The 554315-nt window shown below is 38.5% G+C and overlaps 1 protein-coding gene, 1 long non-coding RNA gene, 1 other non-coding gene and 1 pseudogene across 7 annotated transcripts; 2 read left to right on the forward strand and 2 right to left on the reverse strand.

Annotated features, from left to right (window-relative positions):
- The first annotated feature begins 5244 nt into the window (after window positions 1-5244).
- LOC119261481 (U6 spliceosomal RNA) lies at window positions 5245-5350 on the forward strand. The gene has a single exon (XR_005129026.1). It is a non-coding gene; the product is annotated as a U6 spliceosomal RNA (small nuclear RNA).
- A 43477-nt stretch (window positions 5351-48827) lies between these two features.
- On the reverse strand, window positions 48828-49746 carry LOC119261000 (GTP-binding nuclear protein Ran-like; annotated as a pseudogene).
- Window positions 49747-70287: 20541 nt separating this feature from the next.
- On the forward strand, window positions 70288-449298 carry ARL15 (ADP ribosylation factor like GTPase 15). 4 transcript variants are annotated; one of them, XM_054687936.1, is made up of 6 exons: window positions 91040-91055; window positions 93703-93759; window positions 196579-196723; window positions 209364-209423; window positions 249156-249364; window positions 447960-449298. In XM_054687936.1, the coding sequence occupies exons 2-6, from the start codon at window positions 93706-93708 to the stop codon at window positions 448110-448112; spliced, it is 621 nt and encodes a 206-aa protein (XP_054543911.1). In that variant the 5' UTR covers window positions 91040-91055; window positions 93703-93705; the 3' UTR covers window positions 448113-449298. The 4 variants fall into 4 exon arrangements, with proteins under 4 accessions (XP_054543912.1, XP_054543913.1, XP_054543911.1 ...); XM_054687937.1 differs by lacking the exons at window positions 91040-91055; window positions 93703-93759 and adding an exon at window positions 70288-70433; XM_054687938.1 differs by lacking the exons at window positions 91040-91055; window positions 93703-93759 and adding an exon at window positions 72080-72849.
- On the reverse strand, window positions 297053-299968 carry LOC119261347 (uncharacterized). Of its 2 annotated transcripts, none has more exons than XR_005128982.2 (4): window positions 299805-299968; window positions 297872-297939; window positions 297722-297789; window positions 297053-297244 (listed from the first exon to the last, which is right to left on the reverse strand). It is a non-coding gene; the product is annotated as an uncharacterized LOC119261347 (long non-coding RNA). The 2 variants fall into 2 exon arrangements; XR_008549107.1 differs by having other exon boundaries at window positions 299798-299968.
- Window positions 449299-554315: the final 105017 nt, after the last annotated feature.

Below are 554315 nucleotides of genomic sequence, written 5' to 3' on the forward strand. Positions count from 1 at the left end.
TTGGACCTTTGCTATATTGCTATAGCTAAAAATAGCTATATTGCTGAGAGAAGTAAAAATACTCTTAATAATTTCTGAATTCAAGCAGTATGGGAGGAAAATACATCATATAGAACTGTTTTATTTTTGTTTAGAGAAGCAAAGCCTACTAAATTTTTATGGGGTACAGATAGCTTAGGAAGAAAAGGCTTTCGTTTGTAGCCAGAAAATATAGCATATCACAATTATCCCAAACCTGTAACTACAATCATACTTCATCAGTTCCACCAGTCCTGTGTAATCAATTTCTGTTCTGTTATATCTTGAATTAGCAGTTTTATGAAGCTGCCTGTTTCTCAATCAAAGACTTTTGAGAATCTGACACAGTATTCAGGGATAGACTACTTAAAAGGTACAAGCAGAAGTCTATACCTAACAGTGTAGCCTTTGAATGGTCATTAGTTTAAGTGCCTGGGATAGCACCTTTCTATGGGCTTCTGAGACAGTAATTTTTTAAAGATACACTCTCTCATGTGTGGCTGATTACAGAACCTTCAGGAAAGAATTGGAGGAAAATGCAACCTACTTGTAGATGAAAAAGACTTTAACAGCTGTGGTAAGTGGACTACTGATGTTTTTCAAAGTGAAAAGTCTGATGAGTTTATAACAAGAATATTGAAATTGACAAGGAAATTTGGTTGTTTATGTGGCATGTAAAATAAAAAAAATAAAGGCCATTTCAAAAAATTTTAGATGAAATATCTACATGGACACTGATCAACCAATTTTCAAAGGCAGTATATTTCATCTGACACATTAAAATGGATGAACATCATTATTTTACGGAAAATAATCCTCAGACATAATGTAAATGGTATATACCAAGGATATACCAAGCATTTGCTCAGATTATATCAACTAAAAATGTATCAAAAACTTCAAGTGAAGAGAGCCAGTTAATCTGGAGTGAGTCCTAAGCATCTATATTTTAATAAAACTTTAGGGATAACTATAATATGCATCTCCAATTAAACGAATTGACCAAGATGATGCTAAAGTCAAGTTAAAGAAGTAAGGTTGCACCGAAGTTTTAAATAATACATGTAAGTATGAGTGATAATCCTGTATGGGGTTTATTAACATCATCAGAGAACCACCCCAAATCTACCAAATATGGAAAACCTCATCCGAACTATTTCATATTATTTCAGTGTTTTCCTTGGGCTTCAAACATATTAATTAAAATGAGGAGACTGACATATCTCTCGGGGTGCCCTAGGAAGTACGAAATTTATCAAGTATTATATTAATAACATTTTACTATACATATTTAACAGATTTAACCTACAATGAAAAGCACAGTCCTTTTACTTTAGAAGATGAATGAATAATAAGATGAAAGAGCCAAACACTCTGAAACTTCTCATAGTCTCTTAATAATAAAAATAAAATCCAGTGTATGCTTTGTTAGTATGTTGGAAAATATATACAAAATTAACCTTTAACAATGAAAAAAGTAAGCTCTCCTTTAGGACTCTGCATTGTAGGAGAGTGCTGAGTGGCCATTAGAGGGCACTGTACCCAGATTCCCCCCAGTAACTCAAGTGAGAAGCTAGAGCTACTACACACAGTAATTTTGTGCCCTCACATGTAGTTGACAGGCCAGCCTCATGAGTTTTATTCAGGGGATCCCTGCCAGAGGTGGAGGTGCTGAAAGTAATTTTAAAAGGCTTCTTTTATCCAGCGTTAAACGAAACCTGTCACTTCAGGCTTCATTTATAGCTTTTCAAATATTTTGTCATACAACATAAATAAAAGAATAATACGCATCTAAATACTCATCCCAATGTTTAATAAGGAAATGTAAGTATTTGCTTCACATTTTTTCTTAATTGTGGTAACATTTGTTTACAGCATTGTTTATGATTTAGAGGTATAGGATGTCACCTTTCAAGTGTTACTTTACACTTTGTTCCCACTCTCTGATAGTCTCAGTTCTACATTCAAATTTCTAGAGTTTGTAATTGGTTTGTTTTTATCTGGCCTTTTTTTAATCTCTCTATATTCCTCTCTATAAGTGATTACCATCCAGTATTTGTCTTTCTCCTTCTGAATTATTTTGCTTAGCATAATCCACTCCAGTTCCATCTAGATTGTCAAAAATGGCAAGTTCATCTTTTTTTATATTTTCTTCATATATTTTCAAGAAACTAAAATCAGTACAGAGTTAAAAACCTGTGAACACTCTCCCATTTCCATTTGCTTCCCTTCCTCCTGTGTTTAATAATTCTAGATCAAACACCCTCACTGGCCCAGAATACCTTGTGTGTTTATTTCTGCATCCGTGCTTTTTATTACACCTTTAGGCAATTGTTCTCTTTTTTTCCCCCCTCTTTCCAAATCCTGTCCTTCCTCCTAAATCCAAGTAGGAGCCAGTTGTAAGTCTTATGACAACTGCTGCATATCCCTTTTATCTCTTGTCTCACTTGTTAAGGCTCTAAAATTCTCTATCACACAATTTAATGTTGGCCATCTACTCTTTGAAGTAACTTATCTTACTAACCTAACTTACTTAAATGACTATTCCTTCTTGATTAGGAAATAGAGTTGATTGTTTATTTAATAAACATTCATTTAACTGACAAGTGTTTATTAATTTGAATCCAATTTCAAAACACTTTAGCAATTAAATGCAAAGCATTTGTATCCTGTATGTAGAGAATTTGCTGGGCAAACTAAACGAGTGCTTTCTTCATTCCTTGTTATTTCACATCACTATTACGGTCACTGAAACATTTAGTGAGAATATATGTGCAAGTGTCTGTGCTACATATACATCATGAGGAAATGCAGTGACATGGGACACAAAGCTTACCTAGCCCGTAGCCATCAGGCACAGGGGACAGTAGAGTCTGTAGAGTCTACTGTCTACTGAGTTCAAAGCTCAGTTTACCTGCTATAGAGTATGTGCCCATTGAAAGTTCATCTTCATGGTTTAGTTTATCAGGCACATACAGGCAAATGGCCAGCTTTCTGGAACAGTATTCACAGGGAAACTGATGGAGATAGGAAAACAATGAGATGTGTAGGTCTCTAGTTATTCATTCTAAGATAGCACACAGCAATCTGCATATCTGTCAGACCTCAGGAGAGGTACTATTTGCCTTGGGTTGTGGGGCTTTTAATCTGTATGATTAGGAAAACCGACAGACCTAAATACAATAGCTGCACCATGGGGGCAAGATCTGCCTCCAGCCTATCCTTCCAGCTCTGCATTCGTGGTTAATGATACCAGCGGTTCTGTCTACAAGATCAGGGAGCCAGGTACAAGCCAATAGCAGAATATATCACCTCAACTTCATGATTAGGGGCTCACCAAACCCCACCCTGGAAATAGAGGGGTATAGAAGGAAGATCTTGAATTTCGCTGTGGTGCAGAACTTAAAGCACTCTGTGCTAGTCTGTTTCTATGGAATTTTGCAGTAAACCAGCTCCTTTCCTCTGTAAGGTCAACCTGCAGGGGATCAGTCTTAGACAATTTTCTCTTACCTCTCACGTACTTCATTTGTAAAACAAGGATAATAATAGTACCTGCTCTCTCTGGGTTGGTGTGAGATCAAATGTGTTTGATATGCAAAAGAGAATGATTGGCACATGCTAAGTGCTCAATAAGCATTAGCCCTTATTATGTATCCATATAATTAAAACACAAGTGCCTTTCAAGTGATACCATGCTACACTAGTTCAGCGTGAGTCACTAACTAGAATTTCCAGAATCATAATCTACATCAATCCAGTTTGCAACCTTCTAATCCAATTATATGCAATTTCAGATCACATTGCCAGCCCCCTAAATTCTGCCTCTGCCTTTTCTATCCAATTGTTTAAGGGTCTCTCCCTAGATCCTTAAACTTGTCCACATTCTTTAGAGCTCATTTCTGCCAAGGAACTGGCTAATCTGGATGGCTTAACACTACCTGGCTGCTGTGTACTTGTGGACATCCCATACCTGAGCACCACTGAAGCTGTGCCGCTGTTTGCCTTATTATATTCAAGGACTCCTCATTCATGCTGGACTGAATTTCAGGGAGGGCCTGCCTTTTAATAAAGCTTTGTCCTTTTGTCCACTCTCTCTCCAAATCCTTTCCTTTCCCTTCCCCTTTGTGAAAGTCATTTTTGAGCCTTCAATGAGGCTTGTCTTACTCCAAATAGCAAGAACACTCCTGAGGGGGAAAAAAGAACAAAAAATGGAGATATCATTTTTCTTTATCAAACTATACTACAAAGCAATAGTAATTAAAATGGTATGGTTTTAAACTCACCAATCAATAGAGCAGAACAACTGAACAAACTAATGAGCAACTAATTTATGACAAAGGGCCCAAGTTCTTACAGTGGAGCAAGAAAAGTCTCTTCAACGGTGTTCAAATGGTGTTGGGAAAACTGTCAAATGCAAAAGAATTAAACTATATCACTCTTGGGCACCATTCAAAGTGGATTAACAATTAGGATAAAGGATCTGAAATATTAAAGTACATGGAAGAGAACATAGACCATAAACTTCTTGATGTCAGCCTTGGAGATGATCTTGGGGGCTCAACTCCAGTGGCAAGGGAAACAAAAGCAAAAATAAATAAATGGAACTATGTCAATCTAAAAAGCTTCTATGCAGCAAAAGAGGCTTGCATCAAAAAGAAAAGCCCTTCTCTGGAAGGGGAAAAGTATTTAAACATCATATGTCCAAAAGGGGTTAGTATCTAAAAGATACAAAGAACTCATAAAACAATAAAAAAGCAAACAATCTAACTAAAAAATGTGCAGAGGACCTGAATAGACAATTCTCCAAAGCAGACATACAGATAGCCAATAGGCACATGAAAAAATGTTCATCATACCTTACTATTATGGAAATGCAATTCAACACATCATTGAGATATATCACTTCACACCTATAAGAATGTCTATTATCCAAAACACAATAACAAATGTTGGAGAAGATGTGGAGAGAAGGGAATCCTTATACCCTGTTGATGGGAATGTTAAATGGTCCATTCGTTATGGAAAACAGTATGGAAATTCCTCAAAAAATAGGAATTCCATACAATCCAATTACACCATTCTGCGCATTTACCCAAAGAATACAAAAACATTAATTCAAAGAGCTATATGCACCCCCGTGTTTACTGTAGCATTATTTACAATAACCAAGAACTAGAAACAACCAAAGTACCCACCAACTGATGAGTGGATAATGAATATGTGGTAGTGCTCACTTTGGCAGCACATCTGCTCAAATTGGAACAATACTGAGAAGATTAGCATGGCCCTGTGCAAGGATGACACTCATATTTGTCATGTGTTCCATACAAAAAGGAAAAAAAGAATATGTGGTATATAAAACAAAGCAATACATGTTATAATACTTTGTAAAAAAAGAGATGCAATCATGTCATTTTTAACAACTAGGATGGACCTAGGGGTATTATGTTTAGTGAAGTAAGTCAGATGGAGAAAGACAAACACCGTATGATTTCAGTCATACATGACACAGAGAAAACAAACAGATGAACTAAAATAAAATAAAATAAAAATTTGCACTACGCAACCAATTAGTGATTACTAGAAGGGAAGGGGGGTAGAGGGGACAACTGGGACAAAGGGGGAAATTGTAAGGTGAAAGACAGAATTGCATTGTTGTAGTGACCTTAACAAAGAGTACACACTGTTGCTGACATAGTGATGCATGCCTGAAACATATAATGTTCTCACACAATGTTATTTTAATATAAACAAAAAATCAGGCTTCTCTTAGTTCAGGCTGCCATAACAAAATACCATAAACTATGTGGCTTCAACCACAAGCATATCGTTCTGGAGGCTGGGAGATCCAAGATCAAGGTGCTGGCAGTTTGTGTCTGGCTAAGGGCCTTCTTATTGGCTTGCAGGTGGCTGCCTTCTTACTGTATCCTCATGTGGCTAAGTAAGAGGTCTGCTCGCTGGTGTCTTCTCTCACAAGGGTTTCACCCAAAAGGCCCCACCTAATCCAAAAGGCCCCACCTCCAAATACCATAATTTGGGGAATTAGGGCTTCAACACATGAATTTGGGGAAGGACACAAACATTCAAGCCATAGCAAGACTACATCTCTTTTCTTTCTTTTTCTAGTCCTTTATTTTTTCATGTCTTACAGTATTTGGTGGAATAATAGAACCAAAACATAACATATTTTATAAGATAGTAATAAGGCACATAGCAGGTACTCAGAGATAAAACAAAACTCTATGTAGCAAGGTATTCCCAGCTTGCAGGAGAGACAATATATAACATTGTGATGCACTTAGTCATAATAGAACACTGTCTAGGGTAGCTGGAAAGTGATTATCTCAGTGATTATCATTGAGAAAGGGATGTGTGGATCAGAATTCAGCTTTGTCTTCTTCCATGTGCCAGATTTGAGCTTAGGACAAAGGGGAAAGTATTGTCTCTGTAGACATAACACAATTGGAACCTGAGTGTACAAAGCTAGTAATAATAAAAAAAAAGTCCAAGTCCTATAAGGTTGCTTTTGTATTTGCTTCATGTATCTGTCAATCTACCTTGCTGAACTATTTCAAAATAAATGAGACATCGTGACATTTTATCCTTAATGCTTCCACACAAATTCCAGAGGGTGGGGGGGAGTAAACCCAAAATGAATACACTCTTACATAACCACAGTGCCATTATCACACCTAACAATTAGCAAGAACAATCTACTCCACTACCCAGCTGTGCTTTATTATCCTTTTGCTCCCCACCTGCAGATGCATTACCCACGCTCTGTGCTGTGCTCTGAAGACTGGGAGGGTGACTGCCACACACTGCCAAGGCCAGACACCCAATTACGTTGAGCCAGAGGGAGTACCCACAAGCCCTAAAGTCCAACAGGGAACACTATGAAGAGGTGACGGTGGAGACAGGGCTGGGATAACTTTTCCCTGCTCCTCCCTGCTAGGCTGGCTGTTTGGCATTAGCTGCTTCTACAACTGCAACTACTGCTAAGATGCATCTTCCACTGCTCCAGCTATGAGTGGCTACCCGGGCAGGCACTCTTTCAGGCCTCATGTCACTGGCAATTGCTTCCGACTAGTCCTGAGTGCATGTGGTGGGTGCCTCGGCATCCCTGTTGGTTCCTTTAGCCCAACCCACACTTTTTAATAGTCCCTTTATAATCTTTCATGATAAGTTCCTTTGACTCTGACATCTGTTTCCTGCAAGGACCATGCCTGACATTAAAATAATCCATATTCAAATGTTTATCATTGGCCCAAAGTATTTTTAAAGCTTTTTTTTTTTTAAGTAAAAATCTAATCCTGCATTCAACTTGGTTATACCTCTTTGATCTCTTAATGTAGCAACTCCTTTTTTTGTTTTTCCTTGCCATTGACTATTTAAGAGAGCATACCAGTTACAGAATCCCCACACCTATTTAGGATATGTCCACTTGCTTCCACCCACTATCACTTAATATATTCTTCCATGCTTTGTATTTTCCTTGATTAGAATCTAATCAAAGCTTCAGATTCAACTTCCATTTTAAATGTTATTAGTCAGAACACAAGTGATGATGTATAATTTATAAGACATTATCTCAGGAGTCACAAGACATCATTAATAGTGGGGGAAATTGTACAGTAAGTTCAATTACCAAGTAATAATAGCCACATTTCTCTATTATAAAAGATCTTTTCCCTTCCTTTTGTTATTAGTAGGCAGTCTTTTAGTGTTGCACTCTGGTACCGTGTGAATATTTAGTTCTCTGTCAACCACTCTGCTAATAGTTTAGCATTCTTTATTGATGCTGATCTGGATCAATCATTTCATTAAGTCTTTCAAGCTTAATGTTTTCTAGTTCTATCATTACTTTGTCTATAGTTATTAGCTGCCACTCTTTGTAAATAAGAACTTTAATGACAGGGGCTATTTCATTTTCTTTATTGCTACAATAAAAGTAGGACAAGCCCTTTTTCCCCTTCAATTCCTTATTCTGAAATCAGGTAATCAATATAATACTATGATTAGCATGAACTTGATGCTTTGTTTCACTAATGAGTTCTCGGAACTTTGTACAATTCAATATGAATTGGTTATCAGGAAAATTGAATGCTATACTTTCTATTACACAATATATTCAAGTCCATCTGCTGCTTCAATGATTGCTGCAGAAGTGTCCTCATCAGCCTTGGTCATCCATTCAGGCCCAACACTGACAGAGCCAGACCTTAGCTAGCACAAACCATAGGCACAAAAATAATTATCAGTAGCTGGCAATAATACAGTTAGTTGCAGGCTCATAGGAGCACTCAAAACACATTCTAAAGGGCTATTATCTCTTTCCTTTGTAAGCTATTAGTTTCACAAATCTCTAATAACAAGATCTTGAAGCTTTACTTATTGTTAGATTGCTTTCTCTACATGTATACTGAAATAAGTCATTTTGTGCCCCTAAGTGCTTCTCTCTGGAAGAAATAATGGGTTTTTAAGAGCAAAGTAGTGAAACTTGTGGATTCCTTTTGATTTTTATAAGCAACTGTTTGGGGGTTGGCCATTTTTTACCTCCCTGTGTTCCTTTGTATGCCTGAGTCACACTGTGGGCTGTCACAGGTGTTTGCTGCAGGTCACAGCTTCCTCCCAGCAATGCTTTTTCTCTATATAGGCCTTTTTGTAGCCCCTGCTTCTTTGTAGCTGTTCCTCAATTACAGATGAAAGCAGAGGGAGAAAACCAGTCTAAAAAAAAAGACTTTCATGGCCATTATCAGTGAAGAAAGCCCTTCTCCAATAAGACTAGCAATAACTAGCTGCAATTTCTAACATTCCTGTGGTCATCACAAATAAAACCTCCCTCAATAGTTGATGAAATATTCATAGTCATTGACAAAACATCAAATGACTCATATATGCCCAGAGCATGAAAACTATAGAATGTATTCCAGAACATTATGATAGAGTCTGTCTGGTCTTTGGCTTGTTTGGGTTCAGATCCATTCTTTGTCTTCCCCCTGTCTGTTCTGTGGAATAAGCACTGTCCCCTGCAAATCAGTTCCCTGTGTATTCATTCTCTATTGTTGTGCAATAAATTGCCACAAATTTAGTGGCTTAAATTAACACCCAATTATTATCTGATTCTGTGCTTCAGTTTCTGGGTGAGCTCAGCTGGCTCTCTGTTCAGGGCCTCACAAGGCCCACATCAAGGTGGTGGCTGGGCTCTTAAGTACAAGCTCAGGGTTAGGATCTGCTCCCTCCTTGTTCATTTGGGTTGTTGATCTGATTCAGCTATGGGGCTGCTGGCTGCCAATGAGAGATTGGACCTTGCATGGTCATTGACTGGGGGTCACCCTAAGAGGAGCATGACCTGGGCTCCAGGTTGAAATGGACCATGGTGAAGTCAACCACTCAAAGAAGTTATAGAAAACTCCTTGTGGCCAGGCAGAGAGACCTTTCATTTCAGAGGATCTAAGTCAAGGATTGGCAAACTGCAGCTGGGTCTGAGGGCCAAGTCTGGTCTGCCAGCTGTTTTTATACAACCCTGCAAACTAAAAATGGTTTTCATATTTTTAATGTTTACATTTTAATTTATTATGTAAGTAGCTATATAATACCTCTATTATATTCTATTATATTCTGCTTAGTCCACAGAAGCTTAAATATTTATTATCTGATTCTTTATGGAAAAAAAAATCAGTGAAACCGTAAATTCTGTGCAGAATATCTTGGTTGTCTGCATAAACCTGGCAGGTCGAATGAGAAGTCTTGGGAGGGGAAGCTCTGATACTTGGGAAAGGGAGAAGGTGGGAGACACCCTGATTAGAAAAGAACCAAATTCCAGGATCATGAAAGCATGGCAGGCCTAAAAAATGAAACTATCATTTCAATCTTCCTAGAATTGAATGTAATTTTTTTAGTCTTTGCTAATTTATTGCAAGAAAATGCTTTTGCTTTAATTTGCATATCATTTGGTTACTAATAAAGTTGGAGTTAGATTTTTTTCATATGTTAATCTGAAGAATTGCAAATGACTGCCACAAATAAAATGAACAGATTTCTGATCTGAGGTAAAAAACAAAGTAGTTGATATCCATAAAAATACAATAATCTATAAAGTGGAAAATATTTTAACATCTCAACCAAAACGCTATTCTTTTAAATGTGTTAATATATTTTAAAAAAGTGAATTTTGAAGCCTAGCTTCTAAGTCCAAACCTTCATAGTTGGACATTTTGAAATGCATAGCCAGTTTCGTAACACCCAATACAAGTCTACTTTTCTATCAAGTTGGCAAAACTCAATAATTGTGCTCCTAAGATTTGTGTTATCAGAGGAGCAAATTTTTTTTCAAATGGAGTCAAGACTACTGAGTTTAGATTTGCAATAAAGATACAATGCAATAGTGATACAAGGGAAGAATCTAGCTGCTACCTCTTAGCATACTAATCAATCTTAGTATCACTAAAATTAGATCTCAACATTATGCTTCAAGATACTAGGCAAGAGGATTTACAATGACAAATCCCTCTACAATAGACCTAGAGGGTATTACGTTGAATGAAATAAGTCAGATGGAAAAAAAGACAGACACTATATGATCCACTCATGGGTGGAAGATAGTGAAACAAAGCTAAAAAGAAACAAAACAAAAACAAGCTCCTAGCCTGTAAGAACAAAAAAATGGGTACCAGAAGGGAATGGGGAAAGGGGATGAGAAATCAGTTAAAAGGGGTCAATTATATGATGAAGGATGGAAACTAGACTTTTAGAGGTGAACATAAAGTAGTATATGCAGTTGTTGATTATAATGCTCTATACCCTTATAATGTTATAACCAATGTTCCTTCAGTAAAAGTTCTTTGCAAATATAAGGCAAAAAGGAATTGTAAATCTACATTTATGCAGTATTCTCAGCAATAAAATTCAACCTGAACTGAAAGCAAGTTTCAAGACCTTACAAGTATTTTACAGCTAATAAATATAGAGTATAAATATGGAGAATAATTAAATATTGGGAATAAGCTATCAATCAAATTCAAAGAGTACAATAGAATAAAAGACAGTCAATTAAATAATCAAATATAATATATGAACCTTGTTTAGATCCTAATTTGAACAAACCATCTATAAAAAGCATTTGGGACTATTACAAAATTTTAACATAGGCTGGGTATAAGGTAAATTAAGATACCAATGTCAATTTTGTTTAGTCATGAATAAGGAGGAAAAAATATTCCTTATGAGTTAAAAATGCTCCAGTTAGCATAAACTTCCCTCAATGCCAACAAGGCCCCTCTACAGCAGGTTAGCAGTCACACGGGCTTCCAGAGGGGATTGTCTGATTAGAGATCAATTTCTTCAGATGCAACATTCCTCATAAATGGCAGACAAATTAGGGAGTGAGACTGTGATGCAGAAATTATATAGGTGAAATTGATTCTTGCCATCACATCAACTGAGGGGTTCAGTACAACTTTTCTTACATTTAGGGAGAAAGTTTTAGAAATATATTTTTTGGCATGTGACCAAAGGGTTCACCAGGACCCCCAAACTTGCACTCTCTAAAGAGGTTTGGCCATCCATGCACACAAAAACAAAAACCAAGGAGACTCTTAATAAAAAAGAACTTTAATAGAATTAGTATGCATAGAGAGAGAGAAGAAGGGATAGTTCAAAAAAAAAAAATCCCAAAATATCCATCCCCTCATGGGTATATTACCAGCCAAATAGGGTCAACCTGAAGTGGGACCACTGAGGACTGAAATTTTGTCACAATTCTAAGGCATGTTCTGTTGCCTCCATAGGAAAAGGGCTCTGAAGCAGCTCTCAGAAAACTGGGACCAAAGGAGCAAAATCAAAGTGCAAATCAAGATAAGAATGCCACTGTCAGCCTCCCCATGTGTCTCTTGGTCACATGTCCCTTTTGAGTGTCTCTGTATCTCTCCTCCATGTATCTCTTCCAAGTCTCCCAAGTCCAAAGCTGTGAAGCCAGCTCCCTTCTTCTCCACATGTCTTGCCCTGGCCACCTGCCTTCTGTGTTCTACAGCTTCTCCTCAGTGCTTCCTCTCAGTTCCCAGTAGCTAGTCCAAGGGCGGCTGCCTGTAACTGTGGGCAAGGAACAGGGTACCTCTCCCTTTTATGGGAGAGATTGGATGCGTTCAATTTCCCTTTTATGGAGATGTCTCTGTTACAGATGTTTCTGAATCAAATACAATGTTATTAACTGTTGTTATAAAAATTTTAAAATATATTTAAAATAAGAAATAGGAAGGGTCCAAAATGTATATGGCAGATCTCTAATCAAATGCAATCAAGAAGATAATGGAACAATATCTTTAAGGGCTGAGGGACAAAACGCATTTCACATAAATGTTATATCCAATAAAAATATTTTTCATATGCAGGGGAGAAATATATGAAGACTTCAGGGAAAAAATGAATGTCTACAAAGTTTTTGAAGCAACTAGAACAGTCACTAAATTTTTCATTACATTAAATTATGTGGTGAAACAATACAGATGAAGCTACTTTCAAGATGTATCCTTCTGTGTTAAAACCCTGGAGCAGATTTCTATTCTAAAGTTGAGTGTTATCCACTGGCAGCAAATGCTCTGCAGTCTTCCATAAGAGGAAGCTTGAGCACAGAAACATCAATTCCAAAGACCACCTGCACCCCTATGTTTATAGCAGCACTATTTACAATAGCTAAGCTTTGGAAACAACCCAAATGCCTAAAAATAGATGACTGGATCAAGAAGATGTGGTACATATACACCATGGAATATTACTCAGCATTCAAAAAAGATAAACACATGCAATTTGCAGCAACATGGATGGAGCCAGAAGGGATCATGCTCAGCGAAATAAGCCAGAAAGAAAAAGAAAAATACCGGATGGTCTCACTCATAGCAGGAATCTAGAAAACTTAAATAAGGGACCAGGAAAATGAATAACTATAAGAAAGTGAAAATCAAAATCAACAAAAAACTATGAACCAGAGACACTCTATGGGGGGTAGGGGGCGGGAGGGAGGGATTGGGGTCAAAATAAGGGGGTTGCAATTGTATGGGGAATATAAAAATAAAATTTATTATAAAAAAAAAAAGAGGAAGCTTGAGCTTCCTGGCAAAGGACCATTTGTGACACTAAGTGTGGATGCTAATATTCAGATGTGCCAGTATTTCTGTCTGTGGTATTACTGGGTTTTAATTGCAATTTATAAAATTTTCTAGCCCAATCCCATTTCTCTCATAAGCTCTATTATTTCTGGTTCACTGTTTTGCCAGCTGCAAGGGATTTCTGTTTGCTTGTTTCAGGAATGCATATGATATTATGGCAAAAGTAACTGTAAGCCAGAGTTGAAGTTTGACAACTTAGTGGAAGCCTCACTTCAAAGTAGCTTCGCTAAGTTTCTCTGGATTGCCTGACTTTAATTTCACAAATGGGAATGTCACCTAATCATAAGGACTGATAAGTTAGAGTGTGTGTATGAGATGCACCTGCCGTGTCATGTAGCACATGGAGGCAATGAATAAACAGTGGTCATTATTATCCAGGGACAAGGTTTCACTGTCTATTTCCCGACCCTGAGCCAGGCAGCTCCAAAGAAAGCAGGCCAACCAGACTGCAGAGATTCTGACATGAACACTCAGTGATTTATCCTACGGTTTCTTCTCCAGCTTTGCCAAACCACAGAAACATAAGCAGTCTTTCATTGTTCTCACCTCTGGTCTGCAGATTAAACCCAAAATGGAGCCACACCCTCAGCCATTGTTCTGATTGTTACACACAGACTGAGCGAAGTTCAGAAAACCATAAATTCCTGCTGCTAGTGATGGTAACTCAGGCTAGTACTGGTGTGTTGAAAAGCTGCCCTGGGAGCCCACTTGTGGCTTTTTCAGTCCTCCCATTTCCAGGCTGTGATAAACCAGGGCCTGATATATCTCCTCGCAGAAACTTCAACCTCAGAGTCCATGGCCAAGGCCTCAGTCTCCAACTCATCACCCCAGTGTCCTCCTCATTGCTGCTGGCTGCAAAAGCTTGATTAAAGGGGACCTCAATGGGAATCCTTTCCACAGCAAATCCTTCTGCTGGAAGAAACAAATCAAAAGAACTTGTTTAGAAACTCTAAGTGCCCTTTAGTTCCTATCCAATACACATTTAATTGGACTTGAGAGTTTAAAAATATAGCACTGTACTAAAAGTAGAATCTGGAGCTCTCCTCAGGACAGCTCTCCTAAAACTCTAGAGCAAGCTTCTAGGAACTAGGCCCTGGGCTCCACCTCTGAGACTTCTCAGGCTCAAACCCTGTCTTCCTCCCCTGACTGCCTAGGAATGGACCAGCCTGGTTAATGATGAACCCCTTCCTATTTAGCCCATCCTGCCCCAAGGGCTCCCTAAGACTGCTTGCAGGGTCAGCTCCCTTAGTACCCTTTTCAGGATACTGGTGCAGTCCAGGAAGAAGAAAAAGAGATAAAGAGAAGTGGGTGAAGAAATGTAGGAGAAAGGAATATATAGGTAGGAAAGGTTTCAAATGCTAAGAAACAGCCAAGAACTGTGCAAGCTGGAAGTATCACATATTAATAATCTCACCATATATTTCCTGATTTCAAGCAATATCTAAAAATAGTCAGAAAAAAAATCTGGGGAGAGGCAGTGTGGGAGAAATGGGTGGTATTGGTCAACAGACACAAACTGCCAGTTATGAAAAATAAGTCCTGGGGTGTAATTTCCCAGTGTGGTGATTTTAATAAAGAATGCTGTATTGGGTATTTGAAAGTGATAGAGGAAAAGAATTGCAGGATTAAAATTTGTTGTGCAAATTTGTTTTGCTGTAGAGATTTCACCCTTAGTCTTTTATTTTCCATGAAATTGCAAGAATTATAGGGTGGAGACTTTTTGATTAAGAGATCTTTGGAGTCATAATTTAGGTTTTTATCAACTTCACTCTCTTTATTTTCCAAAAGCAGTTGATCACCTAGACATTTAATGTTAATAAATGAAGTAATATTCAGTATCCTTTGTGTTGTCCATGCAAAAGAAACTGTTGCCTACACAGCTTTCTTCCCAGACAGTGTAACATCCCCATGGAATGTACTAACAGAGCAGACAGATCTCCAATTGTTTCTTATAAAGTGCTTCTAGACTTGTATCCTCAGAGAGTGTCTTGTTTGCAGAGTCTGAGAACAAGCTCTTACATGTTCTAGAAAGGAGGGCTTGCAAACATAGGAGCAGCCTGTTTTCCAGAAGAGGGGAAGACAAGCAAATATCCAGTTGATTGAACAAACTAGTTCTAGGTAGGAAAAGAATGTGAACTGATTAGTAAGTTGAGAGTAGGAGGGAGGCAGATGTGAGATGGAGAGGTTGATGAAGTGTTATTACAGTGTATGTGCTTATGGCAAGGGAATGTAAATGTAAGAGTTGGATCACTGATTTTCACCACCCCTCTCTATAAGAGTAAGGGGCGAAATACAACATCAAAATTCACATAACAGCTTAAGAAAACAGGTAAAACACAGGCACATACAAGTGCGGGAACACAGAGTAAATTATCCCATCACCCTGGGTTCTTCTGGGCTAATAAATAATCAAACCCGCAACAGAAAGCTTAATAAGAGAAAAAAAAAGAAAGTTAATAATAACACATGAACCTCCTTACATATGGGAGAGACCCAGCGTAACTGAGTAACTCAACCAAGTGGCTTCAGATGGCATCTTAAATGGCTTAGCTAGGACAAAAGGATTCTGGGGGAAGGAGGAGTTGAAGGGGTCAGTGAGGTAGGTTACCAGGCAAGGCACAGGAGCAAAGATAGCAACTTTAAGTTCTTCCTTCTCCAATAAAAAGAGATAATAAGGCAATTAGATTTTCCTAGTATTGGCCCTTCCAGAATCTCACATATAAATATCTTTTTCAACAGCAATCTCCACCCAGCCTTCAGAGCCCCTCTTAGAAATAACTTGCTAAAACAAAACATACTTTGAGGTGGCAAATTTCTGCTCCCTTGAAGAAGTTACAAGTGATACATTCTATTCTATATGTCTTCAGCCCATTGTGGTGTTTTAAAGATATCGTCACAAAAACTGAACCTTAAAAGAATATAATTTCTACCACCTTACTAGGTTCTTCTTTCAAAAAAAACTAAAGGAAATTGAGTAAGATTATTGCTTAGAGATTTGGATAAATTCCAAGAACATTCAGATTTCTAAAATTACAGCCAGACCAATTCTAAACTTTTATGAAAAACTCTACTGATGTTATTTCAAAGTTAATCCAAGAAAATTCTCAAGTTGATATTTTCCATTTAGATTACCTAAAATAAAGGGAAAGTATGAACACTATCTTTCAGGATTACTGAGAGATTTGAATTTTCAGTTCCATCAAAAGGATTATATTAAAGGAAAAGGAAGAGCTGTCTCTGTTCCTTCATTCATGAAGGATTTGTTCCCAAAATATAGGCATCAACTATCCCAGCAAATTAAAAAATTCCATTTTTATGAAATCTTTTGTCATGTAAGTACAATTAATGCATTGGAGATATGTATTAATTAAAAATATTCAAAAATTAAGAATTTAAAACAACATTCATTATTTCACATAGTTTCTAGTGATAAGAATACAGGAGAGGCTTAGTTGGATAGTTCTCACTCATGAGATTATAGACAAGCTGTCAGTTGGGGCTGAAGACTTAGTAAGGCCTCCAAGCTTATTCATCTGGTTGTTGACAGGTCTTAGGTCTCACCACTTGGGATTCCCCATAGAGATATTCAAAATATGATTGCTTCCCTCAGTGAGTGATGTGTTTGTGTATGGGTGGGGCAGAGAGGAGAAGTGTCTCTTATAATCTAATCTTGAAAGTTCAGACCGTACTTCTGCCATATTCTAATGGATACAGATGAATCCTGGCACAATGTGGAAGGGACTCTATAAAAGGATGTAAATACCAGAAGACCACAATGGAGACTGCCTATCACAGTCTCCCTTCTGAGCTCCAATGATTTTTGTCCCTCTCACAAATAAAATATACTCACCCCATCCCAAAATCTTTAAAAACCTCATCCAATTACAACATTTGCTCAAATTTTAGAGTTGGCTCATCAAAATCAGGTCCAGGTTCACAGGCAGCTCCTTAGGTATAGTTCCTAAGGACAGACCCTTGAATATAGTTCCTCTTAATCTTAAAACCTATGAACTCAGTAAGTTACCTGCCCTCCACACAACCAACATAGACTGATGGGACAGGGATAGGATAGACATGTGGGCATTACTGACCAGAAAGGGAGAAAATGGGAGGCACAACGAAGTTCCCAGAGCAGCTCTGAAATCCATCCAGGCAAAGATCGGAAATACCCTATGACTCAGTCCAAGTCTACCCAGGAGTAATTCTCCATGGCTCCTGGCTACACCTTCAGAGCCATCTTTCTTTTTCATCAAAGTTAGTACCTGTGTGCAGTTAAAAAACTTCCCAAGTCTGCAATAGAACTGGGGTGACAAAGGCTACTTTTCACTTTATGCTGCTTCTGTCCCTTTGAGTTCTAGCTGGCAGTGTTTCTGTTAACAGGATTCTTTTAAGATTTTTGTGTATCTAGGTCCATTCCATGAGACAATAGCCACACTCACAAATCTCTTTGTGATAACCCCTTCACCATCTGCTGGGGGTCAATACTTTAAAAATTTTAGAAATTCTTATTGTTTCATTGACAGTCTGTGAGCCATACCCTTTAAAAACTTCATATGACTACCTGATACTGGGAGGTACCACTTTTGATCCTTCTGAGGTCATAACAGGGTTGTATAGTCATATTCTCAGCTTAATCCTTAGATCATTTTCCCCAGAAGGTGCCTGATTTAACCTTTGCGCTAAAACCATTTCATTTTAGCACTGTTTATCATCTTTACAATGAATAAGTCATGTCTCCTTTTTAAAATAGTCTTCCTTTATCTCCTCTCTCTCTTCTTGTATTTTATTACAAAAGCGAGAATGAACCAGGCAGCATCTTCATCACTGCCTGAAAAATCTCCTCACCAAGATGGCCCAAGATATTGGATACATTTTCTACTTTCCACATTACTGAAAACATCAATGTTGCTAAGTTTTCTGGTACTATACAGTATGGATTCTTTGTCTTCCAACTTTCGACAATATTTTCCCACTTTCATTTAAACCCTAGTCACCGATTGACTCAATGTCCAAATGAACAGTCTATTCAAGGCTCTCTGGACCTTGACTTTCACTAATGTACTCTACCTTCCACTGCCCAGTTCCCAGGCCTCTCCTAAATTTTAGGTTTTATTAAGATAGCATACCACTTCCAGGTACTAACATTTTTATTAGATATCAGTACAACAAATTACTCCCAAAATTTAGCAGCTCAAAGAAATAAATGTTTTATGTTACAAAATCTGAGGACCATGAATCTAGAAGAAGCTCAGCTGAATTGTTCAGGCTCAGGTCTCTGCTGAAGTCAAGCCTCTCTCCTGAAGGCCCGACAGGGCTGGAGTTTCCGTGTCCAGTCTCACTCTCGTGGTTGGTTGTCATGTGGGCTTCTCCATAAGGCTGCTCATTACATGGCAACTGGCAGCACCTAGAGTGAGTGAGAGAGAAGGAAAGAAAAAGAGAGAAGCCAGTGTCTTTTACACGCATATCCTGCAAGTGCATACTGTCCCTTCTGCCATAGGGTGCTGGTCACACAGGCCAACTGTGAAGCAGTGTGAGAGAGTATCTGAAGTGAAGATCTTTGAGGGTAATTTTGGATGCTAACTATTACAGGGAATAATTAGAAAACAAAACTATTTTTCCCTTCCCAGCACAATGCAAAAGTAGATGCAATGCAAGAATTAAGCAAAGAGGTCAAAATATTGTCTTTAGTATCCATAGAAGCTAAATTGAAGACGGTGACTCAGATATGTAGCCATATTGAGCTTCAATACTTGACCTTAAAATTGGACAGACTACTCAATCTCAGAAAGAACAGGACAATGTCTTGCCTCCCCCAGATCAGCTTACCACATAGACAACAAATCCAAAAGCACCTTTTATGTGCTTATGTTAGAGGTAGGCTGGGCTTAGTAACCTGAGCAGTGAGACACTGTGAACATGGCCCCCAGTTCCATCCTGCTGACATCTCAGACACCTGCATTTCAATTCCCAGCATGCCACGAACTGGACATCTTAAAGAGAATTGCTGGAAGGAGGAAGGAGCAAGGCAGCCAGTGTGTGAAATAGGGGGACACATAGGCAGGCTGCTCTTGGGTTTTGCACTTTGGAGCTTTAGCGCTTTGGCAAGAGGGCTCTTTGAAGACAGTGGCAGCCATTATCTTGGCCCCTGTGGTAAATTCAGCTTGTATGGTACATTTGGAACATTTTTACTGTTCTTTTCTCCCAGTCCACTGGGCCCTGCCTAACTTTCCTGCTGGGACATATCTTGGACTTCTGGTAACGTTGCTGTCAGGCCTCAGCTATCCTATTCTCAGCCTGGCCTGTTTGGCTGGACATTTATCTAAGAGAGGATGGGCGACTTCAGAGTTTGATTTGGAGCCTGTTATTTGAAATTCTTCTATTCCCTACTCTTCTCTCTCTACGTATTGACATTTTAAAGCATACTAGGGTTTGATTATTCCCCTTTATGCATGCAGATTTCATGGACCCTTAAAATGGGCAACATGGGTTTTCCCTTTAACAGTTTGGGATCCCTGAAACCCGTTGGTTTTGCCTGGTATCAGGGGAAAACTAAGAGAGTGGGGAAATGCATGGATTATCAGAATGAGGTGTGGGGGGAAAAGACACAAGATTTCTTTAATTATTGTTAGACACAGACAGGAAGATAGGAAGTGAAAGTACGTACACTGGATTTCTTTGGAAGGCTCATCTCACAGAGACTCACAACAGTTTCAGCTCTCTTGTGCAACATATCTACTGCAGTGTCTCCTACCTCTTCTTTTTCTGTGCAGAGAAGGTCTAACACAAGGTTCTCAAACTTTATCTGGCAGATTGCTAGACCTTATCTCTGAAGAATTTGCATTTCTTTATAAGTTCCAAGATAATGCTGGTGTAGCCGACCTGAGAACACACTTTGAGAACTTCTGGTCTAACATTGGCCTACTGCCTACCATACACAGGTGCTTGATATGCTTCTCAGTTTTTATTCATGATCTGATCTGTTTAGTCTTCATAACTATATATGATTTCATTAACTGCTTCCTACATCAGATAAATAAACTGAGCCTCAAAAGTGAAGTCTTTTGGTCAAGTTTACACAAAGTCATTTCAAAGCCAATTACCAGGATGCCATTAATGACTAAAAATGAGTATTGATAGGAACCAGGGTACAATCAGACATTAAACAGTAATTTCCTAGAACTGCTTTCCACTAACTCCGCTTCTCATCGTCTTGACCTGTGAGCCTAAGTACATTTTTCTTCATTTACATTTGTTGGAATTAATTGTACACTAGGCACACTATATCCAATTTGGTCCTATGTCCATGTACACACACCTTAGAGTTAAGGCAATGTGTTTACCTTCAAGGAGAAAGATTGAGGCTATCAGTATGCAACATGCTTATTTTCTAACAGTTCCATTAAAGAAGTTAGAAAATGTTGAGCACAGTCACCTGGTTGTTTACCTCCATCCTCTCCCTTCTCACTGCCCAGAAGTAAACCTCTGTGACTACAACAGGATCCTTTGCCCTCTGGCTTCATGACAATCCATCCTCCCCACTAACAAGAAAAAGGAGAAAGGAGAAGCCCAAACTCTCTTCTTAGAGTGTCATGTGGACTGATCTCATCTGTCACAAAGGACAATGGTCCTCAAAAGCAGCTATTCCGAGTGACCATTTCCTTCCAGGCTACAAGAGCTCCTCTTGCCCCATCCCTACAGATTGAGGGTTTGTAACAGCCCTCAGAGCTCTACACTATACTTATGCTTTCCCTTATCCTGTCCACACCTTTGCAAACAATCCCCTTATTACTACCTCCGTGAATTATCCAACTGAGTGTGTAATTTCCTGCTGGGGCCCTGAGTGAACACCTATTTAGGCCAGTTCACAGTTATGCTTTCTTGGAGCTAACCCAGGTGACTTGGCTTAAGGTTTATGTCATCCTGCTAGAAGCCAACAATTTCCTGGAATTCCTGCTGCTGCCCAGATGGTCAGGCCCACACCACTACTCTCAGTTTAAAGGTGCAAAACACCACCCTCTGGCCTCCCATGTCCTGCGCTGTAGGTAGACCAAATGGCAAGAAGCAACTTGGGAGGTTCTTCTGGCAAAATCCCTATCACCAAAATTGCTGCTACATCTCAGAATGCCGCAATTTTCTCCCTTAGACTAGGTACTTATTCCAACAGGAGGCAAATTATCCCTGGAAGAAACAGAGAGATAAAGTTGGCAGTCAAAGATATTTGTACTAAATGAGTTTCAGATGTTTTTTTATTTTGGCAGCTAGCTGCAAGCCTGCTTTGGAAAGGGGGGAAGATAAAATCCATCTAGATCTAGATTCTAGAATAATGGTTCTCAAGATGTGGGAGGTTGATGATGTACACTGTCTCCTGGAAGGCATTTTGAAAATTGTGGGGAGTCTTTGATTATGAGCCATGATCCAGGGATGCTAGCTAGCTCAGTGAAAGGCATGGCCCCACACCACAGACAATCAGCCTTTAATGTCCTGAGAACATTCCTATTGCTGAAAAACCTGTTTATAATTATCTAGGCAAAGGACTTATGTTTTCTTTTTACATTGAAAAAGAAAACATTTATGTGTGGCTTTAATATTTATTAAAATTTCCAGGAATGCAACTACAACATAAATCAAGGAATTATCTATCATACATTGATTTTTTTTTTTATTTTGCCAAGTGGGTCATGACTTTGGAAAAATACCAATTATCAATCTGCATTTGTTTCTGTAACTTTTGAGGTGACTCTACAAAGTAGAGTAAATTGAATACAAAAGTATTCAATCTCCTAAAAGATGATTTCATTATGCCTTCTAGTGCAATTGAGCACATATTAAAGTTTGGCGAGAAAAGTCTCCCTCATAGAATTTTAAAAAGCTCAGTATACTGAAATACACTAAGGAAATATAAAAGATAGATACAAAGGAAGTAGATATTTTATAAATATTTTGTTTGGGGACAGTCAAATGTATAGAAGTAGATGTTGGATCTGATCTATTGAGACCACAAAATCTACAGCATGGTGGGCTGGTGGCTGAGAGGACCATCTTGGAGGAGGTCCACTGATGGAAAATCCTTCTTACGGAAAATTACCATGAACCAAGTTATGTAAAAAGAATTAGAAGGAAGCCAATGGGTCTCTGATACACACTGGACTGTTTTCCTGATTGATGATACTTTTTTTTTTTTAACTGCCAACTCCTTTCAAGACTCCAGCATTAGTTCATCTTTTATTATCTGGCCTGTGTCACATACTCAGAGACTGTCAATAAGGATCACTCAACAAAAATCCTTTAATAAATTGAAGATACTACCATTTATTTCTTTAAAAACTGATTAAATAAGCAATGATGATTATAACTTTGTGCAAAGATATCCTGTGATATTTTTATTTCATCTTGTAACTTTGGTAGGTGCACTTTTCTATATTACTTCAAATCTAAATGTGTAGTGTATATAGCCTGATGAAAGTTGTCTGATGAAACTGAGAGCCTCAAGAGTCCAAAGAAATCAAAATAATAGAATAACAAAATTTGTTTTGTTATATACATTGTATTTCACTTCTTGACAAATTAAGGAACCCCTTGGGCATTTTTTAATGGCTTGTGTGGGACAATAAAAATCAATAAATCATCTGGAAACCACTTCTATATCAAAAAAAAAAAAAAAGGAAACAATGAATACCATACACTAAGCCCTACTTTCTTTGTCTGACATACTCCTAAGCATGTTTTAGGTATCAGATTCCTAACACCCCAAGTCTAGGGTAGGAATACTTCACCAGTTTCAATAGTATCTAAGGTGCTATCACAGGAGCTACAAGAAGAAATTTGCCTACTTACTCAATTTGCCCACTAGACTCTGTGGACAAGGATCAGAGCTTATCCATTGTTGTCTGTTGTACCCAACGCGCAGTGCTCAGTCAGCTAGTCATTCAGCAGGTTAGTTAAGGGTTTAGCATCCTGTTAAATGCAGTGTTGACTTTTACACTGTTACACTGGTACACAAGAATGACAACATGCATCTTCAAACATGGTTCCCATTGAATACCTTCATACACAGTTCTTTGCTTTCTTAATCTTCTCTTCCAGATCCAATGCTGTTTGGCTTTGTCTATCAACTTCACCTCCAGTCAGGTTGCTCTATTCTTAGTCATTTGTTTGATTGTTTAGTTTAGGACTGCTGTTCTCAAATTTAGCATGCTGGGTCTTGCCTCCAGAGTTTCTAATGAGGTTCAGGGAGAAGGGAGGTTGCACAAGAATTTGCTTTGCTAACAAGTGGCCAGATGCTGCTGGTGCTGCTGATTCAAAAACCAGACTTGAAGAATCCCTGTCTGAATGAGAAGTTTCAGCTACTATTATCCCCACACCAAATCTTTAAAGACATCTTCAATAATAAGTAATTTTTTTGGTTATCAAGGAATTCTTTAAGTTGTGACTTTCCCTCCTTAATCACCAAAACCTGATCATTAAGAATTCTTTGGAGAACATTAACCTATGCCCTTTATTTCTTGATGAGGCATTTTGAACATCCAAAGTATGTGTAAAGAACATGTGTGTTTACACTATTCTGTTTGTTAAATAAAACATTTTAGATATATTTAAAATCCTTAAATTTTTCTCCCACATCTTATCCTACATCCCCAAATTAAATGAAACCCTGATTTTTTTTTTTTTTTGGTTTTTTTTTTTTTTTCATGACTATCTACATATAAGCCCTAAAGACCAATAAATACTACTGGAACTTTATATAAATAGCTGTTATATATCTTTCTACAACTGGTTTTCCAGTCAACAACATTTGAAACATATACATATTGATACACACAGTTCCCATTAACTCATTTGTGGAACTCTACTGTAACTTGCTTAGCACTTCATTTGATTCTTTTTTTTTTTAAGATTTATTTATTCATTTATACAAGAACTGGGGTACAGGTCAGAAGTGCGGGAAGGTGAGAGGATTCACCAGGGACAGAGCAGGGAGCAGAACAGGCAGACAGACCAAAGACACTGCTGAGGGGAGCAGTGGGAGAGACAGGAGAGGTCTGCCCCATCTTGTGGGAATCTCCCTGGCCGGCAGGGAATGGAACCGGTGCTGCAGATGTTGCAGACAGCTTTGCATCATGGCACTCAACCACTGCGCCACTGGGGAGGCCCTGATTCTTTATTTTTATAAAGAAGGCTCAATAGATATTTCTATAAATATCTCCTTGCATGCATGTGTAAAACTTTTCTCTGGACATCCTCCAAACAATATTGCTCACCTATAGAATATGCACATCTTCAACTTCTCTAGATAATGTCAAATTTCTTTCCAAGTGGTTGTGGTAATTTCACTCTCATTAGCTAGGCATGGCAGTTCTATTGTCCTGGTATTGTCACTCTTTATATATTTTGCCAATCTGAGGGGTATAAAATGGCATATTATTTTAAAATTGAACATACCTGTGTTTTGGAGAGACTGAGGATCTTTTCACATGTTTATTGGCAAATAAAATGGCCTCTTCTGTGAATAGCTTGGTTGGATTGTTTGCCCATTTTTCTCTTGGCTTCCTATTTGTAAGAGTCTTCAGTTTCAGCAACTGTGTGTTGCAAATAAATTTTCCCATGCTGAGTTTTTCTTTTTTTCCCCTATCTTACTATAATAGAAATGTTAATTTTATGCAGACAAGATTTCGTATTTCCTATTGGAATTTTTGTCTTATCTTTATGACCTAAAGGGTGGTGAATAATTTATATCCTGTAATTTTTCTACAAGTTTTGCTTTTCAATTTAGATCTTTAATCTTCCTGGGATGACTTGTTCATTGGTGTGAGACAGGGATTCAAATTTCTTTTTTTTTTATGTATAACTAGGCATTTCTGGCAATATTTATCAAGCAGTCCTATCCTTCACTAATCTATAATACCAGTCTGTCATGTCAATGTATAGAGATGTGGATTCTGGGGTTGAGCTCCATTCTGTTCTATTGGTTCCTTTTTTGTTCCTTTATTTTAAAATGACAGTGAATAAAGCAATCTGGTAAATTGAATCTCTACCTTCTTGTTGATCTCTTACATTTGACTACATATGATTCTTTGTTCTCCCATATAAATAACATTAGTCAAGGTCCACAATAAAAACTCCATTATAAGTGAAATTAAGTTTAAAAACTGGATACTTACACCTATTTCACTCACTGTTTGAGGTATCAATTATCTAGAATAAAGGTACATTGTTTGAAGCCTCAAAGTCCTGAAACAACTATCCTGACATTTCCTGGAACCATTTTTATGGTAGCTTTGGAGGGAATGACTTGGCCAAAAACCTTGTTTTTCTAACCCCAGGGAAGATACAAACTCAGCAGTTGTTGTATGGTGCTCCAAGTGATTTGCTTAGACCTCCCACTGAGATCTCCATGAACTTGCAGCTTGTATTACTTGGTGAGGTCACCCCATGGAGGTTTATGGGCAGATGGCCAAACCTTGACACAAGACTGCAGTCAGATCCCCAAACAAGTACATACCCATATCCTCCTTCCTGTCTATAGCTTGAGCCCATGGTTTGCATAAACTAGGAAAAATTCCAGAGGCGGGGTATATCAAATCTGTCTTGCTGAATGTTTTAAATAATTAAATTTTAGATATATTTTAGGATGGATTGTGTTTGCCAAAAGCCCAGATCCATATGTAATTTTCTTTTTTTTAAATCTACCCTTCCAGTTCTTTTTATGGTGCCCATTTGACCTTGTTTGCTAATCTGCCCCTCAGGTTCTTGTTAGTCTAGATCCATATGTAATTTTCTACTGCAATAAGCTTCAGTAACAAGTGCCCTATTGGCCTAAGAGAATTCTAAATTTAGTATAATGTACAGCTCAATCTAGAAATGGAAAATAACTTACAGATAATATCAATCATGGGTAGTTTCCAACCTTGACTGTGCTTTAGAATAACCAACAAAGCTTTAAAAGATATCAATGCCCAGACTACACACTAAAGTCAACTTGGAATGGGAGACACAGGTATCAGTAATTTTTTAAAGCTACCTAGATGTAGCCAATGTTGAGAACCAGTTAGTTCAAACTTTCAGTACATTAGGAAAATGAGACTTAGAGAAGTTAAAGCATTTAATCATTATCTAAACCTATACTGTTCATTATGGTAGACTTAGCCACACGTGGTTTATTAAAGTTAAATGTATTACAATCAAATACTGAGTTCCTCAGTTACACTACCCACTTTTCAGGTACTGGATACCCACTTGTGTCAATGAGGTACCATATAGACAGCACAGATAGCAAAAATATCCATCATTACAGAATGTTTTCATGTTCAGTGCCATAGCAAAAATAATTCCACAGGTATTTTCTAAAGTTTCTTTGAAGCATAGAATAGACTATCTTATACCTAGCTAGAATTTATTTTTGATTCCTCACTAGTCATTTAGTAACTGCAAAAGCATGTTACCTATTATTGCAGACTGATGAGCATAATAATAAAATATTTTAGACAAATATAAAACAAAATTACCATGTACATCTGTAAAGGACCTATTATCACAACAAAAGTAACAGCTGGTTGCACAGCTGTAGATTGGACTGAAACCCAAGAAACACCCCACTCTACCTCCACCCCCAAATCAATGGATAATGATCCAGAAAGCCAATGTTTTCTCCTCAATTGACAAGGAAAGAAAATGAAGGAAGGAGAAAGGGAGAGTTATAATTTTCCTGGCTGGCTCATCAGGCTCAGAGAGACAACTCCTTCATACTCTCTTTGGGCCAAGATGGTGCCAAGACAAGCATAAGTCCAAAGAGAGTATGAAGGAAGTTGGTGGAAGACAATCTCCTCCTCCTTATGAATTAAAAACAAGATAGCAAGAGAACTAAGCTAAAGTAGGTTCTCCCAACCTCAGTAATAGGATTTATTATAACTAGTATCTTTTTTTAAAAAAAATTATAGGACAGGGTCTCCCCTGGTGGCACAGCAGTTGAGCGCTGGGCTGTGAAGCTGCCCACAGCCTCTGCAGCGCCGGTTCATTCCCTGGCCGCCGGCGAGGGTCCCACCAAAAAAAAAAAAAATATTATAGGACAGATTTTTAGCAACTGAAATTTCTTATTCTCTTATAGTATCCTACCATGGAACACATTTTGAAGAGCAGGTCTTGGTGCTAAAAAGTTTGGAATCCATCATGTTGGTTGTATCTTTGTGAGTTTCTGAATAATGTTAACATTTTAGTAACTTTGTTTTGTCAGTTGTGTTATGAAATTGAAATAATACCACTATATCAGAATACATTGTTCCTTGTCCTGTGACTTAATTTTTGTATTCCCAAGAGTATTCTATCAAGCAGAGAGATGGCCATGCCTAGATTTAAATAGGAGGAAGCCAAAAAGCCAATAGTATAACAATAAGTGTGCTTCAGTGATTGCAAAGTGCTAAGTACTATTCTAAGCATTTTACGTGAATTACATCACTTAATTTTCACAGCTCACAATGAGGTAAGTGCTATTATTATCTTCATTTCACAGATGAAGAAACTGAGGGACCAAGAAATAATTTGCTCAGATCTACACAACTAAAAAGTGGTAGAATAGATTTCCCTGGCATCTCAGTTTTTGCTCTCCATGATTTCAACATGAGCATACTTTACAGTAAGATCATATTTTTAGCCTATCAAAGTCAAGATCAGAGACATTAGATTGATCTGGTCCATTTGTGTGGGAAATGGATCCCTATATGTAGAGCATGTATAGGCTTAACCCTAATTTCCTGTTATTGCTTCATGGGGAGACCCCTCACCTTACTTTGACTCTTCTTTACTTCCTGGCACTACACACCCCACTTGCTCTGTAAGGACAACAGCATAGCTGCACCAAAAGCTATTAACTGACTCTAGGAAAGAGAAGAGAGAGCAGAGCACCACCAAACAAATATCAGTAGCTGCAGACACTTCTCCAGTAATTACACAATAGTCCCTAGTGTTTGGGCGCTGGATAGACAAGAGGGAGTATGGCTGAAGGCAGAGGGCCAAGATGGGTAGGTAACAGCATTAATTAGACCATTAGATAAAACATTACTTTTCTCAAGGCCATATTCTCTCCCTCATAACCTTTACAGATCTCAGCATGTTTCCACATTTCATCTACGAATATAAATAAGAAACACAGTTTGTCCCAGTGGTACTAGTTTCCCAGCCTAATAGAAGCAAATTATTTTCTCACCCAGATAGCTGCATAATGTCCTTACTGCTAGCAGAATATTCTTTGGGTCTTTCATACCCGCTGAGTTTCTTTGCTTACCACGCTGCAGATTAATGCATCTTCCCCTCACAACCATGCTTTGAGCCCTTTGGACTCTTCCCCTTCATCCCAAAAAAGGGGGTTTTAATAATTTCTTTATTATTTATAATAACCTTTCTTATTTACAGAAGTTTTGAGTTCACAGCAAAATGGAGCAGAAATAATGGAGTTCCCAGAAGCCCCCAGCCATCCCCATCACATAGCTTCCCCCATTATCAATATTCCATTTTTTGTTACTGTTGATAAACTTACACTGATACATCACCCCAAAGACCACAGTTTACCTTCTTGGTGTCTTGGTGTTTTATGGGTTTAGGCAAATGTATAATGGCATGTATTTGCCACTATAATATCATTCAATTATTCCTACCTGCTTTTTCCAGCAGTCAGAGATGGTATCATTTTGTAAAAGCTTATACACTGGTTCTCACTCTAAGTTCAGGACCAAGGCCTTTAGTCTTGTCTGACAGTGAATGACAGCAGATGAGGCTGGAACTCAGAGACCCTCCTTAGGCAGCTAGTGAAGGAGCCAGAATTCTGCAGTTGCCTTGACAACAGCTGAAGTCTCCTGTCCTGGGTTGAAAAGCGTGATATCTCTTCATTTGTGAAAAGCCTATTTTACACTCTCAATCTGCCTGGGGCTTAAATATGCCAGGAATGGAACCCTCAGGACTAGATTTCCTTTTTTTGATTTGGAAAGAGAGGGTAAAATATCCCAGTAGGAAGTGAACAGGAGGCCTGCACACACCTCATACTGGATATGGGGCTGAAATATTCCAACAGCCAGAATCTAAGCTGATCAAAGTCTTAAGCTTGCATATGATTTTATTTTAGGTGCAACATTTTTTTAGGTCATTACAGAAAGGAAAAAAAATTCACTGGTATTCCTTTCATAGGGACCCCCTGTGCCATTACATTTTTAAACCTTAACACAACGTTTTGAAAGAGGAAAAAGCTGAAATCTATAATTGCCTACATATTTGATTATGTGTACTATATCTGAATTATTATTTAAAGAGCTCAAAGTACTCTCCACATGTGAGCTTGTTTTGGTCTAAAACCCATAGGAAGCCCATCAGCCTCAAATTAGACAATAAACATTCTCTCCATTTCAGCTTTAATTGATGCTCCTATTAGAGTGCAGAGTTGCAATTCCCTTGATTGTCTCTTCTTCAAATTCCCCAGACCATTGCTTATTCCAATGCTCCAGCGTCTGCCTATTCCAGTTTTAAGTATGTAAATAACATTTAATCTCTCTTCCTTTGAAGAGGGAAGTAAACACAGTCTCTGACAAACATCTGCATGATTTCATTTTAAAACTATGAGAATAACTGAATTTCCTAAAGCAACAAGAGACACATAGTTCTACTCTCCTGTTCTCAAAATGGCTACAGTGGGCCAGTCACCCAGGGATACTTGCACCTGAGCAAGAGTGTCTGGGCCAGCAGGCAGAGAGTGCAGCACATTTGGTCTTGATAGATTCAGGAGCATCCCAGGCTCCCAACATGCTTTTGTGTTATATTTCTTCCATATGGATGTGTTGTCTTTAATTGTATTCAGGATGGATGGAAGTTTTAAATGTTCATAGAATTAAGGTCACTTTGTAGAGCAGACATATAGAAAATTCAGAAATGGACACAGGAGTGGGGGCAAAGGGAAAGAGACCATATTCTTTGCCTGCTTTGTAATTTAGCCTCAGAGTACAGGATCTGGATTAAATTCAATTCCAAGAGTTGTGGTAACAACATCCTTCAATTAAGTTTTTCTCAGGACTGAACTCCTAGCACCAAAACCACATGCAATATAGATTTGATCAATAAGCAACTTAATAAGAACTTTAGTACTCTTGCTCTAGATCAGCTGAAGAGAGGAAATGTCAGATAATCACTAAGCAATTTGTCAAATGGATATATTCAGTGTGTGTAAACCCAGAGGGATACTACCGTTATTCATTATGAAATATTCGCACTTGCTAGCATAAGTGAGAAACACATGCTCTCTAAAATCTACATCTTGAAAAACTCTTCCTTAAAATTATTTGGAAGCAAAATGCTTACTTTTTAGAATTGTTGTTAGAAAATAGTAAAAATATTTGGAAATGGCCTTAAATATGCAAGTTAAGTTAAAAATAATGAAAAAAATATATGTTCAAAGATACTACCAGCCGTGAAACATTGGGAAACTTACTTTACTTCTGAATCTGTTTCCTCAGCTATAAAATAGAAAATAAATAAATCTTTACCCTAGACCTATGCAGTAGGCCTATGAAATTATAATCTTATTCTTTGATTCTTAGAAAAGGAAATTAACTGGGCAATCAAGTGGCTCTCTTCCTTGAAGTTGCCATTTTGACAATGAAATATAGGTATAGCATATGACCAGTAAAATTACTTGTTGTTTGTTACTCAAAGCACTGTGTTTGGTCCTTCTACTTTATTAAATTTTCACAATACTGACTGTTACTCCCATTTCAATGTCACAGAAACAGATGTTTGATCTGCCTACACATGTCTACTATGCTAACCAACAGCCATCTCAGACAAGATGGAAAGCAAATTCTTGACATTGCCCTCCACTCCAAAACCTACCTTTCCCACAAAGTCTTCTCCACTCAGTAAATGACAACTCCGCCATTCTTGATGCACAAAGCAAAAACCTCAGAGCATCCTCAACTATCTTAAACCCCACTCAGATCCTTAGCAAATCCCACCAACTCCATCTTCCTAACAGATGGCAGAATAAGAATTATTTTCTTACATTTCCTTGCTGGCAATCTGGCTGAAGACAGCAGCACTTCTCACCTGTATTTTTAATATCCCCCTAAATGGTTGTTTCCACTCTTGCATCTCTTTAGACTATTTGCACAAAGTTGCCAGAATGATCCTGTGAAAAATGAAGGTCTAATCAGGTGACCTCTGTGATCAAAAGCAAGAATTCCTGTGTGATACCACATAGTAAGCAGCAAAGCCCCACAGTGGGGCATTAAGATTTCTATATGGGTCTCCCATGGTGGCGCAGGCGATTGAGCGTAACTCTGTGAAGCTGTCTGCAGCCTCTGTAGTGCGGGTTCGATCCTAGTCAGCCAATGAGGGTCCCACATGGCGCAGCAGACCTCTCCTGTCATCTGCTACTCCCCTCAGCAGTGTATTTCATCAGTCTGCCTGTTCTGTTCCCCGCTTTGTCTCTGGTGAATCCTCTCACTCCTCTGTACATCTGGCCTGTACCCTGGTTCTTGTATAAAATAAATAAATAAATCTTAAAAAAAAATTCTAAAAAAAAAGAGTTGTATATGACCTGATTCTGATTCTGCTCACCATACCCACTCCAGTCTTCTTTCTATTGCTTGCTCCCCAGCAGCCACACCGGATTTTTCGCCATGCCCTCTTGACAGCTACTCTTTTTTTTTTTTTTTTTTAAATACCAAATTTTTATTTTTTTTATTTTTTTTTTTTATAGAGGCATGTTTTCTTTCTTTCTTTATTTGTTTGTTTTGTTTGTTTATACATGCACTGGGTACAGTCAGAAGCACGGGACGGTGAGAGAATTCACCAGAGCCAGAGCGGGGAGCAGAGCAGGCAGAAGGACCGAAGTACACTGCTGAGGGGAGCAGCGGGCAGCAGGAGAGGTCTGCGTGCCATGTGGGACCCTCCTCCGGTGGCCGGGGAGCAGCCGGGGATCGAACCGGCGCCGCAGAGGCCGCGGGCAGCTTCGCAACCCAGCGCTCAACCGCTGCGCCACCGGGGAGGCCCTTGACAGCTACTCTTAACATCAAATTCTGGCATGTGTCTCTCCTTCCAGACTTTTATCCAAAAGCTACATTCTCCACGAGGGCATCTTTCACTACCCAATCTAAAACCTTGACACTTTCCCCCCACATCCCATTCCTGCTTCATTTGTTTTTTTCACACTTGTCACCAGTGTACTACACGTTGTACTGATTTATCCTGTTTGCTTCCCTTGCTAGAATGTAATCTCCATTCCACCAGAGATTTTGATCTGTTTCTTCTTTGCTTTATTCCCAGGCCTAACACCTGCGAGGCACACCATCAAATTTTCGTGAATAAATGAATGAACTTATAAACTGGTATCTGCTTTGTTCAATCCACAATATCCTCCCCCTCACACAAGAGCATCCTCTGCAGACACTTAATTATCAAACAGCACAGAACTTCTTAAATTTTTCCACATCCCTCTCCAGCCTTTCCCCTAAATATCTTGACCACTTCTGAGCCACATGATGCTCTCTAGCCCAATCTCTGGCAAAGGCATGGGACTGTCATGATTTAATCATGATTTATTCCCTGCATCTGGGCAGATGACTGCTGGGATAAAATCAGAGTTAGCAAGGGGAAAGCGGGCAGATCTTATGTAGGAAAATAAGTGACAAATACCGTAAGGCACAAGTTTTGGTCTGTGATCACATGGGACCTTCAACATTCTTATGATGAGGATGGACAGGTATCCTGGCCATTTTACAGAAGAGAAAATAAAGGCACAGAGAGATCAGAGAGATATTTCCAATGCCAAGGTCAGGCAGGAGTTAGAGGCAGGCCCAACACGGTCTTCCCAAGTTCTGGGTTTGAAGAGGCAGGGTGGTTTAGGGAGGAAAACTGGTATAGTAATTAAAAACCCAGAGATTCATTTTCACTCTGCACAAAAAACTATATGACCTCAAACAGGTGTTTTGGTCTCTCAGTTTCTTCATCTTAGTATTCAGTCTATTTCTTGCTCCAGAACTATGGTTGGGCTGATTAATCATTAAGACTCTTTTCTTATCTGCTGAATTTCATCTCAGACAGAGAAGCAAGAATGAGTTGTTGGACTTCAAACCCTGCAGAGTCAGAAGAGAAGAATTAGATTTTTTTGTAATGAAATCCCCTTTTGTACTGTAAGTAAATACATAAAGATGATATTTTTAAATCATAGTCTGTTCTTGAGGCTTTCCCTAATTCCTTGTAGTTCCCTTGATATTTGAGGAACACAAATATTCCTTGGCAGGTTGTCTGTTCCTCATTTAGAGATCAAGTTCCGTGTGACTCCAAAGTTGGAAACATCCATTGCAGAGTCCCATCAGGGATCCCATTGCAGAGGCTTTGTAGCTTGAGAGCTATGAAATCGTGAAGGCTTGCTGGCCTGGCCCCAGGCATGCAGCTGCTGCCTGCAGGCATTCTCGATTCTGCCATCAGGCTGCTCACTCCCATGCATATTCCCAACATGTTACCTGCCTAAACGTTTCAAGTTTTTCTCTGAAGAAGTGGCTTTGTGATGCAATAGGAGGGGAAAACATTTACTTAATAATTTACTGAACATTGCATTTTAAGCTTTATATTAAATGCTGCAAACTTCCAACTTCATAGAGCTAGATCTTTTCCCTTTCTGTGGTGTCAAGATCGGTATTTAATGATTCCTTACTTTGGAAAGGAAGTGTGGGGCTTCCACATATTATTTCTTGTGATTTTATAATTAAGGAAAATTGGCAACTTGCACAAGATTGTTAAACTGCTAAAGAACAAAATTGAGATTAGATCCTAGGGCAGCCAGGCTGCCTCTAAAGTGTCTGACCAGGTGTTAGATTTTTCTACTTTCAAAGTCAGCATGTATTTGTACCTTAAGTCACCCACTGCCAGAGTACTAGAAAAATATTACTTCTGAAAAGCCTGATAGGCAATTTTACTTGAAGAGAGACACTTAGAAATTTTATTACTTAAACCAGGGATTGGTAAACTTTTTCTCTAAAGGAGCAGATAAAAAATATTTTAGACTGCAGGCTGGGGACTTTCTTCCTTTTTTTAAAAAAGATTTATTTATTTATGCATACGAGAACTGGGATGCAGGCCAGAGGTGCAGGGGTGAGCGGATTCACTGAAGACAGAGTGGGGAACAGAACAGGTGAATCTACTGAAATACATTGCTGAGGGAAGCAGCGGGCGAGAGAGGAGAGGTCTGCTGCACCATGGGGGTAGCTCCCAGGTCGTCAGGGGATCGAAATCATGCTGCAGAGGCTGTGGATAGCTTCACAGTGCTGTGCTTAACCCCTTGTACCACCAGGGAGGCCCTGGGCTGGGGATTTTCTGTTCCAACTTTTCAACTCTCCCATGGTAGTGAGAAAGCAGCCATAGACAACATGTAAACAAATAACCATGGCTGTGTTTCAATAAAACTATGAAAACAGGTGGCAGGCTGCATTTGACCTGAGGGTCCTGTTTGCCAACCTTTGCCTAGGTCATGGTGCTGTAAGTACCTTGCACACTTTTATAGAATGCTTTCAAAGGGATTAGTAAAGACATTTGTCTCTGATTTTCTCTGTCAAACAGGAAGGTGACATCTGTTTCACAAAATATTCATCCTTGGGCCTCCATGGTGACACAAGGGGTTAAGATGCAACCTATGAAGCTATCTGCAGCCACTGCAGCATGAGTTCAATCCTTGGCCAGGGAGCTACCCATATAGTGCAGCAGACCTCTCCTGACTCTCTTGCTGCTCCCCTCAGCAGTGTATTTCAGTCAATCTGCTTGTTCTGTTCCCTACTCTGTCTCTGGTGAATCCTCTCACTGCCACGCCCCCCACCACACACACCTCTGGCCTGTACCCCAGTTCTTGTGTGCACAAATAAATAAATCTTTAAAAATAATTCATCCTAGTATTTCGGAAGTCTTTAAGCATTGATCTCATCAATATGCTCCACAAATTTGACTGAAAATCATTAAAGTCAGTGAACAAAGGATATTGAGATAATTCAGTCTGAGCCCCTCATTATACAGATGGGGAAACAAAGAAACTATTTCAGTCTTCCATCTGAAAGAAGTGTACATATGATAATATAAAGCTTAATGTGTGCTTGGAATATTAATATATCTTTGCCAAAGAATAAACCATATAACACAATATAATTGTTATTTTAAAATATCATATAATAATTATTTGTGTTATATGTTATATAAGTATACATTACATACTTATTACATAAGTATACATTATATAAACTTATAAGTATATATTATGTAATATAAAAATGTATATAAATCTATAAAATATACAATCTGATAACTTCCTTTTTTTAATATTTATTTATTTATTTAGACAAGAACTGGGATACAGTCAGAGGTGCTGGAGGATAAGAGAATTCACCAGAGACAGAGCAGGGAGCAGAACAGGCAGACAGACCAGAGACACTGCTGAGGGGAGCAGTGGGTTTGACAGGAGAGGTCTGCCACACCATGTGGGTATCTCCCTGGCCGGCCGGGAATCGAACCTGCACTGCAGAAGCTGCAGACAGCTTCACAGCGTGGCGCTCAATCTGCTGTGCCACCAGGGAGAGCCAATAACTTCCTTTCTTACCTTAGTTTTACTATAGAATATTTATTATTCCTATAAGACATTGAAAAGGCTTTTAAAAATATTAGGCAGAAAGCCACAAAAAGTTGTCTTATGTTCCTGACTTGAACAAGTGCCTTTTCAAAATGCTGCTCTCCTTTTGTTATTGGTGGAGACACCCAGAGACTTCCTGTTTTGATGTAGCCTCCCACAAGATACCAGGGGACCCAGAGTCAGTCAGAGTCACAGAAGAACACACTCAGATCAAGTTTCTTCAAAGGGACAGGTGGGATAAGAGGGAACCACAAGATAGAGGGCAGTCACCTGAGGGCAGGATCAGTGAAGTGTTACCACTTCTGGGCCCAAAAAGATAAGTGGAATAAACACCCAACCTGCTGTGGTGAACAGGAGCCCCCCCCACCAAAGGCAACAGTGCTATTTGGTCCTGAGACACAGACAACCTGTGCCAGATGGTTGTCAAGGAAAACTGTTTTCCAGAATCCCTTGCCCAATATTGTTCCAGATTAGAGTTTGCCAAGAGAGGGAACTCACGCAAGATTTGGAATCAGAGGCCAAGGCAAAAGCATTATTTTCAAAAGATTTTATTGCTCAGACATGGTGACAAACAGATGAGGTAGAGAGATGTAGCTGTCCCTGGCTGGTCCCCTCTGTCTTTCCTCTCCTCATACACTAATTTTCCCAGTGATTGATGCTGCTCATCAATTCAGCCTCAAGACAACTTCCCCCACCAATAGACACTAGTCTGCAGTTTCCACAGACTTAACAATCTACCTTTTTCTGGGTCCCAATTTAGTAACCAAACATACGTGGCTTCTCAGACCTTTCCACAAACACTGTGACACACCAGTACCAGTGCACCTGGGTAAAACAATAGCTTCTCAAATCTTCTGTCTCTTCTTCCAGACTTGCACGTCCCAGCTCCTCCAGCCTCAGCTCTCACTTCTGTGTCATTTGTAGTGATGGTCTTTTCCTGACTCAACTCTGGATATATAGCACTGGGCAAATAAATTCCCTGATCTACTCCCCTCCCTGCTCCAGTATTCTACCATCTCTTTCCACCTGAGATCACCTGGTACAAATGGAGGGATGCATGGAGAGGTTTGGGTTTGGAGGGACAAAGGGGACAGGTCTGTCACAAATTACAAAATAGTTTTTGTTCCATCAACTTCCATGAAAACTTAAGAACTTCTTACAACTTCAGCTGTACTTATAAAAGGCAAGGTGAATTGCTCTCTCTGTGCCTCCTTCCAAATGAAAAAAAAAAAAAAAAGAAGTCAGCATCTTCAAAATGAGTATGAAAAATGAGGAACTGAAAACACATTTGCTGAATGACTTCTTTGTTTCAGTGGAACTGAATTACAGGTAAGTATATTTTATAAAAGAGACTCCATATAGAATAAGGGTCACTATGAACCACCACCTGTGCTTTGCCTTTATGGGGTAGTGGGAGGAAAAACTGATCTTGAATATTTTTAGGAAATTTAAAGTAGACACTAAAATTAAAGAAACGAACTTAGTTACTTGTCCCATGGTGATTAAAGTAGTGATTCATTCTAAAGAGAATTCTAGCAGAGCTTAGTAATTTTTGAACTCTTTATTAGGAACCTTACTAGGGACCGAAAGAACTCTAGAGAATTCTGCTCAATGGAAATATAATAGGAGCTATATAAGTAATCTGAGATTTTCTGGGAATCATTTTTAAAAGTAAAAAAAAAATTGGTAAAATTTAATAATGTATTTTATTAAAAGAATTATTAAAAATAGTGTTATTTAACTTGTAACTCAGTACTTTAAAATAGTTAATAAACTCACATTTTTCTTTTTTGTATGGTTTTTGAAACCTGAGGTACATTTTGCACACACAGCACATCTTTGAACCACATTTCCAGTGTTCCATAACCACAACTGACTGATGGCTACTGTGTTGGTCCGTAAAATCTAGAGCATGTCTTAAGGTTGGTTAAAAGTTTGTCTTACATACAAAAGAATGCAGTGTAATGAAAAAAGGAACACCTGTGCTTTTCCTAATATCCCCAGTTCTCCTTTCCTTTGGGTGCATTTGAGGACAAACTTCCCCAGACCCATGTAGTTGGACAACACCAAACTACTAGCTCTGGCCAAAGAAATAGAAGCAGAAGTGGTGCCGCATTTCCAGTTAGCTGCATTTAAGAGCTAGTTTTGGCTTCTCTGTGTTTCTCTTCTCCTGCCATGATCATGGACACTTCTGTTACATAGAGGTGACCTGACATTGAAGTTGCCTGGAATGCTGTGCTAACACCTGGAAGACAGCTGTCCTACAGAATTAGGCTGTGACTTTGTTCTGCTAAGCCCCTTTCTCTCAAGTGGCCTTCTCGGTGTTCTGGTAACAGCTCCTTCTTGCTTCTTCCACATAGAGGTGGTAACCACTCTGTAGTGTTCTGATGTTCTGTTTTTCTGAACTTTGCCCTCATCTTTATTAAGGTCTCCTCAGTTATCCTGCTTGCTTCTACCATCTGCTTTCTGTTATGGCTCTGAATGTATTGTGTGCTGTATTGGCCAAACGTGAAAGGAGATTACAGACAGGAAAAAATGGGTATATCTGAGAGCTAATTCCTTGGATGAGTGTAAGTCAGTTTTCAAAGCAAAAGTCAATGTTCCCTCACTAACCTCTCTTATTATACAAAAGACTTTTTTTTCTCTTCCTTAGTTAAAAGTGTATGTGGATTTCTCCTAGTGATTATATTTCTATATTTAAGAAATTTCTTTGCTTGAAACTGATTAGCCTTCATTCTTTCTTTAAATATGTTCCCTGTATTTATTTATAAACTGATGTTTGGAAAAATCAAAACAAACTAGAGATGGTGGTTAAAAGTCATCTACAAATAGGATTATATCTAAAGGCTTGAACTCCTACCAAGGAGTCTGAGGTTTGTGAGTTATTGCGTTATTGTTCACTATAAAAAGATCAGGAAGACACAAAAAAGCACGAAGGTACAAATAACTTGTCATGTGAAGATAATCACCCCTGATTTGCATAATTACAACCTTTTTTTGTATTAGATCTTCAAGTCTGAATATCATTTTTAACATTTTGGATTCATTTCCATAATGATAAATATATTTATATCATTGATCTTTATATAACTGCTTTGTCATCATTATCCCTTTTCATTTTAATAGTTCCTTAAGTCAACACCAATTTTCCAATCCTCAAATAATACTGTGTACACAAATAAATTATTGGAAGTGGGAATATACCTCTTAGAAAAGTATGCATGATTTAAAAGCTTCATATGGATTTTCAATATGCCCTCCAGAAAGCAATTGATTGTTTTTCTTAATAGAAAAATAAGAGACTGCTCTTTTTCTACATGAACACCTTGGCAGAAGTATTATCTTTGATAGGGGAAAAAATGGTAATTAATTTTAGGTTTGCAATTGTATGGTTACAGTGAAAGAAAAAATATCCCCATATTTCTTTGTTTATGTACTGCTGGTCTTTGTGATTTTCCTAGTTTGTTAGTAGTGAATGTTTAGAATTGTAAAGTTCTTTGAATGTTAACATTCGAGTGTTTTTGTTAGGCTAGTTCCCCATGTAAACTGCTTCCTATCATATCCCCTACAACCTTGCAGCATTGATCCATTGTTTTCTCATTGTAAGCAAGAAATTGAAAGCTTCAAAGAGTTGAGTGACTTAATCAGGATAACTTAGTCATTTTATGACCAAGTCATAGTGCTGTCCTCCAATCCCCTTGTCCACCCAGTACACCTGTCCTCTCAATGCTGTGGTTTTTGGTAACTAACAACTAATTGCTGCATCCTTCTTGGGAAAGTTATCCTCAGGAAAAGGGAGCCTGTCCCAAATATCAGGCCTGCAACCAATGCCAGACCAATGGGGGAGGGGGGCATCTATAAAGACCCAGCCTTTACCTCAAAGCCAGAAAACTCCACAGCACCATTTCCTCTTCTCCAAAGAGGAAATGCAAATGATTTTTTAGGGGGCTAAGTTGAGGTTTCATCTGAACCTCATGTTTGCCTAGATTTTCCCTATCTTACCCTGCTTCTCCAATTCCTGTTTTCACCGAAGAGGACATCCTCAAAAAGTAATGATACAAGAATCTTCCTCCCAGTCACTGCTTCTAGAAAAGAGTGAAAAGGGTGATATTTTATAATCAAAGTCAAGTAGCCTGACTCCAGGATCTGCACCTACAATCAATAGGGCACACCACGTTTCTATCAAAGACAACAGCTCAGAAAGACAGCATTCTCTCTTCATTTGTCATTAGCCTTTTAACTTCATGATACTCACCACAGAGATATATTAAGTATATATAGATAAATCTATTGATGTTTTCCATTGTGATTTCTACTTTTAATATTACATTTATTCATCTTAAGTTTTAAGCTGTATGCATCCTAGATCTTTTCTGGCTTCATTTATTTTTACTCATTTAAAACATTTTTATGTTTACTTGGATACTTAGATCACACTCATCTAGCACCATGGAAGATTCCATGCTTCATATATCTCACATTTATTCTTAGATTTTATTATGGTTTGTGTAGTTGGAAATACATTTTAAAATGATATTTTATAGAAGAGTTATTGATTATTTATTTTATAAGTAAGATCTTATCATAATAAATAGTGTCAATGAAATTGGGTTGTATTTAAAAAATGTCATCAGTAAGTAATTTTCCATATTCAGATATTCAATTTAATTATAATATTTCATAGATGTTTAGCTTATTAATAAGTGAATTTATGCTTTATTTTGTGAGCAAGACCAATATACTCTTCCAGATAGAAGAACAGGCTCTTCTGTTCTAAGTCACTGGGCATCTATCTATTCTGATGGTTGATCAAATTGTTAAATTTTCATATGTTCCCTCAAGTCCTACCACATAGCTGCTTCCACTAAAGTGCAATATATGCAACATGCCATACTGTTCTTAGGTTCTAGAATTATTCTATGAATCATAAAAGAAAACTGACAGGAAAATATATCGACTGCTTGTATGCTGAATACTTTGCATATACTATCTTAATATTAATAACTTTTCATTCATTCATTCATCCACTCATGACTCTTTATTAAACACCTACTGTGCCTACTGTGTGCCCAGCTCTCAGTTTAGAGTCTAGTGGTATAGGAAGACAAAAAAACAGTTGTAATACTGTATGTTAGTAGAAATACAGAATTTTAAGAGCTTGTAAAGAGATTACCTTATCTACATCTGAATTCTCAGGAAAGTTTCAGGATGAATTCAATATTGAGAACTGAAGGGGAATAGGAGTTGTAACAAAATTAGTAGAAGAAAGAAAAGTTTTCTTTTTAGTAGAAGAGTGTATCTAAGCAGTGAAACTAAATTTGCAAAAGTTAAGGATGTAATGAAACAAGGGAAAGAGATTAATAAAATTTCATATCCCCAAAGTTTTCAAATTATTGCCCTGGGCTTAGAGTGCTATTACAAATTTGTCTGGTGCAATTTAGCAAGACAATTATCTAAGCAATAGTGGTCTCACATCACTGGTTATGAGCAAAAATGTATTTTCTTAAAGTAGATTCTGTTGCTCTCTATATAGTTGGAAGCAAGCCAGCTTTGACTGGAAATTAGTTCTCCTAAAGAGACAACAAAATAAATGTTAGATACCGAGTTCTACCGAAATGTTAATAGACTCAGGAGCTAATTGTAGGTAATCAATCAGCTGCTTTGCTTCCTTACACCGGGAACACTGCCATTCCTGCTCAGGATCTCTGAGTTATCACTATTGCCTGCCTCAGATTTACTTAGCTTATTCCAAAGGGTTATTATTTTAACATTCCACTTCTGGTTCCAACTATGGGCATTAGTTCCCCTCCCCTCTAAAAAACTACCTGAAATAGATCATAGTATAGAAATGAAATAACCATATTGAGAAAAGGAAAGGTGTCTCTGGGCTTTATGAACCTGTCTGAACCAGGGACTTGAATTCCATTAGGGTTGTTTTCCCTTTATTCCTGTCCCTCAGGAAAGACATCCTGTTTTTTGTCCCCACATAACCAAGCTATAACTGCATCTGTCAAGCCGTATATCTTACACCTATAGTCAACTAACTTGATCCTTTCCTAGAATTCCAAAAGTCCCCAAAGAAGGCCTTTAGATTAGGTACTCATCCCTAGTCCTTATATAAAATATAGCTGCTTCTAATGGGCAAAAGTATGAGAAGGGAAGTATACTGTTCTCTGAAGAGCAGGGCTGGAGGGTGGTGACTATAAAAGAGATAAGCAAACATTACCATGACATTTAATAAGCACAGTAAGTAGCTGCCCACATCATGAGATTTTGCCACTTGTTTCAGTCAAAAAACAAAATGGCCTCTGCTATTTCTCTGGCTTCATATTGCGCACCTCTCCATGACTTACTACACCCCAATCAATGGACTTCTTTCTGTTTTTCTTTTTTTTCCTTTTTAAAAAAATTTAATTATATATATATTTTTCACATCATTTTTCATTTTTGCTATGCATTTTCATCTTGGTTATAGTCCCCATACAATTCCCACCACCCTTGATGTCTCTGGTTTATGGTTGCTTGTTGATTTTGATTTTAACTCTATTATAATTAATCTTTTTTCCTGGTCCCTTATTTAGATTTTCTAAATTCCTGCTATGAGTGAGACCATCCGGTATTTTTCTTTTTCTTTCTGGCTTATTTCACTGAGCATGAGCCCTTCCATATCCATCCATGTTGCTGCAAATTGCATGAGTTTATCTTTTTAATTGCTGAGTAATATTCCATTGTGTATATGTACCACATCTTCTTGATCCAGTCATCTATTTGGGGGCACTTGGGTTGTTTCCAAATCTTACCTGTTGTAAATAGTGCTGCTATAAACATAGGGGTGCAGGTGCCCTTTGGAATTGATGTTTCTGTGTCCTTTGGGTAAATACCGAGGAGTGGAATTGCTGGATCATGTGGAAGCTCCATCTTTAGCAGATTAAGGAATCTCCACACAGCTCTCTAAAGTGGTTGGACCAGTTTGCACTCCCACCAGCAGTGCAGGAGAGTTCATTTTTCTCCACATCCCCGCCAATATTTGTTGTTGCTAGTTTTTTTAGTATGTGCCATTCTCACTGGTGTAAGATAGTATCTCATTATAGTTTTGATTTGCATTTCCCTGATTATAAGTCAACAAAAACAAAGTAAATAACACAGTCAAAAATGGGCAAAAGAGCTAAAAAGAAACTTCTCTAAGGAGGAAATGCAAATGGCCAGCAGGCATATGAAAAAATGTTCTTTCTGTTATTCTATCTCACCCTATTAATTGCCACCTTAGGATTTTTAGAGCTATCGGCATGCTGTCTATACTACCCATCTCAAAGATCTTTGTATGACTGATTCCATCGGATCAAATATCACTTTAGAGAGTCCTCCGATTATGCAAAGTGAAGTATGTCCCCATCCTATTCACTGTCCCAATAGTTTCATGGCTAATTGCATAGTTTAATAATGTCCTCAGGAACGTAGAACTGGGTCTTTATGCTCCACATCTTCAAAGTGTTGTCTTGGTGGTCTCTCATGGCTTCGAGACAGCTGCAGATAAGCTTCAAGATAAGCCCATGCATATCCCAAAGTAGGATGGAAGGAGTGGAAACCCATTCCACGAAGACACCAGCATGCTTCCACTGAACTTGCAATGGCCAGAATTTGGTTGCATATATCCAAATCTCAGCTTCCAGGGAGGCTGCAAAAAGCAAGTATCTGGAATTTTCAGGTTCTTTGTCTCATATCAGGATAGATGGGAAGGGCAGTGGCCATTGGACAGGTAAAAAGCAAGGTTACTGCATGGTGTGTCTCTGCCTTTATCTGAAGAATGGACGTTTCACAAGAGTAGGCACCTGGCACCAAGCCACCTCAGTCCCTGAACTTACTCTGAACTCTGCAAGCCTATAAATTCCCTTTGTTGTGTAAGCCATTTACGTCTTATTTCATTATTTATAAGCAAATGCATCCCGAGTGACAACCCAACAGAATCTGATAAGCTAATATAACCCAGCCCTTGTTTGGGGAGCACTAACTGGCACTGCAGGTTTATACATGAGGCATTTGAGGCACGATGCCTAGGCCATCCAGGACTTGCTGGGTCCTGTGCTCAAGTTCCCATGTTCATTTTTTAAAAAAATTGATGGAAAAATAATAGTGAATCCAGTTGGTATTATATTTCTCTTTATTCCAGTGCAGCTGTGAAATATATATATGTACACGTATTTTATGGAGGAAGGGCCCCAAAGGTAAAAAATGCCTACAGTTCAGCATTCATGAGCCCTGATATAGGTTATAAAATAATCTTAGAAGGCCTATATAGGACTATTTAGAAGGGGAAAAGACAGGAAGGGATTTTGAGATTAGAGAGAAATTCAGGAAAATAGTCATATGTGTTTTCAGAAATACAGTGCTAGCTAATGGGGAGTCCTGAAATCTGAAGGGCCATCCTCCTGGGAACCTGAGAGTGGGAAACAACAGAAATGTGGAGATGTGGGTCACAGAAGGAAAGGGAAAAAGGGAAGAAGCTGAGAATGGACAAAAGGACTTAAATATAAGTAATTCCATGTATCAGCCATGGCCTTACTTACAAGTTCTACAGGGAAGTTTTAGCTGGTGGCTGTGACTGCTTTTCTAGGATCCAACATTTTTCCCACTTACGAAACAGCTCTCACACAATACTTCAAAACCAGTCTGCCGCCAACATCTAGGTTAGATTGCTTTACATTGTGAATGACCATGTCCTGTCATTTTACTTATTTCAGGGTCCACATGTGGTAAAATCAAAGGGGTAAAAGAAAAGAAACCCACCAGATTCAAGATTTCTAGTTCTCCTGTTGTTACTCTCAGGACTATCTGGTTATTCAAAATGAAACAAAAGATGTTTGTTTTGGAAATTCAGTCATTTTAACTTTATTTTTTTCTGTGTAATTTATTTTTAATCAAATTTTATTGATATGTACTTGTTTACATAACTATTATTTTGGGTGTGCAACTTCATACCTCAATATGTATACATGCTTCACTCACACTTCACCAAAGGTCTCCTGCCAATACTTTGTCATGTTACTCCCTAACCACCTCCACCCTCACCCCCATCACTGTATTTTTCCAGAGACTAAGAATTATTTGGGGCAGGGAGAAAGGTTTTGTCAGTTTGTGTTCTTTGCTTATTTGTATTCTACAAATGAGTGAAACCATTGGTGATTATCTTTCACTTTATTTCGCCTTGCATGATCTTTTAAGATCCATCCATTTTGTCTCAAAACACACTATTCCATCTTCTTTTAATTGCTAAGTAGTATTCCATTGAGTATTACACAATTTATTTTTTTAAAGATTTATTTATTTATGCATACAAGAACTGGGGCACAAGCCAGAGGTGTGAGGGGTGAGAGGATTCACCAGAAGCAGAGTAGGGAGCAGAACAGGCAGATCCACTGCAATACACTGCTGAGGGGAGCAGTGGGCGAGTCAGGAGAGGTCTCCTGCACCATGTGGGCAGCTCCCTGGCTGGGGATTGAACTTGTGCTGCAGTGGCTGAGTGGCTGCAGACAGCTTCATAGGTTGCATCTTAACCTCTTGCACAACCATGGAGGCCCTCCACAATTTCCTTATCAAGTCGTCTATAAATAGACATTTAGTTTGAGTTCATGTCTTGCCTATTGTGAATAATGCTATGAACACAGGGGTGCATAAGTCTTTTCACATTAGTGTTTCCCTGTTCTTTGGGTACATACCTAGATGTGGTATTGTTGGATCACTGTATTTCCTTTTTAGTTCTTTAAGGAATCTGCATACCATTTTTTACAGAGGCTGTACCAATCTGCATTACCAGCAATAGTGGATGAATCTTCTTTTTTTTCTTTACATACTCACCAACATCTGTTTCCAGTCTTTTTGTTATGGGCTCTTCTCACAGGATGAGATATTTCACTGTTGTTTTGATTTTCATTTCTCTTTTATTAATGATGTTGAGCATTTTTCATGTGCTGTGTGCTATCTGCATGTCTTTTTTAGATAGTATCTATTTAGGTCTTTTGCCCATGTTTTTGATTGGGTTGTTTTTATTTGCTTTATATATTTTAAAAACTAACTCTTTGTTGGATATGTGATGTGCAAATATCTTCTCCCAGTCTGCAGGTTGCCATTTTGTTTGTGTGTTGAATTTTTTCTTGATACAAATGCTTTTTAGTTTGATGTAGTCCCATTTATTTATTTGAGATTTTCTTGCCACTGGAGTTGAGACCCAGATGTCCAGAGGTGTATTTCTATGTTTTCTTTATTTGTTTCATGGTTTCCGGTCTTAGATCCAAGTTTCTAATGCATTTTAAATTAATTTTTGTTTAAAGAGTTAAATAATAATCTACTTTCTTTTCTTTTTTTTTTTTATATACATGTGGCTATGCAAGTTTCCCAGTAGCATTTGTTGAAAAGGCCTTTTATTTTTTCACTGTATAGTCATGGATTCTTTGTCAATGGTTTTCTGCCCATATTTGTATTAGTTTATTTCTGGGCATTGTTCTGTGTTTCTGTTTTTGTTTTAATACCACACAGTTTTGACTACTATTGCTTCATACTATAGTTTGACATCATGGAACATGATGCCTTCATTTTTCTTCTTTTCTCTCAGATTGCTTTGGATATTCAGGGTCTTTTATGGTTCCACACAAATTATTTAATTGTTTTTACTTTTTCCTTGAAAAATGTTATTAGGATTTTGATGGGTATTGTGTTGAATCTGTAAATTGCTGTAAGTCATGTGGCCACTTTAATAGTTTATTCTTCTAACTAATGACCATGGATAGCTTTCCATTTCTTTATGTCTTCTTTCTTTCTTTTCATAGTAGTCAACCTTGAGTCTCTGAAAGGTATCTCACTGGGTCATGTTGAATGATTTTTTAAAATATATTACTGTATTCTTTGCCAAGGTTCTGGTGAAGGATTTTACATCTATGTTCTTCAGAGATATTGGGTTATAGTTTTCTTTATTTTGTTCTGTCCTTGTTTGCTCTTGGAATTGGTCTTGTGAAATGTTTTTGGGAGTTTTTCCCCTTCAATATATTTTTGAAGCATTTGAGAAAGGTAGGTACTAGATTTGGTAGAATTCACTAATGAAGGCATCTGATCCTGGGTTTTTGTTCTTAGGGAGACTTATGATTTCTGTGCTTGTGACTGGTCTTTTCAATCTGCTTATTACATCCTGGTTCACTCCTAGATGGTTATAAGACTTTAAAAATTTCTCCATTTCTTCTAGTCCAATTTGTTTGCACATAGATGTTCATAGTAATCTCTTATGATCCTGTGCATTTCTGCAGCAGCTATTGTAATTTCACCTCTTTCATTTCTTATTATTTTACTTAGTTTTCTTTGTTTTTTCCTTAGTGAGCCTGAGGAAAGTGTTTATCAATTTGAATCATTCCAAGAACTAAATCTTGGTTTCATCGAATTTTTGTATCATCTGTTTGGTTTCCACTCAGTTTATGACCTTCCTTATATGATTTTTGGGTTGTTTGTTTTTGTTGTTGTTCTTTTTCTGGTGCCTTCAGATATAAAGTTAGATTATCTATTTGAGATTTTTCTTTTTTGTTGAGGTGGGCCTGTGTTGCTATGCATTTACCTCTTAATACCCCCCCTTTTTTTGTTGCATCCTATAAAATCTGGTAGCTTGTCTCTTCATTTTCACTGGTCTCAAGATTATTTTATTTCTCCTTTGATTTCTTTGTTGACATAAGAATTACTCAAAAAATTTGTTTTTGTCTCCACACTTTGGAGTTTTTCTGGACTTCTTTCTGTGATTGATTTCTAGCTGTATAGCATTATGATCATAAAATATGCTTGATATAATTTTGATTTTCATATTATTTTTTTTTTTTAAGATTTATCCACTTATGCACACAAGAACTGAGGCACAGGCCAGAGTTGTGGGGTGGGGGCGAGAGGATCCACCAGAGACAGAGTGGGGAACAGAATAGGAGGAATGACAGAAATACACTGCTGAGGGGAGCACAGGTGAGCCAGAAGAGGTCTGCTGTGCCATGTGGGTAGCAACCTGGCTGCCAGGTTTCGAACTCATATTGCAGTGGCTGCAAACAGCTTCATAAGTTGTCTTAACCCCTTGCGCCACCAGGGAGACCCCTCATATAATTTTTGTTTCCATCATATGACCTATCCTTGAGAATGTTTCATGTGCACTTGAGATGAATGTGCATTCATTTCTGTTGGCATGGAAAGCTCTGTATATGTCAATTAAATCCACTCTATCCATTACTTCATTTAAACGCACCATATCCTTGTTTACTTTCTGTCTGGATGATTTATACACTGATATAATTGATATGTTGAAATCTCCTACTATTTTTGTGACATTGTCAATGTGTTGCTTTAGCTCTATTAATAGTTGTTTTATATGTTTGGACACAGCTCAGTTGGGTGCACAGTACTGATGACAGTGTGATGAATCACTTCTTTGATCATTCTATATTGTCCATCTTTGTCACTAATTACTTTTTTTGACTGAAAATCTAATTTATCAGACATGAGAATAATAGTTTTTGCTATTTTCTTGTGTTGTTGACATCAAATACCTTGATCCAGACTTTAAATATGTTTGTCTTTGGATCTGAATTGAGATTCTTATACGTATATTATAGATGGTCATGCTTTTCTATCCAACCTGCCATTCTCTATCTGTGTGTGTGTGTGTGCGTGTGTGTGTGTGTGTGTGTGTGTGATACGTGACTGCAGGAGTCTTATATTTGAAATTCAAGAAGGAAATAACTGCATTCAAAACAGCTAAATATGCAGGTCCAAAAAATGAAGGTCTTTTTAACTGCCACATTTACTTTGAAGTCCACTCATCTTTTTCAGCATCCCAAAGACTAAGCACATGTTTTGCTTAGCTATATAAGAAGGTGGCAAACATGCGGCACCACTGACATCATAGGACAGTTGCCTATAAAACTAGACTTCTGATGCTGAGCTCTTTCATCCTCTCACAAAACAAATTCCTCATCCAGGACAACATTTGTTTAAGCATCCTCTAAATCATGCTCATTCCATGCTGCCCAAGCTGGGCCCATGACAACCTCTGGTGGGGAAAGAGCAGGCAAGGCAACAAATTCCAAGTTAGGGTCTTCAATTTGTTGTCTAGAAAGCCAGAGGAAGGACTTTTCAAAGTAGTAGATACCTTGGGCAAAAATGTTATAGTACTAAATATTCTTCTTCTGGTGGACGACAGTAGATTTTGCCTTAACTTTCCTCTCCTTAATATTCACTTTGTTGCCACCCAACATGATAAGGATGTTTTTTTTTTTTTAATTAATTAATTAATTATTTTATAAGCTTGGTTTATTTATTTATTTATTTTTTAATTTATATAAGCACTGGGTACAGTCAGAAGCATGGGAGGGTGAGAGAATTCACCAGAGCCAGAGGGGAGAGTGGAGCAGGCTGACGAAGAACACTGCTGAGGGGAGCAGTGGTTGGCAGGAGAGGTCTGCGCGCCATGTGGGACCCTCACCTGGCGGCTGGGGATCGAACCGGCGCTGCAGAGGCTGCGGGCAGCTTCGCAACCCAGCACTCAACTGCTGTGCCACCGGAGAGCCCCGATAAAGATGTTTTCATATGTTCATACCAGATTTCTGTGCCAGTTAGGCATATTCTTGTAAGTGGCTCTTGATGTTATATCAAACATTATAATGGGACACTGAGCTTGGATATACTAGCTTTCTCTCAGTTCACTTAATTTCTACTGACGTTGAATTTAATAGGTCCTCTGTTGGTATAGAACACAAGGGGATCGACCATGACCCCCAAGGTACCTATTAATAGATACTTCCTTTCAAATTCATCAATCCAATTATGTTTCATGAATGTAGTTTTCCCAGTACCACTATCATCAGCCAACAGAAGTTTGAACTGAACCTGGAGTTCTCCTTACGCAGCCATTGTGACATTACTTCCAGAAGCTTCTTCCATTCTATTTCTTTTGATTTTTGAGTCACACCACTCACATTTAGGGTAATTATTAATATGTGAAGCTTATTTAGTAGCATTCTATCTTTTTTTTTAAAGATTTATTTATACAAGAACTGGGGTACAGGTCAGAGGCGTGGGAGGGTGAGAGAATTCACCAGAGACAGAGCAGGGAGCAGAACAGGCAAAGACACTGCTGAGAGGAGCAGCAGGTGAGGCAGGAGAGGTCTGCCACACATGTGGGTTTCTCCCTGGCCAGCAGGGAATCAAACCCGCACTGCAGAGGCTGCAGATAGCTTCACAGGGCGGCTCTCAACCTGCTGCACCACCCGGAAGGCCCTCTATCTTTTGTTTTTTATTTATTTTATCTTTCTGTTGTATCTTTTTCCACATGTTTCTATCTCTTTTCATTTGGATGGCTTTCCCTGGTGGTTCTGTCAGTTTCTGCATTTCTTCTTCTAAGTGTTTCTGCTCCAGAATTTTGCCTTGTGGTTACCAAAGTCATTTTCATTTTAAAATGCATTTAGTAGCATGCAGAAAGCCCAGGGCCATGGTAGAAGACCTGGATTTCAGAGGATCCAACTTCCTCTGCTGCTGTGTTGCCTCCCACTTGGCCACTGTTTTGTTCTGCAATTGGAAAGTAAAAGGGTTTGAGAAGATAAGTTCTAGTGTCAATTATACTAATTTTGTAGCTCATGCTGCAAGAGAATAGTTGTCTTGTAGAATCAAATCCAAACAAAAGTTGAAGATGTAAAATGACTAGAGCCACTGCAATGATCACCATTCCTTTGGCACTATCAATTGTGAGCAGCCCTGCTTTGTGACCTACCCATGGAGTGCAGTCACATTGTCCACCATCAGTGCTGTACAAAGGCTGCTTGTGGTTATCATCATTTAATATGAAAGCTACTGTGTGTGGCAAGCAAGGATCTGGACTGTACCAGTTGTAACAATTAAATCTTAGGAAAAACAACACCCCCTCCCGACTCCACTATAATCTCTTTCCTGCTGCAATGCACATAGTCTACCCCAGACTTCCCTGCTGCCTTTATCTGGTCCAAAAAAAAATGATATCAGACTTGATTTCCTGTGCCCATATTTTACTATTTAAAAATCAATAATTCTTCTAGAAATGGAGAGTGGTAATGATTGCATAGCTTTAGGAATGTACTTAATACCACTGAATTGCATACTTGAAAGAGATACAGTGGCAAAAAAAAAGAATGATTCAAAAATCAATGATTCATTCTCATTTTTTAACTTTCTCAGTCCACTTACTGTCAAAATTTTTATTGTGTGTTTTTCTTAGAAGTCTGGTTGACTATATCTCCCAAGAGTGCTGAAAATGCAATGCTAAGTGTCTCCTTTGCCTTTAATCTGAGCACTAGCGCTCTTGACAATGGCCCTTCTATTTGGGAGAAAGAGGCTGGCAAAGATTGCTGTCCATACAGTGATTTTTTTTAATTATTATTTTATTTTATATATGTTTTACATCATTTTTCATTTTTTTTTATTTTTATATTCCCCATACAATTGCACCTCCCTTGTTTTGGCCCCAATCCCTCCTTTCCCCACCCCCCCAATACAGTGATTTTTTTTGTAGCTAACCTGTACATTTTAATTATGATGCCATTTCCATATTTTTGTTCCCAGACTTTGTTCTGTATACAAGCAATTGCTCATTAAACCTGATGGTTTGTCCACATTATTTTCTCAGCCTTCAAAACAGAAACCACACTTCAGTCTGGTTTGCCTTTAATTTTTTATTGTTAAAATAACATATTGAAAAGTGCACAGAACAGATGTATAGTATAATAAATAATTATAAAATGAAAACTCATGCAGTTACTATTACTGAAGAAATAGAACATTTCTATGCCCCAGAAGGTCCCTGTGCCCCCCTTACTCCCCGATTCCACTCCCAGGAGTAAAGACTTGATTACCATAAAAGTAAAAGAAAAGTTCTTTGCCCTTCTTTTAAATTTTACCACCTGTTAGTTACTTTACTTAACATAGCTCAAACTTTATAAATGGATTCATGGTGTTGGATTTGCCTTTTTCCTTAGCCATTTCATTTACCCTGCTCATAACATACAGTACTTCCTAGCACAATCATTCTCCATTTGTGATGTCTTTAAAGAGAACTGTGCTGCCTCAAGTATTGTTGCAGCACTAAGAAATTAATTGCCTCTTAGTGATTCATTATTGAAAACTCTCTCTCCTTCCGTTACACTGATTTAGCTGATCAGGAAATGAGATTTGTCTTTGCTCAGGGGTGACATGCAGAGTAGTTAATGAGTGGACAGGAGCACCCAGCAGTCAGAGCAGACAATAGCAGTAGAATCTTTACTGTTGCCTCTGTCTGGAACAACCTTTCCTTCAAGGTCCAAATCATTGTCCACATCCTGGTTCTGTCCTAGGAGTGACAGTGTAAGTTGAATAAGTAACAACCTCTTAGTTTTCTGATCTGTGAAATGAGGAAATTGTTTTGGAATATTTCTAAGGATTCTTTCAGATCTAAAATTCTATGACTGAAAACATTTTATCTGTATCTGTTACTATAATGCCCATCCCCCTTTACATCCCAGTGTGGTCAACTGGACATCCCAGAAAATGAAGCATTAAAAGGCCAGGATCAGATGTTGAGTCACCTTTGAGTTCTCAAAGGATATAGTTCATAGAAATTGTTAAATTAGTGTTTGATGAATTCTATGTCATCTTCTAATACTCTGAACTATTTTGGTTTTCCCCTGATATTTACCATCACTTGGCTTTTAATCTTAGTCTTCCTCTTCAGGTTTCATTCTATGAGGTTAAATTTTCAAATGTAAAATTCTATTTCTGTAAGCAAGATAACAGAGATCCAGGAAGCACTGAATCCTATTCATGAGGGCTCAACCCTCATGACCTAATCACCTCCCAGACTCCTCAGCTCCTACCACCACCTCCTACTACAGTTAGGATGTCAACATATGACTGGGAAGAATACAAACATACAGTTCACAGCATGCAACACACCATTTTCTGTATGATTTAAAGCAGGGATCTACTTTGGTTTTTCCATTTCAGAGCCTTGAGGTGGTCCTTCAATTTGTCTTTCTGGGCAGTGGGATTATCATTACACAAAGGATATTCTTCAGGTTGGGATGGGAGTTTCCTCATTAACAGAATTTAAAAGGTTCTCCACTCAATGTGGAGAAACTCTGTTACAAAGTACTGGGTTTTCCTAGGTATGGGAGCACAGAAGGCCTCTCCCTTTTCAGGATTACCTTGACTCCTTATCACTGCCAGAACTCAGAGTTTCAATACCTTTTGGGTGTCTGCAAAATGACTGAAAAATTAATCAGCCTGAGAAGGCAGCTGGATGCCTGCCCCAGCCTAGCATAGACTATTTATGCAAATTAAAAACAGAAGTCTCTAAAATGACCCCAGCTGTACTACCTCTAATGACTCCAAGCTGGGCTCTCAAGTATTTTGCTATTTTTAAACTCAATTGTTTTTCCATGCCTGCATTTTGTTTTACCATAACACATATGCAGCAAAGATTTTTTCCATAACCTTTAAAAATAGTGGTACTATACCCTAAGGCTAGTTTTCTCCTTTAAAATAATTGTGATAACTTCACAATCTATCGAGTTTTTCTCTAGCCCATCTCACTGTCTCAAGTATTTCTGTAGTTATGCTAAAAATTCTGGGGGAGATAGTGGTCAAGATGTTTAAGCAAAGTGAATGGGATAAAGGAATAAGCCATCCCTGTCCTGCATTGTACTATTTATACTTAGCTTGCTTTGCTTTTACAGTCACCTGGCGGTAAGACACCCAGGATAATAGGACTAGGACAACATGGAAGCATCCATTCTGTGGCAGAATAAACTAAAAATAATACACCAACCATGAGTCCTAGGAAGAAATCTGAACTTAGAAGGTAGAGGGCAATGTGCTGCACCTCCCCCTGCAGTGACCTTTAGGAATGGCTTTCGCCACGGTCCCTAGGTCCCGCTGGGCAACCAGCGTGCAGGGGGAGAACAGCAAAACACCCTGAAGCAGGGGAAGTACAGCGAAGTTCCCTGAAAAGACAGAAGCTTATCAAAAGATAACGACCACCAGGAACCACTACAAGAATGCTAAAAAACCTTATCCCGTCTTTCTAGAACTACAAACTTTAATCCCTTATTGTCTTTCTAAACTTCCTTCTTTCTTCTATAAGGTCATTGCTTGTTAATTAAAAAATCATATGAAATCCTTAAAACAAGGCTGACTCCAATGAAACATTACTAAACCCTGTAATAATTAAAATATAGTTTAGGTAAAAAAGTAGTTAATAAAAAATGCGATTATATAGTTTAAAAACAAAACTAATGGTCTATCTACTTAGGAATGAGGCTGAGTCCAGATGTAGATCACCGCCCTGTTGGTGATAGGCTGAGCCCATGAGCAAGCTGATTTCATTGATATTCATTGTTCCTGTGCTTTTGGAAAACATATATATACTGGTCACAAACTCAAAGAAAATTACACTCAGATTTTCACTCTTGAAGTGTGTCTGTTTGTCATTTCTTTCACCGACGCCCTGACCACCCTGCACGCTTCTCTCAACCCTGAGGTGGCCTCATCGTCTACTGCTGTGCTGGTCCGCGGCAGCAATGAATGCGTAGTTCCTTTTGCTGTGCTTCCTCGAGTACTGGCTACCAGTGCTTGATGCCAAGAAGCTGATTGTGGCTTCAACTCTAGCCCCAATTGAAATGAGATATTCCTGGAAAAGTTACACAAGTAATGTGTGTTTGTTGCCAATAATTTGAAAGATAACAAAAACTAAATTTTTTCTCTTTTTTTTAAATTAAAAATCATACCCATAGATAGCCATCATATCTATGCTGTCTGTTCAGATTACTAGTAGCTTTTAAGGGTTTTTCACAGAAAATTGTGCAAGGCAGGTGGAGACTAACTAAGCAGGTACAAGGAGATTGGAGATTGGATGTGAAGACTCTGGGCTCCAGGAAATGTGCCGCAGTGGGTCTCACGGACTCTTCAGCATGCTTTACAGTGACACGGCAGCAGCGATGTCTCACATGCAGACTGCCTTGCTGGCCGCATTCCCAGTGCCTCACCTTGTAAAACAGGGTCCTCCATTTGAGCCTCTTAAGGCAGACTAGAAATCCCTGTTTTCCCTGTCTTCATCTCCTCCAGTCCAGGTGTTATAGGACAGGGAAAGGGTCAGCCCAAACCCCGCAAACCTGCCTATTCTAAATGGGTTCTGCCATCCGCCGCATCAACACAAAACATATAAGACTTTAATGGGAAGGAACTTTAATAAAACTAGGAAACAATACAGGTAATGCAGAGTCTAGTTTCTAAATGAAGCACCCAAAGTTACCCGTCCCCTCGTGGGTAAAAGTCCATCCAAATGGGATTGGCCCAGAGCAAGGCCCCAAAGCTTGCCACAAGTCTAAAGCATCTTCCAGTGGGGACCCACAGAAAAGGATCAGAAACAACCAGACAAGCCCGGAAGGAAAAGAGCAAAATCAACATTAAGATAAAAGCTGCCATTGTCACCTCCCCATGGGTCTCACCCACATCTGTGTCACCCAGTCCACGACCAAAAGACAAGCGCAGTTTCTTCACGTGTCTCTAGGCTCCACGCGCCTCCTCCAGGTCTCCTGGCTCCATCCTGCTTCCTTCCTCAGTCTCTTCTGCAGCTTCTCCTCTTCCTGCTCAGCTCCACCCTCCCTTGGGTGGGGCAGGGAACCTCCCCCTTTCCTGGGGACCACCCTGTAGACAGAGAAGGAATCGAGAGCCCAGTGTAGAGGACAGGAGACAAATGACAACACAGGGTAGAGCCTCAGGTGAAGATAGGAGGGAATACAGACAGAGTAGAAGGAATCTAGAACCAAGTGCAGAGGAGAGGAGACAGATGATAGTTCATGGAGAAAGTTCAGATGCAGAATAGCGGTGCCCGGGGGCTCCACTAGATCTAGAAAAGCCCATTAGAATAACCCCCTCAGAGCCCCGGGTAACACTCGCTGTGGGGGATTGTCTCATTGATTTCTTGGTGGACACTGGAGCGACATACTCAGTTTTGAATTCGAAATTAACTAAAATGAGCAAAAAGACAAGCGCAGTTTCTTCACGTGTCTCTAGGCTCCATGCGCCTCCTCCAGGTCTCCTGGCTCCGTCCTGCTTCCTTCCTCAGTCTCTTCTACTGCTTCTCCTCTTCCTACTCAGCTCCACCCTCCCTTGGGTGGGGCAGGGAACCTCCCCCTTTCCTGGGGACCACCCTGTTACACAGGCACTCCTTCAGCAGTGAGCGCTATCACTACTGAAGTCCTCAGAAGCAGTGTGAGCTTCTAAGATGCGGACGGAACCCCAAACCCACTCTCCATTCAGCGTACATCTCCTGTCCAATCAGCCAAGACCTCCAGCAGCTGGCCAGCCCTGAGGCCTCTTACAGGTCAGATTCATGTAAAGATGGGTCTGATTTGCAGCAGACATACTCTAGGGAAAAAAACATGATTCAACATAAGTACACTGGGAAGGACAGAGTGACTGCCTTGCTATGTCTAAAGGAACAAATCAAGATGGGGAGGCTTCAATGGGATGTGGTTCCAAGCTCCCTTGGGACTGAGGTCACAGACAAGTTTCAGAGTGAGACCAATGAACCTAGAACAAGACAAAACTCTGTCATTAATGGGCCTAAAGACCCAAGTAATTTGCAAGAGTAAGTGCTGCAGAGGCCTGTGGTTGCTAGAGACTTCTAACATGTACCTAAAAACTTATGGGAAGGCCTCTTTGGCTCATTGTTTGAAGAAGAAAAAATTGGATAATTTGCAAAAAAAAAAAAAAAAGATTGGATAAACTGCAATACCACACCAAAGTAGATGCCTGCAGCACTACATCTCTTCCAGGGTAACTCTGAAGGATAGTATTTGAAGAAAATCCCACTCCCAGTGGGTAAAACTTTGAGGAGAGAATCTAGTTGCTCAATTTGTCTAGAAGGAGAGATGGTTGGAAGTACATATCTGCACTGATTAATGGCACTAGCTAATGGTTTGGGTGGATAATCAGAGCCTGAAAAGGAACATTTTTGGAAAAATGATGACAGAGAGGTCTGGGAAACTAGGATGTGGCTAGACAGCATTCGCACAGAGTATGAGGATATTTCTGTCTCATGGCAGTGTTCCCCCCAAAGCAAGCTTTTGTAGAGAATTTTAATAATCAGGTGGACAAGTTGGCGAGTTCTGTGGATGTCAGTCATCTTTTCCCCATGCAGCCATCCTTTCTCATGCCCAAGGAGCTCTTAACCATAGAGGGATGAAGGTTAATATGGATTTCCTCTTACCAAAGCCTAACTGGCTCCAGCTGTGGCTGGGCGCCCAACCTCCCAACAACAGAGACCAACAATGAACTCCTGATATGACCCCATTTCCTAGGGCAAGAATAAGGAAGGGGGGAACCAGCCATCTGATACATGGACTGATTACATGAGAACCTCCCATTAGAGAAAGGGTGGCACCTTGTTCTCAATGGAATATATGCCTATCCTGCCTTCCCTGCTTACAATATACTGGCCCCTTCCTCCAGCTGCTTTCAGACCTCTTTCAGTTTCTCCAAATCTTGGGCCAACAGCACTTGAAGCTCAGGGATACAGGTGCCAACAAGTAATCCACAGCATCAGAATTGGAAATGTTAAGATTTCCAATTTACGGATTTTAAACCCGGGGCTTAGGAGAGAGTTTAATGAAAGGACTATTTACATTGGAGTGGGCAGGGAAAGTGAAGTCAACAAAGGATGGAGAAGCACCAGGAACTAGTAAGAGGAAGCCACTGATACTTCCACACCTACAGGGAAAAAGAACAGGATTAATGTTACTATAATCCTGTGAAAGCTTGAGCCACAGAAGGAAAAACCAACAAGAGCTACAAATACGGAGGAGTGCAGCCACTGCCATACTATCTATCACAGTTAGAAGTAGATGACGAAATAACCCAACCATTCTTCCACCCCCATCTCCTTATCTTCAGCTGATGCTTCCCATCGGCAAGGGAGCCTAGGTGATGCAGCGAGGAGTAAGCATACCAGGGTAGAAAAGGGAAGTGGTAATAAAAACCACATTCCAGAAAAAGGCACTTAGGGCTCACCATGGACAAGTATCTATTGTAATTCTTCCTATGCTATTGCAAGCTGAGAATGAATATAGGACGGTAAATTATTTTTCAGCTAACATCTATCTACAACAGTTCATTTATAGGATCAATAATAAGAACCCATTTGAGTTTCCTTCAACCAAGGGACACAAGTTACTGCAAGCCCCCCATTGATGAAAAACAGTTCAGTTATCACTTCTTTAAGGAAATTTGAACCCAGGATGGCTTAGCTGGTTAGTGGGAAAGGAATTCAGGTTTTAGTTCTAGCTTCCTACTCTATCATGGCATTTCTGGAATTAAGGAGAAGAGGCAGTACTTCTAAATACTTTTTAAGTACTTAAAATAGAATTAACTTACAAGACCTGAACGCATAAACCTTATAGAAGAAAACAGGGGAAAGCCCCTTTACATCAGCCTTGATTTCTGGGCTCATTTCTTGATTTCAAGGCAATGATTTCTGGGAAATGACTCCAAGAATAAAGTAACAAAAGCAAAAATAAACAAGTGGGACTATATCAAACTACAGAGTTTCTGCACAGCAATGGGAGCCATCAACAAAACAAAAAGGAAACTATGGAATGGAAGAACATATTTGCAAACCGTGTATCTGTGTTAAGATGTTAATATCAAAAGCATATAAGGCACTCAATGGAAAATAATCATTACAAAATGGACAGAGGATTTGACTAGACATTTATCCAAAGAAGACAATAAATGGCCAAAAGTACATGAAAAGGTTCTCAACATCACCTCAAGATTCTGTAGCCAACTTTTCATCCTCTCTCCTATGTTCCCACCTCTAGACACTGAGAGACTGCTTGATTTTCTGATAGCACTTGACTTCCTCTTCTATTCATGCTTATTACTTTGACACTGAACCTCAACTACTCATTCTTAGATGGGCCTCAATATTTTTTTTTATTCAAGCTATCTGCCTCTAGACTCTTCCCTTATATTTTACCCTGTTTTCCAGGAACAAATACTATTTCTACAATATCCCCTGAAGAAACGATTAGTCTCTCAGAGCCTGTCTCTTCAGCCATGGAATTCAAGTGCCTATAAATCAGCCACATCTTATATGGACAGGGTGCTTTCATAGCCAGATTTTGTCATGTCAGTAAAATCTAGTGCTTTAAAAGTCATCCTCAATCCTGCTTTTTCTGGTCACATAGGATATCCCACCACCTCCCCTAAAACAAGTCCTCTATCTCAAGAAATTCTATGTCCCATTTCTTTCCCAGGGTTTAGTTTTAGGACTCAATGGTATTTAGTTTTTATTGTACCTCAATTGCCCTTCCACTGGAACCCAAATAATACTTAGCAATTATGGGTAGAAAAAATTGTTTTGGGTGCTTATTATGTGTCAGATGTTATTTTAAGTGCTTATAGCTTTACATATATATATATATATTTAAAGATTTATTTTTATTTATTTATACAAGCACTGGGTACAGTCAGAAACGCAGGAGGTGAGCGAATTCACCAGAGCCAGAGCGGGGAACAAAACAGGCAGACTGATGAAATACACTGCTGAGGGGAGCAGCGGGCGAGACAGGAGATGTCTGCGCGCCATGTGGGACCCTCGCGGCGGCCGGGGATTGAACCAGTGCTGCAGAGGCTGCAGGCAGCTTCGCAGCCCAGTGCTCAACTGCTGCGCCACTAGGGAGGCCCTTGCTTTACATGTATTAACTGATCTAATTCAAGCAATAATTCAAGTAATTCTTTGGAGGTAGGTTCTATTATCAGCATTTTACAGATGAGGAAAGTAAAGCAGAGAGATAAAATGACTTGCTCAAAATTAATAAAAGGTAGATTGTGAGCTTGAACTTACATGGATTTTGTCTTCAGAATCCAAGTTACTTTACATCCCCTTAGGAACAGGAGACACCAGCTTTTTGTGAGCCCACAGCACCTCTTAATATTTAACTATTGTTTTCTTTCAATTAGCTGATATTGTAAATCTGCCACAAAGTTCTGCATCAAGTATTAAACTGCTCTGCTTTATGAGGCAGGGAATTAAAAATGCACAATTTCATATAACATCTCACACATGTAGTTCTTCAGTAGAAATCTTTTCTGAGCAGAAGTATATTATTCAGGTAGTGTAAGCATTTTGCCTCCTAAGGGAGTACTCTAGTCTTTGATAATCTGATGGGTTGTCGACACAGCATCTTTTTCCTTGTGACTGATTTAACTTGCTTAATTTCATACTTATCAAGCACAATGTGCATAATGAGTCCTGCTGGTTACAGCTTTATCAAAAACATCTGTTAATTTACTAAAAAAGCACTGTGGCCTGAATCGTCCCTTACAAAAAATAGGATCTTGTTCATCTATGAACAGATTTCTGTTCCTTCCTCAAGGGTTTTATCCATGATGTTATGACATCACTCGCTATCAACTTGCACATCTCAACAGCACATTCATATCCTTTTTTCTTTTCTCAATACAAGAAATGTTTTAGCCTGTTGTAAGATTTTACTTGTCACTTCTGATGTGATATAACACAGCATTTCCTCCTTTTCAGTTCCATGCCCTGTGGAGTCCATTTCTGTTGAAGAGTTTCAGGCAATGATACAAAGTTTTGTTTACTGTCAGCCTATAGTGCATTCTACACAAAATAGCATGAAATTTTAATAACTCAAGTGGAACCACCAAAGGAAAAGATTTGAAGAGACTACTATCGCTGTCCTGGCCCTGTAAAATACAGACATACCTAAAAGTGAACAACTGTAGCATCCTAGACTTAAGACAAAGGTCTTTGTCTGTAATAAGAACAATCTTCAATAGAGGTTTTCCTTTATTAAAGTAGGATGTGTTTTCATGTGTGTTTCTTTGGGTCACATATCTATATTTTTCTGTAACATTTTTTTTATTGCAGTAACATTGGTTTACAACACTGTCTGTGATCCAGGGGAATAGATACACACATCTTCAAGTGTTATGTTACTGCACCACACCCACCACCAAAGCATCCATGATAATCCATGATAGACCACTGGACCCCTTCCACTTTGTTCCCTGTTTCCTACCCTCAATTCTGCAGTGGTATTTCTAATGTTTGTTTGGTTTAGTTTTGTTTGTTTTTTGTTTTGTTTCTTTATATTCCACATACAAGTGAAATAATTCTTAAAGAATTTTGAGAGTACTTTATCAAGTTTTAGGATGGCAGTAGGTCAAATCATTTTCATACATGACCTTTGATATCCTGACAACTGAACATTTTATTTAATGCCCTAAGAATAATATCACTCACATTCATGCTGGTAGTTCTCAACAAACTCAGTAATTGTATCTTTTCTCTGAGAGATTTGAACAAAAATATAGAACCACATTGCTTCCCCATGGTCACAGTAACCCTGCAGCTGGTGACCATTAGTTATTTCCCATAAAAATGTTGAGCTGAAAGAAACAATATTTAATTTCTTAATTTTGAAAAATAATTCCACATCGTGCTCAATATTATTATAATTTCCATTTCTTACCATAAAAAAATGGTTAACTTATTAACGCATCCCTCTGTGATAAACACAACTGTTTATCAAGTGACAAAGCAAAATTTTAATCCTGCCATGGTATGATAGAGCCATCTGAACCATCTAGGATGTAATACTTTTTAAAAATATATAAACCGGGCCTCCCCAGTGGCGCAGCGGTTGAGCGCTGGACTGCAAAGCTGCCTGCAGCCTCTGCAGCGCCAGTTCGATCCCCGGCCACCGGCGAGGGTCCCACATGGCGTGCAGACCTCTCCTGCTGCACCCGCTGCTCCCCTCAGCAGTTTGTTTCCTCGGTCTGCCTGTTCTGCTCCCCGCTCTGGCTCTGGTGAATTCGCTCACCCTCCCGCGCTTCTGACTGTACCCAGTGCTTGTACAAATAAATAAATAAATAAATAAATCTAAAAAAAAAGATATAAACCAAGTTCTTACTTAATGCTAGTGAATAAGATTAGGTACTGTTTATGAACCAGGCAACATCTGTTACTTCTTTGCTTTTAAATATCTGCTAAAAATTGGTAATAGTGAGGGTTACTGGCATAAGACAGACTGTAGGTATTTTTCCCTTATAAACTGAATGAAAGCACTGCTTCCATCTTGATAGCTTGTATTTGTGCTGGAACATATAATTTAATATCTATTATCAACATCATAATTTATATGAAGAACATTTATAAAAATAGGCTACTAAGAGATTCACATAGAGGGTAAATCTTCCAACGCAGTTCTTTCCTATAATAATATATCAGTTATTTCACTTCTACTTAGTGAAATGCCCACAATCTCTCTTACTGTTACAAAGTATGTGACCTACACTTCTGTGCCTGGGCGTTTGCCACAGAAAGACAGTCTTGTTCACCTACCTGAGTCAGTGGTGTAACTTGGTAGACAGTGTGTGGTACTGTCTACTCCTCCAACTCATCAGCACTGAGCTTTCGGCACCATTCAAGTGCAGGAAAAAATATCACAAGAAACATTATTGATTCCTATTTGAAGGAAAGCCTCTCGAAAACAAAACATTATAATGAAACAGTCTGTGAGATGCAGCACTAAACACAATGTGTAGGCACAGACTTTGGGGTCATTGCAAGGAGGCAGAGAAGGCACTGGTATAGCTTGGCTCTCATGAATCCCCTAACTCCTTAGTTACCCAATATTAATGTATTAGTAGTTCAGTAATTAAGAATTAGTTTTAATGGACGTTTCTTAAGATCTTCTCTTCCTTCTATGAAAGATAATCTGGGATTTAAGTAATAGATTTAAAAGTAAACAGTTTCTGGAGCTAACTTAAAAATAACTTAATTGGAAAGAAAATTTAAGTCACAAGGTTTTTCTCCTTTTCTTTGTTTCATGATAGGCCCTGAAGACTGCTAGGGAATGGAAAGACACTTTGGGGGCTATAAAAGCAGAAAAGGAGACAATGAGTGTATATAATAGGGAAGGAACACATTTACCAAATGTGGGAGTTCACAGTTTCCCTCAGCCTGCCAAAGACATGCTTGTACTTACAAATTCAATACCTTGGCCCCTCACCTCCAAAAATTCTTTTTTGCAATACAGAGGACAAAGCCAACAGATATAAAAGGAAGTGTGGTGAGGCGAGAGAGGAAAGAAGCCTGTGAGGATAAATAGATCAATGAAACAGAGACCTCAAAAGCAAAGGACATTTGCTTCTTCCCACCTATAAAGGACATTTTATGTAGGTTAAAGGTAATGCCACTGCCTATCAGTGGAGAGGAATGAATTGTTTAGCAGCTGGTGTTGGAAATCTGGCTAAATAGATAAATACATATAGATCTCAAAAAATGGACTCCCCATGGAAAAAAGAACTAAAAGTGAAAGGTCATAATTTTGAAGCTTATTTATTTGTACACTCTTATCTTTGTGACAGGAATGTACTTTTTAGCCTCAAAAGCACCATCCCATAAGGCAGTTTGGTGCATCTGACTACATCAGTTTTATAGATTTTTGTTCAACTGGGGACATCATGAACAAACTTGACAAATGACAAAGTAGGCAGTGTTTGTGGGGATCAAGAAAATAAATAAATCAAGAGGGGAACCAGAAAGGACCAGTGATGATAGTACAGAATGCCATGAGTTCAGGAATCTGTTTCAACCCTCCCTGCTTGGAGTCCCATGATAATGGCGTATTGGGAGATCGCAGGCATTTGGTAAACAAAGGTTTCTAAAAACCAACAGGTAAGAGGTAATTAAAAGGTTATTCTCACAAGTGTTGCTATAGCTCATGCTTGGGGCATTTACGGTTCAAGACACAAGTAGAGAATCATCTCCCCTTACAAATGCTTTAGGTCACTGACTCAAGCTTTTATTTTTTAATTTATTTTACTGAGGCAACATTGGTTTACAATACTTTATATGATTCAGAGGTATAGGCTCACACTGTTTATTTATTTTTTTTTAAAAAATAAATTTTATTTTTATATTCCCCATACAATTGCAATCCCCTTATTTTTACCCCAATCCCTCCCCTCCCCCCATAGAGTGTCTCTGGTTCATAGTTTTTTGTTGATTTTGATTTTCACTTTCTTATAGTTATTCATTTTCCTGGTCCCTTATTTAAGTTTTCTAGATTCCTGCTATGAGTGAGACCATCTGGCATTTTTCTTTTACTTTCTGGCTTATTTCGCTGAGCATGATCCCTTCCAGCGCCATCCATGTTGCTGCAAATTGCATGTGTTTATCTTTTTTGAATGCTGAGTAATATTCCATGGTGTATATGTACCACATCTTCTTGATAGGATCACACTGCTTAGATAAGAATTAGTCACAACTCCCACTACCAATTTCTTCTGTGTTTTCTAACTGTGGCCCTAAGATAAATATGTGCCAGGCACTGAAACAGGCTCAGAGGCTGTACAATCCAATGAAACACTGTATCTATCCTTCAAGGAACTCAGACAGTGGGAGAAAGAACAAAAATAGAAATAGCATCCAACAGTTGCATAATACTGACTCTGTGCCAGGTACTGTTCTAAGCATATAACATTAACAATCCTAATAACAATGTAGGCATGTTTCTTTACCTATAAAATGGGCTAAATACATTACAGAGAAGTTAAGTAACACACCTAGAACTAGAGAGAACTAAAGGATAGAACTCTTGCTGGGGTAGTTGTGGATTGCTCCACAGTGCTGACCCTTCACCCCTTGTGCCATCAGGAGGCTCCTTCAATTTCTATTTTAAAGATTAAAGACATCTCCTAACTTTGTTGCTAATAACTAGAAATACAATTAATACGTTTTTAAGGAATGTTTTCATTATAATTGATGTGTAGATTTGTTTTACATGCATGATTGCAATCTGCAAATTAGCTATTTTTTCCTTTTCCTTTTTATCATTTATATTTTTTGTCTATGTGCCATAGGACCTTTGGTGCAAGTACGTGGTACCCTTGTATTGTTTGTGACTTTAAAGCAAAAGCTTATGATTCACCATTAAATAAGTTTGCTATGTTTTTTGTAGCTATTTTTCTTTTTTTTTTTTTTTTTTTATAGAGGCATGCTTTATTTATTTATTTATTTGTTTGTTTGTTTTGTTTATACATGCACTGGGTACAGTCAGAAGCGCGGGAGGGTGAGAGAATTCACCAGAGCCAGAGCGGGGAGCAGAGCAGGCAGAAGGACCGAAGTACACTGCTGAGGGGAGCAGCGGGCGGCAGGAGAGGTCTGTGCACCATGTGGGACCCTCCTCCGGTGGCCGGGGAGCAGCCGGGGATCGAACCGGCGCCACAGAGGCTGCGGGCAGCTTCGCAACCCAGTGCTCAACCGCTGCGCCACCGGGGAGGCCCGCTATTTTTCAATTTCAATAAATTCCTTTATTTTTAGATTGCCAACTGTGAATGTTATAAATTGTGTCCTCCAACCCTCAAAGTCATATGTTCAGGCCCACAACCTCAGAAAGTGAATGCATAAGGAGACAGGACCTTTAAAGAGGTAATTACATTCAAAAGAGGCTTTTACTGTGGGCCCTAACTGGCATCCTTTCAAAGAGAGACTAGGACACACTGGTGTGCACAGGCGCAGAAGAAAAGTCCTTGAGAGGACATGGAGAAGGCAGCCATCTGCAGGCCAAGGAGAAAGGCCTCAGAAGAAAGTAACTTTGAAATAGTTTTAAAGTTAGAATTTTTTGTTCCCGGAACATGTGGTAGATCTTGCCAGTAAACCAATCTGGCCTAGTGCTTCTGTTGGGTTTTAAAATATTTTTTTTCTTTAATGGTCATGTTTTTTCATTCATTGTTCTGGGCATCTGAGGCCTTTTGGTCTGGAAATGCATAGTCGTAGACTGCAATTCTGTTAGAATTGTTTGATAATTTCTTCCCATTTTATTTGTTCTTTTTTTGTCTTGTAACTTCTAATTGGTTATTAGACCTCTAAGTTGATAGGCTGATTTTCTTTGCTCAACTGCTTCACATTTATCTTTTCGGGTGATTTCCCTATTTTTCTTCCAACTGTACTGAATTTACCCTTTGCCTTTGTTTAACCTGGTATCCTTGAAGTCAAGTCATCTCCAGTTTATCCTCCAAAGTCACCTGTTAATCTGATCTTCTTTCAGGGTGGCCTGTGCAGTTCTGGCTTTTTGGAGGGAGACAGACCAGAGCTTGGTAGGCTCCTTTTAAGGGCTCACAGCTGTTTTGTGTCCCTCATAGTTCAGAGGACTTAGGTTCTTCTTACTCCTGAAGTGAAGGAAGTTTAGCAGGTACTAGCTTGCTTCTTGCTGGTTTTCCCACACTTCGAATTTAGACTTTACCCTCAAAAACTTAGAATTCAGCTTTCTCTCTTCTTGCTGGGTTAAGTGATATTTTTCTATCAACTTTGTTTTCCAAAGTAATTGATTGCTCTCATACCGTGTTTCTGGTTGCATCTTCATGAGGGAGGTTCAGAACCTGCACATTCTAAAATAGGTAGTCAAGGATGGCATCTCTGGGCTGTGCTAAACAATACTGTGCAGTAAGACTTTTTGAGCTCCTGGAATATGGTTAGTACACTAAAAGAGCTGAATTTTAAATTGTATTTAATTTGAATTACTCAAATCTAAATATTCACATTTGGGTAGTGGCTATTGGACAGTGAAGATATCGAACAATGGAAGATTTGCACTTAAGCATTTAACATTAAATACACTTACTCAACTCTTTCACCCCCACTGCCAGCAAAGGACTAGTCCCTGGAAGTGGTGAGTAAAGTGCACAATGGCCTCTACAGAATTCAGCGTCTGGATACCTCCACTGTTTCTGAAAAAGTAGTGTTCATGGTTTGAGTTATTCTAATGAGAGATACCCTCTCTGTTACTATGAAGCCAAGAATGAGACAAGATAAGCATTCTCTATTTTGGAGTTGGGAGTAGGGAGAAAAACCTATAAGCTTGTACAAAATGAGTATTAAAAGCGCTCATACCCTTTGTACCAGTAATTCCACATCTAGAAATTACCCTTAGCATAATAAGATGTGGGCAATTTTTAAGCAAATGTTCACTGCAGTATAATAATAGTATCTAACAGAGGATTTGTTAACATAGTATACTTACACGATAGTTTTTTTTTTTTTTAAGATTTATTTATTTATACAAGCACTGGGTACAGTCAGAAGCGCGGGAGGGTGAGAGAATTCACCAGAGCGGGGAACAGAACAGACTGACGAAATACACTGCTGAGGGGAGCAGCGGGCAGCAGAAGTCTGCCCTCCCCTGGGACCCTCCCCTGGTGGCCTGGGATCCAACCGGTGCTGCAGAGGCTGCAGGCAGCTTTGCAGCCCAGTGCTCAACTGCTGCGCCACCGGGGAGGCCCTACACAATAAAGTTTTATATAGACTGTTGGAAAACTTCAACTTTGCTTTCCAAAGTGATTGATTGCTGTCATGTAGTTTCATTACAAGGTGAACTTTATATATTGGGTGCACATGACACAAAACTAGTAAGGACTGTGTTCTTTCCTGAGTTACATACTCTATCAAACAAATTAACAATAAAAAAAAGTAGTGGAGGAAAATAGTGACTAATATGTTGTTTTTTTCTGGATCGTTGAATTGGGAGACCAAGCTGAAAAAAATGCATTCGCTTTTGTTTCCTACAAGTAACACTAACAAAAATATTTCCTCCAAATCTGATTAGCCTGCACTCTTTATGGAATTGTAAAGTAGGAACTGTCAAAAGAGTTTTCCTTGCTTTTGACAAGCAACAGTGATGGCCTCTTTCCTCAAAACCTGTGTTGTAATGCTATGACCTCTTAAGTTTATACATGTTTTTTTCTGCATCTGGAAAAGGGTCATTATTTTCATAAGAAAGCAAGGCAGGGCTACATTAATGAGATCATGTTTTATTCAAAACTTTAGCCTGTTATTTGGCAGACAGTGGGATAGGTAGAATGAAAGCATTTTAACTTTTCTCTATTTTTTTAAAAGCAGGAATTTGGATGAGTACTACTATTGCTATCAACTCTTATCAGCTAAGACTGCCAAGTTCATGTGGCAGGTAGTATACTATCTGTTCATACCAACATAATCAAAATCTTTTGCACAAGTGCAGGCACATTAATATCTCAGAATGTTAACACCTAATTAGAAAAATGTGGTACATATGGAGTTATGAAGGTTCAAATTTTTTACAAGTACTGTTTTCCAAAAGGCAATAATGCTTTTTACTACATTAGACTGAGCACAAGTGCCAGTCTTTCCCTGGTGCCAGTCATAATGAATGTGAAAATGGTATGGAATAGGATACAGCCTTTGGAACAGTTCCTTGAAAAAATTCTTCGAGCCCATTTATTCCTACAGGTAGCATGAACCATATTTAGCTAATGAACTATTCAGGATCCTTTTTTCTAAGATTAGCTCTTAAGGGAAATATGGAAGTCAACTGCTCCTGAGTTACCTTCCCTTGCACAGAAAATGACAGGTTCCCATGAGTTGACTTGGCAGTAGTCAAGACATCATTTATCACCAAGACAAGGGACCAATAGTTGTCTCTTCACTAACTCAAGACTTTTACAACTTGTAATATGCTTATCATGGGATCAAGGAACCCAAATGTTTCCCTGTCTGAATGACTTTTTGCTAGCAAGTTTGAGAGGTCTAATTGTATAATTAATTTCAACCAATTGTGCTGTGGGTTTATGGAATTCATCACTTCTCAAAAAGCTCCTCTAAACTTGCACGTGTTGACTTAATAGGCTACTGAGAACAATCAATAGAAGCTAATGACTTAAAGCAGCTGAGTCTAGTTAGCTCTGCATAGGCAAAAACTCACTGAAATCTCTTCAGAAGTGTAACTTCTTACTTATACACATACCCTTTCCTGTAAATTGGACCAACAAATTCAGGCTCAGTACTAAGTGTGTATGTTTAGAGTCCTTTAAAATTCCCTTTTGTCATAGTTCTCATTTTTCAGCTGAGAGAATAGGTTCAGAAAGAGGAGGTAGGGTACTCCAAATCATATTGCTCACCAAGCCTACTTCTAAAGGGCTGCACCAGCTTTTTGGTCAGCTGCCTAATTAGGATGAATTCTATTGTTTAGTTGCATTGTTTGGTAGCCCCTTGCTGGGTAAGCTGTGTATAGAAACTTGTTCCTGAGGATACAAAAAAATAGTTGTCATTTAGGAATAAAAATGCAACCCGTAAAATAACTTTTATACAGTCAAACCAACTCTTTAGAAAGATTTCAGTTGAGGATTTCACCCTTCAAACGTTTATTTTATGGAAGCCTAATTAATACTAGTAAGAGTAATCCCTCACCCTCCTTAACCTGGGGTGGGGTGGTACTGCAGTCACCTGATCCTGCTAAGACAGGTGTTTCTGGTATTCATGTTGTCATTCCTGGCCTGAATCTTTGCGTGTTCTTACCTGGTTCTTGTCAGATTCAGGGCCCCTCCCGCCTTAATACAAGAGTGAAATTCAGTGTCAATTTCCTAGCTATCTACTAGGCAATGTACACATTTCAAGTGCAACTACTTAAGAGATATTTTTACCCTAGCATGACATCAGCTCATAGTGACTGTATCACTTGGGGCTTTTCCTAGAGCTACTTCTATTGCTCACTTTCTCTAGGGGTGGTGTTCAGTGTAAGCGAACTCAAAGCTTGCCAAGGACCGAATGGCTTCTTCCCTAATACCTGCGGTCCACGACCTACCATCCCAAACTTTGCACGTGGTGGAGAGCGAACTCTCTGGGCGCAAGCAGGAACTGTGACAAGAGGGCGAGGCTCTTGGAACTGTGAAAAAAGGGAGAGGCTCTTGGAACTGCGAAAAGAGGGGGAGGCTCTTCTTCTGCCGGCGTTCATGGCTCCTGCGTCCCCCCCGGACACAAAAGAGGGGAGCTGCCCGCCCTTGCAGTCGGGCGTCCTGAAAGTGAGGAGGGGCGGCCCAGCCCGCCCTCGCCCGCAAGTGACCGGCCCGCGCCGAGCGGCCTCTCCCACACGCTCCCAGCGCCCGGGCGCGCCGTCCGGAGGCCGCGGAGACTCCAGGAAATCGCTCCCGGGAGAGACGCGCAGTCCGGGGGTGGCCACGCCCCCCGCGCTTCAGCGTCCGCTTACCTCCGGGGGCGGGAGGGGCCGCAGCCCCGAGCTCTGCCCTCTGACCTCAACGACGAGGCACAGAAGCGCCGAGCGCTCCGGCGGCGGCACCCGCGCCGGTTTTCCGCTCTCCCCGGCGCTCTTCCGCCCGCGCGGGCCTCGCCCCCGCCCCTCCGCCACCCTCACAGGAACCGGCGCGGCCCGCGCTCCCGCGCTTCTCTCCTGCCTCCCGCAGAGGCCTGCCTTTTATAAGCGCCGCAGCCAATGAGCGCGCCCCTTTCCTTCTGCCCTCCCGCCCGGCCAATCGCCGCGCCCCTGGTGTAATCTTCGGCTCCTCGGCTGCTCTCGGCTATTTTCGTCGCTGCTGGCTTTTTCTGGGGCTGCTAGCTCGCAGCCAGAGACGCTGCTTTTTTTTCCGGGTTCGGAGCCGTTCCGGATGCTTTAGGCTGCCGGATGTCTGATCTCCGGATAACTGAGGCGTTTCTGTACATGGATTATTTGGTAGGTGCCCGGCCGGGGTGGCGTGTTGCGTCTTGGACCTCGACGTGCCCGAGGTCCCTCCGCCCGGAGGAACAGCCTTTTTGCTTTCTTTGGGATGGGATGCCTCCGGGGTTCCTGCTCAGCCAGCCCCGGAGCTGGGCTGGGACCCGCGCGGGCGGCGGGGCGGCTGCTCGCACCCGATCGGGGACCTGACAGGTAAAGGTGCGCCCCCCGGGCCAGCGCTGCTGCCAGGTGAGGGGCGCGCGGGGCTGCCCCGGAGGGGCCGCGGCGGGGGAGCGTCCCCTGCCCGCGCGCTGCTGCTCCTGCTCGGCTCCCCTCTGCGCTCCCTGCAGAGGACTTTCTTTCCGCTCTCCCTGTAGTAGCAGAACTCCAGGTACTATTAAAGAGCCATAACCAGAATGGCTTACTAAGTGCCCGGCAGCCCCGGTCATTTGCGTGTTATTAGATCTCTAAAGCTATGACCTCGGTCGCTGCGAGGGTTTAAAAGCACATTACCATAAAGTAGACTGGACTAAACTACATCGCAGCCCGGCCAGAGCTGGGCTGGGGAAGGGCAGGCATTGCCCCGCCGCTCCTGTCGTGGGTGCATGCTGCTTTTCCAACCTGGGCACGGGCGGGAGCCCAGCTGTGCTTTTAGGCCAGTCTTGTGCTGAGAAGTTCAGGTGGGAAAAGTGTTGGCGCAATGCTGGGCTGAACATGATTTTTGAAATGGACACGTGTGTGTGTTTGTGGAAATATGCAAGCCTGTGTAGATATATATGTCGTTCCAGAGTTGTGTGTTTGTGCTCAGGGGGGCGCCTTATTTACCGTGGTTGTGTTGAGTCCTTACACTTGCTAATAGGTTTACCGTATTAGCTGGAATTGCTGTTGCCCTGCAGTTGAAGTAGATGGCTGAAAACGTTGACCCTCCTGTCATCTCACTGGATACGTGCAGTCGGTTTTTGAGTGCAGATTGGCCTAGCAGGAATTTGCCAGTGCCTTCTAGGAATCACACTGAGAAAAACTGAATGTTTTTATGATCAAGAAACGCTGGACACAGGACTGGTTTTGCAATGTTATCTTGTATTTGGGGTGAATTTAGGGAAGGAAATATTTCCTTGAAGCTTCATGGGTAGGTGATCTTGTGATTGCAGTTAATGCATGACCTTGTGAATGAAGCAGTCAGAAATTCTAAGTTCAAATTCTGTTTTGTTGTTCATTTGTTCGTATCAGTAACTTCCTATATCTTTGTGATAAGGGGACATTATCCACCCACAACTGGAGTCTTTTAAGGGGGTTATGTGATTATGAGTGTTCTTTACAATGTAAAGTGCCATGTGGGTTAAGAGAATTGCAAAATGTTAAGGAGTATTTTCTAAATTAAATAACTGATTAAATTGTAGTTTGTCTTATAAAATATAGTACAAGTTTTGTCTTGCAGTCTACCTACATTAAAGCCAAAGTTGTTGAGAATCATTAACAAAAAAAGTTTATATTATCCATGGTATAGAAAGCTAATTTTGGATAAATAAATAGTTCCTAAAAAGGAAGTCAGGTGGTTCTGATCATTTTATCATTTTCTTTATTTATTGGGTATGCTTTAAGTTTACAAGTTGCATTACAAAACTTTTATTTATTTTTTTTTTTTTTTGAGGCGCTAAATCTACCAAAGCATTTAGTGTCGAAAAAAAAAATTGAAAACTCTGGTCAATATGCAGGTTAATTTCTAGGTAGTCTAAGGCTGGGGGATGAATATTTTCAGGCTGCAGATTACCCTAAAAACAGACTGATTTCTTTTTCAATTCGTTAACAGTTTTGTGTCAGAAAAACTGGGCCTCAAATTTAACATGACCTTTTCGTTTTACCTGCCATACCCTCCCTCCACTTTTGCTTTTGTATAAGAATTGTTCTTTTCTTCCTTTAATTAGGCCTTAAAAAAATCCACAGGTGTAGTGAATTAGCCTCATAGAAATAACTGGCTAGTCATTGGGGCTGAGAAAAAACCTTAAAGTAAGTCCTGTGCCTAATTCCACTATGAAAAGGTTTTAGAAAATCCTTCCAGTTTCAATAAAAAACTGGACTTAAAAAAAACAAAACCCTGAGGTGGTATTTTGTGTTTCCTTTTTTGCTTATCAACTTTCAGATGAAATGATATGCCCTACATCATTCCTCTCTTTGTGCCTTTCAGATTGACTTGTTTGCTTACGCATAATCTTTGCAAGGTGTTTTTTAAAAACCATTTTCTGAAAAATGAAAATGCATTTTGTTGATGGTTTCTGGGCTTTTATTTTTCAATAAAATTGGTGCCCAAGGTTTTTAATTTACCTGGAGTCAGGTGGGTGGTGCGCCTCTCATTCTGTGTTTCACTGTTCAGGTTTTGCCGAGTTCGAGGACTAGCTAGCGAGGACTTCCTTCCATGAACTTGGCGGGAGTAACGGTAACGGTGCAGGCTGTCTTTTCTTCTTCTTTTCTTTTAAATCAGTGTTTGACTTTCTTGTTGTTGCTTTGGAAGCTGGAAGAGGGAGCTATGTGTGTGTTGTCTATTGTTCTTCTGACGGGTTGTCATCACTTAACCTTTAATTTGTAGAATAGAAAGGAAGAGAATTGAAAGCTAGAGGTTCTATTTTTAACAGTTTTGAATAATAATTGACATTAAAACGGGTGAAGAAGCGCTCTAATTTTATAAGTTGCTTTTAATTTCTTATCTTAACTTGAAACTTATATCTTAAAAGAAATGTTCTCAATCAGAGGTGACAAATAAAGTGAGGATCAGAGGCAGTACCTTAATGTTTAAGACGGGTTTTTTAAAATTTGATTTTAATTCAGCACAGCAGTGGCAATTTGCTAGTCTTAAAAATTACTTGTATGACCCAGTGCCCGACTTGGTTCATGATATATAGTGGGGACCAATATTTTTTTGAATTAAATGAATATGAGATAGATGGGACAATTCAGTTTTTCTCACCTGCGTGACTTCTGAGATGAGATAAAATCTGTTTGGATTAGGTGTTTTGCTCTGGGGAATGTAAAATGTATCCTTTATTTTTAACTTTAAGATTATCAAGGTATAATTTAATTGCCTGTCTGGCAATTTAAATATGAAAATTCCAGTTGATAAGGGAATCTTTCTACAAGGCCCCTCGCCTTGGCTCCATTTTTATTTATTTTAATGGGACCTGTCTGGTCTGTGATAAAGATTTTGTTGCTGGTTCTGACAGGCAGTACCAGCAGCTTACTCTTTCTTCTGACAGGTAGAACTAGTAAGACAATATGCAGAGCTTTGTCATGTATAATAGTCACCTATAATGAAAGAGAAAAACATGTCTACCAGGTTTTCATGGGAGGCTAGACAAGATCAACTTCTACATTTATTTCAGTTTCAAATTTTCTGTTTGATTTTGCTAGTATATGTTGGTTGATCTAGATTTCACCTTGTTTCCTCTTCTGCCATCAAAACAAAGCAATAAAATGTGTTATGCTCTATGTAATACCTATGATGATTAAATGAGAAAATGGAGGGAAAATGATTTATAAACAGAACATTACTTTTCAGATGTAAAATGTTAATATATTGTAATCATGTGATTGATATTGTGCCTCCTGTGACTATTAATGCTCAGTGGTAAATACTGGACTACCTCCACCTCTCAGTATACAGGATTTTGAAGTGGTGATCCATAAGCAGGAAGTCAAAAGACTCCTAAGGATTGGTTAGTACTTATAAAAGTAACATAATAACCATATCCTGTTATTTCCATTAATCCATTCAGCAAATATTTGTGGTATTTCTACACTGTGTATGGTCCTGAAAATCTTGAAGGAGGAGCCCCTAGTTGGGACCCTCTTGGTTGTAGGACTGGTAGGATGTGGCTCGAGAGGATCCTGTGAAAGACAAGTGCGCAAGGCAGGTAGGGGAGGAGGCCCGAAGGTACCCTGACTTTCTAGCATTTTTCTCTCATATATATTTCTTTGCTGTGAACTAAATAGCAAAGTTAGACTGGAGAATTGGACAACTAAAATTGCTTGATTAGTGTTAGATACTTGTGGTCAATTAATGATCATCACATTTGTATATTGTGCCTGGGACTTAATAAGGCCAGGGTTCTACATTTCTTCCTTGCCTAGATTGGTGAACCTGGCTGAGTTTCTTGACCACAGACTGTACCTGCCTTATTAAGAATTTGTCATCAGGGAAGATCAGGTGAGAGGAGGTAGAACAACCATGCTGAAAAACCATCACTGTTGGTTTTGCCTCATAAAAACCAACCCACCCACCCACCCACCAACCAACCAAAAACAGAAACTCATGATATACTCCATGGTATTAGTAAACTGTAAATGAACCCACTGGAAAAGAGGAGTGAAGGCACATTTATGATCTTCTCTGATGTTAAGTTATCTTAAAAATATGCTGTTTAATGCTCAATGACTATGAACATTGTAAGCTTGATGTTCTGACTACAGTCAGACTAACTATCAAGTAATGCAGGTCAAACTTTTTTTAGTTTTAAATGCAGTTGGATTAGTCAGTCACATAAATATTCTTTTATTAGTAGATCAAAAGATAAAAATACTGTGAATACAATAAACAGATCTACTACCATCCCTGGAATTCTCAAAGCACAAAAGTTCTGCAAACTTGCGTACCATCACTAGCTTTATGTCCTGGTAGTGTGAGTCCTACACCAGTGAAGTGATTCATACTCTCTAGGAGTTTGCATTCGAATGGATGGTGCCTAAGCCATGAGCTTGTTGGTAGCTTGGGGGTGGGGGAGTGGTTAAGCCTAAGAGTTACAAGGGTGACATCAATTAACAATTATTGAGTCCTTATTGTGTGCCTGGCAGTGTTGTAAGCGCTTTCCATCTGTAATGGCAGTCAGTCTAGTTTATGTTAGCTCCCCAAATTCATACCTCTAACTAGCAGTAGTGCTGGGATTGTGGTCCCAGAGCCCTCCTTCTTCACGACTGTTAGGGCAGGAATGGACACAGGGCAGGTTTTCTAGGATCCAGCAGAACCGGTAAAGGAGGAGTCAGAGTCCTCAGTGGCTTTTTGCAGGCTTTTATTGGGGTTTACCAGGCATATGGCAGGCAGGGGTGCTGGGGGGCCGGGAGGCTGGCAGTCCTCCCAGCCCCCAGCAAATCCTCACTCTATCTGGGCTCTCTGGCGTTCTCTCTGCTTCTCTGCTCTTTCTCAGCTTCTCTTTCGGCTTCTGCTGACGTCCCTGTGACGCCGCCCTTAAAAGCCAAGTCTCAGCCCAGGTGAATCCCATCTACCTATGCCCACAACCTATTTCAGGTGCCCGCCATCAGACATGCATTCAGGACCGCAAGGATCCATCATCTATCCTGATGGCGGGAGGGCAGAAAAGCCTGGCATTTTTCCTTACCCTACAACGACCTTCTTTCCAGTGTGATGTTCAAACTGTTGGAATGCAGCTCAAATGTTCACAGTGTATGTCATGTAACTACACTGCTTCTTTTTTTTTTTTTTTTAAAGATTTATTTATTTGTGCATACAAGAGCTGGGGTACAGGCCAGAGATGTTGGGGGGGTGGTTGAGATGATTCACCAGAGACAGATACCAGAGAGTCCCCACAGTAGACTTTTAAATAAGCTGACAAACGAACCCTGAGTTTCATCCAGAAAACAGAGCTTGTGGCAGACAAGAACATGTCCTTGAAGTTGGGGGGCAAGTAACAGAGTTGCTTGGAAACCCATGTGTGATAACTTGGTGAAACATGGTGACCCCAGTCAGGAGTGTGGAAAGGAAGGCTCAGAACACAACCTAGATCTCTTTCCAGCCAACCTTCTCCATGATGGTCATTTAGCAGGGCCAACTCTCTCAACATCATTAGCAGACCTGCTCACAGCCTCTAGTTTCTTTAAGGGGGTCAGGGAGTACTCCCCTGTACCCTTGTGCTTACGAAGCAGCAGTGTAGGGCCTCCCTGGTGGCACAAGGGGTTAAGCATAGCACTATGAGGCAATCCGCAGCCTCTGCAGGCCGAGTTCCATACCCTGCCAGCCAGGGAGCAACCCACATGGCACAGCAGACCTCTCCTGACTCGCTTACTACTCCCCTCAGCAGTGTGTTTCAGTCAGTCTGCCTGTTCTGTTCCCTGCTCTGTCTGTGATGAATCCTCTCACCCTCCTGCACATCTGGCCTGTATCCCAGCTCTTGTATAAATAAAAATAAATCTTTAAAAAATAATAAAAAATAAAAAGTTTAATGTTCTCCGTGATCAAGTGCTGCCTGGGAAGTGGGGTTGGACCCAGCAGACAATAGGCCTCGAGTCAAGTGGCCTTTTGAGTATGGATTGCAGTTGGACAAAGTCCCCTAATGGACATTACTTATAAAGGATTTTGTTTCTGCAGAGAATAGATTTTTAGGGACAGTCTGGTTGGTTGCATTGTAGATGACAAGAAAACTGGAGTTTGCTTTGATGCTTCTCACAAATTAATAATGGGTTTTAGTTTGGAGACTGCCACCCCCTAGTTATACTGTGACTCTCCCACTGGCATCTCCCCAAGTGCTTCAGGTGTTTAGATGAGTCTTAGAAGCCTGGTACTCGTGGATACTTTGAGTGTCTCCCGAGTGGGCACATTTATTTCTAACAGCACAGACTTCATGGGCAGGTGGCTGTGGGACCCAATGTTAGAAGGCACCCACACTTGCTCAATGTTCTGTGGTCACCATCTTGAAATTGTTAACTTTTGGCACTTTGTGTTTTCCTTTAGCATTGAGTCTCAAAGGTTGTGTAGCCAATTGTCACTTCCAGTGCTAACATAGATATGGGTCTCTCTCTTGAATGACCCCCGGGTGTTGTAACTTGTATCCCAAACCATCTTGACCACTATTTTATCTCTAGAATTGAATCTGTTGCCAATTAAAATAGGAGACTATGTACCAACTTCAGTGCAAAATGTTCTACTTGCACCTCCTATTTTAATTTTCCCAACAGTCCTATTAGCCAGGTACTACTAACTTAGAGAATACTGACTTTTAGAAAAGAGGGATTTTAAGACGCTGTGAGGTGGGGTATTAAGCCAGATCACACAACCCATGGGGAATTCACCTAGCTTGGTGGATTCCCAGCCCATGCCTGTAAAAAATATTCGTTCAGCCTCCCTAATAATAATAGTTGTGAGAGGAAGGGTGAGGGAGGTGGCATGAGGCTTTGATGGAATGCTGGAAATTGAGGCTTCATGAGATTGCTGGTCTCCCGGTTTCCCTAGTATTCGAAAGTAGAATGCTCCTATTTGGTATAACTTGGCAGGTAATGCTCAAAATTTTTTCCTATATAAATTAAGAGTAATAGTGTTCCCAGGTCCCAGAAGTAACCTTCCAAATCATACCAAATAGAAACATTCTACTTTTAGGGGGGAATAGGTAGAGGGAAACCTGGGAGAGGCCTTCCGGGAACTCAGTGACAGCTTGGGAACTGCGTGGGTTTCAGCTTAGGTGAGACTTTGCTCACTTACTTGCTTTCACTTGTGTACCCATCTCTCCTTACACTTGTGCATAAACGTTGGGTGTTCTGCTCTTTGGCTCACAGCCAAACACACCTACATCATTTTGACAGTAACTAACCATTTGAAAAGTGGTTGAATGTGCAGGACAATCTCATTTATAAGGTTCCTTTGTACCCAGATTTACTGGGAACTGTTCTCACCTCTGGACTGTTGCTTTCAGGGTTGAGGACTTAAGTCCTAGTAATTTTGTCTATGTCTTCTCTTGGGCTCTTTTTCAACAGATTAACTGCTTCTGTGGCAGTTGGGGGAACGTTGGGGAAACGGACGACAGTGTGAAGCCGTACAGGAGTGTTGATTGCGGTACAGAACGATTGTACCTGTTCCTAATCAGCCTAGACATGGAGTCAGGAGTGCAAAGGAAATACAGTTCTTTCAAAGTTTTATTTTTAATAAGTACAAGTATTCTGAATACAAGTGCAGGAATAATAAACACACTTCTGGGTACCTACCTCCTTAATTGAAGAGCTGTTAATTTTGCCATTTTAACTACAAAAATGGTCCTTCATTATTTTTTAAAGAAACCTTAAGACTAAACCTAAAGCCCACTTAATTATCCCAAAGTCAGTGGGTATCATGCCCATGCATGTTTTTCCATTTTTATTTTATTTGCATGTGTGCATAAACATGTAGTATTTTTTTGTGTTAAACTTTTATAGACATTGTCATATACCACCCTTTTCTTTTTGAAGCTTATTTCTCTAATAATGTTTTTGAGAGTGATAAATGTTGCTGCAGGTGGATCAGTAGATAGATACTTATTCTGTATTTCTTGCTTGGATGTTACCATTTCTGGTTTTATAGGTAGAGATTTTATTTGAATTTTGTGAAACACTCACAAAAGTGAATAGGAGCTGGTTTGAGGCATGATTTCTTGTGTTTACTGTTTTTTGTAGTACACAATGAATCATATAATTGTTTAATGCAATTTTACCATGCCATTTAGTTTTTATTATGATTCATCAGTTTGTTTTACAGTTTACAGCCATTATTTTGTAATCATATTAACTCATATGTACATGTGCATACATACATATATATATATTTATGTAGTCCTGTCTATGTAAGGCCTGAAATTATTTTGATAATGTTTATTAAAGTAAGAGGTTATTGAGTGAAATTTAGGAAATATAGCAAAACAGTGGAAATCATATATATCAGTAATCCAGCAGCCCATAGAGAACCAATTAATGTTTTCAATCCGGAATCATAACAAAGGTATAGTTTTATAACCTACTTTTTACATTTATGGACACTTAAATTTTAACAATTTCACTTCTATATTTTTCTGCATTATTCCAGTAAACCATACTTTTCTTAACTTATCAACTTTAATTGACTGTCTTACGTTTGTTCTGTTTTGGCTGTTACAAATAATAGTACTATGAACTTTCCATACAAATGCTTTTGGGTATTTTATGATAGTGTGTGCTTTTTTTTTTTTTTATTTTTTTTTTTTTTATAGAGGCATGTTTCATTTATTTATTTATTTTATTTGTTTGTTTATACATGCACTGGGCACAGTCAGAAGCGCAGGAGGGTGAGAGAATTCACCAGAGCCAGATAGTGTGTTTTGTTTTGTTTTGTTTTTAAAACACATTTTTTTTTTATTTATAGAGGCATGTTTTTATTTATTTATTTATTTGTTTGTTTGTTTGTTTTGTTTATACATGCACTGGGTACAGTCAGAAGCGCGGGAGGGCGAGAGAATTCACCAGAGCCAGAGCGGGGAGCAGAGCAGGCAGAAGGACCGAAGGACACTGCTGAGGGGAGCAGCGGGCGGCAGGAGAGGTCTGTGTGCCATGTGGGACCCTCCTCCGGTGGCCGGGGAGCAGCTGGGGATCGAACCGCTGCGCCGCAGAGGTCGCCGGCAGCTTCGCAACCCAGCGCTCAACCGCTGCGCCACCGGGGAGGCCCCAGATAGTGTGTTTTGAAGAGCAGTGTTTCATTAATAAATTTTACCACAAAAAGGGGTTTTAGTGCCAAGTGAGTTTGGAAATTGGGTCAAACAATGTTAAACAAATTTCTTTATTGGGTATCGTTTAATATGCTAATATATATAATGAATCTCTAAAAGGGAGATTATTACTTGTCATGTTTTTAACCTTTTTTTGCTTTATGATGAGGTTCTAGAGGTAGATTTGTAGGATCAAAAACACCTACATCTTAAAGCTATTCACGCTGATTAAATTAGTTAATGTTTGTAATGCATTTAGGACAGTGTCTGGGCATAATTGACCACTGTTTAAAGTCACAGTTATGTAATAATTGGTGATGATGATAATATTTATTGAGAGTTAATTCTGTACTAGGAGTTTAGGAAAGAGAGCTTCCCAGACATCATTTTTAAACTATAGGATTGAAATTGCAATTTAAAAATGCAACTGAAGACAGGCAGGGTCAAAGCAGGCAGAGATAACAGCTTATGCAGAGATACGGGATGACTAACCCCATCACTTCAAGGACCTCCAAGGGCCCAGTGTGGCTGGAGCAGTTAGGAGCAATACTACACATAGAGCTGCAGAGCCCTGCTAAGGCTGTATCCTAGGAACCTTCAGAGTTTCCTGAAGTGACATGGTCCCCATCTGATTGCAGGGTGGAGAACTATTAGAAAGGGAGGCATGACTAAAGCAAGAAAACCACTTAGGAAGATGTTGTCCTGATCCAGGAATGGAATGGTATTTGCAGCCAGAAAGAATTAAGAGGAATGCAGAAAAGTGGATGAATTTAAGCAACATCTAAGAATTGTCAGAATTTTGTAATTGGATGTGCAAGATGAGAACTGAGATTTCAGGGATAAATACCAAGTTTTTGGTTTGAGCTTTGTTCTGTTTTACCTATTTCTGAGTAGCCAGCCAACCAGTTGAAGAAACTACAGTAAGAAACCTGAGAACAGTGGTTGAATATAATAACAGTATTCATTTTACTCATGATCTGGGGGTAGACCAGGTTCAGCTGGCCTGGTCTTCTTCAGAATCCCCCATGATGATGGCTGGGTCATCATATCCTTGTTTGGCATGTAGGCTGGGAACACACAAGAGGCTGGGGGCTGGAAAACTGTGGACTCCTGTGGCAAACTCTCCTTGTGTGATCTGCATAATGGCCTCAGGTAGCTGCACTTCACGCATGGAGGCTGAAGGTTCCCAGAGTAAATGTATCCAGAGAAACTGGCAGGAGTACTGATCTAAGCTAGCCTGGGCAGCCAGGCAGCATCATTTTCATTACATTCTGTCCATCAAAGCAGTCTCAGAGGTATGCTTGGGGTCAAGGCCAGTGAGATGGACAGCACTTCTTGGTGGGAAGAAGTTGAAAAATTTATGGGCATGTTTTAAAACCTCCACAGGCATCAAGGAGGCTAACAGGGTCATGTAGTATGGTAGGTAGAAAGAGCAGGTTGGGAGTGAAAACAAAGAGTTTTATTTTGACCAAGTTTAAGCTACTCATGTTAAATCCAAACTGGAGATTTCATGTAGTTACCTGGAGTTTTGGAGCTGTTAAAAACAACAGGTAACATTTATTGTGTGGGAGGCACAGTCCTAAGTATTTTTCTTGCAGTATTCTTTTACAGTTACCATTTTAGAGATTAGGAAACTGAGACTTAGAGAAATTAAGTATCCTGCTCACAGCATGATGGCCCTGAGTTTGAAGCCAGGTTTGGCTGATGTCTGAGCTCATTTTTGATTACTTAGATGATTGAAGCCAAGGCCACAGGCAAGCTATCCAGGGAGGACTGTGCAGAGTGGGAAGGGAAGAATCCTGAGGAAGCTGGGTGCTTCAGTCAGTGCTGCACGTAGTAGGCACACCTTTTTTTGTGGAACCAGCAAAAGGAAAGAAGTCTAAAAATGGATTTGAGAGAAAGAGAGCTGAAAGGCTGGAAGAAAACCTGGAGAGTGTAGGTCAAACAGGCTGAGTAGGGAGATTGTTTCCAGAAAGAGGAAGTGGATAATTGTGTTAACCATTGCTTAGAGATCAGGGAAGACAATTACTGAAAAATGATCAGTAGATTCACGTCAGTGGTGACCTTGGCCGCAGTGCTTTCAGAGGCCTAGTGGGAGGTGAGGAAATGATGTTGCCACAGTTAAGCCTGGAAGAAATTTCACTATGAAAGACAAGGATATGTATGGGCTGGAACTGGAACGGTGGGAAGGCTGGGGGACGACTTTGCTTTTTAAGTGGGACTGAAGTTGGGATGGTTAAATGCTGATGAAGTAGGATATGAGGTCCCATTGCTGAGTGTGACTGAACTATGGTGAAGTTAAGGGTTTGAGCCAAGAGGTTTGAAGAAACTCGTGAGGAGTAAGGGTAGTTGCTGTGAACTGTTGAAGCTGATGACACAAATCTAGGAGGCTGTGACTTTTATTTTCCTTCCAGACTTTGAAGTTGTATTAGTGTAGGTTACCAGAGGGTGGGCAGTTAGACTGATATGGGTTAAGATTTTTTCACAGTGAGTCAGTGGGTGGATAATGTGGTAGAGGAATTTAGGGCACTGGCAAGGAAGTGGTTGAAGGGATAGACTGTGAGCTTTGACTTAATGGGAAGGAAGGAAGGACAAAGAGAAAGTAGTGGATGCAAGGGACTGGTGGTCTTGACGAGGCTGAACAAGTAATTGAAAACTGGAGGAATAGAAAGCTCAATGTGAGCAGACTAAGTATTGTGAAAATAATTTTTGGTCAGAGAGTTCACCTTTTCCCTCCTACTTTTAATCTTCTCTTCTTCTAGTCTTTCTCTACCAAAACTAGATTGAGGTTCCTTCCATCATTGCTCCTGGGGTTGCCTTAGACAGATAGCATATTGGACATCTCACATAGGTGTACAGCTAAGGGGTAAGTGTGGCTGAAATCCAGTCCTTGTTCAGCTTGCCAAGGTATTTGTTGTGCATGGATAGATGAGTCTGATGGGCTCACCATGGCTCTTCGTTTGTTTCAGACTCTGTTGCAGGACAAAACATGTATTCCTAGAGCCTGGCACAGGTTCACAAGATAGCTGCTAAGTAAATGGTTGGACCTAGAAGCTGTACAGACTCATGGTTAAGGGCTCTGATCGTTGAGCCAGAATGACTGCATTTGCAGTCCGACTCTGTCACTTGTCTGCAATGCAACCTCTGTGCCTCAATTTTCTTATATGCAAAATGGGCATAGTAATAGTACCTCTTCCCAGAGTTGAGTTAAAATATAGACAGCAGTTAAAAGAGAGCCTTGCATCATAAGCATTGTTTGCTATCACTGAGTTGGGACTTTGTATATAAAACACGGACTTGTGGTACTGTCATCACCCAAAAGATTTCTGCTTGCTCCACCTAAATAAATGCAATACAGCGCAATTGGGTTAAAGATACTGCAGCTGCTTGTTGGTGTTGGAAGTGACAGCTATTTCTGATTTATAGGGGTGAAAGGTCCTGGCATGGCAGTCGGTGGCCCACAGCTCCCCATGGGCCAATTGTACTTATAGCTGTTACGTAAGTTACAGCTTACAAATTGAGAAGACTCACTTTAAACTCCGTAGGCTAGCGTTATGGGGTTCCTGCACTAGAATTAAATCATTATTTGGAACACTCAGCTTCTCTTTGGTTGGAATTAGTTTGAAAGATGGGCTTCTCCCTTTGAGAACTTTCCCCTAGCTTGTTATCAGTTGGCCAGCTCTTTTGTCCCGTCTTCCCTTATGAATGTTTCCTGAGGGGCAGCATGCTGTAGAGGCCAGATCTCTGGGCTGATTTATTGGATAATGTTGCTGTTCTTTGTCATTTTGAATGTTTCCTGAATGTGCCTGCTCCTTTTATCAAGTCACTGTGTTAGGTGTAGGAAAGCCTCTTGTGACTATTGAATTTCTCGTTCTCTCTGTTTAATGTATATTGTATGTCTGTATTGTTCATCAGTAATATTTCTCTTAGTGTAACATAATTTCCCCCATGATTTGTTGGGTTTTCAAGATGTGCATTTTAAAACCTGGGTCCTTTAGACAGGTATATGTGATTACTTCTGGGTTTTCTTTGCACTTCCTGATTTTTTTCAGGGTCCCTAATGATCTGACCGTGGTTTGTGGGTAGGATTACTTTTTGAGTCTGAAGTGGAGTCCCTGTTTATCATTTCTGTGTTTTTCCCCTGCAACCTGAGTATGTGAGAAATTAGCGATGCTTTAGTTATCTCCTAAATAGATCTTTATTTGGGGGAATATCTCACTGCATTGGTCATCTTTGGAAATACCCAAAGGTGAATATTTTCCATGTTTTAACATCTAAGTGCTTATAGTTTTATAGTCATAATGTGAGTTTAATATTTACTTTGACAGTTTTTATAATGCAGACTTAGTAACATTTTTTCTTTTAATTATGTTGAGACTAGATCTTCAGTTGCTGAATCTAAAACTCTTCAAATCAAAGTCTTTTTAATGTAAGAGAACACAAGTCTAATGAAACAAGTTGCTAGAAAAGTTGAAATTACAGAGTTGTACAAGAAGTGATGCGTATTTTGAATTCTTTATGCAAAAGTTTTTTTGGATATGCCAACATGCAAATTCATGAGTATGAAAAATGATGGAGATGAAGAATCAAGATTTAACAAGTTAGTTTGTAGTTTGAGTCTCATCTCTTCTAAAACAGTTATCTATTTCCCAAAACCAGAGTGCTTAAGTGGTGTCTCTGGGGCAAAGATTATTTATCCCAATTGCTTTATATTATTGCAGTGAGTGATATTAAAACAACAATGGCAGTAACAACAAATGAGTATTCTTCTGAAGAGTGGGTATGGGTAGCATTTTCCTGGGCATTCAAAATGAACACAGACTTTGGTTTTACAAAACAACATTTTAAGCCCTGGATTTTATTTCAAATGTACAGTCCCATGTTCACATACCCAGCTACAACAAGAACAGAATCTGTAAGTTTTCAAATATTCCATGAAGGATATATGTCAGGTTAGTTTGGGGAGAAAAGTTTTCTTTTTTTTTTTTCTTTTTTTTTTTAAGATTTATTTATTTATTTATACAAGCACTGGGTACAGTCAGAAGCGCAGGAGGGTGAGAGAATTCACCAGAGCCAGATCGGGGAGCAGAACAGGCAGAAGGACCGAATTACACTGCTGAGGGGAGCAGCGGGCGGCAGGAGAAGGTCTATGCGCCATGTGGGACCCTTGCCCAGTGGCCGGGGATCGAACCGGCACTGCAGAGGCTGCGGGCAGCTTTGCAACCCAGCGCTCAACCGCTGCGCCACCGGGGAGGCCTGGAGAAAAGTTTTAAATTTATGCCCTGACTGATTTAAACCTAGGTCTGTCTAAACTCAAAGTGCACACTTGCTTTCTTCTACGCTCCCAGCCCCCCAACCTCTCTCTCTTCTTCCTATCTAACTTTCCTTGTTCAAGAAATACTAATTGAGAGCTTGGTGTTTGGTAGGCTCTTGGACATATGTAGATGATAGAGAGGAAACTCTAGATTGTAACACTGAATGTAATAGTTCTTTACCTGTGGGAAAACCATGAATAATGGACTTTGAGCAGGGTGGACCAGCAAGTAAGTATTTTAAGCTTTGTGGCCAAAAATAATTACCAAAAGTAATTAGGTCCCCACAACCTGAGGTGGGCATAGGTAGCCCTGGCACTTCACAGAAAAGCCCAGGTAGTTTCCTGATCATCTTTACTGGGGTGATTTTTTTTACTTTAAAAAAAATTTATTTTATATATTTTTTACATCATTTTTCATTTTTGTATAATGTATGCATTTTAATTTGGCTATAGTCCCCGTAAAATCCCCCCCGCCCTTGTTTTGATCCTACTCCCTTCTCCCCCCCTGTAGTGTGTCTCTGGTTTATAGTTGCCTGTTGATTTTGATTTTTACTTTATAATAATTAGTCTTTTTCCTGATCCCTTATTTAGGTTTTCTAACTTCCTGATATGAGTGAGATTTGTTTTCAAGTGCAATGAAGTCGTGTGGCTGTTCATACATCACTGAGCTAGAGGCCATCAGATGCTGGAATGATCGGTAGAAATGGAAGCCGGGTAGTAGAGGAAAGCTGGACAAGAGCCTATGGGGTTATGACAGGGAGTTTTATGTAAGATAACTTTGAAACTATTAAATAGTTTAAGAATAAGATGGTAAGACCTGATTTGCATATTAAAAACTTGCTCTAACTGCTACATGGAGACTGGATTATACAGCGGCAAGAGGATTGCAGGGGACATGGATTGGGTAGCTTGGCCTAGGTTTCGTGAGTTTGAGAGAATGTCTTAGTATTAGCATTCACACTCCTTTTTCCATGTCTGAGGACCATTTATTGATATTTAGGGCTGTTTACTAAGTTTTCTAAATTTATGCTCTGATTTCAACCTAGGTATGTCTAAACACAAAGTGAACACTCTCTTCCCCTTCCAAAGTCAGAGAAATAAGAGGGAAAGTCCAGAGTGTCTAATTCATGAGCACATAGGGAGTTTTTGGCCCTTTAGATCGTTTTCTTTAGTTCGCTTTCTTCTCTAACCAGTGTTTCTTTCTAGGCAGCATGATAATTTTATAAGTTGTTATCAAAGTATTAATTTAGTAAAAGGGCTTGGCCATTTAGATAATCTGAGGACTTGATATTATCCTCATAGATAAATTGAGGAGTTGATATTGACTCAGTAGAGGCATAGACTAAGTTCAAAGAAAGAATTCCTAAATAACAGTGTCTAAGCAGAAGGGCAATGCTGAAAAGTTGTCATTTATTCATACCCAAAAGGAATGGGAGATGGGGAATACAGGATAAATCCATACTTTGGGAAATTAAATAAATATAACTTTCCTTGTGGTTCTGCATAATGATGTTTCTAAGTGCCTGGTGGAAAATGTATTGCCAAGTGAATACCTATCATCACAAAATAACAATATAAAATATTGATAAGCTGAATATTGAGATCTTGAGTGGTATTTGGGCAATAAAATTTTACATAATGTAGATTAAAACCTTTAAACATAGATGTAAATTGCCTGGCTGTGTAATAATATAGGGTCTGGTTGAAAAAATTTTGCCTCTGGTACTGGAACTGTGGTGTAGAGTGCTGGAAGCTTAGCTCTCTGGCTTTGGAGTGTTTTTTCCTTTGGGAATCTCAGCATTAGTGTCGTGCTTAACAGTGTTTATAGCAAGAAGTTGTAGTCATGGAATGTGGATGATAGTAGAAGGAGAAACCAGGAATGTGAAGCAAGGCCTTGATTAGGTGTCCATAGAAGCCAGTGGCAGGGTGCATCTCCTGGGCCATCCCAGTGTCTGGGGCCTCTTGGTGCAGATATTGAGATAAATTCTTGTGCCTGGAACATAGTATATACTCAATTAAAAAATAGCAAAGAAATTTGGAGCTTATTGTACTTCCTTTCATGACTCATTTATTCCTACTAGTACCCTATGAAATATACACTCCTAGTATCCTCATTTTGCAAATAAGATGCAAAAATGTTAAGTAACTTGCTTGAGGTCCCACAAGTAGTAAGTTGCATGGCTGAGATTTGATTCCAGGGAGTTTGATACCCAAATCTGTGCTCTTACGTGCTCCCTGAACTGCCTCTCAATGAATACTTGTGGATTATTGAATTGAGCATCTGATGCTTTGCCTTTGATGGTATAAAACTGTGTTTGCCTACTTCAAGGATTTTAGAAACAAACTTTTGTGACCTCATTTTTTTAATTGTCCATAATATTGTTAGAATGACCACATTTGCTTCCAAAAATAGCAGTATCCCAATCTAGCATCCCTCCTGTAAGATCTATTACTTTACTTTTCTTCATAGCACTGTCATCTGACTTGAGTGCTTTTGTTTGGCATCCTTACTAGGGTGTAGGCTCCCTGAGAGCAGGAGCTTTGTATACTGATTGGTCTCCAGCACAGAGGATCCTGCGTGGCACAAAGTAGGTACCCACTACAGATTTGATTTTGTTTATTTAATGAAGAGGTTAATGTCAAGTACACTAGTGCCTTCAACTTCATCTTGGTCATTTAAAATCCTTGAACCTTTTCTAAATGATCATCACTCCATCCCCTCGTTACGACCCTGAGGCAGTCAAACATCCCAGGGACAGCAGTAGCCTAGCATGTTGCAACAAGGATAAGCTCTTCCTGCTTTCAGTTATATGGGAAATTCACTCCCTTAAAGTTTATGAGAAATACCTCCCACCACCTAAAAAAATGTGCTGCAGGCCTCCCAGAATCTTCTGTGCTGTTTAAAATATGTTTCATTCCTTACAAATCAGAATTTGACAGGTTTCTGCCACTCACCAGGGTCTGGTGCAGAGTCTGGTTCCTGTATTCAGTTTTTAGTGCCCATATACTGTTTCCTAGGTACTTATTGATTGTAGAATACTTTTGTCTAGATAGACTAGAGGATCATGGGGAATTGTCAAAAGTATTATTTGTGGTAGGTAAGTGATACTCTATTCACATGTATTTTTTTTTATTTGTATTTTTTTAAAGATTTATTTATTTATGCATTCAAGAGCTGGGGGACAGGCCAGAGGTGTGTGGAGGTGGTGAGAGGATTCACCAGAGACAGAGTGGGGAACAGAACAGGCAGACTGACTGAAATACACTGCTGAGGGGAGCAGTGGGTGAGACAGGAGAGTTCTGCTGCGCCATGTGGGTTGCTCCCTGGCCGGCCGGGGAATAGAACTCCTGCAGCAGAGGCTGCGGATTGCTTCATAGTGAGGGTATTTTTATTTTAACCCCTTGTGTCACCAGGGTATTTTTATTTTTTATTTATTTGTTTTTTCAGCATGTATTTTTATTTTATTTTATTTTATTTATTTATTTATTTATTTATCTATCTATTTATTTATTTATTTATTTTTGTGGGGCCCTTGCTGGCGGCCCGGGAACGAACCAGTGCTGCAAAGGCTGTGGGCAGCCTCGCAGCCCAGCGCTCAACCGCTGCGCCACCAGGGGAGGCCCCAGCATATATTTTTAAATTGGCTTTTGGTAGTTAGTATATTTGTTGAACCCTAAGATATTTGTGAAACTGCTTTACTTGCAAGGTTTATTTGACTTCATTTACATTCATTTTTTCTTAATGATTGGGGGCTTTCAAATCTGAATGATTTAGGTTCAAATTGTGGTTCTATTGCATACTAGCTTCTTTCTGTTTCCCCATCTCTAAATTGAAGATAATAAAGTGAACATACCACATTTTCATTTAACTGCCTTACAGTACTGTCCCTCTTGTTGAGAAGACACTATCTCTTTTAATTCTCTTAACCACTGTATCAGTTAAGATTGGAAATAGTTTTTTTAATGATGGTCAGCAAATGAGTTTCTTTTTCTTTTTCTTTTTGATTTTTTTTAATCCTCAATAGCTGATAAAAAGTGAAGAACTGAATCCTCCAAGGTAAGTGTTGTGAATTATTTTAATCTGGTAAGAATAGGGAGGATTTCTTCCCCTTTCTCCATACACTCTAATCAGAATTTTCAGAAAGAGAATTGTTCTTATCATCTACACTGAGCCAAAATCTGCTTTTGCTTAGACATTACATGCAAGTTTTAGTGCCATTTTATAGAAGAGTGGCTAAAATTTTGCTGGGATGAAGTCTTTATATTCTAGTATGACTATGCCTGTAATTGGTGTTTTTTTCTAGATGACTTCAAATCTTTGTGACTGAATTTCACAGAGATCATGTGCTGAAGATTTTTTACTTATTTTTTAGGAACCAACAATTTTTAAAATTTTTTTTCTTTTTAAAATTGTATTTATTTTGAGCTAATATTGTTTTATAGTTATTATTCTTAATAGTGAAGTCAGTGATTCCTTTTAAAATCACTGGCTGAACTCTTACCTATTCCTCCCCCAGACAGTTGTAGATTGCTTGGGAAGTACCAGTAAATGCTTTTGGATGGTGGCAGCACTTTCACAACTTAAAGTGTTTTAGAAGTAGTGGGGAGGCCAATTTTGTTGGCTTTGCTTTGATATCAATGTTTCTTTACAGATTGATTATCACCAACCTTTTTCCTTGTCTGAAGAAACTATAAAATAGATGTTGAAGACCAAAATCCTCCACATTTTGTAAACAAAACCTCATGCTATTTTGTAAATATAAGTGTATGAGTTTTTTTAAAAAGTTACTTATTTCCAATTTAGGGAGAGTAACCTTTCCAGTGTTCTGAGGGAGTTGTTAAATAATTCACTGTTAATGTTTTCAGTGACAACACTAACAGAAGGAGATACCAGCTCTGAAGTAGGTGGCGTTCCCAAGGGTTTGTTTCTGTCAGTCTGGAGGAGGGAGTGAAGCCTAGTGACAGACTCGACCTTTGCTGAGAGGATTCCACCCACTTCCCACTTTGGAGCTCCCAGGCACCTTGGAATGCAGTGAAAAGGGTCTTTTTTTCCGCAATTCCCCCTAACCCTTCATCTTTGCCTCTAGCCTCTTTGTTTTGGGAAGCTGTCACTGAGACAATGCCAGATCCTAGCTGTGTTTGAAAATCAATAGCCCAAGCATGGACCGGATTCTCAGTGTGTTCTGCTCTCCCTGCCCATTTCTGGTTGCCTCAGTTCTGACGTTACTGAAGAGCTGGCTTGGCTGTATTAACCTTTAGCTTTCCTCACATGCGTAGTTTCAGAGGTGCAGATAAGGAGACATGACTGTCATCTCATTTTATATCAGTATGAGGGATTGCACAGCGCATCCAAATATTTAAAATATTTTAAAAATAGTTTTTTTAAAGATTGTTTATGCATACAAGAACTGGGGTGTAGGCCAGAGGTGTGGGGAGTGAGAGGATTCACCAGAGACTGAGTGGGGAACAGAACAGGCAGATCTACTAAAATACATTGCTGAGGGGAGCAGTGGGCGAGACGAGAGGTCTGCTGTACAATGTGGGTTAGCTCCCTGGCTGGGGATTGAACTCATGCTGCAGTGGCTGGTGATAGCTTGATAGTGCTGTGTCTTTAACCTCTGTGCCACCAGGGAGGCCCCCCAAAATAGTTTTTTTTTTTTAAGAAAAAGAATAGTGTGTTTTTTTTTTTACCTGCTGATGGTACTGGACTTTGTTAAATCTTGGAAAGAAAATTTTGGGAATGTGTAGTAAATAACATTGCCATCTTGTTGAAGTTTTTTTTTTTTTTTCTCCTTTATTTTCATGCTTACCTTTGAAATTTCTTAGGGAATACAACAATAAACTGTAAGTAACAATATTTCAAATTAGTGTCCTCTTTTTCTGGATTACATATTCCCCCTACCCCCATAGGTCTATCTTAACTGATTTTAACCAATCTATAACTTGCTGTTGATTGCACTTCTTTTTTGTGCTTTCGTCAGATGAGGTAACAAAGAAGGTGAGATCCTTCTAGGGGGCATTGTTTTTGAAATAGTACTCTTTAATTTTTCAGGTAAGTATAGATGTAGACTTCTGAGTGTTGGTTTAGAGGCCACTGGGTCAGAATTTATCTCAGGTGAGACCCAGTCTTCAGTTGGGAATAATTAATCTTTCATTCCAAGTTAGACATTATGTCCCATAGGCTTATAGTTAAATGGGTTTTTGCAACTAGAGCACCTGCACAGGAGAAAAATTTGAGCTAATATTTTAACATCTATTACCAGTTTCTATACCATGATCAAAGGAGTTTTGGTTATGCTTTTAAATATTTCTTTATAATCACCTCAATTAGAGCGAAGAGATCATTCATGAGAATGTTATTGTAGTATGAATTGGGCAATAAATAAGACTTGCCACTTGGTCTGAGGTTGGATGATCAGGGATAAGGCAGTATTCGCAAGGATTATAGGTTAGAAAAGAGGGAACAAAGAGGGAATGGATGAGGTAATAAGACTAATCAGAAAAATTAAACAAAATCAGTCAAGGGTTTTCAGGGTAATGATTTTGGCAATCCTAATAATAGTACTTGCACATTTCGGGAATGTAAAAAGGATGGAGTAGAAAGTAGGTTTTTAGTAATTATAGAGTAAATATATCTCCCTTTTAAAAAGATAAAGCTCTTAAAAGAGTTACTCTCAATGACAAATGCTAGGACTCTTTCTCCTATAGCACTGGGGATACCTACCTTTAAAAAATGAATGTTGCTGTGCACCAGTTAGAATTAGTAGGCTGTGAGAGACGTACAACAGTCTTAAGCAAGTGAGGGAGTTATTTCTATTTCTGGAAGAGGGTGGGGTGACAACTGCACTTCATTTGTATCTCTAGGCTCACTTGTATTTTTGAGTTCCACTTCACGTGTGCACTGTTTTCAGGGTGTCTTCCTAATCCAGCTTGCTGCAAGTACATGAGGTCTCAGTTATAGACTAGAAAAAGAAATAGGGAAGGCAGAATTGTGTAAAGGGGCTCTTTGAAAAGTCAGTTCCTCTATGCATCTTTTACTTCCATCTCCCTTGGTGGACTTAGTCACATGACACCCCCAGCAAGAAAGGCTGGGAATAGACTCTTTTATTCCAGGTAACATAAAATAAGGTTGTTGTTGTTTTTCCCTTGGTGAAAATGCCCTTTTCAGATTACTGAGAAAATTGCTTAATCAGTTTGTACAAAAGTACAAATGGGGGTAATTTCCAAAGGTGGAAGGAAAGAATGAAAGTTGGACAAGGTAATTGAGCAGTCTGCCTTTCGACTCCAAGGAGTAGCCCTGCCCTGGGGTGTTTTCAGTGCATTTGATTCAAAATAAATCCAATAGTGTTATTATTATAATGATACCTTAATAATAAAAATAATCCCCATTATAATGTTTGAACAGTAGATCCAGCGAATGTTGGGCATTTTTTAAAAAATTCAGATTGAGTTTAAAAACTTCACCTAACACATTATCTTTTGAGTTTGATTTTCCAATGATTTAATTTTTAATCTGAATGTCATACATAATAGCCTTTGGCTTTCAGTCTTTTCCTTACTAATGTTCTTTAATTATATAGAATTCAGTTTCATGTGATTATCTGAAGAGGCAGGAGTCTTTTGCAGAATCAGTCTGATCGGATTTTTTGGCTTTTGAAAGGAATACATCTTTAGAAGTCTTGGTTATCAATGGAATCTGGGGTCCTGTATCTCTGTTTCTTTGGCACAGTGGATACAATTGTGATTGCTGAGATTTGTGAGATTATAAATTTTATCAAGAGGACTTTACTGATAATAATAAACCATAATAGCAATGCTGGGCCAAATAAAGTTAGGGTATTTTAACTACACACCAAATTTAATGGTATAGTAAAAGAAATTAAGAATCCCTTTAAAACCATAAGTTTGGTATATGTAGTTTTGTGAGGAGTGGGCATGAACTTTAGGAATCAGAATTTGGTTTGGGAGTGAGAAGTTGTGAATTCTACACTGAGTGCTGTCATTGTTACTCTGACCAACGACTTCAGTCTTCTATCGAAATTTAGCCCATTCAAAACTTTCAGTAAAAAGCTACAAGTTTCTTCCCTTTTATAAAGTCTACTCTTCAACTGTAAGGATTGTAGACATTTATGATCTGGTAATAATTAAACTAAAAAAAGCACTTATAAAACTATTTCTAGTAGTCAAAGAACTTTTCATTAAAAAATGGGTATTAGAGCAGATTAAAAAAATGAAATGAAGCCGTTGCAATAAATCATGTTCTTTAAATAATGCTATTGAATTGGAGGATGGAATATCAGCTTTGTAATCCTGGGATCTGAGCTGGCCTAGAAAAATCAGAGAGAAGAAAGAAATCCAGACACTAGCTCATAAAATAGATGTTGGAATGTAGTGGATTTTCTTTAAAGAGGGAAGCAAGACAAGGGGGAGAAGTCAGTTCTATGGGACAAACTTTTAGTTATAATTTCTAATTCTTATTTTAATCTTGTAGAGGATGTCTGAATGTATCCAGATCTCATTTGCCGTTTGTAGAATTGGCATTTACACGGTAAGCAATATGTATTTTTGTGGTACCAAATGTCATGAAAATGTGGTGAAGACCAGAGTGCTGGAGAGCCTGCGAGCTATGGAATTGCCCTACACTGCTGGAAGGCATGTTGATTTGTACAGCCACTTTGGAAAATAGCGTGGTTGAGGGCCAGCATAGTCTGTGCTTTACCAACTCCACTCCTACCTGTATCTTTTAGAGAAATTGCTGTGCAGTTATATGAAGATCTGTGCAGAAATGTTTCTAGGTGAAGTACTATAGTAAAAGCGGAATATTAGAAATAATGCAGATGTCCATCAGTAATATATTGGATTAATAAGTTGTGGAATTTTAATTAATTTTGTAGAATAGCAAACAGCAGCAAAAATGTGTGATGGAAATATCTAACAAACATAATGTTGACCAGAAGTCACCAAAAATACACACAGTACGATTTCTTTTCTACAAGGTTCAAAAACAGGAAAAGCAAGCAATACATTGTTTTAGGGTTAACTATATTGGTAGATAAACTATGGGGTTAAAAAGCAAAAATCCAGATGTGTTTACCTCTAGAGCAACAGCTCTGACAGGGAGTGATTTTACCCTTTTGGAGATATGTGGCAATGTTTGGAGATGTTTTGGTTGCCTTGGCTGATGGTGGTGGAGTGTGTTGAGATGAGGCATGTTTGTTCAACAGGTAGGGAAAATTACACATTGTCAGTGATGGCGTTTCAAAAAATCGAAACAAGCAAGGTAGAAACACCAGTCTTGAGAACCAAGCAGCGGGGCTCTACTCCGGGGGAGCTAACTCTCTTTCCCTGAAGCACAGGAGATAGTGTGTTCTCTATAATGTAATATTGGGATGTGTTACAAAGAAGTAATTTAGCTTTTGAAACAAAAAGAGTCCTGTTAAGTGGATCTAGACTATTTGGGGGGTATTAAACAATATTCATTTGGTTCTGGTCAGGAGGAAGGAGGGGAAATAAATTCAGGCCAAGAATTCATGTTACAATTGTGGGTCTATGACTTTATGAAATCCTGCCTATGGAAACTAGCCATGCTTGAGGATGTGATCTTGGAATGAATCTTTTGTGGTCAGGTGTGGATTAATGTGGGCTGAGGACATGGTGTAGGACTTCCTTTTGGAGCATTATGGTTACATGCCTTGCAGTTCCCACCAGACTTTTCTGAGTTGGGAACTGATAGAGCTAGAAGCACAATGGTGAACAGCCAGTTGGTGGTGGCTAGAAGCTAGATGTGGGTTGGATGGTCATCTGAGCCTTTAGCCCAGCCTGGGCCAGTGTGAACCCCTTTGATAAAAAATGAAAGGGGAGAGGCCTAGAGGAATGAAGTTAGGTCAGTTAATCTGCCCCTCCAGGGCAAGATTTTAAACATACAAATATGTTTAAAGCATATGGACCCCACTGACTCATGACCTCTTGGTATTGAACACCTGCATTTACTGAAATTCTGATGAGTGAAGAATGAAATCGAACTAAAGAATATTGGTTAAAATATGCCTGCCTAGCAATTTTGGTTAGTAATCAGAGCCTTAAAAAAATCTCTTTAAATTCATTTGCCTTTGTAGAAAGTAGTAAATGCTATCTTACTAGCAGAGACAGCTAAAGACATTCATCTTTTTAGAACAAGAACAGAAAAAAAATGGCATCCAGATTCATCCTGAGATGAATATTCAAATATTCACTCCTCATAGGTAGTGATCACCTTTTTATCTAACTACAGCATTTGCTTGTACCTGCCCCAGGGGGTGTGTGGGGGGAGGGGGAATAAGGAGAGCTACCTTTACTATTAAAATAAAATGTCAATATTTGTATTACTGTTGTATATTAATATTGCTAGTTTTAGTCTAACTCTTTAGATCTGTACAAATCCTTGCCTTAATTTTAACTGGGTCCTTGTAATTTGTGTTACTATATTAATATGTATATTAAGGATATACATTGTTGCTGAAACAAATGTAATATAGCTGTAATATAGTGGTTTCAAACAGCCTGAATCTATTCTCTTCCCATTCTGGAGGTCAGGACTTTACAGTGAGTTTCGCTGGGCAAAAAATCCAGATGTTGGCTGGGCTGTGTTCTTTCTTAGGCTTTAGAGAAGAATCTGATTCTTAACTTTTTGAATTTCTAGTGGCTTTCTGTTTTCCTTGATTCATGGCTCTCTTCCGGCAATGGTATCATTCTGACTTCTGCTGCAGTTGTCACATTTCTGTTTGGTCACATCTTCTCTGACACATCTGACACTCTAAAGTCTTCCTCTTTGTAAGAACCCTTGTGATTAAATTGGACCCACCAGAAAACCCAGGATAAGCTCTCCATCTCAAGAGCTAATCTTTATATCTTTTTAATCACACCTGCAAATCCCCTCTTGCTGTGTAGGTAAGATAGTTACAGATTTCAGGGATTAGGACTGGACATCTTGAAGAGGAGAGAGAGGACACTTTATTCTGCCTGCCACAGGCACCAAAGAGATTTCAAAAGGATACTCAGTACCACCTCACATCATTCCTGGAAGGAAAAAAATCAAGGATGGCAAATGCTGATCCTGAGTTTAGGGCATAATTATTGTTTATGACACCAGGGTAAAATATTTATCAGATAGACTGGAAGTCCTGCAGAGCAGGTTTGATAGGTAACCATGTAGAAAGCAGAGGTGCTGACTGTACTGATTTATCCCTGTGCTCCTTCAAGATTCCAGCATATGTATTTTTATAAACTGTGGGATGCTGATGTGTCATGCAGTCATGATAGGGGGAAGTTCCATCACAAAGTAAGGCACATGTTAATTGAAGAAATTCAGCGTGAATGTAGACTTTAATGGAGTGAAAGTGAATTAATTCAAATATTAGTTTGTTTTAATAAATATCAAAAATCAAATTAACAATGACAAACAGAATAAGTTTCTTTTTCACAGAAAATCTAAACTGATAGTCAGTTTGGAGTCCAACCTTTTGCTTTGATTCTGTCAGGGATGTCAGCTCCTTCTCACTTTTCTTTCATTGCCTAGGTTTTTCTGCTCATGCACAGGCTGAAGACAGTTCCCTGCTCATGCAGCTTTGTTAGTTTGTGGCAAATAAGTGATGGCCAAACAGTTCCCTTTATGGGGATGACCTGGAAGTGACCTGAATCACATCTTTTCCCTGGCTAATTGCCAGAACTTGAGTCACATGACTGTGTCACCACAAAGGAGGCTTGGAAATGTGAATTCTAGGAATATGATGAGATGTGATGTGATTAGATACAAAGATCTAGGAAGAAACTGAGGCTTGCAGTCCTATTCCTAAAAGGGAGAAAAGAATGAACATTGAGGAACAATTTGCTGTCTTTTTCATGAGGAAACAAACTAGGGTAGATTCAGCTGTCTTTCAGCAACTCGTTAGTGCAGTTCACCTTGAGGAAAGTGCGTAGAACAGAGCTGCCTGTCACCATTAGTGCACAAATTAAATGAACACAGTTTTGTTTTGTGTTATTTGTCTCAAAAATCCAGCTTCTGGTTGAATCAGTATTGAGATTTTATGGGCCAAGATAAAATCTAGTGTTTTATTTGTGAATATCAACCTATTATATGTATTTTGTCCATAGACACATGTATACCTGAGTAGAGTTAATCCTAGTAATGCTATTTTAGGGTGTGTATGTAGATTGGGGATTATATGGTTTATAACCTAGGAAATGGGAGTTTATAATAACTTTCTTTAATAATAAGGTTGTCAAGTATAGTATCTGACTAATGTTGCTAATTTTCATGGCATGGGAGTTTAAAGTTTTAGGTTTAATGAGCTGTTGAGAGCCACAAATGTCCATCCTAATGTCTGTTTATACAGTGAAGGAATTGTACCATGACTTGTGCGAGATTGATGGGACTGCCATGTTTTTTGAAATTGGAGCGCTCATAAGAGCAAGATAAAATCTGTTTGGTTTAGGTGTTTTATTCTGGGGAATGTAAAATGTATCCTTTTCTTTCAGGATCAAGGCTTCTCTGCCAAGATCTTTGTGACTTAGAGTGGCCCTTCCCTTTGAGTCAGACTCCCTTTCATCCCTAAACCTGCCTCTGGTCTGGGCTTCCTTTCTCAGTGACCTGCACATTAGTCAGGAACTGGACTCAATCCCCAGCTCTCCCTGACCTCTTCATCATGCAGTTCCTAGGATCAACCCTCTTCCATACTCTCTCTTGGCTGCCATTACCAGGTTCTAGCATCATTTCTTGCCTAGAAAACCTTAACAGCCTCCTCCTAACTGGTCTTCCCTTTCTAGTCTTGCCCTTTTTCATTTCTCCATTCTGCAACCAGCACAGTCTTTGTGAAATGCAGTGCTCATTATACTGAAAACCACTTTGTAGATCCCCATTGCTCTTGAAGCCCAGAATCCTTACCATACACAGTAAATGCCCTGCATGAGCTAGTCATTCTTATTCATATTAAGCATTTTCTTTCCTTTTCTTCCAACTCCAGTGTTATTTATTCTGGGTTGCAGTTTCTTTTCTACTTCTTCCTTTCTTCCCTCCCTCCCTCCTTCATCAACCAGCTGTTCTGTCACCTCTTCTTGAAAGCCCTCCCTACCTCCAACATCTGGGTTAATAACTACTCTTACTAGGTGTTCCCTTTGTTTGCACTCTACAGCCTGTAACCAGCTAGGCACTTGTATCACACTGTCTTAGAATTGCTTGTTAATTTTTCTCTAATTGTAAACTCAGCACAGGTAGTGACCATGTCAGTCTGTTTCTGCCTCCCTGTTTCCTCTCCTCATCAGCAGCTAGTGGCTCTTGTTAATCAGCATCATCATCACCACTGGCATTTACTGAGAAAGTCATTGAGCTCTCCAGAGTATTGTGCAGAAGGAATTATTATCCTCATTTTTATAGAGAGGAAACTGGGGCGTGGTATGGTTTAACATCTTTTCCACCTAGCAGACACAAGATTTGAAGCTAGAATCAGAATTGATATAATTAAACCCTTAGCCAGCACATTCTAATACCTTCCAGATTGCAGGTGTTCAATATGAATTTGTTAAATTTAATCTAGAATTGTTTCTCAATATTTGATATTTTTGGCTCTGATTTAATGACAACTTTGAAGGGACCAAACTTGTCTTTTAGTGTCCGCCTGTTGTAATTGTTTCTTCATGATTACATTAAGGCTAAGCAAGAATGTCACATAAGACAACATTGCTCCGGGCCTCCCCTGTGGTGCAGTGGTTGAGTGCTGGGCTGCAAAGTTGCCTGCAGCCTCTGCAGCGCCTGTTGGATCCCTGGCCATCAGGTGAGGGTCTCACATGGCGCGCAGACCTCTCCTGCCGCCCGCTGCTCCCCTCAGCAGTGTGTTTCATCAGTCTGCCTGTTCTGTTCCCCGCTCTGACTCTGGTGAATTATCTCACCCTTCCGTGCTTCTGACTGTACCCAGTGCTTGTATAAATAAATAAATAAATAAATTTTTTTTTTTTTTTTTTTTTTAAAAAAGACTGAAAACCACAAAAGATTAAAAGAAAAAAAAAAGACAACATTGCTCCTTGGTATAATGCATCTCCTGAAGGTACATGTTGCTTATTCCATCATTGGTGATTGCTTTTTCTTTCTCTCTTTCTTTCTTTTTTTTTTTTTTTTGAGTTCATAATTATCCTAAATCTCAGAGACTGTTTTTTTCTGGCTTTACTCTGAATTCACAGATGTACCTCTTTCAAACCTGTGTTATCCTTTTAGGCATTTATTACACAAGCTATATTTTTTCATTATAATGAATGACATATTTTGAGGTCACATAAGGGGCTATCTAAATTAAGGTCAATATGACTGACTGAATTTTTGTATTATTTTTAGACTTGTAATATTTTGATCTAGATGAAACCTTAAGGAGAATTTTCCCTCATTTGGATCATGGTGTTAAACAATATGTTCTCTCTGGGTAGTTTTCTTGGTTAGACTGTGGTGCTGTTGAAGAAAGGGTTAAGAGTTCAGCTTTCAACTGTGTGGAGATTCCTCAACCTACTAAAGATAGAGCTTCCATAGGATCCAGCAATTCCACTCCTAGGTGTTTACCCAAAGGACACAGAAACATTAATTCCAAAGAGCACCTGCACCCCTATGTTTATAGTAGCACAATTTACAGTAGCTAAGCTTTGGAAACAACCCAAATGCCCAAAAATAGATGACTGGATCAAGAAGATGTGGTACATAAACACAATGGAATATTACTCAGCATTCAAAAAAGATAAATACATGCAATTTGCAGCAACATGGATGGAGCTGGAAGGGCTCATGCTTAGCAAAATAAGCCAGAAAGAAAAAGAAAAATACTGGATGATCTCACTCATAACAGGAATCTAGAAAACCTAAATAAGGGACCAGGGAAAAGAATAACTATAAGAAAGAAAAAAAATCAAAATCAACAAACAACTATGAACCAGAGACATACTTGGGGGGGGGGCGGCGGGGAAAGGAGGAATTGGGGTCAAAATCAGGGGGTTGCAATTGTATGGGAAATATAAAAATTAAAAAAAAAAAATCAGTGATAATTTTCTCAGGACCAAAACTGTCCATCCTCCTCAACTCTTTGATAAGTTTTTATAGTTTTGTTCTGTGATAGTATCTACTTAATAAAGAAACAATGAAATAATTAGTTAAATGAAAAAAAAAAGTTCAGCTTTCAGGTGTTTGTTCACAGTTTTTCATGTTCAAGGCTTAATGGCATGAAGGGAGTAGTGGCTATAACGGCAAACATGTTACCACTAGTGGAGAAGAAATTCTAATTGTATATTCTCTGTTAAGTAAACTTTATATGTGAAATATTTTTCTCATCTTCTGATTTAAGATACCCTAATTTAAAAAAAATTCAAATCAAAAAAGAAGCAGTAGGAAGTTCTAGTTATAGGAGGATTCTTCTTTACAAAAGGCCTTTGTGAAATTTCTTTCGGTAATTATCAGTTGTAGCTGTGTGGTTGTGTAGCTGTGTGGTCTATAAGAAACTCTTAGAGTTATTTAATTTAGGAGCTTAAAATATTTTTAGTTTTCCAACTTAAAGAACATGTTGGCATCATTAACTAGAGTATATTTAGTTGATGGAAATTTCTACCCTAGGAAATGCACTTTTTTATGTTCTCTTTTCTTGGATGGTTGAGTTTATTTTCTTGACAAATGTTTAGTGTTCTAAGGACTAGTACTTTTCTCTCAGTAATTTATTTTTGACAATGGTTAAAAATTATTCTAGAAGTTAGGCACTATCCAGAATATGGTTACTCACATCCATGACTTGGGAACAAAATTGTGTTTTAAATTTTTAAGCAGAGTTGATAGATTAATATGAGGATGATGTAACTGGCCTTAGTGACAAGTTGATCATTGCTTTGTAGAACTTAAATTTATTTAAACACCAACTTGATATATTATACAAAGTGCCTCTGAGTTCAGACTTATTTCATTCTGGAGAATTTGTGTCCTCTGTATCCCCTTGGGTTTACTAGGGCTCTGGTATGCAGTCAGTACTCAATGCCATTGACTAAGTGGTTATGCATTTCTTCTGGGTGGGAAGAACAGGGTGCCTTGCTAAGTCTCCAGAGGCTCAGCACCCTTCCCTGTAGCGTGGATCTCATGGATGGTGTTCTCACTTGGAATATCCTCTAGCACTGACATTTTCACTGGTTTTGTCCATGCTGTCTCTAAATTGTGCAGATAAGTGGCTAGCATGTTGCAGGAACTCAGTAAATATTGCATGAATGAACAGCGCTCTAATCAGCATGGTAGAATTGGTACATACATGTCCTGGGATACACAGAGATTGTCTACAAGGTATGTGGGCATTGATAGGATTGTGGGGAACTCTTGCTCATCTGTGGAGATTCTGTTTGACCACCTTCCCTTTCATAACTGCTCTACTTCCAGTTAGGAGAGAAAGTCCCTGCTCTTATTTCTGAATCTTATCATGGTATGTTGGCCTCTAGTATAAAAACCTCCAGGGCACAAAAGAAAGGAAAAATCCAAGACATAGTGTTGGTGTTGAGAAAGTAAATGGTGCTAATATGACTAGGTAAATCATTTTCAGTTATTTACTTACAATAAATTGAAGGCAAGTGTACTCAAATTGTCAGTTGATCATTAAAAATAATATTGATTAGTCATCATTTTTGTCACATAATTAGAAGTTGAAAAAATCAAATAATACCATTGTAGCATAACTGTTCCTATCTACTTAATTAAAACAAGTTTTGCAGGACTTATATCTACATATAAAAATTATGAAAAACCGATGTTGAACCATATTTCAGTCTAGCAATCTCTACATTCTATAAAAAATATAGCCCATTTATCTCATTAGGAAATGCATTTCCGAAGAGTTTTGCTTTTTTTATTAGAATGGATTGAACAACATTTAATACATATTTGTATTGATCAGTTGTGGACTAATAATTCTTAAAAACACAATCCATAAGAACAAAAAATTTTGATGTTTAAAGCTCTGTGGTCACAGGAAATTTAAAATTTAAGATGTCAATTACATATACAATTCATTTGCTGGGAAGCATGATGGGGTGAGCAGTAAAAGATTTTTAAGCATAAAAATATATTAAGATTAAAATTATGTTGGGCATATGGAAAAAATGAATTCAAGAAGAAAGTATAAAAATAACATGACAAAAAAGAAGAGGAATTTGTTCTTTTTTAAAAAAATGAGTGATGTTTTTCAGCTCTATGATTTTAGAGTTTTTTTATTCATGTAAGAGATTAATGGTTTTATTTATAAATGTGGATATGTATAACATATTAGAGTTTAAACATGACTGGACAGTAAGAGAAGTGAATGGTGGTGGTGTCTTTACTGAGACAGGAAAGCATAGTATAGGGAGCATTGAAGATGAATGACCTTGAGTTTAGATGTATGAGTTGGAGGTACTGTGTTGGAAAGGCATTCTTACAAGCTCGAGGTAGTGTTAAAATGGGAGATTTGTAAAAGTGAGAGTGTCTTTCTGTTTGGTTCACTGCACTGTGCTTGGTCCTCAAAACACTGCCTAACCCCAAGTAAGCATGCAATACTTTTTTGTCAGTTGGATGGATGGATGTAATTTTGGATGTCTTCATTGCAGAGAGGATTGCTGTTGCACCCGCTGGCTCCCAAGGTTAAAATTCAGTTCTAGTTTCCTGTTTTCTTTCTCCATGGAACCATATGATGATGATGATGATGTGCTAGAAAGCATACATGACATCTTCCTTATTATTTTACACTTTGTGATATAATGCTACAATATTAAAAAATGCATTTTCTCTTTAGTCCTTATCCTTTAAAAATGAAATTACTTTTTTTCTGTCTGTGCTGTGGGGGAAGAAAAATCTTAGACAAAATTTGCTTCATTGTATTTTAATACTATCTAATCTTGTTTTATTTGTTAACACTGATAGTCAACCAGGACATTTCAACTGTCATTCTTCAGCTTTATCTGGTTCAGGTTCAGAATACAAATTACTAATTATGGTTGGGTTTCACAAAACCACTAATGATATTAGGATTCATTTTCTTGTGTTATTTTTTAAATGCACAGTTTATTCAGCCAGTGCTTTTTTTTTTTAACCCAAATACTGTGCTATGGTGTGGCCCTGTAATCTCTGCTTTAACATTTTCACAATTATAGGCAGCAATGTGGAAACTTTCCTATATTGTTATTCTACTTTCCTACCCCATTCACATGAATTCAGCCTGCATGAGGAGATAAGCCAAAATTTTACTGCCCCGTATGTTCCCAAACACTGCTTTTTGTTGTTAGTGCCTGGCAAGAGGAATTAATGTGCCTGTTCATTTCACCGAATTTCATCATGTAATTTCCTGTCTAAACTTTTAATTTGAAAGGAACATAAACTGAAGGGTGTGTGTGTGTGTGTGTGTGTGTGTGTGTGTGTGTGGTGGGGGGTTAAGCTAATGTAGGGGATAAAACTTAACTGATTTGGAACATGAAAAATATATAAGATGGGGCTCTCAGCTCTGCTTGGCAGGAATGAAAGATCTGTTTACAGTAGAGTTATTATATTTTATGATGATAATTATTTGCTGTCATGGGAAAGAAGAAAATAGTTGCTGCTATGGGAAGAAAGATCAAAACTCAGCAACCCCTGGACATACGACATGCTATAGGAATATAGTTTCTTAAAGAAATGAAAATAGGTAACTGGAATTTGGTGATTTTTTTTTTTAGGGAAAAGGCCATTTTTTCAGTATTAGATCTTTTAAGAGTCTCAAAATAATCCCATAAAGCCAAGCAGATTTAGTTGAGTGACCAGGAGCAAATATTTTATAATCTGGACCTTGTTCTCAAAGCTGAGGGGGTTGAGTGAAATTCTGACTAAAATCCCACTGCTTTGGCGTTTTGTGAGTATAGCCTTGGTTGTAAAATAGCATTGAAACTAACTTAGACGGTGACTTCAATAAAACAAAATATAGTTATTGAAGTGGGGATATACATTTGAACTTAGGATTGTAGATATTTTCATTGTACAGGCTATACCTTTGCAAATGTAATAAAATAAATCCCACATTTCTGAAATACTGTGGGCTTATTACATATCAAGTCTATAAATATCCATACCCAGTGTGTGACTAGTTTGACAAATACTTATTGGGTATCTACTGTGTGTTAAGTAGCACTCCGGAGGTGAAAAAGCATTCTGGCCCATGAGGTATCTACTTTCTGAGTAGGCTTCATAAATTTGAATCTGGTGAGACATTTTATTTAACTTATTTAACTTAGTCCACCTGGATTGTAATCATAAATACCAGACACTTAAAAAATAAAGTGAGGTCTGTTAATGGGTGTGATTGGCGGGAAGGGTTATCTCCTCCTACAGGATGTGGCAAGCCAGGCATTCTCCCGCGGCAGGTGCATGGCTGCAGCTGTGATGCCAGAGACCTAGTGATACCATGACTCCCCTTTTGAGTCCATAAGGAAAGTCACATTGAGGTTGTCCTATGACCTGGACAAGACTGTGCTTGCTGACTGTGCTTGCTTCCACTGACCTTTCTTTCTCCAGAATTTTAGATTGGAAAAGGGGAAACTTTTTTTTATTTAGCCTTTCGCTCATACCACTAAGGTCTATCTAGAGAAGTATGGATTTTACTTATTATTCCATCTGCATTCCAAGTTATGCAAGTGGGTAACTTGGGGAATTGATGGTGTCATTAACTGATGACAGATTAGACTTCAGTTAAAGTGATTATTATCACTTTGGTGTCATTTCTTTCTTTCTCCCGATCTTGGTAACCTCATCTGTAAAACAAGGGGGTTAGACTGCAGCATCTGGGAGTTTCTTCTAGATCTAGGATTCTGTGTCCAGAAGGATGACCTGTTAGTCATTTAGCCTTTGCTTTACAGCAACCTGTGTTTTCATCCTATTAGAGCACCTTGTTTCTGAGAAACAGGAAAAATCTGCTGAATATAAAGAATTTTCTCCAATAAAGTTGAAATAAGGGGATTTTCATTGGCTTGTCAAGTAGTCAATCAGCTTAACAGAAGCCCCGTGTTCTCTTGGGATTTGTGTCTACTCCAAGCATTGTGCTCTTTGGATTGGTAAGTATGTATGGGACTTCCAGACTCAGACCATACTCAGAAGCAGCAGGTCTGACCTTTAGACATCTCTATGGAAACAATTTGGAGTTCTGGAATTCATTGTAGTGCAGCTGCATTGTCCAAGATAAGGAGTGGTGCTTGTTGTATGTAGCAGTAGTTTAGGTTGGTACCATGGGAATTGGGTTAAAGGAACCACACTTGCATCACTGCTCTTCTTCCCTTTCTGCTTGTGCGGAGAAATAAGCTTCCCAGTCTGTATCACAGGGCATATCTGGGTAGGAGTGGGAAGAGTGTAGAAAGAAGAGTGCAGAGTAGAGGGCACTGTCCCGAATGCCGTCAAGAGAGATGCCTGCTCTGCGCCTCTCGAGTGGAGGGGTTGGGGGTGGCTGAGGAGAGTTAGTCCTCCGTCCACTCCAGGCCTTAAACAAAGGTTTGTTCCGTGCTTGAAAGCTAACACATTTAGGTTATTTGGGGAAGTGATTTCAGATTGCAAAATGAAAGAGCACTTTCCACACTTTTCTGTGTCTGTGTTACCTGAGTCAGTTGTACCAGGAAAAGGGGTAGAAATTCCAAGGGCCAGGAGTGAGAAAGTTAACTGTGAAACAGTGTGGTAATCTTGTTTTGAGAACATGTTGCAATGTTCTATGCTATTGATTGTCTTATTTGTCAGAAAGCAGATAACTTGGTCATCATACTGTTTTCTCTGAGATACCCAAGACTTATTATAGTCATTTACTTCCCCTGCAGTGTAACAGTTTATGGGCTACAGTTGAATTTTGAGTTTTGAAGTTTTCTTAACCAGGAAAATGTGGGCTGATTCTCTCCTACTCCTCTCCTTTAACCTGTTTGTTTCCCTTGCAGTCCATTTCAGAGAATTTCAGTCTTGGGAAGGAGGAGATAAGTAGGATAATTAACAAAAATATTGAGTTGCTGCAAAATCACATTTTCAATCCTGGCAAGAAATGATTTAGGATTGTTTGTAGTTTTTTAGTTATATATCTGTGCCTCTGGCATGCTAATTAGGAATTGATAATGGGACCGTTTGATAGTAACCAACCTGATTAAGTTGATGTATGTGAGTATATATGAATGTGGGGAGGGGTGAGAGCTTGTGTGTTTTGGGTTTGAAGAGTGTGGGGTCCCTCTATCTGTGCCCATGGGTAAGTGCTTCTGCATCACACTAGGCTGCCTGTTCCTGGGTTCGAGGCCTGATGAGTGCCTGGCTGGTCCAGCACCATCCTAGAAGCACTGTGAGTTGTCTGCTTGGTCTTCCTACCAATTGTAGACCCCTCTACCCTGCAGGGGTGACTCTATCTCTGCTGGAAAATGCAGGTGCAGTAGCTGTCTGGACTGAATACAATCTTGCCACTCCTCTCTGTATGGACTGGTCTGTAAGATCGTTCATGCCTCCAAAGATGTGTGTCCTACAGAGCCCATGATAGCTCCCTTTGGAGTCAAGGCCTTCTGATTCCATTGCAAGACCTCCCTTTCTTTTTTCTTTTTCTTTTTTTTTTTTTTTTAAGATTTATTTATTTATACAAGCACTGGGTACAGTCAGAAGCGCGGGAGGGTGAGAGAATTCACCAGAGCCAGAGCGGGGAGCAGAGCAGGCAGAAGGACCGAAGTACACTGCTGAGGGGAGCAGCGGGCGGCAGGAGAGGTCTGTGCGCCATGTGGGACCCTCCTCTGGTGGCCGGGGAGCAGCCGGGGATCGAACCGGCGCTGCAGAGGCTGCGGGCAGCTTCACAACCCAGCACTCAACCGCTGTGCCACCGGGGAGGCCCGTGGACCTCCCTTTCTTGACCCTCCCCCCCTTTTTTTAAAAGTGGGCTTAGACAGAAATACTACTTGAACAGAATAAAAACTTGACGTCCCTCTGTGAGTATCCATCTGTAGTAGGAGGATGGTTTGATGTCTGAAGTGTTAAGCTTCCCAATAATGTGTGGTTCTAACTCCCTGGCTGACTTAGCAGATGTCTGCAAACAATCCCCTACCTTCATTTAAGTATGTTTTGCAAATATAAGGTGTTATTGTTATGGCAGCAAATAATGTAAGTTAATAGCCCTGTATTTACATACAACTCTGAAAAGAAACCAACTGTAGAAAAGAAACCAACAATTGTGGTCTGAAAACAAGTACCTATCCCCTATTTTGCTGGAGGCACTTTCTTCGTGTGGGCTTAGAAAGGAGGCAGGCTTTTACCAACAGGAAGCCTCACCAGACAAGCAACCAGGTACTAGGGTTATTTCTTATGAAATATGTTTGCATTTGTTTTCAGTGTTGAAAGCAATAAATGATTATGATAAAAATGAACCAAACTACTTATCTGCTTATTTAAACCTGATTCCACTGACCTTGACCCTCACACAGAGCTCCTTAGATCCAAAATCTAAAAGCATGATTTAATTTCCAAATAGGAATTTCCTTTTTTTTTTTTTTTTTTTAAGATTTATTTCTTGATGCACACAAGAGCTAGGGTATAGGCCAGATGTGTGTGTGTGTTTGTGTGTGTGTGCATTGGGGGGGGGGTTTGAGAGAATTCACCAGAGACAGTGGGGAGCAGAACAGGTGGATTTACTGAAATACACTGCTGAGGGGAGCAGCGGGTGAGACAGGAGAGGTCTGTTGTGCCATGTGGGTCAGCTCCCTGGTGGGGATAGAACGAGTGCTTCAGTGGCTGAGACTTAACCCCTTGCGCCACCAGCGAGCCCCACTCAAAAGGAATTTTATTTTATTTTATTTATTTTTTTGTGGGACCCTCGCCAGTGGCCGGGGATTGAACTGGTGCTGCAGAGGCTGCGGCAGCCTTGCAACCCAGCGCTCAACTGCTGCACCACCAGGGGAGGCCCTCAATAGGAATTTTAATAGAGAAATTTGACCCATTAATCTTTTCAGCTCAGGTCACAAGTTAAGTATTGACTGCTCATGGCTGGCTGGGTCCTTGGGTGAAGTGTTGTTCTAGATCTGTCTGCCGGCCCTTGGTTTTGGGTAGGATTGCCCTGGAGAGGGATTGTGGGCAGTCTAAGCAATAATTCACATCTACTATTAACATCCATGATTATGTCCTTAAAATAAGTTCCCAGATATGAAATTATTGATCCAAGGTATGGATTATTTAAAGCCTTTTTTTCCTCTCCCCAATATATCACGACTATCCTTCCAGAAACATCACACACTTTACACTCCCTTTTGTAGAACTCCTTTATCTCAACTCTAGAAATTACAATTTAAAGTGAAACAAAATAAAATCTTTACCACCTGAGCTAAAATAGTATCCTGTTGATTTTGTTTATCTTTTACTGAATAGACTGTAAAAGTGATTTTTAATTTTTTTTTACTACTAGTGAATTTTTTCCTTGTGCTTATTTTCACTTGTATATTTAAAGTTCTTTACATTGTCACTTGTTTCTGGCACCTCTCTCTTTAAGAGGCAAACTAAGGCATATTAAACATTTCAAGAGTTTATTTGAACAGAAAGCAAGTTGTGTGGAGTTAAACCAGGTAGTGACAAGCAGGAGGTGTAGAGTCTCCACTGACAGGATTTAGCCTGCGTTAAAGGAAGAAGTAGGGAGCCCAGAGAAAGCCTTTTCCAGAGAAAAAGTGGAAGCAAAGCAAGGAAATTATTGGATTGACTATAGCTTAAGTTGTGTTATTTGGGAACACTTAGGTGACTGTGGTTGGTTGACCTTTGGTTTTGATTTCTTAACCTAGAAGCATCTCAAGCTCAGGATTTTGTTTTCTTAGGTACTAAGGCATTAAAGCTGACTTAGTCTAAAGGCCTCCTAGGTTGATTACTATATACTTTGCTTTCCAGCCATTAAAACAGAGTAAATGCAAGAATAAGGAAAATGATGAATTGGATTAGAGTTTGGAAAATTACACATATGTATCTATGACATTAACTAGTCTTTCCTGAGAACATAAAGTCCTAGAATTGAAGAACTCAAGTAGTGAATACAAGGTTACACAGTCATCCCCATAATTGGCTCACGACTGTGGTTAGCTTTTCCAGATCTTGTCCCTAAACAGCCATGACAGCATTACATGAAGATCACAGCAGGGCTGGGACAGGATTTTTAGAGGCAGGCAAAGAGCTGAGAAAGATTAGAAAGCAACATAAAGTTGTTAGAGTCCAAAATATAAAGAAGAACATGTGTGCTCTAATGACTAGACACCACCTGTGCGAATACAATCTGTAAAAAATGTGCTGTCATTATATTACGTTTTGTATAAATGATTTCACCCAAATGGCTCACTTTGCTCCCCATCTTTCCCAGATGAGTAATGCTGGTCACGTAACTTACGTAAGGACACATGTTAGTTTTCAGGTCTCTGTGTTCAGGACACACCACTTTACTAAGTTTCTACTATGTGCCAAGCACCCAACTGGGCACTGGGGGTCAGAAATATATTGCAAAGACCCTTTGCAAAGGAACCATCATGGGAGTCTTTGTGATTAGAATGATAGTCTAATTACAGTTATTTACATATTCCTGTCAAGTCCTTTATGTGTTAAGATTAGTGAGAAAAGGGCCTCCCTGGTGGCACAGAGGTTGAGCACTGGGCTGCGAAGCTGCCCGCAGCCTCTGCAGCACCGGTTCGATCCCCTGCCGCTGGTGAGGGTCCCACATGGCCCGCAGACCTCTCCTGCAGCGACCGCTGCTCCCCTCAGCAGTGTATTTCGTCAGTCTGCCTGTTTTGTTCCCTGCTCTGGTGAATTCTCTCACCCTCCCGCGCTTCTGACTGTACCCAGTGCTTGTATAAATAAATAAATAAATCTTATATAAAAAAAAAAAGTTTAGTCAGAAAAAAAATACAGACCAAAATAGAGACCCAAGCTATTGCTCTAATTGATCCTCAGACTTATGTAGTGGCTAACAGAGGCCAATGACCTTCTTTCTGTGATACCCCAAAACGTTGAAAAATAAACTTCAAATAAGTTATTATATAATTTGGTATTAATTCACATTCCTTATATAATAGAGGCTTGTATAGACAAACTATACAGCAAGTTCACTAGGTTAAAGTGTTAGCACACCTGAAACTGAGAACAATCTTACGAACTTTTCTCCTTTGTTAACTGGCAAATAATCTTCATGATGATTTTGGGTCATGAAACACTTCTGTTCAGACACCAGCATCAGTATTCCATGGGAACAGAGTTTGACAATCTCTAGTTTAATTCAAAGGAGACCTTGCTTATTTTTAATAGAAAAATTGTGATAGTCCAGTTTTTTTTTTTTTTAATGTATTCTATTTCCTGTCTGTCTCTCCCTGCAACTCCCGGTGCTAGATTGACCTGTTTCATAGGAAGCTTGTTAGTGATTTTAAAATATTGTCTAAATACGCATGTTCTTTTAACTCAAAGATTGCCAAAATTTGGGGAAGGTTTTTTTATTTCTAAAAATACTAGTAACCTCACTGGTTGGTTAGACCTCACACAATTACTTATACTTTGTCCTACTTTTAAACAATTCCTTACCTCAATTATATAATTAATTATAACTTTAAAATCAGCCTACTTCAGTTTTTCTTTTGTGAATTGTCAAAGAACCTACTTGTGTTGAGTTAAATAGCCGAGTTTTAACTCAGACAGCTATGATACTTTGTGTTTAATCAGTTCTTCAACCTCCCTTACCAGCTTCTACTCCTTGCTCCCCTGCTGGTGCTGATGACATATTGATTACTTGGGCAAGTTCTTGGTGCCCTGTAGGAGCCGTGTGGCTCAGCTTCAACATCTGTCACATCATCCCAGCCACTCTTGATTGACCTTCACTCTGTGACACATCCCACCAGTGGCTAAACTAATGGAGAAATTTTCCCCTGTAGTAAATGGATATAGTGTCTTTATTGAAGAGTTGTTTACAGAAACTTCAGCAAGTTCAGGGAGGGAAAGCATTGGTAAGTTTCTAAGCAGGAAATATATTGATTCTAAAGAGCAACATAAACATTTAAAAATCTAGACCTCATAACTTTTGTGATGCTCATTTGCAACCAAAAGCATGTGAAGAAATGAATTGTTGCTTTGTACAAGGTGCTTTACTAAGGTAGTCTCTCCTCTAAAGAAAATTATCCTGGTTTTTTGATTAACACTTCTTTTGCCTGGAGTGGCATTGAAACCCTTTCAATGGAGCCCTGAATGTTCAGAGCATTCAGAAGCTTCTGAACACCATGTCACCTGCTTAGATTGGTTCTGATGTCTGCGGACAACTGACAGTCACACCAGTTACTCCACACCGTGTAGCACCTAGTTTTACTCTCCCTTTAGTCTGTAGTGGGTGGTGGGTAGCATTTGTTCCAATATGGAGAAATTTAGGGAATTTTAAGTGGCTGTTTTTCACATATTCACCAAATAGCTGCATGAACAAGCTTTTTGCATTCATAAAATTATAAACTGCTAGTGTGCATTTAAATAAAGCATATATAGAAATTACTCTATGCTTTTAGGAGTTGTCAGCCTTGACTGGCTGTTGAAAAATGGTAGCTTGAAAAAAGCTGTCTAGATCTCTACCCCCCCCCCCCCCAGAGATTCTGCTGTGTGTGGCCTAGGCATTGGGTTTTTCAGTAGTTCCCCAGGTGACTGTAATGTGCAGACAAGGTCAAGAACCACTGCTCTAAAGTTGATTGTGTTCTTAATTGGGGACACTCTAGGCTTAATTACTGTGCTACTTAAATGGGAAAGCGTGGTACACAGAGGATCTTAAAAAAAAAATGTGCTTATTGGCACCCCGTCCCTGAAGGTTCTGAATCAGTAGGTCTGAGGTATTTTGGAAAAGTGCCGCAGATAATTCTGATAAAAATGCCTCTGTAAACCAGACCAACAATAACCATTTAAAAAAAAACTTAAGAAACATAGTAAGAGCGCAGATAAAATATCTTAGTAAAGTTTATCAGGAGTCTCAGTTTTTGGTCTGCCACTTGTGGGTATTGCAGTGAAAGCATCACGTGACAGACTTTCCTTGTGGACCAGCGTGCATATTCAATTATTAAAAAGTCTGGCTTTCCTTAGTTTGATTATGTATGTGGATAAGCATCCTTAACGGATGCATAGGAGATAATTAAATAAAATACATAAATGTCAGAAGCCTCTAGACATTTATCTTTTTTTTGCTTATGAGTTTTGACCACATTAGAACTTTTGAAGTATGCATTTTATCATAAAAAGTGTGAGGTGCTAATTAAAGCCTTATATCATTGTTTGCCTTTCTTCCCTTTTCCTCCTTCCTACATTGGGAAGGGGTTTTAGGTGAATCACTTCCTGGGCTTCTGTACAAATTGGCAATGGTACTTTTTTTGGTTTAACATTTTAATAATTAGGAAAAATATGATTTAATTTAATGCAGCATATGATTGAAATTTGTTTGACGCTAGATTACTTAGTAAAAGTGAACTTTGTCACTGTTGCCAGGTAGGTCTTGAACTTTATTATTTGATTCATTTCAGAAAGTGATCTGAAGGACCCTAATGACCTTTTGTGTGCCCCCTTTTACTCCTAGAACTCTCCTGAGGGCAGATGCCTAATGGACAGGGACTTCAATCCACTCTACCACCTAAGGGACTCCCTCCTGCCACCCCAGCCCCTTTTCATCTGAGGTTTCTTTGGGCCACACTATTCATGTCCTTACATGTCCCTCTTTCCTCTGTCATTCTCTCAAGGCTGCCTGGTCTCTTCCCTGTTGTCCAATTTTATTAGCCCACCCACTTCTGCTGCTTTTATTCCCCTAACAACTTGGGCCTCCAGGGTCAGCCATCAAATAAATTCTTCGTAAATCCAATTCCAATCCCAGTCACACCAACTCTGATTTTTTGATTTTTTTTTTCTCCTGGCAAACTGCCAAATGCTATTTGCCAGAAACCAGTAGTTCCCCATGAGCTGGTTTTGAGAGACTGATGGTTTACTATCTCTCCAGGATCCTCTGTTGCTCCTTTGCAATCCTCTATACCTTTCAGATAAATAGGACTTCTTTCTTCATCCTACTATTAAGCATCTTTTCTGATTATTTGTGAACTTCCACCATATTCCTTCTTCCTTTGTGCTTGGCTATTGGCCTCAGGAATCCTTTAGAAGTTAGTGATAGGCATCTTTCCATTTTTCTTCTCCAAATGTTTCTGTATATTGTTGCCTCTTTCTTTCACCGCTCCCTTTCAAGGCTGATTGGCCAATGATGCTCTTCCCATTCCTTCTTTAACTATTACTTCTATTTCATCTTTACTGCCTTTTATATTTTTTCCTGTCTTTCCCTTCCAGTCTCTCACTCCGGTCTCTTCTACTCTAAAAATATTCTTACAGGCCTCCCTGGTGGTGTAGCGGGTTGAGCGCTGCACTGTGAAGCTGTCGGCAGCCTTTGCAGCATGAGTTGGATCCCCGGCCCACCAGGGAGAAACCCACATGGTGCGGCAGACCTTTTCTGCCTTGCCCGCTGCTCCCCTCAGCAGTGTCTTTGATCTGTCTGCCTGTTCTGCTCCCTACTCTCTCCGGTGAACTCCTTCACCTTCCCGCGCCTCTGACTTATACCCCAGTTCTTGTATAAATAAATAAATCTTCAATTAAAATAAAATAAAAAATTCTTACTCTGTTTCCCTTTCATTGCCTACCCACCTCTTTTTCTCCCCCTTATCTGACAAACCTCCTATAAGAGGATCCACTATCAGGTCTACCTCCACTTCTCTTAGCGACTGCAACTGGATCACGACTGGATCACCCTGCCTCAACTAATCTTACATGCACCCACTTCTTCCCACCCTATTTGCTACCTTTGATCTTGTTGATCACTTAACTTTGTGCTTCCACAATGCAACTTTATTCATTTTCCTTCTAATCTTTGAGTTTCTTTTCCCCTGTTCCCTCCACTTTCTTTAAATCTAACCTGTACTCCAGTGCTCCATGCTTGGCTTTTTTCCCTTTTTATTCTAGCTTGGAGTATAAATTCCTTTATTCCCATGACTTTTCTCCTTTGAACAGTCATTAAATTCAACATGTCCCCACACAGTACCAGACACTAAGGATTCTGATATGAATAAGGCATACTCATTGTCTTTGAAAAGTTTAATGTACATATATATGTATATATGTTTATCTCACCTATATCACCTCTACCACCTAGTCTGTGCCAGACACTGTTATAATGAGTTGCACAGGATCCCTAACTTAATGGAGCTTATTTTTTATTGGGTGAAGCCCACAAATAGCAAATGCATGAATACATGCAAGAATATTAGATGGAGATAAGAACTGTGGTAATTAATAGAGCATGGGGTCATGGGGTCAGTGTTATCAGAGAAATTCTCTCCACTGATAAGAAGGCAGAAGAAGACAACAGAGGAGACAAATTAATTCAACTATGCCTTACGTTCCTCATCTACAAAGTGGGAAGAACACACATACCACCGTGGGGGATATTTTGTAGATTATACGAGATACGTGTATTTCCTATATATGTGAAGTGATCCATGTCACTTCTACCATGTAGTGAAAACACTTTCTTTCTCTCTCCCCACCTTCCCATCCCTCCTCACTTTACCTGTAAGTCTTAAGCCTCTCAAATTCATCTTGGCCAATGAGCATTTTGTAAGAGTAGAAAAGATGGACTAGCAATTTAACTTTAAGACTAGATAAGAAATTAGAGTAATTACAGAAGTTGATGTCAAGAAAGAATTGGTAGTTTTAAAAAAATATTTTCTTAAATAATTATTTCATCAATTTAAAAATGGAAACATTAAGTATTTTTCTTAAGGCAGGGTCAGTAGTTTTAATGTCTTAGATATCCAAAGGGTGAGTTGGACATTGATGTTTAGGGTATAAAATTCATGTTTATCTTTTTTCTTAAATGGAGGACTTAAACTGTTCTGGCAGTTAGATCCAACACATAAGGTTTCTTGAGTAGCTTCAATTCTTACTCAAGATTATTACCATCTCACTCTTGGAGTTAAGACTCATATTTTGCCTCTCAGGGTGGAAACACTTGAAAAAGTATTTTTTTTAATAGGTTTTTTTTTTTTTTAATAGAGGCATGTTTTATTTATTTATTTGTTTGTTTGTTTGTTTTGTTTATGCATGCACTGGGTACAGTCAGAAGCGTGGGAGGGTGAGAGAATTCACCAGAGCGGGGAGCAGAGCAGGCAGAAGGACCGAAGTACGCTGCTGAGGGGAGCAGCGGGGGCAGGAGAGGTCTGCGTGCCATGTGGGACCCTCCTTCGGTGGCCGGGAAGCAGCTGGGGATCGAACCAGCACCGCAGAGGCCGTGGGCAGCTTGGCAACCCAGCGCTCAACCGCTGCGCCACCGGGGAGGCCCTGAAAAAGTATTTTTTCCTTCAAATATACATCTCCCTGATTTCCTACTAGATTTTAAAAAAGCTAGTTCTTGTTTGGCTGTATTTTTTTAACTTGGCAGGGCCCGTGTTAAAATGTTTATTTAGTAATTGAAAATGTCCTGAGACATAATTATGCTATTGGAATTGGTGAGTCAAGGCAACCTGGACTTTGGATCTCAGGACTCAGGATTGTTTCTTTGGACTGCAGTTTCTTACCTGTGTAGTGAAGATGTAACAGGGTGGTCCCCAGAAAAGGGGGAGGTTCCAGGTTTCCTGCCCCACCCAAAAGGAGGGTGGAGCTGAGCAGAGAGAGAAGCTGCAGAGGAGACTGAGGAAGGAAGGAAGCAGGATGGAGCCAGGAGACCTGGAGGAGGCACATGGAGCCAAGAGACACTTGAAACTACACTTGCCTTTTGGTCGTGGACTGGGTGACACAGATGTGGGTGAGAGACCCGTGGGGAGGTGACAATGGTGGTTTTTGTCCTGATTTTGATTTTGCTCTTTTCCTTCCAGATTTGTCTGGTTGTTTCTGATCCTTTTCTGTGGGTCCCCACTGGAAGGTGCTTTAGACTTGTGGCAGGCTTTGGGGCCTTGCTCTGGGCCAATCCTGCCTGGGTGGACTTTTACCCATGAGGGGACGGGTATCTTTGGGTGCTTGATTTAGAAACTAGATTCTTTGCATTTCCTGTATTGTTTCCTAATTGTATTAAAGTTCCTTTCCATTAAAGTCTCATGTTTTGTGTTGATGCGGCAGATGGCAAAACCTATTTAGAGCAGGCAGGTTTGCAGGTTTTAGGCTGCCCCTCTCCCTGCCCTGTAACAAAGAGACAAATGAAAATCTAGATGATGTCTATGTGTTCTTTCGATGCTATGAGTCTGACTTTTATAACCCGAGCTTATTTAAGTTTGCGCGACTTCTTGCAAGTGTTTGACAGTGACATTAATTGCCCCAAAGGGGCTGGGCATCTCCTCTAATTATTATTTTTTAAAATTTATTTGTTATTGGGGCCTCCCCTAGTGGCGCAGGTGGTTGAGCGCAGCGCTGTGAAGCTGTCTCAGCCTCTGCAGCGCCGGTTCAATCCTGGCCGGCCGGCGAGAATCCCACATGGCGAAGCAGACCTCTCCTGTCTCTCCCACTGCTCCCCTCAGCAGTGTATTTCAGTCAGTCTGCCTGTTCTGTTCCCCACTCTGTCTCTGGTGAATCCTCTTACCCTCCCACGCCTCTGACCTGTACCCCTGTTCTTGTGTGCATGAATAAATAAATCTTTTAAAAAAATTTATTTGTTACCAATGGACATTGCTTAAACATTGGTAATGGGAAGCTGTTGATTACCAGGTAGGGTGGCATCTGTAGAATTTTCAAATGAGCAAGTAAAACTTTTGAGAACTGAAGTTATACATGTTTATTAGGAAATGTTGCATGAGTAGATTGGCAAAATGTGAGGTGCTGAAAATCAGAGGCACCTGGATTTTTTTAAAAACATAATTCTTATAAACTCTGTAGCTTCACTCTACTGTGGTGTAGTGTAGAGTCTATCATGTAGAGGTCACATCTAACTTTTTTTTGTAGTAAGTTCCACATATCAGGAACTTGCTAGATTCTGGAATGCAAAAAAAAAAAAGTTTCTGGGAACAGCAGTGTAGGGTAGGTAAAAGGTATCAGGCTTTTCTGCCCTCCCGCCATTAGGATAGAAGATGGAACCCTGTGGTCCTGAATACATGCCTGATGGCGGGCACCTGGAATAGGGTGTGGGCATATGTAGATGGGATTCACCTGGGCTAAGACTAGGCTTTTAGGAGTGGCGTCATGGGGAAGCCAACAGAAGCCAAGAAGCAGAACAGAAGCCAAGAGAAGAAGCAGAGCAGCAGAGCCCACCAGAGAACGCCAGAGAGCCCAGATAGAGTAAAGACTTGCTGGGGGCTGGGAGGCCTGCCAGCCTCCCGGCCCCCCAATACCCCTGCCAGCTGTGTACCTGGTAAATCCCAATAAAAGCCTGAAAACCCACTGAGGTCTCCAGGACTCTCTTCTCCTTTACTGGGCCTGCATGGGATCATAGAGATCTGCTCAGTGCCCATTCCTGACCTTACAAGCAGACACATAAACAAATTATTTCAAGAGAACCTAATAAATCCTAAGGCAGGAACAGACAGGAGGCAGGGTGAGGTGGTGGGGGTGTTGGAGGTGGTATAGAGGGAGAAGGGACTGAAATCTGAGGTTCAGGAAAGGCATTCTGCAACTAGATGCCAGGGAGGGAGCTGAGTTATGAAAGCATGTAACACGTTAGAGTTAGCCTGCTGAAAACCAGTGGAAAGTTCATTCCTCTGAGAGGAGCAACATAAGCAAAGGCACACAGAGTGGCAAGAACTGCAGGCAGTTTTTTTTACATCTTATTAAGTGCATGACAAGAAGTGACTGACCGGAGAGGCCAGGCCTGAGAAACTGTGCATGCTTGCTGAGGAAGACAGCATTTTGGCTGAGAATATTGACTCTGGAACTAGACTTCCTAGGTTCAATTTCCAGCTTTTCCCCCCATGTTAATAAGCAACACAGGGAAGTTACTTCTTTGTAACCCAGTTCTTTCCTCCATACAATGGGGAAATTAAGATCTATCTCTTATTATTGTCAATTATTGTCAGTATTCATATGCTTAAAGTGTTTTGAAAGTCCCTGACAAACTTGCAGATGTATAGCTAACTTCTTTGTTTCTTGGGAGGTGTTGGGAATCTACTGAAGGGCTTTGAGGAGGGGAGTGAAACCAACTGATCACTTTGCATTTTAGCATATCTGATGGTTGCAGTGTGGGGCATGGATTAAGGGCAGGACTAAATTCAGTGGCAGGGAAATCTCCTGGAGGTACTTTAGGGCGTGAGATGGGGGATAATCTGGTACCAGGACATTGATTGCAAGGATTAAGCAGACAATCAAATATTAAGGAGGTTGCAATTGTGAAAACTGTGTTGAGAGGAGAGTGTTAAACAGGGTTCCCTGACTCTGCCTGGGTGTTTGGGTTGGTGGTTGTGTGGTCTGTAAACTGAAATGTGGACTATGGGAGGAGGAGTGAGTTTGGGGAGGTTAGTTGATGACATTGAGTTCGAGGTGTATATGGGATGTTCATGTAGATGTGTACAGTGGACAATTTTTGGTGAGAGTGTGAAGCTTAGGGGAGAGGTCAGGACTAGAACAAGATTTGAGTGTCAGCCTAAAGGTTACGGTTTAATGTAGTGTTATAGGACAGGGAGAGGGGCAGCCCAAGCCCCGCAAACCTGCCTATTCTAAATGGGTTCTGCCATCCGCCGCATCAACACAAAACATATGAGACTTTAATGGGAAGGATCTTTAATAAAACTAGGAAACAATACAGGTAAGGCAAAGAGTCTAGTTTCTAAATGAAGCACCCAAAGTTACCCATCCCCTCGTGGGTAAAACTCCATCCATATGGGGTCGGCCCAGAGCAAGGCCCCAAAGCCTGCCACAAGTCTAAAACATCTTCCAGTGGGGACCCACAGAAAAGGGTCACAAACAACCAGACAAGCCCGGAAGGAAAAGAGCAAAATCAACATCAAGATAAAAGCTGCCATTGTCACCTCCCCACGGGTCTCACCCACATCTGTGTCACCCAGTCCACGACCAAAAGACAAGCGCAGTTTCTTCACGTGTCTCTAGGCTCCATGCGCCTCCTCCAGGTCTCCTGGCTCCATCCTGCTTCCTTCCTCAGTCTCTTCTGCAGCTTCTTCTTTTGCTGCTCAGCTCCACCCTCCCTTGGGTGGGGCAGGGAACCTCCCCCTTTCCTGGGGACCACCCTGTTGCAGTAGGAAGTGGCTGAGATTGCTGGAGGGAGTTTATGGATGGAGGAGACTTTGGGACCAGGAATGATCGAGGAGGAGCTCATGAGGAAATGATAGGGAAGGACTGGCTAGTGAAAGAAGGGGTTAAGGAAATACTAGGAAGAAATGGAGATATGTTTTAAGAAGCAGTGAATAGTCTTAAGTGTGGAAATGCAGTAGACTCAGTTGCATGGGCAGGAATAGGAACTCCCATTCTTTAAAGTCCTAGCCTTTTGACTTATCTCTCACATTCTCCAGCTCCTATGTACCAGTCACTGCTGTTAGGCTATTATATCAGGGTTTATTTTATCTAATTTTGTTTCACTTTGTTTAATGATTTGTGGTCTTCATTTTTCATAATTGCCTAACCTGACAAATATTTACCTATTGAATAGCATATTGATATTGGGTAAAGATGTTCCATAGGCACCAAAAATACATTATGAATCTGATACTTGTTTCTATCGTCTCATGTAGTCCATTTTCAGATTGTGTGGAGGGATTTATGACTTAATTAAAAAAAAGGATCAAGGCCTCCCTGGTGGCACAAGGGGTTAAGAGAAAATATATGAAGCTCTCTGCAGCCACTGCAGCACAAGTTCGATCCCTGGCCAGGGAGCAACCCACATGGCGAAGCAGACCTCTCCTGTCTCGCCTGCTGCTCCCCTCAGCAGTGTATTTCAGTCCATCTGTCTATTCTGTTCCCCGCTCTATCACTGGTGAATCCTCTCACCACCCCTTGCCCCACACCTCTGGCCTGTACCCCAGTTCTTTTATGCATAAATAAATAAATCTTAAAAAAAAAGGATCATTACTGTTCATCACAGTTTGCCTTTGTTTCTAAACAAGTTAATTTTTTTTCTCTTTTTCCTCCCCTTCTTTGTGTTCTGGAGTTTCAAAACAGGGTTTGGCAGAGGAAATGGGACTGTGACGTTTTGTTTTTTTGTTTTGAAGTTGTTGAGTTTAGCAGACTGTATGTTCACAGGGTGTGAATTGCAGGATGTAGTTTAGGGTCCTCCCTACCAGCAGACCCCAGAGCAGGGCTATTCTGGGAAACGTTATCCAGAGCTGACTATAAAATACAGGGCTGAACTTTGTCAAAGGCTAAACAGGAAACAGATATAAATAACTATTCAATCTTAATTCAGTCCTAGTTACTTTCTCACACTTATTTTATAATATATGTTTAAAAATGTTTTCCCGGGAAAAGAAAACTTTAATTCCTTAATTTCTGGGTTATTTTTGATAGGAAACTCTTTTCACTTTACTGTCTATCCAGTGGTATCTCCCTTTAGCAGGGGGAAAATTAACATTGAACAACATCCAAGACACAAAGGAAATTTTTGAGAAAATGAAAACAAACATTTTATCTGAATTATTTATCATCTAGATTTTTTTTCATGTGCATTTAGGATGAATGCTGATAAGGAACTATAAAGCTTCAGCAAATTTAGCAGAGCAGATGGTCCATTTGGCTTAAAATAACATTTTTTAACCTTTTCTTCATTGTCTCTCCCCCCATCCCCAGGAGCTGCCTCACATATAAGATGTCACCCCCATGACATCTTAATTTCACAGAGGCTATGAATGTGTTTATGTGCTATATGTATATCTATATCTTATACATTAAAAAAAATAAGATTTTGTTACTTTCTTACAACCAGAAACCCCAAAGGGGCAGTATCACTACATTAAAAATGTATGATTTAAAAGGCCAGAGAAAACATGTTTAAATACTTAAATATTTTGGTTATATCTAAGCCAGGTATTAAGTTGCTTGAATATGTTCATAAGACATATTAATGAAAAGATTTTCTTTCACGGGATATCCTCTCCTTTTCCAGGCACACAGATTTTTCCCTGATTTTCAGAAGGGCCAGCATTTGTCTGTACTAACAGATAATAGAAGATGTCTTTTTTTTTTTTTTTAAACTCTGACCCTTTTTGTTTTAGGATGCTATGGACAATCTGAGAATATTGGAGACTGTTTTTTTGGTTCATCGGTTGAATTTTAGCTATTGACTGGCTTGTGTCAGAAATACACTGTATTGAGTGCTAGACCTGATAGCAGAGAAGCCAGAAAGTATGTAACATGTGCTTCCTGACTCCAGAGACTTTGTGACCTGGTTAAACAAAGTGAATACAGACAAGAGAAAGATTACTCAGAGTTTAATATTCACAGAGTTTAAAGAGTAGCAGAGGACCCAGCCAAATAGGTGGCATATAATAAATTGCTAAATGAGAATCAGTGTAAAAAATTAAGTAACCATGTCTGTTTAGAGCAGGGTGAGATGTTCAGACTGGAATGATCCATGAAGATGTTGTGTCAGAAGAGAGCTGGTGCTGGAAACTATGAAGTAGAATTATGAGACTTACCAGGGTGAGCCAAAAAGGGGCAGGGATGCCCAAAATGTGTGTTAGGGAGAAAACTGGTTTGATTATACTGGAGGGCTTATGCAGATGAGAGTATGGGAGTTATGGGTAAAAAGTTAGTTGGGACAGATTAACCATAAAATTTTCTCTATGAATACTTCCATGTTCTGCAAAAGTTTCCTTTGTCATCTAAGTATCTTCTTCCATCTTTTGTGCAGACAGCTGGAAGTAATTCAGATGTCCCTGATAGCTCATTTTAGGCCTGAACTGGTTTTATTTTACACAAAGGACTTTGTGGCCACATTGAATCCAAAGATTCAGGCAAAAGACTTTGAACTTTACACTGTATTCTGTGAAAAACCTGATATTTTAGGAAGACTCTTAGGCCACAGTGTGTAAGAGTACAACCTGATAGGAGTGGGAAGAAAATAAAAGCTAGGAGTCCTCTGAGAAACCATTTGTCAAGTGAGAGGTGATGAGTGCCTAAACTGGGGTAGAATATTTTGGATGAAAGAAAAATTACTTGGACTTGGCAATGGTAGCAGGCATAGAGAGAAGGGGGATGGATTCAGATAACATTTAAGAGTTAAAAGTGTTCAGAAGCCTTCTTTGTTTCAGGTGCTGGATTAGGGAGATAAAGGGGTGGTTAGGAGGAGTCCCCTATCTGGCTGGGGTGGTAGTTGTTGGTGCTGTGAGCTGACATATAAAATATGGCATGAGGAACATGTTTGGCAGGGGCCTGGTTTTGGATATGTTGAGTTTGAGGTGCTCATGGAAGTCTGTGGGATGACTGTACGTTTGTAACTAATAAAAATTTGACTAGGTTATTTTTCAACATCTGTTCAGCACCTGGAAACCTACATCCTCTTGCCTAGCCCAGTGATTTCTAGAATTTTATGGAGGAGGAGTGGTCTGTTTCTCTCTCTGGGAATTTTTGGATATTTTTCTGTTTTATATCTCTCTGGGTTGTAAAATGTGGAGGGCTGATGTCGTGTCTTATAAGCAGTGCATACCTAGCATGGTGTCTACCTTGCTGGCATTCAAGAAAAAGTTGTTAAATATATGAATGAATAAATGATCAATCAAGGTAAATAAGGTATCAGAATAATCCAGGAAAATGAAGACAGAGGAAAAAGACTTGAATCGAAAACTAATGACCTTCAAGAAGCCAGTTACAGATTGAAGAACAGAATCCAAAATAAAGGAAGGTAGGATTTGTGAAGTTTATTGGGAGAGAACTATTTTGACAGAGAAAAGGAACAGGAGGATTAAGTGAAGGTGGTTTTGCTAGTTTCAGAGAGTGAAGATCTTTATAGATCTTGTAGACCTGTAAAATTTGAGTGAGAGTAAATTAAGAAGACTTGGCTCAAGAAATGGTCCCTCAAAGAATCTTAAACTTTCTAGGACATGTCTAATATTTCTGGGACATTGTTATAACTTAAGGGATTAAGACTCAGAAGCTGATCAATTATATTTCCCCCTGGATGGATGTAAAAATGAAGACCTGACAGAGGACTGTAATGGTGATGACCTGTTTGACCTATTGTAAATATCACATGAGTTGGACATAATATCAGAAGGGATCTCATCTTAGACTTTGCAGTCATGAAAGGATGTTAGAACTCCAGATGCTCTGAGAGAGTAGTCATGGCTTTCTAGAACTTGCCTGAGGTTGCAGCACAGCCAGTTAGCAGCAATGTGCATACTTAAACCCCCATCACTACTAGTCTTCTGTTCTCTTATCAATATGTCAAGCTGTCTCTCTGGCATTTTGTTTATTCAAGGAGTCCTTTTGCTCGTTCCATTTGAAGGAAGAAGTTCAAAAACTTTTTTGTTTAGTCTGATTTCTGTCTAATTCATAAAGACCAGAAATGTGGGACTGTCTCTTTGGCCACACACTTTTCTGGGAAATAGTACAAAATTTACAAAATTACAAAATTTCTCCTAAGATGTAATGACTACTAGTTATGCATCCTGAATTACCAATTTCTTATTTTAATTTAATTTTATTTAGTTATGCATGTAAGAGCTGGGGTACAGGCCAGAGGTGCAGGGGGTGAGAGGATTTACCAGAGAAAGAGTGGAGAGCAGAACAGGCAGATCTACTGAAATACACTGCTAAGGGGAGCAGTGGGTGTGACACAGGAGAGGTCTGTGCCATGTGGATTATCTCCCTGGCTGGCGATCGAACTCAGGCCACAGTGGCTGGAGTTAGCTTGATAGTGCTGAGACTTAACCCCTTGCGCCACCAGGGAGGTTCCTGAATTACCAATTTCTTTTGAACATCATACAACATGCTTAAGGAACTATTTTAGAGTTTTTTTGAGAGACTGAATAAAGAATTGGGATACCATTTTAAATTTATTTATAGCGAGAAAGCAGGAGGTAAGAGTGAAGTTAATGAAAGGCAATCCCAAACATAATTATACTTGAGCAGAAGGAAAATTCTCTGTACCCAAAATGAATCTTGTTCCATAAGGAAAATTTATTTGGCATCATTATTAGGGCATTTCTTTATTTCTTTTAGGAGTAGTGCATTAAGAATAAACACTGAGATGAATAATAATTTATTAAAATTACTATGTTTTTTTCATTTCAAAATACTCCAGCAGCAGCACTCTAATTTTTAATTAATGCCAATGGCCAACCTCCTGATGATATTTTTATGGCTGCCCTTTTCTTTGTTTAAATGATGTGTGGAATTAGGGAGGTCACTGATGGGGAGGTGCGTGCTGGACTGAGGCAGATAGCATTCACACTGAACTCAGTTTCCATGCCCAGTAGGAATTTTTCAATCAAATTACATCTCTGATTGAAAATCCCATTCCTCTAGATTTATAACAGGAAGTGATGGCATTGCTGCCAGTCTAAATTATTTCTCAGTTTGACCTTTATTGTGTTTGATTTTGTGATCCTAATCCTTTGGGTGTAGATGGGGAGAATTCCTTCCCATGTTTTTTAGAGAGTGGGTAATAAAGCACATTTGTTTTGTTCAGTAGTTCTATTTCATACTTCCTTACAGATAAAGACCCTTTGTGTTATGACAGTGCTGAGTTTGGGTGTGCCCTGCTCTACTGATATGTAGAATGAGAAAGTTCATAAAAATTCATGAAAATACTTATAACTCAGGTCATTGAAGTACGTTTGCCTGTCAATTATGTTTATGTAGACGGATCTTGTTTCTCACTGTGAGTAGTATATCAGTCAATGATAAACATTTCTTGTAAATTATTAGACATGAGTGAAATCTAGAGTTCATCTCTTATAAGGATACTATTTAGGAAATTCTTACAAAAGTACCCATTTTTCCAGCTGAAGAGAACTCTCAGATCTTTTAATCCTTTTGTAATTTTATGGAAACTGAGGACTAAAAAGGGAAGATGACTCATCTAAAACCTGAGAGAGAGGGCCTCCCCGGTGGCGCAGCAGTTGAGCGCTGGGTTGCGAAGCTGCCCGCAGCCTCTGCAGCACCGGTTCGATCCCCGGCTTCTCCCCAGCCAATGGAGGAGGGTCCCACATGGCGCGCAGACCTCTCCTGCCGCCCGCTGCTCCCCTCAGCAGTGTGCTTCGGTCCTTCTGCCTGCTCTGCTCCCCGCTCTGGCTCTGGTGAATTCTCTCACCCTCCCGCGCTTCTGACTGTATCCAGTGCTTGTATAAATAAATAAATAAATATTTAAAAAAAAAAATAAATAAAACCTGAGAGAGAGAGGTTTGTATTCAACTTCTCAGACACCTGCTTTTGACCTTACTCAAAATCTAGCCAACACTTCCATTTTTATTTTAGTTCTTAGCCTTTATGTTGAAAACATGTGGTCCCCAACCTCTAGTCTATTTTCTTTGGCCTGTACACTGTTTACAGATCCTTTACATTTATTATAAACATATAAGATAAAGGTTTTCACACAAAATTTCAATTTTTTTTAAACATTGGAGACTGGTAAGGGCTGGTAAAGTTGGGTTCCCATTTGTGAATGACTGCTGCCCCCTTTGGATTGGTCTCGGACCTTCAGTCACCACAGGATCATCACTATTTCTTTATACCCTTCTAGCCCTGCAGGCATTTGAGTTTGGAACCCTCCTCTAGTCCTAACAGTATTTGGTTCCTAATTATTTTCTTCCTTTAATGGACTCTAATGTGAACTATATCTCTTTCTAAGTTCTATGCCTGCAGGTAGAGGCTTTATTTTCCAGTAGCTGTAACCACCCACTTACCCTACTCCCAGAGTCTAGATCATACTAAATGATCAGCGAATACCTAGATTTATGATGTTGGCGAAACAACTGAGGGGTCTCCAGGGACACCAAACCGTTAAGGGATACACATCTGACAGGGGTCCAGCAATCCACAAAGGCAAAGGAAATAGACTCTTAGTATGCAATATTTTTCGTAGTATTGGTGTGTAGGAATGGGGGAGAGAAAGAGAGAGACAGGGGGTGGGGGAAGAAAGGATTTCAATTAAGAGTTTTCCAGTAAAACTCCAAAAATTACCCATCCCTCATGGACAAATGCCCAGCCAAATAGGCTCAGCCTGAAGCAGGGCAGCTGAGAACTGAAAGCTTACCACAGTTTAAAGTGCATTCTGGGGCCTCCCCGGTGGCGCAGCGGTTGAGCGTTGGGTTGCGAAGCTGCCCGCGGCCTCTGCGGCGCCAGTTCGATCCCCGGCTGCTTCCCGGCCACCGGAGGAGGGTCCCACATGGCGCGCAGACCTCTCCTGCCGCCCGCTGCTCCCCTCAGCAGTGTACCTCGGTCCTTCTGCCTGTTCTGCTCCCCGCTCTGGCTCTGGTGGATTCTCTCACCCTCCCGCGCTTCTGACTGTACCCAGTGCTTGTATAAACAAAACAAACAAATAAATAAATAAATAAAAGACTGTCACTTTTTAAAAAAAAAAAAAAAATAAAGTGCATTCTGGCTAGGAACCACAAGAAAGGTATTAGGCAGGTCCCCAGATTGTTAGGACAGAAGGAAAGACCCGAAATTTCAAAACACACCATATAACCCACCATGAAGTCAAGATAATGGCTGCCTCTATGTTTCTGCCAAGAACCAGGAGCAGCCCCTCCACATGGCTCTCACAGCTCTTGGAAAACTGTCTCTTCCAAGTATCTCTATATGTTTCTCCTCTGTGTCTCCACCAAGTATCTCCCACTCTGTATATATACCTCACTCCTTCCTAGCTGTCCACCCACTCAGGAAGTCCAGTTAATGGCATTCTGGGACCTGCATGTAAGTGGGGGCAAGGAAAATGGAGCCCATTCAGTGTTCTCCCCCTTTTATGGAGCGGCATTCTCTGTAGAACAGGGCTTGGATTTTTCTGTAATTGATTAGAAAGTAAATATTCTAGTTTTTTATGGGTTACTCAGTCTCTGCTACAATCATCTAACTCTACAATTGTGTGAAAACAGCCAGTGACAAAAACCAAACAAATGAATATGAGTATGTGCCATTGAAACTGTATGTACAAAGACAGAGGGCCAGATTTGGCCCACTTGCTATAGTTTAGTGACCCCTGTTATGGAATTTTTGTATTAAAAGAAAACATTAACAGTTTGCTCTCAGTTACTACATGCATGTTTTTCTATTCATACTGCACACTTACTGTCAAATCTTTTCAATATCCTGCATTTTTATGAATCTCATCTGGAACCTAGACTAGCAAACATTTATTTACAATACAGTCTTTGTTTATGAGGCAAATTTAAAAGGGTGGATAATTTCAGCTTGTCAGCTTGAATATGTTATATTTGTATTTATACAAATAACAGGCCTTTGGGATTTCCTAGATTACATATATTCACAACAATCTAAATTTAGGTTTAGCAGCATATTTTCAGAACTCATATGATGCATATTTTCTCTAAGGATACTACTATGGCAATTTAATGATGCTAATGATAGTTTTTTTTTTTTTTAAGATTTATTTATTTAAGAACTGGGATACAGGCTAGATGCGTGGGAGGGTGAGAGGATTCACCAGAGACAGAGCAGGGAACAGAACAGGCAGACTGACAAAATACACTGCTGAGGGGAGCAGCGGGCAAGACAGGAGAGGTCTGCTGTGCCATGTGAAATTCTTGCCGGCCGGCCGGCCGGGATGGACCCCACACTGCAGAGGCTGCGGACAGCTTTGCAGTGCGGCGCTCAACTGCCTGCGCCACCAGGGAGGCCCCTAATGATAGTTTTATGGACATGAGTTGACATATCATCTGTAATGGCCTACCACCTCTTTATATATACACACATACATACATACATACATACATACATACATACATACATACTTATATATTTCTGAATTTATCCTCTAGTAGGTAGTAATATCCTATTGTTGATACTTGGAGGGATGTTTTTACAAAAACTGAATGATTAAACATTTCTTTGCAGACATGTTTGCATGAAGATAATTTTTTCATGCTGTCAGGGATATTCAGGTGTTTGAGTTTATAAGATTGTGTACCTGTAGAGATTTGAATCCAGAGCTTGATATATATGATCAATATTGGAAAGGTATGGGCAAATAGGTTTATTTTCCCCTTAGGATAGTGGCAGTTCTCATTTTACTGGAAAGCCCAGAGGGGTACATTAGTTAGAATGCTTGGTTGTAGCCCCAAACTGCAAACTAGCCTGAGAAAAAAGGGTACCTGTACCTTTAAGTCTTTCTGGATTCCGAGCAAAGCGAAGTTATTAAGATGACTTGCTAATGACTTGCGTTCTCTCCTCCACCCTAACCCCACCCCCATTCCCACTTGCAAGCTCTGTTTTACTCTGTGTTGACTCTATTTTCAGGCAGGATCTTCTTCCTGGTGGCCAGGTGGCTGCCAGAAGGCTCATGTTATAGATGACTAAGTCAAGTCTTTGTAAGGCCATGTGACTTGTTCAAGAGGTTTTGTGACAAGACTAAAGCTGGATTCAAGGGTTAATTGATTAAAGGAACCAAAATATGAGTTCTCTTCTAAGATGAAAGAAGTCACTGATAATGAATCAGTAACAATAAAGACTCCTCTGATTGTTTTCTAAGTTTGGGTTTCTAGAAAGATTTTATTGTGGAGTGAAACTCAACAAGTCACTTTATCAAAAAGATGTGTGTGTGTATGGTAGGAAGAATGAGGCCCAAATGACAGAGACAACTTTGGTGCATTTTCTGCATCGACACAAGGAGGAGCTGTGTGGATGGAGACACCAGGGACAGCTGAACAACACCCAGAGCGAGATATGGGTAGGGCCCTGTGGCTAACTATGTTATCAGAGAGGTGAAGGATTGTTATGCCATGTCTGTGCATGACAGGCTGTGTTTGAGTCAGTCCTGATGGGGTAGCAGAGTGGTAAGGAGAAAGGCAGGCACCTCTCTCCTTTCTTGATGGTCTGCAGCGATAGTCTGAAACCTCAAGAGCCCTGCATTGGGGGCATGGTGGTGTGTGTACACCTGCCCTCATCTGTAGTGACTGCAGCCCAACACATCACACAGATCATGTGGCTGTGCTAATTAAGAAAGGAACATATGTCACAAGAAGCAGAACAGATAGGAAAAGAAAGTCTTTCTGGCATGGGCTCTGAACCTCAACATTTTCTTTGGAGACTGTTTTCATTTCCTCTGGGGATTCATGGAAGGATTGAAAGAATGAGATGTATGAGAAAAGGGGGACTGGGAAATTAGCTTTGGGGAGCATGTATTTGATTCTGGGCTTATTGGAATTTAGGAAAAGTACCATCCAACTAACAACAAATAGGAAACAGCTCAAGACAACAGTTCAGATAATTTGGTTTCTACTTGCAGCATACACACAGTATAAAAAGTACCCGCTAGGTCTGCTGTCCGTGGCTCAAAGATAAACTCCAGCAGGAAGAATAAAAGACAACCTTGTTCTAAAGTTCCAAAAGTCGTGCATGTATGTGCATGTGTGTGGGGTGAGATGGAGGAAGGAGCAGGGGATGGTGGGGCATATAGGTCTCTTAGGAGGTCATTATTGGGCTGCCTTGCTGAGAGGAGTTAGGGCTGGCAAATGCACCTGATCCTTGTATAGTGTTGAACTGGCTGAGTCACATATCATCTGTGTACATGTCTGCAGTTACCCACAGTGCTAGTCTTTTTTGTCCCCCAAGTCCGTTATGATGTAGATTTTAAGCTTAATCATAAAAAAGATAAAGACTCAAAATTACTGTACTACTTGGTCCTCATACTCATTTACTGGTGACAGAGCTCCCCAAAGTTAGGAATTCTTTATGGGACACCCTGTACTCTTGAAAGAAAAAAGTTAATAAGGTTTTTGTTAGTTTCAAAATGTGCTCACAATATTTTAACCTTGGGTGCTTGCAAAATAGTTTGTCTACACATGCTTCTATTATAGAAGGAATTGAATTTAACGTAAAATTATATAGTTATTTTAAGATGACCCACACCAATAAGTTAGTGAATACCAAAATTGAAATATATTTACTCAAAAAGGCAGCAAATTTATATATGATTACTGTTATTCTACCATTTATTGAGGGATTCTTATTTGAGAGGCATATTAAAAAAAATCATAAAAGTTAATGTCTTGGATGATAGAGTTAGTGCTTCTAGATTTCAGAAGATGAAAGAAATTCTTCCCCAAAAATGGCATTAATGAAAAGCCTTTTCCCTTGCCACTTCCCAAGATAATTCAGTTTCCTACTTAATAGAAATTACATAGCTACATTAGTAGTTCTAGTGATTTCTTCACTGTTACAAATTGACCTGAATGTCATTATCGCTCACCATAGAAGGTACTATAGGGTGGAGCAAAATATCTCTGAGTTGTGTTGGAGTTGGAAGAACTGGCTTTGAATTCTGATTCTACTTTTAATGAATTCAGCATCTTAGAAGAATCATTGATGGCCTAGTTCACCATCGATTAGTATTTTGCAGCAGAATTATTGCTGTGGACTAGCTGTAACACTTGCATTTTAAATTAGTTAATTTTACCTCTGTCATTTGCCAGTTATAAAAATCAGGCCCCAAATCTTTGACACTGTAGTCAGTCTATTCTGGGTCAAGTGTTCATATTTCTACAAATTCCTTTTTGGCTCACGGAATGCATTGACTGCATTATTCTTTAGCACAGCAACCTGATCTGTTTCCTCTGGGGGTGATTTTGAAAATGCTTTTCATTTAATCTTTACTCAAGGTTTTTCTTGTTCTTTGAAGAGGCTATTGGTCTATGAAGTTGGCTTAATGTCAAGGTCAAATTTTTGAGTCAAAACTGCTGAACAATATGAATTTAAGATGACTTTAGAGATAACACCTTATTCTAGTGCCTCAATTTCCTAAACAGTGTGCTTTGATGGGGTAATATGGGGAGACTGGGGCATCCTTTGGTCTCCAGTTCGCAGTCTTTTGTCTGGTGTGGCAAGCTGGTTTTAGAACTCGGGAAAGAGACATCTCCTGTTGACTTCCTCAGTCTTCTAACAGCTGCTGGGTTCTTGACTGTTGTATTGGTTTTGTTTTTGTTGTTTTGGGGACCAGCTTTGGGGTAAAAACTATTTCAGACTCAAACTTTGGAACTGCCAGTGCAGGCTCTGGGAAAATAGTTATATGCATTACTGCGGGGCTCAAAGGGCCACCCACCCTGAATCCGGGCTTAGCTTTGGCCATGAAAGATTAAGTGACAAGGTTACTCCCACTTCATGCACTCCCATTTTGATTTTCAACTTTGTTAAACTCAGGGGTGGGGTGACCATAATGACAGGAAGGATATAGGGGAGTTAGCAACATGGAAAGAATGGCGGAATGCTTTCCTTTCATGCTTTAAATGCTTTTCCACACCCAAGGAATATAAAGAATACTGATTCTGTTGATACTGTTACTATTATTTATTAATTTTAAATGTTCGCTGGTGTTCTTGTGGTTTTATTTATTTTTTTAAAGATTTGTTTATTTATACCAAAGCTGGGGTACAGGCCAGAGGCGCGGGAGGGTGAGAGGATTCACCACAGAGTAGGGAGCAGAACAGGCAGACAGACTGAAAGCACTGCTGAGGGGAGCAGCGGGCGAGACAGGAGAGGTCTGCCGTGTCATGTGGGTATCTGCCTGGTCACCGGGAATCGAACCTGTGCTGCAGAGGCTGTGGACAGCTTCGCAACACTGCACTCAACCTCTGCCCCACCGGGGAGGCCCTTGTGGTCTTTTTTTTTTTTACATTTACAATTTGAACCCATTTGGAATTTATTTTGGAGTAAACTGTGAGGGTGTAACTTTGCTTCTTTCCTCCCCATATGGTTGGTTGCTCAGTTGCATAGCCCCAATGGCTTACTAATCCATCTATTCCCCAAAGTTTGAGGTGCTACATTAACTATAAGTCAAATAATGATAGTTTTTGGTTAAATTTTTTTTTTTTTGAAGACTTAGCGTGTGCAAAACAGATTCTTCCAAGGATCACCCCCATTTGTCATAACCAATTTAAGTGGACCCTGGAATGGCAACAATATTAAAAACACAGTTTACATTTGGTGTCCCAGGTTTCAAATTGTGGTATTCACAAATTTATATTTTTTTGAGAGTGTTACTTTTTCTGGCCTCCTTGGTGGTGCATGGGCTGAAGTGCTGTCGAGATATGGCCAGCCACTGTAGCATGAGTTCGATCCCCCGCCAGGGAGCCAACCCACATGGCACAACAGACCTCTTGGGTCTCACCTGCTGCTCCCCTCAGCAGTGTATTTCAGTAGATCTGCCTGTTGTGCTCCCCACTCTGTCTCTGGTGAGTCTTCTCACCCCCTGCACCTCTGACCTATACCCCTGTTCTTGTACGCATAAATAAATAAAATAAATATCTAAAAGAAAAATAGTGTTACTATTTCAAGTTTGCATATAGAGAGAGATCTGATTCATAATGCTGTCATCCTATTCCAAATTGATGTAATACTCACCATGAAGCTCCTGCCCCATAATCAGTTTGCAGGCACACTTTCATGTGTTTTCTCCCCTTGATTCCCTATATATATTGACATGCCTGTCTCATCATGTGCTGTCAGCACGTTGATTCAATTCTGATCTGCTGTTAAATCCTACCACTACCATCTAGTTCTTCTCTCCCAACTGGGGAAGTAGGCACATCTCTTCCACTCACATTCCGCCAGCGTCACGTGGTCTCACTTGGCTTCAAGGAAGGCTGGGCGCTGTCTTCTCTCACTGAGTGGCCATGTGTTCCCTGAAATTTTATTAGTGAGGAAGAAACTAGGGTTTGTGTTCTGGTGGGGCACTTTTCTGTTCCAGGAACTCCCAAAAGTTTTCTGTATGATGAAGTCAAGAGCCATTTGCCTCTGTTGGCCAAGAAATACCAGCTGCTGCTTTTAGTTACAAAGGATCGCCTGTCTCTAGGAGAGGGGTGCTCCCTGTGCCTGAGGAGTAGTCCATCTTAACAGCCTTCAGAGAAAACTGCTTAGTGGGGATCCTGCTTTTTTGAGCCCAGTCTCAAAAAAGAGGTATTTTTTTTTTTTTAAGATTTATTTATTTATACAAGCACAGGGTACAGTCAGAAGCGCGGGAGGGTGAGAGAATTCACCAGAGCCAGAGCAGGGAACAGAACAGGCAGACTGACGAAATACACTGCTGAGGGGAGCAGTGGGCGGCAGGAGAGGTCTGCGCGCCATGTGGGACCCTTGCCGGTTGCCTTCGATCGAACTGGCGCTGCAGAGGCTGTGGGCAGCTTCGCAGCCCAGGTCTCAGCCGCTGTGCTACCAGGGGAGGCCCAAGAGGTATTCTTGATGAATTTATATTTTTTAAGAGTGCTACTTTTTCTGGCCTCTCTGGTGGCATAGGGGTGAAAGTCTCAGTGCTATCAAGCTATCACCTGTGACCTCTGACTGCTATGGCTTTGTGGTTAAGAGAAGGACTTCAAGGGGAGCATGCATCACAGTTTTGCTACCTTTGTGTGGGGGTGGAGGGGGTGTGTGACAAAATTCCCTGTATATACTTCTCACAGATTCCTCACCTCTCCTCCCCATCTCCCCTCCTCCCCTGCTGTCCCCTTGTTCCCTCCCCTCTTGCTCCCCCACCTTTTCCTCTCCTCCTCCCCCCTCTTCCTCTCCCTTCTCCCCCCTCCCTCTCCGTGATGTGTGTCAACCACCAGGTTTTTTTGTTCATCATCCACCCTTAATTTTAGCTCTGATAGTTCTGATGGATTCTGTGTGTATGCACACATACACATACACTCCCTTGCCCTTTTTGTTTTCCTGTTTGCTTTTATATAAAGCAAATTACTATATATGTCCTTACTTTGCCATCTTACTGATAGATCTTTATTCTTATTTTAGTATAATTTTATATAATTCATTTCCATGTTACTTTTTATCCCAGTTATATTGAGATATAATTGACATTTAACACTGTGTAAGTTTAAGGTATACAATGTGATGATTTGATACACAGATTGATATGTGGAATGAATATTAAAGTAAGCTAAGTTAACTTGTTTATCAGCTCACATAATTACATTTTTTTTTGATGTTGGTGAGAAAAGTTTAAGATATTCTTTCTTAGCAACTTTAAAGTATGCAATATAGGATTGTTACTGTCTCTTTAAAAGGCATGATAAAACTTCTAGAGAGGCATTTTTTCATCTGAGATTGAGAGGTTGAGAAGTAATATCAAAAATAGTAAGGATGTTGGGCCTTCCAGACATTTGACTCAGCGCTGTGAAGCTGTCTGCAGCCTCTGCAGCTTGAGTTCCATCCGCGGCGGGCCAGGGAGATCCCCACATGGCCCGGCAGACCTCTCCTGTCTCACCTGCTGCTCCCCTCAGCAGTGTCTTCTGTCCATCTGCTTGTTCTGCTCTACACTCTGTCTCTGGTGAATTCTCTCACCCTCCCACACCGCTGGCCTGTACCTCCGTGCTTGTGTAAATAAATAAATCTTAAAAAAAAATAGTAAGGATGTCACTTATGGTAGCATTTGAAAATAAATGCCAAATGGTTATTTTCTTTTCTCTCAAAGCCCCAGTGCGTGTATCTTAGTGAACCAGATTGAATGTAAGTAAAGCTTATACATGAGTAATTGCCACATGACCTGAACACTGTTAGGACAAGATTGAAAATGAAATCACCCTTCATCTATTTCCATTGTCAGTCTTACTGCATTTAAAATTTGCTTTGCTTGTGCTCAAAGACACATACAATTTAAATGTGTTTGAGGCAATTTGGTTGACTAACAAGAAGTTCTACTTCTTTGGGCACAGGCAGAGGATTTTTGCAAAAGGAGATAAATGTCTAAAATAAATAATAATTGGAGTAGGTAAAAAAAAATAGGATAAGAGACTGAGACTTTAAGTTACTTGAAGACAAGGTTTTGTTTAACGGTTATATCCAGTGGGCAATAATGTGATTAGAGAGTGAAGCACTGGTGCACTGTAAAGGGTCAGTAGAATTTTACATGTGTAGACAACAAAATTGATTCCTGGCCAGCCTGCTTTGTCTACCTTGTCACTTGGAGATATGTATTCAAATATGAATCACGGTCATATTAAGCTTATCAGTTCTGTCTGCTTGCACCTGAGGCTCAAATGATAATTGAGAGAGTGTTCTCTTTAGTGGCAGTAGTTTGGTAATACCACTGATTTCCAGTTTTCAGTAAGCTATCACTCTCAGTTGAGATTAATGATAGTAATTAATAATTCACTTAAAGAACCATACTCATTAGGATGCTAGTGCTGAGGTGGTTCTATAAAACTCAAAGCTAGAAAGAGCTAGAAAGTGATTCCATGACATTTATCTACCTCAACACCTCCGAGGTCATAGAATCTGAGAGTTAAAAAAGGGACATCAGGTCAGATAATATCAGCTGGAAGGAATACCTATCTCTGCAGAGTTATGAAAGGTACAGAGAGGGTTGTATATACCACAGCAGTGTCATCACTGAAGGAATCAGTAATCTTGTGTTCTATTTTAAAATCCTTTCTTCCCAACACTAGTGTTAAAAAATCAACCAGCTAGATCAAGTTATTATTAAATTTTCTAATATCCTACTTTGTGAAATAACTATTTCCATTTCATGAGATGCTTTGAATCAATTTTCACCCATGTAACTTACTAAAAAAATTTCTATTTCATGATTTTTGAAATAAAAATGCACAAAACATTTAAACTATAAAAGTATGTTTAAAAAAACCCTCTCCCATTACTTGTCCCATTAGTGCACATTCCTTCTCTGAAGTACCAAATGTTAAGTCTACTCTGTATTAGCTTGTACTTGTGCTCATAAACATTGGTGCATATGTGCAATTTTAAGACCATACTTTAGACATGCCAGCCATTATTCTGTAGTGTCAGTTTTTAAAACTTGACTACCTGTAGTTCAGTCATCTTTTTATTTTATTACAATATTTTTGACTGTGTGGGGCCTCGCTGATGGCTCAAGGAGTTAAGTCTCAGTACATCAAGCTATCCCCAGCCACTGCGGCATGAGTTTGATCTCTGGCCAGGGACCTAACCCACAAGGCGCAGCGGACCTCTCCTATCTTGCCTGTTGCTCCCCTCAGCATTTATTTCAGAAGATCCACCTGTTCTGCTCCCCACTCTGCCTCTGGTGAATCCTTTCATCCCCCACAACTCCAGCCTATACCCCAGTTCTTGTATGCATAAATCTTTAAAAAAACAAAACCAAACAATCATAAAACCCCAACATTTTTATGTATGTTTTCACATGTCATCCTGTAGGAGAATAAAGTTCTTTTAACATTAAAGTTGAAAGTTGAAAGTGTACCCCACACCTTCAAGGGACCCCATTCATATTTCTGGGGGGGGGTTTCACTGAAAAGTCAAGATTGTGAGTTGTTTTAATATCTGGAGATTAAGCTAATGATAACCCCAGTGTTATCCTTCAATGTTAATGTTTATAAATATTTAAAGTTACAATTAATAACACATAATTTAAGCAGGTTATTTTGGATAGCTGATGTGTAATCACCTCATAATTATTTAAGAAATGTTTCTACCAAAGAAATACAGAAATGTGAATTCATCTTCACATTCACATGTAGTTATTGACTAAGTCCAAACCAGATAGGGTTTCACAATTTTATAGTTCTTTATAAAACCTGCCATCAAAAATTATAGTTAATGAATTTTTAATACTCATCTATTACTATAATCTGAATTTTCTGGAGTGAGCAGACAACTTTTCTGACGATATAGGTATCTTTTGTGTTCTATGAGCTTACATGTCCACTAGAGGGTGCCTTTTACTTTTTTTCTGACATGGCAGAATTTTAAGTCTACTATGATTTTGTTTTCAGTTTCATGGAGCTAGTTATGTTAACTACTATTAGAAAGTGAATTCCCTAAAGTCCTTAGATGTGGACACTAAGATATTATCTTATAAAAATCTAGCTCATTAATATAAGCAGCAGTGTGACTATTAAAATAGTGCCTTGACTGTGAGTGTTGTAGTAGAATACCAGGGGGTTAGCCTTGTTGGGTAGAGATGATTAGTGATGTTTCATGGACAAGATAGTACCTGATGTGACATTGAAAGACCAGCCAAAGTCAAGTAAGGTAGTCCATTAACTCAAAAGCTTTTTGGTCTCATAACCTTTACACTACTAGAAATTGTGAAAGCCCCCCAAAAGATTTTGCTTCATGTGGGTCATTATTCAATAGATTAACAAATGAAGCAGAGACACTTTGAAAATATTTATGTACTAATTCATTTAAAAATAAGAATAAAAGGCATTACCTGTTAATATTAATACCATATTTTTAATGAAAAATAACTATATTTCCCAAAACCAAAAAAAAAGTGAGAATACTGGTGTTATATTACATTTCTGCAGATGTCTTTAATGTCTAAGAAGACAGCTAGATTCTCCTATCTGCTACTGAATTTTATTTGTTGCAATATGTTGCTTTGGTTGAAATGCATAAAGAAAATTCAGCCTCATGAAGAAACGAAGTTGGAAAATGGAGGAGTATTTTGATAGCTTTTTTCAATAATTTTGAGTGTTCTTCTGTAATTATATACCAGGCTTTTAAGTGGCAGTTTCCTAAAGTTTAGTTGCAGTGTGGAACCTGAACTATGTCAGTGATTGTATTCTAGTCTGTTTGATTTAAAATCCACTGAAAGGATCTTTTTATCCATATGTGATTCTGTAATATTATGTATTAGTCTTGGAAAGTGTTCCCCCAAGTAGTTGACTTACACAGTTCTGGAGATCAGAAGTTGGAGAGAGAGAATGGGTGGAGGGAGGATGTGGAGAAGAGGATGGGGTGGTTAAGAAGGAGAAGCAGAAAGGAGGAGCCGAAAAGAGAGGCAGAAATGGGCTTCAGATCTAGATAAAAATGCCTTGGGAAGATTATTCTAGTGGTGTGGCCAAATCACTTGAACCTTCCCATCAGTGTTTTGTTTTGTTTTTTTCCTTCATCTTATCAAGTAGAAACACTGTTTTCCTTTCCTGCCTTACCAAGCTATTTTATCTGAAATAAAACTAAAGTAAGAAAATGTAATGAAAGCCCCTCATTGCAAAGGCATGCATACATTTGAGTAATGATTACATTGAGATCAAAGGGAAAATGCTGGATGTGTGAGAACAAGTAGAGAGGCTCTGGGGACTGTTCACTGCATCTAGGTTCAGACAGAAGGAGGGGACACATCACAAGGAGGATGTGGTGATGCCACACAAGGAAAGGGAAGGGTCCGGATGACACTTTTTCCAAGTGCAGCTGGCTTGGAAAGGGATCATTTTCTTGAGAGAAACAGAAAAATTAAGAGAAGGAGCTGATGTGTTGGAAAGGCATTTTTTTTAAAAAAGCAGTTTTGTACTGGGGGGATCTCTCCTCATCCATTGATTTGGGTTCTGTGTACACACCCAAGATCTCTGCAGTGTGTCCTTCTCCCTGCCACCCACCAGGGGGCAGGCACACGCAGTCATATACTTTGAATATTACTGTCTCAGAATGTACATTGTAGTTAGTAGAGAAAAAAATACATATTAAAAAAGAAAGAAAAGGTATACCTTGAAAGCTTATTTTGGCTTGAGATGTTCAGCTGACATGACATGTTTTTGCTGTTGCCCAAAGATTTTTTTCTAGAGTGGTTGAGTCTAAATTACCCTGGTTGAAATTTTGCCCATAGCACAAGCAATGTTTAATGAAGTAAGATGACTCCATCGAGCAATGCGGAGAAAGAAAATGTGTGTGTGACTACTGACAGCAAAGGTGACATGAGGGACTCTCATGTTCCAAGAGTGTCAAAGATGCCCCTTCCCTCCCAAACATGGTTGGGGATAAGCCCCTCACAAACACCTTACATTACTCTACCAACAGTAAGTTAACCTTTGGAATGATATACTTTCAGCTTTGGGGACAGTACTGCAGTGGTCTTTTTCTAAAATATGTAGCTCATTAAAAGGAGGTTGACAAATAAAACAGACCTCACGAAAGAGTTCTTAGAAACCCTTAAAATAGATTTCTTCTGGATTCCAGAAATTCATTAAAGAAAATACTTCTCTTATCACTAAAGTGAAGGTTGAGTTGGTATTTACATGGACTGGAGGCAGAGAATAAACGACTTATTTATAGAAGAGATTAGAATTCTTTTTGATAACTTTAAGTTTTTATTGCAAAACCTGATAGAAACTTCAAGAACAGTAACAGAGAGGTGAGAATGACCCTTTATATTCTTTATTCATTGACATCACCTTATGCTGTCGTCTTGGGCTAGTTGCAGTGGTATGTAAAAGGACACAGAGACTGAGGGACTTGGCCTGGGTCTCAGTAATGCATCTGTGTGTCAGTTAAGTCATTACGTTAATTAAGCTCCTCTGTTAGCCCCAAACCTGCCCTCTGAGTGCTACGCCTTTCTCCCTTGCTAGGCGCTCCCTGGTAGCTTGTGATGTGTGGCTCTTGAGAAGGAGACTGCAAGGCTGCAGGAAGCAGAAGGGACTTTCTCCTCCTTTCCATTCTCTGACTTTGTACTTAGAGTAACCCCAGCAGTGCTCTTGCCTTAGCAGGGGTGGTGGTGTTAGTACTCCTAGAATAGCCGTCTATGCCCCGTTGGTGGTGCCAGCTCCAGCTCAAGGCAGCCCTTTCTCAGAGCTCTTGCTCCTAGCCCCACAGGCCTTTCTGTGGGCTTCTCCTCCAAACTCCTGCACCATCTGGGCAACACCCCCTCAGAGTGGGCCCCAGCTTCCTGCAGTTATGTCATCTGTCACCCGAAAATCCTTCTTTGCTTTTTTTCAACCCCTGTTTAACTCGTGCTTTGTATTAAAATCCTCTTTGTTAAGGTGAGTGTGGTTTCTGTTTTTCTAACAACTTTTCCAGTAGGTTAAAGTATAAACTAATTCTTTTTTTTTACCTATTTATTTTAATTTTAAGCTAATGTCCAAATTTCTCTCTGTGCGATAGCTTTCCAATTTGACATTTTCTTATTTTAGCCCCTTTCATTGATTGAAGCACAGTTAAAATTATCATCGGAGAGCTGAGAGGATCATCCTGTTAGAAAAACAAATCATAGTTTAATAAGTGGCAACTAGACCTGAGACTAGGGTGCTTAATTAATTTATAAATTTTGATTTATAATTTGTATACTATATAATATATAATTTGTAAATTGAAATAACATACAAGTCTTGGGATAACTATGTAACTTATAACTGTATTAACTCACAGTATTGGAAAAGGAAGTTTATTTAGCTTTACTATTTTTTAAAATGTAATGAATAGCCAAAACACTACCAAAGTCGCTTAGACTTTGAGAAAAATATGATGGTTACCTAGATGTGAAGGGGTGGGGTATGTGTGCGCGCACGTGTGTGTGTGTGTGTGTGTGTGTTACTGTATAGAGAGGGTCAGTTTGATAATGGTCAATGCCATTAGGATATGGTGGTGGGTGTGGTGTATATATGCACATTTCAAGGTGTGAAGGTGCATCCCAGAACTTACATATAGTACTCTAAACCAATGGCAAATCAATGAAAATTTTATTTAAATTTTTTTATTGAAGTGACATTCATTTATTTTCTAAAGAAGGAATTTTGTTAGGGAAAGTTTGGAAAGATCTGCTTGAGGTAACATTGATTTACAACATTGTGTATGTTTAGGGGTATAGGTTCAAATTTCTACAAATGTGTGTTATTACTCTATTATACAGCACCATTAACTTCCACCATAGTCCATTCAGCCCCATACCCTCTGGGCTCCTACTCCCCTCCCCTCTGGTAGCCTCAGTTCTTCATGTAACAGTGGTTTATAACAGAGGTTAGTATTGATTTACATCTATTCTTGCTGCACTGTGCTCACCACCAAAAAACTAATTTCTATCCTCCACCTTACTGACTGACCCCTTTCACCCTCATCTCATCCTCTTACCTTCTTGTAACCACCACTTTGTTCTTACAGTCTAAGAGTTTGTCTGGAAAAGGAAATTTAAGTGAATCACTTTCCCGTGTGTTTCTCTATATTTAAAGTAATATTCTTTAACAGTGGGCACATGAAGAAAAAAGGTTTCCCAGCTATATTGTGAGAATAAGCAGAATCCAGAGAAATATCAGGATATCAGTAGCAGGCAGATGAAATCCAAATGTTACAAACATACAACAAGAAAAGAAAAGTGAGTTCTGAAGGTAGACAGGAAGGAATGGAAAAGTGCTATTTGTTTTCTAGAAAATGGAAATGAAACAAAGAAATAACTACCATGGAAGATTGCATTGGATAAGTGAACTGCTGTCTCCAGGGATTCACTTTGTTTTATTCATGGATCATTCGTGTTGCCCATGTAGAGCATATAGTTTGCTGGTTTTCAGTTGATTCAGAGTTGTGTAGACACCATCTGGAGAGACATACCTGCTTATTTAACGCCTGAATCTGATTGTCCACCATTTCTTTCTACTGTTCACAAAAGATGAGAGTTGACCACTTCTCTGAGTACATGAATCTATTTGAGGGTACTATTGAATCTGTTCTGCTCTGTGCTTTATGCAGAATTAGTGATTTAGTTCGATTCTGCATTGGCCATCTGTAGGTCAGGAGTGTGTATCTTGGGAAACCTCGTCAGAACATGTATCTTGTTGTAAAATATGGCCTGTCAAAAAATAGTCTACCAGGGTCAGCCAACACTGGGCTGACTTTCTGTGGGTATTCTTACCCTTTCCTTCTTTGATAGAGCTTAGAGATTGTATGAGGTGGAGACCAGAAGCAGATGCCCTTAGGAATGAGGTCTTTGATAATTTTCTTGCTGTGCTAATTCTTGGGTCAGGTGCCAGGGTTCTCTGGCTCTGCAGATGTACAAGGCCCCAAGTTTATCTTTATCTCTGTCTTCTCTTTCTCTTGGTTTGAGATACTGTGATTTGCTTTTTCCAGGTCATCCCCTTTTCTCTTGTTTTTGCTAGTCTTAGTTTCTCCTCAGAAAAAAAGGTCCCTTATTCTGAAGGAAATTTTACCTCTTTCTGTATACCCAGGGACCACCTACTGTTTGTAGCTCCAGCTCTGAGGTGGTGATTCTATCATTGTAGATTTCTGTGCTGACCCTGGGTTTTCTTGTCACCTCACTAATTGTGAGTGCATAGACAGTTGTTCATACACTCTAGTGTTGTCTGAAGTGACATACCCCTGGGGATACTTGTTGATGGTGGTATTGTTGCTTGCTAGTAGCTGCCCTCATGACCTTGAGAGTGACCCAAGAACATTCAGGCCTATGTTGCCTCAGATCCCAAGTTGGAGGATGACACCTAGTACCCAAGATTTATAGGGCTCAGCAGACTTCTGCCTGGCCCCTGTTTATGTGGGCTTGAAAGGGGAACGCCATCTGTGTGGAGGGCCTGCTCCTCTCTTCCATTGGGCCCTTGAAGTGACTTGTGATTTAATGGAAAGGACTGAGCTCTCAAAGGCTAGGGACTTTGAACATTCCCAGCAGACACTTTTTATTTACAAAAAGATGTTCCTAGTAATGCCAGCTCCCGGAGTGCTGTAAGGATCCAGGAAGGTGACACTTAAGAAGAAGCAATGAAGACTAGGTAAATTGGTAACAGTACTTCCGGATCTGGGAGGCTGTGCTGCAGCACAGCTTTGCTTTAGTAAGCTGCTGAGAATCCTCTTGCCATCCTTTTCCTCCTTCAGTGCACGGAGAAGCTGAACACAGATCATTTCAGCCTCTGTGCCAACTGAATCAGAATTAGTGATTTACCAATTTCTATGAGTAATTTCACGGTGTTGTTTGAGATAGGTTGAGGAAGAAGATGAAAATCTTGAGATTCTTCATGTCTTCTTTGAGCTGAAGGCATATGAACAGTGGGATGGCATTTCCTGGTGTGGATTTGATTTAAATGAGAGATATTTAATTCACATTCTAAACAGGACCTCCCTGGTAGCACAGGGGTTAAAGTCTTAGCACTCTCAAGCTATCACCAGCCACTATGGCATGAGTTGGATCCCTGGCCAGAGAGCTGACCCACATGGCACAGCAGACCTCTCCTGTCTTGCCACTTCTCCCCTTAGCAGTATATATAAGTAGATCCACCTTTTCTGCTCCCCGCTTTGTCTCTGGTAAACCCTCTCACACTACACACCTCTGGCCTACACCCCAGTTCTTGTATGCATAAATAAATAAAAATAAATCTTAAAAAACTCTAAACAGACAAAAAGCAAGGCATTATCTAGTGAAACTTTAATAGTCTTCTAAAAGAATCTGTTCATAAAATTTTATTCTATTTCTCCAAATTTTTTCCTCCTTTGAATTTATTTCAAGATTCTTCCTCTTGTCCCAGTTAATCTTCTGACATTATCAGAGGTAACCTCAGCCATTCAGAACCAGCTAGATTTCTTCATCCCGCTTACTTACTAGCTTTGACCCTCTGTGTTGTCTGAAATTGCCTCATTTCCAAAGATTCATCCTCTGAGCTCCCTCTACTCATAGTTCATTCACCTACCTATTCTTGTACTCTCTCAAATGTGCCTGTTTGTAGTCTTAAGTCCAATAAACTGACATTTTCTACCTGTCCCTTTCCTTCTTATCTCTCAGTCCTTCTCGCTCTGCATGGCCCACTGTCTGGGCTGTTTGTTCATGTCATTCTTAGAGTCCCTTGCCCTTTTCCCCTCCTCTCTACTCACTGTTCTAACTGCCTCTCCTCCTTCCCCTGGATTTCTTTTTTTTTTTTAATTTAAATTTTATTTTTATATTCCCATACAATTACAACCCCCTTATTTTGACCCCAAGCCCTCCTTTCCCCGCCCCCCAACCCCCATAGAGTGTCTCTGGTTCATCGTTGTTTGTTGATTTTGATATTTTCTTTCTTATAGTTATTCTTTTTCCTGGTCCTTATTTAAGTTTTCTAGATTCCTGCTATGAGTGAGACCATCCGGTATTTTTCTTTTTCTTTCTGGCTTATTTCGCTGAGCATGATCCCTTCCAGCACCACCCATGTTGCTGCAAATTGCATGTGTTTATCTTTTTTGAATGCTGAGTAATATTCCATGGTGTATGTGTACCACATCTTCTTGATCCAGTCATCTATTTTTGGGCATTTGGGTTGTTTCCAAAGCTTAACTATTGTAAATAGTGCTATAAACGCCCCTGGACTTCTGTTACCAGACCTCTGTGGATCCCGGGAGAAATCACGTTTCTGGCTGAATACATCTAGATGTGTGACCCCTCCCCTGCTGAAACCTCAGTGCTCCTAAATAAATCTTTTGGTTTTAGATCCTTCTTCATTCTGGGATCTTATTCCCATCAGCTTTTCTTTTACTTTGCTGCTAATCTCCTTTTCATTGAGAAGGTAGATGCTGATCAAATGGAGTTTCCTGAGCTCTTCTTTATATTTTTCCATCTTTTTTCAACATTTCTCACTTTCTGCTCAGTGGTATCCTTACTCCATTCCAAGATCAGCCTTAGCATTTGGGTGCCCATTTACCTCCAGAGACCCTAACACTCTTGACTCTGCCCCCCTTCTCTGCTTCACTCTTGCCCTTTGACTCTCCTCCCATCATCGTCTGAACCAGTTGACTTTCCCCAAGCTTTATCTTCACAAGATAAATCATCCCCTCGGTTATAAATTCAGAAGATGCCTCTTCTCCCTGCTTCTCTCTTCACCACTTTAACCCTCTAACCAAGTGGAATCTTCTCCTACCATTCCATTTAACTGTTCCCTCAAGTCAATAAGAACCATTTCTTCAGTTGCCAAAGCATCTGCATTTCAATATCTCCACTACCTTTGACATAGTTAGCCATATCTCCAGCATATCTTACATAATAAACTTATGTTCCATAAATGATTACAGGAACTTTGCTTTTCTCCCTGGATGAGATATCATCTTTTTTCACCTTCAGTCTCTCTACTTTTCAGTCTCTTTTTCTGCCTGACAGTTACATTTTCAGTTTCTCCAACTTGGCAAATTGATGAAAATGCTAAGAAAATCTGAATTGAGTATGTATCGTGTGCAAATATTGTACTTTACGTTTTTTAACTATGTTAATATCTCTCATCTTTACAACAACTATATGAAGTATATTTTAAAGTTCCATTTTTAGAAAAGAAAAGCTAAACTGTAGATTTAAGAAACCCACATAAATAATAGTCGGTGGAAGAGCTGGGTTTGGGACCCTGTTAGATTTCCTTTTCCCTACTGGCCTCCTGGAAATCACCCTATGTCTTACACGGTGCCTAGCCTGGTTCTTGTATATAGTAAATGTCTGTTAAACATTTAAGGAGTTGTCTGTTCCTATGGTTTCAATCTTTTTGTTTCATTTTTTTGCCTTAGAAACATTAACTTATGAAAGGTCACAAAAAAGAGTATGTCCTTGTCCATGAGAATTCAAACAATAAAAATGTGTAATAAAGGAAAAAATGAAAATTTCCCTCCTCCCCTTCTCACCACTCCCACTCTCAAGGGGGGGTGACAACTATCGTTTTTTACACTGTGATGGCCAAGTTTTCAATTTCAGTCCCTAGATCCCTCTGGAGTTTCACAATCCAATCTCTAACTGTTGAGCCCAGATTCTGATTTATAGCTATTTATATTTTTCCATATAATTTTCTGTAGTTTCATATTAGAACCATTTGAAATTCTTTTGGATGGTGATAGATATGAAATCAATTTATCACTAATCAACTAATCTCACATTCTGCCCATTGGCTCTACTTACATGTCACTCATGTTGCCCCTGAAGCGCATATTCTTCATAATCGAATTTTTTTTCCTTCCTTTCTCCTCAGCTCAACTTCCTGTGCTTTCTCACAGCCCTAGTGCCCTCTCCCTGCCATCCTGGTCTCAACCCTCTTCAGAGCCTCCATCCGATCAGGTGGTAGGTTCTTCCGATCGTGGAGGGTGACCACAGTGTTTTCCCACTGCCGCCCGCTGTGGAGTTAGCCCACAGCCCTTCTGACTTGGGGACTAACCTCTTGCAATAAACATGCTCTCCTTCTAATTCCTCTCTGCTGTGACTTAACTGAAGAGTCGCTTCATCACATTGCTGCAAACACACATTTTCCATTTCTGGACCGTGCCTTGATTGTTTATTCTTCTCCTTGTACTTATGCTTTAGTATTTGTTCAGAACGCACCCAATATCCCAGACACTATTAGAGCAGCCCTATGACATCTTCCTGAGCTCCCTCCAGTTCTCAAGTGCAGAGAAACTCTTTCCATCCCCCATGCTCTTGTAGTTGCTACTTATTTTAAGTATTATCCTTGATCCATTTTGCCTCATGTTAAATTTGTAGTTTAGATCTACTGTCATTAGATCATACATTTTTCTTTTGAAAGGCTGTGTTGCAGATATCCTTATGCCACTTAATTTGTACACAGTCAAATTCTTGGTAAATGCTATTTGGATTTATTTCCTTGAAACTGATTCAAGACTTTAACATTGATTGAGTCTGTTATTTTCACATTTAGATAATGCTGTTAGCAAATTTATCTGTGAAAGTCCCAATAATCTGTGCAATCGAAGTCTGTGCTTAGTGGTTTAGATCATTCTTATCAATTATCAGTCAACCTATAGCCCTTTTATACCTCTGAAGTGATTTATTTAAGAAACTTCAAATTCACATTAAGATTCAGCCTACCATAGCTTACTGTATGTAAATTCTAACATGCCTCAGGAAAGGTACCATTAAAGTATTGAATATAGTCATTAGTGAAGGATTTTAATTTTTATTTTCTCATCTCATATTTCTCATCTCATATCTCATATTTTAAAGATCAACAAATAATCTTAATAAATCTAATATCTTAAAATTTTTAATCTTTTTTTTTAAAAACTATTTTCCTTATAGGGTTTTTTTTTTTTAATTTTTAAAAAAGATTTATTTATTTATTTATACAAGCACTGTGTACAGTCAGAAGTGTGGGAGGGTGAGAGAATTCACCAGAGCCAGAGCGGGGAGCAGAACAGGCAGACCGACGAAGTACACTGCTGAGGGGAGCAGTGGGCACGGCAGAAGAGGTCTGCGCGCCATGTGGGACCCTCGCCGGTGGCCGGGAACGAACCGGCGCTGTAGAGGCTGTGGGCAGCTTCGCAGCTCAGCACTCAACTGCTGCGCCACCAGGGGAGACCCTTAATAAATCTTAACCTAAGCATCTCCTACGTGTTTTTATTAATTCTCAAATGATTTACATTTTAATTAAAAAATTGGGTAGTTTTTAAAAAATGGGAAGCTGGTTTACTCTTCCCAGGAAATGAGGTTGAAAGGCATTTCCCCCACCACAGGCACTGTCTTTTGATAACATGATACATGATAGTTTCAGTGTCCACTGGACTCCCCAAATGGCTTGCCTCTCCTCTCATAAATTGTACCTAGGGGCCGAGCTGGAGATAAAAGAATGAGGAAGGATCTCACCATTTTTGACTAGTTACCTCTATTTTAATGCACTAAGAATGGGTGGGTGAAAAGTTTCCTATGGCACCTCCTCTTTGGGAAGATAAGAAAGAACTGCAGTGATAGGAATGGGAAAGGAAGAACACATATCCCTGCTCCCGCCCCGCCCCCCCCATCCCCTACCTTCTAACAGCACAACTACTCCAATACCATTTAAGGTGATGATTTTACGTGCTTGCAAGCCAAACATAGCTTTGATTTATCACTGACCAGCCATGTCAGTGTTAACTTCAATGAGAAGTTCCTAGAACAATGTGATGACTTTTGTAGAAGAGCCATAGGCTTACATATTTGTTTATGGTTGTGTTTGTTTTTTATGGCCAAATCACTTGGTAAGCTGAACATCATCAGCTTTGAGGGTTTCTTGAGGCTTTTTTTGAATCGTGGTACCGCTTTGCTGCCACTCTGTTCCTAATTCTTTTAGGTTTAAAGAGTCGGAATCACTTTTTTGAACTAAATGCCACAGAGCTGACTTATTGATGCAGTCTCTTTAAGTTTAAATTTTTGTTCAGAGGATAGTTCAAGTAACTGAAGCGTGCATCGTAGTAATCTCAGAATCATTGAGGGTTAAAGAGAAACTTGCTTACTTCTTCTTCCAGGATTGAACTTTCAGTCCAGCTGGGCTCATTTGTACGTCCCATTCTCTAGTATTAAAAATTTGCTTTTAGAATTTATTTTGTTTATGCTTATTTGGCATAGGAGGAGTATTTTCCAAGTCACTTGAATTTCTCCTGCCTTTTCATTGTTCAGAATTGTTCCAAACTTCTAAATGAAAACCTTTACTAAGAAGGCGTGTGTGTGTGCATGCGTGTGCGTGTGTGTGTGTGTTTCTGGTTAAATAACAAAAATTACTTCTCTGAGCCTCCATGGTATTTTCTTTTGTACTGTTGTAAGTTTGACAGAAATTTTATTCCTATTAAATGTGGTTTGTTTATATCTAGTTCTTTGGTGAAATTCATTCCTAAGAAGAGTAGGATTGTTTCGGATATATTTTCTCTCAAAGCAGCTGAACTCTTCATTAACCCTTGTGTGAAAATGGTTGTTTGTGTGTGTGTGCAGGGGGTGTATTAGTGTGTGTGTGATAGGGGTATATGTGTATATGCATGCCAGTTTCTTACTTGAATGATTTTTCCATTGTAAGATTCAAGAGAAAGAAAAGAAAAGGGAAAGAGATCCCTTAAGCAAGAGGACAAAGGAATGCTCTCTCAACTGGGCTGGAATTGAAGTTTGTGTTTCATTTAAAATGACAAATCAGCAAATCCCTCTTCAACTATGTTGCATCAAGGTGAATTTCCTCCTCATTTTGGGCTTTGGACAGTTTGCCTGGACATCTTCCCAGGAAAACCCTTGTGTAAAATCCCCATTAAAGCAAAGTCATCATAAAATCATTTCATTTCCATAATTCTTGTCTTTTGACCTATGTGAAATGTACCACAACTCTTGAGGTGTATATTTTGGGTCTTAACCTTATTAAACAAGAAAAAAAATGATTCTGAAATTCTCCTATATGCCCAAACTGTGATGCAAAATCAAGATAAAAGGTGGAGATTCTTCCTTCCATATGGTGAAGTAATTTGGGAAAGAAATCAGACTTTCAACAGGAAGAAAATGTTGAATTTTTGGTGGTGGATGGGTTGGTGGAGAGTGGTTTTCATTGCCCTAAATTCTGGAATCTTACTCAGAATTAAAGAAAAAAAGCTAGTGTCTACAGATTTCACTCCTAGGACAGAACAGTCACAGTGCCCCAGCTCACCAAAGCAGGGCAGACCACACAGTTTACTGACCAGCATGGGTCAGTTCCCCAAACTAAGCATCAAAAAATAATTATTTGATGTGCATTGTTTCTGATCTTGTCCTATCTGCCATTGCTGATTTTAGAGAGTTTTAAAATGGGATTCACTCTTTGGTGTAACTAAAGAGTAAGCCCCTTTATGTACATTGTAAGAAATCCATAGCCAAATGTAACTAGTACTAAGTTTCAGATCTCTGTTCCTTAAGGCCCCTTAGTACTTAGAATCTTGTCTATGGGTGGGTGGGGTGGGGTGGTTGGGGAATGGGAGGAGAAGGGAGAGCTGTTGCTTATTATTTTAAAAAATCAAGTAAGAAGTGAGTTTCTGACTTAAAGTCTTTAATCTGAATTCTGAGCCAGAATATTTCAAGGCAGTGAAATAAGTAGAAAAGAAACTCCTGTGAGGATGCACTCTGGAGGAAAACCAGCTAAAGCTCAGTAGCAGATTGCACCTCGATAAACCCTTAGACTCAGGAAAGAAAACTGTCTCCATTAGAAGCTTCTTTCTATTTTCCCTTCTTTTATCCCTAGCAAAAACAAACAAAATGGAGGACAGGGGATGATAAAGAAATCATAGTCGTATGCTGGGTCAGTTTCTAAGTCAACTTTGATTTACATAGTAAACAATTTTCCACATCTGCCCACCACAAATGTCTACATATGGTAACAGATAACTTGCTTTAGTACCTTATAATCTGAGAGACATAAATCACTAAGCATTGTAATTATATGGCAGTTACCATACAGTTGAAGTAGTTACATGGTTATTAGTACCCCATAAAATAAGGTGATAGTGTGTTTTTTGTTTTTATAATCTATTATGGGAATTTCTTCTTTCCATAATTTAAAAGGCCATAAATAATTTTGGTATGCCCTGACATTTGGTGAGGTGGTTATTCTTCCAAGATACCTGAGCAGTTATCCTCTTCATGAAGAAAATCAACATTAAATATGGAAGGACTAATTTGGTATTGTTTTTGATTTTTGCTGGATGGTCACCCAAAAGCTTTGCTGTAACAGGCAGTATTAAGAAATGAAATTTTTGACCATTGTATTACTAATGTGATTTTTAGAAATTCTTAAAAATCTTGTTATGGAATGTTAGTAGCTGTGTTATTCTTTTTCTTTCCTTTCTCTCCTTCCCTTTCTGGCCTTTGTTTTTTCTCTTTCCCCCTTCCTCTCTTCCTCTTCTCTATCTCTTTCCCTTTCTGTAACCATTGCCTTTTTCTATAGATAACTGGTACATCATAGACAGTGCTGGCATGAAAACAAAGCCTAGAATTACAAAAAGCCCCCATATAACTTGTATTTAATTAATATGTAATTAAAAAATATTTCCCACCTCTTTTGTGATGATTGTCTTGGTTCCTGGTTCCGGTTTGGAAAACAGTGAAAACTTTTGGACTTTTCCTACTTTGCTCATGTCAATAGTAAACTTCACTGTCTCTACCAAAGAGGAGCATTAAATTTGAAATTTGATGCATTTTGGTCTTTTTTTTTTTTCTTTCACTCTATTCCTCTATATATAGCTTCTGTGCAAAAACAGTTTTGTGCAAGCAGACATGACTTAACTCCATTCCCTACATAGAGAACTATTCAACTTTACTTTTATGTGTTTTGAATACTGCCTCATCTGAGACTGTGACAGCAATAAAGTATGCATGGCCAACCTTATTTTAATAGTGCAAGAGAGCTGCTTTTAATTAATAAGTGGATCTCTTTATGTCTGGGGTTTTTGGTTTATTTTGTGGTTCTTTAGAGTTCTGCAATTATGTGGCCTAAAAGGGCTATGTTAGTGAAGACTAAATCCTTTTAAAAATCTGTCATTTACATGTTTTGTGTCTGTAATCTGTGTTTGCAGATTACGGTCTTTAAAAAAGGGAAAAAAGAGCAGTAGCAGTTTTTCTCTAAAATGCTAAAATCTATAACCCATAATTGTAAATTTTTTTAGCAGTCATTAATGGATGCAGCCCACATGTACAATGAGAGAAGGTTAGCTATCTTCTTGAGTTGCTATATCATAATGATCCAAGTTACTTAAAAAAATCCTAATACTGTGCATTTCCCCACTTGACAGAACTTTTAAACAACTAAAATATTGGTAGAATTTGCATAAAGCATCTAGATAGCTTTTTGAGTATTATAAAAGGTTTGCAAAGGCTGTTTCCATAGTGGTGATGCCTTTAGTCTGGTCTGAAGGAGTTTGATAAAATCTAGGATTTCAATGTGCGCCATGACTTGCCCACCGTATCCCTTCCTGAGGGATTTTTATGCTCGAATCAGGTTGGAACCCGCAGTCACAACCCAAATAAAGAGATTCCTCAGTGGTTAGATGGGACACTTTCAGACTGATGTGTGAATGCTGGTATCCAGGCTTGATCTGCTTTCCTTAGAAGATATATTCTGTCTGATACTGCATAGGGATAAGGGATTTGCTCTTTTTAGAAACTATAAAGAATTATCTGAGCATTCCATAGATAGAGGCATGGCTGTCTTCCTGCCTGGTTATTAGTTTCTTGGTTAGTCTACAGGTCACTAATTTTAAAATTTCAAAAATTAAAAAAAAAATCATTTCTCTTTGTGCATTTAAAGGAAAAACAAGGTATTGTCTTTTTAAAGTTAGAAGTACAACTGGGGATGATCTGACTTTTCTGATTTCTTTTTGAGTCCCTGCACAAAATGTCTCTGCAGGCTTCCTTTGGTCAACTCTGACCCGAGACTGCACTGGAGACACTCCAGGGGCAATGTAAACAGTTGTCAGTAGATGGCAGTACTGTTCCACTACAGCCTGTTAAAATCGCTTCAAGTGCTGCCTAACATTTTATCCCTAGTCTAATTCTGAAATGCCCGATGAGCTACATTAAGCAATGTTTGGGTGATTTTTTTTTTCTTTTAAACTTACAGAATTATAGCCACAGCCTGAAAGAAAGTCATTACTGGTAGACAACATGATTATCAGCTGTAATTTAATCAGTACAACTTGGGGAACGGCATATAAGTTTTTAATTATATTTGTAAAAGTAGTCTATATAAATGGATCAAATGATTAACAAGAATGATTACAATTTCTCACTTATTTTTTCTCAATTTTCTTCCCCTTAATTCTAGCGAGGGTAACATCTGATCATTATGGTGGATCATCTGAGATGTGCATTTGTGTGTACATGTTATTTCTTTTTATTCCTATGGGTCTACACAGATGCCTTGCAAATGAAATATATTTCAATTCTGCTAAGATATCTTGGTATATACCAACTAACTAACTAACTTGGAGACCAAAATAGCTAATATCTTTTCAGTTTTTCTTGAATTGCCTGTTCAAGGAATAAGTTCAGGGAAGGATAGGTCTTTTGCAGGTCACTTATGGAAACATGCAGTACAGAAGTTGTGACTGTGCTTCTGTTTTTCTTTGTGATTAAGATTATGTTGTAATAATTAACACTTTAGATTGATATAAAATAACACTATATGACCAGCATTTACAATGGAAACTTTCACAGCTGATTGGCAGTTTATATATTTCCTGAACTTATTTTAAGGGAAGATTTTATACACTATGGGAGGGTGAAATTGGTAGTTTTTCCTTTCAGTTTTTAAAAAATAACCATTATGTTACTAATATTCCATTTGAGAAGAAGAGAAATATATTTGTTTTGTGAAATACTTTGAGGGAGGCTTTATTTCAAATTGAACGTAATTTTAAGGAACTTGGCTTAACTGTTCATCTGACAATTTCACATTTTTTTAAAACTAAATTTTATCTAGAATTGCAGAATGACTGATTATAGACTTAACCTGACTTTTTCCTGGAAGACATTTAAAAAACCGGAGTGTAATATTTATTTATATTGTTATTCTCTATTATCTTTTGCAATCTTCAGCAGGTAGGGTAGAAAAAGTTATGATATCTGTTTGCTACTAAGTGTCAGGGTTGTTTTAGTTATCACTTTATGCTTACTTTGTGGACATGCCAGTCACTTGACCTACTATATAAACTTAAATTTACAACATAAGGGCCTCCCCAGTGGCGCAGCGGTTGAGGGCTGCAGCCTCTGCAGTGCCTGTTCGATCCCCAGGGGAGGGTCCCACATGGCGCGCAGACCTCTCCTGCCGCCTGCTGCTCCCCTTAGCAGTGTATAGTCAGTCTGCCTGTACTGTTTCCCACTCTGGCTCTGGTGAATTCTCTCACTCTCCCATGCTTCTGACTGTACCCAGTGCTTGTATAAATAAATAATCTTAAAAAAAAAAAGCAACTTTAAAAAAAAAATTTACAAACATAAGCCACAACCTGTGATGGCTGGAGCACCTAGTGATACCTGACAGATTTTGTTAACATCTTTTTAACCCTATGACATGATTAATACGTTTTAAAGATTCATTTATGCAGGGTGTATGTGTGTATACATACACACACGATGTAGAAACACTATTGTAACTGCTGTAAAATAAAATTTGTTGGTGTGCAACTTTTGTTAGAATCTGTGAAAATTGGGGACATAACATTTAGTTGTCTCCCAGCAAACAGAGATGAATGTAGTAAAAACAGATTCATAAGATAGTTTCAATTCTATTCTTCCGTCAGACACAAGTCAGCCAAGACGCAAACAAATCAGCCTTTCTTACAGTAGTACACTGAGGACGGAAGCCCTGAGTGCAGGGAGAACTTTCTCCCTGGGAAGTTTGGCTGCAGGGTGGTGAGGATTAAGCCTATATGGTTTGCAATTGAAGTGGTGCTCTTGAGTGATGCGTTTTGAAAGAGTGGCTTAAAGTTTTGAAGGAGTAGCATATTGACTGAAAATTTGCTGTCAAAGCAAATTCATAAAGACCCTTATTCATTTTTGCCTTGTTAAATACCTTGGGAGGAGTCAGAATTCTTCGCGTTTGACTTGCTGTAGAGATTTCTCAAGCGCCGTTTCTCTCCAACCAGCTATATAGGGTGAGGGTGGACCAAAAAAAAAAAAAAAATTGGCTTTGTTTCTATTTTACGCACAGCCAGACTTGCTCTTATGTTTGTAATATTTGAAGGAGTTCAATAGGAGGCCCTTGATTCTTTGATCTAACGCCACAGTACTGTTTAATGAGAAAGGGTTTTAATATTGTGTGCAATATTGAACATTTCTACCAGCTCAGTCCAATATAATATAATGTTAAATTTACACCTTGGAGCCCTTCTTTTATTTCTTGTCTTGAATCCGTCATGTGCCCCTCCTCTCCGTCCCCCCTCTCCCCCCCAGGGCTGAAACAGGTAATTACAAAGGTCCTCAGATCAATTTTTGTAAAGGGGCACCCTGACGGGTACCATGACTGAAGTGTGACATGAGCCTTTTCCAATACAATGGGTGGCCTAACATTCCTCTGGAAGCCCAAGCTCATTAAATATTCGGTTCCTTTTTTCCCCCCTCTCCCCCCTTCATGCACTTAGCTTGAGTCGCACTAAGTCTGGGGTTTCTTCACTGAAGACTTAGGAAAATTGCTTCGAGTTCTCAGATTGAATTTTTTATGTGTATGACTTCATGATAGCATTAGCATGTGCTTTGATCCATGTGTGAATGGCGCTGGGTCGGCGCTTATTGCCATATCCAGATGGTGTTACAGGGAACAAACAGTTGTGTTTTAGGATTTCTCAATAGACTGTCTAGACTGGCCGTGCAGCAGACAGATACAGCCTCCCATCAAATTAGCGTTTGTCAGATTTATGGTAATGGTTCACCAAAGCCTTCCTGTCATTGACATTAAGATTTACGCCTCCAAAGTTATTTTGTCTTCCACAGAATATAGCTTGTGATTGCTCGGATTTAAAAAAAAAAAAAAAAAAAAGTTTAAGACAGAAAAGTCTTGCTGAATGTGAGCTGCTTCTGAATGAAAAGAAAAATATAAAAGGCATTAAACAGTGGCTGCGGCTTAGGAGCTGTATTGATTAGGGAAAGGCATCTTCCCCACCCCCAGCCCCCTCAAGTGATAAGAAGGATGTTCTGTTCAGGTTGGTGTCTCCCATTTGCCCTTGTTGGAAAGAAAAACATGTATGTGGGTGACTGTGGCCAAATTTTGTCCTTTCATGTTGTTACTCTGGAGTAATGTGATCTGCTGCCCCAACACGGTGGGAATAACCTTTTGACAGGCAGTATGTCCATTCTCAGTGGAAATGTTTTCCCAAGTCTGGCCGGGCTGCCTTTGATCATACCTCCTTCCAATGTGGGGTCACAGCTACTATGCTATGCAAGAGTCACTGGTTCCTGCGTGGAAAGTGAGAGACTGGAGGGTTTAAAATAAATAAATAAATATGACCCAAACCCTCTTAAATTCTCAATCACTGACATTATGAAGCTGGAAGGAGGGAATTGCTCACAAGGAGCTGTCAGGACCATTCAGCTTAAACTTCGTGTGTGTCTTTTTGCATAAATGGGTTAAGTGATGTATTTTGCACATTTTCTTCCAAAGCAGCTTGTGCAGTGAGGCTTGCACCCATCCCGGACATGCTGAGACACGCTGGAAAATGTGTTTCCCTATGTTTGTTGGTATAAATGACAAATGGTGAAGAGGCTGGGCGTTGATTAAACTGAGATGGCTGAGATGGCTGTGGCAGACAGTATATAGGGAAAGAAGCTTTGCAGAGGTGAAAAGCTCTAGCATTTTTCACAGGAAGTTCTTTCTGAGAACGGGCATTTGAGGGGAACCCTTGCAACCCCTTTGGTGTGTCAGGATTGAGCATTGCTATTCTATCACATGGCAGAGTCCTCGCTCTTACCCGCCCTGGTGGCAGGCGCAGAGTGATAGCCGTTACTGAATAAAGAATTCTCTATTACCATGCATTGAACAGACAGCTTCCTGCTAACCTCAGTAGCCCGTGGTGGTGGTTTTCCCTTCCCTCCCTGCCTACTTGCCATTCTTCCTCCCTCCCTCTGTCCCTCTCTTCCTTCCATACTGTAATCTTTGACAGACTTTTTTTTTGGGATCTCTACTTAAGGTTTCTTGCACAGATAGGTATTGAAATTTAGTGATAAGCTCATTTTTCCAGTTATAATAAAACTGATGTAATGGTACTCAAATAAATAGCAACAAATTACGTTCTCTCTGACATAATAGAGGTAATGGATTTTCAGTTTTGCCCTCTTTTCAAGTCTTTAAATGTTGAATTAAATGCGCTAAATTAAAATAATTTTCTACATTAACTTCTTTGAATGTTAGAATATGCACATATTGATAGTTTGGGGTGTATTTTTAAAAATATGATCAATTCATTCCTGAGAATTTGATTGTTTCCAAGATGAATATAAACCAAAAGTAAGGGAACATTTTTGTTAAGCAGACTTTTCCTCCCAAACTTGTGTTCCTCTCTCTCTCCTCTCTTCTTGCCTCTTTTCTTCCTGTTTTGCTCAAATTGTTGAGTTACTCATTTGGATTCCTTTTGAAGAAACATTTCTTCAAGAACCTCAATGATAATTACTTTGTTTTGATTAATTTCCAATTCATTGTTAAAACTGATCTTCTGGGCAGTGTCTTATTTGGAAATCTAATTATTACCACTTGGGGTTGTGGTAATGGAGGGCATTAGTGGAGAGCACCTTAAGTTAAAAAGTCCAGCTAGAACAGTTAACATTTTGGACTTGAGATCTATTTTAAGTTTATTGTAAGAAATAGTGTAATTTTTACAAGACACATTTATAGCATTTTAAAAAAGTTAACTTCTCTTCTTACACATGTATTCTCTTTGGAAATTGGAAGAGCTGAATGGAATGCCAGTCTTTTAGCAAATATGTGAAAAATTATTCCAATGAAAACCTTTTTCTTTAGTTTAAAACTTTCTCTCTGGGAACCACATTTGTGATTTGGACTTTGCTATTTTTAGTATGAAATTTTGACTATATACTTGATGCTTTGTTTGCTTGATCAGGCCACATAGTTTAAAGAATCAGGATGTTAGAACTTAGAGTATCCCACTGAACAGCCTCATTTTTCCAGTTGGAGCAGAGCTTGGTTAAGTGTCTTTGCTCAGGTCACAGTGGGCTGCCCTGGCTGTCATTCAGGTTTCTCATTCCTTATTTCCCCACTTAATCACTTTTGGGATCTAGAGATAGAATCAATCTTACTTATTCTCTCTCCCCCACCCCCATCCAGACATGCTTAATCTTTCTCAATCTCCATTTGACTAATTAGTTCAAAGCTAAGAAAACACATTTTCTTTTCTTTGAGCTAATTATACCAGCAGAGAGAAATATGAAAAATAAGGTCCAGTGAAACAAACATCCTTAATTGTATGCCCACCAACCATTTATCCCTTACTGCTAAAATAATCCTACTTTTATTTGAGGCAGCAATGTGTCTAGACCCAGGCAATGAATCACAATTTGTCTAAGATACTTAGGACTCTTGTGTCAATGTTTTGTTGTTTTGTTTGACCAATGATGTTATGCTGGGTTGGTGGGTGGGGTTCCCCTAGCCGAGGGGAGGGAGAAAGGTGGTGTGGGGGGAATCTCCTTTAGGTACTTTTGGGAAAACTTTTATGTTATTTATTTATTTTTTTTGAGAAGGGACAGATGTAATAGTTGACTGAGCCTTCATCTACCCCCCACCTTCCATTGCTTTTCCTCTCACCTTGAACATGGATGTGATATTTGGAGCTCCTGCAGCCTTCTTGTTATATCGAGGGGAAAGGCTAACTTCTTTTTAATAAATCCTATTTGTTCAAACTAGGGCTTGACATTTTGATTAAGCCAGTCATTGGCAAATTTTCACCTACGGGCTGCTTATTTTTGTAAATAAAGTGTTATCGGAATAAAACCCCACCGATTTGCTATATACATTGTGTGTGTGCTTTTGTGCGTCAGTGACAGGGTTAAGTAGTTGCAACACGGCTATATGACCCATAAGCCTGAAGTATTTACTATGTGGCCCTTTAAGTTTGCTGACCCCTGGTTTAAATCTCCATAGTTTTCTGTTACTTGCTGCCAAACACATTCCAAGTGGAGTCAACCAATATCCAAGATCCCTGAACAAATATGTGACTTAGCATTTTCCCCTGCTTAAATTACTCTTCGCTGGTTAAGCTGGTCTGCTTTAGATGAGTATGTGCCCTCATTTTCACTTTGTTTACTAGACTTTATTTTCCTTCCTAAACTTTCTGAATATCTTTATCCTTTTATTTTCTTTTTAAAAGTAAAATGAAAATGCAAACATGTTTCTTCTAAGTGCTACCTAAAACTCACCTCAGCTTTTTGATCTTCCAGTATTATAACTGTCTAAAGAACTGCTTTCTGGAGCTTCAATCAGGAAAATTGCCAGGACTTTCAGTCAATGAAAAAGATCTGTTGTGGATCTTAATATCTTAATGGATACAATAACTCCCTGCCTCCCCTCAAAACTTGTTGTCCTTTGTAATCTAGTGGGACGAGGAAAACACTAGCATAATCCACTTTGTGACCAAATATGTGTACTACTTGTGCACACCGTATTACCAATATGGGAAGATGAACTGGAAATACTTTCTTGATTCAGTAGCAGTTATAATTAGACAGTCTGTCTTTCAACAATGAAGAGAATCCTAGTTGTATTTTGCTTGAAGTTAAAACATGTCCTTAAAGTAAACAAAAACTACCTGACATAAATATGTGTATTTTCACAGTGGTTGCTCAAAGAATCAGATAGTAATTGTTCCAGTTTTGTAGATTGTGTAATGTATTATTCAGAAAGAAGCCTAGATTGGGTTCTGGAAGACAAAATTAATCAAGACTCTTTTGTCAATTGAGTCATCTTCTCTGTGCCACAGTTGTGCATCTATGAGGGAAGGAGATTGGACTGTATGGTACTAAAGTCTCTTCCAATTCTAAGATGTTTATACTTTAAAAAAATTCTTCAAAGTGGCTGGAACCCACTTGTGGCTAAGTAATTTCAAACAACAAAACAACAATAAAAACAAAACTCTCTTTAGAAAATTGAGGTACTTTCATCTGAATAGCTTTTTAATTTTAAGGCCCAGATGCCTTTTTTTTTTTTAAAAGAAGAGGTTTTGCCATTACACAGGTTTGTTCTGCGGATGGAAACTTCTGGGTGAATTTGGACTCCGTGATGTCAGTTTGCAATGCTGTACTTTGATAATCAAATATAGTATATTTCACAATGTATTTGTTTCATCTGAATAACTAAACCTTCAAATCACTGTCTTAAAAGTATCGGTTTCCAGGGAAATATTAAAGTAAATTAGTTGGCAAGTGAGAACGGATTCCAGTAAAAATAAACATTATCATTTTTATCAAAATTCTCTTGCCCTGATTAAGAAATTATAGTTCATGAAAGACAAATTTTTAATTTGATGGGGGAATCTTATTATAATACTTGTGTCAATGAATCTCGTGAATATTTTGAATTGAGTACATTCAGACTTTTTTTGCTTTAAAGTAATAATGACTTAGAAACAGGAAAAGCTGTTTTTATGAATTGTGTTCATTACATACACTTCTTTGGCTTTTCTGTTTGCACAGAAGACATAAAGGAATAAAATTTTTGGTATTGTGCTCAAACCAAATATTAAGACACAAAGAACAGATTCATTATTTCTATCACTCCTCATTTTCCTCTTTTGAATGAACTCTTTAGCTATTTTGTAAAGTATGTTCTGGTGAACACTTAGTAATGCTCTGTATTTTTATAGTTGGAAGAACAAATTGTGATGTAAGAAAAGATAGTTGCTTTACTTCTTGAGGAAAAAGGTGGATTATGAATAAATAAAAGGTAAATAGTAAGAAAGGCTGACAGTTTAAGGATTGAAGAATGTTGACTTTGCAAATAACTGTCCACAAATTAGCCTTTTTATACAATGTGTCTGGCCTATGTCTAAGTACTAACCAATAACTTGAAGTGAATGATTTGTTTTCATTAAATGTGTGCTTTCAACTAAAGAAAAAAACCCTCAAAACTGTCATATTAAAAAAAAAAATGATACCACCTACTCTATAGATACACACACACCTATTTTTCTAGTATTATAAGGAATATAGAAATGAATATTGAGTTCTATTCTAAATCACTTGCTTATTTTACTATGTAGTTTTTATTTTATTAGGGTTATAATGTGAATGATATTAAAAAGGTGAAATAATTTTTTAAAATATGAAAATCAGCAGTGACATGCTCATTCCCCTCCCAGTTCTCTCTAGCTCTCCTCTTTCTAGCTTTCTCCACTTTCAACCATTTAGCACATTTTTTTCAGTACTTACCACCATCACTCTAAATACTGTGCTTATTTAGCTACTTCTCAATTTTTCACTTTTAGGTATTTATGGCTTTTTCTTCTTCCTACTACGCACCGCACCCCCGGTAGTATTCCCTTACTTTCCCCACCATTCTCATCCTGCCAATTTAATTGTCTTAATTTTGAATAGATCCACAAGTTTATTGCATTATACTTTTGTCAGTTTTGATCATAGTTGTCATGTGAAATGATTACTTTTTCCTTTTGTTCAGTCTTTTTCCCTGTCATATTTTGTTATTTTTTAGTTTTATGTGTCCTGATCAATTCATTCTCTGTACCTCCCTTCAGTTGTGTAAATGTCCTTTTCATAATTTCAAACAGGTATGCTAAGCAATTCTATCACTTCACCTACTTGCTGATATTTCTCCTGAAGCTTCTGACCTGCCTCAGCCAGGACCTGTTGCTGTGCAGGCTGCTGAGCATCCCCAGTCATGCTCCCTGTAGTGGCTTCTCCTGCAGCTCCCTGCTGGTTCCCAAGTCTTCCCTTTCTTAACTCACTCCAGGGTGCAGCAGAGGTCAGTTATTTTGAGACTTTGCTTATCAGGCTGACTAATGGTTTGGTTGGTGTAGAATTTTAGGTGGAAATAATTTTCTGTTGCAATTTTGAAGGCTTTGCTCCATTTGCTTCTACACTTCCTGTTTTGTCTCCAGAGGAAGCATGTTATTTTGATTCTGAACTTTATATCTGGTTTTTGGGGTGTGTGTGTGTGTGGGTTGGGGGAGGTGGTGGTGGTGATTTGTTGTTGTTGATTATGGTATTTGCTTGTTTGTTCTCAGTCCTGTTTGAAAACGCTGGTCTTCTGGGGTGTAACTATTTTCATAGCCAAAGGGATTAAATTCTGTGAATTTGAAAAATCAAATCCTTAAGTTCTGTGAAAGTTTTTAAAATTTTTTTCCCCTTCCTCTTTGTTGGTTCTCCTGAAGTGATCCTCTAATTTTTGTTACTTCCATCATCATGTATTTTTCATCTCTCTGTCCTTTTACTCTAGTTTCTGGAGTTTTTTTCCCTCAAATTTATCTAATAAATATTTTATTGAATTTTAAAATTTTGTTCCTCCATGTTTCCCCCTACTACTTACAGAGTTCTTTTTTTTTGGGGGGGGGGTTGTTTTTCTTTTTTTTTAATTTCATAGCCTCCTGTTGCTGTTCTTTTGTGAATACAGTATCTTTTTTTAACTTCGGGCTTTTTTGTTGTTGTTGTTAGGTTTCTGTCTTTCATATTAACGGTTTTTCTTAGATGCCTGGCAGTTCTTGTCTGTCTACTTATATCTAAAAACATGGTGTGTGTGTGGAGTGAAGGTGGGGAGGAGGCATAGACAGTTAATTCAGATTTCTTTGTCCACAGGTAAGGCAATCCTGGGCCTTATGCAGGGGTATTTAGTTGTTTTTGGAGGGTAGCCCCAATAATCATGCCCTTAAGTTACCTCTCTTGGGCTGGTCAGATACTCCATAGAAGTCTTTTTCGACCTCCCACCTGGAGACTACAGGCCTGGCTCCTAGTGTTCTGGGGAGCATGTGGGGAGAAGGATTTGGGAATCCCAGGCTTCACTGGTAATGTTTTACTCTGTTCTCTTGTCTGCACACCCCTGCTGTAATCTGGGCCTGGTGATTTGGTTAGTGGATTTCATTCTTTCCAGGGAACTAAGTATATTATCTCCTGCCAGAGTGGGCAGGGACAGTTGGCCAGCTACGTGAAATGGCAGAAGGGAGCTAGAACTCTAGTCCTTGAAAGAAGTTTGAACTAACCCTCCCATTTTAAACTCTCCTTTCTTCCCATTTCTAAGAGTTCTCAGGGTCTGTCCACTACTGAGCTTCTTGGGATCACCTTCCCCGTACTGCTTGCTTGGATCAGTTCTTCTGGTACCACTCAGTCTTCTGCTTTATAGTTACCAAAATACTGTTGTTTGTCCAAAAGTGTTTATACTTTCTTTTGAAAAAAAAAAAATTTTTTTAATCATTTTAATTTTTAGGAAAAGCAAACACTCAATGACTGTGCTCAACTTGCCACTTGAACCAGAAGTCTTTTCTCATTTTTCTAACTGTAGTTTGCTCAGAAAGGACATAGGTGGTGTGAGCAGTTCCACAGAACAGAAATAAAACAGGGTAGAGGCAAACTCTCCTGTGCTTCTGTGCCTGCTCCTTTCACACTTTTAGGTGGAGATGGCATTGAGGGGAAATGTCTCTTTTAGAAGGGTTTAAGGGCAGCTGGGTCTCCTTTTCTCTTACTCTCCCATGCCTACAGCTTACAGACCCCTCCCCGCAAACACACCGCATGGCACATCCCATGCACCAATTGAGATCCAGGGACCCATGCGTTGAGTCCCTGTTTGTCCTCATCACGTGCTACAGAGCACCAAAGAGCCCTCGGAAAGGAGCAAGATTTCTCTGAGAAAGGTCAGGAGAGAATAACAGCATCTCATGCCTGGGCCTCCTCTGTTAACTCCTTTGAAGGCTTTGGGGTTGTTGGACTAGATGAATCTTTCCACTTCCAAATGGCTGTCTCTCGAGAATTTTTGAAAATTTATTGTATTTTTAAAATGGCTTATTTTTTTCAGATGTGTGTTTGAGATATTCGTCATCATCATCACTGTTAGCTGTATCTGTGCCGGTAAACCTGGGCATTTGGGCCTATTTTCATGGGCCTCTGGAAGACTGTTGGTTTAGGTGTAGCCATTGTCTGGCTGTCCTTACCTTTTCTTGTATTTTTTATCCTTTTCTCTCTCTGATGGATATTTCTCTACCACGTGGATTTTTCCACTTTCTGTACCAAATCAAATTTTTTTCTTCCTCAAGGCTTATATAACCATAGTTGCTTTCTTCCTTCCTTCCTTCCTTCCTTCCTTCCTTCCTTCCTTCCTTCCTTCCTTCCTTCCTTCCTTCCTTCCTTCCTTCCTTCCTTCCTTCCTTCCTTCCTTCCTTCCTTCCTTCCTTCCTTCCTTCCTTCCTTCCTTCCTTCCTTCTTCCTTCCTTCCTTCCTTCCTTCCTTCCTTCCTCCTCTCCCTCCCTCCCTCCCTCCCTCCTCCCTCTCTTTTCTTTCTTTCTCTCTCTCTCTCTCTCTCTCTCTCTCTCTTTCTTTCTCTCTCTCTCTCTCTCTTTCTCTCTCTCTTTCTCTCTCTTCTCTCTCTCTCTCTCCCCCTCCCTCCCTCCCTCCTTCCTTCCTTATCTCCTTCTGATAGGGTTATCTTTGTTAAACTTAAAAACCATCCTATTTTCCTTCATAGCATTTATTTCCTTTTTTTTAGGATTTGTTGTTATTTATTTATGCATTCGAAAACTGGGGTGTATGCCAAAGGTGTGTGTTGGTGGGGTAGGGGGTGAGAGGATTCACACAAGACAGAGTGGGGAGCAGAACAGGCAGATCTACTGAAATACACTGCCCTTCATAGCATTTCTTACAGCCAGTATTTAAATGTTTGTGTTTCTCTGTGTTTATTATTTAATTTCCTCTCTAGACTATAACTTCCTGGAAGCCTTGAGAACCTGATTACCTTGTTCATCATAAGTAGCTACCTCTTGGTACCAGTACGCACTTAAACCAGTATTGGTTGAATAAGTGGAGTATCACTCAGGAGGTAGATCTTACTATACCTTTTGCAAGCTGCATACTTTGGGGGACATCAATTATTTATTGTGTTTGGGCACTGGAATTAGTTTTTAACTACCACATGTCTTGTAATGATACACTGATGATATAACTGCTAGGATTAAACACACTTAGACTTTGGGCCAGATCATTATAAGTAAAAATTCAGTGTTTTTTACTTACACTGTGTGGTTTATTTTGTTTTTCTTCTTTCTGGCTCTGAATTTGATGTCATTAATGCAGGTTCTTCAAAGACAAACGCAAACAGTGAGGAGAACAGTTTAGTGTGCTTCAGTCCCCAGGAAATTATGAATGGGAAGGAAAGGACAAGGAAACTAATAGTGATTGTCAGGTTACTCTGGTGACTATTTCTGGCAGCCATCTTTGTTCTTTTTTATACTTCTGACCACAAGTTCCTGGAGGACAGCGACATGCATTTTACATAGTTAGTGTCCCACAGCAGAAGCTCAGTTGCCTAAGAATTACTTAAATATGCTGGTGCTCAAATAAGATATGCTGAACGATTAATGGCATACTGGATACTGGGTTTCCATTTGAGTGGCCGCAGGCATAACAATTTAAGGAGCATGTCTCTCAGCTCTTTATCGGCCAGGTGGGGCAGCCAATGAGAAAGTACAAGTCTGGGGTATTTGGTAATTTAGGATCCAGGGGCTGTACCTCAGCTTTTGTTCTCTTTGGAAGAAACTAGGTGGAATAACTTTTTACCCCTGTGTTTTCCTTAGGAAGCAGTACAATGCAAAGGCTATTTTATTTTTATAATTTTGGAAGCAGATTAGACCTGTGTTCAAATTGCAGATCCTGTTAGCTGTGTAATCTTGGGCAAGTGACTTCTCTGAGCTGCAGTTTCCTTTACAGTCACTGGGGGCTGATTAAAGTGCACAGCTCCCAGGGGAGTGGTGAGGATTAAATGTGCTAATCCTCCCAAAGTGCTTGGAAAGTGCTTCACCCAGAGTGAGGGCTCTCCACGCCACAGCAGTTGTTAGGAGTTTTTAAGTTTGTACAATCTGGGGAGTTAGAAAAGTACAAGGGAATGGACAACAAAGATAATTATTAGTTAAATGCCACCACATTTCTCCAGGTACGTCCATGAAAATTTACATGACTTGTATGAATACATAGATTCTGAGTGTTAGCTACTAAGTACTATGAGTTTTGTTTGCTCTAAAATGGACAATATGCTCAGAATTAGTACTTGAATTGTGGCCTTTGATTCCACAATACTAAGGTTTTAAATCTTTCAAGTTTTCAAATCCTGTGTCTGCACAGAAGTATAAAAAGAGGAAGGAAAATGTACAAAACTTGAAACTTCTATTAGCAAAAATCTAGAGTGTGAGTATTATCATTACTTTCTAGAAAGAAGATTGGCTCTTCGGTGATTTGTCAGGGATTTTAAGAAGGCCACAGTTTGGAGTTAGTTTAATTGGCAAGGGAATAATAGAAATTCGTGTTTAGGTAATATAGGTACTGATGAGCAATTCAAAGCAATGCACTTCTGCCAAAAATCTTAGCTCTTTTATGACAGTTTAAGTTCTGTCAAGTTAACAAGTTTAAGACTAAGTTCTCAGAAGAAGTGTTGAGAGAAAGAAAAGTGAAAGGCCTAATTCTTGAAAACGTGGGCAGAGCAGAATTCGTGCAAGTCTCCTGTGGGAATTACAGGGAAAAGAATGGAGTCTGGCATGGATAATAGTCGTATGTGATTTGTTTTTCATCATACATGCTCATGACTGTGAATGGAAAAGTTCAGTCTTTAGTTTTTTTTTTTTTTTTTTTTTTTTATCCCCCACACCCTCACTGTTACTAATATAATTATCACAATTGGATGTTTTGTGGTTTGGTTAACATTTGACAAACACAGGCATTGATTTCTCTCTCAAAATCAAAATTGTGTATAACTTAACAATATATCCCTTACCACTCAACTTTCCAAAATTATTTAGTTAGTAGCTCCCAGATATTTGGATTTGACAGAACCATATTATTAAAAGCAAACAAAAAAAGCTTGGGGTTGGGGGCAAATCAGGGGCTTTATTTTTCAATAAGGACATTAGAGAAACAATAATCAAGAATTGTCGCTTGAGTTCATTTCATGACAGAAAAGACTTTAATGTCACCTTATCCCCCACCCCAATAGCAAAATTAAAATCTTCAAATTTAAGAAATCCTTTTAAATTGAATAAAGATAACTTCACTGAGAAACTCCTATTGTTCTTCTTATTTCTCTGTTCAGAATGGATCACTGGACTTTTTTGGCCAACAGCTGTCCACAAACCAGTCTGGGGAATATTCTTTTGTTTATTGAAAGGGCAGAGTTGCAGGTTCCACACATATACAAGAATTGCCATGATTATAGTTATCTTCAAAAGTCTTAAAATCAATGTTCTGAGCAGAAGTAGAAGCTAGTGAGAATGACATGGAGATAACCAAGAACATAACACTTTATACTATGGACTATGTGTAAATTATTGAATATATGGTGATATTGTCATAATCTTATATTAGGAGTTACTAATTTTGTTTTAACTTATTCTTTAGAAAGAGAAATCAAATGATGTTGAATTGTCAGTTGTCCAGAAACATACCAATAGCATGGAACATACAATGTGATGACTCCAGTTAATGCTGCTGCTGGATGACATATTTGAATATTGTTGAAAATAGATCCTAAGGGTTGTCAATGCAAAGAACAACATTTTTCGTGTCTATCTTCTTTGTATGTATATGAGATGATGGGTGTTAGACAAACTTATTGTGGTAATCATCTCACAATTTGTGCAAGTCAAGTCATTATGCTATATCCCTTAATCACACAGTGCTACATGTCAGTTATTTCTCAATAAAACTGGGAAAAAAATTAAAAATAAATTTAAAAAAGAGGAGTTGTGATATGAGGAAATATTTGGGAAAGTCACCTCCTAATGCATTACCCATATATCAAGCACCTATCATATATATTCTACTCTAACAAAATATTGTATCTCACATCATTAGGAGTAGCAGATCTACGTGCTTGAAGTTCATCAGTAACGAAAGTGTAACCATTTTATCTCATAGTCAATCTTTGTAAATGGAGTATTATTGTACTGTGGTGGAGAGTTAGTGTAAGGAAAAAATATAATACTTAGAAAGGGGTTACAAAAGGTCTTTGAATAGCCTGTTAATGTAATGCTGCCATGTCTGGAGATTATGTAATCCTTAGTGGCCTGAGTCTTTGTCTTTGACCATACTATTTTATATCTTTGTAGAAGGAGAAGTTAACTTGTAGAAAATTGAAAGCAGTGCAAATAATTCTTGTCCATAGAAATGCATATTAGTTACATCTTGGGAATGCATTGACCACTGTTTGTACATTCCGTTCAACATTCCTTTACTACCTTACATTTGTGGATCTTTGACTTTACCTTTGAACTGATTTTAGCATCTTTTTGGCCCCCTCACTAATTAATTAATGAGTTCAGTGGGATTTTGACACATGTTTATGATATATCTGTATGAGAGCCATGATTTTACCTTTTAAAAATTCTTTTATATAGGGATGCCTTTAGGAGATTTTCAGTAATGCATGGTTGTTTTTCAGCTTTTATGTGGCTCGCTGTAATAATGTTCTGGATCAAGTCTAGGGTTTGTATTTTTACTAATTTTCAGACACTTGCTCTCAACGAGCAGTGTTTGCTATTGATTTTGAGGTGATACTGGTTAGTGGTAAAAGGATTAGTTCATGAATCAAATGAATAAAAGAATAAGTAAGTTCCCACTTTTTGTATGCAAGCCCTTTTTCTGATTTCGGGTAAGTTATATAGTTGCGGGGAAACCAAACATCCTCTTCTGTAAGAGTCAGACTGTGTGTTGAAAGTGCTGGGTGCTGGGTACAAGTCTGGCACTTGGTAAAGACTTAGTAAACCTTTTTTCAAAGATATGTGTCCCTACTTTCTTCACACCCTTCTACCATTAAGGTTTTTATCTCCTGGGGCTTAAGAAACTAGATAAACTAATGTATTAGAATTACATCTGAAATGAAAGTCATTAGATTGTGACTAAGAGCCAGGGAAATTTTACTGTAAATGAAGTACATAAACTTTATGATTAATAAACTTTGGCATATCTGCTTTGACTGCCCAGTCTTGGCTATGAGTTATGTAGCAGAGGTTGATGGTCAAATAATCAGAAGTTAGCTTTTACTGTTTGGTTTTGAAATATATTAAAATTCTTTTTGTATCACATTAGTCAGGGATAACTATCCTTTCTCTTAGTTGGCATAAAACTACTTTATGTCTCCTGAGGTTTATACTAAGAGAAAGGTGTGCATATTGTAAAATAGATTGAAAAAGAAAGCGGGAACTTAATTGTGTGTGGGTGCTGGGGCTGGAGAGGTGAACTGCTGTGAATTCAAGACAATAAGAGAAGGTTTGGTGGCAGGAAGAAAACAATTTAGAATTCTTAACACTCTTTAGGCAAAGTGTTTGCCTGAAAAATTGGGAACCTCCTAAAACCATGGCAGAAAATGGAGAACTGTCACATTAACTTTACCTGGAAAACTTATTCTCTAGGAATTCAGGTACATTGCTTTTTAAATTAGAAATATGTTGTATTCAATGATTTCCTTTGCAAAAGCTGATATTCCAGATATTAATCTGACCTTAGAAAACCTTAAAAATGTGAAAAAAAGAAAACAAATATAATATCCTCTGTTGCAAATGCTTCAAGGATAATTACATATAAAATGGTTTCAGATCATTTAAAAGAACTGGGTCATTATTCCATTTTTCAGTGTCCCACTGGTATTAGTTTTTTATTGATGCTGTAACAAATTATCACATACTTAGTGTTCTAAAATAACATAAGCTTATTATTTTATAGTTCTGGAGGTTAGATGTCTGAAATGATTCACAGCAGGATAAAATCAATGTGTCAGCAGGGTTGCCCTCCATTGTGGATGTTCTAAGGGAGAGTGGGTTTCCAGCCTTTTCTAACATCTAGAGGCTGCCCGAATTCCTTAGCTCTTAGCCTCTTCATCTTCAAAGGTAGCAGTTTCTTTCTCACAGTATCATCTCTCTGATTCTCACTCCTCTGCTCCCTCTTCTCTGTTTAAGGACCATTGGGATGACACTGGACCCATCTGAATTCACCTAACACAATCTCTTTAAGGTCAGCTGATTAGTGGTTCTAATTCTATCTACAACCTTAATCCACCCCTTCCAAGAAACATAATGTATTCACAGATTTGAGGGATTAGGATGTGAATGCATTTGTGTTTGTAGATAGTTTTCTGCCTTGATTCTTCTACAGAAAAGGATGATGCTCCTTTGCTGTGCCTGCCTAAAAAATAAGTCAAACATTAAAGCTTTTAAGGGGATGGGAGTCAGTAAGCTTGGGTCAGGGAGAGAACTTATTCACATCACCTTAAAAGTTTCAAACTTAGGGACCTCCCCGGTGGCGCAGCGGGTTGAGCACAGTACTGTGAAGCCATCCACAGCCTCTGCAGCATGGGTTCGATTCCTGGCCGACCAGGGAGAGTCCCACATGGCATGGCAGACCTCTTCTGTCTCACCTGCTGCTCCCCACAGCAGTGCTTGCGGTCTGCCTGTTCTGCTCCCCGCTCTGTCTCCGGTGAGTCCTCTCACCCTCCCGCACCTCTGGCCTGTACCCCAGCTCTTGTATAAATAAATAAATCTTTAAAAAAAAAAGAGTATCAAACTTAAAATTCATTTTTACCTTATACTCTAGCTGTTACCTATATTTTGGACTGTGAGAGAATTCCTTCTTCCTTTGAATTTCTTACCAGTTATATTTTATACTCACCTGATTTTAATCCATATGTGATTTAAAATTTCTGGCTTGACTTTTTCTAAGGAGTTCCAGTTACCAAGTGTAGGAGATCAAAAAAGATGGTCCTTTGTGAGTTTGGATTCCTCAGACTCTGAAAGCACAAAAGCATGCTTTTCCCCTGATGATATGCAGGGTAGGAAGATATTGAAGAATGAGGTGCATGGACTATGAAGGGTAGAAAGAGGTACACCTGTGAAAAGAAATCCCAGATGATTCATTATCAAGTCAAATTGCAGGCATGCTCTGGACTTCTCTTTCATAAACCTTAGATGTGAATTAACAAAGGAACCAAGGAAAGCTGTTGAGGTAATGGAACCATTCAGCATTTATTTGCCTACCTCCTGCATGGAGACAAAGGGTGTAGGTGTATATATACAGTAAGTTCTCACTTAAAGTTATTGATAGGTTCTTGGAAGTTGCAACTTTAAGCAAAATGATATAGAATGTTCAATGTCATTTGGTTCAATGTCAGCTTGAATTCTTTTTCTCATCAACCTTATCATGAAATGATATTGAAAGAATTGGGGTTGAGGGTCTACCGTGATTATCCAGATGAGTTGCAAAAGAAGTGGTGAGAGTATAATCAGTTAGTTGGGAAGGAAGGGTTCCTGTTGCTTTAATAAATAATGTTTAGATAAAATAACCCTATTGTAAATATCACTGTAGAAGTGTGGTGTGGCTTAATTTGTTAGTTATTTTGGCCTATATTGGAGAGAAGAAGAAAACTGTACAGAAGTTTGTCATCAACAGTGGAAGTGCATATTGCAAGAGTAAAATGTATTTTCTGTGGCACCTAAGTCAAAGTATTCCCCGTATTTTGCCCAGTTAATACCATAAATGTGATTTGAAGACTGAACAACACTGACCTCTCCCTAACCCTGGAAAAGGTAACCCATTTAGGGAGTTGGCTAAGAATTTTATCCACTACTTTGTGAGTGCATTTTTCTTTCCTCTTCCTTGCGTAACTTGGAGCACCCTAAATTGGTTTGTAAACTCTTGTTGTTTCTTCAGCCTGCTTCTCAATGCAAGTTGTGGCATAAGTTTTTCCTTCTCTAGTGTTTTCACATGTTGGCTTTCTCTCAAAGCTTGAGGTAAGCAAATTTGGATGCAATGCCTCTGATGAGGGCTTGTCATTTCGATACACCATCATGCTCTGTGTATTCTAAGCCTTTTAAAATAGCTGAATGTTTTAAATAAGTGAATGAGGTGCTGTTGTTTGGACTTGCATTTTCCCCCCCAAATGTTGAGGTACTGATGGAATCTTGTTGGTGCAAAGCATCCAGACCTTTTTTATGTACTGTACTAGACAGATTGCTTGTAAGAAATGTAGGCAGGTAAAAGGATTAATTTTAATTATGTTCAAAGCTAGTGTGATCATGAAGCAGGGCAACCCCTCCCTTTCAGCTGCTTTTCTGTGACACCGGCCTTAAGACATTTACCTGAAAGGCGTGTTAAATGAGCAGTCATTTAAAGTTCTTTCCTTGGCATTTGTGAGATGTTTCTCTTTACCTGGAGAACACCCATGCAAGTTTGTACCCCCTTTTTTTTTTTTTTCAAATACAGTAGAGTTGCCAGATTAGTAATTCGTCTCCCTTTCCACTCTCTTATATTTTCAATTCTGAGTCTTCCGTTAGCAGATTTTCAGTGATCTATATAAGTGACACAAAGATGGGATCCAGTTGAACTATTCTATTATATTAGCATAGGGAGAGAAAGGGGAAATAGTCTCCTGAACAGGGAATCTGCTGGTGACTTAGGAATAACCTGCCCTAGTTTTTTATTTCTCTTTGCTCTTCTCTGAGGCACAGACCAATCCTGTTATTTGGGAATGGGGTGGAGTGAGACAAAGACTTGATCTTTTCCAATGTTGTGTCATTTTACTTCATTAAAAAAACCTACAACCACAGCATATTAATAATTAAGTAAATTTTAAAAGTCCTTTAGCTAGCTTATATACTGCAAAATAGGTCCAGCATTGTGATAAACAACTACTTTATTTTCACTTCTTTATGTCATTGATCTACATTTGTGTGAAATATCCCATAATTTCAAAAGAATGTTTAAGTGCTTTTTCTTTAGGGTTCAAGCTATACAATTTAAACAAGTGAAGCTTATATACCTGGCTAGGGTGTGTAGACCTGTGAAAGAAACTCAGTCTGAAGCATTTTTACCTTTGACCTGGGTACCACATGACTTTCTATTGTCTAAGATTTACTTTGAAAAGGAGTTATAAAAAATCTCTGTATTCTTATATTGTTAGACTTTCAGTATTCAAAATTATTTTAATTTGAACAGTGATGAGGTAAAGTCTAAATAAAGTAGAAAAAAGGATTTGAGGGGCCTCTCTGGTGGCCCAGGGGTTAAGTCTCAGCACTGTCACCACTATGGCCTGAGTTACATCCCCAGCCAGGGAGCTACCCACATGGCACAGCAGACCTCTCCCATCTCACCCACTGCTCCCCTCAGCCGTATATTTCAGTGGATCTGCCTGTTCTGTTCCCCACTCTGTCTCTGGTGGATCCTCTCACTCCTCTGTACCTCTGGTCTAAACTCCAGGTCTTCTACACAAAAATAAATGGAAAAAAAAAAAAAAAGGAGTTGAGTTCTTTGGAATACATATGAGCTCTATATTATTAGCCTCAGATGGGCCTAAATACACTCAAGACTTTAGCTCTGACAAGCAAGTGGTGCACCACATTGCTAAGCCTCTTGGGCTGTTATGGTGAGCTATACTCAATCTGGTTTTTTTTTGTTTTGTTTTAAATCTATTTTATTGTTATCTTTTAAAAAATACAACCATCCTTTAGACCCCTTCCATTTTTTGCATTCTCTCTCTCACACGCACACGCACACACACACAAACACACTTCCCCTCTGATAACGTCAGTTCTATTGTTAATGTCTTCTGGTTTACTTCTTTTTTGTTTTGTCCATTCATCTGCTTTGCTTCCTTATATTGCACATATAAATGAAATCATCCAGTGTGTCATTTCACGATTTCATTTCATGTAATCCCCGCAAGTTCCTTCCATTTTGCTGCAAATGACAAATTTCACCTTTTTAACTTATAGCTGAATAGTATTCCATTGTGTGTGTGTATATATATATCCAATCATCCAATCCAATCCAGTCTTTTCTATCCAATCATCTATTGATGTACACTTAGATTGCTGCCATATCTTGGCTATTATAACTGATAGAATAAACATCAGGGTGCATACAATTCTTTGAGTTAATGATTTCATGTTCTTCAGATAGATCCCCAAAGTTCTAGACATTTTATCTTCAGTAAGAAACTTATGTACTGCATGCTAACTCTTAGGCTACTATGATAAAGCCCATACTCAAAATCTGCTAGGTTTTTGAATGAACATTGCTTTTAAACTTTTTTTTTTGACAAGTTTTTTTTTTTTTTTAATACAAGAACTGGGGTACAGGCCTGATGCATGGGAGGGTAAGAGGATTCACCAGCGACAGAGCGGAGAACAGAATAGGCAGACTGATGAAATACACTGCTGAGGGAAACAGTGGACGAGACAGGAGAGGTCTGCCATGGCATTTGGGAATCTCCCTGGCCGGCTGGGATTGAACCCGCGCTTCAGAGGCTGTGGACAGCTTCACAGCGCAGCGCTCAACCGCCTGCGCCACCAGGGAGGCCCCTTAACCTTTTTTTTAGAGATTTATTTTTATTTTCTTTATGCATACAAGAACTGGGGTGTAGGCCAGAGATGCAGGGGGGTGAGAGGATTCACCAGAGACAAAGTGGGGAGCATAACAGGTGGATCTATTGAAATACACTGCTGAGGGGAGCAGTGGGCGAGACAGGAGAGGTCTGCTGTACCATGTGGGTTGGCTTCCTGGCCAGGAATTGAACTCATGCCACAGTGGCTGGCCATAGCCTGATAGCACTGAGACTTTAACCCTTGTGCCACTAGAGAAACCCCGAATGAACTCTGCTTTTAAAAAAAATATTATTGGAACCTAAGAAAGTGCAAAGTATCCTGTGACCTAAAATTTCATAATTTTGAACAATAAAGAGAAATGTAATTTGTAATCGGTGGAGATAGTAAAGGGAGAGTTTCAGAACGAGAATTGAGATGCTTCAGTTTGGGAAATTCTCAGAGCTCTCCACTTCTCCTGGTGGATTATTAGCTTTTGCCTCAAAGGAAGAGAACATTTTGTTCTTGCTGTTGAAAGATGTTCAAGCAATTTGGACTCTGCTAATATACTTCAGTCTAGTGTTTTTTTAAGTAAAAAACAAAGCAGCATAAAACCAATACCATAAGCAATATTAAATGAAGTTCAAATCTTATATCTGTGTACTGCAACTATTAGCCCACCACTAGAAGCAGGTGTTTTTACTGCTTGAGAATCAACACCTTTTCACTGTGTATTCTTTGGTCCTTAAATTTTCACCTTTTATTATGAAATTTATAGTTACGAATAAAATACTGGACTGAAGATTTTGATTTCCATTTTTCCTGTTCCTCTTTCTAAGGAGTCTTATATAAGTAACTTATAACTCTAATAGTCACTTAATTTGTTCATTTTTTATTGTAGACAATTTCACATTTTTTTTAAGATTTATTTATTTATGCATACAAGAATGGGGACAGTCCAGATGCATGTGAGGGTGAGAGGATTCACCAGAGAGAACAGGGAACAGAACAGGCAGACTGACTGAAATACACTGCTGAGGGAAGCAGCAGGCGAGACAGAAGAGGTCTGCTGCACCATGTGGGATTCTTGCCAGCCGGTGGGCATCGAACCTGCGCTACAGAGGCTGTGGACAGAACAGCTTCACAGCGCTACGCTCAATCGCTTGCACCACCAGGGGAGGCCCCAATTTCACATTTCTTTTAAGAGTTACTTTTCCATTGTGTAGATACACTGAAATCCTTCATGATTCATAATTTAATATATCTCACTATAGTGGTTAATCAAGTTTCATATTTTAACAAAGAATAATGAAGAAATGGCATTGTATATATAAATACCAAAATATTGAGTAACAACTAGAAATTTGTGTTTTCTGTTCTACCTATACCATGAACAGAAATTTAAAAAACTTTATAAGGAAAGCTTGAAATAGCATGATATAACAAGAATAACAGCAGTAATATCTGTGAAAGTTCAGGCTGCTATAAAAAAGCGCCAATGACTAGCTGGCTTTAACTACAAATATTTATTTCTCACCGTTCTGGAGACTAGGAAGTCCAAGGTCAAGGTGCCAGCAAGCTCATTGTCTGGTGAGGGCCTGTTTCCTGGGTGATAGATGACTCCATCTTCTTGCTGTGTCCCACATGCAGAAGGGGTCTCTCTTGTAAAGACAATTAATTTCTCCATAAGAGCTCTGCCCTCATGGCTTAATCATCTCCCAAAAGGCATACCTTCTAATACCATCATAGCGGGGGTTAGCATTTCAACAGGACATAAATGTGCCTCTCATAACAATAATAGCATGTACTTACTGCTTTACTGACAAGAGTATTCTAAATACTTTATATTTTAATGAATCGAAATCGCCAACAACTGTATGATTGCCATTTTGAGATGAGAAAATGTATTCCCAGAGAGGTTAGGTGATTAGACAACGGTAACTCAGCTAGTAAGAGATGGAGGTAAGAATCAAACTCAGTAGTCTGATTCCAGAGCTCTCAATGTCTACGTAGTAGGAAAAGCTATAAGCTCACATGCCCTTCCCTATCGCTAAGTGAATCTGTGATCTTTTTGATTGATATGATTCAGTATCTTTGACCTCAAGAGTTTTCATCTATAATGTGATAACTTTGGATTGTATAATACATATTCTTGAAGGCTTTTTCTAAGCTCTTAAAGTCTAAATTCTGTATAGTTTAAAAATTAACCATGTACTAGTCCCTAGTTAGACACTGTATGCTACTTTTTGAATAAGCAAACACATCAAGTGTCTCAAAGGATGTCATCATATTGTTTCAATTCTGATAGAGTTTGCAGCACCTGTGTGGGATACCCACCCTCCAGGCCAGCCTTTTGGGATTCCAAGAGTATGACTAGATTGGAAGTTTGTCCAGCTAGAAGCAGAACTCTCCTGTGCTTTGTTTTGTGTTACATGTCTCAGGTATACTGAAGCAGATTCTTTCAGGTTTAGGTCTTGCAGACAGCATTTAATCTATAAATATTAGTGTTAGAAGTCTAAAAATATGTAAAGTTATACTCCTTTCTATTACCTGTCCCCTCTCCTTAATTTGCTGTAAAGATATATAGTACTTTTTTTTTTCTTTTGACCAGGTCAAAGATTTTTATTAGGGTGAGATTAGGAAAGATTTTTTATTTTAGGTGACTGCAAAGTACATCCAGCTGAAAACCATCAACCATGTAGACTACATGCTTCATTTGAGTTGTATTTCTGGATGCAAGTCAAGTATGACAACTGTGAGTTTCATAACTTTCTCCAACTTGATTCAAAAATGATTGTGGCCAAAATACTGCTGAGATCTTTTCTGTCCTCTCCTGATGAGGCTCTATGGAGGTTATCAAGGTCAAGACTATTTTGCTGGGTCTCAGAAAAATGCAGGAGCAATGAGGGACCATGAGTCTTGGATTTGCAACATCTCTTATCCTATACTACATTCTCTGAATGGTGACTTACCACTGATGTTTTAGACGACTCTATCATTATTTTCATTCCTTTAACATTGAGAATATGATAATGTCATGTATTTTGTCTGTTTCAGAAGTGCTCAGATTCTTTCATTGTAATTACAGTTTTAGACAATATAAGTCATGAAACGGAAATACATTGTTGAAGAAGGTTGAGTGGACATGAAGAAACTACAGAAATTAGGAGGCAGTGGAAATAATTGCTGAGGGTGACAGCTGGGATACTATAGTATTTACCACCACAGTCTCAGAGGAAACGCCCTGATGGTACTTTCTCTTATGGTTCTTTTGTATTTGTAGTATTAGCATCCACAATGTATCAGTCCCAGATTATGCATTTTGTTTTTTTGAAAATTCAGTTATATTGATTAAGGTAAAAAAATTATTTTATAACTACAAAATCAGCAATTTGTCTTAGAATTACTTCTATGAACTACATCAGTGAGTCAACAAATGTTTGAGTTTCTATGACGTAGGTACAGTACCTACATTGACATAGTTACAATTTCTGTCTAGATATGATGAAGGCATTATTGTAAAATAGTAGGTATAGAGTATATATACTGGAGAAATATGTAGAGGTATAATCAGCATGAATAGGTATAGGGGGCTTTCATGAATGGTGAACAGTCTGAGAGAGAAAGAATTGAAAATATTAAGAGGTTTCTAGTTTTTGATGATGGGTTAGATGATGAATCCATTTACAAAAAAAAAAAAAAGGGAAATATAGGAAGGAGGAACAAATGGGGTGGGAGATGTGGTAGGTGAATTTGAGCTTTTGTTGAATACCTAAGATTAAGATTATCTAGGTAGAAATGTCCAACAGAAAGTTTAAAAGCACTGATTTGGTTATCCAAAAGGAGACTAAATTGGATTTAGAAATAATCTATATAGTTGTAGCAATGGGAACAGAAGAAATGGCCCGGGTGAAACATGTCAGATAAGGAGTCCTTGGACTTAAGTGCATTGGCTGGATTTTTTTCTTTACCACCTTGTTAATTGTGCCGTCACAATCACCAACATCTTCCGTAGTTCCAAATACAATGGCTAATGGTGTGCTTTAATTTTTTAATACTCAGAAGCATTATTTATTTATTTGTTTGTTTGTTTTATTTATTTATTTATTTTAAAGATTATTTTTACAAGAACCGGGGTACAAGCCAGATGCGAGGGAGGGTGAGAGGACTCACCAGAGACAGAGTGGGGAACAGAACAGGCAGACTGACCAAAATACACTGCTGAGGGGAGCAGCGGGCGAGACAGGAGAGGTCTGCTTTGCCATGTGGGATTCTCCCCGGCCGGCCGGGATCGAATACGCACTGCAGAGGCTGCGGACAGCTTCACAGTCCAGTGCTCAACCTTGCCTGCACCACCAGGGAGGCCCTTGGAAGCATTTATTTTAATTATTGTCTCTTCCCTCTTCTAGCACTTAACTGTTTTCTAGATTTTTTTTTCCCCATGAGACTGGTTCGTTTTTCCTCTTATTCCTGATTTATTAAGGCCGGACAACTCCATGATACTACCTAAGCCTCCTCTTTGCCATTGGTATGACCTTGGTGTTGTAATTCTAGAAGAAAAAAATAACTTGATAAGACTCAGATAAAAATTAAAACGTGCCAAACCCAATAGAATATGATTTAAAAGATATGTATTCCTTCCATTCAAGGAAAGCATTGATAGAATATAGAATTTCACTAATCTCAATCTGATAAGAAGTTAGGAAATAGTCCAGTATGATTGTGAAGGATCTATGGCAGCCATTCAACATATTAGTTTAAAAATATTTATTGGGTGTGTACTTTTTGTTAGGCAATGTCCTATTTACTAGTAATGCACCAGTGAAAAAACCTGCAAAAAACTTCTGCCTTCATGGGACTTACATTCTGGTGAAAGGCAACAGACAATAAAATAATGAATAACTAAATTAATCAGTAGGCAAGAAAACAATAAGTGCTGTGGAAAACATAAAGCATGTAAGGGGGGTTGGGGACGGGGGATATGGTACAGCAGGAGAAAGTACGTTTTTACAGAGTGATCAGGTTAGATCTCATTGAAAAGGTGATGAGTGAGCAAAGGTCCAAACAAAGTAAAGGCGTGAATGTGTCATGTGTCTGTCTAGGGGAGGGATTTTCTAGGCAGAGGGAATGACTAGAGAGGAGGCCCTGAAATAGGACTGTACCTACCATGCATGGTCCAGGAACTGCAAGGGTAACAGTTTGCCTGGCACAGCTGACCATGGGAGGAAATCTTAAGAGAGGTTGTCATAGAAGCAATAGGGGGCAGGCTGGGGAGAGGGAAATGGTTGATTTTATAGGACCCTGTAGACCATTATAAAGGCTTTGATTTTTATCCTGCGTGAAATGAGAGACGGGAGAATTTTGAGTGGAAAAGACACGTGACCTGACACATTTTAGCAGGATCAGTCCAGCTACTGTGTTGTAAATAGACTGGAGAGGGGTTAGAGTGGGAGCAGAGAGCCAGTTGTGAGGCTGTTGATTAATCAAGGCAAGAGATAGTAGTGGATTAGACCAGAGGTGTAAGGGTAAAGGTGGTGAGAAGTAGTTGGATGCATTTTGAAACAATTGCTGACAGAATTTCCTGATAGATTGGATGTGTGGTTTGAGAGAAAAGAGATGCCAAGGATTATTCCAGAGTTTTTGGCTTGAATAACTTAAAAAAAAAAAAATACGGAGTTGCTGTTAACTGAGAGAAGAAAAATGTTTGGGAATGAATTATGAGTTCTGTTTTGAATATGTTAAGTTGTCCGTGCCATTATATTTCCAGGTAGAAATTTGTGTAGTAGACATCTGCATGTATGAGTTTATAGGTCATTATGGCCGATACAAATTTTGGAGTTAAAAGGAAAATTTAAAAGCATGCAATTGAAGAGACTTTCAGTGAGCCGCATATTATCTAGTGGTGAAATGTTGATGCAATTAAGGTGCTGAAATGAGAGAAAATCCAGAAGAGGGTGGTATTCAGAAGTTAAATGAGAAAGTCTTGTGAGGAGGCTGCAGTGATAATTGTGTTAACTGACAGAACCAGTAAAAAAACACTGAGATTTGATCACATGATCTAGGAAGATGGACATCATTGAAAAGCGAGGAAAGAGGAACTAGAGGTTATGCTTCAAGGACTTTTCTAAAAGAGAGCAGAGAAATGAAGGATAAAGTATGTATGGGGGAGGCCTTACTTCTCAACTTCCCTTTTCCTCTTCTCTTAATCCTTCCCCCAACTCTCCTTTGTCCTCCCTCCCTTGCTTGGGAGTAGTAGCAGAATGATGTGTGCTGGTGGGAAACAGCCAGTATTAAGGGAAAATTTGGTACTGGAGAGAGTGAGGAGAATTGAGTTGCTGGAGCACTTTCCTTGAGGAGGCTGAAGAGAATAGAATCTTGTGGTAGGACTGGTTTTTGAGAACAAGATAATTTATCTATGATATTAGCCTTAATATATCCTTAAACCTAGATAGGAAGTCATTATACAAAGAAAAGCATAATCCGTGAATTAGTGAAATAACTTCAGGTACAGAGTTGATAGGAAGAATGTTGTTGATCCAAAGCTTAGGGAAGAATTAGGTAATAATCTGTAAATCTGTATCTGCTCCTTGACCAAAACCTTTTTTAAGAGATGACATTTCCATTACAATGAATTGAAAAAGAATTCTCTACTTGACTTATCAATATGGCAGAGAATAATCCAAATCATGACTTGCTATCAAAAGTCTTGGTTGAAATCCAAAATTATATATAGAAATGAGAAAGTATAATTTAACTAACATTGTTGATGTTTTTATGGTAGTTTTAAAAATAATGTCAATTTTATAATTAAAATATGTATATGAGTAGTCTTTAATTTGACTCCAATTAAAAATATCAAATTGAAAAAAAAAATCAAATTGAATAATTGTTGTAGACTTGTGACCTTAAGTGTAAATGTCTTTATAATTAGAAATGAAATGCTTGAGAACTTAAGATTCACTAAGTTTTATGTTTAATTTATCGGAGTTATAAGAATTTAGTGGTCAGAAACCTTTTGTGTGTCAGGCAATTGAAGGGTTTTAAAAAGAAAATTAAAAATATCAAATTTATAAATATAAGTTAAAATTTGAAAAGGACTATAATAATTGAAGCTTGTTACTGGAGCAAACATTAATCAAAGTGCCCATTAAAAAATGATTGCTACAATTTGCTAGATTTATACTTTCTGTGAAAAATAAAATAAACTTGAAAAATAAACTTGCAAGAATAAGGAACAGCAAAGTTTTTATATATCTGGCTTAATAATTTAAACATTCCTTTCTGCAATGGATGCAATAGCCAAGTCAATTTTGTGCAAGAATTGCAGAAATCTCAGTGATCACTATATGTACAGACTCCTAAGTGACCTCATTCATCACTTTAAAAAACAAGGGGTTAAGCACTGCACTGTGAAGCAATCCGCAGCCTCTGCAGCATGAGTTCGATCCCCGGCTGGCCAGGGAGAAACCCACATGGCGAGGCAGACCTCTCCTGTCTTGCCCGCTACTCCCCTCAGCAGTGTATTTCGTCAGTCTGCCTGTTCTGTTCCCCGCTCTGTCTCTGGTGAATCCTCTCACCCCCTGGATTCCTGCCCTGTACCCCAGCTCTTGTGTGCATAAATAGATGAATCTTTAAATAAAAAACATCTAGTAATCTTCATATTTGTGTCTTCAACACTGACCTGTTTTCAGAATTGTAGACTCAGTAGTCCATCTGCCTATTTGACATTTCCATATGGATGTCTTCTCACACATAACTAAGAGTCATCTCAAACGTAACTAAAACAAAACTAACTACCCCAAGTTCCAGCTCTTTAGTTGTTAAATCTAAAACTCTAGGTATCATCCTGAATTCTTTATTTCACTTCTATCAGTAGGCTCTATCAGTTAGAGCCCTGGTAGAAAATAGATAGTGTCTTCAAAGTGGGTAATATGAAGGGAGTTAACCAATGTGACTGCTTAGAAAGTTGTGGACAGAGTATAAGGAAAGGACTGCTAGTCTCAAAGGGGCAAAAAATAGAGGGAGGTGGTTTCAGAACTCATACCTAGTGCTGGGTAGAGGGACTTGCTGGGTATGGGCTGGGAGTCTCTCTGGATTCTGCTCAGCCTCTTGGGCCTTGCAAGAAGGGAGCTGCAGATATAAAGACCCAATTTCATTCTTTCTCACTTCTCTTTCCTCTATTATGCTGAATCTGACTTGAAGCCATGGGGAGGGTGCTCACTGATGTAGTTCAAAGAAGTTAGCCTCCCTGTCCATGGGCCCAGGTGGAGGAGACGCAGATGGAAGACACCCAGCACAAGGTCTCCTGACGCCTGCTGTAGATTACTTCTAGCAGACATCCTAAATCAATTTTTCTCTGCATATTTTCTGCATTTTTACTCATTTTCCTATTAAAGATTACCTTTGAATTCTATTTTTCTTCATAGTTAATGACCCTCTTTCTACTTCTGTTTTATTTAAACCACACATTAGGATTCCACTGTTTCCTGACATACTACAGTAGGCAAGACTTCGAAGGTCAGCCAAGCCTGTTAACTAATATGCTTTTGATAGTCAGATATTTTCAGCACTAAGTTGTTAGAAATTGTGTTGGAATTTAGAGGTGAACGTATTTAAAATAGAATTCATTATTTACTACTTGATATTGTATTCTTTTCTAAATCTTTAATTTTTCTTTTTGTAGTCTCATTAATTATCAATTCAAGGAAAATAATGTTGGGATTTATAATGTTAGTGTTGTAGAAAGGTCAAAAGCTGAGATTCAGTAGATTATTTGAGGTTAAAGTTCAAACTGCTATTGAAGCTATCCCTGGCTCTATTTAGTCAATGGTTTTCAAATTATTTAGGGTTATTTTTATCCTCCTGATCTCTCTCTCTCTCCTTCCCTTTACATCCTCATTTCTTTGAAATCCCTACCTTAAGTGAATTGAATGTGAGTTAGAGTATATCCCTTGCCTCTTTTGATCAAATTTTGTTTGATAGCTTTTTTTTTATTTTCTAATTCATTCATTTCTCACTTCTTCCAATGAAGGACTAGAGTGGTTTATAATGAAAACATATAATAAACCATGTAAGAAGTAATAAGTGGTTTAAGATTGTGCAATGTTGTCATTTCAAAAATATCATATTTTAAGATTCCAATTATTTTATACTTATTTGAGGATGGAAAGAAATTTGCAAATTGCAAGAAGTTGTAAATTATGAGAAAGTTAGAAGGGATAAAAGAGTTGTGATTATTTATTATAGAGTTGGCTTTGGAAGCCTTGCTAATCTCAAGGCAATTTTTTTTTTAAGTAACATAGTTTTACAACACTTTATGTGATTTAGGAAAATAGTTTCACACCTCCTCAAGTATATGTTACCACTCCACTCCCACCATCCAAGCACCCATAATTCCTTATTCCTTTACCATAGACCATTGGACCGATGCCTGCCCCACCTTTATTCCTAGCCTCAGGGCAATTTTCTTTCTCTATCCTTCCTCATTGCCCCCAGATGATAGGACAATGAGGGTTTATTTTAATGTGTACAAAATTTGTTAAGACTGAAATTCATTCAGATTTTTACATATTAGAGGACACTTGCATTGCTTGATGATGTTTTGTAGTTCCCAAATGAACTCTGATTCTCTCATGCATTTCATGTACTTTTTTGTCAAAGCAAAATTTTATCTCAGGCAATGCCATCTCTGATTTGTTCATGAACAATTTCCATGAGGACCTTTATATCCACTATTATTGTAATTATAAAATCAATTCTGACACTAAATTCAGAGATTCCAAAGTATACCCTTTCTTCTTATGGGGAGCTACAGGGTCTGTTCAGGTGGAGTTATGATTCCATATATGGAATGTCATAAATTATTTCAACATATTTACCAAGTGAATAAGACATTATAACCTTTTCTTTCCTTAATTTTAATAATTTAATTTATTTACTTAACATGCTACTTTACTGCAAGCCTTCAAATTTTATTCTTTTAGGAAAGTTGAATTTGTCAGCCAAAGAGTATTTATTTTTAAATTTTTTCTTAACTGTAAATGATTGCTCTGTTTTTTTAATGTTTTGTATGTTCTAGGTAAGTAGTTTTGTTTTTGTTCTAACATTTGCTTCAGAATTATGGTATAATTTGCAAATTAGACAAGGGAGACTTGAATTATACATTTCTGTTAAGAATTAGAGTGGTCTTACCCAAAAAGAGATGCCAAAAAAAAAAAAAATGCCCAGTAATATGTCCTTAGAGATCTATCTGTGCTTCTCATGACAAGCAATAGTACGGACTGCTTGATTGAGTTTTTGTTTTTATTGATTTTATTTTATTTTTTTAAGATTTATTTATGCATACAAGAGCTAGGGTACAGGCCAGAGGTGCGGGGGGTGAGAGGATTCACCAGAGACAGAATGGGGAGCAGAACAGGCAGATTGACCAAAGTACACTGCCGAGGGGAGCTGCGGGCCAGTCAGGAGAGGTCTGCTGCAACATGTGGCTCCCTGGCCAACTGGGGATTGAACTTGTGCTGCAGAGGCTGCGGATTGCTTCATAGATTGTGTCTTAACCCCTTTCGCCACCAGGGAGGCCCCTGAGTTTTTGTTTTTAATTAACAAAAGCTAGGTGCTACACACACCTCCAAGTATGTCCTGTCCCATTTCCCTCCTGTAAGATATCGGTGTTGAAAGAAAAGCAAGAATATGCAAGTTTGGACGTAAAAGCTGTCAGGCACTAGCCTCCTACACATACAATGCCAGCTCCACCTTCTTACAGGTAGTAATTTTTCGGTAGGCACATGAGAGAAGGAAGAGAATGCATGTTGAATAAATAGTGTGGCCACATGGGACCCTGAGAGGGCAAAGAGCATTTCTTCAGGGAAATCCAGGCGGCTTTGCCACAAGTGTGCATCCTGCAACTGTCTGGATTCAACATGACGACTCTTAGCCCTTCCCAAGACTCTGGTGTATTCAGTCAGAATAAGTCCATGGGAGAATCACAAATAATGTTCTGACCATCTGATGTCATTGAATTTTAATAATAGATAAATTCTGCTGTCTATTAGACCAAAGAATAAAATGTACAGTTGATACTGTTTGACTGCCCTGCAAATGAATATTCTGTTTTAGGAGGCAAATCCCACAGAACTTGGAGTCAGGGCTTCCCCCTTTCATTACTGAAGGGAGGAGGAAGCTCTCTCTCTTTTTTTTTTTCTTCCTGGCAGCCAGGTCCCAGCATGAAACCAAGATTTGGCCAGTTGGATGCTCCCATTCTAAGGACAGTGGCACGGGGCTAGAGCACTCAGAGGCCAAACTTATGTGGGCTCAAGTGGCAACTCCTAAACCTATTGTTGCTGCTGTGCTACCCTGGGCTACCCTAGTTCTTACAATTCTTTAACCTTTTCATCCATTCTGAATGACCAGTAGCCTGCCAATAAATCACTTTTCTGGTATTTGCAAACAGATTCCTATCTGGGACAAAGGAGAAGGAGGACATAGCTTTTTAAATGATGTTCAAGTAGCGTATTTTCCTGAGTAGTTTGAGAACTCTTGATAGAGTGGGTACTTTGTTTGACAATAAATTTTTTGATGATGTTCAGGTCTCATTCTAGAAGGACTTGAGTTAAATAAGGGATCCATGCGATCCCTCTAATATCTTCACCAACCTACTATATGGTTACTGGTTCTCCCTGCCCCCATCATGTAATTTCAGGCATTTGTACCTATATTAATTCCAGGGAATACAATAAAGCAAGTAGTAACAAGGTCCAGGATATAAATTAAGTCCACTTTGCTACTTTTAATCTTTTGAGGGAATGAATAATTATTTTGCTTGGCATTTAATTTTCGATCAGTAATTTGTGGGTACTGACAGAAATCCGTTGATATCTCGTAGTTGACCCCAAGTAGAGTTGCCTTAATCTGAGTTCAACCTTTGCTTGTGAAGTTTGACAGTAGTGGGAAAGTGCCTCTTTAATAAAACACACCTTTAAATAACTCGCTCCGATTAATTCCAGCTTCTAAAGTGAGAAGATGGCTTGAACTACTGCTGCCAGCTCAGCTGTGGATCTGAAATATCCAGCTGTGCCCTTGTTGCCTTTCTCATCACCAATAACAGACTTTGCAATCAGAATCTGTCTGACACGTGTGTTGATGTGTGAGGCGAGATAGCATCTAGTTCACTGTATTGGCTCTTTAGTGCTACACCATAGTAAACATTTGTCTTTGTCAGCAGTTAAGGCAGTGTGATTGGAGGGTGAATGGGGATAACAGGCATGTCTCCATAGACATGATGGGAGCTTCATAATAAAAAAAAAAGTGATTTAAGATTAAGTGTTAAGGTAGATCAGTAATATTTAAAAACTGTTTTCTCCTCTGAAAAAAAAATATCCAATTATCCACTGTATACCATATTATGATCCCTTTTAATAGCTCCTATTATGCACACCAAAAGGACTGCTGAATGTCACTAGCCAACATTATTTTTTGGTGTGTCAAATCAGATCTTTGTTTAATTATCCACTCTGAAAAGTATCCTGATTGGTGGTCACAAAAGAATCAGTTTTCTTCAGGAAAAAACTCTTCTCAGTTAAAAATGTAATAGTAACACCTGATGATAATAGTACTTATTGATTCTTAACTATTCTGAGCATTTGGTATGTACTACCTCATTTACTCCTCCCAACCATCCTGTTAGATGATCCTTATTGTCTAGATTAGGTAAGAGATAACAGTGGTGCAAATTCTCTAGATCATAGTCGGACAGTATTTCAGCCTGACTGTGCACTTATTCGAAGCCATGCACCTGTTCATTGGGGTGCTCATCCTACCACATGGTGGATGCTATGTCAGACACTTGGGTTCCAAAGTTGAGTTGGAAGTGGTGCCTATATGCTAGTGCTCCAAATCCAGTGGGGGACGATGGGCTGTAAATCAACTTTATTTGCCAGAATAATGAGTATTAGGGGGTGGAATAGGAAAGGTACTGAGGAAGTTTGAAGAAGAAGGTAGTTATAAGTCATCTCAGTCAGACTGAGGTCACAGAAATTTCCCTGGGAAAAATGGTCATTGAGCTGAATGTTCAAGGTTTACTAGGAGCCAACCAGAGGGAGTTAGTGGACAATGGTATGGAGAAACAGGGTCATTCCCTGTGGTAACATGCAGCACAAAAAAAAAGACTAGATCAGGAACTACTGGCATGAGGGCCATGTTTTGGGTGGGAAGATAATAAAATAATAAATGAAAAATAAATATACATAATTATTACATATGATAGTTTATTATATAAAATGTTACATAAGAATTATTATTCTTTTAAGTTTTATGTGTTAACCCTATTTCAATTGCTTAGAAACATTACCTCATGGAAATCCTGTAACTACCTGTGAAGGCCAGAAATAAGGCAGGGGCCAGATCATGAGGAGACAATGTGCTTAGATAAAGGACTTTGAACTTTAACCTTAAGATCAGTTAGTGTTTTAGAGAATGGAGTCTGGTAAGACTGACCCAGTAAGGGCACCACTTAGGGGAACAGTGTATGATTCAGTAGACAGGGATGATGCCTTGAACAAAGACTTTAGGGGTGGAGAGGAACAGGATGATAGTGGAGATGGAGCTGGACAGATTTCTAGGAATTGGTGACTAATTGGATAGATATGTGGGACGAAACGCCATCTTCCCAGAACCTAAAGATTGTTAAGTGAAAGAACACTCTAGTGTTTCCCAAAATTTGGGATAGGATTTCCACTGTTAGGAACTACAAGAAAAACAATTTTAGTTTGATTTGTTTGTTTTCCTCTCTTCTGTTACAAGGCTCCCCATCTCCAGTTCCAAAAGCACCAAGAGCAGAGAGAATCTGTTTTGTTTGGATCTTTCCTGGGAATTTTTGGATGATACTTAAACCCATTTCAAGGTCTGCCTAGGGAGCCTAGCTCTTTTTAAATGTTTTCATTCTCTGGCTTGAAGTGTACAAAGTATAGAAAAACAGACTTGGTCGGGAATATTAAAAGTGTTTATCTATTTTTATGCACTACTTCTGTTTAGAAATGTCTACTTAGTCACCAAAAAAAGAGGTATAAATCAAAAGCTATTTATCTTTCTTTCACTCCAGCTAAATTTGTATTTCTTTCCTCTTTAGGAAAAAAGTAGTCCATGGGCTGAAACTGACCCAGGGGACGCCCTGATTTGGATTCCTTTATGAATATGAAATATAAAAAACTAGGTTTTCATTATAGTCAGTCATGGCTGGGGAATTTATAGTTGGCTTTATTGGCTAATTCTGTTATTATAAAAATTGATATTTAAAAATTCGATATTGCAGCTAGCCATTAAAAGATGAGAATTACATGTTAAATATAAGAAAGACATTTTCTACTTTGCTTCTTCCTTTTTGCGTTTCTTAGTTTAAAACAAAACATACCTTCCTAATCTATTTCTAATATGAAAAGACCTGAAATTTTGCATAGGTAGGAATATGTGAGAATCATGAATTACAGTCTCTTTTATCCTAATTATCAGATACATATTCAGACTTATGAAACCCCACTTTTGGTTGATCCAGGACTCTTGATTGCCACTGATCAAGAATGACTGAAACATAGACGGGGAGCCACGTGGGCTCAGCGCAGCAGCACTCTCTTCCATTCAAAGTCTCAGATGTCTGCCCCTCTGCAAAGCCGTGAGGCCAATGTCTATAGCTGCTAAGCATGAAATCCCCTGCTTCTGTTTGTTTCTTTTGTTGCCACGAGTTAATAGGGACAGAGACAGGAGACAGCCCAGAACAAAGCAGAAATAATGGAGTATTTCACCCCAAAAAGGAATGTGAATTGAGAAATACAAAGGGTAAGGCAAAGACAGACTTAGTGTCCTGAGGCAGTGTGATGTATTGGCCAGAAGCCTCAGCCCTGGGACAATTTCGGGCCAAAGCCTTCATCTGTGAGCTCAGAGCAGCCTACAGGGCCCAAAGGTTTGACCCATCCTCTGTAAAAACAATTTATTGTTTTTCCTGCTAGGGTCTTAAAGGGCCACAGGATTTTTCACCTTGAAGAGGGGATTGCTCTTGCAGACTGTGGAAGGGTCTTCTGCTTGGCTGTCTGGTGACTCAGGACCTCATCACAGTTCTCCATCACCCTGCTTATTATTTCTGTTGCTATTGGTGCCATTTTGAACTTACAAATTTTTTTCACTTGTTTGCAAGACCTGACTCCAAGATGTCAGAGCATATTTGACATTCACTTTTCTCTTTGCAAGTAAAAAGAAAGGATTAGCTAAAAGATTACATGTTCATTGTAGATCCTTTCCTTCATATATATTTTCACACAAACTATTCTGCCCTTGTATTTTCTCCTATATGGGCCCCTACACATTTTATAATGTTTAGTATTGATTTATGGGCTGTAGTGATATAAAATTTCCATGCACATATTTTAGGGGGAAATTTGAGGATTTTTTTTTTTTTAGAGATCTTTTCCTCCTCTCCCTCCCCTGCTATTGTATTTAGAATCAGAAATTTCTGCAGCCAGTATGGATTTCTCCTTTTAGACAAACATTGCCCTTTCCAAAGGATAAAAAGGGGTTAAATGAGAGACTCAGACAGACAGAAAGAGAAGCCAGCAATAGTTTACTATCCTCTTGTCGTCCACCTCTTCCCTCTTCAGACCCTTCTTCTTCCCTACTCCCTAATTCAACCCCACAGGAATCGTTCCTCTTTCTCTACTGGGAGAAAGATCCTGGTCTTCTGCAGGAAATTAAAGGAACTTTAGCCATAAATTGACAGTAAGGAAGTAGTAATACCATGACTTGTATCTTCCTTTCCCTCTGTAGCCTGTTCATTTATATAGATAGGCTTCCTGAAAATACGCTTTCCCTCTCTCCAGCAACACCCATTTCCGGTGGCTTGGCAGTGCCAGGGCCACCAGAAGACATAGGACCTGGAGCCTAACAGCCCAGGTTGTGACCCTAGTTCTGTTACTTACTAGCCTCTGGCTCATTTTCCTGTCTATCTGAACCCTCTCAGAATGCATGTAAGGTCTCCTTTGCATGACACGCCCTCCGATGTGAGAGGCTTATCGTTCCCATGGCTCAGAAATCCACTCAGAAGCCAGAATGCAGGGTTTAATTCCTGCTTCCACTTAAGCAAATTATCCGACCTCTTTTGGGCCTCATTATCCTCATCTTGAAATGGGAAGCATATAGTACTTTTCTATTTAGCTGTTCTCCTTAGAACAATGTAAAACACTGTATCTTGTGCTTAATAGTATTAGCTGCTTTTGTGTGTGTATTTTAAAAATTATTAGGACACTCCTCCTTCCTCATGTCATTTCTAGAGCTTAAATAGCTCTTATAAATCCTATAACACATTTTGGTTGTATTTTCAAAATACAGACTCATATTTTACTATTACAGATTTTGAAAACATTTTAAATCACGTAATTTTAGCTTTTCAGACACTTCTAAATATTTTATTCATTGACATGTTTAGCATTAGAAAACACTTCTAGAAATTAACTTCCTTTTAAAAACTTTTGTTTTTCAATGTGAGTATGTTGAGAGTTAGGATGTACCAATGCCTGATTTTGATTTTGAAACCAAAAGACTTAAGAAATGTACCCACTTAAATTATGGGTGAGTTTTCTCTTGCTTTTAGGTGCCAACTAAAGTTGATATTTCATTAATCTTATAAATATTTATTGAGCATTCTGCCAGGCTCTGCTCTAGGGCTGCACAGATAGACCTGGTCATCTGCCATAAAACTCCAATATTTTTTTGGTGAGATCCTGCTTAAATAAGCAGGAGAGATATTGGATGGTTTCACTTATTGTGGAATATAAATAACCAAAAACATATAGTGGCAAAGCACAGCAAAAATATTTTGTGAAAAATATACTGGTTTCCAGAGGGAAGGGAGGAAGTAGGGCAGTGGTGTGGGAGGTTTGGTGGAGGGTGAGTAAAGCATGTTCTCACATGGAGGAGTAAAAATGTACGCCCAAAGTTATATAGGCATGTAAACAACTGACAAATTAATATAAATATGTAAATAGATACATATATGGAAATGAGAAGGAGATAGGATGGGGGTTTGAGCAGTGACTGTCTGGGTATTGGGAAGTCCCAAAACTGACTGAAGAAAATTTTCCAGCAACTATACAGAGCTTCAATCAAATTGAAATCATGCTCAGAATAAAATCTTGTATTCATGATGAAAAACAGAGCATCAATTGAAACAAATGCCATGTCCCCAAAGGCTAGGGATTTAGCAGCACAGAATGGTAGGAAATACTGGCAATACAGGGGCCAGTGCCAGAGGGGGAGGATTGTGAGCAACTCTGTCCAGAAATGTGTACTTGTAGGACAGCTCTGCTCCTCTATTTTGGTGCCTGGCCACCTGCGTAGCTGTGAAATCAAACTTCTGAACCAGTAACAAACAGGACCAAGAATAAATATGACTTCAGGTCAATGTGTGTAATTCTATCACTTAATCATTGTCATGGTTAGGAAAAAATACAGGTGTGTATTAGCTGCAGTGTTAGAAGTGTGTGTGAAAGAACCAAGGAATAGGAGGATGAATTAATTCTCCTGAGGGAATTGGGTGAAGACTTTCCAGGAAGATTCCTGCAGAGTACAACTCTGGACAGGAATTAGTCAAGTTAAAAAGAGAGGCCAGGATCTTTTGCACAGGGCCTGGATGTCACAGACATGAAGTGTTCAGACTCTTTGAGGGGATTGTGAGCCATTTGGAGGGTTCTGGAGTCACTTAAGTGGCACTGTAAAGGGAAATGAGACATACAGTTAGTGCGTATGCGTGCTTTACAGCAACGATTGTTGGGCGGTTTATTCATTGAGTACTTGCTGTATATAGTCCTCTGCAAGACCTGCCAAATGTCTGGCACTCTCTCTAACAGAAACGGGGACATTTTAAGACACTGTTGCTGCCTTGGTGCTGGGCCACCAGACTGAAATGCAAGTCCTCATTTTACCCTGGCAATTTAATCTTTTGCTTATTTTATTTTCCTAAAGCTTATGATCACCTGCCTTCAGGCAAATATTCCTTAAGGATTTTGCTTATGCTCTTTAGTTAATCCACTTTTCAGCTAAAGATTGTTTGATTTTTTTCCATAGTCTACAGCGTAGAGTTATTACTGGTGATTTTGGTCTTTGCCCTTTCCCAAGAACTTGGCACACCGTTTCCTCCCATACAGCGTGGGCATATGGAAGAAACATCCTGTGTCCTGACATAATAAGAGAGATATACTGAGTGCTTTTGAAAAGCAACAAGCCATAGCTGACCCAATGAAAAGACTTGTGAACTGAAACAGTCTAAGCAACAGAAACCATGACCTTGGATGTGTGCCCTCCCCTAAACCCCCATAGGTTTGATGCAAACTTCCTCTGTTTTCTGTTCCTTGCTGTAACTTACTGCAGTGGGTTGGGTGCCTTTGGTGTCTTGAGTTGAACTGGCATGGGATGGAACATGTGGAGGCTGCTATTGGCCACTGGAAGGGGGTGTACCCCGGTCTGGGGTGTGTGATGTGCTGCCAGCCTCTGCCCAAGGAAGCTCACTATCATTTAAGATGCCTTAGGAAAATGAGCATCATGATGAACCGTTTTTACCCATATGGTGCCTATCTCATCGCATAATACACTGAGCTGATGCCTTTAACAATCTCCTGAAGAAAGGAAGTGGCAGATAGTGTTAAAACGTTACTGGTTAATCATGGGGAGACTGAAGCATGGCTAGGTTTATGGGGCCTGAACAGTTACACAATGCCTTAGTGTCTGGCCTGGGAATGAAGCCCGAGTTGGCCGCTTGCTGTCAGGACTGCCGACAGCATTGTGTTTAGCTTTGTACAACAGTGAAAGGGGCTTACTCTCAACAATGCTAGAGCCGCTTTAGGAGACAAACACAATGAACTTTGGTACAGTATAGTTAGTCTAAAGGCCAAAATGAGTAATTTTAAGTAAATTGACTATGAGATCCAAAGCTTCATTAAGTTTTAAAACAAAAAGCAAGTGAAAACTATGTATAGTTTTTAGGAACAGATTCAAAAACATAAACATTCTTCTTCCATTTGAAATAGTATATTCTCAAAAGTCTTATTTGGTTGGCTCAAAATCTGACACTATTTATTATCCATAGGATTTATTTATTTTAAATAAATATTCAAGGATGTGGTGATTTATTTCAAAAATTCTGCCTAATGATCATTGAAAATCTAGTCTTTATGCTCCTTATCTTTGAAAGTACCTTATTTCCATAGCCTGTGGTTTTGGGGGCTGTACTGTGGTTTTATTCAGATTTAGTTTGAGTTCTTCCCATAGGGTTGGGAATACAGAGTCTGAAATTCAGGTAAGAGATCGGGACCTAAGGAGATGTCATGTTTGGTACCTTTACCTCTGCATGATTGGAGCTAGGGCATGGACATGAGATCACTGGGGGAATACAGAGAGGAGATTAAAGAATGGAGCAGAGCAGAATGTCACTGCTGAATTACCTGTTAGATCAGAAGTCTTGAGTAACCTAGAATAAATGAGCAGGTGACATAAATAGTAGGCTTGGTTGCAACGATTTTACACTCTGGATTTTTAAAAAGAGCAAAAAGATGTCATTTTTGTAAATTTTGGAACTTTTGCTTTCCTTTAGAGTCTTCCTCTAGGAGATAGTCCAGGGGAGTGGCTGAGAAAAAAGGGGGATCTCCAGTGCAGGAATGGGGTCCTTCTATACCCCCCCATCCCCACCCATACATACAAAGATGAATGTGGTGCAGTAAGAGAAACCACTGTGTGATTAATGGCTTTGCCTGATACAGTTGAACCTGGCAGAGCTTTCCTACGTGAATAGCTGCTAGCCAGTGGTGGTTTTGAGGGAATGCATGTGTACATGTGCACACACGCACACAATCTGCCTCTTAGAAAATGTCTCATCATGAGTCAAGGGAACTCAAGGATAAGAGAACATTTGCGAAAAAAAAAAACTAAACAATATCAGGAAAACCTTCCTACAAATCCAGGATGCAATGTGTTGGCATCTAAAATGCTGTTTATAGTTGTGGTCATTAATCTTGCAGGAGAAAGCATAATGGAACTCAAGTAAGGCCAAAGAAGAGCAAATAATATGATGAAGGAGTGGGAGGGGTTGCTATAGGAAGGCAGACTGAAATAATTAGGACTCCTCGGGCTTGAAAAGACTGAGAGGAAATATGATTAGAGTTTAATAAATCTGAGAGGAATATGAGTTAGATGATCGTAGAATTGTTTACCAGAAGTAGGCAGAACTTCTTAAAAGGCAATTTAAAGTGAATTTAGGACAAGGAGAAGCTCTTAGCATACTGAAAAAGAAGATCCCATACAACAAGATCACTCTTAGAACTGGGCTGACTTTTTGACACTGAAGTGAAGTGAAAGAGACAAGGGATTTTCTTATTTTGGCACTGTTTTCTTGAAGCATGGGGGGCCCACACAGAGGACCGATCAAGTTTCCTATTAGCCTTTTTTTTTTTTTTTTTCTTTTCTTGGGTGAAATTTAAATGTCATTCATTCTTCATTCAACATTTATTCACTGGGGGTAGATTCCAGGCCACATTCTCTGCTAAGCACTGGTCATACTGGGATGAAACTGGACACACATGGTTCCCACAGTCCAGTGAGGAAAAGAAACAAATTGTCTGTGTGATAAATTCACAAATGTGCTGTGAGAATTTGACCCGAATTGCTAACGCACACTTAGGATTAGAGCAGGAGGGCCCAAGGGAAGAGCTGCTTTACTTGAGAGCTGAAAGCTGATGAGAAGTTAGCTAAGTCAGGAGCTGGGGGAAGAGGGAACAGCATATGTCGAATGCCTTTAGGTGTGAGAGGGTTTTCTTGACTGGAAGGGGGGGCATGAGCAGGGCATCAGAGAGGAGATTGGTAGACATGAGGCTGGAGGTTGGTGAGTAGGTCATGGGAAGCATTGTAGACCATGAGAAAGGTTCTTACCCGAGTAGTGGAGAGTCACTGAAAGAGGTTAAGTAGGTATGATCAGATTTTATTTTTATAACCAGTCACAGTGGCTGCCATGTGGCCCACGAGAACATGAGTAAAGGTGCTGGAACCAGTGGAGAATGTTGATATTATACAGGTAATGGTGGCCTGGGCTAGAGAGATGTGGTCATATTCCATTTCAGAGGTTGTATGGAATGGATTTCTTGACTAACTAGGTTTGAGAAGTGGGGGAGAGAAATAATCAAGCTTGATTTATGAAAGGAGGACAGCCAATTAGGCCTCAGATTTTATCTCAGTGAGAAGAATTAGCACAGGCTTTTTATAGGTCTTCTCTCATGATCTCCACATGACCTAGAAGTCAGTAGTCTGTCTGCCTCTCTGTCCCACCCTCTCCCTTTTTCTTTCTCTCTTGAATTATTCAGGGCTTAAGTATTTCCGGCTCTACCAGTTGGCACATAGTTGGCTCCTAATAAATGGATGTCAAATAAGTAAAAAAGATCAAAAACTGCACGGATGATTTCCAATCTCCCAAATGCCCTTGCCATTCACTCCTATAGGGTGCTCTGGTTCATGCAGTGCACATGCCACGTGACAGTTCCTAGTACCCTGAGGTCAGCTGATCTGAAGCAGCACTTAGCAAAGGTCAAGATGGGAGTGATATACACAGGGACTCTACTTAATGATTTTTAAAAGCTTTTTATTTTGAGATAATATCAAAGAGTTGTAAGATAAATACTAAGAATTTTCCAGAGGCTCTTCTTTAGCCATACCAGTTGTTAACATTCTGCCACGCTTGCTTTATGACACTCCTCATCCTATAGACATGGAGATGGCAGTGCAGGTAGAGATTTAGAATTCTTCTTAGCCAGTTAATTGCAGGCATCCTTCCACCTCTAGATACTGAAGTGTATGTTTTATAAAAACAATGACATTCCTTACATAACATAGTATAATGATCGACTCCAGCAAATTTAACCTTATGCAGTCTCTTTTCAGCTCTCACCCACCTGTCATCCCAATAATTTCATTTATGGCACTTTTTCCAACCTGATCCAGGAGCCAATCCAGAAGGCACTGCATTTCATTATCATGTTGTTTTAGGCTTCTCTAACCTGGAACAGTTCCTCAGCGTTTCTTTGACTCTCCAGACATTGAGATTTTAGAGGCGAACAGGCCAGTTGTCATGCAGAATGCTTCTCATGGTGGTTTGGCCTGAAGTTCCCTGGTGCTTAGCTTCAGATTGTGGATTTTGGGCAGGAAGGCTGTGTAATGACGTCAGGTCCCTTGTGGAACACCTGTCACAGCAGGAGGAGAGGCATGAAGCCCATATAGATACACCTCAGAGATGTTGTGGGTTCAATTCCAGTTGACCACAATAAAGCTAGCAGCACAATAAAGTGAGTCACTCAACATTTTTGGTCCCTCAGTGTACATAAAAGTTATAGTTACACTACACTGCAGTCTATTAAATGTGCAATAACATGTGTCTGAAAAAATGTACATACATACCTAATTAAATGTGACATAGAGACTTAGAGTGAACACCTGCTGTTGAAGAATGGCACCCATAGACTTGCCTGGCACAGGTTGCTGGTTTTATCTTTCATTTGTAAAAACCCAGTATCACTGGAGCACAATAAAGTGAAGCCCATTAAATGAGATTTGCCTGAATGTCTCGGGCCTCGGGATGTTAATTTTGATCACTTGGTTAAGTTGATGTCCTCTGGTTTGTCCACCCTAATGTTACCTTTATCCTTATAACGTGTAGGTTATAAGGATACTTATAACCATTTAAATGGTTAGCCATTTTAAATGTTACTAAACTTTATGTCCACAGTCTTATTTTTAAAAGTTGCATTTCCCCCCCTTTCTTGGCAGTGTTTCAGAGCACTCTGCTGCAAGGGACCACCTCCTGCACGACCAGAATATGACTTGGTTTGCATAGGCCTCACAGGCTCTGGCAAGACCAGTCTGTTATCGAAGCTCTGCAGTGAAAGCCCTGACAACGTCGTGTCAACCACAGGTGGGTACTGGGTCAGGGTCCCATTCTTTAGCTTTCTCATGACATTCTCTTTTCTTCTGCTTTTGGAGGACACCACTGTTCCTCCTCTCTTATTTGTGGCTAAATGCTTTAGTCAGTTTATTTCACTTTTGGGTATTCTCTCTGTTTTGCTTTGGGTGTTCTCTAGTTGGTCATTTCAATGCCACTGAGTAAGTCAAGCTCAGGAAAAATTAATTCCAAAGAATCCTGAGCCCTGGAATTCTAGGACTGTAACAAAATGGATTCATCTTGGCCCCCTTGAATCTCACCTTCCCTGTCAGTGTCACTCCAGCCTACTTGTTTTAGTCATGTACTCCCCAGAACAGTACACCTGATGGAATCTGAATCTCCCCTCAGGATTGTCACATAGAGACTGGGTGGGGCAGAAATCATTGACTGAATTTGCCATACTGTTTCCCGAGATGCCCAAGAAAAGTTGGTTTAGGCTTCTCAATCTAGAGATTTCACCCCTCAGGATATTTGGCAACATATCAGAACATTTTATTTGTCACAGCTGCAGGAGGGTGGCAGTAAGGCCTTATGGGTAGAGACTAGGGGTGCTGCTAAACACCCTAAAATGTACAGGACAGACCCCCACCACAAAGAACTATCTTGCCTCAAATATCACTAGTGCCACTGAGGAATTTTGTTACTCTCCAAACACTGCTTCTTTCTCTTCTGACAATGAAGGAGGAAAAAGAATGTCAATTAGAAAAAATAATGGAAAAACAGTGTAAGGGGATGAAGACAGCTGCCGTAGGAGGAGAGCCTATAAGGAGGGAGTTTGGGCTACAACTTTGCCTGGGCAAGTTGAGCAGATTGCTCTTCAGCCCACTGGTTTTGAGCACCGACAGTGGGCTGATCTAGTATTTAGAACCAGGAATAGCAATGGCCATGACATATGCTAGGATACTCAGTCTGCTGGCCACATATTTATTAAGGTTGTGTCCAGAAATATATGAAGGAAGAGCAGCCATCAGTGTTGCTTGAAATGGGGAGAGGGAAGAATGTAAACAGGAGGAATTTTCTGTATGGAGGAATTTGCTCACTGAAAATTCTGTATGGAGGAATTTTCTACATTGAATCCTGAAGGATAAGTAAGCCTAGCAGCCAAACAGAAGTGAAAGTGAAATGGACAAAGAAAGGATTTCTGGGCAGAGGGAAAGTTTGTGTGATTGGTACCTCTTGGGGACCACATTTCTGTGTGGCTTTAATGCATGGTTAATAAAATGCCAGAAGACCAATCACAAGAAGTAGGCAGTGACCCATTCTTGGCACCTTTTCTACCATGCTCAGGAATTTGAGCTTTTCCATTAGGTAGTACAGAGATTTCAGAGTATTCTAAACAAGGAAACTGTATGATCAAATAGCCCTGGAGAGAATCACGGTAGCCATGATGTGGGGTTGCACTGTGGTATGTACCCTTTCGCTGTGAACTGAGGCAGTGATGGGGGTGGGTGATAATAGATAGGATACTTCTTAGAATTGAGAGAACTTTGTGGCCAGTTGGATTTGGAAGGTGAGAAAGAGAAAAAAAAAACAAGGGTGACTTAGGCCCTGGCTTTGGTGGTGGGTGTATGATGAAATTATTAACTATCATTTGCAATAAGTAGGAAAAATATTGATGACCATATTATATCAGCTCAGATTTTTCCACCAAATAAGTTAGGGGAAAAGTTTAGGTTTTGAGAGCTTTTCAGATTTTAGAACTGTAGATAAGAAACTATGGATCTGTAAAGAGACAGAGACAACTTGATTCAAGAATAAGGAAAAGAGGGAGTGTTCACGATGACTGGAGAGACCATCAGAGGCCCCCTTGGTGAAGCCTTTCCTTACTACCTTCCTTTTCTCCAGACAGAACGGAGCACTGCTCATTGCATATTGTCTGTTTCTGCCATTTTCTGCCTGCTGTTTACATGTCTATCTCCCCAGCCTGGGGTGAAGCGCCTATGGGCAGAGAGAGCAATTTGCTTGGCTGTGTGCAGCCTGAGCCTGGCTCTGTAGATAGGCCTAAACATAGTTACAGATGTTTGTTGAGTGAATTAGCAGGCCATAGTAAATTGAATCCATATGTTTTTAATAAAGTACCATACCTCTGTGAACCTCATATGTTGTGGTAAGTAAAATTCTTTTTCCATATTTTGTCTTTTAATCACCTGAGGCTCAAAGCTATGTTGACATGGCCATTGTCATATAGCTAGTTTAGGTCTTTAAATGAGCTTTAATTGTATGTAAGGCTTAGGGTTTCTGATGGGTACGTGCACTTGCTAGTTGTTTATTAAATTGTGGGTCTCTTGGGCCTCCATGGTGGCGCAAGGGGTTAAGATGCAACCTAAGAAGCTCTCCCCAGCCTCTGCAGCATGAGTTCAATCCCCCTGCCGGCCAGGGAGCAACCCACATGGCGCAGCAGACCTCTCCTGACTCATCTGCTGCTCCCCTCAGCAGTGTGCTTCAGTCCATCTGCCTGTTCTGTTTCCCATTCTGTCTCTGGTGAATCCTCTCACGCCCCACACCTCTGGCCTGTACCCTAGCTCTTGTATGCATAAATAAATAAATCTTTAAAATAAATAAATTGTGGGTACCTTTTGAGTAAAATATAATTATACAAACTTTGTTAGCTTAAAAATTATTTCTTTTTTTTTTTTTTTTAAAGATTTATTTATTTATTTATACACGCACTGGGTACAGTCAGAAGCGCGGGAGGGTGAGAGAATTCACCAGAGTCAGAGCTGGGAACAGAACAGGCAGAAGGACCAAAGTACACTGCTGAGGGGAGCAGCGGGCGGCAGGAGAGGTCTGCGCTCCATGTGGGACCCTCGCCGGTGGCTGGGGATTGAACCGGTGCTGTAGAGGCTGTGGGCAGCTTCGCAGGCCAGTACTCAACCGCTGCGCCACCAGGGAGGTCCTTAAAAATTATTTTCAAGCAAAATAACTTCCCCCAAAGAGTGCAAGGATAATACAAAGTCTACCTTTTTTTTTTTTTTTTTTTTTTTTTGTTTATCAGAGATGTAAATAAGAAACACTGCCAATGGGAGAACAATTTTTACTTATGATGTAAATAATTTGTATAAATAATATTTAATAATTATGGATTATGTTTTATATTTGTTTTTATCAAAATTTTTAATAATACCTGCCTTTTACTAGAACCACTAATAATATCATATGGTAGCTGATTTTTTTTATAGCTTCTTTTCTTTTTTTTGAAAATAATTTATTTACATATATATATTTTACATCATTGTTCATTTTTGTACAATGTTTGCTTTCTTCTCTCAGGTGTAGTCCCCATAGAATTCCCACCGTCAATTCACCCGTGCACCATCACCATAGTCCCTTGTTGATTCTTCTTCCCTGCTTCCCCTGAAGAATGTCTCTGATTTATAGTTGCCTGTTAACTTTTTTTTATTGTTATTATTTTTCCCCTGATCCCTTATTTGGTTCCCCTGTAGTCCTCCTATAAGTGAAACCTCCAATATTTTTCTTTTTTCTTCTGACTTATTTCACTGAGCATTATCTCTTCTATCTCTATCTGTGCTGCTGCGAATGGCATGAGTTTATCTTTTTTGATTGCTGAATAGCATTCCATTGTGTATATATACCACATTCTTTTTTTTTTTAATGTTATTTATTTGTGTGTACAAGAACTGGGGTCTAGTCCAGAAGTATGTGGGGTGAGAGGATTCAACAGAGACAGTGGGGAGCAGAACAGGTAGATCTACTGAAATACACTGCTGAGGGGAGCAGTGGGTGAGACAGGAGAGGTCTGCTGTGCCATGTGGGTTACTTCCCTGACTGGGGATTGAAGTCATACTGCAGTGGCTGGCAATAGCTTGATAGTGCTGAGACTTAACCCCTGCACCACCAATGAGGCCCTATACCACATCTTTTTGATCCAGTCATCTATTTTTGGGCATTTGGGTTGTTTCCATATGTTACCTATTGTAAATAGTGCAGCAGTAAACAAAGGGGTGTAGGTATCCTTTTTTTGTTGTTGTTTATTTTTAAAGATTTATTATTTATTTATACAAGCACTGGATACAGTCAGAAGCATGGGAAGGTGAGAGAATTCACCAGAGCCAGACTGGGGAACAGAACAGGCAGACTGACGAAATACACTGCTGAGGGAAGCAGTGGGCGAGACAGGAGAGGTCTGTTGCGCTATGTAGGACCCTCGCTGGCAGCCGGAATTGAACCAGCACTGCAGAGGCTGCAGGAAGCTTCACAGCCCAGTGCTCAACTGCTGCGCCACCAGGGGAGGGCCCAGGTATCCTTTTGAATTAATGTTTTTGTGTCCTTTGGGTAGATTCCTTGAAGTGGAATTGCTGGGTCATATGGTAGCTCCATTTTTAGTAGTTTGAGGAACCTCACACAGCTTTCCATAGTGTTGGAACAGTTTGCATTCCCACCAGCAGTTCAGGAAAGTTCCATTTTCTCCATATCCTTACCAACATTTGTTGTTGCTAGTTTTTTTGATACGTGCCTTTCTTACTGGTGCAAGGTAGCATGTCATTGTAGTTTTGATTTGCATTTCCCTGATTATTAGGGATGTTGAACATTTTTTCATATACTTGCTGGCCATTTGCTAGCTGATTTTTCTGATGAATTGGTTATGAAATTGGCTCATATGTCAAGCTTCTTTGAATTGCCATGCTGAACCAGGCACAGTGCCTTTCTGGAGGTCTCTGCCACCAAGAAGGCTACATTTAAGAAGATATGTTTTCTAATGATAAAGTGTGCATTTATTCAATATTTGCTATATGCCAGGTGCTAAAAGAGAACTTTTTATGTGCTATAGTTGATGGTATAAATATGAAAGTTAAAAGAAGGAGTGATCATTTCTTATCTGGGGGACTAATAAAAGGCTTCCAGGACATTACATTTGAATAATGGTTAAGAGCTAAGCAGAGAAGAATAGAGTAAGGATAGAAAGCATTGAAAGCATTCAGAGAAACATTAGTGGTTCTATTAGGACCCCAGGACACAGGGCTATAGGATGCGTTGTAACCTGAAGTGACTAGAAAAGCTGTCAAAAGAGATCTGGAATATAGAGAAGTTTCTCAGCAGAGACTTATGAGGTGGGGAGGCAGAATTAGAGGTAGATGTGATATATACTAAATACCAGACAGGAAAGGAAAGGGAAAGAATCGAGGATGATTTAAGTTTACAACCTGGTGATTGAGTGATTTATAAAAAGTAGGGAAAACATGACAGGCAGTTTTAAAGATAAGAGATAATAAGTTTGGTTTTAGACATGTTACTTTTGAGGTGTTGGCAAAACTACCAACAGTGATCCAGATGCCAAAAGACAAGCATTTGTAGAGTTGGGAAGTAGAGATAGATGGTTAAGAGACAACTGAATTGTTGGATTCAGATGGGATTGTTGAGGGATGATGGATAGAGAGAGGGAAGATGAGCGCTAAGCAATAGCAATATTTTATTCATTCTTTCCAGATTTATTGATTGCTTTTAATGTGACTGCTACTGATTTAGGCACTGAGGATGCACCAGTTAACAAAACAAACAAAATTTCCTGCCCTTTGGAGCTTATATTTTAGCATTTGGCAAAGGAATCTAAGCCAGGAAGTTCTGTGTAATGTCATATAAATCAAATATGAACAAGCACTAGGTCAAGGAACTAGAGTTAAATAATATAAACATAACTGAAGTCTGAGAAAGGACCATTGGATGTGATGACACTGTGGTTATTAAAGACCCAAGGTGGGATAGGTGACTAGAGTGTTAGGGTAGAAATGAGAGGATAGTGAGCAAGCAGAGGGAATGAGGTATAGACTATTTTTATTCCTTGGCTAAGATTGCACATAAGATACTTTTTCAGAAAGGCCTACAGAAATAGACAAAGCAGTAGCAAGGGAATAGGAGCATCCTAGTGGACAGAGATGTGATGATGATGGTCAGGGAGGAAGGAAAGTTTGAAGATACTCCAGAGAGGTTAGTGAATACAAGAATGTATGAAGCTTCTCCATTCTTGAAACACCATAAATGGTTTAAGCTCCCACCTGAAACAACAAACAAAAGACTCAACAAAATATCTATGACACAGGTTTTCAGAAAGTGAAATCCCTGAGAGATGAGAAACATCTTTGAGGACTGTTTTATAAATGCCAGTGGATTAAATTTCCTTTTTATGATTTTGAAATATTGAGAAGAATTTCACTAGGCCATTGTCCAAACATCAGAAAACTACCATAGCATAAATTATGCCCTTGGTTGCTGTCAAAGGCCACCCAATCTGTGGATTGTCTTTTGAAACTTCAGCAGTTCTTGGAGCGACCCAAGGATTTCAGCACACACCAAGTATTGGTGTGTTTGTGTGCAAATTCTTGCCTGTTGTGGAGTCGGGGGAAGAAGTTGATCTGTAAAATACTCATGTGTTCTACACAATGAATAAAAATAGACTAGCATCCTTCCCAAAGTTAAGCTTGTTACAATTCCAGAAATGCTGTCCCTGCATAAAAAAATATTTCAAACCCAGCTCCCTTGTATCAGAGGTTTTGTTGGATTTAAGGACTGAAAACCCAAAACAAAAAGTCTGTGCAAACAAATATTTCCCCAAAGAGTTACAAAGTCACATATTTATTAAAGTTTGTGGGGTTAAATCTTAGGGGAGGTTTCAGTCTTACTAATGTAACTTAGATAGGCCAGGAAAAAATGACTGCATAATTTAGGCTTTAGCCATCAGATTATTTGAAAGGAGCCTGGGGAGACCTACCCCTGAGGCCTTCAGCCAAATACTAGAGACCTTTGATGACTGACTCAGTTGTTACTGTTATTTCCTCCTTGTTTAATATAAATAATAGAATCCTAATTTTAGAGGAAACTTTGAGGAGCTGATCTACTGCACTCATCTTGTAGATGAGGGATTTAAGGTCAAGAAAAAAATGTAGCTGGTGAGTCTCAAAGCTGTGGCTAGGACTCCTATGACAGCTTTTGTCATATCCTCACACACCAGCTCCCTGTGGAGGGAATCAGAGGACACCTACTTCTTGAAGAAGAAACAGAGCAGGCCTGTTGTCATGGTTGAGTCAGACGTTGCTCTCTCCTAAGATCCTGACTTTATTAATAAAGTCTATTAAAATAAAGTCTAGGGCCTCCCCTGTGGTGCAGCGGGTTGAGTGCAGTGCTGTGACGCTGTCCACAACCTCTGCAGTGCAGGTTCGATTCCTGGCCAGCCAGAGAGAAACCCACATGGTACGGCAGACCTCTCCTGCCTCTGCCCGCTGCTCCCCTCAGCAGTGTCTTCAGTCCGTCTGACTGTTCCGCTCCCCACGCTGTTTCTGGTGAATTCTCTCACCCGCCCGTGCCTCTGTTCTATACCCCAGTTCTTGTATAAATAAGTAAATCTTTAAAAAAAAATAAAGTCTATTAAAACTTTTCTAAGCACATGCTATTATTTTTTTCCATGAATAAGAACACAATGTAGTATAAACTTGAACACTTATTTTGTTTCTTTGTTGGGTTATTTATAAATGGGGGAGAATAAACTATGGGTTTAATTGATATTTTTTCCCAATCAGCTCCTTTAGTATTTAGGCTCAAAACTGGACAAAATAAGTGAATCTTGCAGCTTGTTAATACATGGACATGGTACTGTGTTGTAGGACTTTGGTAATGAGACCTGGTTTCAGATTTTGAATATATTGATGGCACTTAGTACTATGCCCAACGTACTCAACACCTCTAGACTTCACATCTTTCCTGGAACAGTAGTATAGTCATTTACTTTAAGATTGTAGTGACAGCTAAATTAGGAAACAGATACAGTCATGTACCACAAATGATGTTTGGTCAACAACGATTGATGGTGGTCCCTATGTAGTAGGCTGGATCCTCTAGGTTTGTGTAAGTACACTTCATGGCATTTGTGCAATGATAAAGTCAGCTAACAACGCCTTCTCAGAATGTATGCAGTTGTTAAGTGACACATGATTATATAAACCCTTAGCACAGGGCCTCCCCGATGGCACAGCGGTTGAGCGCTGGGTTGCGAAGCTGCCCCCAGCCTCTGCAGTGCTGGTTTGATCCCCGGCTGTTCCCCGACTGCTCCCCAGCCACCGGAGGAGGGTCCCACATGGCACACAGACCTCTCCTGCCACCCGCTGCTCCCCTCAGCAGTGTACTTCGGTCCTTCTGCCTGCTCTGCTCCCCACTCTGGCTCTGGTGAATTCTCTCACCCTCCCGCGCTTCTGACTGTACCCAGTGCTTGTGTAAATAAATAAATAAATAAATAAATCTTTTTTTTTTTTTTTTAAAAAAAAAAAAACCCTTAGCACAGATCTTTAAATAAACATTAAGATTTTATTGTGTGCCTAGGACGGGCATACAGCATTATTACAATTACTGAGTCATATGTGAGAGAAAATTAACTATAGGAGTTAGATGCAGAAGTCCATAGATTTAATATTTTCTTTGAAATGTCTCTATTTTCCATATATTTTTCTTACTAATTGATAAAATTTACAAGGTGACATTATGGATCCTGGAAGCTTTGATGGAGGGCAAGTAGAACAAATAAACCGTTCTGTAATTACAACTGTGAAAATCACATAGAAGAAAGCCTGTGGGCTGGAAGAAAAAAACAGTCAGCCTATTTTAAGAGCACCAGAAAAAGCTTGCCTGGAGAAGTAAAGTTAAAACACCACCATGAAGGATAAAGAATTTGCCAGAGGAATTTAAAGAAAACTTATGGAGCAGTATGTGCAATGGCCCTGAGATCAAGGAAACATAGCTTATATTTTAGACACTGAAGAATATAACTTGAGGGGGAGATAGTACAAAGTAAGCCTAGAGAGGGTGAGAGGAACCAGATCAGACAGGACCTTGTTGGGTGTTTCAAACTGTATCCCCAGTAGGGAGAAGCTGAGAGAAGATTTTTACTAAGGGAGTGATGTGAACAGGTGAACATTTTGGGAAGATCACTTCTAATGTGCAGAGATGGTCAAGGAGGTCAATAATCCATGTAAAGTATTTAATTAGGAGGTTCTTGGAGTTGTCCAGGAGGTAGAGTGGTTTGATTGAAGTTCTGCAGGGAGGATAGAGAAAAGTGGATATATTTGAGAACTAGTGAGTGCGTAGTTGACAGTCTTGGTGATGGATAGGAAGTGTTGAGGAAGACTCTAAATATTTAGTCTATGAAAGTCCTCAATAAATGTTTTTGATACTACTATAGATCTTATTTTTACACTGCTTTCAGAATATATAAGAACTTGAGGCCCCATATAATTTTGACTGGGAGTAATTTAAAGCATCTATTAGTCATTTGGTAACAATTAGTATTCTGGAATTTTAGTTTTATTAAAAAAAAAAAACAAAAAACACTTTAGGGCCTCCCTGGTGGTGTAAGGGGTTAAGTCTCAGCACTATGAAGCAGTCCACAGCCACTGAAGTGGGAATTGGATCTCCCGCCACAGGAGCTAACCCGTTTGGCACAGGAGACCTCTCCTGTCTCACCCAATGCTCCCCTCTGCAGTGTATTTCAGTCAACCACCCATTCTGCTCCCCACTCTCTTTGGTGAGTCCTCTCCCCCTCCACTGCACCTCTGGCCTATACCCCAGCTCTTGTGTTCATGAATAAATAAATCTTTTAAAAAAATATAAAAAACACTTTATAGCACTGAGTGTCACCTCTATCATTTACAGATAAGGAAACTAAGCCACAGAGAAATTAACTTGCTCAAAGTCAAACAGCTAAGAAATGATACAGTCAGAATTTGAACCCAGCTGTTCTTGCTATAGAGCCTAGCAAGAAGGACTTTACTCCTTAGAGCAACCCTAAAAAAGGTATTTTCATGACTTGACCTTTGTATCTTTACCAAAAACACTGTTAATTTCTCATTTGACCTCACCCAGTGCAATATAAAGGAAGAAAATACAGCTGACCTGAGAGTTGCCTTTCTTAATTGCCCTTCTGATAAACTGAAAGTGTGGCTTTTAATTTTAATTCCCTTTAATCCTTATGAGCATTTCAAATGACTGAAATAGAAAAAATACTGTTTTTTTTCCTCCATGTTTTTTATTGGTTTTTTCCCCAGTTTCTTATTTTCTAGACTGATTATCCAGGCTTTGTCCTCTGAACATTAATTATCATAGCTGTACTATAAAAATAATATGAAGACAGCAAAATGGAAGACTGTATATATCTTTGCAATATAAATCTAGCCACACATGTTCTGTTTGGAGAGAAAACATTTATGAGTATTCTGCAGAAACATTTATATGCCTATAAATAACATTGCTTGGTTACTTTGCTTAGCGTGAATATTTGAGGACATTTTTTTAGTCAGTTTATTATAAGTCTGTGTAGGAATTAAAGATGGTAACAGTGATATGATCTGCCTGTTGGATTAATAAATTTAAAAAAATGTATTTTGCATATGGGTGCGGCAATTTCTGGAAGGATATTACCTCCCTTTGGGTGCCTGCATATCCATATGTAAGCTTTTAAGACTCAGAGCAGATTAAACATTGCTGGTGTGCTCCAGAACTATTTTTTTTTCATAGTTGGGGCATGTCCCATTTCTCTGGAAAACCCTTACTTGAGTTGTCCCGAACATAACCACTAATAGACTGTTTCGCATTTGCATAGGGCTTTTCGTTTTCAAGATTTCACAATCATTGCCTTTTAATCCATATAACATGCCTGTGAGGTAGGTAGATACATTCAAGCATCCAATTCTCCTGCAGGCAAATTTCAGTGCCAGCAGGAGTATTGTGATTGGCACTGACTTTCCCTAATTTCCCAGAGGCCAGACACCTGGAGAGGCTTTCCTGCAGGCCTAGGTACCTGCCAATGTTTAGCCACATGGGGCTGCCTCTTCATTCCTCCTGCTATTTTACTAAGATTCAGTGACTGCATGCACCATTAACTACAATGCTGTGCCGAGTGTTTCAATCTGCATTAAACACATACAGGAATGGAGTATGTTTGGGAAAATTCTTAGAGAGCCGTGTGAGCATGTATGCTCTGTGCAACAAATTTCAACTGTTCACATTTCCATCGCTCCAACAAAAGTACTTTTCATTCATTCAAAACCAGGATTTCTGTTTTTATGTGTCAATATATTCAGGCAGGCAGAAAGCATGCACACCTAATGATTAAATCATCAACAATAAAGTACTGATTGAAATGAAAGGCCAGCGATCATTTTTGTGTGCTTATTTATACCAGGCGCTGATACAAATACATTTATTATCTCGTCCTTACAACAACTCTTTGAGGTAGATACTATCTTTCTGGGTTTACAGCTAATGAAAACCAAGGCTAGTTAGTAGGTTGTGCACATTTGTAGGGCTTATTTAAGCCTAGTCCTGTCTGACTCCAAAGTCACTTTTTAACCATTACTTGATATTCACTGCCTTAAATGGAAGGTATTACATGGAATCTTTATGTGTTGGGACAGTACACAGAAAAGGACAGGTAATGACAGGGTGGACTATAAAGAGGTACATATTGATTTCCTTTTTTATTAAGCAAAGCAAAGCCATGTAATAGAATTGATCTTAGCCACATCAGACTTTTAAACATTTTACCTTTCTGGGCACTTATGACTGACTTCAAATGAAAAGTATTTCCGTCTTCTCTTTCACAGTGTTGATAATTTCTTTAAAAGGGGACTGCATTGTATTTATTTTGCAATCTTATATATTAAATAATACTTAAAACCTTAAATTGCTTAGCTGTTCAGAACTCATTGACTAAATTAACTTTTAAAGATTGGTGGGGCTATAAATTTGAAAATGAAGTACTTATATATGGTGAAACATTCAAATGAAAAAAAAGAATCTTGTATTTAAGCTCTTGAGAGCCCCAGTTCTCCCAGGAATCATTACTATTTCCAGGTTTTTTTTTTGTGGATCCTTTAAAAAGTAGTTAATGTATGCATGTGTGTGTGTGTGTGTGTGTGTGTGTGTGTGTAGGTGTACAGGTAGATGCATACTCATGTTGCAGCTGATATGTTTATGTTAAAATTTATAAACCTGATAAACTCTACAATCATAATTTCAGTGACAATAGAAAGTCTTAAATACATAGTTACAAAACTTCTCTGAATATATTTTTATCATGGAAATCATTAATTGCATGTATTATAGAATGATTGCCTATACATAAATAAATAATTATGATTACACTTAAAATATGTGACATAAACCATATTCTTGAAAGAAAACTAACATAAAAACTATGTAATTCTAATATATTTATAATTTACCTTAATTTTCATGGCTGCTGAGTTATATGTGAAGGAAAATTAACTTTAGGAATATGTTAGATGCAAGAATCCTTGTAGATTTAATCTTTTATTTGAAGTTTCTCTGTATTCCTATGTGTTTTTCTTACAATTGGTTAAATTTACAAGGTAACATTATAACAGAACAAAGCAGTGTTTTGAAGAAGGGCGTTATATTTTGCTGTAATACATAACTATGTTTTGAAAAATGATAGATTTTAATATTGAGTTATCAATTTATCTTGGAAATTGTGTTTCTATTGTAAATTTCAGCTATGAAAACTTAATTTGCCTTATAAAGAGGAATGAGTATCGCATGCATTTTTAAAATTAGGTTGCTAATCTTTTTTTGTATTTTTGTTTTCTAATTTTAGGTTTTAGTATAAAAGCAGTGCCATTCCAGAATGCCATCTTGAATGTAAAAGAACTTGGAGGTATATCATTTAAAATCATTTCTATGTCTGACTTTAACTTTTACTCATAATATATTAATGCATTGCATATAGTTAGAGCAAGATGATTTATTATTCTAGTAGGTGTTCCATTTTTGCCATTTCTCTTGATAATGCAATTCCTGGAAATATTTCTTTCTCCTTACATATGATTTAAAGGTTGTTGAAGAATATAAAAGTAATATAAATTTTGTTTTCTTTTGTATGAACTAAAGAATTATACTACTGATGCCATTTTATACACTATACTCTTTGATTTTGTTTTTTCATAAAGTTTATTCTAGAGTGAAAAATATGAAGAAAATTTTAATACAATCACACAAAGTTCTACATTATGCAGCACAAAACCCCCCTGTATTTTAGAGCAGTTTGTATTTATACTGCAGGTTTTATGGTATTAGGTCTTTTTAGAATGTATTTGTTCCGATAATAAATCTTTGCCAGTGGATTCTTTGCTGGCCAACCACATTTATTGGATAGGCTGCACCCCAAACTATACATCACTCAGTCTTTCATTAAACTCTCTGTCTGGGATTTTTTGGTTGTGTTTTATGTCAGTTAGGGTCTTAACCCATGTAAATAGGTTAACAAAGAAATCAGTCAATCCAGTGAACCTACTAAATTCTCTAATGGTGCAGGAAAATGGCAAGTGCTCCAGAGTTGAGTATAATATTGGTGAGTTTAATGACTTAGAAGAAGGTTCTCTTCCATCTCTTTAATCACTTTGTGATATTGACCTTACTCTATTGTTTTTTTTTAAGTTTATTCTGTGACCTATTTTTAACTTGATAAAATTGAAGCACAAACTTTACACCATTTTAATGGTGTTTGATACCATCTTATTTATTTTTGTCATTTCATTAATCTAGTATATTGACTGATCCTTTCAGTTGTTTGTTTTAGAGAGCCACATCTAGGACAAATTTATCAATTGAAGTTTGTTTTATAGCTACCTTTCACTCTTGTAGCATTAATATTTAAAATCAACCATGGTTGGCAAATTCTGATTTTCCTTTAAGATAATACTTGGTTTTCTCATTTTGACTGCAAAATCATAAGACATGAATGTTCCTATAATAGGATAATTTTTATATGAAAATATTAAAAGTCTGTGTTCTTTTCAGTTGAATATTTTAATGTTACTTTGCAATTTCTGGTGACTCTGCTTCTCAGGGGCCAGAATATTAAAGTCAGAAAACACATTGAGTCAAAATATACAGCTTGAGTATTCTGTTGGCTTTTAAATATGGTTAATACTTAGTAATTTATTATTTACAGTAACTTACTGAATACCCTCTGGATGTAAGAAACTATTGATTAGTTGATAAGTTGTTTATTATTGATGTTGTGTTGCATGATATTAGTGAATGTGTCTAGACAGTTATAAAAAGTGAATACTTCAAGGAAGCTATTGTAACCGTGACCTTATACCACTGAAATTTAGTACAATACTTGATCAAATTAGAGGATGAGGTACATAAGGTAGAATTCGTCTGTTCCCAAGCACCAGTTAATCTTGCTAAAAGAACTGTGCCCTGAGTGTTGCTGAAATGAAAATTACAGTGCGAGGATGCCAAGGGCTTCATAATCACAAAATCATGCCTATTTTGTGATAAGCAAAGATAACAGGTAAAAAAAATAGCACTTCAGAGATTGGAACAGGTACATCAGTTCCAGGCTAATGATATGTAACTTTGGCATGTGGTATTGAAGAACAAATATCTAGCCTGAGCACCATATTCTTTTATCTCTCATTATAATAGCTCTGTTTTGAGATGAGAGGCAGTTTTAAGAAGAAGGTGAGTTTCTGAGCAGAATCTAATTGGTCAGAGACCAACAATGGGGAGAGTTCCTTCCTTGATGGTTCATTCACTAGTTCCTTTAACAAATATGTTTTGATGATCTACACCACCTGAAATAGGAGTGGACACTAGGTGATGTCTCACCCAACAATGCTGGCAAGTAGGCTAACATGTCAACAGTGAAGCTTTCCTATCATTTAGAGTGTGTCTTATATACCAAGAGGTTCATCCCATTATAAGCTATGTGACATTTAGGAGAATTATGACTCTTAAAATCAATGTGTTTGAGAGAAAGTTGTTTGACTGAGAATTTGGACGTTTAAAAGGATAGGGTTGAGTGCTTTAGGATCAGTATTGACAAGAGACTGTTACATCTTCCATGTAAAAACTCCTGTAACTCACATTCACATAAAATTTTCTCATATGGCATTTTCTGTTCACACAATCATTCTAGCACAATTGTGTGATAAGCATGACCCTGGGGGCTGGAAATAAAAGATATTTGAAATGTGTCTCTGTCTTCAAGGAACTCCTGGATCAGAGATGGAGATATTCATGGTAACAATTGAAAGTGATGTAAGTTTTGAAAATAATGAAATTGGGGGGAGAAGTAAACATAAAAGTACAAAGTAAGTGGCAATACAAATATAGACATCATCACTGCAGCCTGTTGGTTTGATGGGCAAGTTTTCCTTTCTATATTTTGAGAATAACTTACTCTCAGCTTTTCTGTCACACCTACCAGGCTGCTCTGCCTATGCTTATCTCTATGTGAAATTGGAACTCTAGATTATCTTCTGTATTTTCTATTTTCCCTTATTCCCACATCTCACCCCCTACCTATTCTCATTCAATCTTTGTAGTTTCATACATAGAGGAGATGCTACCTTTATCTGAAAGATAATGAGACACAGACTCCTTAGACACAGATTAATTGAGTTACTTGATCAAGATTATTTGGAGAAGTAGGTAGAAATCAATGTGAGTGCTTGTGCTTAACCATTGTGCTCTATACATAAAGCATTTTATGCAGTGGCTGCCGCAAGAGAAGTGCTCCCACGTGTCTGTTGCTGTTTTTTAATCATCATTGCATACACAGTTTAACATCCTCACTTGCTGGTATTATTTCCATTAACAATGTATTGATTAAAATATGAACACCTGCTCTGCTCAGAAACTTTTATAGGACTTAATCTTTCATTTATTCATTCAACAACTATTACATATTATATGCCAGACTGAGTTCCAGAAAGTGGTGGAGGTTATAGAGCATCAAGACAAGCACAGGCTCTGCATAAACTAGATAATAGGCACTAGGAGAGACTCTTATCCCCTTGGTTAAAGCTAAATATTACTTCTTATAAACCTCGAACAAATTTCTAGGTTAATCTCTTTGTACCTGAAGGGAATTTTAAAATACCATCCAGCAAGGCCGAGTGTTAATTCTGATCCCTCTGAAGGGCATTCTGTATTACTGTGTAGTGAACTTTTTTTTTTTCCTGCATGCATCTTTTTTCATTTGGGAATTTTTTTATTTTGGTTAAAACTAATTTAAATCCTTTCTCTTTTAGTTTTAATTAATTACTCTGCTTGTCTTGCTCTGAATTGTTATTATTTTTCTGGATGTCATGCAAGACACATCAGGGATCTTGGATAGACAGAAGGATTAATTATTCAAGTAATTCTCCTTCTTCCCCATGACTTGTTTCATAAGCTCAGCCATTTTGTATGATTCTAGGCAAGTTGACCTCCTGTATCTCTATTTCCTTATCTGTAAAATGTAGAAATAATAGTTCTACATCATATAATCCTTGTGAAGACTAAATTAGTTAATGTAGGTCAAATACGAGACATCAGCTGGCTCATATCTAACATTTTTGAAAGATTGATTTTATTATAATTGCACCCTCCTTTGTGCCCTCCTCCCACCCCCCAATCTCCCTAACCCCCCCATCTTTTAATAAAAGCCTTTTCCAAAGTCCTAAAAGTTACACAAATCACTTATTGATTGCTTCTTCTTCTTCTTTTTCTTTTTTTAAAGATTTATTTATTTATGCATGCAAGAGCTGGGGTACACGCCAGAGGTGCTGGGGGTGAGAGGATTCACTAGAGACAGAGAGGGGAGCAGAACAGGTGGATTGACTGAAACACACTGCTGAGGGGAGCAATGCAGGCCAGACACTGAAGGGGTGTGCTGAGCCATGTGGGTCACCTCCCTGGCTGAGGATCTAACTTGTGCTGCAGCAGCTGCAGATTGCTTCATACTGCTGACGATTAACCCCTTGTGCCACCACGGAGGCCCTGCTTTTTCTTCTTGCTTTTTCTTCTTGCAGTCATTCTTCTCCTTCACAGACCAGGTGATCTTTTCTTTCATTGTGTTACACTTGTTGAAATAGAAAAGGCCTGGTTGGAGGGTTTTGGTTAGCTGTCGGGCATATTGTTGGCACTCCACAGGCGTTAATACTACATTTTTTTTTGTCCCTTTCTAGTCACTTTTCCTTGTTTTTAGATTCCTCGTGAAATAATATCTTGTTAAAGTGCCTCTTGTTTTTTTCTCTTTGTCTTACTTATTTTCACTACATTGCTAAGGTAAGTGAAGCACCTGGCATTAGCTGGGTGGAGAGGAGTGGTCCACACTGCAGTGACATCACAGCTCTTAGAATTTTTCACTTAGAAATCTCCAGTTCTTAAATCTACACATTTTTATGCTTTCTTAGATAATTTTGTTTGATTTTGAAATTTCATTTGCAAACTGATAGACTCTCAAGAGGGAATTTTTGCTTCTTAACTTGCTTGGTTTATTATATTTATTGGAGAAGTATACGGATGTCATCATATTGTTTTTTTTTTCCTGAACTGAATCTGAAACTGTGATTGGTTTTGTCAACCACTTCTGAATTGTTTCCCTACCCACATTCCAGCCACCATCCCCACCCTGTATACTCGTTGGCAGTCCTGTCTCCCCAGTTGACACTGGAAAAGACAAAGAAAAGCTAAAATGCATTTCGTTATCTTTTGCACTTCAATATTCATTGCTGCTAGTTGTCAATCAAGGGAAGTTCATGAAGACTTTTGTATGCACTTTATTTTTTTCTTCTAAAGAAAAGACAACTTTTCTTCTTCTGAAAGCAGTGAAGGGAGGATGGAAAATGCAAGTTGTGTTCATTTACCCATTTATATGAGCCCATGAAATAATGATTGATTTTTTTGAGGCTTGTCAGCTAAGCCATTTTCTTAAAGGTTCCTTCTTTCAGCAGCCAAGCTGTTATATGAAACAGATGTTGACTCTGTCCTGTTTCTTTGTTTGCCTGGAGGAATACGCCTCCTCTTAGTGAAAGGTGCTGTTTCTTTGTATCCTGCTAGTTATCTCCGGGTGCTGTTAATCTGTCCAGGTCATTTGCATTTCTTAATTTCTCCAGAAACTATGCAGGACAGACTTCTTGACAGGCAACCCAGAGGGCACTACTGCCTGCTTCTTTAAGCGTCTGCTTTTTTTACACTGACCATTTGATATATTTTTTTTTTTTTACCAAAATACAACTTTGTTCCTTTAGGATCTCCTATTATTAAAACTTACTTTGCAGGGAGAAATAGCTCTTTAATTTTTATGTATTGTATTCTCATAGTCCTATGTATATTAGGATCATTCTCTCCGTATGCCCACTACTACTTTTCATTAAAAAACATTCTGGGCCTCCCTGGTGGCACAAGAGGTCAAGACACAACCTACGGTGTTGTCCGCAGCCACTGCAGCACAAGTTCCATCCCTGGCCAGGGAGCAGCAGACCTCTCCTGACTCACCTGCTGCTCCCCTCAGCAGTGCATTTCAGTTAGTCTGCCTGTTCTAATCCCCACTCTTTCTCTGATGAATCCTCTCACTCCCCACACCTCTGGCCTGTACCCCAGTTCTTGTATGCATAAGTAAATAACTCTTTAAAAAAAAATTCTACCTATGAATTTTATCTACCATGCTGAGAATCACGTGAGACAATAAGGTCAGAGGAATCAAGACATTATAAATCAAGAAACTGTCTTGCAGTGCATATTATGGCCACAGAGCTTTAAGAGACAGGTGGTATTGCATAGATTTCTTGCTGCTACAAGAACAACTTGTCATTTCAAGCTGTTTTTAACATCTTCAAACATGGGTGTCAGTGGGAGAGGTGACAGTAAACTGATCCTGGCAAAAGAATTTGACAGCATAGAGTGGGGACCCAAGTGAGACCAGGGCCATTGAATACTTTAGAACCATACTGTCAGCCGAACGACAGTCAGCTTCACCCAAGTACAAGTTCCTATTCTGTATTAAGTAATTACAAGGAAGGAGTGTGATTTAGCAAGTAGTGTAGCCTGAAGATACCCTTTTCTCTCTGCATGTGAACTTGTTTTCTTATCTGTAAAATATAAGTTTTAATAAATCATCACTATTTATTTCCCAAGGGATTGGGCTGGAAAAGAAAAGTTAAATTACCTAAAGCACCTCAAGAGAGATTCTTTAAGAATAGATGGTGGTATTTCTACTAATTCTCTTTTTATAGTTGTGGTTCCAGTGTGATATGTAATTTTGAATGATCAAAATGTCTTGATATAGTTTCCTTATTTAGGAAAAGAACCAAGCCTTTCTGGAATGGGAATGGTCAGTTAACTCCTGGCTCTTTGAACTCTGTACTTTCACACTTAGTCTTAGGCCGTACTAGGAGAAATGATACTGGTATAAAGCCAAGACACTTGGATATGAGTTAAAAGGCCACAGCTATCTGAATTGGTTGAACAGGATCCCAGGGTGGTGGTGTTTGAGCGATTTTTACACTTGCTAAGGGAAAACTGAGCCAAACAGTCAGCAGAGCCAAATAAATGAATCTAGGGGCCCAGAAGTCTTTAACTGACTTATGGAGACCTGACCTTAATTTTTGTTGTTTTCTGGAGAAGTGCCCTAAGAAATTTTTTAAAATCTCCTTTACCATTCAGAGTTTAGCATTTAACGGTTCCTTCTTCTATGAATATGTATATTTTGGGACCTCTCCTCCTTCCCTTGCCCTTTGCTGGCAATAGGGATCTCATGTGCCTCTGAGATTACTGCCTCACCACTGTTTACTTTTTAGGGGCAATCAGGTCATTTCATATCTTCCAGCTCTACCAAACCTCACAGAATGTTTATGTTAGGTTCTTAGCTTAACTTATTCTTCTTCACATGGGAATAGGTATTTCTGTTTCTCCCAAGGGTTGCCATAATAGCAACTAATTTTCATTGTGTATTTAGTTTCAGTGTAGTATTGCAGCAACAGCCCTGGAAATCAAGAAACTAGTATTTTCCTTTAACAAAACAAGCCATGGAACATTGGGCAAGGCACTTAACTTTTCTAAGGCAGCTTTCTTTTCTAGCAGCTAAGGATGCTAATAATATAACTAGTGTTTTTTTTTTTTATTTTGAAAGTTCTATTGTCTACCCCCCCTTTGGCCCTATGAATTATGGAATCTGTCTCTAACAAAAGTACAGGATTATGATCCATTACTTTCTCTATTTGCCTTTAACCCTGACTTCCTCCATTATTTACTTATTTATTTTGTATAGTGGACATTTTGATAAATCTCAAGGTTTTCACATTTGTATAGTGAGAGGCAAAGAATATATATATATATATATATATATATATACACACACACACACACACACACACACACACACACAATAACAGATAACACCTAGGTGCTGTCACTGTCCTTTAAGTAGTACAATAAATTAATCTAGGGCCCCAGAAGTCTGTTATTTTGAGAAGCATTATAGTCTGGTATGGGGAACACTATATCAGGAATGAGTACAAGATACAAGTAAGAGCTTATAGAAAGGACAAAGGAGATGTCACAGAGGAGAAGAGCGTCTAGGAAAAGGAACAGATGGGTCAAAAGTCAGGGAGATAATAGTGGCCCTGGTCTAGTCTTGTCCCATGCTTAGCCAAGTCCATGTCACTTCCTTGGCATTTGTTTCATCTGTTCCTTTTCCTAGACTGTCTTTTCCACTGTGATGTCTCCTTTGTCTTCTATATGATTTTAATTGCATCTTGTACTCAGTCCTGTCATTTTACCATACCAGACTCTAAAGTTGTGAATAATTAAACAATAAACCACCATCCTTTAAACCAATAAAGGATTATTGGATGGATTGGTGGTTTAAAGGATCTTAAGGATTCATTGCATTTTAGTATAAAATATGAGTATTTCTAAGCCTGAAAGAAACTTGCCAAATTATGCCCCAAGAAGGTAGAGTTAGGACAGTCCGAGCCCCTTTGTTTGGATATTTTTATGGGAGAATATTGTTGACTAAAATGATTTTGGAAGTTCTCAGAAAAAATTAAAAGCTTTACTAGATTCTTATAATTGCAATGGCAACTTGACAGTTCTTGAAGAGCAATATATTTATAGTTATTCAGCACTTACCAGTTGATTCTCTGACATATCCTGGAGCTGAACAAAACAGAACTGGTTAGATTTGTTTTGAGGTGTCACAGATTTTGTTTTTAATTTCTTAAGGTCCAAATTGTTGTCAAAGCTCTATTGAAGATGCTTGATCATTTTAATCTTGAAATTTATTTACCTTGCCTTATGGCATCATTATGAGAGGTAATAGTGTAAAGAATTTATCGTATTAAGTTATTTACAGTTTTTAAATTCAGCTATGTGAAGCCCTTATGACTGAATATTGAATGTTGATTTTTGTTTTAATGTGTTTCTTTTCCCATCCTTGCCAAAATCTCATGAAATGACAAAAAAAAAATTTAAAAACCCACAATGATAAATCTGTAACAAAGATAGTTTAAATCTATAATAGAAGTAGGGAAACAAGACAAAACTTGAGGCACAGACAATGGGAACATGAAATGGGAGAATTCATCAGGACTGTTAATCAGGGAACTTATCAGAGTTTATTAATTGGAGCTTTACATTTGGAGCTATGCCTTTATTTTTCTACTCTCCCTGTTTTAAGTAGTAGATAGCAGCTGTGTTTACCCACAAACTAAATCCTTGAAGTTGGGTGCTAGACTCAGAAAGGTGGGGCAGTGTCCCAGTAATGTACTACTGACTGCCAGGTGGATTGGAAAGCCCACACAAACAGTAGACAAGCCACTTGTCTGTCCCTATTAATCACTGGAAAAAGGCAATGGCAAGCAAAAGAACTGGCAAAAAAATTCTCAAACAAAAGATAACCATATAATCATGACAAACCACACTATGAGAAATATCAATCCCATGAAAGAAAGACTCCCAAAGACCAGAGGAAAAGATATGGAGATAATAGAGTAATCAGAAGAAGACACTCAGATACATGTAGGGAAATTTGGCAGTTATAATAAAGTACCTAAATAAGAACTTGTGAAATTAAAATTTTACTTCAAAAGTGAAAATATCAGTTGATGCAACTCAGATGTAAATTAGCAAAACTAAAGATGGAGCTAGAGAGTTTCCTTAGACTGCTGTGTTAAAGGAATACCTTGGGAGTATGAAAGAAAATGTAATTTACAGAATTTTCAGCAGCCCTTTAAGAAAAGTTGTAAAAAGAATAAAGAGAAACTGCAAAGAATAAATTAATCAGAGAAATAATAGAAAACGTCTCAATATGGGAAAAAGGGGTATTAAGATCTATCGAACCCTCTGAGTGTCAAGAAAGGACTTATACCTGACATACTATGAAGAAATAATTAGTTAGTGTCACAGAAACATGAACAAAGTAGCATTATTTCTAGCTTCAGCCTGGGAGGTGGTAGAGTATAAATTGATACCACCTCCCATGTTGAAGCCAATTTAGAGAAAATAGTATAGCAATAAAATTTGGATGATACATACATAACTACATCTACAAAATGTCTGAAGGACTGCATATTCAGCTATTATAATAAGTCATGTTAAAAGTAATATGAAAAAATTTACTGTGATTAAATAAAATTTTTGCTTTTTCTGAATTGTGTGAATTTTTTCCATAAGAAATAAATTTTTTTAAGAAAGAAAAAAATTTGGCACAAAAAGTAATGTATTTTTCATTTGCTGTTTTTCCTTGTTTCATTTTTGCAAGTCTTGGCAAAATGCCTAGTTGAGTTTGATATGGGCATGTTTATATTCTATACATAATACATTAAGAGAGTAGAAGAGTAGAATGTAATATATTTTCTCTCAGCACTTTGCCATCAGTGACTCTGAAAAAGCTCTTTGACCTGGGAGTCACTGCTGCCATATTCTTTTTCTTTAAGGTGATAGTTTATCTTAAATTTGGGTGAATAAATTTTGTCTCTACACTGTAGTTGGTAGGATAGCCAGAACTGGTAATGAATTACAATATTGTCATACAGTTCACACTTAAGGGCTTGGTGGTAGAGTGATAATCTTTTGTTTTCTTTTGTTTTTCCTCCACCAAGTCCTGTAAATAGATTAAGATATATAATGAATTTCACCTTTTACTAATTAGATGAATCTCAGTATGTAAGGATGAACCTAATGTAAGAGAGTAGGCAAAAATGCAGTCAATTGTGGTATATCCACACAATGAATATTTGTTTTCAGGTAAGAGTGTGGGGCTTCAGTAGTCAGATACCTTTGAATTTTTTTATTTGTATTTTTTATTTATTTTTTAAAAAGATTTCTTTTTTGCACACAAGAGCTGGGGTACAGGCCAGAGGCATGGGGGGGTGAGAGGATTCACCAGAGACAGAGAGGGGAACAGACCAGGCTGACTGACTGAAATACACTGCTGAGGGGAGCAGTGGGTGAGACAGGAAAGGTCTGCTACGCCATATGGGTTGCTCCCTGGATGGCCAGGGATCAAACTCTGTGCTGCAGTGGCTGTGGATAGCTTCATAGGTTGCGTCTTAACCCTTGTGTCACCAGGGAGGCTCCCTTTGAATTTTTTTAAATGTGAACTATCTTTGATGCTGTCTCTTTTACATATAGTTGTCTATTTTTTCAAATACTTATCAAGTTGTAGGACCATTATCTCTACTTGAGCACATGAAAATATATTTAAGTGATAATGTGTTAGGATCCAAAATGATAATGTCTTAAATCAGGAATATAGAAAAATATGTAAAGTTTTGTACAGACGTAAAATAAAATTTCCTAATCATTTTAGATTTTATGTGGGTCTGTAAAAATATTAGACTCAGGTTGAAAGACACAGATGGCATTTGACTCTGTGGTATTATTTGTTCTGGCTGAGAATTATGATAGGCAGCAACAGCTGAAATTTCAGTAGATTACTCTCCAAACCCCCAAATTGGTAAATAGAATCCATTTCCATGGTTCCATCAAAGGCTTGTTTTCCCTCTGTTAGGATGCTGTTGTATCATGAAGTTTATTTAATTCTGGTTATACATTTGGATAAAGACTGAAGAAAGTCAAATTAATTATACTAGAGGATTTTATCACAGGGGTAGCAGGATTCAGTGACAAAAGAGCAACATTGAACACAAAAACCTCTCTATCAAATGAATTTAGTTCCTAAGTTTTCTTTGAATTTTCTTTCTGTCTTCAGATCCTTGAAAGGGTCCATGTAGGCAAGAAAAATAAGAACAATTCAAATTCAGCCCCATGTTTCTAACCAAAATGAAGGGATGAAAATTCAGGGACAGTAAATGAGAATAACACATGCTTCATGTGAGGGTCAGATACCCCCATTGAAAACCCTTGTTTTCAAAGTGACTGCTATCAGCTTTTGCCATGGATGGTGATTGGTTTTTTGGTTTGTTTTAAAAGCAGCTTTATAGGTTTTCTCTTTTTAGAGCAAATTGCTTTCTCTAAGTCCTATCCTAGGCAGGTTTGATGTTTTCATGCTTTGAGCCTTGGTCTGCTCTTTGGTAGTGGTCCTTTTTCATTTCAGTTATTAAGCGCCTTCTTGATCTCTACACCGGACCCTAACTGTTACTTAGTCCTGTTACTTCCTGGAACTGAACCAGTGTACAGCTTTCTGTTTGGGTGAACCTTCCTGCTCCATCTCCTCTATCCTTCAGGTTTCTGAGTTTTGTTTCTCTTCTCCTTATTGGAGACAAAAAAGAAAGAGGGGAAAATGACAACAAGAAAATAAGGATCTCTGTTTTTTGTTTTGTTTTTTTTTTTTTTCATCCTAACCTGGAAGAGGATATAATTTGCGTTGTTTCCTGCTAATTCTGCCCTTCTCTAAACTGATCTGCTCAGTTTGAGTCTAAGCAGTGTTATTGATTTATTGATGGATTGATTAGGGCTTGAGGGTGTGAACTTAGCAAATCTTGAAAGATTTTTTCTCTTTGGTCAGAGATTTATTGTAATAGTCAACCTCCTCCTCCTAATACTTCAAGACACAATTATACAAAATAAGATCATTTGAAAACAAAGTTATATGTTATGGCTTTCATCTTAGTATATAAGAAAAACCTTTTTGACTGTTTTATGCAGGAGAAGTATTGAGTGTTGCCAGACTTAAAGTACTTAAACAGTTTACTTCAATTTGATCATTTGCACATAGCAAAGAATTCTCTGTTAAGTGGGTACTGGGGTTTTAAGTTAGTATGATTTTTGAATCTACCCCTCTTATCATCCATGTGGGTACACTGCCCTTTAACAAAAATCAATAGGATATTAGTCATCTTTCACTCAACATGTTACCAAAAAATTGAGCTACAAATAAAATATACTGAGATCCTGCTGTTTTAGAACATATATAGCTATAATCTGCTTTAAGAAAATCCTAAGTATAAAAAATACAGGTTTATACATTCAGCAGTTTTATTAAATCATTTGTAATATTAGGGGAGACTTACTAGTTTTATAAAGGTTTTACTGCAAATTTTCTTAAAATATCAAGTCCCTTAAAATATCAGTACATTTTGTTATTTGATATAGCCAAATACTTTCAAGACTGTTTCTGAGCTGTAAATTCATTCTAAAATTCTCTTGTGTAAGTCTTACTACAATGTCCTACTTATTTCCTCTTACTCTTTTAAAAAACACTCCTCATAGAAAGAAGCTAGTCCACTTTACTGGACTTCAAAATCCCTGAAATCGACCATGTGAAGCAATCATGTACATAATAATTTAGGTTAAATTAATTTGGGAAAATTCTTTATAGACTGTTAAATTAAAATTTTATATATGCTTTCATTCATCATCTAGGACAAGTCATTTCTGTGAAAGAGAAAAAAAGAGTAAAAAAAATAATGAGTATAAGATAAAGGTATCTAGTAAAGTAAGAACATAGAAACTTTTGAGATGAAGCTCTTATTCTTTTACCTTTTTATCTCCCGTCTTGATGACTACTCTGGTCTCATCTTGGTTAATTAGGGAAGCCAAATTGGTAAACTTTTAGGCAGTATGGCTATTACTGGTTTTCAAATTTTTTCTTCTTATTTTTCTTCTGGTTCTCTTAGGCTACTAGTGAGGTACCATTTTATTTTATTTTATTTTATTTTTAATAATAAATTTTATTTTTATATTCCCCATACAATTTCAACCCCAGTGAGGTACCATTTTAAAGAAGTCAACTAAGAAAGATTTGTGACTTACCAGATAATACCCGAGAAGTGTAAAGCCCCAAAACAATGCATTGTGAGCCCTGAACCAGAAAGGAAAGACTTTTTTTTAATTTAAATTTTATTTTTATATTCCCCATACAATTACAATCCACTTATTTTTACCCCAAGCCCTCCTTTCCCCACTCCCCACCCCCCATAGAGTGTCTCTTGTTCATAGTTATTTGTTGATTTTGATATTTTCAGAAAGGAAAGGCTTTGAGAGGAACATGTCCTCATTGCAAAGCATCCCTCCCTGGAAAACTTGTCCAGGGAGTTCAATGGGGTAGGTCACCAGAGGAGGACCAAGGAGGCAAGTATGGGACAGCCATGTGCATCATTTGGCCCATGTGCTGACCATATGAAACCTTCTTTGGGACTGGAAAATGCCTGACATGGCTAACCTAGAATGTATCACTTTGCTGGTTGCTGGCACTATCCTTGTTTTTAATGTGCAGTGAGTGCTGTTGCACTATTCGAACATTGCTGCAGCTTGCTGACCTGGGGGAGCCCGAAGCAAAACAAACAAACAAACAAACAAACAAAAAAACAAACCAAAAAACTTATTTACTACAATTCTAAATCTAGTTTTAAAACACCAAAACATTTTAATATCTGTAGCTGGAAGGGAATTGTTTGGAGTTGTGTAACTGGCAGGCAGAAGTATAGCAACTGAAGCAGAGATGATTTTGAACACAAACTGAACTCAACTAAAAGAAACCCAGCAGACTCTTCTGTCTGGCTTCCCAGTAAAGTCAGCGGGGACAGTCCTGGCTAAGTACTATGGATTTGTATGCTGGGATAGATATAAACAGCAAAACTCTCAGTCCTGTGGCTATAAAAAGAAATATTTTTTATGATGTATTCGTTGTTTAAGAGCAGGCAGTGAGTTTTGTTTAACATTTATTCTCTGCAGTTCAAAAACCAGAATTCTATCTGCTTGTGTGCTTAAGCTCTTTCAGATGTTTTTATTGTGCAACATTTTCTCCAGATTCTTCTTTCAATGTATGTTTTTTTTTTTCTCACAATCTGTTAAAAGATCACTTTGTGTGAATCTTGACACTGTGATGTTATTTCATGGTTTTAATTTGAATGTGAGTTGTTGCAGCTGGAAGCATATGATTAATGGCACAGACTTGTTTGTCACAAAAACAGATGATATTTTACATTTAGTCAAGATGCATTGAAAAATTGACTTGCTTATATCACACTGAATGTAAGTCACATTTAAATTCACTTCTCTGTGATTTGAATTCATCTTAGACAAATAGATGTACATCTCTGGTGATGTAGTTGGCTATTTAAGGTATTTGAAGGGTGGTTTAAAAACTTGCATATTAATATATGTTGTCTATTAGTTAATTAGTCAAAGATTTTTTTTTTTTTTGGCTGGGAAAATTGTTCTGAATTGGTAAATAAATCTAGGAGTTGATGTAAAAAAGGAAGGAGCGCATGCTTATAAAATTTAAAAATTCATCTTCTAGATTACCTGTGCGCTTTTATATTCTTCCTTAGTGTACCTCATAATAGAATGATACCTGTGGTCTCTCATACCTGCTGGCACTTTGGAGAATTCAGACCACGAACATGGCACTGTCTTACGCGTTGTCTGGCAAGACTGCGTTGTGGGTGCATCTGCTGCAGTGGCCCAAGATATACCTTTCAAAAGCAATGTCAGGAAAGTTGTATGTGCAGTCTCCTTCAAATAGAGCCTCCTAAGTCTTTGAGGCCTATTATGTCATTCTGCCTTCAGTTGTTTCATCTTATGAAATAGCACGAAACCGTACATGTTAAATCAAGTATTACTTAGTCAAACTTGTTACACCAGATAGGCATTTACTCTTGTCAGATCTCTGAGGTGTGGCTGTCCAGTCTCAAGCTGAGTCCCTTCACAGTGAGGAAATATGCTTCTATGTTTGAAGCATAAAAGCATATTTGAAGAATTTCATTTATTGCAGTTTCCCCCCCAAATTCTATCTTCCTACTTCTTTGCTAAAATGGATCCATTTCTGCTTTTGGGAACCACATGCTAACCTTGGCTAGTAAGCTCTGTAAGATCATTTTCCAAGCTAAATATCTTGCATTTCTTCAACTCTTTCCCGTAGTATATAATCTCCAGGTCTGTCACCATCCTGGTTGCCTTCTTCCAGACAAGTTTTAAATGGTGGTGGTCCCTGCAAAACTTGTGTCCAAGAAGCTTGATGCTCCAGATGTGTTCTGAACAGTGATACTTCATCTCTTCTTTCAGGCACTGTAATTCTCTTAAAGTCAGCACTATGAGCCTCAGCACCCTGACTGGCTCATAGTAGCTATGTTGTCACAACACCCAGCTGTTTTTGGTCAGGTCTCTCCCATTCTGTTCTTGCACTGTTGATTTTTATTTTTTGTTCCAAGTTCCAGACATTACTTATATCTCTATTAAATTTCATTGTGTAAGCACTGGCTCATTGTTCTAGCTTGTCAAGAACTTTTTTCCTTTTTTTATTCTGTCATACAATATATTAGCCGTTTCTTTCAGCTTTGTGCCATCTGTAAATCTTGAAATGATACCTTCAGTTTTTATTCAATTAAAATTTATAAACATGTATCAAATTGTCTACTCTGTGCCAGTCCCATGCTCCCTGCTAGGGATAACAAGCCGACTAGAATGTAATCATTCCTTCAGGGAGCTCACAGACTGTAGGGAATAATAGACATGTAATTATATAACTATAATGCAGTGTGATAATTGTTGTAATAGAGTTATGTGTAAAGTGCTGTGAGATCCAGGGTTGGTTGCAAGTCATAGAAGACCCGACCCTTTCCATGTTGGCTCAGATCCATGAATTTTGGGATATGGCTGTTAAATCAATTATAATGCTGCTTAACTACTGTCATCTGATTTACTTTCCTCTTTCTTTTTGCCCAAGGATACAGCAGGAGACTTGTTAAATAATTTTGTTGATGATCTCATATTATGGTATTCCCAAAATGTACCAACCTGACAGCTGGTCCAAAAGGAACTGACAATTGTTTCAGAAGACTTATTCTTAATGACCCCATGGTACTTCATAATGACCCCATTTTTTAAAATATGGGGTAATAGTTGCCTATGTTCAGCATTCTGGTAGCTTTCCCATTTTTCATGGTTGCATGCAATGCTTAGAGTACTTTTGACATGACATTTGAGTTTTTCACTACCTGGTATGTGATAATCTGTCTTGATCTGGAGACTTGAATTATCTTAAAGAAGCTGGGTGCCGTCGCTCCTGTCTTCAAAATTACCTTTCTCCTAACTCTTTCCAGATTGGTTTCCATTCTTTTTATGCCCTCCTTGGGTTTTGCTTATGTTTTAGGTTTTGTTTTTGTTTTGTTTTTTTTTTTTGTTTTTGTTTTTGGAAGTTTTATTTGCTTATCTGTTCTTCTTAATATTTTTACAATTATAAATTCATTTTAGCTTTTAGTCTTCAGTCACTTATTCTTTATTCCTTCCTTAACTATCTTTCTCCTTGGGATAACTGGCCATGGAGTGGCTTTTCTTCCTCATCTCCTCCTCTTCCAATGATTGTATTGAAACTCTGGTTTAGCACAAATGGATGCTTTTGGGATTCTAGTCTCTAAGACATCATATCCACCATTTTTTTCTTTGATGTTCACAATTAAATTCAGAGCCTTGGGCTCTTCATTGTTTTCTCATCCTTCTTTGCTCTGTGAAATTGTCAGAATTGAGGGCTTTATAATAATGTTATATGTATGTTTAGTGGCATCTAACTCTGGTAATGTCTGATAATAGTAATATGCCTGTTGCCAAGAATGGACAAAGCACTTATTTGGTTATGAACAATGCTTGTGATAATGACAACCTTTTACCACACTGATTCTCCTTGGGGTTCTCTTGCTGATCTACCCTTTCTTCTTATTGACTTCATTTCTCCAATCATCTATCAGTAGTACTTCCAGTTCAGTTTGATTTGTGGGTAATTTTGACTCTTTAATATGGCTTAACAGTTTCTAATGATTTAATGATAAAATAATTTAATTCTGTTTCTTTGATAGGTACTCTTCAAATCCCCCCATAGCTATGTTGCCCTATGTATTTTGATAAAGAACTGATACTTTTGTATCTATCCTGCCTTAATAAAATTTTCTTTTATTGAATTTCTGAACATTTCTTTAGATATTAAAACAAAATTAAGCATCAAAAAATACATCTTTATTATAAAGAGCCTTGAAATACATAAGCCTATAATACATAGTATATAAATTATTGTACATAATTTTCATTTGTATTTTTTGATAACTGTTTTCTATTATATCTCCTTTGTAATTATCTGTATCATTTGTCTATTAAAAATATGGCTTTTTTACATGCCAGTTATTGGGAGTGAATTTTCAGATTAAAAATTACTTTGAGATTTTGATTGGTAATTCATTAAACTCACTTAGAAATTCAGAAAGAATTACAGTGCTTATTACATTTAGTCATTCTATCTTAGACACATTATTCTCCATTTATGCTAGTATTGTGTGTGTATGTGTGTAATTTATACAAATTTGGGGATTTTTTTCCATATTAGTATTTTTTTATTACATGACTTTTAGGATGTGGTAGTAAAAATATATTTTAAAACTTTCAAATTTTATTTCCAATTACCTTATGGAATCATATTATTATTAGTTCTGTGTTTTCCAGTTAATTCTCATGGGTTTGTAGGTATACATTCATCATCTGCAAGTAATGATCATTTTGTCCTCTTTCCAGTGGTTATTCTTCTTACATCAGTTTCCTGCTTTATTATATTGGCTAGAACTTTAAAAACAATGCTAAGTAATTCTGATGGTAGTGGAGCCACATTAATTTTTACATCCTCCACACCTAATATAATAAGTACTCTTGGCACATAAAAGTTACTTAGAAAATATTTGCTGGAGTGAATTGACTTGAATTTAGCTGCCAAAGAACTTTGATTCTAGTTGGCAAACTGAAACTGGTGTGTATAAATAACAATAGTACAAAAATAGAAGTTATGTATTATATTAAAAACTATAGATAATCAACTGTTTTGGCTCTTTAGTAGAAAAAAATGTTTATGTAAAAATACAGTAAAAGAAATGGTTGTAGCACAGGTGAAATTTAAAGCAGGACTTGAGAATTGATTATACATGAAGATATCAAGATAGGAAGAGAGGAGATTCCCAGCAGAGGGAAACGTCTGAAGCAGAGGCAGCAGCTGCATTTGGAAAACATGACTGGCTCTAAGGCAAAAATGTGTACAGTTCATTTGGGGCACTGCAGAGTTTCCCTAAATGACATTGAGGGATTCAAGGTTAGAAAGGTCAATGGGATCAGGCCATAGGAGCCTTGAATGACAGGCTATGTTCTTTGACCAAGGAAAATGATAGTTCTTCTGTGGCATATTTTGATACTTAGAAATTGCATACTGCTAGAAATGATAACAAAAGATTATGTCCCAGGCCCAACTAGAGGGGCCCTGTGACTTAGGGAAATTTCAGCACAGCTATAATCCTTCTCAGGCACAACCATGTCAGGAAGAAGGTAAGATTTTATTAAGCATATATTCTCTCTCAGATTTCAGTTGCTCTTTTGAGCTAACTGCCAAGGAATCCATCTCCTGTCCACCACATACACATGCAGACTCCACCTGCATATGTTTCCAGTTCCCAATTCAAGTAATAAGAGTCCGATTAATTTACTTTTCCTTCAGAACTATGGAGTAGTTCTGTAAGAAGAGAAGCCAGTCTATCCATGTTCCATGTTTTTTTAATTTTCCTACCTAGATGGTGGTTACAAAAGATAAATTCTGGATTTCTCAGGTGTGTGTCATACACATTTCATCCTACCTGCTTTTGATTTTATGTTCCTTTTGAAGAATGATAATATCTCAGTATTAATACAACTGGATTTTGATTGAAATTCTTTTAAGATTACTTATGATACCCCCACTACCTGAAAACACCATCTGATAATTTATTCAGAGAACTAGTATTTGGCTCTGAGGTAATATTAGTCAATTATTTTATAATTCAAACCTGAAAGAGGTATTGTGGAATATAAGCAAAATAACCTGAATTGATTTTTCTATAAATGAACATTTCTTGATTAAAGAAACAAGTTTAAAATACTACAGTACCATAATTTGATGATGTTGCATCTTCATTGTCTGTTAACATTAGCAAAGAGAGTGCTTGGAGTACCTTCTCCTGATCTTTTACCTATTAGGCTAATTGAGAGTATAAAAATAGATTTTGGGGCTTCCCTGGTGGTGCAAGGGTTAAAGTTTCAGCTCTATCAAGATACCTCTGGCCCCCTAGGGTGCTAATCCACATGGCTCAGCTGACCTCTCCTGCCTTGCCAGCTGCTTCCCCTCAACAGTGTTTTTCAGTCTGTCTGCCTGTTCTGCTCCCACTCTGTGGTGAATCCTCTCAAACCGCACCCCCCCCACCTTTGGCCTACACCCCAGTTCTTGTATGCATAAATAAATAAAAATAAATCTTAAAAAAATAGATTTTGATGTAATGTTTTAAGACATCTTAATACTGAGAATGGGTTAAAAACATTACACTTTAATTTTAAGACTTTGAAATCCTGACATGTTATACTTCTCAGAGTAACATCTCATTTAGACATTTTGGAAACAGCTAAAATGTTATTAGAACAATCAGTTATGTATATTAATGATTTATGGTCTACTTCTTTTAGGTATGATTATGAAATTTTGCTTTCTTTTAAAAAAGAATCCTTTCAGGGGCCTCCCTGGTGGCGCAGGCGGGTGAGCGCAGGGCTGTGGAGCTGTCCGCAGCCTATGCAGTGCCGGTTTGATCCCTGCCCACCCGCAGAGCAACCCACATGGTGCAGCAGACCTCTCCTGGCTCGCCTGCTGCTTCCCTCAGCAGTGTATTTCAGTCAGTCTGCCTGTTCTGCTCCCCGCTCTGTCTCTGATGAATCCTCTCACCCTCCCGCACATCTGGCCTGTACCCCAGTTCTTGTATAAATAAATCAATCTTTTAAGAAAATAAAAAAATCCTTTCAGAGATACATATCAAAATATTCATAGATGAAATTATATAATAGCTCAGATTTATTTCAAAATAATATGATGATGGTATAAGAATGAGGCTGAACTTTGGCCAGAATTGCTGTTTGTTGAGGCTGAAGGAAGGCGTTCACCGTATTTTTCTGATGTACGCGTATATTTTCAAAATTCTTAATACTAATAGATAAAAGCATGAGGAATATAATTCATCATTTATTTGAAGAATATCACAATGTAGAGAAATGTCACAGGGGCTTATTATTACATGTAGCATTCAATCTGAACTGCTGTGCTTTTTATTTCTGTTCTTTGCCTTTTTCTTTCATAGTTGTTGATCTCTCTTTTTTAATTATTAAATTTCTTCATTCTGTCTCTTTTGTAGCTGTCTCTTCTTGCTACTGTCCATGTTCCTGTCTCTGGTGTATTCTCTCCTCTGTCTTTCACATGATGATTTACTACTTCTCATATGCTCTGAGCAAGGAGCCAAGAATCTAAGTATGATCACTTTTTTTTGCTAGGCAGGATTTCTTTGTGGGCCTTGAGGGACTTTATTAGAGTGTTAAGCTCATTTGGGTACATTTCTGTTGGCTGCCTCAAGGCTCCCATTTTTTTTAACTGTGTTCTGTATAGTTGAGACATCCTATAAAAGTTTAGATGTATTATAGAAGCTGTACTATGTCTTGAGACCACAGAGAGGTTTTTTTTTTTTTTATTTAAACCAATGATAATGGCACTGGAAATTAATTTTTAATTTTTAAAAAAGATTTATTTTTATTTATGCATACAAGAACTGGGGTACAGGCCAGAGGTGTGGGGGGCGGTGGTGAGAGGATTCACCAGAGACAGAGTGGGAAGCAGAATAGGCAGATTGACTGAAATATACTGCTTGAGGGGAGCAGCAGTCAAGTCAGGAGAGTCTGCTGCACCATGTGGGTCATCTCCCTGGCCGGGATCAAAGTCGTGCTGCAGTGGTTGTGGATAGCCATATTGTGGTGTGTCTTAACCTCTTGCGCCACCGGGGAGGCCCCCCAATTTTTATTTTTTTTAAATTGAGGTAACATTTTCTAAAACTGCATATGATATTATAATGTAGAGGAATAGGGTCACATGTCTATACATGTTTGTTGCCAGACACACTTACCACCAAGGCACCATAGTTCTCTATCATAGTCCACTAGATTTCCTTCCTCTTTGCTCTTCACCCTTTTGCTCTGGTATCCTCAATTTTGTAGTCAGATTTGCTTTTGATTTGGGTTTCTCTATATTCCATGTATAAGTGAAACCATCCAGGAGTCTTCTTTCTTCTTCTGACTTCTTTTGCTTATTATAATCTGCTCCAATTCCATCCATGTTGTCACAAACGACAAAGTTCCTGTTGTGTATTTATAACCACATCTCCTTAATCCACATAGGTTATTTCTATGACTTGGCTATTATAAATACTGCTGCAATGAACATAGGAGTGACATATTTTCCTTAAAATTTTTTTTATGGATATTTCTGGTTTGTACATAGGAGTGGTATTCTTGCATCATATGGAAGGTCTATTTTTAATATTTTGAGAAACCTCCATACTGTTTTCCATAGGGATTAGACCAGTCTATATTTTCACCAATTGTATAAGGATTACTTTTTTTCTACATCCTCACCAACAGTTGTTGTTTCTGGTCTTTTTTATATGAGTCATTCTTACTGGTGTAGTATCAGATGATATTGTGGCTTTGATTTATAACTCCCTAATGATTATGATCATGAGCATTTTTTTCATGTGCCTTTTGACCATCTGTATTTCTTCTGTAAAGAAGTGTCTTTTTAAGTCTTCTGCCCATTGTTTTAATTGATGCTTTTTTGTTTCTATATTGAATTATTTCTTTGTAAATCTTGTGGATATTAGCCCCTTGTAAGTGTATAATGTGCAAATATTTTCTCCTGTTTGGTAGTATGAGTTCCATTTTAATGATAGGTTCTTTCACTCTGCAGAAGCTTTTTGGTTCACTGTAGTCCCTTTTGTTTATTTTTGCTTTTGTTTCCCTTGATATTGGAGTCAAATCCCCAAAGACATATATGAAGTCAGTGACGTGGAATATATTGCCTATTTTTTCTTGTATGTATTTTATGGTTTCAGTTCCTGCATCCAAGTCTTTAACCCCTTTTGAGTTAATTTTTGTGTATGATGTGAGATAGTGGTCTAATTTCATTCTTTTGTGTGTGACTGTCCAGTTTTCCCAATACCATCTGCGGAAGATATGTCCCTTTCTCTGATGTATACTTTTTGCTCCTATGTCATAGAGTAACTATCCATATAAACATACATTTATTTCTGGGCTTTCAACTATATTCCATTGGTCTTTGTGTCTATTTTATTCCAAGACAATACTTTTCTGGTTATTGTAGCTTTATAGTATAATTTGGGTTTTTTTACGATTTACTTTATGCATACTAGAGCTGGGGTGTAGGCCAGTGATATGGGGGGGGGGGTAAGAGGATTCACCAGAGACAGAGTGGGGAGCAGAACAGGCAGATCTACTGAAATACACTGCTGAGGGGAGCAGTGGTTGAGACAGGAGCAGTCTGCTGTGCCATGTGGGTCAGCTCCCTGGCTGGGGATTGAACTCATGTTGCAATGGCTGCAGATAGCTTCATAGTGCTGAGACAACTCCTGTGCCACCAGGGAGGCCCTTTATAGTATAATTTGAAGGCTGGAGTGTGGTACTTTTGTTCTTTCGCTGGTTTTGGTCAGTATTTTGTGGTTTTGTATAAATATCAATAATGTTCTATTTCTTTGAAGAATTCCATTGTATCTTTGATAGGAATTGCATCAAAATCTGTACATTGCTTTAAGTAAAACGAACATTTTAACAAAGTTGGTTTTTTCAGTCCATGAGCAGGGAACATCTTTCCATTTCTTTGTGTCTTATTTCTTTTAGCAGGTTCTTATTGATTTATTGTGCAGGTTCTTCCTTCACCTCCTAGGTATTTAATTTTTTATGCCATTATAAGTGGGATTGTTTTCTTGATTTCTCTTTTCTAGTTCATTATTTTTATAAATTGATTTTTTAACCTCCCATTTTACTCTACTGTGTACTACTTCTAATTGGTTTTTAGTGGCATCTTTGGGGTTTTCTTATGTATATTATCATGTTATAAAAATTTTCAGCTTTTCCTTATAATTACTTTAAGAACCACAAGAATACACATATTCTTTTTTTTTTAAATAATAAATTTTATTTTTATATTCCCCCATACAATTGCAAAAGCCCCATTCTGACCCCAATCCTTCCCTTCCCACCCTCCACCCCCCAAAAAGTGTCTCTGTTTCATAGTTTTTTGTTGATTTTGATTTTCACTTTCTTATATTCATTTTCCTGGTCCCTTATTTAAGTTTTCTAGATTCCTGCTATGAGTGAGACCATCCGGTATTTTTCTTTTTCTTTTTGGCTTATTTCGCTGAGCATGATCCCTTCCAGCGCCATCCATGTTGCTGCAAATTGCATGTGTTTATCTTTTTTGAATGCTGAGTAATATTCCATGGTATATATGTACCACATCTTCTTGATCCAGTCATCTATTTTTGGGCATTTGGGTTGTTTCCAAAGCTTAGCTATTGTAAACAGTGCTGCTATAAACATAGGGGTGCAGGTGCACTTTTGAATTAATGTTTCTGTGTCCTTTGGGTAAATACCTAGGAGTGGAATTGCTGGATCATATGGAAGCTCTATGTTTAGTAGGTCCAGAAATCTCCACACAGCTCTCCATAGTGGTTGGACCAGTTTGCACTCCCACCAACAGTGCAGAAGAGAAGAATACACATATTCTTATGGGATATATACTTGTTGATAATAAGTAGGTTGATCCTAAAAGACATAAACGTTCATCTACTCAGTGAAGTGACCTTTTAGACTGTGAGTTCATGAGTTAGTCAGGAGACATGTCTACTTGTATTCCTGCTGCCTATCACCATATGTAGTATATAGAAACAATTCAATATTTATTAATTGATTGAGTGAATAAACACTGAAATTCAACACACATTAATTGAGTGAAGAGTATATGCCTGTTTCTTCATTGGCTCCCTGAATTACCAAAATATAGGTACATAGATCTGTCATCCTAAAGCAGTCATAAAGAACTGGGCATGTGTCTCTTATAGGGGAACCAAATAAGGCATCAGGAAAAAAAAAAAAAAGACAAAACTAGCAGGCAACTATAAATCAGAGACATTCAGTTGGGAAGGGGCAGGGAGAGGGATTAAAACAGGGTCAGGAAGAGACCAAGAGACTATGGTGATGGTTCATGGGTGACTTGGTGGTGGGGATTTTATGGGGACTACACCTGAGAATAGAAAGCAAACTGAACAAAAATGAATAATGTGTAACTATAAAATATATAGAGAGAAATAAATAAAATTAAAAAAATAAAAATAACTGAACATGTGAAAATACATGCATTGTTACTTGTATCCCAACACTGAAAGGACATCCAGCTTAGTATCACAAAGGATAGAGAAAGCAATTTTGTAAAAATAAAATCAAGGAAGGCTTTCTAAGGTAGTGATGTTTTGATTTAGAGTTAAAAAGTCTAGGTCATCAGTGAGTGGAGCAGAGGAAAAATGCATGGTAGCATTTCAAAGTGTCCAAGTACTTGTCAGTTAAACTGGGGGTACACTTGAGTGATCTATGATTAAATATTAAGAATTAAGGGCTAAGAGGTTAAGAATGTCTCTTGAGATTCACTGGTTGGGTGGCTGCTAGTCTTTGGACAGGGAATCCAGGAGGCTGGTTTGGAAAAGACGCATGACACATATGACTTCATTTGGGGACAAGTTGAGTTTAAAATATTTGGGAAATATCTTAAAGGAATATATGATAGACTGTAAGAAATAAAGAGTGTTGGTGCTTGGGAAAAAATTAAATAGGATCATTTGAATTGACATTTTTCAAGATGTTAGAGGTAGCTGAAACTATGTTAGTGAAGACATTCCTCAGGAGGAGGTATCAAGTGAGAAGAAAGAGTTCTGGAAGATATCAGCAGAGGTAATCTTAATTGGAGATGTATATACCCTAAGGGCAGAGACGCCTTGTCTTTTCCACTTTCTCAGCTGTGGTATAGCACTGCACTTAATAAACCCTTAACACAATTTTTTTTCATACTGTTGCCTTAAAAAGAAGCATTTCAAGATGTTTAGTAGAGCAATAATGAGTTGCCAATAAGACCTAGGGTAAGTTAGTTAGGTTTTTTTTTTTTTTTTTTTTTCCTGCAGTTCATTAATCCACATTTTGGAAGTTTTACCACTCTGAAAATTAATTTTAATTTAGGATTAGTTATCTAAATGCTTTGTAACAGTTTACAATCAGGAGACTTAAAACAGCAGACATATTTTTCCTCAAAAAGTTAAACATAAAATTACCAGCAATTCCACTCCTAGATACATACTCAAAAGAATTGAAAACTGCTATTTTAGCATCTTTATTTATTTATTTATTTATTTATTTATTTATTTATTTATTTATTTATTTATTTATTTTTAGACGGGTGGCAGGAGAGGTCTGCACGCCATGTGGGACCCTCGCCGGCGGCCAGGGATCGAACTGGCGCTGCAGAGGCTGCAGGCAGCTTCGCAGCCCAGTGCTCAAACGCTGCGCCACTGGGGAGGCCCGTAGCAGCTTTATTTACAATAGTTGAAAGGTAGTCACAGCCAAAATGTCCATCAGCACGAGAATGGATAAAGAGACCATGGTATATCCATACAATGGGATATTTTTCGGTCTTATTAAAGGATTCCCTTCTAACCTCACATTTGTTGGCAAATTTCAGTTCCATAAGGGAGGTTAGACTGAGATGCCATATTCTGGCCAGCTATTAACTAGAGGATATCCTCAATTCCTTGCCACATGTATCTTTCTAACATGCCGGTTTGCTCCATAAAAGCATCCAACAGAGAAGGCCAGGGAGCAAATCTATTAACAAATCTATTAGCAGGGCAGAAGTTAAAATCTTCTGTAACTAATCATAAAGTGACATCTCATCACCTTTGCTGCATTCTGTTGACTTGAAGTAAGGCTTTCGGCCAGACTACTCAGAAGGGGAAATGATGAAAGGCCTCAGGACTAACAGACTGGGGGTCATTGGGGCCATCTCAGTATCTATTTGTCACAAATATTAAGGTATTACCCTTAATGGTTCTGGCTATTTACTTTGGAATGAACAGATATTCTTTCTGATAGAACTTTTCCATGTAAATCCAAAAATCATGTGTTGATTACCAGTGGCTCCATTATGACAGGTATAAAGAAAAAGAAGATGTGGTCCCTGACTTTATGGAAATACAAAATATGGGTCATTCTTTAATATATCCTACTTTTGTCCAATGCATCCTACTTTTAGACTGGATATGAGGATGTATGGCTGTAGACTTATTTGTATACTAGGCTGTGTGTGTGTGTGGAATGAAATGATCTGATTTTTTTTTTTGACTATGGTGTAGTTTTTTTTTTATTTTTTATATGATCTGATTTTTGAGGCAATGCCATGATTTTTAAAATTAAGCATGAGAGAAATCTTGAAGACTATAAACCAAGGAAGTGTTGGAATACATTGTGTATTTTCCTCTAATTTTTATTTTTGCTGTGATTTAGCTATTTGTATATAAAGAAACTATTTAAGATAACAACAGGTCTGTGATAAATGTGTTGACCAACAAGTCTGTGATGAATATGTTGAATATAAGTTTGTTAAGGATACTGATCCTATTATCAGATTGGCATACTTCTGTATGTATATGTCTACCCTATAATTTTCACTTATCTAGAATAAGAAGGGCATGAAAGGAGTGACGTGTCCTCGTCAGTCAGCCGTGAAAGTGAGTCCTAACCTAATATCAGAGCCTTAAGAATATTCACATTGTGGAACACAACTGTGGATGCCTTATAAATGTTTCTTCTCATGCAGTCTGTTCTGTGTCCTCAGGCAAATATATTCTTTAGCTATCTCAATCTAAATAAAAGTTAGGTAGTAGGCTTAGCATCATTTAAATTGCACCACCTCTCTTTTCTTTTCAGTGTGTTCTTCATAAGAAACTGTATTTGGAAGTGAAGTGCCTGACCTCAGGCAATGCTTCAAACTCATTTGTCTTCTCTTTGGCAAGTGCATGGATTTCTAATCTTTCTATGCTGTGACACTGTATTTTGTGTAACTTCTATTCCCAAGTGCTATATGATGCATGCACACTTATATTTGAAAGTTAATTAAAATTAATTTCATTTTGAGAGCTCCACTTGCCTCTTGAGATAATTGGAGACATCCCATAGCATCAAAGGCAGAAGGTTGGCAATTACTGATTTAGTGATATAGATGCATGTGAAGAAATATGTTTAATGCATATGTGATGTACTGGGCTAATCTCGTTTTAATATATAGTAATTGTGTAAAAAAAGGAAGTCTGATTACCTTATGATATCATTTTAATGAGTCATTCATCCTGCTTTGGTTATAGAGACTCTTCATCTGGAATTGTCTGAAGTGGATGATCATATCACTAGAACCCCCTGCATACTAGCAGTTTCGCTGCACAGAAAGAAAGATTACTTTGAAGGAGAGACAGGAAGGGATTACCCTGTTTTAGAAAGAAGCTCAGAGTAAAGAAGAGTATTTCAGATAAGAATTATGAAAGGAAGGAAGGGTTCAGGGTAGGGCATAGGGTATTTTAGAATGTAGAAAAAGATAAAATTGCTTATGTTCAAATTTATCAGCAAGTAACTCACAATTTATCCTTCCATTCACTTATTAAAGAACTTAAAAATACTGAGTGACTGCTTTGTGCCATAGTCTGCATAGACACCTAGAGACACTGTAGTCAACATGCTGAGCACGGAGTAGCTTCGGGATTTTTAGTTAATAGAGCCATGGAGACAGTAGCTGCTGAAGATGATGTGTTTACATAAAAGCTATGAAAAGACCATGAGAATGATGATTATAAACATTTTACAAGAATTGCTAGGAAAAAGAGCCCATTTTGTGCGTAGACTTGTTTGCTTTCTTTCTCTATTTGTAATCCAGATACACTTGATGTAAACGAAGTACTTGACAGAAGAAAAGAAAAAAATGAGCACTGGCTTACAAATGGCAGTTCCTGCCTTAACCCACACTTCTGTGCTCTCACCAGTGCAGCCATGTGAGCCACGGAGAAATTGCAACCATATTTGATCATGCATATATTTGTAACCAAAAGGGAGGGAAACGTAAAGGATAACATTTACTGTATCTGGGTACGGTATGTCAGCCTGTAGGTACACACGCACACCCACAAGCATGCGATCAGCTTGTACTAGTAGTAAATTTGGATTTTTCTATCAGACAAAATATAACTGATTAATCCTACTGTTTCTTTTAAAATCTAATTGAACACAGATTGTTTTCATCTGAAAGGAGCAATCTCTATTTTGGTGTTGGGGAGAAGAAACCTGGACAGCAATAGGGGAGAAAGAAATTGGGGAATACACAGTGCTCGAGACTACAGTAGATGGAACATAGGAAAGAAAGTTGTTAGAAGAGAAGAAAGGGGCTACCCCAAATAAAACTAGTTTCTTTAGAATAACATTGGTTCTAATGGAAACTGTAGAGGAAGCTATTCTCCCTTGCCTCTTATTTTCAGCAATGGTAGAGTTTTAATTCTAGATCTTAGAACTCAGGTTAGTTCAATATTTCAGTCCAGTTAGATAACAGTTAACACTTAATGAACATTTAGATATTCCAAGCACTGTGCCAAATGAATCATTCAATCCTCACAATCCGTCAGGTACCTAAGTAGTATGATTTTCTCCTTACTAAAAGGAAAGCTGAAGCTTAGAACAGTTAAGCTGATCTTCCATTCAGATGGCATATGGTTGAGCTAGTTTTGAACTCAAAGAATCTGACTTCAGAATCCACACTATTTATCATTGTACCATTATTCTCTCTCCCAGAGCTGACCTGTCTATCAGGACTAAACCCAACTCCAGTGCAATGCCTTGTTTTCAAGGAAAATTGTGTACCAAATGCTAAAAAAAAAACTGGAAGCTCCTAAAAGTTTTGGAACATAACTGATCCCTAAACTGGCAGCAACCAATATTTAATTATGACATGTAAAGTACATTGACTTGTTCAATTATATATTTTAAGTCATAGTGTATATTAGCTTATGCAAATTATTAAATAAAACCTTTGTATCCTTCCCCTGAAGCCTAAATTGTTGCCATTTGTTATTTTGTACTAAAATCTAAATATGGATCCTGGCTGTACTTTCACAGAAGAGTGACAACAAATTAAACAAAAGGAGTAACTCCATCAGGGGAGACTTAAATCTCCCCTTTGGAATTGTGATAAGCATTCCCATCAAGATTGACACAGTAAGTATTAAAGGAAAAGAGAATAAATTTGGTTGGAACCAAATAAATATTATAGGCCCAGGAAAATTCTCTTAAGCTTTAATTATAGGAGTAGATTACATAGTAATAACTTGTTTTGTGGTCATATTAGTAAGAGAAGAGAAATTGAAGTAAGAGAAGATTGTGTTTTTGAGTCATAGCTTATAGTCAATGCCTCTCATTCTTTATTGCTCTGTAGAATGAAACATTAGATATTTTTAAACTTTTTCTGTCACTTACAAATTTGTCTTTGTCTAGAACCTCATGCTAGCTCTGTCACTTTTGTCACATGGTTGAAGTTTACAATGAAAGGAAATGCTGGTAGGGGAGAAATTACAAGCTGTAATTTTCACAGTATTAAACAATCTTATTTCACTCTGACTATGTAACAAATATCTTCCAACCCAGTCAGAAAATTCTCAATTTAGTTTTCCCCAATTTGTTGCTTTGGTCAATGGCAACTTCAGTTGTACCACACTAACTTTTCTAGCCCGGCAACCACACTTTTCCAGAATGCTACAAAAGTGCTATACTAGTGTTATGCCAAATGCTAGGGAATATGCTGCTTAGTAAACATTTGCACCATGAAATTGTGATCACTTTGGGATTTGCGGGTCTTTTAAGGAGTCAGACCTCTGCTTTTCCAGAACTCTTCCCACAGCTTTTTCTTTCTAGGTTTTCTATTTCTCATGGCTGTCATTTCTGTTGGGCATCAGCACAGGCTACTAGATTACAAATAGGATCACCAATATTACAAAGAGCATAGGGCAGTACTCTTAGTTGCATTTTTAGTGCAGAGCTTAGTATATGCTGCCTTATGGCTGCATGTTTCCAAACACTAAAACAAAATTCCAAGAAAGTCTGTGCCATGAGTAGAGTGAATTTTTATTGTGTTTGTGGTCTTAATTTTTTTTTATATCAGATATTAGTTGGGTGAGAGATTCCTTGCAGAACTGAATGTGTGCCAGAAATATAAAAATTATAGCCACTCATTATAAACCAATAAATTGCTGCCATCAACCAAAGATTATTTCTGAATGATGGAATGACTTGTTAGGTAAATTCTACATTTTGCATTTGAGAAATCTGAATTAATATTTTATAAAAATTAATTTATTGAAAAAATGTTGAATGAGCTCTCACTATGTATAAGACTATGTTAGATGCATTCCTAGTATAGACAAATAAGTGCATGAAACGCCCACTGGCTCTTTTATTCTAACCAGGAAGATAAAATATGCATTCAGATAACTATGTTACAGAGTGGAAAGTATTATGAGCAGCACCAAGAGAAATAGACCTAAAGTTTCTGAGAAATTATTTCCAGCTGAAAGATCATGGAAGACGTGGTGCAGTGACATTTGATCTGGTGTTTGAAGGGCATGTTGTAGTTTGAATGTGCAAGAGTTGAGGCGAGAACTGACATGGCAGGACTCAGGCAGAGGGGATAACAAAACTAAATCCATGAAGGTGAAAAGTCTGGATCTAGTCCCAAAAAGCAAAAGTTGCATTTGTGGAGTATACAAGGAGAGTAATGGGGATATGAGGAAAGAATGGCCAATTGGAGCCAGATCATGAACTGTAACTGTTAAATCAGGTAGTCTGGGAATTTCAAATGATGGGCATTTAATTTTTTTGAGCTGAATCGGGCTGTAACTTAAGCTAGTTTTCTAGGCAAATATTAATAATGTAATTGGATCACTGCCAGGACAGAAGTGAAGAGACCAATTAGAAGGCCATTCTGGTTCAGTTGAAGGGTGTGAATCAAGGTGAATATAGAGGATCAGATATCAGATAGTAGGCATAGTCCTCAAGTGTAGTACTTGCCGTTGAAGGTGATGATTCAAACTTGTGTTTTGTGTAATATAGATATATGGAATATCTGTTGAGGGAGGATAAGGTGCAAAAAGGGTAACTGATGTTTCAGCTTGTGTAATGTTTAGAATGCTGGTAAAAGATAGGCGGAGGACTCTGCTTCTCTTGGGGGTGTGTTATTTGAAGTTCAAATACCTGAACTGCAAAAAGTACAATAATAGGCTACACTGCAAAAAGTGTGGGCTGCAAAAAGTGTAATAATCTTTCTAGGCACTAAAGCATGTGATCACTCTGTTTGAATTCTAACATAATGAGAACCAAGGAGATTAGTCTGATTTCTCTGTGGACCTCTTAATTTTGAAATTGCATTCACAACTTCACTTGTCTTATCATTAGACATAAGACAGTCAGGGTGAGTGTAAAGATAGCTAAATGTGAAACTTTTATCTTGCTGAAAAACAACTACATATTTATGCCTGCGTTTTAGCACTGTTCTCTTTCACATATTGAAGGTAACTGGTATCTACTATTCTGAAACCTCTGTGGGATCTCAGACTTTTAATCTCTTAAATATTACTAAGACCCTCCCAATGGCATTTTGTATATGTAGCCTTTATATATATATAAAACCATATCTATAAAAATCTAAATATATATATAACCATATCTGTACATATAGCCTTTATTATTTTTTCCACCCCATTCCCCAACACATACAGAAACACATTAACTGTAGAAGCAGATATGGTATTTTATATATATAATATAATATATATAATATATAATATATATAATATACAATACATAATATAATATATATACATAATATATATATAATATATAATATATTGTGAGCTAAACTAGTGCTTTTACTTTTTATAGGACTTTTTATAATATATAATATACAATACATAATATATATAACATAATATATAATAATATATAATATATTGTGAGCTAAACTAGTGCTTTTACTTTTTATAGGACTTTTTATAATATATATAATATACAATACATAATATATATAACATAATATATAATAATATATAATATATTGTGAGCTAAACTAGTGCTTTTACTTTTTATAGGACTTTTTATAATATATATAATATACAATACATAATATATATAACATAATATATAATAATATATAATATATTATATATATTATATATATAAAATACCATATCTGCTTCTACAGTTAATGTGTTTCTGTATGTGTTAGGGAATGGGGTGGAAAAAAAATCCACCTTCATTTAGATATAAACTTCAAAAAGGGAGACAATTTCAGTACCTTTTGTAGGAATCTGCTGGTGGTTGTCTTCAATTCTACACAGAAATTCTTCAGCAAGTAGTTTCCTTTTTTAAAAAGGTTTATTTATTTATGCATACAAGAACTGGAGTATAGGCCAGAGATGTGGGGGGTGAGAGGATTCACCAGAGACAGAGTAGGGAACAGAACAGGCAGACTGACTGAAATACACTGCTGAGGGGAGCAACGGGTGAGACAGGAGAGGTCTGCTTCGCCATGTGGGTTTCTCTCTGGCCAGCCGGGGATCGAACTTGTGCTGCAGAGGTTGGGGATTGCTTCACAGTGCGGGTGCTTAACCCCTTGTGCCACCAGGGAGGCCCAAAAAGTAGTTTTCTTAAAGGTGATTTGCAATGTGAAATCAAAAAACTATATCAAGGAACTTTTCATACTCAGCTATAAAACATTCTCTGATTAGTCTTAGGCTTTGAGTGTATTTTTTGTCTATGCATGGTTTTGTACCACAATACACTGGCTATTTGGAAAATATAATACACCATATGTCCATCTTCCCTGAGACCCTCCCAGTGGGCTTTTTAGTATATGTGGCATACACACACACACACACACACAACACACACGCACACACACTCTTACCATCTTAGAAATTAGTTGATTCATTTTTGCAAACGTTGACCCATCATTATAAATATGTTATTATCACCACCAGTCTCATCATTGAGACATTATTAAGCTCTCAATGGTAGAAATACGTTTTCCAAAATTATAGTTTTTACTTGAAAACAGTTTGTTGCTGACAACCAATACTACCATTTATTTTCCTTTTGTGGTTACAGGCTTACATATTCACTTTTGACAACATTTCTATCAAATATTAGAGCCTGAATTATCATCATTTGTCAGTTAAAATGTCAAGTGAAAATGGAGTCCTATAAAAAGTAAAAGCACTAGTTTAGCTCACAATTCAGTAGCCCAAGTTTTGAGTATTCAAAACAATCACATCTAGCTACTACTTCTTGTTTAGACAGAATATTTAAAAAAAAAAAAAAGGGGGGGCCTCCCTGGTGGCTCAGCAGGTTGAGCTCTGCGTGTGAAGAGGGCCGCAGACTCTGCAGCGCTGGTTGGATTCCAGGCCGGCGGGTCAGAATCCCACATGGTGCGGCAGACCTCTCCTGTTGGGCCCGCTGCTCCCCTCAGCAGTCCATTTTGGTCGTCTGCCTGTTCTGCTCCCTGCTCTGTCTCTGGTGAATCCTCTTACCCTCCCGCTCCTCCGGCCTGTACCCCAGCTCTTGTATAGAAATAAATAAATCTTTTAAAAAACAAAGACTCATTTAAAAGCTAATTTAATAAAATTTAGAATATTGGTTTACTAACTCATTCTTAGGTAAGAATGGTTTGGTTTTCCCCTTGCAAATATATGGTGGTTCTGCTTACAGCATCTCCTAGTAACACTCTTTGTGCTAAGTTACCAGGAATTTTATCTCACTTTGTGTTGTACCATGTAGGGTAGATGGAAATGATCAGGCTTTTTTCCGCCCTCTGGCCATTAGTATCAATGACCGACACCTGTGGTCTTACACGTGCCTGATGGCCTCACCTGGAGCAGGGTGTGCGCATGCGTGAAGGGACTCCTAAGTTGAGAGACGGCATAAAAGGCAGCAGAGGACTGTGTGGCAGAGTGCAGTAGAGGCCAGAAACGAGACCTCGAGAGAACACCACAGGGTCCAGAAAGAGTAAAGATTCACCAGGGCTAAGAGGCCTGCAACCTCCCCAACCCCTTCCCCCCTGCCTCCCTGCACCTGGTTGCCTCACCACAAATGCTGTAGAAAGATCATTAAAAGCCTGAAAAGCCACTGAGGGCTCCAGGACTCCTCCTTTACCCATCTGCCTGGATCCATAGAGAACCTGTTCCATGCCTTCTGGCCCTACATACCATCAGCAAAAATGTCAGCACAATGAAAATAGCAAACATTGTCTTGGTAAGATTATGCAAATACGGTTGATCTCCTAGGACTACTGAAAGACTCCTATAGAACACACTTTTACAACTGCTTGATAATAGCTGACTTACTGACTTTCTTCTACCTCAGAATTAGATATTGCATAAACCCAGTTTTGGATTTTAATTCTACATAATAATGTTTGTGTTTTATCTGCTCCTAAGCAAACAGTTGGTCAGATAAACTAACAGTCACATGCTTTTCTTGGGGGTGAGTGAAGGAGGCCCTGTTGGTGTTTTACCTATAATCATTTCCATGGGCACCAGGCTGACTTTTCCCAGCCCACACCTTGGATTCTTTGTCTGGGAGTGTTCTCTCAGTGCTCAAGCCTGCTTTACTTGAGTGCCTTGCGCAAGGCGAAAGTGCTGGGGAATGAATGTCTACCCCTCCCCACAACAGCCCAACCACTAATGGGAGGTAGGTGCGGCCCCCCAGTACCTGCACCCAGAATGCTAGCAGGATTAAATGAGGTTGCCACAGTGGTAGCTGGCTTGATAACTCCTTTTGTGGGTGGGCTGTGGCTCTCACTTTCCCACTCTGCCACCAGTATGTCCTTCATTCACCTTTCAAACTGTCTGTACTGGGAGATCTCAAAATAAGGCAGAAAGTATTTATTTATATATTTCCTTCACTAATTAGCTTATACCCTTTGTGAGAAGGAAGAACTTTCTTTTTCTTCCTTCCCCACAGCATTTTCTCATGGTAGATTTCTAAAAAATTCAGAAACACCTTAATGAATCATTTTCAAGCTATGTAGTTAGCCATATGTCCAGGGGTGTGTGTGTGTGGAGGGTGGGTATTCGTTTACTCATTTTTAAGGTTTATGATTCTCAAGGGTTTCTTACCACGTTCATATGGTGGTATAAGTGTGGGAAATGAGGGCATTCCCAGAAGTACTCCAGCCAGCCTCTGTACTGTTAAGACTATCCCTTTGTACAAATGTACAATTACAATGTAATTGTAATGCACAAAATGTAACAACTAAGGGACATAACGCACATTTTGGTCATTAAATTGCCCTAGATGGCAATTTTTGGTCATTTGGCTGCCCTAGATGGCAGTCAAGGTGACTAACTCCTTTTGGATTTGGTCTGTGGGTTAGGGAGGGTGGGAATGTGGGCACCAAACAGGTGTTCCTAACTTATGCAATTAGACCCACATCTCAAAGCACCTGGCAGCTGGGTTGATGATACATCCATTTCTTATTTTGAATTGGTGACTAATCTAAGGTCCACTCAGCAGTACTAACCAACTCTGTGCCACCCTTGTCCCCATTGCTAGTTTCCTGACCCCAGGAAACAGGGGCTGTTCCTGCCAGAGGCATAAACAGGAGGCAGCACTGGAATTTTAGGAATTCTAAGCTCAGTATTTGTGATGAGTTAGAAATGTTAAGATTGGGCAGATGGCTATACATAGTACAGTATGGTACAGTGCATTATAATAAGAGATAAAAGAAAAGGATCTCTTCACTAGATGGAATAATAGTGTAATAGCCATATATTCTGTTATATATGAGATATTTTTTAAAGGTATGGTACTTCTCTCTGGTGTGTTTCATTCACCAACACAGTCATCATTGGCCTTATTGTCATTTTGTTCCACTATTTTATGAATGTGGCAGGTGGAAATAACATTTCTGGATGAAAGAGGTGATCTCAAGCATTGGATTTCCAGTGTTCCCCCTTTGTTCCAATGGACAGGTTCCATTAAGACATGCAACCAATATTCTCTTTATACATGTCTTCTTGGATATCCTCTGATCCTTTGACCACGTTTCCTCTGATCCAATTTCAGGCCTCATTGTAATTAGTGTTATTTCATAGGATTTGAGGGTTTGAATTAAGAGGAATAATGGTCCATCTCAGTAACTTGTATAGAATAGGAGCAAGATACTATTCATTGAATTAACTGGTTGGGAAATGTTATTGGATATGTTCCTACTCCTATGATAAATATATATGGGCACATAGGTACCTCTTATTATACCTGTTTACCTTTTCCCCTCTTGTCTTGTATGGTAATAGAACTCTTTATTAAGCTTTCTCACCTTTCTAGTGAATGATCTTTCTATTTCAGTCATATTAGACCTAAATATATATTTTATGTGTGTCACCTTGGGTACATTATGTAATTGTGTTTTGGTTTTCTCATTTATAAAATGAGAGTGATAACACTACCTTGCCTCATAAGCCTAGTGTGGATATATGTGTTAATACACGTAAAACACTTAGCACAACCAACAAGTATTTCAAAGCTATAATTAGTCAGTTCCAACTTTTGGTTGGCTGTGAATACAGAAGTTCTGTAAGATCAATGAAAGCATTTTGTGAACATTAATTAACTCTATAGAATTTACAGTGGAGTATGTCAAATACATTCTTACATGAAAATTGTATGCTAAGCATCCTTTATATCAGTAAAACTTACAGAAATCTCATATACAGATACCAATGCACACAATATTTTGGTTGTTTTAAACATTGGCCACTGGATAACTATGCCTCCAATTTTGCTTCTGAGGCTTAGGATAGTTCCTGGCTTGTGGTAGATGTAGTTTGTAGCAGATGCTGTTGGTATACTACATGGATCTCCTTTGCTGGATTTGCATCCATCGCCCAGCTGCTGCGGGGACTGGCTGCTAATGACTCGCACCTGTACATTTCTCCAGAGGCCTGCCCTTGGCTGACAGTAATTACCTCAAGCAAACATGTTAGGGAGATTATGAGATCATACCCGAGCCCCCTCTGTTTCTCCAGGGTGACTCAGAGCCAGTGACTGTACAAGGTATAATAGCCTGGTCCCCTTGCCTTTGAACTGGATAATGTCTGTGGGTCAGTCCATACTCTAGAACTCCTCACTGAATCAAGTTGAAGCTGGATTTCAGAAACCATATTTTTGTCTAGTTCCTTCCCCCAAGTGTACTCCCTTACCCCCTGGTTTTGCCCAAGCACTCTTGTCTATAATGAATAGTACACGATATAACATCTTGGGCTTTATGTCCAGAGAACCTAACCTACAATGTTGCTAATCTTAGCATCTCTGTTTCTTTCTTAGTTCCATAGTCAATTTAAACAAACAATTCCCTTTATTAAGTAATCTCTTGCTTGAATTTCCCTTCTTTTTTTGTTTTGTTTTCTTGGTTGGACCCTAAGCGGTATGTATCATCTCTGCTAATTGCTCATATACCATGTCTTTGAATGTTTATGGTTATGCCACATCAAATGCCCTTGATCTCTTTATGTATCTGGCTTTTTCAGTATAGTATTATGATGAATACCTCAAATTTTAGAATCTAAAAATTAGTTTCAAAGTCTGAGTCAGTGATACCTCCCTCCTAGGGTTGTTGTAAGAGTTATGAGTTATTCTTTCTAAAACACTCACCACTGAGCCTAGAATGTAGTAGTAAGTGGTCAAAATGATAACTGTTTGGTTACTGATAGTACTATCACTATTAAAAGAGTATTGCCCACTCTGGATGGGGTGCTCATTTTTGTCTCTCAGGACACCCAGTGAGTACCCCTATCACAGTGCTTTATGATATTGTATTATACTCTTTTGTTTTCTATTTCTCTCAGAAAGGCATGAACTTTTTAGTGGCATCCATTGATGTGTTGTCTTTCTAGGGGAAGAAAAGACCTAATTTATGTAACTCTTGCTGAGTTCCATGGGAAATATTCCCAACCAGTCAAATTTCAAGCTACCTACATGAAGTCACTGAACACTGAAGTAGGAAGAGACAACACACAGTTGGCTTTTGCTAGTCTGTATTCCTACTCACTCTTTGTATTCCTAACACTTAGCATAATGTAGCTAAGATGGGAGCTAGACATTTAGTAGGTGACGAAAATGTAGTGCCTGATTGGTGAAGGCTTGAGCATATACACTAAAGTGATGGAATAATTTGGTATCTAATTTTTGTTACATAACTGGAATGCACTCCCCTCATGCACACACATGCCTCCATGCATGACCACCCCCCGCCCATGTGCATACACACACATGCACAGCCCATGCTACTCATGAATTTAATCAAAATAAAGCAAGCAGTTAAGATGTGGTGGGCAATGCTCATGCCCTGCCTTGGCAGGGAGTCTCTAACTCAGATACAAGTCTCAAATTTGTAATTTATTAGACACATGAATGGGGATTAGTAATTTCATATGTCTTGGCCTTAGTCTTCTCAGAAGGTTGGAGTGAACAGTCTCTAAAGTTGCTTCTAGTCTCAAAATCTATAATGCCTAATGAGCATATAATTTTATTTCCTCCTCCTCTCATTTTTCACATCCCATCTTTGAGCTTTACATTGTGCCAAATGCTGGAAATACAAAAAGGAATAAGATGTGCCCATGGCAGATGAAAATCTTCATGTCTTTTTTCTGAACGTTCTGTCATCTGGAGACTGAGTTTGCTCATTGCCAAATGTGTTTGTACAAATACACCGAAGGCCAAAATTTTAGTTCCTCACAAATTTTAGCACTTTGACAAATAAATGTATTGGGTTACTAGTTTAATTTTCTGGATGAAAATAACTAAGGCAAGCAGTTCTTTCAGAAAATGTCAAATCATGCTAATGGTGTGGAGAAAAGCCTCAGTGAACAACCAGCTTATGTCATGCTTTGAGTTAGGCTCAAACTCAATTTATAGTTTATTTACAGCTACTAAGCAAAATCAGTAAAAAATCTGAGTCTAAGTCTAGGAAGTATTTATCCTGTTCTTTCTCACATTTGTTCATATCATCTGTGACCCCTGCACTTAAATATTTAAAAGTTACGTTGATTTGCAATAAGAATTACTATTGGGAACATTTTTCACTTATTATGCTATTTTCAGAACTAGTTTTAAAATTAATTTGTTTTTGTTTCGACAGGGGCTGATAATATCCGGAAATACTGGAGTCGATACTACCAGGGATCTCAAGGGGTAATATTTGTATTAGACAGTGCTTCTTCAGAAGATGAATTAGAAACTTCTAGAAATGAACTGCACTCAGCTCTTCAGCACCCACAATTATGCACTTTACCCTTTTTGATATTGGCCAATCATCAAGACAAGCCAGCTGCTCGATCAGTACAAGAGGTAAGTCTGATTAACATGACAATCCTTTATCTTGTTGCTACACTTTTCCTGCCATCTTGAAATTTGAAAAAAAAAATCTATTATTAGGAATCTGCTGCTTGTGTTGTTTTCACCATGAAACCTCCATTTTCTCAGAAAGCAGAAAGCCTCTTTCAGTCTGGTAGAAATGTTAACATACTTTACCCCACTTGGAGAGTCTAGGTTTTTCCACTGTTCAAAAAAAGTTAGAGGACTTACCTGCATATTTCTGCATCTATTTTAAAAGGCGACATTTCTGGTTATTTAATTCTTTTTAAAGACTTATTTTTATTTATGCATACAAGAACTGGGATGTAGGCCACAGGTGCAGGGGGGTGAGCACAACAGGCAGAATGGGGAGCCGAACAGGAGGAGCCACTGAAATACACTGCTGAGGGGAGCAGTGGGTGAGACAAGAGAGGTCTGCTGTACCATGTGGGCTAGTTCCCTAGCTGGGGATGAAACTCATGTTGCAGTGGCTGATAATATCTTGATAGTGCCAAGACTTAACCCCCTGTGCCACCCATGAGGCTCTGGTTATTTCATTTTTCATTTTTTTTTTAACCCCACCAACTAACTTAGTTCATTCTTTTCAGGGATGTCATGTTATTATCCCTCTGAACTGCTCACCTTTGACTAGAAGCAGTGGGTCCTGTTCTGTAATCAGCCAGGCTGGAAATCAGTGTCTTATCTTGCAATTTCCATACCACCAAATGTATTTTAATATGGGCCAATTCTATATCTTTCTCATTTAATTTCATTTCTTAGCTTATATCTCTCCTCTAAAAGCATGAGACTAATTCAGGCCAAATAATCAGTGTCTTACTCAGTAGAATTTTTTGATTCATGGCACTAAGGTAATGTGATATGTGAATAGTTTTTTTAAAACTTTCCATTATGGTGAATGTTAAGCTAGGTACAGTGGAATCAAAATGGTCAATGTATTCCTTTATACCGGTAACTTTCACAGTATATATTCTCTCACCCTTCAAAATATTGCGTGCTTTTTTAAAAGTAGTTGCAGAATAAGATGATTAATGCCCTTTCATCTGAAAAATGGATGAGGATCCAAGGATATGACATGTTCTAATTCCAAACCTCCCTTACACTTATTGTGGTGCCCATGGGCAATAGCTTTGTTCTTGTGCCTGTCTTTGCACCTGTAAAATGGAAATAATGCAATTTTTTAATAATAGTATATATAGTGACATAATTATTAGTGTTAAATTAGTTTATGATTATAAGGTGCTTTGCTGAAAATGTGTTGTTATACTGAGATTAATTATGGGAAGTATAAATGCAATATTACAGAATACATAGGCAATCTAACATTTTATACATATATACTATAAATGTTAAAAAAACACATCAGTGAAATAGACATAATTCAAGTGATATAACTTTTACTCAAGTTATGTGCAGTAGCTATAAGGAATTTTTTTTCTTTCAAATTTAAGAAACTATATTTTCCTTAGGCATTAAGAATTAAAACTGATATGGTCTTTAACTTGTCACTCAGGAATCCTCCATAGGAATTAAAGAGTATCACCTTGAACATAGGATGCTTTGAACAATTAATTGCTTTTGAGTATGTCTGGTGTGTGTTGACTATCTCTCCTAGGAGAAGGGCGAATGTCTTACTTACCTTTAAGTAAGACAGAGATGAAGCTATAAATATGTAATCATAGATGTGATTTGAAAATTATTGTAAACATATATAAAGGAGTATATGTGGTTTTGACATCCCTTTTTATTTATATAATTTTAAATAAATTCTTCTCAAAATTTTTACTTATACTGGAATTTCCAAATACCATTTTGAGGACTGCCTTATGTAAAGCATCATTCCTATCATTTTGTGAACATACCACACAAATGCGTAGGAACATTTTAGACTGCTTTAATTAAATACATGGACAAATTCCATTATAAGTCTTGAAGTTTGTGAAAACGAAATGCTCAAGCTTTGGATTTGGCAGAAAAAGATAGGAGCTTCCTCCTTTCCCCCTTGCTTGACAGACAAAGGTTTCTTAGTAGAGTGTGTTATGATTCCTTGTTAAGGTAACCCCTGGAATGTTTTAGGAATTACATGAATGCTTTTTCATTAGCATGAAAATGGAATTGTGAAATGAATCTTAAACTTTTTATTAACAATAACATTGAAATGGTGGGGAGCAAGAACATGTAGAAGAGCAGGTAAGACATTGAAAATTAAGCAAAATCACAGTATTTATACCTGTTAATGTGTGTGCCCCTTGTGGAAACTCCATGTAGTAAAATGATGATGTTTTGCTCTACAAATTATCTGTAAATTTTGGGCAAAATTCTGTTCTCTCTGAGTCAAGGAAAATGCAATCAGTTTGCCGAAAAGCATTGAACAATTCTTTGATGCAGTTAAAAGAAGACAGTGCCTCCCATTTAAATTTTGACATTTTGTGCTTAACGTATTATGCAAAAACGTTGCAATTATTTATCCTGTCACTGGAGTAAAACTTTAAGAAGTACATATTTGTCATTTAATGAGGATACTAGGATATTGTTGATTTTTATAGGAGTTGCTATAGATATTCTAGGAGTTAATAAGGGCTGGTGAAATCCAAAGGAGGAAGCTGAATTATTCCTGAGATTCCCACAGAGGCTGAAAATCTTCAGGATATGTTTAGTTCCTGCCTCTGCAATGAGTGATACTATATTTGTGTGGAGAACTGAGTTAAGATAGGAAGACAATGGTTAAAATTACATTGTAACCCATAAAGTGAGGGCAACATGCCCAATTATGCTGTTGCCCTCTTAGAAGCAAGTGAAGTCTTGTACATTGCATAGTTTCCCTTTCTGTAATATACCTGGTAATGACCTGTGTTTAACTTACCAGAATTTTAAGATTTTATGTCTTGAGAATTAATAGCAGAAACATGTTTTTAAACAATTAACTATATTTTTTAAAGAGCAAAACAGTGAGAAAAGACCATCCTTTATATACAGTCTGAAAGCCAAGCAGTTCTTGCAACAGATGTTTGTTGTATTCACTTTGGGGAGGTGTACTTACCACAGTTTTCCCAGATTTACTCATATCAACTGTTTTTCTGTGTAGAAAACATAATACATATATCGATAACTATATCAAGTGGCCCTTTGGCTTCATTAGGGGAAAATCTGGTCAAATTTAAATGACAGCTTTTAAAAAAATGAGAAATCTTAAGGTAAATGGTTGGTTTTTATTTGTATTGAATTGTAATTGTATCTAATTTGTTTTACAACTCCCATAGGAGAGCATACTTAAGTTCTGAAGTTATTTAATAGATGAGGATGATTTTATGAGAAGTTAAGTTGATAGAGCAGCCAATAAATGTAATCCTATTTTCTCACTACACAGTTGTAGATTGTCATGTTCTTGCCATCTTGCTTTTTAAAAATCTTTATTTTATTGGCCACTACTATATCTCATAAAATGACACATTTTGTCAACATGAAGTAGTTCATCCTTTCAGCAAGCTAATCTGCTTTTTTATTTGTCCATATCCTTAATCAAAAGTGTTTAGCTTTTTCAGAAATAATATATAAAAATACCATCTCAACTATTCATCATTTATCTTTACTTAAGCAAATATTCAGGAATTTGGAAATGAAACATTTTTTTGTAGTGGAATTATAAGGTCAAATGATAGTGTTGGTTCCATGACTTTTTTCTGTCTTTTTTAATTGAAGCACATGAAACTCCAGCTCTTAAATTAGGGTGTCAACATTATAGTTAAAATTGTGATCAGGCATCTCTCAATTTTCATGTAATTGTAATTCATTTTGTCATTGTGATTTGCCTAGAATGTGGTGTTATTTTCAAAAAGTATAGGATATAAATGTGAGAAGAGTATTTCCAAGTATTTCTGTAGTCATATAAACATTACTAGCTTTTTAGACCATGTTTTGTTTTGGTTATAAATATTCATATTATTTTAATACTTTTAATATTCAGTATATCATGAATAGTTTATCTAGTTCTCACTTTTTAGTCTAAGTACATCTTCTGGAAAAGAGTGTTTTTATGTTACTTAACTATTTCACTTAATTATAATTACTTCTTATTTATAGATAATTATTTTGATATTGCATGCTTCTTTTTCCTTCCTACAAAAGACCAGAGAGAATTTTGAAGGTTTGAAATTCTGGGACACTGTCCATAAATAATAAACCTCTGGTTTAAATTTTACACTACTTGATATTAGAGCAGTGTTTGTTTTATCCCCCCCTTTGATAGCTCCATGAAGTAGCAAATAATATCTCTGATTATGTGACAAATCTTTTTTTCATTTTTTAGAAAATGCAAAATAGTGTTTAAATCATATAAAACATTCAGCTTCATTTAACATTACTTTCTGTATATACAGAGAAATATGTTTGTAAGATAATGATAGTAAAGAGTCATATACTTTGAATCTTAAGAGTCTTCCAAGTATCTTGACCTGCCTCTTGGCAGCATTTTAGGATACTGATGGATTTCACATAGAGTAGTGTACATGCCTATTGTGTGAGCATTTTGAAAACTCCCTGATGGGATGTATACTTTTTCTAAAATGATACAAGATACAAATTATTTTTTGTCTGTTTCTTACAGATGTACTCCATGCGGTTATAATTTAGTCTTGGGGGAAACAACAGGGTTTAGAAGTTGGTTTTCCTCTGAATGACTCAGTGATCTCTGAAAATGTTCACTAACTTGCAGCAGAAGCCTAATTAGCAATCATTTCAATAGTTACAAAAGTGGTGGTATTACTTTAAAGGGTTCAACTAGTAGCCAAGAACACTAAAACAGAATATTGATTGTTTGTGTATGTTTCTTTTTCTCCTCTATATGTATTCCTTGGGAAAATTAATTTGTATACTTGATTTCATTGGTTTTAAATCTAGGCATTCTGCTCTCATCGTTTTCCCCTCTGTATGTATACCTGCATTTTCTTGTATCTGCCTGGCAAGATTGTGAGAATGTTTCCTGTCTACTGAAAACTAGTAAAATTCACATTAAAAAATGTTACAAAAGACAGATGCATTTTTGATGCAGTCAAAGCAAATTTCCTGGAGGGCAGGGGAAAGCTGGCTCAATCCTGGTTTTGCTAAATCTTAAATGAAAGAAACAACTATCACCACCACCACTACCACCCCCCCCCACCCCCAAAAAAGCGAAGGAATATCCATTCTATTAAGAAAATTAGATAGGGTCACAAAGTAATACATTTGAGAACATAATAGATTGTGCAAAAAAAATTATTTTCTTTTAATCTGCCATTTCTTTCCACTTTAGTCAGTCATATGCATGTTTTCGTTACATAAACCTGGTAAGATTTGGAGTCTTTAAATTATTCCTCTAATTTCTCCCATTTCTGCCTCTTCAGTTTCCTCTCTGTACCACCAGATCTCCCTATCTCCCTATTCCCCTACAGTAACCAAAAAGAACAGACTTAATTGTTTTTCATGATACCCATATTAAAAACCAGTACTATCTTCTAATTCCTTCTGGATTCAAATGGTACTCCACAGCTCTTATGTTAATGCATTTGATAATTGAATTCTCTTTTCTCACTTATTCTTATCTACTGTTCACTCTTTCTATTGCCTTAGGAAATCCACCTCAATATTATGTGTCACCTCAAGAGGTCTTCCTGAATGCTCGTGATTGAACTAGGTGGCCTCCTTCTGACTTCCCAAGACATCCTAGGCTTTTCCTAATCATAATATTAGAATTAATCGCCTTTTAAGTTTTCTTGCTATCCCTCAAGATCATGAGCTCCTTGAAGGACAGGAATAATGGCTTGTTTATGTCTCTGTCCTTAATACATGTTGTTTTAATATGTGAGTCCCTCTGAGCCTTTCCGTATAGGCTTCCCAATAGGCTTTATGCCATCAACTTTATCTGGATTCTTTTTCTTTTCTCTACCCAATCTGACTACTCCATTTCCATTCTTGAATATGAAAAATTTCCTTTTCCTCTGCATTAAACCTGATCTTTAAATAATGCTTATGAACCACATCTTTCATGAAACCTCAACACTCTAACCATCTTAATAATTTTAAAGAGCTTTAATCTGATAATTATCATATTTACAAATGTTTCTTTTCATGTGTTTTTAGGTATTTTTATTTGTCTAGATCCAAATGAGGACCTGACTTAATAGCAGGTTATTATTTTCTTCCCAAAATTGTTCATAGAAAGAGGTAGGGTATCTTCACTTACTAAATATATTTTAATGTTTTTATTCATTGCCTGTATTTTAAGTGTACAAATCTTGCTTCTGTTGGCTATCATTCCAAACTCCCTTTGACTGCTACTGTGTGTCACATAAGACTGTTCCTTGATGAAGTTCAGTGGAAATGTAATTGAGATAGTTTTAAAAAATGAATTCAGTGTAATAAAACAAGTTTAGTTTTGTAATTAACAGCAGTGCTTATTACATTAATGAAACTTAGCAAGATTTTAAAATTCTTACATTTAACACCTTTTCTTCCTATGTGTGCTAAAGTATTTCATAATAATGAATCGTAACTAATACTAGCTTCATCCAGGCAGTATTATTTTGCTTTCTTCTGGGTCACTTTGAAGCAATATGTATTTGAGTGACTGTACTATAAACTTCAACCTAAATATATGTTTCAATTTTGTGTTTTGTAAAAGGTAACATTTCATTAAACCTTAGTCAACAAAGGCAATGATTGATTCCAGGGCAGCTTACAGGTCCATTTCCTTGACCCTTAGTTCCATTTATTTGTATATTTATTTCATTTGCAAAAGAAAATTCAGTCACCGTACATTCCATAGCTTACAAAGTTAATAAAACATTTGTCGAGTTAAATTAATTTGAAAATAGACACATAGTTAATGTCAGTAAGGTGCTTTGAAGATAAAAAGCACAATAAGCGTTAGTTATTATCATTATGATAATTATTATCATTATTATTATTACATAGTGTCTGCTTAAAAAATACCTTTGGTTACTATGGGATGGCTGAGACTAATGAGAGGGGTTAATCTGCTGGATTTTATCCAGAACTAAGGATTTGAGACATAATACACTAGTTTTTTTTTTTTCTTAATAGATCAAGAGATATGTTTGTTTATTCTCTTCCCTGAAGAAAAATAAACTTCCTATAATGCAAAAGCATCTGAACTCATTTTGAATAACTTGAATGTTTTCTTAAATCTCTAAAAAGATGTCTGAGGAGTAAAAATAGGTCTGAAAAGTTTCTGAAAACATTGGCATTGATATCTGAATAGTCAAGGACCTTAATTTCTTAATTAACTATTTCTGAGTTGCTCAAAATATAATATTTTATATACTGAAAAGAAGAAAACATCATTATGGATAGAAAACAAATAATTCATATTACAAAAATGAACAGTTTAATCTTTGGGAAATTATAACATTATAACTGTAAATTAACTCTAGTGAAAATATTTTGAGGAAGAATCTTTAGATTATTTGTAACAAAGAAAACATCAGCCAAATTCCTCACATGATGCAGCAGAGATCGTTATCGTAAATCAGAGAGATAAAGGAAATATTTAAGCATTTTAACACACATGTATTAAAGTCAAATATACCCTCAGTCTCATAATCAGGAAGATATAACTGACATGTCTGAAGAAGACATTCCCTAATATTATTGCAAATTAAGTAAGAAAAGACCTCAAGAGAATGAAAAGAAAAAAAGGTGCCTAGAGCCAATGAATTACAATTGACAACCTAAAGGCAGTTGAAGAACCAATTGCTAGAGTGATTGCAAAGCTATTCATAGTGTGCAGCAGACAGAGCACACTAGAAAGCTGGAACAATGCCTTCAGTTCAGCAATATTGCTTCAAAAGAATGGAAGAGGGGAACGGGAAGAGCCACTGACCCTGAGACCAATTTCCAGGCAGCTGCACAAACTATATACTGTAATTAAAGGTTTTTGACCAGTAATCACAGCAAAGCCAGACTACAGAAAGTCTAGGGAACCAGCAGGGTTTATAATGAGGCAGACATCCTTAAAGCATGGAAAAAGCAGGTAAGACAACCAGTTCGTTTCTGGCAGTGACTTTGAAAAGCTCTGCTGGGTTAGCCCAAATATGAAAATCACATATTTTTGGCTTCCTTCCTATAAGAACAAAAACATGTTATGAAAGTTATCTGTTTCATCTTTTGAGATGAATAGACTGATACAGTGTTACCTAGAAATAGGCATTTTCTTTTTTATTTCTGTACCTATGAGTTATATGTGCCTTTGATGAAAACAGTGAACTAGATATATGCAGTGGTACACTCAGTAGGCTGAAGGCTGCTCAGAAGTGGCTACTTCTCCAGGGCTAGAAATGAACTACTCCACACCTGAGTCATTTTCCTGTAATCCTTCTTTTCTCTTTTGTTTACTGGTGTCTAGAAACTCTCATCTTTTTCTTTTGTTTATTTAGTAATATCTCTTTATGGAGAATTCCAGATTCAGTCATAGATATATTATTTAAATATTCATATAACTGCTTTGAGTAATTTGTATCTTGAGAAAAGGGGTATCTAATGGATGGTATAGACTTACAACACAAATACGAAAGCCTTCTATCAACGTATAATGAAGCAACATCCTATTTTGCTGACACCACATCATTCCCTCCTGACTGCACCTACTAGGGTCTTTGCTGTGTTGGACATCACGTGATCTAATAGTGAAGTGGGAATTACCTTCTTTACTAGAAACTGTGAGGTGTAAATTTGGATACATATAAGTCTTTGACTAAAAAGATGAGCATGTATGGGCTTTCCACTCGTTGCTTTTAGAGGAAAAGTTAAGTAGTATTTCATTTAGGCTTATAATTTAACTTGTTCAGTTGTTTTCAGCACAATGTGCATAGATTTAGTTCATTCACAGCTAAAATAAGATTACAGGGGTTCAAAAGAATGCTCAATAAAGAATGTTTAGATTGTCATTAACTCCATAAAATAACTGAAACAATTTTCATCAATGATAGGTGAAGCCAACAAAGACTTATAGGGAGAATATTCTATGTAAGAACTGTGAAATCATTTGTGGGTTGCATACAACAATATCATGTTAATATGTAGAATCTGTAATATTTATTTTTAATCTGTGCTTATGACTAATAATTTGTCAAGCAAAACAAATTCTTTATTGAAAGGGGCCAGAGTGGAAAATCTGGGTAAACTTGTATATAGTTTACACAAGGAGAACAAAGAAATAATGAAATGAAAATAAATCTTGGCAGGGGAATCCTTAGAGAACAGCTGGTTGAAGAATTACAATTGTTAACGGTGCCTTAAAAGAAAGATATTCTCTCATCATATTTTAGCATATTGCATTAAAGACAAGATTGAATAATCATTAGGGGGATCTGAAAAATAGGAGAAAAAGGATCTTGAGAGAGAGGGATATAATTTATATGAAATAAGTAATACCATGATTACTGTTAGTAGTAGTAGTATTATGCAGAAGTATATTATTTGGCCCAGAAAAATGTCCTGATTTTCCAAAATATGAAAACTTTAGTTCTCAAGAAAAAATACTTTATTTCTTATTACATTTAAATATTTACATTTTATGTTAGTTTAATTTAAAATGGTACTTGTTAAATCCTAAATATTTGAATTATTTAGATGTATGGGTAATACTCATAAATATAAAATGTGTGTTTCTGCATCTTTAGGTCAATAAAAAGAGATACCAGTTTTCCATCTTTTTATATTGACTGATTAATTAAATTAATTAAAACTCAAGTCTGGCCATCTCTGTTTTTCCTTAGTTAGTAACAACTTTTTAATGATATAGCAATAAGCAAATTAAATTCCTTTTTCAGATGAAAAAAGGAAAAAATACTTTAAAATAATACATAGGACACCAGATTATTTGAGCCTGTTATGATTAACAGAAATTTTTTATTAAATGGCCATCTCTTTTATTGTATCAGAGGCTCCATTTATTATTATTTTTAATAATAAATCTTTTAAACTCTATCAACACAGTTTTCTGCTCTAGGGAAATAGTCTCTAATGACTCTGAATGTGCTGCATTCCTTTAATTATTTAGAGCTTTACTCTGGCAGTGTATATGCAGAAAGTATAGGCTGTTTTGTTGAATCTGTACTACCTCCATAGAAAGACCCTAGACATTACTTTTTTGGTAAAAAACTGGACAAAAATCTGTGTTTTTGTAGTTTCATCTATTAAAAATGGAATACAAACCCTCTAATTCCTTTATACTTGTCATTTGGGTTTTTTTTTTTAAATTATATGTGAAAAATCATGTGAGTTAGTCAAGATTTTGCAATATAGTTTTCTATAACCTTAGTAAATCTGAAGTGAAATTGTGTGCTGTTAAAAATGCCTTATTTTTAAAATGTTAAGACAAGAGATATTGTTATAATTCCTGGGTTGATATTCACTGAAATTAGTTTTAGAATAACAACTCTCCTCCAATTCAGTTCGTTCACAAATATTTATAAGTTTGTAAAGAATTGTAGTGAGATTACTTGATCCATTCTCTGTCAATTTAGATTGTATGATTAATATCTTAAAGAAAAATTTACTCCCATTGTTTTTATTTGGTTCTTCTTGGAGTATTAATCTTTAAAAGCCCATTGAATCTTATTTTAATTAATAATCTGTTTAATAAAATCATATGGTATACTTTCAAGAAGGTACAAAAACTAGAAAATGAAAAAGTATGCCAAACAGATACTTTCTATTCCTGTGCTTTGTTTTGCTCTAATTTACAATTCTTAGCTTTTAACCAGACTACTTTATTACCAAACTTTGAATGTCAAAAGGTTAGAAACACCAACTTAATGAATTTTGCTTAATAACATAATGTAATACGTACTATATTTTAATGAATGTAATTATCTTAAAGATAGTACTTCTGAGATACTTGTAGTAAGATATTATAATCATTTTAAGAAAATTAATTTTAATAATTTAGCCTGTAGGTTGTTACCATGAGTTTTAAGCAGTTTATTGAGTCAAATGAGGGGAGAGGATTTAGAGGAACTCTCCCTCTGATTTCACGAGAAGAATTTGTGATTGTATGAGGATATGCATCTAAGGAGTCATACTTTAATTATTTTAATTAGGAAAAATTTCAAACAGATAAGTATAGGGAATAATACAGCAGAGAAACTCTTCTACCCATTACCCATATTTAGCAAATGCTAACATTTTACCATATTTGTTTCAGATCTTTTCTTTAAAGAAACAGATCACTTCTTCAAAAGTAATTTATATATTGAAATTGGTGTGTATCTTACCTAACATATTTTTATACTTTGAATACATATGTATGTATCTCTCAATTCATACAGTAACATTTTATGTGATAAAAATTGTATACAAGTGGTATCTTGCAGTATATACTTTTTTTTAAAAAAGATTTATTTATTCTATATAAGAACTGGGGTACAGGCCAGATGCATGGGAGGTTGAGAGGATTCACCAGAGACAGAGTGGGGAACAGAACAGGCAGACTGATGAAATACACTGCTGAGGGGAAGAGCAGGCTAGACAGGAGAGGTTTGCTTCGCCACATGGGACCCTCTCTGGCCGGCCGGGATTGAACCGGTGCTGCAGAGGCTGCAGACAACTTCACAGCGCAGCGCTCAACCGCCTGTGCCACCAGGGGAGGCCCTGCAGTATATACTTCTTGTCACATTTTTTTTCATTAAATTTTTTGAGACTATCTGTGATATATGTAAATCTAGCTCATTCATTTTTCACTGATATATTATGTTCCAAGACATGATTGCCCATAATTCATTCTTTTATTGATAAATTTTTTGGTTGCTTGAAATTATAAAATTTTTGAAATTACTAACAAAACTGTTGATCAATAAATACCTTTGTACATGTTTCCTTGTGTATATGCAAGCATTTCTCAATTGTGTATATATAATATAAAATTAGAATTACTGGGGCATCAGAAATACATGATTATTAAGCTGGTGGGTTTTTAACTTGGCCCTTTGGGTTTGGAGATTGGGCAAACAATAAGATTTCAAGGTCAGACCATCTGGATTAAAATCCTTTTACTGCTGACCAGCTAAACAATACTGTGCAAAAACTTAAATCCATTTTCTTATCTGTAAAATGGGGATAATCCTAGAACCTACCTCATAGTAAATAGGATTAAATGAGGATTGAGCATAGAGAGTGCTCAGTCAGTATGAGCTCCTGTTCCGCATTGTTCTATCACCTCTGTAGTATAGGTTGTTTGGGGATTAAATGGTACTTTTATGTGCCTGGTATAGGGTGTTATGTGACTGCATTTCACAGAAATGAAGCAAAAAATCATCCAATTTAGGTACAATGTGTTTATGTATTTTTAAGGATGCTTGAAGAATAAATTCCAAATACCAAAATCAAAAAACAATACTCTCCTTGCATCTTTTGTTATATTAAATTATAAGTAATTTATTTTACTTTCTTTCATATATAGTCTTCTTGTCAAAAACTTGGTCTTTTATCATTAGCTGATAAAAAGTACTTTCATCTTTTGTTGTGAGAAAGCTGGGAAAATCAAATCTTTTGGTGATACTCACTTGTGAAACTTAATACTAAAACTTGTTCTTTAAGATGTTCCAGATATATCATTCTATCTCAGTGCTTTAATATGTTGATTTTGCAGTACAATTAAATTAGTAATATTATCTTTTCTTTAAAAAAGTACAAAAGCAAGTATAGAACGTTACACATCATGAAAGCATGAAAAATGTGGGAGATGATTGAACAAGCTGTGGACCTCTGCAGATTTCTAGATTTCTGGAGGCCCCACAGAAACCCAGAAATCTGCTGTTCATCTGTGTCATTTGGTGTGATTGACAGTCTTGCTGTTTCCTCTCTTTGAAGGCACAAGAGATTTTTCAGATTATTTTAGTGCTTGTCACATCATTTCTTTGAGATTTAAATAGAATCTTCTCAAGCCCTGTAGGTGGATTACTTTGCATTATTTTTATTGCTTCCTTATATTTTTGGAAATATGTAAGAGTTCTCCTAAAAAACTCTAGTGTGTTTTTCTTTGGGGAGATATATTAAAGATTAGTTGTAGACTTTCTTGAAGCCCAAAATTTAACAACCACAAACACCAGATTGAAACAAATTACTTATTTAAAAAATATTTTTTTAAAGAGCAGAAGAGGAGAAAATCCCAGTCTATCTCTGTATTCTTTATAATAAATCAGACCTGGTGTATGTTTTTAACAAAAAAAAAAAAAAAAAGGTTGCGTTCCACCCCCCCCCCTTCATTCTCAGTTTCTTTTGATCATTGATCTGGGTGACCCCACACTCAGGGTTTTTTTTTCTTCATTTGACATGGACAGAGTTTTGAAGTATCGCCCTCCTTTGGGAACCCCGGGCAGTTCCACTTGACTAACCTGTGATCTAATGAGCAGTAATGCAGGGTTACAGTGGCCATTTTGTGTGCTTTGAGGAGGATGGCCAGACAGAGTGGGAGAAAGGCAATGTCTGCAGAGAAAAAGAGAGTCAGGGTGATCGAATAGTGTGAAAAAGGCTTGTTAGCCCACATTAGTTTGCCTGATTTACTTCACAACAGGTCAGGAGAGGCCAGCAGCAGGACTGTCCTTCAGTTGCAAAGTTGAAAATCGTGGTATTAGAAAAGCCTTTAGATCTCCAAGAGCTGTTAATTCCAAAGTTAGTTTTAACTCACCATTCAATTGCAGCAAACAGAGTAGCATCACACTTCCCTTCAATCCTAACATATATGTATGAAATAATGATGTGACCCTTAACATTCATTCTCAATGCGTAGAGTTTGAAACACCCTGTCCTGCATGGCCCCTTGTACAATGAGCTTGGGTGTGAGAGAGAAGCCAAACACTGAGCAAGTCATTGTACTTTTTTATGCCTTGCATTTGACCCTGAATGAGGTGTTCATGCTATCCCCTTGGAAAGGCTGTACGAGGAAGTCTGTGCATCCATAGCCTGGTAACCCGAGGAAGCTCTTAAATAAGTCCCTGCACAGCTACATGGGTGTGGGTTAAGTATGCACATGCTGGTGTGTCCTCCCCATAGAGGACTGTCAGAGTGTTCATTGAGAACACAACATTAGTTTCAAATTCTTTCCTCTCCCTCAAATTAAGCTGGTATATTTTGCATCTTTTTTTTTAAGATTTATTTTATTTATGCATACAAGAACTGGGGTGTAGGCTAGAGGTACAGGGAGTGAGAGGATTCACTAGAGATAGAGGCAGAACAGGTGGATCTACTGAAATACACTGCTGAGGGAAGCAGCAGGTGAGACAGGAGAGGTCTGCTGCTCAATGTGGGTTAGCTCCCTAGCAGGGGATCGAAGTCATGCTGCATTGGCTGGTGATAGCTTGATAGCACTGAGATTCTAACCCCTGTGCTACCAGGGAGGCCCTACATCTTACTTTCTGTTATGACTTTTAAGTGAAAGACAATAGATGACTTAGCAAAAACCACCCAAGTTAATGGAACATATTGCCCAACTTAACGTGTTATTCTAGGAACCAAAAAGTCATCTTCTTGAATTATTAATCTTTTCCCATCACATTGAAAAGAACTTGGGAGTTTATATACTACAAAAAAAAAAAATTATGGTTGATCACAATGCTGCTTTTGTTTGACAGAATTTCAGTAAGACTAGCCAATGCAAACCACCTCCTAAGGGGATTAAAGAATAAAGAACCTTTGGTAGTGCCAGCTTCTTGATTGTATAGCTTTACATATGAATATCAATGCATAGATAGACATGGAAAGAGAGGGATAGAGACTCTAAAACCTTGTATTTGAAATAAAAATGGGAAACCAAAACAAATGGCAATATTGTCTGGCAATATGTCAACCTCTGCAACTACTTCTTGCCTTAAGGGTATAAAATGTATGAAGAGTGTATTTTTTGTGCTATAAGGGTGCCCAGAAGATGACCTGACCTATTCCTACAGTCCTCATTCAGGTGCTTTGACTGTGTTAAGGAGAAATTTGTAGAATAAAGATGCATTATATTAGACCAAATGTAAGCCTTACAGAGCAACCAGTATATGAAGAATTATTTTGTAGAGACTGTCCTATTTGTATATATGTGGGTCTCTCTTATAAACATTTTAAAAGGACAGGTTTATTAGGAAAAGAGAAAGAAATAGAGGTATCTGCATAGTCACAGGTGGGCAGTTTTAGGAGGAGAGCTTCCAGTTCATGATTTTAAGCATATTTTAGCGGTTTTAAAATTTTCATTATTTATTTTACAAACCAACGGTACTCATCCCCTCAAACAATATTTTTTTTTTGCACACTTGCTGTGTGCCAAATGCTATAAAGGGAGGTACAAAGATGAAGATGATATGGCCCCTGCCCTTAAGTCACCTGCATTTAACAGATAATTGTGACTCGTGGTAAAGGCCAAAGGATGTATGTAATGTGTGTTATGGGAACACAGCAACTAAAATCGATATGAACTAACATGTCCAAAGTATGTTTTCACATACAGTGCATCACGGAATTATGGCCATAGTCCTGGGAAGCATGGTAGCACTTCTTTATCCATTTCATAAATGAAGGCCCCAGAAATTAAGTAACAAAGTACCCTAGACCCAGCTAGTGACCCGAACCCAAATCTTTGGATTTTGAATCATCATTCTGTTTACTCCACTACAATAATCTCTTGTCATTGAATTTTTTAAAAATAATAAAAACTTTTTTTAATTTTATTTTTAAAAATTAACTTAATTTTCTTTCTTCTCTTTTTCTTTTTTTTTTTACTTTGAAGTCTTGAATCAAGTTTTCCTTTTGGATGTTTCTTGCCATTTGGACAGGCCCCAGCTGCCAATTTGCAGATGGGCCCTTTTAACGAATGAACACAATTGGAATGAGAGTAATATACCGAAGAAACTAGCCAAGTATGTTTTTATATATTTGTGAAACAGAGTGACTATTGTATTCCAGTACTTGGGGGAGAAAGCCTGCTGATTTGGGCTTAACTTGCTGTCCAGTTTGTCTTTGTCTTTAGTAGTAACACAAGACTTCATTAGAGAGCGAATGACAATAAAATCTACTTAAATATCCATCCTTCCCTCTACCTTTCTTGGCTGTGACCTACCTCTAGTAGTTTTGAGGCTCCACTGATTCTTGTGCATATATTCATCAGGCTTATAAATGAGGGACAAGTGGAGAAGGGAAAATCCAAAGGGTCTTTGGCAGCAGAGGGAACAAGTTAAGAAAAGGAGTGGAGATATAAGACAGTATGTCATATTTTGGAAATGGTTAGCTATTTTTTAAAGAAAGAATAAATTGTCTAAATGTAAAGTTTTCTGTGTTTAGTGGGAAATACTTAACCATCACAGAGTTTAAAAGGTGACTTTGTATTGGATAACAGTTCCTTTCTGAGGTACTTTTTATTAAATACCCCTACCACCCAGGTAATGTGATGGGGAAAAGACTGACCAGAATTTTAGGTCAGCTCATCTGACCTCAATGTGGCAATGGATTCCTAAGTTCTTCCTTTTCTATAAAATGCTGCAGACCTGCTGAAGGGGAGAAAACATTAAAAGATGTATCTTAGCTCTCAAAAAATTCTGAGTCTTGACTTCTTTGAATAACATAGGTGCACTGCATCTTTATTCCAGAATTAATTGATGTTCTTGTTAAGAAGATTGCTGATTTTTATCCACAAATATTCACGGGGTAATGGATCTTTGTTTTGATTACCGACATACTTGTAGGTGCCTATAACAGGTCTTCAAATATATAATAGATGCTCAATGAATAGTGTCAGATAAACAAAATGATTCAGTGATTGTGCTGGGTCCTTCAGTGTTCTGTGTATTAATCTCTGTACTCTAAGTTCCTACCACTGCAGTATTCTGAGTAGGCAGCTTTGAAAACTGCTTTGTAGTGAGGTGTCTGTAATTCACTTTTAGAGGTGGATCAAAAGTGCTTTTAAAATTTCATTTGGCTATTTAAGAGAAAAATGGTAATAGTTATTTAAAATACCTTTCTGAATTATATACTGCAGTATCCTTTTTTTGTTGTTACTATGTTTCCCCTTTGTGCAACCTCTCTGTCATGATTATTTGGGGGCTCTATTGTATTTTAGTTGAGAATCTCCATGTTTTGCTCTTGAACTCAGTATCTTTATTTAATATTGTCATATTAAAACACAATTCAGGTATAGGTGATAAAATTTAAATTCTATTTAGTAGAATTGGGTTTTTTTTTCCTCTATACTTTAAGAAATGGAAGAATATTTAATATATTGGAGAAATCTGGCAATTCTTAAGGAGATCTCAGAATCTAATATGACCAGTCATGGTAGAAATCAGAAATTTGGTGAACATCAAAATTAACTGGTATGACATTTGCTAAGGCAGGTGGTAAATGTCAAAATGTACCTACTAGCTTGTATGGCATATATGCGTCAGGTCTAGAGAAGCACTGTGTCTCTGGGGTAATCATTTGAAATGCCTTTCATCTGTTTCACTAATTGTTTCACAGAATAAACCCTGTATAGAAACCTTTCACTCTGAGACCACACTGAAAACACATCTGTGCTTAAGGATGTGGATTTTTTTAAAAAGTGGGCGTGCATGTATTCATGTAAGTTGGTATTAAAGGAATCTGCATCCAGATCCATCCCAAGCTTCCCTCCAATAGAGAAGTCAATTAAATATGTGAAGTAATAACATTTAAGAGAGAAAAGGGTAAGTTAAATCAATGTGGTGTGTTTTCCAGAAATCACCATCCTATTTCAAAAGAGGTTGCATAGCCCCAAACTCTTTCAATGGGTAGAACCTGGGTAGGGAACATATTCATACTGGAGGCCTTGACACAAACTTTATACCTCTGGGTTATGAGAACCAGAATATCCACTAGAGTAAACCCTAGCTCTTTATCAGGGAAAGATAGCAATCAAATACAGAGTTGCTGAATGTGTGCCAAAGTGTGTGGAGGGAGAATCAGAAGGCCCCTCAACATCCTTACCCTGGGGCCAAATGCTGCCCAAGTTTATTCAGTTCATGTTAGACCAGGTTAAGGGTGCTGGATGCAGAGTGAGCCCATCAGGATCCAGAGAACACCCTGGTCAGGCCTTTGGCCCAATGCCAGAGTATCTTTCATGTTTGAGTTGAGCTATGGAGAATGCACTTTAGAACAGAGCAGATTCCTGGATGAGACTACTGAGCTTTCTCCATTCAATAATAGACACTATTCTCTATGATTACCAAGAGTTCAATTCCATGTCTTTGCCACACTAAAGGGCTGCATCTTTAACATCAAAGCATGGTTTGTGTTTGTCCATTACTCATCCTTTATGAATACTTCCTTTATGTGTCTGCATTTAAATGCACCTGTGAAATGTAGACGTGTGCATGGAACACAAATAGAAGGCAGTAAAACTTTTCAAAAGATACTTCCAATGTGTATGATGGCTCTCTCCTTCCAAGCACAGAAACTTTTAACATTTATGATGTCTAGTGTTGCAGGGGAAAAAATGAAAGCTGAAATGCTCTAATTTGGATCTTATTTTCCTATTTAAAAGATATGTAAATTTGAAAACTCACGTCATTATAAGATTTGACATAATAAAGATTAACCTTACGTTCCTCTGGACTGGGGTTTTTGTCTGAGATCTGTCAAAGATTTATCTGGAAGCCAGCCTTATGGGGAGGAAAGCCTGCTGAGGCCTAGTGCGGTGGTGACCTGGGGACTAGAAAACAAGAGAAGAGTGCATTGATATAAACCCTTTAAGGAATAATGCAAAGACGAAAAGACAGTCTCAACACCTAAGATTACCTTTAGAGGCTCTTATTTCAACAATGCCACCTTTTCTCTATTGACGTGGTCTTCTGGATTTAGCATATGAACAATGCAAGAAAAACCTTTATGTGTTTTTAAATTTTTTTATAGATTTTTTTTTTCAGTCCATGCTTGGTCACCTACTTAATTATGAATTTGTCTGAGAACTTGGAGTGTTTTATTCATTCACTCATTTGTTTTTCTATTTAATATGTTTTGATCAAAAGCCTGCTTTTATAGTTCAGGCAAATAAAATTGACTGTGTTGAACCAAACATCTTCATCACTGAAGATAACGACATGAATATGCCAAGGATTCTAAAACCAAATGCCAAAAGAATTTAAAATAGATTTTGGGCATCACTTGGAATATATATTCTTTCACAAGGAGACTGCTTTGGTACATATATTTTAGACCTGAAAGTTCTAGAATTAACATGTATTGATTCCATATACTAGTGTTATTAAAAAAAAAAAAGCTTGTAGCAGTCTGTATTAGCCACATGTAAGTAGCTAGAGGGAGGGGAGGGAGAGGAATGTACGGAAATGTGTCTGTCTTGGGATGTCTCGTTTTCCAGAATCCCTGCCAACGGCTGGCAAACCCAGAAAGGCAGATACTGGCACCATTCCCTGCTGCTCTCCGCCCTCTATGGCATACCCCATCAGACGCCTGTTCTAGGCGTGACCTAGATTCCCTAGCTGATGCTTGGGTCCAGCCAGCCCATTGCATTTTTTTTTTTTTCTGTTTCCTCATCTCTTCATCTTAAGTCTTGCTCAGCCATTAAGTTGAAGAAATGCTCCAAAGACTGGTGCCAAATTGTGTCTGCCCTTATTCTCAGTGGCATGTGCCAACTGTCAGTTGACAGGTGGGACACCACCTGGGGCACATTGACTTCCCGCACCAGATGGAGTTCTGCTGGTCCAGGAGAAGACCCACAACTGGGTTGCTAGGACAGATGCTCTGCAGACAGTCCCTGGATGTCAGCGTTCCTCATCCACCCCTTGCTCCACCTTCCCTCACTGCATACACAGGTATGAGTTCTATGGTATGATAAGAGATATCCAAGCTTAACATTTCTCTACTGACCTGATGTTTGAGTAAGTCTTCAGCTCTCCAAAACTTAAGAAATAATGTCTGTAAAAGCAGAGATATGTACAGCTATGGAATTTAGATAGTGACCTTAAAAAACACAGGTTATGAAAACATTTATATTAGCATTTGCCAAAAGGTTGTTTGGCTGGTGTTGGAAGTGCTGACATTTTAATTGACTCTTTTGCTCTCAGTAGCACAATTTGGACTTAAATCTGTTTATGGTAGTTGGTCATACATAAACATAATACCTTTCAATTTTCCAAAGTGTAAAAGACAAAACTTTCCTCTGTGGTCTGATACGTTTCCTTGTTTTATGGCAAATTATTGAAGAAATATGAAAGTGGATTTCTCTGATTTCTAACCTAGTACTTTAAAATTTTAGAGGAAATTTAATCTAGTGAAACTCTCGTTTTTTCAAATAAGAAAATACCAGTGTTTTCAGTTCTGCCATTCAGTCATAAAACATTTGCATTATGACAAATGACTCATCAGTCTTAGTAAAAGAAGTCTATGGGGGCCATCTTGTTGTAGCCTCCTGCAAGTCTGTGGCACATGTCTCCGAGCATTATACTCTGCAAAAAAGTTCCAGGGAAGACTTACATTTTTCCCCAGCATTTCGAGGATTTTTTCGCCTCTTCCCACATGTATGTGACATGTATGAAAAATATAACAATGTATAAAACATAAATCTGTAGTTTAAAGGATAGTATTATACAAAATGCCAGAGTTCCCACCACCCACAATGGAATAGTCACCACAGTGCTTTATTAACCTCTGTGCCCCTTAGTTGCATATATCCTCCTACCTCACCATCCAGAAGCAACTACTGTCTTGAATTTTGTGTTACTTATTTCTTTGCTTTTTATACTTTTACCAGACATCTATGTTTGTATATATCACAAATAATAAATTGTATAGTGGTGCCTGTGTTTTGGACTTTATATAGATTGGGAAATACACTAAATGTACTTTTACGTTATTTTCTATTTTTCTACTTGGTTATTTTTTTTGAGATTCATTCATCCGTAGTCGTCTCTGAGGCTGTGTTTTTTTTCCCCTTTGTTGATGTGTACTATTCCATCACTGAGTATATAACTGTTGGACATTTTCCATTCTTGTTTCTGTTGTTTGGATGTTGTAAAAGTCACAAATGTTAACATTTTTGAAATATATCCTATGCATACAACCACTTCACAATAGTATATACCTAACAATGCAAAGAATTATAAGGTACGGGCATATTCAACCTTATTAGGTATTGCCAAGAAGTTTTCTTCTTGCCAAAAGTAGACAAAAATTCCTTTTTATCCACATCCTTGTCATTATCTGGAATTACCAGGCTTTTTACAGTTTGCTTATCTTTCGGCATAATTTGACATTTCTAACTGATTGTTTTAAATATAAGAAATTTACATTTGTGTATTGATTCACACAGCTGGCAAATTTGCTAGACTATTAATCCTTATGATTTATCTGTATATTCTATGATTTTTCTGTGTGCGCTCACTTTGCCAGATTAGTTTGTTTCTTCTTCTCCATGCCTTATTTCTTTTGCTTTTTTTTGTCCTCCTGCATTGACACAGATCTCCGAGATGTTTTTGAATAGAATTGATGACAGTAAGTGCCCTCTTGTCTCCTCCTGGCTGGTAAAGGGGATGCTTTGAAAGACTTTTCTTTTAAATGTGATGTTTGCTTCAAGCTACTTACCTTTAATCCAGTGAAGGATGAAGGGCAGTCTTGTAAAAGATGTCATTTTATATTTTGAAGCAGATTTTATTATAAATGGATATAGAAATTTATCAAAAGCTTTTTTCATAATTATTGGGAAGTTTATGTGATTTTTCCCCCTATTAACAGTAACCTATGAATGTGGTAAATTACTTAAATTTATTATCTAATACATAATCAACCTTGCATAGTATTAGATGTGATGACTACAGAAGAAATGTCAAAAGTTCTCTACCCTTAATTAACTTACAGTCTAATTGAAGAGACAAAACATGATTAGAGAAAAGTTAATAGATGCCACAAGGGTATATTGTAATTATTTGCCACATTAATGGGGCTTTGAGTTCAGTTGGCAAAAACCATTTTTTGCTGTAGTGAGCCGAGCCAGCTTCCTGGAGGGGGTCCTGGAGCTGAAACTAGACGAATATCTGTTTATCTTTTAAGACACTTTGAATAGCATTACTTTGGTTTACTCAATTGCGTGCCGTATGAGTTTAGCACTGATTTCAAGTAATCATTCATGTGGGGTCATACTCCATATGAATGTTGCTACTTGGAGGGAGAGTTGTTTTTTTTTTTTTTATTATTACAGTCTGTCTGGCAAAACACCCTTATTAAATCTACTCTGTTACCAGCAAGTATTTTGCTGCTGCCCAGTTTTTAGGTTATTATTGCCATCCCGAATTTGCTGCCACAAAATAAGGTGTGTAAATATTTGAACTATTTTTTTTTTCTTAATGAACTATTTGATTCTCAGGGCTGATTGGAAAAGAGGACTAATTATGAACAATTCAATTCAACAAACATTCACAGGCACCTACAATATGCTCTAGACTCCCATATAGAAAACTAACCATACTTCACCTCAGGAAACTTCCTTCTACTGGGAATTTTGAAATCCAGTGAGACTGTGCTGTGCTCTGTTGTCCTTGATGTGAAGTAATTACAATTCTCATTGTTGACCTCATTGGGAATGATTTTTGTCTCTGTGGTTTCAGGAGTGTTACTCCTCTCAACCTGCAGAGAAAAGCATTTTCAGGCTATGTAATGGGACTGGAAGTAAGGGAAGAGCTTTGCTTTTAATGACCAACATAGGTAGTATTTTGTTATTTTGTTTTAAAGTTCCTTGTGTAATCATATCTTTGTCCTGTTTTGTTTAACTTAGTCTTACAGGTTTTGCTTTTAACAATGTTTTACTCCACATTTTCTGCCACTTTAGTCCCTATACATAGTTTTGACAGTGCTGTGAGACCTCTTTCATCAGTGTTGTTTCCTTCACATTCTTTTGCTGTAATATGTTCATGGCTTTGTCCTTGACAGCTCCCCTGCTTTAAAATGAGTTGTTCACTTCTTTTCATTCGTTTGTTTTTTATTTTTCTAAGCTCCTTCTTTATCACCTTTCCATATGCATTCTGGAAATAACCATATGAGTTGGCAATGTATCTTGCTATCTGAACATGAACGTTTTAGTGGATGGTGCCTGGAATGCATCATATTTCTGTGCCTGTATAATCAATCATGTGATATCCAAAACACAATGTCGTGATTATGCTTATTAGTATTTGGAGCCATTTAGTTTCATTTCTGTTGGCTGTAGATGTGGTAAAAGTGTTTCTGGCTTCCTCCATTGTTGGCTTGGTAAACGTGGCTAATGCCAACGGAAACGAGTCACATGTTTATATTTTAGCAGACCGGAATATTTGTGGTAAGCGCAGTTGTGGGCTAGTATTTCTACCATTCCTTGTAGCTGTCCAAACCAAAGGTGCTACTTCCTAAAAGTTGAAGAATTCAAAGAATCCATTCATAACATGCTTTTGGTTCTGGCTGTTAAGGAGATCTGGGCATACGGATTGCTAAAGTGGACAATACTATGTTGTAGTTAGAAACTACAAGTTGTAGCCTTAAGTTGTCAGCAGTACCACCTAAGGTCATGAGAGTCTGAATTCAAATACCTTTCTCCTAATTACCCAACTTTAAAATGGAAATAATAAAGCTTGAACAAAGTTTAAAAACAATCCTTCAATACATAAAAATGATTTGGTCATAAAATATGTATTGACTTTTCACATATAACTTCCTTATGTCTCTGCTATCTTAATGTTTTGCCCAACTGTTTTTAAATCATTAAGTCATCTCCTATAGGAATGTGGTTCTAATTTTCATGAAAAGCAAACCAATTCATTGTACTTATCATTGCACCAGTTACCTTATTTTTACTTAACCCATTATGGTTTCTTTTTATGTCTTGCTTGTATATATTTTTATGGCTAATTAGCACACCTATTTCATAGAGTATTAAGATGAACAGGGTTAGTATTCTTTGTTTCCCCTGTGTGGTCTGGAGAGGTTATAAAATGTACTGCAGTCAAAATCAACAGTCATTATTACTTCAAGGTCAACAGTTACTACTTCAAGAAATCAGAATTGAAAGACTGATGACATTTCCATCTGATGAATGTACTTAAGCTACTACAAAATGCATATGACAATTTCCATAGACCTTGTACTGCCAGTAAGGCTTGAAGGTCATGAAACACCTCCCTCAAGTTTCTGTGAACACAGTGAAGCATGTGAATTTATAGAATTTTAGAACTAAAGAGCCATAAAGGGGAGTTTTTAAAAAGTTTATAACTTCCAAAGTGAGAGTGTGTCCAGATATTCATTAGACCTGACCCAGATTTGTCTCAAGTGTCCAGATAAGGCTTATGTGTGGTACCCAAAGCCTCAGATCACTGAGGGGTAAGTGTAGTTACTTGTCAGCCAACCTGACCGGAGATGTAGGAATTTCCATTCTTTAGAGCAATTGTTACGACTACTAGCCCTCACCATCTCCCTAGTGAAAACAGTGAGGGCAATCAGAATGTTCTAAAAGCCAAGGACATCTTTATTCTATGGCTAAGGGTACAAGTTAGAAAGTGTTTGCGTGATAAATTCTGCAACAATGTGTGAATAGCTGAAGGGAGTTTCAAAACATTTTACATGCAATTGCTAAATGTTTTAAAATAATACCAATCAAAGTATTTGTGGTGAAGGACTAATTCCCCCACCACTCAATCCAATCCAAACTTTTGGTATATATGTTTAATAAGATGAGACCACTGGTGACATATTTGAAGTTACAGTGATGTCAAATTCCTTCCAAAGTTTCTAAGGGCTGTTTCTCAATTTCTGTACTTGTCACATCTGTGGACTCCCCCTCATGTTCAGATCTCCCTTTGAATAGCATTTCCCCAAATGATAGCAAAGGATAAGGAAGTGAGATCAACAGGAATAAAATAAAGCCATAATAGCTACGTTGAATAGGATTATGAGACGAGTGAGATATTAAGTAAAACCACTGAGTATTTTGATCCCTGGTTAGTTTGCTAAGCACTCTGAAGATCACAGGGTTAAAACAATTTATTCCTTTTTTTTTTTTTTTTTTTTTTTTTTTTGCTGTTGCTATTGGCACATTCTATATTTAATAGACAAAGTAGAAGTGTCATTTTAGTTTACCCAAATTAAATGAATTCAGCTTTACCCAAAGTGTAGTATCCAAAATACATTTGTTCTATAATTCAGTGAGGTGGCTTCTCAAATTTCATGGTTTTTATTAAATTCCGTATATACATACGCTGAGACATTGGCCAAAGCAATAATATCTGAACCATAAAACAGTCTCACTAAGGATTCATAAATATGACCTCTCCCGCCCAATCATTTTCAAATCATGTTTGTCCCTTTAGCAGCTTCCAAGATGATGTTTTTCAACTCCCATTACACCCTAAAAATTTGCTTGGATGAGTGAAATCAGTTGCAATTCTTCTTGCCAGAACATGGTGCCACACCCTTGGCAGGTAGGCAATGTTGTCTTCATATGTTTGTAGAATTACTGAACATTAGCACTTGGTTCTCCAGAGAGCACCCAGCCCTACCCCCTCAGCTACAGTGCAGCAATGCCACAGACAGATCTAGCTCTGTAGAGGAAATAGAAATATCACATCTCCCCTCACCTCTGTGCACAAAGGGGTCCTACAAAAAACAGTGTGGTCTGATAGTTCCAGAGAGCTGAGGGTGAGGGTGGTATTAAGATAGAAGGGTGGATACAGAGATCGTTCTTTTTGTTGCACTTTTCTTCTCAAAATAAAAAAGATTAAATAAACTACATTAAGTTACAGCCTCTGGATCTTTTCCAAAGAAGGTCAACACCACTGTGGTGGCCCCAAAACTCCTACTCCTCCACCCCTTTGGGAGTCTCCAGATCTCTAAGATTAGCTGAGCCCAAGAATAGTCTTACCCCACCCAGCTACTCTATCAGCAACCATCTGTGGACTGAGAATCATCTCCCATTCTGAAACATGACGGTGTCCTGAAAGGCTTCATAGACCTCTTGTGGGTTTGGTCACACAGGCAGAAGGTGCCAGGTTCACTCCTAAGGCTTATGGTTCAAGAGGATTCCAAGGGCTGCCGTTCCTTTTACTCCCTGCCTGGCTGAATTCCCGTGGTCTTCCTGGAAGACTTTCTGATTCCCTCTGAGATAAGACTCCTCCCAATGACAGTGAAATTCAGCCCCTTGGTTCCCATAGCATCCTGGCTGGGAATTAACACCCCCAGTAGATCACTCAGTCATCTTGCTCTCTGAATGATTAATTCCCACCCCCACCACCCTACTCCTTTAAACTATGACACGTGTTTAATAAACCTTTGTTGAATAATGAATGACTGTCGAGAGTGGTAAATCTTTTCCGAAGTATTGTCACCCTTTGAAAAAGAAAAACTCACCTATTAAATAGTATTAAAAAAGTGTTAGCTGTTGTACAGACCTCATAGTTCTGTGTGTGTCATTATAGTCCTCTATTCTAATTTTAATCAATAACCCGGATCAATATTAGGAACTTTTTGAGCTGAAAATTTGGCAACCCAAAGACACTGATAGTACATGCATTCTAAAAGTTTCTAAATAAGGAGAAATGATATTTACCCCTGATTTTAGCAGCAGTTGGAGATCGTTTCTCATGGAAAGGCTTTTGACCTGAGGGAACACGTACCATTTAAATATGTCCAGATTCATTGCGTTGTCGGTGCCCATCCAAAGAGCATTGCATTTTTGCACAATTGCCCCTTCAATAAATTACTCAAATGAGCAGTCAATCCCCATAGCATAGCAGATTCAAGGAAAGCATTTAAAAATCAAAGTGTGTTATTGAATTCATTCCAATTACATTAGGAGTTCTCCCCAGTTCCATGAGCCTCAATTGTTTAAGTAGCCACAGTGGCACTATGTATTTGCTACACAAACACCCCACAGAATATGCAAGCTTTTCTCTTTACTGTCTTCTTTTTTTCTTGTTGGGAAGCATTGCTCATGAAATATGATTCTTTGATTTGTTCCCTTGACATCAGAACGACAGCATGGATATTTCTTCCTTGATAAATTAAGTCCCATTGTCGAATATAACGGCTGAGAAAAAGAAAAACGTTGTGTGAAATCCTAACTTGTAGACATACCACACTTGCTTGCATAAGCTCCTTTATGTTTGCCTCAAATATTTTCACTCTCAAACATGAAGACGTTTATTAATTTATTTTTCCAATATTTTCAAGAAATGTTGCCACTGATCCAAAGTTAGAAATAAAATGGCAAACTTAACTTTGAATCCATATCTTTGAGCATTCTTCTATTGGTTTGTTGAATATCCCGAATTCTTCAACAATTTCTGTCTCCTTAAGATACCATTTAATGAGAAATTGGTTTGCTTCTTATAGAAAGTATGATGTTTGCACACATTATTTTTTTCCTTCTAACTAATGGACTTGAGAAGGAAGAACAAGGCAGTAAGTGAAGCCTTCTCAGAGCATCAGGGTGCAAGAGCCATATGCATGAAGAGACAATCAGGAGGAAAACAAAGGGCACTTTTTTTTTCTGTAATTAAACATTTTGGTTTTTTATTATTTGTTTTTACATCATTCATTTCTAAACAATATTTGCTTACCCCCACCTCAAGTGTAGCCCCCATAGAGGCTTCACTAATGCACCTGGGCACCATCACCTCAGTCCCCTGTGTTCCTCCCTCTGTCCCTCCCTCCCTGTGATTGCTTTCCCTCCTCCTCCCCTTCAGGATGTCTCTGGTTTATAATTGTTTTTGTTTTGTATTATTATTTAAAGATTTATTTATACATACAAGAACTGGGGTACAGGCCAGAGGTGTGGAGGGTGAGAGGTTTCACCAGAGACAGAGTGGGGAACAGAACATGCTGATTAACTGAAGGACACTGCTGAGAGGAGCAGCAGGTGAGTCAGGAGAGGTCTGCTGTACCATGTGGGTAGCTTCCTGTCTGGCTGGGAATTGAACTCATGCTGCAGCGGCTGCAGATAGCTTCATAGGTCGCGTCTTAATCCCTTGCGCTATCAGGGAGGCCCTGTTGTTATTTTTTTACACTGATGTCTTATTTGGTTCTCCTATAGTCTTCCTATAAGTGAAACCATCTGATATTTTTCTTTCCTTCTGAGTTATATCACTGAGCATAATTTCCTCTAGCTCCATCCATGTTTATCTTTTTTGATTGCTGAATAATATTCCATTGTGTATATATACCACATCTTCTTGATCCAGTCATCTATTTTTGGGCATTTGGATTGTTTCCAGGTTTTAGCTATTATAAATAGTGCTGCAGTAAACATGGGGGTACGGATGTTCTTTTGAATCAATGTTTTTGTGTCCTTTGGGTAGATCCCTAGAAGTGGAATCGCTGGATCATATGGTAGCTCCATTTTTAGTATGCTGAGGAACCTCCAGGCAGCTTTCCAAAGTGGTTGGACCAGTTTGCACTCCCACCAGCAATGTAGGAGTTCCTTTTCACCACATCCTTGCCAACATCTATTGTTACTAGTTTTTTTAAAAAACAAAAACAAAAACAAAAACATTATTTATTTATACAAGCATTGGGTACAGTCAGAAGCGCAGAAGGGTGAGAGAATTCACCAGAGCAGGGAGCAGAGCAGGCAGAAGGACCGAAGTACACTGCTGAGGGGAGCAGCGGGCGGCAGGAGAGGTCTGCACACCATGTGGGACCCTCCTCCAGTGGCGGGGGAGCAGCCGGGGATCGAACTGGTGCTGCAGAGGCTGCGGGCAGCTTTGCAACCCAGCGCTCAACCGCTGCGCCACCGGGGAGGCCCTGTTACTAGTTTTTTTGATGTGCCATTCTTACTGGTGTAAGATGGTATCTCAGTGTGGTTTTGATTTGCATTTCCCTAATTATAAGGGATGTTGAATATTTTTTCATATGCCTGTTGGCCATTTGCATTTCCTCTTTGGAGAAATGTCTTTTAAGTTCTTCTGTCCATTTCTTGACTGGATTGTTTACTTTTTGTTGAGTCATGTGGGGATTTAATTGGAGTTGGTATGTGGACGTCCTACCTTAGCCGAGAATAGTTGAACAGGTAGTATTTCTTTAGTGTATCTGTCGAACAGAACATAGTCAACTTGGAACAGCCATACAGTCAGAAAGGTTTGTTGTTTTATAATAATACAAAAAAATGTATGTGGATATTTTTCCTTCCAAATGTGAGAATCTTCATATGTGTGTGTATGTGATTTTTGAGGGGATATATTAGAAGTGTAATGAATATTACGCATCAACTTATGGTAGTGAAGTTCTAAAATTTCCCAATTTTGATTCCAGAGAATCAGTTTCCTGATTTTCATACAGTTCCAGCATCAGAGTATTTCCCACTTTCTTCCTTTATGCACAGGATGTGGCAGTTGATTTGTATTCATGGGTCCCATTGAATAAGAAATACCCAACTTTAAATTTTAGAATCACATACTGTAGTAGATATATTCACACCATGAGAAGCCCTAGAGAATTTAGACCCATACAGGGGATTCGTATCTTACTTCTCCGCAACATAAAACCCATCAAATACAGTGGTTGTCAGTAACTACTCCTGTTCTTTTTTCCCTCAAGTTTAATATATTTCTAATATCATCCCATCCTACTTAACTGTGTGGTTAAGTTTCAAAAAGGTTAAATTAATGTACATTTAAAAATTCATTTTATTTTGAATTTTTGGTATTGTAGCAGTTTACATCACCACCCATATCCTTTGCCCACTTTTCTGCAGATACCTATCCATCCATCTTACTTCATTTAGGAAAAAACATCTAGAAAGGGAGATTTTAAAAATTTCTTTCTTCCCTCAATGGTCCTTAATTTTTCTATATTTAAATAAAAGTATCAGTTTTAAAAAGTGTTGTTATTTTGTGGGTTTGCAATTGAAAAGAATAATTTTCAGGCAGTGGAATTTTCATTAACACTTAATATTAGGATCTATTTGCTTGTTGTTCAGTTCCCTTTTAAGATCCTTGGTTACATTCACTTTTCTTTCAGTTCTTTATTCTGTGGTTATTGGGTTGGATGGTTTTGGTTCTGTTCAACAATGGATGCTTTGAGTAATGAACTTCAATGCATAATTATCCAGTGAAATCATAGTGTAGAGATGAGATGACAAAAAGCCAACTTATTTTCAGGAACTAAAAATAATTGTATAATATAGGCATTAATCCATACATGAATATTCTAGCATCTGACTTTTTCCTGATTATCTTACATGTTTATATGAATCATAACTTGAAATTATGGATTTTTGAAGTGCTACTTGGTATTCATCTTTAAATATCTACTTTTTTAAAAGCAGATTAAAACTGACATTTTAATGAAACCCATAAACTACCGAGTTATTTTGAATCAAATAATATTGATGGCAATTCACAAAAAAAACTTCCCCTTTTGTCACATTAGTTGAGAGATAACTTACAATAGCATTTAATTATAAAAATTATCAATTATGCTAAGCTGATTTTCATGCTGTCAGGATTCACTCTGATAGTTATATTAGTCATTTTTCTTTATGACTTAATATTTTACATGTGTTAAAGTTTTTTGGGAGTTGGAAATGATGCTTTTCCTAATTCTTTTGTTTAGAAAATGTGCAGTACTTTAGTGAGAATAGTCATTATATTAATGTTAGGGATGTCAGCAGTTTGGGAGGAAACTTTTGTTTTATCTCATCTTGTGAGGAAGGTTGCATATTTATTATGGAAAATACTTTTAAAATGAATTTATGGAGTGCTAGTATGACTTCTTAAAAACATCTAAATAGTTTAAAGTGGAACTCATTCCTGAAGGACAGTTACTGAGCTTCAGGTATGTATCATTTGGTGGATTGCTGGTTGTGTGTGTGTGTTCGTGTTCACTTTATTTATGCATTATGCTATTGCCTAATGAATTACATATTGTGAGGGAGCCATTTTGGTTTTTTGTTTGTTTTTTTTAAAGATTTATCCATCCATGCATACAAGAGCTGGGGGACAGGCCAGAGATGCGGGGAGCAAGAGGATTTACCAGAAACAGAGTAGGGAACAGAACAGGCAGACTGACTGAAATACACTGCTGAGGGGAGCAGAGGGCAAATCAGGAGAGGTCTGCTGTGCCTCGTGGGATGCTCCCTGGCAGGCTGGGAATCAAATCCTTGCTGCAGAGGCTGCAGACTGCCCCTTAGTGCAGTGCCCAACCCCCGGTGCCACCAGCGAGGTCCAGGAGCCATTTTGATTGAAAACTTTGCTGTTACTCAAGCCAGGCTGTGGAGTAAGCATAATATATATCCTAAGCAAAATTAATCTAAGAATTCTGAGTTGATTGTGCCACTTTGATGCTTGGAAGCAAACAGGATTCCACATCTAGAGAAAAACTCAACAATATGGGCCTTAGGAACAACTCACTGTGCTTGTTCTTTTAACTTTACATTATAAATAATAGGCAAATAAAATTAAATTAAAAAGAATCTTAAGTGGGCATAGCCTCAAAATAATATAAATTCTATTGTTTGCAAGAAATAATTAGAATTTATTTAGATTTATTGTGATCAAATTAGCATAATTCAAGAAAGACATTTTCATCGTGATGTTTTTCCCATAATACTTTATTAGTCACATCTCTTCAAAGAAATGGTTTCTCAGATTCCAGAATACACACACACACAAATGCCAGAATCTACCACTATCCGGTAGTGCATTGTAAAGTATCCTTTGAAAATGTAGTAAAAAATTTGAGGCCTCTCTCCTACCCATCCTCACCCCTGCCCTGACCATGGGTAAAAACTTCACATCATTGCCAACTAACAGAGAGCTAGCTCACCTGATTAATAATGTTTACAATTTAAAACAGAATGGTGGAAAGAATCTAAAGTGAGTCCTTATCAGAACTAACTTTTTAACAGCCCAAGACTATTTATGCATCTCACTTAATGAGAACCCAACAGAAACATTTAATATAAAGATTTGAACATTTTCCCCTTGAATGAGTGAGTTTTTCCCCACATAATATCTGACATGGACACCAAATTCTTTTAAATCTTTTTAATACTTCATGCCTTGTTATTTGAAAGGTAGGTTACTTTGTTGTGAACTTTTTACTTTTAGTCAATTTCTGAGCTCATATATCTGGTGAGTACTTCCATGGAATCGAGCTACTGTTTCAGTCTCTCCACCATGATTTACCTCTGCAAAGTTTAGTGAACTGTCTGGAGGGTGAATTTCTCCATAGGACTGGTAAAAAACTTGCTTCTTTACAACCATGTTTTCTGTGTTATTTTCAAGATACTCCTACCACATTCTTTTTTTTTTTCTTGAGAAAATACCATTTTATCCTATTGTACTCTATGAAAAAGAAGATCAGAATTTAAAGAGTTCAAGTAAATGAATGACAGTAAATTATCAGTCATAAGAAAAGTTTACCAGTACTCTTCTTCATTTCTCCCTGTTATTTGTATTTATGACGAAGCAGTACAGCTAATTATTTGGGGGGGGGTTACTTGAAATATTACTAATCACATAGAGTATGTTACCGTAAGGGAAGCTACTAAGATTTTACCACCCCATCAACAGCTGAGAATGGGAGTCTTCTGAGACACAGATGGTACCTGAGGTGACCCAATGGTTGGCCTCTTCATGAGCACAGGAGCCTTTTTGCAAATGTCAATGAGGTCTGCTTTGCAGATGTCTTGTTCACACTCGAGGATTTACGGAAAGACCAGTCTTGATGAACATTGTGAATTTTATTAGTTCACTGAGTTACATATTTTAAGTTTTGCATTTCTAGACTTCTAGGATCTATTAGAACTTAGTACCTTTTAACAAAGATATCAATAAAAATGTAGTATCTTATTCTCAGGATCATGACTTTTACTGGATTCTTTTATCATTGTGGTTTAATTCTGTGGGGAAGATGACCTCAAAGATAGTATTTATGTGTTCTTTGTCACTGATTGAAGGAGTTTATCAGAAAGGCTTTAAAATGAATATTTAATAACTTATACCATCAATAGTTTTTCATTATATTACCTTCTATGCTCTCCTGATTTCTTCGTTTACTATATTTTAAAGTTTTATTGAGATATAAATGACATTCAGTTCTGTATAATTTTAAGATGTACAGCACAATACCTTGACTGACATATGTTGCAAAATAATTATCATAATAAGTTTAATGAACATCCATAACCTCATATAAATACAGACCAAAAAAAAAAAGGTTTCCTTCTGATGAGATTTTTTGTAAGGATACTCAAGTCTTAACTTTCAAGTAGCTCATACAACAATGTTGACTAGAGTAGGTAGGTCCTCATTTAACATCACCCATAGGTTTTTGGAAACTGCAACTTTAGTGACACTATAATGAAAGCAGTCCTCTTTCGACATTGTTGGGCTGGGATTTTTTTTTCCTTATCAAAATTATAGTGAAATGATGTTATTTGAGGACATGCTGTATAGCCATCATGTTGTATGTTACATCCCAGTACTTACTTAGCTTAGAACTGATAGTTTTACCTTTTGATCACCTCCACACAATTCTCCTACCTCTACCTTCGGTAACAAATCTCATCTCTTTTTCTATAACTTTGCTTTTCTATGAGGTATTTTTCTTTTTAAGATTTAACATATGATGCTATTCAGTATTTGTCTTTTTCTGTCTGGCTTATTTGAGTTAGCATAATGCACTCATCCACATTGTTGCAAATTACTTTGCTGTTGGATATCTGCCAGGCACTGTGTTAGGTGTTCATTGACTCCTCATAGCAACCGTGTGTGTGTGTGTGTGTGTGTGTGTGTTTACACACACATATATGTACTTATCCAGCTACATAGTTTATAATGGATTGATATCAGAAAGTTAATATAATGTATTGAAAGACAAATTGCAGAGTTATTATATAAATTCAAGTCTGTCTGAGTCCAGATCTCATACTTGTTATCTAGTTCTTTGTTTTACCACATTTTATATAGCACTTAAGTTTTTATCTGATATTAAGCTTGTAATTTCAATACAAGATTAAGCAATTATGACTTTAAAGTCCCATGTGAAATGAATTATCATTTATTTAAAAGTTAAATTTAAATGATTAACCCAAAAACTATTCTATCTGATATTTTTTAATTTGGATATCTTATAAATAAAATCTTAAATATCCTTTATAAAAGGATTAAGAAAAATAGTGTTAGCTTAAAGGCCTGTGTAGTTCTATATGAAGTTTCATGTCTACTCGGGGAGATTACATCAGTTTCCTCAAGTTCCTTGTTTGATTGGTGACAATAGCAGAATCCTCAGGATGGAAGAATCCCTTAAGTTTGTTATTCCTAATTTGGCAAAGATCATGGACACTGATTTTTACCACCTAAATGTAAATTCTCTTAATAGTTTCTTTGGGTCAGGAGACCAGTCGTTTAAAGTCACATGGACAGTGTTTTGGTAACTCAAGGCTTTTCTTATTTTTCCCTACTCAGTGTTAAGAATCTTTCTGTCCATTCTGCTTTGGGTTTTCCTGCAGGTGTTTCTCTTTGTAAATGATGGAAACCACTGTTGCTTAGAAGTTCCTCTTAACATATCCACTGAATTTATATTTCTAGACTTTTTGTGTCTCATGAGGACATAAAACCCCTGAAAGAGATCAAGAATCAAAGACTGAAGAACGTGGATATTTTGTAAAAATTGCTCTCATTGAAGCATTGGACTGTGAAATATGGACAAAAGCACTCATTTAAAATTCTACCTTTTCCCAGCTTATTATATACCTTTTACATAAGCACTTTTGTACCAGATATAATTCAAAAATAGAATTGTATAGTCAGGGGCCTCCCCGGTGGCTCAGTGGTTGAGCGCTGGGTTGCGAAGCTCCCGGCGGCCTCTGCGGCGCTGGTTCGATCCCCGGCTGCTCCCCGGCCACCTGAGGAGGGTCCCACATGGCGCGCAGACCTCTCCTGCCGCCCGCTGCTCCCCTCAGCAGTGTACTTCAGTCCTTCTGCCTGCTCTGCTCCCCGCTCTGGCTCTGGTGAATTCTCTCACCCTCCCGCACTTCTGACTGTACCCAGTGCTTGTATAAACAAACAAACAAACAAACAAATAAATAAATAAAATACGTGCCTCTTTAAAAAAAAAAAAAGAAATGTATAGTCAAATAGAGAAGATCAAAATTAAGAAAGGGGGGCCTCCCCGGTGGCGCAGCGGTTGAGCGCTGGGTTGTGAAGCTGCCTGCGGCCTCTGCGGCGCCGGTTCCATCCCCGGCTGCTCCCCGGCCACCGGAGGAGGGTCTCACATGGCGCGCAGACCTCTCCTGCCGCCCGCTGCTCCCCTCAGCAGTGTCCTTTGGTCCTTCTGCCTGCTCTGCTCCCCGCTCTGGCTCTGGTGAATTCTCTCACCCTCCCGTGCTTCTGACTGTACCCAGTGCATGTATAAACAAACAAACAAACAAACAAATAAAAAAAAAAAATGCCTCCATTAAAAAAAAAAAAAAATTAAGAAAGGAATAGGTTTATCTTAATCTCTACATCTAATACCATTAAGTTAAAATCCATCTGTATTGGTGGATGGTGGATACTGACAACTCTGAAAATTTGTGCCTTTTCTTAGCAACATGGCCATAGTCTTGCAATTCATGGGAGAAAACATTTCAGCTCACATAAATTTTCATACTCTTATGCATCAAACTTTAAAGCAGTAAAACATACAAATTGTGTGTTAGCAAGTGTCTTTTCCTCTTTGCATCTTTATGTTCTTTATGGCTCTCCCCTCTTCTCAGTTACTTTAGGTTTTATTTTGATTTACAGCATTTTATTGGCAGTCTATGGTTTGTGATCTGTATGATTCCCAGTCCATCACTTTGAGGAGAAAATGAACAATGATTGTAGCCAACATTTTTGAATATTCATTAAATATTAGGCACTAATTTCTCACACCCACATGTTGTGGTAGGTACTCTCCTCATATTCATGCTATAGTTGAGACTCAGGTTATAAGCAGTGGAACATAGTTTGAATATCAATCTGTGTGACTTAAAGACAGACCTCCCCCTCCCATACCACTTGAGAACATTATAATTTAGATCTGACACATTGTAAAGATGCTAATCAACAGTAAAAGTTGCCAAATTTTAGTGAGCTAGAAGAGGCTGACACAGTGTGAATATTAAGACTATCACCTATGATGAATAAAATAGTTCCACTGGTTTTTTCTCGGCTGCCAGTACAAAGGAGTCTGGGAGGCAACACCTGGAATTAAAGGGCCCCACCCAGTCTCCATGGTAGATCTTGGCATTCCTACTGAAGCTGTTGAGAAACTGGAATGTTAGAATAACTAGTGAACAGCACAGTCGTCAAGATGCGTTTTGTGCTTACAGGTACATTCATCCCCACCTGGCTGATACTCAGATATCCAATTGTAAAATTTCTTGTTACTGCTAGTTAAAGCCACCGTCATGTCTCTTGGGTTTTCTTTTAACCAAAGGGACTAGAAGTAGGAAAACATTTCTTTAGGCTTTAAATGATGTCAGTAATTGGCAATAGGAAAAAGGAAATTTTAGATGATCATAGAGTCATTGGTCTTTTTTCCTTTTATAAGTAGACACCATTAAGCTATTTCCATTTGCTTTACCCAGAGTGTTATATTGTTTACTCTTCCATGTAGGGGCCAGCCATATTTTTATATGAAAAGCATTTTTCAACTAACTTCTAAAATAAAATGTTAACACTCGTACTTGAGCTCTGGATTTTAGTACATCCCACAACACATGAGTTTGCTTCATAGTATGAGTTCTTTTGTATATGTGGTGAGAAGTTAAAAATTACCCCTTATTTATACAGCCTTTGGCAGTTTGGGCAATGTGTTTTGTCACCTGTTTGCTGTCTTAGGAAGAGCTGGAAAGTTTATGAAGAAATAGAAAATATGACTTTGAGCCCTTGACATTTTAAAATAAATGTACATATTGCTAGTGACAGATTGCTAAACTTGGCTTTAGACACTTAGCTGTGTTTCTTGCCAAAAGTAATCCAGATGTGCATAATTTATCCGGCTGCCATATGTGCACTGACATGTCTTTCTATAATCAACTGTCTGTTCAGTATGGTTACAGTTAAATGTTCTTTTTTATCAACAATCTTTTGAAATAGCACTGACTTGATAACTTATTTTAAATTTAACAACCTCTCTGAAAAGAAATGCACATCCAATTTGGCCTTCAACCTAAGTGACCAGACATGTTGAGTATCTAGAAAAGACATTGACAATCCAAAATCTCTGGGGCCTTGTGTATTTCAAGGGGGATGATCTAGGACCCCAACTTCAATGTGATTCCATTTTGATGAGTTTCTTTGGACTGCAGAATGGAAGGTGTATGTACTCAATTAACTATTGTTGAAACCACAACAAAGAAGTGCCATTTCTAATGAAGTAATTTGTTTTGGAAAGAAAGAGGAGAAAGGAAGTCTTGGTGCAGGATGAAAAAAACTTCTTTCACTAGGTTTTTTCAATGCTATCTGCCAGGCATGTTTGTGACATTCATATGGATTATAGAAGTGTGCTGATTGCCAAGCTATCTATATCTTTTTGTTGAAGAAAGCATTATTTTCTAGACAAATTTTAGAAAATGTACCTTTGATAGAGAAAAATAAGTTTCTATTGCTATACTGATATGTAGACATCTTGAAAAAATTTAGACCACACGATAACATTTCCTTAATGAATGTGCTATCTCTGAGAGATAGTTACCTTGAAATCATGTCCTTGTTTTTTATACTCTGTGACAGTGAGCCACCATCAAGTCTAGACAGTGGTATTGTCAACTACGTGTGTCCTTGTGTGTGTTTATCCACAGCTGCAGTTAGGTTTTTCACACTGTCCCCATCTGTGGAGGCTGGCGGCGCAGTGACCTTGGCCAGTTCAAAATCTGTTCAACCAAGCCCATGTGTGGAGAGAACTGAGGGGACAGATGGTAGGGCTGACTATGGGGAACTGTTTTGTTAGTGATTGTAAATGATAGTAACCTAGCCTAGCCTAGCCTACGGTTTTAAAACACATATACTGAAACCTATTATTGTAAGACAAAAACTGGCTCAGGGTTGGTACAAATGACCTGGCAAAGATAAGAGAGAAGGAGTGGGAGAAGATTGGGGGAGTCTGTTCTTTATTATTTTTGTAGCACGTGTGTAACTCTTATTTTCTAATCAGCTACCATTCCTGACATAATTCAGTAGGAAGCTTTGAACATTAAGTGCACCAAAAAGCACTGTGGCCTATAGGAATTCCAGGTCTCCCATTTAAATGTTGCCCTTGGATCTGGCTTTGCAAACAGAGTCTGCCTTTGAAAAATACAAGTTTGATTGTAACTGTTATTTACCCTGCCTGAGTGCAGTCATCAATTTGGAATCTTTCATGAATAATTTGTAGTGCTTTGTAAATTTGAGATGTTCAAATTATATATTCTACAAGCTTCTGGATTTTTTTTAATGATTAAAATATTTACGTGTTGCTATATCTAAAGATACAATTTTTAACAGACATCACACAATTAAGGTTTCAAAAGGAGTATTATTATCATTGTTATTATTACTGTCAATATTATTACCACCACCATCTGTATTTGTTTGACTTTTCCTTGCTGATTATGAATTAATGAAAGTTTCCTAAATTACTGAATTCAAACAAATACAAGAACTTAATTTTTTCTACTTTCAGTAATTTTTAGAATATCGTGCTCTCTTTAACCCCTGATGGTGCAGGGGTTAAAGACAGTGCTATCAAGCTATCACCAGCCACTGCAGCACAAGTTCGATTCCCCCGCCAGCCAGGGAGCTACCCACATGGCGCAGCAGACCTCTCCTGATTGACCAACTGCTCCCCTCAGCAGTGTATTTCAGTCACTCTGCCTGTTCTGCTCCCCACTCTGTCGATGAATCCTCTCACCCCCTGCACCTCTGGCCTACCCCCCAGTTTTTGTATGCATAAATAAATAAATCTTTAAAAAAAAAATCATGCTCTCTCAAAGAGGCCCATGGTTCTTTAAATGTTAGTGCAGCATTTTGAAAGGAACAAAATATGTAAACAAAACCACAAAAATATAAAACATTTATTAAGCATGTATATTGTGCTAGATGTCAATCTAATGACTCACAGTCTGCAAACAACCATATGGGGTGAGCACCATTTTGGCTTTACTTTACAGTGGAGGGTAGGCACACAGCTAGGGAATGGCACTAATGAAGTGAAGACTCAGGAGTGTGGCTCAAGAACCCATTTCCTAGTTACTCTGCTATTCAGTCTCCTTACAATACCAACATTAACAAATCACTCTTAGAAGAACCTGTCCAGGATGCCATTACAAGGAGATGGCATGATCCCGGAAACAGTTCTATGTTTTGTACTTGGATAATTGCAATTAGAATAAATATACTTCAGAATGAATCTCTTTTGTCTACTTTGCTTAGGGTAGTGTCCCAATCTGTCATTTTACTGCCTATTATGAAATTATCTCACTGGGCTTTACCTGTTGAAGTCGCTCTTTAGAATTGGTTCCTTTCCACCCTATCCACTGGGGTCAGTGTCACATTCATTCATTCTGCCAACAATTTATAAATTAGAGATACAGAAAAAAAAAAAAATACAGAGTCCCGTCCCTCAAGAAGTTCACTTGAGATGGCCCAAATGGTCAGAGTTGATTTTCCACAAATGTTGAATTAGATTGACTTATTAAGAGACTTTCTAAAGTGTGTGCCAATTGTCTATATCTGTTTTTGAATTATATTTTTCTTTCTCAATGTCAATACAATGAAACCTACTATTTGAAGCTCACATTGTTTAACATCTGAGTCTTATTTTGTTCACATTCATGCACTCTCTTCCCACACTATTTTCTCTGAAGTTTGATAAAACTGATATCCTAGCTCTTCCACTCTTTAACTATGTGATCATAGGCAAGTTCTCTGAACCCTCACTTTCTTAGACTCCAGGTCTGTTTTGAAAATAAAGTTAGAATGCAAATTGTCAAGATGGGATCCTTGCTCTTGAAATACTGACACTTTTGTGAAAGAGATCTATAGAAATACAAGCAAATAATGAGAACAGGAAGTGGTAAGTATTACAGAGGTGCCACATGCCCTGTGTTATTAGAGCTTAGAGATAGGTTTAGATGAGTATTGATACTGGAATGAATGTGTAAGTGAAATTTAAAAATATATACAAAATATTTCTTGTCAGGTTGTTCAGTATAACTCTCAATTATACATGGTGTGAATTTATAAATGTTCATTCTCCGACATTTTTTGAGTTCTACTATTTGGGAGACAATGTGCTACTTAATAGAGATTACAAGTATCATGGCAAATGCTCAAGGAAAAAATTGAATTGTTCATTGCTCTAAATGAATTTTCAAATTATATAATTAGAAACATTGATAGATTATTATTAAACCTTCCTATAGCATCAATAAATGTACTTAAATAGTTACTTCCTCTAGATATTTTTATTTGGAAAAATATCTCCTTTTTGATGTAAATGAAGAAAAAGATGATTATATAAATAGCTTTTCATGTCTGCAAACAAGGCATGTATACCTACCTTTGTGAAATCTGTGTTCAGATAATCTTAGTACTCGTCATTTGGGTCACAAAATGAGAAGCTTTTAAGCAGAATTTATATATGTCAGTTTTATGCTGATATTTCATCGCAGTCATGAAGATACTGAAGAAAATTGTCAGTAAAAATATCTCTTCTCATCTCTTCCTAAAATGCAGTGTAAATAGCAGCATATATTGTCAATCTCAGTAATAATAACACCCATGAAGCACTACTTACTCAAAGCAGTGAGAAAAATATTTTGATGTTTAGCAAATGCTATCCCAACAGTGCAAGGAGTGCCAATTTCCTGTTAGAATTTGAATCAATCATTCCTACTGCAAATAGTGATTAAGCAAACATGGCCAAATTTTAATCTATAGCAATTTACATATATCCTTCTTGGATAGAGTTTTCAGTACATCTAACAAATATTTGAATTTGTTTGATAAATTGTACTTCATCACCCAGTACACAACCCTCCCATGTGTATAACCTTCTTTGTTAGTGATTATGATTTAGTTTCTATATTACTCTTTTTTTAATAATTTTTTGTATTTGGAAAAAGGTCATTATGTTGCAAAATGATATAACCTTATCAATATGTAGAAAATAGAGTACAATCAGATATAAATCCATTACCCTTATGCAGGATTTCTCAACCTCTGTACTATTGGGGGCTAGATATTCATTATTTGAGGGGGGGGGTGGTCTAGTTATTATAGTATGTTCAGAAGCATCCCTATAGCACCCCTGTATTTTTTTTTTTCTGTATCTCTAATTTATAAATTGTTGGCAGAATGAATGAATGTGACACTGACCCCAGTGGATAGGGTGGAAAGGAACCAATTCTAAAGAGCGACTTCAACAGGTAAAGCCCAGTGAGATAATTTCATAATAGGCAGTAAAATGACAGATTGGGACACTACCCTAAGCAAAGTAGACAAAAGAGATTCATTCTGAAGTATATTTATTCTAATTGCAATTATCCAAGGACTGTAGGTCCTTTTACAGAAGTGTAATTGTTTTTCTAATGATCTATTTTGGTATTTACGTCATGTAATACCTAAACATTTTCTACTGTTAACTGTGTATCAGTTACCACTTTTTAATTAGACTCCTATTGAATTTTTTTTATGAATAACATGGCCATTAATGTCCCTGTGCATATATAATGTTCTACCTTAAATTTTCCTTTCAAAATGTGTGCTATGTTGCCTGTGGATTCTTTTCCTACTTTTTCTGTTGACACATGAGAGCTTAATTAAGGTCAGGTAAAATGGAAACTGAACAGTTCTGATCTGGGAGATAAAGCATTACTCAAGCTTTCTTTAAATTCTAAGGAAATCTGTGCTCTTCCAAGTCTAGAGCACTTCAAATCGGTGAAGGTGTCCTGTTGGGGAAGTGCTAGGCCCCCTTGCTCATGGATAGCTTCTTCTTCCCTCCTGTGACTGTGTCTCCCCATGCCTCCAGAACAGGAGAAAGCACCCAGCTTCCTCTGGGTTCCCTCCTGCTCTGAACACTATTAGCTTTGTGATGTGGGGCAGTACACACGCCAGAACTTTCTCATCATCTATAAAAAAAGAAAATGCATCCAACTATATAGAACTGTTGTGATACTTGGAAATAATCTCTATTTAAATCTCTATTAGAATAATGGTGGTGAGAAGTAGTAATAATAAGTGTCTTATTTTCCTTATTGTTCTAGCTAGTATTGTCCAAATATTAGACAGGCTACAAGTGTGAGCCACATACATAATTAAATTTTCTAGTAACCACATTAAAGTAAAGAAAAATAAGTGAAATTTTAATATTGCATTTTATTTAATCCAGTTTTTCTAAAAATTATGATTTCTATATATATGAAATATTAAAAATTATTACCAAGGTGTTTTATAAGCTTAGTCTTTGAAATGTGAAGTGGGAGAACAATTCAGTTTGGATCAGCTACAGTTAAGTGCTCGGTGACCAGATGCAGTAGTGGCTACCATGTCAGATCACACAGCTCTCAGTAATGCATGAGAGAAGCCAGACTGACACGTCTGCACTGATGGCAAACAACTTATTATTAATTTGGATGAAGTAGTGTTAGTTATCCTCAGCTTACCCTTTCTTAATAGGAAACAAAACTCCTAAGACTCCTACATTTTACATTGAATGTCTCAATTTTAATGGTTATCAGTAGATATCTCTTACAAGTACTCTCATTTTCTTATCCATTTTATCTTCTTTGCTATTCAGTTTAACTTTTTTCTTAGTTTGTGCAAACTTTTCCATTCAGGGAGTATTGAGCACCTACTATGTGCAAGGGACTGTGCTGTTAGTCCTCTCAAAGTTTCCATGTGGACATGCTAATATTATTCCCATGCTAATATTATCCCCATTTTTTAAATGAGTAAGTTAAGGCAAAGAGTGGTCAAATTATATGCCTGAGATTCTACTTCCATCCAGCAAGTAGAGGAGTTGGGATAAAATTTCAGGAAAATTGGCTGTGTAGCTTCATGCCCTCAAAAACTACTGCAATGCCAGCTTTTTCTCGATTCGTGTTTCTCTCAACACATTCCAATTATGTTTACTTGTCTCATTGTAATACTTGGTCAGCCTCGGGACCTGCTATTTCAAGTAGATGCCCACATCTCCTTTTGGGTTTTACTAGTTACCCCTGTAGGTTGATTTTTTTTTTTTTTTAATGGAAACTCACAGGAGAGAATGGTAATGGGGGGCATTTTTCAGAGTGGAGCATGGCTTTTGTATCCTTTCTTCCTTTTGAGAAATAATCCCATCATCGATATTTCCATATCATTTGGGAATATTTGGGGCACTTCTTCACATGCCTGGTCCAAGTTCAGGTTGGAGGAGGGGAGACAGATGAATAGTGCTTGGTTGTTACACAGCATCCGTGCACTTTTGTGGGAGAAAGTGCTGCCTCGGAATTTCTGAAGAAAGTCAGAGAAAGAAATGTATTATGTGAGTCTGACTCATTGAGTAGAATGGGCAAGATAAATGGTGGGAAAACCAAAACCAACTTTTCTATGACCTTATGTGAAATTCTGCTCCGTGCCCTAAGAAAAATGTTAAAAATGATGTGGTCATAGTGGAGAGTAGCCGCCCAGAGACAGTATTGGAAGGAGAATTTCTAATTTTAAAAGGAAGCTTGCTAACCTCATAGCCACTGCTAATGGCCCGTATAAATATTAATAAAGCTTTAAACACCTCCCAAATTAGCTTTATTTTTAAATCAAAAGTGCAAGACATGGAAGTGGTAATTTGTGTTAGTCCGGCAGACACAAAATTAATTGAGATAAAAATAAGAAATAGCAGGCAAACCCTTTGGGTGAAAAAATAATGAGTTGTATACTAACTCACTTAGACAGTTTCAAGTGTAACATAATAACGAGAAATGATTTCACAATGTTGAATTGAGAATTTGTCAGATATATTGATGCTCCTCAATAGCAGATTCAAAATTGTAAAAAGCAACTAAATTCAGATTCTGTGGTTTTATCATGTCCCATCATTCTGGATGAGAAAGCTGCCTCCCGTGTAAAGCTTTGGTTTCACCTCATATTACTATATCAGGTATGCTGTTTTATGTCTGTCTCTTAGCTGGACGGTTGAGATGGCAGAATGAGTGTTGACTTGACAAACACAGGGAAACACAGCGCAAAGAAGTTCACGGCACTTGGAGTCTGTTAAGTTTCCCAGAACAGTGAGCTGACTGCACTAGACTCCTATTTCCTTGGGCCTGTCGTTCACCCCGTGCCACAGTCCCCATTTCTTGTAACTGGCCCTCAGTGCAGAGAGATGCTGCATCCTCCAGATTCCCTTGCTCTGTACGGTCGTAATTATTAGCTGTTATCTCTTATTTATTTTCTCCTCTTCCTAATACTCTATACCTCATTGAAGAATTTCTTTTCAACATTGAAGAATTTCTTTTCGTAATTATCAGCTGTTACCTCTTATTTATTTTCTCCTCTTCCTAATATTCTATACCTCATTGAAGAATTTCTTTTCAACATTGGTAAAATGATTCTTCTGTGAAAGGAGGAGTATTGTGAGAACTAATGAAATTAGATTGCATACTGGGAATTTAAACGTAAAAGAAGAAAACAACCAAACACAGAAGGAACAACTCCTCAAAATGATTTTACATGCCCTGGGTTTCTCTACCGTTAGCCGCTGCTAAAATTCATATCCTCCAATGCCCATTTTATCTCCATGCTATTTTTTCTTATAGGCTTCCTCATAAGGACCCCAGTTTTGCTCTTATTCTCCCCCCCCTTTTTTTTAATCCCATGGGCCAGCTCCTGTTCTCTGTTAACCACTCCAGTTTAGTCAGCCCATTTGCCAGCTTTTCTTGTGCTATAGACGCATCAATTGTTAGAACATTAATGAAAGGTCCAGATTGTTGTGAGCATAGTTACTGTGCTTTTCATGAAGAAATTTTATCTACTTCTAATATTTGCTTTGAAGTAGAATAAGAAACGCAATCATTAATTCTTCACAAGTTTTTTTCCCCACACGTTAATCACTGCCATCTAATTCATTCATTCTGAAGGAGCCAAATAATTAACATGGATTCTTTAAAAAGTGATGGGGAGACAAGAGCAAATTGGGCGGGGTGGGGGGAAGCACAATGGACTATGGTGGTGGACCTTGGGTACTTTGGGAGCATTGTGGTAACAGCATCTGAAAAGACGATGTAAACCAGTGTTAACTCACACACACAAACCGAACTATTAACTATGCAGTGACACAATTTATTCTCAAAAGTAAGTGAGGCTGGGCCTCCCGGTGGCGCAGCGGTTGAGCGCTGGGTTGCAAAGCTGCCCGCAGCCTCTGCAACGCCGGTTCTATCCCCGGCTGCTCCCCGGCCACCAGAGGAGGGTCCCACATGGCGCGCAGACCTCTACTGCTGCCCGCTGCTCCCCTCAACAGTGTACTTCGGGCCTTCTGCCTGCTCTGCTCCCCACTCTGGCTCTGGTGAATTCTCTCACCCTCCCGCGCTTCTGGCTGTGCCCAGTGCTTGTATAAATAAAATAAATAAAAATAATTAAATCTTTAAAAAAATAATAATAATAAGTGAGGCTTTATTACAATGCCAAGTCTCCTTTATTCACCCTGCTTTTCCATCCTGATTCCCACCATCACTTTCTAATGGTAATTGTCATTGACACTTTAGTATATATCTTTTTTTTAGTATGTATCTTTTTTTTAGTATGTATCTTTTTTTAGTATGTATCTGGATATTTTGTAAATATCCAGAAGAAAATGTAATATTTTCTTTTTTAAAAAAAGATTTATTTATGCATACTAGAGATCGGGGGGGGGGGGCGGGTTAGAGGATTCACCAGAGACAGAGTGGGGAGCAGGACAGGCCGACTGACCAAAGTACACTGCTGAGGGGAGCAGTGGGCGAGACAGGAGAAGTCTGCTGTGCCATGTGGGTTGTTCCGTGCCTGGCCGGAGGATCGAACTTGTGCTGCAGAGATGCATATTGCTTCATAGCGTGGGGCTTAACCCCACCAGGGATGCCTGAAAATGTAGTATATTCTGTCTGTGTTTTTGCAAGTCCTGTAATACCAATGTCTCCTGGTCTTCAAACCAAGTGATAAAATTAATATTTAAATATATTTAAATATAACAGGTTAAGCTGTCACTTGAAAATTCAGGTCTATGCAATATGTTGAAAGCAAAATTTGAAAGATGTGTGAGAAACCACGAGGTCAGTTTTTAGCTGATCTCACAGTGTTCTCACAACTGATCTCACTGTTTTACCTCACAGCGAAGATGGTGTTTGAAGGGAGGGGCCTGATCTAACAGCAGTTAGTTGTTCTAGGTTTTTAAGATCTATGAACCTTTATGCCTGCTTCACTGACACTTCCTAGGAAATGGTATTGTTATGTCACTTACCCAATCTAATAGTTCCTGTGTTCCACTAGGCTGAGACGATGACCTTTATTCTGTACAAGTTAAAAGCAACTTCAAATATTGATTAAGAAAGAGTAAGAATTATGTATGAATGTCCTGCAGATTATCAAGTTATATGATGTCTTTTCTAGAGGAGGTATGTTTTAAATGGGAGTTTAAGAAAGTGGTGTAGCATAATTCCTTCAAAATACATGCAGAGCCCAGTCACACCTCACCAGCACCCTTGCTACCACCCTGCACTCATGTGCAGTAGTCATGTCCCCTCACCTCTGTGACTCTCCCCTTGCCTGTCTACCCTCTATTTTCTCACAGTAATGTGAGCACTTTTTAAAAATGTAAGCAAGTGCAAAACTCTCTTGGTCCCTCCTGATAAAAGCAAAAGCTCTATTGATCTGGATTCTGCCATTTTCCTAACTTCCTCTTCTAGCATTCTCATTTCACCCCCTCAACATAGCCACACTGTCCTCCTCTTCGTGGAGCCTCCCAGCAGTCTTAGCTCTGAGCCTTTGCATCTGCTCTTCCCTTTTGTCCACATATCCTTATGCCTAACCCTTCACTTCCTGGAGGAATTTTCTCAGTTATCCCTTTATTGAAAAGACCTTTCCTGATGCCCCTGCCCCAGACCACTCTCAAGCTCCTTTACCATTTGATTCTTTTCTTCATAGCACTTAACTGCCTTCTCATGTAGTGCTTCTTATATTTGTATGTTTATTACTTATCTCACCCCATGAGAATGTAAGCTCCTTCGAAGAATGTCTCCATTTATTTTTGTCCACACTAGCCAGAACAATGCCTGGGACAAAGTTCAATAAATATTCATTCATGGTTCAATAAATATTCATTTAATTAATAGATAATTCATGTAAAACAGCCATGCTAAAAAACAAACAACAGCAACAAATAAACCCTCTGAAGTAAAAAATATGTGTGAGGGACCTTTGTAAAAATCCATCTTAGTTCTCTAAGGTAGCTAGTATATCAGCAGAGAGGGAGGCAGAACACCACTGTGTATTCTTCACCAAGTCGTGGCCTCTTCATATGTTATCAGATTGTAAGGATTAGACTATATTATGCTGTAAATATTGATGTATAGCTTCTGTCAGGGAAATTACAATTTAAGTATGCTACCATTTTGTTTATAATGAGAGAAGAGCCCCTGTTCAGTAAATAATCAAACACACTCTAAGGGAAAGAACATAATGGGAAGAAAATGTTCTTTTATAACATTCTTTTATAACAATGACATAGTTCTGTATGCCGTTAACACCTGCTTGATCGCCTTTAAATTTGTTGCCAATCTTAAGGTTTTCATTTTTGGAGGAAAACTGTTGATAGTTGTTTATAAGCTTCAGAGAGAACATTTGTTTCTTTAGGATCTGCTCCAGGAACATCAGATAGAAGATACTGGAAAGTTTAAAGACAAGCCAGTTAGAAGGGCAAGCAAAATGAGCAATAATTTTAAATTTTATTTTATTCCTAAAGATACATATTGTTTTACCCACTGACATTTACCCACTGGCATCACATCACTTTTTCTAAAATATAATCTCCCATTAAAAGTGATTTCTACTTTTTTCATGAAACTATAAATTTCTTCTCTGTATTAGTTTCTTTTCGCCTATTCACTAGTTTATCATTGCATCATCCTTTGGGTGTGTGTGATCATCAGCATGTCATCATCATTAAGAGGCCTACTGCATATGCATGGCTTCCCATTTAATTCCTAAAACTATTCTTTGAGCTTGTGTTTATTGTCCTCAGGCTCATTGGAAATCAATGTTTAGAAAATTTAGTAATATGCCCAAGGACATTCCAACTAGGAAAAAACAAAGCCAAGATTCAAAATCAGATGTAAGGTGCTACTGAATCTTTCCACCATACCATACTCCTTCCTCAAAAGACCAAGGGCCTCTGGTATCTTCCCATATCTCTCCAGTTAGTTTCTTCATCTATGAAATGAGAATTTGAATAAGAATTTGAAGCCAAGATTCAAAATCAGATGTAAGGTGCTACTGAATCTTTCCACCATACCATACTCTTTCCTCAAAAGACCAAGGGCCTCTGGTATCTTCCCATATCTCTCCAGTTAGTTTCTTCATCTATGAAATGAGAATTTGAATAAGATATTTCTTAAGGTCCCTCTCATTTATCACCCTTTGTTTATGACTTTGTTATTGGTAAGAATAATGGCTACTATTACTGCATTAAATTCTTTACAAATATAACTTATGAGTGTGATAGGATTGCCTGGTGTTTTAGATGAAGCTTTGAGCAGTTAAGAAACTTGTCCAAGGTAGCCTCTCTTTTAAATGCAGAACTCCTACATAAACCCAGGTTTGAGCTATTGTAATACTGTATTGCTATGTACAGTTTCCATATTATTGCATACTATCTTTGTTTTTATCTCTTGGTAAATATGAGAAGAATCTACTCATTCAGCTGAATTTGCTGAATCTACAAATTCAGCAACTGTGTTGAGTGTATATTTTGATCAGACTCTTCTATGAATTCAAAGATGAGCCAAGTTTTGTCCTTTTTCCTAGGGAATCCACAGTTCACTGGTGCGTGGAAACTCAGATAATTATAATACAGTACAAAAAAACCAATAGTAGTCCTTAAATAGAGGCCCGTGGAATTAGAGAAGTGATCTCAGATCTGGGCATTGAGTCATGAATAGGAATTTGACAGTGGAAGCAGGGAACAGCCAACAATGACAGAAGAAACAACGTAGAAAGGCAAATATACAATATAACATGGTTTAATTTGCCAGTAAAAAGGAATGAAGTACTGATAATATACTAGGCAATGTGTATAAACCAGCATTATGCGCACAACATATGCTAAATGAATGAAGTCAGTTTCAAAAGGCCACATAGTATATGATACTGTTTCTATGAAATATCCAGAATAAAACAATGCAAAGAGAATGTCTAGGACAGAGGCATGGAGGAAGGTGGAAGGGAACGAGGTGTACTGCTAATACTTACGGGATTTCTTTGTAGTGTGGTAAGAATATTCTAAAACTGTGTAAGCTGTGGTTACACAGCTCTGTAAATAAAAACCACTGAAATGTGTGCTTTAAATGAGTGAACTGTACAGTATGTGAATTATATCTCAAAACAGCTTTTATAAAAAGAAAGGCAAGTAATGAGTGTCACAGAGTATAGACTACTTAGGGAACAATGAGAAGGCTGTTGACTAGGAGACAGGTTATGAAGAAGTAAGATCCATGAGGTCGACTGCTCTCTCTTGGCAAAGAGCCTTCTGCATCAGATGACAGCCTCTGTCTTTTTTCACCCCACATTTTGTCTTAAAGTTTACCCACTTTGTTGTGTATAGGTCGTTTTTCATTTTTGTGTAATATTTTATCGTGTAAATGTACCACAATTTATTATTCATGCATCTGTTCTCAAACATTTGTTTTCTTTCCAGATTCTACTTTTATAAACATTACTGCAATAAACTTTTTTAAATAAATTGCCTACTGGTACAAGTCTCGGAAGACAGAATAAAGTACGGTGCTAGTTTTATAAAGTTCAAAAATGAACAAAACTTTTAAATACATATTCAGTCCGGATAGCAGCATACCTGTGTGGTAGGACTCTATCAGTACAAGGAAGGGAATAATGAACACAATGTTAATCACAGTGATTTTTTTTTTTTTTTTTTTTTTTTTTTTAGTGCAAAGAAGGCTCAGGGGATCATGCAAGTTGCGATAATGTTCTACTTCTAGATTGGGTGGTGCATTCATAGGTATTTTTTAATTCAGTAAACTTTTTTTGTTTAGAATGATTTCAATTCCCAAAGTTATTGCAAAGATAGTACAGAGAGTTATGTATATACTGTGCCCGTGACCCCCTATTATTAACACCTCCCCTTACTCTAATATGTTGGTCATAATGAACCAGTATTAGTATGTTATTAACTGAAGTTCATACTTTATAGACATTTCCTTACTTTTTACCTAATGCCTTTTTCTGTTCCAGTGTCCCATCCTGGATGCCACAGTACATTTAGTTGTCATGTCTCCTGAGGCTTCTCTCAGCTGTGAAAGTTGTTCAACCTTTCCTTGTTCTTTTAACATTTACAGTATTAAAAAGTATTGGCCAGGTATTTTACAGAGAGTCCCTCCACAGCAATTTCTCTGATGTTTTACTCATAATTAGATGTAGGAGGAGGATCACAGTGGGGAAGTGCCACCTCACAATATATCAAGGGTGTGTACCGTTGTCATGTCCGTTCATGCTACGTTTGATCAGTTGGATGGGGTGGTGTTAAGTTTCTCCACTGTAGTTGCTTCTTCCCCACCTTGTCATACTGTCTGTTTTGAGGAAGTCACTGAGCACAGCCACACTGAAGGAGTGGGGCGTTTGCACTACCTCCTAATGAATGAAACACCTACATACGTAATTTGGAATTCTGCACGAGAAACTCATCTCCGCTCCTCCATTCCTATTTTATAGTTTGGGTTGTGATTCAGCACTGCTTTATTATGTTGCTCAAATTAGCCCAGTTTTGGCCATGGGGAATTCTTTTATTCTGTTGTGTCCTTTTGACATACTTTCATCATTGTGAAGTTTTAGGGTTTTTGGTTTCTTTGACACTTCCTCATGATCTGGCACTCTAAACTGCTTTCAGATTCATCTTGTGTATTTCCTGCCCCAGACCTACAAACAGCCATTTCTGTAAGAAACACTGGATTTTTTCCTTGGCCAAGATACCAAGATACCAAGAACATGGTGCTTGGATCACTCATTGCTACTGGACTATTGTTGCCACTCCACTCAGTCTTCTGAGCTGACAGTGCAAGAAAGTATGTGTGGGTGCTCTAACCCATGTATTTACATAGGTCCAGAAAGAGTTTTACATGTGAACTTCTGTTTCCATATTAAGCTAGAAATCAGTTCGTACCCATTCAGCTCTAATTCATTTCTTCAGGAATAATTCTAGCCTTTTACCCTTGTTTATATGAAATCTGTCTCCAACGGCAAGTAACCTGGTTCCCACCACCCACCATTCATTTACTTAATTGTTTGATTTCAGTGTACATATATAGTGGTTTCCAAATTGCTCATTCATACCCCCAGGAGAAACAATTTTGTCAACTAGAGTGTAATTCTCATGTACAGTTTACCTTTACTTTTATTCTTGCAGATTACTTATTTCCAAAGTTACTTAAGTAACTTTACATCATTTAACACCTATGCCTCCACACCCATTAGGTCGTAGGTGCCACTAAGATCACCTTATGCCTCTACAGCCTATAGTGTGGTTGTTTTATACATTCAGATTTTTTTGTCATTCTTTGCATTCTATTCTAGGATCCCTTGACCTTCTAGTTGATTTTTTTTAATTTGTAATTTGCAGAGGTTAAAGTTGAATCTTTGTGCTGTAAAGTTCTATGACTTTTGAAATATTCTTAATGTCTTATGTCTAACTTTACAACATCATACAGAATAGTCTTAGCTCCATAAAAAAATCTCCCATGTTTTAAATGAAACTCTGGCAACCATTGATTTTTACCACCTCCAAAATTTTGATTTTTTCCAGAATCTCATATAATTGAAATCATACAGTATGTTGCCTCTTTAGATTGAATTCTTTTATTCAACAATATGCATTTAAGTTTCATCCATGTCTTTTTGTGGTTTGATAGTCCATTTCCTTTTTTTTTTTTCTGGAAGATTTTGTTTACTTTTTTGTGTCGAAGAATTGGGATGTAGGCCAGAGGTGAGGGTGGGGGCATGTGAGAGGATTCACCAGAGACAGAGTGGAGAACAGAACAGGTGAATTACTGAAATATACTGCTGAGGGGAGCAGCGGGCAATACAGGAGAGGTTTACTGCGCCATATGGGTTAACTCCCTGGCCGGGGATCAAACTCAGGCTCTTGTGGTGGGCTGTTTTACAGTTGTGGAAGCCCTGAGACTTAACCTCTAGGCCACCAGGGAGACACTTGTAGCTCTTTTCTTTGTGTCACCAAATAATATTACATTGTATGGCTATATCACAATTTGTTTAGCCATTCACCTATTGAAGGATGTCTAAGTTACTTCCAGTTTTTACTCCAAAGCATAAATTGCTAATAAAATTTTGCACAAAATTGTATGTCAGCTTTTATGTTAATGTAAGTTTTCACATTAGTTTTGTAAATATATACAGGTATGATTGTGGAGTCACATGTCAAGACTGTATTTAGTTCTGTAAGAAACTGTCAAACTGGCTTCTAAAGTGGTTGTACCATTTTATTCTCACCATTGATGAATGAGAATTACAGCAGTTGGCTTTATTAGTGTTTGTGATTTTAGTCATCTTAGTAACTGCATAGTGGTATATCCTTGTTATTTTAATTTGCAATTCCTTAATGTGAAATGTTACTATGCTTATTTGCCCCTTGGTGAGATGTCTGTTCAGATATTTTGTCAATTTTTTTTTAAATTGGGTTGCTTATTTTCCTATTTATTTTTGTACTCTGTAACTCTTATGTGTTGCATATATTCTTGTGCGTATACTGAATATGGTAAAATACTAAAACAAAACCAGAGAACAGCTTCATGCTATAGGCTTGACGTTTGATTAAATTAGGGATGCTAACATAGCTTCAAACTCTAGCCTACTTATTTCGTAGTCTTGTGACTTTGGGAAAATTGTATAATCTTGCAGGACCTCCATTTCTTCATGCTTAAAATGGGAATGCTTATTTCGATCTGACATGTTTTTTGTGAGAATTTAATGGAACATCAGGCTTAGTTAGAGATCAAGCAAGAGCTGGAGAGTTTACATATGTACCACAGAGGTGCTGCACAATAAAAATGGTATCCCATATTCCCAACGGTGGAGAGTTTACTCACGCATTAGAAAAATGTTACCAAGTGCCTATTCTATACCAGGAAAAGTTCTGTGTATTTGGATTATATCCATGAGTCTCCATGTGGTAAGATGTATAGATCCTTTAAATTAGATTGTGATATTTACTCATAACTTAGAAAATTAATTTGGAGAAAAACACTAGAAGCAGAAAATTAAGTTAATAGACTCTTCTAAAGTTCAGGCAAAAGATTATAAGAATATAAAAGAAGAATTGAGAATAGCTGAGAGATGACTCAGAAGTAGAATCCACTAGGCAGATTACTAGGTGATTGTGGGTAAAGATAGAGATTGATGTTAAAGATGACTGACTTTTTCTGAATGAAAGATTATAGAATACTGGTTCATAAAGGAATGTAGTCACTTAGATTGTTTTGATAATCAACGTAGCCTTAAACATACACAGATAATATCCCTAGCCAAATTTTCTTTTGTAAAACTCTAACTCAGAAACGCTGATTCCCTAACAGAAGTGTGTAAAGAGTAAATTAAACACTCAAGTCCAGTGAGAAACCTTCAAGGTTAATTTCCAGGACTCATTAGCCACCCCAGATTTTCTATGATGGTTCTAATAATTGCATTGCTGTTCATTTTGAGAGACAGCACAGTATCTGTGCTTTTCTAATAAGGTTGGAAGGTAAATTTTTGCTCAACAGCACGATTGGCTCAGCAGCAAAAAGAACTGCACAATTTCATCTCCAGTTCTAAGTTAAACAGAGCCTAGAGATAATTCCCTTGTGTATTTATAAGGAAGAGTTAAATCCCTCCCAGTGTAATGTAGCACCAGATCGAAGTAAACAGACTATGATTTCAGTGCTAGACACAGCCTTAAGGCAGAAGAAATTACACTGTCATGCAGAGGATATGTAGCTGCTGCTATTTTGGTGCTTGAGTTCTTTGTTGTCACATAGTTGAAGGCATTCCAGATGAGGAAGAGTGTTAACCAACAAAAGGAGAAAATTCCCTGTACATGGCTAGGGGGATATTGGGAAAAAGGAAAGAGTACAATGTTGCGTGAAAACTCCAGTGAGGGGTCTGTACCAATAAACATTGGCTTCAGCTTGTGTCCTCATTCTTATTGGAAGCAAGTTATTCATAAAAAGAAAATGCAAGTTAAAATTTCAAAACCATATTTCATCAAACAGCTTATCTTCTACTGTAGAATCTAAAAGTCATCGTTTCTTCAATTAAATTAGCTTTGAGTTGCTTATAAAATAAAGCTTAGGAAAAAATAGAACATCTATCTTAGTATTTCCAATACCATGAACATAAGATTTTAGGTACATATATTGAAGATGTGTTACAATATCTGCTTTTTTATATCTCTATCTTTGGATGTATATGTAGAGATTATAGGCAGTTGCCTTTAAAAATCAAATGACTAATTTTAGGCAGACCAAACTAGATATATAGGTTTTACTACTCAAAATGAAAGATAAAGGACATTAGAAGAAAAACAAGACAGATTCCTTATCTTCACAATAGGGGGATTCTGCCAGTTACTGAGTATGTCTGTTCAGTTAGGTGTTCTAGAACTGGGAAAATAACTTCAGATTGGGTTTGGAGACAAATCATACTCTCGTGTGATAGATCTGAGCTAAAATTTTATTGCTTAGCTGGCCTCTATAAGCCCCTCCTCTGACTGTTGGGCCACAGTAACATTTTTCATCTTTTGGAATTACTGTTAGTTCAAAACCACTGTTCACTGATCTCCAAAAGGTTTCATTCCTTTTCCCCATTGCAGTCTTCCTAATAAAAAGCTAATGGTCCCTTTGAGGAAAGCTGAAAGAAAGAAGAATGCAAATATGATGCAATGTGGAATTTTAATTGAAAGGTAATTAAGTATGAAAGTAGCATACTATAAAAATTTGTGGGAGACAACACTGAAATAATTTTTCCAAAATAATTACTAAAATCAAGACATATAAGCTAGTAGAGAAAAACAGTAAATGTGCAATCATTTTACCTTATTAAAATAAGCAGTGCTTATATAAATTTAACATATCAGGAAATAAAAACATAAAATCAGTTATGTGATGGTGAGCTAACACATTAACACATTTTAAATGCATGATCCATGCCATTTTTATGACCCTCAATCATGAAGAGTTTGTTCTCTCTTGTTCATTCAGTGTTTACTTGTATTTTCTTTCCAACAGCAATTCTTCACTATCTTCTGAGAACAGTACCCCATGTCCTTTTGAGGCACTATCCCCTCCATAATTCTTAAAAAGTCTGCTGTACTGTCAGTTCTAGTACTCCAACTCCTGGCCACAGAGATGGCCAATCAGAATCCTTTCCTGATTTTATTGGAGATATGTTAGGAGAGAGTCTTTTATTCCTCATTAGTGGCTTCCTGCTTACTCCCTTCTTCCCTACTCTGCCCCCAACTCAACCATGGAGGGAGAACTTCAGCATGTTTTAGGAGAGAATAAGGCCAGCACAGCGAGAAGTGTAACCAAGATATTGATGAATTAACTTTACCTTACTGGCATTAGTTTAGCTCCATTGATCTCATCCACATTTATGTTAATAATCATTCTCTCCTGTACTTCTGACCCATTCATATCACTCCCTTTTTCAAAAAATTCCCATGCCCTACTGGTAAGTGCCCTGACTTTGTGAGTCTGTCTGGGGTTGAATTTTGGCTCCTCCACTAACAAGCAAGTCCCTTCAATTCTGTGAGCCTTCTGATGCAAACATCTAGTTCTCTGGTTTACCAAGAATCTAAAATGTGGTAAGGTAAATGTAAAGCACTTGATTTAGACGTGGGCAAAGTGACTATTCAGTGTAAGTGTTCAGACCAATAAACATCACTATTTGGGCCTTTCTGGGAGTATTTCATCCAGAAAATACTCAGTTGTATCCAAACTCTCTTATTTGCCATTCCCCAATAAACTGCGCATTTCTCTCTATATGGCTTGCATACTGCCCTGTTTCACCTTCTAAATTTAGTGGACTCTTTCAAATTCAGTAATATCAATCCAATTACCTAACATTTTTTTTCCCTAACATTTTTTTAACTGTTAGAAAGTGATCATTTCCATCTTCAAATCCCCAGAACATTCTAATGCCCATATCTTTAATCTAGAAATTAATCCTGTAATTTGATAATGCTTGGGTCTGTTGTTTTTTATTCAAACTTTTATGTGCTTGCATTATACTTTATTATCAAACTCTTTTATTCTACTTTTATTTAAGATTTTATTTATTTAATTATACAAGCACTGGGTACAGTCAGCAGCAGGGTAGGGGGAGGTGAGAGAATTCACCCAGAGCCAGAGCAGGGAACAGAACAGGCAGACTGATGAAATACACTGCTGAGGGGAGCAGCGGGCGAGACAGGAGAAGTCTGTCGCGCCATGTGGGACCCTTGCCGGCCAGCTGGGATCAAAACAGCACTGCAGAGGCTGCGGACAGCTTCACAGTGCTGCACTCAACCGCCTGCGCCACCAGGGGAGGCCCTATTTTATTTTTAATCTAATTGTATGTTCCTTGTGCGCAAGAACTATTTCTTTTGCTCTTTTTGTCTCACTGGGATTACTAGCTAACAGTTTATACACACACACACATATTTGATGTGATTTTTTTCTTCATAGGAATGTTTATTCTCAGTCTCCATAAAAACAGTGAACCATGTGCAGATTTCTTTATTTTGGATCATTCTTTTTAATTATAGATTTAAGCTAACTTTGATGAGTACCTTTAAGGAAAGGAGTCTGTCATAGGTAATTGGGAATTATCAGTCAATAAGGTTAAAAAGAATTACAGAAATTGTTTGGACCTAGAAAGGTGACTTCTTTTACTCTGGTTTTAGCATTTCTTTCTGAACAAGGAATTACACTGAAATAGTCACTAAAATGCATTGCCTCTACTGAGAGACAAGAGCAAAAAATTATCTGAACCTACAACCTTGACAAGCTCCACTCAGCTCCCACATAGCTTCTGTGATCTAAAGTCTAAATGCCAAAACTGAAGGAATAACCAAACTTAAGATGTTTTGTTTTTCTCCTTTGTTACTGACATTGACTGTAAGGCAAATAATCTCTGTTTGACACATAAAAAAATTACTGTCATATATTGCCCTTAAACAATCTATATTTGATAGAATATACATCTAGTCAAAATTGAACACCTCTAACTGAATAAGATACATAACTGGAAGCTTCAGGAGAATTTGGGAGTTTAGTTTGACAAGTTTTGATAATGGTGGTAATGAGACTATGCTTCCTAGCCCCAGAGCTCTTCTAGTCTAGCTTTTCAAACAGTCACCTTGGTTCTGCAACTGTGGTTACACCTAATGGTGTGTCCAATTGTTAAAGATCTGCTTTGTGTTCTTTCTCCAAGGAACTACTATATACTGGTGTTGGGGTAAGAATATCATAATCAGGACAGGCAAGCTATAGTGGACCAGGCTTAGACTGTTTCTCAGAAATTATGTTTCCAGGAACATGATGTAACTTGTGATATAGCCAAATCCTTGAGCTAGCAAGTAGTGATATAACTGGGATTACTGCAATCATTCTGAATTATTAAAGAAACTTCTATAATGTGTTCTTAGTCTGAAATCTTGGCCAGAGTGGTACATTTTAAAATAACAGCAAAAGGAAAATCTTAAATGCAAAGTTGTCTTATTTTTGTTTAAAGCTTAAAATAAAAATATGTCATATTAGAAAGATTAGAAATTTGAAATTGTCAAATGCTTATTATGTGATATCAGCTCATGTTTGTGGAGATTTAAATACTTAATGTTAGAGATTTTATGAACAAGATATAGACAAATATTAAAAAAAAAATTACCTAAAATAGCCTCTGCAAAGAATCTGACTAGAATACTACTTGTTTAGGGAACATTATAATTTATAAATATATCAGATTGAGTTGGAAGTTTTTTCTCTAATAATCACATCTTTGCCTTCTTTTTAATTTATAATGTGACTTATTTTAAGATGACCAGTTTCTAAATTCAAAATCAAAGCAGTTTAAAAATAGGAATTACAAATTTGCAATTTATCCAAGTCATGAATTTACAGACAACTTTTGTATGTTAATGGCACATATTATATGCTAATAAGTTTCATTAATAAATCAGTAAATAAAATTAATGGATAAGTGAGTGAACCAGTAGTCAAGAAAACAACAAGAATGACAAGACACAAAAAAGCCTATTGATACTACGGGGCCTCTCCTGGTGGCACAGCGGTTGAGCACTGGGCTGTGAGGCTGCCCACAGCCTCTGCAGCGCCGGTTCGTTACCCGGCCACCGGCGAGGGTCCCACACTAAAAAAAAAAAAAACCCACTTATTGATACTGCAACACTGAATAATTTTATGGCAGGTTTCACTGCTATTATTTCTAAAATGGAAATAATAGGTCAACCGTATTTGTAGTATTGCATTAAATGTAATAATGTATGCAATGTACTTAACAGTAGCTAGCCCATGTTAGTAAACATGCCCTTCCTCTATAATGAGAATATAACCTTAGTACAAAAGGGGAGGGAGAGGGCATACAGAGAGGACGGCGGAGTGGAGAGAGGGCCAGAGGGAGGAAAGAAGAATGGAAAAACGAAATAAGTCTTCTTGCTCAAACTGAAAAAGACAGAGGCCCGTCTAGTCGCTGAGCTCTTGAATTTCATGTCTACTCTCATTGTACTTGTGGAGACCACATCCTAAAGGAAATTTTCATCCTTTACCTCTCTTTTTGATTATGAACTAATTTCTACTTTAAGGGTTGTGAAGAACACTGCTCAAACACCTAGACACAATATTGCCATGGTTACCATTATAAAACTCTCTTCAATCTTTTTTTAAAAGATTTATTTATGCATACAAGAACTGGAGTACAGGCCAGAGGCGCTGGGGGTGAGAGGATTCACCAGAGACAGAGTGGGGAACAATACATGCTGATTGACTGAAAGACACTGCTCGGGGGACATTGGGCGAGTCAGGAGAGGTCTGCTGCACCATGTGGGTCTCCTGCCTGGCCAGCCAGGGATCAAACTCATGCTGCAGAGGCTGCGTATAGCTTCACAGGTTGTGTCTTAACCCCTTGCGCCACCAGGGAGGCCCAAACTCTCTTCAGTCTTAAGCAGAACCCTAGACCATCATAGAGAACAGGTTCAAAATCAGTGATTGCCTTTCACTCAAACCTGTATTGAGTTTTATGTATGCTAATTGTGGGTATTATAAAGAGAAATAAGCCACACACCTGGTCCTGGGGAGCTACTTATAAATGGGTAGGACTTATATATGAGTTAACTATTTTAGAAGGTGTAAAGTGCTAGAAGCTTATCTTCTGTTGGGGAATTTTACCACTCTTGGTATTCATACAGCTCTCTGCCTTTTTTTCTCCAAGAGAATTACTCAGCCCTGATTCAGAGTTCATGGGACATCAATTTCAAACTGGTTGTTTGGTTGCTCTCTGTGCATGCTTTATATTCTTACTCAGAACTGATAAAATATAGAGTCGCAAGCTGATATAAGTTCTTCAGAGAATGGGGCTGTTACCAGTCTTGATTTGAAAGTACTACTTCTTAAAGAAGCATATGATTGCAATAATGTTTTAATTGCCAGGTCATCCTTCTGGCTCATAGGGTGCCTTTAGTAACTCAGGCCCCTGTAGCCTTTAGTGCATCTGTGAAAGCACCCTGTCCTCAGGCCCTCCAACTTGACAATAAGGGTCACACCTGCCTCCAGTTTATGGTAATTATGGATAATATGATGTTAAATTAAATTTATAGGCAATGTTGTACTTGAAATTCAAGGTGACCTAGTTGTTGTGCAGATGTAGCTTTAAGAAAGACAAAAGAGCCATTGACAAGAAATAAATCTGTATCAAAAGCATATTAAATGGTCCCTGGGAAAAAAAATGTGTTTCCTAGGATTTTGCATTCTATGACCCTTCCTACTTCTGTTTTAAGCAATAAAACTTTAGTCTGACTATAAATAGATTTGCAATTTATATTGCCAGATAGTATACAATTTGATGAGAGGGAAGATGATTTCCCTGAGAGGCCAAATTAATTGGTTTATATGTTATTGTCTTGTATGTGTCTCAATTTTTCCCTTGACTTCCAAGTCTTTGCGGCGAAGGCTGCTTTCTCCAACAGAATATTCTCTTGGCTGACTTCAGCGAAGAAGTGACTGAGTCTGCTCTTCATTCACTGGCAGTGCTATTGCAGTACTCTGAATAAAATAAGGTCCTAAGGAGAATTTGGCTGGAACACTGGGAGTTACAAAGTGTAAAAACAAACACAAGTTCTTACTGTTAGCCTTCTTTCTACACGCTGGAGCAGAGGGCCATGTGACAGTTATATTCCAATGCATTCTATAACACTGTTACATAGCCATTTCCCTGCATGATTTAGACAAGACTGTCCAGGCTTTTTATTGTACCAGAGGTATCCAGACACTTTTAGAAAACACTTTGTGCCCTTCACATGTAGTCTTAAAGCAGTCACTGAACTTTATCATAACACTGACATTCTGTTGAATGTGGTGGTAAACTGTGGCTCTGGGGATTTAAAAAATGTCACAGATGTAATCACCAGCTCTGCTAATGATCAGTTTTATGAAAATATTGTTTGCTGTGTTTTGTTTGTACTTTGTGGGAACATGGCCATTTAATCTGAGTTGTTAGCTGCAGTTTTTCATCATAAAACTAAGAAACAAAATGATGTCTCTTATAAAAACCCTCTCTGACAATTACAGCTGAATTTTTAAAGATCCGTTGTTGCTCCTTAGTTGATAGACCTGTTGTGGGGTTTTATGTCACCAGAACTTAGATGTGTTTCATCTGTTCAAGGATGAACTTTCTTTCACTAAGAAGAGGGGCAAAGTGTATTACTGATATGCCCTTGCACACTTTTAAAACATGATTAATATCTGCATGATGCTATTAGCCAGGAAAAAGGTACCATTGATTTCAGACAAGTCTAAATAAGCTTCTAATGCATGTTGAAATTTAAAGATAAAAACAGTTTTGGAAAACAAAAAACAATGTTTTAACAAAACTCTTCTGTGAGTCACAGGAGAAAAAATATAAGGAAGATGAAAGATAATGTGTTGTCAGAATTAAACATCTCTTTACAATAATCTATGTTTCTTGTTTGTACTTGGAATAAATGGGTTATAATTTCAACCATATAATATTAATTTTGTATGTGTAGTTTATATTTTATATATTGTGGTATTCTTTCCATTTGGAAGTAGTCTTGTCAATAATTAAATACGAATGTTAGAAGTGAATATATTTTTCAAGGTAAATTTCTGCCCATTTATAACTTTGTTTACAAATTAATTTATCTTTTAAAGAATTTTACAAGTCTTCTAAATTGATGATAACCTTTGCTTTTATATTATATACAGTAAAAAGCTTTATATACTAGTTAATAGAAATGTAGCATGTCCAATGATCAAATATGTTGGCTTACAAGATATATACATGCATACTTCTACAGTTTTTGTTCTTTATGAAGCTTTCTTTTTCTTTCCTTTACTCTTTTCATCCTGGTTTTCATATACCACTTGCTCAGGTCTTGTTTTTCTTGCACAAAAGTGTGAACTAGTAATGATTAGGACTGTCTTACTATCCCTGTCACATATTAAAGGATAAGATAAATGTTGGGTGTCTTTGACTGCATAGAAGGATATGTGGGTGGGTGGGTAGAAGAACTGGTGGCTGACTAGGTGAGTAGATGGATGTATGCATGCAAGATTGGATGAATTGTACCTCATCCCTGACTCCATAATTATTGGAATCACAGAGACCTAATTGTTAGTCTGTTATCTCTGGCAATCTTGGAGCTTCAGGGTAGTCTTAAAGAAGTTGTGATATCCCTGTTTGCTTCTGGTATCAGGGTGATGTTGGCCTACAGACTGATAACCTTAGGAACATAGATGCAAAAAATCTTGAAATAAATCTTAGCAAAATGAATTAAAAAATACATTTAAAGGATAATACATCATGACCAAGTGGAATTTATTCCAGAGATTTGTTCCACCTCTGCAGATCAATTTATGTGATTCACCACATCAACAAAAATGAAAGAAAAAAAATCATATGATCATATCAGTGAAAGCAATTGAAAGATCCAACTTCCATTTATGATTAGAAACTCTCAATAAAATGGGGATAGAAGTAACATACCTCCAAAAATAAAGGCAAAACCATACATGTGGGTGAAAAACCCACAGTTAGCATCATACTCAATGGTGAAGAATTAAAAATTTTTCCTTGAAGGTCCAGTACAAGACAATCTCCTCACTGATATCCAACGTAGTATGAAACATAGCATTGGAAGTCCTAAGTAGAGCAATTAGGCAAAAGAAAAGAATAAACAGACTACAAGATGAAAAAGAAGTAAAACTGTCTCTATTTGCAGACAACATGATCATAAACTTAGAAAACCTAAAACTCTACTAAAAACTATTAGAAATAGTCAGTACAGTAAAGTGGCAGACTCAAAATTCAATATATAAAAATCAGTTATATTCCTATAACAAACAAGGAGGTACAAGAAAAAGAAATCAAGAAAAGAATTCCATTTACAATTACATCAGAAACATTAAGTACCTAAGTTAATTTTATGAAGGAAGTGAAAGACCTGTGCAACAAAGATTTTAAGACATTGTTAAAAAAGGAAAGAAAATAAGACATAAAGGGATCAAAAGATATTCCTTGTTTGTGAAAGGATTGTTAGAATGGCCATCTTAGCCAAAGCAATCCCTTATCAAAATTCCAATGGCTTTCTTCTGGGAACAGAGTAAGCATTACTGAAATTTGGAACCACAGAAGACCCTGAAGAGTCAAAACAATTCTGACTAAAAAGGATTAGAGGTAATAAATACCAGACTTCAAATTATACTGCAAAGTAATAGTAATTAAAACAATATAGTATTGTTTAATTTATTATTATATAAAAATAGATATCCAAATCAATAATATATTTAAGATCCCACAAATAAACCCACACTTACATGAACAGTTAGTCTATGACAAAGGAGTGTGGTGTATACAATGAAAAAAGAAAAGTCTAACAACAGATGTTGGAGAAACTATACAACCATATGCAAAAGAATGAAACTAGGCTACTATTGCCCACCATATACAGAAATGAACTCAAAATGAATTAAAGACTTGGATGTAAGACCTTAAACCATAAAATACACAGGAGAAAACATAGACAAAAATACTGTGACAATGGCTTCAGTGATGTCTTTGGGGAGTTGACTCCAAGAGCAAGGGAAACAAAAGCAAAAATAAAAAAATCTACAAAGAACTTTTTAACTCAACAAAAAGAAAACCCAATCAAAAAAAAAAAAAAAAAAAAGGCAGCAGAACAAAGTAGAACACTTATCCAAGAAGACATACAGATGGCCAACAAGCACATGAAAAAATGTTCAGCATCACTTATCAGGGAAACACAAATCAAAACCATAATGAGGGGCCTCCCTAGTGGTGAAGGTCGTTGAGTACAGCACTGTGAAGCTGTCTGCAGCCTCTGCAGCTCGGGTTTGATTCCCAGCAGGCCAGAGATATACCCACATGGTGCGGCAGACCTCTCCTGTCTTGCCTGCTGCTCCCCTCAACAGTATATTTTGGTCTGTCTTCCTATTCTGTTCCCTGCTCTGTCTCTGGTGAATCCTCTCACCCTCCCGCACATCTGGCCTGTACCCTGGTTCTTGTAAAAATAAATGAATCTTAAAAAAAAAAAAACAGGGCCTCCCCTGGTGGCGCAGTGGGTGAGCACTGGGCTGCGAAGCTGCCTCAGCCTCTGCAGTGCCAGTTCTATCCCCGGCCACCGGTGAGGGTCCCACATGGTGCAACAGACCTCTCCTGCCATGCCCACTGCTCCCCTCAGCAGTGTATTTCGTCGGTCTGCCTGTTCTGTTCCCCGCTCTGTCTCTGGTGAATTCTCTCACCCTCCTATGCTTCTGACTTATCCAGTGCTTGTATGAATAAATAAATAAATCTTCAAAAAAACAAACAAACAAACATAATGAGATACCATCTGACACCTGTGAGAACGGCCCATATCAAAAAGTCCAAAAACAATAAATGTTTATAAGGATATGGAGAAAAATGAACCCTTGTACATTGTTGGTGGGAATGTAGATTGATACAACCATTATGAAAAACAGTATGGAAGTTTCTGAAAGCATTAAAAATAGATCTACCATATGACCAAGCAATCCCTCTCCTAGATATATACTGGAATTCTGCAAAAACACTAATTTAAAGGGTTACATACATTCTATGTTCATTGTAGCACTATTTACAATAGCCAAGCTGTAGAAACAGCCTAAGTGCCCAGCTACAGTTGAATGGATAAAGATGGTGTACTGTATTACATAGTGGAATACTATTCAGTATTCTTGCCATTTTTGACAACATAGATAAAACTGAAGGGGATTATGATAAGCAAAGTAAGTCAGAAGGAGAAAGACAAAAATGGATGGTTTCACTCCATCCATCTTTCCCTGGATGTAAAGACAAAGACAGGATGGTTTCACTCCTGTGGAATAAAAAAACAAAGGAGCTGGCAACTAAACCAAAATAAAACCCTTGAAAACTGACTGCAGAGCTGAGTCTACCAGAAGCAGGAGCAAAGGAGAAAGAGAACACAATGGATTCCAAAGGATTATTGGAACTTTGATGGTAGGCGTGATGTGAAAACATACATTGAAGAGTTGTGAACCTATCCTTCTAAAACATACACACTGTTGTAAATCATTACTTCAATAAATATAATTTAAAAAATAAGTGGGACAAAAGGAAGTTTATGTATCTTATGTGTTGAAACTATAGCTATGGTTTAAGAGTTAAGAATATCTGTCAGCTTAAAAGAAATCCTAAGAGGGTTACAACAGGTCTGTTAATGTTGCATGAATAGAAAGTCCTTGTTGTTTGTTTTGTTTTGTTTTTCAAATTTGTAATTTAGAAATGGGTTGTGATTTCATGGCAATGGTAATGATTTCTCCAGAGACAGCAAGTGTCTGAGTATTTGATTGTCTCTCAGTTTACATCTGGAGATGTTATTTACCACTTTTTATAAAAAACCAATCTTTATTTACAAAAAAACTGATCTCTATAAATATTATCTTCTCACTAATCACATAAATTCATGGAGTGAGTGACAAAAACTGGAGTTTTATTTAGTTTTTTTTAGATTTATTTATGTATATAAGAAATTGTGTGCAAGCCAGAGGTGTGGCAGAAGGAGTGAGAGGATTCACTAGAGACAGAGTGGGGAGCAGACCAGGCGGATCTGCTGAGGGGAGCAGCAGGCAAGACAGGAGAGGTCTGCTGTGCCATGTGGGTCAGCTCCCTGTCTGGGAATTGAACTCAGGCCGCAGTGGTGATAGCATGAAAGCACTGAGACTTAACCCCCTACACCACCAGGGAGGCCCCAAATTGGATTTTTAAATGTAATTTCATTTTTGCATTTCTCTGTTTAATATCTAACTGCCTATTTTGGTTTAGTTATTTTGGTTTAGTTTTCAATGATTTTAAATTGATTTATACTTGACTTTTGATGGACTCTCAGTAGACTTGGTAGTTCTTTTAGGAATTTTGTGTGTATTTTATGTATATTTTAATAGTTTATTATTATAATCAAGTAAACTTAAGTTCAGCTTGGGACATTTGAGTTGTCAATTGGGAAATCCTTCACTAAGTCAAGAACATTGGCAAAGTACACTATAAATTAAATCTCTTCCTATTTTGTCTAGACTACTAAGTACTAACTACATCTGCAGAGAATCAGATTAATCCAGGAGAGTCTTATGTCTTCATTATGTTTTCATTGCAGTGCATTGAGTTTGCATAAAACACATTTCCTGATATTTCTAAGCGAGGTGTAAATAAGCAAAATTATTTTAGGAATGATGGCTTATTCATTACATTTGTATGAGAACCTCATGCAGGCTCTCATCAAAATGTCCATTGCTGTAATTGGCCACAGATTATTAGGTATTGAATTAACTGCATAGGTATTATATATTCAGTTCTTATTGAAGTATGGCTTTTCTAAGATATTTGAAAAATAATTAAAATAAATTATTAAATAAAAATTTATTTCTAAAATATGTAATAGGTTGAGGATTAAGGTAAATAATGTAATTCCTTCATAAGAGGGCTATGCTATTTGCAATATTTGGAAAGCCTCAAATAAAAATGTTTATACTGCTACCAAGTTACAATGTAGGGGTTTTTTCTAGTTTGTTAGCATACCATGATGTCCCCTTAATTTGAAAATTAATATATTTAAGACAATAACAACTCTGATGAAATGGAAATAAGTACAGATGAAGTAATTTAAAGGACTGTCATCCATTTTCAAGTGTACTTCAGTATGTCATTATTAAATGCCATAATTGTCCTTAAGTTCACAATCATTGCCAAGATTCCTGGGTCAAGTGTGCTAAAATGTTTTAAAATATCTTCTAGAGTGTATATTACTTTTCAGTTGACACATAAAACCTAATGATAATTACCATAGAGCTATTAGACATCACATAGATTATTTCTAGCTATTGCTTTTTTAGTTTAATTGTTCATTTTTAGTTTCCAGAGAGAGATCAACTTAATCTACGTGAATTAAAAAATGGATTGTTGTTCTCTAACATTTCATTCATACAAGTAGATTAAATTTCCCTTATTAATCATCATTCTTCATAAAAAAAAAACTGTGTAACGTTTTCTTTATTTGGAGACATCTAAGTTTGATCTATTCCCAGTAGGAAAATAGAAGAAAGTATAAAGATAAAATATTTCCTTGAAAGTTAATAAGTGTGTACTTTAAAAATAATTTCTTTAAAATGATTGAGAAATATGCATTTAGAACTTAAGAGTACTTTATTTGTGGTTAAAAAGTAATGTGTTTTATTTCAAGAATAAAAACTTTAAATATTGTTTACATTTCTTTTGCTCGGTAGATTCAATGTCACTTAGATAAGAGAATTTTTTTAAATATTTATTTATGCATACAGGAACTGGGATACAGGTCAGAGATGCAGGGGGTGAAAGGATTCACTAGAGAGAGAGTGGGGGGCAGAATAGGCAGCTAGACTGAAATCCACTGCTGAGGGGAGCAGCGGGTGAGTCAGGAGAGGTCTGCTATGCCATTTGGGTAGCTCCCTGGCTGGGGATTGAACTTGTGCTTCAGTGGCTGGGGATAGCTTCATAGGTTGTATCTTAACCCCTTGCACCATCAGGGAACCCCCCCTTAGATAAGAGAATTTGAGTAACCTAAATGTAGACCATTTTCTGACAAACAAAACAGTTATGAAACACTTTCTCAGTAATTCTACTTCCACTTTTAATTATGATACAAAACAAGAAAATATCATCTCATTTATTATGAATGCTTTATATCAATTTAAAATTATTGGGATGTGCTTTAATTACTTATCTTTAAAACCCCAACTAAATCATTTTTGATATATGATCTGCTCTATGAAATGATTTACTAAATTAATTTGGAATTCAAAATTGTAATGTCAAATACCTATACCATTTTTGAATAGTTCGAAAATTAATAATAAATTCTTATTCTGAAATAATTAGGTTTTTATTAGCCTGAAAATAGAGCTCATTCCATCCCCTTTATCCATCTGCCTGGTTAATCACATGACAACTTTAACAGGTGCCTCTCACTCAGCTTACACAAAGTATAGATTTGAAGGAAAATTGGGTGCACTCTCCGAGTTCTTCTCTTATCTGGATAAAAAGTGAAATAAAATGAGGTGATTAATGTCAGTCATTGAAATATGTGGAAATGTGGCAGTAGAAATTTGACCTAATATAGCCTACTAGATTTTTTTTTTAATAAAGATACTCTGATATTATTACTACTGCCCAAAATAGGATTTTACAGTGATTTACTATTTCAAATATTGAAAATGTCACAAATAATGTGTAGTCATTTTAAAACATGTAATTTTACAAGGCATATTTAATCTCAAAATGATTTGATGTTTTGTCTTGATTCCCATAATCAAAATTTTTATTTTCCTCTCTTTATAGGTCAGTGGGAGAGATAGGTCAGTTAATTTTTTCAGTTTTTACTCAATATTTAATGACCTTATATTTCTCAAGTGTTCAAATTATAATAACAGAAAAATATTGGGAATACACAGCCATCTCAAATATTTCAAAGTAGAATTTATTATTCTGTTGTCTTGAGATATTTCTTACAGATCTACTAATTTACTAATGATGTGCTAGTTCCTGGATAGTTCCTGGATATTTCTTTGTTTGGATGTATGCAGATGTTAAGAAAGTCAGGTATACTCTTTTATTTCTGATGACCAAATGTATCTTAGTAGTAGTTAATTAATTTTCTATTGCCTAAGGAAAACTACTATAAGGATATGTAATTCATTTTAAAATAATCAAGGGCTTTTGTAATTAATTTTAAAATAAAGGGAATCATCTCTTGGCTTACATGTCATCCATTAATCCTATATGGGAATTTGATTACTCTGTACAGTTTTTCCTCCACACTGTTTATTTGATATCATTACTACACATCTGGAAATGAATTCTTAATGTTTTACTATTGCAAGTTTAACAAAACTGTGAACTGATTTTACAGAGCTATCAAAAACACTTGCTTGTATCCGAGGAGTATATGATTCAATATGCTTCAGAACTTAGAATATGTTTTTTGGTTAACTAATAGGTTTTTTTAAAAACCTATTTAGTATATATATCTAGCCTTTGTTCTCTGACTAGAATTTAAGTAATGCCTGTTTTCACTTGTTGGAATTTCTGAATTTAGATTAAATCTTCAAAAACTGTATTTCTTTATACATTCATTTTTATAAAGTTTTATCTTTTCAGACTCACCAAATTATGTTTCTTTCAAAACTTTATTATAACTGCCTAGAGAATAGAAACATTTGCATAGCAGTTTTGATAAATTACCTTTAAAAAATAGCTTTGGTTTGTGGTAAGTGGGAGTGCCTATAATATTTGTTGTCTCTTGTTCTATTTTCAGTTTGAAGATTCATATAGTTGAGGTGTAGAAGTTAAAAGTGTTAAGGTTATGTTTTCGTTTACTTTGTAACCCACTGATTTATTTTAGCAGGAGCTGTATAGACATCTCTGATAGATTTGGTTTATTCTTTGTCATATTCATCCTGGGAATCAGATTAACCCATTTTACATGTAAAATATTAGTGAAAACTACTTGGATATTTTTGTGATTAATAAAAGATCAAGTCTACCTTCCCTTCCTTTTTCGAAATATTCTTGGTTAATGGTAACACACCCTAAGACACCCCTGAACTATTGCTGTTTTATGTTCTATTTGAAGGCAGTAAAATTAGAATAATGATAATTAAGATGCTGTTCTAAACTATTCTGAGGTATAGCCTCAACAACTCTAATACAATTTTAAAATAATTATTTTCAGTTGTTAAATATTTGCTAAGCACTGTTGGTACATTCTCTTACCTGATAAAGCTGTTAATTCCCTCCCACATGTTTTAAAAACACACACCTATGTATAAGCATACTAACCTACCTACCTGAATTCAAATAAGGCTAAGTAAAATGTTTATCGAAATTTCCAATTTAATTTGGCCTGCCAACTCAGAAAAGAGAATGCAATTTAAAAAATAAAATAAAATATTGACCATCCAGGAACTGTCAAGAACTCCAAGTTTTAGTTTAATTCAAATTTAAGAGTTAAGAATTTGAATAGCTAGTTATGTATGAGTAATTATAACAGACTTCTATATCCCTTAAGCTTAGTTTTTGTGAAATATTAATTCCTAAATTCTTCTTTTATCCTATGGCCTTTTCTGCATTGTTAGAAATCTTTTCATCTATTTGAAGAAGTTGTCACTGTACCTGGCACTTAGTATGCCTTCAGTATAGATGTACCAAAAGAAATAAGGAATAAATAAATGTTTCATAATATCTAATAAAAATTTAAAAACCAGAAAAGGTATCTTTTATATTTCTCCCATTTTGAGAGTAAATCTTCTCAAACTTGAGAAGAAAGAGTAGTAGATTCTTGAATTTATTCAGTCAGAATGATGTGGAAAATACCTTTCCTGTTAATAATCAAGAAGACCCCTGAGTATCATCAATTATATTTGATATAACCACACATGATAAATCATTGAAATTTTGATTCATGTATTTTCCTTTAAAAATTGAATGACTCACAAATATTCCAAACTTCTTTCATACTCCCAGTATTACTAATCCAAGAAAAGCTTTGTCATTGGTATCACAGACCTAATGTGAATGTTGCAGGTCGGGGTAGGGGAGATATCTATGAAATAGAGAAAATGCACTTAGGTTTTACATGATTTGTAGTCTGGAGGGAAAGACTGCTATTTTTTAGACAACTCTGACACATGAGCATGCAAATTTCTTGTTTTCATGAATGGTGGTGTGTTTTGGAACTGGTTTTGTGGAGGAATGGGTCATTCACTTGGAGTTTTAAATGATGTGGCTCTAAAACACTTTCTATAAAATAACTTGCTTTTTCTGAATGAGTAATTCTGCTTGAGCAACAAGTTGCAGTCCTGCACTCCAACATTGCCTTTAGAGCTTAGCAAATGTTAATCTAGAATAGAAGGGCAATTCTCTTTCTCACAAATGCCATGTATTCTATCTACAATGTTCCTGCCAAGATAAAAATGAAATGTTTTCTTTAAGGCTACTTCCAAAATCTTTCCATCATGAAATAGAATGTCGTTTATTCATCTACTTTGAATGAGTGGCCAAGTTGACATTTGAGATGGTAGTTCCAGGAACTAGATGCATTACTTTAATGGTCTGAGCATGGGGTTATCTTTCCCCAGTGGGGCATAAGGGAGACTCACAGACAGTAATTTCAATCTAGATAGTCTTAAATATCAGTTTCAGTAAGTGGCTTATGATTATTATAAAATTCTTTGTTTGGTACTAAACCTTTTTCTCACTGATTGCCTCCATCAACAACTTGTTGGCATAGATTGTTGGATCTTCTTACCACTATGGGAGGATCCTCGGACTGATTCTCTGCCCATTGACTCAGGGAGTTCATCCTATTGCACCACTTGCTGTGGTTGCTCCCACATCGATAGATTTCAACCGTCTTGGTATCTCCCATTTGCATTCAGAATTGTTTCCATAGGGCTGCTCCTTTGTGTTGCGTTCTCTTCTGAAATTTAACTTGCCCCAAATCATCCTAATCCTTTTTAACCTATGACATCTTCCCAATTTTACCATTACCTTGAATAACAACTTCAACCACTTAATATTGTTCAAATACTGGAACTTTTACTTCTCTTTCAGTGCTCTTTACATTTTACCCCCGTAAGAGATTCTCATTCTAATTCTTGTCTTAATATCATGTCAAATCCCTGCTGGAGGCCATCTTAATGTTCCATCATCCTTAGAGTCAAACCAGATTTCTCACCATGTTCTTAAGGTATTAGAGAGCCTTATTTTTACTCATATATCTACTTTTTTTTTTCTGCCACACTAGTTCTCTTGCTGTTCTTCACAGAAGTCCAGTTCATTTACTACCAGTACCTTTAGATTTGCTGACAGTTCTTGAAATTGCCTTTCCAGAGATGTGTGTATGTCTGACTTCAGTTCTCAGCTTATGTGGTTTTCTCACATGTACCAGGCAGTCTTATCACATCACCTTAATTTAATGTTTTAAAAATTTAAAAATTCAGACACTCAATTTAAAAGACTATTCTGTATTCCAAGTTTATGTTCTTCCAAAGTTTTTGTTAGTGTTCTTTTAAGAAATGATGGTAATAAGGGCCTCCTTGGTGGCATAGGGGCTAAAGTCCCAGTGCTATTGAGCTGTCACCAGCCACTACAGCATGAGTTTGATTCCTGGCCAGGGAGCTAACCCACATGGCTCAGCAGACCTCTCCTATCTCACCCACTGCTCCTCTCAGCAGTGTACTTCAGTAGATCTGTGTGTTCTCCCCACTCTGTCTCTGGTGAATCCTTTTACCCCCTAAATACATCTGGCCTACACCCCAGTTCTTGTATGAATAAATAAATAAATCTTTTTGAAAAAGAAAGAAATGACCGTAATAATATCTGGTAATATATTGTGTCTCAGATCAATTCACACCTTTTATTTTATTTTACTTTTCAAAAAATATTATTTTCCTCATAAATACACTGTTGAATGAAGAGCTTGTGTGTCTGGTACTCACCTGCTTCTTTGGTATTCCTTGTTGCGTAGAAGTCATTTTTTCATTCTGTCATCCCTCATTTTTCAGAACCTTTTATATGATACTCCATTACCTGTATCATTTCACTGAACGTATGATATAAGAGTTCTGTGTATATGTGTTTTCTACATGTTATATGTGCTTAATATATTAACTTGTATTTCTTGAGGGTGAGGGCTTTCATACTTCCAAACTGAGATTGTTATCTCTTTACTAGTTGGATTGTGACTCCTTTTTAGCATGTTTCTGTAGGCCTGGTGGTGGTAACTTTTTATAAATTAACTGTTTTATAGGCATTGTGCTAGTTTCTTAGTAAGCATGATCTCATTTAACCCTGACAACCCAATTAACCAGTTATCAATATTACCCTAATTTTACATCTGGAAAGTTCCCAAAGGAATTTGCCTACCATTATACAGCAAGTGAGAGACAGCTGAGATTAGAATCCAGTCTGATGCAACCTAGTAATTCTCACCGATACACTCCATCTGTCCAGAGAGACACTTCCAGTCTTGCTATTGCTCTTAATGGATAGAATGCCAATTAATTGTAGAGTAGTACAGAATATTTACTGGTGAGCATATTGGTGAAAATCTAAAGACACAAATTAGCAGTGTATTAGGAACTTGGAAAACGTTGATGCTTTAGATTTTTGTATTTAATCCATTGATAAGAAGAGGGTCTACAACCTGATGCATTCTCATAAGATTGAATGGAAAAGCTGCATTTTGAATGGGAAAAGAGAAAACATGCCCTAATAAAAGAGCTCTTGGAATACTAGGATTGTTACAGACACAGTTTTAGTAAAGGACTATAAAAGTGTAATACACATGTCTAGAAGGTATATTATAAATAATTTAATATTTTACTGAGGAAACAGTGATTCACTATCATATACATAGATTACTACTGCCCCCAATAGAAAATGAGTATTACTGATTGACTGGTATTAGGATAACTAAACTTTGATATAATAATAATGATGGTTACTTCTCTTCTTGGAATATGTAGTTGAAAAACCAGGGAATGGTTTGTTCTTGTTTGACGTAAGGGACTAGTATTTAATGCTTTGAGTAAAAGTTGATCATGTAGAATAATGAGAAAGAAAAGGAGGTCAGAAAAGTGTTCTCTTCTGCAGTTGTCAGTTGGAAGGGGCATAGATCAAAATGGTAAAAGTGAAAATGAAGCAAAACTAAGGGGGAAAAAAATCACTGACCAAACCATGAATATACTTTTGTAGGTAACAATATTCCACAATTTCATCATTTAAAATTCTTGCTCAGTGTTTAACTTTTCTACTATTCAAGTAAAACGTGAGTTGAGACGTGCTATTACTCACAGTAGCCCTCTCAATATCATTGAATCCCCTTTGGCAAATGATACTCTGCAGTTTTGTGAACTGTGCTTGGCTGCAGAGCCTCAGGGATCACACCTGAATTTCATTAAGGAAGTTCAAGTAATTAATATAAGAAGGAATCTCACCATATACAACTGCCTTCAACTGGTTAGGACAAGACGAAATACAGTTTTTCAAAAGCTTTGTAGAACCACAGCTTTACTGCTTATTTGGGGATGGGGAGTGCAAGATACTTGGTTGTATTTACTTAACTCAATCATACTGTCTACAAATACTAGGTGACTCATTTATTTTTTCCATTCTTTCCTATTCACAGTTTAGAGTACTACAAGCCAAAGGCACTTGAGATTTTTTTTTTTTTTTAAACACCACACACCCACTCATTTGAAATCAATAGTAAGGGAAGAGCAGTAACAAAATACACTTTTGTTAGTCACAAGTGAAGTCATCTTAAGTTTAGTATCACTTATCTGCCCTCCATAGCTATGATTTGCATGGCTCAATGTTTAAAAAAAGAATTTTGCATCCAGGGGAAAGATAAATCTGCACTCTACGGAAGATTCTTTGTGATAGCCTTCTGATAACTTAGTTCACACATTGTCACACCCCTCAAATGCACAGTCCTTTCCCTACGATGGATTGATTATTGGTATTTTTCCTTGTTCTTTAGAACAGGTGCTGTTCCAAAAATAATGGCCTGATGGCTAAGGCCGCGTTTATGGAATGCTGCTGTACTCATATCTGCTACAGGCTGGGCTTCAATAAGGAGATCAGGAGGTTTGCCTTGTAGACTCTCAAGAAAATTTCTTTGTGCTTTCTTGAATCCTGACTTAGAATTATAAAGTAAAAGTTATAGCATTGCTATGTGACTCAATTATTAGGAAGACTGATTTTTCCCCCCTTAATCAAACATGTTTTATCTATTGATTTAATTGTTTTTTATTGAGCTAACATTAATTTACAACACTGTATATGATCCAGACATATAGGATAACACTCTTCAGGTGTGTCACCACACCACACCCACCACCTTACAGTCTGCCACCAGAGTCCTTTTGAACCCCTCCATGCCCTCCTCTGCACCCTCCCTTCCCTCTCTGGTTGCCTCAATTCCATAGTCAGATTTCTAGGGTTTGTTACTGGTTTGGTTTTATCTGACTCCTTGTTTCTCATGTAAGTGAAACCACTGGTATTTGTCTTTATTCATCTGACTTATTTCACTTAGAATTATTCCCTCCAGTTCCATTCATGTTGTCACAAATAGCAAGATTTCATCTTTTTTTTTTTAACCTGAGTAACATTCCATTGTGTATATATACCCTATCTTTCTAAATCCATTCATCTGTCCTTGAGCACCTATGTTGGTTCCATGCTTGGCTATTGTAAATAGTGCTGCAATGCGCATAGGAGTGCATACATTAATATCTATTCGAATTAATGTTTTTGTATCCTTTGGGTAGATACCTAGGAATGGAACTGCTGAATTGGGAAGTAGATCTATTTTTTAATATTTTGAGATGCCTCCATACTCTTTTTGCCAAGGGCTTGACCAGCCTAGGTAGTCTGAATTTTAATATCTGCTGAATAACCTTTTTCAATTTATTTGCTCTGCAATTATTCATTGATCTCTTACTATGTGCCAAGCAAGTTAGAACAAATTCCCGAATTTTAAAAATCAGCTTAACACAATGATTCCCAAAAAAGGGGGGGGGGAGCATTATTTAACATGAAATTATTTGCTTATCTGATAGATGGTTGAACCCTAGTGCTGAAAATTTATTTATATGAGTTTTCTCTATTTGTTGTTGGAAATTACCCCTTCAGATAGTCTGCTTTGTACAGTTTTAAATGCTATAAGAAGGTGGTATTTCTAATATTTCTGCCAAAGAGATATGTTAAGAAATAGTAATACTTATAGTTTGAAAAGTTCTGTAAGTATTTCTGATAAAAAGTACCAAGAAAATTCACACTATGCTGTTTTACTGGCAAGTGATTTTTTTTCTTATAAGATGACAATTCTAGTTAGCTTAAAATATTCAAAATCCCATCCTTGTTGATTTATCCCTGGGAAATGACTTTCTCACTGATGTGATCATATTCTGTAATTATCAAAATAAGCAAAAACCCTCCCTGTAGTGTAGGATCTTTCATGTTAAAATGAGGAAAGAAAAAGAGTGATTATCACTTTGCATTGCTTTCATTCAGAAAGATCTACATATCTTTTCATTCATGGAACTTTCCAATTTTTAAATCCTGTTCATGAAAATGTGATCATGATATATTAGAAATTTGCCTTAGGTTATATATCAATTTAGCATCTTATGTTCAAGGTTCCAGTTAATTTTAAGAAATTGAATTAAATTCTCTGTTTCCTTGCAGATTCTGCTTCATAAGTCATGGTATTAGGTTTGCTGTTCTTGGCATGGAGAATGCTTTCAATACATGCCTGTTGTTTGCTTTGCCTCCCCCCGCCCTTTGTCTCTCTATAATCATATCATATGTGTGTATTCAGCTAGCAGATATAAGAAAGCTCAGGTGAAGGTGAACTTAGGTTTTCAGTTCCTATCCTCACTTTCCATTTGCTTCACAAAGAAAGGATTGTTTCATCTAAGGATCATTTCTAATTAATGGCAGGAAAGTGCTATCATGTGTTTTCTGTAGATATCAAATGAGCCTGGGATTTAGTCTTTTTTTCCCTTTATCTTTATTTGTTTTGTGGTGTCAACATTATATTAAGTGAAGTATAGAAACTATCTCCCTGTTCATCCCTTTACCTTCCCATTTGTAATGTTTGTCTTAAATGTTTCTATTTTTTGAGGGGGGCATAATTTCTTTTGCTCTTGAGGTTGGGTAATTCCTATATTCAGTCTTCAGATTCTCTCATTTTCCCCTTCATTTCTCTAGGACATTTTTTATTTAATGCAGTATTTGTCTTGATAGGCTTTTTTTTTTTTTTTGACACATAAAAAAAAATGGTGTGCCATTTCCTTTTGGCCTCCATGGGTTTTGATGAGAAATCTGCTGCCATTTTGAATTGTTTCATTTTTTTATCTCTCTCTCACTGTTTTCCAGCTTTTTGTCTTTATTTTTAGAAGTTTGATTATAATGTGTCATGGCATGAATGTCTTTGGGTTTATCAGCTATCTGGAGTTCTCATTTTCTTGAATCTATAAGTTTATGTCTTTTACGAGACATGGGAAATTTTCACAGAAAAAAATTAACTTCTTTCATTCATTGCCTCTGAAACTTCCTTGACATAAATGAGGTATTTTATTATTGTCGCATAGGTTCCTGGTAGTCTATTGATTGTTTTAATTGTTTTTTGCCTATGTTTCCTTGTTTGCTCACTGGAAATTTTCTATTTTTCTGTCTTTGAGTTTACTGATGATTTCTTCTGTTCCTCCATTCTGTTAAGTCCACTCACTTGAATTTTTCAGTTAATGTAATTTTCAGTTCTAAAATTGGTGTTTGTTTTTTCTTATTGTTTCCTGATATTGTCTATTTTTTCATTTGTTTTAAGCACCTTTGTAATTTCTCTTTAAGGCATTTTAATGGTGACTTGTTTAAAATCCTCAGATAATTCTAACATTTTCTGCTATCTTGTTGTTAGTGACTCTTGGTTTTGTCTTTTCTCATTCAATTGAGAATTTCTTGGTTCTTGGTCCAACAAGTGAGTTTTCATTGAATGTTTTGACACCTTAGTTATTATTTTATGAGTCTCTAGATTTTATTTTAATCTGTCTAATAGATCTCTGATACTGTTCTGTCTCTTTACTACTGGATGAAATTGGAAATCCAGATTCCCTACTTGATCTTCATTGATAACTGCCTCCGTAGAAGTGCTTCCTTACTGTTTGACAAGGGTAAGAATTCAGACTTCCCAGGAGGCCTCTGCAGATACTGCCTTGGCTGGGAGAGATTCTTCCTTAGTGCACTGCTGTGGTCTCTATTGACCACAGGGCATTGGCCTTGTGCCTACTGGGTGATGTAAAGGTCCTGACTCCAGGAAGACAGTGCTTGCAGGAGGGGGTACTGGTTCCTCCTTCCCACTGGTGGATTCTGGTAGGTGCCCCATGTAGTCGATCTGACTTGGGGATAGGGTAGGGAATACGACTGAGTCTTGGTATTTTAGATGGAAACTTCTAAGTAACTTGAATAATTCTTACGTTTACTTTGTTTTTTTTTTTTTTTTTTGATTATACTTCTTTTAAATCTAAGATCAGTATATATTTAGTTTTGTCAGACTAGTTTTAACAGAGCTCAAAGCATACATTTTTGAGTGGTGTTGTGGCATCACATTTGAGAACTGCTAATTTGCTTTTCAGATGTGAGAAGAAGAGAATAATTGCAAAGTGTGCTGTAGATAAGAGAGTTTAATGCTTTTCTAGGTATTATGTGAAAACAGTGAAATTAAAAGTGTTTTTTAAAGGAGGTAGACAGTGCTTAAATTGTTACTTGATTCTTCAATTTATAATAGCACAATTAGAAATACTAGTTTTGTTGTAGATTTATGAAGAGATTAAGTATATATATCTGTATTAAGACTGTTGGTATAATAGAATTTGATGTGATATTCACATCTCTTTTTCACATTTCAAATACAGTTTATTATATTTCTGGGATTATGTGTGCAGAGAAGATCTAAATTTGTATATACACCCAGAGATTTAGTAATTTAGTGATTTTATGGCCCCAATATACTCAACAGTTGTTCAGCATGATATTTATTGAGGACCTAATAAGAAATCTTTACAAAAAAAACAGTGGATTTGTAGGTACAATACCCAGCAGATTTGCTAAGCAGTACTTTTTAGTTGCTATCAAGATTCTTTGGTCATTTGCTAAGATAAAACTTCAAAAATAATAATACAGAGGCTCTAAAAAGTAAGGAATACTGGGGAATGACTTTAACCATATCTATAAGCAAATGTGAACCTATTTAAACAATCCTTGGTTTACTATATGCATGAGATCATAAATAAAATTACTTGTTAATGAAAATCACCATTGGATGACAAAACCATTTATTTCCAATTGGATCAAGAAAACTGTCACTTAAAACATAACTGTTTATCCTGTTAAGGAAGTTATAGGAAGTGGCTTATAATTTATGATCACGAATTTGTTGATTTTACAAGTTAAGTTGATATACATATTTTCCATTAAATTTAGCGATGAAGATTCTGGAAGAATTTTATTCACCAAAAACTGGTAGAAAACAGAGAACAAAATAGTGCAAAATTAGTAAAGATCTGACCTTGTTCCTAAATTCAACCCACATACAACATCTTAGACATATGCAAATCAGGAAAAAATAACATTGGAAACTAGAACAGATTTATCACTGGGTGTTTAGTTTTGTTTTCTTAAGGAAAAAAGAGAAACTTTCTAACTATGTTTGTTGCTTCTCTTCACCAACTTAGGGCTAGACTTTACGGTTTGTTTAGCTGTGAAGGGATGACAGACTTGGGGGATGGTGAGTGGAGCTGAGTTTTGGAATGTAAATACATGTAGAGCTTGCCTCCTTTTGTTTAGCATCTCTTTAAACTAAGACAAAAAAAATCAGTGAATGAATGAATAGCAGCATGGTGAAATACCTAAATGTTTGAGTTAAAATTTTTGGATGTTTGAAATCCTATTTGGATCCTTTTCCCAGATCAGGGTGCATTCATATGCACTCAGCGGGAAACTTCATGGAGATGCACATTTGGGCAGAAGGTCTTTGACGGTGCCTTTTTCTTAACTTGTGCCTTTTCTTCTTTAGAAAAAAGTAATGGCTTAAGTCTGACTGAAGAACAATCTTTTTTGTATGTTCCTTATAAGAATTTACTTATGGTTCACAGATCTTTACCCACCATCTATGTCTGCAATCCTTGGATTTAAAATAGCATATATCCTACTGCAGACTACAGGAAACGCCAAATTAAAGACTTAATGACATACTGCTGAAAAAGACAAAAGGCTACAAATTATAAATCAGCCCACTAAACCTCCAAGTGAAACTCCAGGAAAAAAAAAAAATGTGTGTTTGAGCTATACTTAAAAAAAAAAAAAAAGCTTAGCATTTTGGTGCTGGTGTGACAGGTAAACTTAGCAGCATAGTTGAATTTGAAGCCATATATTTTTAAGAAACTATGATGAAGATTAGAAATATGCTTCTTCAGTAGTCAGTAAGCCTAGGTATTGTGTGGTTATTTCAGCCCTTAACCAAGCCTGTCCATTTTAGAGTATTTGCCTTTTTCCCTCATTTTAGTATTGCTCCAAGGATCATGCTCATTTATGGGATCAGTCAGCCTAGGTAACATCGTGGTTTATTAATTTTCCTCCATAGAGTTGCCTTCTCCATACTCAAGTCCATTCCAATTTTCTTGACTTGTAAGGAAGTGAGAATGTCTTTTGTCTCTTGCTTAAGTTGGGGAAAGGAGCCAGAACAAGAGATTCCGGGGGTTAATGGACGGGTTAGAGAACAGATGGAATGAGAAGGAAAAGGAGGCCTTTTAAAAACTACTTTTCAAAAGACCCTAGTTACTGCTTCTGGCTCATTTTTCCAACCTTCTCTTTGGGAGGGTTTCCTTCACAAAGGCACAGAGTTCCCCTTAAACTCTGACAGAACGTATGCCTTCTTGGTGGTGCTGTGGGAATGTCAACGTGGGCTGATAACAATGCAGCTGGAAGTAAAGTTATAATAATAGCAGAGAGAGTCTGGGCACCACCACTCCAGATAATTCTGAGGAGCTGCATTTAGTCCTGGAGGTGAGACAGCTCCGTGGCAGTGCTCTTGCCAGGAAGAGAGCATCAGACTTGTGCCAAGTGAAAACACAGAGACATTCTCAGATCTCCATTTCATTTCACTTTATTTGAAGTTAGTTAAAAAAAGGTCTGGTCAGGGTGCACAACCTTGCACGTGAGTGAACACACACATGCACCATTTTGGAAAAATGCGTGGCGCCTAAGCTCTCCCTTGTGCTCAAGGGTGTGATTCTAAGGTCAAAAGCATTGATGAAAATTCCATCCACATTGCTTTGCTTATTGTCATTATGTTGTTTCAGTTCCAGCAGAGCACTAGATGCAACACAGAGTCCAGAGACAAAGACAGATCAAATCAAATGCCAAAACTTAAGGCAAAAGTAGAGGACATACCAGGATTAAAGTGCTGGCAAGTTCTCTTTCTTTGCTGTTATCCTTGCTTTTTTCCTAGGCCTACAATCATTTAAGAAGTAGTTTCTTCCAACCATCAAATTGAACTCTTCGTTCGAAAGAACGAGTTTTAATTTGGGGAATGAGAGTAAAGTGACATTAAGTGCAAAACATTTGGTTTTGATATTTGTAAATATCAAACTTATTTGGAAAAGAGATTTTAAAGATTTTAAAACATTAGATTCATCAGAAAAGTAGGGAGAAAATATTCTCTTTTTAAAGCACAGTACCAAGAGATAAAATATAATGAGATGGAAAACGAAATTGCAGGTTGAGTGGGGTCTGCAGTGTGCTGTGGTAAGCTTCTCAGCAAGCAGCAGGAGGTGAAAGAGGCTTGAGGAAGGACAGAGAGCCCTGATTGTGTTATGTTTGCAGCTCTTCTAGAGATGAATCAATCGATGTGGGGGAGGAGCCAGTGTTCAACCCTAAGTGGCAGAACACCTACATAATTTGTAGGCTAGAGCAGTGTGAAAATGTGGGGCATCTCATTCAAAAATTAAGAATTTCAGGACAGCAGCAAGCCAGCAGAGGAACACTTTGGGATGCCTGACCCTGTACAGCCACATTAGGTGGCATTTCCACAAAGCTGTCCCTGCAAGAATGTCAGCCCCATGGCCCTGCTCTTGTCCCTGGATCTTAGGTGTCCCTTCCCCTCTTCTGCTGACTAATGATTTGTACCTGAAAGAGCTTATATATCTAATAACACACACACACATGCCGTTTTCTTCTAATACATGTAATTCTTGTAAATTTGTAAAATAAAGATTTTGGTCAGAATTGAGGGACACTAAAATGTGTTACGACTATATTAAATTACTACCATGTCAATTGCAAAATGATTAACATTGCAAAAATGGTTCGCAGCTCTAAAGCTCTTGGATTCTATTATCCATATCCTACCTAATGATAATAAAAGTCATCTTGGATACCAGGGAGATAATTAAAATGAACATCCAGTATTAGATGAAGTTTTTCAACTTAAATTCATGGCTTTCATATTTGTAACTTGGAAATGAAGGTAAAATGGGTTCGCTGCTACAGTTTTCAAAATGAAGAAAAGATCTGGAAATTGAATAAAGTAAAATAATAAGAAATAAGTTAGCTTTTTGTTTTAAACATATTCTTAGAGCTTGGTTTAGGCCATCAATGAGTGTTAATCATACCTCAGTTTGGCATACGAGACAAGGCTTCATTACTACTTGTAGTGGTATGAAGGAGAGTGACCAAGTAAGAATTGGTGAACTGAAATCAAAGCTGGATGCTTAGATGCATGAAACCTTACTAAACAGTAAAATAACTATGATGAGATATATAGGCAGATTACATCTTCCTTTCCAAAAGATTCCTATATTTGCTTATCCAAAGGGATGGACAATATGTCCGCTCATAAATCTGCCAGAGCAGAGAGGAAATTTTCCTTACCACTCTGGATCCTTCTGTGGCTGGTCCAGCTATCAAATTAATATAAGACATCTTAGTAAAAGAAGAGAACAAATTTAGCTACATAAGTGTAGACAAACCACAAAAATGTGGATTCTAAAGCTAACTTGGCTCTATATTAGAGAGAGAGCCAAGTTAGCTTTAGAATATAAATTATATATATATGTTGACCGACCCCTTATACTCATCTCTTATAGTCTATTTTTTTAAAAGATATTTATGCATAGAAGAATTGGGGTGCAGGCAGTATGAGGATTCACCAGAGACAGTGTGGGGAGCACAACAGGCAGATCTACTGAAATACACCCCTGAGAGGGAGCAGCGGGTGAGACAGAAGAGGTCTGCTGCGCCAGCTAACCATGTGGGTTAGCTCCCTAACTCATTCCGGAGAGGTGATAGCACTGAGACAACCCCTAGGCCACCAGGGAGGCCCCTTATAGCCTATTTATGTCTTAAATTTATAGCTTGTTTGTTGAAAAATCAGTATTACTGTTATATAGAAATTCTTTCGGCTTTGACAATCAAAGTAACAGTTAAATAAATGTAAGGAGATTATTGTTATTTTGCTTGGATTGTTTAACTAATTTTAACTAACTAATTTTAGTCAGGCTTAGTCTGTGCTTCCGGAAGTATTGTGGGCAGTGTGGTTGTGCTTTTCTGCAGGTCTTTCCTTTTGCTTCAGGTCTCTAATGAAATACATATCACTTCAAAACAGTCATCACTCTGCCTCTCTTTGTGCCTTTATGTGTTTGAATTAATACCCGCTCCCCATACACACACACATCTTTTTGTTTTGTTATTTTCCTCTGTAAAGGGGGAGTGAGGAAAATCTTCAGTGTGCCCTCCATTCCCTTCTCCTTTTCTCTCCTCAGCCCTGGAGGATTGACTGAGAAATAAGGAAGAACCTTCAATCCTTTGTTAGGCGCTCTGGTGATTAAAACTGTTGGAACATTGCTAAAATGAGTTTTGGAGTCTTTCCTACACACTTTGCCTGCCATTTCCACGGATTACTAAGGGTTGGTTCTGTTGCCAAACAAGGCTGATAGTGAGCCTCAAATTTTGACCCATTTTTTCATCAAGTTTGACTTAACATAGAAGTTGCAAGATTTAGTAGTAAAGCAGTAATTGTTCTTACAAGAAAAGTCAACTTCATGCACGCTAAATCCCATTTCTGAGCTGAGAACAGAGCAGTTTGTGCAGAAGATCCACAGCCCTTTGGGTCGGAGCATTTTCCTGCAGCAGCAAGAAAGCTTGGACTATCATTTCCGACCTGAAAAAGTAATCTGGAAAATGTAATGCAAAGCCTAAAGTATGATGTTCTTTAGAATACAGGGGCTTTCATAACCAAACAAATTAGTGGAATAATAAATTTTACAAAGAAGTCTGCAAATCTCTGTTTGAAATGAAGAAAGTGAATATTCGAATGTTTAATGTTTTTATGGAAAGTCGGTGCCTGGTAATTTAGATGGGCTGGTGGAGGAAAAGGAGGGCAGTAGACTTTCATGCATTACTTAGTGTGAAGTTCATGTTCAGACTGCTTTCTTGTACTAAGTGTTGAGGAAGCTGAAAGCAACTTTGTGATTAGAAAATTTAACAATGATGGTAAACAGAGAAAGAGAACTTGAGTTTAGGCAGGCAAGGATTAATGCGAATTAGGGGTGGGTGTGTGTGTGTGTGCGTGTGTGTGTGTGTGTGTGTGTAACACCTTTGTTTTATATTCACAAATTCTGGTACAAGTTTTATTGATAATGAAGCATGAATGCTATTGTCAGGATATACTAAAATATCAAATTATTTTCAGAACCTTACATGAACTCATTTGTAACATTTGGTTCCTGATGTTAAGAGAAATTGTTTTCTCTGACCTCCAAAATTAAAATGACAAAGACAAAATATCTAGTGATGATGCTAGGTTACTTGAATTCATGGCAACATTTTATATTAATGTGAATTTTAACATTTTAATCTAGGGGAGAGGAAAGAAAAGTAAAATGTTAAAAGAAGAATTCTGCTGAGGAATTTGCAAACATTTTGGGAAAATGGATAACATTGAGGAAGCACACGGGCTGGTAACTCTTGTCCATGAGACAGAACAGCAGTCAAAATACACCCCTGTGATTTGTCACATCTGGTAGAAATGCTGCAGTAGCTAAAGGGACCATCTCCATCTCTGGCTTTGGTGAAGAAATGAGTAAACAAGATAGTGTAAAGAGAAAAACTCTGGTTAGTAATCAGAGGCCACATTCTCCAACCCCTAAAACGAGTTCTAGCTTTGTGTGATATGCCAGAAACCAAGAGGTCAAAAGTCTGAGAAGTTTTGTTATGAAGGATGTTTGTTTTGTATTTTTTAATTTTTGGATGACATAGCCCAGTGCTTTTGGTACAAGGGTTTGAGCCATCTTTGCGGTTTGAATAATTTACTTACTAACAGCTTTATGTTAGTACCTAACTGGATGGATTTTAAAATGCAATCCACACACACCACCTTTTCCTTAGATACCTTTCCTCACCATTCCTGTTTTGGGAGGTTACTCATTTCTCCTAACTCTTAAATGAAGTGTTAAAATTTTGCATATGTGCCCAAAGGTCTTTTGGCATTAGTTTCTCAACATTAAGAAAAAAGTCTGCTTCTGAGTTTTAGAAGTTATTTGGCTCCTCTGACACATAAGGTTGCATCAGTGCAAGACAATTAGAGATAAGCTAGTTTTGGAGACAGCAAAGCTAAAGCAGCAGCCATTCTCCATGGTTTTCTGTGACTCACTAAGGTACTGAAAACTAAGTCTTCTGCAGAATTTAACCCTTGCTCTCCTGAGCATCTGTGTTTCCATGAGATCTGTACTTCATCTTTCAAATGCCGAAGGCAAGCAAAGTTCTCAACAATGTGAGCTGCTTTTGATTCGACAGAATCAGCAGAAAGGGGACTCTGGATTATGTGTTTTCTTTGGTCTCATGTGTATGTTTCTTAGAAAGAATATCCATAAGGAAAATGGAAATACTTTGTTTCTGTGCTGTTAAAATTTTCGGATTTCCTCTTCCATAGATCTAAAAACTAAACATACTATTTTTAAATAAATGTAATACATCTAAAATGAGAAATAACACACCAAAAAATTAACTTTTTTTTTCTCTTAAGACCAAGAGCAAATGTCATTTTAGAGGATACAAAAATCTAAAATGAAGTAGGGAGATAATCTGTTGAATATGATAAATGTATTCCAGTCTAGAAGTCCTGTTACTTATGCTCCAGGATAATAAAGGAATGGGACAAGTTTATTGATTATTGGTTATAGAAAGGAACCATGAGCTGAAAGCAGCCTGTCTACTCCCCATCTCTGAGCCAGAAATGACCATCTCATCATGTGTTTTGGTGAGATAAATGATTCCATTTTACAAAATCAATAAATGTTATTCATTTTGCCTGAACAAGTCTTTTTGACTCAGTTCTGCATAAAATATCAATTAAAGTTGGAACAGTGTGTTCTTGATCTCTGTTTATCAAGCTGTTGGTTTCAGCATGGTGAGAGTCATGTAAAGATTTTTGTGTTTAAAGAAAAAGGAAGAAACTGAATGAAAAGAAAATGTCAAAATGTGCTAAGAGAACCCCTTACTTGTAGAATTCTTTTCTAGCTATGTGTGTATATATATATACACACACACACACACACACACACATTCACACACATATGCCCCTGTGTACTGGGTCCCAATGTTATATAGTATTTCTTGTGATGGATTATTGTCCAAAAAAGTTAGAAATCCTTTATTTTTATATTTCTGAACTGGACCTTCAGGTACTTGTGGGTACAAAACTATTTAAAAATTCAGACCCAAGGGTAAAACTCTGAACTGTCCCCTTGGTTATAGTGCAGAAACTATTGTAGCCACAATTGTAGAAGAGATCATGAATGCTTAAGACTATTGATAGCACCAGGCTTGCCAATTCCTTAACCTCTAAATTTAACTGGGTTGTCTGTACTTAGGATATGTGTTCTAAAAGAATCACAAAATATTCTTAAAAGTGGTAAGACAAAACAAGAGGAAGGTTCATTCTCTGCACTGCCATAAGAAGTGCTGGACAGAAAGCCATCTGGGGTCATACTGAATCGTGGGAACAATTTAGTTCTCTGAGTCTTTAGAAACTAAAGAAGAGGACAAAAGGTCAGATAGTGTTGGCTACCAGAATGCATGATGTCTTATCTCCTGCCTTTCCCTGCCTGTGTGACATTTAGTAGTTTGCCGAGCTCCATTGAACTTAGCTCCCCTATCTGTTTTAAAAGCAGATGTGCGTTAGTAATGAAAACTAGAAAGAGAACACTGATTTCACAGAGTTCTTGTGATGACTGAGTTGGCAAAAGACATATCACTCTGGACAGCATGCTGTAAACCCTTAAGAAAATGTGCATTTCTTTTTTTTTTTTTTTTTTTTTTTGATGTTGAAAGAAACTTCAGGTATAACCTATCCTACACACACACACACACACACACACACACACAAATGCATACTCACCCATTCACAGAATTTTTTTTTCTTTGAAGCAATATTGGTTTATAACATACAGATTTCAGGCATGTTACCATCACCTTTTAAATCAATATCATATATATTATGTTGTGTTTACCACCAGAATTCTTATTTCTACCCTTCAGCATACAGTTCTCATCTTTTACTCAATGTACTCACCTCCCCCCCCTTCTCTTTTGGTAAACACTATTCTTACATTCTGAAATTAGTTTGATTTTCCCTTAGTTCATTTGTTTGTTTTGATACTTCCTGTATCACATTTGAGTAAAATCAGAGTGTTAGTCTTTCTCTGCCAGATTCATTTCACTGTGCTGAATAGTACTCCGTTGTGTATGTGTATGTGATTGTATGTGTATGTACACACCACACCTTCTTTATCGCTCCATCTGCTGATACTTAGGTTATTCCCAACTCTTCGCTATTGTGAATAATGCTGCAATGAACCTGGCCTGTATATTTTTCTTTATTGGGGCTTTAATATTCTTTAAATAAATACCCAGAAGTGGCATAGCTGGATTATGTATTATTTCTTTTTTTTATTTTTCTAGGAACCTCCATACTCTTTTCCATAATGGGAGCACCAGCTTACATTCCCACCCACAGTGTACAAGGGCTCCCTTTTCTCCACATCCTTGCCAACACTTGTTGTTTCTTGTCTTTTTGATTATAGTCAGTTTCGTGCATGTGAGGTAATATCTCTTCGTTGTTTTGATTTACATTTCCCTAATAATAAGAGACAGAGACATCTTTATGTTTGTCTCACAGAATTTTAAACACCCAGCAACATTTATTAAATGTCCTCTATATAAAGCGCTACTAAACACTTCGAAATAATTTATCAATAAGTACAAGTGACTGCAGCAGAGAGGCAGGGACATATGTATACGTAGATTAGACCATGGTCCTAGAGTTTTGCCACCCAGGCGGCTGGGCAAGCTATTCAACCTCACTGTACCTCAGTTTCTTCCTCCACAACATGGTGATACTAATAGCACTACCTTACAGGTTTTCATGTTTGTGACTTTGGAAAGAGTGAGTATGTATAAAGTGCTGAGAATGTTGCCAACACTAGGCAATATAGTTCTTTGTCTCACCTAAGCTTGACAAAGAGAAGGCAGGCAGGAGTGATCATTACTGAAAGCTCTGTATGAAATCACAAAAGTAAAGCTTAACTAAGATTTTGACTAAGGACTAAATGAAACTGATAGAAATTTTTTTCACACCATTTTATATTTTGTGTAGACTTATTTGGATAGTCCCATTTTTATTTTTAGATCTGGAAGTCTGCATATTCCTTGTATTTAAAGTTGTTGACAGCATACTTGTATTTGTTTTAGTTTGGGGGATGAGGGGATTCATGCTTTTAATGAAATGCTCTCATTAGCTCTTTTTTCTTTTTTAAGGCGAGGGGACACAAAAAGATGTTTCTGAATTTTGAAAGTTTAATTCCAGGCCAAAGGCAGTATATGTGTTCAGACTGACAATCCCGGTCTCTTTAGAATAGAACACAAACATCACAGGTGAATTCTTTGGCAGCTTAAATCTGTTTCCATAGCTCAGGCATTGTTTGGGGAAAAACAGTTTGATTTTGAAGGGAATTTTCAAAATTCTCAAGGAATACCTTCAGTGTGATTATGAATCTTCACATGCATGTTCTTTCAAAACTCCTGCATATAGAAATCCACACTACTGAGAAATGTCTGCCTAATCAATGTAACTGGTTTCAGGAGGGTGGAGTGTAGGGCGTTAAGATATTCCCATCTTATATGGTTCTTTCCAGAAGTTGAGTCAGAGAGGTACTATTTCATTCAGAATTACCTGCAATTATTCCATTATTTCATTCCCTTTGTCATCTTTAGATAAATCTTCAGCTGTGAATAACACATTACACAGGCACACATGCACGCACTCACACACACGTGTGACATGGTACTTTGTAACTTTCAAAATGGGCAAGTTCAGTAACTACATTCTGAGTTTCCCTGGGCACCTATTTGCCCATTCAGAATTTTCTAAATCCTGTGCCCTCTGTCATAACGATTCTGGTGCAAACTCAGAATGTTTACAATTTTAGTTCATTCCCAAAAGTAATCATTTTTTTATTGACTATTTTAGTGCCTATGTAATTTACATTGAGCCTAGAAAATAATTCTTGAGACCGTGTTGAAGGCCTACCCTTGGAGTTTCTTACAAGTAGCATCTTTGACAGAGAGAACCAAAATCCTTTGTTGTAAGCATAGTTAGAAATTCAGAAACATATATTCCAGGGCAGCAGGAAGAGACCTGTGATGCAGAGCTTGTCAACTTGGTTAAAGAAATTTGCAAATATATGCATCTGTTAGCGATCAGTGTCCTGACTTAATAGGCAAGTTTAAAATTACTGATTACGCTGATGTGCTTCTGATTTCTTTTTGCAAAACAGATGAGTAGTTTTTATTCCAAAATTTGTTCCAAATCCTATTTTTTGGCAGTTTGCTAGGTTTAGTCACAGTGTGAATAAAATATGCTCCCAATGTCTTGATTACTCTGCCTAAAATATCTCAACACAGTGTACATTTAGTCCTTCTTAGATTATTACAACTAATGTTAAACATCAACAACTTCTTTTAAGCTAATGAAAATGTTGTAACTGAAACTCTTATTACCCTTATGACACCTCCCCAAACTCAGATTCATCTTGTCAATTCTCACTGTTCTGAGTACCAAATTCCCAGGTTGTCGCTCTTCTTTGTGCCTCAACCATTGCCTTTCAGAGTTGTGTCCCTCCATTAATTTAGAGGTGAACTGATGTCTCCCCTTCATCTTTGGATAAAGGACATCAGTATTAAATTGGTTTTTACTTTATTCCATGTGTGTTCTGGATCTCCCTGCCCTCTTAGTAGCCAAGGACACATTTCTGAGTTCTTTATCTCTATGCTTGCCAAAATGAGAAAAAGAAAATTGTTGAACCTGGAGTCTTGTACAATACTCAACCAGTTTAATCCATATTTTTTACATAAGTGACTTTTCATCCTTCAATGACTACAGCCATGGAAACTAGAATATAAGAAGAGTTGTTTGCTCTTTTGTGGCATTTTGTTGGGTATGGCGATCTGTAATGAACTCAAATCATATGATATAAATCATGTCCTTTTATGAAGAGCAATAAATGGGTCAGCATGAGAATGTAGCAATAGTACAAGGTGTAACGGTGCTGGGAATTGGAGATGGGAACTTGACCTCAGTTATTTGCCTCTGGACTGCCAGAGGCTGGTACATTTGCTCCCTCTGAGAGATAAGCATTTGGGGATTGTTCCCTCAGCCATTTGTTGACTCAAATTAAGCATTGCATGAAGCAGCATTCAACCCTTAGGAAAGTCAGCTGCCATGTTTTGGAATCTTAGATCCTGGAACAGTAAACTTTCAAAAAATGCTTTGATGCTCAGATTTAACAAAAAGTTAAAAGGAAATAAAGCCCTTAAAAACAAACCTAATACCCTGCCACTTATCATTGCTTTATTAATATGAGGTATTTTTTTCTTACAAGAGAATAGGGACGAAGTCATTATTTTTGTAGCCTTCCACAGAAAGAAGAGGTTAGTACTTTATAGTTTTCTGGAAACCAGAAAAATTTTTATAATTTAGAAAAGATGCATTTGTGGTCATCTTGGAAATGTTAAGAATTATCTAATTGGAGTGGTATATTGACTTTACAATACTTATCAAGTATTCTGTGTCCTGAGTACTGTGTTGAATCATTCTTGAATTTGAGATGCTTGGGATACAGAGGTGAAAAAGAGAGTGATTCTCTTGTCCAGAGTGCACCTAATCTATTAAGGTACACCACATATGGCAGTGAAACTGTGGAAGGTCAAGGAGTGAGTGGAATTCTCAGACACACAAAGCCCATTTCGGGGAAGGAACAGTTATAGGCAGGGCCCAGCTACATAGTTTACAGGGCTGTGTGGAAATTCAAATCCCTTTGCTCATGAAGCAAGCAAAAAGTGCCATTAAAAATATTAAAATATAAATGTTTTTTTCTATGTACCATCTCTGCTCATGCACAATTTCTATTCTATCAGACTACACAATTTCAAAGATAAAAGTAAGAATTTCAAACTAGCAACAAGAGTATTAAATAAGCATAGAGCCCTTATGAGACTGAACTCCTTTGAAAGCAGGGCCCTGAGCAGCTGGATAGTCACATACCCATGAAGCCATCCCTGGTCATAGGTGTGATATATGAAACCTAAAACCTTGTCAGCACTAAAACCTTTTTTTTAAAAAAAAAAAAAAAGATTTATTTTTATTTATTTATGCATATAAGGACTGGGGTATAGGCCGGAGGTATGGGGGGTAAGAGGTTCACCAGAAACAGAGTGGGGAGCAGGACAGGCAGATCTACTGAAATACACTGCTGAGAGGAACAGCAGGTGAGACAGGAGAGGTCTGCTGTGCCATGTGGGTCAGCTCCTTGGCAAGGGATCAAACTCGTACTGCAGTGGCTGGTGATGGCTTGATAGCACTGAGACTTAACCCCTGGGCCACCAAGGAGGCCCCCAGCACTAAAACTTTTATCAGGGACGGGTTTATACAGAGAAATTGAATAAGTTTGTATAAATCAAGGGGAATATGTTTGGGTAAAAATAGCCTTTGGGGGGTTGGTTAGGAATGGGGCAAGGGAGATTTTGTTTCCATTATGGGACGAGAGGGACTAACAATGGTAGCAGATTCAGAGAAATACAGCAATTCTAGTGTGCACCCCAGAGAGAAGCTGGGTCAGTGTTACACCTAAGCTGCAGGACTTGAGAATCCAGAATCTTAGAGGCTTTTTGCCTAATGGATTCATTTCTTTTTAAAGTGGGAAAGCTAATATTTTTTGTCTTTGCTTTAGAACAGCACTAGTGAGAGGGAAGAATTAACCTTTCTTTAGGACCCATCTTGGTGTCTCCTGAGTGGGGTTTGGTCTGTGGCAGTATCCATTTCCTGGCACAGCATCTTGCCTGCAGTGCTGCCTGGACTAGGAGTAGGGCAGAACTGGCCCCTGCTCTACCCACTAATTAGCTTGATCTTGTGAATGGGATTTAATCTTCCAGTATCTCTTTCACTTTCTATATAAAATAATAATGATCATTGGCCTTGCATCATTGAGCTTGGAGGATTATATGAGTATATGTTTGTTTTAGTTTTCTTTTCCTCTCTACCCCTTGAATGTAGACTCTTGCAACGTTTTACACTTCCAGTCTTGTCTTCCTTCTCTGTTCTTTCTCCCTGGGGGCTTCCTTCCTCTTTATGACTCCACCCTTGATGACATTTTAGGTAGTACATGTAGAATGAGTTCAGACATACAGTTCGTATTTACACGCACACATATATGAAGATTGTAGATTCTATAAATATCTGTTCTGTTCTGCTCACTTTTACTGCCACTTAGGAGGAACATTACTTAGGAGAAACAATATGTGTTTTTTAGTAAATAAATTCCTGCATCTGTACAACTCAAATTACAACCTTTCGTTATTCAAGTGAGAGGTAACTCAGTTGCCTAAGCGTCTCATCTGCTCCTGAGACTTGGAGGCATGCTTTTGAAGCCCATCTGCTTATACTTTCTACCCAAAATGTCTTAATATTTATTGCACGTCTTTTGACATTACTATCACATCAACCTCCTCTTTTCCTGAGTTTCAACTCTTCTGAAGAGTGACTCTTTGTCTCTTTCTGTCACAGCCTGATTGACCATCCCAAATGTGCCCCCAGCTATGGCAAGACTCCATCAGGGAACTATTGCAGGCAGAATCAGTCTCTGTTTTATCTAGAACATTGTCACTCCCACCACAGGAAGCCAGATGACCAGAAGAAAGTTGTCCAAAAGATTGAAAACCTTTATCTTAGAGCTGGTATCTTTTGTTTTATGCTGAGGATAGACAGTGAATTGGTAGCTGGATCCTTCTTTCCCTTGTCTTATAAGTCTGTTCAAGCCTCCTCCAAAATCAAAGGGGAAAAGCAAAAAAAGAAAAGAAAAGAAAATGAAAAAAGAGGAATGTTTCTTGAGTTTGTAATATCTTAGTTGGCTTGCAGCTTCTCATTCTTTTGATTACCGGTTTTCTCTAAGTCAATACAGGCATGAGGTTAAACCACTCACAAAGGTCCTTATTTACAAATTGCCAAATTCTATGGCTACTTTTCTCACCTTCCTCTCCTTGACTTCTTTACTCCCATCTATTTATTTTTTTAAAGATTTATTTATGCATACAAGAGCTGGGGTGTAGGCCAGAGGTGCAGGAGGGTGAGAGGATTCACCAGAGACGAAGTAGGGAGCAGAACAGGCGGATCTACTGACATACACTGCTGAGGGGAGCAGCGGGCGAGACAGGAGAGGTCTGCTGCCCAATATGGGTCAGCTCCCTGGCCTGGTATCAACCTCATGCTGCAGTGGCTGCAGATTGCTTCATAGTGCTGAGATTTAAGCCTTTGCACCACCAGGGAGGCCCCACTCCCATTTATTTTTGAATACATCTTTCCCTTAGTGGTTCTCTTCTTTCTTGGTTTATATTGGAATCACATGTTCCTGCTTCTTTTCCTACATTTCTTTTCATTGTCTTCTTCTTTCAGTTTTCTTTTCCTCTCTACCCCTTGAATGTAGACACTTGAAAGGTTTTGCTCTTCCAGTCTTGTCTTCCTTCTCTGTTCTTTCTCCCTGGGGGCTTCCTTCCTCTTTATGACTCCACCCTTGATGACATTTTAGCATTGATGTCACTGGCTTTCTTCTGATTCCAAATACAAATGCTTGTTTCACTGCACTTCACATGAATGCTCCAGTGCCCTTTAGCCCCCACCATCCTCCTAGCATCATCATGTTAAATAAATTCACTGTCAGGATGGGAGTTTAGTTATGCTCTCTCCTCTGCCCCATGTCTGCTGTTTCTGACCTGACCCCTCTCCTGATTGGTGTTCTTTCTTCTAGGCACCAGGCCTGTGCCCTCTGTCTGTCTCTCCCTCCAGAGATGTGCAGGCACCGGCCTTTTCATTTCAAGACTGCAGCATCTACTATGATGCCAGGAACAGGCAGTGCAATAAGTGCCCATCAGCTCAATTAATATTGAGCAGCTTCCCTCTCATTTGCCAGTCCGTTATCAAGTTCAGCTGATGTGAAACCAAAGACATTCATGCCTTCATCTTTAATGATAACAGCCCACTCCTACCCTTTTACATCTGTAACCTGTCCTTTATATTTCTGCCAGAGTCTTCCTCCTAAAACACAGAAGGCCTTTCAATACAGGGCTGTGTCTCACTCATCTCTACATGACCTGAGTGCTGAACCAGAGCGCCTTGTGCACAGTAGCACTTAAAGGTATGTTCAGCTTAACTGAAGCAGAGCTAAGAAGGAAGGAAAGAGATGTGAGGGGGTGACAGATTGAAAGGAGGATTAGAAAGATAAAAGGAAAGAAACTAAAGGGCTGAGGCCAGCCAGTCTGTCTGTAAACATTCCATTAGTCTTGGTGTTAGATTGAATGAAAGCTGCTGGGTTGTTGTTTTTTTTTTTTTTTTTTCCTGCTGATGTCCCTGGACACTTTACCACCCCCCTCCCCGCCACCTCTCTGGAAAAGAAAGATACATTATTCAAGAGATGGAGAAAGTGGGGAGAAAGTGGGTTTAGTCCCCCACTAACAAATATCTTCTGAAATCTTGCTTATAGAATAGAATTTTAAAGCCAGAAAATGCCTTAGTCCTCATTCTACTGACAAGGAAACTGAGGCACAGAAAGGTTAAGTGGCTTAGCAGCTAGCTAATGGGAAAACCAGCAGTAAAACATTAGTCTCTTTATTCTTCCAGCACATCCATCAATAAATCACATTTTCTCTTTTCTAGGTGGCCTCGGCCAGTTTTTAAAGTGAAGGATTAGAATTACTAAGAGACTCGGCATTTAAAGACCTTTGTTAATCACAAATTTTTGCAAGGTTCACATCAGGTTCTCTTTAAAGGACTCTGCATGTTTGGAAATAGATTAGTGGTTTTCCATTTCTTTTTTAAGCAGAGATGTCCATAACACCATCCATGTTTTTATTTTCTTTTAAAAATACAATTGCATTTAGTGGCATAAATAGGAAAAGAGAAAACAGATTTAAGTGGAACTGCTATGGTTAAAAATAGGGGGTGAGGACCTGCATGAGTCATGACTGATGCTCCCTGTTCCATCAGCCTTCTCCGAGGGAATTGGGTGCTGAAGAGTCTGAAGCGCTGTTGAACCTGAGGTCCCTTTTATTGCCCAGAGGTATCATGCTGTGATTGTATCATCTACTGCCATTTAGATCTTTATTTAAAATTCTCAGATAATGGAGAGAGAGAGAGAAAGAAATTATTTGGGAAGGAATACTTGTCATCACTAAGTAATTGGCCTTCCATTCAGTTCTGGATATAGACAGGAAAGAGGACCTTTTTTTTTTTTTTTTTTTTAAATTACAGAAATTTATTTTCTCATAGTTCCAGAGATTGAAAGTCCAAGATCCTGATACCAGCAGGGCTGGTGACAAGTGAGGGATTTCTCTTTGGGTTGTAGATGGGCTCCTTTTAAGAGCACAATGAAGAGATTTTGCACTGTTTGGAGACTTTTGAATGCTGTTGCCAGAGTGATAAACAGTGACAACTGTCGATGATGTGTATGTATCAAAAAAAGAAAGAATGAGGAGGAGCCCCAAAGGTAGGAACTCAGATAGGGGAAGTCTTCTGAGTTTAGGAAATTAGAAAGAAAAGTTGACTCACTTGCAGAAGGTTGTTTGTGAATTGAATTTACAGTGTGAAATGTGAAACTTTGTTGCATTGGTTCAAAGTTCAGCAAAAAAAATTGCATTTCAGCATCAGTTGGTCAAATGGTAGGTGAGAAGCCTGTTGTTCACCATATTGAGATAGTAATATTGGAAAAGATTTTGCTGTACTTTGTAGGAGAATTAAACTCCCAATTGATTAAAAAATTGGGTTGATTTGAGTTTCTTCAGTTGAAATTTCTTCATAATTGTTATATGGGTGACTCATTTAATAAATTTTAAATTATTGGTATATTTCCTTGTCTTAGCCCATGTTGATTTAGTTATTATTACCACTTTTGTATTTTTTTTAAGATTTATGTATTTATTTATACAAGCACTGGGTACAGTCAGTAGCACGGGAGGGTGAGAGAATTCACCAGAGCCAGAGCAGGGAACAGAACAGGCAGAGTGATGAAACACACTGCTGAGGGGAGCAGCAGGCACAGCAGGAGAGGTCTGCGCAACATGTGGGACTCTCGCCAGTGGCCGGGGATCAAACCGGCGCTGCAGAGGCTGTGGGCAGCTTCACAGCCCAGTGCTCAACCACTGCACCACCAGGGGAGGCCCACCACTTTTGCATTTTAATCAAATAAAATACATAGCAATATTAATCTGACACATTGACTAAATCTTAATGCTAAAATGCTTTCTCCATTGAGAAAGGAGGCCTTTCTCAAACCTGGGATTGGATTCCCCCTTCCCCCTCAGACTTCTGAACATACTGAGATCTATAGCATTTGCAACATGATTTTGAAATGACCTATTGATTTGTCTTTTCCCTCAGCACCCAGCAGTTTCCAACACAAAGCAAGTGCTTAATAAGGCTCTGGTGAACTGCACAGAAACTGTGCACGTCACTCAATATCTCCTGAATTTCCCATTTGCAAAAAATGGGCAGATTACAGCCTTTCTTACCTATTTGACAGAGTTATAACTATCACATGGTTGACCTTATTAAGGACTAGAACTTTGTCTTACTCATTTCTCTATGCCCATTGCACACAGAACGGGCCTGGAAAGATACCTCTCTTTATTGATTATATTGGGTTGTCAGAAAAGTCATGACATATTTTTTCTGTTTTTCAAGCAAAAATGCATCATGACTTTTCTGACAACCCAATAATTGAAGTAGAGAAGTTTTAGTGAAGGTCTGTATTTACATTGGAAATGATAATTAGAGACAAATGACAAGCAGTTCATTAGCATCCTTCATATACAATTGAACATTTTTAGAATCAAGCAGGTAGATAAGGAAAGAGAAATAGGCAGATTTATACACTTTTTGAAGAGGTCATTTACAAATTTTCAAACAGGATAATGACCCAGAGACCTCACTAAATGGGGACTGAGTCATGACCTTAAAGAAACACAAGACTTAACATGGCCACATCCTACTCCCATCCCTTCTTGGCAAATTGATTGCCGCCTGGTTTGTTTCTTCCCCATCAGCAATCATTAAAGGCACTACCCTGCCATAAGTCAATTCACCCATTCCACCACTGTCCCTCTCCTGGATAGTGGTTCCAGAAGTCGTTGATGAAGTAAACTCCTATTTTGTTACGGTTTGCCAGCTATTTACTAGTAGTTGATCTTTCTGAGCTTTGGTTTCCTTCCCTGAAATCAGGGTCAATAATGACCATCACTTCACCCTGTGGCTATAAGGATTGGGTGAGATAACAATTGTGACAGAAAGATCCATGTAAAAACATAAGCATCAGCCATACATTATTTGATATTTTTTTCTTCACCATAGTTATCTCTAGGACACAGGATTAGGTGGTATACCTGCTTTGGTGTACCTGGCTTATTGAGGAATTTTTCAGAAAGACTGCAAATTTTTTTCTGTCCAGTACAACATCTCTGTTGACCCTCAACCTTCTTTTGTTGTATCTAAATACTAGATACTATGATTGTTTATCCTTTTTTTGCAGAGTATATTTACATACCCCTAATAGAAAATTTTAGGGGTTTTCTTTCCCTTTTTTTTTTTTTTTTTTTTGTGAGACCCTCACTGGCGGCCGGGGAACGAACCGGTGCTGCAGAGGCTGCAGGCAGCCTTGCAGCCCAGCGCTCAACCACTGAGCCACCAGGGGAGACCCTCTTTTCCTCTTTTCTTTCCTTCCACCCTGCCTAGAAAGTGCATCAAGTAGAATTGTCTTCAGTTAATGTGAAATTCCAAAGGGAAGATGAAAGAAGATACAATTTTTCAGATTATACAATTTAACTTAATCAGTTTCCTAATATTCTGCTGTTGCATCAAGAAATGTTTGTGGACAGGATTAGAAATGAGGGATAACTTTGGATGTGGGCTCTGACTTTGAGGAGGGGAGATTGGGTGGGATACAACAGCAGGGAATTTTGAATTGCCAGTTCGCAAACACGCAGGGACTAAGTCATATGAGACAGCTCTGGAGTAAGAGCAATAGTGCAAAAAAAGATGGGTAGTTGAGTTGAAGTTAGCATTTCAGATAAGTTGGGCCTGGGCTCACACTATCACTTTTGCAAAAGGCCAAGTGCAGCTGTCATTTCGAGCTTTGGCAGGACCCCAGTGTCTCTTCTCCCCCTCCTCCTTTCTGCCTACAGGTGTTAAGCACCACATTCTGCTTTTGCTAGGGATTCTTTGGGTTAGTACTTTCCAATTGGAGGCAGTACTGTTCCTGTCTAGGGAACATTCAGCCAATCAGCTTCCAAAACCTACTCTTTTTTTTTTTTAATTGAACCTTGCTTTTTTTTTATTTAAATATTTTATTTTATATAATTCTTACATCTTTTTTCATCTTTGCACAATATATGCATTTTCATTTTGGTTATATTCCACATACAATTGCACCCCCACCCCTTATTTTGACTCTAGTCCAAAACCTACTCTTAAGTGACAAAATGAAACCATCTATGGGGATAGATGTAGGATCTTAGCTGCCTATCACAAGTATAGGGGTGTTGCCCTGGGGGGCTGATCACAGAACATTGGCTCTGTTGTACTCAGGTTTCTCCAACCCTAGGCTTCTCTCATAGATGGCAAATCAGCCCCAGGAGATACTGTTCTCCAATCCCACTTACCCATCAGCCACCCCAGCTGAAAAGCAGAACTCACTTCAACCAAATGTGTAAGATAACTGGTTCTTGGCTCACTCCTCTAGATACACTCTCAGAATGGCAGATCAACCTCAAGGTCTTTCTCCCAGATTCTGGGAGAATGTCTGATAATGTTTGAGCCCCTAGGAAACAAAGCTTTTACAAATGAACTTTAAAATGAGAAAATCACACACAGTTATTAAGGAAGCACCTTGTTCCTCCCAGAGCCCAGTGAAGCCTTAGCAAACTTCACCATTACTCTGTTTTAGCCAGTGGCTATTGGGGCTAGTGATTTTCAACTGCAGGCAGTGCTGTTCCAGCCTCGGGGACTTTTAGAAATGTATGAGAGTGTCTTATCATTATGACGGGGAAGTGTTACTAGCATTTTGTGTGGAGGGACCAGGAATTGCCAGGATAAGGCCAGAATTATCTCACAGGAAGGATTATGATGTCTCAGATGCCAGTGGCATATCTCTTGAGAAACACTGCAATATGATGAAAAGATCCTATTGCTGTTTCATCTTAATTTCACTGATAAATTATGACAAGCCACTCTCAAAAATGGGTAATCGGTAGGTATTTTGCTAACTTGGACTTTACCTAAAGAACTCTTCTCTGGCAATGGTTACTCAGTCTGCCGAAGTACTGAAAAATATGAATAATGAGGCATCAAATATTTAAAGTAAATACTTTTTGCTTTTTTATGTGAGCAGTATAATCATTTTTAAAATCACTTATTGTACACCCCTAATACACATGAATTTGTATTTTTAGATGCCATTTGAGTGAAATGCAACAGAACACTCATATTTCAGAAGTATCTTCAGTTAATTTTAAAGAATGGCATCAGTATAATTCATTTTAAATAGATAATTCTGAAAAATTTTACAGCAAGTCAACTGGTATATGGTCTGCATTTGAATTTGAGTTGGAGTTTTTTTAAGGCATCTTCACTGTTGGTGGTCTCAGTAAAGTCACTTCAGACAAGGCAGAAGTGGGGGGTTGGGGAAGAAAAGACATTTCATTTTCTTCATGTTAAATGTACATTATCAAGGTTCCAGTTTAAATGTGTCTAAGATAATTGGAGCCCCTAGGAGGCACTTTGCTAAGCAGCTAATTCAGCCCATCTTCCCCAGAGAGGATAATTGTTGTTAAAAAACAAAAAAAGTAAAATGTGTTGTTTTCTCATGTAATTATGTAACTGACATCTTTATATAATAATACATTTGGGTGGTCTCTCCCTGAAACACTGGGTTTGTTAAGAAACATTACAGTTTCCACAAGTAATCACTTACTCCTAAATATTATGAAAGAATTTGGTATTGTTACATTGCATCATTGCATTAGTCAGAAGCTAAACTTTCTAAATGAGCTTGGCACTGGAAAAGGCTTCTAGGTTTTTTGCTATTTTTTTCTTAATTGTCATTATATGAGCTAAAATATTCCTGAGATAGAATGCTCTGTGACAGAATGCTAAAAAGTCACAGACTACAAATATTGTTGAAGAAAAGAGTTAGGGCCCCAAAGCTGCAGTTCTACTGATGACATTGTGGTGCCATTGTCAGTATGGTTATTTCGGTCTTCTTCAGCACATTCCGTTATCACCACTGGTTTGGGTTAGGACCTATGAACTTCCTTGCTGCAGCGAACCACAAATATCTCGACAATGGACACACTGCTATTAGAATTGAGTTCACTTTAATCCGCATTCATAATAAGGTTCTGTGCCTTGCTGATTAAAAAATGCGACACTTAACAAAACTCAATGGAGTTTTCTCTCTCTTCTGGGGCTGCACACTGCTTTGCTTCTCAGACACCCATCACTAAATCCCAGATTCAGCCAGGACCTGACTCTAATCATGATGGCTGATTATTCCACCCAAGGGCATTCTTTTAAATTGCTATTACCTAGAATCATGTGGGAGGCTTTTGCAAAGTAGCAGAGAGAGAGGAAAGGAAGGACACAGACAGATAAAACTCTGAGGAGGGAGGGGACACCCAGGTCAAAGGCAATATGAAGGGAACATGCAAAAAGTTGAAATAGGCTGGATGATAGTAAAAGTGGAGTTTGATTGCAAAGGTAGAAAAGGAAATGAGATAACAGCAAAAAGTAGCATTACATGAGTCAATCAGTGGTTTGTCCTTGCAGAAAATGGAAACAAATAGACTAAGCAAATACATAGTCTAAAGGGTAGGGGCCAAGGGACCAAGAATGAGATCATTGTATCATTAACCCTCTAGTAGTGCTTGTTAGCAAGAAATGCCTATCAGCTAAAATGGAAAATTTCTACTTCATGTCACCCTAAATTAGCACTTTTAACCTCTTTTTTACAAAGCAGGTGACACATTTTGTAATATTTTCATGCAGCAAATCAATGTCTTTCAATCATTATCATTGAATATATAACATCTTACATGTTAGAGATAGATAGTACCTATAATTATGAGTCAGTTATATTGTTGGCATTCAGTAGGAGGTCATACTACAGCACAAAGCTTCAGTTATGTGAGAAAAATCACAATTTCTCCTGTTAAAAATTGAGCCAAATCATTGGGCACGATGCAAATTAATGGAAGTATTTGCTGAAGTTAAAGGTACATTGTCTTCAAGTACATTTGGATAAGTATTGCAATATGACCTACCCATGATGGTAGTGCTTTTAACTGGGGATTAGACATAGAAGCAACTTTAGATTTCTGTGCATGTGTGTGTGTATTGAAAGGATACTGATATCTCATGGTGTCATTCAATCAATTCAGGAAAATGGAAATAGTGTTTTTATCTGAACTTGTGATCCCCAAACTGTGTGCCAAGGCACCCCAGGGTGAAACAGTCAGTCCTGGGGATATTTTGTGAGATGTTTTTTGTTTTTGAGGAAAACCCAGTAATATTTGGTATCTGTTAGATACCCAAGGAACTACAAGATAAAGTATTTCACAGTTTCAACATTAGATGGCGCTACATTCCTTTTGATGATGTATATTTTTTTAGGCTGTTTTTTTTGGGGGGGGGGGCGTCACAAAAAGAAACTACCCCATGATGGTTGATGTGGAACAGAAAATTAACGTGGTAGTAGACGATCTGATTTTAAAACTTGAGAAGTTGTACAGTGCCCAGTAGGTATGCATACTTCCTTTAATAAGTAATTTTTGTTATTTTAGAATGGAAAAATAATGTCCTTTTTTCTTTCATGTAATTTGTTAGGAAGTAAATACTTAGTAGATTGTTTAATAATTAACTGTTAAGTGTTCTTTTGGCCCAGTATGGAAATAACTGAAAGACTAAAGAATTCATGATCATGAAAATTTGGGAACCTCCACTCAACTGTGAAACATTACTGGGTGTCTTAGAGTTGTAGCAAATATGTTTGCAGCAAATTTTCTGCAGAGAAGCACAAGTTCATGATTTTGCACTATGTGAGCCCATCTGATCAAGAACTACAAAGTCAGAATGTTTATATGCTTCCACTTCATTTCTTCTAAGTCAGCTCTCAAACAGCAGGTAGGGACACAATACCCCAGATCCCTTTCCCCTATATTCCAACCAAGTAGAAACAGATGAGTTTCTAAAATGAATGGATTTCAGGAAATTCAATTAGATTATCCCATTGACTTCCATTTCAAAGCAGAGTTATATCCATTGACTGGAGTAGAGTTAGGGGTGTGAGTGAAGAAAAGTAGTTCCATAATATATTGAAAGTTACACTGATGGGGGCGGGGAAGGAAATATTATTCAAAGAGAAATAAATGGTTTTGTTTTGTTTAAGTTGTTCAAAATAACTACAAAAGGCAAGCACGTAATTACCAAAAAAAAAAAAAAAAATTCAATGTAGCATGTAAACTAGAGGTGCTTTTTCAATCCATGAAATCATTCTTGACTTGCAAAAACATTCATGATAGGGTTCCCTGTGATGTGAGCCTCCCCAGGCATTTGATAAATGATTCAATTTTTAAAAATTCTATTTGTACCCAGTTTTTTCAGAGACCTAACTTTGGTTTTAAACAAGGTACATCTGTTTCCAGAAAGTGCTTTCCCATGGAGCTATGTGTAGAGGGTTGTACTGCATCTGGAGATCACACTCAGCTCAAATCAAGATTCTCTTTGAACACACCAAGCTTAGGAGCTAAACTGTCTTGGCTGCTTGCTTGCGTTTGATCCTGTTGGGAATGAGGCTAATTGTTTAAGAATTTATGTCCTAGTAAGGCTGTTAGCACTTTAAATTGATTTGGTATTTTTAAAAACATATTTATACTGAGGAACTTGGCTTTCAACTAGCTACAAATTTGTATTTCCAGATTTTACCTGGCTTATCGTCTGCACAGAAAATGTACTCTACAAAGCATCTTTTACCATAGCAATTGCAATGCTTTTGCATTGTGTTTTAGCAGAGTACATCTGTAGCTGTGCTTTCTTTAAAACTTTTTCCTTCCTCCCAACATACTAATTACTGCCTTGTTCCTAATCTAGTCTTATAAAACGAAGTGCCCTTTAAAATGTTTATGTTTAAAGCACCATTTGCACAAGCATATGAAAGTTCCTTATAAACATTAATTAATTCACACAATTCTGTGGCAGCAGTTGCTCTCATTTTTACTTCTCAAAGTTTTTGATCCTTTGGCACTGTGTACCTGTCTTCTCACGGAGACAAGTTAATGCCAGTTTTTTAGGGGCAGGGAACCAACCCTGCACAACTTTGTTAAGTCCACATTTCTTACCATCAAGCCTTGCAAACAGTTGGACACAAACACACACACTCTCACACTGCTATAATCTACAGGATAAAGATGTCATACTTCATATTCAACCATGGGTAATAGAGCTAAATATTCTAGAAATCTGTCTGATGCTCCAAATGAACTTTGACTCATATTCTAAGAGAAGCCTGGGATGAATCTTTTTCATAAAACAAAGGATGTTTTTGAAATCTGAAGATTTGTCTTTTAGTCTGTTGTGAGATAACATACCTTAACCTCGACCATGGGTACATTTGACGCATACTCATTGAATCATATGACAGTGTGTAGTAATTAAATATCTATTATGTATCAGATAGCTTAAAAACATTATCCTTCATCCTTCAATATCTCTGCAATATATGTTTTGTTTTCCCTGTCTTATAAGGGAAAATAATGAGAACCAAGGATGTTAAGTACTTTGCCTGGTAGGGAATAGAACCAGAAATTTCAGCTCAGGTCTGACTGGCTGCATAGTCTGGCTTTGCTTTCAGAGATCCATTCGCCTGCTCAGACGCTGTGAAAGGCAAGGACCATTTAAAGGTTATCTATCCCATCAACCTTGCAGATGAGCAAACTAAAACTCAGAGAGCCAGTAACTTGTACAAGGTCGCCTTGTATTCAGTTCTTGTTGCATACCTCTAAATAACCTTGAAATACACACAATAAACATTCCATATTTATCTCAACTGATTGGAGAAATTCAAAAATCACCACTCCTCCCAAAGGCTGAGAAGACACTATGCTTGGTGTTTCTGGAATTCTAGGGAACTCATCTATCAAACCAGGCCTCAGGGCTGGCATAATCCTCCTTATCCTTAATGACTTTTCTTCTTCAATTGACTTTTACTTGGTGTTCCTGCTATAATCTACAGCTATGTTATGACACAGACCCTATGCTATAAAAGTCTTTGGGAGAGTATGCTGTCTATTTTAGGCATGCAAAATGTGTTCATTAGTAAATTTTACATCTTAGTTTAATACAAGTATAAGTTACCACCAAATAAATAATAAATAATCAGTTCATGTGCCCCCCCCAATCTGTTCTGATGTGTATTCCTAACTCTTTCATGGTTAGCATTTGGTGAGCCACTGTTGTGCATTAGGCAGTAGAGCAACTTAAAACTCAAGTCATTTGATTCTTCTAAGAACCTTAAGTGGTAACTATTATTTCTTCACTCTTACAGTTGAAAAAAATTAAGCTCAGAGAAGTTTAATCATTTCTGAGACGATACAAAGCTCTCTTCTAATTGGAGGGAAACTTGACTTCGCCACCCATGAGCCATGTGGGTGGCTCTTCTTTGAAGATGTTAAGGTGTTCAAGAAGGTCCAGAAGTATGAATGGGTTCTCAAAAGACCAGTGAAAAAAGTCTGGGGCTGGGAGCTCGAATAAAACTTCAAAGCATTGACTGTGGAGGGAAGATGGTTCTTGTGCATGTGTGTGCGTGTGTGTGTGTGTGCATGTGTTTGTATGCCTACCTTTTCTTTCAATTGTATAGGAGTAAGAGATTAGGTCTAGGTAAAGGGATGACAGGGATACGTGTTCATACCAGAGGAACTTAATTGAAAACTCATCAGCAGGGCAACCTAGTTCTGGAAGCAGTTCGATGTTCATTTCTACACATACAATCTTATCTCTTGTATAAATCACTTTTAACATATGTTCTAAGAAAATATGATCTTTTAAAATCAATATCTTATACCATATCTTGAAATTATATCGTATTTCTGCTAAAATCCTTTGGAGATATTATCCATAGATGCCATGGGATAACTGCTAAGGTCTGTATAGTCATCTCAATGCCCTTTCTCAGCTCCGTCCTCAGCCTCTCTGTCACTAAAGCTTTGGCCATTTCTACTCTTTCACTCCTTTCTCTTGTGCCGTCCTACCCCTTATAACCTCTTCTTTCCCCTAGTGATTCTTCTTTTCCCCACTTACTCCATAAGAGTATTCTCCTCACTGTGAGATACCCAAGCTATTGGCTCCAGTTTTCCTACTGGTGATTTTGTTTTTCACACTCTGAAAATTCTTTCATGTTTATGGTAAAGGTTATTATCTTTGGGTTCTTAACTCAAAACAGTATCATCAGCTCAAGCCTTTCGACTATACTCTAAACTCTTTGACTGTGTATACCCCATCTCTATTGGACTTCTTGTAATATAGTGTTTGTCAAATGTATATATGCAGCCTCTGATAATCTCATTACAATAAAGATTGTCATTTGGGAGATCTGGGGAGGGCTGTGGTTTTGCTTTTCCCCCCACCACCATCCCTGTGTTTCCTTGTCCCTTTGCCTCCCTACTCTCTTAAATTCAGGGCCCTCCAGATGTTTATTGATAACCACTAGTTTTTGGAAATATCTCACATTGTCAAGTTGTCTGATATTTGTTTTTCATCATTCTGACTTTGCTGTCATAATTATCAAGTTCTTTCCATTTTATTGAAAAATGACTGCATTTCATTCCTTTCTTATGGCTATCTCCTACTCTTTGGTTTGTATGTACCACATGTTCTTTTTCCATTTGTTGAAGGAAATTTAGCCTGTTTCCAAATCCTAGCTATTGTAAATTATGCTGCTGTGAATTCTGTGGAGCAAAAACTATGGTTTTTTTGGTTCATGGTTTCATAATCTGGGGATATATACCCAAAAGTGGGATTGCTGGCTTGTACAGTGAGATTCTGCATTTTTAACAATGCTGTTTCCTTGTGGATGCTATTGCTGTTGATTCCAAAGACCACACCTTGAGTAGCAAGGTATTACAGTGGACCCGAAGATGACCACAAGCCAGCTTCCTTCTAAGCTTCTCCATTAGCATCCTAAAATTCCAAGGTCTACCTTTTCCATGAAACCCTTCTAAATTGCACTAACCTGAACACAAAATTCTGCTAGTTATAACCCCTAGTTAAGATTTAAATAACTACTTTATTATTCATTATTGGGTCTCATATATCAAACTTAATTTCTACTAATATGAATTTAGGCATTGAACAAGTCTACCCAAAGAAAATCTGCAAATGATTTTTCAGTGATGCTTGGATAAGGCATTGTGTATTAATTCTGTGTCCTGTACAGTGCCCAACATTGAACTGGACATTCCTTAATCCCATCTGCTCTTTGTTTATGATGGACTCTTGTTTTTTCCTAAATTCCTCCCTGTGTAGACTCACAGCTCCAGTGAGGTAGGTCTCTGTCAGACTTGTTCACCAGTGTAACTCCAGTGCCTGAAACAGACTTGGAATATTACAAATAAAGTTCGGATTCCATCCAGAGAAACTATCCCCTCATTACTCCAAGTGAGAACAACCTCTTCCTTTTCATAATTCTCATAAGCACTTATGATCCCTATCTAAGCCTTCATGGTTCTCATAGCATAGTCAGAGACCACTGTATCCAGCCCTCTGGTATGCTCCATAAGTGCGGATTCCTAGACTCCAATCCACTCCAGACCTGTGGAATCAAAATGTGGGGCTGGCAATCTACAGCTTTAGCACTCACTGGAGTGCATATTACAATGTGAAGACCTCTGATCTGACCTCTGAGATCTTTCAAAAGTTGCCCATGAAAAGCAAAATAACAGAAGATTGTCAAAATAGAAAAAGAAATGTTCTGTCCCCAAATAATTTATCAATTACCTTTTGGGTTTATTTTTGCTGGTTTTCATTTTCTCCCTAGCAGTATCTTGTTTGTTTGTTTCAAAATCTTGCCTCAGGCTGTTTGAAAGTTGAAGTCATACCACTTGTAAGAATTCCAGAACATAGTTAGGCAAAAAAAAATTATTCAAGGTGAAATGTGCTTTTTAGAGTGAGGGTTGAAAGAAGGTAGATACTCTATTCTTTTTTTTTTTTTTAACTTCTAGCTGAATTGTAAATGAGGGGAGAAGAAAAAGAAAACACTGGCAAATTGGATGAGGACATGCGTTCTCTTAGTTCTGCGGTTACAGGGGATTAGTAGTGATGAGATCCAAAGACTAGTCACACTGGGGGTCATCCCCAAGGCACACTGGAAAATTCCTATGAGGGACACCAGGGACTGCCTTTGAATCTCTGAAGAAGAGAAACTGAAATCTCGGGCTCTTGGAATTTTGGAATGGCATGTTAAAGATTGATCTTTTTGAGTACATTGGGGTGGGGGGGAGTGTGATCCATTGTACAAACTAACTGCTTTTTAATTTTTTGTATGTTTGAAAACACCGTTAGAAAAAAGAATAATCTGAGCCCAGTCTAATTGAAGATGGTGGGAGGAGGTGGTTGTAGGAGTAAGGATGTAGAGAAAACCTGCTGTTCTGAGCAGGGGGGAGTGGTGAAGAGGCTTGATTCATGCATCACGGGAGCATCTTTGATGTTGTGAGAATGACCCTCACCTATCACCCTCTTTCTGTGTAAGGAGATTGGTTAACACCTGGCCACATAGTCCGTCATCTTGCCAATAACTTAGATTGGAAGCTTGTTTCCAAACATATGCCCAAAGTCCTATATTTAAAAGAGTTCCTTAACTAGGTCCTGCTATAAATGAAGCTGGACTGCGCATGTGTAAGGGAAAATTGGCAGGACAAGTGGCCATAATTAAAGGTCAAAGGAAGTGGCCTAGCTACAAGTTCAGTCTTTCTAATTCTGAATCTTGCAAAGGTTGCAAGAATCACTTTGACAATGAAGAAATAAGTGTTTTGGGAGGTTACGCTGAAATTCTAAATAAGTTTTCTCAGTAAATTGAAAACAGACTAATCCATCCTTAGCAAAGAGGGGGAAAAAAACATAATACATAGGAAAGTAATCTTAGCTAAAAGGTAGGTGAAGTAGTGTATTTGACTGAAAATGGAAAAGGCCAGCTACACCAGGGTACCTGTGTGGCATAATTAAAAGGTCAAGCATTGATCCTAAGAAAAGGTGGAGGTGATAATGTTAATTACAGAAAAATGGTAAATAGAAATCTTAAAAGACATCATTATATCAACTATATATACTTACAGGAGATTTCTGTCATTACCAGTATTCTTGAGCTCACTGACATGATTTGAATGACAACTCTCCAGAACGTAGTGTCCAGTGGCAAGTACAGGAGAGAGAGAGAGAGAGAGAGAGAGAGAGAGAGAGAGAGAGAGAGAGAGAGAGAGAGAGGAGAAAAAGGAAATTGCAAGCAGGATAAGGGGGATGAAGGGAAACAAGACTCAGAGTTGATCTTCATCAAGTAAGACCAGACCAGGAATAGTTTGTCCAATGTGAGCAGCTCAGTTCCAGATGTGGAACAGCTGGAGAGAGTTCAGAGGAAAGCAGCAAGAAGAGAATTAGACTGAACAAAGAACTGGAAAGCATATAAAAGACAGCAGTTTTTGAGAATGAAGTCCATGATATGAACCCTCTTTATAATTTTAATGGCAAGGGTTAAGACATATCAAAAGCTCTTTTCTATATAGTTCAGTTTTCCCTTGATAGCCAACATGGTCATTCTGTAACTATGTGAGTGCTTGCAAAGAGACTGAAGAAAAGTTTGGGTACATAGGAAAGATTCAAAAACCTGGGTGGACCCAAAGCTTTATAGTGAAATGGAGAGCAGTGAGGATAAGGAGAGGACATGAAACAGCCGGGAGACAGCTGTTAGAGGGTGGCCTCTCCAAATTATGGAAGAGCCTGTGGGGTGAGTGTTAGCGATCTCATCCTTGGAGGCAAATAAAAAAGTGTGCTGAGCTGGTCCTAGAAGTTTTATTGTTGGGAATCATCCCGAGTCTGGCAGAGAGCTGCGTGAGATTCCCTAATGGGTCTCTTCCGTCTATTTTCTGTGATTCACCCCCACCCCCCCGCCCCCCAGCCAACAGCAGTACATGGTTGAGTCGCTGCCAAATGTAGATATCTCATTAAAAGGGGGAATTAAAGGCTATTAAAAATGATTTGCTGCTAGTCCCAGATTAAAGAAAGTAGACCAATTTACAATTACCGTTGCCCTGGTCCAAAATAAAATGCAAATTGTCAAAATGGGGCAGTTGTGGGGCAACGAGTGAACTAGAGCGTACCTCCTGGCACTTAAGAAAAAGGATCCCTGAAAGGGAAATTTCTGTCACACTGATTAGAACAGTCCTCCGTCTTCTTCCATGGAGACAGTCTTCCAATTGAAATTTTCGGAAGTTCTTTATAAATCTGTGACATAAATTTAGATACAAGAGAATTGAGTCAAGTAAGAATCTTTTTCAAAGAAAATTTATTTTTAAATTATACTTATCTTAAATAATTAAGTATTCAAGGCGCCCTGATAATTCAAAGTACATTTAAAAGTTTTTCCTGTAGGAATCTAAAAATCACATTGGCGACACTGAATGCCTAATGACTGCGGACGTCTTGCTAAAGAGACATCACATCACCCTCAGCCGTCTGGAAAGCTATGAGCCCCCTGATCCATGACTGCCATTTTATTTAGAAGAACTCAGAGTGTTGCATTTGATATCTGGAGAGACTAATTAGAGGTTATTAAATCCTTCATCGGCAACAGCGTGGCTGTACTTCCCAGAAATACTGAAAAATGAGGTTGTCTTTTCAGGGGATCCCATTCTTGAACCTACCCTCTCTCCCATACCTCAGACATCCCTCCAGCATACCCCTTATGCAGTGTGTGTCAGTAATTAGGCCTAATTCCTTAAAATATTTTAACCCAGTGCCCAGTTGGTCCCATGGCAATAAGAAATAAGTGATTAAAAATCAGGGACATTAAACATTAGGGAAAACCTAGGAGTCCAGAGCTAACTTCCATTTCTGCTGCCTCCCAACTATCCACATTCTCCTCAGCACCTTAGCTGCAAAATTCCCCTTTGCCTTTGAGACTTCATCCTGCTCAAACTCAGGTCATTTCTTTTCCTGCAAGATAAGTCCAGGCACCTAGCTTAGCTTTGAAATGCTCTATGATTTCCTCCAAGATTCCTTATATATATTACAAACTAATGTTTTTTGAGGCTTGCAACCAGGAATCCTGAGTATAGATTTTCATCCGGATTGTACTGAAATATGCATCCCACTTCCCACAGTGTCAGTTGCATGGAAATTGTCATCAGAGTCTTCATATGTTTGTGCCCCAGAAAGACTTCTCGCTAGGTGACTGCCCTCCTTCCCACCCCCATTCAGTGACCAGCCTTCAGGGCACCTCCTGGCTTCCTCTATCTCCATTGTTGTACTGGGTTAAAAAAAAAAAAGCAAGATTACTAAAGCCTAAGCAAGGCTATCTTAAGGCAACAACAATACCACTTATTTACCATTGAAGTTTTGTTAATGATGTTTATTCTCTCATTTTTCACTAGTCTATTTAAAATAAAGGGAAAAAAAACCCCATGATTTGGAGTTCTGCATCTCCATTTTTTTTTTAAGATTTATTTATTTATGCATACAAGAGCTGGGGTACAGGCCAGAGATGCAGTGGGTGACAGGATTCACCAGAGACAGAGTGGGTAACAGAACAGGCAGACTGACTGAAATACACTGCTGAGGGGAGCAGCGGGCAAGACAGGAGAGGTCTGCTGTACGGTGTGGGTTGCTCCCTGGCCAGCCAGGGATCGAACTCGTGCTGCAGAGACTGCGGATTGCTTCATAGTGTGGTGCTTAACCCCTTGCACCACCAGGGAGGCCCTGCATCTCCATTTTTTTGACATTGAAGAGCTTCCTCTGCCATGTGACCCAACCAAAGTCCTCTCCAAAAGAACTGAGGTCCATTGACTTTAGACCACTCCCCTCAGCAAGCTCATCCCTTCAAGGTACTTAACAGTCATCAGCATTTTCCCCCTATTGACTGAGCAGGCCCATCCACATCTCATTTTTCCAGGTGTTCTGAAGCATTGTGTTCATAAGACACATAATACTCAAGGAGTGACACGACCCCGACAGTCAAGTGAGATTACTGACCTGCCTGATTGTAAGGCACAACCTCTTTTTCAGTAATATCTCTGCATTCTGGAAATTAATTTTCTCCCCTTACAGATTTAAAGCACTATTTGTGTAATGATTTCTGTTTTACAGAATACTTCAGCAACAAAGATTTTTCAAATATATTTAATGCACTTTTATCATTCCCTTTACAAAATGTATAGAAACTTAACCTCATTGCGTTATGCTTCTGTTTCCTACCACCATTTTATATCTTTCTCCATGTTCTGTTCTTGAAGTGTTTCATTCCATTCCCTCTGTAGAATATATATTCTTGCATGAAAATTTGTATTAGAATACTGGACTTCAACATTTCTTGTCCCAAATTTTTGTTTTAATTGCTGCATGAAGTAGATGAAATAGAGAATAGGCAGTAAAAAGAAGTTTCCTGTGAAACTGAAGAGATATTTTCAATATTCAGTGTTTTTTTTTTAATTTTTTATTTTATTTTAATTTTTTAAAGATTTATTTATTTATTTATTTATTTATACAAGCACGGGGTACAGTTGGAAGTACAGGAGGGTGAGAGAATTCACCAGAGACAGAGCAGGGAACAGAACAGGCAGACTGACTGAAACATACTGCTGAGGGGAGCAGCGGGCTGCAGGAAAGGTCTGCGCGCCATGTGGTGGCCGGGGATCAAACCGGCACTGCAGACGCTGCAGGCAGCTTCGCAGCCCAGTGCTCAACTGCTGCGCCACCAGGGGAGGCCCTCAATTTTCAGTCTTACACACACAGGTTGGGTATTAAGATTTAATGCCAGGAATCTCTTGTTCTTATTTCTGGTGGTTGCCTTTGACTAAGGAGTTAGGTCTCACACCTTACAGACACCATGATTTTTCAAATATACATGTTATTATTAAACATACATATTCATAGGAGAAAATATTTGCAGAAGATACATTTTATAATGGATTGGTATCCAAAACATATAAAGGAATTCTTAAAATTCAATAATAAGTAAAGAACTCAATTAAAAATGGGTCAAAGACCTCAGCACATACGTCGCCAAAGAAGATACACAGATAACAAACATGAAAAGATGCTCCATATCATATATCATGAAAATGCAAATTATTTTTTTAAAGATTTATTTATTTATACAAAAACTGGGGTACAGGTCTGAGGCGTGGGAGGGTGAAAGAATTCCCCACAGAGAGCGGGGAGCAGAACAGGCAGATGGACCAAAGACACTACTGGGGGGAGCAGCGGGCAAGGCAGCAGAGGTGTGCCGCACCATGTGGGAATCTCCCTGGCTGGCCGGGAATTGAACCTGCGCTGCAGAGGCTGCAGACAGCTTCACAGTGCATCGCTCAACCCACTGTACCACCGGGGAGGCCCCAAAATGCAAATTAAAACAGCAACAAGATTCCACTGCATCCCTGTTATAATGGCCAAAATCCATAACACTGACACCACCAAATAATGGTGACGATGTAGAAAAGCAACTCTCATTCATTGCTGGTGGGAATGCAAATTGGTACAGCCACTGTAGAAATCAGTTTGGCAGTTTCTTATAAAGTAAACATACTCTTAACACTAGATCCAACTATCGTGCTCCTGATATTTACCCAAAGGAGCAGAAAACTTATGTCCATGAAAAAACCTGCACAGAGGTGTTCAGAGCAGTTTTCTCATAATTGCCAAAGCTTGGAAGCAACCAAGATATCCTTCAGTAGGTGGACAGAAAAGTCATGATACAGCCGTACAATGTCTAATGTCATTCAATGCTAAAATGAAATGAACTATGAAGCCATGAAAAGACCTGGAGGAAACCTAAAGGCATATTACTAAGTGAAGAAAGCCAATCTAAACAGACTCCATACTGTGTATTTCCAACTACATGACATTCTGAAAAAGGCAAAACTCTAGAGGTGATAAAAAAGATCAGAAGTTGGGTGAGGAGGAGGGGTATATAGGCAGAGCACCGGTGACTTGTAGGCCAGGGGACAATACTCTTATGATACTATGGTGATGAATACATATTCTTATGGGTTTGTCCAAACACACTGAATGTGTAACACCAAGAAGGAACTGTGTGACTTTGGGTGATTATGATGTGTCAATGCAGGTTCTTCAGTTGTAGCTAAGGAAACACCCTTTTGGTGGATGTTGGTAATGAAAGAATCTATGCATGTGTGGTCAAGAAAATCTTCCCCTCAATTTTGCTGTCCACTTAAAATTGTTAAATCGAGTCTTAATTTTTTTTTTAAAGGCAATAACATACAAATTCACTTACAGGCTTTCCTGAATTGGTGGTAACTTTCACACTCTAGATTTCTTTTTTAGGCTATAGATATTAAACAACATGTCACTTAAGATGTGGTTGTTCACTGGGTACCTTTTTTCTTTTTATGTGTTTTACATTGAAATGTTTAGGAACTTATGGGCCCTCCCCTGGTGGTGCAACGGTTGAGCGCTGGGTTGCGAGGCTACCCACAGCCTCTGCAGCGCCGGTTCGATCCCCAGTCACCAGCGAGGGTCCCACAAAAAAAAAGAAAAAGAAAGAAATGTTTAGGAACTTGTGACCTGGTCCTTTGCTGGTTTGTGGTAGTTGGGAAGTAAATAGATAAAATTGTTGTGCCTGGGTTGGTCATGGAACTAGTGAGTCTTTCCAACGGTGAATGAAAAACCTAACTTTGTACTTAATAGGTATGTTCTGTATAATTTATGTCTAAAGACCATAAAATTCTTTGTAAAACTCCACAAAGTGGAGGAAGAAAATGACTAACTTGGATGTGGGAGTGGGGTTTGCCCACGGTCACACAGGGCACCAGTGGAAGCACTGGGTAGAAGGAACCAGATTCTCCTGACTTGAATTCATTGTTCTCAAGACCCAATTTCCAGAGACTTGATAAGACTTTCCTGCTCTAATTTCATCTTCAAAGACTTTGACTTTGAAATACTTATATTTTGTACTGGTATCTTTCAAAATATGATATCTTCTATCAGTGGGGTCAATCACTTGGGTTAGTTTATTTTGGCAAAATTGTGTGAACTGAAGGTCTGTGGTTAATATTGATCTATAGTCCATAAAAACTCAGACCAGGTATTCATGACACAGATTTGTTAGGGAAAATTTCAGGTTAACTAGGCATTAACCTTGAAAGTGAAGTTATTATTGACAGTCTTTTAGTTCCCCAAGTGGGAAAAATCACTATGCAAAAGAATGCTATGCTAAATTAAAAAACAACTATTGGTAGATTTTTTTCCTTGCCTATGTCTCAAATTTCCCAATATTCACATTGTGATGTGGAGATAAAAGTATACCAAAACTCTTTTGTAAATGCCTGGGTAATTAGTTTGTATTTGTTATAAAAATAAGAATAAATGAAATACAATATGTACGATAGCCCACAGACATATGTACCTCAGCAGAAAAAAATCCATGAAGTGAGTCACTATTGGAGTCCTTCATCTTAGAAGGTCTTCTTTATAGTTGAGCAACACTCACATACTGATGAATCCCACATTTGCCTCCCTTCAGCACTACGCCTACATATGCAGCTCTCCCCTCTGATACCTGCCTTCCTAAACCATCATCACCACCTCAAATTTGACGTGCTTCACATTTCAGTGTCCTATTTTATTTTCAGTCTGCCTAATCTAGTCTTTGGGGCTGCACGCAAGACTTGCCCCATCCACATCTGCCCAAGTCATTTTTCTCTTTATGGAAATTTGACTGTATCAGGCCCACTGCCTAAAATGGTTAAGTGGCTCTTCATATCCATGAGCATTAAAGTTCAGATTCTTTGGCATAGCAGTTGAGGCCTTCAGCAACAGGCCCTCACTTATTTCTTTTTTTTAAAAAAAGATTTATTTATACAAGAACTGGGGTACAGTCAGAAACATGGGAGGGTGAGAGAATTCACCAAAGACAGAGCAGGGAGCAAAACAGGCAGACGGACCAAAGACACTGCTGAGGGGAGCAGCAGGTGAGGCAGGAGAGGTCTGCTACATCATGTGGGTTTCTCCCTGGCGAGCTGGGAATCAAACCCACGCTGCAGAGGCTGCAGACAGTTTCACAGTGCGATGCTCAACCTGCTGCACCACCGGGGAGGTCCCCTCACCTATTTCTGATTGCCCTGTCTTATAATATGACAGCCCAATGACATATACTTTCTTAAGTATAGGTCATTCACTGTGCTCTTGGAGCATTTGTGAGTTTATATGCATGTTGTTATTTTATACACTGGATTCAGCTTGGGGGTGTCTTTGACATGGCACTTACCCTCTACTTTGGTACTTGGGAGGCTGTCTAGGTCCTCTGCCATCCTATCCTCCTAGACTCTAGTGCAAGAATTACATCTTATTTGTGTTTCTGTTGCCTGGATATATATCCTAGTACCTGGGACATGGAAGGTATTTAAATAATGTTTAATAATGGATGGATGAATAAAATACTGAGGATAGCATGTTCTTCTAATAAGCAGAATGTTGATACACAGGCTGAATCTAGGACATCTAACTCTTCAGTGCTACAGTCATGAGTCTTGTGATGTCAAGTAGCTTTCCTCAACAGAAAGGTATGTTCTCTTAATTTCCTTTTTGCTATTTTTATGGTTATAACTACACAGCCAGTGATTCTGGCCAGACAGCTGTCCTGATTTTCCTAGACCTATCAGCAGTCTTCCACAGGTCAGGTCAGTATATCTGCTCACCCTCTCCCCTGCAAGCCCAGTGCATGGTTGTGTCTCATCTGGCTTTGGTCCTTTCTCAGAGGAATCATATGGACACTTTTCCTTTAATTCCTTTAGTTTTCAGACTCTCAGTAAGACTCTTGACATTGCCACACCCCATGGGCTAAGTGAGACCTGTAGTGTCTTTCTGTTCAGTATTAATTATAAAGCCACTATTACCACAAGAACTAGAAGTAGGAGAAGCATGCTTGTTCTTGTGATCTGGTGTTGTGTTGATGTCAAACACTAAGCAAGAATGAGGACAAGATCTGGAAACTTCTTAGAGGTGAAGTGTAACAAGGGGAGCCTTCTATAGGTGCTCTTACAGGCACGCTCTCTTTCAAGGAGTGAAACTGTGCTGAGAGACTGTGCTCACGGAGGCTGCTAGGGCAGCCTTTCTGCCTTTGTAAAAGGGTGGTTCCCAGGAAAGGGGGAGGTTTCCTGCCCCACCCAAGGGAGGGTGGAGCTGAGCAGGAAGAGGAGAAGCTGCAGAAGAGACTGAGGAAGGAAGCAGGATGAAGCCAGAAGGAGACCTGGAGGAGGCGCATGGAGCCTAGAGACACGTGAAGAAACTACGCTTGTCTTTTGGTCGTGGACTGGGTGACACAGATGTGGGTGAGACCCATGGGGAGGTGACAATGGCAGCTTTTATCTTGATGTTGATTTTGCTCTTTTCCTTCCGGGCTTGTCTGGTTGTTTCTAACCCTTTTCTGTGGGTCCCCACTGGAAGATGCTTTAGACTTGTGGCAGGCTTTGGGGCCTTGCTCTGCGCCATTCCTATATGGATGGACTTTTACCCACGAGGGGACGGATAACTTTGGGTGCTTCATTTAGAAACTAGACTCTTTGCCTTTCCTGTATTGTTTCCTAGTTTTATTAAAGTTCCTTCCCATTAAAGTCTCCTATGTTTTGTGTTGATGCGGCGGATGGCAGAACCCATTTAGAATAGGCAGGTTTGCGGGGTTTGGGCTGCCCCTCTCCCTGTCCTATAACACCTTGACCTCATTTATTGTTCTTTTGTGAATTGGTATGGGAGGTAGATAAGAGAAGAGGAAGGATATACTTAGATTGGGAAGGAAGAAGATTGAGACTGTAGGTGTCAGGAAAAAAAAGAGATGATGTTTTAAGGTTGTGGTAGACAATGCTTCCTCTGGGATCCAGGCCCATGCCATCCAATGCTTAGGCCAGCACTGCCTGGTGCTTCGTGTCCAGCTCCCTGGCTTCTGTCCTCTCGGGCATGCACATGACCAGGGGGTGACTGTCACTTACCTCCTATGACCCATGACCCTGTGATAAATAGAAATAAAATGAAGGAAGTGTTCATTTCAATAAAGAAGCCAGAAGAGCTTTTTTCTCCTAGCCTTAGGATATGTGTTCACTGATCATGAAGCACTCTCCCAGAACCCTTCCAGACTTTCATTAATCCTGGGATTAATTCTCTATACAAAGACCAAGGCTAAATTATTCAATCCATTAATAAATGGGACATTTAAGGTATATAAGGACATAGTATTTTGTTCATGATTTTGTTAATTACAAGAACAATGCCTGTCATATTCATTCACTTAAATTTTTTGCATTTATAAATGAATAAACAATAACACAAATGCAATTAACATTGTCATTTATTTTGCTAGGACACGTCTAAGCCGGATGATAGGGCTTATGTCTGGTCCCTGTTGTGGTGGCCATCAGAATGCTGCCATTTCCTGACACCTCTGCTTTTGACTTGCTCGTGCAGATACCTTGTTTCCAAGCACAAAATAGCATAGAGGAACCTTTGTTTCCTTTAAAAATAATTTGTATCTATTAATATATGGGAGTGATTCCCCAAAGGGGTAGGGTATGTTTTATATACTATACCTTAGGGCAGATTATTGAAGAGAAAAATCACCTAGTAACATTATAGAATATCATGTTTCTTCTCTCAAATTAAGTCACACAAAAGAGGGACTTACTTGAAAATCCCAGGCACTTAAAATCACCTCACTGCCAACCCACTGCCTTTGCTCATTTTCCTTTTGGCCAGACCAACCCAGACAGCATGATAGTGTCTAAGGGGACTTGCCAAGAGACAAATACGTGACAGCACTTTGCTGAAGGGTAAGCAATACCAATTTATAAAATAATGGCAAAGTTAATGTATAATTTATTTCTATGGAAAAATAGAATCTAGCTTGTATACCATGTTATTTATGATGAATCAGTCTCTCAGATAGGACACAAAAGTCAATCCTACCAACACCAGAGCAGTGATTGTGTTACTGACTTTTAGGTTCTCCAAGAGCTTCCAAGTTTGGTCCTATGTTTTATGGGGTTCTCTCCTGGGCTGTGGGGAAGTGAGAGCTGTAGAAGGAACAGAAATTCTTTGGTGTTACTTGTATGTAAGGCCCTCCTTGCTTGTACTAGCTTCTGTTCTGACAAAAAAGCTATTTGCTCATTCATTTATTTATTCAGTATCTATGTGATAAACACTTAGAATTTGTGAACAGTGTACAAGATTAACAAAGCCCTATCCTCACTGAACTTGCATGCTAGTTGTGGGGGGAGAGTTCAAAACCAAAGGAACAACACATCCCAGATGGTGAGCAGCACATTTTCAGGTGGTGATAAGAAATCAGAAAGTTAAAGCACAGAGAGTAGATAAAGCAGGAATCTCCTTGTTTAGGGAATGGAGACAATTTAAAATCATTATCAGGACATCATTGGGATCATCAGGACAAACCTCGTGCAGAAGAGACATTTGTGTCAAGTTTTAAAAATGATGACAGTCAGTTGCCAAAACATGAGGTGAAACATGCCTGGTCATGATTAAAGAAAAAGAGGCCACTGTGTCTGGAAAGAGTGGCCAGACGGGGTAGTAAAGCTCTTACCAGGGGAGTATAAGGGGAAGAGCAGGGCCTTACAGGACATGTAAGGGTTTTGGCTTTACTCTCATGGCCATGGGAAGCCTTTGAAGGATTGGGAGTAGAGGAGTGACAGGAACTGACGTAGCGGTAGGATATCTAGCATTCTTTGACTGCTGTAGACTAGAGGGGTTATGGCCAGAAACAAGAAAACCAGTCAGGAAGTGATTGCAGTAATCCAGATTGGAATAATCATGATGGGGTAGATAGGGTGCAAGCAATTAAGGAATTTCAAGATGGAAGAGTCAACAGAATTTCCTCATGGATTAGATATGTGATTTAGGGGTGGGGGTGCCATATGCAACTGGGAAATGAAGTTGCCTATTTTCGATACCCAGGAGGATTTTAGAAAAATGAAATGTTAACTTTGCCTGTTTGACATCAAAATGGAGATAACCAGGTAGGCACTTGAGGCCAAGGGGGCATGTGGAGATGGAGAGAAGAGGCCCAGAAGCCCAGGAGCACCTCAGCCTAAGAATGAGGAAAGCAGGAACTGGCGGATACAGGAGGTTAGGAAGGAGCAGCCAGTGTGGGGGAAGGAAACCGGGAGTGCTGGAGGAGACACGTTAGCTCAGAAAGCAAAAGGCTGTGATCCTGAAGATGGAAAAGAGGGGAAGGCAAACCACAGTAACTCGGGCTCTGTTAAGTCTATTTTTTTTTTTATAGAGGCATGTTTTATTTATTTGTTTGTTTGTTTGTTTATACATGCACTGGGTACAGTCAGAAGCGCGGGAGGGTGAGAAAATTCACCAGAGCCAGAGCGGGGAGCAGAGCAGGCAGAAGGACCGAAGTACACTGCTGAGGGCAGCAGCGGGCGGCAGGAGAGGTCTGCGCGCCATGTGGGACCCTCCTCCGGTGGCCGGGGAGCAGCCGGGGACCCAGCGCTCAACCGCTGCGCCAACCAGAGAGGCCCTGTTAACTCTATTAACTCTGTTAATACCTCTTATAGATTTAGATTTTATTTTGTGTACTCAGACAAAGCTGAGTTACATGTGAAAATAGTTGTAATTGAGTTTTATGTCCAGATATTTAAATGACTGAACTGGTGAATATGAAAGAATGCTTCTTAACAATCTCATCATATTAATAAAATAAGTAACCAGCTGTTTAAGAGCTTAAACTCTTCTCTTAGTGTTGTGATAACAGCTAAAATAACTTATTTCAAACTGTAAATTTTTAACTTCTTTATGAAAAACAGATAGTTCTTACTGTGTGTGATAAGTCTGGTTTCTAGACTGATTTCATTAACTTTGGAAAATAATGGATTTTTAGGAAGTGAAGATATAATTCATTCTTTTCATGCAGTTTTTCCCCCATATATTTGCATTTTTGTATTAAAAATGAGGCTCCAAGTTTCAGCCCCAGCTCACAGATAAAGAGGAATGAATCTTTTTAATTACAACTCGATGAATATCCTATGCCTCTAAATTAACAAAGAGAAGATTCATATTTAAAAATTGAGTCTTCTGTGTAGCTTTATTAGTGCCAAGACTGTGGTTGTTTTTAAGAATTGTGTGTCTTGTCTCAGTAGTTTTTGAATTATCAGAATATGGTTTTTGCTGTTAAAATTTGGACAGTGAGTTACATTTTGAACTTTTATTGCCAGTCATATCTTTAAACTCAGCTTCTTTTCCATTAATAATTCCCTGAAGGGATGCGTTTTGGAGGACTAGAAGTGTTTACTGTCTAACCGTAGGCTTATATAGCTTGTTTCAAAGTGAGCAATTTGATTGTGGAATTTGGAAAGTGGCCATGGCTTATTCACAAAATCCAAAGTGCAATTTAATAAAAATTGAAAATCAACATAAAAATTTTAAGACTTTATCATTTGCCTACAAATACGAAAAGGAAAAATCATTAGGAATATCTTTAAGTTATTATTTTATAATGACTGTATCACTTTTGTTTATAACACCTTTAAAGAAGTCCCTTAGAGAAAGGAAAAAATTGTTGAACATAATTTAACTTTAGTCTATGTGTATTTTTTGATAGTAACATTTTTAAATTCAAGTTTTTATACGCACTATAAATTTTCATATTCTGTTTATCTCTTGGACTTTTATACTTTGACTTTTTGCACTCTGCTGTGCTTATAAATTGTAATCCCTGAGACACCATTTATTTTCACTGCTGTAAATAGTGCTTATTCAGTGCACTCCTGCTTTTTCTACAGCTGTTTCTCTAAGTAACATCACTATTGCCCAAACAAGCTAAATGTGATCAATAAAAAGCAATTAATATTTCTAGAAATTTTGCTTCAAGTTTTTTTTGGCCATTGCAAAATGAAATAAGGAAAAACTGGTAGTAGGAAATAGTCATCAAAATCAGTTCCAGTAGAAAGCAGCTCAGAGGAGACAAACCTTCACAGCGCTTTCCTTCCTACACACTCCCGTGACACTGAAATCCCAGGACAATACTGATATTAATTAGAAGTTGGGACCAATTCTCATTTATAGTTTACCTGTCGAAATAAGTTCCTATTTCATGTGCAACAGAAAACACCTTGGCCCATCATCTCATTAGTCACTGGGAATTGGAAAGTACTGAAAAAGCATGTTTCATCTAATTATTTACATTTGCAGGCCGAGAGGTAATTTCTTTCGTATTTTCACTTTTTCTTTTACCTTAATGATCACTACAGAAAATTTCAATTACTTACAAAGGGAAAGGGAAAGCATTACTGTACCATGGAACCCATCAACCACGTTCAGTGTCAACACTCAGAGTCTCATCTTTTCTCCCACGTACTTTCTTGCCCCCCCGCATGGATTTATTTTTAAGCCAATTCCAAATATCACATTATTTCATCCATAAATAATTTAGTATGTATAATATAAAATTCTCAACTCATCTTAGAGACTTTTTTGGGGAAATGAATATTGTATTGTTGGTAAGCAAACAATTAAAAACCTTTAAGAAATTGAGCAGAGCCTATGCAAAGATTTTTTTAGAGCAAAAATTGCATCACATCAGCAAGAATTCAATTACCAAATCTTCCCTTTCTGGCCTCTCTGCATCAGATACTAGCTGTAGGTATGCCAAGGCATGCATAAGGAGACTTGTTATTGAACACGTTGTTTAGAAAGTGTGTGTGTACAGAACATGAAATCCAACATATCATCCAACTCAAGCAGTGAAAGTCTCTTCTCCCTTTTTTTCAATCGCTTCATGTTGTGTTTGTGTGTGGATGCACTTTTTAAGGAATAATTGCATGTAAATAAATTGGGTGGTTTTTTCAACTACTTCTGGGCATATAAGCTAAACAGTATTGCTGCAGAGATAGCATTCATCAATTATGCATATTTTTTGTTATTCTTTAAATTCTTTTGTTGTCTAATTGGAAAACTGGTAAAAATGCTATCATTTTCCAGATAAAGTTCTTGGCAAGTTTTCTCTCTTTCAAACCCCCTAGGACAGTCCACAGCTCCATGAAAACATGAGTCAAATACATTACAAATTTCCCAAGGAGAATCAACATCTTTTCCAGCTGTTTGGATAGTCTGTCTAACATCTGACCAAAGCCCTCATCTCCCAGTATTGTTCTGGGCTTTTACACTTTGACTTTGATTTGTTCAATGTTATAATTTAAAAACTGGGCCAATAGGGTGAGTCTTTGCTTTTTTTTTTTTTTTAAGACTTTTAACTCTTATCACTTACAAAAATAACAATAGCAATTTAAAGGAAAAAGCAATATCCACAGAAGATGTTTTCTCCCTAGGTATTTCTCTTTAACAGTATAAAATTCTTTCTTAAAGCTATCAAACGTCTCCCTCTCTTTCCCTCCATAGGTAATTTTTCTATTATTTATAGAGTAAAATGTCTCCCAGCTATAACATCAAAAAGAACTAAACTTGTTTTGATTGATTAGTTTCAGGTTTGCTGTTCTAAATGTCTTTTGGCACTAGCCAGTGTGTTTCAATTTATTCAGAAGGAATGCATTTGTGATCATTCCAATTAATCCCTTGTCTGTTTTGTCTGGCATCTGTGTGAAACTAGTTATAATAACTTTAAAGTTTGGCAAGCTGTACAGTAAAATGCCCAAAGTGGGATGGAAAACTTTCAGGACCCAATTAACAAAAGTCAACTTGTCCTCCAGCCTATCTACACAAAATCATCTGTTGCTTCGAGTTGTCTTTATAACCGTTAATAACGTTTGATGAGTAGTTCAGGGTAAGAAGGTGAAACAGAGCAACTGTGTCAATACGAATGATTCCAGAGTTATAGACCAAATTTCAGAAAATAAATGTGGAGTGTGTGCACACACGCATGCACACACACGCACACAGTGTTACATAGTTTAGAGTGGGGAATAGAAGTTAGCTATAGATAACATAGAACTTTGTTCAAGCTATTATTCAAAGAGAAAGTGATTTCAGTTTCAAGTGTATCCTAGAAACTGAGTGTTAGGGATTTTTCCATACCCAATTCAATTGACACATTGATTTCCCAGTATGCCATTATAATCCAAATTCACTGATTTTTATATAATATTTCTCATGTATTTATTTCCATTGACTATCTTTTACCTTTACCTTTTTAACTAAAAAATGGAAATTGACTTTAAATATTCAACAGTCACGTCTGATCTCATTTGAGGGGAGTTTTCCCTCAAGCTTTATCTACAGTCCATAAAACAAGCTTAATCTACAGCCCATGAAATGGTAAACTAGGTGCACACTTAGACATGTACCACGTTTTGGACAGACCTCCTCTGGCACTCGTCCTCATTTCCAGGATGCAGTCACCATTAAGTATACCAGGAGACATCAAACCACTTTTGGTGTAGATATATTCATGTAATAAATGCGGAGTTCACCTTAATTTTTATTGGTATTTTTAATATCTAAGACTGGTATTTTTAATATCTAAGACTGTTTTACCACCACAGCTTCTTCAATAAATGTGAATTGTTTTTAGCAATAAAGTGTTTTCACCTTTCACATTTTTATTACTGAAGCAAAGAAAAGGTCTTGTATTTTCTTATTCCAGAACATTCTAGGCACTTGAAGAAAATTGTCAACTCATAAAATTTAGAGATTGTTATCCTGTTTCATAGTGAATTTTATTAAGATTAGTATATTCAAGGCAGAAGTCGATTTTTTTAAGCACTAAGCATAAAGGAGATGACTGGAAATGGGAACAGACCTGCTCTTATCTACTTTATAACTCCACCTGATTCATCAGAGCATGTACCTAAATTAATTAATCTTTCTCTTTGTTCACGCTGCATTTGCTCCTGGCAAAATGTGCTGAAATTGCTGTTGTCACATGTTTTTAATTTTTGAAAGTCCGTCTTTCTAAGATAGACACGGAAAGAAAAACTAACTGCACATAACACCACATTAAGAAGAAAGTAGTTGAAGTTCTGCCATGAATAGTTACCAAAAAAAAAAAAAATATGATACTATTTGGCCTCATCTCCCTAGCTGGGGAATTCAAATTGTCGAATAGAATATCTAATAGTGCTTTTGTGAGTATTTCAGTTTAAAAAAAAAAATGTGCTGTGGTGGACAAAGCATGCCTGTTATGTAAACATATAGTTTCTAAAGACACTAAGATGTATGTGAATATTTTACAATATATCAAATAAATTCCAATCACAAAAAAATGAAGCATATTTAAATATTCTCTATCAAGGTTAGTCCCGCTAGAAACTGCAGCTCCGTTCAGATCAGTCAGACACAACGGCATATGTTAAATACTGATTTTTGTCTTCTTTCTTACTAAAATCAAGTTATATCTAATTTTTCAAGATAAGTGTGTATTTATTTGCTATGAAATTTTATTGTTATTTTTAAATTTGGTGGTCTCAGTGAAGATGTTTTTGTATTAAGGGGTTTGTGTGTTTTGTTGTTCCTTATGGCTCCCCCAAATGTTTAAAATTAGCTTGATATTTAGATCTGTTAAAACATTAAGAGCAAAAAATCAAATGTCCCAGGTTCTGCTGTTATTTTATTGAGAAAGATATGAAGTAATAACTTGAAAGCTGTGTTAATTTTTTCCAGCTAGATTTTTTTTTTATGGAGTATCAGTTCATATCATGCTTCAGAGAGACAAAACCAAAAAGCTAACCTTAATCTGATGTCCTCAAGTAGCCACACACGTCTCTCACTTCTGTGGTTACAACCAAGCTTCTTGAGAGCACTGCCTGCGCTCACCGTCTCTAATCCTGGCTTTCTGTATCTTCCACCACTGGAATCGCTGGCTCCTCACTCCATCCCCATCCTAACCACTGCAACCACTATAACCAGTAACCATTTCTTCTAGGACCACTTCCTTGTTACCAAATTCAGTGTCCACTTACTGTCCTCATCTTTTATCTAACCTTTTGTGCATTTTTGTTCAGTCCACACTCCTCTATTCCCCACACCCCCTTCCTGACCACTGTGACACCATGTTGCACTGCCTCTCTGGTGACTGCCTGGGTCTCCTCCTATGATGGCTCTTCCTCCACTGCTTATTACCTATTGATGTTCCCAGGGATTCCACCCCTTGCCTTCTTGTCACTGAACAAGTCTCCCTTGTTGACCACCTGGCCTTTTATTGATCTGTCTAACCTCATCTTGTTCCAGATTCAGTGAATGGCAGCCCCATCCCACCAACCCAAATTCTTTTTTTTTTTTTTAAGTCAAATGGAGGTTTATTGTAGGAATATTTGGCTGCTCATTTAATTGACAGAAAAGCTGGGGAAACCAGAGAAAAGCTCCAAGAACCTCAGACACAGGAACCAGAGACTCAGTACTGCTAAATTATTTATCACAATATTTTTCTCTTTCTTTATCCCTTCTCTCACTTCTTTCAGTTTTGTTTGTCCTTTTGTTGCTTCATCTGGTCTATAGGAAAATAAGCTTTCACCCATTCATGTAGGAAAAAAGTACTGGTAGTCCTACATATATTCTTCTTCCACCAACTCATTCTCTGTATTTGGTCCCTGATAACTTTGTCTCCTTCCACTTCCAATTACTAAATCTTACTAAGTGTACAGCAGCCTTAATGTCATCAAGGTATAACCACTTTTCTCCCATATCTTCATTCCTGAAGTCTCTCGTCTGCTTTGGGCTTTCCCAGTTGGTTGGACCATATCCTTTAATACCTTTATGTGTTTGTATTGTCACTCCATTGTAATATTTGGAGAGAAAGGGGATGAACTTAATGTGATAAATTTGTGTTTAAACAGCATTCCAAAGAACTTTTATTTTTTAAGATTTATTTGTTCATGTATACAAGAACTGGGGCTGGGGACAACTTTTAAATTAAGCTGTTAATACTTTGGAAACATTAGAAAGTACAAATAAAAAAAATTTAAACTAAACTGAAATTATAATATATTGAAGACAGATTGTTAATATTTTACCCAGAACATTATAAACTCTTCCATTCAAATATGTATGATGATCTTTTTCAAAATAAGATTGTAAAATAGGAACTAATTTATATTCTTCCTATATAGTTTGTGATACTTCTTTGTTGGTAATTACAGATCAGCAACATCCTTTTTTTGTTATTATAAGGTTGTAGCATAACTTATTGAATTAATGCCTCATTAAGCTATAGGTGGATGGCTAGAATCCTTCCAGTTTTTCATTATTATAAGCAAAGCTTTATTCACCACTCTTCTGAATTTTTTTTTAAAGATTTATTTGTTTATGCATACAAGAGCTGGGGTACAGGCCAGAGATGCAGTGGGTGACAGGATTCACCAGAGACAGAGTGGGGAACAGAACAGGCAGACTGACTGAAGTACACTGCTGAGGGGAGCAGCGGGTGAGTCAGGAGAGGTCTGCTGTGCCATGTGGGTTGCTCACTGGCCTGCTGGGGCTCGAATTTGTGCTACAGAGACTGCGGATTGCTTCATCATGTGGTGCTTAACCCCTTGCACCACCAGGGAGGTCCCACTCTTCTAAATTTGTCCATCTATTTCTAAGGATAGATTCCTGCTGGTAAGATTTTTAAAAGGGATGCATTGTTTTAGATTTTTAGAATAGACTGCCAAACAACTGGCCAAAGGGTTAACATGTACCAGTTTGTGTGCTATCCCTAGCAGAATATGAGTTTGTCTATATTTGCCACACCCACAATAATAATCTTTTATATTTTTAACCAATTGGATAAATGAAAAATAGTATCTCAGTTCATTTACTCTAATTTTAGACAAATTTCTAAAATGTTTGGTTATCTGGTTGCCAAACCCACAATAGATCAGAAGCAGGAAATTGGAAGAAGAAAGATGAGTTGCTATAGTCAAATCCATTGGCAGCAATGTGAAGTAATAGCAGACAGACTAACAGTGAGGAAGGATACAAGAAAACCAAAAAACTAGAAATAGAATCCCCAACTACCCTGTACATGGCCCATTTAATTCATGACCCAGCAGCCCAGCTCCCTTCTGTGTTCTCTAAGCTTTCACCATATTTCAACACAATGCCCCCCATCTTAGCGTTTTGAAATCCTACAAAGACAGTAAAACCTTGGCCCATGGAAATAGTAATTAATTAAATGTCAACTGTTGTCAGTCAGTTGCAGATTGCTAAAATAATAGCATTTATTTAAACTTTTACAAAAATTAAGCTTTAAAACACTATTTGTTACAAGATTTCAGTTCTCCTCTTTCCGTCTTCTACCAAAACATCATAAATAAGTTTTGTCCTTTGAACCACTCTATCATTTGCTAAAACACTGAAGGATACACTAGTAATATGCAGACAAGATATATTTAAGAAATCTTCTTGGCCTAGAAAAAAAAATGCTTCTAATAGACATGATATCATCCAATTTTCAATTTTAAGAAATTGATGTGTAAAAATGAACTTACTCATATCATTCTAGACTAGAGAATCATAGTGATCTGTAAGTTACAACTTCCATTTTATAAATTAGAAAACCAAAGCCTTATATGGGGTGAGTGGCTTACTGAGGAGAGTGAAGTGGGACTCTAAGTCTGGCTACCCTAGCCTTTCACGCAATATTCTTGTATCATTCCAGTTCTACATTGCTCGAGTATTTAGTCAGAATTCATTTTCTAACTGTCATTATCAAGGATGTTGTATAAACTGTTTCTCTATTAGGAGCCTATAAGATTAGAGGACTGAAAATCCCAACTAGCTCAAAGATCCTATCAATTTTATTTTAAGCATGTGTTTACATCAATTATAAAAGTACCTTTAGGCATCTTAAGGGGAAAAATACTGTTTTTTTTTTTAATGTGGGAAAAAACTAGCAAAATAAAATGACTTTATAGTGTAATATTACATTAATTGATTTGGCAGAGGCCTTCCTGTGAAATGAGAATTCTATAAATGGGATGACAAGTAAGCTTCAACTTCTGTCCAAGAAAAGAAGGAGGGTGTGACACTTGCTGAGAAGCTGGTGGGCACAGCCAAGCTCTTTGGGGGAAAAGGCTTCAGTGCTCTACAGAGTTTGCCTCAGCCGTGGTGGTACATTGCTCATATGGTTACTCACCCTGTTTTGTAATCTTCAGATAAGAAACGAAATTACAAAGTCAAATCTAGAGGAGCCTAGTAGTTAGACATTAAAACATAAGTCATATTTCTTGCTGAGAAGACATAACCATCTGTTTCTAGAATTTACCTGGCAAGCAGTTATCAAAGATAAAAAAAATTTCATTTTAGAGTCAATTTTGTATTCTTTAATTTTCATTTTTAATGAATTAGTTCCATGAAATTTACAAAATTGAGGAAAGAAATAAATCTAAATCTTGCCTCTCTTATGAGAAGACCCTATGAGTTTCTATGCTGGCTCCTATGGAAAAATGTTGTTTTTCACCCAAAGCAAAGAGGTTAACTTCAGTTCTTCAATTCTAGGATAAGGGTTTCAAGATGTATTTTCACCATGCCAAAGTCTGCAAAAATCTTGGAAAACCAAAACCATAATATGGAAATCTGACAAGCTTGCACTGTGATCTGCTTCTTTGGAGATAACGTGTTCATTTTTCATTTGAAGGAGGGGATATATGTGCTAATTAGGTAGTAAATTTCTATTGTCAAATTCTTCCAGCCCTTTATTACCTTTTTTTTCACTCTATATCCATAGGGAAACACTGTTCCTTTCTATTTTTCAGAACTACTCTTAATATTGAGATAATAGTACCTGTAGGTTCATAGCAACCCACTAAGCACCAGGCACCAGACTAGATGCTGTATTTACATTAGTACATTTAAAGTACAGAGAGATAAACAGTTTGTCTAAAGTAACATAGCTTATAAAGAAAGGCTCTAGGATGTAACTACATGGGCCTCACTTTTAAAACTAATTTATGTAACTCTTTTAACCTTTACATTCTACTGTCTCTTTCTTGATATCCACAGAACAATTATCTCCATAATGTAAAACCCACCCTAAAACTTCTATACTTGATTTTGAACTTTGATCCAGTGTAAATGAGCAAGGTTAAATGATGAATTTTTTTCACATCTCTTAAGTTGAACACTTAGGAAATTATTTCTTATTACTTTTAAGGAAAACAATATGCAACTAATATGTATTTTTGACCAACCTTTACATATGGATGTTTTGATTTTGCAGATTTTTATTAACTGATTAAGACAGATTTAAAAATGAAACTTACTGTTAAAAAACTGACACACTGAACACACTCTTGTATGGTTCCAATTATGGATACTGGGCTGGCCTCCAGCCCAGCATTTTTGTAGAAGGTTCTATAGCAATGAGTATGAATTGCTTTCTTAGTGAATTAATGTTTAGTAACATGGAGTTCCTGATATATTGGGCTGTAGTAAATGGTAATTTTTTATGTAGATCATAGTCATCCCAAAGACCAAGTAAATGGAATAGAATGCACAAGAAGAATAGTTTATGTTTAATGTGATAACTTCCGATTTCAAGTTCTTTTTGATTAAAAGTATTATAAATATCATAGTCCCTAGTTGTTTGTTAGACTATAGACTACACAAGTCTTTTAAGAGGGCAACTTGGTAATATCAAAAATGTAAATGCAAACTCCTTTTGATCTGATACCATTACCAGTAATTTTCCTAAGAGCTAGATTTGTAAAATTACACCAGCCAATGTATACAAAGATGTCCACTAAAGCATTGCTGTAATAGTAACAAACTGTGAAAAACCTAAATATCCAGCGGGGGAACTACATAATGCTGTGGAATAGAACACCACATGATCCCCATAAAATGATATGGTGCATATATATGTGCTGCTACTAAAAGATCTTCCCTATAGATCAAAGAATAAAAAACAGGCTTCAGAAGTCTGAATAGTGTGAGTCCGTTTGTATCTTTTTCTGAAAATATATACAATTTTAACAAACACAAACACAGGCTCCTAAAATTTAAAAGGTCACTTTTTTCTGGAAGGATACACAAAAATATAATACATGCAATTAAAAGTAATTAATTCTACAGAGTGGATAGGATGGTTGGTGATGCCTTTCTCTAATGCTGATTTTCTAATACTGTGTGTATTCCCCTTTTTTAAAATTTAATTTCCACTTAGGGCATTTGGATGCTTTGGATTAGGCACAGTATTTTTCTATTTTAAGCTTTGTGAATTACCTGGAACTAGTAAATGTTATTTAAAATGTAATGACACTAATAGAAAGGACTTTTGTTGTCTTTAATATCACAGTGGATCTTTTGGGATATAATGACTTCTGACATCTATGACTCTACTTATTAATATTCTCACTAGCCCAAACAGCAGTGGAAAAAAATGTTAAACCTGTCCAAACTATGTTGTTTTATACAGAAGCAATTATATCCTGTTTGTCTTTGATATTCCCCAGTGCTTGACTAGAGGTAGAGAACAAGTAGCATTTGGATCTTAGAGTACTAGCAACACCTAACAAAAACAGCCCTCTTCCAGTTCCTGCAATGATGGGTATACTGAGAAAGGTAAAAAGACAGACAGCCCAGGACCCATTCACACTCTTCCAGCCATGTGACCTGACAACGTTTGTTATGTTAGAATAAAAGACAAAAGAGAGTTTAGAGTAGTGGAGTACTTTGAGCTGGGAGTTTAAACACCTGGTGTCAAGCCCCAGCTTTGCCTCTAGCCTTGTCATCTTGGATGAGTCACTTAACCCTCACCCCACAGGGGAGTGAAGTGACTACTTATCTTGGCAATAAAGCAAATCAGACATACTGATATTTATGATTAAAGTACAGCCTTACAACTTGGTCATGTAAGGTAGAAGGTAACTTTCTCTCCCTTCACTCAGCAATGCCTAATTGCTACAAGAGGTAGCAAGCTTGACCTGAATGCTCCTGTCAAAACAGAATTGAAAGGAAGACAAGCTACCTGCATTTCATTAGATATTGTAAATTCTATCCTTGAGTAAGTTAGAGCTTAAGATATCTTTCTGCCCGGCTTCATTGCTTTGGACTGCAAAATGCTTTCACTGCAGTCCACTGACTTTTGTGTTGACTTGAGCTGTCATCAAGGCTCCAATAAGAAATCACTATTAAGGACACATTGTTTCATTATTTTTTCTGTGTGCTTTAAAAAAAGTTCAGTTATTAAATTCCATTTAGAATTTGCATGAGGAATATATTTATCTCTTCTGCCAGCTAGATTTGCTTCCACTGAGAGTGAATGAGAAGATGGTGTATACATTATACATATTCATTTTCCCTGCCTGAACCAATTTCCACATCTTTAAGTTGAAGAATAATACCAATTTTAATCTCCTTTGACTTTCAAACTTATGTCTTACTTTTGACTCTCTCATTTGAACTCCTGTCTCGTATATCCACCTGTCTGTTCCATATTCACATTAAGTCATTTAACAAATGTTTACTGAACATCTACAATAAATCAGGTGTTGCTCTGGGCATGGGGGATTTAAGACAAGCCAAATGCCTGTCCTCTTGGAGCCTTCAGTACAGTAAGGGAGAAAATGAGTAATCAAGACAAAGTAAAATGTGTTATGTTAAATGTGCTAACTGTTGAGTAGCAAGAAAAATGCAAGGAGGAGGGAAAGCAAATTGCCATGGTGTGGGAAAGAAGAAAAGTGCAATTTTAAATCAGTATGGACACAGAGACGTCATTGACAATGTGACAAATGTACATAGACAGGAAGAGAGTAAGCCAATGCAGAAATGTCTTAGCAATAGGAGTCAAGACAGAACTGTACCCTGTGGGACAGTACCCTTTCCACTCTACAAAAGCACTTCTTCCAGTTCGCTTTCATTTATCCTATCACATCTTTCACATAAAGTTTACTAGTAAGGTCATATACATAAGACACTTGACCTGAAGGGCTAGCACAGTTTTTCAGTAATGTGACCTCTTACATGGATTGTTGAGATAGAATGAGTCTTTTCTTGCTTTCCTATCAGTATTTGACATGATAGAGAAGCTGTTCTAGAGCAGACGTGGAACTGGTTGGAAAGTGGGGGGACAAGGACATGAGACGTAAGGAGTAGACAGTGATCCAGTGAGGAACTTGGCAATGGACATGAAAATATTGTTAGAAAATAATTAGGTTATTCTTTTCCTATCTTTGTAGTAATTAGCTTATTTATCTCTAAATAACGAGACACCAGTGTACAAATTACAAGCCTTTGGCATAGGGCTTGGATCTCAAGAGAGAGGAATGTATATCTAGATGATAGAAAGAAAATACCTAGAAACCTTACTGACAAAACTGGCTTTCCTGGTGCCTGCATTCCAGACTTTAACTGCGTTATCCAAACTCTAAAGGACACCACACTAGTTTCTCTAATATTAGAGATATGAGAGAAATCTCCCCTGTATTTCAGGATTTAAATTTTTTAAAATGGTGGATAAGAAAGACCTTGTAGAGAGCAGAGAAGTCTCTGAACCAGAACGTATTCAGTGTAAGATCTGAAACTAAAATTATCTTCAATTTTGAAAGTAGGAAGGTATTCCATGCCATATGTTCAACGTGCATGTGCATAAGGTTAAACAAATCCAATACCATCTCATAACTTGGTTTTAACCCTGAAAAGGAAAACCTAATGTTTTCAATGGATCATAGATAATTCATTAGAGCAAAAACTCTCAAATTGTAACAAGTGTGACTTTTTTGTGAACTGTGAATCCATAAATGACATATGAAGAGGAATCAGACCTTTTGATGTGTCTGTATTAATTATGATTATATAAACATTAAATGAGGAAATGTAATATGTGAGCTACTGACTTTATTCTCAGCTTCCGTTGGCTAGCACCTCCTCTTCTTTCAAGTGTCCATGTGGAGAAACAAGTCATTATCCCCGCTCTTGCCCATGCGCATCCCCACCTTCCTTACTGCCACCTGATCTCAAACAAAAATGGTCCTCCTACTTCACACTCCCTTAGCTCCTTGACCATCAATATCACTGACCACCACTGCAGTTAAAATGTTGTGTAATAATTTGTACAGTGAGGATTTCTCTCAATATATTCTCTCTTTCAAGAAGTAATGGTATCATTAGAAAAGCACTTTAAAGTATGCAGACAACTCAGAATTTGCTGGCTGTATAAAAAGCTCACTCTATATACAACATTTTAATTAATACATAGAAGGATTCTATTAGCTCTCTTCTCAATAATAGTGCTCCCTTACAATGTGTATAGTGTTTGTATTATCTTCCCTGAGTCCTCTGAGGTAGGTGGTGTCTGGTTTATTTTACAGATAAGAAACTACGGCTCAGACAGGTTGAGTGCCTCGCACAGGATCATGTAGTCTAGTAACTGACAAATGAAGGCTCCAATCAAGTCCCACTTTTCTTTCTCTACCACAGCTGCATCTTAGGAATGCCCTAGTGTAGCATCCTTATAAACATTTATAAACATCATATTTCTATTCTGAACTAGTATCACTTGCTATTTTGACTATTTTATGAGAATGAAGTTATGTAGCAAAATGATATTTGTAGAAGTTCAAACAACTGCAGTTTTATATTCTCTGCTTTGAAATTTTCATCTTTTGCTAACAATATACTTCTAGATCACTCAGTCAATATTTATCTATTTTCATCCCAATGCTCTTCTCACGTGATTGTCATGCTTACAGTTCCTTTTTGGTAGACTTTCTTCTTATGCGATGGAATCACAGCATTGCTTCTTATTTTAATGTTTCATCACGGAACACCTAATAATAAAAAATTCATTGGCCTATAATGGAGTTTTATCTTTCCCAATGTTTAAAAATGTTTAGAAATTATTTCATTTCTTAAACAAAAATCACAGTAGAATTAAATACACATTTCCCACAGGAGATAAAGATTGAATGTAAATCATTAGTAACTTTAAGCCAATAAAACGGTTTCATTGGGATGATTTTTTTTCACATTCAGTTTTTAAGATGCAATACTAAAGCCAGAAAGTGTCATAAAAAACAAGTCCAAAGCACTTTTTGTACCTAAACTAAAAATTGCTTTTGCAGCCTTTGACTTAGAAGGTACTCTGCTATTATAAAGCAAGTGTAAAACAAAATGTTTTCAATCTTTTGAAAATTTAAACATAAGAAAATGTTTTTGTCTGTGTGAGGACTCTTAATTCTTTCACTCACTTCTTTCACACACAGTTTCCAAAATCACAGCACAGATTGTCCGAAAAACATTTGTACTAATTGTTTTATTTATGAAATTTGAGTTATCATTTCCAAAAGCATGAAATGTAAATGAAATTTTTTCTTTTATCCAAGGCCTAAAAGAATAGTGAATTTTTTTTTATAACAGGGCAGTTGGTAAGGGTGAAAACAGTTATTTTAAAGGATAACTGTAATTTTATCCAGGTGTGTATGTATTTATCTATTTCCTGACATTTTTAGTGGTCACCATATCAGAAGTATGTAGGAAAGGAGTGAGGTTTTTTGTTTGTTTGTTTTTTTTAAAGTTATTTTTAGGTGTTCTTGAACTATTTAGATCAGTGCTATTTTAAATAAGACCCACAGACTGGTGCTAATATACAAAATGCTTATACCAGTAGCCCAGATAAATACAGAAATTGAGAGTATGCAATTAAGCTGATAGCAATTCAATAATCCTGAAAAATCCAAGTGTGTGATTCTGTAACTCAATCTATGAAGGATTAGAAAAGTACACAATGCGCCGAGTCCTTCATCACAGGTGATATCAGAAGTGTTGAGCTTGTTCAAGGTCCAGAGACTTATTCTGTGAAAAGTCAGATAGTAAATATTTTGGACTTCCCAGGCCACACACAAAGTCTCAGTTACTCAACTCTGCTGCACCAAAGAACCATAGGCAGTGTGTAAATAAATGTGTGCGACTGTGTGCCAATAAAACTTTATTCATGGACATTGATACTTGAATTTCACATGCACAAAATACTATTTTTTTTCCTCAACCATTTAAAAGTGTAAAAACCATTCTTGGCTCCTGTGGGCTATACAAAAAATGGGCAGTGAACTTAATTTGGTCCCCATGCCCAGCTTGCTGGGCCCTGAGTTGGATCACCAGCCCAGCTATCTTTGGTGACATATACTGTGATTTCCTAGTCTCAGCATTCACCTTTGTCTCTGGAATTTTAATTGCCACTTACTCTTACTCTGCATATTCAAGTATACCTTGGAATTCCTAAATTCCTAGAACATTGTTTAATAAAGTCCAAAGGAAAAATATTCCAAGTATAGCTGTGGAAGTAAGGTTTAGAATGATCTCTGACCTACCAATTCAGTTTAAAAAAATACTAAGATAAATCCAAGACTAAGAATGAAGACCCTTTATCAGGGTGCATAAGCATAGAAGAGGATTAATTTAATTTGTTGCCGGAGTTGGTAATGATGGAGGATGAGTTGAAATCCTGCTACATTCTTATACTGACATGGAGAAGTAATCTGTTTTGATGGTAATAGCAAAAAACTGAGTAGATTGTGTGAGTTTAACATCCAAAATAGAGAATTAATTACTCAGGTTTCCTCCCTCTCTGTCTCACGCTGTTTTTCTGTCACTATCAACAGAAACCCAGTCTTTCTCTGCTCCTATAGCAGACCCGCCATCATGCAGTCATTCTATTTCTTTTCTCAGAAATCTCCATTTAGCTTACTAGAAATGGTTCTTTCCTCTCTATCTTGAGTACTGCATTCTTTTATATATGAATACTACATAATTTTATTACTTGCTTTATCTTTCATATCCTCATCAAATTACGGTATTCATGTTACATGGTTGCTGTGGTTTTACTTACTCATTTTTCTGTTTCATGTAGTGCCTTTCTCTCCACCTCACTTAAAGCTCCCTGTCAAATGTCTGCAGGTAACTGAGCAGTACACTCTGAGCGAGTCGACATTGAGCAGACATTTCACTTGTGTAGTTTTCATTTGTTACTACTCATTTTTTACTGAGATCTAATTGACACCTAATACTGTATTAGTTTCAAGTGTACAAGATAATGATCTGACATCTGCACTGACCATGAAATGGCCACTTACTGCCATCCTACATAACCAGAATTTTTTTGTCTTGTGATGAGACCCTCCAAGACCTACTCTCAAGGCAGCCCTCAAATTCACACTACATTTTGTTCATTTTTAGTCCATACTTAAGTTGCTCTTTTTTTTTAACTCTTCACTCTTTTGAAAAGAGAGTTGCTTGGGTTCCAAAGGTGGATATCCCTTTCATCAAGCTGAGAAAGTTCAGTTCTTGGAGCTAATGTGATTGAATCTCCTGTCAGAGTATATATTCCTTTCTTGTCTACTTCATAATATAAGAGGTAAACTTTTGTGTGCATGCCATGGCATTTTTGGACTAAGTCAAGCCCTCTAAGGAAATGAGAACTATGAAACAAACCAGTGTTCAAAAGGAGACATATCCTTGGAATATGAGCAAGCCCATGAATGCCGCATTTTGAGTAAAGTGTGTTTGATCATATGCACACTGTCTCCCACGTCAGCATTTTTTTTTTTTTTTTTTTTTTTTTTTTTTTTAATAATAAATTTTATTGTTGTATTCCCCATACAATTGCAGCCCCCCCATTCTGACCCCAATCCCTCCCCTCCCGCCCCCACCCCCCTAAAAGTGTCTCTGGTTCATAGTTTTTGTTGATTTTGATTTTCACTTTCTTATAGTTATTCGTTTTCCTGGTCCCTTATTTAAGTTTTCTAGATTCCTGCTATGAGTGAGACCATCCGGTATTTTTCTTTTTCTTTTTGGCTTATTTCGCTGAGCATGATCCCTTCCAGCGCCATCCATGTTGCTGCAAATTGCATGTGTTTATCTTTTTTGAATGCTGAGTAATATTCCATGGTATATATGGACCACATCTTCTTGATCCAGTCATCTATTTTTGGGCATTTGGGTTGTTTCCAAAGCTTAGCTATTGTAAACAGTGCTGCTATAAACATAGGGGTGCAGGTGTTCTTTGGAATTGATGTTTCTGTGTCCTTTGGGTAAATACCTAGGAGTGGAATTGCTGGATCATATGGAAGCTCTATGTTTAGTAGGTCCAGAAATCTCCACACAGCTTTCCACAGTGGTTGGACCAGTTTGCACTCCCACCAACAGTGTAGAAGAGTTCCTTTTTCTCCACATCCTCGCCAGCATTTGTTGTTGCTAGTTTTTTCAATATGTGCCATTCTCACTGGTGTGAGATGGTATCTCATGGTAGTTTTGATTTGCATTTCCCTGATGGCAAGTGATGTTGAACATTTTTTCATATGCCTGTTGGCCATTTGCATTTCCTCTTGAGAGAAGTTTCTTTTTAGCTCTTCTGCCCATTTTTTGACTGGATTATTTTCTTTGTTGTTGTTGAGTCTCATCAGCTCTTTGCAGATTTTTGTGATCAGTCCTTTATCATTAGTGTTGGGTGCAAAAATGTTCTCCCAGTTGGTGGGTTTTCTCTTTGTTTTTGTTATTGTCTCTTTTGCTGTGCAGAAGCTCTTTAATTTGATGTAGTCCCAGCTGTTTATCTTTGCCTTCACTATCACTGCTTTGGGTGATGTGTTTGTAAAGATGTCTTTGATGTGCAAATCACGTAGTGTTTCGCCTATATTTCCTTCTATATATTTTATGGTTTCAGGTCTTATGTCTAGTTCTTTAATCCATTTTGAGTTGATTTTTGTGTATGGTGTGAGGTAGTGGTCAAGCTTCATTCTTTTGCATGTAGCGACCCAGTTTTCCCAGCACCATTTATTGAACAAACTTTCTTTGCTCCAATACATAGTCTTTGCTCCTTTGTCAAAGATTAGTTGACCATAAATCTGTGGGTTTATTTCTGGATTTTCTATTCGATTCCATTGGTCTGTATGTCTGTTCTTGTTCCAATACCATGCAGTTTTGATGATTATGGCTTTGTAGTAGAGTTTGAAGTCTGGGAGTGTAATGCCTCCATTCCCTTCTTTTTTTTTCAGGAGAGCTTTGGCTATTCGGGGTTTTTGTGATTCCATATGAATTTCATCAATAATTGTTCTATTTCTTTGAAGAATGACATTGAAATTTTGATTGGAATAGCGTTGAATCTGTATATTGCTTTTGGAAGGATGGCCATTTTAATAATGTTTATTCTTCCAATCCACGAGCAGGGGATGTCTCTCCATTTCTTTGTGTCTTCTTCTATTTCTTTTAACAGTGTTTTATAGTTTTCTTTGTATAGGTCCTTTACCTCTTTTGTTAGATTGATTCCCAAATATTTGATTTTTTTTGTTTCAATAACAAAAGGGATGGTTTTTTTGATTTCTTCTTCTTCAGATTTATTGTTTGTGTATAGGAAGGCTACTGACTTTTGCGTGTTGATTTTGTATCCTGCCACTTTACTGAACTGATTGATGAGTTGAATTAGCTTTTCTGTGGAGTTTTTGGGGTTCTCTATGTATAATATCATATCATCTGCAAATAGTGATAGTTTGACTTCTTCTTTTCCTATTTGGATTCCTTGGATGTCTTTCTCTTGTCTTATTGCCCTGGCTAGGACTTCCAGTATTATATTGAAAAGCAGTGGTGAGAGTGGACATCCTTGTCTTGTTCCAGATCTTAATGGAATTGCTTTCAGCTTTTCACCATTGAGAATGATACTGGCTGTTGGCTTGTCATAGATGGCCTTTATGATGTTGAGGTATGTTCCTTGTATCCCAAGAATTTCAAGGGCTTTTATCATGAATGGGTGTTGCACTTTGTCGAAAGCTTTCTCAGCATCTATTGATATTATCATATGGTTTTTATATTTCTTTTTGTTGATGTGTTGGATAACGTTGATTGATTTTCGGATGTTAAACCATCCTTGTGCCCCTGGAATGAATCCTACTTGGTCGTGGTGAATTATCTTATGGATACATTGTTGGATTCTGATGGCTAAAATTTTATTGAGGATTTTTGCATCAGTGTTCATTAGGGAGATTGGCCTGTAGTTTTCCTTTTTTGTGTTGTCCTTGTTCGGTTTGGTATTAGTGTAATGTTGGCTTCATAGAACGTGTTTGGTATTGTCCCTTCCTTCTCAATTTTTTGGAAGAGTTTGTGAAGGATAGGCACTAATTCATCTCTGAATGTTTGGTAGAATTCATTTGTAAATCCATCAGGTCCTGGGCTTTTGTTTTTGGGGAGGTTTTTAATTACCATTTCAATTTCGCTAATTGTAATTGGTCTGTTTAGGTGTTCTATTTCTTCTTTATCTAGCTTTGGGTGATTGTAGAGTTGTAGGAATTTGTCCATCTCCTCTAGATTGTTAAACTTGTTTCCATATAACTGTTCATAGTAGTTACTGATTATTCTTTTGATTTCTGCTGTGTCCGTTGTGATTTCTCCTCTTTCATTGATGATCCTGTTTATTTGTGCTTTCTCCCTTTTTCCTTTGTGAGCCTGGCTAGGGTTTGTCTATTTTATTTATTTTTTCAAAGAACCAGCTCTTGGTTTCATTGATCTTTTGGATTGTTTTTTTAGTTTCAATTTCATTTATTTCTGCTTTGGTTTTTATTATTTCTTTTCTTCTACTGGTTTTGGGGTTTTTTTGTTGTTCTTTTTCTAGATCTTTGAGCTTCGAGATTAGGTTGTTTCTTTGAGTTCTTTCTTGTTTCTTGATGTGAGCTTCTATTGCTATATATTTTCCTCTTATTACTGCTTTTGCTGCATCCCATACATTTAGGATATTGGTGTCCTCCTTGTCGTTCAATTCAAAAATTTTTTTAATTTCCTCTTTGATCTCCTCATTAGTCCAGTGGTCTTCCAGTAGTGTGGTTTTTAATCTCCATGAGGTAGGAAAGTTCCTTGCCTTCTTTTTATGGTTTATTTCTAGTTTGATGCCTTCATGGTCAGAAAAGATGGTTGATATGATTTTAATCTTGGTGTATCTGTTGATGTTTGTCTTGTGCCCCAGTATGTGATCGATCCTGGAGAATGATCCGTGTGCGCTTGAGAAAAATGTGTACTCCGTTTTTTTGGGGTTTAGTGTTCTATAGATGTCTGTTAAGCCCAATTGCTCTAGGTCCTTATTTAGAGCTTTGGTTTCTTTACTTATTTTTTGTCTTGTTGATCTATCCATTGTTGATAGTGGTGTGTTGAAGTCTCCCACTACGTATGTGTTTTCTCTGATGTCTGTTTTCAGAGAGGACAACAGTTGTCTGATATATTTTGGTGCTCCTTCGTTTGGTGCATATATGTTAATGAGTGTTATTTCTTCTTGAAATATTGTCCCCTTGATCATAATGTAGTGACCATTGGGGTCTCTTTTTATCTTTTTGAGTTTGAAATCTGTTTTATCTGATATAAGTATAGCTGTTCCTGCTTTCTTTTTTGGCCCATTTGCTTGTAGGATTGTTTTCCATCCTTTAACTTTGAGCCTATTTTTATCTTTTGTAGCTAAATGTGTTTCCTGTAGACAGCAAAAGGTTGGGTTTTGTTTCTTAATCCAGGCTGCAACTCTGTGTCTTTTTATTGAAGAGTTTAGTCCATTTACATTTAGAGTTAATATTGATATGTTAACATCTGTATTTGCCATTGTGTTTGTCTTTCCTTTGATTTTATTTATTTATTCTTTTAATAACTTTTTTTTTTTTGGCCTTCTTTGTTATTCGTCCCTCTGAGGTTCTGGCTTTAGGACTCCTTGTAGTATTTTTTGGAGTGGGGGTTTAGTTGCAATGAAATTCCGGAGTTTCTGTTTGTCTGGGAAGGTCCATATTCTTTCTTCAAAGAGGAAGGAGAGCTTTGCGGGATAGAGTATTCTTGGTTGGCATCTGTTTTCTTGGAGTCTGTTGACTATGTCCCTCCACTCTCTCCTTGCCCGTAGTGTTTCTTCGGAGAAGTCTGATGTCAGCCTGATTGGCTTTCCTTTGAATGTTATCTGTTTCTTCCCTCTTGCCAGCTTCATTATTTTTTCCTTGTCCTGGATTCTTGGGAGCTTTACTATTATGTGTCTTGCTGTATTTTTTCTTTCGTCGTGGAAGTTTGGTGTTCTTCTTGCTTCTTGTATATCAATTTTCAGCTCCTTCTTCACATTTGGGAAGTTCTCTTCAATTATCTCTTTGAATATTTTCTCTGTTCCTACTTCTCTCTCCTCTCCTTCTGGTATTCCTATAACTCTTATATTTCCTTTCCTCATGGAGTCAGATAGTTCCCGAAGTCTTTCTTCATTCTTTTTCCTTCGTACTTCTCTTTCCTTTTCTGTTTTGGTTCTTTTTATTTCTGTGTCTTCAAGAGCACTTATTCGTTCTTCCATTTCATCAATTCTGCTTTCATTGCTTTTCCCAGAATTCTTTAGTTCTTCCACTAATTCTTTGATCTCCTGCATTTCTTTTACTTCCCTCTTTAGGGACTCAATTTCATTCTTCTGATCGTTGATTATTTTTCCCTTATCATTGTTTTCCTTTATGACTTCTGTCAGTTTTTTAATCACGGCAATTTTAAATTCTCTTTCTGGAAGGCTCAGAAGTTCTTCCAAGTTACTGTCGTTGCAATCTGAGGGCTGGTTTTCTTTTTGTGGTGTGCTTTTTTTCTGGAGAGTTGCTAGGTTGCGTGTGGTTCTTCTTCTCCCTACTGTCTGTTTTCTAATTTGCCGTATGCGTTGGGACACTGTGTAGTTGGACTGGCCGGCATCTTGGGTGAGCTTCTCTGCTCCCCTCTGGTTCCTCCAGGAGTCATCTGTCAGTTTCAAGCAGTCTTTATTGGAGAAAGGTCCCTGTCCTAAAATGTCGATGTGGGGACACACTCCCCTGTGCGCCTGGTCTGCCCCGGCGGTGGGTTCCTGCTCCCCCACTGGGCTTGGACTGCAGGCCAGAGGGGGTCTGGCGTGGGCGAACTTCCCCCGCTCACCTCTGGCTCCTGAGGAAGCCTTCTGCAGGTAGTCTTTACTGAAGAAATGTCCCTGTTCTAAAATGGTGATGTGGGACACACTCCCTGCGCGTACGGTGTCAGGCACACTCTTCTGCGTGCCTGGTCTGCCCCGGCTGTGGGCGCTCGCTCCCCCTGTGGGCTCAGACTACTGGTCGGAAGGGGCCAGGTGTGGGCTAACTCCCCAGCTGGCCACTATCTCCTTCAGGAGCCTGTGCTGGCTACAAGTCGCTAGGTGGCGCCAGAGATCTCTCCTAGAGCCCTTGGGGAGCTGATTTTCCACCCCGTGGGACAGGGAGCAGAGCGGGGATGGTAGGGTACACCTCAACGGCTTTGGGGTGCTGTGTCTGCCTTGTGCCCCACGGTCGTGCGGAACCCACGCCCCTAATTTCGTGCCCCGGGTCTCAGTTCCAAAGCCCTCAGTTCCAGGACGCGGGCTGTAGCCCAGATCAGTGGCGCGGGAATGGCGCCTTTTGAATCCCGCTCCCCTGCCTGGGCGCCTGGTTCCTGCTCACTCCGGGAGGGCCTCCGCGCGTCTCCCCACAAGCCTAGGTCGTCTCCCGGCAAGCCTAGGTCGCAGGCGCGGGGACCTGGGCAGCTGCGATCCGATCCGCGCAATCCGCGCCGCTTTCCCCGCGCAATCCCGCTCCGTGTCTGTTTTTCCGGCGCGCCGCTTCCGCGCAGGCTTACCGGGCGGCCGGGGCTGTGTGCTGGGGCTGGTCTCCTCCTGGGCGGGGCTCTCTGCAATGGCGCCCGGAGCTCACCTCCGCGGCGGATCCTGCGGGGGTTCTCCACAGCTCCCGTTCACAGGGTGTGGTGGCTGCAATAGTTCCTTTCCACTCACAGTCCCGCTTGCTGCGTCCTTTGTTCTTGTTGGCAGTTTTAGTGTGTCGTTTTCCTCCTCTCTGCGGGTCGGAGAGTGCCGCCTCTGTGGGCGGGGGAGGGGAGCAGGGTTCTGCGCTTCCCTGCCTTCTGGTCCTCTTTTATGGCAACTTTCTTCTTCGGGCAGTTTGCTGGTGTCGTCCGTTTATCTTCCGTGTCACAGTTCTCACTGGGACCTGCCGCTTTTCCTCCCTATTAACTTTTTTTTAATGGGAGATCTTACTTGCAGCGTCTCCTCGCCGCCATGTTGCTCCGCCCCCTCCAATTCCCACGTCAGCATTTTAAGTGAGGAAGAAACTACCTTCCTGATATTTGAGAACAAAGTGCAAAAGTTGGCCCCTTCATTATAAGTCCATAAAAGGATTCATTTTTCAAATAACTTTTAAATAGGCAGCTTCCTATTTTTCACTTGAAAATCAAACTGTTATAAGAACTTTAAACATTCATTATTTAACTACATAATGTCTTATTATTTTAGTGTATTTGTCAATAAAATTTATCGTTCTCTATCTGTATATTGAATAGAGTGCAGTTGGCATAGTGAGTCTGTAAATGGCATGAAGTGGGGTGTGCTGACTCCAGTTAGAAGCTTGGAGGCCTCCACTAGGCTGTATCAGTGGGAGCTGAATTATGAAATTGTTGTTTTGTGTATTTTGGTAGCTTTTACTTTATTTAGCAAGGTACTTCTTTAAGATTATGAAAGATTTTTTGAATATTATTTGTAGAGATACTTCTAAACTTAAAGAAAAGCTTCAAAAAGCCAGTTTTCTTGAGACTAGCAGTGAAAAATACATTTGTGGTTTTTTGGTAAAAATCCTTGAGCTCTGCAACCATGTTCTAGTAACATGTCTCATAAAGCCTCTGGCCTAGTACTTCTCAATTAATTGCATTCTGGTCAATGTGAGCAAATAGTGAATGGCGTGATTATGGCTTATTTGATTTGAATATTACCTATTCTGTGCTTCTAGAAAAGTATTTTAGCAAGGATGTGATCCTTAGTTCATGTAAAAAAAAAAAAGTAAAGATGTATAAAACCAGTTTACCTTAATTGTTCTCAATAAAAATGTGGGTACTGGAAAGAATTTCTCTATTTAAAGAACCACAGCTGGAAATTACTAGACCCAGTACTCCAACAATACAAACTACTACTCCTGCATTATTGATTGCTTCTACATTCTCCTTCATAGTCAATGAATGATAGTGGTGTATAAGACCAAATTTCTAATGCTTCTGTCCAGGAGAGAGCCACTGTTACATGAATAGCAGATCTATAAGCCCACAAAATAGACATGGCAAAATTGAAAAAACTATCAGTTTAGTTTTAGTCTTTACTCAAAAGCGAGTCTCACATAAGGCCAAAAGAACCATGAAACATAGTTTTTGCATCATTGATGGTTAGAGTCAGTGGGGACAGTTTGCTAGTATTTATTAAGGGGCGTGCTGTTTTTTCAGTGCTGTGTTAGTGATATGTCATGCCTGGAGGAAGTCACCAGTTCTTTCATTTTTGCTTATTCTACTTCTCTGTAATTTATTTGTTCTATGATAGTAGTTTTTTAAATTATTGCCTTACATCTCCAGTCTCTCTTTCTATATACTTTTCACTTACCTCTTTACCGATGTCTCATTGAATTCCTATTTTCTGTAATTCTGTAGTGTGATGTACACATGGAGATTTGAGGAGTGACAGTGGAGGAGGAGATTTTCTCCCAAAACAGTCCATCCCCGTCCTTCTTCCCTCTTTTGTTCTTCCATGGAGCATACTTTCTTCTGTTTGTGAGACTTAAGTTTAATTTAAACAATCCAGGTAAGAATTTCTCTTTGCTCTGCAATATTCTCAAATTGTCCTTGTTTTCCTTTTTAACTTCTCTGACTAGAACTTTGTGCTTGTTCCTGAGTTTCATTCATTTAAGGATTTGAGGAAGTGAGACCCCATGCTGGGGAGGTGGTACAGTGAGTTGAGCTGGGGCTTGTCTGGTTCTTTATAGGACGGATTTGCTCTTCCTCAGTAGTTGTGTGAAATGCACGTCATCAAGGTTTGCTCTACATAGTCAAAGATGTATCTCTGTGAAAGAGCAAGGATGACGGGGTTTCTCCTCTCTGATATTGGATTATTTTCAATTTAAGGAAGTGATAGCAAGTCTTTATTTGTTTGTTTTTATTTTGACCCAGTGTTCCTACTATCTCCAGCAGGTGTTTCTGTCCTTTTCCAACTAGTGGAGAAAAAGAAAACATGACAAAAGATGCGTGCTCTAGTGGCGGCATCGTTAATCTGCAGAGAGGGTTGGGAACTTTGCCTGGCATTCTCTCCTCATTGCCATTCTCTCCCCACCTTACACACGCACACGCACATGCACACGCACACGCACACACATGATCTTATTTATTCTTCTGTTTGCCCCAAATCCTTGTTTCCTATTCTAAGGTGTAATGAGATCTGACATAGACTGCTACACCCATGTTAACACAAACTCAGATTTACCACAAGTTCCTTCATCCCAGCCTTGTCCTTATTTCATTAACTTCACAATAACGAGATCCTACATACATGATTGAATTTGTTAGACTCCTACATGTAGTGTTAAAATGAAGTTGGACTGTAATTAATTAGCTTGGCTTGATTATGACTCATACCTCTTTTCTTCTCCTCCATTCCTCCCAGGCATGGAAAACCAAAATGGTGAGACCTGATTTGCTTTTCGGTGTGTAGGCCCTCTGATGCCAGGGAGGGGTTTTTATTCTAGATGTGTTTTTCCATTTTTCCTCCCCACTTCCTAAATGCTATCTCAGATCTATTTTCCCTAAATTGGGAGCTATTAATGACAGTTTTCAGGATTTTACCCATCTTTGACCCAATCCTTTCTTTTCTTGGAATCTTTCTACTCCTGAGCACAACTTTTGAAAGTGATGGTACAGTGGTCTCCTTAGCTTGCTTGGTTGCTGCTAACATCGTTCCCTTTTTTTTTTTTTTTTTTTAAATAGTGATTTTAAGTTTATTTCATAATGCTTTAGGATAAACATTCTATAATCTGGCTTCATTCTGACATTTTTGCTTTGACGTTCTTTACTAGGCACTTTTCATTTTTTGTCATATTTAATCCTTATAACGTTCTCTTTAATATATCATGACTGATATTATCTTTAGTTTACACATAAGGTTGAAAGAGTGAGGTTTCCTAACATCACATAGCTAAGGGGTGGAAGTTCAGCGCCCATGCAGACCTGTCTGTCTCCAAAGCCTGTATCTTCCTCTTTCGCGCTGCCTCCTCATGTTTCTGTCTGGAGCTGAGTGGTACATCAGTAACCCTCCTCTGGGCTTTAGTTACTTCCCAGCCCTAAGCTCCTGTGTTTATGGTTAGTGGAAAGAGAAGACTACATTTTACTTTAACATAAATTTATTTGACTTTACATTTAATAGGGATGGTCATATATTTCAAGTTTAAATATATATTTACATATTTCTGTAGTTGGGAATTTTAGATTATATAAACCTTTTGTTTTCTCGACTCATTTTTCAGGTGCTTTGGAATTTCACTGCTGTTCTTGTTAACATATGGTGTTTGCAATAGTAAAGTTGGAAATTTTTATTCAAATGTTAATTTCTGCCCCTATATTATTCTGTCTGTACTTAACATTTCTTACTGTGCTGAAAAAGTGTCTGAATTGGAGGGAGCTTGAGGCAGTGAAGCAAAGCAAAATTAAATAATCCATTTGGAGGTTAAACCTTCGATCTTGACCTAAACAAACTGAATTAACTAACCAAAGATTACATTAAGTAGACTGCAAATCCCTGGTTCTCTGAGAGTTTATAATCTAAAAGATAAACCGTCTGGTGTCAGTGCACAGCTAACTTTTGTGTGCATAGTCAATAAATAGCAGATATATCCAGGTTCACAGCTGCAATGTCATGGTATTGCAGAAGCTGGGATTGCAGTGGAAATAGTGGTGGTCTGTTAGAGCAGGAAGTGGAGAACATAGAGAGAACGATGGACAGAATAGAGCTGCATAGGAATGAGGTCACAAATGGTGTGTGTGAGAGACAGAACTTTGAAGATGTGTGAGTAGAGAAGAGAGAGAGCTACTTGGCCATCCACGCCCATTCTTTAATCAAGTGCTGTCCAGACCTGTGTCTACAAGACCACAGCCTCCCTTAGCAATTTCGCGAGAATCAACATTCAACATTAATTCCTCACCCCTTCCTTAGTCAGGAAGGTAAACAAAAACAGTACTCAAGGTGATGAATTTCTAGTGGGTGAGTGTGAAAATTTTATAGTCTAGAGGGGCACAAAGCAATCAGGGAAAGGATAAGGTACTCAGAGAGTACCTGAGTACAGCGGGGAGTGACTTGCTAGATGATTAGGTCATTTCCTTATTTCATCACTTTGCTTAAACTGATTAAGTCTCTTGCTTAAACTATTTGACCTCTCCCTCCTGGACTTCTAAATCCTCATATCTAGGCTGTCTTTTGTGGACTTGATAATATCTATACACTCCTTTTAGTTAAAACCCAAGTATTTATTCAAGCCCTGTTCACTGTTTGGCTTTGTGCCAGGCATGGTGGTGTTTACCACATGGGTCAAAGGCACTGAAAGATCCCTATCAGGAATAAAATTCTTAGATTTTTATCCTGCCCATCACTGGCCGTGCTACTCCCTTCTTCGTGAATTTTCTTTACTGTATTGCATGTGCCACAGGACCAAGAGTTAGGAGAGTTGTCTTCCTTCTTCAATAATGCCACTTCCAGAGCAGGTCTCTTCCAATGACAAATCTCTTTTGCTTTGTGCCTTATAAAGCCACCCTCCTGAATGTATTTTCTACAACCTCCTCTTCTCTCTGTCCATCACTCGTGGACACTTTTAAGCATCCAGTTTCGTTAATCTATCCTTGGAAACTCTGGCCTCTAGCCAGAAAGTCCATCCTTTCTTCTAACAATCTCTCCTTCGCTCTACTTCAGCCAGCCTCTCTGAGACCTTTTTCTATCAAACCTTGTCATTCACAGTATCAGCTCCACCTGCGAAGCCTCATTTTCAAGTGCTGTGACCTTGTCACTTCCTGTCTTTTCAATTCACTCACTGCTTACCTGTGTCTGGAGAGCTAAGTATGATGGGAGGAAAAATAGACAACAGTTCTACTTGGCCACTTATTAAATTGATAATCATAAGGCTCAAGTTAGCTGCAGATTTCCTGGCAAGTCTACATTTCCCTGGTAAGCTCTGTATGAAGGACCTAGTTCATGCTTTTTCCTCCTGCCGCAAACCTAGAAACCCCATCCCCACTCTCAGTGGGAACATCTTCTATTTCACTGAAAAAATAGAAACCATCAGAAAAGAACCTTCCTTTTTAGGTCCTGGGCCCCTGCTCTCCCTCATTACTGAGTGCCCCTTTTCCTTTCACCTACTAAGTTATGCTTTCATTCTGGCACAGTCCATTTTCTTCCTCTCTAGAGAATCATTCAAATTGGGATATAAGCATGCTGTTATTTGGCCTGTTAAGTTCTTTTTTAAATCCTTTCTCTTTCACCACTCCTACTCTTTTCAGCTCCTTTCTTGATTCTGCAAACACATCTTTATAGTAAAACTCCTGGAGAGAATATCTGTTGTCTCTGCTGCCTGCGTTTCCTGGCCTCTCATTGCCTCCTGTGGCCACTCGACCCAGCCACCTGTGATCAGACCCTTTGCAGTGCACAGCAGATCCAGCCTTTCCTGAAGTACTTTCTTCACCTCTGAATGTCAGAAGGCAGCCTCATTTCTTGGACCTGTCCTCCATCTACACTCATATCCTAGGTGATGTCATCTTGCCTGTGATTTTAGAACTCTCGTGACTCCTATAGATTTATCTCTAGCCAGACCTCTTGACTGAGCTCCAGACTGTTTCCAGGCTTCCTCAGCTCCTACACCAGTGTATTTGTTGACATCCTACTCTTAAGGCCAAAAGATTTCTGAACTTACCCCACACACACTCAACTCGTCTCTCATGTGTTCCATCTCCCTAAAAGTAGAATCCTTTCTGTACCCACCCTGCCTTCCATTTACCTAACTCTCAGGCCCCACTTTTCTCCTTGCTACATGAACAAGACCAGTTGACTTTATCTTCAAAATCTATCCTAATGGTGCCTGATATTTTCATCCTAGTCCAAGTGACCATATCTACCTGGATTCTTATAACTGCTTCCCACCTGACCCTCCACTTCCACTCTTGCCCTCCAGTATCATAAACACAGAAGCCCATGATCTTAAATATGCCAATCAATCACTAGATTGATTCCCTTCTGAGAACCCACTCATATAAAGAGTTTTCTTGGTCCAGATCTTAAGTGGTCTAGCCCCTGCCAACTCTTTGACTTCCTGCTCTCCTGCTTTCAGCATCATTCGCTAAGTTCCAGTTGCAGTGATACTCTCCCCACCATGCATGTTTTGTTGGATTGTTTTCATAAGATAAAATTACATTTTAATAAAGGAGAATAGTCAACCTAAAAGGAACACTTTTACCCTAATCTTGTGAATCTCTTGCTCACTCCTGCTCTGGTTTCTACTCACACATCACCTCCTCAGAGCAGGCTTCCTTGACTCCAAAAATGCTTCACTTAACGTGCTTTAATTTTCTTCAGAGCACTCCTGACTCCAAAAATGCTTCACTTAACGTGCTTTAATTTTCTTCAGAGCACTTACCATCTTCTGAAGTTATATTTTGTATATGTTCCTTCTGAAAATTCCTTATTTGCATGTAGCATCTCATCCCATTAAAGTGTTGCCTCCAGGCTAGCAGACACCTTGTCGGTGTTAGGGCTACATTGTACCCCCAGTACTTGCTGTCTTTCGTACAGGAGACTCTTAATAATGCTGTCTTTCATACAGGAGACTCTTAATAAATCTTTATTTAGAGCAGCAGTTCATGTTTTTTCTTGATATTAGGCTATGATAAACTGCAATCGCTAAGGCCCCCAAAGTCTGGCATCTTAAAGCAATGAAGATTTCTTTCTCAGTAAGGCTACCATTTCATCACAAGTCAACATTTGTTCTTTTGTAATCACACAGACACTCCAACTGGGAGGGAAGTACAGCCACTATGTTGAACACTGCAATTTTCAGTGACTGTGAAAAAAGAGAGCTGGGTAGGGATGACCAGAGTCTAGTCCTAGCAATTAAATCTGCCACTTACACTTACACTCACAATTTCTTGGTCAGTTTCTCAGCTATATGACTGCACATAACTGCCCAGGAGCTGGGCAATATACTCCTTCCAAGTGTCCAGAGGCAGCGAGCCAAAAAAATTCAGGGACTAGCAGTGTTGACTACCACTATCTTATTATAGAAAATACGAAAGCTAAAGGAAGAGGGGAAAGCCCATTCTTTATCCTCTCATTTTGATATAATGACATCAGTAATCACTATGTATTTCCTCTTCTTAATTGTAAACATTACATATACATTTTTTCTTCACATTGTGAAATCTATAATTCATACATAAAATAACATAACAGACTTTACACAATCTTAACAAATGTTAATATTTTGTAAAATTTATAGCCCATATTTTTTATTTTTTTAATAATAAATTTTATTTTTATATTCCCCATACAGTTGCAACCCCCCCTTTCTGATCCCAATCCCTCCCCTCCCGCCCCCCACCCCCCAAAAGTGTCTCTGTTTCATAGTTTTTTGTTGATTCTGATTTTCACTTTCTTATAGTTATTCATTTTCCTGGTCCCTTATTTAAGTTTTCTAGATTCCTGCTATGAGTGAGACCATCCGGTATTTTTCTTTTTCTTTTGGCTTATTTCGCTGAGCATGATCCCTTCCAGCGCCATCCATGTTGCTGCAAATTGCATGTCCTTATCTTTTTTGAATGCTGAGTAATATTCCATGGTGTATATGTACCACATCTTCTTGATCCAGTCATCTATTTTTGGGCATTTGGGTTGTTTCCAAAGCTTAGCTATTGTAAACAGTGCTGTTATAAACATAGGGGTGCAGGTGTTCTTTGGAATTGATGTTTCTGTGTCCTTTGGGTAGATACCTAGGAGTGGAATTGCTGGATCATATGGAAGCTCTATGTTTAGTAGGTCCAGAAATCTCCACACAGCTCTCCATAGTGGTTGGATCAGTTTGCACTCCCACCAACAGTGCAGAAGAGTTCCTTTTTCTCCACACCCTCACCAACATTTGTTGTTGCTAGTTTTTTTAATATGTGCCATTCTCACTGGTGTAAGATGGTATCTCATGGTAGTTTTGATTTGCATTTCCCTGATGACAAGTGATGTTGAACATTTTTTCATATGCCTGTTGGCCATTTGCATTTCCTCTTCAGAGAAGTTTCTTTTTAGCTCTTCTGCCCATTTTTTAACTGGATTATTTTCTTTGTTGTTGTTGAGTCTCATCAGCTCTTTGCAGATTTTTGTGATCAGTCCTTTATCATTAGTGTTGGGTGCAAAAATGTTCTCCCAGTTGGTGGGGTTTCTCTTTGTTTTTGTTATTGTCTCATTTGCTGTGCAGAAGCTCTTTAATTTGATGTAGTCCCAGCTGTTTATCTTTGCCTTCATTATCGCTGCTTTGGGTGATGTGTCTGTAAAGATGTCTTTGATGTGAATATCACGTAGTGTTTCGCCTATATTTCCTTCTATATATTTTATGGTTTCAGGTCTTATGTCTAGTTCTTTAATCCATTTTGAGTTGATTTTCGTGTATGGTCTGAGGTAGTGGTCAAGCTTCATTCTTTTGCATGTAGCGACCCAGTTTTCCCAGCACCATTTATTGAACAAACTTTCTTTGCTCCAATGCATAGTCTTTGCTCCTTTGTCAAATATTAGTTGACCATAGATCTGTGGGTTTATTTCTGGATTTTCTATTCGATTCCATTGGTCTGTATGTCTGTTCTTGTTCCAATACCATGCAGTTTTGATTATTATGGCTTTGTAGTATAGTTTGAAGTCTGGGAGTGTGATGCCTCCATTCCCTTCTTTTTTTTTTCAGGAGAGCTTTGGCTATTCGGGGTTTTTGGTGATTCCATATGAATTTCATCAATAATTGTTCTATTTCTTTGAAGAATGACATTGAAATTTTGATTGGAATAGCATTGAATCTGTATATTGCTTTTGGTAGGATGGCCATTTTAATAATGTTTATTCTTCCAATCCATGAGCAGGGGATGTCTTTCCATTTCTTTGTGTTTTCTTCTATTTCTTTTAACAGTGTTTTGTAGTTTTCTTTGTATAGGTCCTTTACCTCTTTTGTTAGATTTATTCCCAAATATTTGATTTTTTTTGTTTCGATAATAAAAGGGATGGTTTTTTTGATTTCTTCTTCTTCAGATTTATTGTTTGTGTATAGGAAGGCTACTGACTTTTGCGTGTTGATTTTGTATCCTGCACTTTACTGAACTGATTGATTAGTTGAATTAGTTTTTCTGTGGAGTTTTTGGGGTTCTCTATGTATATTATCATATCATCTGCAAACAGTGATAGTTTGACTTCTTCTTTTCCTATTTGGATTCCTTGTATGTCTTTCTCTTGTCTTATTGCTCCGGCTAGGACTTCCAGTATTATATTGAAAAGCAGTGGTGAGAGTGGACATCCTTGTCTTGTTCCAGATCTTAATGGAATTGCTTTCAGCTTTTCACCATTGAGAATGATACTGGCTGTTGGCTTGTCATAGATGGCCTTTATGATGTTGAGGTATGTTCCTTGTATCCCAAGAATTTCAAGGGCTTTTATCATGAATGGGTGTTGCACTTTGTCGAAAGCTTTCTCAGCATCTATTGATATTATCATATGGTTTTTATATTTCTTTTTGTTGATGTGTTGGATAACGTTGATTGATTTTCGGATGTTAAACCATCCTTGTGCCCCTGGAATGAATCCAACTTGGTCGTGGTGAATTATCTTATGGATACATTGTTGGATTCTGATAGCTAAAATTTTATTGAGGATTTTTGCATCAGTGTTCATTAGGGAGATTGGCCTGTAGTTTTCCTTTTTTGTGTTGTCCTTGTTCGGTTTTGGTATTAGTGTAATGTTGGCTTCATAGAACGTGTTTGGTATTGTCCCTTCCTTCTCAATTTTTTGGAAGAGTTTGTGAAGGATAGGCACTAATTTGTCTCTGTATGTTTGGTAGAATTCATTTGTAAATCCATCAGGTCCTGGGCTTTTGTTTTTGGGGAGGTTTTTGATTACCATTTCAATTTCGCTAATTGTAATTGGTCTGTTTAGGTGTTCTATTTCTTCTTTATCTAGCTTTGGGTGATTGTAGAGTTGTAGGAATTTGTCCATCTCCTCTAGATTGTTGAACTTGTTTCCATATAACTGTTCATAGTAGTTACTGATTGTTCTTTTGATTTCTGCTGTGTCCGTTGTGATTTCTCCTCTTTCATTTGTGATCCTGTTTATTTGTGCTTTCTCCCTTTTTTCCTTTGTGAGCCTGGCTAGGGGTTTGTCTATTTTATTGATTTTTTCAAAGAACCAGCTTTTGGTTTCATTGATCTTTTGGATTGTATTTTTAGTTTCAATTTCATTTATTTCTGCTTTGGTTTTTATTATTTCTTTTCTTCTACTGGTTTTGGGGTTTTTTTGTTGTTCTTTTTCTAGATCTTTGAGCTTCGAGATTAGGCTGTTTCTTTGAGTTCTTTCTTGTTTCTTGATGTGAGCTTCTATTGCTATATATTTTCCTCTTATTACTGCTTTTGCTGCATCCCATACATTTAGGATATTGGTGTCCTCCTTGTCATTCAATTCAAAGAATTTTTTAATTTCTTCTTTGATCTCCTCATTAGTCCAGTGGTCTTCCAGTAGTGTGGTTTTTAATCTCCATGAGGTAGGAAAGTTCCTTGCCTTCCTTTTATGGTTTATTTCTAGTTTGATGCCTTCATGGTCAGAAAAGATGGTTGGTATGATTTCAATCTTGGTGTATCTGTTGATGTTTGTCTTGTGCCCCAGTATGTGATCGATCCTGGAGAATGATCCGTGTGCACTTGAGAAAAATGTGTACTCCGTTTTTTTGGGGTTTAGTGTTCTATAGATGTCTGTTAAGCCCAAATGCTCTAGGTCCTTATTTAGAGCTTTAGTTTCTTTACTTATTTTTTGTCTTGTTGATCTATCCATTGTTGATAGTGGTGTGTTGAAGTCTCCCACTACGTATGTGTTTTCTCTGATGTCTGTTTTCAGAGAGGACAACAGTTGTCTGATATATTTTGGTGCTCCTTCGTTTGGTGAGTATATGTTAATGAGTGTTATTTCTTCTTGAAATATTGTCCCCTTGATCATAATGTAATGACCATTGGGGTCTCTTTTTATTTTTTTGAGTTTGAAGTCTGTTTTATCTGATATAAGTATAGCTGTTCCTGCTTTCTTTTTTGGTCCATTTGCTTGTAGGATTGTTTTCCATCCTTTAACTTTGAGCCTATTTTTATCTTTTGTAGCTAAATGTGTTTCCTGGAGACAGCAAAAGGTTGGGTTTTGTTTCTTAATCCAGGCTGCAACTCTGTGTCTTTTTATTGAAGAGTTTAGTCCATTTACATTTAGAGTTAATATTGATACGTTAGCATCTGTATTTGCCATTGTGTTTGTCTTTCCTTTGATTTTATTTATTTATTCTTTTAATAACTTTTTTTTTAGCCCACATTTTTTTAAGTGGAAACTTTATAAATAACTATGTAATTCTATTCCCTTCCCTACCTCTTAAGAGGTGACTGCTGTTCTGAATTGGGAATGTGTTATTTTGTGTTGATTATCTTTTCACAACACACATTCACATTTTTTACATGCTCTATAAGTAACTTTTGTGTGAAATTATCACAAATTCTACTTCTGGATATATGTATGCTCTTTACTCATCAGCCTGTCTCTGGGCTATCTGAAATATGCTACCTTTAATCATTTACCATTCCCCATCCCCTTGCACATTTTTATATACTTGTACGAAAATGTTCCTTCTTCAAATCATTTGCTTTCTTCTTCTAAGATTACCCTAATACGTGAAATAAGTAATATTTAGCTATATGTTGGCATGTTTCTTACTCTGTTGTCTAGAAATCTTGAGCATGTTTATCTGCGATACCATTCCTGAAGTTCAAGCTCACTGAACCCTATCTGTACAATCTTTTTGTTGAATACCAGACACGATTAGGCACCAAGAGGCAGTTGCTGGAGGTAATGGGAGGTGAGCACCATGCAGAGCAGTGGCCCTTCTCTTGGTGGAGAGAAGGGAGGGGAAAGGAGAGAGGGGAGCCAGGGAGACACACGGACACCTTGAAGAGGAGCCACCAAAAATATAAACCATGCTTCATAGAGAACGTGCATCTGGCCTGTCATCAGATAAGAAACAATGTAGTGGACTTGGGCAGGCTCAGAGTCTATGAGTTCCTGTTATAGAGAGTTAGGCTAGGTTGAAATTCATTCTGCCAGAGCTACTGGAATTTGTAGTTTCTGGTGTTCTTCAGCAAAACCAGAAGTGGGCATCATTTACCTTGGCTAAAACCCTTGCAAAACTTTTTTTGACTCACAAGAAAACAATTTAAACCCAATAATCCTTGCTTCGTTTATTTTTAATGACAAGTCCATTCTGTTAAGGTTTTCTGCATGAACTTACCCGACCTCCTTTAAAAAGAAAATTACTCAGATGTGGAAATTTATTTATCTGTTCCATTCTGTTCTTCTCTAAGAACAACAGGTTTTCTATGTATTTCCGCATACATAATTTTTTTTTTTTTTAAGGCTTGCAGGCACATTTTATTGAGATTTGGTCGTGACTTAATAATGTGTAGTTTTAAATTTCTTCTTATTTCAGCATTTTCTTTTAAAAATCATATAGAAATAAAGGGAAACAAGGAGGAGAAGAAGAAAAGTATGACTAATGTTTAACAACTAACATTTTGAAACAAATGATTGAGATTTTATAAGATAAAAATCTCTCAAATCTACTTATTATTATGAAAATAAGTAATAAAATATTCATCTCACAAGAAGTTCAAAGGCACCCCATTGACTAAACTTGGTAATTAATTGGTAAGCTTTAATGAGCAATATAATAAACTTTTTTCTTGTAAAAACCTGACCTAGTACAATTTTCGATGAAACAGCTTGCCTTTACAGAACAATAAAACTACAAAGACATTTTGAGAATTAAGTCAGCTAGCTGCATGATGTGATTATTGAACTATTTACTGTTAAATGTACATTCAAATTATTGGAAGTTCAAAAGAATTGACAGCACATTAGAAATGTTTTTTTCTATTTTTCATATTAAACATACAAGTTCCAGAAGTTATAGGCAAAAGTTAAATGTGTATGTTTCTTCCCTTTTAAAAAAAATTAAAAATCCATAATTCTCTCTTACTGTACAAACACAGTATCTAGCTTCAATAACAGTTTAGAAGTAACCTACGGGCATTTAAGTTTATACTTATGAGTGGATTCCTGTTAACTGCTTTTCATATTGAAGAAAAGTTCTTCAAACTCCCACCAGAGTAGTTGACTTTTTTCTTAACTATCTTTGGATTTTGATTCCCACTCTTAACCTCTTTCAAAATATGGTTTTATTAAATTACTTAAAGGTACAGAGAAAATTTTTGTGATTTTTTTTTTCTTTGAACAAATTAAGAAAATGCAAATCAACTACATCCCATGAAAATTAAGCAGTTCTGTAGCACTGGTTGATCTAACTTTAAAAGTTAAGGTGTTTGTTTTCTTTTCAAGCAAAAATCAAAATGTTTGTTCTGCTTTCTGGAAAAATCTCTGGGTTACACATCTAAATTACAGATATCTGTATATACATGTTGGACTCATGTGATACATAATTTTATTATTTTATGATTATTAACTCACAGAGTTGAAATGCTGTGAACATTGGGAATCATGAGTGATAATGGAATCTAACTTTCTGTTTGCAAAACTGAAATTTTATGACTGAATATTTTCCTGAGTCTGAAGACCATGTTGGCTCCCTCTCTACCATTGTTTTGTTAAAATCCCTTCCTATTCCTATGTTTAGTATAGGCAAATAATTTAGAAAGAGAATTGAGTGATACATTTAAAGTATTTAGATTCCTAAATATTTAAATAATTAAAACTTAATAATTAAAATGTGATTGGCTATTTGCTTAGAATCTTTGAGAGAACTAGAATCGTAAAGGTTAGGATGCCTTTGGGATGATTTCCCAAGCTCCTTTGTCTTTGTTTGAATGATAGTGAAAAGCAGGAGACTTGTAGGAAATAAATACATGTGAATGATCCATTCCTATTTCTTTCAAGCAGAATGTTTTCAATAATCTCAGGGAAAAAAATACAGATTCAGTGTGCTTCTTAAAGTTCAAAAAAAATAAAAATATGTACGCTAACTCAAACAGCCTAACTTTTAACACAAGGAAATACAGAAAGCAAAGCATCCTTACACAAGAGCAAATTTGTGAAGAAAAGAATGTCAATGGCATGAGTAACAACCTAGTGTCAGTAAGATGGAAACTGAAATACAAGCATTAACATGAAACAGAAGGCTATGGGAAGACACAGAAGATAGGTGATACTTTCATAAGGAAAATTATTAGACAACAGTAGTTCCCTAAGTGAAAGGTACTTGAAAAAAAATAACAATTGCCTTTTTATTCACCATGACAATGAATGCATTTGGAGCTCTTCCTAAACCTAATCTGGTTAATGAAGCTTGAAATATGCTTAATTTGGGTAGTTGAGGGAAGCATGTTCTAGAAGAAATGCAACCAAGATATCATTTGGGTGTGAGTCTGACTCCACAGTAATTGACCTATTGGAAATCACTAACACCTTAATAATTTTAGTGTCATTTTATGATGCTAGGAAGTGTGTGTGTGTGTGTGTGTGTGTGTGTGTGTGTGTGTGTGTGTGTGTGTGTAAAATGGGGAAGGTTCACATAGCTATAGAAAAATAATTCCAATTCTTCCTGTGTCTAAACACAGAAATGGCAAACTGAAACTAACTGGTCAGACAACAAAATGATGAGTAACCTCAAATACCAATAATATTTTTTTCTCATTTTCAAGCAACCTAGTTAAGAGGATAGTTGGAACATCTAGTACAAAGATTGATGTGTGTAAAATAATATAATGGTTATCAGGAGAAAATGTATATAGACTATTTTGAAAATATGACTTTATTTTAAAATTCTTTGCACAAAAAGATAAGTTGCATGCTGTGGGAAGGTCCCCTAACATAAATCGTACCATCATGTTTTACTGTGGCACTGTAGTCAATAGCTCAGGAGTGTCCTTGGGTCACAGACATTATGAGCCAGTTTAAAATTCTGAGAGAGAGAGAAAAAGAGAGAGAGAGAGAGAGTGTGTGTGTATAGAAGAACTGGGGCATAGACCAGAGGTGCTGGAGGGTGACAGGATTCACCAGAGACAGAGTGGGAAACAGAACAGGCAGTTTGACCAAAGAACACTGCTAAGGGGAGCAGCAGGCCACATAGGAGAAGTCTGCTGCACCATATGTTGGTTAACTCCCTGGCTAGGGATTGAACTCAGGCCATAGAGGTGATAGTGCTGAGACTTAACCTCTAGGCCACCAGGGAGGCTCCCTGGGTTTGTTTGTTTGGGTTTTCCAAGGAGGAATATGGGTAAACTACATTTTGTAACTAAGAAAAAGAAAAAGAAAAAGAAAAGAAGTTCTTGGAAGAGATATACATATAAGAGCAAAATAAAACATTTTGCATGTTTGTAGACTCATCTTAAATTCAGAATACCATTTTATTTGAGTGTGTTTATTTTAATAGTCCTCTGGATGGAGAGAAAATTCTTTCAGCATTTTCATATTCTGTATATCTGTCAGTGAAGGCTGACTGTTGTTTCAACTCTCTTGAGGACAAATATGAATACTGATCTGACCTTGATATGAACAGCCCTGGGAATTGTTTACTCCCGGTGGTGATGCTGTTACTGTGGTGTCAGTTGTACCCTGTAGGGCTGGCACTTTCTTGCCATCCCATAGCCTACTTACCCCTTATTGCGTAGACTTGGCACATCACTGTTGGTGGTGGTGTTATTTTGATATTTACTTTGCCCTTCTATTGGGGTCTTTTGTCTTTAATATTAAAATGTTGTTTAAATTACTAAGATTATCCTACAAGAGAAAAACCAGTGCAAATGTGCTAAAACCAAATGAGACCTTTTATTAAGTCCATGTCAGACTCTGTGTTTGTATGTGTTATACTTACTCCACGATAACCTTTTATCTCCTGAACACTTAATTTGTCATTTAGGACATCTGTGGTTAGGAATAGAAGGCCCATTTTGTAATTGGTCACCATGCCAGAGGTGAAAACCATTGACACTGAGCCTCCAGGGAGAGAGAGCTCTTGGCAGGGTTTGCTCTCAGTGGGTGTTTTTTTCAGTTCTGTCAGGTCTGTGTTCCCTTGGGGGAATTTGTACCCAAAGAGTATTGAGTTTTTTCTGTTGATTTTTTTCCAAAAGCATGTGTTTTCTGCATTCCTATTTTATGGTTCCCTGCAAAGAAGGAACAGTTTCTTTCCTTATTTGGTTTGGATTTGATTAGCAATGTTTGGGATTAGTTTAGTCTTTTTAAAGTAAAACAAATGAGAGGTAGCAGAGGGTGGTGGAAATAGCACTGGGCAAGGAAGAAGGAGACAGAGTTCTGGTTCCAGCTTCTCCTCCAGCCAACCCTAGGAGAAGACCTCTCCCCACCTGGATGAGTCCCATTGTAGGTTTTATGAAGATGAAATGATGTCAGTACATGAGAAAATTGGGTAGGCCACCTCATGAATCTCAAATTGTATATTTCTTGTAATAGTGATAATGGCCACAGCAACAGCAGTAGCAGCTCGCGAGTCCCTTATAAATATCTATAATGCCCACAGTGAACCTATCGTGAAAGATATATAAATATGTGTTATTTTTTAAGCTAAGATGCACAGGTTTGCTCACTATATCATGCAAGCAGAAAATGGCACAGCCAAGACTGAAAATGAAGGTGATGCAATGCCCTGCATTTGCCCCAATACTCTGAATGGCCAGGCTAGACAAGAGTGTAGGAGTCAGTTATCCAGGCTTTACAATCACAAAGTTGTGAGTTTAAAACTCAGCTTTACCTCCTTCCAGCCATGTGACCTTGGGCAAATTCTTAACCTTTCTCCTTCTTTATTGAATACAGCAACATGAGCTATATTACGTCTATGTTATGAAGTTCTTGAGGATAAATGCACAAAAACATGTGAAGCACTACAGTGTGAAAATGTAAAGGAAGCTACCTTTTGCCCTTGGTCGCTTATTTATAATCATTGTTTCTAAGAAAAGAAGCCTAAAATGAAGATTATTATATCAAGAAATATTGTTTTACTAGGTCTATTTAGACACATAGATTGAGATCACTAGGATTTGTGGTTGTCACTGTTTCCTTTAGAGGAATATGGCTGCAGAGTATACATCAGACATGAATAAATCCACCTCCCACCCCCACCTTCAGTGGGCACTGTGTGCCCCCCCAAATTTACCCTGGACTCCAGAAGACATTCAACCATATTTCAAAGGATTTCTCTCAAGGACTTATAGAGCAAGACCTTTCTGTCTGCTGGGTAATATCCCAGACATTGAAGTTTGAATATTTCCTGTAGGAAAATGTCAAAGTCTACCAACTGCGGGGAAAAAAAGAATGGTATTTCTGGATGCCTCTAAAGAGGCCGGGTTCCTCTTGTATTCTTTATTCAGCTGGTTGTTGAAGAGGAGGCTGCCGATATTTCTTTTTGTGTCAATAACTTGAAATTATGTCAACAACTTATCGCTACTTTCATCCTCACAAGTGTGTATCTGCTTATTAGCGACACTGCTCCTGGATGAAAGTAGGTGTAAAGAAAACAACTCCTCCAGTAAGTGGGAAAATAATCCAAGAGAAATGTTTAGGATGAGAGTGTTTACCAAGAAACAAGTAACGCCCAAGGGACTAGCATGATTTAGTAGGTTTGTTTGTTTTTTTTTTTTTTTTAAGGAATTCATTTATTGAGTGGTTTAATTCATTACTTGGACATTACTCCAAACCCAGCAATGTTAATAGGAGTCTAAATTGTGATCCACTCTGCATTTTCATTCCCATTCACCCTTCAATTCCCTCAATGTCTTTTTAAGGACATTTCTGAAATATGCCACCTCTGGGAAAGGGCTCTGGATTCACCCATGTGAGAACTCTTTCCTGAATAATTAGCCTAATTTTTTTTTTTAAATCAGATCATAGCAGTCATTGTCCCAGTATGTTTTAACGCTGTGATGTTACCAGTTTGAATATTGAATTTGAAGCAGTAAACCTTCCTAAAGAAAGATGTATACTGTGCTTTATGCATCACCACTGAAAGAATTTTGCTTTGAAGCCCAGTGTGAACACTTAATTTTTATTTGCTATTATAAAAGAGTCTCTTTGAGCTGACAAATATGAAAATATGACTGTGATTTCGGCAGGAGTCCAGAAACTTTAGAGAGAATGATGCTTTTATCTTTTGAAAATCTCTTGACTACTGCATTATTCTATTAATAGATGGAGAATGGGTAATAACATCCTTCAAGGCCTTCTCTCTTGGAACCCGTCTTCCTACAAGCTATAGGGGAAAGATGTATATTTTGAATGTTAAGAGTTTAATGTATGTTTATTTAAATCTCCTGTCTTTGGGTAGCTGTTAAATTTTTTTAAGATCTCTTGGGGCCAGGTTTCTACTTTTTCCCCTCCATTCACATACTGTCCTCCTTGGAATGTCAGTTAAACAATAAAATTATACTTTTAAGTTGATGTGCAGTTGCATACTTGAGATTTCTCATGAAATGACATTAAGGAAGCCTTGAGCTAAATGGCAGCTTCCCCGGCATCCAGAAATTCTGCGTTTGTCTTTATAGACTTGGCTGGTATGTCCTCCTCCAGGTGCAGTGGCTTATAAAAGCAGCTTGTCTCACTCTCTTCTGTTGTAACAAATAACTAAAGATTTAATGAAGGGTTAAATGACATCCAGGGGGAATATTTTCAGAGATCAACTAAATGCACAATCTCATTATAGGAAACATTTCTATGAACATCTATCAAAAAAATCTTTAAGTAGCTATAATAACTTCAATGTTTATTTAAAACCCCAGGTGAAATCTTAATGATTTCCTTTTTGTGAAAATTGTCAGTTAAAGAAAATGAAATTACTTTACCAATCTGGCTGATTTTAAGTTAGGGTTTAAGGGATTCTGCCGAAACAGCACTCATTTACATAATTTTGGGGATCTTCAAAATCTAGATTTAGTCTTCGGCATTGCTATTTAAACCCTCTTTTGGAAACACCCTGCCAGATGTCACTGTGAACATATGCTGTATCAGCCTTCATCTTCTACAAGTGACCTAAGCAACTTAGAAGAAAATATGGATTCTCAGCAGGAGAGACCTTTAAGTTGATGTATATTGACGTGATCTTGATAAGTGTTCTGTTTAGTATGTTGGAATGCATTTTCTTCATCTCTATTGATAAAAGGAGAGCATTCTCCTAATGATCAATACTAGTGACAGAAGGCTATTCAAACTATACCTTTCCTAGGTCTTTCATGTCTCTCTTCCATCTAGATTCAGCTGGTCCCTTTTTGCAAGAGGTAATGCTACCTATGCCTCCTTGTCCTGACTTTGGAAGATTGTGAAGTAAAAGTAGGTGGAATTATCATTTTTGGAAACAACTCTGAAGTTTGTCCCAAGAGAACTATCAAGAGAGTACAGCAGAAATGTTTGGTCCTATTCTAAATAAAAGGTTTTCATTTGCTTCTTTGTTATAAACTACTGCATCAACTCTTCAATAAATATGACCTTGTATTTTCATGCTTATATAAATCCTTCCAAATAAGCCCAGTTGTACCCAATAAATTGGGAGACATTTTGGAGTTGAGAAGGATTACGAGAAAGGGTTCTGTTTGCTCAAGTCAAACAGAATCTGTGGGGCTTCACATGTCTGGCCAGCTCTTCTCCCTTTTACCTGTGATTTCTTGATCTCCTTCATCTTTGAAAATCTCACTTTTAGCCTCTATTTGCAAATCTCAGCTCCCTATGACCTGCTTTATTATTGCCAGCTGCTTGTTCAGATCACAAAGACTTCATTAACTCCATGTTGACGCTGCGTCCAGTGTTACCTATAACCAGTACAGCAGTGTGATAAAGACCACAAACATTGGCTGCATCCTGCTTTCAGTTTCCAAATTTGGCTTTCACCCAGTACTTTTAATCAAGGCACAGAGTCTTCCAGAATGTTTATAATTTTGTAGCACCACTTCATTGGCGTAAATTCGTTCTGCAACCCAGATGGTGATCCGCTTATGAAGGCTTTTTCTTCCTTGCTTATTTGTTATTTAGAAAGCCTGGGATTGGGACTAGTAGGTCCATTTTGTAACTGGTCTTTGTGCCAGAGGTAAAAGTCATTGGCAAAGCTCTTCAAAGAAGGGGGAGCTGTTGGCAGGACCTGGGGCTGGTGGGCGTTGCTCAGTTCCGTTTGGTTTATACTCCCCTGGGGGAATTTGTACCCAAGCATTTTAAGTTTAACTTTCTGCAGCCTCCTCTCACCCTCCCCAAAAGCATATGTTTTCTGCATCCTGGTTCCCTCTTAATACACAGAAGTTGGGCTTAGACTTGTTTGAAAATACTCCTGGCTATGGTTATTTTTTAGTGATATGTGGACATCTAGGCCGCCTCTTCTTAGTTTATCAAGTGAATACAAATGCCAATTTGTAAAGCAAAATATTGAGATTAAATAAAGTGTGGTTTCTGATTTCCAGCAACCACATATTATTAAATAGCTGCTACACCACGTGTGTAGATTATAGGAAATATATCGGATATATACTCCAATCTTTCATCCTTATTTAAAAGAGAGTTACCAACAAAACCTACCTACTGGTGTTGAGAAGAAGAAAGGCTTGTGGGCTAGAGTTAGGAGAAATAAAATGCCTAACTGCTAGTCTTCATTCTGTTTGTCATTAGGTTTTCATGTAGCTGAGGAAATTGTGGAGTTCTAGGTAGGAAAAGGTGTATATATTTTTTTTATTTCCATGATAAGTTGTGCAAGAAAGTAAAAGTGTCAAAGATAAGGGCTGTAGCCCTGGCACTAATAAAGGTATCTACAGCTCATTGTAGGAGAAAGACCTATTTTGAACCTGATTATTGCTGAAACTATTCTAAAAGTTAAAATACAATATAAAAACAAAAGTAAACTCCCCAAAGATATGAAAGGAATGACATAGAGCTAAATTGTTTACTTCTTCATGAAATCTGAAATTATGTGTTTCAGCAAACTGTATACTAGGTACACTGTGCTTGAACAGTAGGGGTATTAATCATGTAATAATTTGTGTGAACAGCATTCCAGGATCATGAGGTATCAGCCTTGTGTTGGGGCTAGAAGCAGCAACTCCAGTTGGAGGAAAGAGTAAATTGGGGAGAATTTTCCCAGTAAATTTTTCATTATAATATATGTCCATTTGCCAATAGCCCAGAACTAGCATTAATTTTTCTTTTCTGTGTAAACCAAAATAAAGCTGGGACTATACATTTATGTTCATAAGGATTTGATTTTGAGACGATTTATAATCATGATTTATGATTTATGAAAACTTAATTCATGAAAAGTGTAAAAAGCATGCTGTGTTTACACAATTCCCTTTACTCCATTGTTACAACATCATCATTTATTCTCTCAGAATCCCTTTTAGGTAGAAATAAATAAAAACATGGGGATTAGTCTAGGGCCCAGAATTCCTGGAGGAATCTGTGACACAGCCTTTCCATTTACTAAATTGCCTTTATTTGAAATAGATTTCATAGAATTAAACTGATACAAATATGCCTTAATTCTTTAGACTAATTTATATCTTTTATATGGAAAACCACTTGAATGTTAAAGTTTCTATAATAGTGGATAATTATAGGAAACAGTGGTTTCTTCTTCTCCTTGCATTATTCGTAGGAATGTCTTTTATCACTAGCGTGTACATCAGTTGACCTATGAAAATATTCCCCCTGAAATGTTGATCAACCTAGAACATGTCCTTTACTTACTTTTGAAAAGAACTCTAATTCCAAAAGCAACATTTTCTGCTTCCTTTCTACTAAACCTATCTCTTGCATTCAAGCAAAGTGATGTCTGGTTTTTTTTTTGTTTTGTTTTGTTTTTTTTTTGAATATTAGTTAGGCTCATTGAAACTTAGAAGATTTGAGGGGAGATTTGCCAAAGGATAGTAAATTTCATCTCTCTCAAGTGACTCTGTCCCTCTCAGACTCTTTAGAGAAGTCATATCCATGATTCCCTGAAAGTCTCTCTCAGCTGACAGAAATATCCGCAGGTTTTCAGTAACAGAAAGAAAAGCTTGGGTAAGATGGAGATTTTAGATAATGTTCAAATTTTAAGAGCTGCAGTAATAAGAAGTATCTGTCTCATTTCTTTTCTCTGTGGTCTTGTTCCTGGTAGCCAAAAGAGTATACACTGGGTGGGAAGAGGTATATAATTTTTAGATTTATTATGAAAATATTTTTATTTTATTAAAATTTTTCTTTGAACAGTGCTGGTAATACATTTTTATGTAGGCCAGGTTCTCCAGGTTTTTAATATCATTAGACTTAAATAGAAATCCCTATGAAATTATTAGATTCCCTATTAGTGTTTAATATTAAAAAAAAACCTCACAGTTAATGGGTCTGCCAAACCTAAGAACAGAATGGAAAGGTAGGGAACACTTAAGGTTAGCAGCAAATGTGCCCACACTAAACTACCCTGGGCTTTTTGACTTTTCTGCAATAGAAGAGCACAAGCTCTGCAGTGCTTTTCTTTGCATTTGCAACTGCCACACTTGGGCTTTAGGGGGGCTGGGGAGATATTGGAAAAGTCAGACCAGCATCAGCATCAGGGCGACAGGCAGAGACTTCCCATGTCTTGTAGTCCACTGGACAGGTTCCACCCTGTGTCCCATGGCCAAGTTCCTCAGTGCTTCCATAACTAAAATATTTTCTTTTTACACTGCTCTCAAAAAAGGAGAATTGTCTTGTTAAGATCTAAATTTAATAAAGGAAAAATTATCTTTCACAATGACAGAAGTTATTTTTCAATTAAGGTACCTAGTTTTGATTCAGCAGATTAGCAAAATGATTCAGTTGTTACTAACAAACATATATAGTGGGTATAGTGAATAAAACATAGTCTTACAGTTTTCAGTGTGCTCATTTTTTATAATAATTTTCACATGGTGTAAAAGGCATTCACAATTATCCTGACTTTTGTTTGACCCATAAAAGAAATATGGATTCTGGTTGTGCTTTTCTCAAATGCCTGTGACCACCAATACTTTACATAACTCTTGACTTTTCAGGGCAAGGCATTTAGGTTTAAAATACTCCTGTCGAAGGAAAAATAATATTTACTCTCACTTCCTCCCTCTATCCCTTTTCCCTTCTGTCTAACCAATCTGTATGCTTTTATGTATTCCTTTTTTAAAAGTTATTCCCCTATCTGTGATGCTTATCTAAACAAAGAACTCGATAATCCTGACAAGTGAGACTCAGAGAATTGTCTCCCTCTAACAGCATAAAATTTTAAAGATGATCTTTCTTGGATACTCTATTTCTTTTTATAGAAGAAAAGACCAAAATTTTAATGCTTTTGCTAAAGTACATGAAGGCTGTATACAAATGGCAAATTCATTAATCTTAAAACAGATATTCAAGCTGTTGTGGGTGTTTGGATGACACCATTTTTACAGTAGGAAATCATTTCATTCTGAATGTGCAGTGGGCATTGGTTACAACAGTGAGTTTTATGTGGTGGAGACAGCTGGAGGTGAGCAAAGAGACAGTGCAGAAGTTTGGTGTGGACTCTATGAGCATCCTGTAATGTTCTTCTTGAACTAGTCATCTCGACAGCTCTTTCCTGGAATAACAAGGTCCTTGGATATTTTTTCAAGTTTAGCTTATAAATACTTCCATGCATTTACAGATAGAAAGGAGAATATATATATGAATGAATATCATTAATAGTTTGTAGCACTTGGGTAGCTGGCTATATTTGTTTGTAAAGTCCTCAAAATTGAATTTTAATTTATGCCCCACACTTATGAGGGGTGTTTAGCAAAATCTCTTCCTCTCCTTCACCCAAAATGATTGGCTGAATTTTCATCTTTAATTTATCCACACTTCATCCAAACTTAGAGAATTAGAAGTGAAGAAAACAATCAGAGCAATCTACAGATCTTTTATAGAAAGACCGCAGCCAGAATAAAGACACTGATTTTTGACCCAAATACTTACATTCATTTTGCAATTAAAAAAAAATTTTATAGTCCATGGACTGGCCCTATACTGCCCTCATACTATTTAAACTAAGAAACTGTACATCACTCCCCATCTCCTTGAACCTCTTCTGTTCCATTTTAAATCCTCTAATCAGATCCCAACTGCAGTCAAAGACCCAGCAAATCCTGCCTCCTCCAGGAAGTCTCCAGGAACTTGAGCTACTATCTGTCTGTCTCTGCTAATAGTGAGGTTGGAGGCCAGTGACATTGGCTGTTGCTCACACAGTGCCTCTCACAGGACAGCCTAAAAGGCAGTGGGCTTCCCTTATCACCATCTTCCCAGTGAAGAAAATGAGGCCCAGGGAAGTGAAGGGGCACACTCAAAGTCACCTAGTTAGGGAAGAGCAAAGCCAGAACTTGAGCCCTGGCTGTTGGGGTTCCGAAACTTCCATTCCACAAACCACCCTGAGTTGCCACAGCCTCATTCAAATTACAGATTTTTGGCTCCTGATGATGCTCTGCCTCTGTCTTCACCTCACTCTACTTGGTCCTGCTTCCTCTCTTTGATAGATGTTTTTCATTTTGAGTTCCCATATCCAACTACCAAACCCTAAACTCCTTGTTCATGCTCATTTTGGCAGAGTAGAATGTGTTTCTAGACACATGACATGCATGGCCGGTGCTTTCTAGAGTTAATGTAATCCAATACCATCACTTTTCCATCAAAGAAACTGGTTAGATGACTTGTGCAATGTCCCAGAATTAGTAAACTCCACTAGAAACAAACAAACAAACAAACAAAAAAATTGAGGAAAAGTAAAAGTATAATTTAGAACAAATAAATTAAAGATGAGGAATTTAATGAGGATCTTGAAAAGTGATGCTTGAGAAGAAATAGATTTTATTAAATGCACTAGAAAGAGGCGTCTGTGAAAATACTAAAAGACATTCAACAGTACTTTCTGAGGTACTGGATTCTTTATTTTGTCTAGTTTGTCTAACTTAACCATGTTCTGATTTGCATGCATTGCTTACCTTCTCTATAAATTTATGAACTCCGATTTGGGTGCTTGGGATTCACAAAATGCGTTGAATTTGATAGGGACTGGAAGAAGGAAAAGAAGCATACAAGGCTGAAAGAAAGCTAAGTAAAGGCATATACATCCTCAGTAGGATAGAACTGCAGCTCCCCATGCCTCCCAACAAGTGATGCCATTAGCCAAAGACAGCCTGATTGTTATCCAGTGTCAGAGCAGAGGAACAGGGACACTTACAATAAGCAGCCTATGTGTGGGTATGAGAAAAAGACAAGCAGTGTGGCTTTGACCATTAGTACAAAGAAAATCAGACTAAATGTTAGGAGTCTCCATTCATGCCTGGAACTTTCTTAGCTGACCTTAAGTTTAGCCATTTTGCCCATCTGGACCTTGGTCTCTATCCATGTAAAATGAGGACATTGAAATAGATATCTAATTGGTAAATCCCCTTCTAAAATTATGACTATAACATTATCTTTTCCATATTAGTTCTTTGGAGTGAATCTTATTTTCAATTCATCTAAACAGTTTTAAAATGCTGTTTAGAATAATTAAAGTAACACTAAGAAAGGCTTGAAAAGTAATCAACAAAATTGTGAATATCTCCCATAATGTCGTTTGTGTGACAATCTGCTAAAAATTTTTTAAGCTAATAAAAGTAAAAGACAAATACCAAATGAATGCTTTTTAAGAAAGCTAAGGAGACATAATGGCAACTTTCCAAATGCTGCTAAATCTCTCAGTCTGCTCCTCCCAGCTGTTACTTCTCAAGGTGCTTGTGGGCCTTAGGAAATCTGACACAATGTCAGACAAATACCTTTCTCCCGACGCTTTTATTACCCCCTTTTCCTGAAAGTCATAATCTAACACCAGGAAGAGAACTTATAGACATGTCTCATTTATCTCCAGTGCTTTCAAATTGAAAATTTTCATTCATGTAGTTTTCCAGTATAGATCCTAAGTTTTAGTTGCAAGCGTTTGTGTCCTTTTAATTTTATCATGTTTACCTCGTCTGGAAAAATAATCAGGTGTTTTTGAAATATTGTTTAAACAATAAAACTGATTAAGATTTTTGGATATTCCCAGATTTTTATTTTGACATGCCCAAGAATGTGCCAGAATTGAAAGAATGTCATATTCAAGGTTACCAGTAAGTGAGTTACTTTTAGTAAATCATTCTTACTTGGGAAAGCTTTGTGTTTTTGACAACTTTCAGGATGTATAATTCATCTCTAGCACTCAAAGATCATTTTACCTAGTAATCTGTCACCAAGTAGGGGCTAGGGGGTGGGGAGAGCCTCTGCCCCTCAAAAGCAGCTGCATCATAATTTATGCAGATGTAAAGTTTTATGGTCTTCAAAATCAGATCACAAATACAAACTTGTGTTTCAAGTTGGGGAGATGTGAGGAGGTTTTTTTCTTTTTTCAGGTGTGGGGGTGGTTTTTTGTTTGTTTTGAATTACATGAGTTTCATTCTTTCTGACCCTCACCAATGGCAGCTGACAAAGACCAGAACTTGAATGATGAAGGGGGAAACACTCTTACAAAAAATGTTAGAGCCAAAGTTTGAAGTTACCTTTCTTTACAACACTTCATTAGTACATAGTTATGATTATATACTCATCTCCAGAAGGTTCTCTTTTTCATCAGTGTTCAAAATAACTGCACGTTTAATTTAGATCATTTGTATTTTCTTTTTATAAACTCCCCAGAATCTACTTGCATTCACTGCTCATTCAATAAATGTCAGTTGATAAGCAGCATTTATTGAACGTTGCTGTACTTGAAATGCTTATAAGGAAATGAAAATTCTCAAGGGAATAGACAGTTGTCAGGTTGTCTCCATCTTATATTTCTCACTCAGGATCTGCATAACTCAGCAGAAGCAATAAAGTGTCCTTTTCCTGTGGAGCTGGTGTTAACAAGTCGGAACTGTAGGTCAAGGCAATATTCTGTCCATATGTATCCCTACATATAGACCAGTTGTTAATATATTAAAGTACTGGCCATCCCTCTAAGTTCTCTCCCATTTGTCAACTGTATCATTTCTTCCCACACGACCTTTTGGGGTGCCCCACAACCCCACAGTAAAGGGATAATTCCTGGCTGAACAGAAAGTTTTGAGAATGTGTTCCAGCATCAACACCAGCATCCATTCTGATCCATCCAACACCAGCGTCCATATTGAATCCCTTCTAGAATATTTAAAATGTTCTCCTTGTACTAGGTGTTATCTACACAGAAATTTAGGAAACTTCAAGAGTGAATTCCTCAAAATTATTATAGTCATTGATTTTTTTTTTTGTCATTGATATTTTAAAAGAAAAACAAACTCAGGCACTCAGTTCAGAACAATGGTTCTTTCATGGTGAAATACAGGATTCTTCTCTTGGTGCTAGGACTGGGACGAGGCTGAACCATATAGTATCCTTGTTACATGGATAAGGGAACACAAAAAGTTAACTAAATGGCTGAATATAGGCTTCTGACTTAAAGAACTGAAATTTGGAAAAGGTCATGCCAGAAATTCAAAAGATACATCAGAAGAATTAGTCTTTTATTACAAAAGCATCTGGCCAGTGTGGATCCGTAATTAACCAACAAGGCAAGTGGTGCTTTTCTGTAAGTTAAGAAAAACAGAAAGTGGTTTGATGAGCAGACTTTGATGGATTTGCCTTGTCACTCTGGTATTCTTTACTTTAAAGGTGCATACTGTCTTTCAATTCATCGTGCTGACATGTCTATAAAACTGAAGTCTAGACCTGAATTAGACATTTAAAAAATAATGGGAAGACATTTAGTAGCCTTGTACTGAAAAACATGTACAATGTTGCTCCTGGAACCCACACCCACCCACTCACCTTGCTTCATTACAGTTGTCCTGTATTTAATGTTTTATGTACATTGATCAGTCACTCTTGGAGTGAAATCACCTCAAAAATTAGTCCATATTAATTTTTACTAATCTCCATTGCAATTAATGAGAAAATAAAATGTTTCTAATACTGGAACATCAGTTCAAGGTTCAAACTGGAAATGTCCAAGTTTCTGCTTTCATAGTTACAATAGCTGTTAGTGAGGCACTAGACCACCTTGGGTTCTGGAGTTAGACTGATCCTGGAGTGAACTCTGGTTTCATCACCTGGATGCTATTTGTTTTTGGACAAGTTACTGCCCTCTCAGAGCTTCTGTTCCCATAGGAATTCAATGCAGGTGACAGTACCACCTGACAGAGTTGTAATGAGAATTAATGAGGCAATGCTTGTGTTTAGGTGGGGTAAGGGCCACAAGTTGTTCTAAAGCCTACAGTCTCAGTGGTTTCTACAGTCATATAGTTTATTTCTTGGTCATCTCACAGTCTAGTATGGGTCTGTGGAGGCACTCTTCCCATGTGGCTCTTCAAAGATCCCGATAACCAGGGAAATGCAAATCAAAACTACCATGAGATACCATCTTACACCAGTGAGAATGGCACATATTAAAAAAACTAGCAACAACAAATGTTGGTGAGGGTGTGGAGAAAAAGGAACTCTTCTGCACTGCTGGTGGGAGTGCAAACTGGTCCAACCACTATGGAGAGCTGTGTGGAGATTTCTGGACCTACTAAACATAGAGCTTCCATAGGATCCAGCAATTCCACTCCTAGGTATTTACCCAAAGGACACAGAAACATCAATTCCAAAGAGCATCTGCACCCCTATGTTTATAGCAGCACTGTTTACAATAGCTAAGCTTTGGAAACAGCCCAAATGCCCAAAAATAGATGACTGGATCAAGAAGATGTGGTACATATACACCATGGAATATTACTCAGCATTCAAAAAAGATAAACACATGCAATTTGCAGCAACATGGATGGCGCTGGAAGGGATCATGCTCAGCAAAATAAGCCAGAAAGAAAAAGAAAAATACCGGATGGTCTCACTCATAGCAGGAATCTAGAAAACTTAAATAAGGGACCAGGAAAATGAATAACTATAAGAAAGTGAAAATCAAAATCAACAAAAAACTATGAACCAGAGACACTTTTTGGGGGGTGAGGGACGGGAGGGGAGGGATTGGGGTCAGAATGGGGAGGCTGCAATTGTATGGGGAATATAAAAATAAAATTTATTATTTAAAAAAAAAAGATCCCGATAACCTTCTGTCTCATCTTGCTCACCTCTGTTCTTTGGGGCCTTCCGCTCCAAGCACTCATGGAGGGAGAGCAAGTATTTTATACAGAAAGGGGCCATCACAAAGGTTTCGTGTGCCCCAGGAGTGGAAGTGATGCACTTTACTCATGCTCCCACACCCAACACTCAGTCACCTGGCCATGCCCCATCTCACAGAAACCATGAAATAAGTCCTTTGTACTGGAAGGCGAGGCGGAGGGCACAAGTATGGGTGTGCACTAGCAGTTCCTACCATGGTTATTGAAGCATTTACTGAGTAGCCAGGTAGTAGGTTTTTTAATTCCAGGACTATCCAGGGAGCAATCACAATGCTGCTTATCGTTTTGGCAGTAGCTCAGGGTCTAGGAAAATTGTCATGAACCTGCAGAGACACCTACTTTTCACAGGAGAGCCGTATTCACACAAAATGACAAGAATGTAAATTATTAAAGTCAGCCAGGCAGAGATACACACCAAGTTGAAACCCAGAACAAAACATACCACCTGAGGCCCCTTTTTCTGTCTACACTGCATTACAGCCTTAAATATATGGAGAGAAAAAACGTTTGTCAAGTTGGGCTATTGGTAAAGCAGCAAAAATTTTTATAAAAGAACTTACAGGAAAGGAAGGATTTTGAGGGGCTTTCACCTGAGAATTTTTTTTCCAGTTCTGCTTGAGAAAAGAACAAGTTGAGAAATGCCTAAGGAGAAAAAAAAAGTCTTTCGAGCTAGAAGACCCAGATTCAAATCCCAACTTTCTATTAAATAGTTATAAATTTTGTTCATAGAAATATCCATTTTTGAGCACCCACTCTGGACAGTCACTGTGCTAAAGACCGTGTGCTCTGCCTGTACCAAAATCCTTCAAGCACAGATGTTATTTCTCTGCTTAAAAAAATTAGAAAACTAAAATCCAAAGGTAGTAAATGATTTGTCACTATTATATACTTAGAAAATGGCAGGATGGTGACTTAATAATTCAGGAAACTGAATGTCGCCATGAAGAACAAAGGCCAGTATCTCCCGCTATATGACAATCAAGTGGGATGACTCAAAGGCGTGGTGTTCAGAGCCCAGAGCGGAGCAGGCAGCCCCCTGACCTCTCCCTAGTGCCTTTACGTAGAAACCTGCGGTTTGCCACCAAGCTTTGATCTGGACAGCACGGGCTTTTACTCAGAGGCACACAGGCAGGCTGCTCCGAGCTTCCTCCAACTCCTCTCTGGCCCCTCATAATACTACTATACTACTGCTTGTAGAAGCACTGGATTTATCTTTCTCCTTTTCTTCGCCCTAAGGAAGATCAACATGTTCACACTGTTCCACACGCCCCTGGAGTGCGATCCCTCTGCAGGAGTGTGGTTATTTTTACAGCGGTGGGGGGATTGGGGAGCTACTCTTACATCTATAGATTCTACTCTGCCTGCTGAGAGCTTCTGCAAACCATTACACAGCCACGGGCTTGGCATCCCTGATTCCTTTTACGTTGAAGGAGAGTGACGGGGGGAGCTGTTGCTCTTTACTGCCCAGTTTATTGTACACCTTTCGCGCACCCCTCTTTGGCTTACAGTTTAGTACTTGGAGTTGTTGAAGGAAACTGCATGACTGCTGATCTTTGCAGTATGGTCCCCATTCCACAGCCCCTGGCAGTGATCTATAGCAAAGCTTGACAGGGAGGTGCTGGGGGGGTGGGGGGGGCGGTATTTTGCCTTGTACAGTTGCGCAGTGAATATGTGTCCCCACCTGGTGCTTCTACGATACACTATTGAAGGGATCCTGCCCAACTGAAGACAATACCAAGGGAGGAAATAAAAAGCACAATAGAAACTATAAATTTACAAAATTATATAAGTTATAAAAGCAATTGTGTATCCACTTGTACTAATTTAACTGTGCCGTGAGGTTATAGATTTGTGTTGATACTTTTAGAGGTTAATAGACCTTCAACAGGAACACAGGTTTTTTTTTTTTTTTTTTTACTTTCAGCCTCACCAAGTTCCATTACTCACCCTTGAAGGTTTTAGGTCAGTTCCTAAGCAAAGGACTGTTTTTCAAAATTTCATCTTCTCTGTGTATTAACTCTTCTTTGATTTCATTTGCTAAATATTTGTCAGGGACCTGTGTTGCTTGCTGTCACTTTAGAACCAGATCTTAAAAGCTTCATATTTATTCATTTGCATTCCACTATTTGTATTTTTAAAAGTCTTACTATCTATCATCTCTGATATTGCTGAAATTCTGCTAGGTTTGGGTACCCTCTCTTTTCCATGGCCCCCCAAACCTAAATCACTCTCTCATTATCACACTTATGTAAATATTTTTGATATTTACCCTATTGCCAGATACCTTTAAAATGTCTGCTTTTTTTCCCAACGCAGTCTATATTTTCTTTCTCTCAGCAAATTCTCTGCATCATCCCTTAATTCATTAGTAGTTACACACTTGGGTGTCTAGTTTTCTTGGCTAGAGTACAAATTGAAGCCTCAGCTATATTGTGGCCATATGTTCTTATTGCATATGCCATGTGATTTCTAAGAATGGGAAATTCATGTCTCTTTCAAGTTTCAGTTTCAGATTGATAGCTCAGGATACTCAGTATGTATAAGACAATGCTCTCTCATGTCTATTTACCAAAACGTTTTTGAGGAATTTAGCTTCAGTTTTGATTGCCAGTTCACTCCTGGCAGACTCAGAAAATAAGAAGCGAAAGGGTCCCCTTCACTCCCAGAAAGGAATTTGATTAAAAAAAAAAGGGGAGGGGGATTCATGTTTACTCCTTGTTTATAGAGGCAATGCGAAGATGATGCCTAGCAGCTCTCCTGAGTATTGGAAAAGGCCATCAGAGCTGCTCACATCAAACCAGAAACTTGAAGAAAAGCATTTTCTGGAACAATAAGGATTTAAGGATATAAACTGGTAGGACTATAAAAAGAGATCCGCACCCGATGAGTAGTCTCTGGAATGGAGGCAGAGCAAGGGTCGGGGCTGGGGTGCTCACTTCACATGTGCTCTGTGAAGGTGGAGGTCATCCCACAGAGTGTGTGTCGACTCCGAACAAACACTGATGATAACGTTGATGGAAAGTTCTCAGTTCGGCCTTCTATTTCTGAAGAATGAAGCCCTTGTCTAGGTGTCTATATTTTATCTCTACCAGGATCCCATACAGACGTGAGCTGTTGGAGTAATTCTCCATCAAATCATCTATGTTCAAATTGCTAAGAGAAGAGTTGGATGATTCAGTCTGTTGGTATGTTCCACTAATCTTCATATCTGAAGTGATATCAGAGACACACTTAATTAGTTGCAGTTCTCAAGTAAGTTACTACAATTGGACCTAAGAGGCTTTTCTCAGGCAAGTCCAGATATCCACTTTCCCTTATCTGCTCTTACTTTCAAGGGCCTTCTAGAGAACAAATGGCTGGTCCTTTTCCAAAGGGACAGATTTGCCTATCTGATGCTTTTGTTCCCCAGAAAGAAAAGAAAAGAAAAACTGTTGTCTTCCTCGAGGATACTGAATCCAGAGCAAACTGAAGCTTTGTGTATTTCTTTTGTAGTGGTCTCCTTCATATAAGTCTGAATAGGAGATTACTGAACATCAGAAGTTTGGGTTAGCAGTAAACCATCTCTTTGATATGCAGAACAAAATGAAATGGTAAAACATCAAATTTTGGGATGTGTGAGTTCCCTAAATGACCTGCCAGGACTTCATTTGCTCAATGAAATGCCATGTCTCTCCTTGTTAACAACCTTTGGAGGAAATTGTGTTGGGTCTTCACCAATGTTTAGACGTTTCTGTTTTCAAACAAGGTTCCCTATACCTTTATTTTTCATTTAGAATAAGCTAGGTTAGCTGTGTATTTGCTGGGCAAGCTTAGTATAAATGCCTTGAAAGGTGTGACACCCACTTCTACCATAGTGAAAACTTTCTGGGAAAAAAAAAGGTTCCTTTTGTTTTGGAACCTGTTTTTATTCCTATATTGCATTTTAACTCTACCTGTATACAGCCCTGTTGTGTTTAGAGCATTCTCTTAGTGAAAACTGTTCTCGGTGTTTTATGAATTACTTTTAGAATTTCTTCTTTGGAATAGGAGAAGCCAAATTGGGAAGCAGTAGGTAGCCACATCAAGTCAACTGGCAAGCGAAAAGCCCAGGAAGAGTAGTCAATTATCCTTTTTCACTCAAGGCAGTGAAATTCAGAATCTGTGATATCCTGGTTGGGAGTACTAGTCTTAGATCAACATCATTGCAAAGAAAAGAGTGAATGTGACAGGAATGCATATTTATATCTCCCTTTTGTTCTTTCAATTTTTACAAGTAGAATAAATAGGATGGCAGGTGGAATGGAATTGTTTTATTAAATTTAAGTTGTTTTAAATTTATGGATTGGGTCATAAAAGTTAGGAGCTGTCAAAAATAGGTTCTCAGCAAAATAACGAACCCATGATGAGAAGTATAGTTGTAAAGGTCCTTTACATGATTTTCTCATAATAATGTGTAAATGAAATGAACATTTGAACAGGTTACAACTGTCCAGACAGCTAAACCCCACACCTTCCTGTGTACACCCACTGCCATTGTTTGTGCGGGCCGCACACTGCACTACGTTGCTGTCCTTCTCACCCATGTTTGTCTTTCTGACCCAGGGCACAGTGGCTGGCACATAATAAAGCATCCTACCAAGAGAATAAATAAAAACTACAGATAACTCCAGCAGTCCTGTTTTCAGGATTTGTGGATCTTCTCCCTCGCAGTTTGGTTTGATCAACACCCTGCCCCGGCCTCTCTGTCCAGAAGACAATGGCAAGGGCAGGGAGAAAGGACTGAAAGCCTTTGGCTTTTCTTGGTAGCGGCTCATTCAGATCCATTCAGTGAACACTCGGTGAACATCCCGCTCCCATCACTTCCTGCTCTTGATGCAGGATTCTCCAAGATGCGTGTTAGGGCTTGTTTTGGGCCAAGGACTCTAAGTCATTTCTTCTTCCTGGGGAATTTGCACTCTAGAGTAAGAAAGATACAGACCTTAACAAATAATGGAATGAATGCATATGTATGCATACGTTTTTGTGTGAGCACATGTGTGCAGAACTTGGTCTGCAGATGCAACTGATTCTTAGGGGAAGGGATATCAAGGAAAACAGAGAAGAGAGCTGACAGAAAAGGGGAAGGAAATTTCATAATGGATGAGTTAAATAACTAGGAACCGCAACATATGAAAAATAATACATGATATATTTGGAGAAAGCAAAGTACTTTGAGGCACAGGTTCAGGTTGTTTAGTAGGAGGTATTTTTCTCCCTGGTTTCAGATGTGAATCCTGAAAGAACAGGGACTGTGTTCTCCTTTCTTTGCATCCCATGCAGACTTTGCTTGGAGAAGGAGATCAAGAATGTTGGTAAATCTACATTTAATGAGCTAATACAGAACTATAAGTAATGTGTGTATGGGCTCTATTCCTCACTCATTTCCTTATCTTACCCACTTTCTGGTATATATGAATAATGAGCTGATTAAAACACTCAACAGAAGGGAAGAGAAGAAGATAAGGAGACAGAAGAAAAGTTTATGTTCAGTTGAAATTCCAAGGGAGGGATTTTGTTTACAAATATGCATATAAATAATCGCACCTCAAGATAGTGTGAATACTTGCAAAGACACAGAGCAAATGCCACTGGAATGATAAAGCTAAGGGACTACAAATTATTGGAGAAGGAAAATACAGTTATTATGATTAGGTTTAAGATAGTGCCATTGCATTGAGTCTTTGGTATAGCTAGGAGAATTTTAGTGGTGGTGGTCATTGTAGAATAGCCAGGCACTATTCTAAACACTTTATGTATCCTGATTCATTTGAGCCGCACAATGAACCCTGTGTGGTAGGTATCATACTTAGTATTATTGCAGTCATTATACCCTCATTTTCCAAATGAGGAAACGAAGACCTAGAACCGTTTAGAATTTGCCCAGTCAGTCAATGGTAAAGTGGAATTTTGAACTTAGGTGGTTTGGGTTCCATTCCAGTTAACTATTTTATTGAACTGCCACCTACATGGAAACAGGGCAGAGGGTTCTCTAGGTGAAAGAAAGGCCTTGAGCAAAGAACTCATATATGGAAAGGGGAAGACAGGCTTAAGGAAAGATTAAGTCCAGTTTGGCCAGAAGTTAGGTAAATGGAAACCCAGGAGTACTGAGTTAGGGAACCCTTTTTTGGATTCTAGACCTCTCATACCCCTTCCCTGCTTCATCTTTTCATACCTTATATAAACTCTAGCATACTGTTTAGTATTTTACTGACTTAACACATTTACTCTCTGTCTCTTCCCCACAGAATGTAAACAGTCAAAAGTTTGGAATCAGTCTGTTTATTTAGTTTCTACAAGTATCGAGCATGCAGTGGGTATTAATGAATGTCTGTTGAATGAATGAGTGAATGAATGACTTGAATTCAGATCATAGTCCACAATACTCTCCTAGTCTTTGACCTATTAGGAATCCCATATTATATATGAGACCACCAGTAAATCTTTACTGTTTCAGCATGCTTACCTGCCCATGCATTCAGTGCTGCCCTTTGGAGGAGTGAGCGTTCTAAAGATTGTAGTGGAGAAATGTAAACATATTAAAAAGGAGCCTCTGATCACATTCTTTGTTCTACTGAGAATGCTTCTGAGGAGTGGCTTTCTATGTAGGCTGATTTTTTTTTTTTTTTTTTAGGGAACTTCAGTACACATTACAACCACATCTTTTCAGCCCTGTTAGAGGTGCCTGAAATTACAGGTTGTTGAACTTCATTCCTTTTTATTAATTACTGACTTTTCATGAAGATCTACTTCTTTGTTATTGGTGCTCTCTTGGCAGCCACCCTGCTAGCAGGCAGCATGCCCTGCCACTCTGGCCTGGGCACACTAGTTACCTTTCTCCAAGCCCCAGTGTCCTGACTTTGAAGAAAGGAATAATAGTAGTACCTCTCTCGGTGGATTGATGTGAGGGTTAGTGAATTAAAACAGATTTAAAAATCTTAAGAGAGCACTTGAGACACATCAAAATATATAGAAACTTGGGGTTCCTAGGATTACAAAATGGAATTATTAGAAAGTAGAAAAGAAGGAAAGAAGGAAGGTTTATTTATCTCAGTGTGTCCTAAGTCCTATGCCTAAAGATACCTTAATTTTGCTTCTTTTACATATCTGCCTTCCCAGATTTTGGTGGATGTTATTATTTTGGTGGGTGCTATTAGGTTGATGTGTGTGACCTTAGAAGTGTCAGATGACATCTGATATCTGATCTAGAGGATAATAAAAACTGTACATACAGTTAAATTCCCATTACCCCAAAACACCACTATACACAGCCGTGCCATCAACTACAAAAAAGAAATTCTGAAAAATGATATCTTAAGCATCATTTGTTTTATACAGTAAACCAACTGAATAATCCTTTGGATTTCTCCATCAGAGATTTGGTCCAAACTTAAAAAGTGGAGGTTTCTTATGCTAGAATTCAGATAAAATTGGAGTTCATGGTAGTAGTATTGAAGAAGCTCCTAAAATAGTAAGAATGACTCAGAAATACTAACTGAAATATGGTGTGTGCTGTTAAGATATAATGCCAAGCAAAATGAATGTTATTATTCACCTCCAGGTGGAAATGTTATATTTTTATTTGTTTATATAGTTCACCGGCTGCTGTCTACCAAGAACTTAAAATGACACACATGAAACTAATAATTACTTTAAATTATTATGAAATAGAAGACCAGCACAAAGACAAGAATCTATAATAATATCAACCCTTTGGGTCAAGTCATTGCTTCAGCTGGTTGCATGATTAGCACTCCAAGTTTCTGAAAAATGAAAAAGTGAGGGAATCATGATCTGTGGCATATTTCTCCTTATTGGAAAAGAGGGAGGACAGGTCTTCCACAGCAAAGATAAAAGCTGTTCTAGCAGAGTTCTGAAACACTTTATCTATAGGAGACACTGGTTGATTTAATATATAATCCATCACATTTTTATACTAAATGTTGTTCTAAATTTTTTGTGGCTTTTCTTGTGGTAACATTAAATCAAGCTAAGAATCTACTATTAAAATGCCCCAGAGTGAAGTGATTTCATAGCCTTCGGCATGCTATACTTAAACTTCACTCACGGATAGCATTGGACATTCTAAATGATCTCTAAATATTCTGCCTGAAGAAGGTCTGATGAAGAGGAGAGAGTAAGCAGTTTTATTTCATGCCTAGGAGCTGAAGGACTGGCACTACTGATTGTAAAAATCCACATATGAACTTAACAGCCTGGTGAGAGGGTGTCAGATTTTCAGTTATGAATGTTAAGAAATCTGTCTGGAATGCTTACCTTCCTGGAGAGCAACAAACCACCTTCTAGAAGTAGACAAACTCTTATAATGTAAGGAAATTATTATTGACTTAAAATTTCAGTCCCAAGAGTGCGTAGATACAATCCACATTTATCGGTGATGGTTAAAAAGCAATTTTATTTCTTTTTGTCATGTAAGTAAATATTCTCATGTGGAGAATTTTTATTGTCAGCCATTATTTTCTTTACCTTCATATACAACAGATACTTAATGAGCTTCCACTCTAAGCCAGGTTACCTTCGTGCATGTGTACCTGTATCTAGGCATATTTTTATTTTGTTTTTCTTTTTTTTTCTTTTATTTTTATAGAGGCATTTTTATTTATTTATTTATTTGTTTGTTTGTTTGTTTATACAAGCACTGGGTACAGTCAGAAGCGCAGGAGGGTGAGAGAATTCACCAGAGCCAGAGCGGGGAGCAGAGCAGGCAGACTGATGTAGTACACTGCTGAGGGGAGCAGCGGGCGGCAGGAGAGGTCTGCGCGCCATGTGGGACCCTCCTCCGGTGGCTGGGGAGCAGCCGGGGATCGAACCGGCGCCGCAGAGGCCGCGGGCAGCTTCGCAACCCAGCGCTCAACCGCTGCGCCACCGGGGAGGCCCTTTATTTTGTTTTTAAAAAAATGTTCTTTCTACACTTCAGTTTGCTCATATGTTTGTTTTTTACTTTATTAGTTTCATAAAGTACAGAAACTGCGAGGGCTTGTTTCAAGTCAGCAATTCAGCAACATATTAAGAAAAAAGTCAATCTTTACTCTCCTTTTTCCCCAATGTTATCATCCAGTGTTATGAGTGTGATATGACTTCTTCCATACCTTTCTCTGTGCTCAGATAACTTTTCCTGTAATGTATGTAACTGTTCCTGTAATGTATCTGAAACTTAAATATATAATAATATTGGTGATTTGTTTTAATGGAACCATATTTGGTCCAACCAAATTTGCCCTAATTATAAATGATTTCTGCAGTGTGTTAGTTTTATCATTGCAGGAAGGGAGGAGAGGCAAGATTAGTTCACCTAGAACAACTTAGAGGCTAAAGGCCCCACCTGCAAATAGAACCTTTCCTGTGATAAGCATGTGCTTTTCTAATGATGTCAATGTGTGTTTGTGTGTGTATGTGTGTCTGTGCATGCCTGCAGGGGAGTTTAGATATGCTCATTAGCTTTGGGACCAACTCTGAGGTCACAGATTCAAATCTAAATATTCACCCTTCCCAAAATCCAATGCTTGAGTACCCTTTTATTGAGCTTGTGTAGAACAGGAAAGTAAGCTTTTTTATTGTATTACTTACTGTGCATTTAGTGAGTTACATAATCCTTGAAACAGCATTACCCTAAAGTTACAAAAGGAGATATTTAGAAACTCTGATAATGTAGTTTTAACATCACTCCATGCCTATGATGATACTTGAGAATAATAAGTCTGAAACAAAATAAATAACTGTTGAAAAAAGTTACATTGAAAGCTTTAATAGCAGTGGTCTTCGAAACATTTCTAGATAGGATACCCAACTTTCCAACACTCTCTGAAACACTATGCACACAGTCTTTTCTTGTTTAAGTGGTTAGGCTTTGTGAGCCCTACCCAAGGAAACCAAATACACGTGCTTTCCCAAAATTGTATGTTTGAACCAGAATACCTGGTAATAGTAGATGTGCGTTAGGTGTCAGTAAATGAATATTGTTGCAAGGGGTGTCTATGACGGCAGACTTTAGTATTCCTGTTTTACATGTGGGGAATGTGGAAGGTCCAGGAGCATGGAAGAAAATGTGTTTCGGGGTAGAATGACCATTTAGTAGTTAAGTGAAAAGTTAAGTCTCCTACTAAGAAACTGGTCTTCTCGCTAGTCTTAGGGAAGGATGACCGGCCTTTCCTGGAAACAAGTAACCTGAAGGAAGAAGCAGCGTCTTCATCGCATCCAGTTGGTTAATCCCCTCTCTGTCAATCACTTGCGTACGATCTGAATAGACTATAAATTCACATTTCTGGAGCCACATGGTCAAAATAGCACTTTATATTCAGTGTGAAATTCTTAAAATGAAACCCAGCTGGCAGATGGGAAAGATTCTGGGGGTGGGGAAAATCGGGGAGGGGAATATTGGGTATGCAAGGGGTTCATGATTTTCCAGAGAGCTGTTTATGCTTTGTGCTGATATAGGAATATTTTTAAACATCTATGATGCAACACAAATGAATTTCTTAAACTTGAATTATAAGTCTAGTTTGTAATATTTCATAAAAACCATTAAGATAGTTATGCAAGCCATTCCAACGCCTTGCCTGTAAGGATAGTGTAATTTGCTCATTTAGAGAACTGTTTTCAATTTTTCCTTGAGTGCTGGTTAATACATTATGTCTATCAGTGCTTTAAATAAGTCCTTAGCTTAATAACCTAATTTAAGAGAGAGTTCTGTTCCCTTCTGTCTCCAGTTGTATTGTACACGTTTATCTGTTCCATTTCCTCCTCTTTCCTCAGATTGTATCGGAAGTATCCCATGTCTTGGTGATTTACAGAGTCAGTGACCATGTCAGACCCAGGCAGACCCCCTTTCAGAACACAATGCCTTTACAGCACCACAACCCTAAGGTCACACCAGACATCTTCACATAAGCTCATCTTATCAGATGTTCCCTTTTAACAGCACCAAAAGTAGTTCAACCTGTGACCAGGTTCCTACATCCCTCACATCTGAGACTTCATATAAAAAGTCAGAATTCAAATATTTCAGCAGCTACAAGAGACTTCACCTTGTCCGTATGTTTGATGAAAACCGTGTGCTGCTAAGAAATGTGCAGGTTGCGTGTGTTGTGTGTTTGCATGAGAAGCTGGAGTCAAATAGGCAAGAGTTTATTTCTCAGGTTCGTAATTTTCTAGAGCCACATCTTCTTTTTGTGAGAGAGACTAAATGTCATGTATAGGCACCCGAAATTTATAAATCCTATTTCAAGAACGCTGAGGTCTAGATCATCTGTTGTTAAATGTGATAAAGACAGGACATCAAGTAATTCATCATTGAATAAATTTGTGGACACAAGTAAATGCCATTTACTTCCATCATTTTATATTCTATTACTGATGCTTACCTTCTAATTAAAAATAGCATAATCCATAATTTATTAGGCATTAGCATTATGTGATTGTTATTTTCAAATGCAATGATAGAATTGTCATTTTATTGGTGAATATGTAATGAGGATAGAAACAGTAACAGTTTCAAGGTAAAATTGCACTCTTCTGCAAAGCACTAAAATCGCCTATTCCCCAGAGAACTAAGTGTGAGAGGTAGTAATCCAAGGCATTAGCAAAGAAAAGGTCAGGAAAATTTTCTGGTAGATCTACTTTATAATTCTGTTCCTGTTTCTGTGTCTAGAATATGGGAATAAGTTCTTTTTAGAAAATATTTTATGAATACATTTAAAATGTTTTCTTACAGATAGACTTATTTGTAATGTATTGATTACACGGTATCCAGTGGTAACTATAATATGCTTTAATAGAAATGATTATTTCTACCGGAGATTACAGAGGTGTTGGTGTGTGTGAGTATGGACTTGAGCATTTTAATTTTATTTGTTTACACTTTACTTTCTTTCACAAAAGGATTTGAGGTGATAGACACTAGTATTGATTCTGACAGTGGACATGCTTCTGTATAACACTTTAAACTTCTAACTGAAGTGGGTGTTAATGACTTCCCTTCTGAGAAGCTTTTGATTCAGACAGAATAAAAAGTGTGATTTGAGCTGTACAGTCAGAAACCTGTTCTCTGGCCTGCCATGAACTGATAGTTAAACAGTCAAGAGTTGGTTAAAGTATCTCATCATTAATATATATATATATATATTTTAAATATATTTTATCTATTATATATATATTTATATGTATAAATATATTATATATATTTTAAATATGTGTTTATAAAATTTATAAAATAAATATATATATATACGCTAATTAATTTTTTTTTAAAGATTTATTTATTTATACAAGCACTGGGTACAGTCAGAAGCGTGGGAGGGTGAGAGAATTCACCAAAGCGGAGAATAGAACAGGCAGAGTGACGAAGTACACTACTGAGGTGGGCAGCGGGCGGCAGGAGAGGTCTGCATGCCATGTGGGACCCTCGCCGGTGGCTGGGGATCGAACTGGCACTGTAGAGGCCGCGGGCAGCTTTGCCACCCAGCGCTCAACTGCTGCGCCACCGGGGAGGCCCTATACGCTAATTAATTTTAACTTAAAACATACAAATGGTGCTTTTCTTTTGGTATTAGACCAAGACCTTTTCTCTGATTATCTGGCTAAACTCAGAGTTCTGTATTGTATTTCTTATGTAAAACAGCCATTGCCTATGATCTTTAGCTTGTATTTCATTCAGGAGCAACCATAAGTTAAAGACACTTGGGAAGTAATTTGCACCTCTTCCTCCCAGCCGCTCACCATTGTCTTACATAAATATAATTTGACAACAGTTTGTTGTTATTAATTTATGTTTATTGAGCTCTTTGAACACATTCCATTTAGTTTTCCAGAGAAATAGAAGTCCTCTTTTCAAGTTTATACTTCATTCATTGATGTCACATTAAAATAAATGACTTAATGATGATTACAGATATGATTTCCTTGATGAGAATTCTGAAACAACCCAGGAGCTAGGAATGAGCAGACATACCAGAGAGCAGTCCACTGGCACAAGCGTCAAGTATGTCGCTGGCATCACTGGTAGCTGTAGCCACCCAGCATGGGCATTTATTGCTCAGACTATGTTGACTCTCATCTTGTACAGGACAGTGAAGAGCTGTCAATCCTGGAGAGCTAAGTGAAAGTTTATTTTACTGTATGAAATTTGTTTTGAAACCAACTAATGTTCTTCTCTGTGACTGTTTGATATTAAATTCATACCTTCAGTTCCGCTTTTGGATCAATTGTGTGGCAAATGTTGGTGATGTGGTGCCTTCCTCTCCTTCATGGCACTTATTTTTACTTGACTTGGCTTAGTCACTGATAAACTTACTTAATACCTGTTGATCTCTTCAACTGCTGTGTAAGCTCCATAAGACCTGGAGCTTGATGGATTCACCTTCTGAAACAGTGAATGTGCAGAATGAGTGAGAAGTAGTGATGTACTTGTTGCACTGGTTTCAGCCCAATTTGATGTTCTGACTTGTCCCCTCCTAAATCTGTTCACTTGAACTCTGAACAAGGAGGGACAGAGTGTGCATACCATCAACCTGAGGGTGCTCCTGACGTAGCTACTGAGCTACTTTTCTGTCCACATCCTACATCTCCTGATTCCAAGGAGGGAGACTAAGGGTAAACCATGGATTGAATTTATAGCACTTTTGTCCTTTGGTGTTTGCCTTAGAAGATCAGTTCAGCACAGGTTTTCAACCTTGGATTTGTTGAGGATTTGGGCTAGATAGTTCTTTGTGGGGGTAGAGGGCAGCTATCCTATGGGAGATGTGGGCGCATCCTTAGCCATTACCTGCTAGATACCAGAGCAACCATGCCCTTCCTCCCACCCACCGCCCCCCCCCAACCCCGCAAGGTGTGATAACCAAAAATATCTCCAGACATTACCAAAAGCCCCCCAGGGGGTATAGTCTCCTCCCCTCAACCACTGAGAACTAGTGGTTTGGACCAGTCCTGTGATAACAACTAGGACCCAAAGCTGTAGTAACAATGCTGTGGTAAATCCAGTCAATGACTTTTTAACCTTCATTTCTGGTGTTCTCTTTATGTTTGATTATAATGTTCTCCAGACTTGTCTTTCACAGACTTTATTCGGAGTTCAGCTAGTCCTATGTGGGTTTTTTGGCTAAAATTCCTCAGGACAGATTACCACTGAGCCTTTCTTTCCTCAGATTGCCTGCAAGCCTCTTTCCAAGCTCATATTTCTCAGTTGCCAGGATATTAGGCTCCTGACTCTATTGCCAGCAGGAAAAGAAATTCTCTCTGTGTGACTAACAATATGGCAGTTTGTTACAAGGCTATTTGTTACCTGTTCAGATGTGTTATTGAGGCAACTGTCAGCTTTTTCTGCCTTTTCCCTGTCTCTCCATGCCTTCCTGTTTTTCCTTTTCCTCCCAGTGTTTCCATGGTGGCTCCTTGCTGTAGCCAGAGGACAAACTGCTGACAGGAACATCCCTTGAATATCTCTGCATCTGGACAGGGCCACTGGCACTCTCCATTGGCAGTGCGTGGCTTGCCATATTTGTCTGTCTCCTGTTTAAGGCCCAAGAATTTGAATCTGCTCCAACATCTAAATGTTGTCGTTGTCAGGACAGAGTGCTGCCATAGTGCCACAAGACCAACATTAAACATGCTTATTGGGGCTCCATATATTAATATTTTGATTGCTTATACTGTTCTTATACCTAACAACTGAAAGATTGATACAGGGAATAGATAGTCCACTACAAAAGTCAAAAATGCTAGAATATATAAACTGCTTTTAGAAGATTTTTTTATCTTTAGCCATTGTCTGAATATATTGTTTTCTTAATATTTTATTGAGTCGAAGAGTCCCTTGATGTAATCAATGATAGCAGTTCAGCAAAGTGCATTATAGGCACCAATATTGAGTGAGCAGGGAGAAGAGTTTGACAAAATCAGAGCATGTTTTCCTGGTTGTCTGATCAGGCAGCAGTCGATTGAAGTCTATTTGTATCCTTTTACACAAGAACCTTTTGTAAAAGAAAAAGCTAGGTATGAGACATGGCCAAAAAAATATTTTAATATAAAATAATTTTTAAGAATTCTCAATATATGGCGTAGCATTTATGCATCTGCCAGCATCAAGTTCCCTCAAAGTCTTAGTAAAGTAAATCTTCGGGGTATGAAATTTGAAATTTGCTCTGAGGCAAATGTTGGAAAAATACCAGACTCCAGGTCTCCTTTCTCTCACGCCATTTTGCAGAATCACAGTCTGTGGTGAAAAACAGTGCATTTTCATAACATAACAGAAATATGAATTCTCAGCATTGGAAGGTCTTTAGAGCACATCTACCAATATCAACCTAAGCGTTTAGCAAGGCAAAGGAGGAATGATGTAATTGTGTTGATGCACTTCCATTACTTAGGCAGATACAAATGTTGGTAATTAATGAACTTTTTCCCAATACCTCTTAGCCTCATAAAATATGAAATTCATATTTTCAGCCTGCACTTTATAATATCAAAATATCTACCTGCCCTCCCACCCCCCAGCTCTTTTAATATGCACAGTTAATGAGTATTAAGTTAAAAAAAAAAAAGCCCTTAAAAGAATCAATTTCATGGTGAATGCATCTAGTTAAGCAAGCCATTTAAATAACATTTTACTGGTGTGTAGCAGACCATTTTATAAGTTACTGATAGCTTCACAAGCCCGTGTTTCAGACAAGCTAATTGGTTGTCTCTGATGTGTTTGAGGCTTTCACTCATTAACCCTCCTTCCTGTCTGGTATATACTTGACTGGCTCTCAGACATATAAGTAGAACTTTTAAAACAACCATATTCTATTGCCAGGAAAAAGTTTTTAATAGATAGTTTTCTTCCTGCTTACAGTAGTTGCTTTCTTGAAGTAAATAAGTGATACCTGAGTATTTTCCTAAATATGGAAGATAGAGAATCAAGTATTATAGCCTAAAGGTGCTTGATACCAAAAATAAATGCTCTTTTGAAAGAACAGAATAGAAATGATTACAGAAAGGATGAAAAGGAGAGGCAGGGAAGGGGAAAGAGAGGGAAGAGAAGAGGAGGAAAACTGCTGTTGAAAGCTGGGTACCTCTATACATAACGGCTATGTTACAGATGTTACTGAGAAGTCTGATGCCTGCACCTGTATGTGAAGGACAAGTGTATGGTTGCATCTCTTTTTGCAGATGTCAGTTCTTTCCATTCCTTTTTTTTTTTTTTTTAATTTTATTTTTTTTTAAATAATAAATTTTATTTTTATATTCCCCCATACAACTGCACATGCCCCATTCTGACCCCAATTCCTCCCCTCCCGGCCCCCACCCCCCAAAAAGTGTCTCTTGTTCATAGTTTTTTGTTGATTTTGATTTTCACTTTCTTATATTTATTCATTTTCCTGATCCCTTATTTAAGTTTTCTAGATTCCTGCTATGAGTGAGACCATCCGGTATTTTTCTTTTTCTTTTTGGCTTATTTCGCTGAGCATGATCCCTTCCAGCGCCATCCATGTTGCTGCAAATTGCATGTGTTTATCTTTTTTGAATGCTGAGTAATATTCCATGGTATATATGGACCACATCTTCTTGATCCAGTCATCTATTTTTGGGCATTTGGGCTGTTTCCAAAGCTTAGCTATTGTAAATAGTGCTGCTATAAACATAGGGGTGCAGGTGTTCTTTGGAATTGATGTTTCTGTGTCTTTTGGGTAAATACCTAGGAGTGGAATTGCTGGATCATATGGAAGCTCTATGTTTAGTAGGTCCAGAAATCTCCACACAGCTCTCCATAGTGGTTGGACCAGTTTGCATTCCCACCAACAGTGCAGGAGAGTTCCTTTTTCTCCATTCTTTGAGATAAGAATTAGATGCTTTGTTTGGACACAGATTAAAGGAACACCTCAAAACATAAGTGTCTTACAGGTCTTGAGATTTCTGGAGTGACTCTGTTTTCCAGGATAGATTGTTTATTTCTCCGCAAAACAATTTATTGCAGTTGCCTATAGTCATATATACAATTAATTTTAAACCGATTAGGCCTTCAGTTTTGAAGCTGTTCCTGAAATCCTAACTTCTATATAAAACTTTGGCCTATTAATTGGGAAGAGTAGTGACTTCTTTCCAATATTTAGTTTACTACTAACCTCACTAACATTTTATATAGGATGAAATATATTTAGTTTACTACTAACCTCACTAACATTTTATATAGGATGAAATATAATGTATATTTTCACTACCCTTCTCTTTATAGTTTCAGCTCTTTAAATTTGTTTTAAAATAAATAGGTTATCATCTATGTTTGCCCATGAAAAAATTTGGAGAATAACATACAAAACTAGGTTATCCTAGTGAAACTGAATGAAAATAAAGTATACCACAGACTCCTGGAGATGCTTAATCCCATTGAGTCTTGATATCTAGTGGTATAGGTTCATACCTCTTCAGAGATACGTTACTACACTATACACATCATCAAAGAACCAAGAATCCTTAACCATAATCCACTGTGCCTCCTCTCTTCCTCCACTCCCCACCCTCCCTTCTGGTAGAACACTTCTACAGTCAGATTTCTAGGGTTTGTTTTCATTTAGTTTTGCCTGTTCCTTTGTTTTGTTTCTCCATAGACCACATATAAGTGAAAACATCCAGTATTTGTCTTTCTCCTTCGGACTTACTTTGCTTTGCATAATCCCTTCCAGTTCCATCTTTGTTGTGAAAAATAGCAAGATTCATCCTTTTTTTTTTAATATGGTAACTGTTTTTATAAATTATTTAACTGGTCATTTTGTATCTTCAAAAATTTTGCCCTGGATATGTGTTGATCCAGTCACTTATTTCAGCCCAAAAGTTCTCTTTGGAAATCAACCCAAGTTCAGTGAGATGAGAAGCTTGCATGGAATGATAAGATGGAAATTTGTTTTCTTATGGGAAAGTCTTCTGAACCCTGGAAGGTTTAACACCAAGTGTAAAAACAATGAAATAATCAAAACTGCAGTATTAATACTTTTCATTTAAGGTGTATATATCAACCTGGTAAATTTACTTTGTGATTAGAATTTAAAATGTGTAAGTGATTTCAGCATTGGCCTCCCATCTAGAAAGATACAGGAATTTAAATGTATAAACAATATTAGAATGTACCAGAACTTAAGTCATTGAATTTATAAATTGAATAGAAGAAATTTTTAAGAATTCTTCCTGGAAAAAAAAAATCTAACTACTTGAGGGTGTTTTGATTATTAGACTTTCTAAATGCTTTCAAAGAAAATTGAATATATTAAGTTTATAAATGGAGTTTCAAAATGTTTAAGAGTGGTTAATTAAACTAAGTTTATAAATGGACCTGAACATTATTCAGCCTTCTGAACATATTGTTAAAATTTACCAGATGCATAAATAGAATATTAAGATTTTTAAGTTGACTAGAATAGCTTCAGGAGAAATTAGGATTCTGACTTACAAATTTAATAAATTGTATAATTCCTTTTTAACACTTAATAGCAACAATAGCTAGCATTGCTCTGCTCTAAAAATCATCCTAAGGACACCAAAAGTCTCAGACTGACAGGTCACCAGCCATGTACCTGAGTAGCTCTTGTAGCCTTTAAGAAGTCTCCAGATGAAGGAGACCCAGGCTGAACACAGAAGAGAAAAAATAGGATCTCATTGAGAGATGACCCTTCTGCTGACCAGATTGCAGTCCAAAGCACCTGAAATCATCAGTGGCGCTCAAATCAGTTGGAGAAGACAGTTCTCCTTCCCCCTAAAGTATAAGCCAACTTGAAGAAGAGAAGGGCTAGCAAGTGAAGACACCACACATCTGCCACCAGGCCTTCCCAAGCGCTCCTGTGACCAGGAGCACACACCAGGAAGCTGCTGAAAAACTTTAAGCTGGGACTTGGCAATATTTTTTTTTTTTTTTTCTGTAAGGAGCCAGATAGTGAATATTCTAGATTTGCGGCACATACTTTCTTGGTGGCAGTTGTTCAACTTTGCTGTTGTTGCATGAAAGCAGCCATAAATAAGTAAATAAGCATGACTGTGTTCCAGCAAAATTTTATTTACAGGGAACTTGTAGTGCCTGGGTAATGCGGGCTTGGGGAAGGGTGGGCAACCAGGAATGGCTCTTGTGACTAAGGCCTCTTCTACCTTTAAAAGTTTCTTCATCATCCAGGTTTCCCCTTGAGGTGATTAGAGGACATCAGCTGGGTCTTAAAATATGAAAGGGTATTTATAGGTTGATACTTTCCTCCTGTGGATGGAGGCATGTTGGGTTGGAAGCCAGAGTTGGAGCAAAGGCCTGTGTGCAGGAATCACTCGGGCTGTGGAGGGCTGGCTAAAATAACAAGTCAAGGAGGATGCAGATAAAGGCATACTGGATATCTTTTCTTGGTCCCTGGGAACCAGAGTCATCTGTACTTACCTATTTGTGCCTCTCACGGTAGCTGGCTGATAAGCAGGCTTTTTAGGCAGGAGAATAAAACAATCCCTGCCCCAGGCATTCAAAAAAGAGAAAATAAATGCAATTTCTTCTATACTATGAGGTTAGCAGATTAAACAAATACAAGAATGCTTTATAGATCCAAGGTCCTACCACCGAAGCAAATGGAATCATTTTATTTGGCTCTTCTGGGACATGCTAAGTTCTTCCATGCAGTGGAAAAACTGGGCTTCTATATAATTATTGTCACAATGTATAACATTCTCTACATGTCAGACGTACCAAGACGTTGCTGACGGGGCAAGAAGACTTCTAATAAGGACAAAGGCTCAATCACAGATCATAATTTGTAGTCATTTTTGCCTGTTTTTTAATTATTCCAAAAGCAGGCTGCTCTTTGCTTAAGGTAGAAGCTATCCTATCAGAACTATATTTTTTTTATTACACTTAGTGTTCTTGAAATCAATCATCCATTACAAATATGTACTTCCAAAGTAATAATGTGGTGTTGGTTATTATCAAGGTGTCATTTTCTGGGCCTTATTAGTACTTAATAAAAATAAATATTCTGTGTTATAATGTCTTGAAACTACTGTAAATTGGTTTTACTTGTATTACTTATTTCTGCCTTTAGTGACATATTTAGTATACTTTTCTAAGGATTTCCAAACCCTGCAAGCAGTACAATGAAAAGAAGAACAGCTGGTGCTATTTTCTCTAGGCCAACCTTTCTTTGAACAAGCTGCCAACAATGCACTCTGAAGAATCTTAATGATGCCCCGCCACTTTCTCTCCAGACCCCATCCTGCAGCCATGGTGTGGACAGAGTTTTCTCTGACTTTGGTGAAGGTTACCAAGTTAAGCCTGCTCCATGACCTTCTGCAAATAAAGCCCCTTCCACAAGCATGTACAAGGTGTCCATAGTCTGGGGTGCCAGTAAGCATTTAACACTCACTTGCTAGAAAGAAGAGAATCCCTGTTTGTTGCATTTGCGGATCTCTGTGGTGTCGATACTACAAACCATGGTCGAAACTGTGACTTCCATGGTTTGACATCCTTGTCCCTGGAGTTGGAAAGATATGCAGACATCATTTCAGTACATGTTTTCCCCCAATGTGACATATTAATACAACACGTGCACCTGTTCTGGTGGTTAAGGGACTATGTCGATAAGAAATTCCTTCTCCCTTTTTTAACAGTCATGGGCAATGCCCTGCAAAATTTTACAGTCCCTTCAGGCTCTTCGCTTCCTCTTCATTGGATCTCTGGGGTAAATTTGTCATCCAGACCATACTTTCCCCAAAGAGTTCAAAACTAATGTGAATCTATCTCAAATAACATTGTTCATACAGGTTTTGAAAAATATTAACTTTGGAGTGGACACATTGTGTATTTTAAATGACTCCCCTGGGCTGAAGATAGTTAACTGAGCCATGTTCTCTTGCCTCGTCCTCCAACATGCCCTTTTCTCTATCAAATCTCACAACTGTAGCTCTTTTCCTCTCTTTCTGTATTTTGTTTGTGATCCTTACCCAGTAGTCTCTACCAGCCACTTTAGCTGCTGACTCATGCTGACTATGGATTTGAAGAGCTGAAGTTGTCTAACTAGGCTCTTTGGAGACCAAATTCCTTTTCCAGAAACGAAGAATGTATCTTTATTTCTAAAGTGTTTTAAGTCTTTTCTCAATATTTCTTATTTATATTGACTTGGATGATTTAAGAATCATTCTAAATAATCATATCTCTCTTCATTTGACTCAGTTACTGTTCTTCGTTCCAGTTGAAGTATAGTCAGAGTGCTAAAGAATGAAAGACTTTAGTAACTGCACGCTATAACACGGTCTTTTATGCTCACTAAAAAGCCTGGGGATGGGGCGGGACTTGTATGCACATGTGAGGACAGTCCTCTTGTCGGTCTGTTGTTTCTGTTTTGCTTTATTCTACAATATCCTGCTCTAATCAGCGGCAGACACCCCATACGTTGGCAAATAGTGCACTGGCACGAGCTTGTTAAGCACAACCAAGCTGCTTTCGACCGCTCTAAGTGGTGGCTGAGTGACTGAAGTTACGGGAGCCAGCGTTTAAGATGCAGATTTCCAACGTGTCTTGTACTTATCCTAAGCCCACCATAACCACCCCCAATCTTAAGAGGGGTCTATCATAATCTGCTCATTTTTCACAGAGAATCTATGTGATGCGTACAGATGGGACTCTGGAAAAGTATAGGCAGAGTGAACAGCTAGCTTCTATTTCCAGTGGTGAATGTATAGAAAAACAAGCTAATAACCCCAGACAAGGGCAAGAAATAAGTGCATTTCACACAGGCTAGAGTAGCAGTTCACACAGAGGCAGGACTATGCCAGGTGGTCTTCTGTACTATGGGGTTGGGGGCACTTTTAGTTAAGGCAAAGCACAGGCCCATATAATAATGAATTGTCATATACCCTAACTGTAATGTTTTGCTACACATTCGTGTAGGTCAAAACACTATAAATATCCAAGTGTAGAACCTAAGTCAATGTCACAGAAAAATCCTCAGTAACTTCTTCTGCACTGTTCTATCGCCCAGCTCCCCAGAGTGCCTTCAGGAAAACAAAACCAAGTCTGGGCACATAATACTTACACGAGTTACTAACAAAAATAGAAAAACAAGCAGCTATCGTTATAAATAAAATGAGGTTTGCAGGTTTTTAAAAAGGAATGACTTATTATTGCAATTCAGAAATGCTTCACATGACTTCTAGAAATTTAGTCACAACAGGTTTGCAAGAACTGAAAGGAAAAGGTTTGAATGTGAAGTGAGGGCAAGATAAGGAAATCAATGAGTATCATTTAAACCCCATTAGAGGTCCTGTAAATAGGAAAGGATTTTTCTATTATTTCTCTACTCAAGGAAACATAAAGGACATCTCCTACCCAATGAGTGGGTCTCCTTGCTATGTAATGTCTCACAGGTTTAACAGCTGCTACATGCATTAGCAGCAATGAGATGGTGCCGATTTGTCTCTGTTATATTAGGACTTTACAGTGCATGCGATGTGTGAATAATGGAATGCAGTAATGCAAATCACCCTGCGGTTGCATGAGTAAAGAAGGGCTCTGATGACATAGCTAAAAAAGGTTGGCTACTAACTGTGGCTTTGTTTTCCTATCTCTAGGGTGGATACAGGGCTAGTAACAAATGCCCACTCTCTGTGGCTATCCTGAAAATAGCTAAGTGACCACAGGTTGCCAGGCAGCTGTATTCTGATGTCATTCCCCCAAGTGCTATCTCCAGAAGCCACTGTGAAACAATCACCATCTCCTTATTCCACCAGTTCCCAGTTAACCATGGCATTTAGGCAGCTGATCAAGTATTCAAGAGACTCTGGTTCTTCACATTTTTATCATGATTAAAAAAAAATAACCTTTAAAAAAGCGTATCCCTCACAAAAATAAATCCTTGCATCATAGGTAATTTTTTAACCCTAAAAATAGTATCAGATATTGTTCTGGTCCTATGGAAACACCTCCCTATAAAATTATACTTCGGCATATAGAAGGGCAAAAAAAGCAATGGTGGACAAATCAAACATGTCTGTAAGCAGTTTTATTGTAATAATACAAGGAAGGTAAATTTTCACGTTCAAGTTGACATAAGAAAACAAATGTTAACCTAGGGGGAAATGTTAGAGCATTGTCTTCTCCCCTCTCTTGTGTTTATACTCTTTGCTTTTAGAAACACAAAGCTCTGCAAGATGAAATGCTATGTTTCGGCAGTAAAACTCACTACCTGTTTCTCAGCAGTATGCCAAGCCTGTTTTAAAATTTATATCTTAAAGGTAGAGTTGTGTGGCATTATTTGGATCCCAGTGGGGTGAATATGGTCAGGCTAGCTACCCACGTAGGTCACAGATCTGAAAATCTCAGGTTACCCAGCCATATTTGTCAGCTTAACACCAGTAGGCTCCTTTATCTGCTGTAATCGAAGTTTCCATTTCCTTCTCATGTTAATATTCAGTAGGAACAACTTCTGAAACATAAGTACCTTCGGACAGCTTATCTTCCAAGTGAGCCCACGTGATAAACTGTTTTCAGTTGTCCAGAAACCAACCTCACGGGCAGCCGAAACCCTCCTGACTGTTTTTGTCTTATATGTGTGTTTGTGTGTGTCTGGTCCGAATTGCAAAATATCACAAATTAATACAATTTTGTGATTATTGAACTCTAATGTTGTTTTCAAAATAGCTGTTAATATGCCACCCTGATCAAGTCTGTGCATTTTTAAATGAACCATCCAAAGAAAGTATTGCTAATAATATATATTTACTGGGTCATTCTTTTTATTTTAGTATTATTGAATTTCTTACTAACAGCCCTCATCCCGGTTATCAACAATACTTAAAATGTCCTTTTAGATTTGAGGTTACCAATTTCACTTGTTCCAGGCAATCCCCTCTTGATGGAGGGATTGTTGATCAGATCTCAGCGTCAGCAAGCGAGTTCCCATTTCTGGCCTCACTGTTGCAATCTGAAACCTCACTTGTGGGAAAAGCAAGGAGACTGATCTCTGATTTTAAGCTCTTCAGAGCAGCCAACTCCTCCTTCTAGCCGTAGACGTAAACATGTCCCCCACCTGTTGCTCCTACCAACTCTTTTCTCCCCCTGCTGGCTGAAGGCTCCTGTGGCTGACTAACTTGCAATTCCTCCCTTCCTGGGGCAGGTTTGACACCTGTGCTAGGAATTTCAGTTTCTCCTGGAAGTAACTTATTTGCAGTGCCCTAAAAAATTAAATGAATACAGTTGACCTTTTGCATAAGGTACAACATGGTTTGTAGAGTAACTTGGGTAGAGATTGTTCTGAAGTTGTGTACCCATTTTCTGGAAATGAGACTTTCATTTTTCTTCAGGATCAAAAGTAATGACAATCCTTTCAGTCTCACAGTCTTCTTTTTGGTAGTAAGTAGTAGTAGTAGTAGTAGTAGTAGTAGTAGTAGTAGTAGTAGTAGTAGTAGTAGTAGTAGTAGTGTTATGAATTTGCAGATAATGTGTAGGAGCACTCTGGGAAACATTTAAACTGTAAAATGTTAGCATATTTGTGGTTCCAAAATATTCATAAAAACAGTATGTCTTCCATATAGCTTGTTCATATATATATATATTTATTTCTTCTGTATATAAAAATATATATTTAATATATGTATTAAATGTATATGTATATTTAATACCACTTTGGTGCATCTCTGCTGCTAGTAATAGTCTGGTGCTTATGGTAATAAAGGCAAAATAAAACCAATTTGGGAAAGGCACAGTAAGTTTGAGACAATTTTTACTCTGGGTCACGTATTGACGAATGCAGGACCTTGGAATATTTTCTGGATCATGTGACTTAATGAAATTTGTTTACCGGGAATATCTTTGAACAATGCCTCTTCTGATATTGCTGCTGACTGAATTTTGTTATATAAATACAAAATTCTACTCTTGTGTGATATGGCATATGTATGCAAGTGATGGGCATTATGATAGCATGCCCTTAAGTAAGGAAATCCTCAGTGCTTCTGGAAGTCTTATAGTCCATTTTGATGTTTCTTCAGTCAGGAGTTGGGAATCTTGGATGCCCTTAGTCCGTATCCTAGCCAGTACAATGAGTAACTTGTGACTGGTTATTCATCAACAAATTTTAAAGATAGTGAATGCTCCACCCTTCATACAGCTGTTCAGTCTTGATTTTACTCTCCCTGAAAATTTAGGACTAGGAGGATAAATAAGCTGGGACACTTTCATGTGTGTATAGCTAACCAAGTTTATATTTGCATATACATACACACAGTTTGTATCTTTTCCCCTCAAAATCACTTACCCAGGTCTGAGCAATAAATACTCAAGATTTAAGGAAGAGTGAAAAAAGATTATTTAGATCATATTTTTTTGTTGTTGTGTATGCATTTGATGGCCAAAAAGAATTGATATTCCTTGTTGTCCCCTCTTGATAGGAGGCATTATTGAGTATTTGAGTAATTGATGTAGTGTATATACTATAGGTTGTAACCAATTTAATAAGTTAACAAGTTATAAAGTAGTGAAAGCATCTCTACTAGAGTTCTTGTGATTGAATTGAATCATTTTAGTGTCTCTCTTGTATTTTGCCCTGTGCCATAGTACACATAGTACATATAATTCTTTCCTAGATTTCATCAGACCTCCCAGGCTGTTAAGTATATGGGTGAAATGGAGGATTGCAAGCAGGTCATTCACCCCTAAAGAAAACACTCCCAGGTCACAACATATAACCCACATTATAATAACAGCTGTGGATGGGATTCTAGAAAGTCCTAGACATCGCAGTCATATACATTCTCCTTGAAAGTCCCCTTCTTCATCTGAGCTCTCAAAATTTTGGTGTGAGGAGTTTTCTGATGTAATTAATGGCGTATTTATCTCCCTCCCCACAAGGTCAAAAAATATTTTGAACTTGAGCCACTTGCACGTGGAAAACGCTGGATTCTGCAGCCCTGCTCGCTGGACGACATGGATGCGCTGAAAGACAGCTTCTCTCAGCTGATAAACTTGTTAGAAGAAAAAGACCACGAAGCTGTAAGAATGTGAAATCTGGCAAAGAAAACGGGTTCCAAATACGCCTTGAACCTATCATGTTAATTTCTCATTTTAATTTTATTTTGTATCAAGATTATAATGGCTTCAGTATCTATTTTCCTCTATCTCAGTCTCTCATCTCTCTATTAAAGTGAATATTCTGTAAATCAGGTGAATTATCATCGGCATTAATGTCAAGTATACACTACTGAGAGAGAATATGTATTCTCTGTTTACCACTAATTATCTTCATGGCATGTCTCTTCCTTCTGTTGTTCTATGCGTCTCTTCTCAATCCTGTGCTGAAATGGTTGGAAATCAGATCCCTTATGAAGGACTCAGGGAGACTCACAGATCCTTGACTCATTTTCCCTGGGTTTGGAGGTGGAGTATTGTATGACTGGGAATCCTCATACACGTTTTATTTTCAGGACCTCTTGGCGGTTTTACTTTATCTTTTTCATTTTTTGTATACTGGCCTTATATATTATGAGAGAAAAATGAGCACCAAAAACTTCAATTCTTCACCTTATCAAAATGAATATCTTGCCATAATAAATGTACTTTGGGAACATAAAGGCAAGATGCATCATGTTTTCTCAATTACATCCTATTCCCCTCTCTCTTCTGAGAGCAACGACATTGTTTAAGTGTTTGAGAGGAGTTAAGGGAATTCAGGCACGATGTATGACCACCAATTACTAGTTCGTCAAGTCCTTAAATATTTTTCTAATGGAGAGGTTATCCTGCATAAAGTCAGCTGCAACATAATATAAGTATCTTTTTCTAAAAAATCTTAGGAGTCTGATTGAAATAGAGAAAAGAATTTTTAAAATAATAAATGCAATTTTTAAATACAGTCAAATGAAGTACAGTTTATACAGGCTAGGATTTAAGCTGGCATGGATTTGACAAAGATAACAAAGAATCATCTGTATATTCATTCATTAAGTGCTAATGGTGTTTAATGGAGTCGGTTAATGTCTCCATCTGGTAATTAAAGGTCTATCAGTATTTCTATTATAAACCTCTATTTTCAGGGGTTTCAACATGCCCTTAAAAATGTGCTGGGGCAGCAGCAAATAAATAATTTTAGGGCCCGGATTCAGTCTTTGGAACTTTTTTCATTTAATTTAATGGTAAAATTACATAAAGATAAGTGTATAGTTTTACTAAGGCTTGGTGCCTTTGACCTTTTGCTAAATCAGGAATAACCTATGGATATTGAGGTTTATGGATGAAATACTCTTTGGCACACTTTGTAGATTTTTAACCACTTAAAATGCTAAGTGGTCAAATGATAGAAAACTGCTCCCTATACCTGAGCAATAAAAACATGTTTATAATTTTTAGGTAACATAGACTGATACCCAAACACACAGACTCACACTGTATTACAGGGTGATGTAATACCTTGTAATTCTCCAGAAGATACACGTCATTCAAATACAGTTTTTGTGGTTTCATCTTGTAGGTGGATTTTAATGAAATCATTACCTTTGAAACATCGAACAGTTCTTCAAGCTTTTTTTTTTAATGGAGTGAATTAAAAAAGATTCATATTCAATTTTGTCTACAGCGTCCCTGAATATTTTTACTGTATAATACGTGAGCAGCACAAACTTCTATTCCGATGACCAGTTACACGACGACCACCCCCCCTTCGTTTTGTCCTGTTGTGCTCATCTTCTATGACAAATAAACGATTATTAGGCATTGCTTTCCCTGCAAGTTCATTGAATGTAGAATGTTGTCTTTTTAAGACACTGGGGCTGAGCGCTCCTAAGCCATCTGTTAAATGACTTGCCGTTGTCTGTGTGTGTTCGTGTCTGCTCCAGTGATGGGCTTCTTCTCAGACCCACGACTGTCTGCAGTGTCTCAGCCGTCAGAATGAAAACATTATCAATCAGTACCCAACAACAGCTGTTTTTGACAAGTTTCTGTCTGACGCCTAATGCTTTACAACTGTCAATAAGGCTCCTTCTTTGTCTAGCAGTTCGGAGCTCGCAGTCTTGCTGCTTCCGAGCGGCATCCTGTCCTTGTAACCCTAGAATTCGCCGTGTTTTGGAAACCCACTTAGGGGGAGGGGAGGGGGCTTGGACGGGCACGTATGGGTGGGTGGTGGGTGGTGGGTGTGCGTGTATGTCGTGTGTGTCCTATTCCTACTTTCACGTAAAGTGCCACAGGTGTCTTAGTTTGCATATTCAAAGATTATATAGGAAAAACAGTCTGTTATGTATTTCTTCACTTAGCTTCTTGTTATATTTATGGAAGTTCCAGTTTTTTGTACCTTCTTGGCTAAAGCAGTTGCCTTTTTGTAATGGCAATTAATTTATATGACAAAACTTTGTATCTACTATAGTTTACAGTATCAGTTGCTAGTTAACTGCCATATTGCCCTGTCTTTCTACTAAAAAAAAAAAAAATTATTGTATCTATACTTAGAGGTTAACAGATTCATGTGGACAGTTGCCCAGGCAAGAACTCGTATTGTCTGTGATTTATATATGATTTCCACTATCTTCAAATGAAAATAAACACTGAATAGAATTGATGTTTTCAGACTGACTCCTTTCGGCTTCAGCATTTGGGAATCCCAGATTTCTGTTTACATTTGTGTTGCCTGTTTAAGTCTTCAGAATAAGTTTTGCTGCTCTTGGGTCAAAACAAATGACTAATTCACATTTCCTTTGAAGTCATTGTGAAAACCTTATGAGACAAAAGAGGGGGGAAAAAGCAAGTGTCTTTTCCAGTTGGTTTGCCTTCAGTGGCAACTTACTTCCACTGGAGCTACTCCGTCAGCACGTCTGCGCAGAATCACCCGCTGTGTGAGTGTCATCCTTCCATCAAAGTGTCATGTTGCAGGATTCGCTGGAAAATCAACTTTCCAAGAGTGGCTCAGTTTGATGCAATGAACTATTTCCTGCAGTGGTGACTGATGCCCTTAGGAAATAAGTAAATATTTCTTAAGTGACTCAAGAGGAAACATTGTGTATTTACAGGATAAGAGCATTTGATAAAAGAGAAAAAGTGAGAAAGGAAAAATAAGGATGTAGATGGACAGAAGAAGAGGGAGAAAGGAGAGGGGAAAAAGACATACAGAGGAGTTGAAAATATCAGTTCCCTGCTTTTATTTAGTCCCAAATAGCAATATTGTCCTGACACTCACTATTTGACTACACAGAAAGTTTGCAACACTTCACTTCTAAGCCGGGATCCAACCTGTGTTCCTAGTCTTGTTTCCACAGTAGGCAATTAGCAGTTATCAAATTCCTAAGCATCTTCGACCTATCCAAGCAAACGTGGACAGAACTGTAAAATTTTAATACAAATGGGGTTTTTCTTAATGTCCAGATGGAATATTCAGACTTGAGTGGAAATCTAATATTCATGCCTGGCTTCATCCTCTTTATAATTTTAGAGTGCATTTTCATTAACCTCCTGACCTAATGGTGCAAACAGAAAGGAAGTGATATGTGGAGGGGGCGGGGAAGTAGGAGTGGCCCTTTGGGATCCGTCATTTTCAATGTGTTTGGAAGGAAGGTTCTGTCTTTGTTATGCAGACACTTCAGGAGACTATAGATTCCCTGCCTTCTCCTTGCCTCTAGCCTGGATCCTAGAGATCTGAAGTTCATGCTGTGAAACGCATTATCACATCGTGTTGGGAATTCCTGGCTCCCAAGGGTTCTCAACTTTTGGTCACCTGGAGTCAGCACGATTAAATGATTAGCATCTCAGGGTTAAATGTTTTCCAACTGAGACACATGAAGTGACTGATGAGCCCAGGTTTTGACACCCCACTCCACCCCCCTCATACTGATTTAGAAACATGAAAAGGATCCCTTGTAAGACTCAGAAGCCTCCCATGGGCTGTCAGTTTCCCTCCTCTTTCCCATTCTCTTTGAGTCCAAACCTAAATGAAGAACTCTTCACCTACTGTTTCATCAGAGCTGCGAAGTCTCACTTCCCATCATAGGAGTTCATCTGTCGTGACAACCTCTTAATAAAGCGACTTTCTGTGATGCAAAGAATTTAAATGCAAAGAATTTTAAAGGCACCAAGAGTCTCTTCAACCTAGCATCTCTCCCTTGCATCACAAAACAGAACAAAGTAAAAAAAAAAGTATATGATTTTTCTATCAGATTTTCCCTATATTCTCATCTTGCATTCCATCTCTGCTCAGTGAGACACGCTCTATTCACAGGGCCCTGGTTTAGAAAGACCACCTACGGTGTTCTTATGCTCAGTCTACCGCACTCTCATGCTCTGCTCAAATCCTCTGATCACATGGCAGTTTGCATGGAACACTCTATATGAACAATCACTTTTTACAAGAAACAGTGCTGGCTTTGTGGTTTAAAACAACTTCACTTACCATACAGACGGTATGAGGTCACTGGTACCTTGTTTGGAGAATAAGGAAAGGGAGTCCTTGATTTCATTCCTTGCTAAGCTCAGCCAAGTTTGTAACCCCGTCTGACTCTTGACACCCCCCCCCCCCGCCACTGCTCTAGTTGACATTTCCACAAGTCGGACCAATTTGTGTACAGCCATGAAATTGCATTGTTAAAAATGGTCTGCAAACTAGGAAAGAATGATGAATTCCTTTTGCCCCTTTTGTTCAAAAATCTCTCCCTGTTATTCTGACACTCTCAAAATATTCTCACCAGCTACTTCAGCCTCGTTCTTTCGAGCAGCAGCATTGCACTCATGGACATGAATGGGCACTGTTGTCCCCAGAGAGGCCTGGTTCCTGCTCATGGCAGCAAAAATACGCCTTGAATGAGCATGAGGTTCCCAGGTCACCCCCATTTCTCTGCTTCCTCATGGGCTATGAGGAAGTCAGAGAGCTGCTTGCTTCAGAGTCTAAGATCACTTACATCACAGGCAACCCTTCATAAAGGTGTGAAAGCAGCTAGAATGACACAACCTTTGCTGACAAGTGATTCATTGAGACAAAGGCTGGAGCTCTGGCATCAAACAGATGTCAGACAGAACACCAAATGCCTATAAATGATTGCCATGAAGTACCGGAATGACTGGCAGTCCTGGCCCAATGATGCACTCTGTGTCTGGACGAACTTACAGAAGATGTAAGTACTGGGGAGGTGGCCAGGGAACTGTTTTTTAATGGGTTCCTCTGAAGAACGCTGTTTCTGAAGAGAGAAGGGAAGCCACAATTCTCACCTGAGAGACTCATGCCGTGATGAATGATTTTTGGCTGGTTTGTGTAAAACGTGTGCAAAGGGTAACCAGAAAAACGCATGTCAAGGTCATTCTGAAGGCCAGACTGGTGTGATATGATGTTAAATCATTAGACACATAAGTATCTGAGTAAATTAAAAATGAGAAGATTTCGCTGGAACGGAAACTACTCACCAAAAGGCAGAGACAGGAATGCAAACAGTAAGTCCGGCTGTCGCTCTCTATCATCTGCAGCAAGTCAGGCTTTGCTCTGGACCTTCTCCTGCTGTTTTACAACTTTCTAGACATGGGGTGTATCAACCCAACACTTTGATTAAGCTGTTTTGACAGGATGTTTTAGATGACAGCTTGTCCAGATTCAGCTTACCATTGTCCTTTTTACAGATTTGATCACACAGTTGGAATTTTTAGTTTTAATCATTTTGGGGTCTTCACTTACTCATTTGGCAGTTTTGTTGAACACCTACTATGTACCGTCCTTTATGTTGGATGCTTGGGATACAACAGTAAACAGGACAGATTTAGTCCCTAACTTTGTGGGGCTCTAATTCCTCTGACATTGGTTAAGTGGGAGTATTTCTATGACCTTAGAAAGTTTTTTTTTCCCATTGGGTGAGGGGGACATTTTGTTATATTAAAATTGCAATTTGAGTCTATATTTTCAAATACTTGTTCATAGTTCAAATTCCTGGTTCATAAGCCTCCCAGTTTAATATTTTCTGTGGAACCAAGCTTAGCTGAGGTTTCGCCATTTTGTATATCCTCCACCTTGATATGTTAGTCCTTGTCCAGCCGCATTCCGGAGATAGTTTCAGCAGTCACAACCCTCACTCCACTTGGTGACGAAAAAGCAGACCACCCCAGCCGCCAATGAGGGCAGTCCTGTCCATAAATGGGACAGCATCTCTAACCGTCCAATCAGTTTGAAACTGTAACCGCGCGCGCCCAAAGTGCCTTTGTAGTAGCCAATGAATAATTGCCAACTTCTTTCAAAGTTCCCGCCACTCGCGACCCTATAAGATGTCCCAGCTTCCTCTGTTCGGGGCTCTCGACCTCTGCCGTTGCATCGGTGCGTGTCGAGGGCCCGGTCTCGAGCCCGTATTAAACTCCTTTGTGCCCTTGCATCGGTTGTCTGTGTCCTTGGGGGCTGCACTGGTCGACGTGGGCACAACATTTTGGGGGCTCGTCCGGGATCGACGAGTGCAGACCCCAACTGCCGAGCAACCGAAAGGAGTTCTAAAGCGCGCAGGTGAGTTCCAACACTCGCCCAGGTAAGCTTCAAGTCTGCAGACCTGTAGTTGTACTTTGTACCTGTAGAAGCTGTTTTGTACTTAGTACCTGTATCTTTTGTACTTTGTACCTGTAGAAGCTGTTTTGTACTTAGTACCTGTATCTTTTGTACTTTGTACCTGTAGAAGCTGTTTTGTACTTAGTACCTGTATCTTTTGTACTTTGTACCTGTAGAAGCTGTTTTGTACTTAGTACCTGTATCTTTTGTACTTTGTACCTGTAAAAGCTGTAATTGTTTGCAAACCTGAAAATCTGTTCAATAGCCGGGTCAGGCTTAAGTGGACGCACTTGAAAGCCGCCGGCGTGGACCGCGGGAGACGTCCCCGGACCACATGTTAGGAAGGCCACACCCTTTGCGGGGAAGCAGATACCCCTTTTGGGGGCCTTTTGAAAAATCAGTCTTTGGCCTGTTTCTTGTGACGACAGCCACTGTACTTCTAGCATTTGTCATCATGGGTCAATCACCATCTACCCCTCTATCCGTTGTTTTACAGCATTTTAAAGATGTCAGGTCCAGAGGGTCGGACCTCAGTGTAAATATAAAAAAATCCCCTCTAATCACCTTTTGTTCCTCAGAGTGGCCGAAGTTCGGAGTTGGTTGGCCCCCGGAGGGAACTTTTGATTTACAGATTGTCCGTCGCGTAAAGGAAATCATCACCAGTGAAAGAAAATTCGGACATCCTGACCAACTCCCGTATATCTTAGTCTGGCAAGATCTAGTCCAGAACCCCCCTGCTTGGTTAAAGCCATTTTTGTCGTTACAGGCACAACATTTTCTTTGAATGCTGTTTAGTTTCTTTGGAGCCCATTAATAAAACTAGAAGTCTAAACAAACCCTCAGAAAAGACTTTGCCTCTATTTAGCATCTTTCTAAATAGAACTCTGTGAAGCTAGCACCTTTTATTCTATTTTACTGCTACAACAACGAAGCATGTGTCTAGCACACGAAAGTGCTTCCAAAGTGCAAAACCAAATTCTGTCAATCACCAACGATTCTTTTCATCTTCTTTATATTCCAAAGACTTTACCTCTAGAACAGTTTGGCCTCATCCTTCTTTCAGTTGATCTGACAAATGATCTGTATTTGAAATGTTGACTGTCGAATCTCCTAGAGCGGAATTATTATTCAGTGGCTGTCTCTTGTGTTTCACTCCACCTAACAGTGAAGTCTGCTGCCTAACATAGCCTGCCACAGTTCACATGCCCAGACGAGGCAGTGACCTGCCTGGAAGCTACACAACTCCCTGGAGCTCTTACCTAGTCAAGAAGCAGTGAGTTTCATTGGGGTTTCAGGACATTGCTTTGTTTTCTTCACTTTAAAAACTGAGAACTTAAAGTCATGATCTATTCCAAGATGCCATTTGGCAAAGTTCTTCTTTGAGCAGGAATTAACTCAGTTTGGATTTTAGATTTTTTTTTTTTTTTTTTTTTTGCAGTCTATATGACACCGTACTCATTTCATTAAACACCTAACATTTATACCCTTCTTCCCTTAACAGGACCAGTGCCCCCTCATGGAGGTGCCCTCCGACCACCACAGCATATTCCCTCCCCTACACTAGACCTACCCAGTGTCAGGTTGCATCACAAAAATAACCTGAATCAGGCACCACTCTCTTCATTCACTTTGTTACTTTCAAGTCATTCTAAATGTTTAGGTAAAATAGTGAGATCCAATGAAGTTGACAATATACCAGAGATTAATTTAAATGTGAGGTTTATAATTTGAGGTGCTGACCTTAGTGATAATGGATCTGGACAATGACCATCTCTGTCTGCCAACCTCCCACAGAGGAAGATGACCAGCCATCGACACTTCCCTTCAGCAGCAGATAATACTGCCTGTAGGGGATTCTTGCAAGAAGAAATTGAACCTGAGTCTGCTCAAGCCTCTAGACCTATCAGTCTGCAGAAAGCATAGGAACAGAGCAGGATATTAAATGGCAGGTGGTGATGCAATCGTTAAAATGCAGAATATTGAAGACTTGACTGGAAGATGAGTTGATTTCTTAAATGACAAGAAGGAGGAAACTTATAAACTAAGAGCTTTGAGTGCTCTATCACACTATTGCAGATTATAGACCTTATTTAATTCTGATTCACATTACCTAAATGGAAAAAGAATAAAATTTGAGACAAATGGAGTTTAAATACTTGACTGAATATTTATGAATTAAAGAAGCATTGAGGACTAATTATTTTAGGTAATAATGGAATTGTGGTTGTATGTTTTTTTATCAATTAATGATACATACTGAAATCTTTGTGAATAAAATTATGATGCTTGAGATTTGTTTCAAAATAATCTGTTAGAGAGAAATAGATAAGTGAGAATATAAATGAAAGAATATTTTCCATGGTGACAACTGTTATAGCCAAATAATGATGTTAGAGACATTCAGCATAACTTGTCTGCCTCTGAATGGACAACTAATATGTCCTCCAAGAAAACATTTTTGGAAGGAAGAAAAAAAAGAGAATGTGACTACTGTAAAAAGACAAGTCACAGAATAGCAGATATTTGCAAAACAAAACCAAATGTATTGCCAGGATGTATTGGGAACTATTCAAATTGATAAGAAAGGTAAAAAGCAAAACTTAATGGAAAAATTAGCAAGAGGACTTAAGCAGGTACTTCAGGAAAGAACATCTCAAAGTGGCCAGCAGCCTTATTAAGAGTGAGGTGCAAACAGAGCTACCACGAGATAGCACTGCATGCTCACCAGGAGAGCTAAACCTCAAGACAACAGCAAGAAAATGAAAATAAGACCAAAAAAGTGTCAGTCTGACATGTTCATCAGCACAAAAATTTGTGTCCCAGTTCCAAGAAGGAAGTTTGTAGCAGAGTGATTAACCCTACAGTTTGTGGAGTCAACCAGAACTGGTGTAGAGGTCACTCCGCTCCACGCTGGCATGACTGTGTTGTCTGTTTCAGTTTCTCCACCGTGGAGAGAATAGCTCGCAAAGGATTGTCACGCAGAGTAGTCAACATTGTGCATGTGGAGTGCTACTCAGGGTGACTAGCACACAGGATATGACCCATAAGTGAGAACAATTATGTTTCCAGTCAAGTATGTTTGAAGCATCCTTCCTTTTGCACTTCACAGGTAGAAAGCTCTGTCAGAACTAAGGTAGGGTGAAAGGGACAACTAATAAAATTACAGAATGGCTACAATGGCCATCTGGGAACTTTGTCCTCGCTCGGTCACGGAACCTTCCCAGACCAGGTAAACACAGTCCGTGTGACCTCTGTAGCTTAGGTTTTGTCGCTCAACCGCACATTCATTTCTTTACTCATTCAACAAACATTGAATGTCTATTATGTGCAAGGCATGGGGCAATATGGACTAGAAAAAGAAAAGAAAAAGCTAGTTAAAAATAGAATGTTATATCATGCTCAAAACTAAATATTAACTATGTAAATATGTTTTTTTCTTCATAGGTTCTTTGTAGTACTTTCTGTATAAGCATTAGCTTATAAGTCACAGAAAGGCAGTGCTGTATATTCTGATGCCTCTTTAAATCTTTATAGCACTTGATACAGGAAATTTCATGAATATTGCTGACTGCTGCCATCTTCAAGTTCAAGACAAGCATTTCAAGAATAATATTTTTCCCCCCTAAAGCTGGGATTGCATAAAGGTAAGCTATAGCATAAATGATTATGAAAGTAATTCACATTCTTTGTGGAAAATACAAAGGTTATTAAATGAGAAAATAACTGTAATCCTAAAATCACATTAACAATGTGGTGTATACGCCCTTTTAATCTCTTCTATCTACATGTGATTTGGGATCATACTATTCTTGCTGTTTTGAACATGATTTTTTATTTATTAATATATTAGGAGCATTTTTCCATGTTGCTTCATTTTTCTCCCTAAAACATGATTTTAATGATGCCTAACACTTATAAATATCATTGGCTATCTAACTCATTCCTTGTCATTAAATATTTAGGTTTTTATCTTTTTTAAAAGTTTTTTTTTAATTTATTTATGCATAGAAGAACTGGGATAAAGGCCAGATGTACAAGGGGTGAGAAGATTCACCAGACACAGAGTGGAAAGCAGAACAGGCAGATCTACTGAAATACACTGCTGAGGGGAACAGCGGGTGAGACAGGAGAGGTCTGCTGCACCGGCTAATCATGTGAATTAGCTCCCTGGCTTAGGATCAAACTCATGCTGAAGTGGCTGGTGATAGCTTGATAGTGCTGAAACTTTAACCCCTGTGCCATTAGAGAGGCCTCTAGATTTTTATCTTAAATGTATCTGTAGAAGAAATGTATCTGGGTAAGAATATGTAAATGTATCTGTAGAAGAATATTTCTTGATGCTATCCATAGAATAAATACAAGTGGAATTACAGGGTCAAAAGACAGAAAACACTTTAAGGTTTTTTAAAATATATTCTTTAATTAATTAGTTAATTAATTAGCTGCATCAATTTACTACAGTGACTAGATGGCAGTTCCTATTTATTGCTTATGAGCTTGAGCTTTTGAATTATTCTAATCTGCCCATATATAATAGGTAGAAAATGATTTTTGCAAGACCTTAAGTAACCATAACAGCTTTGGTCTCCATTTTCTAGGAAAGTGGGAGATGACCACTGTTTAATTCTGTGTGCAAAATTGTGTAACACAAATACTTCACATCCACTTCTTACTTGATGTTGGCCACAGGGTAGCTACACAATATATATTAAATATGTTTTGTGGGGTGGAAAGATTTATAAACACCATATACTTATAATGAGCCCATTGTGTAAAAAGTAAGTGAAAGGAGAGAGAGGCACAAAGGAGGCAGAGACCATGCGTGTTACCCTCTTGGCCAGAAGGATAGAATGAAAACAAATGGAAAGTTAAGTTGAGGTCAGATCTGGAGGGCCTTAAATGTGAGGACAAAAAACTTGGATGAAATCTAATGGTCAATAGGGAGCCGCTTAATGTTTTTAAGCAAACTAGCATAATCAGAACAGTTATTTAGAAACAATAATGTGGGGGAGTGTGGCTTGGAAGAGGGGAGCTCTAAGGTGACTGCAGATGACACAGTAGCATGTGGTAGATGAAAAGTGGAGAAGGAAGATATTACTTGTGGAATAACAAGACCAAACTGAGGGTTGGAGATAATGGTGAGAGAACTTTAAAACTAGCCTCCTTACCTTTATTACCTGCCTGTCACCCCAGAAGACCGTTGTCCATAATAATGAAGACAGAACTGCACTGCCTCCAAAGGCGGACTGGGCACATTGCCAAGTGAGGTGGATAAATGGCCTTTTGCTCCTTCCAACCACCCATGGAAAGCGAGTTCCAAAGGTCTGAGGAGTCCCATGGGCCACCTAGGAAGTGCTTTCTTGAATACAGTCATGTTCTCTCAGTTCATAGGGTTTGATAAATAAATCCACCAACAGATGGCGAGGGTGTGGAGAAAAAGGAACTCTTCTGCACTGTTGGTGGGAGTGCAAACTGGTCCAACCACTGTGGAGAGCTGTGTGGAGATTTCTGGACCTACTAAACATAGAGCTTCCATATGATCCAGCAATTCCACTCCTAGGTATTTACCCAAAGGACACAGAAACATCAATTCCAAAGAGCACCTGCACCCCTATGTTTATAGCAGCACTGTTTACAATAGCTAAGCTTTGGAAACAACCCAAATGCCCAAAAATAGATGACTGGATCAAGAAGATGTGGTACATATATACCATGGAATATTACTCAGCATTCAAAAAAGATAAACACATGCAATTTGCAGCAACATGGATGGCACTGGAAGGGATCATGCTCAGTGAAATAAGCCAAAAAGAAAAGAAAAATACCGGATGGTCTCACTCATAGCAGGAATCTAGAAAACTTAAATAAGGGACCAGGAAAACGAGTAACTATAAGAAAGTGAAAATCAAAATCAACAAAAAACTACGAACCAGAGACACTTTTAGGGGGGCGGGGGTGGGAGGGGAGGGATTGGGGTCAGAATGGGGGGGCTGCAATTGTATGGGGAATATAAAAATAAAATTTATTATTTAAAAAAAAATAAAAAATAAAACCCCAGCCCTACTTTAAAAAAAAATAAAAATAAAAAATAAAATAAATCCACCAACAGATAAGGTAGGAAGGACACCATTCTGAGGCTGCTAGGGTAACCAGAACAACATTTTTCAATATGCAATCATATTTTACATTGTCCGACAGCAGTTAGATGACAAAAACGAGTGACCCATTCAGGTCCAGTCCACAGGTACACAACTAATACATTCACATAACATCCCTCACTTGATTTAATGTTTGGTTGTCACCATCTTGAACTTCATAATAATCTTATCATTGAACTTGCCTTTTGTAAGTGAGATCCAATGGAACAATGGGGCCAGCATGTGAGTAGGGAGATGCTGCATAGTATGTGTGTCTTCCTCGCCTGATCACTGTGGCATATCCAGTGCCTCCAGCAGACCCATGTGATCGCACCCCAAGAATAAGGTCATTGTGTTAAGTCTGACTGCGTGAAAGGGAGTGCTCACCTATCTCAGAGGTCACCCTTTCTGTCTAAACCTGAACTTGCTTCAACTGCAGAGAAAAAGCAGTGGCAGGCTAAGAACTACCTCCAACCATAGGCCCTAATCATGACCCTTCTTCCCCGTATAACTTCACCCCATTAGCCAACCACTGATACTGAAATTAATAAGAAGGGAGGGGGAGCAAGGCAACCCACAGTTTTGGTTCTTTTCAGTTCTTCCTAACTCATCAGTAGTCAAAGATAGTTGGTGGAATGTATATAAACAAGAAGTGAAATGAAACAGGGGATCTCATTTTGTGCAAAACACAAATGAATTGTATGAGCTGTGAGATACAATTGTATAATTTCAATTGATTGTACATACGAGTTAAAACTGGCCCTTGAAACCAGCATTGCACAATATAAAGTTGAATGATGAAATTCATGCTAATAATTTTTTTTAATTTTTCTTGACTTTGAATGTTATTAAATAGCAAATGCAAATCACCATGGGCCATCAACATCAAGATCTTGCAGGAAAAGAAAAAAACAATAGTGGCATCTTTTCATTTTGAACAAGGTCCTCCGTATTTTCACTGTGCACTGGACTCTTTAAGTTACGTAGCCAGGCCCACCCTCAATTAACAGATGGGCTCTAAAACCAATGGATGGGTTTGAATTCCAGCATGGACACTTGCTGGTCTTAGGTATGCTGCTAACCTTTCCAAAACTTAGGTTCCTCATCTGTAAAATGAAAACATTAGCAATTCATGGCATATAATCGTAGTCTTCTTCAGGAATAAATGAAATCTTAGAAATAAAATTTAGCAACTACCTGCCACAAAGAAAATGCTAAATTAACATTTAGTTCTTCAGTCATAACTGTTAACTGCTACAGGGTAAATTGTTTGTCATTGCAACCGCCTATCACCTGCCCCAATTTAGCTGACCTCCTTTTCTGGGGCACATGCAAACTCCTCAAGGGAGAGATGCCAGTTGTTCTCTAGTGTCTCTGTAAGTCTGATCATTCCTAAGCCACTGCCATCTTGTAAATGGTGGTCTCCAGATAGGACACCCCTCCCTAGTCTCATTAACTAGGACTAGATAGCAGGGTCACACAGCATAAAACTTAAGAAACTCCTAGGAGGCCGTGGGGTGTAACAGTCCCTGTGATGAACGCCAGGGGAGGGCAATGTGATAAGTAGACACCTCATGTTGCTCATTCAGGACAAAGCCTGACTGCTTCAGATGGTCTTTGAAACTTTTGAAAACCAAAAAAATAATAATAACAACAAATAACAAAACAAAACCCAGTTCCTTTGGATGATTTGGTTGTCTACTAAGGACCAGAAAAATTCATAGGAACATTTCATTTGACAGAACACAACTCTGATATTTAATACTTACAATAGAAATCCAGATACTATTATCCTAATGATAATTGAACGCACAGGACAAAAACTGTACACTGATAAACCTATCTTGTCTCAGAAGACCCCGATAACTTGTTCTACTGCCCTTACTCTGGCCAAATGTTCCAAGTTGTTTGAGTATCAAATAAAAGCAAAGAACAAGAGATGGAAACTTTGAAATGGATCCAAGACCCACCTCTGTGCAGGGGCTGTCAACTCTAGCAGAGGCAGGGCGCTGCCCGCCTTCTGTACAGTATTTACAGTATGGGGCTGGAAAAGTCATCAGATGCAGTAGAAGTATTAAGGGTGTTTACTCCACATTCCTATCTATTTGCTGCCCAATTAACATGATTTGCAGCTGAGAAAATAATACTCTTCTCCGTCAGAGATAAATTAGGTCCCTGAACTGAGAAACAAAGGGGAAGAAGAGCCAATGATGTTTATAGAAGTTATTGCAAACAAATGCACTTCAAAAGGAACTGTGGTGACAGATTCCATTTCACTTTGCCCTCCCAATTCTTCTCAGCCTCCCGAGACCCTTCCTCAGGTGCTGCTGGGTGTTTTCACCACCAACCTGCTGCTTTAAGCTACAGTGCACTGTGTGGAATCCGTGTAGGCAGAGCCTGGACTGACACGGTCCATACAGTAGCTGTTGAGCCCTTGAAAGGCAGCTGGTCCAGACTGAGGTGTGCTGTTAGTGTCAGATCACACTAGATTTCAAAGACATAGTTTCATGCCTCAAAAGAGTAAAATACCTTATTAATAATTTTTCTATTGATAAAATGTTGAAGTGATAAGATTTTTGATATACTGGGATAGGTAAACTATATTACTCAAATTCATTTCACTTTGTTTTTATTTACATTTAGTGTGCCTACTAGAAAATTGAAAATGACATGTGTGCCTCACATTAGTGGCTTGTATTATATTTCTGTCGGACAGTCTGTCAGTCTAGACTGTGGGTTGAGCCGCCTTGGGCAAAGGTTGATAGGATGTGGAAGTCTGGTTCAGCATGGTAAAAGGAGTTGGGGAGGTTTGGAGCTGGCAGTGACCCCTCTTGCTGAAAAGAGGTATATTTGTGACAATTGCAGCATGTGGAGCCCAGGTTAGCAGATTGTAAACCTGCCTTCCTTCTGGTTCTAATACTTACTTAACCTCAAAGGAACTTTAATATTTAAACCAAATGGCATGTGAGGTTTCAGTAGGCTGATATATTGCTCTCCATTCAGCCATTTGAAAAATCCTACTGAGGTCTCCGCGCAGCTGAGTTCCAGTTGCCGCCATATCCCGATGGAAGTCTGGCACAGCACTAATGAGCTGATGAGATTTTTTTTTCCCCCTCACTTGTTTGATATTAAATAGGAAAGCCTTTTGAATTAAACGTTTACAGATAGTGTGAAAATTGGAAATGAGGGTTTTAGCTTGAGCCAACTACAACAGACCTAAAGCCTGCAGTTGCCTGATGGTGAGAGAACAGTGCTGCTGGCTCCCATTGTCAGCACTCACACCAGCCTGGGTGAGTGGCAGCTGTTTGACAGCCTTCTCCTTTCCAGAGGTGAGTCATTCATAAGCCCACTGCATCCATAGGGTTTATTCAACTGTGGGCACAGCTTCGTCCTAAACGCCATTATTGAAGACAACAGCTTACTGGTCTAAGCCAAGAATTTAAAGCTTTTGGATAGTGAGGCTGAGCCTGCTTGTTCTGCTCAGAAGCTGGTACCAGATGTTATGTGGGATCTCCGCATGGGTCACTCAGATAACATCAACAGCAATTATAATAGCAAATATTTATTGAGCGCTTACTATGTGCTCTAAATATGTTAGCTCACTTAATCTCCAGCCCTATGTGATATTAAGGATTTCTAGTTTTTGTCTTTTAAGTTTTGTTCTGTTTTTGTCTTTTAAGTTTTTCAGCTGTGGTGGGTCTATTAAGTGGTTGATCAACCCAGGCTATCTGACCAGAGCCCATGCTTACATCCAGTCGGCTATTCTTGTGGAAGATAAATATTAAAATCTCAATAATATCCATCAGAAATAGCAAAACGATGAATCAGAACTTCATTCAGTCATTCAGGCAGGCTGGGAGTATGTACGTGAGCCAAGGATCCAAATGCAAATGCTTTCTATTACAATGATGCTCTTTGGGAAAAAAGGATCAAACCAGAACTTAATTCACACAGACTTAATTGTGAATAGTTTCCAGATTTTGTCTCAGCAGAATCTGAAAATTGGAGGTAGCATGCTATAAACAAGCAAGTCTTTCTTTTACTATGAAACCGTTCAACTAAAATCCTCTCCTTAGAGTAAACATAGAAAGAGATATACAACAGGGAGCCACTTGGACGCCCGAGCCATCCATCTCTGCCGCGCAGCATAACCCCAGGACACGCACACAGCCCCACTGGGCGGAAAGCAGTGCAGAACTGCTGGTGAGCTGGAGTCAGAGATCGGGATTTGAATTCTAGTTCTGCTACTTCCCAGTCATGGGAGCCTCACCAAAACTCCTACTACTCTTCCCCCTACCGGGTCTCTAGACTTACCCACAGTGCTCTAGAAAAAGAAAGTGGATCGTACTGAACTCTCCTAAGAGAAACTCAGTCAGTGTGTGAGAAAACTACACAGGGCTCCTGACCGTTCCTTCTTCTTGAATTGGTATGAACAAGCAGTCCCTGTGTTGAGCTTTTACCCTGAAAATGACTTACCAGTTCCCCATGGGGGAGAGCTAGGTCATGACAAAGGTTCTCCAGATGACACTTTCCTGAAGGGAGATATAGAACCACAGGAAAGAAAATGGGGAAATGAGAGGTTGAGCAAGGCTCTAAGAAACTTAAGAGAGACCTCTTCAGGAGCCAAATGCCCCATGGAACTGCCCTGCGGTCTGAAGCTTTTGCTGCAAAGCAAAGGAAAGTCTCCTGTGCCCTCCACACCCCTGCCACACAGCTCTTTCCTCAACTTCTCCATATGGCTGTATTAGGAAGGGGATGCTATAAACTTAGGGGCTCCATGGAGAAAAGATACATTTTTAAAAACCTCATATTTCAGTAGAAAGCATCCATGGATGGATGGTGAGAACCCCATTTGAGATGGCTTTAAATTTTAAGGAAACTTCTCTTAGCTGGGGAGCTTGTAAAAGAGAATGATTAGAACAACCACAGGATTATCTTTCTACTTCTGTTGTCCCTGTACCAAGCTGTCATATCTTGTGCCAAATTAGAACAAGAAGGATTTGCTCTGAAGTGTTTTCCATGTGGCACTGCTCAAGGCTCTCAAAGCTACAAAAACAAACAAATAAATAAAATCTTAAGACATGGTTCCTGATTTGAAGGATTTGTTACGAATCAGACCTAGAAACTGAAACCATCCTGGGTAGTCGCTAGTGTAGCTGCGCTATCATCGGGACAGCATTCACGCTACACTCTGCAGTTTCAAGCTCTGTATGCTCGTGGCCCCAAATGCATCTGTCCTCTAAGCGTGCACAGGCTGGGCCCTTCCTGAATCCCTTCCTAGTTTTCCCTTGACTGGTCCCCTTCCTGAGGATCTCAATTCATCCTTCTGGCCAGTCACTGCACAGGATTGCTGTTGACTAGTACTAAAGTGTCTGTGCCTATTTTCATTAACTTAGCTAAACCTTGAAGCTTTAACTCTCAAATAACTTATTTGGTTTGGTACAAATCAAGGGAGGAAAACTCTGTAAGCCTGTTGTCAATATGCTGTGCTCACAGCATTCCCAAACGCGTGTCAACTCTGCAGCTCACTTAACTTTTCCAGATGTGGCTGGCTGGACTGCTGAGCCGGTGACATTGCAGATGGATGGCCACAGCCCACTGTAGGCGGATGAACATGGGCACCTTTGATGTGATGGGGTGGCTCTGCTCATCTATTAGCCAGAAGGAAAAGCTATTTTCTTCTGCTGCATCCTCAGTTTATTCCCACCTCAAGGAGACCATGTAATTAGTATATATCAGCACTCAGAACTAGGGTCTCGGCTCCCCCACAGTAGGTAGCCAGCAGCCCCCTGGAGTCAAAAAAAAAAAAAAAAAAAAAACTAACACCAAAGAGATATGTTGGCTGTTCTTTTAGAGGGGATACTGTTCGTGTATATATAGGAGATGATCAAATTTACATCCCAAGCACACAAAACATGGCACCCATGTCCTTTAGAGTCAAACCTCCCACACCCTTTATATAGAAATTTCAGAGTATGCTGCTCAAATCATCCAGGTAGGAAAATAATAATGATTTGAGGTAAAAGAGAAAGAGCTTTTTAGCCTTCCATCCTCTTCTGGCAGATAAAGGTATTAAAAATATTTCCTGGGTTTCTGTAGCATGATGGAATCACCATTTTGTCATCACAGCAGCATAGACTTAAAATGTGCTGTTATTATGTATTTTGGCAAGTTACTGAACTACTAGGAAACTCAATTTCCTCATCTGAAAGATGGGTAACAGACAACAACAAAGACCACACATATCAAGGCACATCATAATTCTTACATAGTTCAGCTCCTCAATAATTACCTCAGCCATTTGTAATAGTATAATAGAAATCATTTTTTTCTTCCAGTTCAGTATAAAGTTCATGAAAATGATAATTAATGAGACTGAAGGAAACTGGACATCTAGAAACCTCATTTAGAAGCTGGTGCAAGGCCACTCACAGAATTTGATAAATCTAGGGCCAAGATATTTGAGGAGGGTTATCTTGTCCCAGCCCTTTCCTGAGACTGACAGTAAATTAAAATCTCTATTTACAAGCAACTGGTTATGGTAGCTCAGTTCTTGAAAATGACTTTTTACCTTATTAGAAGATTCACTATGGAGGGTTTTTTTTTTTTTTTTATTTTAAGTGGGAAGTCCCTCTGCCCACTTGCATTGCAATTTTAATATTTTATTTAGAGAGAGTCAGGGCTCACCCAACTCGTAGGACATACCTGTTGTCCTCAAGAGGACAACTGACTTGGTACAGTGAAGTTCCTAAAGACATAGGAGATGATGAAAAAAAAAAAAAAAGACATAGGAGATGAAAGTGTAAAAAGCTTCAGAGGCAAATTTGATCAAATTAATGTGTTTCCCTACAGAAGAGTAGCTGGGCTTATCAGATAACATAGGTCCCTGCCCAAAGTAAATTGATATGATGTGGCAATGTGACTCTCTCAGCTCCTTAATTGGGCAATAATTAACAATTATACTTTTCTCCTCTCTGTTAAGTCTTAGAATTACCAAATATAGAGTTGGAAGGGAATGGAGAACTCTATCGCAACCTTCTCATTTCTTAGCAAGAATACTGGGAGTGGTAGATTGTGGTCAAGGGACTATGAATGGACACGGCCTTTGCTTCTGAGCAGAACACCAAATACCATTGCCTGGCTTGTCTGGGGTCTGCTTTCAGGATCCACCGTGAGAGAAGCATCTCCTGGCTGCACTGTCAATCTGAGTTTTGCAGTGAAGCAAAGCTCTGGCCAATCCAAGTGCCTGGTGTGACATGAGCAAGAAATTATTGTTTTTCTAAATTCCGAAGATATTAGGGTTTCTTGCTTTGGAATGTAATAAGAACCTACTAATACAGTGGCCCAAGAGGTTGAATTGATTCATCCAAAGTCACATAGACACTCTGTTACAGAGAGCATGCCAGAAACAAATATCCAGATTAGAAGTTTCCTCTATACTTCGGTTTACAAGGCCTATCTCCAGACCCTGGTAATGTTTAGCACAAGATAATACCTCAGGAAATATTTGCTTATTTTCATATGGAAGGAAGGCAGAGAAGGAACTGAAAGTTCCATTGAGCTTTTGCACTATGTGGAAGAGTCTCTAGTTAATACTTCTATTACTATTACAAGCATTTTGGGGTGTCAACTGTGGGTACAGTGTGCGTTGGGTGCTTCAGAATTGTTACCTCTAGTTCTCATGCAATCCTTTAAGGCAGGTATTTTTAGTCCTATTAACAGGCAAGCAAACTGAGGCTCGGAGAGATTAAGTAACCTGCCCAGTCATGTAACTAGGGAATGACAGAAACGGAAATTATTCCAGCCTGTCTAACTCCAAAGTCTGCCTATTTCCCACTGCACCCCAGTTTCTTTTGCTACAAATGGAAATTACAGTTTGGGTCATTTACAGGCTATTGATTAGGCAGCTTGTGTTCAGGTGAAGTCCCTGGACAGTGCGTGATATAGACACTTGCTTGCCAGACGTAGGTCACACTTGGGCCTGAGATTCTGGTTCCCTTAGTCCTCAGGCCAGAGGGGGGCATGTAGTATGGAGCCAGCCCCATCAGTTTCCTTCTATATGGCACACAAATGTTATCACTTTCTGTATTCCCATGACATGAAAAGAGAAGCCCTGGGTGAGAACCAGTGGTTGCTTGTCAATCTGGCTCCTCTGTAAGTGCATAGTTTTGAGAAAGTTTAATAAGCCGAATTTCCAATGTTTTACAATTCCACCACCCATATTTCCCATTTTTCCTGAATCTCTCACATTATCTTTTATAAATCAGAATTCTTTGTGAATCACCTTAAGTCCTTTGTGGAGTAAGTCAAAGAACAGATGGATAGATTAGCTAGCAAGGCCAAAAACTACTGAAGTGAGTTACGATGGCAATTAAAATGAACAGATGAATAGATGAACAAAATGTAGTATATATGCACAATGGGATATTACTCAGCCTTTAAAAAGATGGAAATCTTGGCATATGTTACAACATGGGTGAACCTGGACTATATAAATAGAAAGAGAGAGAAGGCAAGAAATTGATCAGCATCTTTTAAAGAGCAGAAATTTAAAATTTTGATGAGGTTCAATTTGGCAATATATCCTTTTCTTGCCCATGCTTTCTTTTACTTATTCAAGAAATCTTTGCCTACCCCAAGGTCCTAAGTATCTTTCCCCTGTTTTCTTCTACAAAGTTTATAATTTCAGTTCTAACATTTAGTTCTGCGATCCATTTGTAGTTAATTTTTGTAGGAAACATTTATTACTTGATGTGTAACTTTGCCTGTCAGTATATAACCACAGGGAGTGTAACTGAGGAACAAAAAGACACATTTCATAGACTGAAAATCAGGACTGTACAGGAAAACTTAGAATTCTTTCTGGGACTCCCTGAATGGGAACATTTCTTTTACTCTTTTTTGGGGGATTAGCACAACAATGTTATTTAAAGATTTATAATTGAATAAATCTTGACATTGTGAACTTCCAGATCATAGAAGTATTGAAAGTTAAACCTGCCTGTGGCCTGGCCTTTTAAGGACTCCCCTCTGGATATTCTGGATTAACCTCCTGGATGTTGAGAAAATGACAACCCTGTTTCATTATCTGTGAAACGGTGTAATCACAGTCAACATGAAGTTACTTTACAGGCTTGTGTAGGCTGAGTCAAAAATCTTATAGAGGGGCCATCAGGATCCCAAATTTAATTGTGATTATTGCTAATTATACTAATTCTCAATTAAAACTGCTGCCAGAAAGCCTGCAGATGACGTCAGTAATAATAAGGGGTCCATTGACTTGTGTGTGTTGTGAGCGTATTAATTGTAATTATTACTTTGGCAGCTGCCATGTCTAACTCCATAGGTGTTTATTCCGTTAGTGATTCATTATTTTCAAAGTATTCTGGCAATGATGAATCTACATTACAGACCAAGGCCCTCCTGTGATGAAATGCCATTATTTTGTGGGGTTTGTGACTCTTCTCTCATGGGAGACAACCTCAACTCATCATGCCCTCAACACATGGCATAGTGGTTTAAAACTTGGATGGGAGAAAACAATTTCAGTTCAAACGCTGTATTTTTTTTTTTTTACCCTGGGAGCAGGTGCCTTCCCATAAATATTTTCCTGAAATGGAAGTTGCCATGGGAAGTGGGTGGGTGGTCTGGATATCAAACTAAGGGCCTGGCAGTCAGGGGTCTGGATCTATCTTTGTGTCTAAAGGCCCAGGGCAATGGCAATAAATACACAAGTCCAAAGGAGTGATGTGGCCCTGAGCCTGAACTCAGCAAAAAGATAAAGAGAACTGCCTTCCAACCACTATTGTTAAACACATAGCACTTTGTATTTGTGACTTGCTTTCAACCCTTACTTACTCTCCACTGCAGCCTCATGAGTTCGGAAGGGGCGCTCACTGTTGGCTCACAGGGAAAAAACACTTGCAGGGAGGAGGTTATGGGCCTTCCCCCCTCTGCTAGACCTTTTCAGCTGGTCTCCACTAACATTTTGAATTATGAGTTTTTAGGGGTCAGAGGCCCTAGCTCTTTAGTTAAGTTTTGTTCCCCTTAAAACTTTAATATTAAAAATACTCAAAAGTAAAAAAAAAAAAGTATAATAAACTCCCATGACCTCATCTTCAATAATTTCAAAGTCATGACCAATCTGATTTTATCCATACCCCACCCACATGCCCCCACCCCACTTCCTCCAACCCTGCTGAATTATTTTAGAGAAAACCCCAGAACTCATATTTTTTATCTATAATTATTTTCAGATTTATCTCTAAAAGATAGGGATTTTCTTCTAAAAGGGAAATTATCACACCTAAAAAAAAAAATAATGTATATATAGTCAATTTCCCCAGTAATAAATATTTTTCTTCAGTTTCTTTATTAGAATACAGAAATAATCAAATTCTCCAAAATACAATGGGTTGACATCCTTTGAGTTGGAAGGGAATAGAGTTCTCGTGACAGTCTTGCTTTTGTTTGTCCTTGCATTTATTTGTCTGAGAAAAACTATTTCTTAGAGCTTTTTCTTATATTTTGTTGACTGATTCTCCATAGTATTTTTGTTAATAACTCATTTGCCCCATTCATGGGCCCATTTGTTCATTAAAACTTGTAAAATTGTTGGGCCTCCCTGGTGACCTAGGGGTTAAATTTCAGTGCTATCACTATAATGGGTTAAGTTCAATCCCCTGCCAGGGGGCGAACTCATATGGCACAGAAGACCTCTCCTGTCTTGCCTGCTGCTCCCCTCAGCAGTGTATTTCAGTAGATCCACCTGTTCTGCTCCCCACTCTGTCTCTGATGAACCCTCTTCTCCCTCCCCCATACCTCTGGCCCACAACCCAGTTCTATTCAAAAAAAAAAAACAAACAGTTGCAAAATGGCAATATGCTGGCAAAAACTAGCTGTAATACTTCTACGAAGAGAATGTTCTCACTTAACTTTTGGCTACTCAGTGATATAATTCATGGATTGGAAAATTGGCTTTTAGTTTTTCCTTATATATTATCAAAATATTGAGTTAGCTCTCTGGTCACTTCCAAATTTATCCAATTAAATTTTTTTTCAATATTTATATGATTTTATGAGTTTATATGTTTGTTTGTTTTACTTTTTTGGAACTGGTACTGTTGATGCTCAGGTCATCTCATCTTTGACCAGTGGCAGCCCTGTCAAGTTGGTTGAGTCTCTTTGACATAACCCCTCCTTAATTTCCTAGGGCTGCTATAACAAAATATCACAAACTAGGCGCCTCAAAACAACAGAAACTTTTTGTCTCACAGATCTGAGGCTAGAACTCTGCAATCAAGATGTTAGCAGGCTTGACTTCTGGAGACACTGAGGAAAATTCTGCTCTTCTTTGTCACGGTCAATCCATTGTGTTCATTCCCTCTCTGCAGCTATATCTAAATTTCCCTCTTTTTATACTGACTCTAGCCATTCAACGAGGAGACACCATAAGCCAGTACCATCTGATTTTAACTTGATTACTTCTCCAAGAATCCCGTTTCCAAATAAGATCATATTCACAGGTACCAGGGTTGAGGCTTGCTTTGTTTGTTTGGAGGGGGAACAAGACACAATAGCAATTGTCTTGGATGTCTTACTGCTTTCTGCTGAGACAAAATGTTGCAGACTCAGAATCAGCTCTCATTCTTTCAAATTGGAAGTATTTAGGGACCTGTCTGAGCACGAGAAATGCTCATTTTTATTTAGTTAACCATTACTGCTTAGGCCTTAACAAGACAGAAACTAGAAATGCTTTCACGTTTTCTGAAATAAAGCACATTACAAATTCATAACTCTTACTTCCAATTCAAATTCAGGACCCAAGATTTAATCCCACCAAACCATTACCTACTTCTCCTCTGCCCTAAGGGAAAGTCCTGGTTCTCAATGACACAGCACGGTTAATTACACTTTTACTTTCCCATCACATACACACACACACACTCACACACACATATGCACATACACATGCACTATCTAAACTAAATCTTCCAACAACGTGATTATTGAAAACAATTTCATTTTTAAAACATTATTCTTGCAAGTCCTTTGTCCTAAGAGTACATCCCACTCAGCATGTAGAGTGAAATTACTGCACATTGATGTTGTGAAATAGTTTTTCTATGTTTGGTTAGGTCACTAACTTGATGCATAATCAGGTTCATTTGTGTCCATTTATTTTCAATTTTTAGGGATTGTCTTTTTAAATGTGGCCCTTTAAATGTTGTCCTTATAAATAATGCACAAGATTTTTAGAGCTTCAAAGTCTAAGCTATAATACCAAGATTATCATAGGAATCTCACTACTTTCTACCTTGTCCCTCCTTGAGAGAGAGTCATTTAAACTTTATTTTTCCTTCCACTTTTGCAAATTAATCTTGTTTTATGCAGTCTTGTTGAACTCACTTTTGCAAATTAATCTTGTTTTATGCAGTCTTGTTGAACTCATTATTAGTTCTTTTGGTAGATTCCTTAGGATTTTCCTTGAATAAGACTATGACTTGCCTTATGATATGTATTACATGTGTTGATTTTCAGATGTTAAACAAGGCTTGCATTCCTGGGGTAAATTCCACTTGGTAATGGGATATAATTCTTTGTATCTGTTATTGGACTAATATGCTAGTACTTCTTGAGGATTTTCATGTCTTCATTCAAAAGCGATATTGATCTGCAGCTTTCTTAAGACATGTTTGTCCAATTTGGGTATACAGGTAATACTGATCTCAGAGAACGAGTTAGGAACTATTCCCTCTACTTTAAATTTTTTTGAATGAAATTTCCATCTTTTACTATACATACCCCACATAATATATATGATAAAGCTTTATAGCACATATTTGCATATGTGTGTTGTCATTACAGTTTATAGTTTTACCATATTCTACTGAATGGATTGTTTTTATCGATCTTTATTCAACCTGCTCCTTACTTCTTATTGGTAGGCTTTTTATTTGTTTCCAGTTCTTTGCTCCTAAAAAAATTTTTTCTTGCAATGTTTCCTTGAAAGACTCCTGAAAGTCTTGGAGAGACTTTCACAGGTTTATGGATAATGTTGCCTTTCTTTTATTTTTATAGACCAGAAGGCAGTAGACATGCTAACTATCCACTGTGTAAAGATGGTAGCATAAGTTTGCATTTCCCTTCCTTTGTATTTCATTTCCTTGGCAGGTCAGCTCTGCCAAATGAACTGCACTCACTTCACACATTTAGATTATAATGTCTACTTTTTTCTTATTAAAAAAATTAAATCATGAAGTCTTTAAAATATAATTTTTAAACCCAAAAAGTAACATAACAGTCACCTTGTACTTACTACCCGATCTAAATTCCTAACCAAAACACATTTTTTTTTTTTATTTTTTATAGAGGCATGTTTTTTTTTTATTTATTTATTATTTGTTTGTTTGTTTTGTTTATACATGCACTGGGTACAGTCAGAAGCGTGGGAGGGTGAGAGAATTCACCAGAGCCAGAGCGGGGAGCAGAGCAGGCAGAAGGACTGAAGTACACTGCTGAGGGGAGCAGCGGGCGGCAGGAGAGGTCTGCGCGCCATGTGGGACCCTCCTCTGGTGGCCGGGGAGCAGCCGGGGATTGAACCGGCGCTGCAGAGGCTGCGGGCAGCTTCGCAACCCAGCGCTCAACCGCTGCGCCACCGGGGAGGCCCCCCAAAACACATTTTTTAAAAACTAAACCTCAAATATTAGATTTGAACAACTTTCTGCATTCCAATAAGTTATACAAGTTTATACAAAATTTATGTATGCATACATATGTGTAAATATTCACTTCTTTCATATATCTTTGAATAAAGCTGGAACAAGGGATGCTTAAGCTGTTTGCCTCTTTGCTCCTAATAATTGGTTGCTGTCCTATAGTTCTACAAAGCTTTTCCCCTCACTTCATGACTTGCAATAGAGGATACATTTGACCTAATTTCTTTCTTTAATTGTCCCCAAACATGTTTGGGGTTTAGGAACAACCTCGGATAGTACCCAACATGGAAAACAAAGAAAGGGTCCCGTATCTGGTTATAATTTGGAAGTGGTCCCATTAACTTTAACATACCCCTGGCTACTGGGCTGGGTTGAACTTCCAGGAATCTGAGTTTTATCTCTCTATAGGAATTTAGACAGATAGTGTTCAAAAGTTTTAAGCAGGTCATGATTCTGACAAATTAGTTCCTAATTATTTGGCTCCAGGCTCTGTCCATATTGCATGCAGAGCAGGCCTTTACCAGGACACTTGGAGAGTTTTGTAGCTTAAACTGATTTAATTTAAAACAAATGGATCCATGTGATTATCTCAACCACAAATACGTAACACAATGTGTAATATATTTAAAAGGCAAGAGGAAATTTAGTAATGGAATTTCAAAACTGTTTGAAAGAAAGGGACTTTGAGGGAAAAGAAAGGAAGAAGTGGATTGGTGACGCCAGTTTGATTATTTTCAAATACCACAGCTGGACTTGAATTTGCACATAAGAGTCATGGTGTTGTAAAGGATACCAGCAGGAATCTAAGTGCTGGGATACCGCATGGAGGAGTAAATAATAAGGCTTCAGACACCCAGAAAACTGTAAAATTCATTTTCTTAATGGACCTCCTTTTCTATAGGAAAATTTCCAGATTTACATAGTGTATCAAGGAAATATCTAAGTAGAAATACAGTCTTTATTGTGATTACTTACCAATTTACTTAGTTTTTATTATATTTATTTACTTTTAAATAATATTTATTTAGTTATTATTATTACTTAATAGCAAGTATATTTATTCAGTTTTTTATTACCTACTCTATTGCTATTCCAGCATAGGTGCATTGTATTACCAAATTCTATAGTGGTAATAATAATAGAAAATCATCATTTATCTCTTTGTATGTGCTGAACATTATTCTAAGTGCTATGTGTTCATTTAATTCCTACAACGACCTTATAAGAATGCATACTATTATGGTTCTCTTGCCTTCGATACTACCCAGAAAGTTATTTGGTCATTAGATGATACTGCCCTTCCAAACATGCCAAACGTCTTGTTTGTGTATTGAAAGGACTTCCCACGGCTATCTGATTTGGAGTATATATGCAGGCCTGAATACTTCAGAACTACAAAATAAGTAAGATTCTCAATAAAAGTGTAACAGAAGGTCTCCAAAGCATTCATTCAGATGTGTGATTTTAATATACTTTTTTGAAAATCAACCACATTTTGAAGAGTCACACCCACTGTAATAGATGAAGTTGAAATGCATAAAAGTGCCCAAAGTTGACTTTTTTTTTTTTTTTTTTTTTTTGTGGGACACTCACCGGTGGCCGGGGATTGAACCGGCGCTGCAGAGGCTGTGGGCAGCCTCGCAACACAGCGCTCAACCGTTGCGCCACCAGGGGAGGCCCCCAAAGTTGACTTTTTTGACCTATGGGAATTTCTGCTTCAGTGGTTTAATACTTTGGGCATGATTGAAAAGATGATACTACTAAAGAATCTGAGTTGTTTGTCCATCCATCAGCAATAGTTACTGAGGATTAACTGTCCTAAATACTATGTCAGATCTAGGGACAAAAGCCACAGAGACATGGTTCTTGCCTCCCAAGAAATTCTCAATTTTCAAAAGGAGACAGACAAGTATACAATTTCAATTAAAATAAATTACGGTGATCCTGAAGTTCTGTAAACAATATCTTGGGGATACTGAGATAAGAGCATGCATATGAGCCTGGAAAAGACAGGAAATTCTTCACACAGAGGAAGAGGAAGTCTGAACCTCCAGAAAAGCATGTCATGGCACTGTAGGAGGGCGCACTACTGCTGAAAATGACGTTGAAGACATCCAACAGATTCAACACTCAAAGGTGAAGAATGACATTTCTTTTGTATCTTGGGGCCATATTGTAGACACCCAGACCTACCTGCTTTCAAATCTGGCTCGTGTCTCTTGTGGGGTTTGTCTTCCCCCAAGGGTCAGATAGGCTTTTCGCAATATACACCAAGTAGGCCTCCGCCATGAGTGTCAGATTGGCACAGAAACCTAGAGGTCAGTAGTCACCCTGTGAGTCTTGGGAAATCTATTAGCATTGCTTCAAGAATGCAGATATTTTGGAGTGGAGAACTACAAGAAGCTTGTGCCCTTGCCTAAGTGCTTTGCCCTTCCCTAATCACAGAAGAATCCATCTTATCCTCAGCTTCTGCCATTTTCATAATCAGAGAAGCAATCACAACTCCCCCCCCCCTTTTTTTAAAGATTTATTTATTTATTTATACAAGCACTGGGTATAGTCAGAAGCGCGGGAGGGTGAGAGAATTCACCAGAGCCAGAGCAGGGAGCAAAACAGGCAGACTGACGAAGTACACTGCTGAGGGGAGCAGCGGGAGTGGCAGGAGAGGTCTGCGCACCATGTGGGACCCTCGCTGGCGGCTGGGGATCAAACCGGTGCTGCAGAGGCTGTGGGCAGCTTCGCAGCCCAGCGCTAAACCACTGTGCCACCGGGGAGGCCCACAATTCCCCTTTTATGACCTAAAAGAATGTAGCCTTCAGGGGGGATCTCACCAGGTGAAGGCTATCAGTGAACAAGTCTTCTCTGCCTGAAAATCTCATCTATACTTCAGAATAAAGATGAGGTAACCCCCTTTTCATGCCTGTCACGTGAAGTCTCCACCTCCTTCTCTTTGATGCGCTAGGTCCCTGAAAGCAGGATAAATATCCCCACTGGGCTCATTATTCTTTACAATTACCACAGGTAGGTTCTCCAAACATTTATTAAATTGACTTTTTCTTTGCTACCCCATCAGATGCTGTTCTGATTACTTGTCTAGCCTGAGAAGAACCCAGAGCGGTACAAGATGATTTCCTTTGCACTGTGAGAATCTTCAAAGTTTAATGTCTTGGGACAAGTTATTTTTCTCATTATCAATTTTCTTATCTTTAAGGACAAAGGTATTAATACCTGTCTCATAGAATTATTATGATTAATTTATAGTATTTTTCAAAAGTTCACCAAAATCATACATGCACAGTATTTTTAAAAGTGGCTGTTTTTTGTCATTGCTGTCTAGTGTACTTGTTTGTCAACCAGCACATCACTAGACAAATATGTGGGAGGTGTCAGCTCTATCATGAAATCCAGTGACTGTATGGTAGAGGACAGGTACAGGTATTGCATGGGTGGGCGACAGATGACCATGAGCGCTTGTGGCTTTTCTGCAGCCTGTAGTGTGGTGCAAAAGCCTGTGGTATCTGCTTGTCATCTTGCAAGTGTGTGTTTGAGCTTCAAGAGCAAACTTGTCAGCACACAAAAGTTCCCAGATGGCTTTTTCAAGGACTTTTGATCTCTGTAGTCTTTGATTTGAATGTTCCCCAGAGATCTGAAAACAGATTTCTTGTTGCATCCTTAAACATGGCTGCGCAAAATTGAGCAAATAATTGGCACAGTCAGCTTATCTTGTTTAACTACAGATGGATGGATTCACGGCAGGAAGAGCAACCTCAAGTCTGATGTCATTGACTGAGCCATGATCCACTGGCCTGGGGAACTCTGCAAACTTCTCAGAAGAGCTGTGGAAGGCACTGGTCAGTTCATGACCTGTGGTCAGTTAGAATGGAAGTTGTAAATGCAGTATCTGCCTGTGAAAAGGCTGCCAGATTTTGTCCTGCTGCAGTTAACCGTCTTGATTTTTTTAAATGGTTTTATTAGCTTCACCCACAAGCTGGAATGGATTTGATATGGCAGTTTAGGAGCTGCAAAAACTGAGGTCCCAGAACTCAAACACACAGTAAGTCAACTATGGTCAAACAAGCCTTAGTGCTATGTGCCTCCTGGCTGGCTTCCTGCAGAGAACAGAGGCCAAAAAGAAGACTGTGCGGGACTCTATACACTGGGCTGTTAGCCAGAGACAAAAAGAAGGGTCTGCAGACCTGGGACACAACAAACGTTGAGCTTGGCTATCAGAGACCCCGTTGTCTATAAAACATGAGGCTAGCCTCAATTCAGGACTTAAAATTGCTTAAATTTGTTAATCTAAGTGTTTTGCAAACCTTATGCAAGAGTCACATTTCTTACACCGTACAAAGGGTTAACTATTTGGGGAAAAAAATGTGTTGTATTTGTTCCAAAGCCTCTTCCCCCATGACTGTGTTCTGATATAACCTTAGTGCCATCCAAGGCAATAAATAGAGAAATTGGGGTAAATCCAATTATTTTTCCACAGCATCTTTTGCTGTAAGTATGTCACATTTTTTAAAATGAGACTCCATAAACCACATCATCACAGAGTCCTGTTGCTGTCTCCCGGGGCTCTGGAGTTCCAAATGCTGGCCTTTTTGGACGTTGCATCAATGTGGCCCTGGGGACGGGTTAGAGTGACTAAAAACACTCCTGGCACTGGATCACCTTGTGGCTGAGGTGAACTGGGGATCTTGTTTTCAAGAGGTTGGAGGATAAGTATTTATGGGACAGGGCCCGAGAGGGGGCTACTCGGCTCTTTGGTGCTTCGGCGCGGGTGACCCTTGACCTTCCCAATCTTCAGGCCTTAGAAGCTCCTCGTTGGTCACACACGTTCACATCCGTCTTGGCAGCCTGAACCCCCCCCCCCACCATGTCCTCAGAAATTCCTAGAAGTGTGAAGAGAAAGTCAGCCCCAGGATGTTGGCAGGATTGATGTGTTACTAAAAATGGGACTTTGTGGATGGAGACTTAAAAGTTTTAAGTGAAAAAAAGAAAATTTATGTAATTATCAGTGACTCCAGTGACTTTGGTTGTTCTGAAATGGTTCATTACCAAAGACTGAAGGAGGGTCACAGGGACACCTCTCCCCCGCGAGAGAGCAGCCTATCTCCCTGGCGAGAGAGCAGCCTATCTCTCTGCTGCCCGGCTCCTCCCTCCCCTCTCGGCCAAGAGCGTCACTTGGGAGATCAGCAGGAAACTCTTCGTGAAGACTTGGGTTTACAAGCTCCGCAACAGCTCTCTGGATGCCACAGCCCAACTTGCAGTGAGTCCCCACACTCGGCCTCCTAGGACTTCGGGTCTTTTCCCAAACATAAATAACGACGACAATAGAAGACAGTTTCTTTTCCCAAGTGCAGAGGCGGAGGGTTGGATGACTTTGGTCCCAAGCCTGGCTCTCACTCCCGCCCCCTGGCTGATACCTGCTCTGGGTCAGCAGGCCAAGGCTAAGGTCTGATGGGGAGGCCAGGAGGGGAGCCGTTTTCCCTGACAGCCGTCCTTATTCATGGCCCTCCTTCTCTCTGCCAAAACTGAATTTCCTGGTACCTCTCTCGGGGTTGCAAAGGAGGAGCACTTGGATCATTTGATTAGCTTTTTCCCAGAACAGGGAGCCTCCCATCTCTGTTTACTTCCCAGTGAGTGAAGGAGGAGGCCTAAGAATGGGGCGCCTTCTGGGGCTGCTCCTGACACAGAAACAGCCGGAGAGTCAGCCTTGCTTTCACTAAATGTGTTGATTCTCCCACATCAGGTGGACACCTGAGGACACTTTCTCTCCACTCCCAGGGAGAACTCCCCTTGCACCTCACAGATCACCTCTCTGATGCACTTTTTCAGTTGTGGTAAACACACACTCAAAGCATAATTTGCTACCCTAATCATGTTTAATTGTACTGTTCAGTAGTGTCAACTATATTCACACTGTTGTACACCAGATCTGTAGGACATTTTCACTATGCAAAACTGAACTCTATACCTGGAATAAGAGCCACTCACTTCCTCAACCCCAAGCCTCTGGCAACCATTATCCTACATTTTGTCTCTCTGAGTTTAATTACTTTAGATACCTCATGTAAGTAGAACCATGCAATATTTGTCTTTATGTGACTAATGGACTTCATTTACTCTAACATTCTAAAGGTTGTAGTATGTGGCAGGATTTCCTTCCTTTTAAAGGGTGACTAATATTCCATTTGTTCATCCATCTATTTGTCATTAGGTTTGGGTTGCTTCCACATTTTGACTACTGGAAATAATACTGTAATGAACATGAGTGTAAGATTTTTGAGACCCTGACTTCAGTTCTTTTGGATAAATACCCATAACTAGTCTCCCAGTCTTGGATGCTCTCTTTTGATATTCCTTTATCCTTTCCACCCCAATCACTAGAGCCATAAATTTTAGAACATTTACCTTCTTCTAAAATCAGTCCCATTGAATAAGGAACAAACAGCAGGCTGACCTTTGCCCTAGTCCCAAATCAAAGTAAAACATAAAGTTTCCCCTTTCTTTTCCTTTTACTTATGTGTGTAACATATATATATATATACACATATATATATTTAATACACATGCACATATTTTATTGAGGTAAAGATTGGTTTACAATGTTGTATATGTTTTAGGGATATAGGTTCTTACCATTTCAGATGTTTGTTACCACACCACACCCACCACCAAAATATTAATCCTCTATCACAATCCACTGGACTCCCTCCCTACTTTTTTCCCCACTCCTATTACCCTTCTGGTAGCCTGAAATCTATAGTTAGAGTCCAAAGTTTTGTTTTGGTTTGGTTTTATCTGTTCCTTTTCTTTATTTCTTTATATTCCACATGTGAGTGAAAATCATCCAGTATTTGTCTTTCTCCTTCTGAATTGTTTTGCTTAGCATAATCCCCTCTAGATCCATCCATGTTGTGGCAAATGGCAAATTTTCATCTTTTCTTAGAGCTCAGTACTATTGCATTGTGCATGTGTACAAATTTAATGCAATCCCTATCAAAATTCCTATGGTGTTCTTCAAGAAAACAGAACAACCATTACTGAAATTTGCATAAAGCTACAAAAAACCCTGACTAGCCAAGGAAATTTTGACCAAAAAGAAGAAGACTTCAGGTACCAAATAACCTGGACTTCAAACTATAGTACAAAACTGTAGTAATAAAAACAGTGTGGTACTGAGATAAAAATAGACCAAGGGGCAATGGAATAGAATTAAGAGCTCAGAAATAAACCCATACTTATATTGCTTAGCTTATGACAAAGGCACCAAAAACATACAATGGAGAAAGGAATGTCTCTTCAACAAATGGTGTTGGGGAAACTGAACAGTCAGAAACTAAAGAATGAAGCTAGAACACTATCTCACACTCTACACAAAATTAACTCAAAGTGGATCAAAGACTTGGATATACGACGTGAAACCCTAAAATATGTAGGAGAAAACTTTGACTTTGGCTTCAGTGAGTCTTTGGAGGACTTGGCTAAAATGGCATGGGAACAAAAGCAAAAATAAACAAATGGGACTATAACAAACTCAAAAGTTTCCATATGGTGAAAGAAATGCACCAAAATGAATAGACACCCCACTGAATGTGAGAAAAATAAGTACACATCGTACATCTGATTAGGTATTAACATCCAAGATGGACATGGACTTTTCATTTTCAATTGCTGCTGCTGCTCCACTGAGTCATGGCCATCAATAGGCAAAGGCAGGCACTCAGCTCAATCGCTCTATATCTCCCTTAGACATTTCTAGCTTCTCTGACACATGACGGAGATGAGGTTCCCCTACTGTCTAGATAGTCATTTTTCTTATCCTGGAACTGATCCTAGGCTCCCATCCTAGTGCTTGTGTTAATGCCAGGCAGGCTTTCTTCCCTTGGGGGGTGATGGCTCATTAACCACAGCTTGGTCATGTCTCCTAGACAGCCTGGCAGAGGAAGGACAGTGATTTCCTGGCCACCCACCCGGGCTGAAGAGCTCTGATCTTCTACAAGAGGAGCCCATCTCCTTTATGATACAAAAGAGTAAGTGAGACCTACAGGAAGATTATAGGGCTGGTTCTTTAAATCAACCACAGTACCAACATCCACGTGTACACCTGTGTACTCACATGGCATCAAAAGACCTAGAGGGTTCTTGCCCATTCCAGCAATATGGTTTCTCTTCCAATGATCCCTGTTCCGTTTCCAGCTTCCAACTTGGAACTGCTGACTCCAAAGAGGAAGTAAAAAGTAAAATTTCTTAAGACTGTCTACTAAAAAATTCTGTGAATTTTGTCACTCTGTTTTGTATTTACTCTATCAGGTTCACTGCTGGCTTTAAATGTACTAGAGAAGATTTCAGAACAACTAGAAGTCCCCCCTAGTAGCTCTTTTAACAATCTGCATCGGAGCAAAAGAATAATTTCTTTGGTTTCATATTGCCCTTTCTAGACTTTTTAAAAATGCAAACACTCCTAATAAGAGTAACAAATTGTCACTAACACGTTACTGTAATTTAGTTTGTCAGATGGCTTTCCTCCGGGGGAAGTGGGAGAGGTTGGGAATGTGAAGAAAGCAGTAAGTGAATTTGTGGAAACATTAACAAATTTCATTTATTTTCCAAATTTTCCTTCGATCAACTCTGTGTATATTTCAGCTAGAATTTCACAAATCTTTGTGTTTCAGCACTTGTCTACCTTAGGAAAAATTGAGCGAGCAAGTGAGTCAAATTATTTTTGACGTCTCAATTTTACACGCTGGTACTATGTTATGAAATATTGTATGGGAAGGAAGCATCCCTGAAAGTTTATGTTTGTCTCTTGTCTTAATTATGTCCATGTGGAATCCATGTGACTTCAGAGTATGGGGACCATGTTTCTACTTTTTTGTTTTGTTTTTTTTGTGTGTTGCCCTTTAATGTGCTGCTTCAATTAAAGAAGGAACACATCAATATTTGGATTTGGAGGTAAGGTACAAAAAGGGAATTGTTTGGCCCATAAACTGCTGCGGGACTACATGAGCTCCTAGATCATCAAAAAGAAATTTCCTGGTATACATCAAGACACTTTTGGATAAAAGAAATAGAAATTAATTTGATTAGCTTAAGCAAAATGCGGGGGACAGTCTAAGGATAAGGAAGTGTCATGGAGCCTGGGAGCAGGAACCAAGGCTTGGGAAGCTTGTCAGTATCCGAGGAACAAACTCAGTCTCTCATTTCTGCTGCCCTCATAACATCTGCTTCTCTTTTTCTCTCACTGCACCCAGCTTTCTTTAGTTCGCTGGTCACATTGCAATATGGTTGCCCCAAGGCTCCTGGAAGACATGTTATCTTCCAAGCCACATGAAAATTAACTAGGTGTTAATTAACCCCAGTTCTTGGAAGGGATAACCTAGCTGATCCAACCAGGATGAGGCTCTACAGTGCCTAATGAACTATGGACAAATAACTAGGTCACATACTGTGAATGTAGCTGTTGGGGTTCATCCTGGGCATCAGGGGTAATTTCTCAGAGGCAGGAGCCTGGTTCGTATCCTGGCGGTCAGTCCCTGTTGCAAAAGAAAGCTATTCAGAGTTTTCTATGTTTCCTACTTGAAATCTGAAAGTCTCCAGATCTTACTAGCTGTGGGAACAATGTAGTTATGCTCTCAGCACCAGAATAATGCAGGAAGGTCAATTTGTACAAGTGCCACACGGCTTTCTTGTGTGTGCAGCTGTGTGCATGAACAGTCTGCTCTAGCTGGGTGCCGACCACTCTGCACGTTCCCCTGTCCTCTGCCGGGCCCTGTGGTCTCCGCCAGGGTTTCCTTCGGCGGGGCCCATCACCAGAGTGCCCGCACAGATCCTGCTGTCTGGTGTAATTGTTCATCACACCCCATTTTATTCTTAAAAGTATCCTGATTTGTAGAATAAATTATATATATGATCTCCCTGTCCCTTGTGCATAGGTTTTACAACGGCATAAGGCAAGGAGGCGTTCAAATGATACCCCCCAAGGAGGCATTCAAATGTTGGTGCCCCCAACATTTTATGGTGTGTCAGAGAAACTCGATTTGACCTAACTTAACCTAAAGGGAGGGGAAGTGAGTTTGTTGATTGACAAAACCCACCCAAGGAGAGCACAGAGCAGAGTTTGCCTTAGCAGACACTAGATTGGAACCCCAAACTCTAGGGAAATCACTCCTATCTCTCTCTCTGTGCTGTCTGTGCGTCTTTTGGTGTGTCCACTTTGTTCCCTCTGGCTTGTCCCCTTGAGGCTGGAAAATTAGAGGCCACAGCAGAGCTGGGCTTATGTTCGCAGAGCTTTGTAACCACACAATCAGAGAGCTCTTCTTGGTAAGATCCTGGGAAAGAGCCTTTTGACTACAATTGGGCCGTAAGAGTATCACAGACAAACACTATGGCCAAGGGAGGAGGAGGTGTGGTTGGCATGCCACAGAACCCTCCTACTGGAGGGGAGTGCTTTCCCAGACAAGCCGAGCTAGAAATGCCCACCCATAGATTTCTTCAGAGTTTATTCTCAAGCTGCTGTCTGCAGAACAGAGACCCGAGCCCATTGGTGACAGGTCATGAAATAAATGTAGGTGGCCCAACATTCCTTCCTTTCAACAACAAAGACTTTCTGACTGAGCTTGCCTGATCCTGATCTTGTTCCCCCACCCCCCAGGAGGGCCCACATCCCTAACGCACATGGGTTTGGTTAGGCCGCCCTAGCTGTTCATGAGAACCCCGGCAGTGGACATAGCTGAGGTATGAGCCTCAGGATGTCATTATAAATATCAGCAAAACCAAGCAAAATTAGGGAGACACATATGTTGTCTACTAGAGTAATCCTGAGAAAATACCTGAAATTGAACTCTATGACTTCATAGACCTATAGTTTGAAGTCTGGGTCCTGAACATGACCCAGTGGGAATGAGCACCCCCCCCAACCACCACTAACCACCATCTCTTTTCCACCCAAATAGTGTGTCCATGTGTGGCTGAGATAGAACAAGGTGTTTATAAACCAGAACTTGAATGCTGCATTTTACTGGCTTCAGGCCCAAATGGAAGAGAAAAACTGATTTCTACTCTGATAGGAACTGGGATATTATTTTCTTTGTTCATGGGAAATTTCAACTTTCTTTAGTATTGCTAATAACCAAAAGAATTTTTCTTCTGAATTTGTTCAGTACTTTGTATGATTCTCAAGAATCTGGACAAATCCAGACTTGCTGGAGGACGGGCTGCACGCCCCTGTGGCTCTCCGTGTCTGTGGTGGGTCTGCACCCAGAGCTTTGTCCTCGTTGACCTCAGGAGCCTTTCAGCCTCTGGCCCTGAGACTCGTGAGTATGCACATGAAATCCACTCAGTTTGCACATGAGGTCCATCTAGTTTAAAATTCCCTTCATCTCTTCCCAAACATGTTTGGAAAAATCATTACAAATTAAAGGACCGATGTGACATACCTCAAGAGAAAGGAGATTAAGTTTTGGGCAATAAACCATGAGGTGGACAGCTGAGGGGCCAACAGTTTTCAAGGGGAGCAATTGTGTGTGTCCACTACCTTTGGAAAACAGGAATCCAGACAAGCCTTTGGGCAGGAGGGGCACCCCTCATGAGGGCGCAGTGAGCACCCATCAGCAAGACAACTAGCACACTCCGTAGCCTTCTGAACCCAGGCCCTCATCGCAGAGCCAACTTCAGAATGAGTCGGCGAACTGACTGGAGGCACCTTAGGGGAATCGCTCTGAGAACCACCCTCTCCTGAGGGACACGCACGGGGGCAGGGCCTGTCTACGGCTACAGCTTCTGCCCAAAGATGATTTTGCCAGTTAATTTTAAACATAGGACTCAAGATTTGTTCCATGAAAACTTCCCATTTACAATTTAAGAATTTCATTCTGAGACATAAAAGGAAAGAAAACAAACACATAGCCTGAACGCAGGGCCCGCTTACGGCAGTGCATGAGGCAGGCCTAGCTCTCTTTACTACATCGCCGACTGCTTGTAACTGGATTAATCAACTTACAGAGGCTCCAGCTCTACTTGATAATGAAAACAGTGTCACTCTCTGTAATTAATTCTAGAGGTTAGCTCTCCAGCCTCCGCTTCTCTGCACCATTCATGCTAGTGACTTTCCACTTTCGTTTTAGAAAATGAATTCTGTTGAAACTTACACCTATTGACTTTGAGGACGCTCCAGGAAGTCATTTAAATATTTTTTAAAACAAAGTTCACTCTACTTTTGCTAATTTTCCAGACAGGAGCTCAAGTCTGAAAGAGACAGAAACCCAACTCTAATTATATCTGTGGAGACATCCCCAGCTTAGATGACTAAATGTGAATAGAAAAAACAATCATAAGCAATTAGCTGGGTCTTGGCTAGATGTCAGAAATGATTCCACTGTGAACCCCAAGGCCCCCTCCCATTCTCTCCTCAGTCACATTTCCAGTCAGAAAAGGAGAGAGGGCCTCTGAATCACATTGTTTCTCTCGAATTAGGCTGGGGAGTCTTCTCCAGTGGCTTCTAAAAAACCTGTCCCTTCTTTTGGTCATTGTCTTTTCTCCCATTATTTTTTAAACCATTTTACTGGAAAACTGCTTGGCACCAGGCGTCTCTTCTTTCAGTTAGAGCAGCTTCAGTTCCCATTGGCCCACACATAACGCCGCTGGCTGAGTGTGAGTGCAAGGGGAAGATATTTCTTTTAAAACACTCCACATTTCTTCTGCAAATGGGAACCAGCAGAGCTCTCCCCAAGCCCATCACATCTGGTGAAGCCCTGTCGGAAGGGACCGATGGGACGCTCAGGGCCAGTTCTCAAGGGGTCTGGCTCCCCTGGGCTGCCGTCCTGGGTAGAGAAAAAGACAGTGGACGGAGCATGACTGACTGGGCAATTGCTTGATTACTGGCTTTGCTGAGGATCACTGAGGGTTTGCAGCCCTAGTTCTCTGATGAGCTTTGAGCAAGATGTCGCTGTCTGGGGTCTCCTAGAGTCATGACCCTAGCCCTAAAGGAGGACATATTGCTCATTGAGAAAAAGCTCCTCTTCTCATCCTCCTCCTGGCTGGTGAGACGGGATGGAGAGCTTGACATGTGCAATGCAGCACCTTCCTCCCTTACTTTCTGAAAGCCTCTCAAGACTCCGCTTGCTCCATTCTGTGGAAGCTTCCTGCAACTGGACTTTGCTTTGCAAAGGCAAGGTTCGCAGTTCTGGGTGGGATGTGTCAGGCAGGGCAGGGCGAGAACTTCTTGAAGCTGCCTGAGGTTGCCCCCTCTCTGCCCCCAGTCCAGCTTTATCAGGGACGTACTTATGTCCAGTCTGGGCTGCTTTTGTCCACATCAGTTGCTTTGAGGTTTGGAACTGGAAAAAGGGGAAACAACTAATTTCCCTCTCAAACTCCAGCACTACCCTTGAGAGTGAAGAGGTGAGGAGCTGGGGTGCGCTGAGAAGACAACGAGCACCTAAAAGAAAATGAAGTGATATGGGAAAGAAGTTGATGAGCAGCGTGAAGGCTGGGGGAGAGAGGCAGAAGACTAGAGGGAAACGGACTCCTACATTTTTCTCCTAGGGAGTTCCACTCAATGAAGCAGAAAGACCTTGACAAGGTTTTTGCAGCATCAGGCCCCTCTTGATGTCTTTTAAAGAATGGTGTTTTTGTCCTCGTTTTGGCAACACGTATACTAAAATCGGACCCACACAGCGGAGATGAACATGGCCCCTGCTCAAGAATGACAAATTTGTAGGGCTTCATACTGGGGGAGGAAATGGTGTTTTAAGAATTCATTTCATGGTCAAGACTGGTAGGAAGAAGCATCTGGCAGTGTTCCTTAGAGGATCATTAGCATATTTCCCCAGGAGATGCCAGAATTTGATTTACCCAAGTGTTCTTGTGTTCCCTGGGAGAATGGAAGTCACCTGAAGTGGAACTGGAAAAGAAACTGGACTCTTCCAGATATGAGATTGGACCTGCAGAAAAAGTAGGAGAAATTAGGTGGAAGCGGGTGGCAGGGAGCATCTTTACTAATTCTAAGAGCTCATCTGAAACCAGTGATTCTCCATCCTTTGAAATCACCCGGGGAATTTCCAAACAATCTGAAGCCTTGTGTCACTTTCCACGTCATTCAAATCAGGTACTTCTGGAAATGGCCATGGTCAGTAGTATGCAAAACTGCCCTGGTTTCTGATGCACAGCTGGACTAAGAAATAGTGTTCTAAGCTGAGGAAACATCATTTATCTCTGCCCTGCCTTTGGAGTAGTCATAGGTGATGGGGGTAGATGGGGTGTTAGGGGGTGGGGATGGGGCTTTACATACTCATTCGTCCCTAATAAATCTAAAATTTTGTTACTCAAAGGGTGGTCCCTGGACCAGCTGCATCAGCATCCCCTGAGAACTTGTCAAAATGTACATTCCTGGGCCCCACCCTAGACCTAGACCTGTTGAGTCAGAATTGTAGCGGGGAAGTGTTTCTTAAAATTGAATGTTCATAGGAAACACCTGGAATCTTGTTACAACACAGATTCTGTTTTAGTAGTTCTCGGATGTAGTCCAAGATCCTGCCTTTCTAACAAGTTCCCAAGTGATTCCAGTGCTGCCGCTCCGTGGACCACACTTTGAGTAGCGAGGCAGTAGAGAACTTGGAACAGCAACAAGTGGAAGTTGCTCCAAAGAGCAGTGCTCCAGCTTTGGCCCGCTCTGTAGGAATGGTGCCGGAAAAGTTTCATGGAGCATCTTCAGGGACATGCCAGGCATTGGGGATTTTGCAGGAGTGACTGACATTCCCAGGGCACTCCAGGGCAGTAACCACCACCAGCAGGAGATGCCAGTGCCGGGAACTTCCAGGAACCACCACAAAGGAGAGAATCAAATTAACAAGACTGCTTACTTAGCAAGTTGGAACTCAGCATCCAGCCGAAGTCACACTTGAGAATGAGGAATTTGGCCATTTTGATCACTGTCTGGAGGAGGAAAGAAGTCTTTCCGTATACTTCACAGTGAAATTAGAAAGCAATCATTGCCCAACAGGATCCCTCATGGGGCTGATGTGTTACTTTACACCACAAATATTTATCAAGCACCTTCTTTGTACAAAGGCAGAGTGCTAAGACTTAAGCTTGGAAGTCTAGAAACTGAGGGGGTTCCAGCCAGCTGCTGAGACCTAGAGTTACAACCAGCCCTCCCCCAAAAGACAGGGTGACCCAATGAAAGAGGTTATGCTGGGATGGTGCCCGTAAGCTTGGCTATTATATCAGTTTTCCCAGGCCTAACATCAATTGGTGTCAATTTTAGAAATAAGACCATATATGATTCATTTGGAATGAGGCAACGGAAAAGCCCGCGCTATTACTGGAAGGAATTGGACACCACTGAGCTGCTCTAGGATAAAGACTAAGTGCATGACCTTGGGGATGAAATGGCAGCCGTGCAAGATACTGTGTGTCTGTACTGGGGCTGCCGTTCTAGAACCTATTGGGGAGCTTGGAAAAGGTACAGTCTGGGCAGGGAATGTAATTAGGAGCTTGAACCCTGGACTGCACCCCGCCTCCTGTAGCAAGGTTGACTGCATTATTTGGGAGGTCCCTTCCAGCACCATGCTTTGAACCAGTGTGCTCAGAGGAGGGGTGGCTGGCTTCCAGCTCTCCAGCACCCTGTGAACAGGGTTCCCAGTGACTCGTGTCAGGTCACAAGGAAGAGCTGTGCCCCTGGTTGTCAAGATGGAGTGGGGTTTCAGTCAATAGGAACTCTACCGGCCCAGGGGCAGGGCACGTTGAGTAAAATTACTAATGAGGCGGTCCGACGCCTCAGCAGAGCCAACGGAGAGCTCTCATTAGCAGCCACCATTGTGATCCCGGCACCCCTCACAGAGACACATTCTGGCCCACAGCTCCCTGGTGTTAAATGACTTGTATCAAGTTACGGGGTGGTGGCTATCCGTGGAAAAGAACAGAGGTTTTCTGACTTGAGTCCCGACGCTCTTTCCAAGTCTTGTAGAATGGAAGTTCACGGACAGAGAAATAAAGAGCGATTGAGAAACAGAGAGAAACTGCAGAGGAAAACAATCTGTCATTATCGCTGGGTGTGTGTGTGCACAAGGAAACGTAATCATCTCCACTTGAGCTGCCCCCATGTGTGAGGCACACACAACAGGCTGCGAGAAATCACAGAGGAAATGGGAGACCGGGTCCTGCTGTCAGAGAAGCGCGAGCATCACTGTGGAAATAGGGCAAACGGACTGCATGGACGCAATCACACAAGTAATATAAGCACAAAATATATACCTAAGTGATGACAGCTGTGTGAGGGGCCAGGCGGCAGGGAGGAGAGACACCGAGGGCTGTAATTGGAAAAGTGTGTGGGTAGAACGGAAATTAATAGAAAGCTACAGTATTAGCATCCACCTGAGAGAGACACCGCGGAGGCAGGTTTAGGTAAGCTCGTTGGGGCCAAGCGCAAGCGCTCCAAAGGGCTCTGAGGTCCTAGGGCTGGAGAAAGTAGAGCATGAAATTCCCCCAGGAAGTGTGGTTGGGAGGGCTGAGGAGCTGTAGGAAGCAGCTCCGGTGGAGGGTACAAAGGGAGCGGGAAAGCAAGACCGCCAAAGGAATGGTCTGAAACCGTGTGCTGGTTGTCTCACGGTTGGGTAAATTGAGTTAAATCCTCTCCCTCCACTTCCTCCCCTTCCCAGGCATTCTGCATTCCATTTCAGCTTGTCACACTACAATAGCTCCCTGTTGAGTGGCCTATCTTGCTAGGGGCAACTGCCTCACTGGCTTCCAACTTGACAGAAAATATTTGTGAATGTTCAAGTCAGGAAGAAAAGGTACAATAAGATTCTTATTCACAACAAAACAAACCCTAGTGCTGGCTGGAAGCTGGGTGAGATTTGTGATATGGTGATGCTCCAAAACAAAGAGGGAAATAATCCAGCAACATAGCCAAGAATTGGCTATATTGCCTCTTGTTTCAGAGGCAGCTCCACACCTGAGAGACAGGAAGAAGATTCCAGGCACAGTCCTCTGAGGCCCTGCTTCTCTTTGTTCAGAGATACCAGGTGCATATGCCCTGCTAAGCAAGGAACCCCTGTTCCTTTAATAGATATGGGTTCCCCTTCTGCACCATGACCCACGTTCATTCAGATGGGGCGCCCTGTGAACTGGCATGGAGCGTTACTGATTTCTGTTCTTCTAGAAAGCCCTGCCTGGCAGAGACAAACAGCTCAGTCAGCATGCGTGAGGGACTCAAGTCTGAATGTATTCAATTGGTCCAGCATGTCAGAGAGCAAGGCCTTGGCAGTAGAGGCAAAGTCACACCTCCTTCCAGGCGTGCCTGTGAGTGACCTGGGGCTGTGCTGGTTACCTGTGCACATCTGTGTTGCTTCTGGTCTCAGAGCTGAGGTGATAGAACCTGAGCTCCAGGGGAAGCTAGCATGGCCTGCTGAATGAGTACAGAACCAGAAATCGACCCTACGAGTGCCCTGGATAATTCTGGGCCTTAAGTTCTAATGACTGAGAGGGACAGACTAATAAAAGAAATGGCTTATTGTATGAATCAATTTTTAGAAGATTGTTTCAATCCTCAATAACACCTGACAATGAGATAGGAACAAAAGCCATAGATGAGACCATTCTGAAGTAAAAAGCTAACAGAATGCAAGAAACTGATCACACTGCATCATAAAATGCTAATGTTGAGAGGACAGTAGAACAGGAAGTGGCGGGTAAAGACTGAAAGAAGCAAGACTTACAATAACACAATTAAAATCTGCATTAGAGATGTAAGTAGTAGACCTGACAAGACAGAATCTAAGTTATTAATATGGAGGAGAAGTCTAGAAACACTAGAGAAAAGGACAAAAAAATGTTTTTAAATAAATTGGTGGATAGGGAGGTATTATTCAGAGAATAGACAGGCAACCTTCGAACAGTAAATATCCTGAAAAAGAAATGAGCAGTTAGAACAGAAGTGATAATCCAAATCTGGATGTGAAAGAAAATTTTGCAGGCCAGAAAATGTTCTGAATTTGCAAATGTAAAAAGCTATTTGGTTGAGAAAAAAAATATTTGAGCAAAACCTTGAATTACAAGGATAAGGAGATAAATGTGCATGCATCTAGCCAGAAAACATACCCGCAACCAAATCACGCAGCCTTTCTACTTGCTCTTGTAACTGTAAATGCCAGAAAAACAATGGCTCCGTTTATAAGATTCAGAAGAGAAAATTTATAAACCAGAAATACTGTACTGATATTGCTTTTCATCTGTGAATTCATCAGAAGTGTGTTTCTAGATGTAGATAGATTCCAAAAACATACTTCCTATGTTATTGCATCTTGAGAAAGTTATTTGAGGTTGTAGTTTGACTAAATGATGAGTCAAAATTAAGATCCTGAGAACAAAGAAGTCAGTCAGAGTATAAAAGACCACAGGGAGAAGTGACATGGCAAAGAGTTAACCTAAATGCTTCTTATAAATGTGTATCTGGATATAAATGTCAACAATAATTTTTAACAGTTCTGAAACCCTTAAAATAAAACACGGTTATTACAACAGTGTGGGGTGGGAAGGGACCAGGAAGGAACTCAGAGGAAACAAAAACCAGGGAGCAAAAGAAAATACAAATATAAACTTTTAAAGTGCTATGATTAATTTTTCCAAAGTTAAAAGGAATCATTGTGTGTGTTTAGAAGGAGGTTAGAAAAAATAAGAAAATCTCCTGGAAATTAAAAAAAAAAAAAATAGCTGAAATTAAAAAGTCAATAGAAGGGCTGAAAAACAAACCCCAAACATTAATTGAAGTTCCCAGAAAGCAGACTCCTTAAAAGAGAAGATGGAAAATAAGAGACAAGGGATTAAAAAATTTGATGTATAACTAATAGGAGTTCCAGAAGTGAAGAATGCAGAAAATATCGAGATGAAATATCTGAAAGACATAAAGCAAGAAATATTCCTAGAGCTGAAAGGGACGAGGCTCCAAATGAAAGGGTCTGAGCAGTAAATGGAACAGGACCCACCCCGAGGCGTCACTGGGGAACTTCAGAACAGGCGGCAGAAAGACGCTTCTAAGACCTGCCAGAAAGCAAAAACAGGCCACTTGCAAGGTCAGGATCAGAGTAATAAGAATAATATCAGCATGCGCAGAAGTCACGTTGGAAACAACAAAAACGAAGCCTCCCTTATGCTGTGGGGAGGGCATCATTCTCTGCCTGGTTTTTATTTCCTCTGAGTTTCCATCCTTCCTGGCTATAGTAGCTGTTTCATTTTCAGAGCTTAAGGGTTATTGTTGACATTTATACTCAGCTATATATTTACAACAGTTATTTGAATTTAATTCTTCACCATTTTCAATTCTTCCCTGCCATTCTCTTGATTTTTTGCCTTTTTTTTTAATTAATAAATTTTATTTTTATATTCCTCATACATTTGCAATCCCCCCATTCTGACCCCAATCCCTCCCCTCCCGCCCCCCCCACCCCCCAAAAAGTGTCTCTGGTTCATAGTTTTTGTTGATTTTGATTTTCACTTTCTTATAGTTATTCATTTTCCTGGTCCCTTATTTAAGTATTCTAGATTCCTGCTATGAGTGAGACCATCGGGTATTTTTCTTTTTCTTTTTGGCTTATTTCACTGAGCATGATCCCTTCCAGCGCCATCCATGTTGCTGCAAATTGCATGTGTTTATCTTTTTTGAATGCTGAGTAATATTCCATGGTATATATGTACCACATCTTCTTGATCCAGTCATCTATTTTTGGGCATTTGGGCTGTTTCCAAAGCTTAGCTATTGTAAATAGTGCTGGATTGGGAGAATAAACATTATTAAAATGGCCATCCTACCAAAAGCAATATACAGATTCAATGCTATTCCAATCAAAATTTCAATGTCATTCTTCAAAGAAATAGAACAATTATTGATGAAATTCATATGGAATCACAAAAAACCCCGAATAGCCAAAGCTCTCCTGAAAAAAAAAGAAGGGAATGGAGGCATCACACTCCCAGACTTCAAACTCTACTACAAAGCCATAATCATCAAAACTGCATGGTATTGGAACAAGAACAGACATACAGACCAATGGAATCGAATAGAAAATCCAGAAATAAACCCACAGATTTATGGTCAACTAATATTTGACAAAGGAGCAAAGACTATGCATTGGAGCAAAGAAAGTTTGTTCAATAAATGGTGCTGGGAAAACTGGGTCGCTACATGCAAAAGAATGAAGCTTGACCACTACCTCACACCATACACAAAAATCAACTCAAAATGGATTAAAGAACTAGACATAAGACCTGAAACCATAAAATACATAGAAGGAAATATAGGCGAAACACTACGTGATTTGCATATCAAAGACATCTTTACAGACACATCACCCAAAGCAGTGATAGTGAAGGCAAAGATCAACAGCTGGGACTACATCAAATTAAAGAGCTTCTGCACAGCAAAAGAGACAATAACAAAAACAAAGATTTTTTGCCTTTTAATTCATTTATTGTCAATTTCCACAGCTACTTTAAAAACACACATCCTTTTCCACCAGCAGCTTATAGAGAAAAGCCACATCATTGTTAGATGACTATGGAAAAATAGAAAATTCAAAGAATTTGAAATAATAATATTTTGAAAAAAAATGTATAAGTAATGACAAGTGAAAACTCTTTCAACTTTTTTATTTTTAAATTGAGGAAAATATACACAGCATAGGATTTACTATTTATGATGTTTTAGCCATTGAGCTCAGCTTTGGATAACTTTTCTTTCTGTTTTTTTTTTTTTTTTTAAATTAAGTAACATTACATAGGTTCCAGGTATTCATCATTGAGAATCATTAATGGTTATTCACAGCAAATGACCAGATTTATCCTTCACTGTCCCCTTTTCCTCAATTTACCTGCCCCTCTCCCTGCTTTCCTTTTGGGAACCACTAACTGGTCTTTTAGTCCAGAAATTTGCTTTTGTTTTATTTAGTTCATCTGTTTTCTCTACATTCCACATATAAGTGAAATCATTCTCTGTTTGCCGTCCTCTGTCTGGCTTCATCACGAGGCATAATTCCTTCTACGCCCACTTTTATTATTACAAATAGCAGGATTTCATTTTTTTTACAGACAAATAGTAATCCATTCTGTTTATATACATATCTTTTAGAATGAAAAAATTTATATTTAGAATTAGCCAGCTGGACTCAGTTTAGATGATCCCAATTTTGTTGGCAACATCTAAGTGTCATAGTCAGGAGCCAGTTGAACCTCTGCCCTCTTCATCGCTTCTGATCAGGGTGATGACCTTGGCCACGTCTGTGTCATCGAGACCCTTTACAGCCTGTTTGATCTGGTGCTTGTTGGTCTTGACATCCACAATGAACATGCATGTGTTGTCTTGTAATTTCTTCATGGCTGACTCCGTGATCAGCGGGAACTTGACGATGGCAGAGTGGTGCAGCTTGTTCCTCCTGGGCGTGCTGGTCCAAGGATATTTGTGTTGCCTTCAGAGTCACAGTGCCTCGGGCCTCCAGAAGAGGGGTGGCAGATAGATAGATGGATCTTTTTCTTGTGGCCGTGGACACCTTTCAGCACTGCTTTCTTGGCCTTCAATGCTTTTGCTTTGGCCTTGCCTTTGGGAGGGGCTTCCTTCTTTATTTCTGGGGCTATCTTCATGGGAAAGCACACCATAAATTTTTTATCCATTTCTCAACTGATGGGCATTTAGGTTGTTTCCAGGTCTTGGCTAGTGCTGCACATATCTTCTCAAATTAGTGAAGTTTTTCTCAGGTAAATATCTAGAGATAGATGATGTATGGAATTTCTACTCCTAATTTTTTGAGGAATCACCACACTGCTTTCCATAATCCTGCCATTCTTTTACATTCTGATTTATTTCTTTGTTCTTGGGATGAAGAATGAACTAATGGTAATTTTAGAGATGCCAGGACTCAAAAAAAATCTACCTCCCTGTATCCTTTCTCAGAAAGCATCTATAAGAGAATGTGATCTGTTAAATCTTAAACGAGTAAGTCTACCAGTCCTTTCAAAAACCATGAATCTGATGAATGAAACGAGACTGAGAGCACAGATCTTAAGATTACTAGTCTGATGCGGTTTCCATTCTATTGGGATAATAGAAACTGGTGCTACCGCTGGCCTCTGCCACCATCACCAACTCAGACAGCGCCACTCTGTACCAGGCCTCACTTGTAATGATGCTCAACAAACATTTATTAGGCTTTCTACAAAGTTATGCATTAAAATTATGCTCATCCTTTCGACTGCATACTTTCAGCAGGTTTCCTTGCTATCCAAAAAAAGAGGGAGAGTTTTTTTGGGGGGGTCTAGACACACTCAAAATTTTTTCCATATAAATTAATGGTAATTGTGTTCTTAGATCCAAAAAATAACCTACTTAACAAATAGAAATATTCTACGTTCAGATAGTGGGGGGGAAACTGTGCTTCCTTATTCACTTGTCCACTTAAACTTTTCTGAACATTTGGATTCTAGCATTCTGACCAGGAGATGGAAGATTTGGGACAAAAAATGTAAGAGCAATATAAAACTTTGAGTGGATGGGGTGGGAGGAAACTCCCCAACCGAGCAAGTATCCTGCTGGCTTTTTCTCTTCCAGGAGAGAAGCAGCAGTTCTAAGGAAGACCTGCAAGGGCAGGACACTAATGGGAAGGGCTAATGAGAAGCAGCAGAGTGGGGAGCTGCCAGGTTGAGAGCAGGTTCAGCTTGCTTCACTCAGGGGCAGTTGGTTGCCACGGACACCTGATTTCACTTGGTCGGGACAAGCAGTGTCACTGAGGCAGGGGTGTGTGCAGAAGGGATAACTTGAGAAGGTGTGTCAGACTTGAGGAGGCCTAGGAGAAGGGCCTGAAAGAGTGTGTGAAAAGATTAGAAGTGTTTACTCTGGAGCTGAGAACCCTGGGCAGGTAAGCCAGGGTGTGAGAAATAGCTGCATGTTTAATTTCTGGGGCCTCAAAGCAAGGGGTAGCAGATGAGCTCACTCAGGGAACTGACCCAGAAATCTGAGCGGTGGCCAATTGATGGTGCTTAGAGGAGGGAGGAGGCAGAACTCAGCTAGGTACATGGGGCCCCTCAGCACGCCTCACCTTCCCAGGCACCACTGTAATTCACCCTGTGAAAGTAACACGAAATTAATGTATCTCATTGGAGCTGAGCTTAGAAATACACGTTTGATGTGAGGGTTAGTGTTATTTAGTACTGTTCTCAATCCTATAGGCACATTAGAATTGTCAGCCAACAAATTTAGGAGACAGTTAAAAAGTCAATGCCTGCTTACTTGGGATCAAAGCGTTGTGGATCAGTGTACACAGACTTAGGCAGAAAACCCAAAATATGGTCCCTGAAGGGCCAAAGTCGGGGACTTTTGTGGGACGAGTAAGGTAAATAGTTAAAAAAAAAGTTTGATTAGTGTTATCAAACTAACTGCTCTTAGCTGTACATAATTGGTTACTGATCCTCTAAAAAGTATGAAAAGGAAACTTGACTGATTCTCTTCTCAGCGAAAAGTCCCAATTATCAGTTCCACCTGGAAGACTTCTCCTGCAATTGTTTGCCTGGTGATTTCTGAAAATATAAGAATGTATTTGGTCCAAAGGTCTCTGACCAAGTTTAAAGGGATAGGTAATGTAATTCCTCTGTTATGGTTCCCTGACTCCATTTTAAAATGGCCCCAAAAAGGTCAGCTTCCCACACAATAATCTAGAACTTTAAACTTCTACACACAAGGCCCTAGGCCCACCGCAGACCAACTGAGTTAGAATTTCTGGGTTTGCGTAGATGTAACACTCCCCAGCTGATCATAATCTCCACTAATCTAGTGGAAGGGATTTTGGAGGCCATGAGCTGGCCTCGCTAGAAGTGTGACCTGCAGCCAGGAAGGTTGTTGGAAATAACAGCATCTTTGGTCCCACCCCACCCAGACCTTGTGGTACAGAATCTGCAACTTAGTAAGATCTTCAGAGCATTTGTGGGCACTTTAATATTTAAGTATCATTGAAAGAATACAAGGGGAAAAAAGCATGCAAGTTCTCAATGGTGTCTTATTAAAACAACCAAAGAATCAGAGAGCTTTAAAAGATGTTAGCCACTTAATACAGAGACCCCAATCTCCTTGCCGGTGACAGGCTGGAAAATGAAAGAAGCAGGCAGGCTGCCACCCCAGTAGATTATGGGGCCTTGAAAACTCTACTCGAGGTGGGAGACCATCAGGGCTGCCTGCCTCCTGGGATGCCGAGTCTCCAGGGATGCTTGGAAGCGTGGGGCCCGCTGGGAGGGAAGCTGTGGGTTGACTCCAGCTGCCATTCTGCTCCAGCTGTGACTAGGCACCCGCAGCTGCTCTTGAAAACCTGGCACCATTGGCCAGACCTTCCAATTTTTCAAGAGAAGATGGAAAAATGAATTTTTACATTCAATCTCCCGAATAAAGTTGGCAACTAATTCATGTTAAAAAGGTGGTTTTTTTTTCTATAGAGGAAACATGCCCCACTATTGAGCAGATCACACCCATGAAACAATGTTACCATGATTTCACATGAGTTGGTTATCAAGAAATGAGTTGACGCATCAACTCAGATCACAGCTGAAGCCACTGAGGCTACTTGCTCATCCTCCGGTTCCAAGACAGACGACTCAAGTTTAAGCATCATCTTAATCCCCCACTTGTTTTGTGCTCTAGGTCCTAAGGAGCTGCTGTCTTACAGAGTTCTAGAAGCTCTGCAGTTGGAAATGGCTTGGGGGTGGCCGAGAGGGGAGTGAGGCCAGAAGAGATTTCTCTGGAAAAGCAACAAAGAGGTTGAGATAGATACCCAGACATGTCAAGTGTTCTGTAAGCTCCATGCAACTGCCAGAGGGACAGACCAAAATCTTTCATTAAGATATCTTTCAACACCAGGCTTGTTCAGGAAGTTTGGGCCACCAAACTCCAATGGGAGTCAAAACATTTGCTGAGAGAACATATAAATTGACTAGACAGCAGCAAGTAGGAGGGAGAGACTAGAAAGTTGAGATGAGCACACATCCCTGGGTGAAAGAGTGTTGTTGGAAGGAAGTGAAAAAGAAGGCAAAGAATGTATTCAGAGGTAGCTGAGCCAGTCTGTTAACAGGTGTTATTCATTCTTTTATTCTTCAGCAGATTTTCATTCTTCAACTTATTTAGCACCTACCAGTGGCAGGCACCATCCTAAGTGCTAACATATAACGGTGAACAAGACCAAGCAATTTCCTGCCCTCACTGAGCACACACCATCTTTCACATCACGCGTCCTCCATCCCTGTGTCTTAGTATCACAACCTCCCATCTCGCACCACAGCGAACAGCCACATCCTGCCAATTAGTCACATCTTGCATCATTGCCACATTAACCCTCCTGGACCTAGAGATCCTGACAGACTGATCTTTTCAGACGCTTGGGAAGTGCAGAGGCCCCAAGGCCATTGGACCACACGTAGTTTGTGAGAAGGGAGCCGATTGACTATCACTGACATTTGTTTTAGGAAAGCCAGAATAAATCAAGGAGTTTACTGCTTGTCTCCTTTACCTTAAATGAAATTATTAAGGGGCGTTTCATTCCAAGTGTTCATCTTCTATGATTTTTAAATTTTCCTTTGAAGCCTTCATCTTTAGTCTTTGAACTTCTTCTTGGTTGGAGGTTTCATCTCCTTTCTCACTGAAGGCACATTCACATGCTAGGTAATAACTTCATCCCAGTTGCATAAACGATTCAGCCTGTAAGAAAGGACAATAGCAGTTCCCCCAAGAAGGAGTCTAATTATGGGTTTGTGTGATAGAACTTTTGTTCAGTTCATTTTCTTTATCAAGAAAGAATACGAAGAGAAATGGTAGTTTGTGACTAACTAGAAGCCTTGGTAAATCCCCATTGTTTATATCTATAGAGGTAAGTTTCTCCGGACAATGCTAATAATTACCACTGCATGGGTACATATCCGCATCTATAAGGACAGCAATAAATTACTTAAATAATTCCCCCACTGGGCATTAATAATAGTTGTGGTTATTTTATTCTGGGAATTTGCTTTATTTTTCCCTTTAATATTTCTGATTTATTTAAATTACTTTTAACCATGGTGACAGTAACAAAATTCTGCCCTGTCTGCTGAATCTAATATCCCCTCAAGGGCCAAAATGCCTATTAAAGAAGGACTCATGGTGTTGGCATTTTGCTTCTTATAGGTTTTGAGGTCTCGGAATTCATTCTTTATGTGTTCCCACTGCCTTACAAAAGAAGTTGGTTGCAAATCCTTTCATTGCATGCCCTACTCTGACCCATGCATTCTCATATGCCCCACTGCTCACCCCTCCTGGACTCTACCCTCTCCCCTTCTACCCTTTACCCATCTTGTTTCTTGCCCTTTTTTTAAAAAAAAGATTTATTTTTATATAAGAACCAGGGTACAGGCCAGATGCACGGGAGGATGAGAGGATTCACCGGAGACAGAACGGGAAACAGAACAGGCAGATGACAGGAATTCACTGCTGAGGGGAGCAGCGGGTGAGACAGGAGAAGTCTGCTGCCATTGTGGCCAGGATCAAACCTGCGTCACAGAGGCTGCAGACAGCCTCACAGTGCGGTGCTGAGCCACCAGCGCCACCAGGGAGGCCCCTTTCTTGCCCTTTTTTTAAGGCTTTCTTATACAGAGATTATTCCAAAGAACTGCTACGAGTGCTTTGTTGAAGAGCCAAGATTTGGAATGAACTTGCAGTTTTAGTACGGGGCAGTCATTGATGGCCTCACCTACCAACAAGAACCCCAGAGCCAGAGATTGAAACAAGGTACACACACACACACACACACACACACACACACACACACTGCCTCTGGACCTGGTCAGCAATGGGAGACAGCTAAGAGACCACTTTCTGCCTCCATTGCTCTGCTGGTGGCCAATGGCCTTGCATGCTAAGTGGGTAGTCAGAAGCCCAGACCCCCTAGAGGGGCGTGGACTCCCTAACCAGTGGCTCTAGCTCTCACTGCAACATTGTACCCAAGCCGACTGTGCTGTTCCCAGGGCCAGAATCTGTGCCCTGCTTCCCTGGCTGCATGCTTGGCGCAGTTCCTGTCACATCAAAAGTCTTCAACTACGTTTGCCAAACCTTTAAACTGGGTAAGGTATTGGGTGCTCTTTGACTTCTCCTGTCTACCCGCACAGCCCTTGGGATTGTCAGGCATCTGTCTATTCACCCAAGACAGACAAGAAGATCTGATAAGTCACTGGCACTTTGAAGTTTAGTAGATCCTTCTAGGAGATTTTTGTTTCTGAAGAGCAATAAAAATGTTTAAGTAAGCAAGGACTATCATTTTGAAAATAATGAGACAACTGCCACAGGTCAGGCGGTTGAGTTCTTTATTAAATGCATCTTTCCTGCAGGAAATGCCTGTGGTGGGACAGGGCCTGCTGATTGCAGTGGATCTGCAACAGCCTTTCCCCAGGTTTTTCTTGTAACTTGAATTCTAATTTGCTTACTTGTGACCCTGTGCTTTAAGAAAGCAGGGCCCATGCTCAGCCTGGATGAGTTTAAGCTGATGCTGGAGTTGCACGTTGCCCTCACCTGCGATGGGCGGAGACAAGGCCATGGGAACCGTTGCCACCAATGCAGGAAAGCTTTTTAAGCAGGTGGAGAGAAGCTTGCACGAGTGTTCTTTTTCACAAAGAAACACCATCTTGCTATGCCTTCACAGTTTGTTGCATGAGGAGGTCATGGTTAGGGCTGTTGCTACCATTTTTTAACCATAAGGAGACAAGAGGACGCAAGCCAACACCCTGAGGATAGCAAAGCAGAATTATGAAAAGAATTTGGTCCTTAATGACATTGTGAAGCCACTAAATTAAGCTGCCTTGGACCTGCTATCCCTCAGACCGCTCTTCCTCTGAGAAAAGAATACCCTTTATTGTTTAAGCCAGTTTCAGTTAAGTCTTTTGTAACTTTCGGTGGGAAAAGCTATGTGAAAGAGCCAGCGCCGGGCAGAAGTCTGCCAGGTGTGCAAGAACTCAAGGGAGGTGAGTAAACCGAATTGTTTAAACAGCCCCACGGCTGTCCACCCATTTTCCCATAGGGACCCCACAATCAAACTGTCCTTTGCCCTGGACTCTGTGAAGTGGATATTACCAAGGTTAAACTCCTTTTGGGGGAATGCAGGGGTCTTTTGAGGCGGATATAAGCTCTGCGAATGGAGAAATTTCTCCCAGGTTTCTAAGGTCCCGGTTTGTCAGAGACTCGCCTCTGTCCAGTGACTGTCGTGGTCTAGGGGCCGACATCCTAGTCCCCCCCAGCCCTCCACACTGTGGGGAGGATGTTGGGGGGGAAGGGCCAGGTGGCGTGGGGGGCCCACAGTTTCTCAACCTGAATTGTCAGCCGGTGACCTGACTTGCACGAGGAAGCTTTCTTTGAGGAGAAAGAGTTTTCTCTTGCTCTCTGACAAATCTCCTTTAATTGGGCCTCACTGTGTTTGAAGTTACCACCACCGTAAAGGAGACTGGTGATTTCAGAACCGCTCGATTTGCAATTCTCACTCTGTGTGCCTTCCACCCACCACGTGAACTCTCCTTAGGGTCTTCCATTCGCTGCAGATGGGAAAAGAGTAAACTCTCCTTCCCAGACAAACCTTTGTTGATGAATATCAACTAAGACAAGACCCACTAAGAAACAAGGTCCAGCATCCCAGGTCCAGCAGGCAAGCAGGACAGTAGCAGTTCCCCAAAGGGTCAATTTATGAGCCTCCAGTGTGGAGATAGTCCTAGGCTGGGGGAATGAAATCAGCATATGCATCAAGCAAAGCATGCAGAGGTTTCTAAAGCAGGAACCGAATCCCCTGGCCAATACTCACACGTAGGTGTAATAAGGAAAAACAAAGAAGGATATGTGTGTTGGTAGCCACAGTGGATTCAGTAGGTGACTGTGCGGAGACACTGAGAGCTCATTGGTTCCTGGGCCATGTTGTTAGCTTTTTACCTGTCCTATTTCAGGAGGCAGAGATAGTACAGGACAAAGAAGTTATTGCTCAGTTCTGAGTTGCAAAATGGAATTCATAATTCTACAGAAGAGAGAATGGTCTAAGAGTCATAGTATGTCGTGATTTGAATTTTGATGGGAGAGAATTTCTGCTGGCATTCCAAAGTAGTTTTTATAAGAATAGCAAAGGTAGATAATTGGTTATGTAGAGCTTATGCATTAGACTTAGGGTTAGGAAGAATGAAGCGTAGGTGTCTGGTATATTTAAAAAAAAAAAAAAAAAGTAAAACCCCCTCTTGGGCAGTTAAAGGTATGAGGAGAAGATGGAAAGAAGAATCTTTAGCTGCTGATGTTAAGCCCTGTTCCCTGCCAACCACCTGATCCAACATACCCAGAATGAAACCCTAGGCATGACAATAGAAACCAGATAGATTCTACATTCAGCAAATATTTATTGAATACCTTTCAAGGGCCTGGCATTGTTTCAGGTCCTTGAGATACATGAGTGAACAAAACAGAGATGCCTGCTTTCCTGGAGCTTATGCACTAACCTAGGAAAACAGGCATAACTGATAAAGAAAATAAATCAGTTACTGTGATATCGTGATAAAAACAGAAGAAAGTAAGAATTCAATGCCGATTAAAATTCAGAGCTCGACTCTTACCTACTTTACTATAGTTTATTATAGTTTTTTGACCATGAGAAATTCTACAAAAAAACCTGTTAATGATAATAAGGCACCTGGTCCAGGCCAGTCATGAGGCCTTGGAGACACAGGTGGGCAACATGTCTTGAACATAATGAGAATCACCAGTGTATCAGCACCAATTGAGGCAAGTAACAAAATCCCAGTGTAAGCTCACGGAAGCAATGCATTCCTGGGTATCCCTGGGAAGTCCATCTAGCTACAGGAGCAGTGATAGCCAGGGACTCAAGTGACCATTCAAGACACGGTGCCCCTCTTCACTTGGCTGTATCCTCAGGGTGATTTTCCTAATGTGAAAGCAAAGTTGCCAAAGCAGCTTAAGATTCACATTCCAGCAGTTAGCAGCCTGGGTGGAAGAAAATCTCTTTCGAGACAGTGCTAATCCAACTCCTAGGGAAGACTCTCCATGGCCCAGCTTAGATGGTCTGTCTCCCGAGTCAGTCACCATGGAGAGGGAGGTGGAGGGTCAGACCTGTCTGTGGATGGAAGATGGATCAGTGTCTCCCAAACCATTACATCTGCTACATATCTACAGAGCTGTAGAGATCTGGGTGATATCCTTTTAGGATTAAGGACAAAGAGTGAGATGCCCTTTTAGGCTGAATGGTGAGGCAAATACATTATACATTTCTTTTTTTTTTTTAAAGATTTATTTATTTATGCATACAAGAGCTGGGGTAAAGGCCAGAGTTGTGGGCGGAGGTGGGGCGGGAGTGGTGAAAGGATTCACCAGAGACATAGTGGGGAACAGAACAGGCAGACTGACTGAAGTACACTGCTGAGGGGAGCAGTGGGAGAGTCAGGAGAGGTCTGCTGCGCCATGTGGGTAGCTCCCTGGCTGGTGGATTGAACACGTGCTGCAGAGGCTGCGGACACAGGTTCATAGGTTGAGCCTTAACCCCTTGCACCACCAGGGAGGTCCCTATTTTACATTTCAATTCTAGAATCATTTATACCTTAAGTGATCACCCACACAGATCCTTCTTTCCACATTCTGTGTGTGTGTCCATGCACATGCACGCATGAGCCCTGCAACACATGGGGAGTCTGACAGATGCCAAGGCTAATGAGAATCTCATATAATCAATTGTTTACACATTTCATAACAACAGTAATCCTTTCCTGATGGCTTCAGCTGGTCACTGAAGTCTGGAGGAGACAACCTTTGTAAGAAATGTGGATAAAATTATATGTCATGGGCAATTTTACTTATTGAATATTTTCTTGGTTGTGACTTTAGAAAAGAGAACAAGAAAACACAAATGAATGTTTCGGGAAGCCCCTGCAGTAACTGATGGGAAGAGGCCAGTAGTGGGTTTGCATTTTCAAGTGACCAAGCCCTGCAGAGTAGAGCTCTGGTCTAGCCAAGGGTCCACCCCCCTGGGGAGCTGACATGGGTGTAAATCAGATGCACGCCATTACTCATTCTTCAAGCCATTTTGTCAGAGGTTTGGATTTAATTTGTGGGTGTCTTTTCCTTTTCCAAAAGCAGAGTTTAGAACATAGAGGAAATTTAAGGCTCCAGGATGTACTGCTGAGTTGTGGCCTCCCCTGGGGCCTGTTTCCCATCTAAGTATTCTCATGGGTGATTCTCATTATGTTCAAGACATGTTACACACATGTGTCTCCCTCGCCTCAGGACTGGCCTGGACCTGATGCCTTATTATCACTAATGAAAATAGGTTTTTTTTGTAGAATATCTCATGGTCAAAAATCTATAATAAAAATAAGTATCATGAAGTGGCTAAGAGTCTAGGTTCTGGACTGCAATGATTCTTTCTTTATAACAGCTTTATGGAGATGCAATGCACATTCCACAGAATTCAACCACTTAAATTGTACAGTTGAAAGTTTTAGTTTATTCATACGTATGTGTGATCATCACCTCAATAAGAAAACCTCTCTCCTCAGCCCCGCACAGACTTCCCAGCCTGGAGCAATCTTTAATTTACTTTATCACTATAGACTTCTTTATTCTGGACTTGAATATGAATGGAAACATAATATGTAGTCTTTTGTAATTGCCTTTAAAAAAACCTGAAATGTAATTTTAGATGTGCAATGGCTTGATACATACATATATACATATATATTTATATATATCACGTGTACATAGTGAAATGATCAGTGCAATCAGTCTAGTCAACATCTGTCACTATATATAGTTACAAATTTTTTCTCTTGTGATGAGAATTTCAAGATCTCTTAGCAAGTTTCATATGCTATTTGATATTATTAAATATAGTCACCATGCTCTATGTAATATGCCCTTTACTTATTTTATAATTGGAAGTTTGTAACTTTTCCACCCTTCACCAATTTTTCCCACCTCCCTACATTAGCAATTATCAATCTGTTATCTGTGAATCAAACATTTTTTTTGATTCCACAAATAAGTGAAATCATACAGTACTTTTCTTTCTCCATCTGACTTATTTCACTTAGCATAGTGCTTTCAAGATCCACATGGCAAGATTTCCTTTTGTGGCTGAAAAATATTCCATTATATATGTGTGTATAAAATGTGATGTGACTGATTAATCGACGGGCATTTATTATCCATTTTCCTTATCCACTCATACAACATAAGAAATGTAGATTGCCTCCATTTCTTGACAGGTTCCTTCACCTTTTTTCATTCTTTCTAACTTTTGTTTTATGATTGAATTCCACTGTCTTGTCTTCAAGTTCACTGTTCCTTTCTTCTGCTTGATCTTGTCTGTTCTGTTTAATTAGAAGCATGACACCCACACTGCAGCTATGAAGATAAGTGAATAGGCAGGTTTCTGGACTTGCCGCTTCTTGCACCCTGGGAGTGGTAGCCAATGAAGAACTTTCTCTGTTGTTTGCTGTATTGTGGGAACTACTGGCTACATGAGACTGGAAGTCTAAAAATGTCCCTGGATGGATCCTGAGGTAATTGGAGTGCCAGAGGAGGGTACAAGCTCCTTTCTGGAAGATACTATTGAGTTGAAATGAGGTGGAGAGAGCACAGATAGATTATGGCCACCAGCCTCTATCCCAGATTGTATTTCAGCAGACCCCAGATGTGTGTTAAATGATTGCACACCTCAGGTCCATGCTTTAAGGTAAACAAATAAGCCTCTTTCACAGAAAGTCTGGGTACTTTTCAATCAACTACCTCTAAGATAGCCCCTGGGTCAGGTGTGTATTTGTACACAGCCCCTTTAAGAACCATTTCTCAGTTCACGACAGCCTTGTGATCCCTGTGGACACAAATCCTGTTGACTTTCAAAGCTAAATAAAAAGCTTGTCTCATATCTTAAAAGGTGGGGTGTTCAATGTGAAATGCAAACCCTTCACTTCTCAGGAAAATCTCTGGGTTTTGTGTTTCTTCCCAATTGTGTGTTGCTGTGCAGTGGGTAAGGTTTATGGTAAGATTGTGTCTAAGCCTCTCCTGCCCACTTTGATGTGGGTTTTTTCTTGTTTGCCCAATGTGTAGGATTTGCTGAGCTAGTTTGTGGTTTTTTTCCCAGAGGAAATAATACCATATGTAGCTTTAGATTTAGTGTGTCCATGGTAGGAGGTAAATTTAGAATCTTCTATATTGCCATCTTGAATCAGAACTTGTAGCTGCCTTTTTTCTTTGCATAATATTTTCAGGGTTCAACCACACTGTAGCATGTATCCACATTTATTCCTTTTTGTTCTACCAATGATTCCTGATCTCTCTTGTGATAAAGGGTTTCTTTGAGACTCTCCTGAAAGCTGAGCATCCCTCTTGCTACAAGCATATGTAAATAAGTGTCCAAGCTATCCTGGATCTTTTGAGTCCCATCCTTGGAACCCATTATAATTGTATAAATGTAGGTATTTATTAGTGAAAGTCAGACATGACTTCTTTCTTTCATGACATATGTTACTTCTTTGCATTGGGCTGCTCATCCATGTAACTGACCAAATTAGGATCCACTAAAACAGGATTCTGTAAAGAGATAGTTTCCTGTAAAGCCCCTCCAAGGATAATATGAATACAATAATCAAATAGGTTCCCTGGGTACAAATCACCATCACTAATAACTGCTGGGATCTTTGTTTTAGGACTTTATGGACATAGAAAAGGATTAGATGAGAATGACTAAACAGTATAAAATAAGAACTATGTGCAGTAAACTACACAGTTTACTATACAGTAAACTAAAACATGAACAGTATGTTTATATAATAGGCTATAAATGATATCCAGAGGGCTCTGGTAGGGTTTCCAATTCTTCCTCATTAGCTGAAATCTTGTGAAACCTTACCAAGTGTGGCTGAGAAAAATCTTTTCTGAATATGTTGGGGTTGTGATGATCCTGTTCATTTCCCATACAGTTCCTGTAATTCAGTGACGTGCACTTAGGGACCTCATAGGACAAAGGCACTCTCTCAGTACCATGGCAGAAGTCTTATCCAATAGTTGGTGTGGGAGCTAAGCAGATCATTGAAAATATGGACTTAAGGTAAAGCATCCTTTTGATATCATTCTAATTGGCTTTATTGACATAAGGAAGAGCTATATATGTCCCTTTAATGTTTTTTTCTTAAAACATGTTAGGTTCATGTAAGCATATGGAATTACTAATATTCAATTATTCCTGACATTCAAAATAGTGCTTTCATGGGACATAACCTGTAGCAGGTGTTCATTTGAATGCAGGTCTTCCAGTCAGGCTTCCAACCCAGTTTTTTCTTGCATCAGCTACACCCACAATGTATCACCTTCAATATTTGTTTTCATTTTATTGAAGTGGATCAAAACTTCAAGGTATTTGCTCTAGAATGTGAGCATATATTTATGGATTTTTTTCCATCTCAAATGCCTTATTGTTTTGCCCACAATTTGACAGCATCTTTCTCTTTATGGACTTAACTTTTGTTAAAACCTTATAGGATTCCAACCTGACTCTCATAAGAACAACTCTAATTTTGCTTTTATATTTCACTAGTGTAATATTCAGGTAACATTACATTAAGGAGGACAAATAACAGATTTTATTTGAAAAAATGGACACTCAGCCTATAGTTCAATTTGTAGACCCAGAAGCTGAGATGTGGTGGAAAGAAGTCTATTGCTGATGTTAAGAAAGGAATGAAATGGAATGGGGTGGAAGGAGTAAATGAATAAATAAGTGAATAAAATAGTCATGTACATGACTCTGACTTTTAGCACATAGGCACAGCTGCTCCGCAGAGCTACATAATTGGTAGATTCCTGAATGGGTACACATGAATTAAAACTCAAATCATTTGAAATTTATACAAATTTCCGTTTCAAAGAAAGACTTTGCAGGATTTTTTCCTGCTATCAATAAATTGCTCATAGCTATAAGAGCTTTCACATTAGGATTTTCTGAATCAAACACCAAGGGCCAGTTTCAGGAAAAATCATGAAGTTGGTCAAGTTATCTTCAGTATATTTTGCCCCAGTTACCTTCTTCACCTCCCCTTCCCCCTCCAATGATCAGATCTATCTCAGATGGAGTTGCCAAAACCCACTTTCTAAGGATGGGATGTGATCTCCACATGGCTCTCTTGCCTGCTTCTGCCTTTGCTCGGGGCCTGAGATAACGTCACAGTAATATCTATCTACAGGAGTTTGGATATGGCTGCTGCTCTCCAGTCTATCTAATCTCACTCCACCACCATCATCGGGCCACCGCTGTGTTTCTACTGTCACTTCTGTCACAGCTTCCTATGGGTTTCCTGGAATCTACTCTGCCTCAGCTCAGTGTTTTCTTTACAAAGCAGTCACAGTGAGTCTTTCTGAAGTATGAATATGATCATGTCATTTTCCTTTAAGTTCTTTAATGGCTTCCCATTCGCTTAGAATAAAAATCAAATGTTTCAAAAGTACCCTCAAGGTCCTTCAGGACCCTCACCTAACCTTCCACTCCTTTGTGCCTCACTACTTCCCCCTTGCTTGCTCTACTCTAGGCATTTTATCTTCTTCCAATTACCCATGCATATGACACTCTTCTCTGCTTCTGAATCTTCTGTTCCCTCCTCCTGGAATATCACTAGCATCATCATTGGGTTGTACCCAGGGAACCTTCCTGATAGGCTGCCATCTGCTCCCACAGATCCCTGTAGCAGCCTCTCTGGTAGGTTCTTCAGGCCTAGAATTCCTAGTGTAACATCTGATACCCTCAATAGACTTTAAAATCCATGAGGGCAGGAGCATGCTTAGTTGAGGGTCATGGCTGACTGCCTCAACACATCTGACACTCAGTAGTTGTTAAAACTTGTTAGATCAATGAATACATGGGGTATGCTTTGCACAGTTGTCATTGAGTAGGGATTTTTGATAATTCAGTAATTTAACCTCAAAGCACTCAAGTAAGTCAGTTGGCAAGATATTTATATGCAGGGGAATCTTTTCTTTTTTTTTTATTTTTAAAGATTTATTTATTTTATTTATACAAGCACTGGCTACAGTCAGAAGCCCTGGGCAGGGGTGTGTGAGAGAATTCACCAGAACCAGAGCAGGGAACAGAACTGGCAAACAGACGGAGGACACTGCTGAGGGGAGCAGCGGGCGTGGCAGGAGAGGCCTCTGCACTATGTGGGACCCTCGCCGGTGGTCGGGGATTGAACCGGTGCTGCAGAGGCTGCGGGTAGCCCAGTGCTCAACTGCTATGCCACCGAGGAGGCCCCAGGGGAGACTTTTCTTGATCTTACCAGATTATATTACATTGGAGAACTAAGAGTCTTACATACCACCAAGAACACATTTTAAACTGACCAAGTCCAAGTTTTCCTTCGTATTTATTTCTCAGATTCCTCAACTTGTCTCAGGAGTCCTAGATTCGTTTGCTTGTGAAGGTCTTAAACTCTGCCTTTAAAGTCTGTGGCCCTCTAAAGTCTGCTAGTGATAACAGCCAGAGTGATTGTGGCGTTACTTTGTTTTATTTCTTGTTTATTCACCAGTGCAGGAAGCTCCAGTTTTCCTTCATAGGCGCCTTAGAGAAAACCAGGGCTGCAGAGAGTCCTGGGACCACCCTAGGCCTAGAGCCTGGCTTTCCTGTTCTGATGCTCACTCGTTTCTTACCCGTAGCTACAGGCACACCCCAAAGAGAGAAGGGCATTGTTTTAGATTTATCAAATAAGAAGCTTGAAAAATGTTCCCAATCTACAGAAAAAATGACTGTTCTGCCTAGTAGTCTCCCCATTTCAGTTTCTTTTGTTTACATGCCTTCCCTCCCTTCCTGATATCCCTTCCTGATAGCCTTCAGTGCTGTGCCCGATGCACTTCTGTCCTCTTTGCCAACTACTTCCCGGTCCCCTGAAAGCACAGTCGCATTTGAAAAGAATAAAAAAGCCTTCGTCTCCCATTTCCTTCCCTGGCACAGACTGAACTTCAGGATCCTCCAAATAATTTCAATCAGCTCTAACTTTTCTTTTTCCAGCTCTAAGTTTTTTTTTAATATTTTATATAATTCTTACATCATTTTTCATTTTTGCACAATGTATGCATTTTTATTTTGGTTATATTCCCCATACAATTGCACCCCCCCTTATTTTGACCCTAATCCTTCCTCTCCCGCCCTCCCCCCACCCGCCATAATGTGTCTCTAGTTTATAGTTGCTTGTTGATTTTGATTTTTACTTTGTATTAGTCCTTTTCCTGGTCCCTTATTTAGGTTTTCTAAATTCCTGCTGTGAGTGAGACCATCTGGTATTTTTCTTTTTCTTTCTTTTTCTTATTTCACTGAGCATGACCCCTTTTAGCTTCCATCCATGTTGTGGCAAACTGCATATGTTTATCTTTTTTTGATTGCTGAGTAATATTCCATGGTGTATATGTACCACATCTTCTTGATGCAGTCATCTATTTTTGGGCATTTGGGTTGTTTCCAAAGCTTAGCTATTGTAAACAGTGCTGCTACAAACACAGGGGTGCAGGTGCCCTTTGGAATTAATGTTTCTGTGTCATTTGGGTAAATACCTAGGAGTGGAATTACTCCTATGGAAGCTCTATCTTTAGTAGGTTGAGGAATCTCCACACGGCTCTCCGTAGTGGTTGGACCAGTTTGCACTCCCACCAGCAGTGGAGGAGAGTTCCTTTTTCTCCACAATCTCACCAACATGTGTCGTTGCTAGTTTTTTTAATATGTGCCATTCTCACTGGTGTGAGATGGTATCTCATGGTAGTTTTGATTTGCATTTCCCTGATTACAAGTGATGTTGAGCATTTTTCATGTGCCTGTTGGCCATTTGCATTTCCTCTTTGGAGAAGTTTCTTTTTAGCTCTTCTGCCCATTTTTTGACAGGATTATTTTATTTGTTTTTGTTGAGTCTCATCAGCTCTTTGTAGATTTTTGTGATCAGTCCTTTATCATTAGTGTTGTGTGCAAAAATGTTCTCCCAGTGGGTGGGGTTTCTCTTTGTTTTGGTTATTGTCTCTTTTGCTGTGCAGAAGCTCTTTAATCTGATGTAGCCCCAGCTGTTTATCTTAGCCTTCACTATCACTGGTTTGGGTGATGTGTCTGTAAAGATGTATGTGAGGTGCATGCCATGTAGTGTTTCACCTTTATTTCCTTCTATATATTTTATGGCTTCAGGTCTTATATCTAGTTCTTTAATCCATTTTGAGTTGGTTTTTGTGCATGGTATGAGTTAGTAGTTAAGCTTCATTCTTTTGCATGTAGCGACCCAGTTTTCCCAGCACCATTTACTGAACAAACTTTCTTTGCTCCCATGCATATTCTTTGCTCCTTTGTCAAAGATTAGTTGACCATAAATCTGTGGGTTTATTTCTGGATTTTCTATTTGGTTCCATTGGTCCATGTGTCTGTTCTTGTTCCAATACCATGCAGTTTTGATGATTATGGCTTTGTAGTATAGTTTGAAGTCTGAAAGTGTGATGCCTCCATTCCCTTCTTTTTTTTTTTTTTTTTTTTCAGGAGAGCTTTGGCTATTTGGGGTTTTTGGTGATTCCATAGAATTTCATCAATAATTGTTCTATTTCTTTGAAGAATATCATTGAAATTTTTATTGGAATAGCATTAAATCTATAAATTGCTTTTGATAGGATGGCCATTTTGATAATGTTAATTCTTCCAATCCATGAGCAGGGGAATGTCCATTTCTTTGTGTCATCTTCTATTTCTTTTAACAGTGTTTTATAGTTTCCTTTGTATAGGTCCTTTACCTCTTTTGTTAGGTTTATTCCCAAGTATTTGATTTTTTTTGTTTCAATAATAAAAGGGATTTTTTTTTATTTCTTCTTCAGATTTATTGTTTGTATATAGGAAGGCTATTGATTTTTGTGTGTTGATTTTGTATCCTGCCACTTTACTAAACTTCAATCAGCTCTAACTTTGACACGATGTGAGGCTGTGTCTTTAAGAGAAAGAAACTCACCAATAAAATATAGATGGGGATGATTGCTGAAATGAGGTTGTTTGGTATACTAAAGACATTCTCCACTTCATTTTCCATTTTAGGTCTCATCAGTAACTTCCTGCATCTTCTTTTAAGCAGATATCCTTGGCCAGGGAAGAGAAACTGGTAATTTAAAAATAGCCAGATAACTGGTGATATTTCAAAGGCATAATGGAGAACTGTGACTTACTGCTGTGGTGTGAGGCTCCGTTTATGTCTTCCATCTTCCTCAGGCAGACAGAAGAATTAGTCTGGTTTATGATGAGTTTTGTGTATGTTTATTGGAAAATGTTCTGCTTTAAAGAGACCTTTCGCCCTAAGCCAAATGCACATTGCAAGGAAGACACTCGACATAGACCTGTGCGTGCTTGTAATGTGACAAATTTCAGACACAGGAGTTTGATTTGTTTTCAGATGCTAGGCTGAGGGCATTGAGTATACATAGTTTGTTGGCTTCGGTCGACACTGGGCTATTCATCACTTCCTCTTGATGGCATATTCCACCATGCTCATGGGCTGAGAAAAATCAGAAAGTGATGAAAGGGTAAGGGCAAACTCGCTGAAATACACCGACAGAAACTCAGTTCTGATTAGAGCTATTGTTTAGGTTTATGACAGGTTCCTCATAAACCATTATGTTTAGAGTTCAGTGTGTATAAGACATATCAGAGGCTTCTTGCACCAGACCAGACAGTTATTTCACACAGTAACCACAAAAACATTCCTGTCTTTTAAATATAAGAAGTCAACCTATTGTAACCTCCTTTGCAAACACTGTCATTGTATTTATTCATTCTCCTTTGAAGCTTGACACTTAACCTGAATGGCTCCTTTTATGTGTTGGGTATGACAAAACAGGAAGTAGAAAACATCATCTGACTTTATATTTTTCTTCCTGGATAGATAGTTTAGATGTAAAACAACAGCTAAACCCTATTTATTTGGGACAAGTAAGTAGCTATTTTGATGCATTTAGGGATTCCGCCCCCCCTTCCTTTCTCTGTCCACATCTGCGCTGGTACAACTGTCTCTCTGGAGATTCATTTGCTCAGACTCCGATCAAGCAAGCCCCTATGGCTTATGAAGAGTAAGCAAGAGCACACAGGGGAAAAAAAAGGTGGTGAGCAAGAAGGTGTGGGCAGTGTGCATCTGCGCTGTGCAGAGCAGACCCGACAGGCTGGCCCGGGGCCTCGCGGCTGCCCCATGGGTGTGGCAGGAGCATCTTCCGCAGGATGGTGGTGTCTGCCGGGGCCACTAATTATTTTGCAGTCAGAAAGTGCTTGGTGAAAGGCTTAAAGGAGAAATTCAATGCAGTTTCCTTTTATCTGCCTCTCCAATTGATGTCTATACAGAGCAAGCAGGGCTCCCCAAACACACCAGTCTGTTTCAGATACACAAGATTAAGTAGCTAGTGACATTCAAGACCAATCGGCCCACCCAGGAGGACTGAGACCAGCGGAAAAGCTGTCAGATTTCGCCTTTTCTCCATTAATCTTAAAGCCTTTCAGTGGTGCCAGGTCGCATCTCCATCAGACAAGCTGGGAAGAATGTCCAGCAACTTTCTATACCCCACCCCCTGCCCCAGGAGAGTAACCCCTTCACTGCTGAGCTGGGGTCTTGGTACTCAGGGCTTTCTCTTCTGGGTCAGAAAGAGAGCCTCACTAGCCCCAGCGCTTTACCAAGAAAGAAGCTGGAAGCAATTGTGGGTTCTTCTTTCTTATAGGTGTACAGCTGCCACCCTGGAGGCGGAGGCATTCAGAGCAGCTGTCCTCAAGAGATGATATCTTTGGGGGTAGTGATGAGGATGGAGAAAACAGGTGTCTCCTTGGTAGTGTGGAAGCTTTGCCTTTTGGACACAGAATATGTGGAAAGTGAAGGAGGCCAAAGAACACAGGGAAAGATGAGATGAAAATACGGTACAAATAAAGGGAACAAGGTCAGGGTTTGTAAGCTCCTTTCTTTGGGCCTCAGGTCAAGTCCCTGGAAGCAGGAGACAACCTGGGCAAGACTCACAGTAGGAGCTGCTGAATCAGGAGTCCAGAGCTGCCGCCACTATGCAGAAGCCAAAGGCAGAGACAGAGGCCACGGGAGGGTCCCCTGAGCTCACAGTCAGGGCTAAGCCACACCTCTGGCCTCAGAAACCCAGTGTTGCCTCCGAAGGTGGAACTCCGAGGGTTGCCTAGGCGCCCAGGGTCTCTGCCTCCATTCTGTTTATCCCGAGAGCCTTCTCTCGAGTGTTTATCTCAATGTCAGTCTGCCCCCAACAATAAGTGTCTAGGAACGTGGTGTGGGCCCAGTTCCTTTGGCTGGGAGTGACTTACGCTGGCAGGTATAGACGGATCCCGCTCAGAAATGCAACTCTGGCCTCCACTAAAATCTTTCGCAGCTCATATAGTTTTAACATGCACAGTCTTGGTCACAAAACCCACTCTCTGGGAGGGTTATCTTGTTCCCATTAGTAGGTGTGTGCTCCCCACCACTCCCACCCATCGCAGATGGCGGATGGCCGCCAGGGCTCAGCCTTTTCCCATGTGCCGAGATGATAAACTAGACCTCCATGTGACTTGCTTTAGGGCAAATTTCTGCAAAGTCCCTGACACATTTAAATAACTTGTTACATCAAAGAAGTCACCCTCCACATCGTCCTGACAAAACAGACTATCACCACCCAGAGTTAATAGCATCTCTTAATTAGATTAAAATGCTAATGAGCATAAAACTATGCTAAGGTAGACTTGTGTTATCAGCTCACCTAACCTGGAGAGAACAGATGTGCCATTGTTGTGTATATTAATATCTCTTCTCAAAAGGACATTAACCTCTAAGGAAACTAATCATAGGGGTAATTATACCCAGGCACAATAGCACATATATTGAACACTACCATGTCTGTATCTTGCAAATACATTTACTAATTGATCATGATTAAATACTTTGATAAAGGAAAGTCCCCAATTAAAAGAGTGCCCAGCGCAAAGCTGATGCTCAGTAATTTTAAAATTTATTCTGTGCATGTTCTGACTAATGTGTTCAGGACAAAAAGCGCTTAGGTGTTTGTCTGGAATGCAAATTCTAGCATCAGCATGATCCGACCTCTAATATTACAGTTAAGAAAGAGATAAGGACTCCCAATAAGGGAACTTAAGCCCCTCAGGGCAGGTGTTTTGTCTAGGAATTTAACAAACAAGCTTTGTGTGAGTGGAGAGTCTCCCTGGCTGAAGCGAGGGCTCGCACTCAAGATTGGAATCGCCCTGTATGGCCTGGGCTCTGGTGTGTTGGCAGCACCACACTGATAAGAAGAAAAAAAAAAAAATGGGAGTCGTGGAGCAAGCTGCACAATGCAGGATGCTGTGAAGAGCAATATCCTGGCCTTTTTATTGATAAAATAATTACACAGCATCAGTTGTGAGGGGAAGGAGAACAAAAAGAGAAGGGCGGGGTGAGACTAGAAAATGTGCTCTGTCATCTATAGTATCAGGGTTGTTAGTCTGCTCTCAGACACTTCTCATCTGCTTGATGACTCGGCATTGTAATTAAGATCAAGCTCTAGACCCCCAGCCATGGTTTCAGTCTTATCAAGGCATTCTACTGACTGGCTTCTGTGGTTTCCTGTCATACATCGGTTGTCAGTCCCCCCAGGCGTTCCTGGTCATGGCTCATGATGCATACCCTTCCCAGGGTGATCAAGCTTTCTGCTCTTGGTTGATTTGAAAGGCACCTTGTAAGGTTTAGCTCTGACTGATTGACTGGGCAGTTCTGACCTTGCATAGGAATGCAGAACTGCAGGTAACAAAAAATGGTGGCCGAAGAGGTCACTTAGGATTAGCAGACCCACAGGGCTGGGCCTGGGTGTCTGGGCCCCAGCACCTGCCATACCCACAGCCTCCAAAAGGGCCCAAATAGGGAACTGGTGAGCGAACAGGATGGGAGTGTGGGAAGGTAGCTGGCTTCCGCTGCTGATGGAAAGATAAGGCCTCTGGAGCAGCCTTCTCAGTTCTGTCCTTTCAAAGTTTCAGTACATCTTTGCCTCTGGCAGAAATTCAGAATTGGCCAAGCAGCTTGGGGCAAGGAAGGAGAGAGGAGGCACCAGTCAGAGACAAGTCTCTGGAGGCAGGCAGGCCTGAGTGCACCTGTGCAGACCTCCCAAGCTGAGCATCTCACACATCGTGCTGGGAGAATTGCCTCCTCAACTGTAGAGGGAACAAGAGAACCCTGGCTTTGCTCTTCTGCAGTCTCTTGTCCTGCCTGGAAAGGCTGAGGGATTGGTTAGCAAGCTATGGCAACGCTTTGAGCTGGTGTTGGTGTCAGTGTTGGTGTTTGGAACAGGGTCAGTCACACACCCTCCTCTGATGGTTGGCATTCTCAGGCCCAAGGATGGAAACTGGAAGGATTTGCTTGGCTTTGGTATTTTTACTGTCATGGACTAGATAGCTATGATTTTTTTTTTTCCTATCTCCTGTTGGTATAATAGTCGTTACAAATATACCCGCACACAAACTTGTTTTCATTTTGTCAAAAGCAGATTTTCTTCTGACACATGGGGGCAATTCTCAACACTGGATTCCTGCACTTCCTTTTCTCTAGAGTCTTCTGGAGCAAAACCATAACTGAACATAAGAAATGCGGTGATACTTTAGAAGAGATATTATTTTTGTTCCTTGATCACTTGATAAAGGATTTGTACCTTCTCTGGACTTACTTGTATTTAAGATCAATCAGTTAGCTCTATTGTCCCCCAGTGAATCCCAGATTTACAATTTAACTTTCTTTATATCATGGAAGATAAAAAGTAAGCAATTCAGGTTTGGAAGTAAAATAGTAGGAGAAAATCTAGCAACCCAACATTGTTTAAAAACTTCCTAATATTTTAAAGAACCTAGAATTTTCCAGAACTTATCTTTTTTCCCTACTTTTCTAGATCATACCTTATACCCTGTCTATATTCTATCTCTTGAGGGTAGAGACTCATTTTGGTCAGTTCCAGAATAACCTGGCTTCTTTAGTTCATTGACTCTCTTCTACTTTATATGTTTTTCCAGGTGTGGATCACTAGTGGACCACCCTTTTCACTTTTTCCTATAGTCACAAATAACATAGTCTGGAAGAATACCTAAGTGTTCATTATATTGGAATATGGAATAACATCCAACCGCACAGTATTCAACAAATCTCAACTATGAGTTGACTTTTTTGCACTCACCTTTCCTGGTGGGTTCATCAGATTAGTGATGTCATTTAACATAAAATGTGTTGGGAGCATTGGGAAACCACTCCTGCCCTTAGCTTCTTTCAGATTGGATCTGGATTTTAATGATTTATCATGTGTGCAAATTGGAAGTTTGAACTGATGAATAGGAACAGGTTGGGCAGGGCTTCCAGAAAAAAGGCCTTGATCAGCATCCTCTTTGAGGAGACCATGCAAGTTAGACTCTTTACTCCTTCTATGAAAACTCACCTTTGTAGCCCATACACACAAGCCTGCAACAGTGCCCTCTGATCAGGCCCCCAGGTGTGTTCAGGTGCCTCAAAATAACATCATCTGGCAAAATGGCTTCTACCAGAAGTCATCAAGCAAGGCATATTCTTGGTATTCTTTAATGTAGTGGAGGATATTTTTAACATTTTAAAACATGTTGAAAATGAAACATTTGTCCATGATAAGGCTGTGTTGGCCTTTACTCAATGGCAGTGTATTTGAATAATTAACAAAAAGCATTTCAAAATAACTCAGGATCTGGACAAGTGAATGCAGGGGATTTTGAGTGGTGAAGAGCTTGTTAAGAGCTCTGTTAAGTTCCTGGATGATCAGAAAACTGCATTCTCTGATCATGTTTCTTCCAGAGAATCACTTTTACTGAATCAGGCATTAAAAGAACCTCAGATAAGTGGCCAGTGTGGAAGGTGCTACAAGGAAGCCATCACACGCTTCCTGCCTGAGTCTGCGTTTGTGGATTCAGAACTGCTTTGATGGTGGTGCTTACGCAGACTGATAGCAAATTTCAGATTCAGTTCAGGAGTGCAAGAAAAAGATTGTCCAGTCTCATGAATGGATTGCTGTGCTTCCTTCTAGCAAGAATTCTAGAACTTACTGATTTTTCCATAGATTTGCGCTCACTAGTCTTCAAGGCCATATTCTAGGCTCCATTACTGTTATCTTCCTTTTGCCAAAAAGTCTTGGTATGATTTTCCCCCTTTAAACTAGCTGGCCTGTTTTTTCATGTGGCTATAGTTTTTGGTTTTATTGCACCTAAGCTCTTAATCGTAGGCAGTCAGGGTCCTTCCAGTATGTAGATATGGTAAAAAGTTAACATGGGATAGCCTAACTCAGTTACATCATGACCCCAAGGTCACGCCAAGGTGTTGATGTCTCTGTTCTGATGCTCATAGTGATCTTCCCATCAGGCTCCCACAGGTTGATGACATCATTGTAGTAGAACGAACTATGATGGAAATGGAAGCATTTTGGTAGAAGTGGTTTTTGCTCCAAGTCAGAAACCACCTATAAAATTGGGCCCTGTGCTGTGTGTGTTTGGCGGCCTGGGCACCTCCCCTGGGGCCCATCCACAGGGGCTGGTTTGGTCGCCCCTTGGCCTGCTGATGGCAAAGAACAGACTTACCTCTTTTGGCCATTCTGCCTCTTTGATTCACTTCCTGACCCTGATTTCTATTTAGGAAGAAATCCCTTATTCTTCATTGCTTCCTTCCCAACACACTGCTCCGCCTGCCTGACTGTTTAAAGATGTGATGCTTTGTGATTTGCTGTGTCCCAGGGCATCTCCGAGGCAGTCCTGACCACCCTGCTTGCAGCTGCCACTTCCTGTCCCCTCCGGCAGCTGTCCCCTCCTGCTGTCCCTCGCCATGCGCAGCCAGACAGCAGTCTCCTTGCAGCAAGCGTCCATCCTTTCAGTGATGGTGAGCTGGCTGCACGCCAAGACATGGGCAGACAGATACAAGAGGACAAGCTTGGGAATCAAATGTTGGCAGGGGATGGCACCAACACAAAGCCTTAGTGGTGACCATCAGGAAGGGAGATAGGAGCATCTTCTCCCTAGCTGATGACCTTTCGTTCTTGGTCTGTGCGTGCTGCACCATCAGGAAAACTGTGTGATAGCATCCTCTGAACGCACATATTTTCTGGAAGGGGCTATGGTTTGCAGACTCGGAAATATCTCTGCTAACACTATGAGCCTATGGCTCCCAGCAGGCTAGCCCCAGGATATTCCCAAAGCAGTGATTGTAGAACTAGGAAAGTGAAGAAGCTGATGCAGACAGCATGAGGCACGTGCTAAACTTCAGAATGAGGAATGTGCAAAGCAGGGAGAACATTGTAAGCCTTCCTTGCCTGTCTGTCTAGATGGCTGATAGTAATGACATTTCACATAAAATGGGCACAAAGAGAATTTGGAGGATGAAATTGGGAGCCGAGTCACAGAACTGGGCTGGGAAGCCACATTGCTAACAACAGGTAACCCCAAGACATTCTGCAAGTAGCAAATGGAGAGGGCACCTTGGCAGTGCTTGTTTGCAGGAGGCAGAAATGCAGAACGGAATCTGGAATGCCGAGGCTCACGTAAATGCCATTTATGAATTTTTTTTTGTGGGGGGAGCTCTCTAGTAGAAAACCTACCTTTCTGTGTTTGAGATTTTCTTCCCAAAGACTAGAAACCCCATTTTACCAGACTCCCTTGCAGCTGGAGTTTGGGCAGGTGACCTAGGATGGGTTCCTCAGATGCATTATTCCAACCTTTGGACAGGAAACCAGAGACACAAAGACGCACAAGTAGCAGAGATACCATTTGGAGATGGTAGTAACAATTGCACCAACTTGCCAGTGTTTTGGGGGTGACAACAGGTCCTCACTGGACTGAGTCTGTGCCAGCTCTCTGTCCTCAGTGTTATTGAAGAGCTTGTGATCAACCTTCTATGTTATGAAAATAATTCCTTTTCTGATTAAATCAACCGCAACTTCTGCTTACCAAGTAAGGCTTCAGGTGAAGTGACACCAGGGCACCCTCTCACTCCTCACCCCACATAGTCAATGGTTTGAATCAAATTCATATGAACAACATTGGGCCCCTGATGCCCAGGTCTCCACTTCAGGGCTAGGGGTTACAGCCTGGTCTGTTGATAACAGAGGATCAGTAAGGCAAAGAGGAAAGTGGAGTGTGGCATGGATGCAGGGTCTGGGCAGAGAATAAGAGCAAGCAAGTGACAACACCAGCAAAGTTCAACCAGGGAAGGTTGAGAAGATGGAGAGAACAGAGAGCGGGGCAGGGCCACAACTCTGGGATTAGGAAGGTGGTGTTCAGAGGCGGGCCCTCAGGAGGCCCAGACTGCTTGCAAAGGTCAACTCTGGGTCAGCAGAACAGCAGACCATGTCTGTGGATGATGAGAGCAACAAGCTGATGTCTCTCTCTCACACGTGCCATCCTAGTGCAGAAGGGCAGAGCTCTCTGAAAGGACATGCTCTTCCCTACACCTTGGGGAGCAGGTAGGAATTGCTAATTCGAGTTTATCACATTGAGACAGAAGTCACAGCCCCACTGAGAAAACCCGCTCCATGCGCCTTCAGTCCTGAGCTGTCTGTGCTTCATCCACACTGGGGCCTAAATAATCACCTCAGACGGCTCCCAAGGAGCCACATTAATTAGACTTTTCTCCAAACATATTATACTCCAGTCAGATAAGCTGTCTGGAATTGTAGGGAACATGGGAGGCAGGTTTTGTTGAATTGGAAACTGTCTCAAATGACAGCACCACCTGCAGGCCGGGCTACATTTTGGTTGGTTGTAGGATGGCGGCTGGCCCTTGGCTACCCGTGGTGCCAATCAGCATTGGGTTGACCTGCTCATCATCCCATGTTTACAAGAGTAGCCCGGGCATTAGGGAAACCACAGCAGGGAGTTGGGACTTTTCAAGAGGTAACTGAAGTCATTCACCCCTTCAACAGGTCAGCTACTCATCGGCAGTGTGCCAGGCCCGGTGCCTGGGCCTCACCCACTGTGCTCATTGAGAGAATTCTCCAAGGAGCACATACAACGCCCCTGAGGTGGCTGAACTGCTTTGTGCATTTACACATAAGAAGAGTATCTGGGGCAACTTGCCCTATAGAGGATATCGAGGGGCAGAGGTGCTGCTGGTGTTGTCAGAGCCTCTTTGTGGGAAATCTCTTCTTCCCACAGGGGAGTGTGGCTGATGAAAGAATAAGGCCTTCCTGCATATTTCTTGGCAGGCAGTGAGGGCCAGGATTGGCTTTTGTGGTCCTAAGACATCACATCTAGCTCCTGGGCACCTCCAAGAGGCAGGCTGGCAAGATGAAGAGAAGATGCGTGGAACCCGTGGATAATGAGCCAAACTCTACACGTTCACAGGGATTTGTCCCCTTCAAGCCTCCCTGAAACCTTTCCCCTCTCTATAAATGGATGAAAATATATAAAGGGAACTCTTTGGCTTTTTTCTTAAGTGAAATAAATTATGATATAGTTGATGTATGTGAGCAATTTCTTATCCAGAGAAAAGCTTGAAAAATATTATGCTTTTATTTAAAATTGTCATCTAAATATATGTTAGTGGAATTTCTTTCTAAAGCAAATATCCTAAAGGATTTTCATTGTCTGTATTCCAATTTCCTTGCTCCTGGAAAATGTTGACCGCTGGACTACTTGGCTGTTTACTCTTACCTGAAATTATGTTTTTTTGCAATTGTTTTTATTAAGGTTTGGCTTCATTGTTTTATGGGTTTTTTATGTTTGTGTGTTTGAGGTAACTGGTTTACCGAAAGATGACTTAGGTGAAGAGTTAAAAACTTGCTGAGATGAATGTGACCACACCCACCAACAAAGCACCTTAGTCCTTTACCAGGGACCTTTGGGTCCCCTCCCCCATGTCTCCGCTCCCCACTTTCCCTTCCACATAGTAGCCTCCATTTCACATCGTGTTTCTAGGGGTTCATTTGGTTTAGTTTTGTCAGTTAGGAACTTGTGATCTTATTAGAACTAATGGTAAGTTAGTAATAACTTACTAGGGTAAGTTATTGCCCTAAAACCAGCAAAGCTCAGTCCTGTTTTCCCCCACAAGGGAGCTCCACCTGGTAGTCTCCACTTTAGGGATACTGGGGTATCCTTCCAAAAGGACAAGTAGTGATTAAGCCCTTGGTCCATTTATTTCACTGAATGATTCTCTGCTGCTTAGAAAGCCAATCAATGGCTGTGGGACTGGAAATACATTTCTTATGTCGTCTTCAGATTTTCCGAGGATAACTTTCATCTGATATTTCCCCCTATTTTTCTCCTTGGAAATGTAGTATTTTGGTCAGTCCTTCAGAGTAAATCTGGTTGACTGAGTTCTCATGGGTCACGAAAGAAGCATATGTTCAAAATACATCAAGCATTTCCTTATGTCACAGATAAAACCAACATCACTGGTTTTAGTTGTAGGTAAAATTCCCACATGGTTTTCATTATTTTTTCCCAAAGATTTACGTATGCATACAAGAACTGGGGTACAGGCCAGAGGTGTGGGGTGTGAGAGGACTCACCAGAGACAGAGCAGGGAACAGAACAGTCAGATTGACTGAAATACACTGCTGAGGGGAGCAGCAGGTGAGATAGGAGAGGTCTGCTGTGCCATGTGGGTTAGCTCCCTGGCCGGGGATTGAACTCAGGCAGTTCAACCCTGAGTTGAAGGAGGCCCCCCCGACAAGGTTTTTAAAATAAACTTTAAATTAATTTTAGATTTATAGAAAAGTTGCAAAGATTGGGCAAAATTTCTTTGTGCGCTTCTTTGTTTCTCCTTATGTTAACATCTTACACAACTATGATGCCTATTTCAAAAGTAAGTTGATAATGGTATGTTGCTTAACTAAACTACAGAGTTTATTCAAATTCCAATAGTTTTTCCATTAATGTTCTGTCTTAGTCTGTTTAAGCTGCTGTTAAAGAATATGACAGGCTGGGTGGCTTATAAACAATAGAAATTTGTATCTCACCATTTTGGAAGTTCATGATCAGGGACTGGCAGATTTGGGGTTTAGTGAGGCCACTTCTTGATTCACAGACAGCCTTCTTTTCATTATAACCTCACATAGTGGAAGGAAAGCGTGCTCACTGGAAATTTTTTTCATATATTTTGCTTTCAAATTGTATCTGTACATTATGGACACTTTCACACATACACACACCACTTAGCAACACACACAACACAGAAATACAGAACTTTCCAAATCTGATGAAGTGTCTAAATTGATTTTTTTAAAGGTTTATGCATACAAAAACTGGGGTGTAGGCCAAATGTGTGGGGGTTGAGAGGATTCACCAGAGACAGAGTGGGGAGCAAAATAGGCAGATTGACAGAAATACACTGCTGAGGGGAGCAGCAGGTGAGACAGGAGAGGTCTGCTGTGCCATGGGGGTTATCTCCCTGGCCGGGGATTGAACTCGGGCACTAGAGGTGATAGCACTGAGACTTAACTCCTGCGCCACCAGGGAGAGCCCTGGAATCTCTTTTAATGAAGGCACTAATTCCACTCATGAGGGTCTAAATCACCTCCCAAAGACCCTGCTGCCAAATACCATCACATTGGGGGTTAGATTGCAACATACAAAGTTTAGGGGACACAAACATGCACTCCAGGGCAGGCTGGTTTTCTAAGATCTTTAGTTCAAAGACGTAGTCAGGACACCACATTGCCTTTAGCTGAGATGGTTTTAAACACCTGCTTTATCTGCCTGCCTCTACACTTCTGATAATGTTTATACCTTCTCTCTTGATCAACCTTGCCACAGGTGTGTGTGTTTGTGTGTGTGTGTTTGTGTATAGAAACTTACATACACACACAAGATTAAACACCTTAATTGTGTAATTCAAATATTTAGAACTTTTATTCATTTTTTGACCATTTAATTCATTAGTTTTTCTGAGAAAGATGTGCTAACATTTCTGCCATGATTGTAGATTATTTTGCTGTTCTTTAAATTCTATTTCCTTCATGTATTTGGGGACTATGTTATCAGGGATATACTGATTTTAGTTCCCTGGGAATTATTCCTTTTACATGTTACAACTGTCCACTTAAACATAGGTACTTTATATTTTTTTCTGGAGTCTTCTATTTCAAGAAATTGTATGCGAATCCTGTGTCTGTTGTGTCAGCTAACGCTGTCTGCTTCATGGTGAAGTGTATCCTCAAGGTTTAATTTTTTTCAGTATGAGCACACTTTATCAAGTCACCTGTGACTTGGCGTATATATGTGTGCATGTGTGCGTGTAGAAATTCAGTAGGCCCAGGTTGTAGCAATATTGCTACAACTGGAATATCAGCCTAGAATTCCTTTTAACAATGAAAAGTTCTCCCCTCTAACCTTAAGCCAGCTTCTTGCTGCCTTTCTTGGGTAGTTTGTAGACCCCTTCTGGTCATCCTATCATGAAGATGTCTGCTCTCCAGGATTGGGCGGTTTCACTTCAGGGCCTGTGAGCCCTTGGCCACCTGTATTCCTATACCTCTCCTTTCCAGCACCCCGTATTTTAGCATCCCAGTCATAGCCAACAACTCCAGCTGTAAATTTCTCCTCCATTTCTGACTAGCACTTTACTTTTCTTCTTTCCAGTTAATGGTGTATTTACTGTTTTTCATATTTTTTCAAGCCTACCCCATATGATTATAGCTAGACAGAGGGACCTATATTATCTCAGTATGTATGTTGCAGAAACCAGGAATTTCATAATTGCACTTGCGTGAACCTTACCACTTTTTCATAACTGTTACACCATTCCTAAAAATCCTTACGTCTCTGTAAAGACCTTCTAGACATATTAATAAATCACAGCATTTAGTGAGCACTGTGCTCAAGGTCCTAGCCCAAACATACCTAGTCCTTATAATCCTCACCAAGTTCTACCAATTAACTAATATTATCATTCTCCTGTTTTTCAGTTGAAGACAATGAGACTTTGGAGGGACAAACTACTTTCCGGAATCACACAGTGATGGCAGCTGGGATTCAGTTCCAGATCTGTCTGTCAAATCCAGGTATGTGCCAACTCACTCTTCTTCCACCTGACGACTGTTCCGCTACACGAGCTCCACAAAGGAGAGTCCGAGTGTGCTTTTGTGCTGGTTTTTTTTTTTGGTGCTTTGTGCTGTTTTTTCCTTTTATTGGTAATACTGAGAGAATTATTTTTAGGCTTCTTTCCAACTATGATGCGTTGCATTGTAGTTTATTAACCACCTAATTGTTCACTTAAAAAAATTTTTTCCCACATGTCCTAATGTGATCATTCCCTTTTGCTTTTTTCCTGTTTCTTTTTCTTCTTGATTATAAACTTATGAAGTGTGGGCTGATGCCCTTGGGGCTGGGTCTGCCTGGTTGACATTCATGAAGGGAAGAGTGTTTGCTGATAGGCAGAACCACAGTGTAAGGCTGCACAGGATGTGTACTGCACAACTCCGGGGGGCCCATTCACAAAGAAGCTGTTATGTGAACGTCCCTGGGTGGGGCCCCCGGGGTGCAGATTGAGAGTGACTGCTAAATTAAATGTGGTCAGAGGAATTTGCCCTGGGATAGTGCGATTATTAAAATCCAGACTCCTACAGTATTTTAACTTTGGTGAGAGGCTAGGAGAACTTTCCAAGAAGCATCGCTGTAATTCTTGAGCACACTGGCAAAACCAGCAAACAATATTTAGGTGAAGTTACTATATGCTATTTTTCCTCTGCCCTTGAAGAAAACTCTAAATGAGAGAGGCCTGAGCTTCTGCTCTGGAATTAGTTCTGGCTTGGTCTGCCCCTGAAGCTGGTCAGGCCACTGCAGACATTCAAAGTTGTGTCCTGGGCCAAGAAGCTTAGATCTCTTGTCAGAAAGGTGTATCAGGAGCTCTTAGAGGTCAGGGTTTCAAGATCTGGCCTTCAGTTCGAGTTTTGCCACCAGCTAGCTGTGTGTGTGGTACCAGTTAAATTCATAAATTTTTCTGGACAAATGTTCTTGTGCTTGATGATGGCATAAGTGAGAATATATCTTCTAGAACTTGACCTAAACCATCTCTTTTTTCTGTTACAAAGATGAAAAAAAGCACTCCATATGCACCCACAATTCAGAAACTCCTGGTGCCAAATGTGTCATGAAATTCAGAATTTGTTGTTTTGAAATGTAATATGATACATCTAGCATATATTACATAGTACCTTCATCAGGGTCTGGGGCAACACCCTGAAATCAAGTATGTTAATTATTTTTGGAGCAAAATGTGTAAATATCTGCACTAGTAAGATAAATAAAACTATGTAGAATCTTGAGTCAAGTTTTGTAAACTGAGATTTCTCTGAAACTCAAAAAATCTTACATTTTCAAAGCTTTGGGAATTCTATAATTTTAAGGATAAGGGATTCCTATATCTGTTCTTTTATGTGTTGATGAAAGCCCGTACTCTGGCTCAGTACCCATCTTTGATGTCAGAGAAGGAAGCATTGAAGACAATCCCTGGGGGCCAGTGGGCCACAGCAATGTGGGGAAGAGAAAGACTCTGAGGCTTGACTTTACAAGTCCAGCCCTGCTGCTAACTAACTCTCACTCAGGGAGATTAATCAACCTCTATGTGCCTCTCTTCCCCTTCTGCAAGTCACAGAATTGTTGCGAGTAGGAAATAATTTCTTACATTTCAGGTGTTAGAAAACTGCTTGGGCATAGTACTCAGATGTCAGTTCTTGTTATTCTAGAAAGTGCGTTAACTTCATTTGTTTTCCTTGCTTGTTTCTACATAGGGTTGGGGCTGGTAAGACGAGATATAGAAAATAAGAGATTGTTGTTAGACAGACGGCAATGGGCAGACTGGTTCTTCCTGGTGTTTATCCCAAAGTCCTGCTGAGGCCTGGCATTCAGACCCTCCTTTTTCCTCTCTGTCTTTGTGTTCGAATCTTGCCATCTGTGTCAAGCCTGTCTGCTGATAAATTATATAAATTAAAGGAGACTGAATTTTTCCAAAAGGGAATGGTTATTTCCCTGAAAGATAAGCTATTTCTGCCACTAATTTTAATCCATATGGATTACTAAAATAAGTTAAGCAAAGCAGGGACCCTGAGGTCCTCCCTTTGTAATTAAATCATGTGTCCATCCCCAGTGAATCCAGATTAAACAATTCCTAATGCTATAGAAACACTTGGTTTCCATTCACTTACTCAGCCATCTTGCCCACAATCCAGAAAATTCTACTTCTGATTTTTGAAAGATTGCAGGCAGAAGTTAGCCCCTACTGCTGATGTGATATGATGTGATGAGCTGGGCTGGTCCCTGAAGCAAATCACTGATTCTAGAATCAAGATACTGCACTAGCAGAATCATTCAGCACCAAACCAGTGCTAAGGTGGAAGCTACAAGCTACATTATGAGTGGCATGTAAATGCAGGGCATCTTCTGTCTCATTGAGAGGCTTACTTTACAATCTAACACTTATGTGATTAAAGACTTCATTTTTTTCTACAAAAATACAGCTCTCAAGTTATTCCTGGTAACCACCACCATGTCAGATGTTTATATTTACATCACAACCTAAAATTCCATTTGCCACCTAATCAACCTAAAGGTGTTGGCACCTTTAAAATTTATCATGAGAAGTAGTAGTACTGACTATTATAAGGTTTGTAGGGAAATAAGGCCTGGTAAAGGAAGGGGAAAATGAAATGACGGTTTTCTTTTCTTTTCAGTAGTAAATTCCAATGACTTGACTTACCTTCTCACCACTACCTGACATGACAAGATTCTAAAATGGAAAAAATTTCTGTGGTTTCAGATCTGCTATATTAAATCCCTCTTCATAGACTAGCTTTACTCAGTTTTCATTAAAAAGTTTTGCTCTGGGCCAAAAATTCGTATGTCAACTTTAAGCCTGGAGCATATTCTCACTGTGAAATTATCAGCCTCTAAGAAAACTATTAGAATCTTAATTATGCCAATAACTACTGGGAAATGATAGAATAGTCTTTGATCCCTTTTACTGTTTGTTGCCTTCTGGGTTCTGATTTACATTTATTTTGACCAGTTTCATGAATTAAGGACCTTGTGAATACCCACCTTCCAAAAAACCAAAATCACAACATAGGCGAAGAATCATTTGATGTTTCTAAATAAATAAAATAAAGTACCTTCAGGATATCCTCAATTTATCTGTCACCGAAAGATATTTCATAATGAAGTGGGAAATCAACAAATTAGCATTTTTTAGGGTATTTGGGTGGAATTGCAATGAAAGAAGAATAGTAACCTGATTACAAAGCCAATAGTTGCCTTTTTTATTTTTTTTTTTTATTTTTTTTTTTTTTTAAACATTTATTTATTTATTTATACAAGCACTGGGTACAGTCAGAAGCGCAGGAGGGTGAGAGAATTCACCAGAGCCAGAGCGGGGAGCAGAGCAGGCAGAAGGACCGAAGTACACTGCTGAGGGGAGCAGCGGGCGGCAGGAGAGGTCGGCGCGCCATGTGGGACCCTCCTCCGGTGGCCGGGGAGCAGCCGGGGATCGAACTGGCACTGCAAAGGCTGCAGGCAGCTTCGCAACCCAGCGCTCAACTGCTGCGCCACCGGGGAGGCCCAATAGTTGCCTTTTTTAAATGGCCATGGTTCAGTAAATCTGCTAATGAAGTTTCTCAAACAATTGCATGTCTCTTGCTTAGGTCTTTTATTTTGAAGGCACCTTCCTGTTCTAATGGCTGACCATAGAGATATGATAATCTTTTATATTTTTCCAACTCTATGAAAATGGGTTGCACAGATCACGAAGAAGAAAAAAAGCAAATCTGTGTAATTCTACTTGTAGTCAGAACTGCCACTACAAGAAAGATGAGCTTGCCCTGTTTTGTACAAGAATACCTTAATTTGTTCTTGCTAAAAATGTTGACCTTGAATATTACCAAATCTTAAGATCAAACTCTCAGTATACAAGAAGATGGGAAACTTAGAAAAAGATAAGCAGTGCCATTTGGTAGTAATTAGACAAATCCAGCATGTGAAACAATCTATTGAAAACTGACCTGGTCTCTTTAATATTTCATAATAGTCAAATCAATGTGGAGGTCTTTTTTAGAATTGAAACTCAAGCACATTAACTGTAGGATGACATGGGGGTGGGTGGTGATTGGGGAAACTGGAATATGAACCTGGTGTTAGATTATAAAAAGGGTAAAATGCCATGATGTCTAGAAACTACTTTCTAGACATTATTTTCTAGAAACTACTTTCTAGACATTGTTTTCAATCACTCCAGCAAGATGCTAGCAAGCATGGCCAAATATTAACACCAGTTTAATCTAAATAGAGATTTGATTGAATTTTTGCTACTTTTAGATCAAAACATTTCATACTAAAAAATAAATCATATGAAAGAAAAGTCTATTATCTTCTGCAGAGACCTTAAATTCCTTTACACAGAATACATTCAGGCTGTGCCTATACAAATATGTGAGATTCCATGGCCCTTTCATTTTATTCTCCTTCCCATATAGAATCAGAGCACGTGGGATTATAGCTTGTAGATCTTAAAATAAGAAGCCCATAGACCATTGGGTAGCTTTGAGACCCTTTCATGAATTCAAGAGGTCAAAACTCTTTTCATAATAAAAAAAGTCTTTTTCCACTTTGTCATTTGCTCTGGTGTACAAGAACAATGGCGGGTAATTGCTGTTTGACAAAGTGTTAAAATAGATTTCCCAAACAGTGAAACATATTCAAATACTGTTGACACAATTAGCGATTTTTTTGAACAAGAAAAAAAAACACTTTTTGTACCATTTGTAGTAAATTATATCTTTTAATGAACAGCAAAACTCTTAGTGTTTTAACATGAATTAGGCTGTGGGACCAAACATGATTAGTTACTCATCTCCATTTTCAGTCCAAAAAAATCAACAAATTTACTGAAAGCTATCTTTGACAAAGCAGGAAAATTTGACTATAGAAATACACACTCTTGTGTGTATTTTTTTAAATTGTTATTTTTTTATTATTGTGTAGGGTGAAGTGGCGTGATCACAAACTGGTATATGATGGCTGTGTCAGGGATAAGTGCTTGTGTGGTGGTTGTGGGTTATTGGCTGAACTAACCCCCTTTTCCAGGAAAACTTTTACTTGAAAGAACAACTGACAAAGTATGGTTATTTAGACTTGGATCTTTAGCAAGTACTTTCTCAAAAATCAATGGAGTTTGTCACTTCAAAGAAATACTTGATAATATTTTAGCCAATGACAAACGTTGAGCTTTCAAGTGAAAATTTGAAATTGAGGAATTTGTCCCAATACTATAAGCTCAACAGTTTCCCAGTACTTAAAAAAAATTCTAATGAGATTAGTATATTATTAATGAATGTCATTTTTTAAATATTTTATGTGTCAAGAAAAGAAAAATATGTATAATTCAAAGAACTAATATTTTACAAGTGACCAAAGTATGTTATAAAACCATGCATGGGTAAAAGATGCAAGTACAAGATAAATCAGTGGGGTTTATTGCAACAGAAACATTCAGTGATTGGTTTCAACATTCCAACTAACCTTTTAGAAAATGCCATATGACAAATACCCACTAAAATCTGTAAAGGCTATTAAAATATTTTTTCCTTTTGCAGCTCTATTTTCTTGATACTTCTATCAAAATAACATTATGACACTTTGAATGTACAACAAATAAATGAAACTAATTTTGTGTTCTCTTAAATTAGGCAGATTTGCAAAAAATGTAAAATGGTACCTCTTTCCCCACTGAATACATTATTGTTTTTGAAAATACTTAATTTATAAAATACATCCTTTATGTTAATGAGTTTACTTTAACCTATAAATGATTTTAATATATTAATAATTTATTGCTATATTTAAATTTACTATAGTAACAATATAATCACTTAAACTTAGAGTAATTTAAGTAATTTTAACTATATAGAAAAGCTATAAGAATAACAAGAATACAAAGAATGCCCACTGCTTATTGTATAAACTCAACTTATTAACATTTATCCCATTTGATTTATCATGTGAGCTTTCTTTCCCTCCAACTTCCTCCTTCCCTCTACATACACACATGTGCAACCCTTGTCTATATGCATGGATGGAGGGACAGAGAGAGATTTTTTTTCTGAAAGTTTACCCAAAAAAACCCTAAAATAAATGTATATTTATAAATAGGGATATTCTCTTTCACAACCACAATACATTTATCACTGTTAGTAAATTTAACCTTGATTGCAATATTTTTACTCTATCTGTAGTCCAGTTTTATCGAATTAGTAGTAATGTCCTTCATAGTTTTCTGTTTTTTTTTTTTATAGTATAAAGTTGGGCTATTGATTTGAAGTCTTTCTTCTTTTGTAGCATTAGCATTTATAGCTATAAATTTTCCCATGAATACTGTGTTAGCTGCATCCCATAACTTGGGATAAGAAACCCATTGTGTTTCTTATTCAGTTCAAAATATAATCTAATTTTCATTGTTATATCTTCTTTTGATTCATGGATTGCGTAGATGTATGGTTCTTAATTCCTGAGTATTTGTGATTTTCCCAACTTTCTTTTTGTGTTGTTGATTTGTATGTTAATTTCATTGTGGTCATGGGATATTCTTTGTATGGTTTTAATCCTTTTATAGGAAGGTTCATCTTATGGTCTAACATATGGCCTGTCCTAGAAATGTTTCTCATGCACTTGAGAATAATTGCATTCTGTTGTTGCTGAATTGTGATACAGTTGTCAGGTCTAATTTGTTGATAATGTTATTCAAGTCTTCTATATCCTTGGCAATTTTAGTTGTTCTAATCATTATCAAGAACGTAGTATTAAGACCTCTAGTTATTACTGTTGAATTATCTATTTGTCCTTTCAATTCTGTTAGTTTTAGTTTCATGTATTTTAGTCTTATTAGGCAAAAATATGTTTATTGTTATATCTTCCTAATGAATGAGCCCTTTTTATAATATGCACTTCTTCATCTCTGTTAATGGTTTGGTTTGTTTTCCCAGTGAACTGTGTATTTATGCATCACTTGGGTAATCAAAATAGCAAAATTGCCATTTCCCCCACTGCAGGGGGGGGGGCCCTCCCCCAAGCTTCTACCCTGCTGTTGATTCCAAGGTGACACAAACTGGTGATTGAAATGTTTTACCTTTTTTTTTTTAAAGATTTATTTATTTATACAAGAACTGGGGTACAGTCAGAGGCGCAGGAGGGTGAGAGAATTCACCAGAGACAGAGCGGGAAGCAGAACAGGCAGACTGACCGAAGACACTGCTTAGGGGAGCAGCAAGCATAATAGGAGCGGTCTGCCGTGCCAAATGGGTTGCTCCTTGGCTGGCCGGGAATTGAACCGGTGCTGCAGAGGCTGCAGAGAGCTTCACAGTGCTGCGTTCAACCCAGTGCGCCATCGGGGAGGCCCCATGTTTTACCTCTTAAATAACACATTATAGACAAAATGGAAAATATCAAATCATCCATCGAAGAAAATTCAGGTCACATTTTAATTCTCAAGACTCACTCTGTATCAGGAGTCTGTTTCCAGGCAGTCCTTGCAGGAGGGGCCACCCACGCAGGAGCTGAGCCATTCCAGCTCTGCCTTCTCTCAGAAAGGCTCTGCTGGCCAGTGGCTCTGCATTTTGACATGTTTCCCTTTTAGGTGTTCAGTGCTGCAACCAACCACTGGGTTCTTGTACTATCAACCTCCCATTCCCTCAGACCACGGCAGCTCCAACCCAGTGCCCAAATGATGGGTCTCCCCTGGTGACAGTATATCACAAAATGGCCAAAAAATGGCCCTAAACAGGGTCTCCCTGATGGTGCAAGGGGTTAAGTCTCAGCACTATGAAGCTATCCACAGCTACCGCAGCACGAGTTCGATCTTGGCCAGGGAGGTGACCCACATGGCGTAGCCCACCTGTCTCGCCTGCTGCTCCCCTCAGCAGTATATTTCAGTCAATCCGCCTTTTCTGCTCCACACTCTGTCTCTGGTGAATCCTCTCACCTCTCCCCTCACCTCTGGCCTACACCCCAGCTCTTGTATACATAAATAAATACATCTTAAAAAAAATATGGCCCTAAACAATCGAGTCTCCAAATGTACAGTACTGCTTGATAATTAGGTTGTAATAGGCAACTGCCTGTCTTTGTAGGTACTGACCACTATTCTCATGCAGCCTCACTTTTCACAGTTCACCCCATGAATTCTGGACAATTTAATACCCAGTCCTGTTACTGAAACCCCACCCAGTCATGGAAATGTTGGGGGTCTTCTCAAAATATTTGGGATAGCTGCATCCTGTGTATTTATCCATCTTTTCCATTGCTGTTAAACCACAGCTGATGGAATCATTGGCATAAATTTCTGTATCATCTTCTCCCTCCTGAATAGAGAAGTAGTCCTCAACTATTCATGTGGTGTATTCTGGATGCCCGGCACCCTTTGAATTTAGTTTGCGTGAACTTATCACACTCTTGATCCTTGGTATAGCAGTAACTGCAGGTCTTCTTGGGAATGTCCTGGCTGTGGGTGTACCCCTGCACCAAGAGGTCCTCGCCCCTCTTGCTGGAGCCCACCTTGCCATAGTCATGACATTCTGCATGGACAACAGGGTAGAGGGCCATGCTGCCTTCCTCTTAATGTTTATCCAGGCTGCCTGGAGGCTGGTGTACTGTGGGGCCAGCAGGAGTTGCATTACTGTGAAATGTGCTGCTTCCTGGTGATGCTGGAGCAGTCCATCCCATTGACATTGTGTCAGTTTCAGCTCTTGGATAGATCTGATCTAATAGGTACTTATGACGCCAGGAGTACATCCTGAACCCCAGTGTGGATAGCTGGTCCCCAAAGAGGAAGAGTTTTTTTCTTAGTCTGTTTTGTCTGATTTTCATATAGCTACTCCAGTATGTTTATGCCTGCTATTTATCTTCCATCTGATGTAGGTTGTCTTATTATTTTCATGGTTTCACTTTGTCTTTGTCTTTGAATAGTTGAGCTCTGATGTGTTTAGGTTTGGATATTTTCCATGCTTATCCTACTTGGAATTTATTGAATTTCTTATATATATTTTTAAATTAAAATCAAATTTGGTAAGTGATCAGCTATCATTACTTTGAATATTTTTCTCTGCTCTTATGATAGGTAGAAAAATGCATAGCCCCATTCATATTCTAATGTATGGAAAATATGAATATTTTAACTTACATGGAAAGAATTTTGCGTATGTTAAGATTATAGACCTTGAGATGGGGAAATTATTTTAGATCATTTAAATGAACCCCACCTACTCACAAGTCCTTAAAAGAATTGCTCTTGGTTGAAATCAGGTTTGGGAGGAAATGTAACATGAAAGAATGATCAGAGATGCAGTATTACACACTTTAATAATGGGGAACATATCAGTCAAGGATATGTTCTTCTTCTATAAGCTGGAAAAGGAAAGGATTTTATCCTTAAGGAAACAGATTTTAAGTTCGGAAAGGAATATAGTCTGGCAACACCATGATTTAGGTCAGTGAGACTCATGTTAGACTTCTAACATCCAGAACTATAAAATAAATTGATAGATGGATGGTTTCATAATAGGTTAGTCTGTGTTAATTTGTTCTGGCATCAATAGGAAGCCAGTACCTCACTTTCCTTCTCTCCTTTGGTACTGCCATGATGCACGTATTGGTATGTTTTCTGGTGTCTCACAGATTTCTGAGTGTCTTTTTGTTTTGTTTTGTTTTGATTTTTTGGGGTCAGTTTCAGGTTGGAGTGTCTTCATGTTTACTGATCATTTTCACTGCAAGCTAAAACCTATGTTGAGCCACTTTTGTGAGTTTTTCATTTCAGTTATGGCATTTTTCTTCTCCAGTATTTCTGCTTCGTTTCTTTTTTTTTTTTTTTTTTTTGGTTGTTTTAATGATTCTTTATTAATATTCTCTATCTCATGAGTCATTGTTACCATAGTGTCCTTTAATGCCTTGACTATGAATTCTTTTTGTTCTTTGAACATTTTTATAGTAGTTGCTGTGAAGTTGTTACCTCCTAATATTTTAGTCCCCCCAAAAGCAGTTCCTACTGTCCATATTTCCCCCCTGTGTTTGGGGCACATTTTCCTATTTTATCTTATTTTTTTTTAACTTGTCTCATAAGTTTTGGTTGGTTAACTGGATGCTTTAGATTATGTAGCAATTCTCAGCTTTTATTTTGTATATCCATGTCAGACTTATTAATACTATATTGCTTTCTCTTTAGTATCTTGATTGGGCAAACTTTGCAAAGTCTGTTTCTTCTGCAGTGTGCTGTCTCTGATGTCTATTACTCTTCAGTTATTTTCCTTTTTTTAAGGCTTCCTAGGCATTGCCTCAGGATCAGCACAGCTCAGTGGTCAATGATTGGTCAGAGGTTGTGCTTAAGCCTCTGGAGCCATTAATGTTTCCACACTTTGTTGTTGGATCTGTATGTGGGACTACTTTAAAAAGTTTGGGAGTCAAAGTTGAAAGTCTGCCACATGTTTGGCCACGGACTAGTAACTTCTCTGGTTACTTTTGCACAGCTTTTTAAATTATTAAGGATGGCTGTAGTCTTAGCAAGGCTCTCTCTGGATATCTAGTTCCCTGGAACTCCCTCTTCAATTTCTGATAATGTCATTTTGTTTGCCTTACTAGCATAGCAATAGAAATGTTAACATTCCTGGGCCTCCCCTGGTGGCACAGGCGGTTGAACGCAGCGCTGTGAGATAGTCTGCAGCCTCTGCAGTGCGGGTTCGATCCCTGCCAGCCTTGGAGCAACCCACAAGGCACAGCAGACCTCTCCTGTCTTGCCCGCTGCTCCCCTCAGCAGTGTATTTCATCAGTCTGCCTGTTCTGTTCCCCGCTCTGTGTCTGGTGAATCCTCTCACCCTCCCGCAAATCTGGCCTAAACCCCAGTTCTTGTATAAATAAATAAATATTTAAAAAAAAAAATAACATTCCTTGATTGTCAGTGTCCACTATTTTTGACAATGCTCCAGGGCTTTTTTCCATTTTCTGCTTCAACTGATGTTTGCTCCTTTGGGCAAGACCAAGCAGCTGACAGTCTTCAAAACCTGCCATGGATCTTTCTTGCTGGAGACTGTGTGAACCAGCAGAAGGCTCACCAAGGAGACAGAGGTAAGCTGGGAGGCTTGCCCATGCTGGGCGCCTTCTAGCCTGCAGTTCCAGCCCAGAGGGGAGCAGCACCCACCACTGGGGCAGACTGGGCGTGCAGGGGAGCTCATTCCCGCATCGCCATTTTGCAGCAGGGACCTTTCTTGCTGGAGACTGTGTGAACCCAGCAGAAGGCTCACCAAGGAGACAGAGGTAAGCTGGGAGGCTTGCCCATGCTGGGCACCTTCTAGCCTGCAGTTCCAGCCCAGAGGGGAGCAGCACCCACCGCTGGGGCAGGCCGGGCGTGCAGGGGAGCGCGTCGCCGGCACCGGCATTTTGCAGCAGGGACCCTTCTTGCTGGAGACTGTGTGAACCCAGAAGAAGGCTCACCGAGGAGACAGAGGTTAAGCTGGGAGGCTTGCCCACACCGGGCACCTTCTAGCCTGCAGTTCCAGCCCAGAGGGGAGCAGCACCCACCGCTGGGGCAGACTGGGCGTGCAGGGGAGCTCGTTTCCGCATCGCCATTTTGCAGCAGGGACCTTTCTTGCTGGAGACTGTGTGAACCCAGCAGAAGGCTCACCAAGGAGACAGAGGTAAGCTGGGAGGCTTGCCCATGCTGGGCGCCTTCTAGCCTGCAGTTCCAGCCCAGAGGGGAGCAGCACCCACCGCTGGGGCAGACTGGGCGTGCAGGGGAGCTCGTTCCCGCATCGCCATTTTGCAGCAGGGACCTTTCTTGCTGGAGACTGTGTGCACCAGCAGAAGGCTCACCAAGGAGACAGAGGTAAGCTGGGAGGCTTGCCCATGCTGGGCGCCTTCTAGCCTGCAGTTCCAGCCCAGAGGGGAGCAGCACCCACCGCTGGGGCAGACCGGGCGTGCAGGGGAGCGCGTCGCCGGCACCAGCATTTTGCAGCAGGGACCCTTCTTGCTGGAGACTGTGTGAACCCAGCAGAAGGCTCACCGAGGAGACAGAGGTTAAGCTGGGAGGCTTGCCCACACCGGGCACCTTCTAGCCTGCAGTTCCAGCCCAGAGGGGAGCAGCACCCACCGCTGGGGCAGACCGGGCGTGCAGAGGAGCGCGTCCCTGGCTCTGGCATTTTGCAGCAGGGACCCTTCTTGCTGGAGACTGTGTGAACCCAGCAGAAGGCTCACCGAGGAGACAGAGCAGGGACCTGTCTTTGCTGGAGACTTGTGAACCCAGCAGAAGTTCCCCAGAGGAGCCAATGGTGAGCTGGGAAGGTCGCCCAAGATGCCGGCCAGTACCAGCAACACAGTGTCACAAGGAATACGGCAAATTAGAAAACAGGCAGTAGGGAGTAGAAAAACAACATGCAACCCAGCAACTCCTCAGCAAAATAGCACACCACAAAAAGAAAACCATCTACCAGATTGCAACGACAGTAACTTGGAAGAACTTCTGAGCCTTCCAGATAGAGAATTTAAAATTGCTGTGATTAAAAAACTGACAGAAGTCATAAAGGAAAACAATGATAAGGGGAAAATAATTAATGACCAGAAGAATGAAATTGAGTCCCTAAAGAGGGAAGTAAAAAAAATGCAGGAGATCAAAGAATTAATGGAGACGCTAAAGAACTCTGGGAAAAGCAGTGAAAGCAGAATAGATGAAATGGAAGAACGAATAAGTACTCTTGAAGACACAGAAATAAAAAGAACTAAAACAGAAAGGGAAGGAGAAGTACGAAGGAAAAAGACCGAAGAAAGACTTCGGGAACTATCTGACTCCATGAGGAAAGGAAATATAAGAGTTATAGGAATCCCAGAAGGAGAGGAGAGAGATGTAGGAACAGAGAAAATATTCATGGATATAATTGAAGAGAACTTCCCAAACGCTAAGAAGGATCTGAAAATTGATATACAAGAAGCAAGAAGAACACCAAACTTCCATGACGAAAGGAAAAATACAGCAAGACACATAATAGTAAAGCTCCCAAGAATCCAAGACAAAGAAAAAATAATGAAACTAACAAGAGGGAAAAAACAGATAACATTCAAAGGGAAACCAATCAGACTGACATCAGACTTCTCTGAAGAAACACTACGGGCAAGGAGAGAGTGGAGGGACATAGTCAACAGACTCCAAGAAAACAGATGCCAACCAAGAATACTCTATCCCGCAAAGCTCTCCTTCCTCTTTGAAGAAAGAATATGGACCTTCCCAGACAAACAGAAACTCCGGAATTTCATTGCGACTAAACCCCCACTCAAAAAAATACTACAAGGAATCCTAAAGCCAGAACCTCAGAGGGACGAATAACAACAAAAGAAGGCCAAAGAAAGTTATTAAAAGAATAAATAAATAAAATCAAAGGAAAGACAAACACAATGGCAAATACAGATGCTAACATATCAATACTAACTCTAAATGTAAATGGACTAAACTCTCCAATAAAAAGACATAGAGTTGCAGGCTGGATTAAGAAACAAAACCCAACCTTTTGCTGTCTCCAGGAAACACATTTAGCTGCAAAAGATAAAAATAGACTCAAAGTTAAAGGATGGAAAACAATTCTACAAGCAAATGGACCAAAAAAGAAGGCAGGAACAGCTATACTCATATCAGATAAAACAGATTTCAAACTTAAAAAGATAAAAAGAGACCCCAGTGGTCATTACATTATGATCAAGGGGATAATACTTCAAGAAGAAATAACACTCATTAACATATATTCACCAAACGAAGGAGCACCAAAATATATCAGACAACTATTGGCATCTCTGAAAACAGACATCAGAGAAAACACATACGTAGTGGGAGACTTCAACACACCACTATCAACAATGGATAGATCAACAAGACAAAAAATAAGTAAAGACACTAAAGCTCTAAATAAGGATCTAGAGTGCTTAGGCTTAACAGACATATATAGAACACTAAACCCAAAAAAATCTGAGTATACATTTTTCTCAAGCGCACACGGATCATTCTCTAGGATCGATCATATACTGGGGCACAAGACAAACATCAACAGATACACCAAGATTGAAATCATACCAACCATCTTTTCTGACCATGAAGGCATCAAACTAGAAATAAACCATAAAGAGAAGGCAAGGTATTCTCCTACCTCGTGGAGATTGAAACCCACACTACTGGAAGTCCACTGGACTAACGAGGAGATAAAAGAAGAAATTAAAAAATTCTTTGAATTGAATGACAAGGAGGACACCAATTTCCTAAATGTATGGGATGCAGCAAAAGCAGTAATAAGAGGAAAATATATAGCAATAGATGCTCACATCAAGAAACAAGAAAGAACTCAAAGAAACAACCTAATCTCGAAACTCAAAGATCTAGAAAAAGAACAACAAAAAAGCCCCAAAACCAGTAGAAGAAAAGAAATAATAAAAACCAAAGCAGAAATAAATGAAATCGAAACTAAAAAAACAATCCAAAAGATCAATGAAACCAAGAGCTGGTTCTTCGAAAAAATAAATAAAATAGATAAACCCCTTGCCAGGCTCACAAGGGCAAAAAGGGAGAAAGCACAAATAAATAGGATAATAAATGAAAGAGGAGAAATCACAACGGACACAGCAGAAATCAAAAGAATTATTAATAACTACTATGAACAGTTATATGGAAACAAGTTTAACAATCTAGAGGAGATGGACAAATTCCTACAACTCTACAATCACCCAAAGCTAGATAAAGAAGAAATAGAACACCTAAACAGACCAATTACAATTAGCGAAATTGAAATGGTAATCAAAAACCTCCCCAAAAACAAAAGCCCAGGACCTGATGGATTTACAAATGAATTCTACCAAACATTCAGAGACGAATTGGTACCTATCCTTCACAAACTCTTCCAAAAAATTGAGAAGGAAGGTATAATACCTAACACGTTCTATGAAGCCAACATTACACTAATACCAAAACCAAACAAGGACAACACAAAAAAAGAAAACTATAGGCCAATCTCCCTAATGAACACTGATGCAAAAATCCTCAATAAAATTTTAGCTATCAGAATCCAACAGTGTATCCATAAGGTAATTCACCACGACCAAGTAGGATTCATTCCAGGGACACAAGGATGGTTTAACATCCGAAAATCAATCAACGTTATCCAACACATCAACAAAAAGAAATATAAAAACCATATGATAATATCAATAGATGCTGAGAAAGCTTTCGACAAAGTGCAACACCCATTCATGATAAAAGCCCTTGAAATTCTTGGGATACAAGGAACGTACCTCAACATCATAAAGGCCGTATATGACAAGCCAACAGCCAGTATCATTCTCAATGGTGAAAAGCTGAAAGCAATTCCATTAAGATCTGGAACAAGGGGGGTGGGGGGCGGGAGGGGAAGGATTGGTGTCAGAATGGGGCGTTTGCAATTGTATGGGGGAATATAAAAATAAAATTTAATATTAAAAAAAAAAAATGATACATCATTAAAAAAAAAAAAAAAAAAAAAAAAGATCTGGAACAAGACAAGGATGTCCACTTTCACCACTGCTTTTCAATATAATACTGGAAGTCCTAGCCAGAGCAATAAGACAAGAGAAAGACATCCAAGGAATCCAAATAGGAAAAGAAGAAGTCAAACTATCACTCTTTGCAGATGATATGATAATATACATAGAGAACCCCAAAAACGCCACAGAAAAACTAATTCAACTCATCAATCAGTTCAGTAAAGTGGCAGGATACAAAATCAACACGCAAAAGTCAGTAGCCTTCCTATATACAAACAATAAATCTGAAGAAGAAATCAAAAAAACCATCCCTTTTATTATTTAAACAAAAAAAATCAAATATTTGGGAATAAATCTAACAAAAGAGGTAAAGGACCTATACAAAGAAAACTATAAAACACTGTTAAAAGAAATAGAAGAAGACACAAAGAAATGGAAAGACATCCCCTGCTCATGGATTGGGAGAATAAACATTATTAAAATGGCCATCCTACCAAAAGCAATATACAGATTCAATGCTATTCCAATCAAAATTTCAATGTCATTCTTCAAAGAAATAGAACAATTATTGATGAAATTCATATGGAATCACAAAAAACCCCGAATAGCCAAAGCTCTCCTGAAAAAAAAAGAAGGGAATGGAGGCATCACACTCCCAGACTTCAAACTCTACTACAAAGCCATAATCATCAAAACTGCATGGTATTGGAACAAGAACAGACATACAGACCAATGGAATCAAATAGAAAATCCAGAAATAAACCCACAGATTTATGGTCAACTAATATTTGACAAAGGAGCAAAGACTATGCATTGGAGCAAAGAAAGTTTGTTCAATAAATGGTGCTGGGAAAACTGGGTCGCTACATGCAAAAGAATGAAGCTTGACCACTACCTCAGACCATACACGAAAATCAACTCAAAATGGATTAAAGAACTAGACATAAGACCTGAAACCATAAAATACATAGAAGGAAATATAGGCGAAACACTACGTGATTTGCATATCAAAGACATCTTTACAGACACATCACCCAAAGCAGTGATAGTGAAGGCAAAGATCAACAGCTGGGACTACATCAAATTAAAGAGCTTCTGCACAGCAAAAGAGACAATAACAAAAACAAAGAGAAACCCCACCAACTGGGAGAAAATTTTTGCACCCAACACTAATGATAAAGGACTGATCACAAAAATCTGCAAAGAGCTGATGAGACTCAACAACAACAAAGAAAATAATCCAGTCAAAAAATGGACAGAGGAACTAAAAAGAAACTTCTCTGAAGAGGAAATGCGAATGGCCAACAGGCATATGAAAAATGTTCAACATCACTTGCAATCAGGGAAATGCAAATCAAAACTACCATGAGATACCATCTTACACCAGTGAGAATGGCACATATTAAAAAAACTAGCAACAACAAATGTTGGCGAGGTTGTGGAGAAAAAGGAACTCTCCTGCACTGTTGGTGGGAGTGCAAACTGGTCCAACCACTATGGAGAGCAGTATGGAGATTTCTGGACCTACTAAACATAGAGCTTCCACAGGATCCAGCAATTCCACTCCTAGGTATTTACCCAAAGAACACAGAAACATCAATTCCAAAGAACACCTGCACCCCTATGTTTATAGCAGCACTGTTTACAATAGCTAAGCTTTGGAAACAGCCCAAATGCCCAAAAATAGATGACTGGATCAAGAAGATGTGGTACATATATACCATGGAATATTACTCAGCATTCAAAAAAGATAAACACATGCAATTTGCAGCAACATGGATGACGCTGGAAGGGATCATGCTCAGTGAAATAAGCCAAAAAGAAAAAGAAAAATACCGGATGGTCTCACTCATAGCAGGGATCTAGAAAACTTAAATAAGGGACCAGGAAAATGAATAACTATAAGAAAGTGAAAATCAAAATCAACAAAAACTATGAACCAGAGACACTTTTTGGGGGGTGGGGGGCAGGAGGGGAGGGATTGGGGTCAGAATGGGGGGATTGCAATTGTATGGGGAATATAAAAATAAAATTTATTAATTAAAAAAAAAAAAAAAAACAAAACCTGCCATGCCCAACCTGGGAAGAGCCATGGAAATGGGCATAGGAAACACTGGCGCTCTCAGACTGCTCCAGCCTTTCCTGAAGTAAAACATGAACTCATCACATATTAGTATGTTCCCTCTTCCTCAGACAGAAAAATATATTTATTTATTTGCTAAATGTTATAATATATATCAAATTTGTTTCATAATTCTATTGCCCATACTATTACTTAAAAACCCTATCCAAAAAAGATTTAAGACTGGGGGTGTACAAATATTATATTCAAAGCAACTTGAATAAGATCTTTCTTTTTTTCCCATTCAGTATGGTTTCGGTATTCATTTACCACTTGAAGGTAAGGAATTTTACTTTTTTTTCCAGTTTTCTCTTTTTCCACAATAGGTTATATGCTGTTTTGCATGCATTTTTCTGTAAACAGTAACTTAGGAGCTACCATAGTGTTTTTCATAGCACCCTAGCACCATTTTACAGTTCCACCAACAAATCACAAGGGTTTCAATTTCTTTGTCCTTACCAACACTTATTTTTTGGTTAATAGCCTACCTAGTATGTATAAGGTGATATCCTACTATAGTTCTGATTTGCATTTCTCTGATGGTTAGTGATGTTGAGATCTCTACTCCTTGTTAGTCATTTTGTATGTCTTCTTTGGAAAAATGTCTGCTTAGAACCTCTCACCACATTTTTATCAAATTGTTTTTTTTTTTTTTTTTTTTTTTTTTTTTTTGCTATTAAGCGGTTTTAAGTTTGCCACATATTTTGGATATTAACCCTTTACCAAATATATGACTTTCCGATATCTTCTCCCATTCATTAGGTTGCCTTTTCATTTTGATGATAGTTTTCTTTGGTATACAGAAGCTGTTTAGTTCTCTCTACAGTCCCCCATGTTTATTTTTAATTTTCTAGCCTTTGCTTTCTGAGTCAGATTTGCACAATCATTGCTAAGACCAACGTTACAGAGCATACCACTTTTGAATTCTTCTAGTAATTTTATGGTATCAGGTGTCATTTTCAAGTCTTTAATCCACTATATATATATTTTTTGTGTGGCTAGTGTAAGATAGTGGTAGTTTCTTTCATTTGCATGCGGCTCTTCAGTCTTCCTAACACAATTTGAGTACATCCCTCACCCATTCTATATTCTTGTCATTCTATATTTGTTGTAAATTAATTGAACATGTACACGTTTTATTTTTTTAAGATTGATTTTTATTTATTAATGCATACAAGAACTGGGGTATAGGCCAGAGGTGTGGGGGATGAAAGGGTTCACCAGAGACAGAGTGGGGAGCAGAATAGGCGGATCTACTGAAATTCACTGCTGAGGGGAGCAGCAGGCGAGACAGGAGAGATCTGCTGCCCCATGTGGGATGCTCCCTGGCAGGGGAATGAACTCATGCTCCAGGGACTGGCAATAGCTTGGTAGACTGAGACTTTAACCCCTGCACCATCAGCAAGACACTTGTTTTGTTTTGTTTTTTTATGGGATTCGGTTCTGTCTCCTTGATATATGTAATGTTTTTATGCCAGTACAATACTATTTTGATTTATGATAGCTTTGAAATTCGAAAGTATTGTGCCTACAGTTTTATTCTTTTTCCTTAAGATTGCTTTGTTTATTCAGGGTCTTTGTGACTTGATACAAAGCTTAAGATTATTCTATTTCTGGAAAAAAAGTCATTGAAATTTTAATATGCTTCCATTTTATCTGTAGATTGCTTTGGGCAGTATGAACATTTTAACAATATTAGTTCCTCTAAATCATGAGCTCAGTATACTTTTCCTTTTCTTGTTTCTTCAGTTTCATTCTTATACTTTTCAGTATACAGATCTTTCAACTCACTGGTTAAATTTATTCCTATGTATTTTACTGTTTTTGATGCAATTGTAAATAGGATTATTTCCTTAATTTCTCTCTCTGGTAGTACACTATTAATGTGTAGAAATGCAACTTGATTTTTAAATATTGCTGTGTATCCTCTAACTTTATTGAATTCATTAGTTCCATTTTTTTAAATATGTCAAAGGGATTGCTTTAGGATTTTCACACATGAAGTCAAGTCATCCACAAACTTATGATTTTACTTATTCCTTCTAAATTGGGATGCCTTTTATTGCTTTTTGTTGCCTAATGACTCTGGCCAATGCTTGATGAATAAAACTGGCATAATTTGGCATCTTTTATTCCTGATCTTAGAGGAAAAGTTCGTAATTGTTCACCATTGAATATGGTATCCGTGGGCTTGTGACATATGGTCTTTATTTAGTTGAAGTATATCTCCTGTAAACCACTTGGTTGAAAATTTTTATTACCAATGTATTAATGTATGTCTAATGTTCTTTTGCAACTGTTCAGATGGTCATTTGATTCTGATCATTTTGTTTGTGATGTATCACATTGATGGAGCTGTAGATGTTGAACAATTCTTGCATCTCTGGAATAAATCCCATTTTATCATGACGTATGATCCCTTTAATGTATTGTTGAACTCAATTTGCTGGTAAATCATTGAGAATTTTTTATATTTTTTTAAATTCAAGTAATACTGGTTTACAGTAATGTATATGATTTATGGGAATAAGTTCACATCTTCTCAGATATCTATCACCACACCACACCCACCACCAAAGCACCCTCTTCCTTTACTGTAGTGCATTGAGGGCTTGCTCCTTTTCTTCCCAACACTACCTTCCCTCTCTTAGTCCTCTGTGGTAGATTGATAGTACATATAAATATAATCACAGGTTTCTTTCCAGTCTCAAGTCTATTCCACTCATCTGTGAGTCTTTTATTTACAACATGGGAGCATGATGCTTCCTTTCCTCCCCTTTTTAGTCAAGATTGCTTTAGCTCGTCGGGGTCTTTTGTGGTCCCATAGAAATTTCAGTAATGTTTGTTCTACTTATTTGAAGAAATAAATTGAAACTTTGTGTAAGATGGACATTTTAACAATGCTAATTCTTCTGAACCATGTGCATGAATGATCTTTCCATTTTCTTGTATCTTCTATGTTTTTGAGCATGTTTCTTATAATTTTCATAGATCTTTCATCTCCCTTATTAGGTTTATTCCTAGGTATTCAATAATTTTTGATGCTGTTGTATATGGAATTGTTTTCTTGATTTTCTTTCTCTTAAAGTTTATTTGCATATAGGCATGCCAGAGACTTTTGTATATTGTTTTGTACCCTGTCGCTTTACTGTGCTGATTTGTTTTTAATAGTTTTTCTAGTAGATTCTTAAGGGTTTTCTATGTATATGGTCATGTTAGTGATGGTTTCATTTCTTCTTTTCCAATCTGAATTCCCTTCATATTTTCGCTCCTAATTGTTCTAGTTAAGGACTTCCAATACAATGTTGAGTAGTAGTGGAGATTATGGACATCCTTGTTGTATACCTCTTCTTGGAAGAAAAGCTTTCAGTTTCTCACCATTGAGTGTGATGGGTTTGGCATACATACTATTATCTTGAAATATTTTCCTTACCCATTTTACTAAAAATTTTTGTAACAAGTGGATGCTGAATCTTGTCAGGTACCATCTCTGCAGCTATTGATATAATCATATAATTTTTGACTTTTATTGATATGGTTAATTGATTTGCATATGTTGAACCATCCTTATGTCACGGGAGTAAATCCAACATGGTCATGTTGTATGATCCTTTTAATGTATTTTTGAACTAGGTTTGCTAAGAGCTTGTTGATGATATCTGTATCTGTGTTCATCAGGGGTAGTATTAGTTTTCTTTTTTAACATGGCATCCTTATTTGCTTTTGGTAACAGAATAATGTTGGACTAATAAAATGTGTTTGGGAGTATTCCCTCTTCCTCAATTTTTTTGGAAGAGTTTGAGGATAGGTATTAGTTCCTCTTTGAAGATTTGGTAGAACTTACTAGTGAAACCATCTGGTTCTGGGCTTTTGTTTTTTGGGAGATTTTTGATTACTGTTTCAATTTCCTTGCTTGGAATTGGTCTGTTCATGTTTTCTATTTCTTTCTGATTCAGTCATGGAAGGTTGTCTGCTTGTAAGAATTTATCCATTACTTCCAGATTTTCCAACTTGTTGGCATGAGGATGTTCATAAGAGTCTCTTATGAACCTCTGTGTTTCTGAGTTGTCTTGTAACTCCTCTTCCATTTCTAATTCAATTTACTAGTTTTTTTCCCTTTTGTTCCTAGTAAGTCTGGCTAGAGATTTGTCTATTCTGTTCATTTTTTTTCTTCAAAGGACCAGCTTTTGTTTTCAATGATTTTTTAATTTTTTTATTTCTATTTCATTTAATTTCTGTTCTAATTTCTATTATTTCCTTCCTTCTACTTGCTGTTTTCATTTGTTCTTTTTTCCTAGTTCCTTCATTTATAAGTTTATATATATGTATTTTGTAATTGATTAAACTATTTTTATTTTCTTACATCACTGCTTATTTTTATACAATATTTGATTTCTCCTCTCAGGTGTAGTCCCCATAAATCTCCCACCACCACATCACCTGTGAACTGTCACCATGGTCCTGTGTGCTCTTCCCTCTCCTGTTTTGACCCATCTCCCTCCTGTTCCTCTACTGTATGGCTCAGATCTATAGTTTGCCTGCAAGTTTTGTCTGCAAGTTGTTTCTTGAGGTGAGTCTGTGTTGCTATATACCTCCCAGTTAGAACTGCTTTCGCTGTGTCTCATAAGTTCTGGTAGGTCATGTCTTCATTTTCTTTGTCTCAAGTGTATTTAACTTCTTCGATTTCCTCATTAACCTAATAGTCATTTGGTAGTGTGTTATCAGTCTCCACATATTAGAGATTCTTCCAGCCTTCTTTCTGTGTTTGTTTCTAGTTTGGTACCATAGGGATTTGAGAAGATATTTTATTTCAATCTTCATAGATTTACTGACTTGTGTTTTATGACCCACCATGTGGTTTGTTCTTGAGACTGTTCCAAGTGCACTTCAGAATGTGTTCAGCTCCTTTTAAGGTCTAGTGCCCTACAAATACCTAGTAGTCCCATGTTATCTCATTCCTCATTTAAGATTGTTGATTTTTTGTAGGTTTTCTGTCTGGTTGTCCATTGATGTAAGTGGGATGTTGAAGTCCCTAACACAGCCAATGTCCATTTTTAAGTTTAATAGTTATTATACGTATTTTCATGCTCCACCATTTGGTGCATATATACTGATTAGTGTTATACCTTTCCTGATATATTGGTCCCTTATTCATTATAAAATGTCTCTCTCTGTCTAATGATTAAAGAGCAATCCAAGAAGAGGATCTAGTATTGTAAATATAAATGCATCTAACATAGGAATGCCTAAATATAAATGTTAACATACCCAAAGGGAGATATTGACAATAATACAATACAAAATAATAATGTACAAAGCAAAAACCTATAGAAAAGAATATAAATATAACACTAATGAAAGCCATCAAATCACTAAGAGAGCAAAAGAAAGTCAGAAAAGAATTAACAAAATGCCAATAAGTATATACCTATCAAAAAGCACTTGAAACATGAGTGAAGTATATTCTCAAATCCAAAGATATAGAGTAGCTGAATGGATGTAAAAAATGAAAGTTACCATCTATATGTAGCCTACAAGAAACTTACTTCAAAGGTAAGGCCAAATATTGAAAGTGAAGGGATGGGAAAGATATTTCATACAAATGGAAACAAAAAGGAAACTTGGATAGATATAGCTGACAAAATGGAGTTTAAAACATCTTTAGCAGTAGCACAGGGGGTTAAACTATTTTACTTTTCTTGTAGGTGGTACTGTGATTTTGCTTGCTTTTATTTATTTTGGCCTTTGCTGTCTTCTGTCTGTTTATTACACATGTAGATTTGCTATTTTCAAAAGAAGCCCACTGTAATAATTATACAATTAACTTTTACCTAGTTTTTGAGAATGAGATTATTTTAATATCATATAAGTTGAAACACAAGATTATTTTCTAAAGTTGAAAATATCTGAGCCATAACATTAAAAAATTCATTTAAAATTAACTATTGAATGCTCAGTGTAATTTTTAGATGAGAATATAAACATTAATTCAAGCAGTTGTGAGTCCAGGAAATGACCACAAATAGTTTCAAAGAGGTATCAAAAGAAGAGAATGAGACACACCAGCTTTGGTTTGTATTTAGAATCACACACTAACCACTGACTACAGAGCTTTCCTGTGAGTGAGCCTTAGTGGAAGACACTGAGAAAGAAACTACAATTCTTACCCACCTTTCTAATCATTTAGAGTCTGACTGGAGAGGTAATGATTATATTTATAAAACTATATAAAGAAAAACACTAGAAAAATCTCATGTTTGAAAAATATATGAAAAATAGGTTAAACTGTCAGACAAATACCGTTATAAAAGTCACAGAAACATGATATACTCAGTGAGAATGTGTTTGATATCAGTGCAGTTAAAATTATTTGCTATTGTAATTATATTAATAGGCCAGTGATTTTTTTTCTGTACTTATCATGCCATGAATTCAAAGGGAGTAGATTCCAACAGCTCAAGCTCCTTTGTTCTCACAAAATGTGCTTCTCTAGGTGAAGCAGGCTGGCGCTTCAGCTGAACACAAGTACCTTTTTCTTTGGCTTCCTTTTTTTCCAGATCATTTTATTTCATGCATTTCAGGAGGCTATCACAGCTCTTAAAGTGCTCAATACAAATATTCTCTTGGCAAAAATCTTGCTCTTTACTAATTTATTAACAATGCTGACTTCATGCTGACTAACATTATAGATTCTTCCAGTTTTGCATGGTAACATTTGTGGGGCATTCCTTTCTGAATAGTGCCCAATCCTCTTCATGTCTACAATATCACCTTTCTTGTAGATTTGCATGTTTGTGGCCAAAGAAACACCTCCGTATTTTCTAAAAGACCTAAAGAATATATATTGGGTGCCTCTCCTTTTTCCCTTTGTGTTGGTTATTTTGGCAGCTTACTGGAAAAGGGTGATCCAGCTGAAAGCCTGCAATTATTTTTTTCTCCATAGACAAAGGTATTTTAAAGCAAATAAATTACCTTCCCAATGACATTGTTATGTGGCCCCTTCTTCCAATCTTTTCTCCAGGTTTTATGGCTGTTTAGACTCTAGAACACCTATTACGAGATAGGGATGTGATTGAATAGAGATGGTTTTAATTATCCTACCTCAGAAGCACTCAAGGAGATCAATATAAATATATTTTACCCCTCGGTGACACTTGCCAATGTCTTGGAGACATTTTGGTTATCACAACTGGATAGTTTAGCCTTCTACTCTGGAGAATTTCATCAGAATGGGAGCTGCATTGCCCAGGAGAATAGGCCAGACAGAAATACCTGACATAGAATACATTGCAGCTCTTTGCTTCAAGGAGGGACAACTCTGGTACTACTTGCGGTACTGAACTCCCAGGGGACCAGCTTGAAGGTGGTTTTCACTTGAGACCACAGTCTTTTTAGTGTTCTGCCCTCTCTTTCTCCCCTCAGGCCCCATCTCCTGAAAGCACTCTCTCAAAAAATAACTTGTCCAGGAACCCATCTCTAAGTCTTGGCTTCTAGGCAGTATGATCTAAGATAATGCAACTCCTGATTTGTGGTTTAGCATATATAAACTTCATGTGAAGGTTCCAAGAGCACTTTAAAGAGTATTCTGCTGCTGTTGGGTGCCAGGTTCTGCAATACATTCAGCCGTTTACCGTATTGTAAAAATATTTTCTAATTCCACTGATGTTTTTGGTCTGTTATATTTCTTTCTAAATTACTGAGATGTGCTAAAATCATTTTTATTTCCTAGTATAGAAATTAAAAACTTTTTGATTACATTAAAAAGAGCAAGTCTGTCTTAAATCATCAAACTCATTATTCTTCATTACTCTCCAAAAACAATTTGACTTTTGTACACTTATCCTCACTCTTCCTAAATTACTTTACTATGTTCTTTTATTAATCTGAGTATGTTTTTATGATGGTTTCATGCAGTCAATATTTATTGGTTGTTTCATCATATATCCACTATTGTCCTAGATTTTTATTTCCAATTGCATTACAGACTTTCTATTTGGCATCTCTTTCTTTCGGCCTCCCTTCAGAGACTGACTTCTATGCATGGTGAAGTCTTCTGCAAGTATGAATTCTCCACCATTTCTGAAAGTTATTTTTTGTCTTGCATACAATTCTCCACCTTGCATTTTCTCCCTTGCACTATCATTTGATTTTTACTGATGCTACTGAGAAGTCATCAGTTTTCACCATCATGATTAATATGTTCTTTTTCTGTACTTTTGATTGCCCAGGTGTCGCTCTACTATATTTCCCACTTTGAGTCAACCTTGCATTTGCTCGTAGATTTTAAAAATTTTGGAAAATTCTGACATATCTACAAATACTGTCTCTAATTTCTCTTTCTTCAACTACTACTTTTTTGATTACATGTTGTTGGTTAACTATCTTGTTCTACCTTTTCTATTACCAGCTCTTTTTCACCCTGAATCACCTTTTTTTCTGGCATGTTATAGCTCAATTTCTCTTCTTTTGCATCTGACCTGCTTCGAAATTCTTCCTTTGAGAATTTCAGTTCAATTACCCTAATTTTCATGTTGAGAAATTCTGTACAGGCTCATTTTCAAATATATTTTGCAATCTAAGTTTACCATTTCCTGCAGATATTTTCAAGGTAGTCCTTTATTTCTCTGAACAAAGAATTATCAAAGACATTAAAAAATACTTAAGTTCTCTATGATTAAAGACTTTGAAGGTCTATACCTGTTGTTCTTGTTTCTTCCTATCCATGGTGCATCTCATCTTTGTATTGTGTACTAAATTAACCAAGAGGTGCCTTCCCCCGCCATCACAGCTCTAATTTTTTGAATCTTAAAAAAATATTTTGCCAGGTTCTTCTGGGTACATATTGGTTCTTCTGTCCAGTGCCATTTAAAAAAGTTATTTCTTCACAATTTCTTTCTGATTGCATGTTTTTATTTCTCTTGGGTGGATTTCCATGTGTGGAATTGCTAGGTCATACATTAATGTTTAAATAGAAATTGCCATAATTCAATGCCCCCCCCACCAGTAAATATACTCTATTACATTACATGCCCACCATTAATGTGTGACAGTCCTAGTTGCTCCATGCAATTTTGTTTTATAAGAGGAACAAATGTATATGTGGAAATAAAAGAAAAATGGCCATAATATATAAACCAATCATGTAACAGTGCTTATTTTGGAGTAGTAAATGTATGATTCTTCTTTAGGATTTCTCTGTCAAATATTTTTATAACACTTTTATAGTCAGAGAAAAATATTTTAAGTAAAATTTTAAAACATAATAAAAGAGACAAAGCAGTATATACTAAGTACCAATTAAGTTGTCTGATAATTAGATCTGTTAGACCTACTCCATAGGGCTGGAGTTTTCTGGGGTATCTTCATAGAAGAGAAGAACTCCTACACAGTACCCTGTACATGACACAGTAAATGCTTAATAGTCACTCTAATAGACCTACCCCAATAAGTAGACACCTCATTCTAGAGATGAAGAAACTGAGGCTTAGAAATATTTAATTAACTTTACTAGTTCACAGAGCTAGTAAGTACTTAAACTGGAATTCAAGCCTAAGTAGTATAACTCAGTCTTTACTTACAGTAAATAACCAGTAATTGCTGGTAGAATATAAGCTCCATTTTAGGTCTATAAGTAACATAAGAGCAGAGACCTTGTCAGTTTTGTTCCTTGGCACAAGTATATCTGTATATATCTGCAAATAGTACATTATAGAGAATAGCCATCAACTACAAATTTACTGTATTAATTAATAGATACTTTTTTATCACTATAATTAATAACCAAAAATTGATTGACTTCAATCTGGGTTTCAGATTCAGTCACTAAAGCCAACAGTGTAATATCTATAATCAAAATGGTAATATTAAAATTTTAAAAGTGTGAAAGACAAATGATGTCAAAGATTCTTAAAACATTTTAGTGTTGCCCTATTTCAGTACTGATGTTATATTATTTTTTGACCTAGAAAATGTACACCCTATGGCATAAGACATATATCATAAAAATGAGAATCAACTAAGTTATTCTGTCTTTTTGAATCTGTTATATATGCCCCAAATTGCAAAAATGTATTAACAACAAATATGTGCCCCTTTATGCTAGTGTTACAGAAATAAAATATAAACTATATTAAATATGAAAATGTCA

The sequence above is a fragment of the Talpa occidentalis genome, unplaced genomic scaffold, assembly GCF_014898055.3.
Source record: "Talpa occidentalis isolate TD23 unplaced genomic scaffold, MPIMG_talOcc4v2.1 talOcc4.6, whole genome shotgun sequence".
NCBI classification, from domain to species: Eukaryota; Metazoa; Chordata; class Mammalia; order Eulipotyphla; family Talpidae; genus Talpa; species Talpa occidentalis.

Coding starts and splice junctions, on each gene's coding strand:
- ARL15 (XM_054687936.1), top strand. CDS start 93,706: ATGTCTGAATGTATCCAGATCTCATTTGCCGTTTGTAGAATTGGCATT. Junction 93,760..196,578: donor GTAGAATTGGCATTTACACG/GTAAGCAATATG, acceptor CTTTCTTGGCAG/TGTTTCAGAGCACTCTGCTG. Junction 196,724..209,363: donor CAACGTCGTGTCAACCACAG/GTGGGTACTGGG, acceptor TTCTAATTTTAG/GTTTTAGTATAAAAGCAGTG.